The sequence below is a fragment of the Ursus americanus genome, chromosome 5 (assembly GCF_024610735.1).
Source record: "Ursus americanus isolate L20-20 chromosome 5, mUrsAme1.1.p, whole genome shotgun sequence".
In the NCBI taxonomy this organism is placed as follows: domain Eukaryota; kingdom Metazoa; phylum Chordata; class Mammalia; order Carnivora; family Ursidae; genus Ursus; species Ursus americanus.
Window position 1 is genome coordinate 23756662 of NC_142131.1, and position 576716 is coordinate 24333377.

The following is a 576716-nucleotide window of genomic DNA, read 5'->3' on the forward strand; positions in this document are numbered from 1 at the left end:
GCAATTTCTCTTTGTTCTACATGTACAAGTAGAGGTATTAATTTTTCCCACAAATAACTAGAAAGAATTAGATTCAGTGGGTTGAAAACAAGAAATTGTTAGTAATGAGAAGTAATTTAAGTAAGATGTGATGACTGGCTAGATAAGGTATAAGATGACCTTCTGAAAGTAGGTAAATTCTCAGAAAAGTGTAGCTTAATAGATGGCTTGAAATTGAGTCTTGAGAAATGCCTATATTTAGGAGGGACAGCAGAAGGGTGGGAGCCTAGTTAATGTGATAGAGAAAATTCTGAAGGCTGGGAGAGGAGCTAGAATGGCATCTGTGGCAGAGACCAAAGAAAACTACTTTCTAGACCACCCACCCATTCCTTGATGTGTGTCTCTCCATCTCTGTGACCTATTTAAGAATTTTCTCCTTGGGGTAGATTAATAGCTTCCCCTTCATTCCCCCTGGATTTTCCCCAAAATATTTTCATGTCCTAATTCCCAGAAACTGGTGAATATGGTTGGTTGTATAGCAAAGAGGAATTAATGTTGCAGATAGAATTAGCGTTACTAATCAGCTGATCTTGAAATAGATTTCCCCAGGTCATCTGGTGGGCTCAATGTAATCGCAAGTCTTTAAAAGTAGAAAAGGATGAGAAGAAGAAGTGTGGATTGAAGCAGAGACTAGAGTGTTTTGATGGGAAAGGACTCAACTCACCACTGCTGACTTTGAACATGGAGGGGGCCTTTCGACAGTTTGTGGGCAGGATTTAGAAGATGGAAAAGGCAACGAAATAGATTTTCCCCTAGAGCTTCAAAAAGGAGCACAGGCCTGCCAGTACTTTGATTTCAGTCCAGTGAGTCCCGCTTTAGACTTCTGACCTCCAGAATTATAGGATAATAAGCTTGTGTTTTAAGCCACCACATTTGTCATGATTTGTTACATTAGCAAAAGAAGACTAATACAGACACTGCGAATACAACAGAATTTCAATTTCCTTGGTACACTGGTCAAACTAAATTGTAAAAAAGGGAAACACTTCAATTCACTTGAAATAGTACTAGACTTGGAGTCAATAAAATTGGACTCTAGCCTTGACTTCCACAAAACAGCCACATGGACTTGGGCAAGCCCTTAAACCTCTACAATTCATTCTCCCCTGCCGCAGTGAAACAAAGAATTAGATGATATCTAAGGTTCCTTGCAGTTACAACTTACTTGAAGCAGACGACTGAGTTCATTCAAACGAAGATGTATTTTTCAGTTCTGTCTTATCACATGTAATTTTCCCTAAGGATTTTGAATTCCTGAGAGAATGTGCTTTCCATAAAAAGGAACTGATTACTGAATAGAAATTTTGGGGAGTTCTACAGGCAGCTGTTGAAGGGTACCTGGGATAAGTGACTTTGTAGTCCTTTGCAAAATAGCAAATAGCTGGGAATTTTAACCATCCTTATCACTGGCCTTGGGCCATTCTCAGAGAACGTGTTCCTAGAGTAACCTCCTCACATTGTGCCTTGTCTCTGTACTCCTTTCTATGTCACAATTCATTGGTTCTCCACCGCTCACCTGATATAAATTACTGAATTCGCAACGCAAGGTATATAGTTTTGCTTTGGCCCTTAACTCGAGGCTATGTAAAAGCCTTCCCAAGGACAGCCGTATGTGGTCATTTGTGAGTAAAGCTAACTAAAAAGTTAGTCTAGAAAGAGGAGAAGAAACAGATGTGTAATGGTAGGCAGAGATGAGAGACTTTAGCCTGAAAAGGGCTGCAAAGGTGTGCACAAAAGAGAGAGAGAAAGAGGATGTGAATGAATGGCACGGAATGGCAACTGCCTGACTCTAGGCCCTAGGGAGCCTTTCACCCTTCTGGGTAGCATGGCACGCATCTGCCAAGGATCTCTTTTCTGTTTGAACTCCCTTGTGTTGCTTCATTTTCTTGTAATCACATAATCTCTGCCTACAGTAATAGACCTTCAACTATCTAGTACTGATTTTCCATGCAAATGCCAAACTATTTATAAAAAATCCATTTTAAATGATTTCGTGTCATTCAGTGATCAGAACCCCTAACCACGGAGCGCCTGGGTAGCGCAGTCGTTAAGCGTCTGCCTTCGGCTCCGGGCGTGATCCCGGCGTTCTGGGATCGAGTCCCACATCGGGCTCCTCCGCTGGGAGCCTGCTTCTTCCTCTCCCACTCCCCTGCTGTGTTCCCTCTCTCACTGGCTGTCTCTCTGTCACATAAATAAATAAAATCTTTAAAGAAAAAACAAACCCTAATCATGAGCTGATAGCTACTTGAGTATATAAATTAATAAGAATTTCAGTTTACAGCATTGTAGTTAAGAACTGGAATGTGTACATCAAGATTTTTTTTTTCTCCTCTCTACCTGCTTTCTGTTAATCATGTCTCTTTGAGAAGCCTAAGCAGATAAGAGAGAAGCACATTAGTATTATTTATTAGAGATTTAATCTTATTTAGAAAGAAAGGAAAAAAATAATGCTTTGCCTATTGAAATTGTCTCAACGTTGCAAATACTTTTTATTTAAAAAAATGTTACAGACTTCTGAAGGTTATTTTTTTATCCCCAAAAAAGATAAATGAGGTTGCTTACCTTAGGATATAGTTAGGTGTTCTTTATTTAGCAGGCATATACAGTCTTGCATTTTGCATTATATTCAAATACATGAATGTTTTAAACATTAATATTCTCTCTTGGTTCTATAAGAGATTGTATCAATTTCTATTCTATGTGGGGATTTTTCCATTGCTTTAGGTATAAATAGACAAAAACTCAGAAAAGGTGGAATTTATTGATATATTACTAGAGTTATGGCAGTGACAGTTTGTCATATGCTTTGCAAAGAAAGTCATTAGCCAAATGGAAATTTAGGTCAGCTAACATTTCTGAATGATATTTAGGGGATCACTGAAATTATTGAAAATGTGCTTCATATTTCATCATGAAAATGTCAAACTCAATTCCTCACTCATTTATTTACAGTCATGTTCTCAAACTTACCTGAACATGCACCCAGCGAAGATCTATCATTTAATAAAGCTTGCATTCCCCACAGTTCTGATTCTCAACAATTAAGGTAAATCATTGCATCTCATGTCTTTGAGTAAACTCTCTCTTATTCTTTGACATACACAAATAAATATTTGTATATATTATTTAAACATAAACATATCTGATAGGGATTAAATATATGATAGTTAAATACTTATCACTTTTTTTCTCTCATACCTTTAAAAAAAATGTATGATCTGTGTTGTGTAATGGAGGAAGATCTAAATGGCAAGGGGCCCAGGAGCCCCAGACTGCCTTACAGTTTGATCAGGGTGAGCACACAGCAAAGGGCCATAAAAGGAGAAGTGAACTAGCATAGATGGGGAAAGAAGTTAGAAAAAATTGAATGGATGAAAAAGTAATTAGAGAAGTTTTAAGAAGTTTTGGTGAGGGTTGTGTGCTATACATGCTTCTGTATAATATTCTTCAAGAAAATCTAGTAGAGTAACTATCATTTTCAAGGTTTCAGGAGCCAGAGTTATTTTTCCTTGGTATACATTCCCATGCTAATTTTAGACTTGGCTCAAGAAAAAGACCACTTGTATTATTTGGGATACACACACCTATGAATGTGTATATATTAACACATTTGAATGCCTAGTATGTTAGAATGGCTTTATGTGATTTAATTTTAAGGACAAAGAATAATGAGTAAAATCATATGACTATTAGAGATTTACATTAGATTAGTTCTCTCAAAATATGGCCTCGCACCTGTGCAAATACTTTGTGATTATTTCAATGTCTCTGTAAGATCTTTGCAAAATTCTGGTTTTGATAACTTGTACTTTCTCATTTCCAATGTCTTGTCCTTCCCCTTTCTTCAGTCAGCTCATTCTTACGATCAGGCTCTAGAACCTTTTACTAATAATTGTACACCCTCTACACTCTCAACTTTAAGCATCCAATGCTCCATTTATAACCATTTATCTTTAGCTCATTCTCTCTGTTGTCCTGATTCCAATAATTCTTTGTCTTTATTAAAACCTTGAATTCATTGATTCTACCATCTTTTCATTCTTCCTTAATTCTGTATTTTTCTCAACCTTCTCTTATCTGACTTAGATTCCACACCCATCATTATTATTACTCCTGTACATTATATTTCCTGAGGAAAGTTTCAACTATGGTTTAATCTAACTTTGTATTCCACATCTGCTTGGAAAAATACATATGAGCATGCTCAAAGTCAGTTTACGATCACAAACCTTAAATAGGTCTTTAGTGTTTCCAGTCAATCCTATTACCCTCTCCTAGATGAGTACTTCACATATTCCTTTCTGTCTTCAAACTATCAACAGTCTTCTCCTATCATGTTTTCTACCGATTGTCTTCATTCCTACTTCACTGAGAAGATGGACGTGGTTAGCAAAGACATTTTATCCTCTTGGCATCAAATTAAGTTCTTTACATGAAATGCCCTCAGATTATTCCCTTAGCAATAAGTTTAATGAAGAGGGGTCAGCTTCCTCTTTGTGAGTTCTTCTTCCTTCCATGTAGACTGTATGTATGTATACATGTATTTATTTTCAGATTTAAGAGACACAAAGGGATGTTCACAAATCACAAACTTATCCAGATTCTTGACTTCAACCTTGGGTGCATAACTGAGGCCTTAAAGATATTTTGTAGTCTTTAAACTTTTATCTGCTTGTGAGCATCATAACACAAGATTAAACTTCTGTAGTTGATTTCTCCCTGTGGTAAACTTGCTCATCTCTATACTTGACAGTTTCGGACTCTGATTTCATTCTCTATTAAGTTCATTGATGAAAATAGAAAAAGAACAATCTGCCAGACTGTCTTTACATTTATTGGCATAAATTGTTGAGTAGATTTTACCCAATAACAACTTCCAATTTTCTAATTTTCCTCATCCATTTACAGTCCATAGGTTGCAAATAGTTGACATCATGTTACCCTGCACATAAAAATAAGAGCAAAGATATAGGCTCTTTTTTTTTTAAAAAGATTTTATTTATTTATTCGACAGGGATAGAGACAGCCAGTGAGAGAGGGAACACAAGCAAGGGGAGTGGGAGAGGAAGAAGCAGGCTCATAGCGGAGGAGCCTGATGTGGGGCTCGATCCCACAACGCCGGGATCACGCCCTGAGCCGAAGGCAGAAGCTTAACCGCTGTGCCACCCAGGCGCCCCAAAGATATACACTCTTAATAAACATATTAAACCAAGGTAGTCTGGTTTACTTTATATGTATATGTAAAAGCAACCCTTATTTTGAAGGGAAATTTGAATTCCTCGAAACCATATCAAAAAGTGATATTTGTAACTTGCCTCATATTTTCTTCATTAACAATATTGTATTCCGAAGTTTTGTATCTTATCAAGGCATTGATATAAATCAAAGACATAACCAACAGTGGGTGATTAAAACAAAGATATGCCTTAGTCTTGATGGCTAAAGCAACATAGAATACATCTATATCCTCTTCCACATGACAGTCACTTTCATAATTGAAGGGCACTAAAATGTATTGTCAGCTGAATATCCCTTTCTCCAAATTAAAAATCCTCACATTTTTTCTATGCTGTTTTATCCTTTTATATGTTAAGACTTTGCTCATACTTAAAGATGCTGAACAATTTAACTCTTGTTAAAATCCTTCAGCTCCAAAAAGAAGTAATAGTAGCTTCTTCCGTGCCTTAATTGGTATAACCCTAGAGTAGATTTCATTCTCCTTTGACTTTGTACTACAGTTCATAATATCTTTGTGGCTGCCTTCAAGGTGGAAACTGCATCTCTTCATCCTTGTTCAGGGCTTAGCAGGGAACATAGGGCCCATAATAGATACTCAGCAGTATGTTTTGAAATGAATCAAGTTCAAGTATATTCTAAAATCAATGAAGCTCAAACATTGATTTTGATAGGAAGAGACAGCGTATTGTGTGTGATAGGAAGAGACAGCTTATTGTGATGAGATATTCTCAAAATCTCGGTTTTGTTACATTAGCAAAAGAAGCATTTTTAGGTTTGGATGATTCCTTTTTTAATCTTACAAGGAGAATATATTTAATTAGAAATACAAATAAGCAAAAACAACAACAAAAAAAGCATCTGAAATCTTACTACCCAAGGGTAACTACTATTAACATTCAGTGTGCTCTCTCTAGGTATTTTTCCCAATGTACCTTCTTCATATAGTTCTCAAAGGAGGCAACAAGAGAAATGGGACCACGTCAAAATAGTTAAAGGCAAACTGTTGTCAATTAGTTTGAAACTAATACCTTGGTGATACTATAGCAAGAGAATTTGTAAATGTAATTAGGCTTATCTCCTACTGACATATTCCATTAACCATATATATGCAATGAAAACAGGGTTAGCTGAAGATTTGAATTGAGTTTTATATTATTCTGTTATTCTAAAAACCCTATTAGATATATAGAATAATATCACTAAATGTCTTTAGTTTAATCATAACATCAAATACCCTCAAATAATGTCATAAAATTAATTATGAGTTGATGTTTTACATTTTTATTTTGATAATTAGTGTGTTATGATATTTAAATGAGAAAATTCAATAGAATTTAAAAGTGCAGTAGAAATAAAACCAATGAAACTCATTTATGTAGTGTTATCTAAAATATTTAACTATTGGGGTGCTTGAGTGGCCCAGTCAGTTAAGCATCAGACCCTTGGTTTTGGCTCAGGTCATGATCTTGGGGTTGTGGGATTGAGCCCTGCCTTGGCCTCCATGCTTAGCATGGAGTCTGCTTGGGATTCTCTCTCCCTCTGCCTTTGCCCCTCCCCACCACACTTTCTCTCTCTTGCTCTCTGTCTCTCAAATAAGTAAATACACCTTTTAAAAAACTAAATATTTAACTATTTTACACTTTTCAGGTACTATATGTAATTTAGCTACAACTTTATTTTTTTCCATATGTAATTTAGCTACAATTTTCCATATTTTCAGGGCTCTAGGGTAAATATTACTTCATAGTTATTAAGATTGAATGATAAATATTATAAAAGTCACTAATCTCTCATTGATCCATCTAGGTAATCTATGTGGTATAGTCAAGTGCTGATTTTTAAAGAACATGCTTCCATAGAATACATGAAAATGCTTGGCAATTCAAATGTCTTAGGTTTAAATTATTTTGAGCCACCTGACCATGTTGTATTACTTCCCTCTGTTATATATAAAATAGGCTTAGTCTCTCCTGATCTTGTGCTAGATGCTTCTGATCTGTTTCTGGCCCAAGGCTTTCATCCACCCCTTCTCTCTCAGATGTTTTCCTAATGAGTATCATTTCTCTAAAGGGAAAGGTTCATGCTTTGGAATGGATATCCAGAGGTCTGTCCTCGTTGTCAAGTAGCAACTTTTTCTATGAAAAGGAGAGCAAAGGTGGTAGTTCAGATTGCAGAGTTAAGGAAAAAATTTATGGTGAGAAAATGGGAAACTAATAGAACACTGTATGTTAACTATACTAGAATTAAAATAAAGTTTAAAAAGAAAATGAGCGGAATAGGTTTTCATCAGGATTTAAAATAGTTTATTTATAATATAATGCAAAACAATAATTACAGTGATGGGAGCAGGTTTAGGGGAACTACAGCTAACCTGTCACCACTCCTAACCCCTAAGGAATAGGAGGATAAAATCGTTACAGGACCCCAGATTGTCTTGAAAGGAGTGGTGACTTTTAGTCAAGGGACATACTGTGACCTGCCATTCTGTTCCCACATTTTAGAGTGTATTTTTGGATATTGTTTTGAAAAACAGTTCCCTGTCTTCTAGAGCTACTGGCTTGTGGGTCCCTGTTCTCACAACTGAATGTAATTCTTAACTGAGATCAGATTGAAACGGTGCCATTTATATTGAATTCATACATGGCCTATCTTAGTTTCTTCTATATTGTAAACTCTAATTAATGATATTTCAAATTATATTTATCACATGAACAAATGGATGTGTTAGTTAATTAACTGTGGACCTAACACACAAAGCCTGACTGGAATAAGAAGAAAAAGAATGAGGAAAAGTATTATCAGGCATCCTAAAAGAGGTTGCCTGGATAAAGAGATGAATATATTTACGGTGAAGTAAATTCACTCTTCAAATACTATATTACATGTGTTGGTGAAACTAAGAGTACTTGAGTTACAGTCTTTTAAGATTAATATTGAGGAAGGAAGCTCCTGCATTCTAGGTATTTATGTAGTAGCAACTGGATAGACACTCATCTGATCTTGAGTGACATTTCTTATGTGCTTTTATACTATGTTATTAAGATGATAATTCATCCCATTTGTAAAGTCCTCTAATCTTGCCTTGTTATAATTTAGCCCAATGTTTAACAGCCCACACTGTCAGGAACATTTTCTTTACATCTAACTCACATCCTTTGCAGTATTCTTAGAGGACAGAGATAAAAATATGCACCTATTTTCTGAATAAAAATCCTATCAAGGGCCAATGTTACATTTCTTAGAAAGACAGACAGAAATTGTGGTAATTAAGAAAATTCTCTCTCCCAAATATTTTAAAGGAACATAGAAAACGTTTGGAAGAAGCGAGTCAACCACTTTCATCAGTTGATAGAGGTCACTCTCTTCTATCACTGTCATTTTTGAATTCTCATGCAGAAAGCACTGTTACATACCAGCATCCAGTTAAGCATCATTAACTCTCTAAATGAATATGTGGACTTTTACATAAAAAATTGGCTAATCTTTATTAAGTCTTCTAACTATACTGTCAACACCTTTTAAGAGGTAATATACTGAAATAGATATATTTCTTCATTATGTTTATATGTGACTGTGCTATACATATAAATATATACATTCATATTGTAGAGTAAATGATTTATGCAGGAAACACATACTGAATACTTTAAAATGTAGGGCACTTTAGCAGGTAATATGGTTGGCATAAAGAAAAAAAAGGCATAATTCAGTATAGCTATCATTATAGTCAGAGCACTTCCATGTAACGTTGAAATATATCTGAGAAATCAAGAGACCATATCTTCAAATGTACTATATTATTAAATGAGTCCTAATTTTGCTTGTTAAAGGTGGGAGGCTAAGATATTTTGCACAAAAAAAAGGTCATCCTATTGCGTTATTATCTTTTTGTTAAATAAAATATTTAAAGCACTCAGGACAGAGCCTGGCATAAAGTAGTTACTAAAAATTATTAATTGCACTTTCCATTATACCCTATACATCTCAAGTTACACATTGCAAGTGATGTGAATGCTTACTCTTTCTAACGCATGCATTTTATCATTCCACTTCCCTGATCAAGAGTTTATTTTCTCATTTATTTTTTGTTGTAAAATCAAGGTGTTTTGGTCAGACCGCACTGCCCTCTGTATTCTGCTTCTCTCCAGCTAGCTAACATTATCTCTACTTTGCCTAATATTTGCCCTCTGATGCCGTGTCTCTGCTAACTACATGAATGCCACACTCATTCCCACTTCTCCACATTTACTCAAGCTATTTCAGATACCTGAAATGCTTTCCCCTGATGGCACCCTTTCATCAAATCTTACTCTTAATCTTGCCAATCAGTTTCTGCCACTGTTGGAAATCTTTATTAAGTATCACACTCTAAAGAAACACTTTCATCTTCATTTACAAGTAACTGCACCATAGAATTTAACAATTTACTGATCTTTAAATACATTAAAGGGGTTTGAGAAGAGAAAAATAGACTTAAAAAATCATACTCACAAATACGTTGCTAATTAAAGTTTTAAAGTATGAATAGAAGTAAACAGATGAGTTCCTGGGGCATTCATTCACTAATCAGGTATTAATTGAGTACTAATTAGTGCCAATCACTATTTTAGATACTTGAAATTAAAGTATCTGGGTGGGGTAGGTGGTGGGTGGAGAATATCCCTGTGTAAAACTTACATCTAATGAAAGGACACAGATGTTAACTAAAAAATATAAAAATGAATATATTATCTAGCAAATTACAAATATGAACTATGGGGGGAAAAGAATCAAGTAGGGTATTCGAAATGTGGAGCTCTATCTTGGGTGGGAAGTTTGAGCAGTGAATGGGTGTCATCAAAAAAAAAGTGGAGATAGGATGAACAATGACTTTAAGGAATTAGAATGTAAAATGAAAAAGAAAAATAGAACAATCAGAAAGAGCAAGCCTACAAAGAATATTTTAGTTAGTTAAGATTAGGAAATAACTGAAATTATGGACTACTCTCAATCGTCACTTGGAAGTAGATGTAGGAAAATATAATTTGTTGGACAATGGAAGCAGAGATCATAATGGAGCTTTCCACAGTGGAGTAAATGACTATTTGAAATTGCTTTGAGATAAGCAAGGCATGAAGTTCCCACCTTGATTTGATCTTATCTATGTGTATTTGTCTGTGTACCTGGAAATCCTAGATTTTTCCTCCTTTGTTGTCATAAGTTTAATGTAAGCTAAGTGAAGGAAATGAGACTCTAAACCATTCATATGGTCTATTAGCTTCAGAGAACTTATTAAAAGTAATGAGGAGCTACAAGAACACCTGAATTTTCTTTCAAAGTGGGGATTTTGAACACTTAAAAAGTATTAGAAGGTAGTGTTAGCGAGATGAACAGGGAGGCAAAATCAATTCCGCTATGTGGAGTAATGTGAACAGAAGTTTGCCTGCAATGAAACAGTATGATTTTTGCATCACTGTGGTTATTGGGGATCATGAAAAATGGGAGGATTCCCAGACTAATAGTTGTATGTGTTGGCAGATTAACAAAAAGGCACTTATGACCCTAAGTCTCTGTGCTAAGAATCTAAGTATAAAAGGTGTTTCTTCAAAAATATTTTAATAAATTCTCCTACTATGGCTGAAGAACTGAGGCCCTCTGAAGCCTTAATGAGGGACTAGATGAATAGTTACATAATTGTTAAAAGATCAACCAGTGAAGAATATTTCTACAATTTGGTTGGAAAATTCAAATTAAATTTGATGAATAAGTTCATTTCTTTTTGAAAGATGAATGCAGACTTTCTTTCTGAAAGGCAAAAGCTGAATTATATCTGTATAATTTTAAGAAGCCTCCATGGGGCAGGGTGGGGCAAGGAATGGAGAATAAACTGTTCTTGAAAGATTCAGAACTAATATGAAAAGGACTACAGTGTATTACATTTGTTGCAATCAGACTTTAGAACCAGTTCTGACTCTACCACTTTGCTGACTTTAAGGTGATGAGTGAGTTACTTGGCCTCTCTGAGCCTCAGTTTCTTCATCTTGAAACAAAGATACTAATAATAATTTGATATAGATTTATTGCGAGAATTTAATGTAGGTAGAATACACTAGCATTTCCTTGACATGAAATAAATTAAGGCATTGACACTATAATTGTATTGATATTGGTGTCAGCATTAGTATCCATGTTTATAGTGATAGCAGTGATCATATTGGTGTGGATGTTTTATTAGTATTGATGTCGGCATTGGTGCTGGTGTTGATACTGGTACTGGTATTGATGTTTGTATTAGTATTGACATCAACGTCAGTGCCAGAGTTGGTATCGACGTGTGTACTTTTGTTGGGTTTGGTGCTGGTGTCCATATGGCATCAGTGTTGGCACTGATATTACAACATGGTGCAGACGGCAGGCAACTATAAGGTAACAGGAAAAGAATTCGGTCTAAATTTTAGTCTTCTACAAGGGCTAGAACTAATAAGAAACAACATAAGAACAAGCCATCCTAAGAAACTTGGAAGATGAAGACCTTTGCAGTGAGAGACAAATGAAAGCTCCCAAGGTCTGAAAATAAAACTGTATCATGTTCTTAGGTTCATAAAAAGCTGCCTTTTGGGTCAGATTGGAGTATGGGTTAAAATTAGGCACTATAATACCTTTTTGAAAGGATCACAAAGTAAATTAAATGAAACACATGTCTGCGATAATGCCTGGCACACGGTAGATTATTATTTCCCCTCAGTCCTCTCTTGCCTATGTAGATTCATCTGTTTTGGTTTTTTTTCCACCCACATCAAAGGGAATGAATCAACTGCGACCCTATCTTTTCTGACAGATTTTCACTTTCTGTGGAAACAAGATTTTATTCATCCTCTTAAAACTAAAAATAAGCCAAAATATATTAATAAAGAATATAAACAATTCTGAAATCAAGATGGTTTTAAAGAGTATTTTTTATATTTTTGTATGTTATAATAGGTACAGTCCAGAGAAGTAGCTACTACAAAACTTCCATTTATTTTCCTTTTTGTCACTGAGATAACTGAGAAATAAAAGCATCTGTTAATTTTAAAGTACCTAAAACAAATTTGAAAGATGCAGGGGAAAAAAATGCAGCTGCTCAGAGATAATTTCTGATTTCTATAAAAACATGGACTAAATGCCTGATATTTTTAGAAATTGGGAAAACAAGCTCACGGATTAAAAATTTAATGGATGTGTTAATTTCCTCCTAAAAGCTGAAAAAAGGATTATGACTGTATAGTGCTCACAAGAGAGCCAAAAAGAAAAAAAATAAATAAAGTCTGAGGTCATCTATTTGGCTAATATAGAATGGCTGACAATTTTAGCAGCAGTTCTGCATAACTGGTACAAAAATTTTGACCACCAAAATTATCAGGACTATTATTCATTTTTTTATTTTATTACATCTCTTTATGTTTTTAATAGTCTACAATTGTTAGTATGTTTTTATATTAGCTATACATACCTCTATCACCATCTACTTAACACCCTTGCACAGTGGCCTCAGCATAATACCTTCCTTTCCATCCACATTAATATAAATAGTAAATATTCATCTTTTCTGATGGCCGAGTAATATTCGTATATATATATATATATATATATATATATATATATATATATATATATATATGGCCAGTACCATACTGTCTTGATGATTACATCTTTGTAAAACAGCTCGAAGTCTGGAATTGTGATGCTACCAGCTTTGGTTTTCTTTTTCAAATTCCTTTGGCTATTCGGGGTATTTTCTGGTTCCATACAAATTTTAGGATTATTTGTTCCAGCTCTTTGAAAAATGTTGATGGTATTTTGATAGAGATTGCATTCAATGTGTAGATTGCTCTGGTTAGCATAGACATTTTAACAATATTTCTTCTTCTTTTTCCTCTTTTTTTTTTTTTTAAAGAGACCCGTGTAGGTAGGTATGTTTGCCAACGGTAGAGAACATGAGATTTCCACATCTTCAGCCACAACTGATAACATATAAATACCTGATCTGGGAAAATCATGCTTGTTTTTGTGGTTGGGTTCCCTCTCCAGAGGTTTCCAAATATGTGTGTGTATTTTTCTAAAGAAGAGAGAACAAGGGAAGGGAGGAGGAGAAGCATATTTTCATGTTGTGCATGGGTGAAAAGATGGGACTGGTTTGGGCAAGGACATGATTCAATCCATGAGCATGGAATGTTTCCCCATTTCTTTGTGTCTTCCTCAATTTCTTTCATAAGTGTTCTGTAGTTTTCAGAATACAGATCCTTTACCTCTTTGGTTACATTTGTTCTGAAGTATTTTATGGGTTTTGGTGCAATTGTAAATGGGATCAACTCCTTAATTTCTTTTTCTTCTGTCTCATTGTTAGTGTATAGAAATACCACTGATTTCTGTGTATTAATTTTATATCCTGCCACTTTGCCGAATTCCTGTATGAGCTCTAGCAATTTTTGGGTGGAGTCTTTTGGATTTTCCCCATAGAGTGTCATGTCATCTGCAATCAGCAAGAGTTTGACTTCTTCTTTGCCAGTTTGGATGCCCTTTATTTCTTTTTGTTGTCTGATTGCTGAGGCTAGGACTTCTAGTACTATGTTGAACAGCAGTGGTGATAATGGACATCCCTGTTGTGTTCCTGACCTTTGGAGAAAAGCTCTCAGTGTTTCCCTGTTGAGAATATTTGCTATGGGGTTTTATGATATTGAGTATGTTCCCTCTATCTCTACACTGTGGAGAGTTTTAATCAAGAAAGGATGCTGTATTTTGTCAAATGTTTTTTCTGCATCTATTGAGAGGATCATATGATTCTTGTCCTTTCTTTTGTTAATGTGATTTATCACTTTGATTGATTTGCAGGATGTTGAACCATCCTTGCAGCCAAGTAATAAACCCACTTAGTTCTGGTGAATAATTCTTTTAATGTACTGTTGGATCCTATTGACTAGTATCTTGGTGAGAATTTTGACATCCATGTTCATTAGGGATATTTGTCTGTAATTCTCCTTTGTGGTGGGGTCTTTGTCTGGTTTTGGGATCAAGGTAATGCTGGCCTCATACAATGAATTTGGAAGTTCTCCTTCCATGTCTATTTTTTGAAACAGCTTTAGAAGAATAAGTATTAATTCTTTTTTTTTTTTTAAAGATTTTATTTATTTATTTGACAGAGATAGAGACAGCCAGCAAGAGAGGGAACACAAGCAGGGGGAGTGGGAAAGGAAGAAGCAGGCTCATAGCGGAGGAGCCTGATGTGGGGCTCGATCCCATAACGCCGGGATCACGCCCTGAGCCGAAGGCAGACGCTTAACCGCTGTGCCACCCAGGCACCCCTAGAAGAATAAGTATTAATTCTTCTTTAAATGTTTGGTAGAATTCCCCTGGGAAGCCATCTGATCCTGATCCTTGTTTGTTGGAACATCTTAATTACTGCTTCAGTTTCTTTGCTGGTTATGGGCCTATTCAGGTTTTCTATTTCTTCCTGTTTCAGTTTTGGTAGTTTATATGTTTCTAGGAATGTATCCATTTCTTCCAGATTGCCTAATTTGTTGGCATATAGTTGCTCATATGTTCTTATAACTGTTTGTATTTCTTCAGAGTTGGTTGTGATCTCTCCTCTTACATTTATGGTTTTATTTATTTGGGTCCGTTCTCTTTTCTTTTGGTAAGTCTGACTTGTGTTTATTGATCTCATTAATTCTTTCAAAGAACCAGTTCCTAGTTTTATTGATCTGTTCTACTGTTCTTTTGGTTTCTATTCTATTGATTTCTGCTCTAATCTTTATTATTTCTCCTCTCCTGCTGGGCTTAGGCTTTATTTACTGTTCTTTCTCCACCTCCTTAGGTTGTATATTTGAAACTTTTCTTACTTCTTGAGAAAGGCTCCTATTGCTGTTTTCTTCCCTCTTAGGACTGCCTTTGCTGCATCCCAAGGGTTCTAAACTGTTGTGTTTTCATTCTCATTTGCTTCCATGAATTTTTTAAACTCTTCTTTAATATCCTGGCTGACCCACTCATTCTTTAATAGGATACTCTTTAACCTCCATGTATTTGTGTCCCTTCCAAGTTTTCTCTTGTGATTGAGTTCAAATTTTAAAGCACTGTGGTCTGAGAATATTCAGACAATAAATCCAATCTTTTGGTGCCAATTGAGACCTGATGTGTGACTCAGTACTTGATCTTTTCTGGAGAATGTTCCATGTGCACTCGAGAAGAATGTGTATTCTGGTGCTCTAGGATAAAATGCTCTGAATATTATCTGTGAAGTCTTCCTGATCCAGTGTGTCATTCAAAGCCCTTGTTTCTTTCTTGATCTTCTGCTTAGATGATTTGTCCATTGCTGTGAGTAGAGTGTTAAAGTCCCCTATTATCATTGTTTTATTATCGTGTTTCTTTAATTTTGTTATTAATTGGTTTATATAGTTGGCGGCTCCAAAGTTAGAGGCATAAATATTTACAATCGTTAGAGCTTGTTGAATAGACCCTTTTATTATAATATATTTTCTCTCTTCATCTCTTATCACAGTCTGTGTTTTAAAATCTAATTTTCTGATGTAAGGATTGCTACCCCAGCTTTATTTTGATGTCCATTAGTATGATAAGTAGTTTTCCACCCCCCTCACTTTCAATCTGGAGGTGTCTTTGGTCTAAAATGAGTCTCCAGGAGACAGCATATGAATGGGTCTTGCTTTTTTATCCAGTCTGATACCTTTGTCTTTTGATTGGAGGATTTAGTCCATTTACATTCAGAGTAACTATTGATAGATATGAATTCAGTGCCATTGTATTACTTGTAAAGTCACTGTTTCTGTATATTTTCTCTGTTCCTTTGGTCTTTGTTACTTTTGGGCTCTCTCTTTGCTTAAAGGATCACCTTTAATATTTCTTGCAGGGCTCGTTTAGCGATCACAAATTATTTTAGTTTCTGTTTGTCCTGGCAGCTCTTTATCTTTCCTTCCATTCTGAATGACAGCCTTGATGAATCAAGTATTCTTGCCTGCAAGTTTTTTCTCATTTATTACCCCAAATATATCATGCCAGTCCTTTCTGACCTGCCAGGTCTCTGTTTCTAGGTCTAAGGTTTCTACCCTTGTTAGGGTAAGGATCTCTTCTCTCGAGCTCCTTTAGGATTTTCTCTTTATCTCTGAAATATGCAAGTTCACTATTATATATTGGGGTGTTGGTCTATTTTTATTGATTTTTAGGGGGGTTGTGTGTGCCTGCCAGGCTTGAATACCTGTTTCCTTCCCCAGATTAGGGAAGTTCTCCCCTATAATTTGTTCAAATAATACTTCTGCGCCTCTCTCTCTCCCCCCCCTTTTCCTCTGGGACCCCTTTCACTTTATGGTATCACTGATCTCTTGAATCCCTTTGTGATCCAGGAGTTGTTTATCTCTCTTTTTCTCGGCTTCCTTATTTTCCATCATTTTGTCTTCTATAACACTGACTCTGTCTTCTGCCGCATTTATCCTAGCAGTAAGAGCCTTTTTTTTTTTTTTAATTTGCATCTCAGAAATAGTCTTTTTGACTTAGACCTGATTAGATTTTAGTTATTTCTCCAGTAAGGAATTCTTTAGTGTCTTCTATGTTTTTTTTCAAACCCAGCTAGTTTTTTAATAATTATTATTTTGAATTCTGGTTCCAGCATCATTCTTTTATCCATATTTATTAGATCCCTGGCTGTGAGTTCTGCCTTTTGTTTCATTTCTGAGGTGAGTTCTTCCATCTTGTCATTATGTCCAGAAAAGAATAGATGGAAGGGAGAGAAAATAAAAATATAGCAACAACGAAACCAGAAAAATATACACTATGCAAATTAGAAGAGAACAGAAACCAAAAAGAAAGAAAAAGAGAATAAAATCAAAGAAGTAGTAGAAGAGAACAGAACAATAAACTGGATCCTGAGTGTATTTTGGTCTGTTTGTTAGAAGAAGAAAACCTTATTATATATACAGAAATGTAGTTGAATACAATGAAAGGAAGCCAGAAATTAAATGTATATATATTAACTGCAGGTGTAAAAATGAAAATTAACAAAGACTTAAAAAAGCAATTGATAAGAAAATAGCTGAAAAGGATAATAAAATATAAAACTGAAGGACTAAAGAATAATAACTATCCAGAAAAATATACACTACACTAATCAGAAGAGAACAGAAACCAAATAGATAAGAAAAGGAAAAATAAAATAAAATAAAATAAAATAAAATAAAATAAAATAAAACAAAATAAAATAAGACAAGAAGTTGTGAAGAGAACAGAACAAACAGTAAACTAGATCTTGGATCTTGGGTGTATTTTGGTCTGTTAGAAGAAACTAGATCCCAAAATAGGTAAGAAAGAAAACCACATATATGTGTGTGTGTGTGTGTGTATTGATATATACACAAATGTCATTGAATACAATGAAAGGAAACCAAAAAAGAAACAATATATATATATATATATATATATATATATATATATATATATATATATATATATATATATATAGTTAAATATATATAAATTTAAATAAAATCAAAAATTAATTTTTATTAAAAATAAAAATAAAAATTAAAAAAGACTTAAAAAATTGATGAAATAAGAAAATATTTGAAAAGGATAATAAAATATACAACTAAAGGTCTAAGAATAATAAGAAAAAATCATGAATGCTATATTCGTATTTCCCCAAGAGCTGGAGTTTTATAGTTCTATATGATTGGTCAACTTGGTATTAGCTGCAAGTTCCTGCTGGTCTTCTGAGGGACGGGCCTACTGTGCTCATTCTCAGATGTCTTTGCCTGGGAGAAATTGTACTGTCCTTGCCAGGGGACCAGACTCAGTGAAGGTAGTTCTGGAGCTGGGGGGAAGGGGCAGTGCTGAAAATGGCAGCACCCCAATCTTTAGCCTGGGAGCTGAAATTTCACACTCCCAATCTACAGTGAGCCCTCATAGGAAAATAATCACTTGTCTCCCTGGTTTCCATCCAAACTCGGTTCACCTAGCCTGTGTCTGAGCATTTTTATCTCAGGCATGTGACTCCATTTTGAGTCTCCAAACTTTATGGACTCTTGCGGTGGGCACCCACGCTGTTCCTCCCGGGGTAGGAATGGGGGTCTTCCTGGGGTTCTACGTATGGCGGACCATGAGGCAGTTCAGGGTTTATGGCTACATTGAGCAAAAGGCCCACTCCTGGGCTTGCTGTTTGCAGTCAGCCTCCCTGCTCCAGTGCCTGGGAACTGTGTCAAATTTGGTCACCCCTTTCTTCTTGTGACCCCGAGGATCCTGAAACCACTCAGTCCCACCTGGTGTTCGAGCCTGCTTTGCCACCTAAGCACCTTTCAGGTAAATTTTGATTTTGTGCGCTCCACTGTGTATAACGCTTCCCAGTAGTTGGCTTACAGAGCCCCCCCGCCATACACATACACACAGCTTATCTTCCAATGTATCCCCTCAGATTCATGTCTCTGCACTGCCTACCTTACAAAAAGTGGTTGATTTTCTATTTGTAGAATTGTAGCATTCTTTTCTCAGATCTCTGGTTGATTTTACAGGCTTTCAGAATGATTTGATAACTAGCTGAATTCCTGGGACCAGACGAAGCTAGGATCCCCTATTCCTCTGCTATCCCCTATTCCTCTTGCATCTCTGTGCAAGATTTTAAAGAAAAACAGATCTGTTGCTTAGAGGATAAGAAGTAGGTTTTTGTTTGTCTTGTTTTAATAAGCAGTAGGCTGGAATAATGTTTGGAAATGCAATAAGAATAATAAAAAATAGAGATGTAGAGAATATCTTCTTAATGAAAAGGAAGATATTTTGGGAAATAATTGAATGGCTTCATTAGGGAATGTGGGGCCAGCTCAGAATATCGGGACAGAGGAACATGTGTTCTGTGGTCGCTGTAGAATGCCATTGTTCCTGCAGTGAGTACCAAGATTAGAAGGTATGTGGAAACATGAATAGTCACATTAACATTATCCATATATCTGGTTACCGTAGTCAGCTCTAGAGATGTCATGGTAGTAAAAGATAAAAAGATTTTGAAACTTGCTATGAAATTTTGTGTTCATAAACTACTTTCCTTGGCTTAAAGAGTAGATCAGTATCACTGAAGTTCAGATACTGACGTTTGGGAAAACTTTGTAGATAGGCTTTATGAGATTTATTGGAAATGTCATAGGCAAGTTGGTTTTTAAGGAAAACAATTGGAAAATGTGAATTATAATCAGTAGTTGCAGTGCTCTCTCTTTTCTCTCCCTGTCTCCCTCCTTCTTCTTTTATATCACTATCAATGTATATATCTTCTGTTTTCTCTGGAAACCCTAATATAAATCCAGTGATATATTTTTTAAAAGGATAGTGTAGAGAGGGTCAGGTCAGTTTATTTCAGAAAAGCAAATTTTGTTTAAAATTCAAAAATTAAACAGTATGAAATAATAACTCACAACATCATATTATTAAAATAAAAAAATCATATGTTAAACTCAACAGCTGCACAAATGCATTTGCAAAAATTCTGCAACTATTCTTGATTATATGGTTTTTAAAGCAAATTAGAAATAAGTGTGAAATTGAAAGCTTTCTTCTTGAGACTGGGAATGAGAAAAGGATCACTGTTATTCTTACTTTTATTTAATATTTTACCAGAGGCCCTCTTAAGCATAATAAGAATGAAAAAATTATTAGTATTAAAAGGAATGAGTGAGGGCGCCTGGGTGGCTCAGTCAGTTAAGCATCTGCTTTCGGCTCAGGTCATGATCCTGGGGTCCTGGGATCGAGTCTGACATTGGGCTCCCTGCTCAGCGGGAGCCTGCTACTCTCTCTACCCACCCTCCTGCTTGTGCTCTCTCTCTCAAGCTCTCTCTCTCCCTCTCAAATGAATGAATGAATGAATGAATGAATAAAATCTTTTTTAAAAAAAAGGAATGAATGAATTTATCTTTATTTGCAGAAGCCCTGTTGTATACATTAGAAAATCCAATACATTCCAGATAGACTCTAAATCTACTTGTGGATGGTAAAATATTAAACTTTTAGAAGAAGAATATTGAGTATCCTCAAGATATTGGGGTAAGTAATGATACTTTAAGTAGGACACAGTAAGTACCACAAATAAAAGACTGAGAAATTAGATTTCATTAACATTAAGAACTCTATTCATCAAGACTCCAGTAAAAGAATGAAAATACAACCACACATGGGGAAAGATAGTCATAATACAAATACCCAGTAGAGGACTCACACACAGAATACACTTTTTAAAACTTCTGTAAATCAATATTAAAAGACAAATAATACAGAAGAAAAAAATCACTAGAAAATGGGCAATCTGAAAGCAAATTATGACTTAAAGATGTGCTTCAAAAAATTTTATATATATATATTTCCACCCCCACATGGTCAACAAAAATATTACAGGTGTTTGGCCTATTTATTTGCCAGAGAATTACAAAGTAAAACCACAATTATATTCAACTACTTAGGTACCAGAGTGGATAAAATTAATTAATGCCTAATATAAAGGCTGGCAGTACCAGTGTTTGAGAGTATCTGGAATAATAAATATATGTACATTGCTGGGGGAAGTGAAAATAAATACCCCCCCAAAAAAAACTATTTGGCATTATCTGCTGTAGGTGAACATATTCTTTTATTTGCCCAATGCTCCTTGGTATATATCTTAGGTATATCTATCCCCAGTTTTCTCAGGTATGTATTGATAGGCATAAACGCATTACTGCTAAGTATAGCCATTCATATAGAACTGTTTAAATTGTACACACATAAATACTAAGAGGGGTGCAAGATTACCAATAAAGCACTGTTTCATTTTACCCACAAAATTAGAAGTAACCAAATTCATCAATGATAGAATACATAAATCGTAGCGCATTCATGTTTAGGATTCTCCAGCAATTCAACTCAATAAAATACTGCTACATGCAACAGGCATTCAGCTGACAAACACAAAGTTGACCAAGATAAATCAGACTATATAATTCTTATATAAAGTTCAAAAAAAGCAAAACTAGCTAATGGTGATTGAAATCAGAATAGAGGCTGTTTGGGGGAAGGAGTGGTAGTTCTTGGGAGAGAATGGGTGAGTTGTGTCTGAGGCACTCGTAATATTCTTTATCTTGGTCCAGGCATTCCTTCTACAATTACGTTCATTTTGAGAAGTGAGCTATCTCCGTATGTTTTGTGCATTTTTCTACATGTATATTATACTTAAAAATTTCCTAAAATCCAACTAAACTAAACATTGTGAAGGTTAAGAACCAAAAGAAATATTAAAAATGAGATAATACATTTTAGGAAAACTAAGAGGAATAAACCATATAAAAGTCATATTTTATCATAAACACAAAAATTAAAAACATTACAATTGAACTTTTTAAAAACAAACCGACTTTTGTACTGAAGTTAATAGGGAGATTCTTTTTCATTTAAAAAAAAACAAAAAAAACAGAAGAATAGTGTATTTAAACTAAGGTCAAATTATAGATTTATGGTGTTCTTATGTATTAGAATGAGCTTTTTATAATTTTTGTTTCAATAGAATTGTTAAATTTCATTGTTACTCTTGGAAAATTACATACCAAAGAAACTAATTTTGGTTTCTCTGTAAATGTGTCACTTAATTTTTCTTAATAGGAAAGTTTATTGTTTTTTTCTATACATTTATTCAGAAAAAAAAACAAAAACAACTCACTGAATTCAGAAGTTATACCCCACTCAGGGCCTGCCTCTCTAGTTCTGACTCCTACTTTACTAGCATTGGCTTTCTGCACTCCAGCCACCCTGACTTTTGGGTTTCTTTGTCCGGCTCTGAAGGCTATTTGGAAAACACTTCAAAAGCAGAGTGCTCCTATTTTGCTGAGACCATAGTTGCTGCTCCCGATGCCATGTGTGGTTGGTTACTTCAATTAATGGTCCCATATTTTCACCTCTCTTGTCACCCTTGACTTTTCATAATGCCCTTTTGCACTGACTCTGGTCCTGGGCGTGTAACTCGCTTTGGCCACTGGGAAAGTAGTCGTGCAGCCTCACTTCCTCTCTCGCTCTTCTGCCAAACCTGCTAGAAGATAAGCCAACTAACTGGTTCAGAGCTGAATCACCCCAGTTTCCCCAGCTGAGGCTACTTATACCAGCCAACAGAAATGTACAAAAGTCCAGTGGAGATCGTAAGAGCCTTCTAGCAGATATAGTGCTGGCCGGGACCCAAGAGTAAGCTCGTATGTGACCTGCACTTACTGTGTATGCTGTTTTAAGTCATTGAATGTGGAGGGTAGTTTGTTATGCAGCATTGCTTTAGCAATTAACAAACAATCCTCCACCATGTCCTTCAAAGATTCTCTTTGTTCTACACAGGCAAAATCAAAGAAATGAGCCAAGCAGTCTACTGACTTGAAGTAATTCCCGTGCTGTGTAATTCTGACTTTGTAGGAGGATACCAGCTATAGCCTACAACTCTAGCATAGCACCAAATTATAATCTGAAATTATAACCCAAATTATTGCCTTTTTAAATTGGATTTATGGTTAAATGTTATTCTCATTGGCTCCAGACCCATATACACAAAAGTAGTAGCTACTTATCCCTTCCACAGTGTGTGTCGCAGTAATTTCTCTTGCCTAGGACTGTTTCACATATGGTTTCCTATGTGCAGACAATATGACACCCTGTTCTCTCGTGAATTAGCATCTACTGTTTCTTCAGACTTCAGCTCATTTACCACTTCATGGAAGACTTCCCTGACCCCTCTGATTAAGTCAAGGGGTTCTCATTTTATCATGTACTTCGCCTTTTTTGGCACACCACAAGGCACAAAATTTTGTGAAATTTTTAGGCTAATCGTCTGTCCTTACCTAGATTTTAAGTTCCATGAAAGCAAAACTATATAATAGTTTTGTTCTACTGCCTAATATAATACCTAATGCATAAAAGGCAGTCATTAACTGTTGGGTTAATGGATAAATTTAATTTAAAGCCATCACAAAATCAGTGAAAAATTAAATTGAATGATGTTTTTTGTGCATGAGATAATTTTTATTTTTAATCTGTCAGTCTTCTATAGCAAGAAACTAAAATATGTTTAAATTTTTACCAAAAAAAATCAAAATAATGATCAACAGAAAAATCTGAAAAATTTGGAGAAAAGCCTGTAAATAGGATAAAGACATAAAAATGTAAGGACTTCAATAACTACATTATAAAGATTATTTATATTTATTGAAATCTCATATAATACACTTCAATAATTGTCGAGAGAAAGATTGCAAAGAAATCACATACATCAAATTAACAAATCCAATCCAGACTCATTTAAGTGGTAATTTAATAATGGAATAATGCAATATTCATATTAAATTTCAATACCATACATAATCATTTGAGCTCTTTAGATGATATTCAAAACTAAGTTTTCAAAGCAGTTTTCTGTTAACACTTAGTGTCAATATGTATCCCCTTCAATTTGTAGTTTAATTAGATTTTTAATAGGAAATGGAAATGGAGAGTTAGAATAATTATATGGATAATGTAAACAACTGAATCAGCATCAACATTAAGACTGTTACATATATAAAGGGAGGAAAGGATGTAAGTCTCAATATTTTTGTTTATATTTTGATGTGTGTTAGAGTATACAATGTAATGTTCGTTGGTAATCTTTTTCTGCAACTGCTTGAACTAAGACTGCTGACTAGATGACATTATAATATCTATTCTATGTATTATGACAAATTTCTCTTTATCTGTGATCTTTCTTTTTCTCCCTGTGATCCCTTTACACTACTGTACTTACTTGATAAATAACTTTAATTTTATTACTCACTCTGAAGAAAGGACATGCTTCTTTCTACCGGCTTCACAAGACTCTTTCTTGAGCCAGCAGTGGAGGCCTGTCGTTCTGTACAGAAGGCAGAGACATAAGAAAGCAAGTCCCCTCTCAGAATAGTTTCCAGACCTTTACTTGCATCACATCGACTAACACCCCATGGGCCAAAGTAAGTCACAGAGCCAACCCGTCATCTTTGGGTAAAAAGATATACTCTTTCATTACAGTGTGGGGAATGGAAATTAGATATTTGCTAAAGGAGATAATCTACCACACTTACTAAGTGAGGAATTACAGAAAATGGACCTGAACTCCTGATACTTTTCCGTTCATTCTACTGCACATAGATGAACACTGTTCAAATCCATAGTGTCTATTTAGTTTTAGCACGTGTGTTAATTCATGTGTTTTTATTCTGACTTAAAATATGTAAGCAAATAATAAAGTTAAACACTTTTTAAAATAAGTTTATTAAGTTTCCTACCAATCGCTGCATATGAAAACCCATTTTAACTCTTTGAAAAATGTAAGTCCATAAATAGGTTTATAACAAAAAAATAGTTAAGTGGTCAGACTCCTGAGAAATCGCTCTATTTTTAGAAAGATTGTAGAGATGTGTTTACTTGTGTTTACTTGAATAAATGCTGAGTTAGAAGTATGATGTTTGTGTCTCTATAAGGCTTCAGAGTCAAGACAAGATTATCCGTGCTCAAGGCTTATTTTCAGAGTTCACTTAATTGAAGACCATCAACACATACTATAGGGTCTGGTTTAACCCATTTCTTTAATCCTTAACCGTTCTCATGGTTTTATTTCTACATACTCAATGCAAAGTAACGGAGAAAGGAAGGCTATCTAAAAGGAATGGATTTCTTTCTTTTTTTCTTTTTTTTCAAATTAGTTTCAGAAGTAGAATCTTGTGATTCATCAGTTGCATATAACACCCTGTGCTCATTACATCAAGTGCCCTCCTTAATGCCCATCACGCAATTATCCCTTGCTCCCACCCACCTCCTGAACCCTAGGAAACAAACTGAGGGTAAAAGGAATCGATTTCTAAGCTTAAGGTTGTGATCAGATTTTTTTCCAAAAGATAGTGAAGTAGGGTGAGTTGTATTACTTGATTTCAATACATACTGAACATAAATAGTTTAAAATTTTCAGTCAGTCAGCATTCATTGAGTTGTTTACCTATCTTATTGTTCAATGATACATAAAAAAACCAGGATAAATAATGGTTTCTGCCATCTTCACAGAATCTAAACAAGTATTTGAAAATGTAGTCAGGCTTCTTGGGGGGAAAAAAAAGAAACCACTTAGATGAGAAGTTTTATTGGGCATATCCAATCTAGAGTTTGCATAATTATTTGAAACTTTTAAAATCTGATTTTTATTTTATTGCTATTAAGCAAGCACAAACTTTTGCAAGTATGTTTCTTTTGTTATTATTTTTTTAAGCGATCTCAAACTTACAGAAGGGTTATAAGTACCCTGCAAAGAACTTTTCCTCTTTCTGAAGCATTTCAGTGTAAGCATGCTGGTCACCAGCAGGACTTCCTTTCTACTTGGATCGGTCACTGACTCCCCATGCCACCATCCCTTCCACATAAAAGCCAACCTTATTTTGTCTACCTAATTGCTTTAAAATGGAATTACCCAAGAAAGGAGGGGGAGGAATAGCTATAATTATACTTCTGCATTTTTTTTTAAGTCATTTGGATAAGGACTTAAGTACTATGTAGTCAGTCATGGCATTATACTGAGAAACCCTGGAAAGTATTACTACAGAAAATGGCAACTCAAAATGTTTTATGTATTTGGATACCCAAATCTGAGATTTCTTATATAAAAATGCTGTATATCACAAATGGCAAAATCATATAATAACTCATATCTAATGTTTTTAATGGCATATATTTGTATATTCTGTTATTTGACAGTAGTCTAAATTGGTAAAGTTTCTGTAACATTGAAGACATTTTATTTAAAGATTTCATTTATTTATTTGAGAGAGAGACAAAGTATGAGCGGAGGGAGGGGGAGAGGGTGAGGGTCAAGCCGACTCCTGGCTGAGTGCAGAGCCAAAGGCAGGGCTCTATCCCAGGAACCTGAGATCATGGCCTGAGCAGAAGTCAGATGCTTAACTTACTGAGCCACACAAATGCCCCAAAACTGAGGACATTTTGAATCCATATTTCAATTAGCTTACATCTAAACATCTGAAGATAATTTCATGCATTTTGTTATAATTGTGAGTTGCACTTAGTCATGTTCATTGGTATTACTATTGTTCTTTTTATTTTTATTTTTTTTATTTTGCAGTGCTAATTTATTATAAACAACAAGTCTTAAAAGATGTTAGGCCCCAAACCAAATATACATGGGTGAAAAAGATAGTCCCTTCCCAAATGAAAATATTTCTGTGTTTACTTCTGGAAAAACGATATTTTTCTGTAACATCAGGGGCAAAGAAGAAGCATGCTACTAGTACCAAGTGCATTTTCAACAAGTAAACCACAAAGTGCTTTTGTAAATCAATATGTTCCTGAAAAAAAATTTTTTTTAACCTATCTAGAGGGGAAATCATTTTCAAAGTCACCGGACAGTGGAAAATAATGGGCACTGGAAACCTCTATTCAGGATGCCCTGTGTTTTCTCCTTCTGGAGAAAAAGGCACATGATTATGCAATGGAGGGATGACACTCAGTAATCCTAAGACAAAGAGCATGGCCATGGAAACTGCTACAGTGGTAGAATAATAGTGGGTTTTCTTTTTATCTGTTCTGGACCTTTTGCAGAGATTTTTCCATTCTGGTATGTGTTATAATTTAGAAATACTTTTTCCCATTTTCTATTCTGATTCTTCTCCAATAACATATTTGTAAGTCACAGTTTTGATAAACAAAATCAGTACATATGTTTTGAAAAGTATTTATCTCTCACTAGTTTTTATTCAAAAACTATCATATAATATATTTTACTTTGCTTGGGCAAACTGTGTGCGTCAGTATTTTTCATGTTATGTTATAGGACAGACATAAGAAGGGGGCAGATCACTTCAGTTCAGAATAACTACCGAGAATCAGGACTATAAATATTTAGATTTAATCATAATCCTTTGATCATTCATTCAACAGTCCACCATTTACTGAATAACTGCCTTCTGCCACAGAACTGCAAAATGTTCGCCCCAGGAACACAGTGATAAATGAGATTGCACCTAAATCTTGGAGATATTCAGAGTCTGAATGGTGCCTCCATGGGGCAGCCTTCAAAATGTTTGGAAAATTGAAAGTGAAAGTCATTCTGTCCAGTTCTGTTAGTATCCATGAGATGAGAACATGGACTTTAGAAAGAAGTAAATTGTGAAAGTCAATGTACCTAGAAAACATTGATTAAATATTAATAGGTTTATATGATACATTGAAAACAAACATAAGTTGGAATCAACATTTGCTAGATTATTTCATAAAGAACCTAGAGTCTTAAAAAATGGGTTTATAAATTCTATCTGTATAGATTCTTCACATTAACATAAGCAGTTGTATTCCACCTGTGAAAGAATCAGAGAATTAATGCTATATATGATGACTGAAATCTTGACTCATTCTAACTCTCTTCTTTAACTGAGGAAGTTTTGAAATATTTAATAGGCTAATTACCTTCACCTTCCACTTTACTTTTCCTTTATAGATATTCTGCACAATTGTCTGAGATAATGGTATAACTCATTATATGTTTCTTTCATGTAAAACTACTGACTAAATATATACCTTCTGTAAGTAGTAAAATCTCACATTCGTATCATTTCTTATATTGCCCAATAAAATTTCCCTGCCCATTGTAATAAAAAATCAGATTCTCTTGAATAAAATAAAGGAGACTACTAGATACAGTAAACAGTGAATTAAAAATCAGCATCTTATGTCATGAACAGAATTTCATAAAAGGTATCTAAATTAGAATGCCAATGGCAACTTTTCAGTATTCCTAAGAATGTAAAAGATTGATTAGTTTTAATCCTGAACAGGATAGCCTAAGATTGGAAGAGAATCAGTAAGAAAGTCTGACCAAAACCTACTGTTTACTAGCCTTTTCATACAAACCTCCAAAACCTACAAGCCTCACAAACACTTTTATGTTGTAAATATTATGCGTCCCATTTAACAGATTAAGGGAGTGAAGCTCACAGAGCTATACTAACATGCCCAAGGCCACGTAGTTAATTAAGTTGTTCGACTCAAAGTCTACGCCCTTTTCTTGACACTACAGGCCAAGTCATTGTTTTTCCAGACATAGGTTGTGGAAAATCCAATGAGTACTGGGCTCATGTTTGGTTCTTTAGCAATGTAGCTTAACAGCAGAAGCAAAGGACTGTGAGTCAGGTGTCGTGGTCTTGAATATTTTCCTCACTGAGCTGTAGGACTTTGGGTGAGTCATTTTGCATCATGGTATCTAGGTTTTCATATTCATAAGGCTAAGCAAAATAAGTAAAAAAAAGACAAATACCATATGATTTCATTCATGTGGAATTTAAGAAACAAAACAAAGGGGTGGGGAAGAAAGGGGCACGCCAAGAAACAGATTCTTAACTATAGAGAACAAACTGAAGGTTATCAGAGGGGACGGGAAGGCAGGTAGGGGGATGTGTGAAACAGGTGATGGGGATTACGGAGGGCACTTGCTGTGATGAGCTCAGGGTGATGTGCGGAACTGCTGAAGTACACCTATAACTAATAATACACTGCATGGTAACTAACTGGAATTAAAATAAGAACTTAAATATAAATAAATTAATTAAATTGAAAAAATAAAGTACAAAGTTTAAACTGGATGCTCCCTAAGACTTAGTCCAAATTTGAAGTTCTTTGTTTCTCTCACACATCTCTTTAAGTTATATCTTCCTTTTAAATCATGAGCTATCTGTTTTTGGATAGTTGTATTTATTTTTTGTGTCAGTTATTATAAATATTTGGAAACATGATAGATTTTATTCTGCAAGACATTGTATTACCCTGCAATAGACCATTTGAAGTCTTCATAGGCTGATATTGTTAGATTTCAAAATGAGTGATGTGTGACTGAAGGTCTTTTGATGCTAATAATTTTCCTATTTGGAAATTACAAGGTCTTTTGGTTCATGTATGCGTTAAATTTCTGAAGCAGAAAGGCGGTGCTCCATTTTAAACATTTAATGTAATTCAGTGATTTGGTCACTGGGGCAAAAAAGCTAACATTTGTTTAAAAATAGCAATATAACATAAAATCTGAATTTAAAAATTGGGGGTTGTCTACATATGATATATATGTAAACATATACACACACAACCACACATGTAAGCCAAGGCATTTTTCTTTTTGAGATTGAAATACCATATTTCTCATATATTTTAAATAAAGCTAAAGCACTCAAACTGCTCTAACACCATTTTATCCTCATTAAAATTGTATTTTACTTTGTAAATGAAAAGTGAAGAAATTTTCCAGTCCTGTTCCTATCATTACTGTTTTTAAAATTAAAATTTTTCATTTTATAAAATAGCAAACAGAGCTAAGCAAAAGGAAAAATTGCCTTTTACCCCATAATATAGACTTAACCAGTGTTTTAATCTCCTAGTATATATACTTCCAGACTTTCTCTAAGCATTTACATATGTAGATGGAATCATAATACATATGCTTTTCTTTAACCTGATTTATTTTGTGCAATATTTCTTACTAACAAAGGCAAATTATAATAATACCTCCAAAGTATTTGACTCTGTGGACATAAGAAAATTTATGTAAGTTCTTATTTAAAAAATAATTTTATTCCATTCTTTATTATTCATCACTTAACAAGCTCCCATTCTTGAAATTATTAACAATGTGCAGTAAATATGTATATATCCATCTGTGCTTGATGGATTTTTCCCTTAAGAGAAATTTTAAGATGTGAATTCATTAGGTGAAATGGTGTAGTAGTTTTTAAAGTTTTCATATTACTGTTAACTTTTCCTACGTATTTTTTTTATTATTTTACATTCGTGTTTATTTCTCATCACTTTTCCTAACACTGAAATTCTCTTCTTTAAATATCATTTAAATACACAGACCACGTGTATTTGTTAAGTATTTTGTTAACATTTGTCCGTACATTCATACAAAACATACAACTCTGTGAATTATAAAATTATTCAAGATAAAGCCCCACAATTCACTAATATTTATCTTGCACTATGAAAATGGAAGCATACTGGGTTTTTTGACCACCTAAAAACCAGATCATCTTATTTGATATTCCTTTTGGGGAGTGGCTGCCCCTTTCAATCCTTGTACCTTGGTGGAGCTGATTCTGTCTATTTCAGGGGTGTGTTTGTGATCCAGGCCTCAGCCACACATTGCATTCCATTTTCCCTTTAACAGAGATGGGTTCAGGGATGGATATGCTCCTTAATTTGGGGTATCGGCCATAGGATTAGAATTTTGTTCAAACTGATGGAAGAAGAGATGTAGTTTGCGTATTCTACAACCCATGCTGATGCAAGACTGAAACTTCTTTCATAATCTTTCCACCACATGGGACATGCTTGTCCGACTGGAGCCAACACAGAGGCAGGCAGAACCACAAGTTGGGAAAAATCAGTGCCTGTGACAACCTTTGATCCCCTAAATCCAGCCATACCTGGGTTGTAAGAGATTCCTGGATTTTAATCACATAAATGAGAAATTTCCATCTGGATTGAGTTTTTGGTTACTTTCACGACAAAGACATCAATGCTAACCTATCTACGTTCAAAAATAAGGGTTTGAAGCTTCAATGCGTCAGTCTTTACCAAGCAGTTTCAGTAATAGATTAATTTCTGATTCTTTCAGAATTTGGTGTTTTCTTTTTCCTTTTTTTTTTTTTTTTTTTTTTTAAAGAGAGGGAGAGAGCAGGGGGGAGGGGTAAATAGACAGGGAGAGAAAATCGCAAGTAGGCTCCACTCTCAGCACAGAGCCCAGCATGGGGCTCAACCCCACAACCCAGAGATCATGACCTCAGGCAAAATCAAGAGTCAGACCCTTAACGGACTGAGCCCCCCAGGCGCCCATGGTGTTTTCTTCTTTCTTTCTATATAAACTCTACACAACTAACCATATTATAGATACACATAGTATGTTACTCAGGGTCCTATCTTCTCTCTCATCTATGGACACTGAAACAGTTACATTTTATTCTTGGTAAAAACATAAATCAGTAACAAAACCCTCAATATTTATTGTTGAAGTATATATTTGTAAATTTTCCTAATTATCTTCAAGTGTTATGGCTCCTTCACAGGCACTGACTCTGGGCTTTTAAAGGGCAGGTTGTGATTCTGATATTTCTTTGCCTTTTTCTCAGAGTCTTGCCTTTAACAAAATAGAAACTCAATAAAAAAATGTGCTGATGGATTGGAAACAAGAGTTTAATGACAAAGGGAAGCAGCAAAAGAGGGCCTTTTCATAGGATAGCTGATAGCCCTAAGAGGCCACAAATCCATGTTAAAGATAAGATAAATTGAACTGCAAAACGCTGCAGGCCACGCTGCCTACAATATCTCAAAGATCAGTAACATCATGTTTCTAACAATCACACATCACATAAACTATAAAATAGATAATCAGAGAATTATACTAGTCCAGTTCTTTTTGGTATATGTTATTTACTCGTCTTTTAATTTCAAACTGTATTGCTTTTCCTTATCTTTGAAAATAGAAACAAATTTTACTGGAAGCCTTGGAATATTCTTTACATTAAAGTATGTAAGTGAGTAATTCATATAAACAATTAGTATGTTATCACATGTATAATCATATAAATAATTCATATAAGTAATTAGTTAATAAATATGTTTTTCTGTGTTTAAAAGAGTTTCATTTATCCACTCTTGACACGTACTTTAAGTAGAGATGAAGCCTTTATTATAAGCACACAGGGATTTTCACAGTATAGCAGGCAAGCCTCAGATTATCATCTGCTTCATCAAGATTTAGCTAAAAAAGTAGAAAACCCATGGGCTTATCACAGCATACAGAAATGCTGGCTGACTGATGCTGGAGTCAAATAACTGGTATAAAAATAAGCCAAAATGGATTCCTGTTATACAAAACCTCCATATTATTGTGTGGCTTATATACTGAGCATCATACATTTTATTGCTTTTCAAGTAAAAATAGTTGTGTAATTTTTACAGCATATTTCAAGAAGCAGTATATGTAATGTTTAAATTTTTTAGAGTAATATGTTTTTATAATTAAATTTCAAAATACCCATGACAAAGCTTGAAGAAAATCATTGCTAACACTTCAACAAAAACCTTCCAAAATGTTTCCTACACAACAACAAATATATTTTTATAAAGTTAGGACATATTGAACATAATTTTGAGAATTGCCTCTTTATTCCCTGAGTCATGATTATTTTTCTGTATTAATGAATATTTTTTCTATGATACATTATTAAGGGTCACATGTATCTCATTGCTGGGAGTACCATTATTTAATTAAACATTTACATGTAATTAGCCTGTTAACGTTTTAACTTTTAGGAACAGAACTTGGATGAATAAAAGAATAAGGTTTCCATCTTTCTTTAATAAGACTTTATTTGTCTACCTCTTCTAAACAGTTTGGTTGGTTTATATGATGTCCACCATCAACCAGAATTTCTAGCACCAGTTTATCACTTATCCCACCTTTCCTTTCTGAAGTGACAACAGAAAATGCAGGTTACTCCACAAATAACTGAGCAGTTGACTGATTTATTCTGGGGAAGGAGAGTGCAATTTCCTAAGTTGATGACAGTTCTCACTAGAGACAGATTTGCCTTGGTGCTAGTGAATTTGCAGGGCCTCCTGTCTGTACTTCTCCTTCCAAGGTCCTGGGATGGCCTTGCAATGTGTTCATATGGTCATAGGCTTTTTAAAAAATTTGAAAAAGTAAGATATTTAACCACTGTCTCTTTCTAGTCCAATTGTCCCTTTGTCATCATCTTCCTTTATGAGGAGTGGCATTGAAGGGGCTATGGGATTTTTGGGGATATGATCATGAAAAAGTGGAGTTGAGGATACATTTACTTTGGATTTAGTGGCCTTTCTTGGTATGGTTTGCAGTCAGTTTTACCTATAGTAAGTAACTGCTCATTACACTATAGTGTAGCAATGACTCCATGAATATGACCACTGCTTGCTAGCTTGATTACAGGGCTATGGCTAGACCGTATGGAGGTGCACAGCACTAAATGTACATGGCTGGAGGGAGAGAAACACAGTTGACAAGTATAGATTCAGAGATGCAGTCAGTGGAATATTCCCTGAAATCTTATACCTTGTTTATTAAAGAAAATTGATAGAGTTTTGTGAATTTTAATACCAATTCTCTAAGTTTCTGACATTGTTGACTAGGAGTTGTGACATACAAACCTCAGTAAAATACGGATTTAAATTTTTTGAATGAATCATGGTAGTGAAAAGGTAAATTATCTTTCTATTCTCTCTATAGGAATTCATATTTAAAAATTTCTCTGAAATAAAGAAGTGATCATTTTTTCATAGAGATAGCCAGCTGTATTACATAAGCTTCCAGTCCCACAAAATCTGAACTTATTATTCTTGGCACTCACCCATTAATGCAGGCAAGAAGAAAAATGATCAAAAATAACAACATATAGTATTCTTGTCCATACTAAGTGTTAAAATGCACAGCTGTAGAGTGTAGCAAAGAAGTATAGTGTTTTTCAGATAAACTGGCATTGTCAATCTCCTATAGGAGGTAAGAGGCTTTCGGAAGCTTTGTTAGGGTTGGAAAGGTGCAAGGGTGTGTGACAAAATAAGAAAGTCTGGACAACTGTCAATTTAAAGCAGAAAACATTTTTCAGTGCTTTTTCTAAATATAAAAGCAATAGAGACACCTTTAAATGGTTTTAAATATTGGATATATGCCAAAGAAAGCATACACACTCTGTTTCCTAATATATACATATTTGATCATCTAAATTTATATATATGAATAGACCATTATATAAAATACATAAGAATCAGGAGTAAAATTCGATAGTCTGAACTTTTTCATTTAATTAAGAGTGAAATTATAAGCCCATGATGGCATAATATTATGCATAAATGAGAAGGCAGATAAACCATATAAAATACTTAAAATTTCTGCTCAACAAAGTTAAAAGAATAAAACTGAGGGAATGTTGAGAAATACTTAAGAAAACATTGTATCTCCCTTATATTGAAACTGTGAAATTATGTAGAAAAACAAATCTCAGTTAGGAATGGGCATGAAATATAAATAGGTAATTCATACAAGATGAAAGTAATAGGTGAAAAACAAATGGAGATGTTTAACCTCACTGGTAGTTAGAGTACCACAGATTAAAATAATGAAGGTTTTTGGACTATTAGATTTGCATAACTCAAAAAGTCTTCTAATATCTAGTATTATTGGGGAAAATAGGTACTCCGGTACTCTGCTGGTGAAAGATAAACTTGGTACAAACTTTCTGGAAAATGTAAGGAGTATCTATTAGAATTTAACATTTGTATGCTTTTTCACCCAGAAAGCTCTCACCCAAGAATTTTTTCTACAGAAATGATTGGTGAAGTTTATAAAGATATACTTACCAAATTGTTTTACAGCATTGTCTCTGATAGCAAGATAATCAACAACAGCAACAACAAAAATTGCAGACAACACAGAAACTAGTCAGAAAGGGATTGGATGATTGTGTTAAATTTGTCATATATCATAGGAAGGAATGTTATAAAACCATTTAAAATTACTTTTATGTGTGCAATGAACCATAAATATATCTATAATATATTTAATATATAGTGAGAGAGCAAGAATGAAGAGAGAAATGAAAGAGAAGGGAAGAGGTATAACAGATACACATCCATATCCTCCGTTCAGATACATTAAGGATATATTCTGGAAAGGTTATTCTAAAATGTTAGCAATCATGAATAAGTAGTGGTGGATTATGGATGAATTTTTTCTAGCATTTAAAAAATCTAAATTAAACACAAGCATTTATCTTAATATCTTAAAAATTAATTAAAGCCATCTCTGTTACAAAAAGCATAGAACTATTTTTATTGAATTGGTTAAGATAACTTAGCCTTTACTTAATACTGAACATTTAACTTGTTTTGAATATTTGGTATAATTATGTGATACATATTATACTTGATATAATAAATATTCTAGAGTAATAACTTCTGTTACTGAATTGTAATCATATATAAAACTACATTAAATGAACTCCTTAGGATAAATTCTTAAAAATTCTTTTACTAGGTCAAAGCTTATATTTATTTTTAAGGCCCCTCACCTGTATTGCCACATTGCTCCTTAGAAGGTAGAAGCAATTAACATTCCCATTAGTGGTATATGAGAGTCAGTCGTCACTGAGAAGTATTCTTCCTGCTTTGATAGTTACCTTTCAGTTATTTTCATGCTCTGCAGAAGTTTTATTTTAATTTCACGCAGACAGGAAATTTGTCTCTACTTTCTTCTCTCTCCTTTTTTTTTTTTTTACTTACCAAAAATTAGATTAAAATATTGACCTAAATTTTTCTATTTTATGTGACTTGATAGTAAAGCTAATTAGCTTGTTGATCATTTTTTAATTTATTCAAATGGAAATTTTTAAAAAAAATCCAATTACTAAAAGTATGCTTACTTAATTTGATATGCAGAAATGTTGAGTTACTTCTGCATTATTAAAAATTGGGAAATTTCATATTAAATTGCAGGTTTTGAGAAATTGGGGTCTGGCCATGCTGGACCATAATCCCACAAAGCAACACTGACTGTATTTGGGTGACTACTGTACCCTTAAGATTGGGCATGCATTTGCAAATGAGTGAATTTTCATTTTAAATAATAGATGTTGAGAGAGAAGACTTATCAGTCTTAATCTGGGCTCTGGTTTCCTTACGAAACTGTGCTGTCCCTGGTATCTGTAGCTAAATGGATTCCAGTATCAGATGGGTTCGGATGGATATAGTTTTGGCAATCCAGTGTTATAGGTGTATATGGAAAGTATGAGGGTGTGTGTACACTGTGAATTCAGTCAAGACTAAGAAGTTACTGGAGTATCTGGGCTGCATGATAGCACTAATGAAAGTATATTTTAGCATTTTACAGGCCTTAAATTTAGTGGTTTAAAAGGAACTGCTTATGCCTGAGACAGAGTATGTGATAAATTAATATTTTTTGAATGCATGAAGGAGTACATGAATAATTGACCATCCCATGATTAGATTTCCTCACTGGTAGGAGGGAAATTAACTGAGGGTGAGAATCAACCCAAACCGCCTGGTAAAACTTCGAGCTCAGAGTCAATGAGGAGGAAAATAGTATGAAGTCACAGAGGAGCTGGTAATGCTTGTGAGTTTAACTCTGCAGATTGATCAAAGAAACAGACTGATCAAAAAATTTAATTGAGGGGCGCCCGGGGGCTCAGTAGGTTAAATGTCTGACTTTGGCTCATATCATGATCTCAGGTCCTGGGATAGAGCCCCATACTGGACAACCTGCTCAGCAGGGAGTTTGCTTGTTCCTGGCCCTCTGCTCCTCTCCCACTCATGCATTTTCTCTCTCTCTCTGTCTCTCTCTCACATAAAATCTTCAAAAAAAATTTAATTGAGAAAAATGTTATTAGGTGATGTTCCCAATGAAAAAAAATTGGTCTAATTTTGTGGGGTAGCTGGTCAGTGCAAAAACAACATCCTGTTCATTACAAGAGATACACCCATAGTACATTTGGCCATTTTTTTCAAAAGACTCAAACTTCTGCTGACATATCAATGTTAAAGTTTAGGGAAACAAATTATACTAGGCAGCCAATACTCCTGCTTGTAAGAATTCTTAATAGAGATTTATTCTGTGGAAAGAAATTTAATAAGCAGAAAATAACTAATAAAACCTGAAAATTTCAGGATGCAAACGAAAAGCAGACTAATACCCACTTCTGATTTTTAAAACTTCTCGTGGTTGCAGCATTGAGGAGGCTTCCTGTAATACGCGATCTGGGTGTTTGGCTTCCTGACTGCTGAATGTTCCACTTCCAGCCCTTCTAGTACCCACCACCCCTCCTTCCCAGCTCGACAACCTCTCCCATTCTAGTGTGTACTCTGAGCTACCGTTACCCATGTATCAGCAGCTACATATTGGGATATCTTTAATCTTAGAGAGGAATACCTCTTACTGTCTTTCCTGAGAAGATGTTGATGTGTGCCTCCCCTCCCCCATCTGCACTCCCCCAACTCCACCCTCCTTGCTACTTTGTTGTTTTTAAAGAAGAAACAAAAATCAACCCAGAATTTAACTTCCATCGTTATACTTATTTACCCCAAGTGTTTAAATGGACTTAGGGACAGACTCACTGTTCTTTCTAAAGACTTATCCAAAGAGGCGTATCTTCCTTTCCAGCTTCAGGTACGTAGGAAATTCCTTCAGGAGGCAGAGACAAGTCAGTTTATGACATGTTTCTCTAGGTTGCTCATGTTTGTACACCTCTAGTCCAGCTAGAAGGGCATCAAAAGTTTATACCCCTGAGAGGCATTTAGATTTGTTCTGGAAGTGCTGGACATTGCAAATAGTAAAGGAATTACGATAATTTCCAATTTCCTCTTCACCCCATAGTACAGGCTGAATGGAAGGCTTGGTCACTGTCAGAAAGTTATCTTTAATTCATGCAATTTGTTTATTAAGGACTGAATGCTCTTAGTAGCTAGAAAGCAGCAATACTCTAGTCGTTAGGCTGAGCTATCGGTGAGTCGGTGCTTATTGCTCCCATGGGAAGGAATCCTCAGCCAGCAGTCCCAGCAACTGCCAGGAGCAGTGATTTAAGCTCTCTGCTATCCACTTCCTCCACAAGACTGCCTTTTAGGGCAAAGGTGCCATCTGGGACTAAAAAAGGAGATCTGTTTTATAGCATTAAAAGAGATTTTACAGAATTAATTAGAGGCAAAAGGCTGTCCATCTCTCTTGTTTGGAATGTAAGCTATTCAGAGAATTCGTAAGATTAGTCTTCTGCATTTGAAAAAAATTGAAGTTAAAAAAATATAATAATAATATAAGTACAGTAGAATATAAAGCAGATGAAACAATAAAAGATTTTGCTTTGGTTAAAAAATACGAAAGGGAAAGGGCCTAGCTGTTTCCTTTATTTAAAGTAACGTGGCTATAAGTTGTGGGTCAGTAGTCTACACACTTAAGTTATCAAAATCAAGGCTCTTCTAAAGGGAAAACTTGGTGGTATTTCAGTCATTGCTCAGGTTCCCAGGCAGAGTCCTGAACAAAACTGAGTCACCAGCTCGAGTCACAGCCCCGAGTGACACATTATTTAACAGAGGAAAGGAAAATGTGAAAATAATACAAGGGTGTTTTCAGCTGATGCTGAGTCAGATCATCACAGGCAACACTAGAAACATTTCCACCCCTCACCCTACACGCTGTTATGTCTCCTATTCATAAACAGGAAGGCTAGAAAATAGTTTACTATCAATACCACTGTTAATTTTATTTTAAAAAGTAGACAAATGCAATTTTCAAACTTTATGGCAAGAATACATAACTTCTGTTTGGTTACACTTTTTGCTTATTCATCTCCAGCATGACAGTCTAAAATTATCTTTAAACAAAACAAAAAAACACCTGATTTTAGATCGATTTATAACCTCTGCTTTCAAATTCACATAAATTTTCTCATTACATTATTTGATAGAAGACATTCAGAAATATATCCCTTATAATTAAATAGTAAATAATAATTCAACTAAATAGAAAATTTTTCTCAATCTTATTTATTGATGATTGGGTGAGTAAAGGCCCACATTGGAGTGGGCTTTTACTTTATAAGCTGTGACTTCAGTTCAAGATGTCCATTACAATGTATTTCAGATCACAAATTACATTGCAAATCAAGTTCCATCTCTATATATGCTTAGGAAAAAAACTGTTATTGGAACCCAACTGGAAATCTTTGAATTCTGTAAGGATTTCATGAGGCAATGGTGTGATTATGCTTCTGAGTCTCTCTTCGATATGGTGTGTAATTTTGTTATTGAAAATAAAAGCTTCCCTTTGAATTAAGTCCCCAGGATCATCAAATAAAGCAAGAAAGGCATGCTTTCACTGTGCTTTCAGAACCTTATTAAAACTCTCTTAGTTTACATTTTTGTTTTTGTTTTGGTCATTCTCAAGAGCATAAGGGCAAGATATAATTTTCTTCTTAGGACCATATTTCTTTTATCCTCCAAGTTTAGTATTGGCATGCTGGTTTTGTATTGGCTTGTATGGACATGTATGGGTTTAAAATATTTAATCAAATATTTAATATTATGCTAATATAATAATAATTTAAGGCAAATTACAGCTGTTATATGAGACCTGTGTCATAGTCTATTCTATTTTAGTGAAATATTTAAAATTACTATGTATGTTAGGGAAAATGTGCTAGGAGTATTTTATCTACAGACATAAGTAACAGAATCAGTGTTAATACTAACCACATGAAATTAAATGTTATTCTTCCTATGGCTGAAGAAATGAGCCATATTTTAAATTGCATGTGCCAAAATACCATATATTTAAAATATACTCCACTTGCTGTTTCAGTTTTAAAAACGTGATTGTGGAAATAAGTAATTTTTTATTGACAAGAGTTTTTAAGTTTCAGCCCATTTTGGAACCAGGAAAATCAGAGAGGATCTTATGTATTCATTATCTTTGACATTTGTTTATGGATAGCAGAAACATTTTTCTCTAAGTTTCATTTAGCCTTGGTCCAATTACTATACTTGATGGATCAAACTGGAAGTCTTGTATATTTTAAATAAATCTCTGGCTCAATTTTTAGCAATGCTATAAATGGAGAAAAAGAGAGGGAAAGCCAATGAAAACCAGGTAAAGGGGGAAATAGTTCAAGATTGTCCTTTAGACTTTTATAATAACATCCCACCCCCGCCACACCCCCACCCCCATCCCAGTTAACCATGTGTTTAAATAGCTGTGGGTTTGGTGCCTGTGAAAGAAGTTTTTATCATTTCATTTTAAATCAGAAGACACCGAGTTCCAGTTTTCTGTCAAATGCAACCTCAAAGTTTACAGCATTCAATCCTGCCAAATCTTCACAAGTCTCTCTTTCTTTCCTGCTAGAGAAAACATTTTTTTTCTTTTATCCTATCCTGTACCCTCATGAACACTTACTTTCTTTCTACACTAACAGTAAAGTCTTCACCCCTTAAAGTTATTTTTTGAGCAAAGGCTGATATATAGACTATTACTGTAATTTCTGCATTGGACCCAGGAACCCCGAGGACATGTGCCACGCCCACAAAAAGTGACTGAAGTGTTCACATCAGAGTTAGGAATGATACAAGTGTGTCTGCTTGTTTAGCATTTACTTGGTAGTAGTAATACCAATTTGATGGGGAGAAGAAGTAAGTATGACAATATGGAAAGAGGTAAAACTAATCTTATTTTAAGATGATATAATTGTATACCTAGAAGACCCAAAAGAATCAAGGGAAAAACTAAGTAAACAGGACACGACTTTGCCAAAGTGACTAGGTATAACATTAGTACACGGACACGTACACATATAGCCTTTTATAAACATAAAACAGCCCATTACAAAACATAATGGAAAAAACTGCATTTAGATAGGTACATAAAAAAATAAAATACTGAAGTAGAAACCTAAGAAAAGGAACATAAAAGAAAACCCGGATATATAGATAGGAATACTAGTATTATAAATATGTTCATTCTACCATTTCATCTAGACAAGTTCATTCTAAAGTATATATGAGGAAAAATAAATGTATAATATTAGGGAATAGTTTTTAGAAAGAAATAGACAAAGGTATTTTACCCTAGCAATTACTAAAAAACATTTTTAAACAGCGATAATTAAGAGTATGGTGCTGACACATGAATAGATAACCAAGTGGCACAGTGTATAAAAGCAATCAGTAGGGCCAAATCTGTAGTGACTAGGTGACTGAGTTGGCATGCTTATCAGTAAAGAAGACTGGGATTTACTCAATAAATGGTTTTTATGTAACTGATAATTTTCTGGAAAACAAGTGAGATTTATACTACCCTCTTACATAAAAATAAATTTCAGTTTGATAAGAATTATAAAAACACAGATGAAGACGTAATGCCCGTTAAAGTACTATAAGAAAATATGTTTATAAACTCGGAAGAGTAAGAGCCTATCTCTGCAAAACGTGAAGCCTAGAAATCATAAAGTGAAGATGGATAAATTTCGTCACTCCAAATATAAAACATTTTAGCACAGTAAAATCAAACAAAACAGCTACAAGTTAGCTCGATAATTTTTTGACATAAAAATGACAATTTATTTAATACATACAGAGCTAGCAATCAAGAAAAGGTCAGTAATCCAGTAGAAAAAAGAGAAAGGGACATGAAAGGTAACATAAAGAAAATATAAATTATTTTTTAAATATGTAAAAAGTTGCTAAAACACACTCATGATAAAAGATGTTCAAAACCATGTGAGACCATTTTTCATCTGCAAGATTGACAAGACCAAAAATTGCAAACACATTATTTGGCCAGGAAGCAGGGAGACAAGCTCTCTGATGCATTATAGGTAGAAGGATGGATTCATACATCTTTCATGAATGGCAATATGGCAATATCTACCACAATTTTAAATGCACATAGCCTCAACCAACAATGCCACTTCAAATGATCTATTCTAATGAGTTTATTTTGCACACGTGTGCAAAATGTGAGTTCACCGCAACATTGCTTGCAATAGCAAAAGATTGGAAGCAACTTAAATGTCTGTCAAAAGGGATTTGTGTTACACAAATACTGTGCAGCCCTTGATACAATTTCAGAAATATATATATATACTCGTGATAAAAAGCAAGATGTGTAATGTTTGTATAATTTAGTAATTTTTGTGAAAACATGGACATATACACATATATACATACTATTTATGAAAGTATACACATATACACTATACACATATACACTATATATACACACTTGTGTACGTATATATACACACATCTTTAGAAAGGTGCACAGCAAGAGTTGCTAGTTATCCGAAGAAGGCAACCCTATGTTAGGAGGCAGTATCATTAAAAGGGAAGCTTATTTTCCCATATACCCACTTGGTCCCTTTGAACTTGAGGGAGCTGAAAGCTAAGTCACTGTAATGGGTTGAGCGGGAAGGAATTGGAGGCACTGGAAGTTTCTGTTACTAGGATAAGGCTCCAAAAAGCAAAGGTTCACTCTCCTATAATGATCCTGCATATTTTCTGGAAACAGCATCCGTCAGGGAATCAAGCAGGGAAATACTGGGAACTGAGAATTTGGTATAAAACACGTAGACTTAAAAATAAATTTCCTTTAGCATTCATAGTGGGAAGACTAGAGAAGTTTAAAACATAACACTCAGCTATGTCTAAGGCAAGCAGTTATCTTCATAGCAGAACCATTTGTAATTACTTGGAAAGGTAAGGCTAACACTGATGAAGCAACTACAGAAAAACAAAAAGTGTTAATTCTAAAAAAAATCATGGTTCTGCGGTGCTGGAATAATTTTTGGAGGAATTAAAGGGAGGTAGGAATTCAGCTAGTTACAATTGTAGAAGGTCCTTTCAGACGGGGATAACAACATGAGGAGAGGGTTAAAAGAAAAATTAACTTGGTGTTTATGGAGAGCCATGATAAAAGTGTTATAAATTATGTAAATATTTTAGACAATTTTTTAAAAAAATTATTCATTTTATAGCACACACATGTGTGTAAATGAGCAGGGATTAGGGAGAGGGAGCAGCTGGAGAGGGAGAGGGAGAATCTCAAGCAGACTGCCCACTGGGTGTGGAGCCCCGACACAGGCTGGATCTCAGGACACTGAGATCATGACCCTGAGATCATGACCTGAAAATCAAGAGCTGGGTGTTTTAACTGACTGAGTCAACCAGGCGCCCCTATTTTAGACAATTTCAAAACATCCTTGGAACTCTACAGTTTAGCAAAATATCCTCTAAAATGATATCCTGGGTGGCTCAGTTGGTTAAGTGTCTGCTTTCAGCTCAGGTCATGATCCCAGAGTCCTGGGATCGAGCCCCGCATAGGGCTCTCTGCTTAGCAGGGAGCCTGCTTCTCCTTCTTCCGCTCCCCCTGCTTGTGCTCTCTCTCTCTCTCTCTGTCAAATAAATAAAATCCTAAAAAATTAAAATAAAATGATAAATCAAGAAGCTCAGAGAGAATACAAACTACTAAAAAATGACAGTTACAACTAGAACTAAAATTGAAAATATAAATAAATAAAATGGACCACTGTCTAAATAGACACTACAACACACTCCCGAAATCAAACCAAGGCTCAGACCCTGGATCCTGATTCCATCCTTCACTGCTGCCTTAATTTTGAGCAAAGAACTTAAATGTTTTGATCCTTGGTTTCCTCAACTGTTAAATTGAAATAATAATAATGTTCACCTCATAAAGGTTGTTGGGATGATTTAGCAAAGTAACATACATAAAACATGTAGTAGTGTTTAGCATACAGTTGACTCTCCCTAGTTGTTGCCAGTGGAGTGAGTGGGCTCTGGACTCAGACTGCTTAGGTTCATTTACTGCCTCTAACACACCCTCACTTGAGACCCTGGGCAATTTACCTAACCAGTCTGTGCCTTATTCCTTCTCTCTAGACAGGGGATAATTTAATGTATTAATTTATTGTATTAGTTTTCTCTTGTTGCTTGCAACAAGTTACCATAAATTTAGCAGTTTAGAACAACACTAATCTCTTAACACAATTCTGCAGGTCATACGTCCAGGTACGCTTGGCTTACTTTTCTTCTTTGTATCTCACCCAGCTGAAATCCAACTTTTAATCCAGAGCATTTAATATATTAAAGAAAATAAAGTTTTTGTAAATGTAAAATGGTTTTAAATGAAAAATGGTTTTAAAGATTTAATAGTACTGAGTGTAACTTGATCAAACAAGCTAAGACTCTTCTTTGTATCTATTTCATTTCTAAATATTCAATTACAGGAATAATTAGAGAAATAAATACTGTATTTAGTGTTATTCATTGCTTAACAAATTAAAAGGTAAATTAAAAATTTTCCAGATAACTTATTGGGGGTGACGGGTAAGGAATGGGGATAATCAGGTATTGAGGAAAAGTCTTTTGGAGTTCCATATGTGATTATTCTTAATTATTCATCATTATCATCATCTTCATTATCACTGTGTACTCTTTTTTTTTTTTTAAAGATTTTATTTATTTATTTGATAGAGAGAGAGACAGCCAGCGAGAGAGGGAACACAAGCAGGGGGAGTGGGAGAGGAAGAAGCAGGCTCCCAGCGGAGGAGCCTGATGTGGGGCTCGATCCCATAACGCCGGAATCACGCCCTGAGCCGAAGGCAGACGCTTAACCGCTGTGCCACCCAGGCGCCCCATCACTATGTACTCTTTACCGGACTAGGCCCTTTTGTGCACTACAGTATGCTACCACTATGAGCTTTACTTCATTTTACGGATGAGAATACTGAGACCTAGCCATTAACTGACTTGCCTACATTAAAAGAGTCATAGTGGTAAAGATATTATTTCAATTCAGATATGTACCACTCCAGAATCCAAACTCTGAGCCAATGAGAAGAATTCTTGAAAACCAATATACTTCCCTCAGTGTTGTTTCTGTTTGTTTTGCTGATTCTTTATTCTGCTTTATTTTCAGGCAATATTTACCAAGTTGTTTTCCTTGTGGCACTTAAGCTACAATATCTTACCAGGTATTCTGAGAAAAAGCTTGTCATAGTGAAAAAAGAATAGTTTGCAAAATACTGAATTAAACACTTTTGGAAAAGTTTCTTAACCATAGGACATTTCAAAGTTTTTAATATGTTAATATTTACCAAATCTTTAAGATGGTACTTCGATATGCAATATTTCCCCAAATTATTTGACCATGGAACTTCTTTTCCCCCCAAAACTTATTAACATCTTGGGGAAAGTAAGTCTGCAGAAAATATTTTGGGAAGTGCTGTTTCAAGTGATGTATTATTTCATTTTTGACACTTCAGGCACATATTTAGAGAAGCTATAAACTGTAGACTAGATCATACGTGATTAGTAAAGGTCTCTTGGTGCTATGAGTGAGGTAAAACAGTCATAATAGAATTTTGTCCTTTTTTAAAAAAATCAATCTATTTCCTTTGGGCTTTTAACATTTCCTATATTCTACTTCTGAAGAGGCTATATATGAATTTAGTAAGAGTGAAATAAATCCTATAAATGTAAATTAGATAAAGTGCCTGGAATAATCAAAATGAAAGTCTTATTGGTACATGATCATTATTGATAAGTGGGGAAAAAAGAAGGGGTACCTCCATAGGATCTATGCATATGGATCTAAGACTATGTATGAAATTTAGACTGGAAATGGGACTTATGGAAATAAAAGCATTAAACTGGTGACATATTTTACAAATCATCTACCTGAAAATACAGAATGGCATTTACAGGCACACCTTCAGGTATATGGTAATAGAATATGCATTTTGATGTAGTTTTGTGCTTTCCTGGAGGTTTTTTTTTTTTAAGAGCTTAAATTAAAAGAAAGATAAAATTTTAATAACATGCGCTGTTGCCAAAAAATTAACTTCCTAACATGCTTATTAAGGTCATACATTATCAGAAAAGTGGGAACAAACAGAGAATAAAACAGGAAAATAAAACTCTTGGGCACAATTTTTTTCTTTAATCTCTCATCACAAAGACACTGGTTTCTGATTTTATATTTTTGAGATTTAGTATTCTTTAGACATAAAACCTTTAATTTTAAATATCTCATTTAAAAATGTTAGAGGTACTTCATGATGGAATGCCACAGCATGACTGAAAGCTTACTTTCAGAATTAAGTAACAAAGATGTAGGAGAAAGTTGGAATTTGATTGTTTAAAACTTCCTTGCTACAGCTCCGGACAATGGTGTTGTATTCTAACATCTATGGCTTTAAGTATGAAAACAGTAAATAAGCGATTCTCCCTCTTTCCCTTAGCAAAGCCATGTGCTAAAAGAAAAAAAAAAAAATTACCCTCCCGTGGAACATGAGATCTGAACAAAACTTGCTTTGACATAATTTTTGTTGTTGCTCTTGTTTTGTGTGTGTTTGCCAGTGGTACAGTATCTTAACTCCTCCATAGCAACATGCAGTTTTACTTTTCTATCAACCTTGCATCCTTGATCTCACTTCAAATTCCAAAAGGAAGGTAGAAATGGAGGTTTAAAGGACTCAAGGAGGTAAAGGAGATGAAGGTGCAGGACTAATTGTCCTGTTGTCTTTCTGAGTACATTCTCATTTGAAATGCTTGCTTTTGAGAATGTGTCCTACAATTTTTCTATTTCTGTGGTTCTCCCTCTCTCTCCTACCTTCTCTAGAAGAAGGAAAAAGAGCTGTGTTTCATTTTGGTACCTGCAACTGATGGAATCAAATCCATGTATATTGAGCCATCACTCTAACGTAACAACAGAGGAGAAAGCACAGTTTTAAGCTATGGTCTGTATTCTGTAGCCTCTTTCACTGCAGGAAACACTAGTCCGTTTATATTGGCTTTGGTGGAGAGCAGAAAAAATTTGACCCACCTCAGTGATACTTCAAGAATCTGCCCTTTCCTTCTCTTTTCTTTCACAATGCCCAAATTCTCTCCATAATTTCTCATCTGAAACGTGTCCTGCTTAATAAGAGACGTGTCTCCTACTCGCTTGCCCCAGGCCTTCACCTTTTTGTCTCTGTGAACAGATAAAACTCACAACCTCTCTCCCAGCCCTAGAGCTAACTAAAGTGCAGAGAGAACAGCAGAGCAGCCTTGTCTTAACTGACTAGAGTCTGGCTGTTGACTTGGTTGCATTTCCTGAGAATCTGAGCAATTCACTTTGCAGGGTTCCATTTCTCACGCAGCTTCATGCCCCAAGAGTCACTCTTCAGAATCTCTTTTAACTTACTTTCCTGGCTATACTGAGAACTTCAGGGGCATCCTTAACGTAGTTAATTGTAAAGTCAGTGCTGGAACCAAGAGAATCTCAGACACCAAGGTGCTTCCCTTAACCCTAGAGTCTCTGGCGTGTGCGGAGAATGTACAGGCAATATAGGAACTTTAGAGGTGGTGGCAGGTGCCAGGGTGTGGCTGCAGTTGTCTCCCTTTTCTCTTCCAGCAGAAGGAGCCCAGAGAGAGAGAGAGAGAGGAGAGGGAGGAAAGAGGGGAAGACTGGGGGAGGGAGTAGGAGGGAGGACGGGGAGGGGGGAGCGGGCGGGCACCAGGGGAGCGCGCCTGCGAAGCTCCGGCTCACACGCACGCCGCCTCTGTTTGTACACAGTGCGCACCCGGCGGCTCGCTCCCCGCTAGCTTACGCTTCATTGTTCTCCAAGTCAGAAGCCCCGCAGCTGCGGCGGCGAGAGCCGAGCAAGCCGAGCGCACCGTCTGCCTGTCCACAGGCGCGGGTGACCCGGAGCCGCCGCGGGAGCCCGCGCCCCGCCCCGCCCCGCCCGCCGCGCCTCAGCCGGGACCCACCCGCAGCGGAGGCTGAGCCCGCCGGCGGCTCCTCAGAGCTCGCCCACCTTCTTGCGCCGGAGTGCAGGCAAACGGAGAAGAAAGAGTCCTCTCTTTGGTGACCACTCTTTCTCACCCTCTCCAAGAATTTGTTTAAGGTAGTGCTGCGGGCAGAAGACATCTTTTTTAATTCTCCGGCAGGGGCGGGGTCTGCCGCTGCCCTGCGGTGACATCTCAGCGACAGTGCCCTCTGTTACGACCCCTGAACAGCCGGGGTCACGTCCGGGAGACAGAATCATGAAGCGCTCGGTGGCCGCTTGGCTCTTCATCGGGCTCAGCCTTGGTGTCCCCCAGTTCTGCAAAGGTGAGGCCGCGGGGTCCGGGCCGCTAGGTGCGGGACAGGTTGGAGTCCCCTGGGAAATGCCGCGCAGGGGGCTGGAGGCGGTCCCCGGGGCGCGCCTGGGGTGGCGAGCGCGCCGCGGGCAGTAGGGAGGAGGCGGCGCGCCCCGGGTGCCTCGGAAAAGTGCTCGCAAAGTCAGAGCGGAGTGCGTGGGGCTGTGCGTGGGGCTGAGCGGGGAAGAGGGTGAGGAGTACCGAGGTGAGATTGAGGAAAGAAGGGACCGAGGGCAGGAGGAGGGAACGGCGCTCTTGGGAACCAGAGGTTCCTCGGCTCACTCGGGCAACCGGTAACTGAGCAAACCCTCCCAGGGCAGTGCCGGGGATGCTAGCTACGGGCAACCGGCAGGGCTTCCGTGGGGGCAGAAGCTGGGAAGCTAGCTAGCGGGCGTCATCTGCTTGAAACTGGAAGAGGCTGGAGAGCCTCATGGCCGTCTGTCCCCCGGGTGCGGTTCTCTGAAGTGGGCCGGGGCTGATCAGTTTGCAAATCCAAACCTGGCCCTGGGAGTTCTGGAGGTGGGTGAGGTGGAGACGGGTCTGACAAGTCAGTTCGGCTTTCTCCTGCCTTCCCATGCAGGACGCGCTGCGTCGATTACAGAAAAACCCCAGGAACCCGCCTCTCCTCTAACCTCAGGGGCTCGGAGCTTGGCTCAACACTCCCTCACGGTACAAGCGTAACTCTTGGTAGTAGAGAATCGTGCAGTGCGAGACATCCTCGCTCCCCCGCCCAAGAGCAGAAAAGTTGTAAGAGCTGGTCTGGTTGTGCTTCCCATGACTTGTGTGAAATAAACCAGCCTACAAAAAAATTACAGGACTTCGATGCATCTCCTACTCAGTTGTACAGACGAATTTCAGATCCTTTGCGAAGGGTGTCTTGTCAATACGAACCCTTGTCCCGGCCGCGTCACTGCGGGGGTATGGGATGAAGTTGGCGCTGATAAAGGGCAGGAGGAGCGACAGGGGGCCCTGGGGAGACCGCGCAAGAGGGACTTGAGCCCCTTCTGCGCTCACAGATAGGGACGGCCCCTTCTAAGGGGTCCGAGGGTAAAACAACCCTTAGCAGGCTGCTTCAAGTGGAGAGCTGAGTGCACTACAGGGTTTTAAATGCTGTGCCTCTAAAAAAGGGTAGTTGAATTAAAATAGTTGACTTGAATCCATTCGAAATTCACACTGCATGAATATTCTACACCATCCACTTGCATCCATCCATTTATTTGTTTCGCAGGAAAACTGTGAGCTCTTGGGCTACTGTTTGCCCAAGAAGCTTGGTGTTCCTGGATGCCCTCGCTGCCCTGCCAGTAGCGATCCATGGCGGTGCTTTGCCTCGGCCTCCCTCCCTCCCCCAGAATGTGGCTATTTTCCCCAGCGTGTAGGCGTGTGTGTAGGTGTGTGCCTTGCCAGCGTTTACAAAGTGCCCTTGCAGTTATCAGGCAGAGCCAGCCACTCCACTGAAGGTTAAGGAATGGTAATGGCTTTGTAGTTGCTCGGCTGAGTTCCCCGGCGATATGGGAAAGACAGGGCTCCCACCACTGTTATTTTTCCTTTCTCTTATTTCCCGTCTGGATTCCTTCTACACTTTTCATCCCTAGCAGGGAGGGAAAGGGGAGAACTGCAGGCACTACCTTCTCCTCCTCTCTTCCCCGCCTCCGTTCTCACCCCAAACACGAAAACACGCATTCACCCATTCACACGCACCTACACCGTGCCACCGCAGCCACCATCTGTCCCTGAGCTGAGGTGGAGGGCGGCGGGGGTGGAGGAGGAGATAATGTGTCTAGCGTGTGTGGCCGCGCTATCCTCGCTGGGTCTGGTTGCGGGAACCCTGGGGCGCGGTGAGTCTTGGCTCACTGCAGCCGGTAGCTCTGCCTCCTAAAGATACCCATGCTTAGGGCACAGCTTACTCCGCCAGACGAACCAACCACCGTGGTGTTGCCTGGGTTCTCCATTGCCGCTCCTAGACAATAATCGGGCAGCGGTGTACTCCATATTCTTTCGTAGATTGCTCCCCCCCCCTTTTTTTTTTCAGTCAGCCTGTGATTAGAGGGAAAGAGGACTTTAGGAAAGAAACGGACCATTTTCCACGAGCCCTTTTTGTTAAACTTGCACCTTTGTAATTTATTCTCCTTCAGCCCTGCAGAAGGCAGAGTGCAGCTCGTGTGACAGCTCCAAACAATTAAACTTTGAGTCAACTTATTGAAGCCGGTGTTAACACCGAGAATTTCCCTTGCATCCCCCTCACCCCCCCCACCCCTCCCCAGACATCGTTTATCTAATGTAGCCTTTTAGAAATTGGTGTTTCCCTGTGTGGGTTGCAAGTTACGTTACGTGCGTTAATGATTGGGATTTGCTAATTTCTTTTATTAGTCGTTTTTACTTTAAAATTAAACCAATGGATCAGTCAGATTGAATATTTTATTAACTCTTAAATTATTCATCGCTGTGGGTTGCTCAGAAAAATCCAATAACATGCATACAGTTGCAGCAAGCACGTGACATCTTATGCAATCTGTCCCTGTGCCTGCAGTTGGTGCCTGAAGTCTTTAAGCAAATGGCACTGTCTAAAAATGTCTAGACATGTCCTAAATACTATGAATCATTGGCATTTGAATTTCCTTTTTTAATCAATGGTGTTTTTTAGTTATTCTATGTGAGAAAAAATTAGTACCTGAACAGTCTCACTCAAGATAATGACAGTATGCTTCTATAATTAGGATAGCAATATTTACACTGAAATAACAGGCTTTTGTGTTTTTAAAAATTTATTGCCCATTAGTGTCTTTATTTAATTTACATGACCATGAATTCTGTACTTAAAAAATATGTGCTAAAACAGATGCCAGATGAAACACCTAAAAATAATTTTGAACTGTTGAACTAAAAATAATAAAATGAAGATAAAGTATCCTGCTTTGACAGTTTGACACTAATGCAAAATCTTGGCCATCCCATATACTGTGGTGACACAGCACACACACCCCCCCCCCCCCGTTTCTGAAAAAGCTTTTTACTTATTCTTGAAATGTCTCTTTAGAATTGAAATGTATTTTGTTTTAAATGTGCATATGGTTTTGGGAAAACATTTATAATAATAAAAATTTTGGTTAAAAAATTGAAATGCTACATTCTTCCTTCTATGGTCTTGAAGTTACAAGATCTTCAAAACCAGACAAATGTATTTCACTTCTGTATTCTAAATTTAAAGTCTCTTGTATTTTTCTCAAATATCTTAAGATCAGTGTCCATATAAAACATGTATTCAGGGGCGCCTGGGTGGCTCAGTCGTTAAGCGTCTGCCTTCGGCTCAGGGCATGATCCTGGAGTTCTGGGATCCAGCCCCACGTCAGGCTCTTCTGCTGGGAGCCTGCTTCTTCCTCTCCCACTCCCCTTGCCTGTGTTCCCTCTCTCACTGGCTGTCTCTCTCTCAAATAAATAAATAAAATCTTAAAAAAAAAAACACACATGTATTCAGGATCTAGGGTATTTTTAGTAAGGGGTTTAATAAAGTTTGCTTTTATTGCCAGATATATGTGATTTTTCCTTCTCACAAAATTATAGCAATGTAAAGTAAAGGGATAAAATATACAATACTAATATAAAATAGCTTGGTTACTCAAAACCATTACAGAATATGTTTGACAGTTCCTAAAGTCTAAAGTAGTAGTCCATACTCTTAATTTTACTGATACTAAAATAAAAATTTCAATTAAGTAACTTATTTTCAAAACTTTTAATTTTTTTGAAGGGTTTTGCATAATGGGACAGACTGTGTATCTTATCATTGGTGCACAATTTAAAAAACCTGCCTGATCTGAGAGTTTCATAAAGTTTCATAAAGCCTAAGAAAGTAATTCTGATATTTGTTGTTTACTGAGTACACCTGCAGGTGCAATAGCTTTGAGTATGAGTAGGTTCATCATATTTTTGCCAGAAAACCAAACCAAACCAAACCAAACAAAAAAAAACCCCGTAAAACAGTGCAGACTTCAGAACTCAGTTCAAGACAGAGTAAATCATCATGAGTAGGTACTGAAAAACAAATAGCAAATTTTGTAAATCTGTGATTAGTGGTATGACTTCTCATAGTTAATTCACTTTTTACATGGTTATTTCCTAGTTTGTAAGCTGATAGTATTATGAAAAATGTAGTAGAAAACCAAAACCCAGCCATTCCTATTATTCAGTTCTTATCTGTGTTGTAAGGAAGACGCTGGGCATGTTTTTTGTTTGTTTAACCATAGCCCATTGTAATGACTATAATGTCTTTGGTTAATCAAAACAAACATGTATTTATATACAAAGAGTCAAATCGTTGCCCATATGAAATAGAATAAGTATTGGAATTTTTCACATGGTTATGTGATTATGTTAGAAACTAAGTACTATAAATACTTAACTGAATAAATTACCACTTAGTTGAAAATACCTCTAAAAAGTCTTTGATTTGAGGAAGTTGTTGCAGGGAAAAGCCAACAAGGATCAACTGTGCCCTTGCCAGCAGGTGTCAGGATAATCAATGGAGATCTTTTAAGGGAAAGATGGAAAAAATAAAAGAAGTAAACCAATAAAGGTGAATTTGCAAATCATGGGAAGTGCCTTCTTCTCTGTGTGAAACTGATGTTGTTAGTTTTCAGGGGTCTCCTGAGAAAGAGTGGGAGGGTGGATTGTAAGAACCTACTGCTCTTACCATAGTTTTTAAACTTGGAAATAGCGTTACTCTAACTGCCACAAACAAGTGCATGTCTAGGTTGAACCATTATTTTTCCGGGGTCTCTTGAGTACCATCCAAGGAAATGCACACAGAGCCATGAGGTACTTGCCACAAAACAAGTATTGCTGAGATGTTTAGCATACTTTTAAGCATACTCTCCATATCAACTCTAAGTTTAATAAACAGAAATTCTGTTATATTGATTTGCATGGATATAAATTAAATTGTACATTTATACACATCTGTAGTACTGGTAAGAGATCATTAATTATCCTTTCCTATCACAGTGGTAAAGTGTATTTTTCCTGGAGCTTGCAAGTTTCTAAATAACCTAAGTCATGTGGCCAAAAGAGACTAAAAGACATGATAAATAAAGTTTTGTCAATATCCATTTTAACCAGTTATTAATCTTTATATATGTGCCTATTGTATATCAATAGCTTTTAGCGACTTGACATCATTTATTTATTTTTAATTGATCCTTAACTGATAATCATTCCTTTCAAATTAGTTCTAGCATCTGCTGATACAGCCCTTCAAACTGGGTTACAGATTCGCCATTGCACCATTTCTTATACAGTTGCTGACATCATGCCAAACAGTCTGTCCCCAGTGGCATTCTTTCTGAGTCAGTCCTCCTAAAATAAAAACTCTTCATTTCTCTCCATCTTCATCTTTCTCCTCTTCTCCTCCTGCATCCCCAGCATTTCTTTGCTGGATAGTGGCTAGGTCACCTAATTCACTATACAATTCTGTCATCATTATTAAGAAGTTGCAAATCTCCAAAACCTTGTGGAATTGGCCATTTACTTTTTGTGTGTGTGTGAAGAAAAAAACATGGTCATGTGAAGCCTCTATTACTAAATCCTGAGGTTTAAAACATAAATGGAAGTAAGTTAGGATCTTAATTATGGAGCAACTTGAGATTTTATGTCTTGATTTGATAACAGTGTCCTGCCTGAAACTGTTATCTGGGCAATAATTTATATCCATCCTACTTGTAGAGAAGTCTCTTGCTTTGCCTGTAGCACATAGCTGAGAAACTAGGAAAAAACATCAAAAACTCATGAGCACCTAAAATAGATAATGCATTAATATTTAGATCATACAGAAAAGTCCACGTCTCTTGTTTTTTAAGTTCCTGGGCTTTCTATAAACTGGATCCAGAAAATGAAAGGCATATGAGGTAATAGGTCAGTCTTAATCAGAGCAAAAAACCATGGCAGCTCTTAGACCAAAACAGGACTGAAAAAGTCTGTGCAAAAGCAGTGATACCTTACAGTGTGAAAAACCAAGGGCATTTATGGGGGGGGAGGGGCTATAAAGGCCGAAAGGCATTAATGTATAAAAGAATATTATAATAATTGTTGCCAGTATTGGCCTTGCATCCTAGACAAAGACTTACTGCAGTATGTTCAACATTTGGGGGTATAGGGGCACCTGGGTGGCTCAGTCATTAATCGTCTGCCTTCGGCTCAGGGCGTGATCCCGGCATTCTGGGATCGACCCCCGCATCAGGCTCCTCCACTGAGAGCCTGCTTCTTCCTTTCCCACTCCCCCTGCTTGTGTTCCCTCTCTCGCTGGCTGTCTCTCCGTCAAATAAATAAAAAAAAATTCTTTAAAAAAAAAAAAACATTTGGGGGTATAAAGGCAGTAAAACACATGCATTATTGAAAAGATTTTGCCAAACGTGTTTAAACTTGGAAAACCTGCTTAATGGTAAAAGAGACAGATATCCAAAGAATTTACTTGTTTAATATGCTATTTTCCCATCATTCCAGAGAATATGTTATTATATATTTCCTATTGATTCTTTTTCCCCTAAAATAATGAATGAAAGTATTAGGAATTACAGGACTCGATTTTGTACAAAAGAATTAGACCACAGAATGCAGATAAGATGTCTTGCAATTATTTGGTTATATTTCAGAAGAAAATGTGTTGCTCTTTTGTTTTTTTAAATATGCATTATCATAGTGATAGTAACTGTGTAGGATTTGTTCAACAAGAGATTTAATAGTGCATGAAGCAGAATGGAGGATTTAAGTACAAGAATTGAAGTGAAGGCTTTTTCCAAGTACTAAAGTACTTTTGAATGTGATTGTTACTATGGAGAGAGAAGATTGAGTCTATATCTTAGCTTTCCTTTTTCTCTTTTCTAAAACAGATCTGCATCAGACTGATTGATCTCTTTTAAGAATAATTTAATGTAGTATAACAGTCCATAAATGGGAAAGCTAGGGTTTTAATCTCATGCTAGATGACATTCTGTTGATTTGAAGCTAATCTATCAATGGGGTTAGGCCATCATGCATTCTTTAAGGTTTATGCTTGCTATTCGATAAAGTTTTTAATTTGGGGAATGCAGAATAATCCTCTTAAGGCTTTTCTTGCTATACTGAGGTCAGGATGACCATTTACATTTTACTTATACTGAAGATTATATGAAGACAACCAGAATAAAATGGGCCCATGACTCTTGAACAGTAAAGAGTGGAAGAGTCAAATGGGAACACTGGAGAATATTTTTATTTGAAATAAGTTGACGACTCCCTCCCAGTAATGTCCGCCACCAGTAGGCATCAGTCTTCCATCCGTGCTCACATCTTTCATGCCGTTCTCCCCTCATTTTTCTCCCAAATACTAATTGAACTCTCACTTTGCCTTGTTTATTCATCTTTTTTTTCTCTTTGAACAGTTTAATTTTGTAAACGCTAACTTTGAAATATCAACTATGGACAAACAACAAGCAAATTACCATTCAAAATGTTTTAGTATTTACACTGCAAGTTCTTGTGTCACATTTTGTGCTTCCTATAGAGACAGGGCTTAAAAGGGTGCTAGCAAAACAAACATTTAAACTAAACAACAACAAAACCCAAAATAGATAGTATACATTCAAATGAATAGAGCTATTCCTGGCCTGCCTCATCAGTGTTCCTCAGGAAGTACCCACACATTTTAAACAGCAGTTTGTCTTTTACAGAAAAAATAAGTCAAAAGTAGTTTCAGGGGCGCCTGGATAGCTCAGTGGGTTAAGCATCTGCCTTAGGCTCAGGTCGTGATCCCAGCCAGGGATCACTCTGCTTGGCGGGGAGTCTGCTTCTCCCTCAGCCTCTCTCTCTCTGTCAAAGAAAATAAATAAAATCGTTTTTTAAAAAGTTTCAGAAACTTTTAAAGACTTGTTTCTTATTTTTATAGTCTGTGTTGTAGAATGAGCATAGTTTGAAAATACTTCTCAATGCTCCTGCAAGAGCATTGTTGAAAATATAAAATTAACATATAGGCATGATGTAAAGTGCTTTCTGTGGTTGTTATGCATCTTCAATTAAAAGAACTACCTCTAAGTGATAGATTTCCTTCTTAAATACAGTGTTCTGACTGATTTCCAACTGGCTATAATTTTGACCCAGAAACAGTAATTTTTCAGGCATCAGTTTGTTTTTTCCTTTCTTTTCTTAACTTGGGGACTGCCACCAGTCAGTTTAAGCAACTTGTTAGATAAGTTAACAAGGGCATTCATTTTGATCTCTCTTTTAAATATAGTTAACAAGTCTAGTATTTATTGAGTTCATGCAATGCGTTCCACTGCTCTAAGTACGACTGTGATTCTTCTAAGTCTATGGGGCTCAGGTGCTGTTGTTATTTACATATGAATGAGAAAATGGAAATACAGAGGTTAACTCATTTCCCGAGATCACACAGTTACCACAGAGCTTGTTAGAATTAGAATCCAGGTTAAATCTAGGGCCCACTTTCTTAACTACTAAAGCATGCTGTGTCAATGAGTAACACATCCTCTGTATCATGAAGACAGTTTGTTAGATGATTTTCTTATTTATGAAGCACACACTTCATATCTCTTACTATTTAACTGGTAGATATTTTGGAAAGGATAAATTAGATTTCTTCTCTTGGGACAGTATTTTTAAATTTTTCTAATTTTAGTTGGTAAAATGGGATACCTCTTTTCACATTCAGAAATAAAGGTTGGAGTATGCTCTTTTTGGTCAGAAAGAGTTAATGTGTCTTTCAGAATCCTGCATCACCAGGAAGAACAGCAAAGGTAGGGAAAAGAAGAGAAACACTTGGGAAATTATTCAAAACTCATTTTCTTCACAATCTTGCCGTTCAGCTTATTGCCACATGATTTTTTTTTAAAGATTTTATTTATTTATTTATTTATTTATTTATTTATTTATTTGACAGAGACAGACAGCCAGCGAGAGAGGGAACACAGGCAGGGTGAGTGGGAGAGGAAGAAGCAGGCTCCTATCAGAGGAGCCTAATGTGGGGCTCGATCCCAGAACACTGGGATCACGCCCTGAGCCAAAGGCAGACGCTTAACGACTGCGCCACCCAGGCGCCCCTGCAACATGATTTTTATACTTTTTTTTTTTTATTTTGGTTTTCTAGGATTCCATTACTCCTCTGCATTGTTTCCTTGTTACTCAATATGATGTGTAAGAACCTGATTTCTCTGTAATTTTCAGATATATAATGTAGGACAAAGTGATTTTAAAGGTTAACAAGGTTTTTATTTCTGCTAGCTTAATGAAGGTAATTTGCCTTACATCCTATCCTCATTTAATTTTATTTCTGTGTAACCCCATTAAGAAATTTTACCCAAATGAAAGTACCAAATGGTCTCAAACCACATCAGCTAGAAAATTATATTTTCTGGTTTATTTTAACAATTATTTAACCAAAAGATGGTTTATTTTTTTAGCTAGTATTGGATTAATTTTCAACATTTTACAAAGTGATGAAAATTATACCATCTAGTATGACATCACCTTATTAATAACACTGTACATCTGTATAATACTTAATAGTGTAAATAGATCTCCACATTATTACATTTGTTTCCCTAGAGTAATAGCAATAAAACAATAGGGAAAATTTCTTAAGCATTTCCCATCTCCATTCTGTGGACCATAAGCAGAGAAGGCATTCTTAATTTCTTTTATCAGATAAAGAAGCTGAGGTTCAGAAAGTCACATGATCTATAATTCAAACAACCAATGAACTTGACTCCACACATTCTGATTCCAATATACTTTTTTCCTCTTTACTGCTGTACCACTTTACTTGTGGTAATTATAGTTGTACTTTTTTCTCAGCTCAGTAATTGATTGAACTGATTCATAAGATGAGAAGGAGGAGTTGGTATACTATTGCTTTTTCAAAAACCATTCCAAACTCCCTCTCATTACCACATGAACACTTTCTTGCCATCAACCTATAACACCTCCTTTCCTCTAGGGAGACTGTTATTTACTAACCTTAATGACATCCTGAACTTTCTCAATGACTTCAGAACCTTCTTTCGTCTCTCACATTTGTCCACTTAAAAATCTTTCATGCATGAGCTTGTGACCCTTTTAACATTCTGGTATTGAACTTCCTGGAAGTTCCCAACATTAATGATTCCCATCTCCATTTTTAGGAACCTATTGGCAATGCTGTTCAATAGACTTTCTTATCACATGATTTGCTCAACTACCAGTACTTTAAATTTCTCAGACTTTCTCTTATCAGAATTATCGTCTTTCTATCTCTCTTTACCTTTCATTCCCATAAACTCACTCTTGTCACTGCTCTGATTTTTAGTACTACTCATCTCTCTTCTTTCCCAACCTGTCTCTGTGGTTTTCTATTTTCAGGGGTATTCAGCTATTTATGAATTTCTCAGCCCAGATGCTTTTTACCATTTTTGCTTCATTAAGTCCCAAACTAAGGTAGTTTTCACAGTCTCATTCCTATCCCTGCAACTAAGAAAATTGGAGTGCTGTCAGAAGGTAGTAGTGACCCATTGGCAATCCTGATGTAGCTGAAAGGTTGAGTTGAGGGTCCTAAAAGGAATGAGCAAGAAAGATAGAAAGTGATTTTATGAGAGGTATTATGGGGGCACTACAGAAATTATATGGGAATTACAGCTATTGATAATTGTAAAATTTGGAGAATAACCATAGGGATTATGGTGAAAGAGAATAGAAGACAAGATCATTAGAAGAGTCAAGAAATGCTGTAAAAATCATTTATGTGGGTATTGAAATCCCAAAAAGTTATACAAGAAGATATGTTGGAGAGAATGACAGTGAAACAGGAACAGAAATCTTCAAGGAATGAGGGAATATAATGCAGAGATAAGGAAATAACTATAATAAGTAAGTAGTATTGGGGGATAGAGATCTGTTACATGAAATTAAAACTAGGTGGGGGTTTGTGTTTGTGTTTTTTGAGAGGAAGGAGAAAGAATGTCCAGGAAGTTGCTTTGAGGAGTGGGAAAGACTAATGCCCTATCTCAGGTCTAGCAGCTTTGGGAGAGAAAACAGTATCCAATTAAGAGGTCTATGGGTAAATAGTGACTCAGAGGAGAGCCGATTTCTTCTAGGGAAGGAAGACAGATAGAGAAGCCTAGTCCCAAGCCTCATGCTATTAGACAGTCCTCATCCTACAGCCTTTGATACATTGAGCTCATTATAATAATTGATATATCTCACTAAGAACACTGCTTTTAAGCACATAAAATATGTTTTCATATATAACAGCTCTTTTAAACCTCACAACCGTCTAGGGGGGTTATCATTATCCTCACTGGCTGATGAGCATATAGATGAGAATAAGGTAAGTGGTCAGTACTCAAAGTAGGCCTTACAGATCCAAGCCCAGGACTCACTTCACTATAGCGCAATTACAGAGAAAAGCCCAAATCCAAGGAAAGATCCTTTCTAAATTTAAAGCACATCTGAGGGGTAGGAAGATCTTGCAGTTGTGCCCTGACCTACTTTATCCTATCCAGATGAGCCTCTGTGTATTTTGAGGTCAGCATAGTTTAGGTTACTGGGAATGTCTGTGTCTGCTTGGTGGTCTTAATCCTTGCCCATCTTGGATCATTTGTCCGAATAGTTCTAACTGGAAAACAACATTATAACTTGGGGAATATTTCTTTTGCCTTTTCAACATACTTAAAATTATACCATCTTGTACACAAAGAATTCTTTTTCCTCAAATTTGCATGTTTCAAATATTTGTAAGCCATAATGTTTCCTCTTTAGTTTCTGACATGCTAAAGTTGTACATATTTCTTTCTTTAATATGTCCTTGTAAGCCATTCCTTTCATCATTTTAGTTGTTTCATTTGGAATCTGTCCAAGTAGACTACACATTTATTCAACAGGCTTGCCAAAACCCCAGCAGAGAATTCCTGGGATGTGCATTCCTAAAATAATGCCACACACATTAGTCTTTCCTTTTTAATTTTGCAAATACAATCTTAATTTTTATTATTTTTTATTTATTTTTGCAAATACATTTTTCATTTTAGTCTGTTGTTTTGCTATTTTTCCTAGCAGACTACTCTTTTCAAAATAATACTCATATATGCCTTTTTTTTTTTCATAATTTTGTTCTGCTTTTGCCCTCACTGGAATTTTACTTTATTTTTTTTCTTTTGTATTTAGTGTGCTTGTTGCTATCATACGGTATATTCCCCACCCATAGAATCACAGAATAACTTAACCTAATTTTCCTGCAAATTATATTATTATGCTATTTATTGCTATTTTTGTATCATGTATGTATCTGCTAAATTATAATGCAAATTCCTATCCTTAGCCTTTGTTTTTTTTGTACTTATTTCCTTTTGGGTCTGTATTTATTATCTTTTGAAGCTACCATCTATCTGTATTTCTGGGTTTTTTTTCTGTTTATATATTTATTTCTAGCTATCTCCTAAATGTTGCCATTTTCTGCTCCCAGCTCATTCTTTAGCTTAAACTGCACAACTTCAGGTAATCTCTCTGATCACCTTCTCCAAGTTGCCAATGCTCCAGCACACACACACACACACACACACACACACACACACACACACACACTATACCCCTGTCATAATTCTCTATCACTGATTTTTTAAAATTATGGCACTTTTCAAAAATCGTAGCTATAAAATTACTTATTAGCTTATTTATTTCATTTCTTGTTCCCTATGTATTGAAGCTCCATGTAGACAGGAAAAAAACTTATTTATTTTGTTCTCTATAATGTGTATATCCAGCTATAAACATGGTAGCCTTATCCGTAGTAGGCACTCAGTATTTGTTGGTTGAATTTACACATACATGGATGAATGAAAAACATGAATTAAAAACAACTCTGTTGGTGTATAAATCTTTCTCTGGTTAAAAAAAAAATGTGTTCCTTTGATAGACCCATTAGCTCATTTAATAAATTCTTATCTGCTTGAAGCACTGATGCATTGACCTGTGATTTATGGCACAAGTGATACACTTTGAGAAAGCAATAAATACTTTAGTAGTGGCAAACTCAAAGAGCGGACTAAATAAATGACCTTCTTGTTTCCATAGCTGTCTAATTTATAAACACTTTAAAAGCAAGATTTGGGTTTTACCTTAAATTATCAAATTGCAATAAAATAGTTGCAATTGTATATGGAAGATCAGCAGTAAGCTTTAGTTTGTCATTTTATTATAAAGGGTTGACAAGGGAAGTCTGTGCAACAAAAGCAAAGCACTTGGTGGTGGTTTTAATTGTCGGGTGGAGGAGTTGCAGGTATAGCCCTTCGATCTGCTAATTGTCCCAGTGCCTGGGGGATCACTCCCAAAAGCTCCACTAGCAATAACTTTCCTTCAACCATAACTTCTTTCCCCCTCCCGCCATGCAGTCACACCTGCTACCAGCCGTACTTGGCAAAGGGGAAAAGACAGCACCGGGGAGCTGTGTCTACCCAGGAGCCAAGAACCTCAGAAACAACTCTGTTTAGAGGTTTTTTTGTGTGTGTAATGACAATCTTTATGTCACCCCTAACTGCTGTTTAATCCCCTTTAGGCAACTATCCGTCTACCTTTCTTAAATGCCTCAGTGGTTCTAAAAACTGTTTGTGTTCTTGTGACCTCAGTAATTGTGTGGTTTCTACTGCTAGACTGAGAGCTCGGAAAACATGTCTTTCTTAAGAAGGTATAGGATGTCAAAGGAGTGTGTAGAGCAAAAATTGTAAAATCTAATGGTTTGCTCCTTTTTATGTAATAAGAAAGAACATTTGGCAGTTTTTTTTTTTGAGGGGCAATTAATTCCTATCCCTACTTTAAAGTTTTAATTATTTTTAACCTATAAATATACGTTCATTGAAGAAAAGCTATAATGGAGTCACTTGGTCTCTATATTTAGAGACTTATTTCAATAAATAAGTATCACAAAGTAATATTTTTAACCATCAAATTGACCATGCTACATAGTCTTATAATTTATTTATTCAACAACTTTTTATTGAGCAGAGATGGATGCCAAGAACTGTTCTGGGTGATAGAATTACAAGAGTGAACAAAACAGATGACAATCCTTGCTCACATACAACTTAAATTCTAATGAGTCAAATGAAGAGAATCAAAGAATAAATGAAGGAAATTGCCTAGCAGGTTAAAAGAAGGGGGTAGGGATTTCAGGAGTGGATTTCACTTTAATGTAGGATGCTCACGTCAAGCCTCAGTTTTCAAAAGCATTAAGGAAGTGAGTTGTCTCAAGTTTCATTTGTCTCTGTATTTATTATGTTTTATGTAACAGTTCAATTTATTTTGTAAAATATGTCCATATTTTCCTTTATGATTTCTGCTTTTGGCATCATATTTAAGTGCAAAGGAATTGCTCTTTGCTTTTTCTACTGAATGATTAGATTTGTGTCCCAACACAACTAAAAACTGTTAGAAAATGAAGCACACATCATATACTGAATTCTATAAAAATATGCATCAGTTTAGAGACTTACTGGGCTGCTTCTCTATTAGTGGGACAATATTTTCAATTATCAAATTAATTATGAATTATTTTAATTAGCAATCATTGTGTATAATTAGAAATGTATAAAATATGGTTTGCTAATATGGTTTGAGATGTTGGCATCTGTTTTTATAAATGGTAATTTGAGCAATCTTTGTCAAGCTTGGTACTAGAGAAATGTTATAGTTGTAGGATTTATTGGGAAGTTTCTCTTCCTTGGAGTATTTTAAGTACTATAAGAGTTTTCTGTTTCTTAAAGTTTTGAAATAACTCACTTGCCAAGCAGTCTGATCTGTTTGTTGGGTGCATTTTTTAGTTTTTTAGAGAGAGAGTTGGGAGGGGGGTGGAACGGGGAAGAGGGAGAGAAAGAATCTTAAGCAGGCTCCATGCTCAGCTAGAGCCCAATGCAGGGCTCAATCTCACAACCCCGAGATCATGACCTGAGCCAAAATCAAGAGTTGGATGCTTATCTAACTGAGCTACATAGGCTCCCCTGTTTGTTGGGTAATTTTGTGAATACTATTTCTGGGGTCTTCCATAATGAATGGAGCACTTGTTATCCCTTTTCCATTTTTGATAATTTATCATTTCTTACATAATAGTACAATTTAAGAATATTTTCTAATTAGCATACGTTATATATAGCATTAAAATATTTGTGAAGTTATTTATGTTACACAAAACATAGTAATGTGTATACAATGTAATAATTACAAAGTTAAAAAAATAAACATAAAACAAGATAAATCTTCCAGGCTCAGGAGTCAGGGTTTTCAACTTTAACAGTTGACTAACCTTGGTTTTCAAAAGATTATAAATAAAATGGAGATGGTAATAATAGAGCCTGACTGCTAAAGTTAATGTGAGGATCTAATACAGGTTAAGTGCTTATGTCTTTGGAGATGATGATGATGATGATGGTGTTGTATCTCCAGTTTTGTATCACAGTGCTTGGCATAAATTATGATAAAAAGTAATGATAAATGAATTGAGTGCCGGTCATTTTTCTCATCCCATTATTATTTTACTTTTTACTTTTATCAAGAAGACTTCAATCTTTTAACTGAGATACAATTTGCAGGTATACTTATATAATGTGCAGGTATACTAATATAATGTGATAAGAGAATGGAATCAGACTGGGAGTTGCATCCTGGATAAATCATTTACTAATTCTGAAGCCGTCTATAGTTTACATCCCTAACTTGTTTCCTCATCTGTAGGGTATGGAGAAAGCAGAAGCAATCTAATAGTGTCATTGTAATCATTAAGAGATATAACCCATGTAATATGCTTATAGACCCTGGCAGAATAAAAGCTCTCAATAAATATTAGGTATTTTTTTTATTTTCTTCATTGTGGTTGTGGCTATTACTATAAAGGGGACAATTACCCTGGGACAGCCTGGGATACCAAAGGAGAATGGTCTAAGGAAGGGACAGAAACCTGGATTGATTTGACAAACTGGCCAATTAACAGAGCTCAGCAAATTTCAATTTATGTTAAGTATATTTTGTTATATTTCTGGTTTTAAATCATATATTTTGGAAGCACATGACTGCTCTTAGTCTGTTACGGCTACTATAACAAAAATACCATAGACTGGGTGGATTATAAAAAACAAATTACTTTCTCACAGTACTGAAGGCCAGGAAGTCCAAAAGCAGTGTGGTAGCAGATTCCATGTCTGGTGAGAGCCTGCCTCCTGGGTCATAGGCAGCCATCTTTTCCCTGTGCCCTTACATGCTTCACAGGGTCAGGGAGCGCTCTGAGGCTTTTTTTTTTTTTTTCTTCAATGAAGACATTAATCTTATTCATGAGGTCTTTAACTTTATGTCCTAATCACCTCCAAAGGACCCACCTCCAAATACTATCACATTGGGGATTAGGTTTCAACATATGGATTTGGGGGGACATAAATAGCCTATAGTATTGTCTGTAATAGAATATCCTTCAGTGTCACCTGACCCACCAGGAGGTCTTCGCTTCCTTTATATTCTTCCCACCTAGTTGCACTTACTCGACTCTGAATATAGACTGTAAGTTGTGTCCTGATTTATAACCTATAATAGAAACTTCTAAAATATTTTAGGTTATTTTTATTTCACACTTTGCTTTAGAGGTCTCAATTGTAAATATGGTATATAAGGCAGTTGACAGCATGAAAGTTTTTTGTAATCTGCTTATTCATGACTCGTGGTCTCTGTGGTCAGTACTTAGTATTCAGAAAACTCTTCACTATGTCTTGCCTTTCAGCAGTTCAAGTTTATTTTAATATTTTATGGCCAAAAATGGATAAAAATTAAGTTTATGTTGGCCTAAAGGTTTTTAAAATAAAAGAATTCTATTTTCATTTTAAATAATTGACTTTCACTACCGCCCCCAATTCAGGGGAAAAGAAAATGTTCTTTTAAGACATTTAGGTTAAATATAAGATATAGGTATACAAACATGTTTTAAGGATTAATAAAGAACTATGTGCTTTCCTATTGAATGAATCAGGTGGTTCAGATGAATTAAGAAATAGACATTAGTGATTCAGGGATAGAAGATTGCTAGGTCAATTTGTACCTATTTCTAAAGTAACATCATTTATGACTAAAATCAGCTGATTGCCAAAGCAAACAGGATTTCACATGAAATTTACATGGTTAAAACTTGAAATTTATTGAGCAAATACATTATGTATGGATTATTTCCAAATCAAGTCACAATTTAAAACATTCTTTGAGTATTATATGAGTGTCTTCATAAAGGAAGAATTACAATGTGCAGATTCAGGATTATCTCCCTATTTTAAGGTTAGGTGATTTGCAGTCTTTTGCTATATAAATCTAGCATATTTAATGGGCTAAATACCAAAGGGTGAAGGTCATGGAACCAGAATCTTCCTATCATACACAATCTCATGTAGGTATAGGTTTGTGTAACTCTTCATTTGTAGAGCAGTGTGGACTAGTTGAGGTATCAGAAGACTTAATCCTGGCTCTACCAGGTACTTGCCTTGTGACTCTCAGCAAACTCCAGTCTCTGAGCCCTAATTTCCTTATGATCAAAATGAAAATGAAGCAATATACAGGGAATGATTTTGGAACTTGAAAACTATCTTATAAATCATCTGTTTTGGTGGTAGCCAAATCCTTGCTTTGTTTTCTGTACCTTTATAGAAATAGCCCGTATCGATATTCTCATTTGTTTTTGTGTGTTTTACTGAACATATCCAGATGTTATGAAAACTTTTGATTACACCTGTTTGGAAAAGGAATGTAGAGGCACTTGGGTGGCTCAGTTGTGAAGCATCTGCCTTCAGCTCAGGGCGTGATCCCAGGGTCCTGGGATCGAGTCCCACATCAGGCTCCTCCACTGGGAGCCTGCTTCTTCCTCTCCCACTCCCCCTGCCTATGTTCCCTCTCTTGCTGGCTGTCTCTCTCTGTCAAATAAAGAAATAAAATATTAGAAAAAAAAAAAGGAAAAGGAATGTAAGCACACTAAGAAATGATGACAAATCTGATATGTAGGTAGTCCCTGTATTGTGAGAATTTAATTGGTGGTGATGAGATGCGAGATAGCTCTTAAGTGTTAACATGGGCACATTCATCTTCACTTGTCCATGATTTCACCTGCCCTTTTCAACCATAAGTTGAGACCTAAAGTAGTTGGCTTAGAAAATTCTTGTTTGTTCATGAGAATGTAGAAAGTTAAGAAATTGAATCATACTCTCACCTTCCTGAGAAGATTGCCACCTCTAAAGGAATCAGGGTCATCTTCTCTCCTGCTATGTTCCCTCACAACCCAAATTTCAACTTCTTCTGGGCCTAATGCTAGTCCACAAAAATGAAATTAATACAGATTTCCTTAAATATCATAGCAGTGATACTATTTAAAATATTTTAGTATTATAGAATTGATGCTAGAGAAACATGCTTTATTTTGTTTCTAAAAAGGCTCAATTTCAAAATTATATATCAATCATAACTTATTTTTGAATTAGCAGTTCCTTGATGATACCCCTCAGTGTAAGAATGAGCTTAGATTCCAGCATCAAAGTGCAGTTTTGTTATTGGGATCCCCCCCATAACTTTAAATATGTGTGTATATGTAAATTTATAATACTTTATTAAAAAGGACAGTATTTAAATAAATTAGAAGAATAAATACCTAAATTAAATGACATCTTCAGTTAGTAATAGAATTCATATGGTGATTGCTTTAAAAATAAAATGCATTTGAAAGATTTAGAAATAGGAGAACAAAAATATAGGCAGAATTATTGATAAAAATAATTTTTGTATATTCTTCGGGAAGTGGCATAGATCAATTTGAAGTAACATTTCTTGATTACTTCTAAAGGGATTATTTATTTTCCTTTGTACTCCTCGTAATTTAAGAGTACCTTGAAATATTTCAAATGTTATTTCTGATAACAGCTGCGTAGTAAACCAGTCTAGGGCTGGAGGTTTCAGTTTGCTGATTTAACTTTAATTGGGAATATGTTATAAATTAAGTCAATTGTCTTTGGGATAATAAGAGTCATGAAGAACTCTTCCAGGATTAATTGTTTGTGAAAACAATTACTATGAGCAAAGCCTAGAATCTAAGCCCAAGCAATTGGAGCATACAAACTTTAACTGTGAATTCTTAGGCTCATTTACATTAGTATGTCCTTCTGAAAGTAAGCATTTTCATATGTAACTGCATTATAGAAAAAAATATGTAGGTCATTTGGCAATGGAAGGAATGTAAACCGTCACTCCATAACATTTATTAGGACAAAATTATACTTAGGCAATGTAGGCTGGACCAACAGATTTTTTTGTTTTTTTTTTGGTTTTTTTTTTTTATTCAAGAAATCATAAGAAGACACAGCGTGAGTGTCAACAGTTTAGACCTTTGTCAGATGTTTCAGTGTTTCCTTGACTCCTACCAACGGAAATTAAAGCAAAATGAATGGATCAATAATTTGGTTGCACTCCACAAACTTAAACATTGTTGTTTCTTTTGTTATGGTAATAATAACGGTGTATAGTAAAGTAAAAAGATATGGTTGTATGTTTTTAAAGCTGATAATCCAGAAATTAAAGTGGAAACTACTTCAGGAGACCTATTAATACATATTTATAATTAACACTTGGTTCCTTTGGTATCACTGCCTATTTGGGAAGTTGGTTTATATGTATTCTACGTTAAGTTCATTTGTTAAGTATCTTCATAAGCTTGTTATTATAGGATGCTGTTACTGAGACTGCAGCTTTGAGACAGTGTACAGACAGACAACACTTGTGTAACCACAATATTTATGACTTTCAGTTTAGGTTATTAGACTATTATGTTGGAATGGTCAATGTTGCTTCTTTTGGTTTATGAAAATCATTGATACATGTGCAATGACAAAATGGTACTATAAGTTTTTAGAGTCATTATGGAGATGCAAACAAACCACACAATCTTAAGTGTTTATGTGGTTAAGTGAGTTTTCAAAATTGTTTGTACCCATCTAATCATTACTTAAACATGTTATAGAACATTTCTACAATCCTAGAATATTCTTCCAGTCAAATCCCATCCATACCCCTCCTCTCTCCAACATCTGTGTTTTTTATCTCTATCATTACAGATTAATTTTGTCTATTTTTGGACTTTATACCATTGTTATGATTGTGTGTGTGTGTATACTTTAGTCTGGCATCATTCATTCAATATAATGGGTTTGATATTTATCCTCGTTATTGCACATATGATGAGTGCATTTCTTTCTATTCCTGAAGAGTATTTCATATAAATATACCACAGTTGGTTTATCTACTCTCTAGTTGGTGGAAAATTGGATTGTTTCCAGTTTCTAGCTTTTATAATGAATAAAGATAATCTGAAAATTCTTACGGATTTTTTTTCTAAATTGACATAATTTCATTTCTTTTGGGTAAAATACCTAGAAACGGAATTGGTGAGTCATAGGTAGATACATGTTTGCTTGAAAACTACTCAGCACATCTCCAAAATGATTGTATAATTTTATTCTCCCAGCAGCGATTGAAAGGGCCAGTTGTTCCATATCCTCCCTCGAATCTGTTACTATGAGTCTTTTGATTGTAGCTATTTTGGTTGACATGAAATAGTATTTCACTGTATTTTAAACTGATGTTTTCTAGTGACGAAGGATATTGAGGACAGTATTGCAGTTTATTGACCATTCATGTATCTTCTTTTGTGAAGTGTCCAATCTTTCACAAGTATTTCTTTGGGGGGGGCATTTTAAGGTTGATTTGTAGGGGTTCCATATATATCCTGGATATATGTATTTTATCATATGTACATTGAAAATATATTTCCTAATCCATGGCTTGATAGTCAGTTTCTTAATGGTGTCTTTTGATGCAGTACTTTCTAATTTTAATGACATGAATTTTATTGGTATCTTTCTTTTAGAGTACTTTTGATGTTCTAAAATGTCTTTACTTAACCCAGTGTCACAAATATATTGTCTTAGTTTTTCCCATAGAAATCTTACATTTCTGGTTTTTACATTTGAGTTTATGATCCTTCTTGACTTAATTTTTGTATGTGTCATTAGGTACAATTTGAGGCTTATTTTTTCCATAGGGAAATTCAGTTATTTCATTTGTTGGGAAGACTGCATTCTCCATTGTAATGTCTTGATATATCCTGATTGCCTTGGTTGTATCTATTCTATGTCTTTAATCTGTTTCTCTGTCTTTATACCAACACCAGGGTGTCTTGATTAATTTAGCTTTAGAGTAAAACTTGAATTTAGGTAATGTAATTCTTCTAAATGTATTATATTTGGTATCTTATATTTTTATATAAATTTTAGAATTAACTTGTCAATTACTTCAGAAAACCTTGTAGATACTTTGATTAAAATTGTATTAGGTTTATAGATCATTTGATGGGAATGGCCATATTGACAACATTATATTTTCCAATTGATTAAGATCTTATATCTATTCATTTATGTAACTGTACAGATCCATATTTAACAATAAATACCAATTCCTCTTTTTTTGTAGGTTTTTATAGAATATAAAGCATTTTCACGTTGCTTATTTCATGACTCATACTTTACGTTGTTTTAAAACAGGAATTAAGTATAAAGAGTGGAGATCATTCAGTACCTTAGCATGCTTCACAGTGCTTACAAAAGGACTTTCAACATAGGATATACTTGATAGACAAATTCCCAGAAAACCTTTTTATTAATATTCTTATACTATGACAGACAGTACTGTTAGAAGAAAACATAAGCCTTTCAAATACTGAAGTTTTTTAAACTAAATAAATATATAATTTTGCAAGGTTCCAGAAAAATAATCTGAGATTCAAAGCATCAGATCTATTTAAAGATGAAAAAAGGAGACCTTGAAAATTTTGGGAAGTAGTTAATGGAATAAGAGTTTAGAAGGCCTATAAATCACTTTACTCCCCTGGAAGTAAAGAGTGCACTTTAACTACCTTGGATAGATAAGTGCCTCTTGTATTTATAAAGATGTTGGTAGTTATAATTATCCCAGCTTTTTACAGAATAGTTAGGTTCACAAGGCAGAAAAGCATTGCACAGAGGGGTCATCCTGCTTTAGAAGCTTAAAGAGAGAGAGAGAGAGAGAGTGTGTGTGTGTGTGTGTGTGTGTGTGTGTGTAGTGATGACCTTATCCCAGATGGTGTTATCACCAGAAAGCTTTTGCTTTGACTGAAGTTCATCTTGGTTCACACCTGAACCAAATCCCAACTAATGAGATTTTCTTTTAAATAGGTTAAGCAAAACCATCAATTGTCTATCTTTTCTCCTTGTTTTGTGGAATTGATTTGAGAAAGTGGACCAAAGCTATACAGAGAGGTGAAATACATGCTTTGCTGGCACCTTTCCAGAACATTAACAAATATTTAATATGTTAATGTGGTGTCTAGAGCTTTTTAGGAAAAAAAAATATTCCTAGAAGAATCTTGCTTATAAGCCACTCCCCAAAAGTAATATATATATATTTTTTTTGCTGTTTTGTACAATAATTAAACACTAGATTGAGCTATTGGAAAAGAAATTGCTTGAGAGGCCATTATTAGCTGTATGTTTATATTCACTGTATCCTCTCACGATTTAGGTATGCCACATAGGATTATACTAAAATGAAATAAATATGTTCTCAAGGACCATTTTTTTGCCATGCCAAGATTTCTTAGATCTGTACCAAGTACTACTTTGAAATTTACTTAGATCTCTTTTCCTTTCAGTGTTTACTAAAGTTCTCATTTAGATAATTACCATTCTGGAGGTTATAACCTATGCAAGAGGTTATAACCTATGCAAGTGATGGCATTACTTATTCCTTTCTTACTAATCTAATAGGAAATGACTGATAAAGGGCATTCAATTAATCTACTTACTTTATATTGAGATTTTTGGGGGCAGTGAATTTATTCCCAGGCTTCAAACACCTTGGCCTTTAATTTGTCAAACTTCAGTCTTTAAGTAAATTAGCTGGGTTCTGACTGAATTAATTGAATTCAGGGAAGGCTGTACAAATAGTTGTTCCAATATTTTCTCACATGTTTCTGTAAGGGCCAAACTGTTGGAAAGCAATTAGATTTTGAATTACTCTCTTACCCCTAGAACACCTGTTCTTTGACTTCATGAAATCTCTCCTTTTTCCCCTCTACTGACCGTCCTCTTGCCTTCCTTTTCTTTTCTATTCAGCTTGTATCATTTTTGCCCCTTACATGAATTGCTAGCTTGTGAATTTTCAACTCACCTGATATGTTGGCCGTGAGCTGCTCCAGCTTGCTAGTCATTCAGGCTTAAATGGCAGTAATAGTTTAGTCTTTCAGTTCTGGAAACATGGGTTGGTCAGTGCACTGAGAACAGATTCATCTCCTCAGTGTGAACTCCAAGGGATATATAATTTAGAAGTGTATTATATCAGAATCTGAATTGTAGATTCCATAATGGTAATTATAATCACTGAAGATACAAAAAGACACATGAAACTTCTAATCAGTTTATTCACTCTTTGTTGCTCATGGAATCAAAAGAGAGGAGTTAGTTGAACAGCTTGAATGTTTAATGGTTGGAGGCTAAAAAGTCTGACCGCAACAGGGACATACTTGTTTCATGGTCTGTGCTGCAGTCCCCACTTTCCCGGTCAATGGTTAGTATTTGGACGGGCAATGCAAGGTTAGCCTCTACCTCTCTGGTTTGCACATTCAAACTACTGAATTACCTTTCCCTCCATCTTGCTTATCTACCAAAGCACGTCTGACTGACATATTCTTTATCTGAATATGGTAATTAATTTCCTGAGTTCCAAGTCAACTGTTACTGTCCTAAAAAGTCAATCTTTTCTATCTGTGAGGATTTTATAATTTAACCATCAACTGACAATTTTATTTTTCAGATTTCCAAGTTCTTAGGGGATTCCCAATGTGTTTAAAACTGCATTCTCAATATGCATGAATCATATAAGTGGAGGGCCAGAATGCTGGAATTTAAGTGTTGGCTTTGTTATTTATTTTAGAAATAAAATTGGATATTTTAGAAATGCAATTTGTACTTTTACATTTAATAAAGGCAATGTGTAATAAATCATTTACCTAATTAAATGCTTATATGATTAAATTTTGGACAAAAGTTGGGAACGAGAGAGGACATTTATCCAAATTCTTGCTGTGTTGAGAATAACTGCTTTGCGCATTTTATAATAATGTTATAAAGGCAGACAGGCCTGATAATGTTTCAATGAATAGAAAAGTTGATTTAAAATTTTTTATTCTTCATATTTAAGTTATCTTAGACTGAAACCACAAAATATAAAATGTAAATCTTATTTCGTATGGGGCAGAGCCGCAATAACATGAAAATGGCATCTTTTAATGAACAAACCCAAATCCCATACCTACTTAAGTGTTCTCCTTCAAAGTAATTGCCCAGGCAGGTTTATTCCTTTTTTCCAAATAATAATGTGATTGTTCAAATACCTTAAACTCCTTTGGGAACTGACTTTAACACCAAAAGATAAAAATGAGTTCCATCTTTTTATACCATAGTTAGCTTCTATCCCAAAAGTGTTTATTCAGCTTAATTTTTAACTAGTTTACTAGGCTTGATACTGAGCGATATTTTACTTCTTCTAAAAATCATATATAACCCCCAATGACCAAAAACTACCATTCTTCAATATATTATAGCACAATATGTGAAAGAAGCTTTACTTACTTTTTTAAAAGATTTTATTTATTTATTTGATAGAAAGAGAGAGAGTACAAGCAGGGAGAGCAGCAGGCTGAGAGAGAGGGAGAAACAGGGAGCCCAGTGTGGGGCTTGATCCCAGGACCCTGAGATCATGACCTGAGCCAAAGGCAGACACTTAACTGACTGAGCCCACGCAGGCGCCCCTGTGAAAGCAACTTTAAAAGGGAACTTCCTGCTCTTTCTGAGCAACTTTTCTGTCACCTGATCACATCACATTGTTGTAGATATTCCTAATTATGAACAACACTTGTCTGTAGTCTTATGACTTACATATGATTAGAGAAAACTGCCCCACCTAGGGTCTCAGAATAGAAGGTGCATTAAAGGGTTAAAGAAGACTGGAAGTATTTCTAGAATGCAATCTCCATTTGTAATGTGTTCACTGGAGTTGTCCTCTAAACTCCCAAATTATGAGGTTCCAGGGTGTGCCAGAGCTAGTGATTGCTTGTGTAGAATGTTCCTTGGCTTTGTGGAGGATTCTTGTGGTTAGCCTGGGTTTTCTTTGTGTATCTTGCTTCCTCATGGCTACCACCACTGAATCAGCAGCTCTGGAGAGAAAGAAATGAGCCAAAACTCTGCCAGTGTTTCTATTGACTTTATACTTCCATTTTATTCACAGAAAGATAAGAACCTAGGAGTTCTGGGGTGGAGTGGGTAGAGACTACAACTAAAAGTGGACACAGACCTTAGAAATATTGTTCTTTCAAGGCCTGAAAAGCCAAACAGATAATATCTGAAGAATCAATCCCTGAATCGTTGACATAATGAACATTAGGAGAAAATTGGTTAGATCTAAGATTGTACGGGAGAGGAAATGACATTACTGTATCTATCCAATGTGGTAGGCAGAAAATGGTCACCTGAAGATGTCAGGTCCTAATCCCTTGAATTTCTGAAAAAGAAATTTAGCAGATGTGATTAAATTAAGGATCTTGAGATGGGGAGATTATGCTGGATTAGCTGGTGGACCCAAGGTAATCACAAAGGTCCTTAAAGGGAATGAAGGAGGCAGGAAATTCAGGGTAGGACAGGTGATGACTGAGGCAGACTCAGAGTGGTGATTGTGCAGAAGTTGGCCATTGCTGGCTTTGAAGATGGAAGGGGCAGCATGAATCAAGGAATTGTGGGCAGCCTCTAGCAGCTGGAAAAGGCAAGATAACAGATTCTCCCCCAGAACCTTCGGAAAGGATGTAATCCAGTTGACACTTTGATTTTAGTCCATGAGACCTATGCATATTCCTGTCTTCCAGACTGTAAGATAATAGATTTCTGTTGTCTTAATTTGGGTAGTTTGTTATTGCAGCAGTAGGAAACTCTACACTGATGCAATGTCATCTCTCCCTTTATATCACCCCAGCCATTCCCTCCTATCACTGTTCTTGCTTTGGCATCCTGTATTCTGGGAATATTATTATTTTTGAGTGACTTCTTATGTGATTGGTTAAGATTGTTAAACATGCATTGAATGAATTCATCTGAATTAAAAACTAATTTAGAGAAGAGTGTGTTTAAAAATATGTTTATCCATCCATTTAAAAGACTTTAATAGAGGTGGTGAACTGGCTTACAATTTTCTCCTAAGTTTGTTTCTTTTTCTTAATTTTGATGGAAATTATACTTTTAAGCACTTCTGTAACTTTGTTAAAAATTATCCTTTAAAGTCTATGTAATTTCACAGTACTAAAATACTGTTTAATATTACTAGTGATAAATGGGCCATCTGCTCGTATTTGGAAGCTTTTTTTTTTTTTTTTTGCATACAGGGATCTATATATTCAGAGTATCCTTTTAACGGAATTTGATAGGTGCTTTTTAATGAGGTTCTTAAAAATATGAGGCAAATATGAACCTAGAGGTAGTGTAGTGACATAAAAATCGTCATAAAGGAATGAAGAAAATTGTTAAGATATAAAAATTATGTAAGAATATAAAATGGAATTCTATACTAACGTAGGTCTTGAATGTATTTCAGTGATACACATTTGGGAAACTGTAACACATATAAGCCTAAGAAAATATAAAATTAATTTTACTTTTAAAAGTGCCTTTCTGTATGATAGTTATTTAACTTCTTAGTCTCCAAGAATTGTCACTGTGCAAAGAGCAAGGGAAGTGGCCCCAACATGGCTTGGTCCCCAGTATCATTGTGCTCTCTCTCAGAGAGAGAGTGGGTACCTGCTTGCACAGAAGAGGAGGGGTGGGGCACAGAGGGAAAGAGAGAATCTTACATGGGACTTGGTCTCAAGATCCTGAAATCATGACCTGAGCTGAAATCAAGAGTCTGATGCTTAACCAAGTGAACCACCCAGGCACCCCCCATTGTGCACTTTTTCTATTCAAAGATTACTATCTGCCCCATCTGCCCAGTGAGGCCAAATGGAAGCCTAGCTGATGTTTTGGCTTTTATTATGCACTTGCTTTGTTATAGTTGACATTATTTCATTTGGTCCTCACTAGAGTCACAAATGATTCATCTACAAGGTCTTTATTGCATAAGTATTTATTATGCACATGCCCAAAATACACAGAGTTAGAAAGTTTTGCAGGGAAGCAAAGATTTTTAAGAGAAGAGTATAATGAAGATGCCTGGCAAAATTAGTATTCATTTTAATACCACCCTTTGATTAACGCAATTGCCTAAACCTGTATGTTGTTGATTATTTCCTAATGAATTATTAGATGTAGAAACAGTGAAAAATAAGTTTACAAAATAAGTATATACATCCTTGACAGGATTTTAGGACTGAAAGCCTAGTTCATTGATTTCCTGCACTATATATTTTCTACAGAGGTGTTTAAATTCAGGGAGGTGATTAGCAACATACCTCGGGTCAGAGCACAGTGTTTGTCAACAAAAGGTCTTAAAATAATACCAAAGATTGTAGACAGATTTTTTGGATCAGATAATATTGCAAAACAAGAATGATTCTGCAAATTTATTATCTCAATCCTGAGAAGAGTCAAAGTAGATAAAAATGTTCAAATGATACTAATCAGAACATACAGTTTCCCAGAACCACCTGTCCTTGCTGACCTATGAATAACTTTGTAATACCCTGAAGAGCTGGTTTACAGGTTAAAAAAGAGGGGATGCTCTAGCTGTAAAAGGTTGTTGCTGTGCTGTCCAATATAGTATTATTTGGTAACACATGGCTATTGATTATTTGAAATGTGACTAGTCCTAACGGATATATGCTGGGAGCGAAAAATGTATACTAGATTTCAAAGATAGTACAAAAAAACCCCATAAACTATCTCATTAATTTTTATATTGATTATATGTTTAAATGATAATTAAGTAGTTTTATCACAATTAATTTTACTTGTCTTTCCCCCCTTTTTTTAAATTGAAGTACAGTTGATCCACAATGTTACATTAGTTTCAGTTGTACAACATAGTGATCTGACAACCCTGTACATTATGCAGTGCTCACCACTACTGTAACTGCCATCTGTCTTATAAATTATAACACTTACAGTACCGTTGACTGCATTCCCTATGCTGTACCTCCCATCCCTGTGACTTCTTCTTTCCATAACTAGAAGCCTGTACCTCCCACTCCTCTTTACCTATTTTGCGCATTCCCCAGCCCCCTCCCCTCTGGCAACCACCAGTTCTCTGTATTTATGGTCTTTTCTGCTTTATTTCTTTTGTTTTTTAGATTCCACATAAAAGTGAAATTATATGGTATTTGTCTTTCTCTGACTTATTTCACTTACCATAATACTCTCTAGGTCCATCCATGTTGTCAGAAATAGCAAGATCTCATTCTTTTTCGTGGCTGAGTAATATTCTATTGCAAATATATACCATATCTTCTTTATTCATCTATCGATGGGCACTTGGATTGCTTCCATATCTTGGCCACTATAAATAATCCTTCAATAAGCACAGAGGTGCATATATCTTTTCCAGTTAATGTTTTTGTTTCTTTGGGTAAATGCCCAGTGGTGGAATTACTGGATCAGATGATATTTCTATTTTTTAATTTTGAAGGACCTCCATGCTGTTTTCCACTGTAGTTGGACCAGTTTACATTCCCACCAACAGTGTGGGAGGATTCCTTTTTTTCTGCATCCTCACCAATACTTGTTATTTCTTATCTTTTTGATACCAGCCATTATGACTGGTGTGAGGAACTATCTCACTCTGGTTTTTATTTGTACTTCCCTGATGGTTAGTGGTGTTGAGCATTTTTTCATGTGTGTGTTGGCCATGTATATGTCCTTTTTGGAAAAATGTCTATTCAAGTATCTTTCCTCTTTTTAATGTGGTTACCTGAAGATTTTAAATTGCATATGTATCTCACTTTATATTTCTATTAAACAGTGCTGGGCTAGAATATGAGATAACAAATCAAAAGTAGAATATTTACCCATGGAGTGCTTTTGTTTGTAAGTTTAAAGGATATATGGAATGACTGCCCTTTAAAGACAGTTGTGGCTCACTATTATTTAAAAAGCTAGATAATGGGATACGATTATTTTAGTAAAATTATTTTTGTTATTTCAAGAGTAAGTATTATTAATCCTTTGTCCATTGTCAGATAAATGGTTGGCCTATGGTTTAAAGATATACAAGTTTGAGGAGTTTATACATAAGATTGTCTGAAATCTTTTAAGTGGGTGCAAAACTAAACTGTCAGTGCTTAAATTTACTTCAGTAGAGCATCCATCTAAAGTGACTAATAGATGTATCAAAGAATAATCAACTTCATTAGTAAGTAAATCAGAATTAAAATTGTATGATGTAGTTTTTCTTACCTGTCAATAAGGCAAAAATTAAAAGTTTGGTGATATCTAATGTTATTCTGGTCACAGATTGCTGGAGAGAGTAAAAATGGGTTTAAGTTTTCTGCTGAAAAATTGACAGTAGATATAAAAGTTTAAGGAATTTAAGATAGTAACTAAAAGTGAGGCATGAGATCAAGAGAGAAATAACCACTAATCACTTATCATATAATATTGAGAGATAAATACAGTAGGGTGACTTACTACAGTGGTTAGGAACACAAATCCTAGAGCTAGGCTGTCTGGGTTATGTAACAGGATCTTTTACTACTACCAGTGTGACATTAAGGTATGTACTTATCTTCTCTGTGCCTCAGTTTCCTCATCTGTAAAACTGAAGCATGGATAATAGCTTCTGTATACATCTGTTAGGATTAAACACATCAGTGCTAAGGCTTTTGGAACAGTGCCTGGCACACAGTAAATTACATATATTTTTTGAGTTAATCAAAAGTATTTGCTAACATAGATGTACATATAAAAACTTATAATGTTGCTTGCTATATAAAAGTTGAAAGTGAGAATTAAATGAATTGTATATCCATATTGTAAAATAACATATAGTCATTAAAGTGATCTGAGCTGTATTTCTTGACATGGAAGTGTTGGTGGTATATAAGAGAGAAAAAGAGGTCATTTAATAGCATAGAGGGTAGTTTTATTCTGTTTTATGTATATTCATACAAAAATAGCTAGAAACATATATGAACATGCTTCCCTTAAAAGTGGAATTTTGCTTTATAAAAATTTGCTTATTATTTTTCAAATGATCATGAATTATATTTATTATCAAAAGCATATTTAAAAATGTAAGTCACAAAACATTAGTTCTTTTTTTCAATAATGAATTGTGTATTTTTTGAATCTGCAGATGGTTAAGTGCATTACTACTGTTAGTTACCTTTTAGGAAAAGAGGGTTAGCTGGTTGATCTACTCACTAGATCAACTCATTACAATCCTCCCTAACCCATAGCTCTAGGAAGAAGAAACAAGCTGCTGCAGGTCAGACAGGGCCTGGGAACACAGGTGGAAAAGCTGTTGCTAATTAGATTTCTCCGGACCATGAATTTATCTACAATACAAACTGCAGAAATACCTGATGTACTGTTGCCTCAAAACCCATGTTTGAGAAAGCAAGCTGTTATTCTTTATAAATAATGGTAAAAGAACATGTTTCTAAATTTGGCCTAGAAAAGCAGTAAAAATGAATATTCCTGTAAAAAATCAGTCAAGAAACTCACACACACTAAAAGGATATAAAATATAATAACGTTTACCTAAAGGAGGAAAGGAGGAAAGAATGGGCTCAAACTTAAATGACCATCAACTTAATATAGACTGCCACATGCAGAAAAGGTCATATACAAACCTAATGGTAACCATGTATGAAAACCCACTAAATTTGGCCATAGAAGTTAACATAGAATATTATTCAACTCTTAAAAAGGCTGGTATATTACATAGTACAGAGAAGAGAAAAAGCTATATTTTAGATGAAATTCTCAGGTATAATGAGTTAGAGTCAGGCTTATGGACAGGACTGTGACATATCGTAAGTAGGATCATATTTTTTTTTTGTTAAAATAATGATTGAATAAAACTTTTTAATTTCCATACTCTAAGAGGTGATGAAATATGATATTTATTTAAAGAAAGATGTTTCAAGTGTAACATTGCTAAACAAACACTAGCTAGAAATACGAATTTTGTAAGAGTTGAGGTGGGATGTTAAATATTTTCAAAACAATAGGATACTTATACCTTCAGTAGAGAGTGAGCACCTTCTATGTGCTGGTGAATTTTCTGGGTACTAGTACCAAAGAAGAAAACTTAACACATTGGAAAATCTTTCATATGTTTCAATTGATTCGTCTTTAATCTGACAACTATGCATCTCAAATTCAAGATTTTTTTTTTTTTTTTTTTTTTTTTTTTGCATGGATGGCTTTAGGTTTGGTTTGGTTTTTGGTTTTGTTTTATTTTGCCACAGAGGAACCATAACAAAAAATCGGATAAGAAACTTTAGATTTGGTAAAACCAAAGAGAGAATAATCGAGGATTTTTGGATAAGGAAGTTTGATAAAATAGATATTTTTTAGAATATTGCACAGGAAAAGTGAAAAAAAGATAAAGTGGGTAAGCAGACAGTGTCAGTGCCCCATCCATACCCCCCAGGCACTGAATTTTGGGGTGCTCAGGATGTTGTCCAGCTGTCATACCATTTCTATAGCTACAAGGCTTTTTTTTGGTCTCCCATCCAAGTACTAACCAGGCCCAAACTTGCTTAGCTTCCGAAATCAGATGAGATCGGGCACATTCAGGGTGGTATGGCCATAGACTAAAAGGCTTTTTTTGGAACAGGTAGAGTGGAAACAACAGGGATTTAATGCCTTATGGGTCAGCCCTCAAGCAGTTACTACAGGGAGTTGGTATATAAATAGGCTCCCATGCTCCAAATGGTATATGTCTATGAAGTGTGTTTTCTACCTTTTCCTGAGTTTTCCCCCAAGGAATTAAGCCCAAGTCAGTCTCAGCAGTAGTTTAATTATCTACTCTTTACTGACTGCCTTTCCTTCCATGAATCATCTCCCCACTCCTTCACCATTGCTTCTTTTACCTGGGCTTAGATCTACTGTCAGGGTCTATCTTTGGGAAACCAGAAAGAAATAACAGCATTCTGGCAGGAGATGAAGAGGGTCTTTATCTCATTCATTCAAGATGGTAGTGCCTGCCTTCTAAGTCTTTGTCATAGAGATGTGGGCAAACCATCTGAACATATCTTATAAAGAAAAGTGACTCAATTAAGTAGATATTGACTCTCTTCTGCATGGAATAAACTATAGTAGCCTGCAAGGGCTAAAACTGGAGAGACATATCTACCTTCAAGAAAACTGCAGTTTAATATTGGCAGAGAAGGGGAATATAAAGATGATAAGATAGACTAATATGACATGTGAAATCGAATTACATAATTACTCCTATTAGATTTTAGACCTTAACGTGACTAGAATTTTTCTCCAAAATTAATCTTAATACAGTACGCTCTTTAAAGATTTATTTATTTGTTTATTTGAGAAAGAGAGAGAGAGAGAGAGAGAGGATGACTGAGGGGAAGGGCAGAGGGAGAGAGAATAGAATCCCAAACAGAGTCCCCACTGAGTGCGGAGCCCAAGGGAGCCCAAAGCACGTTCAATCTCACAGCCCTAAGATCATGACCTGAGCCAAAATCAAGAGTCAGGAGCTTCATTGACTGAGCCACCCAAGCTCCCCCAATCCTCTCTTTAAAAGCTAATAGAGTATATCTGAGATTATAGGAGGAAAAAAGCCAAAATGTGGTTGTGCATACTTAGGTAAAGAAGATCAATAGAAAAGTCACCTGCACTTGGTTTTAGTTACTATAATTAATGATATGGGCACAATACATTATGATAAAATTAAAGGCAAATATTACTGGAAATGTCAATTAACTATTCCCAAATGAAGCATAACATTTCTTTCCTCTTACACATATTTAGTTTTTGTCCTCTGCTTCATGGTACAAGATCTGTAAATTATTTAGAGCAGTGTAAGATGAGTAACCTTTCCAGTAAGAGAACAGATAAAAATAGAGGTTTGTATTTGATGAGATCTGAAGAGGTTTATTTACAGTTTTACCATTTTCCTTCCATTCATATAATGAATGCTGCCCAGACTGAATGCGTGGACAAAAGGCAATTATGTTATAATCTCTGGTCTCCTAGTTATAGTAAAGAAGAAGCAAAGCTGGCCTATGCAGCTTGTCTAAAAATTAGGACTTCAAAGCGTTAAGATGTAGTAACTTCTGAATGTATTTTTGTTAGTACTTTTTGCTTGCAAAAGATAGAAAACAAAAGCTAGCTCAAAGGAAGAAGGAAATGCATTGGTATGTACCTGACATGTTTCTGACTGCAGACATAGCTGGATCCAGTAGTTTAAAAATATGGCTTTGGGTTGCAGTCTCACTTCATCCCTTGGTTGCAAGTTGGTTTGATTCTCAGAGAGGCTATCCCCATACAGAAGCAAGATGGTTGTCAGTGACTCTAGGCAGAAATCTTACCAGTTTCAAGCCTAGTAGAAAGAGGATGAGCTTTGTCTCCACACATTTTCACAAAAAGGCCTATAATAAGTATCGCGGGCTCTTCATCTCACCATCCCCCACTGAAGACATGGAGACTATTGGAAAGGTGGGTTTGCCAAGGAATATCAGGGAGCTATTAACAAAAGACAAGGAATGGAAGTAAAGCAGACAAAACCAAAAATGTCCACAATACTCATCTACTTAAGGAGAATACCCATGAAAATACCATGATAAGCAAAATTAAATTGACAAGATCAGTAGTTCAATGGCATATGGCCCTTGGGCCCACTCAGCTCCCACAGCCTGTTTTTGTAAATAAAGTTTTATTGGAACACAGCTAAACCCTTTGGTGTATGTATTATTTCTGGCTGCTTTTGCATTACAACAGCAGAGTTGAGTAATATCGACAAAAACAGTATTGACCCTCAAGCCTAAAATATTTATTATCTGGCCTTTTATGGGAAAAGTTTGGTGACCCTGAAGTAAAGATTTAAAAAGAAAAATAATAGAGTTAAGTTGGTTACTTAATAAATAAAATTTGTGCAAGCATCAGTTTTTAAAACAACAGATAAGATGTGCGTTTTGAACTTGTTTCAGTAGGCAATTTTCTTGATTCGACTGCTTTAGTAGTTTAGGAAACATTGCTGTGGTTGCATAGGGTTCTGCTGAGTGAGATTCTCCCATATATTTTAGGTTATTCAGGCTGTACTTATTTTTAAAGGTTTTGAACCAGCTTTAACTGGCTTGAAAAAAATGTATCTCTATTTATTTATTTATTTATTTATTTATTTATTTATTTATTTATTTTGTACTTGCTTTTGATTACATGCTTTTTTTCAAAAGTCGTGCAAAATGTTTGGGTAATGGTATATTTAGTATATAAATGTATGTTGTATAAATAAATGTACATAAACTATGATGCATAGAGATACTTTTTTGTGTATTATGTGTTTATGTTTATGGGGCTCTATTCCTCTATCCATGTAAATTAAGAATGGAACACGGGCACCTGGGTGCCTCACTCCATTAAGCATCGACTTTGATTTTGACTTAGTTCATGGTTTCAGTGTTGTGAGATTGAGCCCTCCGTGCTGGGTATGGAGCCTGCTTAAGATTTGCTTCCTCTCCTTTTGTCCATCCCCTCCCCTTCTCTCTCTCCCTCTCTCTCTTAAAAAAAAAAAAAAAAAAAAAGAGCATAAACATATCGGTACCACACTAAGTTCCACCTAATTAAAGGGAGCAATTAATATGTGCTTTTTTTAAGTGGACCATCTATAGGGGATGCTCAGATTGTGGATATTTTGTTGCACAATAACTCACAGTCATCATTTGGCAACTTGTAATCGGAGAGTCATAGCTCTACTTTAATTCAGTTCTTTTTTTTTTTTTAAGATTTATTTTTTTTAAGTAATCTCTGCACCCAACATGGGCCTTGAGGCTACAACCCTGAGATCAAGAGTCACATGCTCCACTGACTGAGCCAGCCAGGTGCCCATAATTCAATTCTTAAAGTAAACCTAAGAGGTAGTTTTTTAGATTGGGAAAGTATTTGGCTTTTTTAGTATTTTATTTTTTATGATTGCTCTTTATTTCTCCCATTAAAAATTACCCCAAGAATAATAGATATTTTGAAAAAAATATTTGAGTAATTCTTACTTCTTTTTTTGATAGGTGAACTCAGAGGACATTTCCTTGGCAAAATATGTATTTTGGATGTATCTAATCAGTAGGGTTCTTTTTTTTTTTTTTAAGATTTTATTTATTTATTCGGCAGAGATGGAGACAGCCAGCGAGAGAGGGAACACAAGCAGGGGGAGTGGGAGAGGAAGAAGCAGGCTCCTAGTGGAGGAGCCTGATGTGGGTCTCGGTCCCAGAACGCCGGGATCACGCCCTGAGCGGAAGGCAGACGCTTAACCTCTGTGCCACCCAGGCGCCCCTCTAATCAGTAGGGTTCTATCTTTCCATGGCAAGTGAATGAGTGGCATGGGTATTCCCCAACAATATAATTGCAGAAGGATTTAAATGGTTAGGTATTTCCTCTGTGGTGAAATGGGAGATATTACAAAATAGATTTATTTATACTGTAGAGCATGTAGAATTTTATCTGTGTGGGCCAATAAAATGAGCCATAGGAAGAGATGAGAGAATAACAATTTGGTTATTCAAATGCTTATATGAACATACATAATCCTCTTAAAATGCTTTGTAAGCAATTACAAGAGTTTTTAGAATGCCACTACCAGTTTGCTTTAAGTGTAAGTGATATGACTCCTTGGTTGAAAATGATATTATAATTTTGAAGGAGCATAAAATGTTTAAATCAAGAGCCCTAGCATTTGACATAGTAACTGATTTATTATTGTCTAATGCAGCTCTATGTAATAGAGATGTAATGTGAACTGCATGTGTAATTTAAAATTTTCTAGTAGCTGTGTTAAAAACATGAAATAGGCTAAATTAATTTTAATAATATATTTTAATGGTGATTGTAGCTGATAATACTGTATTGTATAATTGAAATTTGCTGAAAGTAGAACTGAGATGTTCTCACTGCAACAAAACAGAAGGTAAACATGTGAGATGATAGATGTTTTAATTAACTCAATGGAGGATGGGGAAGGAATCTTTTCAAATATTTGTATATATCAAATTACTATGTTATACATTAAATACTTTATAATTTTGTCAATTATACCCCAGTAAAGCTGAGAAAGTAATTTATTTTGTTTAACCCAGTATGTCAAAAATATTATCATTTAAAAACTTAACAGTATAAAATTATTAATGATATATATCACATTCTATGCTTTATCTAGGTATTTCTAACCTGATGTATATTTTACTTTAATAGTGCATCTCAATTTAGATGCTAAATTTTCATCAGAGGTACTTCATTTGTATTTAGGTTTTACAAAATTTACATTTGATAAAGGAGAATCACATACCCAAGTTGTTGCTAACATATTTAAAATTTTTCTAACAGCTACATTATGCGATCTTTTTGTTAAAATTTATAAAAGGATTTAAAAAGTAAAAATCTAGTTTTTCAGGTACAGTAGCCACATTTCAAGTGCTCAATAGCCCATGTACCGAGTGGCTACCATTGGACAATACAGGTGTAAGACATTATTCAGTCAACACAGGGCACAGTTTTCAAATACTTGTAATTTATTTGCTTATAATAATAAAACATATAGGAAGATCTATAGTGTAGCACTTGTTACAAAATATATAAAAATGAATCTCCATACTAAAAATTGATTGGCGCATGTTCAGTAGGTATTTTTATCTTTCCTAACTCAGGATCTGCTCTTGGTCATCTTTTTTCCCAAGTTCCCAGACTTGTCTTCCAGTGTTACAGAGCCTCTGCTACCACAAGGAGCAGCTTTCAGACTATAGATGGGCTATATTTTTTTCCCCCAAAATTAGAATTATTTAATTGGTGGAACATCTCTCCAAAGTATTGTTGACCTTTTCCAAATATTAAAGACGTAATAGTTTCATGTCTGAATCTGGATGGGGCCTCAGTCTGAAGCTCTTCCTGAGTGTTGGCTACAGAGTGACTTCAGCAGTGGAGTCTGTGAGGCCTTGGGCCTTTAGGACCAACCGTAGAGTGTTTCGCATAGGGGAGAAACTCTCCTGTTTCTTTCCCAGGTTCCATTGCAAGACAGAGGATCCTGCTAGAGAACATGAGTTAGTGTGAGACTAGAGTCTTGAGAGAGCAATCTCGATTCTTCATCTCCTCTGGACATATAAGTATAAATTTACAGTTACTCATGCAGTATATATGGAGTATACCATAATGGTTGTTTAGTTTAGGTTGGCTTTTGAAGTCCTAAAGTAGGAAGAAGTTCCTATGGCTATATTATATCACTTGGTTAATTTTCAGTTTTCCAGAACTTAATGTGAATCCAAGTTATACTTCCTGCCCTAGTACAGATGAGCTGACCCATCTCAAAGTAGATAAACTGACAATTTCTTTTCTCCACTAAAAAACCCTGCAATTCATTAACAACATAACACCAATGTCAAACTATTTTTACTTCAGTTTAAAAGGACTTAAAGACCTGACCCATTGTCACAGCATTTTAGGAACATAGCCAAGAATAGAAGTTATGCCAAGCACGTTTTTTTTTTTTTTAATTTTAAACATACTGGGAACTCAGCTAGTGTTAAATAAAAGAAAAACAAGTAACTTCCAAGTGCTGAATTTCACTGGATTAAAGTTTGCTACTTAAAAATAAGAATTAAAAAAAAAAGCAAGCATTACCAGGCGAACAGTGCACATCTCAAATTTTAAATGGGCCAGATTTAAGTGACTTCTTAATACCCTTTTCAATTTCTCTCTAAAGATAATAGGCAAGTATTTGGTTGTTCCCTGCATTTTAGCTATTGAAAATTCTAAGATATGCTTTTACCACGAATCTGAGTCTTGAAAATGTAGAAACATATGGTTAGGTGTCCTGAAGATTTTAAATAACATACAAAAAGTGGAAAGGAATTTGGACAGGGAGTTAAGAGAAGGATTGCAATTCTGATGGGACTGTCAACACCTTGCTTTAGAACAGTAAGAGTCTCATTAGGGAAGGTATATTAAAAGAAGTCATGGCTACCTAACAGATGCTCAAAAAAATTGTTTTGTTATTAAAAAGTGCTATCGGGGGATGCCGGGGTGGCTTAGTCAATTGAGCCTCTGATTCTTGATTTTGGCTCAAGTAATGATCTCAGGGTCCTGGGATTAAGCCCCATGTTGTACGGGCTCCTTACTCAGTAAGGAGTCTGCTTGTCTCCCTCTCCCTCTCCCTCTTCCCCCTCCCTGTTTATGCACACATTCTCTCTCTCTCTCATATATATATATATATATATATATATATATATATATATATATATATATACACACACACACACACATACATATATGTATATATATATCATATTCATATATATATCATATTCATATATATATGAATTTTTTAAAGTGATATCAGGGGCTCCAGGGTGGCTCAGTCAATTCAGCTTCCAGCTCTTGATTTCAGCTGAAGTCAAGATCTTAGGCTTGTATGATTGAACCCTGCATTGGGCTCTCAGCTGGGCGTGGAGCCTGCTTAATATTCTCTTTCCCTCCCCTACATTTCTCTCTGAAAAAAAAAGAGTCAAATTTGAAAGGAAATTTGATAACTTGATTACAAATGTAGGGATAGATGAATTTTAAGTTTGCCCTTAGCTCCAGGAGCTTGAAAGTCTTTAAAATAAGAGGGAAACAGTGAAAAATGAGAAATAACATTCTGGTAAACAGTGTGATTCTAAGTCAGTATTCAAAAAACTGAAATGAATATTAAACAATCATAAAGGACAGGTAATTCATCATACAAAGATTGACTTGCTGTTCTGCGTTTAAAGAATAGATGAAAGAAATGCTTATTTAGTTCCAAGAAATTGGGTAATCGTGGTCCATAAATTTTATTGTTAATTTTTTTTCAAAGGATAGAAATCATTTCACATGACAGGGCCAAAAGAGGGCAGATAGTGATTATAAACCCTTCTCATTTAAAAATGGAGAGAAATAGCTATTGTTTTATTAAATACTCAAAGATGGTGTAAGGAAAAAAACCATGCATTGATCATTCATTTAATACATTTTTAGCTTCTAGGAAAAAAGGTTGTGTTAAAATAAGCTAAAAAATTTGCATTTAACTCTTTGTTAGGTCAGAGGGACATTTGGATGCATTCAAGGGATATTATACTTAGATGCTCAGTTGGGTTTTTCATATGAAAGATGCCTATTTGCTAGTGGCAAAAAGAAGGATGTTTTAAAAACTCCTTTATCCACTAGAAAGTTAAAGTGTTTTAAAAAAATAATTAGTTGAAACAGGATGAATTTTTCTGGTTGACTCTATTTCAGGTTATATTCATTTGTTCTGGTCATCACCTTTTTTGGGCGGGCGGCAGGGGAAGTTCTGGTCTCAAAAGGATTTAAGGTGATTGTGTAATTTTGCCTTATACAACAACATATAGAACAGGCAATACAAACAATTTAAATTTATTTTTAAAGTCATACCGAAATATTTAATAAAACCTTATAGATACATTAGGAACACTTGTCTTTTCTGTTAATCCGAAAAAAAAACAAAAACAAAAAACAAAAAAAAACCTTTCCCTTGTTTTCTGTAAGGCTTAGCTTTATTTGATTATTGTAAATTCTCTTTTATAGCTAGGCACAATTGTCAAGCAGCTGTCATTCAACTAGAATATAAAATCCATTAATGCAAGGATTTTTGTATATTTTGTTCACTGCTCTATCCCCAGTCTAGAATATTGCACATAGTAGGAGTTCATTCAATGTTTGCAGAAACACATTGAGTGCATGCTATGTGAAAAATATTGAACTATGTGGAAAAAAAATATGTATAATTTCATAAATATTTGTGAGAACCTATTTTAGCAAAAAGATGTGTTTTGATACCAAGACTGATGATCTGTCAGGGAAGATAAACAGTAATCAGGCAATGAATGTAGGCTGAAAGGAAATGTAATAGATGCTGTAGAGGAGAAAAAATATTTTTTCCTTTACCTTTCAAGGTTCTTAGCTGAGACATACCACACCCCCATAATAGAAGATTAACAGATGAAAAGCAGAAGCTTAAAACATGTCTCTGTCCTATAAACTTGGGAGCTACCCCAGAAAACTGAGTAACTCTTTAAAATGGTCCGAGCCACCACTTACCTTAAATACCATCTTCAGCTAAAGACAAAGGATGTTGAGAGGAAGGAAAGGGCCAGTTATGAGAGGTTTGTAGGAAAATCATAGTGAACAGGATTTTGGTTGTTATGTACATTTAAGTCACTGCCTCTCTGCTGGTAAGAGTTTCTAGAGATTTAGTCATCCTTTATCCAGGTACAGAGAGGGAGACACTCTTAAAAATGCAGATTATCCTTGTAAATGCAAATTTACCTCACAAAAGGGTAACTTCTACTTAGTTTTCAGAGCTACTCCTATGTGTGCAGCTTCTCAAAAATAATCAGCCTAAAATAAGTCTTATGCCAAAAAGGCATATTTTAGGGTGGCAAATTATGCTCCTCTTCAATGCTTTCAGAAAGGGCTCTATGTGGGGCAGGGATGAAGAGAGCTTTCAAGTAAGTCTTCCTTGCTTTGCCCTGAGCAGAGCCATGAAGAGTAGAGGAGTCCACTTAATTGAAGTGAGGCACTGGTGGTAAGGGAGGGGTTTGGATAAGGAATTGCGGAGTATATCAGGCAAAGCCCTATAACAGTAGGAAATACTGTGCCTTTGAGAAACTGAAAGAAAATTTGTGAGGTTGAGGAACAGACTTGAGTAGTAAGGAGAGAATTGAAAGTCGATTGAGAATAGCGCCGGACCCAAATCATCCCTGCAGGCTACTTGATCTCTATCCTAATGACAATAAAAGACTAGAAAGGTCTTTATAATTATGTAACAATTTGAAGGTACTTCTAGGTGTGAAGGACAAAGCGTAGGTCTAAGAAAATATTAGATTCACAATGGGCATGCCATTAAAAGAGAAATATTGTGGGGATTGTAATTCTAGAGGAATCTGAAAGCCAGATATGTTTACTTGGAATAACAGAGTTCTATTATATGTAAATATAAGCAATATTGTTCCTTTTGTGAAATTCCACATTAGTAATAATACTATCTACTAATTCAAACTGCCAGGCTCTATTCTAATTACTTTACACATATCAATTCATTTAACCTCACATTATTCAAATAAGAAAGAGACTATTACTATCCCCATTGTAGAGATATGGGAAAAGAGGTATGTCTCAGCTAAATAACTTTCCAGGGGAGCAGAGCTTATAAGGGACAGGGCTGCCTAATGCTGGAGCTAGTGCTCTGAACAACTGTTTGTTGTTGTTGCTAATGTGAAAGTAATTTACATTTATGAAGACCATAAGAGTATAAGTTTAGCAAAATGTATTGCTCATAGTTTACTTGGAAATCAGGAATAGGTTCTCTTTTCTCTTAGGCAATAATAATACCTATGATTAACATCTGAACAACAAACAAAAAAGGAAATAAAAGCAAAGCAACAAAAAAAATCTTCCAATGGCCTGAATGTTATGAAACGTAATATTTATATACTTTAGAAAATTTACTATTATTAAAGATGTGTTTATTCTTCCATACTAAAATGTTTTTTCTTCTTTTTAATGTATTTAAAAATTTTATACTTAGAGAAATTAAAATAATCATCTTTTAAAAATTTTGAAGAAAAATAGAATTCATTCATTAAGTATATTTTAACAGACTAAGACAAATAAATCCCTAGGACAGCCTGCCCCTCATTCCTTGTCTTTCCTAAATTCTTAAGTTTTATCCTCAAGCATCAGAGTTAGAAGTCACTTCAATTGCAAGTATATTTTAAATGTACTTTATTGAGCATTCTAGGTTCATGCTAGAGTTAAGATGAAATAACAGGCATATCAGACATTAACATGTAGGATTTTCCTAGAGGTAAGTGTAAAAAGCAATAAATATGATGTCATAAATTTTTTTAAAAAATCATTCTAAATATTTTAAAACACAGTGTATCTCAGAGATTAAGTCAACCATGTAAGTAAATAGGAGAACATCATTATAAAAATTTCTTTAATTTGAGAATGATGCATAAAAGTGAGAGAAGTTTTTACTTACTCACCCTAAAGATGTTGGATTTTGTCGCAAGACTTATTATAGCAGAGGTGTAATGCACAGTAGTGTTAATGTGGAGCAGAGCCAGGGCCAACCTCCCTGTTAAACTGCTTCTGTGAAATAAGATAGTTAAGGCACTATGCCAGTAATTTTACATATTTTATCTCATTTGATTTTCACAACAACCATTGAACTTAGGTATTATTATCATGTGCCAACCACTTTTCTTTTGTACAAATGAGGAAAGTGAGATCCAGAGAAATTAAATATATTGTTTAAGGTTATATGGCTACTGTATCAGTTGGGTATTGCCAAACTCATGCTGCATAACAAATACTGACAAACTCAGCAGCTTAAAACAAGAAACAGTTCTTTGCTCACATGCCTGCAGATGGACTGGTGTACATATCTACATTGGGCCCAACTGGGTGGTTCCTCTTCCTTTGATAGGTTACCTGGGCTTGACCACAGGCTATTACTTGAATTCATGTTTACTTTATGTGTTCTTATCTTTCATGGAGTGGTCATCTCATGGCAAATGGTAGGCATGCAGGAAGCCAACCAAAGTATACCAGTGCATTTTAAAGTTTCCACTTACATCACATCTGCTTGCAATCTGTTGGCCAAAGCAAGTTACAGGGCCACTCATATTCAGGCAGAAAAGGGCTTCTTAAGGAATAGTCTCCTTAGTCCTTCTTGTCCCCTGCAGAAATAGTATAACATCCAGTGGTGATTGCCCCTATGGAGATTCTAGCATGAATAGTGTTATTAGGAAAGTTCTTTAAAGAAGAAGAATTTTAATTAACATAAATCTAGAGTGAGCTTTTTAAATATATTTCTGCATCCAATTATTTGACTATTACATATATATCTAAGTATGTAGATCAGTATTTAATAGCTATGAAACTTCAGAGAAGAAGCATAGAAGTATGTCACAACTGAGAAGAAAAGGTATAGTCTTATAAAGTTGGTAACTAATAGCCTATTTTATTATGATATGAAAAAGGACAACCTCATCGTTTTTTGCATAATGTTGCATATGATTATGATTTCTTATTCAGTGTGGAATTAGAAATTATAGTTCTATAATAAAAATAAAGTATTTGCATCATTATAGAAGAAATCACTTTTCTGATTATAATTCATCATTTACCATGACCAAAAATAGTTACAGAAAATATTGCAGGTCAGCCTGAATATAGTGTTTTCATCAGACATTTGTAGTTAATATAAAATAAAACCTATATGGTGTCAGAAATAGCGATTTTATTCTTTATTGCATATGAATCATATTCTATATGCATGTGTGCTGGAGCCGTGCCTTTGGTATGGATTTTTGCTCTAGTTTCAGAATAGTCATGTCCCAAAGGAGCAATATCTATTAGTATATAATACAGTACAGGTTGTAATTAATTTTAGTCACACTAGAATAACTATAGTTTTTATTACTAGTTGCCTGTGTGTTCTAATTTGGGGCGGTAACTACTGTTTAGAATTGAGTGCAGGAAAATTTGAATTTAATACATATAAACTCTTACATGTAAATTCAGAGTTACTCCCACCCCCTCTCTTGTTTCCAGCTTTGGAATAGTCTCCTTTTACTGTTTGTCAAAGCAGATCAACCTGCACCTAGATAGAGAAAGTTCTTAAAATAAAATTGATAAAGAAGAACGCCTCAAGACCGTAGATGGTGTTGGTAACTGTGCAAATTTGAACAATTGACTCCTCTAAGAAGTTCTGAAGCTCTGGTAACAGCTTGGTTATCAGAAAGACTTTTTTTATGAATTAGGGAAAGGCAACTCTTTGAGGTTTTAGATGCAGGGTTGGGTCAGTGTGCCTGGCTTAGCCAGTGGAACATAGACTGGAATTCAGCTTCTATGTATTCGTCCTGGCACCTTTATGTAATGAACAATCTGTGCAACTGTACACAGTCCCAACGGTGAAAAGAACTAGCGAGCCTAGGCAAGAATAAGATTGGCTTTCTAGCTCTGCTACTTACTAGATAAGGGACACTGAGTGAGTTCATTACACTTCAAAGCTCTCTCTCTCTCTTTTAAATTTAAATTAGGGTTGCGAGATAAGATCTCACTCCAAGGGAAATTGGAAGATATGTCCTTGGTATCTCATTTTGGAACTATATTTACATTATGTAAGATAAATGAAGTTCTAGAACATTGTTATTTTACAGTGATATTTAGCATTCTCTCAATAGTATTATGGATTAAATGTATCTAAATTAAAGCCACCATCATCAATCCTATGGACCTGAATCCAGAGATTCTTTATGTATTGCCTTCCTCACCCTCTCTCTCCTCCCAGTTACAGTTACTGAGCCTTATGATGCTCTTTCTTTAAAAATCACTTCTATTTTTACCTTTTTTTTTTCTATCACTATTCTCACTGCCTTGGTCCAGACTCTCATTATTTCTTTCCTGGATTATTATAATTAGTGCCCATTAATTCCGAATCATGTTTCAACTTCCTCTAATCTATTCTCCATCCTGTCCTGGTAATTACCTTTATACTGCAGATATCCTCTGTGCCTGAAATCCTCAGTGACACACCAGTGCCCAGGAAGAAGTCTCATAGGCATCACATCCGAGGCTTTTCATGATCTGATCCCCATTTACCTTTGCCACCCTCATTTCCACCTTCCTGTTCTTCAACTACACATAGATCTAAACACGTAAAACTTTTTTATACTTCTGTGCCTTTGAACATGCTAGTCCCACTACCTCAAATGCTATACTCCTAGTTCCTGTCATTTCTTACTCATTCATTAAGTTTTTATTTGTACATCAAGAGTCTGTTCCAGTACTACCTAAACCATTCCCCTTTCTCTACTGTCTTCCTAAGGCATGGAAACCTTTCTTATTTATAACAGTTAATGCCACTTGTAATTATATATTTAAAAGTTGTGGTGTCCATTTGATTGTACGTGCTTTGAGTTAAAGGACAGGGCCCTAAGTTTTTTATTGTTTGTTTTGTTTTTTTTTCTCTTCAGATTCTCATTTAACGCATGACTCAACATAGTTTTCCTGTAAATGTTTTTCAATGAATGTCACTACTTAACACATCAGGGCCTAGGTTAGGGTTTGCCTTTTAGCACAAACAAATAATATACAATAAAAGGAGAAATAACCTGTGGTAAATGGAGGATCTAATAATTCCAGTAAAAGAACAATGAAAAGAAGAAAGGAGATTTCAGCAACAAGAGATCAGGAAGAGTGTAGTGTAGGCCCGAAATTAAACAGAAAGCATGGTTGCAAAGCCCTTACCAGAGAGAAGGAATGGGAAAACTTGTAACATTTGATCCATTTTTAATACAGAGAAAGAGATGTAGAATGGACAAGAAAATTCAGACTAAACATTTTGAATACGTGGTGGCTATGCTAGAAAAAGATAGAAATAAAAATCACAAACCAAAGGCATAAGATTAAAAGTGACTTACGTGATGGGGAATAATAGAAGTGGTCAGTGTGTAAAGGAAGAGCAGTAATGGAAGCTTACTATAACGGCGTTAGTGAGATACTGTTATTAAATTTGGAACTATAAAGAAGGAATTCTTCCTTTTTTTTTATAATATCTAGTTTCTGATTAGAATTGCAAAATACTAATAAAATGGAATAAGAAAACTATAACTGATACTCTTGGTTTGCTCTCAAGTACACTGTTCCTGTCAGTAAGGAGGAAAAAGATCAAGCTCATGCATCCTGGGTATGAGCAATAACATGAAAGAAGGAATAAGGTAAACTGGTGCAAGGTTCCATCCCTGTCAGGATGTTCTTTACTATGGCAGCACTGTAAAGATGCCAAACTTCAGTTGGTACATCAGAGGAGGAAGACATATGTCAGTCGGCCTCTCTGAGAATAACAGCATCCTTGAGTCCAGGGTAACAAGTCATCACAGATCTCAACCAGATTAATCTAGAAGGAGCCCCATCACCCCTACTGGATGGTTCACTTAGGCAGAAGTAGCTTCAGGTCTTCCAAGGCAAATAAAACCAATGTCATTTGTCCATATTCATGTATTAGGACTTTTTGCATGAAATATCTTGATTCCCCACCCTCACCCCTGTTCTGTTTTCTCTCACTCAGAGGACTTTTTGTCATGGGTTCAACTTCTTAACTTTTTAACGAATACCCGAGATAATTTACTTTTAAAATTGATCTCTGTGCTCATAAACTGTCACATCATTTACTACTATGTAAGCTTTACTGTGGGTCAACCTGTGACTGGTGGGGGTGTCCAGTTCAACATTTGAGTACTGGTCTCTGTTCCTGTTCTTGCAGTGAAGTAATTTTGCACCTGCTAGGTAGTTTGTATACTGTAAAATAGTTATATTTGTTGTATAAATATATCTGGAAATATCCAGTTTAATGGATTCCGGAGGCAAAATGTCCCCAAACAAATGACTTCCTGCTAAAATCAGTGGAAATGAGTCACATTGCGATGGTAAGGGCTGACAGTTACCAGTGGCTTACCTTATGAGTTAGAAGTTGCATTTAGATATTTACATGTGTCTTCTCATTAATCCTCACAACATCTCTCGAAGGTGCATGGCATTATTATTCCCATTTGTCTGAAGAAGAAGCTGAAGCTTAGAAAAGGAAAACCATTTTGTTCCCAATCATATAGTAAGTGGTAGAACGAGATCCAAATCTTCAGAGTGAGCCCAAACTGTTAACTGGCATGCTGTACTTGAAAACCATGTCAGTGAATGAAACAATTACTTGGTATTGTGTTAGGCCAGAAAGATGGTTATTGTGTGGAAAGTCCTGTACATTGAGGCTCTGAGTGGGATGATTTCATGGAGTCCATACCTCTGTCAGAGAGGAGGAATTTCCTCTGCTCTTCAAGGTCCTTCTAGCTGGACTAAGAGTCAAATTGACATGAGACAGATTAACAGGAGAAAATCAACTTCAATTTTGTACTCACAGGGAATCCACAGAGACATGGAAATTCCAAGGGCAGGCAAACTGAGATACATATGTTATCCTGAACTAAGGCCAAGGGCGTAGGGGTCTGGGTCTTCGAAGGGAAGGAATACAGTTCACAGGACAATAAGAAGAGCAGATGTTTGGTAATTGTCTTGCCACACAAATGGGTCACTCATAAAATTTATCTCTGGTAATAGCCTTTATTCTGGGAAAGACCCCCAAGTTAGATTCTTCTGTGTAGTTAAGGGAGGGGTGAAATGATTTTCATGCCAAAGTAGCCTACTTGGGGTGGCTCGACCTTGGCCTCTATACCCAAGGTCCAGGCTGTGATTACAAAATAGACTTTTCCTCAAGGCACTCTTTGCCTACAGAGGCTCTCTCAGTCACAGCTTCTTATCCTGACCACCTCGTAAGACTGATGTCCTGCTGTTATTCAGAATTAGGAAAGACCATTTGTAGACTCCATTTACTAAGAAATTATGAGAGGTCTCCTCAATTTTGATATAACTGCAAGAATCATGAGTGAGAATTACAATTAAAAGTATTACTTTATATAAAATTCTTATTTATTTTATCTTCCAGTTATTTTGTGTTTTCTGATCTGGAGAATAGAGCTGGAAAGGATTTAACAGTCCTCTGACCCAAATTTAATTTAAAATTTTATTGCACAAAAAGGCAAGTGAACTAAATGTTCATTAGTGGTTAGTTAAAATGTTCAAAACAAAACAGTATCTATTGAGGGAGGCTTTAAGAAAAGGATGGTTTTAGGAAGACATAGAAGATGTTACTTGAGGCAAAAGATAATAAAATAAAATAAGAATAAAATAAAATACATAACCTTTAAGGGTGTCATTAAAAAATAATGGGATTCATGGTGATGAGACTTTAAGCTCAGTGAATGCAGGAGCCAAGTTTGTTTTCACCATTTTTGCTCAGCATATAAAATGCATTCAATAAACATCCACCAAATTAATCAATAGGTATGTATCTCTGAAAGGGCAGGTAGGAAATTGAAAGTCAGAGACCAAATAGGCACGATGAATCAGGGCACATTGGCAACAAATTCTGAATGTGGATGCTTGGACTAAGTTTAAGATGAAAAAGTAGTAGAACCTGGTTTCTTGTACTGTAAGAAAATTTCATTCATCCCACATGGTCCCTGTGCAAGGACATCACTCTTGTTACATGAAAAGATTCAAGATGAAAGAAATTTGGAGTATATTGATACCTACTTCCGTTCTTCTGGGCAGGAAGAAACCTATTGTACAATTATTGCACTTTTTGAGTCATGGGTCCTTGCTCTGTTATCCTGAGCACGTAAAAGGTTACATCCTTGGCATCTTTAGTTTCTTTATCTTCCATCAGGCAGCATTCAGAAATTCTTCCAAATATGAACTCCAAATCTAAGTTACTGATTTTTGTTGATTATTTTTTGACGGGGAAGTGTGTGTCTGTGACTTTTCCCTATTGGGAGTGTTATAGTGGGAAGTAGAATATATTCATATATTTATGGATTTCAATATTGTACTCAATTATTCATTTACCTGAAGGCCTTGTGGTCCTGTTGATAAATGAAGAGTATATGTTTCAGAATTAAAAAACAAAAGAGGAAGAACACAATTTTAGCATGAGAGAATTCTCTAAAAAAGTCTACAACCTCCAATTATTTATTTACTTTTTGACACTGAAATTTATCTTTCAGTGTGAAGTAACTCTTTCATTAAGTCTGTGCTTTTGATCTTTTTTCTTTGTTTGTTAAGGAAACCATAACTAATTACTTTATTGTAAACATTTCTGTTTCTCTGGACTATTTTTCTAAAATATTTCCCAGTGAAATGTTAATTTCATTCCCATAAAAACCTTCCTTTTGTTCCTCCCTAGGAAGCTATGCATTTTCTTTTTATTACTAATTTATTATACATAAATTTCAATTTGCTTACACAAGTAATACATTATTTAGTGGTACTCTAATGTTTATAATTATTTCACTATTGAATTGTAATGGTTTCTGAACGCATATAATAATTTATCTTCAAAAGTCCCTATAGAAATAGTAGTTAGTGGTCTGACTAAAAAATATATTTATCTCATGATTCTTTTCTAGTGGATGAGTACTGCAGATTTTTTCTTATTTATTTACCTAGTTACATTATTAGCTTGTTCCTTTGAAATTAAACAAATAGGGTATGTGTTAATGCATTCATTTGTTATTTGAGATCCTGATTAATCTTTCACTTGAACCAGTTTTTATTCTTAATTTTCTCTATCAAAACCTGAACTCCTCTCAACCCCTGTTCACAAGGTGAATTATGTTAGTTTTCAAGTGGCGATAAATTAAGGTGTTTAAGCAAGTGGATTGTGTAGCTTCAGTTGCTTTTAAGAAACTCCAGCTCTTGATGATCAGCCATTTTGCAACCTAAATATAAGAAATTGATTATAATTGACTAATTCACAACCTAAAGTAAGATGAGGTATCAAATTGCATAATCATATGTCAGCAGGAAGTTAGACCCGAGCTTTAGTATAATTCTGTCTTCCTTTCACAATTTTTTTTAAATTGTAGCACATTTGTTTTCTTACTGACCACCCTCCTTTTCCTCTGTATTCTCCACTCTTATTTTTATTCATCTGTATCTATATCTGTTTTTGTATCTTTTACTTACCTATATCATCTATGAATACATTTAAAATAGCCTGATTATCCCTCTTCCCAATGCAATAAGAAAGAAGCAGACAGGTTTTGCCCCCATTCTGCGGTATGCTGATGAGATTTTCAAGGCGATCTTTAACTCTAAAAAGCTCTTTGTGTTCATCATAGCCTTTTGAGGAACCATTGATTTACTTATTAAGCCTGTACTGCTGCCATCAAACACCAACACTACAACACTGGCCCAGACCTTCCTTTCATAGGACCTTAGGTCTCTGCCATTTGAGAACCTGGCATGTCTTCCATGTGACTGCAAGGATATGGGTCCTGTTTAGTCCAGTAAGAGAAACGGCTGCTTAAGCTCATGAAATCTTGCACTGAAAACTAAAATTCTATGATCAGTACTTAATCTTGAAGTCTCTTTAGCAGCTTTCAGCTCTAACCTGTTAGGAAGTTCACCATTGCAGTACTCTTGTTCACATTATTCTCCCAGAATGAGTCTAATAGATTTCGTCTTCTATCAGTCAGACAATACTCCTCCACAGATTGGCTGGAAAGGTTTTCAGTGAGGTTTTCTAATGGTGGGATGTATCCTACCTTATAACATATTTGTCAATTTGCCCCTAATTCTAGAGGTGAATAATTCAGTAATTCTTTCAGCTCATTTAAGTTTATTTCTTTTTTTCATCAAGTATTGACTGAGAATCCATTGATCCAATTCTGATACATGAAGGAGGATTTAAAATAAATATATGTAAATGAATAGCCGCTGTACCCAGGTTGATCCTACCATTAAAGGAAAATTGTATACAGAGAAATATTTATGTTTGATATTTACGTTCAAAAGAGTTTTATTAATAAAAACAGTTAAATACTTATCAGTGAAATAAAACAAAATGAAATAAAACAACAGAGAAGCTGCTGTCAGGTGAATGCCAACCCCTTCCTGATCTACTTTTCTTTGCCTCACAATATTCTAGGAGCATAGAACCAACTGTGCTCTTTATTGCTTTTAGCTGAAGGCAGCTCTGCCACCCAGGACGGGTGAGCTTGACCATAGGCAGATGTATAGCCCTGCAGGAGCCTTCCCAATAACCTTATCTACTTAAAAGATAAACAGAACTGAGAGGCTGGAGTATAAATGAACCAAAAAGATCTAGGGAATTTTATTGATAATTGATCTCTCTATTGTAAATGTTGACCACATTTTCTATAAGTCTGTATTTTCATCTAGATGACATTTTTGTTGACTCTGTTCATTAAAGACAGATAAAGGAACCTAGCTAGATGTGAGGAAGCATCCCATTAATAAGGATAATATTTTTAAAAATTTGTCCTTTTTAGTTTGTCTTGCTGGGAATGGACATCACAATATATAAAATATGTAATTTTAATTTATTTTAAAATATGATATTGAGCATAAATTTGAGACCTATAATTATACAAATTCTATCATAACAATTCTGCAGACCAACTTAATTCAATTTTCTGTCTTCATGAAGAGTCCTCTGACTTTAAGAATCAGAAAATGTTCACCGATAAAAAATACAGATTGTACTCATTTAAACATTGAAATTAACCATCCTCAGGCTTTGTTATAGAAATCATTTGAGTACTTAAACATAAATTTGACAAACTGTACCTCTCAGGAAACATTTTTGGTAATTCATTCTAGTATGCCCTGTAGCCTGCCTGTATCTGTTATCTGTCTTGCTCTTGCTTGTTTAGTGGCATCTATATGAAAGCAGGTGTACTCTTCCACATTTCTGAGTTCCAAGCACTGCAGACTAGTTTTAGGACTAAACCTTTTTTCTTTGTCCTGAAAGGAAAAAGCAACTAGTTACTACCAGAGAAACTGTTACGTTTTCTGGGAATGTTAGTCTCTGTTGATCATACTTATATTTCATATGTCTTAGGGATAAATTAGTTAATTTGAAGGCTAATATTAGAATTTAATAACTGATAAAATATGTCTCTGGAAAATCCTGTACTTCCTAACAAACAATATTAGGTAATTAGATATGTATGTATTTCGATATTTAGATATTTTAATTTGGTATTTGGAAGTAAATCTGATGGTAGTTTTGCACTCTCTGAAATTGAATTTCTTCTAAAAATTTGTAAGTAACATGTATAACAAATTATAAATTGTGTGATTTCAGACAGGTCAGCTGATATCTAGATGTCTCTGTTTTTCTTTTGTGCAAAGGCCATAATATGGCCTCTCTTATTTGGCAGTATTGTTGTGAATAGGATATGTGAATATGCTTTGACAAATACTGATTGTTTTAAGTTTCTCATTGTATTTATTATTATTTTGAAAATTATCGTTACTGTTATAAAAATGCTGATAAATGATGATACTAGAAGAAATTGGCAAATAATTTATATAGTAGAATGAAGAACCAAAATAATACCAATAATAGTTTATTAATTTTGAGTAGCAACAGACTATCAAACACAAAAATAGATAGAAGGCATATACACAACTGGTATAATCAGTATGCTAACTTCTGAGAAACTTACACAAATTAATACTATGGCACAATGTCCTTGAATGCAGGTAGTGAGCTGTGCAACTCTGGAGCCTTTCCCAGCGAGGACTGTGCAATAGGCACAGATGTAATTTCATAGTAAGGCATCTAAAGATCTATCAGATGTTTACACAATTAGAAAATAGAGTTAAAATGTTTATCTTGAATGTTTAGGAGAAATCTTAGTATTACAGAAAAACATCAGTACACATTTGATGTAAATTGCCCAACTTTTGCTTTACTTTTTCTTCCCTGTCTTCCTTGTTAGTGTGGGACGTTGATAACAGTCAGCTAGTAGTTATGGCATTTAAGTTTTCCAACAAAGTAGTTGTTATGGAAGAGAAAGAAAAAATAGTCATTTTCCTTTTTATGCCTTTCTCTTGCTATTGAAAAACAAAACAAATATCAAAAAAACAGAAGAAGAAACCAAATAGCAATTTTCCTATTCTCAAAGCAGAAACAGTTTTATATTCATTAAAAGGAGAGAATGTGCAGAATGGGGCACTTAGCATCAGATCATTTATATGCAGATGGTGAAGTTTCAGACCTGGTGAGAGAGGTCCAGGGCTGACTGCTTTGCAGCACTGGTATGACCGAGGGTTCTGTGGCAGAGAACTGTAGTTCTTTTAGAAGATGATCTCTCTCTGAAGGGTCAAACCGACAGCGAAGTTGAAAGTCCCCTAAGGAAAATTTCAAGTGTTTGTAAGAAACTTTACAAGTATCTGCCTCTTCTCCTTTTCCCAACTGAAATAATCTTACAGATGCTGTGAAAGATAAATCGAACCACCGACAGTTACTTGAATTTTACTTCATTCGGGATACTGCACTTCTTTTACTGATGGTATGATATGAGGCATTTTACCTGAGCTGAATTCTGGTGTTCTTTGAGCTGAAGAAATTTGCCATTTTCTGAACTGAAGCAGAGGTATGGTAAGGAGATAGTAGGGTGAACTTTGTACTTTTGTAGAGCCATTTATAATATATGTGAAGAGACCCTAGGCATATAGGAATCATCTATCCATTTCAGAAATATTGGATTCAAGTTTCAGAGATAAAAAGTCACCTAAAGCATTTAATTAGATGAATTATACCACTCAATGTGGATACGCAAAGGTTTATTCCCTTGAGGGTATTGAAACTCATTCTATTATGGTAATAACCACATCTTTCTAGAGAAAGTTGCAGCATAGAGATGGAGGGGAGGTGGGCGGTAGTAGTGGGAAGGAATTTCTGTATAGCCAGTGTCACCATGGCATAAATGTTCACGAAGTCTAATATGCTTGGACCGATTCCATCTGAAGACACAGCTTTAAGAAACAAGATCTATATATAGAACTTCTGGTTCTATAGGAGAGGATTACTGAGAAAGGCTGAAATGTTTAATTGCACATGACAGGCTTCTGCAGTTAATGTTTCAGAAAATGTCCCATGTTATCCATCCTTTTTACAAAATATTGTTCATTTTTGGCTCCCTTCTCACCCTAATAAAGCAAAAGGAAATGATACTTTGAAGAACATAAAAAAATGTTATTGAAGTGGTAAATTTAATATTGGAAATAAAATCTCTTTGAGCAGCATTCATTTCTTCATTTGAATATGGGTACAGACTATCTCTAAGCGTTCTTGGAGTGCTCTTGTGTGCTGGCAAGACCTCCACACCCTGGGGCGCCTCAGTGACTCAGTTGGTTAAGCAGCTGCCTTCAGCTCAGGTCATGACCTCAGGGTCCTGAGATCCAGCCCCAAGTCAGGCTCCCTGCTCTGTGGGGAGTTTGCTTCTCCCTCTGTCCTTCCCCCTGCTCCATCTCTCTCTCTCTCCCTCTCTCTCTCTCCCTCAAATAAATGAAAAGAATCTTAAAAAAAAAAAAAAAAGACCTCCACAGACTATCCTCATATAAAACTGAGATGATTTAGAGCTTTACCTTTAATGGGAGAAAACTAGAAAGAAATGCAGCCTTCATAATCTGCCAGTCAGTAAAAAGAGGTAAAATAACCAAAATTATGTGTCTCCTTGAGAATTCCTAATCGTGGCCACTCCTTCAGTGGCATCAAGATATTTATACCAACTGTATGGCTCTAAAAACTCCACAACTAAAATGTAATATAAAGTGGTCTTGGGAAATTCGTGTCCAAAATGTTTAACTAAAGTAAATACTAAACGTCTCTGTGGGAAAAAGAAATATAAAATACACAACTCTAAGTGTTCTCACAGAAAAAGCTCTAAAGAACATGGAATTAAAAAATAAACAAGGGCACCTGGGTGGCTCAGTTGGTTAAACATCTGCCTTCAGCTCAGGTCATGATCCCAGGGTGCTGGGATCAGGCCCCACATCCCTCTCCCTGCTCAGCAGGTAGTCGGCTTCTCCCTCTCCTTCTGCCTCTCCCCCAGCTTGTGCACTCGCTTTCTCTCTCTCTCTCAAATAAATAAATAAAATCTTAAAATGAAACATATAGAGAAATAAGCTACTATGAAAAAATTTTTAATACAGAATCAAGTTTGTAGACTCTACATAATAAAATTAATTTATGCAAATAAAAAATGTCTTCAATCTCTTTAAATAAACCAAAAAAGATGGGGTTGACAGTATGACAAAGGCACAAGTGACTATGAAAATTGGCCAGTTATATTTGAAACAGAACTAAATTGAACTTATGGAAATGCAAAACATAATAATTGGAATTCTTTTTAATAAATGGATTCAGCAAACTGAAAAACTGAGGCAGACATAATTAAAAAGGCATTTGAGGAACAAGAAGAGATATCCAAAGAAATTATCTGGGTTGCAGAGCAGAGAAAACATGAGAAAAAACATAACCGAAGTTAGGAAGGAAGGATGAATAAATCCTAACATATGTGTATTGACTTGAAGATGGAGAAAGTTAATAAAATGGTGAAGAAACAGTACTGAAGATAAAAGTAGCTGAAACACCTTCCAGAAATTATGGAAGATTTGAGAGGCACAGGAAACAGTAGCAAAAAAGAAGGAGAAAAAGGGAGGAGGAGATAAAGGAGGATGAGGAGGAAGGGGAAATGAACGAGGAGGAGGAAGATTATTCACATTTAAATACAGTGTAGTGAAACTATAAAATGCTTGAGACAAAGAGATCTTATAGTTAGCCAGAGAGAAAATAAAATTGAACAACAAAGGAATAAAGATTAGATTTACTTCTAAGTTTTTAATAGCAACAATTAAAGAGAGAAGATATGGAATCATATTTTCTAAAAGCTAAGGGGACTTGTAATTTAGAATTGTATCCTGCAAACTTAACATTCAAAAATGAGTGAAAAATATATTTTTAGAAAAACAGAAACAAGAGAATTCAGCACCAACAGATAGACCCTAAAGGAACTTCTAAGTTGTACATTTCCAGAAGAAGGAACGTGCTCACGTTAGAAAAGTCTACACATGGGGCTCAGTCATTAAGCAGCTGCCTTCAGCTCAGGGCGTGATCCCAGGGTCCTGGGATCGAGCCCCACATCGGGCTCCCTATTCCGCTGGGAGCCTGCTTCTTCCTCTCCCATTCCCCCTGCTTGTGTTCCCTCTCTCGCTGACTGTCTGTCTCTCTGTCAAATAAATAAATAAAATCTTAAAAAAAAAAAAAAAGAAAGGAAAGTCTACACAAAGGAATAGTGAGCAAATAAGCATGGAGGAAAATCTAATCAAATATTGATTGTATAAAATCATAACCAAAATACACAGGTTAGAAAAATCAAATTACAAGCAAAGCCCTAGAATGCAATTGCATTTAAGTCTAGAGATGGACGATCATAGGCGAAGACTTAAAGATCATTGTATTAATCTGGAAAAGGACAAAATATTAATTAACCTAACACATGGAGTAAAATATGGATTTTCAAATTTCTAGCCAACTAAACTAAAGCAACTACTAAGGAGAAACAACTGAAAGGAAAGAAATAGAAAGAAATATAAATCCCAAACAAGGCATTGAAAAGAATGAGGGTGAGGGTGGGGAGAATATTGGTCAATATAAAAGAGAGGAAAAAATACTCCTCAGCAAAAGCAGGACAAATTAAAAGCACAGGGTAAGATGGGAGAATTGAGTCCAAACATATCAGTGATGTGAGTCAATATGAGTGGATGCTATTAGTTCAAAGACAAAAATTGACAAAGGCAATAAAGCAAAATCTCTCCAGGAGATAGATCCAAAATATAAGGATACAAAAATGTTGACAGTAAAAGAATGGAAAAAAATACATAGTTGGCAAATAACAAAATGAAGCAATTTTTAAATTAGACAAAATAGACCTATGTGAAACAACCATCACTAGATATTAAGAGGGTTATTACAAATTGATAGAATGTTAAATGTCTAGTAACATGTATCAGTTTTGGTCTTATACCAACTAATAATAGTTTACAATATGCAAAGCCAACATTAAACAAGGATACACTGGCAAATCAATTCTCAAGGCAGATTTTAAACTTTATATTTCAGAAAGAGCAAGCAGATAAGAGAAGAGTTAGTAGGTATATAGCAAATACGCACATCAAGAACTCGATCTAAGGACACACAGAGCACTGCCACCAACAAATGGAGGATACATACAATTTCCAAGAATGCACAAAACATTATCTGAAATTGTGAACATTCTAGATTATAAACCATGTTTCAACATATTTCAGAGAAGCATATTTCTGTATTCTCAGAACATAACTTTAGCTAAAAGTTAATAATATGAGATAGTTCCAAGCTCCATATGTTTGGACATTTTTAAAACCACATTAAAAAAAAAAACCCTCATGAGTCAAAAAAGTAATAGTACAAATTACAAAATGCTTTGAAATGAGTAATAAAAATATTACATGTCCAGTTGGAGGATGCATTAAAGAAAGAATTTGAGGGAAGTATGTAGCCGTTTGGGTTATCAGGAAAGAAGAAAAAGGTGAAAATTATGTAGGCGTTATATTTAAGAAATTAGGTTTAAAAACATGAATCCAAGCAAATTAGAATTAAGGAGATGATAGCAATAAATGTACAAATGAATAAAATAAAGAAAAATAGGCTAAGGTCAATAGTTGGTTCTTTGAAATTCCTAAGATAAGTGTTAAAACCTCATTCAAGATTCATCAAGCTAAAAGAGGCAAGGCCCTAGTGAACAGTATTGGGAGGAGAGACATGGGCATAATTGCCGATACTACAGAGAATAAAAAGATAATTAGAGAAATAAAATGAACACGTTTATAAGAAAATACATTTGCCAAAATCTACTGAAAGAGAAATGGAAAATCTGAATATGTCTTCAAATGGTTAAAAAGGTTGATTTATAGGTTTTAGAGAAATCAGCCTAAAAGAGAAAGAGAAAATCCTTCATTTTATTTTTTGAGGCTTTTGCGGTTTTGATCCCCAGATCTGAGAAGAATACTTGGAGACTAAAAAATTACAGTCTCACTCACAAAAATAAATGCAAAAATCTTAAACAAAATTTTAGTAAAAGTTAAAGCAATGTGGGAAAAAAAGATAATATAGCATAACCAAACTTGAATTTATCTCATGAATATAATCTGGCATATGCTTTTAAAATCTGTTCACTATATTAACACATTAAAAAGAAAAAAATCCCATCTAAATAGTTGCGGAAGATAATTTAGTCACATTCAAAATAATTTATGACAAAAATTCTCGGGGAAATAGAATAGAAGGGAATTCCCGTCTTGATAAGGCTTCTCCAACCGAAAATTTTAACAAACCTGCTATTCACAAGAAATAGTGTAATCACATCTGTATCCTGCCTTAGCTTTTGTTGTTGGCAATCCTGTGTGGAAGAAACCTTGACGGAAGTTCATTTTTTTTCTCCTGTGTTTGCTGTAGGATGGCTTGGCATCAGGGCATTTGTGGCAGGCTGTGGCTCAGGTTTCTTTTCTTGCTTCGGCTATCAGTAAGGAGGGCTGGATCTGCTCAGAGGCAGTTGGTATTGCATAGGACCTAAAGGATGATAAAGTAGCGAGAGACTTCTAAGTTAGCCTCCCATTAGCTATGAGAGCTTCGTAATAAAGTCCATAGGCCTCAGCTTCCATTTCCTCCAGTTCCTCCTGCTGACTAGATTGTATTTTCTGTTCCTTTCCCTAGATGAGACCAGAGCTGGCTGCCATAGTTTCCAAACTTCAGTGGACATAGAAATCCCCAGGGCTCTGGTTAAAATGCAAATATCTCTTAACTGGATTTGGGGTGGGCCTGAGCTGCTGCCTTTGTAACACACTTCGTGATGCCAGTGCTTCTGCTCCACATTTTTAAGTAATGCATTTCAGATAGCAAAGTATTAAAAAAAATTTCTTAGAATAACTCTTTCAGTCAGTATACTTTATTTAATGAACTTAGAGATTCAATTGCAAGAAAATGTTACACATTTTTAGAAGTTTTCATTACATGAAATTTCTTTATAAGCTGCTTGATATAATTCATATCATAGATACACTGAAATCAGTGAAGTATTTTATCTTTTGAAAAAATGTAGCATGAAGAGAAATATCCTGGTTTAACCAGATAAACAAATGAAAAACTCTGGATTTGGTAATTATGAGACTAATCTCACTTCTACAACGAATTAGTTATGATTTAAGTTGTCTAAATCTCAGTTTCTTCATCTGAAAAATTAAGAGTTGAATGAGCTGCATGATTTCTCTGAATTGCTGCAGATCTAAATGGATATGATTATAAAACTTTCATAATTAAAGAAGTTTGGGGATAGCTCACATATGAAATTTCAAGTCATTTATATATAAGCTAAGCAGCGAAGTGCAGTGTTGAGTCCAAGGCAATTTTTTCAATCACCACAAAACATAATGAGTATTTCTTGTTGGGTCATTGGTTTTAGGTGGTCAGATTCACTGTCAGGTCACCTCTTATCTTTGTAGTCATAGCCATAAATTCTGTTAAACCAGAAGTAAAAGTAAAAAAAATTAAAAATTGTAATAGAAAAGCATCCATGCATTGTGAACATTTACTAACATCACATCACACTCCTTATTATCCAGTTTCTACAACTGCCATAAAAGGAATAAAATTTGAAAGATATTTATATTTTAAATTGTTTGAACTACTTGAAATAATGGAGTTAGCATAATAATTTTCTTAAGATTTCTTTGATTCTTGAGGCTTATTAATTTAGAAAATTAAATACGCATCCATGTTTATTAAATTAGTAGATTTTAAAGTTTATTGTCTTGAAGACTTTTCTAAAAATTTATGTTTTATAATGTCTTATTTGCAGCATTGTAGAAAAAATAAATTTTATGTATTTTAAATATTTCACATTATATAGAACAGGAGAGATAAAGTGGAAAAGATTAAATGATGACATTTTACCTTCAAAGTGTTTTAGAAGGAAGATTGATGTTCTTTCCTACAAAGGTAAATTGGCCTAATAATTTTAGCATGGTGAAATTTATGAAATCTAAGAAACCTTTTAACTTATATTCTTGTACATCTGTATTAATAAAAGATTCTCCATAGCCTGAAATAGATTTTCCTTTGCATGCATTTATTATGTGAAAGTCGAACGCTGAATTAAAAAGGAAAAGGAGTAAAGCAAATTGGGCGTGAAGATAAAGCAGATATTTCTGAAACTGTAAAGACCTAGCAGAGCAAGTCACAGTTATGATGGCAGAAGTTCGTCATTGGAGTCACTGCCCTACCCTCTTTCCCATGTTCTGTGCATCTCAGATTGCTTTTGTACTACTGTTGACTCCGTTTTGGTTCCCACTTGTGGTCTTCCATTCCCTTCTCAACTACTCGGTCATACTAAATGATACCTGCCCTGTGTTCTCTGTACCTTTAGGGTATGGACCTTTTCTAAGTGTTTAAAATTTGGTTACAGATTTGGAATCGCCTGGAAGGTTTAAAAATACTGGTGCATAGGTCCTACCCCCAGAGACTTTATTGGTCTGAGGTGTGGCCTGGGCATTGGATTATTTTTTTTAAAGCTTTCCCGCCGAGACTAATGGGAAATTTGAGAACCCCTGAAATGTACCAGGAAGTCTACCGTCTCTTTGGAGTCACCATCTGTCTCCTTAATGCTCAAAATACCATTCGAGGTAGATACTATATATGTTGTAGAAAAAGGAAACAGAATATCCAAAAGGTTAAATGACTAGTGTAGGTAAGGAAAAAATAATTTTCCTTGAGTTCTTAGCTGAGACCCCAGTAATAGAAGACAGATTAGGAAGAGAAAAAAAAAGAGAAGTTTACTTACGTTCATAACTCATGTATACATGAGAGATACTTAGAAAAAAGAACAACTCAAAGAGGTAGCTCTAGAATTCAGGCTTAACTACTATCTTAATGGAGGAAGGGGGAGGAGGAGGTGGGATGTTGGCCTCTTAGGGGAGAGTAAATGGTTTTCAGGAAAGGTGAATGGGCCCTTAGGAGGATTCAGAGGAAGTGTGATGGTTTGGGACAGTTCCTCTGGGTATGATGTCAAATTCTAGTCTCTCCTGTGATGAAAGTCAATCCTCTCTAGTTGATGAAACTCACAGGAAGGGGATTTATAACAATTGTGTGCCTTTTGGAGGATCTGTCTTTAGACAGATAAGGGTGGCTCAGAGAAAGCCTCTCTCTCTATTTTCTGTTTTGCAAGTGTCTTCAGCTTAAAATAATATACCGAAGTGGCATATTTTGGGAATGGCATGCCCTGAACTCCTATGACCGTATTCTGCGGTACCATCTTCTCCTACTCTTCATTGGCCTAAGGTTAATATCAGTAGTACATGGTAGCTATAGGATTCTGTCCATGTTTTCCATGATTGTAGGCTTGATCCTTCCCATTACTTTAGAAGTAGGCCTGATTTTGTGGTGTGTGACCCAGATTCATTTCAAAGCCATGGTCTCTGTTCTTAATGTCCTAAGATACTGTTAGTCTTCATAAAAAGTGAAAGAAATAATTTTTACTTAAAAACTAACTCTCTGCATTTATAATGGTAGAACAATTTAAATTATTTTTTTATCATTAATGTAATATGAAGCTTCAGTGGCCCATTTGAATTTAAATTATATTATGTCTTTTAACCTGACCAGTGCCAAGGTAGCTATTTGATATTTGCTAATTTCATTTAGTGACAAAAATTCAGATTTTCCCTTATTTAATTTTAGTTATGCATTTAAATATATGCATGCATTTTCAATAATATGAATAAATTACACAAGTATAATGTTGCATGAAAGAAACTAGACTCAAAAGAATACTTTCCTGGGACTCCTGGGTGGCTCAGTTGGTTAAGCGGCTAACTCTTGTTTTCAGCTCAGGTCATGATCTCAGGGTTGTGTGATTGAGCCCCAGTTGTGTGATTGGGCTTCATGCTGTGTGTGGAAACTGCTTGAGATTCTCTCTCTCTTTCTTCCCCCCCCCCATCCCTCCACCCCAAAAGCACACTATCTTTCTCTCTCTCTCTCAAAAAAAAAAAAAAAAAAAAAAAAATTCCATTTATATGAGATCCAGGGGCAGGCAAAACTAATCTATGATAAAGGTGGTCAAAAGAATTGTTACCTTTAGAGATGACTGTTGACAAGAGGGTGTGCTAGGTTGTTCAAAAAATATTTTTATCTGGGGGGTTATAAGGGAGCATACCTGGTTAAACATTGAGCTGCACACTCATGTGCACTTTACTGTATGCAAATTATAATTACATCAAAGTCCACTTGGTATATGTATGCATGTATGTGTCTCTGTGCATCTGTTTCTTTATAAGTTTTGCTTAAAAGTACAGCAAATATTTGTATAAGCATAAAGAAATATGACCTTAAAAGATTTAGAATTAGCAGTCTGGATGGCTGTGTCAGTCCCCTTAGTGCTTATGTAAGTAATATATTTTTCACCATTTGCCTGTCTCCTGGGGTGCAATGGAATTATTTTTTTTCTCATCAAATAATTGGAAATTGAAGTCCTAACATAAATGAAAATGAGCATACAAGTCTTAGAATACATGGTTTTTAGGTAATGACAGCAGAGCCTGAAACTTTATACTGCCCTAATGTAATCCCTCACATTAAAAAATATATTTATTTTCTCTCATACTTACTTTGGATAAATGACTCACCACCATTAATCTGCAGGTTTCTAAAATGACCTCATCATCACCAGTAACGTGCTGTATAACAGTAACTATGTAAGTGCTATTCTGGGCTAGGAAGTGTTTTCTGAAAGAATGTCTTGATTTTAAGGTTCAGTTATTTTCTTTGCTGAGAGATTCATCTTAAAGTATTATTTTAAAGTGTGTGGTCTCAGTGTCAGAATTCAGTTATTTGTTTTCCATGAAAATCTTTCTCTCAGCATATGACCTGAGTTTGAGCTAAGGTAAAATTGTGTTCTTGGCATGAATCACCTGTCACATAGCTCATGAAAGGAGATATAAACACGTTATGTTAAATCCTATATCTTTATATACCTTTTCATATATATATATATATATATGAAAAGAAATTTACTTGACAAAAATATGAATATAATATCTCCTTTTGTATGTCCTATAAAAATCATTCAGTCTGCATAAATGATTGTTAGCTACTTTTTATGGGTCCAAATGAAACAACTGAATGGTGATAGAATTTTGCCCAGTTTCAAGATTAAAGGGTTGCAATGTTTCTCCTGAGGAATCTTTATCTGAAAAATGTGATACAGTACTGGAAAAAAAAAAGTGTCAGTTTGATTTTTAAAAATCACTATCAAATAAATATCAAACCACTAAATTGATCTCTTAAAACAGATGTTTATTTTTTAAAAGACGTGTTTTTAGTCTTGCATCTAATATTGTGAATATTGCCGTGATAGGATATAAAATATTTCTGTTTTAGAAAAGTTGAATCCTAAATGTACTTTTTATCTCTTTTCAATATTTCTAAAATTTGCTAGCCAAGAATGAGTATTAAATTTATTCTGGTACATAGCCAAGGAAATAACAATTCTCAGTGAAATTGAATTAACTCAGATTACAATAGAGGGCATGTACATATCATATAAAAAAACAATTGCATTTAAGGTGTCACTAGTTGAGACTGCTCTGCAGATGAATAGGAGCTTATTTTACCTGGGAAGGTAGCACAAAAAACATTAGGAATATTCGTATATAGAATCACCCTGAGCTTTATAGTCCTGTGTACAAACAGTCAGTGCTGGCTCTTTTCCAAAATCCAGATGTACGCTCCTGTCTGCCTAGTGGACATCCTATGAGCTTTCATACTCAGCATTTCCAAAACATACTTTGCGGTTTCTCCTCTGTGTGCCCAAACTGGGTAATTTATTGGTAATAGAGGTCAGAAAGTTAGGAGGCCACTAAGTCATATTGATTCTGCATCCCGTGGTCTCCTAATTTCCTCTCCTCTTCCTTCCTATGACTGCTCCTCCTGCACTGAGTATTCTGGGAGAACCCTAAAACTGCTCCCTGCCTTCAGCTCTTCTGCCCTCCAGTATTTTCTTTACACTTTTGGCCAGAACTATTGTTCTAAAATATAGATCTAATCATGGTTGTTTCAAGTCTTTTAGTGGGTGAAAGGATAATGCAAGAATCCTACAAAACTCTGGCCTCAAACTACCTTTCTGGTTTCACTTTCTACCCTAGTCACTCTTTTCAAACCCAAATTTGTCTCTTCTTTCCCCTCTCCTACTTCATATTCTCCTAACTTTTTTATATACTGTATGTTCTCATTTCTTTTCCTATATTTTTTCTCTCTCTCTCCTGTACAGGCTGTAGCTAATTGTGGACTTTCGTCAAGTTTGGCCTTGCCCTCTGCTTTTCTCCCTCTAATAACTCCCTCAGAGAGAGTTTATTTGCTCTCAGAGCTTCAACTGCCACTTCTATGCTTCCGGTGTTTCCTCAACCCAGAGCATGCAGCCTACAGCTGCTGGCATAACCTTTCTAAAACATAATTTTTGACAAGTTATTTTCTTCTTCAAGAATGTATAGTGATTTTTTATTGCTCATGTCTATAAATGGATGAAGCTAGTCTAAACACCTTTTTAATAACTGTAGCTTAGATAACATTCCTACAAATGACCCTTCTGTTTTTGTGAGACTTCTTTATTTTTCCTTATACAAATTACTTTGGCACCAAACTTACCCATATCATGTTGTTAATTCTCTTTTCTGTGACTTTTCTTATTGGTCTCTCTTCCTAGAACATTGTTCCCAATTTTCCATGAATCTGAGGACATCATTTAACTCGCAGATTGGATTCACTTCTTCCATGAAACCTTCTTTAACTAACCCTCTATCTCTCCTGTCATTCACTTTGGAATGGCTTTGTATCTTTTGTTTTTTCAAATGTGTTCTTGTACTTCTTCTTGTGATTTAATTATACCTCCCTAGCTAGATTGTATATCTGTCATTTGTGTCTTTTGTGTCTCTAGCACTTCATACACAAGGGATGAATACTTAGTTGATGCTTACTGGAAGAATATATGAATAACAACTAACTCTTATTAAGTACTCACCAAGTGTTCAGTATTGTGTAAAGCATTTTAAATGACATAGTTTTTGTAAAGCTTCTCTGAACTAGTACTATTATTACTTTCATCTTGCCAATAGGGGAAGTAAGGCACAGGGAGATAAAATGGTTTCTCTAAGGTCACATGGCTGGCTAGTAGTGACGCTGGGATTTGGAGCCTATGTATACACATAATCACTAACTCAGTTTGGAAAATATGACTTGAAAGGGTTGCCTAAGATACTGCTAATGATCAGATCTTCTCTAGAAAGGACTTGTTCAGGGAACATGCTTTACAACCCTAAAAATTTTGCCACCAACTTTGACACCACAAAATAATAAAAAAGAAGCCCTGGGAAAGAATTGTTTTCACTAGATATTGCTTCGTATTTAACACTTGGCTGATGATTTTGACTAACATACTCACTAAGCTCTAAAATTTTTCTGATGCCATCTGAGCAGTGTTGGTTAAAAGAGAGTTGTAGATAATTTGACTGTTGAATAGAATTTACACATTTGCCATATTCCACATCTCAAGGAAGATTTGTTTAGTTTATAAAAGGCGAGATGAGAGTAAAATTATTTTTATTTGTAATAATAATATATACCAGTATTATCAGTAAGGTATGCTCTAATTTTAGAAAGATACTATGAGCATTAGACTCAATTAGTTCATATGTTACTGTTTCTAATATTAACCAAACTTTGTGACTTTGAAGGACTACAATCCCAAATGCTTCAGGCTGGTTGCTGTTGTGATTGGTCTTCCTCCAGTATTTCAAGCAAGTGCTCAGCCTAAGCCAGTGACCCTTTTACATGGCAGTTGATCCCTAATACTTTCCTGCCAACAGTGAAAGAAATAAAAGGAGGAAAGGACTTACTTGTGCCTGGTGACTATTTCTAGGATAATTTCTTGAGCTTGCTCTGATGCGTTTGTCTAAAAAAGTAGTCAGTCAAAAAGCAACAACCCTCATCACAAATGAGAAGGATATTTTATTCCTTAATCAGGAGAGGAATGTGTTCAAATTCACAGGTAGAAGAACTTGGAGGATATGAGATGAAAGCAACGAAAACATGTACATAATATATCTTGAGGTTATTTTTTAATGAATGAGAAGTAGAACTCGCAGCTTGGAATTGTACAGCATAGCACCAAATCCAACTCTGTTGAGAGCTTTAGAGAAGACTTTGCTTCATTTAGCTGGTGGATTACAGCCTGTGTCTAAACAGGCTGCTGGGGCCAAGGGCAACAGAGCTAATACAAGCATTTGGGAGTGATTATACAACAACTGCTAAAAACTAAATTTTGTAGAACAAATTATATAGAAGGTAGGCACAGAAAATAGTTGCAAGGTGGTCCAAAGAAACAGTTTTACCATATGAGAGGGAGGAGGTAGTTAATGCAATTGTTCACATATGTAGCCATGGGGAAATCCCTGGAATTGTAAAAAAAGCGTTAATAGCATTTAAATGCACCTTTTCTATTCTTAAAGGATGATGAAGTCAGGATTACTTAGTTACTGCTTAAGTCCTAGTTTTGTTAATTCTAGATTTATTTTATATTAGCTTAATTTTATGCACCTTTGTAAATACCAAGTATTGTTTAATTTTGTTAGCTTATCCAGAATGTTCCAAGCCATTATGTAATGCAGTGTTTTGCCCTCCTAAGAGCCTTACATGTATTTATAGCTATATTCATGTTACATTTTAAAAAACCCACATTTTTCCCATCTCTGGAATTATATTGATGAGGACTTTTTTATTTATATTTTTTAATGAGAGAGATCCTTTCTTCTGATACATTTCTAAAATGTGTCAACTACAAAGTGAAGCTTTTATTTTTGTATTTTAAAACGTGATTATTTTCATCATCCCTAGGATTCCTTGACTAGTATCATTGGTTGTATTTTTTGAGTGCTTAGATTTGTTTATGTCGAAATGACTTTTCTAAGGTTTAGTCATAAACATGTAAAACTAATTAATGGATTTCAATGAGGCTTATCCCAAGACAATACGTATCATTCATCAGAACCTCAGTATACTATTCAGAACATAATTTTACCTTGCACACTTAATTGATCTTTATAACAATGTGTTCGAAGGTTTGGCTTCAAATTCTCATTTAGGATATATAAGAATTTCTTTCTGTGACATTCTTATGTCAACCCCATTAAAGCAAGAAGAGTGGAATAGAAGCTGCCTGTTCAAAACTACAAAATGCAAGCTGGCGTTCAGCATTTGTGGTCTGTCATGCATGTCAGTTAAATGACAGAAATGCCTCAGATGTTCTCTAACACATTGAGAAAGCGCCATACTCCAACTAACACAATTTTGGTGCACCCTAGGTGACTTTGAGCTGAAAACCCTAAGTTTGACATTCTTGTCAGTCCACTGACATATACCAAAAAATGTAGTCAGGCTTGCTGCATTATGTTAAAAGCAGATATTCTGTTACCAGTTCAGTTTTACCTAGAAAACATCCCTGCTACTCAATGGTGAAAACATTAAGAATGAGCCGTATTGCTTACTGAACAATCTACTTTTGTGTATCTTCATATATTTACTATTTTTGGAGAGTTTTCTAAAATCATTTAGAGTCACAGATTATTTAAATAAATTATGATTTGTCCATATAATAAATTCATTATTCTGCATCAGTTAAAAATAAAGTGATAGGTTTATATGGGTTTATATGTGATAGGTTTATATGGGTTGCCATGAAAAGATGCCCACAATAAACGTTGAGTGGAAAAGCTAGTTGCAAACAGTGTGTATGGCATGATCCACTTTATCTCAAACACACGCGCACACACACACACACACACACACACACACACACACCTGTTCAAATGGTTGCCTCAGGGAAGCTCGATTTAAGAGTTGGAAAAACAGAAGAGGGAATTTAAAATTGTCATTATATACTTTTCTATACTGTAAAAAGTTTAACTATTAAAATGGTTCAACTATACCTATTAAAATTGAACTGTATTTAACTATTAACTTTACGAATAAAATCTATCCAATGTAGTGTATAAAATAATTAAAATATTGACTATTATGTACCCAGATGCATGTTAATCGCTAAACTAGTCAAGGAGAGCAAACAGATGAAATCGGATTGCAGTACATGCATGTAGTTAGAATGTTAGTACATTAGCAAGTCAGAACAATGCAGAGAACAGAGAAGTCTGGGGTACTTCAAAAGTTGTGATCACCATATTTCTGGATGGCTGTGAAGTAGGTTCAGACAGCAAAGTTGGGGTGAGTAGTGTGGTCAACATGAAGGTGGTTCTTGGATCTTTAGTTTTCTTAGTGTTTCACAGGCAAGTGGGATCCAGTGTTTGTGAAATCAGGACAGAAAGAACAGAAAGGACATTCCAAATATTACTGCAGCCATTCTTTAGATATCATACATAATGAAAAGAAACAGGGGTGGAGAGGATTCTGTCCAACAGATTAAAAAAGAAAGTAGAGTGTAGTTACCAGAAAGAAAATGGAAAATGAACACTAGGACAGAGCACAAGTGCACAGGTTCACCTTGATGTTATACAAAGGATATAGCCAATCGCTCAAAGATGGTGCTAGATGACATGTTTTGTTATTCAGCTATTTGTAAAGGAACAGGACTATGTGGCTAGTGACGGAAAGACACAGCTTTCCTAACACAGACTATCCAAGAAGGACCGTGAAAGACGGAGGGAGAATTTGCATAGCACAGGTAGAAGACAAGGACACTAGAGCTGTTACGTTATACAGCTGCAGCTGGTACCATTCACATCCTTGCACCAGCAGCCCTGGAGCTGCATCATGAACAATTGCCCAGCAGTCCAGTGCCCTAACAGAGATCATGATTCCGTCAGAGAATTGCTTCGAGGAAAAGTATCAGTGTTTTTAGAGACACTTGCTTTTAGAGACACTGTGGCTTATACAAGAAATTGTGATGGAGATAGCCCTAATAATAATAAGCACAAGGTTGAGCCTATTCCTTGGCTTTGGTAAATTAATAGATGATTAAATGATTTTGCTTCACTCAAGGGACCTGAGATGGGGCATCAAAGTGGAGACGATAGAAATCTCTCTTTTGAAGGTAGCAACAGAGAAATTGGATGAGTGATGAGGTGTAAGTGAAGTACTTCATTTTTAAAAAGATTTTATTTATTTATTTGAGAGAGAAAGCACGAGTTGGGGGAATGGCAGAGGGAGAAGCAGGCTCCCCACTGAGGAGAGAGCCTGACGTGGGGCCTGATCCCAGGACCCTGGGATCATGCCCTGAGCCAAAGGCAGATGCCCAATTGACTGAGCTATCTAGGCTCCCTGAAGTACTTCATTTTTTTTTAAATTAAAGATTTTTATATATTTATCTGAGAGAGAGGGAGAATACAGTGGGAGAGTGAGGGGGAGAAGCAGACTCCCCACTGAGCAGAGAGCCTGTTGCAGGACTCTCTCCCAGGACCCTGAGATCATGACCTGAGCTGAAGGCAGATGCTTAACTGACTGAACCACCCAGGTGCCCCTGAAGTACTTCATTTTTAAGGTGAAGAAAAACATAGGCACAAATGAAAGCTCCAAAGAAAAAGCTCATGATCAAAGAATAATTAAAAGTGCTGGAGGTGATGACTGCAGAAATAAAAGGCTGGCAAGTATGGCCAGGGTAGGCGGAGGAATTCTCTGTAGAGAAGAAATCACTTAACTCTCTGAGATGGTTCACTTAGGAGTTTCTTAACTATATTGTGGGTATCATGATGGCACAGTGCAACATAGATAGGAGACAGTGAATAAAAAGTTTTTACCCTGAGTAAAAATAAATATTGCTCATTGGGTTTTGGCAGCCACCTCAGTCTTCTCCATAAATTTTGGGGATTGTCCACCTTCTACTTTGATTGAAACTAGTTTTTGCTATTGTCCCCATGGACTCAGTAGATGAGATGATGATATTGCCTAAAATAGAAGACATGTAATGGAGATAGATAACACAGGAAAGATGTGGGAAAATGACATTTCATGGGCATTTTTGAGAAATGAAGAAAATAAATCCATACTGAACCTTCTACAGGATACAAATACTCCTTTTAAAATAAAGTACTTGAGATTTCAAGTATTTGTAAAACTCATGTTCAGTTATTAATGTGCTATTGTAAGTGGCAGAAAAAAACAGTAAGACATTAAAATGGAGCCGATAAAAGAATAAAATGAAGCCTCTCTGATTAATACTAAATCTCTCCAGAAGCTACAAATCAAATTAATAATTGCACTACAAGACTAAATTTTGAGACAGGCATTACACAAATAGATTCTCTACAGAGTCCATACCCTTTATAGAGAAAATATTTGTACCAATTAAAAAAGTATTTTAATGTTGGCTTCTGCAACGTTTCAAGTCAGCATAGCATGGATCTTAACCTTCTGTGTCTCATATTACTTTCATAATATGATGACTGAACTAGGAAATCTCTAGTCAGGGGAGAAAATGTCACACAAAAACATGTACAGCTGGACCCCAGGTGAAGAAATACTTAGATTCCTGTTTCTTTTTTCATCTTCATGTCTTTGTCTGCTTTGGACCAAGCAATACTAAAGTATTACTGAGACACTCCTTGAAAGGATCGACAAAGATTATCACAAAAAGAAGAGTTTGGTCTTGTTGATTTTTTAAAATGTAGGATTTATTTGATTAATGATTGCTTCACAAAGTTGTAAGTCACACTGTCCCACAACTTGATGATTTATAATCATAGTTTCATTCTTTACTACAAGTATGACAGGCTTTTGTTAAAATAATGATAATTGTGATTTATGGGCTAGGATAGAGGCTGACATATTTTCGCAGGGAGGAATTTGACCATTCTATTTCTGTATTTGGCTCACTACAGCAAGCAAATACTGAGTCTTACAAGAATAAGAGTATACTATATTACTTATGACTTGATTTAACAGGCTTATTTTCAGATTGGCAAGTCTAAAATTTGTCCTGTCATAATAACTATCTTTTATAGTTCATGCTGTTGGATTCATTTTACTTCATGAGTTTGCATTTGACTTTTTCTTCTGATTCCCTGTGATTCTGTAAAATTTCTAAAATATTTTATGAGACGTGTATGTGTGTGTGTGTGCGTGCGCGCATGCACATGTGCACATGTGTGCCTGCAGTGGCTATGATTGGATTCTAGTCTGCATACTTGGATTCTAGTTCTAGTCTGGATTCTATCACTTCTTGATGACACAGAAATATTGCAATCTAGTAATTGTATGATTATAAGTATGTTACATAACCTTTGCCTCTTGTCTACGAATATATATGTAACAGTTTACCTGAGAATGTAGTTTTGTTTGAGGTAACACATAAAATTGCTTTGTAAATAGATATATTATGAATTTCAGTTATTATTTACATTTATTCTTAATTAACAAATATTAAGAATGGACTTTTTTCAATGCTATTAGAATATACATTTTGTTTTCTATAAAATCATAGGTAACTATATAGTATAGATGCTCAACTCAGGAAATAAAGTAATTTGCTTAGATCATATAACATACCCATTAGTAAGAGTTTTTATTGATAAGTTTGCATCAGTAAAACTGGGTGTGATAGGCAGAATAATGGCACCCCCAAAGATGCCAACATCCTTCCTAATCCATGGGACCTGTGAATATGTTACCTTCCTTGGCACTTTGCAGATGTGATTAAGGTTAAGGACCTTGTGATGAGGAAACCATCTTTGAATATCCAAGTGGACCCAACCTAATCACATGGGCCCTTAAAATCAGAGAACCTTTGTAGCTGAGTTCAGAAGAGAGGAAGATGTAACCACAGAAAAATGATCAGAAAGGTGCAATGCTGCTGACTTTGCAGTTAGAGGAAGGGGATCAAGAACCAAAAAAAAATGCGGGTAGCCTGTAGAAACTGGGAAAGGCATCCCAAACAGATTCTTCCCTTTAGCATCCAGAAGGCAATGAAATCCCACCGGCACTTTGAATTTAATCCAGTGGTTACTAAGTCAAACTTCTAAGCTATACAACTATAACATAATAAATTTGTGTTGTTTTGAGCCACAAAGATTTTGTTAATTTTTTATGGTAACAGTGGAAACTAATATGTGGGAAATGTTGATAAATTCAGACCAAAAAGGGTTGATTTTATATATATGTATATATATAAATTTTATATATATATAGAGATTTTATATGTATATAAAATCTATATATATATAAATTTTATGTTACCACATTATATATAACATAAAATTTCTAACATGATATGCAGAATGTTCTAGATTTATTGACTAATAAGGATTGCCCTACAGACAAATAAAAATATAAGTACCTTGGAGTCAAGTTGGTTAACTGATCGTACATATTCACCTCCTATCCATTCTGAGATGTAATTGAAATAGAAATACACAAAGATCAGTAAGCACGTGAAAAGAAAAAAAAAAACAATTACTCTAAGAAAAACTGAACTTTGTATGTAAAAAGAAATATAATCAATTGAGACATACTTAGGACAACAAAAAACAATAAATATAGTCATAAAATTTAAACAATCCCATATACATTTATATTGGGAGAATGGAGGATACATCCAAAAGATAGAGATAAGATTTTCTGTTATAAAAAAAATATCAATTTAAGAGTTAGAATCATTGGGACAGCCTTAATGATAACATACATTTTTGTAGGGATATAAGGGAATGGGGATCTCAAAGAAACAGCATATTCAAAGAGTATTATTATACTTGCATTAAATGGCTTTCCATATATATATATGTGTGTGTGTGTGTGTATAATTAGTAATGCATATTGCTTTTAAGATGTATCAAATAATGCCAAAAGTCCTAATAGAGGAAATGGCAGTTCCCTGGCACCCAGCCTTACCCTGCTGCTCTGGGCATGTGTTCCACCTGCTTTAGCTCCTTCTGGTATTACCCTATATGCTATTACAAAATGTGTGTCTACCACTATCTCTTAGTTCAAAAACACTGGACATTGGAGTTCTACCCATGTGACAAGGATTGTACCTGCTTTTCTACTTACCACCTGTTAGTGGATTCCAGAGGCAGAGCGACCCTACCTCCACTGCAGCTTGTTAACAGAATGTTCTGAACTAAGTTGTCCTTCTCAGTATTCAGTTCCTCAGCACAAGCTCATTAGGTTTTCCAGACATTTGTTAAATATTTCATCTGCTGATAATGGCTCTCCTCTTTGCTGCAGATTTAGATGTTATAGTGACTAGCTGACAGCTTGCAAATGAGGTTATCTGCAGTGGCCTAACGAGAATGTACTATATGGTTGAAGAAGCAGCCACAGGGTGGAACCCTGTGAAGCCCCAACCATAAAGCCTGAGAGCCAATATTCAGTGAGACAAGAGAGGAACCAGTGGATGGTAGCAACCATGAGAGGAGAGTGGTTTTAAGAAGGATGGACAGATCAGTTATGTTAAATTTGAGGGGAAGACGATATGTGACCATTGCTTTCACAATGCAGAGATGATATATGAACTTGGCCAGTACAGTTTCTGCAGTCATGTAGCCAGTTACCCCAGTTGAGTGAATTTGGGCAGGCATCACATGGAAGTGACAAGTTTTCTTTAGGTGTCTTGATATAAGACGTCAACTTAAACCACTTTTGTTTCAAATTTGGGTGACATAAAAAATTAACTTGTATTATTAGCTTTATCAATTTAAAATCACATTAAGTTTCTCACAATGAGAAATAAATACCTTGTGCTCTTTCTTCAGATACAGGTGGAGTTTCATTTTAATTTCAAAATATGTATTTAATGTTCATTGGGTATGTGTCACTCTCCTAGATCCTGTGGGAAATTCAGAATAGAACAAATTTATTCTGGAATATAAATTGTATCCATAAAAATCACTAAAATACCTAACTAAAAGGAAACAGTGATACAACAGTAATAAGGTGCTTGCTTAGCTAGTCTGAACTTCACTGCCTGAAGCTCCAGGTATGTAGAGAGCTGGAAAGGAAGAGAATGCCCTGAGGTAAGGAAAGAGGGAAGGAGTTTAATATTTTTTTCTATAACTACCTAATCCTAGTTAGAGTTGGAAAAAACAAAGTAACTGCTGGGTATAAATTGCCTACTATGTGTCAGATACAAAGTTTATTGCTCTTTGTGTAGTCTAAATTTATCCTTATAATAAATTGAGGTAATAACTCCTATTATTCTCACTTTACAAATGAGGAAACCAAAACTAGAAGAGATAAAGAAGCTGTAAATATGGCCCAGGTAGAAAGTGGTGAAACCCAGCTCTCTAGCAAAGATACACTGGCTTCTGTCACATGGCTATAATAATTGTTCCCTTTCCATTTGATTTCTGACAATTTGAGGCAGTGTTCACATGGAGATGGGCTTTGAAAACATTTCTTTTACAATATAGTAAATAGTGTTTGTATAACAGTTAAGAAACATAGAGGAATAATTCAAACCAAGTTTTTATGTAACAGTCAGTGGCAGTGAATATAGTCTGCCTTACTGTGTTTTCAGTAATTTAGGACAATTTTGTATTTGTGTCTTTTAAGAGTAATATATTTCAATTAAAGAGGCATATTGTTAATTATCACTCTTATTGACATTTTTAAAATGAAAAAATGAACTCTGCATTTAGCTTTCAGACATTAGTTATTAAATTTAGGAAATGTTAGTAGGTCTGCCTTTTTTCCATTTCACACGTGAAGTCTTCGTTGAGTATCCAAAAGAATATTTACAGTCTTAACAATTTGATTTAGTTAATCTTTATGATAGGTATGCTTTAGTACCCCACTGTTAAAATGACAGACTTTCCTGTTGCTTTAGTAATAATTGCAAAATTTGTTATTACGCATAGACATCCTTGTCTGAATTACTTTAGATAATTTCCTTTGGGTTCGTATTCTTAAAGCAGTAATGAGATCTCACATTATTTTAGGGTAGGGTAACATCCTTCCTTCAAATGACATACTAATCTATGAGTTAAAACAGACACACCTACATATTCACTCTTACATAGCTGTTATTTTTGGAAGTTATATATGCAACAATATTTTCCTTTAATTTCCTTTATGTTATTATGTGTGGCAAAGGAAGAAAAAATACTAAAAATTTCCATTTGCTCATGACTTTGAGTCTTCTGCCTTTTTCTTTTCTGGCCACTATTCTTGTACTGAATTCCTTATACAACATCTGTGGAAACTCAGTAAGTGTTCCAGATAAACTTATACTTTACAAAATGTATAAATATTAAAATATGCCATAATGTGCATTGTAATCAATTTTCTGGCACACTTCAATTTTGCCTTTGCTTCTGTGTAGTGACATGACTTGAAAGTAGGACTTTTTCCATATAGATCCTAGAGTCAGCATGTACCTGCAGTATAACATGGGCATGTTATAAACCTCCGATTTCTGTAAGATGAGGATAATGGTACTTAATTCATTGTTGGGGTTCTGGGAGGTAAGACACAACTGCATTACCACAGCATCTAATATGCAGGAATCACTCAATAAAAATTAGCCACTAAATGTTGGCTAATATATTTCCTAACTGGAAAATCCATGTGGCTGTTTAAAATGCTTTCAGGTTGGGGCCCTGGGTGGCTCAGTTAAGCATCTGCCTTTAGCTTAGATCATGATCCCAGGGTCCTGGGATCAAGCCCCATGCTGGGCTCTCTTCTTAGCGGGGAGCCTGCTTCTCCCTCTCCCTCTGCCTGCCACTCCATCTGCTTGTGCTCTCTCTGTCTCTCTGCCAACTAAATAAATAAATAAATAAATAAATCTTTAAACAAATTGAAAATAAAATGCTTTCAGGTAATATGGGTTCTGGTTTACAGGTTTGTTTGTTCATTTTTTTTAAATATAGAAATCCCTTTAATTGGTATAGTACTTGAGTGAGATATGCATTTATGTATGTATGTATGTATGTATGTGTACATCTGCCGAAAGACTAAACTCTGATGATAAATTAGTTTTAAAATATTTTATTTTTTAAAAATAATTGTGGAGTATACATGACAGTTAAAATTTCTCAGAGCTCTGTCATCTGGATGATGACTTACTTTATGGTCAGTATGGTACATGCAATTTTTAAAAAGAATCTGTGATTTCACAGTATGTAATTTTGACTTAACAGTTTGGATGCTGCTACATTTCCTGTATTTCATATAAACACTTGCAGATGGGATATACAACATTCTTCTGTTTCTAGCAAATCCAAAAGAAGATGTATTTGTATGTGTATATGAATATATTAGGATTTTGTTGTGAAAAATTACGTATAAACAGAAAAGTGAATAAAAACAAATATGCATTGGAATGAATGAATTATTTAAAAGAGGTAATTCTTGTAACCATCACCTGGTCTAAAGAGCTCCAGCCTAGATGCATTATCTCCAGTTGTTCCTTTCTAACCACAGTCTTCCCATCCCTCTTCCTTCTCACAATTGGCAAAGGAAATATTATATTAATTTGTATGGTAATCACTTCCTTGAATGTTTTACCACATTACAACCTGAAAACGTATCCCTAAAGACTACAGGTTTGCCAGATTTAAAATGTTGCCTTTATATAAAGATATAACTGGGACGCATGTGGATTGAACTTGATATGATTCGTTTTCCCCTAATACATGGGTAAGCTTAAAGAAGTGTTAGCAGAACCACTTGCAAATGAAACTATAGCACAGTGGTCAAGAGCACACACTCTATAGCTAGAGGACCTGGGTTCAAATGCTGCCTCTGCTTCAGTAACCTTGAGAAAATTATTCAATCTCTCTGTACCTTAGATTCCTCAACTGTAAAATTGGGTGATAATAGCATTAGCTCACACAGTTGTTAGAAAATTAAAAATTTACTTACTGACTTTGTGAAGTGCTATATGTTTGTTAAGTAAATATAACAACAGTTGTAATTGTGTTGTTGGCAATAACCCTTGGTTTACTCAGTGTGCCCACAAGTTTCTGATGTCTGATTTATTTATTCATCAGTCTGTGAAATCACCAAGAGTATATAGTCTGAGAGCCAAATATTTTAATGGTAGGATATTTTTAAAAATATTTTAAAATAGTGAGGATGCAATTGTAGCATCATTTTTTATCTTTTTGTCTTCAACCATTAATGATAAACACAGATAGCTGCTCTTTTGCCTTGGAGAGTTTGTATCATTGCTATTGGCTTGACAATATGCTGTGAAAATCTGTACCATGCTTTCGTCCCGTTTCTTCTGTACACAGCAGAGAGAGCTAAACAAAAAAGCATTAATAAAGACCGAATGCTTTCCTGGCTCCAGAACACTGTATCCTATTCAGCATGAGATGGATTCTGAAATTTTGAGAGCCTTTTAATAGTTTATTCTGAAACAAGCTCTACATTTTGAATGTTATAATTTTGAGGGGTTTTTCCCCTAAATAATATCATCAGCACACTGATATGCACAACCATTTTTGATTAGATAGGTATAAGAAGGAGCATGGTGTGACAGAAGCCTTATGTATGAGTTCGTTAGGGCTGCCCTAACGAAGTACCACCGATTTTGTGGTTTAAACAACAGGAATTTATTTTCTCACAGTTCTGGAGGGTAGAAATCTGAGGTCAATATTATGAGATCTCATTCCTTGGCTGGTAGATGGTCTTCTTTTCCCTGTTATATTCACATGGTCTGCTCTGTACATTTTTGTGTCCAAATTCTTCTCTTCTTATGAGAGGGTCATATTGGATTAGGGTCCACCCTAATGACCTCATTTTAGTTATTTTCCTCTTTAGAGACCCTAGCTCCAAATACAATCACTTTCTGAGGTACTGGGGGTTAGGACTTCAACATAGGAATTTGGGGGGATACAATTTGGCCCTAAACACCTGGGTATCAGGATACAGTTTTTCTTATTCAGTTGTCCTATGACAATAAGAGTTTAGTAAGACACTTAACTGGTCTGGTCTGTGTAAGTTTTCTTCCAGCTATGACCTATCATGATTCAAGCAAAAATTTATGTAAATATATATATTCAAGAAGTTAACATGCATAGAATCATTTATTAAAGTGATCGGTTCTGTGATAAGTGCTAATTCCTTTTTAAAAGTAATTTTAACTACACATTTAATCCATGAATTCAATTCTTTTTTTAAAAAATCAAGTAATAGTGAGTGGAACACAACTTTGTCTTTAATGACTACCCCAAATCCTTGTTTCATCTCTGGTAAGTTTGGCTTACACTCTGGAAGAACACTGTCAAATACAACTTTCTGTGATGATGAAAATGTTCTGTAGCCTCTGCATATAATAAGGTAGCCATCAGTATCCTCTCAATAGTCCTATGGCTAATGTAGCATTTAAATGTGGTTAATGTGACTGAAGAATTGAATTTGTACTTGTAATTTTATTTTTAACTTTAATTAAATTTATATAGTCACTGTGGCTAATGCCACTGTATTGGACAATAAAGTTCTACATTTTCTGAGGGTTTTTTTTTTTGGTTAAACTGTATCTGGGTAAACCATTGGGTATGTCTTTTTTTTTTTCTTTTTCAGTGTGCAGGAGGGGACCATAAAAATTTAGCCAAGTTTCCTACATATTTTGTGCTATACATTTTTTCAGTTATTGTTTTCTATACTTCTGGGCTTTGTGTTATGCGTCTACATGATAATGAATGTGTACTTCTTGGTTGATTGTCATTATAACTATTGTGTGTATTTTTGCCTTAAATTCAGTTTGTTTGATATTTGTATTTATTTTGCTTTTTTTAAATAGAATATCTTCGGTATACATATCCCATCACACTGTTTTCTACCTTTCACGTTTGTTTTGCTTTAAATAAATCTTTTGAAAGGAGCATATAGATGGATTTTCAAAAATATGATCTGATAATCTCTGTCTTAAAAAGTTAAATTATTCCTTCATTCAAGTATTCTTTAGCTATATTTGAGCAAGCCAGTTGTGTGTATTTGTATGTAAGTGAATATAACTAAAATATAATTAAATGTCTCAATATCATTTAGATAACATTTTAGTGCAGATAATAAAAATCAATTTAGTAAGTAAAAACAGTAGCTCTTAATTGATTTAGCTGAATATAAAGCTATGAGCTCTTTTCTCTCTTTAGCTCTGTTCAATTCTTCATGCAGCTACTGAGTAACTTGTATGGTTCTAAATGTCACATATCCTCTTTGTTAGACTGACAATACCTTGTAGCTTTTTTGTTTTGTTTCATTTTGTTTTTTTGGTTCCATATGTTGAACTTATAAATTGGGTTATCAGGCAGATTATAATATAAGCAAGGTCTTTTGGCTGTAATGTTCCATTGTGGAGAATATTTTAGTTTAAATACTGCAGTCAGAGTAAAGCCAAAATGGCAAGTGTTCAGTGAGCAGTCTGTTCCAGGATTGAAACTGAGCTACTTGAAATAGCATAGATATTCAAAATCTTAATTATTACAGATGCTGTATGTCCAGATGAGACTGCCAGACACCAGACTCTAAAATGGAGATTTACATGTAGGAAGAACACTTGCAGAGGGTAAGAAAAGAAGAAATAGGCAGAAATAGAGGTTAATCATAATGAGCTTGTGAAAGAGGTCTCAGACATGGGTAGCTCTGAAGCTGGGATGGTCCTTCCAAGTTGTGTGGCCTTGAAGCCAGCTTCTATGCTTTTACACTCCAGCATCAATCATGCAGGCTTCCCGAAGTACAATCTCCAATGAGGCAGCTCCCTTGTCCAGGACAGTTACAGAGGAGGAAATAATTTTTGAGCTTTCTGGAGCTTTCTTTCTTTCTTTCTTTTTTTAATTTTAATTGTCTTATTTTTTTATAATAATTTTTTTTTATTATATTATGTTAGTCACCATACAGTACATCCCTGGTTTTTTGTGTAAAGTTCGATGATTCATTAGTTGAGTATAACACCCAGTGCACCATGCAATACGTGCCCTCCTTAATACCCATCACCAGCCTATCCCATTCCCCCACCTCCCTCCCCTCTGAAACCCTCAGTTTGTTTCTCAGAGTCCATAGTCTCTCATGCTTCATTCCCCCTTCTGATTACCCCCCCTTTCTTTATCCCTTTCTTCTCCTACCAATCTTCCTAGTTCTTACGTTCCATAGATGAGAGAAACCATATGATAATTGTCTTTCTCTGCATGACTTATTTCACTTAGCATTATCTCCTTCAGTCCCGTCCATGTTGCAGCAAATGTTGAGAAATCGTTCTTTTTGATAGCTGAGTAATATTCCATTGTATAAATGGACCACAACTTCTTAATCCAGTCATCTTTTGAAGGGCATCTTGGTTCCTTCCATGATTTAGCTATTGTGGACAATGCTGCTATGAACATTGGGGTGCATATGGCCCTTCTCTTCACTACGTCTGTATCTTTGGCGTAAATACCCAGTAGTGCAATGGCTGGATCATAGGGTAGCTCAATTTTTAACTTTTAAGGGACCTCCACTCTGTTTTCCAGAGTGGCTGTACCAACTTGCATTCCCACCAGCAATGTAGGAGGGATCCCCTTTCTCCACATCCTCTCCAGCACTTGTTGTTTCTTGCCTTGTCAATTTTTGCCATTCTAACTGGTGTAAGGTGGTATCTCAAGGTGGTTTTGATTTGAATTTCCCTGATGGGAAATTTTGAACTTTTTTTCATGTGTCTGTTAGCCATTTGTATGTCTTCATTGGAAGTGTCTGTTCATATCTTCTGCCCATTTTTTAATTTATTTGTTTCTTGCGTATTGAGTTTGAGAAGTTCTTTGTAGATCTTGGATACCAGTCTTTTATCTGTAGCATCATTTGCAAATATCTTCTCCCATTCCGTGGGCTGCTTCTTAGTTTTTTTGACTGTTTCCTTGGCTGTGCAGAAGCTTTTTATTTTGATGAAGTCCCACAAGTTCATTTTATCTTTTGTTTCTCTTGCCTTTGGAGATGTGTCATGAAAAAGGTTGCTTTGGCCGATGTCGTAGAGGTTGCTGCCTATGTTCTCCTCTAGGATTTTGATGGATTCCTGTTTCACATTGAGGTCTTTCGTCCATTTGGAGTTTATCTTTGTGTATGGTGTGAGAGAGTGGTCAAGTTTCATTCTTTTGCATGTAGCTGTTCAATTTTCCCAGCACCATTTATTGAAGAGACTGTCTTTTTCCCACCGGATGTTTTTTCCTGCTTTGTCAAAGATTAGTTGCCCAAAGAGCTGAGGGTGCATTTCTGGGTTCTCTATTCTGTTCCATTGGTCTATGTGTCTGTTTTTGTGCCAGTACCATGCTGTCTTTGTGATCACAGCTTTGTAGTACAGCTCGAAATCCGGCATTGTGATGCCCCCAGCTTTGTTTTTCCTTTTCAACAGTTCCTTGGCAATTTGGGGCCTTTTCTGGTTCCAAACAAATTTAAAGGCTGTTTGTTCCAGTTCTTTGAAAAATGTCATTGGTATTTTGATCGGGATAGCATTGAAAGTGTAGATTGCTCTGGGTAGCATGGACATTTTAACTATGTTAATTCTTCCGATCCATGAGCATGGAATATTTTTCCATCTTTTTGTGTCTTCCTCAATGTCTTTCAAGAGTGATTTGTAGTTTCTAGAATATAGATCCTTTACATCTCTGGTTAAGTTAATTCCAAGGTAACAAATTATTTTTGGTGCTATTGTAAATGGGATGGATTCCCTAATTTCTCGTTCTTCAGTCTCATTATTCGTGTATAGAAATGCAACTGATTTCTGAGCATTGATTTTGTATCCCGCCACATTACTGAATTGCTCTATAACTTCTAATAGTTTGGGAGTGGATTCTGGAGCTTTCTGGAGCCAACATTCCCAGCCGAGGAGGAATGAATGCTTTGTTCCTCAAGAGAGATTTGAGTGGCCTACTAATATGTCTTCTAGAATATGTTATTTAGAAGGTAGGAAGAGTTTGTTTTTAACTCTTCTTATAAGGCACTGGGGTATTAAAATGTCATTACTTGGGGCGCCTGGGTGGCTTAGTCATTAAGCATCTGCCTTCGGCTCAGGGCGTGATCCTGGAGTTCTGGGATCAAGCCGCACGTCAGGCTCTTCTACTGGGAGCCTGCTTCTTCCTCTCCCACTCTGCCTGCTTGTGTTCCCTCTCTCACTGGCTGTCTCTCTCTCTGTGAAATGAGTAAATAAAATCTTAAAAAAAATGTCATTACTTATCATGGACAGTGAGGATGTTTGTGTGGAACAGTGTACAATTCATGTATTAAGGTTTTTATTTCTTCAATATATTTTAGTGCTTAAGCAGTTTCTTAACCTATAAATTGGAGGTGTCTGAAATTATTAATACTAACTTCAGTAAACTTTGTTTCTGGTAAAGGAATGATGACAGAAAGAATACTTAGATTATCCAGAGGGATGGAAAGATAAAAAAGGAGCAAATGCTATTTTGGGGGAGGAAATTTTTTTTGTACCCTTTAAGGTTCTTCTCACGTATCTGAGAATTAAATTGACATGATTAATAGGAGTAAATCAAAATTAATTATGTGCCTACAAGGAATCTACATAAACCATAGAGATTCCAAAGACAGACAAAATGAGGTATATATTCTAGAGTAAGGAGGAGGGCGTAGGAGTCTGGGACCTCAAAGGGAAGGAAGAAATTCATAGGGAGATTGGAAAGAGTAAATGTTTGGTAAACAGATGTTTGCTAAGCTTTTGAGAAACAATGGGAAATAAGTAGAACTTTGAATAAACAGACCTTGCTGGATTCTTCCCTATCACACCTAGTTCCTATTATACAATAGTTATCTATGGTGATAGTATCTTTCCTGGGACAAGTCCTCTTTCTAAATTTTGTTTAGGTAGTTGAGGGGAGGCCAAAAAACAAAACAAAAAGAAAAACAAAAACCTTTTGGAGTCTTCTGTTTCTTAAAAATAATCAGCCTAAAATAATCCTAAAAGAGATACTTTCTGAACTGGCAAATTTTGCTCTCCTATGCTAAGAGGAAAGTGTTCTGAGAATCAGAGAGCAACATGTTGGTTGCTGACAGAAAGTCAGGTGTGCTGAGTGTGGAATACTCACTAGATTTACAACCACGTGACCCTTGGTTCCTTTTTAGGTGAGGAACTGGGGATAGACAACAGCTTGCAAAGAGTAAAGGAGTGACTGAATGAATCAAATCATAGGGAGGAAATGTATTTGACATGAGCATGTGTCAGCATGTACTGGCCAGAAAGAGCTTATGAAGAGAAAATTGAAAAATAAGGAATTAGAGGATGTCATCTCTCACCATTGAGGAGGTAGGAAAGGGTATGTTCTGGAAAGAAGACAGTGTAGAAAACTCAAGCAGCAATTTTTTTACTTAAGTTCTTTTGTTAATTTAAAGGAAGAGAAATTTAATGAGACACTCTATTATTGTTAATGGCTAAGTTTAAGTAAATTTATTTAGATAAAGTAACAGAATGTTAAGTGTATATAAAACCAAAAGCCAAACTTACTTTGTGGAACGTATTCTATTTTTTGTTTGCTTGCTTGTTTTTATATGCCCAACTCCATTTAAAAATCAAGAGAGTATAAAGTTTTGAATTTATCAGTTTTCCTGGAAAAAACAAAATCAGAAACATTGAAAAATGTGACATTTGGGATAGGGCAGGGATGTTTTAGTCACAGTCCCTAAGCCTTGATCTGCATTTTTTAGCTCTATAATATATATTTCACTCAATCTTTCAATTTTAATTTAAAAAATTAAATAATATTCTAGATCACCTATTATGTGTAGACACTGTTCTCTAATGATTTAGCAGAAAACAAAAACAGAAGCAAACCAAAACAAAAGACCTGCCTTTGTGAGAATTTGTTCTAGTGGAAAAGAAAGACAATAAACAAGATATTTAAGTAAAATTTGCACCATGAGTAAGTGATGGTAAGTACTATGAAGGAAGTGCCTTGGGAGCAAGGAGACTTACAATTCAAGTTGAATTTACCGGAGACTTTTCTGAGAAGGTATTATCTGAGTAAAGACCTATTAAATATGATAAGGATATAGGCCTTGCCATGCTTGGAGCAAGAGCATTCCAAACAGAGAAAGGTGTTTTAGATGCAAAGATCCTGAGGTTAATGCATGGCTGAAACATCTGAGAAATAGCAAGGGGGCCTATGGGTGGAGCGGACGGAGCAATGGGGGTAAGAGCAGAGATAAAAGGAAGCTGAGAAACCATTGGAGTATGGTTGATATTTAGTTGGTAGGTGTGATACTATGATTTATAATAAATACACATTTAGTTTTTGTGTGGTTTCTGATAAAGAGCTCCTAAAGCTCTTGAAATTTCCTGTGATAAGAGCAGTATTGGTGATATTTGTTATGTTAATGAAGTGACTTTTGGAAAGCCTTTAGGTGACCAGGAATGGTACTGGTTGTCAGGATAACCAACCACATGATTGGAGGGTTGGAACTTTCAGTCCTACTCCCCACGCCCATCTCTGGGGAGAGGCAAGGGGCTGGAGGTTGAAAGAGTGGCTCATTCCAGTGATTTAGTGGATCATGCCTATTTTGTGTAATGAAGCCTTCATAAAAAGCGAAAAGTTTGGAGAGCATCCGGCTTGGTGAACACATAGAGATTTGGGGACAGTGTCCCCCTTGGAGAGGGCATGGAAGCTCCATGCCCTTTCCCCATACCCTGCCCTATGTGTTTCCTCTGTCTGATTGTTCCTGAGTTGTATCCTCAGCAAGTTAAATGTTTCTGAGTTCTGTGAGCTGCTCTAGCAAATTAATGGAAACCTAAGGAGAGGGTGGTTGGAACATTTGATCTGTAACTAGTCAGTCAGAAGGCACAGCTGATGTGTGTGTGAAGTCTGAGAGGACTGAACCCTTAATCTGTTGGATCTGATCCTGTGTCCAGGTACGTAGTATCAGAATTATAGTGACTTGAATTATAGGACACCTAGCTGGTGTCTAAAATTGCTTGTTGGTATTGGGAAAACTCTCTTTTTTTCCCAATTCTCCCATGTCAGAATTGGGTGTTAGAATCATTTCAGTAGATACTGGTCCGGTCTTACCCGGTTGATGCTGGCATCCATTTCAACCCAACAGTACCACATTATATACTCCCTGCTAAAGTTTTCAAATATCATCCTGACACTGAGAATTTTGAACAGAGGGATAACATGATCTGGCATGTTTTAACAAAATCACCCTTGCCGACATGTGAAAAAGTACTGGAAGGGGCAAGGGTGAAAGGAAAGAAGCCAGTTAGGAGGTTATTGCAATAATCCAGGCAAAAGATGATCATGGATTGAATTTGAGTGTTAGCAGTGGATAGGTGTGACACAGTCAGATTCTGGATGTAATTTGAAGAGCGAGCCAACAGGAACTGCTGACAGAGGGGATGTGCGTATGAAAGAAAGTAATGAGTCATGAATGCCTCTAAGGCTTTCGGCCAGAGCAACTGAAAGAATGAAGTTGACGTTAACTGAGATCAGAAAGACAGCAGAAAAAGCAGGTTTGAGGGAGATGATCAGGAACTTGGACATGTTAAATTTAAGATGCCAAGTGAGTTTGTAAATAAAAGTCTGGAGTTTAAGGGGATATATCAGGCTGGAGGTAAAAAATGTTAAGAGTCATCAGTATCTAGGTTGTATTTAAAGCCACAAGATTGGATAAAATCACAAAGGGAGTGAGTATAGATAGAAAAAGCTAGTCCAAAGGCTGAGCCCAGGAGCATTCTATAATTAAGAGTTGGAGAGGAAGAGGAAGCACTTGCAATGAAGGAATGGCCAGAGAGATTCTTGCATTTTAATCCCCATTTATTAAGCTTGCATAATTTTATTGATCAATTTAAAGACTTAGCCTGGATTCCAAACAGCATTGGAAATAATTTGACAGATATTTACGTGGCACTTTAACCTCCAAACTTAATATCTCAATGATCTGGAATCTGAAGAACATTATTGTTGTTTTTCTTCATTTTTGTTCAATTCATTTCTGATAACGATGGTCTAAAGGTACACCACAGAGAAGACCAGCATCTTTGGAAATCAAACACCAACATCTTACATTCTTAATAATAAGTTTTCTTTTTAAATAATCTCACATATCATATTACATCCAAAACTAAGCTCTCATTCTTGTATAAAGGATCAAAATAGCACATCTTTCTTTGGGAAGTAGATTACTTATGTGTACCTTGTAGAAATAAGGCAAGATGTTAAACACAGGCTTAAGTCAGTGGAACTCTACAATTTATAAAACATAAGCATATGCTATATCATTTAATAGCGTTATGTAAATCATCACCAACCAAAAGTCTGCATCTCCTATGATATGTCTGCCTTCCTTTCTCATTACCAGGGATGGTCTTTGGAGACAGGCATCTTAGGTAGGGGATTCTTTTCAGAACAGCACTAATAAAATGTTATCTATAATCCTCTCTAGCTCTCTGCACAAGCGTGTCGGAGACACTGTGCATGGTCTAAAGGGTAGGTAGAGTTCCCAAAGTTCATCCTAAAACCCCAGTGGGGAGATCATGGATATATAGGCCGCCCCGCTGGGAACGCTGAATGCTGAACAGCTGAGGTTCAGCCTAATTGCTTCTAACCTGAAGTGCGGGACCCTGTTTTGTGCAGGCAGGAGAAAAAACCATGAATAGAGAAAACATTGTATCTGAAGTCATCAGAAAGAACAAATAGGTTCTACATTATTCTGTTGCCCTATTTAACCTAATAAGTTATAAAATCTACAGGAAGGTCAATCAAGAGCCCCTTACATAAAGAATCTAACTGGATGTATAATGTTGTGGATCTCTGGTTTAAGTTTATCAAAATAAAACAAGCGTACTAAGAATACAGGCTAAATATATTGTCTTGATTCATAGTGTGGCTATCTGCTGAATTCTTTCAGTATAAACTTGATAAGACCTTAAGCACTTCGTATCAGCCTGTACTGCAAGATTTATTGCTGAATAGTCTTTTCCATACTTAAAGGAATATTTTATTTATTCTGTTTTCCAATTATAAATCTTCTGTTCTTTCATTTCTTTCATGTGGATATTTATGTCTTTTTTTTTTTTTAATTAGGGGTAGACTATTACTCCTTGCTATCCTTCCTTCTAAAATATAACATGGAGAGAGCTCAGCAAGCTAAAACTCACATCGGTTTTAGTGAAAATACATGATATCACAGAATTAAAAACATTTTTAGTATCCTAAGCTGCAATCTACTGCCTGTGTTATTCTCAGGAGAGCTTGGCGCACAAAGCAAAGCTCAAGAATATTTATGCAGTCTTACTACAGAGTTCACAGTAAGCCTAAAGCTAAGGCAAGAATTTAAAGACCCGGGACAAGAGTTTCATTTTAGGGAAATCCATGGAAAATATTCCCATGGAATCACGTAGTTACAGATTCTGGCTGCCAGTAATTACAGTCGAACAGGTAAAAAGAACTTCGTATGTAATATATTTTCAATTTGTGCTCTCCCCGTTTCCATATAAAGTGCTGGCACTGAAATTAATCAGCGCCACTGGATTGCTTATGCCCCTGACAGAACAGTCACCCTGACACTTTTCCTGTAAAGGTTTTCTATCTGAGTCCTTCCACAGCCCATCACTTCCCTTCATTAAATCCATGGCGAAAGCAGTGGCTATCATTGAAAGTGCAGTAATGCATACCAAGTGGGTCCAAACATCTTCGAAGCTAACGTGGAATTTATTTTCAGCAACCTAGAAGCCTCAGTTTAACCTAAAATTCTCTTCCCATTATGGTTTCCTTCTATGAATGTATTTTGTCTCAGGTAGTATGACCGACATTAACTTTTAATGTTGTCAAGACAAAGTGTCTTTGTTCATTCAACTGGCTAGTTACCACATACCTACTATATGCTAGACACTATGGGAGGCACAGGGGATGCAAAGCCTCCAAGACATGATCACTGCTTTATAACCAGAAATGCTTCTTGTATATGAGGTATCATTGGCTCTCAGTTGGCTTCAAATTAGCAAATCTATATGTCGGCCAAGTAGCTTTTGAAGGCTAAATAAATGTAGTTCACACACACACACACATTTTTGGAATGATATGTGGGTGCTATTGGTTAGAAAACTTTAAGTTAAGTTAATGGTAGTATATTGTCACTAAGCTTATTCTTAACCAGCAAACATTAAAGTGCAACTCAGGAGCTCCTGGTGGCTCTGTTAGCTGAGCCTCCTGACTCTTGGTTTGGCTCAGGTCTGATCCCATGGATCATGGTATGGAGCCCATGTTTGGCTGTGCGCTCAGTGGGGAGTCTGCTTGGGGATTCTCTCCCTCTGTCCTTCCCCCAGTTCCTGTGCTCATGCACACATGCTCTTTCTCTCTCTTTAAAATAAATAAATACACCTTTTTTAAAAAAGTGCAACTCATTATGTGAATGTTTGTGTTTTGACATTTAAAAGGGGACCACTTATTCAGGTATGTTCAAATTTACTGTTATACAGATTTTTGTATATAGTTTAACTCTACTCTTATCATAGTGCTGTTTAACACAGATCCCCTTACGTTTGCCTTTAGAAACATTCTTGTAGATATCGACTTCCTGTGACAGTTGTTTGGTTTGTTTGTTAAACTAAAATTCAACCCTTCACAGAGCTTTCTCTTGTACACCGAATGTCACTGAAAATAATAGTTTTTATAGATTTTTTTCCCATTGTTTTCTGGATGGTAACTGATACTTAGCTACAAATCAAAAAAATACATCTCTCAGAAAGGAACAGGACAGTGTTTTCTTTGTTGTACTGTAATAAAGGTAGCATTACAGCAATAAGCTGTGTTATCTATCTCCAGTTATGCTCTTTGGTCTGAATTGTTCAAGACTTTTGTTTTTATTGCATTGCTCTTAATTGTGATGTTAGGACTAAACTATTTAAAAACTTTTAGAAGTTAGAATTATTGTTCTGTCAGGCAGAATCATTTCTTAGTCAAAGCAACAATAGAGGAAAAGCAGCCAAATAGCCCTAAAACTTTCCTTAATAATGTCCATCTCATTAGATTTACTATAATCAATTCTTACAGCAACTTGTTTTTTGAACACGATTATGGCATCTTAGGTGTTGGAAATAAAGTGATGAAGTATGATAGGCCTTTGTCCTCAAAGATTTTTGTGGCCCAGTGGGGAAGGAATGGTAAACAGAATGAGTGCATGGGTATGGTAGCAATGCCATAGGGTTTCTGGGAAGAGTTACTTCGCCAGAAATGGATGTAGAAGGAGACAGGGAAGGCAACTGGGACTTGGGAAGTTCAGTTCACAGATGAGAAATAAAGACTGAAAAGGAGGGCGGTGGGGATTCTTGGCAAAGAGAGCAATGGAACAGAGGTTTGATGATGATATTGGGAGTGGGGATGGAGGGAAGGGAGGGGATTCCAGGGTAATTTAGGAGGTAGAACACAAAAAGGATCCGGTGATCACAGACTGAATGCTGGGGATGAAGGACGAACATACTCCTGTCCTGCCTTGTGCAAGTGGGTGAGTGGTTGTGCTCTTCACTGAAGAACCAGGTTGTAGGGTGTCGAAGGAGTGTACATTCATTTTTTTAAAAGATTTTATTTATTTATTTGAGAGAGGGAGAGAGAGGGAGAGAGAGCACACAGAAGCAGGGTAACGGGCAGAGGGAGAAGCAGACTCCCCTCTGCGCAGGGAGCCCGATGCGGAGCTGGATCCTAGGACTCCAGGATCATGACCTGATCCAGAGGCAGACGGCCAACCGACTGAGCCACAGATGCCCTGTAGGTTCAGTTTTGAGTACAACCAACCTGTGGTACCACAGCCATGTATGAACTGAGATAAACAGCCGGCAAGGAAGGCAAAGAAAAACCACTGGAGAGAAGTAGGAAGAAAACTGGAAATATATGGTAGGAAACTAAAAATGTATATAAAAGGTATTTCCTGAAGAGAGAATGCTCCATGTTGCTGAATGACGAGGAGACATTGAAAAAGATTAGTGAATTACAACTAGTAGTTCAGTATGGCCAGAAATGTGAATGAGAATTTGTGGTGTAATCCTAAATAGAGATTTTTCTTTTAAAATAAATGGTGTACCTTGAAGGCTTTTAAGTTGTAACCTGATTTAGTTTAACATGGCCTCTGAAGGAAAACCTGGGATCATACTTAGCTTTGAAATTAGGAGACCTTAAGGATATCCCCATCAAAATCAGGATTATCTTAGTTTGTTCTTATGGAATAAAGTAGAGTTAGGATGAAGAAAGTTGTTTATTGAAAAAGAGAGCAGTCAGCCATAATCACAGCAGTTTCTAATTCTTACAACATAAACATTAATAGTTAACTGATCTTACAATTATTAGAATGATTATTGCCATGATGTTATAATTATTATATCATCAGCAGCCATTTATTATATACCCATATGAGATGGCTTAATTGGGAAGAAACTGTAGCCTTGCTTAACAGACATTTATAGTCAGCTTTTTTTTTTTTTGAAGATTTTATTTATTTATTTGAGAGATAGAGCACATGTGCAGGTCCCCAGACAGAGGGAGAAGCAGACGCCCCATGAGCAGGGAGCACTAAACGGGGCTCCATCCCAGAACCCTGAGATCATGACCAGAGCTAAAGTCAGATGCTTAACAAACTGAGCCACCCAGGTGCCCCTAGTCAGTTTTAAATATGATTCTTATGCTTTATATTAGCAAATATAAAGCTTATGGATGAATATTGAACATCCCAGCCCAATGCAGACCTTTACCAGCTTCCCTTTTCTCACAGTGACATGTTGGTTTAAAAAAAGGAAAAAGAAATTTTCATTTGTATCCATTTATTTTTCTGGCACGACATTTGGTTAGGTAATCCAAAGAGCAAATTCATTGATAAAATATAATTGCTATGTACTACTTTTTCAACAAGTATATGAAACAGACTGAAAAATCACATAATGGAAAGTTAGTCATTCAATATCAATATTGGATACTTCAATAAAGATGTCAGTTTCCTCAATTTAAATAGAAGAAAGCCTAAGAGTAATCGGGGAAATGCAAAGTAAAATAAAGTGATATGATACTTTATCTATCAATTTGCAGAGAATAAAATGCCCAACAGCACTAAATGTTGTGAGAATGTGGAGTAGTGGAGACCACACACTGACAGTAGGGATATAAGTAGATGCCACTGCTTTGAAGAATGACTTGAAAATAGTAAATGCATGCCATTTGACCCAGCAACTCTACTTGTAGAGTTATATCTTAAAGACATTTCTGCATAGTTTATAAGGAGAAACATACTAAAATGCGATAGCAAAAAAACAAAAAAAAAATGAAACAGGACAGACTTAAGTTCCATACATCTATATACAGAAGAACAGGTAAATAAATTATGTTGTATTTATGCAATATAATGTTATAAAGCAATCAAAATGTATGAATTGGAATTTTGTAGGTAGATATGTATAAACTTCAAAAACAGTTTCTAAGAAAAAAGAAAAATATGGAAGGATACATTCAGCATAATACTATATATAAATGTTAGAGGGTACAGTAAAACTTTAGATTTATATGGATCTATATGTAGTAAATGCATAAATTATGTATTAAAATGATAGATATTAAAATTATTTAGTAGTTTCCTCTGCAGAATGAGCAAGGGAAAGCAATGGAATCAGGAGGGGTGAAGATGGACTTACAACCATGCTTTTAATGCTCTGCTTAAAAAAAAAAAAGAAGAAAGTGCTAAAATTTGGCAGTTATGTAGTAGATACATGGGTGTTTATTGTATTAATCTGCATACTTGTTTATTTTCTTAAAATATGTCATAATTTGAAAAAAGTCCTTGAATTGCCTGAGGTTACAGTTTATTAGCAGAGCCAACATTCCAGAGTCTGGTTATAATGATCAGAAGAGAACAAACTGGAGTCAAGTGTGTACGTACAACTGCCCATGCAGAAAAGCACCAAGTGTGCATTTGCCATTTCCACACTGTGATCACAGATGTTACCCACAAATCATATGAGCAGCTAACATTTTTTAAGCACTGATTAGATACTTTGCTGAGTGTTTTATGTGGATTATGGCATTAGGATAAGATGAAAACAAGAGTTATATTGAAGTGAGATCTAAAATGCTTTATAGTGGGCTGCCCATTACTGAAAGGGAATATGGGTTGCAAAAGACATTCAAAAAACAAATGAATAATGTGTTGGGGGATGAGATTATATCAGAGAGGGTATATCACACCCTCTTCTATTTGTAGTCAAATTCTTTTCCACTTTAAGCTGATTAGATGGTAACCTATGCATGAAATATCTGAACTCTTGAAAGTCAGATCTGAATTCTGTTGATCACAGCAAAGGTAAGAAATAGAATTGAGTGAGGATAAACTGGCAAGGAAAAAGTAACATATGACACTTCGAAAAGCAAACCAAATCCCTTCAATAAATCATGAAAAGTTAGTAGTTGGTGATGATAGTGGTCATTTATTCAACACTAACTATGTGCCAGTCACTCTTAAGGACTTCGCAAGCATTAACTCATTTGTCTCTCACAATGACCTTGAAAAGAGCACCAAAGCATAAATTTTAAGTGGTTTTCCCAAGTTCACAAAACTAGTCTGTAATGAGGACAGAATTCCAGGGCTCACATTCTTAACCACAATGCAGTGCTGACAGTCACAGTGTGAAAAGTGAGAGAGAAAAATGTATTTTCAGATAATAGCTCACAAGTGAAGAAAAGATATCATCATTTGGTAGCCATAAGAATACAGTCTACTAAGAGAAACTTATACAGACAAGTATGATGACAATAGAAAATATTGGAGAGAAGCTGGGCCATTAGAACTAATAAAAGAGCAGCCACCATTGAATGAGTGCTTGCTGTATGATCAGTGTCTTATGTAATGATGAACATGAACCCTAGAGAAATTAATGAATTGTTGCAATGTTATACATCTCATACTTGGTGTAGCTGTCATTTGAACATAAGTCTGTGCATCCCAGATCCGTTTTTGTACCATACCATGTACTTTTTGGACATTCATGTTCTTATGGTATCTGGTAGGATTACTGAGAGTTGCTATTGTTATCCCTCATTACATTTCTAAATTACACCCCTTACTACTCAGTAAAGATGAAGGAAAGGGAACAGCAAAGAAGGACACGAGTCCTGGATACTACAAGGAAACAATTCTTTGCTAAGCATTTTGTAGAGAATGAAAACACAAAACGCACATTTGCCTCTCCCTCACTCAGCCATTGTCCTTCAGTGATACAAGTCACGTGGGAAGAATGAAAAGCACTGTGGCCAAAGTGTCCAGCACCATAAAGCAATAGAAATGTGTAGCTTTCAGTCTTCTGTGCAAACTGGGCAGCCTCAATTCTTGAGCAGTGGTACATTAAATAGCAGGAAGAAAACCCCAGGGATTAAGTACTGGCGTGTGTCAGTTCACTGGCAGTAAGGGAATGCTTATTTCGTATGGAATTCCTGAGTAGTGGGGGATAATGTGCAGCAGTAGAGTATTCAAACAGTTTTGGAATAGGAGCTGGAAAAGAGCAGGTGCCCGCAGAGCAGACAGGAGAAATATCTGAAAGAAGCTTCAGCCCTGTGATTTCGCTGTGGGCAGCAGGTCACAAGAGTAATAAGGAGAGCAATAGGGAAGGGCGAAGCTCTTTTCAGACCAAAGCATCATCCAAATTGAACCTAAGAGGCAGTGTTACAAACAGGAGAGTGCTCTGCAAGTAGTGACTTTGACTACAAAAAAAAGGAACAGTTTTAAGATATGCACAGTATAGCATAATCCGTCCATAAAGCATCAAGCATTGTAGGCTTAGCAGTACATAGTGATAGTAATCTCTGTAAATACAATTGCATACGAATAAAGAATGCACATGTAGAATGCAGATTACATTCTTTATGCTAATCTATGTGGCAGGATTTTTAAGGAAAATATAAGAAAACAATGTTTATCATGTTGGTGGGCTGCCGAAGGAACTTCTCTAGGGAAAGTATAGGTTTTCTTTTATTGATAGAGTTTACTAACATTTAAGACAGTATTTTGCTGTGATTACTCCACATATATTTAAATTATTTCCTCTCACTAGAGGGAGTTGGAATTAATAACCTTTATTCTAACACAGGATTTGAATAATTTTTCTTTCACGAAAGGGGAAGGGACAAAGGGAATTTATAGCCATTGAATACTTATTATGCACCAGGCATTATACTAGTTGCTTTACATACATTATTCTGGCATCCCATTTAAGCATCCCAAATCAAGAATGAAAAAGAAACTGAGGCAAATAGGGTCTTCCCAAGGTGACAAGGCTAGAAGTAGTAGAAATGGGATGTGAAGAGGTTGAACTGGCTCCAATAGCCCTTGAATTGCACAATATGTCCTTTACATGCTCTCCAAAACAGCAAGGAAGCTAGGTAGGAAAGTAATTAGCCACTTTCTATCAGAGATGTTAAGGAGAACTCTAGGGGAAGAATGGGGAATCCCTGCTCCTCCAGGAGAGGAGTCAGTCGATCTGCATTAATTCATGCAAAGTCACTTGAGCAAAGCAAATATGTTTATACACTGACAGTCCACACTGTTTTTATTATTATTATTATTATTATTTTGTTTTTAAGATTTTATTTATTTTAGTGGCTCGTGGGTGTCTCAGTCGGTTAAGCGTCTGCCTTCAGCTCAGGTCATGATCTGGGGGTCCTGGGATGGAGGACTGCATCTGGCTTCCTGCTTAGCAGAAAGCCTGTTTCTCCCTTTCCCATACCCCCTGCTTGTATTCCCCCACTCGCTCTCTCTTTCTCTGTGTCAAATCAATAAAATATTTTTTAAAAGATCTTATTTATTTTAAAGAGAGAGAGAGAGAGAAAGCACAAGCATGAGGGAGAAAATCTTCAAGCAGACTCCTTGCTGAGCCAGGAGCCCAGTGTGGGGCTTGATTTCACCACCCATGAGATCATGACCTGAGCTGAAACCAAGAGCCTGGCACTCTACCCACTGAGCCACCCAGGAGTCCCTGTTTTTTTTTTTTTTCATTCTGTGAAAAATTTCATGCTCTTTAAGATAAGGTTAGAATCTAAGAAGTAACAGTGCACTCACAGATATGTTAATGGTTCCTTTTCCACTACTGGGGACATCAGGCAGTCTTTCTTGTCCCCGATACCCGACATATTTGGGACACATGGTAGATGCTCAGTGTGCTGGTGTGTGTTGAAAGGATGAAAACAAAATCAGTTTTCAGGCATTACTGTGTAAGTTTGTAATACTGAGTAAGTAATTTTACCCATCTAATTCTGTACAAGTCCAGATCATTTTTGAGTCCCTATTTTGTGCCAAGATTGATGCCAGAAACGCAAATAGACTCAATGCATATGTTCAAGTGGATATGCTCAATTTCGTACCAGAGACAGTGGTTTAAATGGATGAAATGCACTGTGAAACCCACAAGAGGGACACACACCCTGTGATAGTGTGCATCCACTCTCTCGCTCTTGTTGCTCAGAATCCTCTTCTTTCCATCTATCTAGTCTTGTTTCATAAACTCTATTCGTCCTTAAGATCATTTGCAGACATTTGCTTTTATGTGTATTTGCATACAGCTTTTCTATCTATTTAACAGGAACAGCAATCTAGACTTTGTGATTGATATGGACTATATTAAGGGAAAATGACAGTTAACTGCTTTAAGTTATTTGGGGAAATATGCTACACACAAACAGGTATTATTAGGATGCTAGTCACAACAATGAAGACATTAAAAGATTGAGTCTTCAGGGATAGTACTTCAGAGGAATAGTACTAATAGAAGGGTATGCATTATTTTCAATATCTACATTATAATGTGAATTAACTTTCAAAGGAAGAGGCTCAATTTCATGCATTAAAACTGATTTCTACATCAAAATAATCAGTTTTAATTTCATTTTGTTAGTCGGGTGTTTTTAGAAATAAAAGGTATTAGAAGGCCCCGATGTCGATGGTAGAAACAACGCCTATGATATTGTAAATTGCTGTTTCACTGTCTGAGGCACTTATGAATATGTATGTTGAATGAATTAATGAATGAAACAGTTACGACAATCATACTGAAGGTGTTTTATGAAATGTTAAGAAGTACATATATGAGATATTTCAAACTTCAGTCTTAATAACTTTAGTAGCTACATATTTGAAGATGAAGGTAAATGAATAGTAACATTTTTATAAATAAAAGTAATTCTTTAACATAAAATAGCACATGATAAAAATTTTAATCAAGCAAAAAGTGACATCAGCTATTAAGTTTTAAAAATTATATTAAAAATTATTCTATATAATAGGTTTCCTTTATATAATAGGGCAAGAGTACTGGTGTTAATGGACCAAGGTTAGAGAATAACAAAGTTGTAAGTTTTATAGGTAATATGCTTAGAAAGTTTAAATGGTTAAAAGTGCCTGATTTGGTTTATTTATTCTTAGAATATGCTATGTAAAACCAGTATTACTTGACTTATACGTAAAGTCAAGAGATATATTAGCCAAGTAATGCCAAGGAGGAAATGAAGATATTGGTAAACAAAACAAAGAGGTCAAAAAGCAAATAAATTAGTGTTGACAGATTATGAGGAAAAGAATTTAAAAATGACAGGAAAGAAAGTAAAGCACAGTGAGAGATTAAGTAAATGGGGAGAATTGAAAACCAGAGCTGAGATTTCTGAGGACATGTCTTGAATTTGTGTTGAAAATGTATAAGCAAGAGAATGTAAATACTTTCTAGAATTCATCTGACTGTAAATTTAGTCAACCTTCACACTCTAGTCTTCTAAAACTGGATTGGAACTAGAGAGTCCTATTTCTTCTTTTGGGATTCCCGGGGTAACTTTACACACACCGGAAGTTCTGCACACTGATGCATATGAATAAGCACCCAACAAAGGAGAAAGATGTACAATAGGATGAGGTGACAAAGGACAAGCCTGTAGGGGTCCAGAAATGTACTTAAAGGGAAAACAGCAGATGAGTTGTGGCTGGCTTGAAAAGACTCAGGGCAGTACGAAAGTGAGATCCCACTGATACAGGGGAAAACTTACCAAATATTCATGCATGAAAAATGTAAACTAAGAAAATTCCCTGCAGCAAATAAATAAATCCAATGAATAAAAAGCAGTTCTGTCTTGCCATAATGAGGCCCAGGGCTAGTATTAATAGTCCTATTTGACAAGAAAAATGTTGATGCTTAAGGTTTAGTTTTGCATTTTACCTATCAGATCTTTGGTTTTGAAAATGCATTTGTCAAAATCATTCACTACCTCCCTCTAGGGACTCACTTAATATATTTGCCTAGTTGTTGCAATTCTCTCATATCCACTGTCTGTAAATAATGATGCTTCTTTAATCACTTATTAGAGCTGCAAGTATTCTAGATTATCACCTCTACAATTCGTTAAATTGCCTTAGGAATAAAAATAAAGAACTTGCAGCGTGTTCTTTTAATATCTAACAGATACTACATACTAAAATCAATTCAGTTGGGAATAAGAGAAAAAACATTCAATGGGAATTCAAATTGTAAATGAAATCAACAAATTATAAGTTACACACCACTGAGAGTGATTGCTAAGAATACGTTAATACGTTCTCTATAGACCTTTTGATTCCTTTCTTGTGTCGCTAAATGAACAGGCTATACTTTATGAGTGGTTAAGGTGGAAAATCAAAACGGGTGTGAAACTTTTGTGACCATCAGTTATTTTGCACATTTGACCAAAAGAAAGCTCTACTGAATCAAACCTGCAAAGTGGATTTTGTTATACTCGCAACTGAGTGGCTAAGCAGAGACAGCATGAGGCCTGATTCATTGAAACTGGATTTCCTAGTCACTCATTAGCACTAGAGTCCCAGTTTTCCACCCTTAAGAGAAGAATAACTATGGAGTAGGTGATGTGGCATGGCTTCAAAACAAAACAAAACAAAACAAACACTGGTTAGGGAATCAGGAGAATTAAGACCAGTTGGCTGGGCATGTCACCCCATTTCTAGATCTCCCTTTACTCACTTAAAGAACATGGAAGGGGTGTACCTGGGTGCCTCAGTCAGTTAAGTGACCGAATCTTGGTTTCAGATCAGGTCATGATCTCATGGGTCCTGGGATCCAGCCCCTGCATAGGGTTCCGTGCTCAGCGGGGAGTCTGCTTGAAGTTTCTCTCCCTTTGCCCCTCCCCCCACTTGCCTTCCTGCACTCACTCTCTCCAAAATAAATAAATCTTCAAAAAAATTTTAAAAATAAAGAAATGGGAGGTGAATTATACATTCTCTGGGGTCCTCTTTATATCTGAAATTCTAAAGATATGGGCTATATGAAATCAAAGGATTATTTTGTGAGATTAAAAAGAAATATGCATTTGTGAGCGTATGCGAAAAGAATTAAATTGCTATAAAATGCGATGAGTTCTTTGTTATTATCACTCTGATGACTGTTGTGCTTGAAGGCCTTCCTCTTTGTGTGTGTGTTTGTGTGTATGTGTGTGGTTGCTCCTGGTGATGTTGCTTTTCACTTGTGTATCCAAAAATCAGTCATTTGTTATGATAACCAGGAGTTTTACTATGTCTGTTTACCACCATTTTTATGTAAAAATTGTTTAATATTTTCTTTAAATCATCTGAAATTTCCTCAAACCAAGTTAGCAGTAATATCCATAATGTGGATTTCATATGCTTGTTTTATTTTTTCTAATGCATATTGAAATACATATGTAAGATTTTCTTTGACATACTACTTAAAGTCATCTCTCAATATTTGTGAAAATTGGGCTAGAATATTATTGGAAAATGGTAAAGTGCAGAGAGGTTAAACATTGGATAGTAAAAATAATTATAAAATATTCTAGTTCAAATTCAAATAGCACATTTTTTTTAAAGATTTTATTTATTTATTTGACAGAGATAGAGACAGCCAGCGAGAGAAGGAACACAAGCAGGGGGAGTGGGAGAGGAAGAAGCAGGCTCATAGCAGAGGAGCCTTATGTGGGGCTCGATCCCATAACGCCGGGATCACGCCCTGAGCCGAAGGCAGACGCTTAACCGCTGTGCCACCCAGGCGCCCCCAAATAGCACATTTTAAATAAGAATATAGCATTTTAAAGAAAAGTAGATATGCATCAAAAACAAAAAACCTATAAAATCAGTGGAAAAATAAGTCAGTTCAACTCCCCCTGTTGTCAAGCTCTTGCCCTTGTTTTGGCCCTAAGGCATACTTGTGCAGACTGGGAGGAATATTAAGGAGCATTACAATTACAATCAAGGAATAATTGTACAGTTATGAAACAAGGTGGCCTAACCTCTTCTCATATTATAAAGACCTCAAAATATAAGGAGATAGGTGTGTACATCTATTTAGAAGCATGCAAGAAGGCAGTGCCGTGGGACTACTACCATGGGAGACCACTCTATGTAGGGTTTGCGATAAAAACCTTGATGAAGTAAAAATAGAAATTAAAGAAAGGCAAGGCTTGGACTTTGAGTTAGTAGGTAACTGTAAAACAAAGAACATGTAGTTGAGAACTTTCAGGGCACTGTGTCAATGTTGTGTCTCTTACTATTCAAGTAGATTTTATGGGTCTACTTATTTAACACTTAAGTACTATTTATTATGTGCTGGATATTTTTCTGAGCGTTTTATGAATATTAACTCATTTAATTCTCAGCACAACTTGATCAGATAGGTACCATTATTATCTTCCCTTTACACATGTGGAGACAGAAGCACTGAGAGGTTAAGTGACTTGCCTAAGAATGCAGGAAAAATAATGTGACCCCAGGGGTTTGGCTGATTCATTATTAGCAGATTCATCTTGTTCTGCCTGTCCCACAGGTGGGCCTGATTGTTTTAAAAGGAGAACCCCCCCCCCCCAACGAGTGACTGATTCAGGAACTCAGGCTTAAGGTGTCAGCACAAGGCATTTCCCTTAAGATAGGAATTGAAACAGAAATGTACACTGTGATACATATTTAAGAATAATAAGTAGTGGAGAAAATTCCCACGTCTCTGGGAAAGAAATTCTCTTGCTCTTAGTAAACAGTGTTTATCAGAGACTCTCTCTTCTGGATATCGTAGTGTGTGGTTTCAAATCCTATTACTGCTTTGGTCTTTTTGGCACTATATGAGAAACCCTTCAGATACCTAATCAGATGCTAGAGACTAGCAAAACTGAAAGAACTGTAGAGAAACAGGGAGAGCCACTAGCCTCTCTGAAGCCACCTGTGAAGTGTTATTATTGCCACAGGCTTGGGTGCTTCTTGAACTTCTAATTCCATGCCTTTACAGAATATGAATTGTAGGTAGTTCCAGATTTTCTTTTTCTTTCTTCCTTCATTCCTTTTTCTTTTCTTTTTTCTCTTTTCTTTTCTTTCTTTCTTTCTTTCTTTCTTTCTTTCTTTCTTTCTTTCTTTTTTTCATCTTTCTCTCTTGGTTAAAGGACAGACTAAAATTTAACAATTTAAATCAAGAAGAAAAGCTACAAAGAAAGTAGTGGTAGCAGAGTATCCAGATCTGAATCATTGCCCAATTGGTGCTGTACGGTGTGCAATTCCTTTGGCTGCTGTGAATTATGTCATCCTGCCTGAAGAGTTTCTGTATTGACCCTGCAAATGCTCCTAGATTTTATCATGCCAATAAAGTTACTAAAATTGAATTCTCTTCCCCATAGTATTAGAATATAGCTGATTTAGTAATTAAGTAATTATTTTAAAAAGTATGAGACGTAACTTTATTAATCGAAGTGAAAAACTAGATAAGGGATTGGAAATGAACATAAAATAGATTCTTTCTCCACAGGTAAACTAAATCTCGGTAGCTTACAAGCTTAAAACCTATCAGTAACTCGTGGCTTCATGGGGAAAATCAAAGGTGCATAAATCATTCACGAGAGATCCTCTGAACATCAGCATTACTTTTCTTTCTATAATAAACCAAATCCTCCTTTTTAGGCGACAGTTAAAGGGGCATTATAATTCCACATTAAAGTTCATACTAATAATGTGATATCTTCAAATAGAGTCAATTTTGTCTATTTCTCTTATTTTGGAAAAACCCAGAAAAGGTGAATTTTGAGTTGTCTAGATAAAATTTGAAAAATAAATTAAATAGACTAGGACTGTATTGTAAGTTTGGAGTGTAACTCACACTAATTAACCCTGTGCCTTGAGTCTAGCAGGAGCACAATAAATTATTTTTAAATGAATCAAGGATTGGATGAATGCGTAAGACTTTTCTTCATGACTGGACCGTGTTAGTGAGCCAGACTGTTACTTATATTTCTATAATGTTTTCATTTCTGCCTGCTCCATGGATATGACTTCATTCATTCTGCCAGATTCTAGGCCAGAGAATAAGAAATTAGATTGTATGGGCTTGAATATAGATGACATTACTCATTAAATGTGGAATCTTGAGTGAATTCTATAAAACTTATTTTTTATTAACTATTTTTTGTCACCAAAATGGAGATAATGGCATATGGTTATTAAGAAGTTTATATGAGATCATATCTATAAAGTGCTTAGAACAATGCTTGGTATATAATTAGTGCTTAAGAGTTAGCTTTTATAGTTGTTGGTGTTATTATTAATTTTGAAAATTAAATAAAATAATTTTTTTAACTTCTTAGGAAATATATCAACCAAATTAAGAAATGAATTAGGCTTGAAGTATGCATTAATTTTATCAAAGAAATACTGTAAATTGACAACAGCACATAAAGTACACAAACAATGTCAACATATATGACAAGTACCTACGTTATCTTCAAGCTCATGAGTTTAACAACTATGATAAACCTTGGAAGTTCACAGCTGTGATGTGTCTATGATGAGCACAGGCTGGATTCCTAAAATTACATTTTTAGTATTCCCTGCATTAAGTAAACATTAAACATTCATGGCCCATCATAATGCTCACTAACCTCTGTTTCTTTCAATTCAACCTTGGTAGTTATCGTTTCTGCTTCTACCTAGCTGCTAATTGGATTTTTAAATGTTGTGAGTTTTTTAATTAAGTTTATTCTTATTACAAAAAAGCAGGGCATATATTCTAGAAAACATTACAAAATAGGCACAATGAAGAATATTTAAATACTCCCTTAACCTCTCTATCTCAAGATAGCCGCTGTTGATCTCTTTGCGTATATCTTTCTAGATCTTTTTCCCTCTTTCTTTGATCCTATAGAGAGCATAGAGTACCTCCTGTTTTCTTCATTTAACAAAGGATTTTGACAAGATCCAGCAGCATTTGTGTATTGACCCCATGCTTACAAATTCTAATGATCTCCAGTAAAGAGTATTCCAAGCTTGAGGTGTGGGAGAAGGGGGGTGGGATGGCAGGCAGGTCCTCTGGAGATCATTTAGTGTCTACTGATAAGTCTCTTGAGTTTCCTAACCCCAGATCTGGGAAAATTGCCAACCGTCACACTAACTTTGTGGCCCACATTCAGAATAGAATTAAAGCTTTAAGAGCCTTCAAATTTGTATATCTTTTGGATTAGTTATGCAGTTAAGCAGATCATCCTTTATCGTTCTTCCCAGATGAGAAGAACTCAGAGTTTTTTCACTTGTTGGAACCAACTGCTCTTATTAAAGTGGAACAAAAATCATGTGTGCATATTGCTTACAATAATGTAAGTTAATTTGGAAACAGTCCTGGCCAAATGCCACCAATGATAAAGAAGAGCAATATACAATTAGGGGTATTCAAAATTGGTATAATATTTTGGGAAGACTGTTAGGCATTATTAATAAATTTTTGATGCATACGCCCATTTCCAAGGTTTTATTTCCAGTACGAGTAAAAGCGCACAAAGATGTTGGTACAATAGTGATCAATTCATAATTGTTTGTAACAGGAAAACATTTGAAACTTCCTAAATGTCCAGTGGTATGGAACTGCATATAAAATTATGTCATATTCATAAATATGGATACCATATATTTGCTAAGCAGAATGAAGTGTCTTTATGCTGACAGTCTCTGAAATACACTGTAAAGCAATACAAACGAGGTATGGAAAAACATGACATGTCAATTTGTGTAAAACAAATATCAAAGAAGTATTTATAATTTCAGAAAGGATAAAAAAAGAGCTAACTGTGGCTACTTCTAGAGTTTGAAAATGAAAATCAAAGAAGGTGGGTATTTTAAATCCACGTAATGAATTTCTAACTTCTTTAAAAAAGATATGCCTTCATTTCTTTTATTGTTGAAAAATATTAGATTAAAATGAGTAGAGTTAAACAGAGAAGTTTTGTGGGATGTATTCAAATTAGTAATGATTATAGCTTAGGGATGGGAGTATAGAGAATGGTGCTTTTTTGCTTTCTCTACTGTATTATCTGAATTGTTTACAATGAACAAACACTTTTTGTTTTTATTTTTCCCAGGTTTATTGAGATATAATTGACATATAACATTGAGTATATTTAAGATGTGTGACATGCTGATTTGACACACTTACATATTGCAAAATGATACCACCATAGCTTTAGCTAACACCTGCATCATGTCACGTAATTTCCATTTCTTTTTTGTGGTGAGAACATTCAAAATTTTGTTCCTTAGCAACTTTGAAATGTCTAATATGGTATTATTAACTGTGATCACTATGCTGTACATTAGATCCTCAGAATTCATTTGTCTCTTAATTGGAAGTTTGTACTCTGACCATCATCTCCTTATGTCCTCTACCCCACTGCCCAGCTCCTGGTAACCACCATCATAGTCTCTGTTTCTGTGCGTTTGGCTTTTTAAGATTCCACATATTAAGTGATGACACATAGTATTTGTCTTTCTCTGTCTGACTTACCTCACCTAGCATAGTGCCTTCAAGGTCCATTCATGCTGTTATGAAAAGCAGGATATTCTTTCTCATGGTTGAATAAGATTCCATTTTATATAATACACCACATATTTTTATCCACTTATTGACAGACATTTGGATTGTTACCATGTCTTAGATACTGTACATAATGTTGCAGTGAACACAGGAGTAGAGATATCTCTTTGAGATGCTGTTTTCATTTCCTTTGGGTATATACCCAGAAGTGGAATTGGTGGATCATATGGTAGTTCTATTTTTGATTTTTTGAAGAACCTCCATACTATTTTTTTAAAAGATTTTATTGATTTATTCGACAGAGATAGAGACAGCCAGCGAGAGAGGGAACACAAGCAGGGGGAGTGGGAGAGGAAGAAGCAGGCTCATAGTGGAGGAGCCTGATGTGGGGCTCGATCCCATAACGCCGGGATCACTCCCTGAGCCGAAGGCAGACGCTTAACCGCAGTGCCACCCAGGCGCCCCTACATACTATTTTCAACAGTGGCTGGACCACCATTCCCCCAACATTATAAAAGGTTTTCCTTTTCTCCACATCGTCACCAGCACGTTTTATCTTGTCTTTTGGTAATAGCCTTTCCAACAGGTATGGAGTGATATCTCATTTTTGGTTTTGTTTGCGTTTCCCTGATATTTAGGAATGTTGAAAATCTTTATATGTACCTGTTGGCTATTTGTATGTTTTCTTTGGAAAAATGTCTATTCAGATCCTCTACCTATTTTTAATCAGATTATATGTTTGCTATTGAGTCATGTGAGTTCTTTATACATTTTGATGGTAACCTCCTGCCACATATATGATCTGCAAATATTTCTCCTATTTAGTAGGTTGCCTTTTCATTTTGTTGATGTTTTCCTTTGCCATGCAGTAGTGTTTTAATTTGATGTAGTCCCACTTGTTTATTTTTGCTTTTGTTGCCTTTGCTTTTGGTATGAAATCTAAAAAACCATTGCCAGGGCTGATGACAAAGAGCTTTACCCTCTCTGTTTTCTGCTGGGAGTTTTATGGCTTTAGATTTTACACACAAGTCTTTAATTCATTTTGAGTTGATTTTTGTGCATAGGAGTTCAGTTTTACCCTCTTTCATGTGGCTATCCAGTTTTCTCAACTAGAAGAAATTGATTTTTTCTAATAAAAGTGCTTGGATCATAGTATATACTCAATAAAGCAGAGGCTTTGTCATTGTTATCTTAAACCCTAAGAGAAAAAGAAAGAAAAAAAAAAACCAACTTTAGGTTCAGAGTAGCTTTTTGTGCAATACAGACCACATAATTAGGATGATAGTGATAATCGATTTCTGAATTGTTCACCACGTTACTTTAAATCTGTATGTTACACTGAAGTTTTCAATAATGAGTCATTTTACTCTTCTGTGAGTTGGTTATAATTTTATCTTTGTCAGCATAATGTGGTTTCAAAGGGTATTTGGTGTTTACACAGAGAAAATGCACACCTCACTCTGTTGCTTAAAGTATTCTTCACAACTAAAAAAAAAAAAAAAAAAACCCAAAACAGCAATTAGCCACTTAGTCCAGAAGTCACTCCTTATTCCTAAAACTCTGTTTTAGTGATTGATTGATCTACAGGTGCCAGATGCCATTCAATACGTAAGACAGTAAACTCTTTCTAGCTCAATTTTTCCTGAGATGTGCTACCTTAAGCTGTATTTCTGTCACAGGTTTTTTTGTTACTATTCATGTGGTTGTCGTCATTGCATTTTTTATGAGAGCATATTTATAAGTTCATTTAAATATACGTATGAGATTATTTACTCATATATATATTGAGTCCACTACGGATCAGATCTTATTCTAGGATTTACTGTCCTTGACTCAAACAATGATTCATATGCTGTGGTCATCCACATAATTTTCCAAATAAGATTGGGTGTAATGGATGAATTTCTTTTATAATACTCAGGCTCTAGAGATTTATCTACTTAATAATTTATATATTAGGGAATAAATATATCATCAAGGAATCAATATATCACCATAGCATATTTTTGCAACATGGTCTATTTCATTATCTGACCTGATATCAAAGACCTACCATTGCTTTAAGCTGTAGTAAGCATTGTTCACAGTGGAGAGAAAGTTCATTCTAAGGGACATAGCTTTGTTAACTGCAAGCTGGAACCTAGAATTGTTCCCCTTTAAGCAAAAGGAGGGTCATATGTGCAAGTGATGGGAGGATTATACCAAAAGGCTGACGTCATCCAAAGGATAAAAGGTGGGCAACATACAATACTAAATAATTGGCCACTAGTCAGAGAACGGAAAGAACTTGAAGAAGATGAAGAACTTGAAGAGGTGAAGAGAGAAAGTGAAAGAGAGAATAGGGGCAAGGGAAACCATCCAAACATGCATAGTTTCTTGTTTCTGAAGCCATGCTGCCCATGTGTAAATCTCACTTTGCCATTGTTATTCTATGCCTTTTGGTAAATTCTGCAACTTTAGTAAGTTTCCAATTTTTTTCATATGTAAAATGAATCTTATTAACATCAGCAAAGTTTCTAGTAGGAATGTTATAAAGATTAAATGAGATTAATACTCATAAAGCACCTAGTATAATGTTTGGCACATAGTTAAGCCACAAAAAATGTTAACTAATATTACTATAAAATAATAAAATGTTCTAACAGTTCAGCTAAGTGATGGAGTAGAACAATTCAAGAGTATATGAAATTTGGAAATCTGAGCAAGGAGATAATTTGTATCAGAGAAATTTTTTCAGGAACAGGGTGCATGATTTCAGTCCTATGGATAGTTATGTCGCCAGGACAGGTATGTCAAAAGGAAGCTATGTTGGCGGGCCTTGGGGCAGGGGGTTTCCCAATGGTTTATGTAGCTTGAAGCATTTTATCCAAGATTATTCTAAACTGCACTGATACCTCCCATATTTGAGTCATTAACAAAATTGCATACACAGTAATTAAACCAATGAGAAAAGGGAAAGACAAATAAGGTCAGAACTTCACTAACAGCAGTGATACACTTACTCTGGGTTCTGAACATTCTGCTAGAGCTGCATAAAACCCTTCCTTCCCAATCAGTGCTGGTTCAGGGACTGGGAAGGAGCTGGTGGGTATCAAATGATCACAAAAAGGAGAACAGGAGGGATGCAGAGATTGAGTATCTGGTAAGGACTCACAGTGTGTGACCCAATGCAGCATGGAGACCATTGATAGAACAGAGGCAGTGGGTTTTTTTAATGTGTTGAAGCTCTCTCAGTTGTCCATTTCTGTGCTTAATGGCTTCCTTTTAGCAAGTCACATTTCTTTGCGGTAGGCCAGAAGAGTAACATAGTCCAGCTTCCTCAGCATTTCCCTGCTCTTTTCAGTATAAAAGCACTAATATTCTGAATGGAGTTCCATTAAGACGGCTGGAACTCCTAAAGAAAGGGCACTTTGCTTCCCTCCTTACAATCAGGCTGTTCCCTATAAAGATGTAAATTGGAGTGCTAACAGCTAAAACCCACTACCTGTTGAAAGCCAAGAAGATAGCAAGAACACCCATAATTTCTGACTTCCACTGAGTTAATTGCTCAGCTGTCTTTCCTGGCATTAGGAAAACACAATGGCCATATAGTCATTAAATCTCAATAAGATAGTCCATGTTTATTAAAAGAATTAAAGAGCTAGTATGTTCTCATGTTTATTAGTAAGCATGTCTACAGACAGTAGCCTATCCAAGTCATTTATGTTTCTGCTCCCTAAGACTGTTGGCTGTGAATAAAAAGATTTAAATTCTGAAAATTTATACATTATATGGAATTAGAGCATTCAGCAACTATTTTATAAAGTGTTGCTTTCATGTGAAAATATTGCTATAAAAGGTGAATATGAAATTGTTCACTTTATACAACAATTAATCAAGATCTAAATCTGACTTTTAAAATATGACTTCCATTCCATAAATTAGGTAAGTGTCTCTTGGTTATTTTTAAATGGAAGAGGACGAGTTTAAATTTTTGTGATTTTTTTTTTCTCTAGCCTCCAAATGGGTAGACATAATGCTTAGTTTTGTTTATAAACATGTTATGTAATGACATGATAGACTACTTTAAACATCTGGCAATAGGTAGTTGGGGCTGCACTTAAAACAGTGAAAAATATTCCTTCAGCTTTTACATGCTATAGTTTGAAACTGTCATTCTACTGCTGTCTTAAATTGTGACTTTTTCAAACAAGCTTCTAAATAAAACGCACAATTAGACTTTACAATTTTTTTTCTGTAACTTTAACATGACATATCCTTTCTGCCTGAAAAAATGATAAAACGGATTATCCAATGATTAACAAAATGTCCTGTTCTTTCTTTGGGTACCCATGTTTCATAAGTGATCAACTTAGCCAACTTGTTTTCGACTGGTTTTCCTTGGAGGTTATTTTTATACTGTGGCTGAACAGCTTTACATTTAGAAGAGGCAGAATTGACAATTTAAGATCTAAATAAGAAGGCAATGTGAAACTTCCACAGTTGGACATGGCACTAAATTTTATCTTCTTTGTATCACTTGATTGTTTTTATAGTCAGTGTGAGTTTGTATTCTTGACAAGGATTGATGGGCTAAGTGTTACCATCATGATGTACTGCGTTATTTATATACAGCAGCCAAATTCTATCTTTTAGTCTGTCCTTTGCTGTCAACTGAAGAACTGAACTATTCTCTGAAAGAACAATTGACTGGGTTTCTAATTTTTGCATAATTGTAAATATACATAATCTTAGAGCATAAAATTCAGTAAGCTATCGTGTGCATTTTTCAAAAAAATCAGAAGCAGCCAGGTGTCACTCTTTTGTTCTGTTGACCATCGCTACACCTGTCTGACAAAACCGCATGCCCGGATTGGTCCTCTATTTCTAGCACACGTCCAGGTGTTGACCTCTAAGCAGATACCTAGTTGGGTACTTGTCTCCATTATCAATTGTTTTCAAACTCAACTGAGCCCTCAGTGTTTTCTGTCCATCTTTTTTCTGAGGCCCATTGGTGATGTTTTTTCCTGCCCTCCCTACCATTCTGAGTATTCCCTCTCTACTGTATCTTTAACCTCTTCTTTTTAGTAGCTGCTTCTCATTAGCACCAAAACACTGTTAATTTTCTGCCATTTTATTTATTTATTTATTTTTTGAAGAGAGAGGAATGTCGGGGAGGGACAGAGGAAGAGAGCATCTCAAGCAGGTTCCATGCCCAGTGCAGAGATAACTGGGGACTCTATCTCACCACATTGAGATCATGACCTGAGCCAGAATCAACAGTCGGTTGCTTAACCAACTGAGCCACCCAGGTCCTCCTAAGTTTCTGCCATTTTAAATACCTTTCCAACCTCTGTCTCCCACCCAATTTGTATTTGGATAACATTTTATTTGGATACCACTGACTATAAGCCAGGCACTGATCTTTGGCACAGGGGAGAAGTTGCTAAGTTGAAATGATTCTGAACTTCAGAGTTTACCATGTAGAGAGTTTGCAAGGTTTCTAGATCATGTTTCCAAATGCTCTTCTCAGAAATTTTGTTTATATCCCCATGTTTTAAAAAATCAACTGTGTGTTAATTTATCTATTTGTAGCCCAAAACTTTGTCCCCAGGTTCCAATGCATAAAACCAAATTCTGACTGAGTGTCTCCAAGTGAATGTCTGTAGGCACTTCAGTCCAAGCATTTCCAAAATGGAATCTCTCACCTCCTTTTACCAACATCCCCAAACTTGCTCCTTAGACCATGTTTTCCATCAAAATGAAAGGCGGAACTTTTTGTTGAATTTTGATAGGTGAGTTCATTTTTTAGCTCTCTTCCCTTTCAATCATTAGACCCATAAATTTTCTCTCAATATATCTTTTGGATCCACTTCTCTTCATTTCTGCGGTTAGTATTCTAATCCAAGCCATCCATCCCTTATACCAGAATAACATTTGCCACTTCCTAACTGATCTGCCATCCTTAAATTGCCTCCTTGTAATCCATTCTCCACACTGCAGGTAAGGTGAGTTATCTGAAGTCCAAATCATGTCAACCCTCCTGCTTAGTACCCTTAAATGGCTGTCCTTTCTGCTCAGGAACACCCAGACTCCTTTTGAGTGTCTTAAAGACACTGTATATCCTGGCCACTTTATATTCTTCAGCCTTGCCTCTTGCCATTTCTGTTCACCCCTCTTTGTAGCCAAAGTGAGTTTCTTCCTGTTTCTTAAACACATGCTCTGGCTCTGCTACCTGCATTCACGAATACTTTTCCCTCTGCTTCCAGTCTCTTGTCCCATGCTATTGCCTAGCTGGTTTCCACCTGTTCTCTGGCCTTGAATTGGAGATCACTTGCTTCTGGGAAGTCTTCCTAAATCACAGATCTGAGTTTGATGCTCCCTTTTTGTGCTCCCTTGACACCCACAGTTTTCTTTTTCATAGACCTAACATGCAGTGGTAACTACCTGTCAACCTATTTGTGTCTTTTCTTAAACTCTAGAGAACAGTTATCAGAGGCCCCATAGAATGTGCAGCAATTATCATTTTTAATGGAGCATAGATGGGCTTCAGTAAATATTAACTGAATGACTAGATGGATATTCTTCATAGGTAGCAACAATATAGTCAACAGTACTTGAGAATTCTGTATGGTTCAATTTTCTGGTAATTTATAAAGTTTCAGCTAATTATTTGATAGGATTTCAATACATGTTAGTATTAAGAAGTATCTATTCTAATTTCCCTAACATACTGTGTACCTTGCTTTTTCAATTGCCAATTCTAGCTTCCTGCAAATGATTTTTTTCATATAGACCAACAAAGAAAGCTAGTTAAATGTTTTTCTTCATTTGCTTTCCTCTCAACTGAAGACAGAAAAGTACAAACTTTCTTCCTTCCATCTTTACTTTTTCTTTCTGTTCTTTCTTTCCTTCCTCATTTTTTGTTATTTCTTTTTCATCTTCTTTAATAAATTAAAATCTTTGGATGAGTTCTCAAAAATGTGGAGGGCTGGGTCCCACCCTCAGTCATTCTGATTTAATTGGACTGGGCATCAGAATTTGAAAAGCTCTCCAGTGATTGTAATATATAGCAAAGTTTGAGAACCTCTGGGTTAGATCATTTCTGATGTCCCTTTCAATTCTAAAACTCCAGATTTTGTTATTTTAAGGGACTCTCCAGAGTGTTTTAAAATACAAAATATGCCCAGATTTTCTTTCAAAATGTAGAGCTTGAAATAGTTTTGTCTTTTCATGCAGTTACCCTTGATTGAAACTATGTTAAAGGCTGCAAAATTCACATTGTTGATACTCAACAATTTTTGCTAATTGTCTTCTAATTCTCTTCAGTATTCCTTTAGCATTTAAAACATTATCTAAAAAGAAAAATGTCTTTAGAAATAGTGTGATAAACCTCTGGCTATCAGCTGAGAGATAATGTGCTTTAAGTTAGCCTTAGTGTGGCTCTGAGTCAAAGAAGTTCCTTCATTTAGTTAAATTTGTGTCTTCCATAGCTGAATATGGTCATTTTGGGGCCCTGTGGCCACCAGGGTGTAGAATTAGATGGTCTTTTATTGCAAGTATATCCAATGATTTTCCAGTAAAATGGCAGATCCTATCAATGCAGATAAACTTATTCTTATTGGCATTTTTATCTTGTTTCCTTTTCTCTTCCTCTTAATTGAAGTAATGGTCTGAAACATCGATTGGAATTTATTTTGAAAGCACATATGAAGCTAACAATCGGATCAAACCTTTTCGACTAATTTTTTTTTTGAAATTTAAACTAGCTACACTCATAAGCTTTAGTTTATGAAAGAAGAATTTAAAATAAAACTCTGTGCATCAAACTCATTAGAACATACAGCAAATGAATTTCAATATTCAACACAAATGGTCTCTCAAGAAAACCCCAAAGTAAATTGAGAGGCCTATTGTTGATTCAAAAAGTGACGTTTATTTTGTTGCGCACAATTTCACCGGCAGTAAGTCGTAAGGGTGCTAACATTTTCTGTGAGTTTTACCAGGTCGAGTATGCAAATTCTCATGAAATTTATTTCATTTTAACTAGAGTTATTGCTCACTTGTACATTACAATTGGCTCATTTTGCCGAGTATTCTGTTTACAGATTGATTAAAATTCTAATTCATGCAGTTGAAGACAAAGCTTTTATTTTCTTTGAGTTTGTAAATGAAATGATAGGAGTATAGCTACCAAGTTCAATGGGAGAGCAATACACTGAAGATGAGGTTGTAATACACAGACCTGAATGTCATAGTTGTAAAACATGACTTTAAGTGGTCACCGTGTTTTACTTTTCCACATATAAATACGTATGGCAATATTCTTCACATTTAGTGTGGGGAAATACTGAAGAAATTAAATAACGTGTTGTGTTAGTGAAGTAACATGTTTGAGTGATATGTTACTTTTGTTTTTAATTTTATACATGTATACAAATTTTTTTTTTTTTTTTGCAGAAGTGGAGAGAGGGCAGGGTGACTTCTAACATTGTTAATGGAACACAGAAAATGGAGAGGCGTGCATTCATCCAAATAAATTATTGGTATATTTACATTACCGTGTAAATACATGAATACATTAGCAGTACTATGTAGATATAGTCATATGTAAAAAATATCAATATACAAATACATCAGAACATTAGCATGTAAATGCAATAACATATTTTCAGTAAATGTTTGATAAATATTAAGAATAGGCTTGGCAGAAATGCCCTTAATTATCCTGAGGACAGACAGTCAAATGTGGGGCTTTAAATTATAAATTGGTTGCTACTAAAATTGTGTTGCTGACAAAAAACATTTAGTGACATTTTGTTACTGTGTCCTAAATGCATTGGCCTCCTTTCCATTTCTTGAATTCATTACTCTTGCCTATCAGTAGGGCCGTACATTTGTTATCTTCCTGCCTAAAAGACTCTTCGTTAGGTTTTAACATAACTGGCTCTATTCATCTTTTAGTTTTCGACTCTAGTGACACCTCTGAGAAGCATTTTTGACTGTTTATTTAAGTAACCAGTTATTTTTACTGTCTTTCTCACCACCCTGTTCTCTTCTTGTACTCCCCTCACTATGGCTTTTATTACAGTGACCAATAATATCTTGCTTACTTATTTGTTGGTTTTTTATTATGCATCCCCTCAACTATAATAGAAACTCTAAGCATGCGGGAACCTTACGTGTCTTCATCTAGGCTGTATTCCCAGCCTTTACTGTGCTTCCTGGTGTATCAGTACATGATGAATGAATCAGTGATTCTCTGATCTGTGAACTGGAGAAGGACACTAACATATAAAGAAAATAGAATGCATAAATATCTGAGAGTTTAAACATTGATGAGAAAATTAGCTGTTCTTTTCACCTGATGCCCAGAGTAGGACCAACATAAGATTTTCTCCTTTACTTGGCATTAGAAGTTGCATAGTTGTATACTGACCTCACAGAAAAAAACAAAACCAAACAAGCAAACAAACAAAAATCTACAATCATAAAGGGATTTTAGGTTTTTAGAAGGTTTTTACTTTGTCTTCTGCAGTGCTACGTGATGTACTATAAATGCCTATATACTTTGTTATCTAGGCTAAACGAACGTGGATTGCAAATTAATAATGAGATGAAATAAGACAATCCCTAAATCACCTTGAACAGGTGACTAGCAACAGGTGGTGGGCCAGTGAGAAGAATGAGATGGCCACTGAACTCAGACAGGATGGTCGCCTCCAAGGAGAACCCTGCAGAGTGGGAGAAAGACCAGGCAAACAGGAAGTTAAATTTAGTCTGCAATGATTTCTTGCCCCTGGGAAAAATAATTGCTTCATTCTATTGCCAAAAGGCAAATCGGTATCAGCTTAATTTGCCTGAGTCTGCCATAAACTGCAGATGGAATCATAAAACATAGTTAGATTCAAATTAAACACATCTGTCCTAATCTAAAGCAGGTGAGGCCAGCCAGCCAGGAAGCATCAAGGTATAATGCTGCACACAGATTACAACATGCAGAGGTATATTTTAGGAGCCTGCTGACAGTAGAATGAAGAACCATGAAATCGTGTATTGTCCTATTTTCCTATATTGAGCCTGTCTTCTTATACTGGCTGCCATCTTAGTTTTAAAGTACTCTACCACCACATCCATTGGGAAACAAACAGACAAAAAGCACTAATTTGAGGTCCAGGAATCTATTGCATTTTAATCAGGATTCTTACCTGAACTGATGCTTTCTTAGGTTAATTGAAATGACAGGGAATCAGAAATCCCTATGGCGCATTTTAATTAGACTTGAAATTCTAGCTAGAGGATTTGTTTCTACTTAAAGCCTCAGGCTTCATCTGTACAACCCATTGAGATAATGGGTAAGTAGAGAGAACAGCAGGCTCAGATATGATGGTTTAGAGCAAGATAACAATGTAACTGATCCTAATCAGGACAGCGGTGAGAGTGAGGGGACTGTGGCAAGAAACTAAGCAGTCCAGCTGCAAGGGATGGAGTTAGCCTCCAGAGGCCTTCTGTAGCACTTCCAGAATCCCCCTGGAGTTTTAGAGCCTCACTGTGCCTGCAGCCAGTGACTGAACATGGCAAGGTACCCGTGCCTGATTATTTCTGCTCTTGGAGGATTCCACTAAAGAGTCATCTTTCGTTCCTGGTGGGTTGGCTAAGACTTTGTCAAGTTTGCATTACAAACTGAGGCTTTTTTATTTGCTCAATTCCCCTTCTTCGCACCCCCCCCCCCGCGCCCATTTCTTTTCATAGATGTCAGATCTGCATCACAGGATGAAGGCTTTTCCTGACCATTACTGCTTTCTCCTCATTTATCTTTCACAGACATTACTTCTTCATAAATTTGTTGCACTCAACTTTGTCTTAGCCTTTACTTCATGGAGAAACCATCTGACACAGGAGTGCATTTCATAATTAGATGTGGAGAAGCAGATTTAAAGCACAGTCTATAATAACCCTAATTATGTTCGATGGGCTTCTGTCATCTACCCTCTACTTTATCCAAGGCCGAAATTTTCTTTTCTGCTGACATTGTCCATCTGACACTGATACATGTGGGACCTTTATTAATCTCGGGCAGACCTTGACATACTAAGTCACTAAGTGAATGAACTGAATATTTGTACTGAAGTGGAAAGGGCCTAGCATTAATTTCCTTTTTTTTTTCTCTTTAAAGACTCTTCCTTATTTTTCCTCACTTATTTGTTGGTATCCCCAAGCACCTCTTCTCTTCTCTTCTCTTCTCTTCTCTTCTCTTCTCTTCTCTTCTCTTCTCTCGACTCCCCTCTCCCCTCCTCTGCCCTTCTTCAAAGACTCACTGAAATATAGTTTTCATATCCATACTTAACAGTCCATGTTGTAGCAAAATCTGTCCATTTCCATATCTGCGTGTTAGTAGCTTTATGGGACATTTTCATTTTGGATGTCCCACAGACTCTTCAGACACAATAGTTCCTTTAAAATTAAATCCATTAAATTTCCTTATGAAAGATAACCACTCAGTCATACAGGTAGGAGCTCTAGACATCAATCCAGATTTCTTGCCCTCCCTCATCCCCACATCAATTTGGTCATAGTGTTATCTTGATTCTACCTCGTAAACATTTTTTTTTTTTTGGTCAAAACTATGACCTCTTTCCTACCTTTCAAAAAGACACTGAGTAAATATCAAAAAGGGGGATAACATATATGATGAATTTTCACAAGCATACAATGTATCAGAAATAAGTAGACGTAAGCAAAAAAGAACAAAAACATTCAGGGGCAAGAGAGAATAAACAGGTCAGCTAAACAGCAGCTGGTATCTACAAGATGGTAGTGAGAGGTGAACGATCATCCTGTCTTATTTTGACCATAGAAGCATCGTTTGACTGGCATACCACACCTGGTAGAAAACTGATTAGACTAAGTATTATCACCTGGAAAGGGTAGCACACGTACCAAGATAGTTTTCTCAGGACACCAAAACTTCCTATCATGATGGGATAATTAAAAGGACCAGGCATTCCAGCCTTGTGTTGTCCCCGGTTTTTCAGGACTGTAAACTCACATCCGTTAATAAACTATGCAGTAACTTGGTTATAGGAGTGAAAGGGATAAAAGTGAAAGGTACTTGATTTTGGATAAATATATCAATGTAGTCCGTATGCTTGAGAACCTCTGGGATATCACTCATGCCTTTCTCCTGTAGACATTACTTCTGTCAATGTAAATAAATGAATATAAATATCTACAACGTTCCTTCATCTGTTGACATTGCCGCAACAACTGATCCTGGTCTAGGGAATAAAGAACCCCTCTTTTTGTAGTATTGACAAAACACAGAGTTATGACTGATGTCTCATTTAAAAAAAATTGTGGTGTTCATATTAATCTTCATGCAATGTACTGGTTTAGTAGATGACAATGTTAATCTGACCATACAAAACCATGTACTTTGCTCAAACTTAAGGCAGCGAGGGATGATATCCCTTTCAAACTGATGATTGCCTCTTTCTAGAAAATCTCCATGGTAATGCCTTTACTTCTAGATTATCTGGGGAGAGGAATAGTAGTGATTTGGGGGGACTTTCATTTCCTGTTTTATTACTTAGTATTTATGAGTTGAATGGGGATTGAATGGTCCCACCTTTGCATTCTCCGTTCATAGCTGTCTCTGAAAAGGGTTAAGAAAATCAGTTTTTGCTGGGACTACTTCAAGAGATTAATGCTTAGTCCTTTTGCCCTCAGCCTTGGCTCTTCCATTTGATCCAATACAATGCTGCGTGAATTATCATTCCAAAACACAAATGTGATCATATACTTTCCCGTGCATAAAGCCATTTTATGATTTTCCAGTGCTTAAAGATAAACTTCAAAATTTTTGGCACAGCATATACAGGGCCTTTATTTATATGACCATACTACTTTCTGAGCTGCTTTCTATTTCTCATACACATCTATGCTGTAATTATTGTGGCCTCCTTGAAGTTCCTGGAATGAGCCATGATCTTTCTCCTTTGTATATGCTATTCCCTTTGCCTAGAATGTTGAGCAGGTACTCCCTCCGCTACTGTATCATCTGACAGCACTGAATCCTTTTAGAAGTCTTTGTTGATCCTACATTTTGGATCATGTATACTAATTACAGATCTTACTATGCGTGGTACTTGTTCATGCCTTTTTATCTCGCATAGTAGACTCTGCACTTCTTGATGGTAAAGACTATCTTTAGTTCTGTATGCCCAACACTGACTTCGGTGCCTGCTATAAAACAGGTACTCAAGGAATGGGATGATAGATGGACAAATGGGTGGATGAATGAAGGAATGGCTGAGTGGCTAGCTACCTAGATATATAAAGAGCTAGAAAATCTATTGAATATTTCTAGCAGTCGTCAGCCTCCCCATTCAAATGCAGTCTGTAAAATGCTACAAGGATATTCATCTTAAAATATAGATATGACCATGTCAAAACTTTAAAATACATGTTCAAACATTCATTGGCTCTTCATCTTATACATTATGTTGCTACTTTTTTTCCATTTAAGAGGTTTTTTCTTTTTTTTATGTTGTTTGCCAGCAAGTATAGTATATCATTAGTTTTTGATGTAGTGTTCAATAATTCATTATTTGCATATAACACCCAGTGCTTATCACAACCCTTAAGGAGTGTCCTCCTCAATACCCATCACCTGGTTACCTCATTCCCCCACCCCCGCCCTTCTATAAACCTCAGTTTGTTTCCCGGAGTCCAGAGTCTCTCATGGTTTGTCTCCCTCTCTGATTTCTTCCCATTTAGTTTTCCCTCCCTTCCCCTATGGTCCTCACTATTCCACATATTAGTGAAACCACATGATAATTGTCTTCTGTTAGATTTATTTCACCTAGCATAATCTCCTCCAGTTCCATCCATGTTGATGCAAATGATAGGTATTCATCCTTTCTGATGGCTGAGTAATATTCCATTGTATATATAACCCACATCTTTATCCATTTGTCTGTTGAAGGGCATCTTGGGTCCTTCCACAGTTTGGCTATTGTGAACATTGCTGCTATGAACATCGGGGTGTATGTGCCCCTTCTTTTCACTACATCTGTGTCTTTGGGGTATATACCCAATAGTGCAATTGCTAGATCATAGAGTAGTTCTATTTTTAATGTCTTGAGGAACCTCCATACTGTTTTCCATAGTGGCTGTACCTACTTGCATTCCCACCAACAGTGTAAGAAGGTTCCCCTTTCTCCCCATCCTCGCCAACATTCGTTGTTTCCTGTCTTGTTAATTTTTGCCATTCTAACTGGTGTAAGGTGGTATCTCAATGTGGTTTTGATTTGAACTTCCCTGATGGCTAATGATGTTGAACATTTTTTCATGTGTCTGTTAGCCATTTGTATGTATTCCTTTTAATCTTTACTAATCACATGTTTATACTTTCTCAGCCGTTCCTAACCAAAGAATCCATGGTCTAGCCATACTAAATTCTATGATATTGCCAAAACATATTCATTCTTTCATTTATTCGCTTATTTCATGACTGCCTTTTCTAATAGCCATTCCACTGCTAATGCAGTATTTTTACCTATCCTATTAATATAGCTAATGACTTGCTTTATAAATGTGACAAAATCTTAACCTCCATTTTTATTTTTCTAGTCTTAAAGTCATTAGTCTAGGAAAAGCCAGAAAGTCATGGGAAAGCGGAATAAAGTTCCAAAGAAATACAAAGTAGTAGGAAGTTGGGGCACAGATAGCTTTTGTAAATATGAAAAACCTCCTTCTTTTTTAATCTGGGCAGTGGCACTTTCCGCTATAAAGCTCCCTTAAAAACTCTATGGGCTTTTCTGAATCTGATTTATATATTCTCTGTGCAATAAAACCACACCCATGACTTTGTCTGAAGCCTGCTTTTCACTGAAGACTTAATCAGTGCTACTTTGGCTGTGTCAAGCTGTTTAAAAATAATACCTTTAAGGCTTCTAGAGGCCCTTTTATTTAGCCTAGAGGGCCTTTCAGGCTGTGTCTGAATTATTTGAAATATTTTCATCAGGGCCTGCTAGCCATATCCTCAATTTGATGTTTATGTTGAGGCCATGTCTTTCCAACAAAGCTCTGGATTTGATCTTTCACTGGTTTGAGAGGCTGGCATTGAGTTACAGTCTTCATTGTGGTTGGTTGGTTGGTTGTTTATATCAAATCCTGGTCTCTCTGTATTCCTTTACATTCAGACTCATCAGTTCTTTATTTATCACATCTCTTTCTTATAGCACCTAATCATTGTGGCTATTAAGAGCCAGTTAAACTTTAACATTCTGCCTGGAAATCTCATTACTCATATTTAAAAGGTCATTAGGTATATTTTCTGTCACCGAAGTTTTCCCAGCTGACAACCTTACCACTTGCTTTTCTCTACATAACATAGGGTAGACTCACATTTTCCTAGCCTCCTGTAGTCTTTCTTTCAGTGCCTTTCCAGGTTCCACCAGTACCAACTACCACCCAGTGCCAAAGCTGAGGCCACATAGTATAGGTTTTTGTTATGGCACAGTTTACTTCTCTGTGGCAGTTTCTTTCTTACTCTTCCATGTTTCTCTCACCTCTCTTAAGCAAGCTAGCCTGAATTTATTCGCATGGCCCTGACAGGGTTCCAAGAAGTAGAAATATTCAAGTGTTTTTTCACACCTCGGCTGGCTTCAAGTCTGCTAACGTCTTATTGGCCAGGCAAGTCACATGAACAAGCGCAGATTCTAAGGATCCAGAAATAAACCCACTCCTTTAGTGAGAGAAATTGCAAAGTTACAGAGTTAAGTTTGTGGATTTAGAAAGTTTTTTTTTATTGGCGGAATTAATAAATCAGTCTACTGGAGATATTTTGGTTAATCTTTAACAAATCAGACAATATTTCATTTGCATGTAATGAAGGAAGACTAACCTGAGTTAATAACTTTGAGTATGCTACTCAGTATGCAATGTTTGAATTAGAAAATTTAATTTGACGTTATATACCATCTCTCTTAAAAGCACATGGATTCAAATGTAAATCTAAACAGTATGATGACTTTACCAAAGGAAGACGGAGTATGAAATAGTGTATTTCAGTGCCTGAGACAAATGAAAATTCATTATCTGTTTCTTATTTCTCAGGTGATGTTTGTGATCCCAATCCATGTGAAAATGGAGGTGTTTGTTTGTCAGGATTGTCTGACAATTCCTTTTCCTGTGAGTGTCCAGATGGCTTCACAGATCCCAACTGTTCTAGTGTTGTGGAGGTTGGTAAGTGCAAGATTTAAGCATTTCAGTAGTTATCCTCTTTGTTTGCATGAGTGACTGACAAATTTGGCATGGTGCAATATGGGTATTCTGTACAAGATTGCTGTATGCTGTGAATCGGTTTCCTCCTCTGTAGTACTCTCAATTTTGTAATTTCTATTTTATAATTAAGTTATATATGTATTGGTATTCTCAAATAATTTAAAAATATGTTTTAGTGATTAACACTATACTTCAAAGTCACTACAAGAATTACTTGAACATAACAAATTTTTTATTTCTCTGATATTAATATACATTTAAAATTTTATTCTCTGAGAAAATAATTCCCAAGTCCATTTATTTAAATTAACCACTCTAAATAAAATAGAACTTATTTTAGTGACTGAGAATATCAGTATTTTGTAGCTCTTCTAATCATTACTTTTCTAAGACTATAAATAGATGAAAGATGATGTTTCAGCTGCATTGGTCTTCAGTCTTCTCAAAAACTTTGCTTTGCAAATATTGATTAGTCATTGACCATATTTCAAATTTTTTTTTCATCTGTGAAGTACTTTGGTATGTGTAGTTATGGATTCAAGGTAACTTCCATAATTTCCAAGTTGTTCCCATTAAGGAAATAGCTGTACTTCGAATAATTTAACACTGTGTAAATGTGTATAAAGATTTTTCTCTCTGATTAAAGGTAATACGATGATTAAGTTTGAAGAAATTCCTTTTTTTTTTTTTTCACATCAGTACTAGGAAAAATAAAAAGTGAACTGTATCTGTTCTATATAGGAAAACTAAACTATGTTTTGGGTTAAATTTCTGCCAACCAACATAAACCTTGGAAAACTCAGAGGTTTTGATGGCTTTTGAAAAATAGTTTAGAAGAAGAGAGCAATAGTGTCTATAGTAAGGGACCAGTCTGAGTTACTCGTCACTGTATCTAACGCACCTAACCTAGTACTTTTATGCATAGTAGAAGCCCAATAACTACTGATTGAATGAAAGAAAGAATAATTAAATAAACCTATTAACTTGCCATTTTTGACCACTAGTTTTTGGATTTTAGTGTGCTCTATTTGTTAAATGTGTTTTCTTGTATTTTTTATATGACATTAGTAAGAATGTATTATTTCTGAAACAGTTATATTATTACAGAAAGGTACTTTGTTCATTTAATTCATTTCAAATTTAATTCTCTAAGGCTTTTATTAACTCACTGCTAGTGTAGGGGGTTTGATACAGTGCCACTGAGATAAAACTGTTGTAACCACTTTGACCCAGTCTCCAAATATGTATGGTGAGTTTCAGAGTTTAATATGAGAACCATATCCTCAGGAAAGTCTATATCTCTGAAGAAAATTATAGTCATAAATATTCCTAACAGGAATAGATGAATAGAATAAAACTTTAGTGTTATATTTTAAGCCTGCTAACCCCAAACTGACAGTGCCTTACATTTGTAGTATATAATGTTTTTGTTGCTATTTTCTAAGAGCCAGATCTGGAATTAAAGAGGCAAATGTCTTTAAATAATTTAAAAATCAGTATCTTCATAGATTTCTTAAATAAATACTTGAATTCTTTGGTCCATATTTTTAAATTAACTCAATTTTTATCATTTTATCAGAAAAATGAGACGACAGGCAACAACACTTTAAAAAAACTAAATCTACTGCCATAGTCTGTGTAGTTCAAATGAGACTGTAGGAAATCGAATGGTTATAGAATTAGGTTTTCCTCAGATTCGTTATCATATATTATTAAAATACTTATGCTATTCAGAAGTAAGGTAGTTATAGTATATTATCTTAATCTATATTTTTTATTATATGTTTTAAGCAACCTCATTCTTCCATGGCATGTATTTAAGAGTTCTTGTAAGAAATATATGCATTTTATATTTGCTTTGTCATTTAGCATAGCATATTCGTTACACCAATTCTAATTTAATGTCTTGGTTTTATTTTAAAATAATAGAAAACAAGTACCCTAAATTTTTAAAAAATTTCCATAGTTTCTTAAAAACAACTTTGCTATCTTGTGAAATAATTTTTTTTTGTAGGTGAGAAATAGGGGGAAATCAAGCACAACTGTCAGGTTAGATACCTCCTTCGGACAGACGTGTATTACCTTTCTTGCCTTTCTTTCTCAGCTCCATGTTTTCTTGCATATAATAAGACAATACTGAATATTTGTTAAATAAAAACATTTAGTAGCAGTGCTTTTAATATCTAGCCTACCTGAGTTTTTTTTCATATTTTTAAAACCACTTAGTGGAACAAAATATATGAAATATTAGATCATTAAAGACCATCCTGCATTTTTTGTTTGAAAAAATCTATTACTTTGGTGGATCATTTCTGTTGTTCTTTCCATATCTTTAGATAGCACCAGTGCAGAAAGCAGTGTACTAGAGTGTACTAGAATTTTATATACCCCTCCCAAAAAGCTATAGGTATTTTAATGTAATATCTTAGAAAACAGAAGATTTTAGTTGTCGCCATTGATGTGTTTTTACTTACACATTAATCTTCCCCAAAGATCAAGATGTGGCCAAGCTTTATTCTAACCTTTAAGCCATATAAATTCTGTGATTATATGAATTGTAAATCTTCTTATTCTTAATTTCCAAAGGAAACAAAATCTTTTCTATATTTGCTTAGAAGAAATTTTGTTTCGATCCCAGTTTTAAATCTGTTCGTTCTACAACCAAACAGATACTCTCTTCATTGTAGTACCTCTAGGAAGGAGAATTTTGAATACACACTATTCTTAGAGATAAAAATCACTTCTTGATTTTACCTCAAACTTCATTACTTCGTAATAACTTCATTTTAAGTTCTTGATGCTCTTATTTCAAAAGAGATCCTCATCCAGTTTTGTGCTTTTATTCTTCCTTCCCAAAGTATCTAGTGTCAGATAAGCACAAAACACTTCCCTGCATTTGCAATCAATCCTCGTATCACCTACATTTCTATATTACGTGTGGAACCTTGGAGAAATTGATTTGCTCAGATTCATGAACTTCATTCACAGGACAACATTGTTTCTCTTAGATTTAATTCTTGATCTGTCTCTACACTCTAATATCCATCTCTTACCTCTGTCTCTCTTTTTCTTCATCTGTCTCTCCCACACACATCTCCCTGTTCAGACATACCTCCACACTTCAGTGTTCTCAGCCTCTTAGCGTTATTACAACTCACTTCTGAAAGCCACAAAAAGCAGTAGGAAAATATTTCCCTGATTAAAGGAAAGGGGAAAAGAACCTACTTCACATCCTCAGATTTGAAGACATCGGCCAGACTATCCAATGTTTGCGCAGTTGTGCACTGGATGCTGTCTTCTTTCTCCAGGGGACTTGTAGATAGACCACCATGTGGTTAAGCCCCAAATTTCTTCCTAATTACCTGCTCACATTCCAAGATGGCACTGTGTAATTTGGAGCCAAATGTTGACATGTTTATTTCATATGGAGATTTCTATTACCAGTGAATAGTTTAGAATTTGTATATGAAAATTTTAGAAATTATTAAATTATCTATGTTCCATGACATAATTCTTCTCTGTGTGCTGTCAAATTAACCTAGTAAAATAATAGAAATTATGAATTTTTACAACTCAAATACATAGTATATTGCAATCAAAGAAAACAAAATAAGTGATTAACTTAAGAAAATCTTAGTTTTCTTATATTCTTATATATCTCTTGAGTACTTGCTAAGTAATGGTTACATATGTGGTGGAATGCAATGGTACACAAATTTACAGAAATTACTGTTTAGCTAGGAAAGCAGGTAAATAAATAAATAGATGAATATGATGGGTGTTGTGATAGTGAAAGCCTATGGAGTCATAAGAATATAAAGCAGGTGTCTCATCTTAAGCTAGATGTTAGGGAGTACATGCCTACCTGAAAAAATAACATCTTCACATGATTATAAAAATTAATCCCAATCCAGCAAGCTGAAAGATAAAAGTATTCAGACAGAGGAAATAATATTTAGATTAGAGATAAGAAAAGTCATAATTCCATGAGCTGCAAGAAATTCAATGTGGCTAGAGTTTAAAAGGAAGACACATAGTGGCCTGATGCATCTGGAGAAGGCAGTGGTGGCAGATTCTTCATGATGTTTTAAGGAATTTGGACTTTATACTAAGAGACATGCAGAGGGTTTGGACTTTTAGAAGATCATTGTCATATGACAATATGGAAAAAAAAAATAGAACACAGTTAGGCAGGGGAACAATTTGAAGTCTACTGCAGGAGACCAGGTCAGACATGATAGTTTATCTTGGGCAACAAAGGGAACGGAAAAGAGAAAGCCAGTAAGTATTTAAAGGATACAGTAGATAATTATTGGTGACTTACAGGGTTATTCAGTAAAAGGAGTGTGGAGAAAGGCAGGAATAAGAAGAAGCATCCCTAGTTTTTGGCCTAAGCCATTTACTGAGGTAGTATAAATTGAAGATACATGTATTGAGGGGCAGAAAATGAATTGAGTATTTCACATATTGAATTGGAGGAATTTGCTAGATATTAGTTAAGAAGTCAGGCATAGATTTGTAAGTTATAATAACACAGACAGTTATTGCATAAATTGCATAAATTTAGGGAGTGTATAAATCAGCCCACAAGCAGAATAAATTTTGAAAAGAAGACCTAAGAATGGAAACTGCTAAGAAGTTCATCAATAATTAAGCAATAGGTAGAGAAAGTTAAATTTATAAAGGAGTCTGAGAAGGAGTCGTCAAAAGTTGAAGAGAAACCTATTGCAGCCGAAAAAGTAGGGGTAAATCATGTTTCAAGGCATGTGTGATCAGCAGTATCAAATACGATAGGGAAGTTGACCAAGATAAACATTTACCTTGATTACGTGTGACTGATAGATGATATTGCAAACATCAGTTTTGCTGGAGTTGTGGAAAAAGAGCTAGATTGTGGCACATGGAAGAACTAGATATAAGATTTTTAAAAAGTGGCTAGAAACACAGGGAAACTTCCTCAACTTGATAAAAAAATATCTATTATATATATAATATAGATAGATAGATAGATAGATAGATAGATAGATATTATAAATAGTGATTCAAAGGGGCACGTGCACTCCAGTGCATTATAGCAGCCAGCAGTGTCCACAATAGCCAAACTATGGAAAGGGCCCAGATATATACATGCATACATACATACATACACAATGGAATATTACTCAGCCTATCTAAAAGAATGACATCTTGCCATTTGCAATAATGTGGATGAAACTAGAGGATATTATGCTAGGCAAAATAAGTCAGTCAGAGAAAGACAAATACCATATGATTTCACTCATGTGGAATTTAAGAAACAAAACAGATGAATATGGGGAAGGGAAGGAAAAAAATTATATATATATATACACACACACACACACACACACACACACACACACACACACACACCATGGAAGAATGCAGCTGTATGGTGACTAACATAATATAATAAAAAAACTTCAAAAAAAATAAGATAAAAACAGAGAGGGAGGTGCAAACCATAAGAGACTCTTAACTATAGGAAACAAACTGATGGTTGCTGGAGGGGTGGTGGGTGAGGGGATGGGGTAACTGGGTGATGGGTACTTGATGTAATGACCAGTGGGTGTTACATGCAACTGATGATTCACTAAATTCTACCCGTGAAACTAATGATACAGTATATGTTAACTAAATTGAATTTAAATAAAACATTTAAAAAGAAATCCTACAGCTAAAATCATATTTAATGGTAAGAAATTTGAAACTTTTACAGTTAGATCAGAAACAAAATCACTATTTTTAACATTGTACTGGAATTACTAGCCAATGCAGTAAGACAAGGGGGAAAAAATGAAGGTATACATATTGGGAAGGAAAAATAAAACTATACTTTCATGGATGACATGATCATCTATGTAGAAAGAAATCCTAAAGAATCAACCAAAAAAATTTGGGAGCTAATAAGCAATTATAGCAAGATTGTAGAATGCAAGATTAATATAAAAATCAATCTTTTTTCTATAAACTAGTAATAAACAAGTGAAATTTAAGATGAAAAACACAGTAGGCAGAGCACAGAGGATTTTAGGGCAGTGAAAATACTCTGTATGATATTGTAATGTTGGAAACATATCATTATACATTTGCCCAAATCCATACAATGTACAATACCAAGAGTGAACCCTGCTGCAATCTATGGGCTTTGGATAATTATGATGTGTAAATATAGGTTCATCAAATGTAACAAATGCTCCACTCCGGAAATACAAATCAAAATTACAATGAGATACCACCTTATGCCAGTTAGAGTGGCAAAAATTCACAAGACCGTAAACAACAAATATTGGTGAGGATGTGGAAAAAGAGGAGCCCTCTTACACTGTTGGTGGGAATGCAAGCTGGTACAGCCACTCTGGAAAACAGTATGGAGATTCCTCAAGATGTTAAAAATAGAGCTACCCTATGACCCAGCAATTGCACTACTGGGTATTTACCCCAAAAATAGAGATGTAGTGGAAAGAAGAGGCACATGCACCCCAATGTTCATAGCAGCAATGTCCACAATAGCCAAACTGTGGAAGGAGCCAAGATGCCCTTCAACAGATGAATGCATAAAGAAGTGGTCTATATACACAATGGAATATTATTCTGCCTTCAGGAAGGATGAATACCCACCATTTGCATCAACATGAATGGAATTGGAGGGGCTTATGCTAAATGAAATAAGTCAAACAGAGAAAGACAATTATCATATGGTTTCACTTACATGTGGAACATAAGGAATAGCATGAAGGACATTAGGAGAAGGAAGGGAAAAGTGAAGTGGGGGGGGGAAGTCAGAGTGGGAGATGAACCATGAGAGACTGTGGACTTCAGGAAACAAACTGAAGGTTTTGCGGGGGGAGGGGGATTGGTTAGCCTGGTGATGGGTACTAAGGAGGGCACGTATTGCATGGAGCACTTGGTGTTATACACAAACAATGAATCACGGAACCCTACATCAAAATCTAATGATGTACTGTATAGTGACTAACATAACATAATAAAATAATTAGTTAATTAAAACAATGAGAAAAAAAATAAATGCACCACTTTGGTGAGGAATGTTAATAATGGTAAGGTTATGCATATGTGGGGTTTAGGGGCTATATGGGAGAACACTGTACCTTTCTCTATTTTGCTGTGAACTTAAAACTGCACCCCAAAATCAAGTCTTTAATTTAAAAAATGGCTATAACATTATCAGTTTATTCATTTGTTTATTCATTCATCCATCAGATATTTATTGCATATATGCTATATGCCAGATACTGTTCTTGGCACTAAGGATATAAGTACTGAAAAATAGGCTTTGGCGTTATAGCTCTTCTAGTCAAATGGGGAATTAGAGAGTAAACCATCATACTTATCAAGGTAAGTTCCAAAAAGAAAAATAAAGACAACTGTGAGGGAGGATAAAAGGAGGTACATTTTTAGGAAAGATTATTAAGAAAGACTGAGAAATTGATGTTTGAACAAAGAGTGGAACTGAGGCAAATTCATTGCATAAGGATGGGGAGAGAGCATGTTAATTGAAAGGGGAGTTTGGACCAAGGGAGGTTTTTCCTTCAAGATAGAATTCTAATGTAATTATGATTAAGAAATATGACATAAAGCCTAAGCCTGTGTTTTACTAAGAATAAACTATGTTTGCTGACTCATATTGATATTTCAATAATATTTAGGATACATTTAACCTATTAAAACTATCAGTCTGAAACCAAAGGACATAAACATCGGAATTTGGTAGCAATTTAAAATCCATCGTCACTTTTAGAAAAAAATTCAAGGTACCTATGTGATGAGAGTAGTTCAGTTGAGGATAACAGAAGCAGCATATTATGTCATTTGTAATTCTTCCTCTATCCTCTCTGTAGTGGCACTGGCTTCTGACCAGGTTTTTTCATTTAGAAAAATTAATAAACATGAAGGTCCCATTCTGTCTTCTCCTGTCCTCTTCTATCATATTCCATCCAAACTTATTTCTTGTGGTAATTGGTATTCCTTTTCTAACATGAATTCAGGTTCTTTTAAATTTGTAGCCCTCAGAGCTCATCACTGCTAATCTGTCCTCCTGCTTCCATTTCATTATAAGAAATTGGTTACATTTACCCCAGGAACATAAAGTCTCATAATTTAAAACGACAACAATTTGCACTGTACATCTTGTCCCATGAATAGCTGTATTCATGTTTACCTTGTAGAAGGTGATCACTGTCAAAATATCAAGTAGTGTAATGAAGGCTGACACTATCTGAAAGACTTCTTGTTAGTGATCATGAAATATCAGAATGTTAACAAGATTTAAGTAGATCTGTTGGGTAAAGCAAGGCTATTTTTAGATTTCTAAACTTTGGTTTTAAAATGAGAGATTTGATAAATTTCAGTTAAATTATTTATATATTAGAAAAAATTACGAGTAGTTGTCATTTTTTCCCCCTTAAGATTACTTCTTGGACTAAGGAAGGATATCTCATGATTGAATCCATATTTCTAGAAATTATCATAATGAGAGCTATTCTGCATAGACTAAAATAGTTTCTCAAAAACTGCTAGCCATGGATGATTGCTAAGAAATTTCCCAGTCAACTGGACTCGGGGGATTCATTTTCAGAGTTATATTTATTTAACTTCACTGATAATAAGAAGAATTAAATGTGTGTTCATATAAACGAATAGAACTGTACAGTTAAGATGGCAGAGTTAAGGATTTAAGGGTAAATTTTTTGCCATTTATTTTGTATATATTATAAAAAATCAATTTTGTTTTACATATGTAAATATTTCTATAGCATACCTTATAAACAATTAGCTTCTTAATATTAAAATGTTTCTACTTTAGAAGAACCTGGGTGGCTCAGTAGGTAAGCTCTTGATTTCGGCTCAAGTCATGACCTTGGGGTCCTGGGATGGAGCACCACATTGGGCTCCATGCTCAGTGGAGAGCCTGCTTTAGGTTCTCTCTCTCTCCCTCTCCCTCTCCCCCTCATCCCACACACTCTCTCTCAAAATAAATAAATAAACTTTTAAAAATAAATAAATAAAATGTTTCTACTTTATTGTTAATTCTAATGATTAGAATTTGTTAGCTTGCTATTCCAAGCCCTAACAATCATATATTAACTCCTCCCCCCCAAAAGAACCCAAAATATCAAAGAACCTTAGAAAATATCAAGCACAGAAATCCTCTCTTGCCCAGAAGAAAGATAAGAGCCAATTTGTAGTAAAGTTTTTATTTGTAAGAAAAGAAAATGTAACACATTAAAAGAAATATTGATGTATACAATTTTAACCATTGTCTTTTTTCTTTCTGAGAGTATAACCTTTTTATTGCTTGGGGATAAATACTTTTGTGAATGAAATGATAGTGGATGTGTATCATTATGTTTTTTCTGCTTAAGAAATCATTACAAAATTAATGGGTTTAAACAACCATTTTTCTCTCAATTCTGATAATAACTTAGGTGTTGTGATTGACTGGTGCTGGGTAGTAGACCATGGCTCAGCTGAGATAGCTTGCTTTGCTAGATCAAGCTTCCTTATGTGGTGGTGCGGAGGTCCCAAGAGCAGTAAGAAAGATCAAGCTCAAATTGTAAGCACTTTTTAAATCTCAGCTTGTGTCACTTTAGTTAACAATGTTTTGGTAGGAGGACCTGCCGCTTCATATTGAAAAGGTGAAGATGCAAGAGGGGAAAGAATTTGTGGATGGTTTTACAGTCTACTATAGATTGTTAGATAGTTGCTTTCCTTTTACTTTTTAAATTTAAAAAAAATTAACAGTTTTTATTGGCAATACACCAAGTTGATGAACATGTAGATATGTTTGTATATTTATTTATGTTACTGGCTATGAGGGTAGTCTGTTTCTTTATTCGGGAGGAAAAAGTAAAAGCTCTCTTAAAAAAAGGAAAACTTGATTATTTTCTGTTCATTTGAGGAAATATATTAAAAAAATAGAAAAGTAAAAGTGGAAAGTGACATTAAGTTGTTCGTTTAATCAAATTCCAAATGGAATGGTATGAAGTCTGTTGTGGCACTGCCAAATTGTACAATTCTGCACATTTATGAAACTGAAAATTGCTGTTCTAAAGTGATAGGCTAAGTGGCAAATTTAGCATTAACCTCGAAAAATGTTCTCTGCCAGCTTGAGCACTTTCATGGAAAAGAGGACTAATAGATGACATAAAATAGTTAAAACATGCCCAACAATCTTTAAGACCTTTCATATAGTTATTTGGTTTTCTCTTCTTAATTTTCAACACGAATCTCTTTCTTGATTCTAACAGTTATACCTATTGTTCGTTTCTTTTTAATTGAGTTCATTGCATTTGATTTATGGTTAAGAATAACATTAGAAATAACATTTTTTTACTTTTTTAAAGATTTATTTATTTGAAAGAGTGAGGGAAAGAGAGCACCGGGGAGGTGGGTTGGGCAGAGGGAAGAATCTCAAGCAGACTACCCGCTGAGCACAGAGGCTGACATAGGGCGAGCTCATGACCCCCGAGACCATGACCTCATTTGAAATCAAGAGTCAGCATTTAACTGACTGAGCCACCCAGGCACTTCCTTAGACTAAATTTTTAAAGTTAATCGTTGGGTTAAGAGTTATTTGAGAATTTACTTGTGTAAGATTGTATAGAAAAGTCTAAGCAGTTTATCATGATGGATTTATAATGAAAAGAAAGTTTAATGGGCTTAGATCTACTTAATCATAGTAATGTGGATTTGCAGTCATTCAGTTTGTAGAGGAGAAGATATAAGATATATTTACATATATAAAATTTTAGAGGAGAAAAACACACTTGAACAAAGAGATTGTTATCTCATCAAATATAGTTTTATTTTTTTTTTAAGATTTTATTTATTTATTTGACAAAGACAGAGCAGGGGGGAGGGACAGAGGGAAAAGGAGAAGCTGACTCCCTGCTGAGCAGGGAGCCCAATACGGGGCTCTATCCCAGAACACCGGGATCATGACCTGGGCCCAAGGCAACACTCAACTGACTGAGCCACCCTCATATCCCTATAGTTTTAAAATAATATGTAAAAACCACATTCCCTTTTATTTTCCACTTAATTATTACTTAAGGCCACAGATTATTTAAAAAAGGACAAACTATAAACACATCTTAAGGTCTGGTTTGGTTGATAAAAGCTATGAGGAAAGGACTATTCTCTAGAATTCAAACCAATAAGAGAGAATAGGCAGAAAAGTCCTAATAATGGCTCTCGAGCATGTAGAGTATGGAGCTAATTTAAGATAACTGGATAAAGAGAACCTATGAAGGTTAGATAAAGGTAGGGAGTGGGAAAATGATTAATAGTACTCTAATGGAAACTGAAAGCCGATTGGCTAAATCATAGAGCATTTGCTCTCATCTGTCCTCTTACCATTCGTTGAAGATAGAATGAAGAGAAGGAGATGAGAGAAGCATTAAGAATTCATTGCAGAGAAATGTCTTGATAGGTTGAAATTTATTTCTTAGAACTATTAGAAATCCTGTAGTATGTAATATTCATAAGTTAGGTAAATTAATTAATCCCCAAATCTTATTGGTACCTACTATGTGCTGAAATCATGCTCTTTGTGATGAGGGATTAGTAAAGTAAAGCATAGTGGTTACTATTGAAATAGAAAGCATAAAATCTTTTCTCAAGGAGCTTCAAGTGGATATCATTGTGTGAAGGTTTATTTGGCCACAGTGCCTAAAGCCGTAGGAAAATTGGGTGACACCTCAAGGTAACTTTGTACTCTTCAATAGTTTATCTAAATCAGAGTATTTATGTGGAGGCAGATTCTGTAATCCATGTTATTTAAAGCAGTGACAACACATAATTTTTAAATGAGTCATATAATGAGTGAGAGTTTGGGCAGAATCTTCTTTGGAATATATTACATTTTTCCCTTTGAAAGTATAAAACTATGATTTAAAATGCACAGCAATCAATATTTATTGTTCTCTTTATTTTGTTTTAATCAAGGCTTGGAAAATAAAGTAAGGAGGATACAATTGTGTTTCCTCAGCAAAAGACGGAGCCAGTCTTAGGGTGTTTTCTGAAGTACTAACCCTTGAAAAATATAGCAAATTTCAAATGAGAATCAGCACCTTCTTTTCATGGCATGTTGCTAAATCTCCACCATGTCTTCATCCGGTAAGATTTTAATTGAGAAATCAGCACCCAAGTGCTTCTTCCAGATCATAGAAAGCAACTGGGTGCAGAACTTGTTACTGTTACTCATTGACATAGTAGCTGCCAAACATTTTCAACAAGACAGATATAGTTTCTGTCAGTTCAGCTCTCTTTCAATCACTGGCTTTGGCTCCCCCAGGCAATGGATAAATCAGGGTGCATCCTAGAACATGCTTTGACCTTTAAGGTCAACTTCTATTAATTATTCAGTGACGGAGGTCGAGCTATATTATTCTTCACAATGATGTTCTGACCCCACACTTCTGTGGTAAGGCTCCCCTCACAACCAGGCATGCTGGCTATCAGGACATCATGTAATGAACATTGAAGGGGGTGGGCAGATAGTCTTTATATGCAGTTTATGAATCACCATAATGCCAAGGACATTTTTTCCCTTACCCTTTTCCCTTTAGTAGTGTCTTGTATTTTTAGAGTACTCTATTCATTAAAATGCTAATATACATGTTTTTCTTGTAATAACCTTGAAATAAACAGTTGAGCTAATACCAATCTCAGTATTAAATAGGAAAGTGATTCTGTGACAAATGTAATGACTAGACCAAGGTCATAGATTTCTGTCCAAAGGCAGGCAGAACAGGTGTTAGACCTGAGGTTTTGTCCAATGCATTCTCCATGGTCCAGTGTTTGTGTTCAAATTAAACTGTGCCTGTTACACATATGGGGATGGGTGCTTTGAAACAATAAAAGAACCTGGAGATATGATAATACGTATAGTAATACTTTAATTACAGTGTTTGTCACATGCTGAGCATGCTTTCTTGGAACTATGTAGGAACACATCCTTAATGGATTGCATCATGGTATTGTGGTTAAGAATTCAACAGACTGAATTCAATCCTGGCTCTTCTGTTTACTGTCTCTGTTACTTTGGGCAAGTTGCTTAACCCCTCGATGCCGTAGTTTCTTGTCTGTAAAATCAGGGTAGTAATCGTATTAACTTTGAAGGGGTTTTGTTCAAATTAAATGAGTTAATATGTGTAAGATTCTTAGAACAGTGCTTAGCTTATAATAAGAGCTACATAGGAATTATAAAATAAGTAAATATAAATAGTTAAAACTTTTAGACAATTCAGGAACTACATGCAGAAATCAGACTTCTAAGTTCCTGAATAATCCTCCATCATTTTAGTCATTAATAACATTATTGAGACGTCCAATAAATCCTGATCTATTATTTTTATGTCAGGATTTTTTCTGCTTGTGCTTGAATATGCAAACTGGGGGCAATTTAGCTGTCAGCTTTTAATTTTTCAAAAATTTCTTTCCTTCAATGTATAATTTGACAAATCACCTTCCTTGGTTTGGGAAAAAGAGAACCCTATGTTTTATTATTTGAAAATTATGAGTAATGTAAGTAATGCTTGCATAATTAGGAATCGGCCTTTTAGGAGCATAGGTTTCCTTATGCTTACAGCAAATAACTTATGAATTGATTTTTCTTTACAAGAGTACAAAATGAGAATCTGTAAAGGTATAATAAATACCAAGTTGAAATTTATGATACCATATTAATATTAGGTTCTTAGATGTTTTAGATCAACAATAAGCTCTTTGTGGCTTTGCATGAAGATAGGATCACAGAGTACAAAAGACCACTAGGATCTTCCATTTAACCAATATTATTGAGCACTTTTAAAAGCTATTCCTAAACCCCAGAGGCTAATCTCCCCTTTGTCTGTGACCCCAAAATAAAAAGCCTGCCCTAGACATAACTTCAATTTGGGAAAGATTTATAAAACACACACATCAGTAGCCATTACACAACGTGGTAAATAATCACCATAAAAAGAGAACAAAGTGCAATAGGTAGCAACAAGAGGAAAGGTTGCTTTGAGTCCCAGAGATCAGATTTGACAGCTAAGATAGCTTTTAAAATTGGCTGGGATGGAAGTGTAGTTGACCAGCAAAGTTATTACAGGGGAACATTTTAAGCAAAATGCAGGATGATAAACATAAAGCTGAGAAACTTGGGAACCTTCTGGAAGAATTAGTCTTAGTAGTTGCCCGGATTAGTTGGTATTTTTAGGGATGATTAGGAGTCAGACCAGCAAGGTGATTTGGACCTATATTGCATAGGACCTCTAATTATCTTCTCAGACTATTCTTATAATGTAGTTTTCAATGTTAGTAACAAAATTATCCCAGGATCATGATTCTCTGACCTCTTTTCATAATACATTATTGAAACATACAAACATTATTTAAAAAACAACACAGAACACTTTACTGAACAGTATTTGAGGTAATTTTTAAGTACTACCTCAGGCTTTTCTTTGGAGGATTAAATTGTACTATTTTTTTCTATTACGTTTTTATTCTGCCTCTAAGGTCTTTTTTTCATTTCATTAATTATTGTAATTGTTTTCAGTAAGACTTGGTCTAATAGATAGTTGATTTGGGAAAGGCTGAATGTGGCTTATTTACTGAAATTAGTGCTAATTTCTAACCTAGAATTTCTAACCAGAAATTATTTGCTGGAGGAAACAGTATAAAGGTCTAACGACAGTTTCTAGAATATTCTTCTGTGACTATAAATGTCAGTCGACATGCGGAAAATCCCATGAGAAGCCACCAAATATTTATATTCACCTGGATGGTTACCTAGTCCTGGACACAAAGGAAACTGTTTCAGTAAAGACAAGTGTTTGCTTTTCTTCTCTGTGGACTTAATCCACTATATATGAAATATACACAAACTAGATTCTTTGCTAGAGAGAAAGTAAAAGATTCAAAGAATACGTTTAAGGCTTTGCTTAGTTCAAAATTTTGTAATTTTTTCCTTTTGCTAAAATACTGTTAACATTGCTGGTAAGTCAGTCATATTCTCCCTTGCCCCAACCCAATCATGACCTCCTTTGTCCCATGTCTACCTCCCTAGCCCCTTTTTCCTGCCCAGTCTTGCTCTTAGACAGGAAGAAGATAAGATAGTGATCTCTAGCTCTCTGGGAATTACTGTAAGGTGGACTGGAAGAAGGAGGGAAAGGAAATTAATTCTTCACTCTTTTAATAGTTTAATACAATGTTGGATTATTAGTTGTAATATAGCAGCCTAAAGAAGGCAGGTAATAAGGACGTTGTATTTTGTCCTAGTTAGATCTCATCTGGAGATCAAATTCTTGTTGCTGTATTTCAAAAGGCCTTGACAAATTTGAATTTATCAGGAGGAGGTTAAAAAAAAAAATGATGACCAGTGTGTATACCATGATATATGAAATTAAGTGAAGATGTTTATCTCAGTTAAGAGAATTATGGGGGATATGATAGCTGTTTTCAGATATTTGAATGGCTGTTATGTCAAAAAAGAGCCCTATTATTCCATTGTTTTCCAGACGGTAACCCTAGGAGAGCAATGTGACATGTTTCTTTATGAGATTATAAGTTCCCTACCACTAGAAGTTTTGAAGGAATATTTAGATTTTTACTTGGCAGGTTGGACTAAGTGACCTTTAAGTCTGGTTTGGATTTAATATTTTGTTTCTCAAAGTTGCTTACATCCTGTTTTCTGAACAGCCTATTTCCTTGATTGTTCTTTTGGTTTTTTTATTATTTTGTTTTGTTTTGACAGTTTGGAAGAGTAGAAGCTAATAATATGCAGTCACAGCTTGAAAATAACCAGAAAGACAAGGAGAATGGGACTTGGGCCCTCCCTGAATAGCCCTATACCTTTATTTGATTTCGTTGTCTTAAAGTTAGACCTGTCTAGTTTTTTATCAGTTGAGTTCTTTAAAGACATTTCACTTAAGGAAAAATTTGGCCTAGGGAGACCAGTGTTGCAGATATTGAAATCACATTGTCAATGTCATTTGATCAACGCCTGAATGTGGATATGCTATTTTCCTTTAAAGAAGATCCTAATGATTCTGAAAAGAAAGCATTTAATTTTACCTTCTATTTTAATAGGCAGGAGAAAAAACAATCCTCTTTAGCAGTCATTAACTGACTGCTGAATAAGTCAGTGACACATTAGATTAGTTGAGTTCTACATAGGCAAATAGAAGCCGTGCTTTCTCTCTTAAAGTTAGTGTCCTTGGGATGAGTTCAAACTGCATGAAAAAAATAATTCCCCTAGACCAAAGAGAAACATAGATCCACCAGAGATATCTGAGCTCTCTTCAAATTAGGCCTGTCCACTATTTTTTTCCCCTTCATCTTTTGAGTTTCAAAAGGTATTTTAATTAAGCCAAGTCTGTAGAACTGTATTTTGGGAACTCATCATTTCAAAGCCATCATAAAATTTCTGAATTCCTCTTTGTAATATAAGCAGTGGAAAAGGAATGATATTTTATTAAAAGGCTTCACAAATTTCAAAAGTGGTAAAACGCCATCTTTGAAATAACTTTAACATGTTAAATGTTTGCTTGCACGCACACACACACACAGATACATGCACATTATATGCCAAGATTTTGTAATAAAGCAATTTTCTGTCTTCAAATGGCCACCATTTATTTTTCTTAAAATATTGAAGTTTTATATTATTTAATATAAGAATATTATACTCAGTGGCCAACCCTAAGCTGCATCTGCCCAAGCACAGAGCTCAGCCATTTCATTTGTCTCTGTGTCCTATACTACGTGGACACAGGACACTGAAAGTTCTACTTGGTCACCATGAATGGTAGCTCTATTGTGGGAGTAGCTTTCACAGGAAGAAGGCACAAATATCATATTGTCCAATATATTTAAAAAGCATATACCTGTAGATAGACCGATGACATAAAAGAGGATCATTTAAAAGCCTTATTTACAAAAAGTGAACATTTTATATTGAGCATAGTATTATGAGCTTATTTATTTAATGAAATCTGGTCATTTATTTTTGTTTCATGTTTCTATCACTATTCAAATGGAGTCTGATTATTCACTGCAATATTATTTGTAAGAGAGAAACCCCTGATTCCATCCAAATATCATTCAATAGAGAGTTAAATAAATCACAGTATATCCATAAAACAAAACATTATTAAATACTGCCCATATTCACTGAGCATATTGACATAGAAAAATATATGTGCAAATATCAGTGAAAAAAGCAAGTTATAGAACAGCATGTGTTGTATAGTCCTTTTATTTATATTATAAATAAATATTTAATTACTATTTATATGCTATATGTATATGTATTCATATGTATATGAATTTTACTTCAAAATTCAGTTTATGGTGAGTTTTTATTTGGTAATTTAGATGATTTCATACATACACTCCTAATGCAAACCTTAACCCATTTTGACAGGTTTTTTTTGTTTGTTTGTTTTGTTTTGTTTTTGGCTAACCCCTTAATCACAAAATCTCTTCTGACATTAACATTTTATGTGCAGTGATTTTGTGGTTTCCTTAAGTGGATGCTGCCACTGAGATTTGGGTCACTATTGCTGGTCTCTCCATTACCTTTTAGTTTTTTGTTCTTTTGGTTTTAACAGATTTGCTTTTTATTTTTTTTTTAATTTTTTTATTTATTTATTTTTAAAGATTTTATTTATTTATTTGACACAGAGAGAGAGAGACAGCGAGAGAGGGAACACAAGCAGGGGGAGTGGGAGAGGAAGAAGCAGGCTCATAGCAGAGGAGCCTGATGTGGGGCTCGATCCCAGAACGCCGGGATCACGCCCTGAGCTGAAGGCAGACGCTTAACCGCTGTGCCACCCAGGCGCCCCAACAGATTTGCTTTTTAGATCAGTGCATTTGTCCAGACTTATGGAGATGGCTTGAAGTTGAAGTGAGCAGTTTTTCACACATAAAGCAAGCAGAAATCCATGGAACATGAACCTGATGGTATCAGTTTCCTTGTGTCAGTTGCTGTGAAACAAAATAATATGGGTGCTGTGACCATCTGAATGTCACATGTGATGTGCAGGTAACCCCTGCTGCACGGCCTCCCTCATCACAGAACACAGCATTCTGTTTGCAGAACTATTTCCTCTCTCCCATATTAAATTTTCAAAAAGATTATGAATTAATTTTACTTAAAATTGGTGCAGTCTGAGCAATCATATACATATTAACTGCTGATCAGCTTGATCCTTTTCAAGTTTCTTCTTTCCATTTGTTCATGAATTTTCTTAGGATATCTTAGGTTTAATTACGAATCCTTACTTAACATAGCTCACAATACTGTACAAACAGACATTAAATTCACTTAACTGGACTTCATTTTCTCATCTCTAAAATTGGACAGCTTTCCAAAAATATTCACTGCATACCAGTTATGTGCACTGTACAAAATTAAAATGTAACTGTTGCCCTAAATAAAGGATAGTAGATAATGTCCCGCTTGGGAACAAGACCGGAAAATATTGCTATTTTCTTTAAAACTGGCTTTAGGTTATAGTTTAAAAGTCAATGGGGATCAAATGGGACAACTACACAAATCTGGAGACTAAAATAAATGCTAATGTATTGAGGGTGGTGAAACTTGAATTGAGTCTGCAAGGGTGGGATGAATTTGGATAGGGAAGGAGAACACATGGAATAAATAATGGATTGAGGGCAGTTGAATAGATAAATGAAATATCGAATTACAAGGCCTTTGTAATGTCAAATCACCTAGCTTAAAGATCTTTAGTGCTTCCTTTAAGCAGGAAAATGTATCCTAATTATGTCCCCAGTGTCTCTTTGATACTAGGTGGTAGATGAGTCATATTACTTCCCAATTTCCCAATACTCTGGTTTAGTTTTATAAATTATGTATTTTTTACCTCAGTGGCAAAACAATGAAACTAAAGCTTCCATTCATTTTTTAAATTATTTTCCCATTGTACCTATTTCTAAAACAAGAAAATCACAAATGCACTGCTAATTGCTGTTAACATGATTCACTGTTTTAACTAGATTGTGAAACCCATGTGAGCTATATCACTACTAAACATAGAAAGTGCATTTTGTGGTTCTATTTTAATGAATCTATATAGTTAATAAGCATTAGTTTGATGCTTTTTCAATTAGTTTAAAATCACAGATTTATTTTTTCATGAGATGATCCAATGGTCATTAGAGCAACCATTGCCTTTTAACCATTATTCCTTTTCTCTCCTGCCCCAAGAAAGTAAATCTGACTTATATGACTATATAGCCATATAAGTCAGTATATATATAATTATGTGTGTGTATGAATGTGTATATATTATGTGTGTGTATATATTCATATATACACACACATCTGTGGAACTAAAACATAGATGAAGACATAAGTTTTTCTCTTTGATAAATCTAGTAATGTAGCTTAATGAAACAGCTGAGTTTTATTGAGCAACACAGAGGAGTGTATTAAATATTTATCTATATTGTTTTCTTTCTTTGACAAATATTTATTGAGGCCTACAACATTGTAGACTCTATTCTAAAACTATAGTTATAATGGTGATCAAAAAAGTCATAGCCCTGACCTCATGAAACTCCAGGTCCAATGGAGGAGACTAATAAACATACAAATATATGCTTACATACTAACTACATGTGTACATAATTATATATATTACATATTATTAATTACTCAAAAAATGCCATTCTCCAAATTTAGCACAGGAATCAAAATGCATGTGAAAGACTGATAGACTAGAGAAGACTTTGTAGTTCTCTGAGTACTTTCAGTGCAGACATTATCTGTTGTTTCTCATTGTGCCCCAAACATTGTGCAGTTCTGAGAGCGTATAACTGACCAAATCATTTGCTGTCTGAAGTCTTTGGCTGGCCGGGAGAGAATAATATTCCTTTTTATATTTTCACAAGGAAGAAGTTGGTAATGGCAACTTTTAAGTCCTGAGGCATGTCCTCTTTGGGCCATTGGCCAAAAAACAAATGAACAAACAAATAATAAAACAAAAACCATATAAACCAAAACCTATTTCTAAATACATCTCTGAATACTTCCAGAAGCAACTCTATAACCTATAAATGACTGAGTTCATTTGAAATTTGAAATGATAATTTACTCTTCTTTGCCTTAGTAATAACACACACACACACACACACACACACACACACTCACATTTATAGCATTTATCATCTGGGAAAGCATTTATAATCATACATAAATATCATTTTTTTAATCATTGCCATTGAATCAAAACTTCTGAAATATTTTCAGAGTTTAAAAATATATATTTCTTGTTTGTTTATGTAAATAATGAATTACAAGATAATTTCAAACTTGCAGAGCATATTTGGTACATAACTAACTAGATTTATAATACAGCAAACAAAACAATCCTTAAGTCGATATGAATTGGGTAACAACCATATGTAAAATAGATTATAACATGCTAAGAAATGCATTTTGTATCTTTTATAATGAACTATTCATATTTGATGGTGAGCCACAATGGGTATAGAATTATTTTGAATGGATGGAATTTCCAGGTTATAAAAGTTCACTTAAAACACCCAAGGATAAGACAGACAAAGGAGATATAAGAATTGTTGATACTGTATAGAACTAAAGCCTGTCCAATGAAGAGATATGTGGGTTTTAATATCATATGTGTATCAGTGTAGTACACAGCCCATAGGTTTTGGGTAGTTACTGTACTTGACAGTTGGTACTGTGGAACAAAAGAGAAAGGGAGGGAAGGAGGGAGAAAGGAAGTCCAAAGGTTGCCGCCTCCTGCCACCTACTAACCCAGTTCATGAACATGTCACTGTCAGACCATCCTGAATACACAGTAACCAACTTCAAAATCAGGGTAGGTTTATTGTGTCAAAACGCGGTCCTGAGCTCTGTGGGAAAATTATGTGCTGAAAGCGCAGCTGCCCTTTGAATGCAACGCCCACGGCCGTATGTACTTTCCATCTCACCTGCCTCAGAGATAATTAATTCCTTATGTGTTCTAATATATTTTAAATGGGAACAACAACAAAACTGGTTATAGTTGTGGCAGAATGTCACGTAGTTGCAAATTAGAGAAAACTCAACTAAAACTAGATAAACAATAAAGTGGAAGTATTTTTCCTCAGAAGTGAAGGTCCGGATTTGGGTAAAGATATGACTTAGTGGCTGAACCATATCATCAGTAATCTAATTTCTTTCTGTTTTTCCATCCTGCCTTTGAGCAGGATTGGCTTACTTCTAAAGCTGGCTCCCATCATGGTTGCAAAATGTCTGCCAGCTTACTTCTGGTAACACAGACTTCCTGTCTGTGTCTAAAGGGAAGAAAAGGAGGGTTTTTTCCAGACACTTTCTCAGAAGATCGAGGAAGCCTCCTTTCCAAGATCCTCGCCTCACGCAAGCACACAAAAACTTGATCTTACACATCACTGTCCCCAAATGGGTCATATGCTTTACCTAGACGAATAATGGTGGGCAGGAAAATGGAAAAGATTTATTTAGTTCTGAGGTATAAATAAACTTCCCCTCTAAATCCACAGGAGAAATCATCTTCCCCCAATGTATTGATGTAGGTATCCAAATAAACTGAAGATGATACAAGAGAAAGAGCTTTGAGAGCTGGTGAAGCAACCCCAGTACACATTGTGAAGGGTTTCCTATAAGCCTGCTAATTTACTGCTGCAGTTTCAAAAACTGCACCCATGGCTCTTTCCTATTGCAACAAATTTTGATACGTATAGCCATCATTCTCAACATTTAGTGTTTATAACAGTCACCTGCTGCACTTCTTTAAAATGCAGAAGACTGAACTAACACCCAAATTCAAATTTAGTACATCTGGGGCATTTTAATGAACACCCAGGGTGGTGGTTATGAGCAATGAGAGAACCACAGAACTAAGTTGTCTTTATCAGATATATGTTTTTACTGTCTGTTTTCCTACTGTCACCATCATTTCAGTACATCTTTCTGCGTTGTGAACAGGCAGAGCAATACAGAGTTGTTTACTTTTGTTTCACTTGGTGCATGTCTTTTGTTTGTTTTTGTTGTTGTTAAGATTTTATTTATTTATTTATTTGAGAGAGAGATGGGGAGAGCATGAGGGGGGGTCAGAGGGAGAGGGAGAAAAAATCTCAGTGAGACTCTGTACTAATCGTGGAGCCTTATGCGGGGTTCCATCCCATCACCCTGTGATCATGACCCGAGCCAAAATCAAGAGTCAGACCCTTAACTGACTGAGCCACCCAGGGGCCCTGGTACATGTGTTTTTAATTTCTAGGATTAGAGGAACTTGCATGTGACAAAGACATATTTTTTTGATTTGTTGATTTCATGAATTCTGAGAAGCAAATAGGAAAAATGAAAAATCATTTGTGTAGCATGGCATTATCTTCCGTGGTAATTATTTCACTTAAATGTCACTAAATAGACCACTAATGTCTACTTTGAGGGTTATTTGTACCTTTGGGCCACTAGCTGCCACCTATTAATAGCTCATGGTACTCTGTTTGGTGATGTAGCCACCTACAAGGCCATCTTTGCCAGAGATAACTGCAACAGTGAATTAATAGTAATACTAACCCTTATGTGTGTGCCCTTGTGAGTATGTGTGTGTGTGTGTGTGTGTGTGTGTGTGTGTGTATTTTAATAGCGTGAGTATTGCTTAATGATGTCTTTGTATTACGAGGAACCACCATTATGGAGACGTTGCACAGGAACAGAATTCTGTGCAGACTTGTGTATCTGCCGACTCTAATTTGTCAATCTGTTATGAAGATAGTTTTAGGTGTTGCAGGCTTAAGTGTAGGTTGGTGCATTGCTTGCCCCACAGGCTTTGGTTTTAAGACGTTCTAATTGCTAAGACTTCTATAAGTTTGGAATTGTCTTTGCTTCTGTGCTGGCTGGTTCTTGCCTAAAGTTTCTTGCTTATCCATATATAATGGAGGGATAAAATCTTAGCATTTCTAATCTTACTTCTTTAGGCATCACATGCTTAGGATAGTTTAACTACATACCTCAGATCTCACCTATCTCTGGATTGTAAGGGACCTGAAGAAGTTTCCTGGTCCCTACATCCAGTTTTGTTTTGTTTTGTTTTGTTTTGTTTTGTTTTGTTTTGTTTTGTTTTGTTTCCCGTTATGCTTAAGTCGAAGTAACATTATCAGAGATCTAGCCAGTCCTCATTCCATGACCCTTTTCCCCTTTTTCTCTTTCTCTTTTAGTGAATACTGAATCAACACTTTGGGAGACAGTAAAGTATAGTGGGAAGAGTTTGGTTTGAAAGTCACATTAACATGAGCTCAAATTCAAATTGACCTTAGACAAATTGCTCAGTCACTCTGAACTTCTGTACCTATCAAATATGAGTAATTTTCATCTCATCATAGATTTATATATTGAGTTCACACATATAAAGCGGTGTTTTGTTTTGTTTTGTTTTTCCCATTTTGACTCTCCAGACTTCTACTAAAAATGACCATCTAAGTCAGCACCTACAAGGCTTTATGGTATTTTCCTAAAAGGGAATTCCTAGAAGCTACTGACAGTTTTCCTCTTCGAACATGTTATGATATATTTTGGACATGATAAAGCAGAAAACAGCTTTTTAAATATTTATGTTCTCCACACCATGCATGCCAACTGTGTTTGCTCTCTTCATTCCTTCATGTGCCAAGGAGACAAGCCAAATAGTGTGAGAGGAAAATACTGTAAGGACACAAAGTCAGCTTGTCTGAGGTATGCTCTGTGCAGATGTAACCTTAATGGGAAAGAGTAGAGACTGCTCCCTGGTTACACAGTGATACCTTGATTAACGAATCACCTGGAAACAAAGCTCCTTTATAAGCAATTCAGCTGAGTAAATTTTTATTTTAAAATTTCATGAATAAAATGAAGTAATATCGGCTGGTGTCATATAACTCAATGGTGATATTCGGGGTAAGCTGCATTTGTTTCCAGAGCAGAAATACCTCCTCACAGAATCTGTCTGTTAGTGTAAAGGTGAAGAGATAGATTCTAGGCAAAATTTTGGAAACAACTTCAGATAAATTCTTTTTTTCACTCTTATAACCACCATGCTCAATCCCCTACATACACATAGCATATTATTACCCTTGGAGTCTGGATTCTTTTAAAAATTCATCCCTTTTAAAACAGGAATCAGACTGATTCACACTTTGAGTTATAGTTCATGTTACCTCATATTGATGTTATTTAGTAATGTCTTGGGGCACCTCAGTGGCTTAGTCCCTTAAGTGTCCGACTCTTGATTTCTGCTCAGGTCATGATCTCAGGGTTGTGAGGTTGATCCCTGCATGGGGCCCCACACTGGGCGTGGAGCCTGTTTAATATTCTCTCTTCCCTCTGATCCCTCCCCCCGGAATATTTTTTTAATTCCTCCCTTTTAAAACAGGAATCCGAATGGTTCACACTTTGAGTTATAGTTCATGTTACCTTATATTGATATTACCTAGTAATGTTTCAATCCTGGCTAGAAGTTAGTACCATTGGAAGAGATTCTGACTTAATTGGTTGGAGGTGGGGCCCAGAGTTTGGCATTCTAATATAAATTCATGGTTCTGAACCATTTCTTTAGGCTAAGTTGTATTTTCATATTGTGGCCTCTCCTTTTATGATATCCATGTTTATCATTTGTGGGTTGTAGACCACATGTGTCAAAACCACTTGGGGTCAGTCTTCAAAATGCAGGTTCTTGTGGCCTCACCATAGAATCACCACTTCTGAATATTAAAGTGTGTCGTACATGTGAGTTGAGAGTGTTTGCGTGTAACCTCTATCTTATTTATAATGTCTCCTTCATGGAATAAAATTTTTACTATCAACAATGCCTTTTGATTCCTCTTTGCTAATAGAAAATTCCCACAAAATGGTGATGATGGGATATTCTATCTCATATACAATTTATATTTTTAAACAACATAATTCATAATAATTATGTAATTTACACTCAAATAAAGTCAATCTTCTTTGCAAAAAGGAAGGGAAGACCAGATTCAGATAACTGAATGGTCTTTTCTAATCAATATGTATTTTAGAGTATAAAAGTATGTAAATGTTAATTTAATGTATATGCCCATTAATTTGTCATTATCCAATTATCTAATGACAGATTTCTAATGTAGTCACAAAAGTACAAGTCAGGAGCTTATAGTCATTGTTTGAAAATGTGAAATATATTTATGTTCAATTTCTCTTTTTCTCTCTCTCTTTCTCCCCACCCCCATCCACCCCCACCCTTTCCCTGTCCCCACATCACCTCTTTTCCTCTTTCATAGCATCAGATGAAGAAGAGCCAACTTCAGCAGGTAAAGTTCGTATGTTGCTAAGATTACTTCTACTTAATTTAATGCCCTTAATAATGGACCCTTCACACTTTGAAGTGTATTTTTCAGGTTTCAACCAAAAAACTGACATAGTTTTATTGACTTTTTTATTTCCGGGACCCATTATGGTGTCCCAGATTAAATGATGTTGGTTTTAAGTCTTAAATAACAAGAGAAAAGAATTGAAAATGAACTACCACAGAGGAGAACATAATATAAAATACCACATCAACATTAAAGAATAAGGAAACAAGAAAATTAAAACATTAAGAACAATGCCAAAAATAATAAAATGAGGAGGAAAAATTAAAATGATAAAAATGCAGAAAAACAATAAAAGGAGCAGAATGAAAAAAGGAAAATGATAAAATGAACTTCCATGATAAAATACCACATTATCAAATACAAAACTGACGCTAAACATGCTATTCACTTAAGTTTAAGGATAAAAACCATATTGTCTCAAACACTCACATTATTTAAAACAAAGTTTTACAGTTAGAACTAGTGATACTGAAACATGGCATCATAACTCTGCTCCTCATCCACCTCACCAGTATTTATCAAGCACAGGCTCAGATTTGAACTAAGTACCATGAAGAATGCTAATGGTAGAGAAGGCATTGTGTCTTCAGCATGGTTCTAGGACAATGGGACGGATCAAAGAGAAAGGCCAGGAGCCTAAAGACCAGACACATTTATAAGGATAAAGTAGGAAGCACAGCTGTTGTGGTTAGCAATAAATAAAAGACTCAGGCCAACCAGTGACATCAGGAAAAAGGACTCGGGTCCTGAGATGTAGGGGTCAGAGGCTGGTCTGAAGAGGAAAACCAGGTCCCAGCGCTAGATTCCTTCTTAGACAAGTAGTTGAGGAAAGGAGTTAGGTCTGAGAGACAAGAGCAGGAAATGGTTAGTGAAACCAATGGACAAAAGGAAGCCTGATTTTATGGGGAGGGGGGAATCTAGCCCAGTTACTGAAACTTAGATACAAGGTATCATTTCAATTCATAGACCTAACTTATTTCCACTGGTTCCAGACTTCCTGATTTCTACCTTCCTTCAAAAGTGACTGGGTGGAGATTTTTACCTGTACAAGTAAATTCGAAAGGTCAAAAAATCAATGGAATAAAACGAAGTAGATGTCTTACAAATATCTTTCATAAATCCCAAGGATGCCTTATTGCATGATACTCATAATTCCTTTGATAATGGAATCACAGAATTAGATACACTTTCAATAATTTCATTTTCATAATATCATTAGTTTGTAGTATGATTTGGATGATAAGAGCTCCCTATCATTTTCTTCCAGTCTAGTCAGTATTGTGTAGCCCATTTTTAGGAGCAATCTAATCACATGACTCAATAGCAAACTCATCTGTTGCTATGACTCCTCTGTGGATATGACTCCTCTGTCTAGTTCCTGACTTCTTTTTGCCCTTGCTTGAGGCATTAGTCTTCACAGAGTTGCCCAAAGATTCTGTATTTCTCAACTTTAGTTGAGTTTTCTCTTTGTATGAATCCTTATGAGCAAGATGCTTTTCTAGCCCAGGCTCATTCCTCTTCCATCTTACACCCCACACCTTGCTTTGTTGCCTGCCAAACAATTTTGGCGCCATTGCAAAAGAATTACTATTTTTGCATAGTGGGGATTAATTTTAACCTAGTGTAAATGATATTTAAGTATAACTATTTTTTGGTGTGATTTTATTATTTTAAAGTTATTTTAATAATTTATTTGTCTAGTAAGAAAATCTTTTGGTAAATGCAACTGAATATTTTTTCTCTAAATATTTATTTTACTTTAGAGTGATCTGAACATCATCAAGCCTAAATTGTGGTTAAAAAGTACTTTTGTTTTTAGATGTGACCGATGTTTTTGTTGAGATTTTAGCACCAACTTTTAGAATAGAACAAATGTATTCTTAAGGAATATTTTAACTAAATTTTTCATGTACAGATTAGCACTGAGAAAATTGGTCATTTAGGAAAGCAGGCACTCCTTCTATGTAAAAACTGCCAGTGGAAGTTAAATGTTTTTCTTTTAGTGTTATCAAAGTATACAATAAAAGGAGTATGATTATGTAGTATTAAACCTTTTGACAAAATATTTATTATGAGATTTGTAAAAACTTGGTTTCATAAGGAATATGAATAGTTGTGGAAAGTGGATTATTAATATTTTAAGTTTTTTTGTAACTTTTGCCACCAGTTACTTCAACATTTTTCTTAAATGAATATTTATTATCTGTTTATGTAATATTTTTCTTCAGTAATATTTATCAAAATATATCGTTTATTTAAAGTTGTTATGCAGAATATATTTATTTCATACATGGTTAGTAATTCTCTGTTTCTACTATTACCTTCTTCCATTAACAGAATTTATCTAGAATAACCTTTTCTAAGCTGAGACTCATTTTATGGTCCTTTATTTTTTCTTTCTTTCTTTTTTTTCTTTCTTTCCTGGTATTTCTCCATACTGTTTAAATAATCAGTGAAATGCAATCTTTCCCCCCCCCCCAAATTTTACCTGAATTAAACATTTATATGTTCCTATATGATATCTTCAATATCTTTATCAGACTTATATTCTGCCTTCAGATTCACAGCATAGTTGGACAGTAACTCCTACAAATACATACTTTAATTTCTTTAAATTATTTGGATGTTTCCATTAGGAGATCTGCTGCTCCTCAAAATTCAATAGGAGAAGAAATAATAAAGAAAAAGGGGTGTCACAGGCTTCTCATTATTAGTTGTTAATATATGAATTATGAATTAAGAATGATTCTTTTAGACAAATCTACACATGACATCAGTGCAGGTCCCTAGTGTATACTGCTATTAAATGATAGTATTTATTAAATGTTGCAATGTATGGATATTGTATAACAAATCTAGGTTGTTTTTACCCCACAGAATTGGATTAATTATAATTCCACAATGTGACAAATTCTCATTGTTCAGAACTATTTCTAAAAAGAATAATAGGTTTCTATCTGGAATAACAAATAGTGTGAAAAAAATCAGAAAGAGACAATATAACTCTGAGAAAATTAATGAAATATTAGATAGTGTTTTACTTGTGTTACAATGCTACAAAATGATATAGGCCTTTCTCTACAATAGAGCCTATTTGATTAGCCTTTTATGTAGAATTATTATGACTGCCATTATCAAAACAGATAACTGACCCCTCTAGTCTACTTCCATGTTTACAATATTTTTAAGTTTTTTTCTGTGTTATTTATTCAAATTTGCCTAATTTCTCTTATTTGAACTTCTAAATTGCCATGCAAAAAAGCAAGTACTGCTTTTTTTGTGTTATTTTGTGGAGGGGAAGCATAATACATCACGTCTGCGTTTCTCCTCCTGGGGATATATCCCATTATTGAATATAGAGCGTCTGCTTGTTAATCATTCAGCTCTGAAGGTTCTGATGGGATGCATTAGCCTAGAGGAACATGTTTTGTATCATCTGAGTTACTAGGGCAGTTCCACCTAACACCTGTTTCTGTAACTATCGAAAGCTCCTTTTTATTTATCTTAGTTGAATCCTATGCTCAGATATTTAAACATCTTATTTCATCAAGTATAAAAAACACATCCATGAACTATACAAGAAATTTTTTCAAGCTAGGTTATCCCAGTAATTACAAACTAATGAGATTCATAGTTTTAGAGTGGCCCTACAGATGCCGTACTTTCAAATGAATCATTTTTAAAGGTGATATATAAATCCAATTATGTTGCTATTGCTCAAATAGTTTTTGGAAGCTCTCTTTTGAAATTTCCTTCAGAATCTGCTTATGACAATGTAACATAAATTATTCCTTTGTAGTTTCAGAACTGTGCTACTATATTCATCAGACTTTGACCTAATAAATATGCCTTCAAAAACAAAGATTTGCAATTATTAGGAATGTGTAGTGTGTGTGTATCCGAGCATGTGAAATATAGATCAGTTTATAACTTTGAAAAGAAATCAGTTTACAACTTTTGAAAGGTGATACATAATATTTATATTAAATTTCAAAAAATAACACTCTTTAATAAAGTTAAGACGGTGGCTGCTTCCTACTCAGTTGCACAAATCCAATATTCATTTATCTTTTATTTAAATTTCATAATAGGGAGAGGGTTCATAAACTGATTATACCAATACTTTTGTCTATGTCCTTTAAAAAATTAAGACATTTGCATTAGAAAATTGACTTCTACAAATGAGCTAATCTATATAAAATTTAATTTATTAACCATAAGGTATATTAAATCAAGCTTATTCTCACATAAATTTCTCATTCCTCTTAATTTATTTTGTCTTATTAGCTATTATTTTATGTCTCTAGAAATACCATTTATTCATCAAGTTGATGAAATCATTATAAGAATAACAATAGGGCCAGAAATGAAAAATGTTATTAAATGAGATCAAAATCGGTCAAAAACCGGCTTGTGGAGATCTTATAGCTCTACAGTAGGACCGTGGCTAAAATCAAAACCACTTACTGTTTTATTCCTACCACCGTAAAAACAAAGCTTGATTTTTTTTCTTCTCTTGCCTAAGGAGAGATTTTTAATTGTTTTGTCACTTTTTTAAATATTAAAGAACTGGGTTTGGGCTTATATAAAAGTAGCTATTAACATTGAGCTAACAAATAATGACAAAAAATTATGATTAGAAGAAATGGAACTTTCAGGTGAATGTAAAAGAAAGAATCTTTTTAGCAGTCAGCTATATTAAAACACTAAACTATGAAAGCCATACTGTTCTTTTTATGTTTATAAAGTTAAGATTTCATAGTTTACTTAAATGTAAAACTAATTTGAGGACTATCAATATCTGATCCCACTTGGTAACGATGATAGACATTGCCACCTGGATACAATAGTTTATAATAAACTCATTGTGACCTCTGTGATGCCCATCAGTGATGAATACAATAGTGATTGGGCACACCAGAGCATCATCATTTCCACTGCTTCCTTTCACATCTTTCAATATGTTTAATCTTTCAAAAGACCAGCTTGGCCATTGAGGAAGCACACACAACAACAATCACCTACATATTTAAAAGAACACTGACTAGCAGTAGTAAAGGTTTACAACTATAGTTTTACATGTATAAATATATATTTATGACTTTATAGTTAAACCATACGTACATGGTTATATGGATAAGCCATGTATGTGTATATATATGTATGTATATGTATATATGTGTGTGTGTTATATATATGTGTGTGTATATATATATATATGTGTGTTTAAAACAGATGTTACGTATTTCTGCAGCTAAACACAGTACACAGAGTGATTAGATATTTTTCTCTAAATTTTAAAATATTCAATTTTGGCCCTACAAAAGCTTCCCTTCTGTTTATAGTGAATTTTGTGATTGTCTTAACTATGCTATAGATTTCTTTTAGACTCTTTCCTGTTTTTTTTATGATATTCAGTTCTGCATGGCTGACTTTGCTAAATTATTCTACATCCCATGCATTTTGAAAAGGAATAATATCTTACCATATTATTCTCTAATGAACAGGAGTTGCTTTTGCATTCTGATCTTAGCACTTTATTTCCTTGGGGTCTGAAATAGAGCTTCACATCCTCGTTTTTGTTCGCCTTACATTTGTTACAAATTTTCTCCTTTTCTATATAGACATATTTTCCCTCTAGTGCCTGGAACAACTTTACTAATTATTTTATCAAGTATATTCTTGTTCATAAAGATATGCTAAGGAGGCTTAATATATTAAGTACTTATATATAAAAACCAGAAGTTTATTGCTGCGATCTCTAAAAACCAAAAGTCACTATTTGTAGATTCTCAATAGAATAAGGAAGAAATCATTGCTTCGAAAGACCAACTACAGCTGACATTTTTTTATGAGACAAAACTTTTTTATTGATAGATATGTGATATTATATTGAACTGTAAGACAAAAATAGTTCTTATTTAAATGTGTTTTATGTAGATAGTATTTTTTCATGTTTTTACTAAGATAAACTTCACTGTAGTATAGGATCATGTTACCAATAGGGAATTTGGGAGATTACCTACTCCATATCTTTCTCTTCAGACAAGCTTAAGAATTAAACTCTCACAAGAGGGAAAAATAATACATTTGTAACTCTATGAATATAGATATAGTTATATAATCTATCATCTCTCCCCAAAAAGTATAAATCTGAACTTGAACTAAAGTTAAAATATTGCCAAGAAATATGTGAAATAAAAAATCGTTCATAGCATAACTTGAAGATATAATTTCTTCAGGAGTATATGTTAATACCTAGCAATGCATACATTCTAAAAACAGTTATCGTGGGGCGCCTGGGTGGCTCAGTTGTTAAGCGTCTGCCTTCAGTTCAGGGCATGATCCCAGGACCCTGGGATCGAGCCCCACATCAGGCTCCCTTCTGGGATCCTGCTTCTTCCTCTCCCACTCGCTCTGCTTGTGTTCCCTCTCTCACTGGCTGTCTCTCTCTCTTTCAAATAAATAAATAAATAAATAAATAAAATCTTTAAAAAAAAACCACACAGTTATCGTGTGACATGCTTTTATTTATTTATTCATTCATTCATTCATTCATTCATTCATTTTTAAGAGAGAGCAGGGCTGTGTGGCAGGGGCAGAGAGGGAGAGAGACTCTTAAGCAGGCTTCACCCCCAGCGCAGAGCCTGATGAGGGGCTTGATCTCATGACCCTGAGAACATGACCTGAGCCAAAATCAAAAGTTGGAGCTCAACCAACTGAACCACCCAGGTGCTCCTGTGTGACATGCTTTAGTTGTAAAAGAAAAGTCAGTTTAATGTTGCTTGAATAATAAGGGATTTTATTGGCTCACAGAATTGATAATGAGTAGCTCAATGATATCACTAAAAATTTGTGCTTTGTTTCTCTTTCCACATTTTTGTTCTGTCTTCTGTAGTATAACATTTATTTTCATTTTCAAACTGGTTTCCCTTGTGGTGGTGATATGTCTTCCAAAAGCTACTGTGGCTATGTGCACCTTTATCCATGTCCAGAGAGGGCAAAGAAAGCAAAAGTCCTGAGATCCACTCTAATTGGACAGGCTTAGATCCCTTCTGCCATCCCTCTGAAACAACCAGCTACTCAAGCCCTTCCCCTGGAGCATGAAGTTAATTTCTGCTTTCTCTCAGGATCAGGAGCTAAGGGGCAGATATGTGAATAAGAATCTGGATACTCTTTTGGAAGAGACGGGGAAATACATACTAGGTCAATGATCAGTAAAGCTACTAAGTAACCGTTATAGCACCTCTTTGTCATTTTTAACTACTTTCTTAGTTCTTCTACACTTTGGTATGTTTTTCATATTATTTTGTAAAAATTCTTAGGAGACTTTAGAAATCTGATTGTTCAGAAATAACTTCAATACACATCTCAGTAATACTAAAGTCTATTCATATTTGCAGTGTTTTACATCATGAATTTTTAAAATCTCAACTCCACTGTATACTTTATTTTTCTCTCATGTGCTTAAAAATATATTTATGCTTGCCAAAACTGTGTACATGTATTATCTGTATTGAACTGATCTTTCTTTTTTTCTTTAATGATCTGTTTCTACAGAAACTAGTAAGTTTACTCAACTCTAGTTCTTACATGCTGCTGACTGTAATCTTCCTCTCCTACATTTCAAAAAATGCCAATCATGTTAAATTTCATTGTCCAAAAAATTCCTGAGAGTATTAGATACTGTCATTACTTAGTTTAACCCAGGTTGATATTATCTTATTATAGATGAACATTTTTTATCATGAACTTATAGCCAAAACATAATAATTTTGTTTAGAATATTAGAAAATGGCCATTCAAATTTAGTAAACTTTTTAAGCTTGGGGGGAAAATGTGATTTAATCTTTTCATGTATGTTGCTGCAGCTTTAAAAATTTAATTTTTGAAACTCACTTCCATCATAATGTTGAAAAATAGCTCCAGAGGTGTAAATAAAATTTTGATTTAACGTTTGTAGAAATTTCATATTTTTTCAATTAATAATAGATTTTGTGCTGTTGACCTTTAGAATACTGGGAGAAAAACCAAAAATGAAACCCAAGTTAATGTTAAGCTCAAATACTGAAAAAGCATCAAATTAAAAACAAAATGGTCATAAAGGTATATAAATGGAAGTGGAAAGTGTGTCAGTAAGGCTTCTCCAGAGAAGCAGAACCATATGGGGGCACCTGGGTGGCTCAGTCAGTTAAGCATCTGACTCTTGATTCTGCCTCAGGTCCTGATCTCGGGGTTATGAGATCGAGCCCCACATCAGACTCTGCGCTGAGTGTGGAGCCTGCTTAAGATTCTCTCTCTCCCCTCTGGACTCCAGGAAACAAACTGAGGGTTTCAGAGTGGAAGGGGGTGGGGGAGGGGATAACAGGGTGAGGGGTATTAAGGAGGACACGTACTGTGATGTGTTACATGTAACTAATGAATCATTGAACACTACTTTAAAAACTAATGATGTACTGTACAGTGGCTAACTGAACATAATAAAATTAAAAGAAAGAAGAAAGAAAGAAAGAAAGAAAGAAAGAAAGAAAGAAAGAAAGAAAGAAAGAAAGAAAAAAAAAAAAAGTCCTGAAGACAGCAGCCAAATAGCCAGTAAATGGAATTTAAAATGAAAATTTAAGAGGGGCACCTGGCTGGCTCAGTTGGTAGAGCACACGACTCTTGATCTTGGGGTTGTGAGTTCAAGCCCCGTGTTGGGCATATGGCATATACTTACAAAATAAAATAAGTGAAAAGTTAAAAAAAAAATTCTCTCTCTCCCTCTCTCTCTGCCCCTCCGGCCAACTCCTGCTCACTCTCTCTCCCTATCAATCAATAAACCATATGTGTGTATGTGTATAAATACATAAACTACATAGTCCAAAGAGATTTATTTTAAGGAATTGACTCACATGATTGTAGGTAGGCTTTGGCAAGTCCCAAATCTGTAGGGCAAGCCAGGTCATCTGGAAACTTAGGATTTTTATGTTACAGTCTTGAGTCAAAGTTCTTTCTTCTCAGGGGAACCTCAGGTTTTACTCCTAAGGCCTTTACCTAACTGATTGGATGAAGCCCACCCACATCATGGAGGCTAATCCGCTTTTTTAAAGTCCATTGATTGTAGACAGCTACAAAGCATCTCCACAGCAACATCTAGACTAGTATTTGACCAAGGAACTGGACACCATAGTCTAGCCATATTTACACATAAAGTATAGCCATCATAGAGAGCGAATAAAAATCATGTAAATGTAAAATATTTTAATTCTCAATAAAGCTATTTCCAGAGAAACAGATAAGCAGAATTTCTAACATTTAATCATGTGCTTGTTGCCCCACTGTCTGTACACACGTAGACTTTGAGCTTCTTTAATTTTTAATCCTCCCTACACTAGTTGGATGTATCTTTAAGGACATCTCCAATTGTCTGGCCCAGTTTTTTGCTGTCTCTAGTTTCACCTCAAAGTTTAATCCAAATAGAGCACTGAGAAGTATTAATTTCCTATTCCAGGGATTTGTGGGCTCAAGGAAGTCATTAAACTTTCTGGTTCATGATGGGTAAGATAAAACTCCATGGACTTGCAGGCCTGAACCTATGCTTTTAGTGCCTTTATCTGCAGATAAATAGCTATCTCCTGCTTGTAAAGTATTTTCCTTTTGTAGCTTTCATTTTCATCATCTGTAAAATGGGATAATAATAATGCCTACCATAGAGGTTTGATACAGGGATCAAATACGATGATACATTAAAGCACTTACCACATCATGCACATTCTATATAATAAGTACAGGGAATCTAAATGTTATTTTTACTTTCATTATCATCAGTGTTGTTTGCCATGTTATTATTATTATTATTATTATTATTATTATTATTATTTTGATTGTCAGGCAATTTGTGGAGTGTTCGGTGTACAGTATTTTATTTAATTTTTACAATAAAGCAATACAGCTTTAAAGATAAAATATATATATACACGTATAATCTATCTATGTATCATCTATCTGTCTATCTATATTCTTACTTCTAGTAAGAAAAACACTGAATTTTAAAACATAAAGAAATATGCTCAAAGTTATATAATTAACAAGTAACAGAAGCAAGATTCAAATTCAACTTTCCCTGGGAAAACTTGTGCTCATTCTACTTCGGCAAATTCTGTCTTTTTATTCACTTATAAACAGATTTAAATAACATTTCTTTCAATTGTAAAAGCAATACACAGTTATTCAATTTTTATGCATACATTATAAAACAGAACCTAATAGCATGCAAAATTTTACCTATCATTTTAAATGATGGTCTGATTACTATAGTAATTTATGGACCTTGTAGATATATTTTTTAAAGCATAAAATAGGAAATGAAAATCCACCTGACTGCCTTCATCCATATTGACTATTTGCATTTAAAAAAATAGTCTGCCTCGATCTAACAGCTCTTACAGTCTTCTCCATCCCAGTTGCTCAGGATGGAAACTGGATATAATTTGTACCCTTCTCCATTACCCCCTGGATGCATTTTCTAAGACTGCCACCCTGCCTTTTCGTTTCTGTAAAACCAGCACAAACCCTGGGCACATGCCCATCGTAGGCAGGGCTGTGCACTCACAGATCCTTCTGGTGGCTTCCCCCAAGGGTGTCTGCATGACTACTCCATCACATCTTTCCTGTCTTGATCAAAGATCTCTTCTCAGGAAGGCCTTCTCTTTGTCTCTAAAACGGTCACACCTTTTCCACCTTGTCAGGTCTCCTAGTCTGCTTTACTTTTTAATGTTAGCACTGTCTGAAGACCACATATATAGCTTCTTTGTTGTCTATCCAGGCTGAATATAAATTCTGAGGCATGGGATTTTTTAGTCTGTTTTATTCACTACTGAATCTTTCCAGCTACTAGAACGATGTTTGGTATATGGTAGATGCTTAATAAATACTTGTTTTACGATTGAATTAATGAATAAAGTTAGCCATACTGATTTTATACTGATTTTAAAGCACTATCAACCCAAAAATATACACAGTTCTTCTTTATAAAACAAAATAGGGGGGTGACGATAGATATATTTCCCCATTTAAGAAATAAATAAAGGATAACACTAATAATTGGCTAAGAATCTTAAAGATGCTTTAAAATTACTGAAATCCCTTGGTATTGGTCTTTGTTTTTCTGCTCTTGTTGCACTAGAGTAAATGTGTTGTGCTTAGTGATTCTTCCAGGGTGGTGTACTAACAATGTCGGTAATTCAGCCATTGTTAGTAATTACGGTGTGGAAACTGCAGCGGTGATTTTAAGAAGCCTCAAACTTGACAGCAACCATAACCCAGTGCTGGGCATGGGCAGGAACGTGGGTGGCTCAGGGCAAGGAGGCAGCACAGAATGCAGGAAGTTGCACACAGGGGTTGGGCAGGCCTGCAGGGCCCCTGGGCATCCTGAGTTTGAACTCCGAGAGGAATGAGAAAGGGCCTGCAGTTGTTCAGTATCATAACTTAGTCATGACCATGTCCTTATTGATCCCTGTCTCCTCAAGCTCACGGACACTTCAAGAAATCTTTTTTTCAAAGTTGCATGGATGGTAGATTTTTTAGGACTTTGAGTAGCACATTTAAAAATAAAATGTACCTGGGCATAGTATATTTTGGGGATGTACTTTTTTTTAAGAAAAGATGGTTACCCAAAACAGACTTTCAACTGCTAGAATACTCCAAGATTTAGAGGTTCGTTCCCTATTTATTCAGCTAATTTTCTGCTTCACCGAACAGAAGTCTAAATGAGAAATACCCAGTATTTTTTATCCAATTTAAGTGATATGCTTAAAATAATATCTATATCTATTCATATCTAATTCTCTGCTTCTCTAGACATAAATCCAAACAAGAAAATATCCAGTATTTTTTTAATCTAATTTAAACATTATCTCCTCCAGTCCCGTCCATGTTGCAGCAAATGTTGAGAAATTGTTCTTTCTGATGGTTGAGTAATATTCCATTGTATATATGGACCACATCTTAATCCAGTAGGCTGGTGATGGGTATTAAGGAAGGCACATATTGCATGGTGCACTGGGTGTTACACACAAGTAATGAATCATGGAACTTTACATCAAACTAGGGATGTACTGTATGGTGACTAACATAATACCATACAAAAAAACACTTAAAAAAATAATCTAATTTAAACAATATCCAGTTTTTTTATCCAATTTGAATAACATTGTTAATTTTTTCAAAAGCTTACCAGAGGCTTTTGGAAAAGAACCAACAATCCAGTTCTCAAAAATAAAAACAAAGAATAAAACCCACTGTACATATCCACCAGTGGTTTGTGCCAGGGCTTTAGATGTTCTACAGAGGACATCATGATGCCTGTCCGAGACGGAGGCACTCTGAAACCATTTCATCCCATAACTTAGCTTTGAAAAATGGAGTGGGAGGAATTATGCAAGTACTGAGCTACTAATATAAACAAAGCTAAGATAAGAATAATTAGAAAGTGAACAGACAGGGATTTTTATCCCCCAGAATTTTAACATTCTGCACCTTCACCTATCTAAACACATTGTTTTACACTAAGTTTTATTTATAAGATCATCAAGAAACCACTGACAATTCTGATTCATGTTGAGTTCCTATGATATGCCAAGCCTTAGACTGATAATTTTTAGGCAGAACACTCAAGGAATTTGTCTAACTTTCTTTTTTTTTTATCATTATTATTATTATGTTCAGTTAGCCATTGTATACTACATCATTAGTTTTTGATGTAGTGTTCAATGATTCATTAATTAACGTATAACACCCAGTGCACATTGCAACATGTGCCTTCCTTGATACCCATCACCTTGTTCTCCCCTCCCCCCTGAAACTCTCAGTTTGTTTCCTGGTTTCCATAGTCTTTTATGGTTCATCTCCCTCTCTGATTTCTCCCCCTTCAGATTTCCTTCCCTTCCCCTATGGTCCTCCGAGCCATTGCTTATGTTCCACATATGAGTGAAACCATATAATTGTCTTTCTTTGCTTGACTTACTTCACTTAGCATTATCCCCTCCAGTTCCATCCATGTCCGTGCAAGTGGTGGGTATTCATCCTTTCCAATGGCTGAATAATATTCCATTGTATACATGGACCACATCTTCTTTATTCATTCATCTGTTGAAGGACTTCTTGGCTCCTTCCACAGTTTGGCTATTGTGGACATTGCTGCTATGAATATTGGGGGTATATGTGCCCCTTCTTTTCACTACATCTGTATCTTTGGGGTAAATACAGAGTGCAATTGCTGGATCATAGGGTACCTGTATTTTTAACGTCTTGAGGAAACTTCATACTGTTTTCCAAAGTGGCTGTACCAGCTTGCATTCCCATCAACAGTGTAAGAGGGTTACCCTTTCTCCACATCCTTGCCAACATTTGTTGTTTCCTGTTTTGTTAATTTTTGCCATTCTAATTGGTGTAAGGTAGTATCTGATTGTGGTTTTGATTTGTATTTCCCTGGTGACTAGTGATGTTGAGCATTTTTTCATTTGTCTGTTTGCCATTTGTATGTCTTCTTTAGAGAAATGTCTGTTCATGTCTTCTGCCCATTTTTTGATTAGATTATTTGTTTTTTGAGTGTTGAGTTTGAGAAGTTCTTTATAGATCTCAGATATCAGCCCTTTATCTGTAATGTCATTTGCAGATATCTTCTCCCATTTTATGGGTTGCCCTTAGTTTTCTTGGCCATTTCCTTTGCTGTGCAGAAGCTTTTTATTTTGATGACGTCCCAAACATTCATTTTCACTTTTGTTTCCCTTGCCTTTGGAGACGTGTCTTGAAAGAAGTTACTGTGGCCAATGTTGAAGAGGTTACTGCCTATGTTCCCTTGCTGACTTCAAGCTACGTTACAAAGCAGTAATCACCAAGACAGCATGGTAGTGGCACAAAAACAGACACATAGACCAATGGAACAAAATAGAGACTCTAGAAACGGACCCTGAACTCTATGGTCAACTAATCTTTGACAAATCAGGAAAAAAATATCCAGTGGAAAAAAGACAGTTTCTTCAATAAGTGGTGCTGGGAAAATTGGACAGCTACATACAGAAATTGGACCATTCCCTTACACCATACATAAAATGGATGAAAGACCTCAATGTGAGACAGGAATCCATCAAAATCCTAGAAGAGAATGTAGGCAGTAACCTCTTCAACATCAGTCACAGTAACTTCTTTCAAGATATATCTAACTTTCAAGATTGCTGAGAATTCATAGAGCTGTAGAAAAGGAAGATTAGCATATTTTTAAATAACTTGGGTTTTCAAAAGTGATTATATTTCCAGTCTCTTTTTTGTCCATCTTCGAAATACTCTGTGCTCCCTGATGCTTGGGTTGGTGGTAGGAGGTTGAGGAATAAAACTATTGATTCACACTAATTTTTTTTTTATGTTCAGTTAGCCACTGTATAGTACATCATTAGTTTTTGATAATAGTGTTCAATGATTCATCAGTTGTGTATAACACCCAGTGATCACACTAATTTTATTCTTATTCTGGAAATGAGGGAACCAACAAAAGTTGGTCCCTTAAGGCATTCTTTCATTTTACTCATGAAACCTGTACCTAGTTTTTATTATGCCATCATGCCATGTTTCTTCTCCCTAGGAGATAACAGCCTCCTCTATTACAAGTCATACATGCTGTGCTCATTCTTACTTCAAAGCTTTAATTCACAATTTTCTGTCTAGAGCATGCTTTTCTTTCCCTATCATATCTCCAAAACTTATCCATCTTTCACATTCATGAGGTGTGGAGAGGCAATAGTTTCTATCCTTAAAGGGATTTTAGCTCCTTTGTTATGTTCTGGATTATGGTTGTTTTTCCACTTGGGCTGGGGACTCACTCTTAACTGTGAGTCATCCTTCTATTGCATTCCCAACAATACTGAAAGCAGTCAGGGATGAATACCTGTTTCCTGATCTCTACATAATATCATTAGAAGTATTATCACCTGTTGAGATCATAAAACAGAGAGAAAGAGAGAGAGAGAGGAGGGAGAACGATCAATCAAATGAATGGTGCTTTTCAAATATAGAAAATATGTAAACTGTATCATAGTACCCATATGCAGGCACTGGATTTGTGCAAATTACAACTATGTAAGTCACTTTTCTTGATCTATATCATTCTCTAATCACTTTGATTATCTATAGCTGTATTAGTTTCCCAGTGTTCCCATAACCAATTACCATAACCCTGGTGATATTAAGCAACACAAATTTATTCTCTTACAGTTCTGAAGATCAGAAGTCTGAAATCAAGGTGTCATCAGGGTCGTGCTCCCCCTGAGTGCTCTAGGGGAGAATCCTCCTTTGCCTCTTCCAGTTCATGGTGGTTGTCAGCATTTCTTGTCTTCCTTGGCTATAACCACATCACTCCAGTCTCTGCCCCCACATTGGCATTACATTTTCCTTTTCAGTATGTGACTTCTCTCACTCTTTCTAGTATAAGGACACTTATCATTGGATTTAAGACCCACTCAGGTACTCTAGGATGATCTCACCTCAAGATCCTTAATTAGGATCTTTTTTTCAAATAAGGTAACATTCAGAGGTTCCAGGGATTTGGTTGTGGACTTATCTTTTGTGGGAACACTATTCATCCTACTATAGCAGCTGAAGTAAGGTGTGGTAAATAAATGTAAAATGAATTAGCTTGTTATTTTCTGGACCTGAAAGTTTTAGGTAAATGAACATGTTAATGTATAATGAAAGATTCACAAGAGTTGGTAGAATATTTTTTCTTGCACTTCTGATATTTTGTACTTTCTGATATCTTATACTTAAAAAATTAGTCATAAAAATATAATGATGAGATCCTAGTTTACTCAATAAAACAACATGGATAGCATTCATAAAGCCTGCAGGTACTGTCAAAACCTCAGCCAATGTAATTCAATAAAGGTGAAGCTAACCTCAGAATAAGTGGAAATTGTTTATGTTCAAAGAAATGATTTCTAGGTAACAAAATTAGATAACAACGATAATATATTTTAAACTTATGTATGTTTGTGAAACATCTGGCGAGAGAAAAAAACAGAGATAATCAATATTATGACCACGTTATAAAGTAGCTTCTTTTCATTTTAAAGAAGAAAAGTAATATTCACGGATTTCTTCTTAAATATTTTGACATAATTTTATAATTGTTTACTATTTTATAGAGTCTCCAACTTTAATGCTGAATGTATTAATTTGTAAAGGCCAGGAGAACGAAAAGCAGAACCGCAGATTATAGAAACCTAAATGCCTTTGTTTTACCCAGTCAGCTTAGAGTAACACAGAATTAGAAAACATAAAATTAAACCTTACCTTATTTCCATTTCAGTTTTATGATTTATTGGCAGAAGAAATCAGCTAAATATGGATGATCTGTTTTGAATAGAAAACAAATATTTACTGTGGTAAATGAGAACAGTCTTTTGTCCAAATTCATTTTAGCAAATTGGGAGCTAAAGCTTGATCTTACTGTAACGAATACAGGAATTTTAAAACTATTACTACTTTAAATGTCACTTTCATGATCATTTTAACATGTAAATCATCTTGGCAAGCTAATAATATTTTTTTACACCTAGGCAATGTCCCTTGAAAGGAGTGATGCTAAAAGGTGAATTAGAATGGGCTTAGGAACAAATCTAAGGACTTTCTAGATTCAAGTAACAAGAACCAAGTGTCTCGCTATGATGTCAAAATGACTCCTGGGAAATCATCATGTTGAGTAGAGCAGAAAATGCCAGTAGATTGCTGTAAAAAAAAAAAAAAAAAAAAAAAAAGATGTGTCAGGAAAACATTTTAATGTAATTTCTTCCACTTTATTTACCATGAACTGGCTAGTCAATAAATATGTGTTTTCTGTTGCCGAGTGTTATAGCACTGCCAGTGTTTCTACCCCATGATTGATAGAAATTGAGAATAGCTTTAGTGTTCACCATCTGTCATTAAAGAGTCAAATTCTTCAAGTGGACCCAGCTTCTTTATAAGATTTTAAATATTATGGCTATTACACATTTCACATGGCCTCTGTGGACAAGATGCAGTTTTACAGTGACACATCTGACTTCATTGTTTTTCTTGCTCCTTGTCAGATTACTGCCCATCCTTATTTTTGTTGGTAATTTGAATGTTTCTAGCTATTTCACATAATTTGGGACTATCTAAAAACTTTCCTGAAAAAAGTGGGAAGCAGAGATGTATAAACATATATTCATGACTGAGTAAAAAGTTATTGCTTTAATTTCCAAGGCTACTTATAGGGCACATTGCATTTAAAGATTACAAAAGTAACATTTCCGTTTTAGGTCATGCAGCCATTTTCTGATAGTTGGCCTCGGGCCAATTAACTCATGCTTAAAAAATGGTCACAATAGAAGAAAGAGAATTTTAAGAATGATTTTGAGATCACTAATATGCTATTTAAAAGAAGGCATAAGACTCTTTGAAGGATACTGATGTATTCCCATGTTAATTGGAACTCAAGCAGGCAAGGAAAAGGCAGTTTGCATGTAGACAGAGATACAAACTAATTAGATAATGACTAAAACTAGGCATTTAATAGAGATGCATGCAAATTTCAAAAAAGAATTCAAGAAAAGGAAAAAATTTTATAATTTAGAAATGAGCTGAACATCAAAAACATGGAACTTAGTTATAAAAATATATTAATTATTCTGATGGCAAAAATTCCAGTTGTAGTTTTATCTACATTTTGATGAAAATAAAATGTTTTCTGTACCAAATATAATTAGGACAGACAGTATTCAACATATTTTAAAATTGGTTGTGTTCTGTATTGTTAGTTTCAATGGATATATAGAGGGATACATGGAAAGTGACTCTGACTAGCAAGGTCATATAAATGTGTAGTTTTGCTTGGACAAGTAATTATTTTCTAATGAAGCATTTTAAATAAATTTTGTAATAATGATTATTAGGTATATTCACTGTGTCCAATAAATGCCATGAACATTATTTAAGTAAAATTATGTTTGATGTTTTGCTTTCATTAGCTATTTTAGAATTAAAGTAATAAAAGTAGAGAGCAACAAAGATGGAAATCTCTGTGGAACAAACAGGTAAAGCAAACCTGTTTTCTAATGATGGCATCCAGTATCCATAAGAATTGTTGATCATGTCTAAGGAATGGCAAAAGCATGTAATGATCCAATTTTTTTTTAAAAGAATGTATCTACGGACGTGTACTTTCCTTGCATGAAATGTTGCCTCTTTTCCAAGATAGGTAATACAAGATATTCAAGTATTTTCTCTTCAGTTATGTAAAATGAGTATTTTTTTAGAGAAATGTTGATACTTTTTTAAAAGTAAAGAATAATGTCTTCTCAAAAGTCTAGAAATGGGATGAGCCCTTGACTGAAAGTTTTTAATGGCCACTTGTGAGAGTACAAGGCTTCCATTATGTGATAGATTTTGTAAGTCACTCACCTAGGTGACCTTTCAATTAAATTATTGAAGTGCATTCTAATTCAGGATTTCCCTGAAGATCCCTTTGAATATTCATCCAATTCAGAGGTTCCCATGCATCTCATTAAGCATTACGACCCACCAGGAACATGTGCTGTTGGCACACCAAAATCAGCACTGAGATTCAAATTCCTTTTGAGAGCAATTTGTGGAATTAATTTACCTATATGATTTAGGCCTGTTAAGGGGTTCCTTCAACATCTGTTGGGTCATCTTTGCTAGAGACTTTTTATCTGAAGAAATAAAAAAATATGCCTAGTGGTAGTATTTACTTAATTCCCTAGATTTTAATTCAGGCAAACATGAGGTATAATGCTCATAAAATACCCCATCTTTGAGATTTGTTCAGCTTAATGTTCTGCAGAATATTAATATATTAAAAGCCGAGTACTTCTCATTTTTTTTCCCCTCACAAGTTAACCATTTAAAGGCAAAATTCAGTAGTTTGAAGATAAATCTAGTTAGTTTTCTCTGTAGCATTGAACATGAACAACAGTCCATTACTTCTTGGCATTTCCTGCCTCCACCTCCATGGTACTGTATTCTTGGCTGGCTTTAAAGATGTCTGTTCCTATTTAGTGTTCTGTTTTCCTTGCCTCTTGAATATGATCTTTGCTATCTTCTTGACCCACTTTCCTGTAATCTCCCCCAGGCTTCCTGTGTAGATAATACTCCCAAATCTGGGTACTAATCTAGGTACCTAAACCTCAGTGACTCAGTTCTCTCAGTGAAATGGTGAAATTATGTAATCATTATTGGAGATATTATATGTAAAAGACCAAGGGGAATAACCAACTCACAGTACATGTAAGGCTGCTTTCTCTTCTCCCTCTTTTCTATAGCCTGGATTCTCTCCTGAATTTCAGATTTCTATTTTCAGATATCAGCTAGCCACATCTAATGGCCTATTTGCAAAAATAAATATTCTTTACTTTTTTTCCCCTCTGCCTTCATATATTCCCTGTCTCAATGATATTACCAACATTTCTGTCAGGCATAAAACATCCAGTTTACCTTTAATTCCACTCTGTTCTTCAACATTACCTTATATACTCATTTGTTTCTTACTCTGCAATACTATTAAGTCTATCCCCTACTATGGACTCCTGACTGACATCCTGTAGTACTAAAAATCTGTGTTTGCACAAAATTTGCTTAGCTCTTTATAGTTTGCAAAATGTTATACTTTCTTGCTGAATCAGTCCAGATGAACCTGGTTATGCCCCAGGAACAAGCCACATCCAGATCCCGTGACTTAACACACATGTCCAGTGTGGGTCAGTAGGGGACCTCTGCTCATTGCAGATACTCAGGGACCCATCCTAACAAAGGCTACATCTCAATAGTTGTTTCTATGTCACCAAAGCAGTGTGAAGCCAACATAGTTAATCACTCATTCATTCTTAAAAACATCTGTCAGAATGATGCACATTACTTCTCACATTATTGGCCAAAGAAATTCACACGGCCACTATGAACTTCAAAAGAGATGGAGAGGTGCAATCCTATCACATATCTATGAGGGGAACTGGTACATTTGTGAAGTCTTAAAGACTAAAATCTGACAATTATGAGGACTTTTACACTAGTTTCCTTGCCGGTGTTAACATTCCTCTTCCTCAAACCCTCTATGACAAAATTTTCCATCATAGCCCTGCTATTTCAAAAGTTCAATTTACTTTTCTCAGTGCCTTTCATTGTGTAAACACTACATTTTTACTTAATTGTACCATAGGCTGTGCTCTTTCATTTTGCATTTAATAGAATTACATGTAGATTTTAACATGTTCGTAAGTGGTTTTCCAATTTTTAATTTAATTGGTAATATTCTATTCTACTCCGTAGTTATGTTATGTTGAAGGTTGCTTAACTATTCTTCAACTTGTGGGCATTTAGATTATTTCAGACACTTCATTTTTAGACTATATAATGTTTTTAGAAAGGTTGACTAGGTAGAGTTGAGCTAATTCAAAATATTGGATTTTCAAATCAGCATTGTCAAGTCAGAGATTTGTCAAATCAGAGATCTTATGCAATATCAAAGTACTAATGTTTTCAAGGATACAAGCAATCAAGTGGCCTAGGCAAAGCAAGGGAAGTTTCAGGACATTGATGATGGCTCCCCAGATCCTTCTTTCTTCCATTGGACACGTGCTTTCTGACTCAGAAAAACAGATGAGGTTTTTAAGAATGGTACATGTGTTACCACATCTGTGAGGCTGGGGATGGAGAGCTGTTTAGGTAATTAGCTATTTTCATGTAGTTGTATAGTTTACATGACATTTGCCATGGAGCTATGTTTTATAATTCTATGGATTATATATTTGTTTACCACAAACAATACTAAACTAGAGACATCTTGCTAAAAGCATTCACAGATAAGGTTTCTCATCTTAGTAAATACTATTATGTTTACAAAGAACTGAAACATCTTTCTTTCTTTCCCTTGGATCATACACCTGATTTAAAAAGAGAGAAAGAGAGAGAGAAATGGATTATAAGCCAGTTGCTTTATTGTCTTACCCACAAGGTTCAAGTGGTATATATTTGGGAATTAGTGTTTATATCCCAGATTATTTCTTTGAGATTTAAAATACAAGAAGGTATTTTTTTCATTACCCAAACAAATAATATTCTATTAAAATGTTCTAACACATCCAGCTTTCCCCCACTCTGTGCCTGAGTGTCTTATGCTTGATAAATAAATTTCTTAGGCTTTGCTGTGAGGGTGTATTTTAGTGGAAGTCATATGAGCTGGAAGATTGGTCACTCTGTTTTCTCCATTTAAGACAGCTTTTCCAATTTCTTTCCCACTTGCCAATACTTTCCAAGGAAATTGTTTTCTTACTAACAATGTCTACATAGTTAGTAATGCCTGTCTGCTACTAACATTGGCCTAATTTAGACTTAAGGATTTTATTTTTGTCTCTTTTAAAATAAATTTTGTTAGAATAATTATATGACTAATCACTTCAGTAAAACAAATATAATATGTCACAAAACTGTGTAATAAACTTAGCAATTTGGATGTGTCATATAAAAGTATACTCCTTTTAAACTTGAAACCTCATCAGTTAAAATACATAATAATTTAAGATGATATAGCCATTCTTCTTTATGTGTGTTGTGATTCCTGTTTGAAGACTTGTTTGTTTTTAATGTTGTTGTTTTAGAACTGAGGAGAAAGTTTGCTATATTTACTTCAGTTACTCATAAATGTTAATTAATTTTTATGTCCAGTTTGGTTTATTGAAAACAAATATGCTTCATTGCTTATGTGTTCTGAAGATCTTTACATATGGTCATGATTGATCCCTGAGAAAATCTGACTCATGAGATGGATTGATTAATTAATTCTCTGCCTTTATTCAGAATGACTTTAGAGAGGCATCTTTAAATTCAGGTATGAATCATACAACATTTATAATTCATATTCTTTTTTTTTTAAGATTTTTTTTTTATTGGACAGAGAGAGAGACAAGCGAGAGAGGGAACACAAGCAGGGGGAGTGGGAGAGTGATAAGCAGGCTCCCAGCAGAGGAGACCGATGCGGGGCTCGATCCCAGGACCCGGGATCACGCCCTGAGCCGAAGGCAGACGCTTAACGACTGAGCCACCCAGGCGCCCCTATAATTCATATTCTTAATAAACTCACTCAAGAATATGAATCCCTGAATGTCATCTTGAGTGCAATCATCTGGGTTTTTCCTAATCTTTCAGGCTTCTAGGATAAGTGTATCCATTTACTGTTAGAAATCCCCAAATCTGTAGATTTATAAAGAACTTGTTTTCCTCGGTCCTTAGGCCCTTTTGTGTTAGTTGCTCTCAGCTTGGCCAGTGACCCTGGTGCACTTTACAGTGGGCCACAGGGTACACTTCCAGGGCTTCTGCTTTTCCCCCAAATGCCACAGCTGATGGAGCTCTTGAGTGAGCTGAGGTGTGATAGGAGGAAGCCGGCATTGCCTTTTATGGCCCACTGCTAAAGTCTCTTCAATCTCACTGACACAAAAGCTTTCTGTTGCAAAGATTTTACTGGAGACTTGTAGCTGCCTGGAAGAAATAAAAATTACACAACAAATAAGAAATAAACTTGGCACTTGATATGACTGTTTCTTGAATCAAGGAGAAAAGAAACAGAAGATTGAGACTTTCACCTTATTTTCTCTTCATTGATGCCTTCCATTCCAAACCTTGCTCCTCTAACTCAGTCACCGTGTTTTTCTTCCTTGCTCTGAAATCATCCCCCTTGTTCAACTCTCCTCTTGCAGATCTCATGCTTACCAGTAATAGCAGAGGTCTAATGTAGGAAAAGAGGTCAAGTTCATCAGAAAGCCTTGCCAGGCAAAACCCCGCCAACACAGGACATGCTCACTTTGGGCTGGATCACATTTGGATGCCATTATTTTCCCTTCATTGATATTTGAACTTTCAATATACGTAGTGTAAGGATTTTCCGTCGTCCTTCTCAAAGTGATTAGAAGGTGGAGGATGATCGTTTTTCTGGTGGCATGTGGTTGGAAAAGGAAAACAGGACAGAGGGGAAAAAAGGTAAAGCAGTCAAATTAACATGAAATTAAGGTGAGGTCTGTATTGAAAGTGTTTGCACACTCATAGCATAGGCTTGTGTGGTAGAAGTAAGCCATGAATTTGGCTCTAAATATCTTCCTTAAGAGCTGTTGCTGTTTTCAAAATAAAAGATCCTAACACATTGAGCCATCTCATCTTTACCTACCAGAACAAAGACTCCTTCAGAAGCAAAATCAATTCAAGTTGCAATTTGCTCTTTCCAGAGATCTGAGTCTCCCTATCAATCAGGGCACTGCTGGGAATTAATTATTCTGGAAACTTTATAGCCAGGTAATCTCAGTCCATCTTAGATGTCTTAATATCTTTGGTGACTACTAAAACTGGAAGCCTTTCTGGCTAGTGATCTTAACTAATTCATGTTCTCATACAGCTCGGCCTGCTCTGGTCAGGTCCAAATTTCGGCTGCTCACTGTTTTCTTGAAATTGAAGAGCCCCAATCATAGCACACAAATTACATGACATGCTCAGCATCTTCCCAGATATTTCCTGTGTCTTAGCACAATGTTTTCAAAAGTCTGATGCTCACTGCTGGTTGTCACTGGATGATTTTAGGTGGTAGGTGAGCAAGACATTAATAACCTTGAATGATACACTGTTAAAGAGAAGGTTACTTTCTTGCTAATTCTCCTTCACGCATTATGATCATGTCAGGAATGGCTCAGAATGTTGTTAATCTAAAGTTTACACTTCTCTAACACTTTATAAAATATATCCAAAATGTATACATGCATTTAGCACATGACTCCATCACAGTACTACTTTTTTTTTTCCAGATCCGTAACTCATTTAGTTTCTTAAACTACTTCTGTTCTTTGAATTCAGACCTCCAATCCCTGTGTCCCTCCACTCTTCTCTTTCAGCTCCTTAAAGCCTGAAGTCCCTCCCTTTACTAGCCAAAGCCACAGGGTCTATCATTAAAGCCACTCTCTTGCACACATTTTATTTGTCTCTGACTTGTCTTTCCAAGCTTCATACAAGTGAAATACTTCTAACCTGGATTAATGGTATCATCTTCCTTCTCTCCTAAGCACAGTAGAAGAAATGCCATACCATGCCGAGACTGCTGCCAGTATGGTTTCCTAGTCTTCAACACCAACTGAACATCCACACTACCTACAAATCCTCTGACTGCCTACTCAGATATCACCTGTGCCCCAGCAGATGCTATTTAAAATGCTTCTGCTTCCTTCCCTATCATACCACCTCCCACCATCCTTTCTATTATTGAGACAGAGACATACTTTGTAGAGGAAATAGAAACCTCCCCCCCCAAGTCCATCAAGTAGCGAATCCTGCATATCCATTTTATTTGCATCTGATAAGTCTTTGCCTAAAACAATTAAAAAACTTTGCATTACCCTCAGGATAGAGTCTAAATCCCTAATCTGGTTTGTGAGGCTTGTCATAATCAGGTTCTGCTAATCCCTCTGACTTTCTGTCCTACCACTACCCCTCTTGCACTTCACATTGCAATTATATTGCATTTGTTTCAGGTCTACAAATTAGCCATTATTATTTTTTTTTATTTGAGTATAGTTGACATACAGTTACATTCGTTTCAGGTGTACAACATAGTGATTCCATAAGTTCATATATTATGCTATGCTTATCACAAGTGTAGCTACATCCATTACCATGCAATGCTATTACAATACCATTGACCATATTCCCTGTGCAGTACCTTTTATTCCCATGATTTATTAATTCCGTAACTGGAAGGCTGTATGAGGGACCTTTCTTATCATCCAGCTTCTACTCATCCTATAAACCTCAGCTTTAGATGTTAATTATTCCAGGATGTTGTACCTGAGTCCCCAACACTGTTTTAGGTATTCCTCCAACATTCTCCCAGAACTCTATGTACTTGGCATGCATTAGCACTCATTTCATTATATTGAAGCTTTCTATTTACTTGTCTGTAGTCTTCACTGGCACGTAAGATTTTTTAGGCCATTGACAGTGTGTTGATATTGTTTACAATACCCAGTGCCTGGCACATAGCAGCTGATTAATAAGTTTCTGAAGACTCAGTGATGTTTCAAGTTCTAATTTTCTGTAAGAATAAAGTAGACTGGTTGCAAATGAGAAACAACTATTCTTGGACCCAAGTTCAGAGAGATTTGTCCTTGGTCCTGGATAACATACTCCGTATAATAAATAAAGCAAGGCGATTTTTCTGAAATCTTTTTATGTAGGTCAGTGGTATAGCAGCAAAATATAATCCCCTAAAAGCATTTCTGTATTTGTCAAAATGATCCTATGTGCATGGATAAGTGTTATTCTGACATAATACAGGGATAAGTCAGTATTTAGTAAGTTTAATGTCCTATAACCCAACAAATACTTGGAAAACTTAGCCATTTAAATGCAGATTCAGATTCTATTCACAAAGTTATACTGAATACATCATTGCCAGGGACTTGGGATATATAAGTGAACAAAACAAAGTTCTCTGTCCTTAGGGAACTTACCTTCTAGGAAGGGGTGTCTGACAATAAACAAAACCAATAGATAATAAATAGATTGAGATGGGTAAGTAAGTAAATAAGTAGGTATCATTAGAAGGTTGTAAATGCTGTTGAGGAAGCAAGATCTCAGGAAGACAGAAATAGGGGTAATTGGAGTTGAGGGGTATGGTTTGCAGTTTTGAATAGGGAAAAGGTAACATTTTGAGCAAAGGTTTGATAAGATAATTTTGAGCAAAGGTTTGATAGAGATGAAGAAGTTAGCAGATGGATTTCTTTTTTTTTTTTTAAGATTTTATTTATTTGAAAGAGAGCGTGAAAACACGTGGCATGAGCCAGGGAAGGGGCAAAGGGAGAAGCAGGCTCCCCTCCTGACCAGGGAGCCTAACATGGGGCCTGGATCCCAGGACCCTAGGATCATGACCTTAGCCAATGGCAGCAGCTCAACTGACTGAGCCACCCAGGCGCCCCACAGAAGAACTTCTAAAGTAGAGGGAAAGCTAGTGCAAGTCTCCTGAAGTGGAAGCCTGATTTGCATGTTTAGTACAGGAACAGGGTCCTTGTAGATCTGAAGTCTTTTGTTTTGTCATGTCGTATCCATAAATCATTTATTGTAAGTAGTTATCCATGTTTTCTGGCTTTATGACCACTCACTATTTTGAGGTAGAGACAACAGCATTTTCCAGTGAGTTCTATGCAAGGTAAAAGTGTATATACCCTTATTCTCCAAGGGACAGCACAGGCAGAAGTAGGAATGACATCGTTAGGAAAATTGGGAGACCTGATGAGCGTAAGCATGTGAACCAAAGACTGCACTTTTCTGTCCAGAAGTGAATTAGGGTAGCTCCTGTAGAAAGAGCTGGATTCTCCTGGAGATTTCAGATTCCCCTCTATCACATAGATCAAAGAAAATTTGGACCTCTGAAGTTCTGTGACCTAGAACATGGTCAAAATGATCTTATCAAGAAAAATATGAAAGCAAGTGTAACAAAATTCCTCCTACATTGTAAGAGTGAGCCTGAGTCCACATCCAGAAGACATTTAATCTTGAACAATATGGCTATCTTTGAATGCCCATTAGAGACAGTTTTGCTGCTTGCCAGTTTTCCATTAGAATTCGACATATCTTACCTATCAAAGTACCATAGTGTATTGTACAATGATGTAAGGACATTGTTTAGCTGCTTCTTTGAAAATTAACATGTCTATACATTTACAACTGATTTTTTAGCACTAAACAATCATAAATCTCTCTACTTCATAGTTTATGACCTACTTCAATTAGACTTACAAATTATTTTAAAAGGCTTTCTGCAAGAAAAATCACACTAAAAGCTCTACTCTATTTAACAACTGGAGTCACGCATTCTGTCACTTCTAGTAAATCATTGGTTACTCTGAAAATCTTTAGTACTCAGTGCACTGATCTTAAAGAATGACCTGATGTAGTTAGATTTCAGACCTACTATGTTTAAGTAACATGTTGGTAATAACTCCTATTTAATTATTTAAGGTATTCATTTATTGACTAAAATCTTCTCTACTGCATATAATTTCTCTATACTATAATATTTCATCTAACAGAAAATGTGTTGGAAATAAGAAAGGGTAACAGGCAAAAATAGCTCCAGGCATTTTGTTTGAAGACATGAACCTCAGCTTTTTTGTCCATCCAGATGGTGACATCCTTATCATTTTAATCACCATATTTTATTTGGGTCATAAAAACATTATAAATATTAAATCACAGTGCAGTCAAACCTGGATTATTGCCACTTCTTTTAATGACTATATGACTGTATTCTAGGTAGTATTATGTACAGTGTCAGAGTCCAAAGACAGTGATATTAAAGTGTAGTATTTAATTTTTTTTATTATTTTGATCAGGCCAAAGAGGACTGAGATGTCTAATAACTTTTGTGGAGGAAGCCTTGCCATTTTATGAACTATAGTCAATCTTTTACAAAACTCACCACAAAATTGTCAGCAGGAATGATTTCTTTTATAGGGAATGCAGTGATTACCATAGTTCCATCTAAAAATTGCCCATCTATATTCATGTGATTAATGTAACATGGAATTTACAAATTTAAATGCATAATGCTGGAAAAGTAGAAATAAAGATTTTTATAGTAATGCAAATCTGTGCTGCATACATTTAATACTTTCTCTCGTGGGTTAGAAAGTGAATTGTGTTTAATAGCTCAACATTTTTAATTGGGTTTGCATTGGTAATAAATTGTTATACACATTTTAAGTGGATTTCCAGAGTTCTCAAATATTTAACTGCCCACTCCATTTTCGTGTCAACTACAAGCATATAGACAAGTACTTTATGTAAAGTGTGATGTTATTATTGCTAAGTGGCTTTTTTGGTTTTTTTCTGCCCACACATTGTTATCCCTATGGGCAAAGCTTGGTAGAGGTTTTTTTTTTTTTTTTTTTTTTTTTTTTTTTTTTGTCCTAATGGTAAAGCAGTTTAAAATGGGTTCTTCCATAAGAATGATCTTACGGGGATCAGGTTTAGATATTCAGTGCAATAAAAGGACTTGTAAGGTTAGTAAAATGACAGTACATATTGAGAGTAGCACCAGAGGAGAGACAGATCATGGAAAAACAGAAAACAGCTGAAAGACTTTTGGCAAATTAGGAAACGTGTATTTTCTCAGCATACTTTTTCTGTATTTCTTCATCTTCATATCACCCTTTTGTTTTTCCTGTTTTCCTTTTCCTCTTCTAGGTTCTGAAGGAATTGTGATTGCTGAAAAACTAGTTACTCCTGTAGGCCAAATAAACCTTCTTGTGGAAGCAAATAGTATTGGCAGTTTTTCCAACTTAGGTTTTTCTTTAGTTATGTGAAAGTGACTCCCTAGATAAGCAAAAGAGTCAACCAGAATGTCCTTCTGGTATACTATAATGTCACTTAAGGGAGAGCATTCCCCTAACATACATTGCCAGTATATTCAATCCATGAAATTGTGAACAGTTTTTAGACATCCAGCAAGTATTTGCTGTGTGCTAGGAGGTATATAAAAACAGAGTGGGTTATAAACGAAATCCCATGTTTTTGGGACCTTAAAACCTGTTCAGAATGATAAAGCACATACACATCAAACTGTTCATTAATAATGCAAAGCAGTATGTTAAGTGCCACAGTCATTTCACTTTCCTGCTAATTTTTTTTCCTACGTCTCTGGCTGTTGCTTTCTCTGGAACATTGCATTTCCCATCCAGCCATTAAGTGGTGGTATTTCCTGAGTGTCGGTCCTGGATTTTATGTATTATCTCTAGTTCCAATGGGCAATTATATCCATACCATTAATTTCCACCTATACCCAGGGATACTAACATTTATATTTCCAGGCCACACTCTTTTCTGCCTTCTTGATCCCTCTATTTTTTTAAAAGTTTTTATTTATTTATTTGAGAGAGAGAGAAAACACAGGGGGGGAGGGGCAGAGGGAGAGAGAGCAGTAGACTCCCCTCCAAGCAGGGAGTCCATGTGGGGCTCGATCCCACGACCCTAAGATCATGACCTGATCTGAAGGCAGACACTTAACAGACTGAGCTACCCAGGCGCCCCTTGATTCCTCTTCTTCAATAACAGATCCAAAAGCTGACTCATGATCTTCGCTTCCCATCTAGACCCTCCTCTAGGATTTCTGCTTTAGGGAATACCATCAATATTCATCAGTTGTGATGTGAAATTTAGAAACACAGTAGTCATCCTTGACCCTTCTCTCTCAAATCCGTCTGCTTCTTTCCATGTCTACCAGCCCACCACTCTAATACTAGGCTAATCTAGGCTTCCTGTCATACTTCATTAGAGGGATGACTTTTAACTGGTCTGTGTTCATCTGTGCTGATTCTTTCCAAAGTACTGTCCATACAGCACACAGATTTGTCTTTAAAATTGAAATTCTGATCCTATTATCCTTTTGCTTAAACATATCAATATATCCCATAAAGCCAGTTTTGTTTTTGTTTTTGTTTTTGTTTTGTACGTGGCCTTTGTCAGCCTGCCTGATCTGGTCCCTGTCTGTCTCTCTATCTTTGTTTTGTCTACTCCAGCTACACTGGCCTTCTTGAAGACCTTTATTCTTGCCCTGCCACAGAGATATGAATGGGAGAATCATTTCCTTCTTAACCTTAGCTTATATTTGGTTTTTAGGTCCTAGTCTATGCATCCCTTTCTCAGGGAACCTCCTATTAATAGATTGTCAGGATACACTATACCTTTTCTTCATGACTTAGTAAACAATTACACTTCTTTATGTGTTGATTTGGTTGGTGTCAGTCCTTCCACTTGACCAAAGCTTTACGAAACAGAAGGAAGAAGTATCTGTTTTGCTCAGTATTATAACTCTAGTGTTTAGCACTGTGTCTGGGACACAATAGGAGCTCTAACCATGAACCTGATGATTATGCAAATAATGAATGAAAAAAAGACTGTAATAGAGAGTAATAGAACATTTGTTGAAGAGAACAAAAAGAGATTATAGGGAAGAGTTAATGGAGAGTATAAAACTTGGTAGTCTTGGAAGGATAAGGGAGATTTGGAAGAGATAGTGGGAAATAGAAATGCATTCCAAGCTGGGAACCATATGAGCAGAATCCTAGGGATAGAAATTATCTTCTTTTAGGTGATTGGATGGTAACTTAACCAGGTAAAGCACTTTGGTTCATTTTTTATGAACGGTGAAGGTAAAATATACAATAGTGGTCCAAATTTATGGACTCAACTTCCAGGCAGTAGGAGACTGTCCCAATAACACATTGAGTACATTATTACATGTCCTTTGGGGGATTAAAAATTTTTATTATTTTGCAATTATTAATTGTCTATGAGGGAGAGGCTGCTTTCTTAGCATAGGATACTTCAGTTGATCTTTAAAAAAAAATAACAGAAAATATTTGGACCAATCTGTGACTACTTGGTGCTCTTCTGGGGAGTTATTTGGAAAAGCTTGATATTAATGGCTTAACTGTAACTGATTTCAATTCAGGTCAGAATGACCAAGTCCCTCACAGTTTTTTTGTTTTTAAAATTCTTCCGTAGTTTACCGATATAAGTTGATACATGCATAATGAGACAGTAGAAACTGTGCTGATATTATCTAGCTTCCTTTATGAGACCTTGATCCTCTATTTGACATAGGCTTGCTATGATCAAAAGTAAATGGAAAAGAAGTGAGTTGTTGCTGTTTTGCCATCTCTTTAATTCCTCTTCTCTTGTTTTAATTCTTGGTTTGTATTAGTGACCTTTCCTGTGTTTGGGCAAGCGTCCCCTAAGCTTTTATCCAGTGATTAAGAAGCATTCATTATGCACTCTGTTTGACATGGTCATTACTTAATGCTCACTTAACAAAATTCTACAAGACCAAATTATCACAGTGGGTGAAGGAACAGATGGCCAGCTGGCCAGAATCCATGCCTGCTTTGTTTTATGCCTTCTCAAGTCTGCCACAAAGAAGCCACATGTGAGACCTGAGGAGGCAATCCAAGCAGTAACTCGCCTGTCCAGCTGTGCTTCCAGCATCCTCAGCCGTGAAGTCTGGATAGACACCCTTCCATTTGAGTGTAGCTGGAACCTTTCCTACAGGGATCTTGCTGCCTCATGATTAGGATGGCATTCACAGAGGGTAGTTCCAAAAGTGAAAATAGAAATCCTTTTCCCCACCTTCTATCATTGCCTTCAAAAGTCAAAACCACTATTCTAGGTTTCAAGAGAAAGAGCTGTAGCTTTGTGGAAATAGTGTACCTGTTTGGTGTTTTGTTTTGTTTTGTTTTGTTGCACCTATTTTTAACACCAATTTGTGATTATAAGATCATCCACAATCTGATATTTTACAAATTATGGCAGCCTTCCACAATGAAAATTATACTTGGCCTCAGGCTTAAAATTAGTTGTTGAAACCTGCTAAGTGTGGATGAGAAGGAGCTACAGATGAAAAGTCATCCAATCTCTAAACTTTAGAGGGTTTTTTTTTTATAGACTCTTATTAGTAGTTTAGATTATATGCTGATTTCTAAAAGTAATAATAATTTTTAGTCAATCATCATACATTTATGCAACAGCATCAAAGTATCTAGCATTTTATCGAGATCTTTGGGGATACAAAAATATAAGGAGAAGGTGTTTCTATGCGCAAGTAGTTTATAGGAACCGCTACTCCTTATATTTTATAAGTTTACAATCTCATCAAGGGAGACAAAAAAGAACCATGAAAGAATTAGAGAAGGAAGCAATGTCCGGTGAGATATTAGACACATGGTACAGGAGGCAAGTTCAGTCAGAGCCTGAAAAAGGTGAAGAGTTGTCAAAAAAATTGAGGAAGAACATGGAAATTTTGTAGCTGCTTAGAGACCCAATGTGGAAAAGTGAGATTACTTGATGCTCCTGTAACTTGGGCTCAAATATTTACTTATCATAATACACATAGAAAACATTGGTCTCTGCTCTGTCTTTGATCTATACACTTTCCTATTGACATGTAGAAGAGGGACAGCTGGTGGCAAACTGGAGTGGTATCTTACCACTTTGCAGCACCTGCTGATGTGTATTCTTGAGCTTGAATTGTATTTTGCAAGACGTGCATGTGAGTTGGACAGATTCACTTATATAAGTGATTTGCGGAGTTCTGTTTGGAAAGAGCTCCCTGGTTAAAGAGGGCTTTTTTACAGTTACTAAGAACAGAAAGAGACTTTTTACCTTTAGACTGATAAAAAATTATTAAATGTTAGTTTTATCAATTAGCTTGGATTGCATTTATGGTTTTTGAAATTTCATAGGAATTTTCACAAGAAAATCATTACTCTAATTCTAGTGACCATCTTGGAAAAAAAAAATACGACTTGACTATCATAATGGTCCATACTTTTGATATCCATGCTTCTGTTAGATTTTAGGAGTGTTTATTCTGTTGACCCAATATTTCAAAGTACACCCAGGTCTTCTGTTACTAACTTCAGCAATAATAATTCAGTTTCATTTGTCATTCAGTAAGTCTTCTATCTGCGATCTCTAATGTTTATAGGTATTTTATGTCAGATTTAGTTTCCTTTGTTTTAGAAAGAAAATCAAAGGGCAGCATTGTCTTTTGTCTGTGTTCACTATGTATTGCTCTATTAATGATAAAATTATATAATCAGTCAGCAAATATTGTTGGTTAGCTAAAGGTGCTTCAAGATAGCATGTTTTGGAGGATTAAAAAAATGTGTGTGCATTATGACTGGAGAGTAATGAGACAGATTTCTTTTTTTTTTTTTTTAAGATTTTATTTATTTATTTGACAGAGATAGAGACAGCCAGCAAGAGAGGGAACACAAGCAGGGGGAGTGGGAGAGGAAGAAGCAGGCTCCTAGCAGAGGAGCCCGATGTGGGGCTCGATCCCATAATGCCGGGATCACGGCCTGAGCCGAAGGCAGACGCCCAACGACTGTGCCACCCAGGCGCCCCATGAGACAGATTTTTGTTTGCTTAATAAAACATTCCAAGCTGAGAATTTCCATTATGCGTGTGGTGGTTTAAGAAACTTGCTTCAGCAGTAGTGCAGGACGAATAGACAGGGGGGAGGATGAGAGCCTGTGCTCCATGATAAAATGTGGCAATAGCAATAGTTATCCTTTTGTAAAATGATAGATCCTTTTGCTGTAGTTTGTAATTGATTTTTTAGAAGTCCTATTAATGGGGCGCCTGGGTGGCTCAGTCGGTTAAGTGTTTGACTCTTGATTTTGGCTCAGGTCTTGATCTCAGGGTCATGAATCAAGCCCTGTATTGGTCTCTGTGCTCAGCTGGGAGCCTGCTTGAAGTTCTCTCTTCTTCTCCATCTGCCTTTCCCCTCTCACCTGCTCACCCTCTCTCTCTCTCTCTCTCTCTCTCTCAAAATAAATAAATCAATCCTTGAAAAATTGAAGTCGTATCAGTGTTTAATAAGATATTTACTTATGGGAAAAAGATGGCATATCAACTATTGTGACACAAATGATGACATGTATTTATAGAAATAAATCATATAAAGACTTTCTCAGAATGTTGATCGTCTACCTACAGAAAGACTGCCATTGGCAAGCCCAACTCTAGACAAAAGTTTTAAGTGGATAAAGATCAGCCCCAAGAAATCGTAATTCTTTCTTTGGTACTTCATTCTATCTTGTAGTGCCAGATCCTCCTTGATGCCACGTAAGTAGGCATTTCTACACTCTTCCTAGACACTGCTCCAAATGTAAAATGCTCTCTTGATCTTGTGATGAGATCCAAGTAAAATAAGTTTTAGCTAAGGTGTTAACTATTGATAAATCTGAGTGCTTGTCAGCCAAGTCTAACAATAAATGAGAGCTCTGGTTTCCTTAACCAACTCCATTGTTGTAAGAAAACAACTACTTGGGGACTATAGTGGTTTGAATAATACCTCTCCAAAATTCATGTCTACCAGGAATCTCACACTGTGACCTTATTTGGAAATAGGGTATGTATTTGTTTGCTTGGGTTGCCGTGACAAAATTCCACAGCCTGGTGACTTAACAGAAATACGTTCCCTCACAGGTCTCCAAGTGCAGAACGAAGGTGTCAGCAGGTTGGTTGCTCCTGGAGCCTTTCTCCTTGGGTTGTAGACAGCCAACTTCTTGCTTTGTCCTCACATGGCCTTTTTTTTCTGTGTGTGCATATCATTGATGTCTCTTGTATGTGTCCAAATTTCCTCTTCTTATAAGGGTAGTTGGGTTGGATTAGGGCCCACCCATATGACCTCATTGAACCTTAATAACTTGTTTAGAGTCCCTATCTGCAAACACAGTTACATCCTGAGACACTGGAGGTTAGGGCTTCAACATGAATTTTGGGGAACTAAATTCAGCTCATCACAGGGCCTTTGCAGATGTGAGTAATTAAGGACTTTGAGATTAAATCATCCTGGATTAGAGTGGGTCCTAAGTCCAATGACTGGTGTCCCTCTAAGAAAAGGAGCGGACACACAGAACACAGGGAAGAAGGCATATGAGATTGAAGGCAGATTTTGGAGTCATGCCACTATAAGCCAAGGAACGTAGGAGCCCCCAGAGGCTAGAAGAGAAAAGGACAGATTTTCCCCTTGAGCCTTCAGAGGGAGTGTGGCCATCCAGGCACCTTGATTTCAGACTTCTAGCCTACAAAACTTTGAGAGAATAAATTTCTGTTGCTTGAAGCCACCCGTTTTGCAGTAATTTGTTATGTAGGGACCGTAAAGACAGTTCTTTAGCCACTAACTATCACAGTGCTTTCCTGTGGACAATTATATATAAAGAGTCCAGCATTAGCTCTTGAGGAGAAAGTTTACTATAGATATTTAAAAACAAAAACAGGGGCGCCTGGGTGGCACAGCAGTTAAGCGTCTGCCTTCGGCTCAGGGCATGATCCCGGCATGATCCCGGCATGATGGAATCGAGCCCCACATCAGGCTCTTCTGCTGTGAGCCTGCTTCTTCCTCTCCCACTCCCCCTGCTTGTGTTCCCTCTCTCGCTGGCTGTCTCTATCTCTGTCGAATAAATAAATAAAATCTTTAAATAAATAAATAAATAAATAAATAAAAACAAAAATGAAACCAACTCTGTTTAGCCTCAGCTTTCAATTTTCATAATCTATTCAAATATTTTTACATTTAAAGAGCAATTTGTTAAATTTGCACGTTCTCCTCTAAAATGGAATGCTTTAGGTTTTTTTATAGTTTACTCATCTCTATATGTATAAAATACCCTTAGAAAATTTTTCTCCTCAAATGGCTGAATTTGCACTTTACATTTCAAAGAGAGAGGAGGAGGAGAAAAGAGGAGGGAAGAGGAGGGAGGGGAGGAAGAGAAGGAGAAATAACAAGCGTAAAAAATGGTTTGGAAGCATCAATCATGTCAACATTCCTAGAATAATTCCTTCTCTTTCGAACTAGTTTTAAGATAGAGTGGCAATGGCTCAAAATGGCAACTGCCAAAATGTTCAAACCTTATTAAATGTAAAAACAACACTATGATGAGAACTTTCCTGTGTTTTTAAGACCAGACTTTGAAGTGAACTTTTGGGTAGTAACTCGTCCTATTTCACTGTACTGTGAGAATGGCTAGTGAAACAGTGCTCTTGCAATTGCTGGATTGGCATTTCCTTATGACATAATCTAAAATGTACATTTATTTTTAATATCTAAGTGCCAGTGTTTTGGGAGAATAATTTGTAAAATTGACCGAGTCTGTGTACACATAATCACAAGAGAGGGTTAACCTATTTACTTCCTAATAATCTGCTTACAGACTGTAAGGAATTCATCATACGGAAATGACCTCAACTCTTTACTGGTGGAATTGTGAGAAGGTAGATGCAGAAAAGAAGCAAACCGTATAGATCCATTACTTTTGTGAGCAATTAATCTTGTTGACATACTTATGTGAGCTTGCATAAAAATGCCTGGAAAGCATGCTTTTGAATCCAGTTATTCATTAATATTGATCATATACTGTCCCCATTGTGTTAGGAGCAACTTAAAGATTACCTACAAAAGTATTATAGCATTATTGATTTTAAAACTCCCTGAAGCCTCTTGTATCTTAAAAGTCCACTTATGCTTTATTGTTAAAAGTGATATGATATTACCAAGTGCTATTGTCTAATCAGATGATTTGGACTTTATGACTACTAACCAGAACTGAATCTTGTAATCACCATTCTGCACCTATTATACAAAAGGAAGCAAACTTTTTAAACGAGACTTTTAAAGTGGAAAGGAATTAAGATCACCTCTGGTTGTCTTATTTTTGTTTTTACAAGCTCTAAGTGGTTGAATGATTCTCATTTGTTTTAAAATTTTGCTCTGCTATAAAATTGTTTTCAAAGCTCTGTATAAATCATGTGTGATACGCAGCTTTGAAAACAATTTTATAGCAGAGAGAAATTTTAAAACAAATGAGATATATATATATATATATATATATATATATATACACATATATGTATTTATATGTTATAGATTATATATGCATGTGTGTGTCTGTGTGTTACAGAAAAGATATGAGATGCCCGAAATATACTAATGTTTTGGCAGTAAAAGTGAAGATTTCAGCCATATTATAAACATTTGTTAATATGATTTCGCTAAGGAAATCCTAGAATTAAGTTTCCAGAAACCATTAAACCATTATATAAACTATATACATGTAGTTTATATATATATATAGAGAGAGAGAGTTATAAATGTATATAGTTACAAATACATATAATTACAAATATATATAGTTACATATATATATTTATAAAGATTGAGCATATTATATTTGCAGTAAAGGATAACCATTAAAGTTAGCTTTAAAAAGTGAGGTGCATAAGCTGGATGACTAAATATTTTCTTGTGTTGTGAGCTTACTCTTTCAGCTGCTGATAATTTTAATTCCATTGAAAGTATTTATCCACATTACTAGTAGAGTGCTCAGCACATAATAGTTTCCTAATGAATAAATGTTATTTAACCTGAGAACGACCAGAAAACCCCCAAATCTCTATGTTGATCAAGGTCAGGGCCACTGTTTTTCTTACCTTCATTGTACAAGCAACAGTATAGGTTATAGGTGATGGTTTTCTTTATCAATGTGCCAACATCTTAATTAATACTTACTTTTAGTATCAAAATAGATGAGATTATTGGATGGGGGAAAACACAAACAGAAAGGAGTTTCCTGAGGTCTTTAACTTTCATATGTTTAGACCACTTACCACTTGGAGAAAGAAGCCTGGGAACTGTTGATATATATTTTAATTGTCACTATTTAATAGCCAGCTACAAAACTTTTTGGCTACCATGTGAGTTGAGACCAGGGGCTACATTTATTTTATTATCTTTATGTACTAATTTACATATTCTCATTATTTCATCTTGTTAATGCTTTAAGTGAATGTCTTTATTTACACAGGAATTGTAAATTGGGAGACCAAAACGCCATTGATGAGATTATACAATGTTACATTTTTCTTGATTCTACATTTGCTGAAGAATTAAGATACGTGTAATTATTATGCAAAAGTTTACATTCTGATGATCTGTTTTTTACTATCGTAATACTTTACAGATATACTACTCTTGAAGCTTAAACTATATTAGAGACAAAAAATATTGGAACCCAATTACAAATTTAAAGAACTTGAACCTTGAAAGGTGTAGAAAAGTTACAGAGTATCCTAATTAATTACCAAGTGAAAAGCCGAATATATTGATATCTTATAAACCTCAATTTGAATGAGGTTTAGGCAAAAGATGAAATGGTCATCACTCATTTTGCCATACCCTTGCTTACTCAGAATGTATCAAGCACCTGCTGTGTGCAGACTGCTACTCCTCCTATGGAGAATTTATGGTTTATTGGGAAAAAGGGAGATGTAACCACTCATTTCAACACTCTATCATGAGTACTCCAAAAGAGTATGTGCAAGGCAAACAGTATGAGTTTCATAGTATGATTATTAGGGACAAACAAAACCTCTGTGTTGGGCACAGTCACTTTCTTATCCTCAGTTCAAGCAAGAGTATATACATACAAAATATGTGATTACAAAATAATATTGGGGAGATATTCATGTTTGACAGTTGATTTCAAATACAGCAAAAATGGAGCACCATTAGTATAGTAGAGCCTATCTATCTATATTCATAATACCAAATACGCCCTGACCCATTTGCTGAAAATCCTCTGAAATATTTCCATTTAGGAAGGCTTTGGAGTCCTGCATCATTTATACGAACATGCTTAGTGAATTCATGTTGATCCTGTCATCTGTCAAGACTAACATAGTAATGTACAGATCTTCAGCGTAGCAGGGAGTGTGGCTTAATGGAAAGTACAGAGATTTGTAGTCAGGTGGAGTATGTTAAAATCTTGCCTTTTCCAGTTAGGCATGTTACTTAACCTCTGTGAGTAAGCCTGTCTTCTTGCCTATAAAAAAAAAACAAAAAAAGATATATTCTCAACAGAGCATTGTAAAGAATACTATGTATACTTCATGTCGCTTAGCATTTAAAGCACTCTAGAAAGGTTAAAGCCTTACCGCATTTACTTTACCTCATCCTCACCCTTTAAATGAAAATCATAGAATTTCTCAGAATAGGAAAAATAACCACAATCATGACCTCTGTTAACAGGTAATCTTTTTCTGAAACTCAGATGTCAGCTGAGGTCATGATGTTCTTTGGGTTGTAAATAAAATCAGCTCTAGTGCTCTAGCTCATTTCTTTTGGGAATCCCAGAGGCTGCACCAAGATTGCTGGACAGGCTTCACCTGTGCCCTCAGGAAATGTCCAGAGTGTCTTGGACTTTAAATACCCGTGTCAGCTCTATCTTCAGATTCCTGTATCCACTGGATTCTTGAATCCCTTGGTCTTCATGTGTTGTAGTGCTTCCTCCTTTCTGCCAGTATGAGCCAGATGAATGGCATAGCCCTTTCCCCTGATTTCCCCAAACACCGCACACAGGTCTGTGTGTCGCAGACTTCAGTATAGACACGGATGCTCCGGCGGAGACAGTTCACAGAGCAGCTGTGCTAACAACTTACACCTGAATTTAAAATACCATGATTTCTTGCTAGCTACTTTTCTTCACCTATTACAGCTTCCCAACATATTGCTTGACCCCCAATGTCTCTCAAGTTCACTTCCAGCTCTGTTTTGGGGGTCTCCTCTTCTGGGTTCTCCCCTTTATTATGCAGAGCCACTGGGTCATCCTCAACTTCGAGTCAAGTTCTACTTTTCCTAGGTGCAGTGGCTTGAGTAAACGGAGTCATCTATTCCAGGCTCATAGTCACCCTTTGTTCTTCATAGTGACATTCACAGACCACCTTCCTTGGAATGGTGGCTTTAACTCCTCCCAAGAACTGGCAGAGGCCTTACTGTTTCAGTCTTTTTTTGTTGTTGTTATTGTTTTAAATCCCGCCTTACCCAGCTTTGTAAGAGGAAGAGAGCATAGAAAAGGTTTATTTCCTCTCTGATATAGATTAAATCGCTCTCTTGAAGGGAAAAAGAATAGCTCAATCATCTTTGGTTTTAATAACTTTTTTCCTCTTAGATACAAATCCTTAAACCCAATTTTTCTTATATTAGGTTTTTTTTTTCTTTAGTTTGAGAAATCACTGAATTCTTGTTAGGCTTTGTTGCCTCATCTGCAAATTAAAAGATTGAATTAGGTGATCTCCAAGGTTCCTTATTTGTTTAAAATTGCATGATTCATTCAGTATAATTACTTATGTGTATTTTTTTTCTCTAGCAGTTACATACATGGCTATCACTTTTCAGTTACTAAAAAACCAGTCATGGTTTTTCTTATTTTGGAGTTTACTGATGAATCAAATTTCTAATATCATTTTTCTTTTATTCTCCCTTCCCCAACTTTTCAGTCTCTAAAAAATGTAGGTTTTGGAATCACAGACTGTTCATTTGAGACCTAAATGCATCACTTTTGGTGTTCATTTGAGAAACATTATCTAAGATTTTTGCCCTTCTTTTTTTTAATGTAAAAGCTAATGGTAATGACAATGACCTCATGGAGTTGTGAGAAATAAGTGAGATTATTTATGTGAAAAGAATTTGTAAATTATAAGGCACCATCAAATGTGAATTAATTTAGAGGACGGAAGGAATAGAAACTGAGAAAGAAGAGGATCGAAGGAAGAAACCTGATTCTAATTGTTGCAAAACTGATCATTGGTGTTGCACCTTCTTCCTGTCTTAAACATTGGCAGTGTTCTACCTTTAGGGCAGGTGTTGGTTAGTTTAATCAACATATACTGCACAGCACAAAACTGCCTACTTAAATCAATATATTTTTTCAATTGATATGAAGGCATCTGGAGAAAAATCACAGATACACTAATTTCTTTTCACTTTTTGAAAGTTAAGCCCTATCAACAATGTCCAGACACTATAGGGTTGTCACATTATTTTCCATTTCATGCATATTCTTATTAAATTCTACAGCTGTTGAATTTCAGGAAATTTTGAACTGGGAGAAACAGAGTTTCAAAGGCAGTTGCTGGAGAAAGGAATCAAATTTTAAAGTCTTGACTCAATGCAAGACAATGTTGCCCAACCCCTAAGTGCTTCCTGTCATTGACATTTTGTCGCACTGCTCAAAGTGATGATGGTCAATGGCCTTTCTCTCCATAAGTCTTTAAATGGCTTTGACCAATACTTGAGGAGCCATTCACCATTATACTCTTCCAGCAGCCTTGCCTGGTAGAGCTCTCACCCAGTTGCTTCAAGTTGTTACTATGCTTGTGCCCAGCCCTATCGCGGCCCCCCGACTCTCTGCTAAAACCACTTTTTCCTTTTCTTGACTACTCTTCCTCCAGGTCTCAGGCATTCACGTTTTCATACATAGTGAGACAGTTTAATTACTCTTCTTTCTTTTCTAACATGCACATCTTAACTTTCTCTTCATTGGCTTTTCTTTCACTCATAATTGTGTTCTAGTTTCTTCGGTTAAACAAAATTAAAAAAGACAAAATTAGAGCCTACCATATATTTTTCCTTGGCCTTTCTTCATCTTCCTGGGAGAGCTTTTTCTTCCTTCAACTTCTCTCTTCCCTTCTTTACAATGTCCAGACTGGATTCTGACCCAAGTCAATTACCATCCTCCAAAGTAGCCAACTGTAAGGCAACTGTAAGACTGTAAGAATTAGAGATGCAAAAGATGATTAGGGGGAGTAGAAGCAGGACTAGGTATGATGAGCCTTCAGATTATGACATAAACCTGTCACCTCCAGAAAGAGAAAAGAAAGGAAGGAAGCTGGTATAGAAAGACCCTTGCACTGCCGTGCCATTTGAGAAAATCTCAGCCATACCAAAGGGGCACCCCAGAGTAAAGAATATAAGCTAGAGGAGTCTGAGTTAGGAAGGACTGTCCCACATCTATACCCTCATAGTGCTAACAGCTGATTTCCTCCAAGGGAGATCAGACACCACACTTCTACTGGCTGTCACGGGTACTTCGCTCTAGTGAAGTTACTTTCTCGAAGCTTAAAAATGACTATGAGCCTGGGGTGCCTGGATGGATCAATTTGGTTAAACTGCTGACTCTTAATTTCAGCTCAGGTCATGATCTCAGGGTTCTGGGATCAAGCCCTGTGTCAGGCTCTGCCCTTAGTGGGGAGTCAGCTTGAGATTCTCACTCCCTCTCCCTTTACCCCTGTTTTTCCTCATATTTGTAACTCGATGAGCTACTTCATACAGACTGGCAAAGCTGTGGTTCACAGAAGGATGCCCTACTGTAAGTCCGTAAATAGTCAATAAAAGTACTACAACTAGGTATCCACTTCCCTTGGACTATGTGCTTATAGTCATTTGCACGTTTATGCTATTTTCACCGCAGGTTTATAAAGGTTCTTAAGTGTTCATAACTCCAGAAATTGCCATTCAGTATTACTTTTGAAACATGCAGAAGATATTTTACAATTTGGAGAACTTTATGCTCAGTGCTAATATTTCTTTTTTGACTGCTTAATATGCATCAGACACTGTTTGGGTGTTTTATATATACAAATTCTTTTCATCTGTATCATCACCCTTTGAGATAGATTCTTTTAATACTGATATTGAACAGAAGGTGAGATTGAGGCACAGAGAGGTTAACTAAATCCTCCAAGACCACATGACTAGAAAGTCAGGAAGCCAGGCTTCGATCCCAGGCTGTTAGTCTCAGAGCCCCACACAACTATTCCATTTCCTATACCACGAATATCAAGAACACTTTTCTCTATGAAATTGTTAATTGCAAAAGGTTGGCCCAGCATCTCCTTTCAAGCGTACACATCATGCAGCAATTTTTCTTCTGTCTTTCAGGTCCCTGCATTCCTAATCCATGCCATAATGGAGGAACCTGTGAAATAAGCGAAGCGTACCGAGGGGACACATTCATAGGTTACGTCTGTAAATGTCCTCGAGGATTTAATGGGATTCACTGTCAGCACAGTAAGTCATCCACAGTCATTGTGCTTTTATTAGTATTGATTGCAAAGTATACAAGTCATTATCATTCTTGTTGGTAGTAGACTGATAGAAGCTTCCCGCAGCAAAGAACCCTGAGAGTTGGCTAATGCTGCTTCTCTCCCACTGAATACACCACATCTCCCACTGAGGACTCCCAGACTATGTCTCAATCCTCCCAGTGGTGTATGGGTCTAGTAGTTTTGTGTTGACTCTCTTTCATTATTCTCCAGCCATACTTGCAAAATCTTGCCTTTTATTTTAAACTGATATCTGCCTCTTTCTTTTATACTGGGCCTGCAGCTATGTTCTTCAAGTTTCCCAGACATTATTCTGTTGATTAGGTTCAGAGATAGAAAAGAAAAGAAAACTGCCCACCCGACCCTGTCTCTAAGCCAGCTCCCTCCTTCCTACATGTTGGCATTTTTACTGTGAAAATCTTTGAAAATTCAACAAATATGTTATCTGTGCTTCTCTCTTTTATCCCCGTTCTTATTTATCCTGGGAAGTTAAACAAAGTAGGTCTGCTTGTGATGCTCTCTTCTTAGAAGTATGGCTCAACATAAATGCCAAGTGAGTGGTGGGGGTCCTTAACAGCTGAAGGGGGTGCAGCAGGGAGGCCACGTTGAACAGTATGCTGTCAGGGTAGGCTCTTACAGAGGCTGTCACATGGGAGCTGAGTCTTGAAGGAGGGAGAGGATTGTGATCAGAAGGAGGGGAACAGAGGAATGGCACATGGTAAGAAGAGTGAGGAATGAATATATGAGCTCTAAATATTGGAGCTATGGTCAAGACCATGGTGTTAGGGATGAGTAAGGCAAAGCTGAATGTGTCAGCCAGAGCCAGATTGCCAACCACCAGCAAAAAACATAGAGTACCTCCTGGCTCTGAGATGATGGGGGCATAATGTACTTTTCTGGAGACTTGCTATAACTGAGAATTTGTAAAATTTCCATAGAATCCTGCTATAGTACAGTGGCATTTGTGCTCCTTACAACAGGCACCTGAACTGCTTGATCACCCACAAGGAACCGAGAGGCTGATTTTTCTCAGACTGGAGCCAGAGTTGCCAAGGCTGATTCTACCTCATTATGGCATCATTGCTCAGCTTTCACATACAAACACCTTAGAACATCCCTAAGCAAATAGACATGAGAGCCCAAAATCTTGGCTGCCTTGATATTCACTTAATCCCATGAAGAGAATATTTCTAACCTTACATATTTACAGATTTTTGTGATATGGTGTTGGAGCGGTGTCCAGAGGAGGACAATCTTGCCACACAGAGCCACTTGCATCCAGTACACACATATACTTACAGAGGAATCCCCCCTTGAAATGAGAACAGGATTTTCATAATGGGATTCTGTCCAATGTTCTGAGGCAGGAGTTTCTCCCAAGGTCAGATCATCCTAACTTTTTCTTTCCTATGCTGCAAGGCTCCAGGACAGAGAGGGTAAGAGTATACAAAGATTTATACTGTTAGAAATCCTTAAAAGGACAGTATTTAGAAGGCATGTGTAGACCCTAATGTCACTTAAATATTTCGTATTGATTAACTCTCTAACCCTAACCTACTGCTGATGTCAGTGTGAAGTTGGGGCTAGTCCTTAAACCAGAGGTCGAGAAACTCCAAATCTGAGTTCCAGCTTATAATATCCGTACATGGCGCATCATTATTTTCACATCTCTGGACCTTGTTTTCTTCATATTGTGAAGAAACATTTAATTTCCATTATCCTTAATAGTTTAGAAGTCCCTCTGAAGACGTCATCATCATTTGATTATCCCGCTATAAGGGAGGTTGCTCAGGACAGGGTCCTGGGGAAGTGTCCACCTGCCTCTGACTCCCACACATGGTTAGCTATGAATTCTTTGAAGAGAACTGTCGGGTTTGGAGAAATAGAACAAACCATTCTTGGCCCCACTCTCCATGGTGGAACATCCAACTCTTTTCTCTCATACCTTATACGATATTCAAATAAGCTCATTAATTCACTTAATTTTGTTGAATTTCAAGGCTTATTTTGAAGCACAAAAAAAAATCTCTCCCTTATTGCACCTGGTTTCCCATAAGACTTTAAACCCATGTTAGGAATTGTCCTGGGAAGCCTGAGGCTGAGAGATTCAATTCAGAGCTGGGATTTTGTGGTCTCAACAAACTAGTCTCTATTCTCTGAAGTGCATCATTATCAGAAACAACAGAGAATGGAGGAAAAAGGACTGGATTTGGAATCAGAGACCTGGATTGAGACCTGACCTTTACAAGTTATTGGTTAAGTGACCTTGAGCCAGTTGTTTGACCTTTCCGCGATTGAAGACATATAAATCAAGGAATTGAACTAGAGATAGATGGTCTTTGGTTCACAGAAGCTAGGAGAGTATTATGGCTAAATGGGTAGCTTGCTCACTTTACAAAGGTTATCAAGCCATTCTCTTTATGGATGAGATTGAAAAGGATTTTATATTGGGAAAGCAGATTTAGAAGTCTGGGAGCCCTGAGAGCTTTTTCAGGTAGGAAAAACAAAAAAGCAGCTCTCTCTCTTTAAAAAAAATAACAAACAAACAAACAAAAAAACAAAACAAAAAACCCAGCTCTTTAATCCCTTGTAAGAACTGCTAGGTATTTGGGTTAATTTTTCACAATGGCAGTCATTTCATGGCCCAAATATGCTCTAGAACCTTGCTGCTCAAAGTGTGAGATAGTACATCAGCCTTGCATGAGAGCTTGTTAGAAATGTAGATTATCAGGACCACCTCACACTAGCTAAATCAGAATCAATTGTTTTTTTTTTTTTTTTTGATCCCCAGTAGACTCTCACACACATACTGAAGTTTGAGAAATACTGCACAAGGCTTTCAGTAGCTGAAAGTAATCAGCTTTCAGTTACATAACAATACATTACAGGCAAAATATTTATTACGGTTTTTGCAAATCAAAACTATATTGAAAATCAATGAAAATGAGAAATGTACCAATATAATATGAACGTATCCTTTGGAAAGAGGATTGAAAAAAATTCTTCAGGCATCCATATATGGGGGGGTATTAATTTAGTTCTGTATGGCAGATTGTGAATTAAATATCTTTTGGCATATAGCTAAATAGTTAAAGAATTTGAAGTTTCATGATACAGGAGTGATAAATACATAATTAGTAGGTTTACTTTAACAACTATTTTGTCAATATGTTACAAATTAGGAAAAAACGTTTCCAGTGCCAGCATGAATATTATCGACATATTATTTTTTTAATTAATAGATTTTAGTTTTTAGAATAGTTTTAGGTTTACAGCAAAACTGAGCAGGGAGTTCCCATTTATCCCTCCACCTGCCTGCATAGTTTCCCTTATTATTAACATTCTCATTAATATGGTATATTTGTTACAATTGATAAAATAATATTGATACATTATTTTTATCTAAAGTCCATTGTTTATATTAGGGTTCACTTTTTGTATTATACCACCCAATGGATTTTGGAAAATACATAATATCATGTATCTACCATAGCCTCATAAATAGTTTCACTGACCTAAAAATCTGTCCTCTGCCTAGTCATCCCCTCTTCCCTTGCCAAATCCCTGGCAACCAGATTTTTTTTTTTTTATTATCTCTACAGTTTTGTCTTTCCCAGAATGTTACATAGTTGGAATCCTACAGTGTATGTGGCTAGAATAATATAGTATGTAGCTCTTTCAGACTAACTTCTTTCACTTAGCAATATATATGTAAGGTTCTTCCATGTCATTTTATGTCTTGATAGCTTTTAAAAATCACAGAATAATATTCCAATTTATGGATGTATCACAGTTTGTTTATTCATTCACCTATTGAAGAACACCTTGATTGTTTCTAATTTTTTGGCAGTTATGAGTGACACAGGTTTTTCTTTTGTCTTGTGTGACGTAGTTTTCAATTCCCTTGAGTAAATAACCTAGAAGTGCAATTGCTGAATCATTTCGTGAGAGAACACCTGAGAGTAAGAAACTTCCAACTGCCTTCCACAGTGGTTGTACCATTTTGCATACTTACCAGCAATGGACAAGAGTTCTTCCGTATCCTCACCAGCATTTGTTGCTGTCAGGGTTTTGGATTTTAGCCATTACATGTGCATTTTTGATCATGAAAGTAGAAGAGGTTCTAATTTTATAAAACAAATAATGATTCATATTAATTTTTATATGGAGTTACCAAATTATACATATTCTTTAACTACAATAGAATAATGTGAAACACACGTGTACATATATGTACATGTATGTATACATGTGCGTGTGTGTGCATAAATTATAAGATATAAATTATAGGATGAATTGAGCACCAAAATTGTCTAAAGATTAGACTTTTGAAAGGCATTTTTATGTACATAGTTTTCTTCTGCGAGCTGCATTTTGGGCTAGCTAGAAGTAATCATATTTTATTTGTTGCCTAGAAACAAATCTAATGCCTTAGGGAAGGACAATTTCTTCATTCCCAGAACTTTTTGTCCGTGTTGCCACTCAAAGCATTCTGAGCATTCTTTTCTACATATGTGCAGCTTCAATTCCCATCAAGCACAAATTTTCTTGGTTCCTATTCTTCAAGGAAGGAGAGCTGATCTAGGTACCCATGAAGCCCCGAAACAAAAAGGATCAGTTTAAATAGTAGCCCACGTTATCAGATTTGCTGAAGACAATATGCTCTCCAGTCCCTTCACCCACTGAAGAAGTTGGAAAAATACAAAATCTAAAACTTTCCTCTTCATATGTTATGCTAACTATTATAAACCAGTGTGTTCTTAATTTTATCCTGTTGATTAATGGATTCATACATTCAACAATATTTGTTTTAATTTTTTTGTCTCACATAAGATATTTATTATGACTTTTGAGTAGTATTAATTCTAACCTAAACATTAAAGAACACTTATCAGTAATACTGACAATAATGATATCCATCTTGAAGCCAGGTGTTCATTTGTATCACAGACCTTGGCACTGAATTCAGCAAGGAAATCAAAATGCTTTGTAAGATGCATGGCAAAGATTGCTTCAATGACTAAAAAATGAAAGCACTTGAATTCCACATGATTAAGATTACAAAGGAAGTTGTATTCTGGGCAAGAAAGATGTAGATTCCAGGCTGATGCAGCATGGGTCTATGAGTCCTTTTGCTTTTGTAACTTAAGTATTTCACTTTTCTCAGAGTTAGTCAATGATATTTGCCATTTCGAGGATCATTGTCAATTGGTTTAATAACATATTTGTCAATTACATGTTTTCTCTGGGAAGTGGTGCTTAGTAAACATACAGACTTTGGTTTCACCTCGCTCTATTGATTCAAAATCTTTGGTCAGTACCCTGGATACAGTCGAAAGCATCCATATGGTCTGTAGGTGTACCAGGCTAAGGACAACTGGCTTAAAGAATGGCCTTTACTTTCCAAATTACACTAGAGGAAGCATGCTGTTAGGGAAGAATTCTGGATTATACTGGGGTTTTTGATGCACCTGCCTCTAGATCAATTGGTGAAGGGTCAGTTTAGCACTTAATGGTTCTGTGCTTCAACTTCCTTTTCCAATAATTCAATTCAACTTAGCAAACACTGAGAACTTCATACTGTGTTATATGCTGGAAATAACATGTCTAAAAAAACTGGAATTAATTGTTTTTCCTCCTTCCCTAAACAGGATATTTGTTAGGATCAGATGAGAGGTTGAGAACATACTTTACATATTTTAAGGGGTTAATATCCCTACTGGGCTAATATTTTTAAATATAATGAGGATTTCTATTGGTTTTAATTTTTCCCTTCCTCTAAAAACGTTTTAATTGTAATTTTTTTAAAAAATGAGTGATGGGTCAAGGGGAAGCTCAATTTGCAGCTCAATGCTTTTCTGTAAGAACTCCTCTCTTAACATCCTTAATTCTTATAAGTAATTATTATTTTTTAAAATTACTCTTTCTACTTTTGACTTGATGGCCTCTTTATTTTAACTTTCCAGTGGAGGATCAGTTTGCCCTAATAAAGTATTCACTTGAAAACTGTGTGGAAACTTTACCTGGAGTTATGACTGACACCTGCAAGCTCCGTAACTACACTAGCTAAAGACAGACCTCTAATGAGACTTCCAAAGTAGACTTGTCTCCAACCCCAAAAGATTTTCTGACTGTGGGTTGAAATTTCAAATTGTCCTACTCACCATTGACTTTACAGGTCGGTGTTAGCCACCTTAACTTTTTAGCCAAATGTTCTCAAATTAGTGTGCAACTGGAAGTACAGATAAATATTCAGATTTCTTTTGCTCAACTATGGATTTTCCAATTTAATACGTACAATTGTGGATCCAGGTCTGACTCTTGAGAAGTACCCTAGTGAAACTGATGCAGATGACTCTAGAATACTGATTCTCAACTGTGGCTGCACATCAGAATCACTTGGGGACCTATGAAAAATACTGATGCCTGCCTCTCACCCGAGAGACTGTGATTTAATTGGTCTGGGGTATGATCCAGGCATTAGGAGTTTAAAATCTCCCCAGATGATTCTAATGTGCAACCAAGGCTGGGAATCAGTGTTCTAGAACCATACCATGAGGAATTACTATGTCTTAAAAAAAACTAAGCAGGGAAATACTTAAAGAGAAACTGAGCTTGTGTTACACAAACATAATACCACTTTAAATGTATAATCATGCAACCTTATTGAACTTTGTCATTTTCAACAGCAGGCACTGATTGAAAGAATCAGGCCAGAGAAAGATATTAGCTCACTGTTCTTAAAATATGTTATCCCTTAATCTATCAGAGTTCCAAGACATTTTAATTTTCGTGTTTTCATCCTTTTCAGGAGCCTTACAAAGAGCACTGTCCTGGGAAATATATATAATGGATATTTACGCTACTCAAATATGGACATAGTTTGTGATTTTTGCAATAAGATACTCACATATTCATACACTCAAAATATTTGAAAATTGTTCCTTTTAATAACAGTGTAACATTCTTTTTTTCTTGTTACTTATTAAAAGAAATTTGATTGTCAGGAAACAAACTCTGAACAAAAACACATTAAACAAATTTTGCCAGAAGGTTATACTCATGAAACTGGTGTATTTATACTAATAGATCTGACCTTCTAGAACTGATTGACTCATGATTGTGTAAAGGATCTCCAGGAATAGAGAGGAATAGAATTAGCACCACAAATACAGTTTAAAAAAAATGATTTTTTTTTGCATGTAATCCAAATTTCCCAAGCTTCCCAGCTTGTGCTCTTAACATTGATTTCCAAATTCCGTTCTGTGGACTACCATTGTCTATCCCAGTTGCCTGTGTGAGGCCTCATTCTCCCCTGAAAACTTAACCCAATCCTATGAAGAAGCAATTTATTTATTTACAGACTTGACCCATTTTTTTTGGAGGTTGCTTACTATTTTGCCAGGTTGCCAACATGTGCTTAGGAAAGACGCTCCTTGACTCTGCTGCTGGTCCCATCTTGAAAACACTGCTAAGCAGTAGGCTACTCTGTCTTCTGCTGGTGGCCATCCAGGCAACTGACACTGCATATGATCTGAGACTGTATCAGCCATTTTAACAACATCAGGTTCTACTGTGCTCCCTGGGGCTGAAGAGTCATGTGACTTTCCAGAGCCTCATACATCCCTTTTCACACACAGCTGCTCAGCCCAGCTGCTCTCCCATTCAGGGCTTAGACTGACACCTCAGAGGCCACACCTCTCTTACTCTCCTCTCAACCATTTTTCCCAGGGAGCCTTTTTGCAGACTCATTTCATTTTAATCAGTTATAAAAGCAATAGCATCTGTGCACATTCGCTCCATAAGGCTCTAAAGTCTACTCAGCCAACAGATATATGTTAACTCCTTATTCTATGCCAAGTACTGTTCTGGACACTGGAATACAGTGCTGATCCAAAATAGCCAAGTCCCCGATATCATAGGACTTCCATCCTGATGGGGAAATGGGTAATAAAAACTATGATGCATGCATTTACCATATGGCCGAGCAGTCGTCCTCTTGGGCATTTATCCCAGAGAAATTAAAACTTAAGTTCACACAAAAATCTATATGTGGATGTTCTTTTTTTTTTTTTTTTAAGATTTTATTTATTTATTTGAGAGAGAGAGAGACAGCCAGCGAGAGAGGGAACACAAGCAGGGGGAGTGGGAGAGGAAGAAGCAGGCTCCCAGCGGAGGAGCCTGATGCAGGGCTCGATCCCCGAACGCTGGGATCATGCCCTGAGCCGAAGGCAGATGCTTAACAAATGAGCCACCCAGGCGCCCCTATATGTGGATGTTCTTAGTAGCTTTATTGATAATAACCAAAAACAGAATCAGCCCAGATGCCCAGGTGAATGGTTAAGCGAACAGTTGTATATACATACCATGGCACAGTTAACCACTCATCAATGAAAAGGAAGGAACTGTTGATACATCCAATAACTTAGATAAATCTCCAGGAAATTCAGCTGAGTGAAAAAAAAAAAATGCCAGTCTTAAGAGAATGCATACAAGATGATTCTAATTTTGTTAACTTTTTGAAATGACAAGATTTTAGAAATAGAGGACAGATCAGTAGTTTTCAAGTGTTAGAGGGGAAGAGAGGTAGCTGAATGCAGTTATAAGAGAACATGAGGTATCTTCGTGGTGTTGGAACTATTTAGTATATTGACTGGGATGATAGATGAGCAAACATACATATGTGATAAAATTGTGTAGATTTACTTACATTTATAAAAATGCATAGAAGTAAAACTGGAGAAATCTGAATATGATTGATTAGTAATGTCAGTATTTTAGTTGTGCTTTTATATTATGGTTTTACAAAATGTTAACCATTGAGGGGAACTAGGCAAAGTGTACATGGGATTTCTTTGTATTATTTTTACAAATGTATGTGAAACTACAATTATCTCAACAAAAATCTCAATTAAAAAAGATAATGTAATACTATGCAATGTCAAGTATTGATATATATTATAAGGATAAAGACAAAGAGCGGAGGTGTTTGAGTGCTATTTTAGGCATTGCCAAGCAAGTTTTCTCCCAGCAACTGACATTTGAGCAGAGTCGGTAAATGAAGTTAGGGGGCCAGGCAAGCCAACAGAGGAAATAGCAAATGCCAGAGTTGTAAGAGTGCTGTTTGCTTGGAAGATGGTGAATAATGAGGAGAGGGGTGGAAAAGAGACCTGAGTAGTAGTCAAGGGTCAGATCATGTAGGGCCTTACAAGCCATAGAGAGGACTTTTTATTTTATTGTAAATGTGGAAGGGTACCTCTGGAGGGTGAAGAGCAAGAGAGAGTACACAAACTGACTTCTGTTTGGAGAGTACCTCTGGCTGCTGGTGAAGAACAGGCTATGTTGGGGGCAAGAGTGGAACACCTGAGACCAGCTGGAAGGTGATGATGGCTAGGACTGAGGTGGTACTGAGGACTTGGGAGGAGCTGAACAGTGTTCAGATTTGGAAAATAGTTTGGAGTGGATCCCACTTGGATCATAAATAGTTGGTTTTTTGCTAATGAATTTCAGTAACATTATAACTTTTTTAAATTTTGCCACTGACTAGGGCAGTATAAAACGTTGTTATAATTTTGGGGCACCTGCCCAGTCAGTTGAGCATCTGACTCCTGGCTTTCGCTCAGGTCATGATCTCATGGGTCTTGAGATCAAGCCCCATGTGGGGAGTCTACTGGAGATTCTCTCTCTCCATCTCTCTCTGTCCCTCCCCCCTCAAATAAATCTTTAAAAAAAATAATAATACATTGTTATAATTTCCAGTATGCCTTGATATTGACATTTGTTTCTAGCTTTTAATAGCATCATTAGCATAGACTCTAAATTTTTAAAGATCAAAAAGATGTGTAATACAAACATATATAGATATATAATCAATGCCTTTAATGTATATGTTACTTAAGATATTAAAATTTCAAATTTTGATATTTTTAAAGGACCCATTAAGATTGGTTCTCTTTAGATGTATTATATATTGCTTTATCTTTCACATGAGCTAAGTCATAATAGTAGAATACAGTATATTCAGTATATTTTAAAGAAAACATAATAGAAGTGATACGTAAATCATCGCTAATATAATTACATACTAAAGTACAATAATGATTTTGAAAAAGAGGACATCATTGGGAAACCCGGAAATCACTGTTGCGTTGAGTGGATATTTACTAACATCAGCCTTTAAAATGAATCTTGATTGATTTTGCTCTCACAATTCCTGAATGATTTTGCAATCATGCCATAGATTATAAGTTTAGAAAAATTAAGGTAATATATGCTTTGGAAATAAATTGCCCTTGGATATTCCAGGAAGTTTTAATTATTTTATAAGATACATCTTAAACTAGTACATTTCTAAATGTGAATTCTTCCCCTCAGCCATGTGAAAGTTCTTTTACTGATAAATAAAGGAATTTCTTCTTACTCTTTGTAAATAAAATGAGGATAGTTTATTTAAATAAGGAATACATGAAGCAGGTTGAGAATTTCACCACTGAAGAGGCCCAAAATTTGATTCCTCATATGCCCTTAACAAGTCATATCAACTTGAACTAATAATTATGCTAAGCCTTGGTATCCTCACGTATGAAATTGAAATAACTGGTCCGTTTGCCTACTTTTAGGCCTAGATTGGTGATATCCAGGCAATTTAATGTAAGCAGTGTTACATACAATTAGAAGTTCTATACATTCATAAACATGATTGGTTTTCAAAATACTTTTTCTTTAATTATGGTAAAAGAAATTGGGACTGAAAGCTAAAATAAATACTGATTTTATCTGAGCTAATTTTGTCCCTGAGAAGATGGGAACACTAGATGTCTCAGTTTTAAAAACAAAGTCTCGTAATCAAGAGTGTATGTCTTTATTATTATTATTATTATTATTATTATTATTATTATTATATGTTAGTGACCATACAGTACATCATTAATTTTTGATGTAGTGATCCATGATTCATTGTTTGCGTGTAACACCCAGTGCTCCATGCAGTACGTGCCATCCTTAATACCCATCACCGGGCTAGCCCATCCCCCCACCCCCTCACCTCTAAAACCCTCAGTTTGTTTCCCGGTGTCTATAGTCTCTCATAGTTCATTTCCCCCTCTGTTTACCCCCCCTTCATTCTTCCCTTCCTTCTCCTAAAGATCTCCCTGCTATTCCTTATGTTCCACAAATGAGTGAAACCATATAATTGTCTTTCTCTGCTTGACTTACTTCACTTAGCATAATCTCCTCCAGTTTCATCCATGTAGATGCAAATGTTGGGTGATCATTCTTTCTGATGGCTGAGTAATGTTCCATTGTATATATGGATCACATCTTCTTTATCCATTTGTCTGTTGATGGGCGTCTTGGCTCCTTCTACAGTTTGGCTGTTGTGAACAATGCTGTGAGAGTAGTGTATGTCTTCTTAATAGTGGGGGTGAGAGGGAGGAACAAGAAAGAAGAGAGTGGAGAGAAAGAGGAGAGAATAAAAACATGTTAATGCTATTGTTCCAGTCGTCTCCTTTGAAATGAAACTCCTTAGAAGAGTTATCTATACCCAGAGTCTCCTGTATGCTCTGTGATTACTTAAGGAACATAATGTCCAGATTCTGATGACTTCTTACACTTCCACTGTGTCTCTAAGGCACCATTATCCGTTATGACATACTCAAGTGACTGTGCTTTCTCTACATTTGTCTCTAGTCTATTTTCAAAACAACAGCCAAGGTGATCCTCTTAAAACACAACTCATATTAGGGCATGTCTGTGTACAAGCCCCGCCCCCCACCTCCCGGTTTCCTGGTTCATGTTGAGTGGAATCCAGAGTTGTGTAGCAACCAAGAGATTGACGTGTTTTGCTCCTGGCCATCTCTGACCCTCTCTCCAGTCATGCGCCATCATGCTGATCCCACACCATTTTCCTTGCTGTCTGCAAACCTGCCAAACCTGCTTCCAGTGTGTGGTTCATGTTGAGTGGAAGCCAGAGTTGTGTAGCAACCAAGAGATTGACGTGTTTTGCTCCTGGCCATCTCTGACCCTCTCTCCAGTCATGCGCCATCATGCTGATCCCACACCATTTTCCTTGCTGTCTACAAACCTGCCAAACCTGCTTCCAGTGTGTGGCCTTTGCTTCCAGTAAGTGGCCTGTGCTCACTTACCAAGCCTCTCTTTCCTAGATAGCCATGCGGCTTGCTCCCTTTCCTTTCTTATTAGATCTTTGCACAAGTGGTAATTCTTAGAGTGCTCTCCTCCAGCCGGCTTGAATAAAATGTCATTCTGTAAAACCTTCCCCCACCATCTCTCTCATGACCGTTCCTCTTATTCTCCTTTATTTTTTTTAACACTCCTCACCACCTGATGCATTATTTTATTTTTTATTGCTTTTCCCTCCTCTAAAAAAGTAAGCTTCCTAAGAGCAAGGACTTGATTTGTTAACTTTTTCCTCTTTTTCAATGCCTAAAAAGCTCATAGTAGATGCTCAATAAATATTTGTTAAATAAATAAGTGAGTAACTGGAACTTTAATGTGCCAACCAATCTGCCATTAATGTATCATCTACTAATACCTGTCTTTCATAATGTTGGGCTCTGTGGAAGACAAAAAACCAAGAAGCTCTACAAAACAGTGTACGCCTTCAGTAGCTTATGAAATTAATATGGAGAAAAACACTGCTTCATCTAACAAAAGTCCTATGGCCAAACAAGTTTGGGGACACTGTACATTTTTTCCTCCTTTTGGAGATTGCCAGTGTTCATTAACTTATTGAAAGCTCTGACAAGCCCGGCAGTATATAAAGAATAATAGATACATAATTGTTAGATGATTTTAAGAACTCGTTCAATATCGTTTAACTCAATTACCTGGAAAAGATGGGAGTGGGAGAGTGGAAATAGCATTGAAAGCTCAGATAGAATCTCATCTTTAGGCAAAGAAGAGAGGATGGATGAAAACAAAGTGAGGCAGAGGCACGAGAAGGTGCAGGAGTTACTGTCAAATGAACGGTAAATGTGGAGGTGGCAAGTGGGGTGAGGTTGAAAATTATTAATTCAAGGATCCTTTGCATCCTCTCATAGACTCCTTTTAATGCATATACACACAAGGAATGAAGTCCACCCACACATACTTGTCTATAAGCATTGACTCAGCACTTAAAATTCTCCCCAGAAGTAGTGATTCTGTTAGTGTTGCCCTGCTGCGGTGACCTCCTTTGTCTGAGATATTCAGGAGTGGTGAGAAATGCTTCCCATCAAGAATGTCTAGAGAGCCATTTGCCACTTTTGTTTCTAGACTCTGTGCCGTTATTTGTGGTTTACAGTCAGTACACTGTTTTCCTTGGAGTTGATTTCTCCATATACGTTCTTAGCCGCTCAGCTCATTATCTGCTGCCTTTCCCCAGCTTTAATGCTGCATCTCTTCAGGTTGAGCTGAGGTCCTTTGTGAGCTACATTCTCACAGCCTAGGCAGTGAATCCTTCAAGAGTAATATTGTAGGACAGGAGCCAACAGTACTTAGAGAGGACCGTAGCACAAGAGTGACCCTTCTGGGAGAAATGGGCCCTGAGAGACCATAGTCACACGTACAAGGCAAGCACAGTAGACAGCTATGGTTATGCCACGGATCAGACGACTCTGAATATGCCCTGCCCAGACGGGTGCCAATTGTGTAGTTGCCTTCTTTGTAAAACTCTTCATCATCTGGGAATAATTAACTGCAAGGGTCTTCCATTTGCCTTGCTGTGTACATAATAGATTATAAAGTTCTTGAGGGCAAAAGTCTAGCTGCATGTCTCCTTTGCTAACCTTTGCATAGTAAGAGACACAGGGCCACCAGCTCCATAAGCTGAATATTATCACTTGTCAAAACCTGGCCCTATAATGAATCATGGAACATTGCATCAAAAAACTGGGGATGTACTGTATGGTGACTAATATAACAAAATAAAAATTAAAAAAAAAAAAACCAGCCCTGACTTAACTTCCCTACTTTATTCCCACGTTCCCTTTTGTACACCAAATGCTTTGCCCACCTTAGCCACTTGCTCTTCCTCCTTCATCTTCCTTGACTGCCCATTGTGCTGCCTTTGCTGATGTGCTTTCCCTGCTGGGGAGCCCTTTCCCTTATGTCTCTTCTGTAATGCCAGGAGGAGATCCTCTAGGAACATTTCCACAATTTCCACTCCTTTAGGCAAGAATGCCCCCATTACTTTCTATCTTGACTGACATGTATTTCTCTATTCTGTCTACCTTACTTTGTACTTATTTGTATATTTCTCATCACCCCAGGTGGCTTAAAGACAATTTCCACCTGAGTCATCTTTGATTCCTGATCATAACCCAGAATTACGCCTTGCATATAGCACATACTCAAAATATAATCAATAAATGAATGACTAGAGGGAGCTCAGCAAACACTTGCTTACTGTCTGACTACATAAATAGAAACCTAGAGAAAACCATGGTGAATTACAACAGAAATAATCGCAATCATCTTGTCTCTTGCACTAGACCTGTTGGGGTTACTTGCCCTTATTGGGCAGTCCTGTGCTTATCTTACACAGAATTTATCCCTTATATCTTGCAAGGTGCCTGTCCCATAGTAGGTTTATAATAAATATTTGTTGAGTGAGTGACAGGATACCTATTATTGGTGTATTACTTATACGTTTTATATAAATTAAGGGAAGTACATGTTTCTTTTTTTCTGAGGTACAAAGATGCTCAATGTTATCAGGTACAAAGAACTATAGAAGCTATTTTGCTTGTCTGGCATAGACAAATCAGTAAGTATTCTATCCTAGGATCCTGTCATTCCCACTCCACTGTATGGTTTCAGATATTTATTTTTATTACCTTTCTTAATATGTAGGGATTTTGTTGCAAGCTGTTTCAACTGCTTTTAGGGAAGATCTGGGTATATGTTAAAAATAAATAATTATTCCAAATTCTTCTCGATTGGCTCTGCATATATAATGAGAACAGCAAACACAGTACAACGTTTACAACAGTAAAGATAAATCCCTTATGGCCAGCTCCAAAGGTCCAAGTCAGCCTTTTTAGAGGCTAGGAAATTACTTCAAATTTCTCTGGAGCTATATATAAATGACTTACTGTATTTGAATAGAGTAACCAATGGAGTCCACTTAGAAGTTGATTATTTTGGTGACAGTATAGCTAGTATTTTCTTTGTCCTCATTTAGGATGAAATTCATTGTATATCTGCAAGTCTGCACACATGAATTTTAATTTTTTTAGTTGTCGTTTTGTTTTTATTATTGTTGCTATTTTTTGGTTTCTGTTTTTTGCTAAAACTCACCATGCACGTTTTTCTCTCTATGAAAGATGACAGTGTCCGTGTTAATACATTACTGCCAACATTACCATAATTACGTATTTGGGTTGACTCAGGATGGCTGGTTATTATCTCTGGTTAATCTTTTAAGTCTGCTTAGGTAAGTTCCTGGACTATCAACTGCTTTTTTGAAGTTCCAAATTCATCTAAGGTATTTGGTATATTTTTTCACTGATGGTCTTATATATCAAAAATTAAACAAATTGCCTTATTTCTTTGGGCTAGTTTAACTTGTAATTGGCTCTATTTTTTAATTGATATTTCAAACTCATAGGAAATATAACTTATTTCACTATCTCTGAGCATAGGCTTGTATGGGTATAAATGACATTTTTATCTGAGAACATAGTCTTTTTCTTTCCCTTTCAGAGCAATTGAATTGAAGAAAAATGTTTATTGCCAGCTATCTTTCTGCTGTAGTTTATGACCTGCCATTCTCAAATGGTTCAGAGAATATATTTAAAATGAACCTCCTGGTCACTTTCTGTTTTCCAGAGATTTTGGACATGATTTGGTTTTGTCATTTGAAAGTAGAGTCATTCTTTGAGGTTCAATTTTCTTGCCCAACTTTTATTTTAAAGCTTTCTCAAGTACAAAACTCAAGAACCCTGGTGGATTTAAAAGCAGATATCTTGTTTCCTTCAATATTTCCTTTTTAAAAACATGATTGATATTAAGTACATTATTACTGATAAAGAAAAAAGAAACCATGGGAGATCAGAAAGAAATAAAACACTAAGTCTTCCTTTATTATTTGTAGTGACTTCTTGTATGCAATTACATACACACTGATGATTTAACACCTGCCTGGGGATGTCCAAAGACAAGCAGCTGTGACTGAAGCAACAGACTGCACTTTTAGAATATGACAGGGAAAGACTGTGTGGATTTCCTGTGGGCCTGATGCAAACTTCTCAAAACAAAGCAGCTGTGTTATCTTAGGAGAAATGGAGCCCAAGGAGAAAGCCAGGGAAGCTTCCACAGGGAACCAGGAGGCAGAACATACTGACCTATCAGAAAAGGCAGCTAGAGGCAAGGAATTCCCAGAAATGAAGTGTCTTCAGAAAACCCACAAAATTGCCCCAGGACAGAATGAAACCACAGTTTCACATTCAGCACATCCAGTAGTCACCAATGTCATCTTTCAACCTGACCATCAAGGAAGACTTTCATCTACTCTGACACTGGAGGGGTCAAAATACAACTAGAGAGTACTCTCTAGTACAGGATGGGTGGGATGAGAAAGAAAACTATCCCTAGCTCTCTTCTCAGTTCTTTCCTTGGGCACTGCCAGGAGGGTTCCCCCTGCCTGAACCTCTCATTTTGGAGACCTTGCTTTGGCCTTCATTTTACATCAACCCTCACCATGAAGCAAGGAGTCAGTGGGCACAAAGGAGTGTGCCTACCCACCTGGAGATAGAGTTCCCCTTCTAGACCATGCTCAGTGTACTCAGGACCCCAGGATACTATGTCCAAATGACACCCAGCTTACTTCCAGGGCCTATGTGGGCCTCTTCTTCATATCTGCCTTGCCCTGGATGGACTGTGTCACTAGTGTGCACACCCTTCAGCTCAGAGTCAGGCCATGGGATAGCTGTTTACTGAGTGAGGGAGACAGAGCTTGGATGTTTGGGCTGGGTTATCCATTGACAAGGGTGGGTTGAAAGCCCTTTTTTCCCAGGTCCTCACTTTGTTTTATGGAACTTTGAAGTATCTGGGAATTCAAAATGCAAACCTAGCCCTTCACATTGTTAGAAATGTAGAAGAATATATATATGTATATATAGAGAGATATATATATTTCACAATTTATTAACCTTATTTGTAATTTTTAAATATTCAGACATGTGAGACAGCTACCCCATGGCCCTGCAAGTGTTAGGAGAGGGCCTGCTCTTTCCTTGCTAAGGTACACCTAAGCTTGGGGAAGAAATTTCCAAACTGGATATACTCATGGATTTTTAGATGCCACAAGACTGGACCTAGTTTAATATGTAAAATGTAAGTGACTGTTTATTAACTGAAAGTAAGCTAAGGATATTTTTATTACCTAAAGGTAACCAGGAAAAGTATGGAAGCTGCTTCAAGGTTTGATTCAAGGATAGGTAGAAATAAATATCTAATACTAGGTAAAGATGTTTTTGTTTTGTTTTAAATACTGGGAAACTCTTTGTTTTAATTATTATATACTGGGAAACCCAGTGTTCATTTTTTGATTTGGGTGAATTGTTGCCTTACAGTTACCCTATGATCTTAGCATCTGTCCAAGTAGATAGGCTTGACTATATAACATTAGTCATATGAAACCCAGCTTTTAAAAAGGCAATTATCCTTAAGCTAGCCTAAAAAAAAATTTCCCTTAAGTTAGAAATACTTAATTATATTTGAAATGATTGAAATAACAAAACAATCTAATTCTATTAACCATTGTCATGCTTTAGGAATCATAAATAGGGAAGTATGGTTTTATGCTTACAAATAGGACCTATGTTAAATCCCCAGATCCATGCTCCTGGACACTTTACTTATGGTGTGTTTTCATGTCCAGATGCATATACCCTGATAGGTGCAAAGAAAATAAGAGAATTTACTTTTGTATATTGTTGTTGTGAACGAGTATATTAATTTTACTACTATTTGCCACATAAACTGATAAGGTACCTCCCTGCGTTTGTTTGTCAGAAGGACACTAGTGCAGAGGTTCCAAGGGAAAAATAGGAGTTCTACAAAGCAGCATACTTTCAGCATGGTACAGCTGCTTATGTTATCTATTTTCCATTAAATTAACCCTCACCAAACCCACATTGGCATGAAAAGAAATATGCAGAGCAATGTCAGATTGGAGAAAATACCAATAATGCAAGAGGAAATGAAAATGGCAGCTAACATTTCTTCCCCTAATATGAACTAAGCACAAAACATTTAGATAAAGCAGTGTTAAACTGATCATATCTAACAGGAGATTAGCCTCCTAAATTGAAATGATCAACATGTTACATATTATATTTTTACTTCCACCATTATTGTTGATAAACTCACTCAGCTTGAGTACCATGTTTTGGGATATTAATACTAATATGAAGCCATCACAGTGAGGGAGATACTTTTTGCAACATTTTCTCATTATTTTTAAAAATTTGTATTTTCTATATACATTTTATAATTTACATAATATATTCATTTAGTAATACTTCTGTATAATTTACAAATAATTAGATGTTTATTGGAAGTGCATACCACAATTAAAATTTTAACTGATAGAAATATGTGATCAAGAATTTTGAGACCATGGTTAGAAAGGACTAGAAAATATTTAAAACTTTTGAAAGAAAAAAATATACTTAAACATAGGAGCCCATGTAAACTTGAACTTGTAAGAGTAAACAACAAATGGATGTCTTCTGCTTCTAGCTAATCCAAAAGACACCGTTTTCTACCTACAAATTGGTAGTCTACTTATGATTAGTGAAACAATATGAAGCCTCAGTCAGAGAAATGTATGCAGCCCTAGGAGAGATACTTGTAACAAAGTCTGCACCCTGGCTTTCATACCGTGATTTAGGATGAGTTCGCTCAGAAAGGCACTGTTTATTTATAATAGATAGCTAGTTGCCTTTTAACTTTTTCTGTTAATGGAAGTTTCTACCCATTAATTTGTACTTCCAAGTGGCATAAAGTGGATCTCTGGAGATGCCTATGGCTGAAATGTTTCTACTTGGTTGTGCACGTACAGGCAAGGGGGATATCATTATAAGATAAAAATGTACACTGTTTCTTTTTATTGTTCTGTTTGTTCTTTTGTCATAGGCACCACAGGGGAAAATTTTATGCATTTTGTAATAAATGAGTTTGGGGAGGATGTAAAATGACTGTAGATATTTGGAGGAGTATGATTATTAGATCAATACCTTAGATACTAAGAATGAAAATGAAATGCGAATGCATGGAATGACAGAATGAATGGCTTGACCTGAAGGTTTCAAAAATTAAGGTACATGGGGCGCCTGGGTGGCACAGCGGTTAAGCGTCTGCCTTCGGCTCAGGGCGTGATCCCGGCGTTGTGGGATCGAGCCCCACGTCAGGCTCCTCTGCTATGAGCCTGCTTCTTCCTCTCCCACTCCCCCTGCTTGTGTTCCCTCTCTCGCTGGCTGTCTCTATCTCTGTCAAATAAATAAATAAAATCTTTAAAAAAAAAAATTAAGGTACACACCTTGTTACAGAAAATGGATAATTTATCACAAATATACATTTTTTTCAAAGTAATAATTTTCTACACATCTTAGGATAAAAAGTTTCAGGGCATAAAACCAAAGGCTTTTATATTTATGTATTCTTCTATTTTTAACTATCCAATTTTACCATGTAATTGAGGGATAAATAGCAAATAGATGCAGAGCTTACTTTATAATCAGGTAGTACTATGCACTACATAACTGTGGACTATAAATGCATTTTGTATATGCTGGAAGCACTTTAAAATTATGTTTTAGTAATCGACGTATTTCTGTTTTGACATTCTGAATGCTCTTTCATCTCACAAGTATTCTATTTTGTAGCATAATTCAGGGCATGTCTCTGAGAGAAAGCTGACATATTTAGATATGTATGAGTGCAGCTGAATTTTTGTGTGTATTGCTAGTGGGAATTGGATAAATTATTTTCCTGGTATTCACTTTAATTTCCTTCAGTGCAGATAATATTCTTTAAAATACCAGAGCGGTGTTCACTTTCAGAGTTAAGAAGTAAATTGGTAAAACCCTTAAGGTTACCTATTTTTGTCAATTGTTGGATAAAAGTAGTAAAATGAGAATGCCAGAATGTTACTTGACTCTGTCCAATATAATTGATAGATTTATAAACCAGTCAGATTTCAATTTGTTTTTACTTTTACTTACTAGGACATCTGGTTTTACAAATGTATTCTTCTTTTATCTTTCATCATATGTAATGAAGCTTGTTGTGCCTAATGCTTTTGTCTGTATACTATTTTAATGCTTTAATTATATGCAGCATGCTGCTTCATTATAGAAACACTTCTTTGTTTGGTAATATATTCTAGCTATCATGGTCTAGAAAATTTCAGAAACATCCCCTTTTATTTGTCACCAAAACATGCAATATTCCAAGGCTAAAGTATTGTTTTATTTTAATTACCTCTTCTAATATTTTTATTTTAATTACGTCTTCTAATATTTATGCATTTAGTAAGTTACACACTTAGCTTTCTGTATTCTATTATTTTAATTCATAACACATCTCTATAAGAAGTAATTACAAGGGAAAATCAAATTTGCCAACAAGAATTCACAAAAATTAAAAAATACTCATCACCTTCTCCTGTATCATTCTCTCCTTGGGCTTTCTTACAGAGGTCACACAGACTGGCAGCCCTGCCACTGTCAGAAACACTGAGTTATACTATGTAGGCAGAATGGAAAGGGTTCAAGAAATTGATTTTGGGGAAACATAGAACCAGACTTTGTACTTTTAAAAATTATGTTCATTTAGAAAATATGAGCTTTCATGAAAGTAGTGTGAGTAAATAATGCCAGAAACTGTATGTGGGTGCACATGTGTGTGTTTTTCAGTTAAAAGAAAAAGTTTGGACATTTCATCCTCCGTGACCCCCAACCCCTTTCTTTAACTGATTCTTCATAGTAGCTAATTGCTGGGCATCTTATTTCATATCTGGAGTGTATATGAAACTGTTTCAGAATTAATACTGTGCGTAAAGCCTCCACTTCATTTTAAAGAAAGAACCAAAGAGTTATATAGAGATTCTTGTCAAATGCTCTTCAGCTTTTTAATAGAATCAAAATGGCCAAAGAAATATTCTTAGAGATTTATCAAGTGTTTGCTATTCTTTTTTCTTCTGAGAAGAATTACATAAAAAATCTGGATCATGGTTGATTTCTGGCATAAAATTTTTGATAATTATGGTACTGGAGGACGAAGCCCAATTGTGTTTAACTTCTTTTCTCTTTCTGTCTATATGACATGTGCTGATGGTACTCTGGTCTGTGTCTCAAATGAATATATGTTGAAGAAAGTTTTTATCTAGTGGATGCTAGATTTAAAAAAAAGAATAACATCTCCTGAAGCTTTCCCAAACAATCTCTGGGACTGAGTTTATTGCTCTCTCAGGGAATATGGTCTTCTGTAACTTTACTGAGCAGTCAGAAGAAATGATTTTATGTGTGGGGCTGCCACCCTCCCCAAAGAGCCATCTTTAAATCAGGGGGTGGTGGTAGGACGTTGGTCTCCAAATGCTTAAAAACCTTCTTCATTAACAATGTTGGAGTATATAGTGAACATTTTAATTAAATTATTTGGGAAAACGATACCCTGACAGATTGTCTCCCTCCCTTTTTTTTTGAGATTTTATTTATTTATTTGACAGAGAGAGAGAGTGAAAGAGAACATGAGAGGTGAGGGGCGGGGAGCAGAGGGAGAGGGAGAAGCAGACTCCCTGCTGACCAGGGAGCATGACATGGGACTCGATCCCAGAACCCTGAGATCATGACCTGAGCCGAAGGCAGCTGCTTAAACGACTGAGCCACCCAGGCACCCCTGGATTGTCGCCTTCTTGTTTCTATGTTTCTGACTGACTAACAAACTACTAATTAACTACATATGTGTGTGTGTCTGTGTGTGTATATACACACACACAAATTATGTATAGATAAATATCTCTCTATATAATTTAAATTTAGGCTTTCAAGATGGCAAACTGATTTTACATATTTACCATACATTTATTCTCAAATCCTATTAAAGTGACAGTGAAAATTAAAGAGAAAAATAATCATTTTTTAACAGGCTGAAAATAGTGAGAAAGGACTGTTAATGCCCCCGTGATTTTTGACATTTCTAGATGAAGAAATATAGGAAGAAATCATGTTGATAGAGAAGGGGACCAAGAGCCTACATCCCTGACCTGGAAAAGTCTGAAATGGAGATAAGGGCTGTTCTTTTAGTAGAAGAGTCCAAACTAGGCGCCAGCTCTAGTCAGCTGGTACCGAAAAATGAGTGGACAAAAATCAAGTTAGTTAATCCTTTACAACAGTGACCCCAGTTGCTCACTTTTTCCCTTCCTAAACCCCACATTACAAAGCATATTTCCAAGGTACAGCTGAAAGACTGCTGTCTAAAAACTTGAAGAGTCTTTTTTTAGGGGGAGAGCTTGGGCTCCTAATGTGGATAGGCATCACTGAATAAAATCCATCTCATTTTGCAAATAGAGGTAGCCTTTGCCTAGGTTCCACATACTTGGAGCTTGCAGTCAGTCCTTCCACGCAGGAGAGAATACTATTGGTGAAAATAAACATAAAAAGACTGAAGAAACTACACCTGTTAAGTATATTAATCAATCTAGCTTTTTCATTCATATGACAGACAGGCAAGGACCATGAGTCATTTGAAGTAAGCAGCACAAAACAGAAGATCCAAAATGAACACATAGAATAACTGTTACAGGAGGACACAAGTGTGATTCATGGGACAGAGAGACCTTTTTAAACCATCTTAATTAAAAACAAAGAAAATATGGTATTCATAAAATAAAAACATCACTTTGAAGAAGAATTCACAGGTACGGGAAATATGATTGGAAGAATTTTTTTAGCTTTTTTTTTTAAAGATTTTATTTATTTATTTGACAGAGAGAGAGACAGCGAGAGAGGGAACACAAGCAGGGGGAGTGGGAGAGGGAGAAGTAGGCCTCCCGCTGAGCAGGGAGCCCAATGTGGGGCTCGATTCCCAGGACCCTGGGACCATGACCAGAGCCGAAGGCAGACGATTAATGACTGAGCTACCCAGGCACCCAAGGAAGAATTCTTTTTAATGTAGCAGGAAAATAAAGTCAGAGAAAGCTTCCAAAACTTAGCATAAAATATAAACAAATAAAAAACATAGATATATATGTTTTTATTACTTACTGTTACATTAACAAACATGGAGAATCAATTTAAGAAATTCAGCATAGGACTAATATTTCAGTTCTGGGGAAAATAGAAAAATTGGAGGCAATAACAAACAAGTTTTCATATTGAAATAAATTGATGAGTACCAGCACAATAAATAAAAAGCAGGACGTGTCCAGACAAATTCTAGTGAAATATGGACATAGAGAAAATCCCTAAACCCCTAAGAGAGGTAACATGTTAACCTTAAAGAAACAAAAATTACATTGGCTTCAGACTTCTCAGACAGTAACTATATATAGTAAGTCAATGAAGAAATGAGCATACGTTTAAATTTCTGAGGATATATGAATTTAAACTTAGATTCCAATTTCCAAGCAAATTTTATTCATGTGTGGGACATTTTTTAAGACAAGGCTTAAAGTAATGTTTTTCTTACTCCTTTCATGAAAATTACCTGAAGCTGTTGTATGGCAAATGAAAAGAGGATACGAAAAAGAGATTCAGGCTCCAGTGTAGAATAGAATACATACAGCGGAGTAAGGAAAAGAAGTCCCAGGGTGTAGCTTGCAGCAGGCCTGGAAATCAGTCAGTCCAACTCAGAACACGAGATCAGGAGGCTCCAGGAGAATGTCTTCAAGAAACTGTGGAAGGGTGCCTGGGTGGCTCATTCAGTTGAGCGTCTGCCTTTGGCTCAGGTCATGATTCCAGGGCTCTGGGATCAAGTCCAGCATCGGGCTCCCTGCTGAACCAGAAGTCTGCTTGTCCTCCCTCTGCCTCTCCTCTCTGCTTGTGTGCATGTTCTCTCTCTCTCTCTCAAATAAATAAATAAAATCTTTAAAAAAAAAAGTTTTGGAATGAATATCAGTCAAAATATGGAGAGGCTGTGGTCATATGGTGCATAAGTTCATACTTCCCTCAGCAAGAAAAACAACTAGCTGTTCTGGGAAAAACCAAGAGAAAGAAAAAAACCCTCTGTAAATATGAAGCATGTCAATGTGACATGATTTAAACAATTGATAGATGTATCGAAAGGAAGTCCATTTGACTGTGATGCTAGAACAGCCTCCATTGAGTGGCACATTTTTGGTGAAGCAAAATGACGGTTTTCCTACTTGGTTCTACAGTGAATAATATTTGCATTATCATGGTACTCTAAACATTCTTCTTTTTCCATTTTTTGCAATCACTTATAGACAAGACATTAAAGAATTGATATATGGACTATATTATTGCCTCATTTCTTCACCCCTCCCTCTATTCTCACCCTTCATCGTATGAGTTTAGAAGTCTTCCCATCCAGAGGAATATATTTCTGTCACCCCTCAACTTTGAACTTGGAGATGTGACTTGGTTTGGTCAAGCGAATGAAGTAAAATGACAGTTAGCCTCTCTGAGTCTAAGCCTTAAAAGGTTTTGCATGTTTCACTTGCTCTTTTGAATTCCTGTCATCACCATAAGCAGAGGTGCAAAAAAGATAGCTGCTGGAACCTCAGCTTAGATCTGAGAACGGTCATGGAGGGGGCAGACTCGAGCCCAAATCTCAGCAAAGAGCCAGCTGGACCTTTAACGGAAAGCTCTACATATTTCAAAAATGTATCTGAACACTCAGTAAAGTAGATCATCAGTAGATCTTAGTTGTTCTCTACCTGTGCATGACCTAACAAAATGTTTTAAATATTGCAGTACCTTGTGGATGGAATCTGCTCTGGGAAAATATTAATATCACTTCTGAAGATAACTCTATTGCCCATTTAACTGAGACTACATAAGCCTTCCTGTATCCTCTGAAACACAGGAGAAAGAGATTTAATGAGTGTAGGGAAGTAAGTTGCTGCATAAACTCAAATCATTATACTCAGGACCAAATTAAACAACCAAATTAAGTGTAGTTACACTTACACTTACTATTTACTGATATCTAGTCCAATTCGCAAGTCATTGGATTTTATTAAAAGGAACTGAACTTTTTTTCTACATTAATCTTACAATAGCATAACACAGTAATGCAGTTTCTAATCAGACCCATTCCTCTCTGACAGAACAAGACCATTTGTTAGAGTACTTGTTATGGAAATAGCCAATTATTTTAATCAGGTTCATTGGAGATGATGGAAATGGTTGCCCCGAAGGCTTACTTTTACAATACGAAATTACGTGGCAAGTAATTAATGGAATTGAGATTTCCATCTTAGTGTATATTAAAAGAAATTAATAAAGAACCTTCTCCTTTCAAATATATTTATAATATATATAAGCACACACATATTATCTATAGACACACATACACGTATATTTGCTTTTAAAGGCATACCTCTCATACAGGAGCAAAGAGAACTAGAGGAAATGATTTCATGGTTCCTACGTGAAAATTACACTCTCTTAAAAAGATCCTAAGAGTTCAGGAAACATGCACACCGATATATTTTATGAACTTACCTCAGAAAAATTTCTGGGAAATAAGAACTATTAGGAAAAGTACAGGTAACCTCAGTTATAGTTTAATAATCTTCAGATTCCTTACAGTCAACCATATCAGAAATAAATCCAATCTGAAACCAAAAATACATGAGCAATAGAAAATCTTGCAGTTATGTGACTTTTTTCTCATTCATCTTCATTTAAGACTTCCTGCAAAGCCTTCCTTGAGTGATGAAAATAACCTGCAAGGCAGGAGGTAAACTGCTATGAAAAAATTAGTATTTTTGTCAGTTTTATGAATACAGCTCTTTCTATTAGTATGTTTTATTAAACTACTCCGTCTTTTCAATAAGGCCTGCCTCATTTCATTTGGACTACATAGTTCTCACTTTGAGGTATAAGTATAAAAAACCCTTACTGGTGTGAATTTGATGAGAAGGCTGATATCCCTCATTAATTTTGTGGGCTGGTTATAGTAATGCAGTGTATGTATATTGGGTGTGTGTGTGTGTGTGTGTGTAATTCCAAGTTCACCACTAGTAAATAAGTGAGTTATAAAAAGAACCTTGACAAGATGACTTTATTTAATATCTCTGTTGAGATTTAATTAACATACAATAAAATGCACGTATTTAAAATGCACACTGTGATACTTTGTGACATATGTATGTGCCTATGAAACTATCATCTTAATTAAGATACTGAGCATTTTCATCACCCTCAGAAGTTTCTTTCTACCCCATTGTAATCCCTCCCATCTGTCCCTCTTAAACAACCACTGATCTGTTTTCCATCTGTAAATAAGTTTGCATTTCTAGAAATTTATATAGATTGAATCCGAAAATATGTGTTCTCTGTCTGCTTTCTTTCACTCAGCATAATTATTTTGAAGTCCCTCCATGTTGTTGCTTGTATCACTAATTCATTCTTTTTAATTTCAGAGTAGTACTCAATTGTACAGATACCCCACAATTTGTTTATCCATTCACTAATTGATGCCCATTATTTCCAGTTTGAGGCTATTACAAATAAAGCTGCTATGTATATTCATACAACTCTTTGTATGGACATAAGTTGTCATTTCTCTTGGGTACGTACCTAGGAGTGGGACGACTGGATCATATGGCAGATATATGTTTAAGTATTTGAGAAACTGTTAAACTGTTTTCCAAACTGATTGTATTATTTTACATTCTGACCAGTGGTATGTGAGGGTTCAATTCCTCCACATCTTCCCTGACACTGGGTATGATCAGTCTTTTTAATTTAAGCCATTGTAATATTTGTGTGGTAATATCTTTTTGGGTTTAATTTTCACTTCTCTAAAGACAAATGCTGTTGAACACCTTTTCATGTTTATTTGCCATTCTTACTATATATCCTTTTGTGAAGAGTATGTTCAAATCTTTTTCCTAGTTGTTTTTTTTTTTTGAGTCACTTGTTTTCTTATTATTGACTTTTGAGAATTCTGTAGATGTTTTGAATATAGGTGATTTATATTTGATTTATAAATATATTTATTTATAAATATATTCTTTTGATCTTTGGCTTATTTTTCATTCTCTTAAAATTGATTTTGAAGAGCAGAAGTTTATAATTTTGATAAAGTACAATTTATCAATTCTAATGGCTCATGCTTTTGATATTCTAGCTCAGAAAACTTTACCAAACTAGGCCCCGAAAGATTTTCTCCTATAATAATTTTTTTTAGTCCTAGGTTTTCCTTTAAAGCTCTACCATCTATTTTGGATTAATTTTTTATGTGATATGAGATGTGGATCTAAGTTCCTTGTTTTTTATAGGTATTAGGTTGTTCTAGCATCATTTATTGAAAAAGCTACATTTATCTACAGAATTATTTTTTTATATCTGTAATCATGGTGTGCCATTGTAATATTTCTTCATGTTTCTGGTGCTTGGGATTTATTGAGCTGCCTGGATCTGTGGGTATAGTTTTCATCATATTTGGAAAATGTGTGGCCATTACCAAATAGTTTTCTGTCCCCTCTGCTTCAAAGACCTCACTCACATCTCTTTTAGGCTACCAATATATGTGTCCCACAACTCCCTGATGTCCAGTTTTTCCCTTCTCTCTCTGTGTTTTACTCTGTATAGTTTCTGTTATGTCTTAAAACTTCACTAATCTTTTCTTCTACGATGACTAATGTTCTTTATTTTCTTCTAGTATATTTTTTATCTCACACATTGTAGTTTTCATCTGTACAAGTTTAGTTTTAGGTGTATTTTTGTATTCTCCATGTCTCTATTTAACATTTCCAGTACATGGAATATAGTTATAATAAAGCGGTTTTAATATCATTGTCTGCTAATTCTAAAATCTGGTATGTTTCCCACTTTTTTTGCATGCCTATTAATTTTGAGTGGATTTCAGACATGAATTTTACCCTGTTGAGTATTAGGTACTCTGTAGTCCTTTATAGCTTCTTGAGTTTTGTTTTCTTACAAGTCAAGTTACTTGAACACAGTTTGATCCCTCTGGGTCTTGCTTATAAGATTTACTAGGTGGGACCAGTGAGGTTTTAGTCTAGGCTAATTATTCCCTACCACTGAGGCAAGATTCTTCTGAGTCCTCCACCCAGCGCCTCATGAATTAGTTTATTTTCCAGTCTACCTGCAGGCACAGGCAGTTTTCCTAGCCTGGGGCGAGCTCCAGTGTTGCTCCCCCTGGTGCACTCAGATGGTTCTTTCCTCAGTAGTTTCCTTACTTGCACGATCAGATCCACGCTCTGCTGAATCCCCGAGCGGGTGCTCTGCACATCCCTGCAGGCTTTCTCTGGGCCCTTCCTCTCAGCTCCTTCTCTTTATCTCAGAGGGTTGGCCAGGCTGCACCTGGATTCTTCCTCTCTTTGCTGCAGCCTAGAATCCCTCTTGAGGCAGTAAACCTGAGCAATTGTAAGACCCACCTGGCTTATTATTGTCCTTTCTTCCCTAATGTCCAGTGTCTTCAAAACTGTGGTCTCATACGTTCTGTTCTACTTTTTCGGTTGTTTCAGATAGGAGGACAAATCTGGGCCATGTCTTGGCCGGAAACTGAAGTTCTCTTGAATCCCAGCGTTATCACTTTTAATGAAAAAAACATATGCCGATTTGGCACACTTAATAATGAGTACGGGAGAAAAAAATAAAATATCCAAAGGATATCCAAAGGCTTGTAAGTGGTGCTTCTTTGGCACTGAGTAGTGAGTTGGTTGCTCAAAGCAGATTCTTCCATGGTGGCCTTGAGTGTGGCAGATGTTTTGTTGCCTCCAGGTCTGCCAGGAATCCAGGAAACCTCCTATAATTATGTAGATGAAACTCTCGAATTGAGGGAAATATAGCCACTCAGTTCTTTCACCTCGATGGGAACCGAGATGAAATTTTAAAAAGAGTGTTCTCTGTATTTACCAACCATAATTTGAGTCTTTCAGCTCTAATGTATAGTGTTGATGTTCTCATTAAAAAAAAAAAAATAGTGAATGTCCCCATTTTAGAAAGAAATAATATTAAGAGTATCTGTTGAATTATCCCATTCAGTGGATCAAAATTTCCATGGGCTTTGCAATTATGTGGATAAATACTGTCATTCACGCCTCTCCAAGGCAGGGCTGCTCTTCCGTAGAATATTTATGAAAATGCTACGCATTTATTTACTCTGATGATAGCCCCAAAAGTAGAAATATCTGTGTACAGAAAGTCTCATTAAAAATGTACCTACATTTCATTCAGCAACATAATCAAGAAACATTCTATGGAACAATACGTATACAGATTAGTCCATATTATTATAATGGAGATCATTCTTTTTATAGTCCGTATAGTCTATAAGATTTTTCACCACAAATTACCTCATGTAATGTTCACAGTAGCTTTAGAAGTATAACAGAATTCATGATTTTAACACATTTTTAATTATGCCTATAACACAATTTCAAAGATATTAAAATGTAGGAGCAGGAAGTATTCTTCTTTTATTATCTAGTCTACATGTATTTGTAGGTAATAGTTGATTTATAGAGTTCTTTTTAAGAAATTAATTCTAGAATTAAGTGAGATTATTATTCTGTATATACAAAATTTATTTATAGCAGTACCAGTAATTTAAATGTGGCAATGTTTACATGCCTTCAGTGGCTCATTATTTTTAGCATAAGGTACTGTCTTAACTTTTTTAAAGAAGTCAGTCATTGAAGGGAAAACTAATTCAACCCAGTGAATTGAAAGTTCTAATTTGTTCCCTTACAAGGGAACCTTAAAGGTGTTGTCTTTCTACTTACAACTTGTATATGAAGTAGTATAAGTGGTTACCTGCAAGTTTCATGCAATTTGTATCACCAACAATGTTGTAAATTAAATTGCTGATAGGAGTGCAAGCACTTTAAAATCCAGATTGGCATTACCTACTGAAGCATATGAATGACTCTGCCATTTCACTTCTATGTATACTTCCCCCCAAATCAGTATACTTATGCATCAAGAGACATGTACAAGCATGCTCACTGATGCTTTTATTTCCAGCAACAACATAAATGCCGTTGACAATAAAAGGGAAAATGCATCATGGTACATTTTACTGGGAAATACTGTAAAGCAATGAAAATGAACTCACTACACCCACCTGCTACAATAGTGTGAATGAAACCACAAACAAAAGAACACATACTGAATGATTTTTTTACTATGAAGTTCAAATATAGGCAATAAATGATACTCTTTTAGGAATGCGTATTTAAGTAGTAAAATTATAAACCACACAAAGAGTGAGTCCATGATTGCCTTAATAAGCAGGAGATGGGTTACCTTTGTGAGGCTGGAGATATGAATGGAAGGCGCACATGAAGGCTTTGGAGTGCTAGCAGTGTTGTACTTGACCTTGGTGCTTGTTACACAGGTTGTCTCTTAGTAATTCACTTAACTTTATTGTTTTGTGTTTTGTCTTTCAAATAGAGATTTTAAAGTAATGTGGATTATCACCCCTCAAGAATAAAATTTCAATTGTACAAGTATAAAATATATCCATGCCTTCTATAAAGAAAGAACTAAAACATTTTCTTTCATCTGAAGGTAAAGTTAAAAGGCATGTATAAAAAAATATAAGAGCCAAAGAAATCTATTTCTAAATAGAGAGGAATAAAATTAGAACAGATGCCCATTAAGCCCAAATCACTTAAGATTTTGAGAAAAATTACTAAGAGAAATAAAGGAACTGGGGGAAAAATGTATTCCTAACTGAGATTTTAGGATTGGATTCTTTGACCTAGAGCATTGATGCTAATATTACTACTAGGACATTATAAACATTTTGAGATCAAGGATCATACCTTATCCGATCTCTGTCCTCAGCACATAGAGTGGAACCCCAAAGGCAAGTATGAAGTGAGGAGGAAGAGGGACTACTAATTTTTTGCAGTGGGGGTGATGCATACTGGTGAGTAGGATAGATTCTTGAGACAGATTTTCTAGGTTTTAATCTCAATTTTGCCACCGGTGTGACTCTGGGCAAGTTATTTACATTTTCAATGTGTCAATTTCCTCATCTGTAAAACGGTTATGCTCACTAGCTCACGAGGGTGTCATGTTACATAAAAATGCTTAGAAAAATATTTGGCACATAGTAAGTAATCTTATTTACTTACTACAAGGAGGTGGATATACTCGTTGTTGTCAGTCAGTTGTCATCCTGAAGTGTTGTTTGTTCATATTTGTATTATTGAGGCTTACATAAAGGTAATTCTGAACTCTAAAGATTATGAACCACACTGCAAAAAGCAAGCTACAATTTTAATGTTAGCAAAAGCCTGAGGAAGACTCATTTGTCAATAATAATTTTCCACTGCAGGTAGTTTTCCTTGAGGTCTGCTGAATGTACAAAATGGAAAGCATGACCATATGCTGAAAATTAAAGTGCTTATATAAAAGGAAAGAAAGAAAATGTGGAGAAATCCCATTCTAGTTGACAATTCAAGCAGGATTCCCAGATAAAATATAGGATGCCCAGGTAAATTTGAATTTCATATAAACTATTTTTTATATAAGGCGGATATTGCATAGTCATCTCGTATTAGGGGGTTTGTATGTTTAGTTTCACACCAAACTAAATGTTTAAACATACATGGCCATAACCATCATGTTATGTGGTCTGAGTAGTATGGACTCCACATCTGACATTTTGAATTATTTTTCCAAAATGTTCCTAGTAATGAAATTCTAGAGAGCTTTCTAAAATAAGGATCTCTTCAATCCCATTCCCCCTTTCACATTCTTCAATTCTCTATTAACTCCCCAGTATCCAAGGACTGAAGTTCAGACTCCTTAACTTGATTTGTAGGGCAATAAAAATCTGGTCCACACTACCTAGTAACTGCCATCCCTAGTAGCTCCACACGTAGTCCCTATGCATATCTAGACATTTAAGAGTCTCAGTTCATTCTGAAAACATTGTTTTCTTTTATATTCCTTCCCACTAAAAAAATTCCTGCTCACCCTGTAAGCACCAAGCATACACTACCTTCTGTAAGCAGTCTTCCACATCCCCTCTAGGCAAAGCCATGCTTGTTCTGTGATTTCCATACCTTTCATGTGTAATAGTACAGGGCACGTATTTCACAATCTTATTTTAATTATCTCTCTTCTGAATGGAATTACAGAAGATGAGATGTTTTAGAAAAGTAACTGATCCCCATTCACTGATGTATCCAGTCATATGTTTTATGGCTTGACTCATGGAAGGTGCTCATCAAAATTTTAATGACTGAACAAGTAAGTGAGTGAATAAGTAGGTAAAGGCAACCATATGAGTCATAGTTACGCTTCCAGCATAAACCTCATCTTAGCCATTTATGAGTTTCTGATTACTCATTCTAAAAAAAAAAAATCCGAAATAGCTCATCATTAGTTTGACCACTAAACCTAGATAGAACTCTCAGTGAACAAATTTGACATGCAGGTGACAGAACAAAGTAGATAATTCTGCATAAAGCATCATAAATATGAAAACATATATAAATGATAGCATACCATAATAAAAGTAGGAAGCTAGGAAATATATGACTTCATACTTGGAGCAAAGAACTATGAGACAATGAGGAGTCACTCTCAGATCTGTAGAATAATGAGATGCATATTAATTTAGAAAAATGGCTTTACAGAGTAATTAGTTATAAGTCTAGATAACCCAGAAGTATTCTCCCCAGTCAGCTAGACTTCTCCTCTAAAATTCAACATTCCCTAGTCTGCTAGACTGGTTTAGTTATTGATATTTAAAGGTTTTTTTTTGAGAAACTGTGTATTCATTCTCCTGTTAGAATACTTGTCGCTTTTTACTGTAACTGGATTATTTCTTTGAGTACCTACTGTACTGTAAAAGCCTTGAGAAACATAAGGAGCCATGATATATTAATCTTTTCACTCTTAGCATATAACAAAGAACTAAGGATGGATAGATGAATGGGCAAAGTTTCTACATGGTGGGTTGTCAACTTTGCCTTTACACTTGCCTGAACTCCTATATAAACAATATTACTCCCTTTGTTACACCCAAGTCCATTTAAATCAAGACCTCTGGTGTGGAGCCTTTGCATTGGTATGTTTTAAAAGTTCTAGTTTTGGGGGCACCTGGGTGGCTCAGTCGGTTAAGCGTCTGCCTTCGGCTCAGGTCATGATCCCACGGTGGAGCCCTGCATCAGGCTCTCTGGTCAGCGGGGAGCCTGCTTCTCCCTCTCCCTCTGCCTGCCACTCCTCCCCCCCGCACTTGTGCACTCTCTCTCTGTCAAACAAATAAATATAATCTTTTAAAAAATAAAATGAAAGTTCTAGTATTTATTTATTTATTTATTTATTTATTTATTTATTTATTTATTTATAAAGTTCTAGCTTTTAAAACAAGCTTTGTCCTAACTTCATTTTCTTTAACAGAATCTCTTTAAAGTAGGCATACATACACCTGCCCCAATTAAGGCACTCGCTGTTATGGTACAGTTGACAATTCTTCAGGTCTCTAATATTCTTACTTCTTTTCTGCCAATCAACAAATATCTGTTGCAAGGTAAGTTACTCTGCTGCATGCCCATGAGGTAATGTCCTTAGAGATAGGTTGTTCTTTGGTCCATATTTTCACCAGAGACTTTGGTTCTTTTTGGCTTCTACTGTATGTTTTTCATATAGGTTTTATTTCTTTTTTTTTTTTTTTTTTTTATTTATTTATTCGACAGAGAGAGAGAGACAGCCAGCGAGAGAGGGAACACAAGCAGGGGGAGTGGGAGAGGAAGAAGCAGGCTCACAGAGGAAGAGCCTGACGTGGGGCTCGATCCCAGGACTCCGGGATCACGCCCTGAGCCGAAGGCAGACGCTTAACCGCTGTGCCACCCAGGCGCCCCCTCATATAGGTTTTATTTCTGATTTTTTTTTCAAGGCTTCAGATATTTGAAGTATAGCACCCTCTTCATTACCCCTCCCCCAGCCCTTCTTCTGTTTCCCATGGTTTCTATTTTACAAGTACCTTAGAATAGCTCTCTTATCTTAGTAGCCAAATATCTGAATAAGTGAAATAAAGCCCCACTGGAATAATGGGGCTTTTCTGAAGAATTAGACTCTACCTGGATACTAGTAGCAAAGATTTTTGCATCTAAATTGAGATTTCAGAATAAATGCTAGGATGTCAGGATACAAATGAGCAGAGAGTATGATCTTTGTTAATAAGTGGTGAGGGATAAATTTCTCTTAGACTTGGGTTTGTTTATTTGTTTTACACTATTGTTCTAGGTAAGTGAATAACATTATCAATGTTATAAAAAGGTTTGTGATATGTTCTGATTAAAGAATTCAGATTTTAACTTGCTACTTTAAAATTAATTACTAGTGAACTGGGCCCAGAAAGGACTGGGAAATCCTATAGATAATTCTGATTATGGCATAATTTAATTCAGTATCCGAGTGGGAGAACAGAATTTCTAGAAATTCATCATAATTTATTTAGACTTAAAAGAGAAATTGAAAAGCCACAGACTTTAGATAAGAAAAATAAATAGAAGGTCAAATTTTAAAAGTCAATCACTCATAGGAGGTCTGGAGAATATTTAATAGCTAATGGGGAGCCTAGGGAAGATGGGTTGTTAGGATCAAAAATAGCAGGCTCCTGAAAATAGGCTCTGCTGGCTAATTAACAGTCAATAACAATATTGCAAGAGAAAAGACAGCCTAAAGGAAAGGAATAAGGAAGTTGAGAAATGATGTCTGTGCAAAGATAAAAATAAGGGCTTTATCATGGTGTCCTTTTAATATATGAAAATAAGGGTGCTCAGCCTGAAAAGTAGTCGTTCCTTCTTGATGTTCATTGCCTGGATGTACTTGGGAGATGAAAAGGATATTTTCATGATTGGATTAAGTTATCTTTGTCTCCACTCAAGAGGAGGTTAGATGGATTTCCATCCCAAGAAGAATTGGATGACCTGCTCTAAATGGTGGTCAGTACTCAAAATATTCTAAGCCAGGTTGGCAAATAAATGTAGTTGCAGAATCTACCTAAGGATTCTGGGTAAACTCAAGGATGACCTGGGACACTGATGGACCAGGAAGTGGGACCTTCTATTGCTCCTACTTTACAAATTACAAATGTGAGACAATTTGAAACTAATTAGTTAATTAGTTATTTAGTTAATCAAGTAAATTTAAAAGTCTCCAGAGGAGGTCCCAGGGAATTAGACTCCAGAAATCTCCATTTCATCTCTTGCCAGCTGGTAGAGTCTATAATGAAGAATGGGATTCCTGAATATTAAAAAATAATTATCTGAAAAGAAGTGACATGGTTTCTGTGGCAAGAAATTATGCCCAGGGAAGCCATTTTTTTTTTTGAAGTCTCAAAAAAGGAAGTAGCAAATATAATTTTGATTTTTCAAAAATTCTTTGACAACCTATCACTCCAAAGTCATTTACATGGGCTTTAGGGCTATAATTTGCACAATGATGGGTCTGACAAAGATCCAGAAAAAAAGACTAGGAGTAACCGAACACTTCTCAGGATGCAGTTGTGTATAAGGTCATGAGTCCTCAAAGTGATCTTATGAACATGTGTTTGTCAGTTCCTGGAAGAGTGTTCTTATGGTGAAGTCTGCAAAATGTGTATAGGTTGATAGTATTTCTATTAGTAAAAACCTAAGCCAAAGACGGTAGACTACCAACACATCTTTATAAGTCCACATAAGATAGGCTAAGTGCAACATAATGATAAAGGTACAGAGTCTAAGTTATGCATATAGTATGAATGAATTTGTGTATTTAGTTACAACAGAGCAACGGGCCTGGAAATCCTTGTAGAGCACCTCTTTCTTTCAAAGAAATGCATGCTGTTGTGACCAATTATCTATTCTCTCATCTCTTCCTCTCCTTGCCTTTCTTCCTTTATCTTGCTTTTTAATTGTCACACACACACAAAAAGCATCATGAGTTTATATCTGGAAATCCATGGTCAGCTCTTGTCATTATCCTCAGTCAGACAGGATGGTAGGTAGCAGTTTTGTGCTTTTGGAATGAGGGATTGGAATTCAGCTGGTTGTCTTAATTATAAAATCCAATTCTGAATGAGGCTGTTTTTTTTTTAAAACATGCATATAAAAACCTCAAAAAATGATAGGTATTAATATTATAAATGAACTGTAAATATGAGCAAATATGGAAATTCCTATTTTGTACAGGGACTACTATGTCAAATTTTTCTTGGTTATAAAAGAATGTAGTGTATTTCACTATATTTGGAATAGATGAGGACTTTTTTATGGAAATGATAATCTATGACAAAGAGAAATGTATGTGATTTATTACAAAGATGTTTAATTTTCATTTCATTACATTATAGTCTGTGAACATTTATATCTAGTCTTTAATTAAACATGATTTATTCAAATTGAGGCCTGTTTCCATTTTGATTGCTTGCAGTGTTAATCACAGTGCAAATAGCCTTCACCGCTAAAAGTACTCCTGCATTATACTAATATATAAACGCTTCCATGTAATTTGCATATGTTATCTGAGTCTACATGTTACTAGATGTGTACATATGCAGAAGTATTTTACCCTTTTGGCTACTATGTTAAAGTACATAACTCCTTTAATGTAACATTTGTATTTTTACAAATAATAGATTTAAGGTAGTTTTTTTTTTAGTTTGAAAAATTGAAAAATGCACAAGCAATAAAAGGTCATTCTTTACCCCGAAATTGAGCATGGATATAAAGCATTTTCTCTTCAGCAAATACAATTCCAGTTCATTCTACCTTGTATTAATCTCTGGATGAAGGTGTAACTGTTGTTTGTTTTAGAGTCTGATATACTTAATTATAATTTCCTTTTTAGAGGATGGTAGATCTGGCCTGATGATCAAATGGCTAGAAGGTTCAAAGGTTGATTTGTCTCTATTAGATTCACATTCACCAGTGCTAAGTAATATTTATTGTGTAAATACTTGGAAGAAATAAGGAAGCAAAGAACAATAGTGCCTGCATATCCTTGCAGATGTATAAAATGACTCTGGATAGTTCTCACATCATTGACTATGAAAACTTCCTTCTATTAATGTTTTAAAGCAGCCAGAGCTGGGTTTGGTTTTACTCATGATATATAGTTCAATATTAAAATGAGAAAACACTTAGAGCCTCTTACATGAGAATTGAAATACATGTTCTACCTGTCAGCATCGAATCCCGTGTGGGTCTCTCTGTTCTGCTTTCCTTCATTCCTTTTTTTTTTTTAATTTTTTATGTTAGTCACCATACAGTACATCCTTAGTTTTTGATGTAGTGTTCCATGATTCATTGTTTGCATATAACACCCAGTGCTCCATGCAATACGTGCCCTCCTTTATACCCATCACTGGCCTATCCCAATCCCCTACCCCCTTCCCCCTCTGGAGCCCTCAGTTTGTTTCCCAGAGTCCATAGTCTCTGGTGGTTCATTCCCCCTTCTGTTTACCCCCCCCTTCATTCTTCCCTTCCTTCTCCTACCGATCTCCCTGCTATTTCTTATGTTCCATAAATGAGTGAAACCATATGATAATTGTCTTTCTCTGCTTGACTTATTTCACTTAGCATAATCTCCTCCAGTCCCGTCCATGTTGCTGCAAATGTTGGGTGATCATTCTTTCTGATGGCTGAGTAATATTCCATTGTATATATGGACCACATCTTCTTTATCCATTCGTCTGTTGAAGGGCATCTCAGCTCCTTCCACAATTTAGCTATTGTGGACAATGCTGCTATGAACTTTGGGGTGCATATGGCCCTTCTCTTCACTACGTCTGTATCTTTGGGGTAAATACCCAGTAGTGCAATTGCTGGGTCATAGGGTAACTCTATTTTTAACTTTTTAAGGGACCTCTACACTGTTTTCCAAAGTGGCTGTACCAACTTGCATTCCCACCAGCAGTGTAAGAGGGATCCCGTTTCTCCACATCCTCTCCAACATTTGTTGTTTCTTGCTTTGTCAATTTTTGCTATTCTAACTGGCGTAAGGTGGTGTCTCAGTGTGGTTTTGATTTGAATTTCCCTGATGGCTAATGATTTTGAACTTTTTTTCATGTGTCTGTTAGCCATTTGTATGTCTTCATTGGAAAAGTGTCTGTTCATATCTTCTGCCCATTTTATGATTTGTTTATTTGTTTCTCATGTATTGAGTTTGAGAAGTTCTTTATAGATCTTGGATTCCACTCCATTCATTTCTTAATTCTATCCCAAATATTGGCTTCACTAGGTCTATTTAAAGTACAAGGGTACAGAAGATAACCTCCCATCCAGCTCCAAGTCTTTAGTGCCAAAAAATAAAGCACAGTTCCCTCCATTGTCACTAATGGTTCATCATAATTTGGCCCTGTCTACATCCTTTGATTCAGGGTCTCAGCACTCCCCTTCTCACTCTATGCTCCAGACAGGCTGGGGTACTTGTGTCCCCAAATGCACCGTCATACCATGAACGTTTCTCTTCAAAGTTGTGATTCATTTTCTGGTTTCCTGTTTCAAAACACACTACCATCTCCATTCTGTCCTTAATCTTAATTAAAGCTTAAGATCAAATTATATTTCCCTATGTGGTCTTCAGACATCGATACTCAGTTTCTTCCTCATAAGTATATAAAAGAATAATTTGTTATGTCTAATTTCTAAAATAAGGCAATGCATTCTCTAACATGAAGATTTAACTTATTAGCCATTGATATATTCTCATCTAAAAAAAGAAAGATCGTAGTCAATATGATGCAGGGAAAGACATAGTTCCCAAGTAGCCAATTATTGTCATTGCCTTACATTCCTCTGACTATAAAATAAATAGCACAGTGATGTTTGTGCCACTTTCAAAACATAATGAAAATATTTTGCATGTTAGTCCAGTATAAATCAAGACTAAGTGAAATTTTGATTAAAACTAACAAGAGCTAAATATTTCATCAGATAATGAATAAATGGCCCCTTCCTTCCTTCCTTCCTTCCTTCCTTCCTTCCTTCCTTCCTTCCTTCCTTCCTTTTTTCCTTTCCTCTGTCCTTCTTAGAGTTTTAGTTTCAAGTCTTTGGGAGTTTGACATATTTTATAGCATACAATTATTTTTAGAGATTATTGGATTTTGATTTTATCCTGTTATTTGATGTTGTAAAATACTCAAATTATTTAGATTCTTTCTGAATATAGTCATGAATTGTCTCCATTCTCAAACTGTGACAGTCAACCAGAAAGGATGACTTTGCAGAGAAAGTTATCACCTGCCTAAGAAAATTTAGACCAAACTTCACAGCAAACTTAAAATGAGAGGGTAACCAACTCTGATACCAAGAGGAGACATTGCTTAGAAGAAAAACGTTAAAAGAAAGGGCAACATAGAGGTTTTCTAGTGTTTTGTTCTTGTTTGGTCTTGAAGGGGTAATTTAATGATCATAATGCTTTAAGCACTATGAAAACCCAGAACTTCAGAATACCGTTTTGATACATTGTAGTGTATCAGAAGGTCCATTACACATCTGAAACAATTTGTTTAGATTGTCTGCACCACTATTTCTAATCGTCTGTTGAAATTTTTATCAAGAAACATTTTGTGGTACCAGTGGTCTCCTAGATAGCATGTGGCATTCATGGAGATAAAAAGAACAGTGAAGGACAGGGGGTGCATTTGTAGGGCTGGCAGTTTAACTAGGTGAAAGGGTGAAAGGCACATAAATAGACAATTCCTAGGTAACACTATTGAGGTCTGTAAGGAGCTGTGGGAATAAGAGCGGAGAGGGAGTTCAATAGAAGTAGATGATAGGAAGAGAAAGTGATGGAAAACAGTTGCTGATTACCCTCTACCTTACTAGCCCCCAAGCAACTTAGCATGGTGCTGTGCTTAGAGGGAATGATGTGTATCAGTGATGGATATTTGACTGAATTAGTCATTCTTTCTTTTTTCATTTATAATCATATCCATTGTATCTGTTGTCCAAAATTAGCATGGAAATTAGTACAATTTACTGAATGTTTTGTATTTCATATGATTTTGCATGAGGTATAATAATGGTATATCAAAGGTAAGTCCCTTTAGTCATCCTAATTTTAGAAACCCTTGAATGAGATTAGGAAGTGATCATCATTTACATTTATTATACTTTGCTTAATGTAACGAGCTTAAGCTATTAACTCTAATTTGCTTCTCATCGCATTCATCAAAGGCGAACTATTTAGAAACTAAAACATCTCTGTCAGTTAGAATTTTAATGAATTAAGATGAAATGAGACAGTGTTAATTGGCAGTTGTTGCTGCAGGGGAGTTTTCTAGATCTTGTAAGTGATACCAATTCATCTCTCTATCAGGGTTAATTTGCTTGATTTAATTCTAAAGATACACTGAATATTTCCCCCACACTATTCATATTTATTTTCAGGATTGGAGAAATGGTTTTCTTCTGTTGGTCTTTCATTTGGATTCTTAATTCCATTTGCACTTGATCATTAATCAGTTGTTGATTTTAAGCACTATTTCTATTATTGACCTAATACACATATACACACTCACAAACACACAAAAGTAATTGCATTACTTAGATTTTGTTTTATTTGAAAGGCCTAAAACCTTCCAGTAACTAATCATTCTTTCACCAATAATTCTCGTTCTCTCTGTTCTATCTGTTTTCCTTAGACATAAATGAATGTGAAGCTGAGCCTTGCAAAAATGGTGGAATATGTACAGACCTTGTTGCTAACTATTCCTGTGAGTGCCCAGGTGAATTCATGGGAAGAAATTGTCAATACAGTAAGTATTCATATATGTGTGTATTTTTGTTGTTGTTTGCATAGCCTCCATTTATTATGGAATCTGGGTCAAAATCAATATAATTTGCTTCTAGAGTTCATAATTTATGGCACATTTCATATTTGTTGTTGTTAGTGTTATTAATATACATACAGTCTCCAGGATAGATCTCAGTGCATGCTAGGCATAGGAGTGGCCACCTTCTGGTCTGAAAGGAGGGAAGCATTTCTGCAGAGATCCAAGTGCATCTCTCTTATGAATCCCATTTTGGCTTTTGAGTATGTGCATGACCTAAATTTCCACCAAAGTGGTTACTCTGCTTCAGACAATAAATTCAAGGCACTCTAACCTCATAGCCTCTATCACATACAAAAGGAGGATTTGTATTGAGCTGGCGTACACATTAGTAAGAAATTCACGCATGGTTTATTTGTCTTTTTAGAAGCCTAAGAGAGTAGGGTCTTGTAATGGTATATCAAACGATAGGACAGTAATTTGCCTGAAGTGTTTACAAAGAAGCAAAAAGCAACCCTTCTTCCCCAAAAGAAACAAAAACTAGAAGAAGGTATAACAGGATTATAGTCATTGGGGTGAAACCAGAATTGGGCGTATATACATGCTAATGAGAACAATAATGATATAGCTTAGTAATTATTGGACACTTACAGAAACTCCATAGCACTACTGCTTTGATGTATATTATACTATTAGAGCATTACAACATTATGCAAATTCAGAAGGCAGAGGCAGAAACTGAGACACATAGGCTATGTGGTTTGCCGAGGCTCTCACAGTTAGTGTCGGAAGCAGGACTAGAAGGAATGTAGAATCAGGACTTGTGATTCCCATTCCAATGTATTTTCCTTGAGATATCTCTTCAGATAGAATTGAATGAGATAAACACGAAAGCGCACTACACCTCCTCTCTCTCTTACACATGCTCATGAGTGCACACGCATGCACACACACACACACACACACACACACACACACTCCTTCCTTTTTAGCCAGAATAACAATTTTACATGTTACTTTCCTTCTCTTCCTTTCCCTTTGACAAGGATAGTTTATAAAATAAAACAGAGAAAATTACTTAAGGATTTATTTGGGTTATGTGTATAAACAAAATGATGATCTGTGAGTGCTCATTACCCTAAACCTGAAAAACATCATTAATTTGGAAGGGGAGGAATTTTCTAAGCTTAAAAATAATTGGAGAAGACATTAATTGTGAGTTGACCTAGGAACCTTCGGGCATGGATGAACGGAAGGAAAGGACAGCCTGAGTAAGCAAGTTGATCATACAACCAAATAGACTAGTGGCCACCCAGTCAATTAATCTAGAAACCTTCCTGTAAAGCATTTAACTGACCATGCAGTAAGTTAACTTAATTCAGATTCAATTGGTCCTTGCATTCTTTTTTTCTTTTGTTTATGGGACTTGCAGATGGCTGCCTACTTAGCACTGAAAGTTGTACTAAAAAGCACCCCACGGTATCTGTAAATGAACATTTAATTAAGATGATGAAGACCAAAAAACTAATGTCAGTGACTACTTGATTTTCATGCAGCCAAAACAGACATCAGGTGCCAGAATAAAGTGCCTTCCAGACAGTACTAGAACTTCGGCAGAGCTTAAAACAATGCCTGGCTATGAACATGACCCATAGGAGGCCTGGCTAGGGGAGCAACAGGAAAATGAGACCTTCCCATTTTCCTAAAAGGAGAACCCTGAATAGGGGGCATATCACGGGAACCCTGCCTAGCATGAGCGTCACTCTGAGGTGGTCAGGCACTAGCTCTCTGAATGCCCTGAAGAAGAAGAGATATCTGAAGTTGTAGGCACCCTGGGGCAAGAGACCTAGGTCTTGAAGTTGTGTATATCTATATGCCCTTACCCTCCTTGTTGGCCAAGGAGCAACTGGTCAGTTGCCTACAGGTTGAAAATGGAAGGAGACCTGGATGTGAACTAGATGTTGAAACTGATGACTGAAGCCTATTCTGTCCCTCCATCAGAGATTTTGTGGAGGTGACCACATCTAAAAATACCCTTTAAAAGAAAGAAACTTGATTGATTATGGAAAGACATATTGAAATAGACCTTGAACTTAATTGTCACCAGTTTGTGTCTAGTGTCTTGCTATTATGTTTAGTAAATTTCTTTGTTTTCTTTGATTTAGTTTTATATTTATATAATCTTTATAATTAAACTCAGACTTCTCTTTGAACATGAATGCAGTAGTGACTTTCTTGATCCATCATATGCTCTGACATTCTCCCGTTTGCTCTGTTCATCTCCATGCCCTAACAAAGAGATCAAAAAGAGTCACTTAGGATACACTGTAAAATATGTTCTTATTGGCGTATTTGTTTTTACTGTATTGATTTGATTGATAAGAGTTTATACAATAATACTGTATTGTATTGATTGATAAGAGTTTATAATAATTTAAGGATCCTTAATCTCCCTACTGTTTTGGTTTCTAGGGATATCCATTCTGCTTTTTTGTGTGGCTTCTTAGAATTGTTATAAAATCCAGAGTAAGAAAGTACATTCTGCCACAGTAATGCTGCAGTACCACACATTGAGAACTTAGAGTACTCACTCACTGCAGGGCACACAGAAACGCCTACAGGTTATAGGTGGGGCCAGCTCTAAGCTGATTGAGGTTAGGATCTTGGGAATTGATAGTACATAGCTTCCACTATGAAGTAAGATTTATAAGCTTTCTTCTGAAGTTGGTGTCATGTCCCACAAGGTCATGCTTGTACCTACATGCTTGGGTCAGCTTGTACCTACAGTTATGGCAGAGAGGCCATTTGTTTTGGCAGGTATTTCAGAAGGAAGAGGAAAAGGAGAATGATGGAGACTTAATGTTGGGTGGGTCAGAGGACACCGTACTGAAATGCTGGCGTCCTTGTGTTCAAATCCAGACTGTCTTCACTCTAATCTTGGGTGTCTGCACTCATATTACTTCCCTTCTACTACTTTCTTATATCTACCAATGGATTAATCAAGTTCTGGTATATTTTAAAATGAAATCATTCTCAGTGCCCTCCCAAATAATAAATAATAAAAGATATTGCAGAGGAATAGAATTTACTAAAAACATCTATACAAAAGTAATAAACTCTAAACACAAATAATAAACTGGGAGGTATTTATACTAAAAGTAAAAGGAAAATATTTCTTATCCTCAGTTTATTATGTCTTTCAATTCAACAAAATTAAACACAACAGAAGAAAAAAAAAACATCAAAAACATGAATAGAACTTTCCCACAAAAGAATTTGAAATTTATCATATTATAGTTGAGTTGTGTCTTCATCTTTACTCTTCAGTATATTTTGAATTTGTAGGGCTTTTAGTACCTTTGTGATCTGAAAAGTATAATTGTATTTTAAATGTCTATTTAATGAGAGAGAACTACATATGTGAACAAAAAACCGAACTGACTGTGCATCACTCTGCTTCTTCATCTGACTCCGTATCTCTACCCGCCCTCATTTCACAAATGGAAATATAGATAAATGGAAATAGATGAAATGCTCAAGAGGAGCAGAGGCTAGCTGACAAACTTTAGAAAGAATATGGAAAAGAAAAAGGAGGAGAAGTGAAAGAGGTGAGAGCTGTTAAACCTTGGCTTCATAGTAACCATCCCAGGAAACACACACACACACACACACACACACGCACGCACGCACACACACACACACGCACACACACACACACACACATCTCTCTCTGTCTCTCTCTCTGTCTCCCTCCCTCCAGGAGGGAGGGATTTGTCCTTATTTGTGGGCAGAGAATTTTAAGGTAAAGGAGGTGACAAAAAAAAGTTTATCAAAAAGACATAAAAAGTTCCCATGAGACAATTTTACTAGAGAGAGGCCCTCCCTTCCTTCTACATGTGCTTCTTACAAAGTCTGTTCTTAACTCTGCTGGTTAAAGCAAAAGTCAACACACATCACCTGGCAGCTTAGAATCTTCTACTGACTTCTGATCTCAGACTGAGTGAAACTTACAGTCCCCCTGTTTCCTGAGGCCGACCTGCCTGTGCCTCTGCCCTATTCACTCACTTCTGTGACCACATCCCCTGGGACTCTCCCTTTTTTGTGCACTGGTTCAGCCACACGGCCTCCTAGCTGTTCCTGGCACACACCGGGTGCACACCTGGCACATCCCGGCCCTACAGTACTTCTGTTCCTATCTCCCCTTTTCTGTAATATTCTATTATGATTTTATAAGTACTCCAGTACTTCCTTTGGGTCTTTGCATAAAGGCATCTTCCAGGTGCGGCTTTCTTCAGCCTCTACCTCCCTACCTCAGCATACCAAAGCACACCCACCCCCTTCTCTGTTACAGTTTTTCTCCTTAGCATTAATCATTAACATATCATATTTTTACTTTTATATATTGTTTGTTGACTGTTCCTCCAATGGTGTATATCCTTCATGAGGGAGAGAGTGTACTGTTGTAATAATCACAGTTGCCAGAAGAGAACTAACAAACAGTGGGTGCTCAGTAGACATTTGCTAAATGAATGAATGAACCTAGCATTCTTAGTTAAGCGTAGAAATGGTATTTGATTTCTCAGCGTCCTCAACTACCGTCAAGTTATTTTTTACCCGACTTCCCATTTTTTGAGTAGTATGTTAAAGATGCTTTTGCCGGTGTCATGAAATATAATTTGGTATATTAATTGGTACTCTGTAAATCATAACTGCAAGTTGAATTGTTTTCCTTTGACTTCAATAAAATCTTTTATAACTCTACTTTGCAATAGGGTTATGCAGATGGATTTTAAATAAGAGAAGTAAACAAAGGCTCTGTTCCTCTATTTAGGCCACTTCTGCATGCAGACATCTTGATAATGTATCTTAGATCATTATTTATCCATTTCAAATATCGGGTAGACACGTATGAATGCTGTGATCTAACCACTACCACTAGTAAGTCTTGAAAATATTAAAGTGGTTATTTTGGATATAACTCTTTAAGTGGTGTTGACAGACTGATCTCGATATCTGTGTACATATCATCATAAAGATTTGCTTTTCTCAGATTTTTTAACCTTTCTCTGCTTTTCCCTCATTTTTACACGCTCTTCAATTTTAGGCAATTTATTAAGACTACCTTTGCCAGTATGGGTGATGGGCATTAAGGAGGGCTCGTGATGTAATGAGCACCGGTTGCTTTACACAACTGATGAATTATTGAACTCTACATCTGAAACTAATGACGTACTATATGTTGACTAATTGAATTTTTAAAAAAAGACTACCTTTGCCAGTGCAATTAAGTGAAATATTTTTAATATTAGTGATACACTACATTTACAAAACCTAAATATATTTTAAATTTTCAGTTAAACAATTAAAAGCAAGATGTTTAAGATACTACTTTAATAAATATTATTTAAAAATCTGTGTGAATTCTTTATTATAATGTATGTCTTTAATTATTATAGCTATTAGGCATTTTTACTTTATAAGGAATAAATTTATACCTAACCATATCTACTATGACATGATGTCCAATTATGCAGTATTACTATGCAAATAAATCACCTATCAAACATATTCAGTTAATGTAATATTTCAAATGTTAATAATAACAAAAGTTTTAATACTGGGCAAAATTTTGCCTATAATTTTTCCAGTAATTATTTGCTAATTATATTTGTAGGTAGGCTAAGGCAATAATACTTCTGATTTAAATATTTCAGTTTAGATTTCCAGGTATTGCTCATACAGCTTATCACTAACTTTGGCAGATCTCAATTATTTTTAGCTTTATTTTTCATGTATTTATTACAGGGAATTTCATTTTGATTATTTTAAACTTTAATTGAAGTTACATTTGAATGATACGTGAAAATCACTTAGACGTGCTCGTACTATTTATTACAGTATTACAGCAATTCTCCTAATTATAAAGTCCTAATTTATATTTCCTTATTGTTTTTAAATGATATAAGCTCAAGCGTTCAGCTGTTTTCATACACAGCTTGAAGGGAAATGATGATGAACTGGAATAAGAAACCTATTCTCATAAGAACAGATATGCTTTGCTGTGTATATTTAACAGAACGTGATGTTTAAACTAACATAAGTGCAATGGAAATTGATAGCACTTTACTCAACTAATCTAAAAATAACTAGGATTGTTTTCATTGATTGGACTATGTGGCCCACAATAGCCATATACAGTTCCCTGCTGGGTGTTTAAATGTGACATGATTAAATTTCAGAAATGGCTCTCAGATTCATTTTCATCACTGATACTATTTCTGGAAATTAAGATAGTTACCAAGGGATCTCTTATAATGCAATATCCCCAAACTATTATGCCAAAAAGTATTAAGACTTGGATGGTTTCAGAGAGTTTTATTAGAAATGAAAACTAAAATCTTCAACTGAGGATAAAGTGATGTTTCTTGAGTGTCATAATTATCCAGTTTTTAAAAAATTAGGCATTATAATCTAGATAATCCTAAAGCCCCTACCTTAGAATTCTACCTGTAAAGTAATAAGGACAAGAGATAGATGGTACATGTGAATATATTTTTTAGAAATGTAAGTTACAATTTCCATATCTCCATTTTTTTAGTAGATGTAACTCTTTGGGTCTTTGTTGCAAATGAGCTAGTCTGTACAGATACACAAACATGTACAACGTATACTATATAACTGCACATGTGTATCTTTCCTTTTTCTAGCAGTGCTGCCAAGTACATTTGTATAAGTACAGGCTTATGCAGTAAAAATTATTAAAACATTTTATAGATAACTAAATTATGTGATATTTATTTTTATATGCTCAACACTTAATTATTGCTTTTGTAAATAACTAAACACTCTACTATATCACCAACTGTCATATGATAATATTGATTTTAATTTAGACTTTTAACTTTCTGTGTGCCAAGACTGTCTTAAGTACTTTAAATACTGATTTATTTAACCCTCTTAACACTCTTTGTAGTGGGTTCTATTTATCACTGGCTCCATTTTACAGAGTAAACTGAGCGTGCTCAGTAAATAATTTGCCTAAGTCAATATGGCTGGTAAACTGCAGGGCCTGGCCTTACCTCCAAGCATTGCAGCTGCAAGAGGCTGCATTCCTAAGCTTGGTTGATCCTGCTCCTTGTAGGATGAAAGGAGCACTGTTCATTACACTGTACACTGTAGGAACATTTGTACTTGAGTGGCCTTGGCGAGTGTTGGAAGAGTAAGAGGAAAGAGCACAGGCTTTGCATTCAGATAGAACTGGGGCATAAACTCTGGATTTTCCTCTTCGTAACTAAATGTCTGGAAAAATTAGTTGCCCTTTGTGGGCTTCAGATTCCTCTGCCATCAATGGAATTAATATAACCATTTGGTTTATATAGATAGGTGGATTAAAATTAATACCATATATAAAGTACCTAGTAAAATTGTAGGTCAGTAAATGTGGTAAATAAACAAATAATTGCATTACTAAATAAAAGGACACAAGGATCTTTGAATTATTTGAAGAGCCAATGACAGTGATCCCATCTTTTCTTTTGTTATAATTTTGAGTGATTTTAATTTTTGTATACTCAAACAACTAACCTTTCTTTAGTAACCATGTACTTGAGAACAGCTTGTATAGAAGACAGCTATAATGTCTTGCATACCATGTTTTAATAGTACATTAATTTAGGAAATCCTGTGGCATTAATATAATTTTTAATAAATATTAATCCAACCAAACCATTATAGGAGATAGGAGTTGCTCTGGTTTTTTAAAACATGACATCATCACATGTCTAAACCACAGCCATCTAATTTCATTTCTTTTTCTTTTTCTTTTTTTGATGTGGTGTTCAGTGATTCATTATTTGCATGTAACACCTAGTGCTCATCACATCACGCGCCCCCCTTAATGCCCATCATCCAGTTACCCCATCCCCCGACCCACCTCCCTTTCCGTACCCTTCAGTTTGTTTCCCAGTTTATCTGTTTTTATGTTTGTAGTTATGGTAAGCTATCACTGCTATTTGATCAAGTATTTTAGTGAATGTTGGAGTGAAAAATTCCAGTATATTCTTACTCTAAATAAATGATCAAAGATTATAGTTTTATACCATATAACATTAAATTCCTACTCTGCTATACCCAGGTATGACATAGATCCAAAAGCAAAATATAAACAAATTCTGATATAAAATAGAGTATTAAAAATAAGAGGTAGCTATCAGGAAGTAAAAATGAGAATTAATGCACATATAAATTTAAAGAAAATTACAAAGTCCATTATTATAGTAAATATATTTATTCAATCATGTGATCAAATAAACTAGCCACAAATATTTATTGATTTTTTTTCTTAACATAAATGTGTACAGGTTTTGAGAACATATGTGAATGAATGAATGAATTCACCAAATTGCATCCAACAGTAGCCACCTGCCAGAGCTGGGGCAAAGTGGTAATTAAAATGAATTCAGTTCCTCCTCTCATGGAGTATACAGATTAGTGAGAGAGAAAAACAAGGATTATATAATATCTACTTATAAAGCATGATGAATGCTATGAATGAGAAGGAAAGGGAGCCATTACAGGGGTGTCTGTTCTGTTTTGGGGGTTTCAGGAAATGATATTTGAGCTGAGACCAGAAGAATGTATAGTAGGTACCAAATTGAGGGTGATGGAGAGGGAAATTTTACGAGAAAGATGATATGCACAAGGATAAATAGACCCTTTGTCCGTTAGAATCTTAATATTTAGTGGATGATTTCAATTGCTATGTAATCATCATGTGATGAGATTTTTAGGATGATCACTTACATTTTAGGCCCTGACAATGTGGGGTCAAGACCAGTCGATGGCAAAAAACATTTATATATTAAAAATCCATCTCATGAGCTGTTTTTTTCTGCAACCATAAGGGATTTTTAAAACACCAAAATAGAATTTAACTTGTAAATATAGCAAGAAGTCAAGGAAAGGAAAAAAAAAAAAAAGAAAGAAAGAAAATCATCAGCTTGAATCCTAGTTTTATTCCAGATTAAAAAAATCTGCTCTGTTTTAGAAATGTAGAATGCCATGCTTTAGCAATGATTTTTGTCTTTTAAAGCATCACCTGACATAAATTTAAGATTACTTTCCTTGAAATACATAAAATGAGGAATTAATCCAGAAATCTATTAGGACAGGAAAAGGACAATATACCTCAGGCTGTCACCTTTTGCAAACATAATAAAACATTAAGAAATCAACCATGGATTGATAAAAGGTTTATATTCAGGATTAATTGTATAATGTTAAATCTAAAATACATAATATTTAAAGTCCGCCCATAAATATATGGAGATATAAATGGAAATAGCCATAACTATAAATACTTGAGTATAAATAATTATTTTAACTTAATTTCTCACAGTCTTTTTAAAAAGATGTGACAGTAAGTTTTAAAACAAAACAGAATACTGTGCAAGTATATCAATAGTCCTCGAGGAAAGAAATGATTCCAACATTACTGCATGATGAAGTCTTGCAACAATAAACACAAAAAAATTGACTCAATGACAAAACCGAATTGGAGTTTCCATGTCTGACATGAAAGTTCCATCTTCAATCAGATGCCTCTGGGTATATTTTTCCAAATGTTGCCCAACAGTTTCGTATAGACATATCACTTGAAAGTTTACCTGCTGTACCTTAAAAGTGATGATCTAATAAAGGAAAGATAGAAAAAAAATATCTGCAAAATGCTCAAATAGACCCCCTAGGACTTGTTAAATTCCTCTAACAAATTTAGTCAGATTCTCATTACCTGACAATTTTGTACTTGATTGCAAATAATTACTGAAACATCCAGTAAGATCTTCTTGATTTTCAAATTATATTAACATTCCCATTATGTGCTAAACTGCATATGTCCAGGGGTTAATGTTTAGTCTGGCATTTATACGCCAGAATAAAGCTCACTCTAATATTTCCTAATTCAAAGATGAAGTATGCAGATATCAGAAGAGTTTGGGAGCAGGACAACTTGATTTCATTCTCATAAAATTTAAAATTGTACGATTGAAAAATATTGTATTTTTCTCAGGCTGAAAATATCAGTCTTTTCAACCATCAGTGTTCCTTCCCTTGTAAAAAGTGTTTTGAAAAAAGAAAAGATAAAAGGAAGAACCCAAATGAAGTATATACAATATAGAAAAAACAAAAATCTGGGCACCTGGGTGTCTCAGTAGGTTAAGCATCTGCCTTTAGCTCAGGTCATGATCCCAGGGTTCTGGGATTGACCCCCATGTCCCTAGGGCTCCCTGCTTGGTGGGGAGTCTGCTTCTCCCTCTCTCTCTATCCCTCCCCCTATTCATGTTTGCTCTCGCTCTTTCTCTCTTTCTCAAATGAATAAAATCTTAAAAAAAGATGAAAAAATCTATAAGGAAACCACTAGAAAAGAACTCATCTGATGAATGTATAGTTTGAACATGGTTAAAATGTACTTTGTGGGCTAGTCATTATCCTCTATACATGTTAACATGGCATTATGAGGTGCTTAGGTAAAATTTAGGGATTGAATTATCAAAGTGAGTATGAAATGGTTATTTCATAATGGAGAAATTTGAGGCACAAACCACAATGTTCTCTCCCTTTATCACATCCACCAAACAGCAGATATAAATTCTTTTCTCAAATAGGAGAAAGGAAAGAATATAGATGATCTCTGATCTTTTGCCAAATGTGCAAGATTTTCCATGATTTCCATGATTTCCCAAGGGTTTCAAATAGTTGCAATAAAATTTTACTGGCAAGAATGGAGCTAAGTTGGGTAGAGATACCAACAACTGGCATGACCCTAGTCACAGTTTTCAACCAAATCAGAGACTTGAAAAGAGATGGCTTCCAGCAGCATGTAAGACAAAGAGCCAGATACATGTTTTGAGTTTCATATTCAAAGCTATCTTCTTCAACTGAAGGATAGAAGACCAGCTGTTCCCTTTCCTCCATAAGGCATACTGAATTTTAGGCACAACTGGCACATCAGGTAAGCTACTTATTAAAATGCCAATGATAGCTTAAGGAAGCATTGCTAATTAAGATTCAGATTTAGGGATCAGATGAGAATAGCAAAGTGATAAGATTGAAGGGAGATTTCTCAAGACAGAATTTAAGGCAGGTAAAGAAATTCTATCTTCAGAGGTGTCAAAAAATGAGATAAAAGCAAAATCAGAAAAATAGAGAATAAAAACTTGAGAGAGCGAGGAAAAGAATGTTTCCGAAATAAAAGCTGGTCAAGGAAATGGATACTTAAGAAAAGACTTTTTAATTTGGAGCCTCAAGCCATTAATGGCCCTTAAATAATTACAGTGGGTGGTAGGAGAGAGTGCCAGATTGCAGCTGTTCCAGATTGAGCAGGTGTTAAATGAGAAATAATAGCCACAGACGCTCCTCCCGGGTTATGGTGCACTCTACTTTGAGCATATCTTAAACCCCAAAGAGCCATTAAGGTGGCCAAGGACCTAAAAATAAATTTCATAATAGTTACCTTAATAGCTTTATCTGGTCAATAATACACATTCTTTTTAGAGCTCTAAAGGGAATGGACACATAAAATATCCAACTTAAAAATAAATTGAACTTGAGGAATATGGTTCTATAAAAAGAAGTAGAGCCAGAGCAAAGTCAGTAAATCCAATACTAAAATTCAAGGAAAACAGGAGCAGGGACAGAAAATAAACTCTTCTGACAAGAAAAATGGATAGAACTATAGTTATATAAGGAAGCCTATAAATACTCAGCACTATTATCTAACTACAAAATACCAAGAAATTGAACTGCAGCTCTTACTCCAAGAAACCCAAGGATATTTGTGGTGGTTTGTTCAAAATAAAATTCCCTTTATATTTTCTCTGGTATAGTCAGGCAGACACACAATTTTTTAAACATCCATAAAACGACTGTTTGGTGTATAAATATTGCTTCATATCCACTCAGCAGTAACTTAATAATACCATTTCCTTTCCTATTAGCATTATTCGTGGATTCTACTATCGTGAATAGTTTTCAGTTTAATAGAACATGAGTACTTTCCAACAGGGATTAATATAAGGATGTTCTCAGTCCCACCAAGGGTACAGAACCCTCAAAGGATGGATGGAGAGAGTTCAAGTTGTCTGCATCCTTTGATAAGAAAACCAAAATGGCTACCTGCAATGTAGAATTTCCATCAATTCTGTTGACGGGAAAATGTGGGCAACAACGGATCATAATATTAACAGTACCACTGACTTTGTCACTGATAGAAATCACAGATATTTTTACACCACATTCTACTTGTTGCACATATCTGAAAAAACATTTTTATCTTTTATTAATATGAAACTATAGTAGACCTCCCACTAACTCGGTTATTTAATGTGTTAATAGATAAGCACATATATTACTATATCACCCATTTTTTATAGTTTGATAATTACATTGTGTTTCTGTGTATTTTGTTTTATACACTAAACCGAATTATTTTGAGGAGAGCCACCAGTCTTCACCAGACTGATAAAAGGGTCCAGAGCATAGAAAAGGTTCAGAACCCTGAGTTAATAGCTTATTGGTTTCAAAAGATATAACTTTCCTCCTGTATAATATGACTGAAGCTTTGGGAAATAAAAGCTATAAATGAGACAGTTTCATTGAATGTCTATTCCTGGCCTTTCTGCTAAGTTGTGATCTCTAGTTCCATGTGTAAAAACATGTAAGTAAAATAGCAGAACATGATACTATTAAGCCACATTTTTGTCATTGTGTTTAAAGAGGTTTTATTAACAGTGTTTTTTTATCCCAAAATAAGTTTACTTATTTATAAAGTAGATACACAATTTCAGTATTAATGCATGCATTACAAAATATACAGAAAAATAATATCTTAGAGCATAAACAAAGAGGAATAAATAATATTCTTTTACATTTATATCTTGTCTTATTAGATACCATTTCATACAGCACAAAAAACCTATTTTGCTCTAAAATAACAGTATTTTAGAGAAAGCAGTATCATAAGATGTGCTTCACTATTTTTAATCCTTAGTTTAACACTGAGAAAAGCAATTTACAGATCATATCAATACTAATTCCAGTGGCCATCAAAGCTGAGAACAAAACCACTAAAGCAAGTAGATCCAGTGGATAATGAGCCTACAGCTGCACTCCCAGAGTCGTCATACTTGTACTTTTATGCAAATGATTTTATGAAATCAGCTAGTAAATTGCCTTCCCTAATGTCAATCAGATGTTCCTTTTTTATTCAAATAATATAATTAATATGTAGTGTTACATTAGTTTCAACTGTATGATATGATGATTCAGTGATTCTGTACATTGCTCAATGCTCATGAAGATAAGTGTGCTCATAATCACCTTTATCTATTTCACCCATCCCCCCCTTAGCAACCACCAGTTTGTTCTTTGTGTTTAGGAGTCTGTATTTTTGTCTCTTCTTGACTTTTTTTGTCCATTTATTTTGTTTCTTAAATTCCACATATGAATGAAATCATATGGTATTTGTCTTTCTCTGATTTATTTCACTTAGCATTGTATCTTCTAGGTCAATCCATGTTGTTGCAAATGACGAATATCTCATTCTTGTTTATGACTGAGTAATATGCCTGTGTGTGTGTGTGTATGTGTACCACACCTTCTTTATCCATTCATCTGTCAGTGGACACTTGGGTTTCTTCCAAATCTTGGCTGTTGTAAATAATGCCACAATAAACATAGAGGTGCATATAGCATATATCTTTTCAAATAAGGATTTTCATTTTCTTTGGGTAAATACCTACTAGTGGAGTTACTGGATTATGTGATAATTCTAACTTTGATTTTTTGAGAAACTTTCATACTGTTTTCCACAGTGGCTGTACCAGTTTGCATCCCAGCATTGCCCGAGGGTTCCTTTTTCTCTGCATCTTCCCCAAAACTTGGTTCTTCTTGTCTTTTTTATTTTAACCATTCTGAGAGTTGTAAAGTGATATCTCATTGTGGTTTTAATTTGCCTTTTTCTGCCGATTAGTGTTGTTGAGCATCTTTTCATGTGTTTGTTGGCCATCTGTGTATCTTTTTTGGAAAACTATTCACCTCTGCCCATTTTTCAATTATTTTGTTTGGTGTTGAGTTGTCTAGTTCTTTATATATTTTGGATATTAACCCATTATTGAATATATCATTTGCAAATATCTTCTCCTATTCAGTAATTTGTGTTGTCATTTTGTTGATGTTTTCCTTCACTGTGCAGAAGCTTTTTATTTTGGTGTAATTCCAATAGTTTAATTTTGCTTTTGTTTCCTATGCTGGAGGAGACATATCTAGAAAAATGTTTCATGGGCTGATGTCAGAGAAATTGCTGCCTATATTTTCTTCTAGGAAATTTACAGCTTCAGGTCTTACATTGCTTTGACAGTACGGATATTTTAACAATACTGGTTCTTTCATTCCATGAATACATCTTTCCATTTGTTTGTGTCATCTTCCATTTCTTTCAAAAACATTTTATAATTTTTTTTAATACAGATCTTTCACCAACTTAGTTAAGCTCATTCCTAGGTATTTTATTATTTTGGGTGCAACTGTAAATGGAATGGGATTGTTTTCTTAATCTCTCTTTCTGCTACTGCGTTATTAGTGTATACCAGTGTTGAGTTTTTATTGAACCCATTCCTGCTTCTCACCAGCAGCGCAGATTTAGAAAGTCTGTAACCCTATGATATATTCTAAGTTACTTGTGGACACCAAACTGTTTTTAAAAGACAAGGAAAAGGAGAGAAACTCAAAAATATCCCTCCAGAAGTTACTGTCTAAAGTTGAGCACATTCACTTTGCCTTTTACTAGGGCTTTTTCAATTTTCTTAAAATCAGTTATTATCTATGTAACAGTTTATATAATCAGTTTAGTTGCTTGTGTTGCCAATGCCATATACATAATTGCTTTAGAAGAATTCCACTCTAGTGTATGAATTAAGGAAAAAGTGCATCTTGTGGAATCATAGCATCAAATACAAAGTAAATGGGTATTACTCATTACCTGGGGGGGGTGTCAATCTATTAACTTAGTGATGTTTTCACTAATATGAAACATCCGTTTCAAAGCATCAAAGTATTGTCATGAAACATAATTAAGACTATCTTTGAATTTAGTTCTTATGCCAGAATATACTTATACATAGGGTTATTTTAATCAATGTACGCTTTTCAGTCTCCTACAATGCTAACATTTATTTGATCTTCTTGCTTTAAGGAGGGTAAGTTTGCACAGGTAGACTGGAATAAAAAAATGAAAATTACTGGTCATCTAATCTCCTAGATTTTTTTGCAGTATGACTGTGGCAATAGCGTTATGCTAGATGCTAAGTAAACTATCAAAATATATAACACAGTCATTGATACTAAGATGTTTGTTGCTCTGAGGTGCTTTCTCTGGCTTTTTGATTACAGAAAAACACAGACCCACTCAATTTACCTTATTAAGAGAGCTATATTCAAGATTACATGTGAACCAAAACTGCAAAGAAGGCTTGTGTACTCCTTGGGCTTCTATCGTGCTTTCTCATTCTCTCTTTATTCCTGTTTCCAGATCTCTCATAGCATTTTTCTTTTCCCTGTGTTTTCTCTGTTTTCTTCTTTGCATGAATGATGAATTTCAACTTATCTAGTATTCCTCAGTTATAACAATATTTTTACTTGAGGTAGCTTTTTTAATGAATAATAAGTAGTGCAGTGGATTGTACATGAAAAGGTTACTTACAGCACAAAAAAGTAATCAGCTTATAATTGTGCCTGAGAAGAAAAGCAATTCATTTAGTATATCTTAACTCTTCTTCCTTGCATAGCAAAATACCAGCTTTTTATACACATTTAACCTTTTGAGTAGTCAGGTGGATTTCATCATAGGCATTTAGGTGAGTTCATTCATTATGCAGAACACTACAAAAGTTCCCATAGAGCTATTAACTGCATTCCTCTTGTGTTCCTTCTAATTGTAAAAAGTAAAACAATTTTTTCATGTACTGGGGATAATGGCATTGCTAGAGTGAAAATATTTCTAAGTAATATATAAAATTTGGCCCAGTTAAGTGGATAAGCCAGTAATCAGAAAAAAAAAATTCATTTTCCCAGTCTTATGTTAAGGCTTTAGATTTTTATATTTTGATATGACCTGGAAGAAGTAATTATATAGTACCAGCTTAACTGTACCAACTATAGGACTGCCTGGTTGTAGTTCATTTGGTAATATCAGGAATACAGGAATAGGAGTTGCTTAAAAAAAACTGAAAAGATAAACTTTAAGAGAAAAATAAACAGAAATCATGTACATTTCCTCAATTCTAAAATATATGCCTTTTTATTTAAACATATTAACATCTCTGAAATTGGGATACATCTTAAAATCATTGGTATGTTAGTGGTACATAAGATAATGGTACACAGTAGTAAAAAATAATGGAATTTTTGTCTCACTGAAGTCTATTAAATTAATAGTAACATAGAAATTTAGGTAACATGACCATTCAAAAAATTTACTACTACAAGCATTTATAAGTTAAGCAATCCAAGTAATGATTTTTAAATCCAGAGAATACAAATATGGATTAACACTAAAGCAAGTGATGCATGAATTCAGGTTGTCCAATTGTATTTCCCTTAGTGAGTAGAAATTTACCATTATTTATGTTAGGCCATATGTGTAGAAGCCAATGTATCTGCCCACAGATTACCCTACCCAAATGTGGATATGTGTTTAGAATAATTTAAAATCAGTAAGATCATTACATGGGATTTCTCTTTCCCTCTCTCTCTCTCTCTTGCTCCCTCTTTCTCTCTCTCACACACACACACTCTACCTTAATTAGGAAATACTTGTAATTCAAGTACCTTTTTCTAGGCACAATTACCTTTCAAGTTGTTTCTAGTGAGTATATCTGTGCGTTTAGCAATAGGTGATACCATCCCTGTTGTCCACTTGGAAAACTATTGATATTTCACTTATTTTGAATGACCCTTCCATGTTCCTTAGACATTTTTTATCTGATTATAAAAGTAGTACAGGTACATAAAAGAATACTTGGAAAATATAAAATTAATATTTTAATTTCTTTTCCTTCTGAAATCGAGTCCATTTAAATCCATCACAGGTAGCAAAGACTACACATATAATATTTATTTGTTGTTACTGTACTGTTTCTGGCCTGTGTCTTCCATGTGCCTAGTTAGGTGAATCCCTTTTCAGATCTAAAGTCTTTCAAGAATAGATGTAATTTCTTCAATGTATTTCCTTTCCCTGTTCCTGAAATACCTCTGTGGCTAAGTCTGGCATTTAATAAACCTGAACAGTTGAGTAGCTAAGATTTCTTTGAGTTTTTTGTTTGTTTGTTTGTTTGTCCATTTTATTTATTTAAGTAATCTCTACACCCAACATGGGGCTCAAACTCATGACCCCGAGATCAAGAGCTGCATGCTCCTCTGACTGAGCCAGCCAGGGGCCCCTTCTTTGAGTTTTTAATAAGAATTTGAGGGAGAGACACATAGATGCCTTCATCTGTTTTGATTAACAAAAAAATGGGAAGCAGATGATCACTTCTTTAAATATGATGAACAAACCACTAGATACATTTAATCCAAATTTAAACTGAGTTTTAAAAAAGAAAAGTATTAGAAAAATTTCTAGGATTGGTCTTACAGCTTTTAACAGCCTGTAAGTAAAATGGAGTGACTATTTTGCATTCTAGTCACAGCTTCTCTGCTCCCAAGAATATAATCATACATACAGTTTTTGAAATTCCAGGAACTGGCTAGCCAAGCAAATTGTCTACAAGGCTGCTTTTATTACTGGTTGAAATGAAAATTTTTTTCAGCCTTCCATCTTAATCAGCGGGTATTGATAAAAGTTAAAACCTGCAAAAATCATGTTTCAGTTAATAATTAATGTTATTAATTAGTCATGCTCACTAGAAATGGGAGTTAAAACTGAATTTTAAAATGATCGCAAGGTGTGTGGAATAAATATAATTGATTTATTTTCCTCATGTTTACTTTTTAATTTGTTGGCACAGATAATGAATCTTGGCTCTATATTAAAGTGAATATGACAGAAAGGAGAAAATACTGGGGAAATTCAAGTTTATGAGCATATGAATGTTTAATCGGTGTTTGCTTATTTGTTCTAAGGATTATTGTGCACCTAAAATACAAAGTTATTGGAAACAAAAGTTAATATCAACTATAGAAATAATACTGGGTTAGGACACAAAGTTCTTGATAGAGTGATGATAAAAATTTTGGAAATTATGCATTAACATTAACCTTTGTATTCTAAGTTAGACAAGGATACTTACCCAGATGCTAATTTCATGTTGGAAGATGTCAGCATTGAAAGCAATTGCTTCCACAGTTTATCCTGAGGCATTTGTTAAGTGGAGAAGAATGCCCTATGCTATAATTGGCTTTCTTATAAGTGAAAATATAAAAGGCAATCCTATATTGCAGCAAGAAAATAAATAGAGAGAGAGAGGGAAAATAAAGCTGTGGAAGTCCATGAGGTAGGCAGTTTGCCATAGTCTTCTGTGGATAAAGTTTTAAAATGATGCTAACTTTAAATTAGTTTCTACTAAGCTACTCTTAGTTGTATAATCACTTCGAACCTTCAAAGACCAAGGCATGAAATATAATGCCTCAGCCTTGCATGAAGAAGCTCAACATATATTTGTTAAATGTTGAATGCGTAGCCTATCCCAGTCCCCCACACCCCCCCTCCGTGTTGAACCTTCAGTCCACAAGTCGTGGCAGAAAAAATGATGAGGAACACAGAGTGAGTTAGGTCACTACTGCATATCTTTATAAACATGATGGCCGGGTTCCCTGCTCATCATTTTCATCACTTCTCCACACTGCTTAAGGCATAAAACAGAATGTCCCAGCACATTGTATCACAATGTTTATCATGACCCTTTGGTAATAGATACATCTGAGGCCAAATCCTTGCTCTTTGAATTTAGGGGAGTTACTTAACCTCTCTCGGCTTCAGTTGCCTCAATTAAAATTGAGAGTGAAACTACTATCCATTGGGTTATCTTGAGGCTGCAATGCCTGACATATTTTTCTTTGCAATACATATGTGCAGGGTTCATTTTTATTCTCCAGTAATGTCTGTGAGACAAAAAGAAATATCTAAACCTTTGGAAGGGGAACAGAAAAGAATGGAATGTTCATCTAGAGGGAACTGCAGTGTTTAAATATTACTTCTCTCAGTTGTTAGAGAGAAGAATATTGGAAGTGGAAAACAGGTAACGTGAGCTTAAAGTAATAATAAGTAAAATACAGCAAGTGTTTGTGTTGCCAGATAGAGAATCGCTCTAGAGAGGGATACTCTCAGTTATCACAAGCCTCAGATGAATTAACCAAATATGTTTTCAAGCACCTGTTACTAACAAGTACTATGGAAGATTCAGGCAATACATAGTCCAACAGATCGGACCCAATCTAGAAGAATTTCCAATCTACTGTGAAAGAAAGATTAATAAATTCATAAATGCATGAACAAAGTATTATTAAATACAAAGCTCTATCTATGATATAAGTGTGCTTGCAGTCTTTTGGAACCCCGAATTGGCACAGTTAATTCTACTTGAGGGAAGGGTAGGACAGGGAATAAAATGACAGGGACATGAGCTGCAAAAATATTTCACATGCTGCCATCTAAGTAAGATTCAGTGCAAGATAAATTTCAAGCAGCCAGGAGGATGGCTTTTACTTTTTGTGCAGTGTGGATCCACTGAAAGAAAATATAATCAAAAGGGTGAAATGGTCAGGTTTTCAGAAAGTTTATTCAGAATTTAATGTGTAGTATCAGTGAGCAGAACTCCGTCCAGTAGAAGGCAGACGTATGGGCATTGAGAACTGAAGCTTTGATAGTACCCTGAATGAGACAAGAAAAGGCAAATAGAAGAATTGCTTAAGCGATGAAATTAGCCACAGGATTTAATAGCTAATGTAATGAGTAACATTTAAACATTTATTTACAGATCGATTTTAAAATACCAATTCGTGTTGTTTTGAAGCATTTTCCAGACAGAAACTACTTTTTCTCATGAAATTTTTTAATAATAATTTTTTATTATGTAATATTAGTCACCATACAATACATCCTTAGTTTTTGATGTAGTGATCCATGATTCATTGTTTGTGTATAACACCCAGTGCTCCATGCAATACGTGCCCTCCTTAATACCCATCACCGGCCTATCCCAGTCCCCCACTCCCTCCCCTCTGAAGCCCTCAGTTTGTTTCCCAGAGTCCATAGTCTCTCGTGGTTCATTCCCCTTCTGTTTACTCCCCCTTCATTCTTCCCTTCCTTCTCCTACCAATCTTCCTGCTATTTCTTATGTTCCATAAATGAGTGAAACCATATGATAATTGTCTTTCTGTGCTTGACTTATTTCACTTAGCATAATCTCCTCCAGTCCCGCCCATGTTGCTGCAAATGTTGGGTGATGATTCTTTCTTATGGCTGAGTAATATTCCATTGTATACATGGACCACATCTTCTTAATCCAGTCATCTGTTGAAGGGCATCTCGGCTCCTTCGACAATTTAGCTATTGTGGACAATGGTGCTGTGAACATTGGGGTGCATATGGCCCTTCTCTTCACTACGTCTGTATCTTTGGGGTAAATACCCAGTAGTGCAATTGCTGGGTCATAGGGTAGCTCTATTTTTAACTTTTTAAGAGATCTCCACACTGTTTTCCAAAGTGGCTGTACCAACTTGCATTCCCACCAACAGTGTAAGAGGGATCCCCTTTCTCCACATCATCTCCAAATTTGTTGTTTCTTGCCTTGTCAATTTTTGCCATTCTAATTGGCATAAGGTGGTGTCTCAATGTGGTTTTGATTTGAATTTCCCTGATGGCTAATGATTTTGAACATTTTTTCATGTGTCATTTGTATGACTTTGTTGGAAAAGTGTCTGTTCGTACTTCTGCCCATTTTTTGATTTGATTGTTTCTTGTGTATTGAATTTAAGAAGTTCTTTATAGATCTTGGATACCAGCCTTCTATCCATAGTCCAGACAGAAACTTCTGAAACACCTACTAGTGTTTTCAGTTCTCACTCTTTGCAACCGTAAGACAGACGATAATGAAGCAAGAAAGTTGGAGGGTTAGACCCAGACCCTCAAGGGCTTATCAGTGCCCAGGGTGTAACGACTGGGGTGATGCCATCTTTCTAATCTAATGCCTACTCTAGACTCCAGCACAGTGTCATTCTAAGTTGTTAAGACAGCTTGCTGTACTCAGGAGACTGTAGGCCCATCTCCTCTTTCTCTGTCACTTGTCGGTACACACTGAGTGAGGACTCACTAGCAGTCTTTCTGCTAAAATTTAGACCCCTGAGGAATACAGTTGTTTTTTTTATTTGGCTATCTCCAAGAAGAAAGCAACAGAAGAGTCAAGAATTTTTAATAGTGTTTATCCCTCAAAGTGGAATCTCTAGTCATGAATAAGTAGTAGTGAGAAAGAAAAACAACATTTCTTAGATGATTCCATGTAGTGGCATCTGTGTGATCTGAGAGAGTTAAAAACAAAACAAAACAAAAAAACCCAGAACCCTGAACTCAGGTGTTGTTAAACAACTATTATAATAAAGATAAGATCCTTACAGAAGTAGTGTTTTATCAAGCTTCCCTTTATCCCCTTTTCAACCAGTGGTGAGCCTAGCATTAGGCACTACTGAGGTTGATGACTTGAGGAGAAGGAAACTGCAAAAGAAGAAATAATCACTCAGTTCTTCGAAGATTTTAAGTGCATATTTGCCGCCCTGCTGACTTCTGTGCAAAATGTAACTTGCGCTTCTTTATATGGAACAAATAAGCCAGAATGTTTTATGGCATCATCTGAAGTTTTTTATCATGTGCTTTTGGCAACCCCTGTGCAAAGACGTACATTTCCTGAGTTTATCATACATTTCTTTTTTTTTCTTCTGAAACTGTCTCTTCATTTTATTTTTTTTATACGACACTGCATAAGAAACCAGTATTCATGCGTGGTTTTCTTATATCTCAAAATCAGATCAGGAACAGAGTTAGCTGGGTGCTAAGGGCATTTCGTGATTTTTTTTTCCCCTAAAAATCCCCTTTATGCCCTTGGAAACCTGAAACAATGAATATTAACTTTCCTCTCACATTGTTTGGAAAAATAAGTCATGGTGAAACAGAAAAGGTTATGCCGAAGATAGAGGAACCAGGTATTATTCAATTTAGGGGGAAATGGTTTGTTACTTTACTCTCAGTTATGGAGTTGAGGAAATGAAATTTCTTTGATTAGTGAAACAAAATTGCCACCAGCTGAAACTCCATCTCCATCTAACCTAAAGATAGGATTACTCAGATATTAAATTGGGCAAGAAACTTGATTATAAAGGCGCTTTTCAGAGTTGTAATCTGGTTTATCAAAGTGTTAATACGAGATTTTTCCATAGGAGATCCATAGGAGATCCCCATTTTGTACCACAATGAAGAAAAGTGCCTGCCAGACAAAGACCTATTTTAAGAAGAGATTATTTAATTAGTTATTTTTATTTCCAGTGAGTCTGGCAATATACTGTGGGGAATCACTTAGTTTTCATTCATTAAAGAAGCAGTAGTTTGTATTTCCCCCAGGCAGAGATTTGTCTGACAATTTGAATGCTTTGGTGACAGAAATATCTGATGATGAATATGATATTAAGGAGACGCCAAGTGACATGGCATTTTGAATCATTTTCAGTAACTGCTCATGATTAATAATTGTGCTCATGTATGTATTTTAATTTTTATTAAAGAACATTTTGCATGGGAAATGGGAGTAGATGTTCTACTCTTCTTTTCTTTCTTGAATAAGAAGTACATGCATATAAAACCTGGCTGTACCAGTAATGTACGTTGAAACCTCGGGTCTCCAGGTGGACACAGTGGAAGTCAGTCTTCTCCCATCCATGCCTTTTACCTCACTTTTGCTTTATAACAATAAAATAGCAATAACAACAATGTAAGAGCTACCACTCACTAAGGACATATTGACTGCCATATAGTTGACTATGTGCTTACCCTATATTGTTTCCAATTTATGGAACAAACCTAAGGTGGATAGTGTTATTCTCCTTGTAATACAATTAGCTCACAATTTCATACTTTGCTGTAGATTGGTATCACCCAGATTTGTTAAAATATGGATATCTGGAACTGCGTTTTCCGTCATACCCGTATCCAAAATTGCCCCAAAGAGCAGTTTTGATGAACCGCTATAATAGAAAATTTCCCAAGACTCAGTAAGTCACTTTATGTACATCGCAAGTCACCAGTATATTACACTTAATTATTACCATAATTATTTCCCAAATAAATTACTTATATTTGTAAATTGCATGATCTTTTGAAATTGTGTACCTTTAAATCTATTAATACAAAGCAAGTATTTCTATTTCCTTCTTAATCTTTGCAGTTTTAGCTGAGCGAATAACTTTTGAAAGTATGAAGGTACCAAAAATATGTTATGATAACCCCCTGCCTGAGCACTTTGTAGTTCACATAGTCATTTCTCTTTTCTGTAGCAAAAGAGAATTTGGGTAATTGAGGAATACTATTCAGCTAATGAAATATTTTCTTACTAAGGCAAGGTAAAGTATGTATCTCTGGTTCTATTTTTGGGCAATTTATCCTTCCTGTATATTAAAAATAGTAGTTATAGCCTGCTGTTACAAGACTATTGAGTTATAATATAACTGCTTTTCCTATTTTTGAAGTATATAATGAAAGTGAAGGATTCCTTGGAAAAGCAAGTCAGTATTTTCTTCATTTGTACAGATTTTTTAGAAATGATAATAATTCTTCCGTCTCTCTTTTGGGTTAATGACTTTGCATTATTTTACATGTGTAATTTGATGGCCCTTACCTGATTCCTAGTTAATTTTGTATATACTAGGGTGGTGAGCTATCCAACATCATAAGATGGAAGCTTCTGGAGAACCTAGTCTTCTATCTAATTTCAAAATTAGAGAAACAGTAAATTCTCTTTTAATTAAAAGCTTAAGGAAAAGCATGACATTCTTGTTTTGAGGGCAGCCATAGGATTATTTGTAGTTTTAAAACCTTATATTTGTCATGTATTTTAATACAAGTTTATAGGAAACATATTTATTTACTTAATCATTAGTCTGAACTACATAACAATAATGTATTCTGTTGGAACACACCAGAAAATAGCAATTTATCTCATTATGGATATTTTGTTGAACACAGCTAATATTCTTTACTCATTTCAGCAGCTGAAGATTTAAATCCAGATTTAAGATTTTTAAATACCTCTGCTTTTTTTAAATGTATGTATTCATTATTATGTAGCTATAATACCAAGTTTAGAAGTTATTTTTTCTACAAATGTTGCCAGCAAAAACGAGCATTTAACCTGAACACTGCATGATATCAGGGTCTACTTTATTATTACATATAATAAATTTGAAAAGAAGCAAATATTAAATTGTCTATTTTAATAGGCTGGCCCATATTCATTACATTATAAAACAGATCTAGTATGAATGAATCTCTATTGAATGAGAGATAATGCATGAAAAGTTTTTACAGGTTTGTCATAAAATTGTTGCTCTATTAAATTCTCCTAGAATGTTCTTTCCATAAAATTCATAAAGTATCTTTGTTTTAATAGCTTTACATTTGCTCTGTTTAAAATCCTATGTTGAATTTTCCCCTTCAGAACTGCTGAAGCAATTGCAAATACTATATGCAAAGCCTTTGTGATACTTTATTCTCTAGGAATGTTTAATTAGTAAATGCGTATATCAAGAATTCATCTTCTGTCCTCATTCTCTACTGGAATTTTTAGTTTCCTTCCCTAACTCCAATACCTCTCTGACTATATGGGAATTATCTATTTATTTTCTATATGACAAACATTTCTTTGTATTTTTAGGAGTGAATGCATTATGTAGAAGTCTCTAGAATTCAAAGAACCCAATCACCTACTACACATTTCCTTGGTTCTGTTTTGCTCTCTATCCTTTGTTCCAGCTACTTTCCAAAGTGTTCTAGCATTAGAGACGGCTCACTGACATATCTTGCCATCTGCAGTGGCTTCCCATTTAAATTCTTGGATATCTTTTGACCTCTGGAACACCGAGACTTCATACGTGACCTGAGATGGCATCCAGTGTGAAAAAAAACATAACCACATTGCATGGTAAAAATGGCTAGATAGCTGATAATTTGATTTGGGATTATGATTTATCTCTAAAATAAAAATCAGTGGTTGACATGCCAAGAATATATCTTTGCAACAAAACATCTGAGGCAGTGCCTTGCAGTATTTCTCCTGATACACATTCACCAACAAAAGCTTAAAAGAGGTAAATAACTTAAAAGCATAGGGATATGTCTTCTGCATAGCAGTGTTTGAATATTTACATTTGGTATTCAACTCAAGTTTCTTGAAGCAACAGAATCCTACCTTTAGCATTTTACCTTGGCGTTTATACCCCTTTTTAGCTCTTTCCTGTGCAGATGTATGTTTTGTCAGAAGGCAAGAATAGGTATACATCTGCAGGTTTTTGAATTGCAGGCTTTTGACTCTACAGACAAATGTTTCATCAAACCATGTTGTTATCTTCGTAGTTGGTAGAAGATGAATTGTGCAGTTTAAGTGGAAGCCTGAGAACAAGTTACTGAAGTCTTGCCTGGCTGCAAAAGTGCATTCAGCAGTTGAAAAGCCCATATGTTTTTCTCATTTGAGAGAATGCATCTTAAGCAAACTAAAACACATTCTACTTGCTATAGCAACATTGTTCACTGCATTAGGATGATAATCTTCTGAGACTTTGTTGACTTTTGTGAACTTTCTCAGTAAGAATTCTGGCCTTTAAATATTAAAGTCCGTAGGCCCTTCTATTTAAATAACACCATCATTCTGCATCAGTATTCCCAAAAATTGGCATTCCTATTCTAATTTAGCTTATTCATGGTTTTAATTTTTTCCTCAATTCAAAACAATTAATTTAAGCAGATAATATATCATAATTGACTTGAGATACCACAGCGTGAAGAAAAGCATAACCACATTTTACAAGAAAATAGCTAGATGGCTGATAATTGAATTTGTAACTTTACAAATGCTGGTTTTGATTTCAAACATCGTTATTTCCTCTACTTTTAAAAGCCGGTTCTTGTATAGTTTCAAGCATCCCAGCAGACCAAGAAAACCTTTCTGGTTTTAACACCCACCCAGTATATTGAATCTTTAGAGAGATAATATCTACATTCAGAAAATTAATTCAATTTCAAGAAAGGAAGAGAAGTGGCTCCAAAAAGCAATGATTTGTTTTCATTTACTTTAGCTCATGATAACTGAGAACTGCCAATTTATAAGGCACTGTGCTTAGTGCTTTGGAAACATAAATAATACAAAAGGCATGGTTTCTACCTTTAAGATCTATATTATCTAAGAAGAAAAAATATGCACAGATAGTTGTTGCTTATCATTTTACCTGGAAACCTCTGAGCTTTCCAATATGGAAAATAATAGAATACAGTTTCTGTTGAATAGAGAAAATTCTTTAGCGGCCACATATCACAGAATCATCTTCTAGATTGTGACTCAAAGAAATGACCTTTTCTCTAACGTGCCCATACATCTTATGTGCCATCCAAATAAACATAACTAATTTTTGAAAACTGTTTTTATGACTTTGTAATTCCTAGTTTTTCTAATCAAGGTTACTATGGCCACATGTGAAGTTTATGCCCTTTATATGAAGAAGCAGAGTTTGGGTGTGGAGAGAAACAAACATCACCAAATGGGGTTTCAACTCTAAGTTCTTTGAAGGTGGTTACTCCCAGTGCCATGACCAGAGGCCAACCCCCGGGGTCCGGAGAGGGTGTCACGGGAATTTGTGAATGACAGATAGAGGGAAGGCTATGTTGTGCATATTCACATTCTCACACTGTGTCCAGAGAGCTCCTTTGACACCTCGCCAGTCTCCTACAACCAGACCAGTGCATCCAAGCCCTAGCCCTGAGATCAACCTTTCTTATACTTCCTGTCTTCATTTCCTCTCTTGCCTTCTGACACCACTCCCCAGGAGCAGAAAAAAATGATAGCCTGAGAGAAATCAGAGCAAATGTGTGGGAGGTTAGGTGAGAAGTCTCACCAGAAAAAGAAAAAGAAAAAAAAAATCTTCAGGGCTTCTTTTAACCCCCAGGCCACAGTGCGAGGAATAGTGGCCTTGACCTCCCCCTCACCAATTTAGAGCCCGGTCTGAAGACAGCTCTTAAAATAAAAGAAATGCTAGGAATAAAGGAAAGGCCGTGGTCCAGGGGGAACAGAGGGAGGTAAATGCTTGAATCAGCATTAATTCCTGTAGTATTGGAGGTCCTCAGTAATCCATTCGCTGGGGCTTGTGTTCAGCACAATCATCGTGCTATGCTAAGCACAGCAGACAACTCACACTCCTATGAGAAGATGAGATGCTCAGAGGAAGAGAGGACTGGAGATGTTTAAAGGAGATTTGTTTCTAACATGGCTTTAATTTGAAATCCTTTTCATTCTGAAGATGTCTGGATATTGAGATAGAGCAAATGAAAGCAGTGCATTCCTGTTACGGATTCAGCCGTGCATCTCACTTATTTGAAAGGCTTAATCAGCACACTCAGGAACAAGATGTGAGACATCTTGAGGCACTGCTTACTTGTCAGCTGCAAGATCAATAAAACGCAGACGCCGTTCTTTGCCACGCTCCAGAGAATGAGTGTGCAGAGTGAGAAGGACTCACTTTGAGACTGTTTTATTCACACCGACTTGGCCAAGGCAGGGAAGTTGCTCTGGGGAGGGCACCGGAGGCTTGGCCCTAGCTGGCCCAGCTGTTCTTGCTCAACCTGCCAGGTGACATTACCCACTTGCCCGGAGTTAGTCTGAGCAGCAGGGCTCGGGTCAGAAGGCATTTGCAGGCCGCTCAGGCTATTCAATCAAAGCGGTTATTTTAACCGACTATGTAAATGGTGCCTAAAAGCCTCTGGTAATCAATGGTGATTGGACTCATTAATTTAGGATTATTGTTAAACCTGACAAAAGTAAGCACAATACTGAAGATGCATAAACACAGATCTAGCAGCCTGGAAATGAGGACTACTGTATTCTGTTGCTGTAATTGGCACTGATCAAATTGCCACTGGGCCCACCTTAGGGATAACGGTGGACAGATTTTAGAAATACCCGGTTGCTGTCTGGCAACTAGTTGAAAGCACAGTAACTCACTTGACTGTCAGTGCATTTTTTTTCATTAGTAAAGAAGTACTCTTCTTCACTCGGCATACAAATAATTTCCAAAGGAGGCCTCTATGTCTGTGTACTCTTGAGAGAATAGGTGACATTATTTTTTTAATTTAAAATTGAATTGTGCAAATAAAAGGTTACAATATTACCTGTAATTTTTGCTTTTTATCTTTCTTCTTTATTTTAAAAGATTAGCTCCCTCTGCAAATATTTATTAAGTGTCTGGTAAGATCAAGGCTTACTGCTCGTACCAAGAGGGATATAATCCCTACCTGCAAAGGGGCTCCCTGTTTCGTGAGACAACAGATGTACATACACAATACATGTGAGTGCGTTGTGGGGCAGGGAAGTTCTGGGTATGGCTTGAGCATAGAAGCAGGTTTTCACTTTTCAGTCCTGTCCCTGCAGCTTGATTGATGGGGGTGTAGCCCAGTGGGGTCTGCATAGCAACAGCAGGTGGGACAAAAGCAGGTCCTCCCGAGTTCAGTCCGGCAGCAAGAATAACATTTGATAAAATTTTAAGGGAGGTATTTGATCCAACGGTGTTATTTGTGAGACATGGGCAATCCCAGCTAAAGGGGGCACTGGCTCTACTGTCTGGCATCTTTGAAGATACTGCATTTCTCTCCTCTACCCAACGTTTCATTATTACCAGCTCTGCCCAACTTTCCTTCTGAAATTCTTTGAACTCTTCCTCTTTTTCATCCCTGTTTCAGACCTGCATCCTTTCGTACCTGAACAATTGTAGTAGCTTGCTATTCAGCCATAATTTTTCCCCTCTTAAATCTTCCCTCTACTGTACAGCAGGAATGATGGATATTAAATGAAAATATGACCATAGTTAGAATCCTTCAAAAACACCCAGCAAGTTCACTCAGCAAGCTCTTCAGCAAAATAATCGAGGGTCTCTCTATTTCTTCACTTTATCCCTCAACCATCCCTGCCCCCACCCACCTTGGTCTAGGGGTACTGAACTGCCTCTGCTTCCTGAACCATACCAGGCTGTTTCCTGTCTCTATGTCTTCCTTCTTCACTGTGCTAGCTCCCACCCTTTTCCTGGAAATCCTTCCCTGAGCCCCGGCTGCTTTCTGATTCAGTATCTGCCATAATATTAAAATGTGTTTTATTTCTGTATGTGTCTCCCCCACTGGACTGAAAACTCCTTGAGGAAACCGGTGCACAATAGCCCAGCTCCTGCTTCTCACTCACTCAGAGAAAGACTTGGTGTCACCTCTCAGAAAGGCCATTTCTGACCACCTGACACACCTTCACTGTTTCACCTTTTTTTCCTTTACTTATCACTCTATGATATTTCTTGTTTGTTCAGGTTTTATTTACAGTTTTTCTCCCCACTAGAATATGAACTTTTTGAGAGCTGAGGTCTTTTCTGCTTTGTTCATCCTTATATTGCCACCGCCTAGAAAAGTCCCTAGTATATAGTAAGCCTTTAATAAATATGCATTTTTCAAACCAAATTAAATGGGGGATTGATGGATGGATGGGCACATAGTGAGAAGTCAATAAATTAGTTGGAACTGAATTAGCCTAGCTCTATTAGATTAGCAGTATATAGGCCAATAATGGTAGCAGGTTCATTTATTAACACCTTACAGGACACAGACCACCACAGAACTTCAGTATTTACTTCTGTGACTCACTGCCATCAGCTCCCGCCCATTGTTTTAATGTATCCCACTTTGGGAAAGATCTGTCATATCCTAATGCCAGTAGTGACATTCTACATGTTTCCTTCATGTTAATTTCTTATTCTCTCTCTCCTGGGGTAAGTACGCATCCTCCATATAAAATAACAGCAGAAGCAAAAGATCCAGAATCAACTTTTGAAGAATTACTGAACTCTTCACTCTATCAATTGATATTTTGTTCGTGAAGGAAGCAGAGAATTGGCTCCAATTCCAGGCTCATTTTTTACAAGTTTAACTTCCCTTGCCACCAGCTTCCTCACTGATGAAATAAGCGTGGTAACCTTTTTTTCTTGTAGTCTTCTTTTGAAGAGGTGAGAAAATACTTGTGAATGCTCTTTCCAAACTTCAGAATGCTCATCTAATATGTTGTTCATCAATTATTATTTCATATTTATCCCCTGTTTGTTGATAATGATGACTACATATATCTCCATATGGTCTGCCTTTTAAGCATCTTATTCTTCACTGCGTAAGGTCACTTAATCTTAGGTGTATAATCATTTGCATTCTGAATTGCAACTCCTTCATTAGTTTTTATAACTGTTGAAGTTAATAGGACATTGGGGAAGTGGATAGCACAGGCAAAGGAAATTGGATTGTGAACTTTTTGTTATGATGACATCCATTTGATTGTGATCCAAATGATTAGTGAAGAAGAGCTGCTTGGTGACAACTTTGAGTGTGACATGAAGTATAAGCCTTGGATTTGCTTATTCGTTTACTGTTTAGAGAAAAATAGCCCCCAGTACCGACATGCATCACATATCATTTAAACTCTTTGTGCTGACCACCATGGCCACCTAAGGATGTAACACTGTATAAGACGCAGGGGCTGCTCCAGAGAAGCTAGAAGTCCAGCATCACCTCCATCGTTTGCTCTAAAGAGAAGCAGGCAAGTGGCTGTACAGAACCAAGATCATTCTTTTTTAACAGTTTATAGTTACAGAGGAAGAGCACCTTTTACCTCATATTACCTGAGAGCTAGTGAATTAGGTGTCATCATAACCCCAATTTTTTTTCAAATTTTATTTAAATTCTAGTTAGTTAACATACAGGGCACTATTGTTTTCAGGAGTAGAATTCACTGATTCATCACTTGCATATGACACCCAGTGCCCATCATAACAAGTGCCCTCCTGAATGCCCATCACCCATCCAGCCCATCCCCCACCCACCTCCCTCTGTCAACCCTCAGTTTGTTCTCTATTGTTAAGAGTCTTTATGGTTTGTTTCCCCGCTCTCTCTCTTCTGTTTTCCCTTCCCCTATGTTCATCTGTTTTGTTTCTTAAATTCCACATATGAGAGAAATCGTATGGTATATTTCTTTCTCTGACTGACTTATTTTGCTTAGCATGATACACTCTAGCTCCATGTCATTGCAAATTATAACCCCAATATTTAATTGGAGGAAATACTGAGGACCACTAGCCAGTAAGGAAGTAAGCTGATACTTCACAGACACATGCTTCATTCAAGAACACCACACATAATCATGTTTCTTCTGCTGGGCTTTTCAGATTGGCAACATACAGTATTTAAGTGAATCTTGTAAAAATTTATTTCTTAAAAAAATGTGGAATTGCAGACTGAGAAAAGAAATACTAATAAATTTGACATCACAGCAATAAGATAGCTCATGTAAAAATACTTTGTAAGCTGTGAAGCCCTGTAAAAATATAACATGTCACTTCATATTTTTTGGATTATGATTTATTTCAGTGAATGTGTAGTGAGGGCATAACAAAGATTGGGAGTCATATGACAGAGCAAAAAAGATATTTGTGTGTATATATATATATATACACACATATATATATATATACACACACACACACAAATATATTTTTTACTTGTTCATTGGTATTTGACTTAGCTGATAATGCAACAGTTCCTGGCCACTGTGTCTGCTGACATGTTAATTAATAAGTGGCAGTTGGTAGGTTAAGAGTACCAATGAAGTGGACTTACTGAATAGTGTGGCTTGAGGCCTAATCTCTCTCTTTTAAAATGGTTACAGATTTGGTGAAATTGTCCAGTTCAGCATAAGGTCATTGGAAGTACACACCTAAATGGTATAGAGTTCTTCCTAAGGCTATCATGTAGTTTAATTAATACATTAAACTAAATTAAGTTAAATTAAACCTGGCTCTCTCTGCTGTTCCACTGACTGGCCTACAATAATCGATCTCTCTACCTGCTGCATTTTCCCGTCCAAACATTGCACAAATCAAGGACAAGGATGCTTGAGACTCCTTTAATGGCGATATTCTCAAAAAGCTAGCCTCCTGTGGTTGTCTAAAATCAAAGCATCATCATGAATTTCTCTTAGTGCTTTTATGAAGTCTGTAAAGATCTTGAAGTTTAAAATGGAAAGCAAAACAAGAATCCAAAGGCTCAACATCTGAGTTTTGGGGGTTAATTTTTTTGAAATGTGAAAATCAGATTATTATCTATCCTAATACTGCAGTTCTAAAAATGAATGGCTTCTTAATTTAATGACTTCAAAGTGATACAGTACATCTTCCTAAAGGTAAATGATTTACCAGTTATCAATTACAAAGGTGCAATTTTTGCTCTATTGATGCCATCTTTACTAATAAAGTCTGATTAAGATGATTAGTTATCCACATATTTCCATCCATTTTATAAGAAGTGTTTCAAGATTTTAAAGCCTTGGAGAAATATTAGTAGGCAATGTGATTAGAGCTACTTATTCTCTGAACATGGAATAGAAAAGAGAAACATGTTTATGCTTAATGAAAGAATGGTTACCAACGAGAAACATCTTTGTAACTTTTAAAAATATTATAATACAACTGTAAAATTCTTTCTTTCGTATTTCCATCCTCAATCTAAGTGTAAACATTTAATTACCAACAAATATTGACCTTCAATATTAGTCAAAACCCAACATATGCTTGGTGACAATCACTGATCAAGTTGACTTACATACATACTGACAATTCATAATGGCAGCATGCTCCTTTCATATTTTGAGGAATTCTGATAAATTAGTATAGTATATTTTATAACAAGATTATCATATACATATTGAATTTGCTAAAAAGTTGAATATTAAATGTATAACTAAAATTAAGAAAACTAGGTATTACTTTTCATTTTATCATAATATTACTTATTCTGAATTTTCAAAACTGAATTTAAAATAAATGTAGTTTGTGGTGAAATTTTATGAAATAAAAAATTCAAATATATATAAAAATATATTGACTTTTTAGATGCATTTACCGTCATTTCTAATTTTAAAATCTAAATGCATTTGATATCTGAGAACATATTTGAATTATATTATGCCTTAATATTAGAATATAAAAATTTTATTAAGAAATTTTTCTTGTTTCCAAGTTGCAAATTTAAAGAAATATTTTAAAAAGAGAATTAAAATGTAAGTGCAAAATATCTATATGTATCATTGTGAATTTTGAATTTAAAATATTATAAATATTTTAATATCTTGATTTACTTACAGTGTACATAAGTTATGTATAATGTCAGGGAGTTTACCTGCTTACTTCATAAAAATAATCTGTCTACATGTTTTCTATTACTTATAGCATGCTACAAGCTATTATTATTAAATGCTGACAGATTTGCACTTTGCCCTTTTTGTTGGAAGCATACCTGATGATGTTTATAAAAATTTAAGTTAAAAAAATTTATAGTAATGAGAAATGCTGAGTCAGTATAAAAATGATTTCGACATAAAACTCAGATTCAGGCTGGTCAAGAAATAACGGATCAAGGATATTTATTGAGGGTTTACAATTTATGAGGTATGCTAATTTCTGAAAACATAAAATATGAGATAGGCCCTTTAAGGGCATTACACTTTCGTTGATGTGATTGACAGCCAAGTGCATAATGCGGAGTCCTGATGCGGAAGGGCGGTATCTGCCGAGGTGCCACACTCAAAGCAAAGGAAGAAGAATGTCATGAGGAGGAAGAATTATTTTCTTCCTGTGGAGTTCAATGTCAGATCTGTAAAGTAGGTGGGGCTCAAAAGGCATGATGGTACAAATTAAATTTATTTTAAAAATATCTCCTGTCAAATCTAACAGCCACATTTTGAGAATGAATTCTTCCTGATACATTCACATCTTTTCCTGATTTGTTCCCAGAATGTTCGGGCCCATTGGGAATTGAAGGCGGAATCATATCAAATCAGCAAATCACAGCTTCCTCTACCCACCGAGCTCTTTTTGGACTCCAGAAGTGGTATCCCTACTATGCACGTCTCAATAAGAAGGGGCTGATAAATGCGTGGACAGCTGCAGAAAACGACAGATGGCCATGGATTCAGGTAGCACATGGGATGGGGTCAAGGTGACTGCCAAGGAATGACCAGAATCATTTCAGAAAGAATACAAGTCAGAGCCCAAAGTGTAACTTTTCTTTTTGGTCAGAGGACAGGATGATTTAGTTGAGTCCAAATGGGGTATAAAAATCTGAAACTGTGGGATATCTGGACATTGACTGAAAAGTGCATTAAGAGGGTTAAAAATGTTGAAATTCTTGGGCTATAAATATTACTATTTTAAGGTACATATCAAAGAAGAAGGTTTTTACATAGGCTATGTGTTCATTAGTACTGTGTTAACATTTAACGGCAACTTCTGACACTTGGAGAAAGTAAAAATTGCATCTTTTCTTTCTGTCTCGAAATCGGTTTGCAGCATGTAACATGTATAATAGATGATAAGAAAACCTAAAATGCCGTCAGCACCTTCTTTCAGTAGCTGAGAATGTTTCCGTTCCTACCGTTTTATTTATTATCAGCGGCCAGCTTTTTTTTTAAAACAGAAAAAACCAAGATATACCAAGATAGTAAATGATTTCTCTAAAATGAGATGGATGGTAGTAATAGCAGAACCTTCTAGTTTATCCAGTTAAATGCTTTTTGATGACTTAACTGAAGGGAGACAGTAAACTACATATTAGGAGGACAGAAAAGGCAATTAGACCATGATTTCTGTGAAAGGTTATACCTCTGTTGGGGAGAGTACATTAAAAATATCTAGCAAGTCATTGATGTGTGCCGAAGAGAAGGAAAACCCAGGTTTAGTGGAAGACATAATTAATTATCATGAAAAAGCCTTAGGGGAGAATAGTTTTTTAGGTGGGCCTCAGAAAATGGCTTTCAAGAGACACTAAAAATCTATGGGACAGCATGATCAAAGACACTAGGTGAGACTCAGGGGAACATCATATAGAAAATCATGACTCGTGTATAGAGGAACATGTATCTAATTAAGTGTGTGAGTTAAGTATGTGTGAAGAGTCATACATACTAAAAGATTTGGAGCTTATTCCAGGGAGCTATTACAGAATTTTGATTTATTACTTGAGCTATTTTGTTTACTATATAGTTTGAGTCGGGGTAATTTTTAATGTGGAAATCCATGATTTGACATTATTAGGTGCAATGTACAGGGATTGCTTTACAGAAATTTAATAGAATGAGAAACTGATTGATGGCCAAGTAACATGACTTCCTTACCTTAGGAACTGGGCTGAAATCTCCTTCAGATATTTCCTTTGTTCAGGTTTCTTATGAATTTTTATATATCCTACCTACATACCTTTCTTTTATCTATATGGCTCCATGTGGTTACCTGATATTGTTTTGCTTTATGCATTTATTTTTGCATGCATTTGCAGAAATCCCTTCTTAAATTACATTTGATTTTTCTTTTTCTTTTTTTTTTTTTAAGATTTTATTTATTTATTTGACAGAGAGAGACAGCCAGCGAGAGAGGGAACACAGCAGGGGGAGTGGGAGAGGAAGAAGCAGGCTCCTAGCGGAGAAGCCTGATGTGGGGCTTGATCCCAGAACTCCAGGATCACGCCCTGAGCCAAAGGCAGACACTTAACTACTGCGCCACCCAGGCGCCCCTACACTTGATTTTTCTAATCTGTAGCTACATGTGCAAAGAGAATTCCAGATAATGAACACGGCATATCTATACAGTTTTGATCCCAGAGTAATGAAGATAAAATTAAGGCTCAGAATAGATGAAGGACAACAAAAACTGCTTATCTTTTATTGTTAAAAATCGTTGCAAAGACCATTTTTTTAAATGGTCTGTTATGATTTGTGGGATTGCAATCATGATAAAACTCTGGGAATTAAGATTTGTAGCAGAAATGGCAGAACGATGTGAGACGATGTCGCAAGATTGCATCGGGGTTTCTGTTTGGCAGATTATGTTCGCAAGCTTCAGTCATTGCCATGTTTCAATAAACCATAAATAACATATTTTACAATGTTTTCGCTGAGAAACACCTTATTAGCGTTTCATGCCCTGACTTTTCACTTACTTTGCCCCAGTTTATTGCCTACTTAACTTACACGTCACTCTGCCTTTCATTAACTTTAAGTTCTCTTTATCCTTAATTATAGGTAGAGATAACCTCAATGGAACAGGACATTGGTTGACTCTTAGAGAAATTTAGATTAAATATGACTTTGTTAAGTGGAATAATTTATTTTATTTATTTTTTAAGTAGAATAATGTGATACCTCTTTTATTTTTAAGCGGGTCTATCATTATTACTTTTTTATTGTTATTATTTTGCATTTAGTCTGAAGATGATAATGAACTCTCAGAGAAAAGCAATATAAGTAAATAAAAAGGCTTTTATATTAAATGAAAAAGCCTGTGTATAATGGAGAGAAAACTGAAAATTCTCAATTGTCATTTTAATAGGTATTCTGAGATTATGTTCAAAGTTATTATGTTACTGTATTCTTTCATAACATCTTATTTTCTAAGTTATTTGTTTAAAAGAATAAGTGTATCCCTTTCTTAAAGGAAAATCATATCTAAGAGGCTCTGGGAAGTCGACTCATGTACCTAATTTTCTGTCTGAGCTTATTAATTTCCCTTGTCACTTCTTTTGTTTATACTCAGTACTTCAAATGAAACATTTGAGTACTTTGCTTAAACTCACTTATAATGAGCACAGTATTCCCCTAATCTTTCAGGTGTATGACACACATACACTAATTAGTATTCAGTTCCATTTTCTTCCTTGTCTAGGTGAAATAAAAATTGAAATTGCCATTTTAAACGTACACACTCAGTGGGCAATTATCGAGAGCACCACAATGTTTCTAATTGGTTTTGGATTTCAAGGGTTAGTGCAATAAATACAGTTAAACAAAACCTTTTTCTCCCCATTTTCAAGTTTTTCTGACCTTATATTCCTTACCTACATTCTTTTTTCCAACTAATAACCACCACGTTGAACACTGACTATTCACTAGCATTTTGGAATGTCAGTTTCTCTTTCTGACTGATGTATTAGAAATAGCAACTTTGTATAATTATGGGAATATGTCTTAGGTTATCGTATATAAAAATGTGTAAGTTTATTTAATTCTCCTGGGTACTTTGCTAACTGACTAAGATCTGAAGATGACTATTTGCTATTTATTTTTAAAGATAATTCTTTTATATTCATTATTTTTCTTTTATAGATACGGGCAGTAAAATATTATTTTTTTGATTTCTGAGTTGATTTGTTTTATGCGTATACATTCTTTCTAGAATGCATATGCGTTACATTTCCAGCTAGTCATTTATTCATCCATGCAACAAACATTTACTAAATGACTGTCTCCGTGGCAGTCTCTGCTCTACTAGGCACTAGAAGAAAGACAGCACTTTCCTTCCAGATGTTCTGAATCTAGGGGTACCTGGGTGGGCAGTTGGTTAAGCGGCCATCTCTGGATTTCAGCTTAGGTCATGATCGGAGGGTCCTGGGATTGAACCCTACATTGAGCCCCCCCGTCAGACTCCATGCTTAGTGGGGAGTCTGGTTGAAGATTCTCTCTCTGCCTCTCCCCCTGCTCTCACTCTTTCTCTAAAATAAATAAATAAATAAATAAATAAATAAATAAATAAATAAATAAATCTTTAAAAAAAAAAAGATGTTCTGAATCCAGCATATAGTAAAGTAAACAAGGTAAATATAACAATAAAGTATATATACCCTGGTCTTACATCCTCTGCTAACCCTTTCATTTGAACCATAATATTTTATTATATTTGAACAGCCTATTCTAATAAAACTTTTGTTAAATGGAAAAGCTGGTTTAGCATAATATTTAAAGAACATGAGGAGAGGAATTCACACTACACTAGGTATTACATAGCTGTATTATTATATGCTGATCTGTTTGATGGGTATACCAAAGCGAGGCCATAATTTTCCTTTGAAAGTTAATTTACCAGTAGTAGTGTCAGTACAAGTATTTTATCACTGAGAAAAATAGGCTTTGATCTTTCCCTTTTAAATAATTCATTATTCTCTAAAAAAATATGAATATGATCTCAATATGTTCCTTTTCTATATGCCACAAAGTTTGTGTGTGGGGAGAGATCATTACTTCTCAAACTTTAATGTGCACAGGAATCTTTTGGGTCACTGGGTAAAAATAGAAACCTCTGGATTGCCTCTCAGACCTACTGCAGGTCATCAGCAGACTACATTGAAAAAACATATCTCATCGGCTCATTAAGCCTGGGTTGGGACTGCCTGAGGTACATTAAAAAATAAATAAATAAAATTAAAATAGCACTTTTGCTTGATGATCTGGGCTCTTTGTTGTTGGAACCGCAAGTAGTGATAACTATATGGGGTAGAAAGAGAGGAAAGAATGGTGAAGAAAAATGAGGAAGGATAATGAGAACTGTGTGACCCACGAAAGTTCTCTAAACTGGATGGAGGCAGAACCATGTTAGTTATCTTAAGGCAGAAGTGCACCCAGCTTTAGCAGCAGTTCATAGCAGGCATTATTCATTAGTCATAAAGTCTTTAAGAATTTTCAGCAACTACTATTCCTAAATGGCTATAGATTCTTTGTGGTTGGAAATTTTAAAATATCCTAAAGCAAGATCATCTGACTTTTAGATTTCAAACAAAATAATAGTTACTTCAGAATACATGGGCCCAAATGAGAATTAAGAGAGTTGAGTTACAGATTCATATTTCTGGAGTACACATTTCGTATATGGTTGTTTTTTTTTTTTTAATCTTTGTGAACAGTGGGATTGAAAATGCTGCAAAAAACAGAGGAATCATCTATGTCATTTCAAAAGCCTGTATATAATGTGTGTGAAACTCTTTTGGTACTTTATAGACAGCTGGAGCTCCTTGAGATTCAAAACCCATTTTTAAAAACATGGATTTTAAGAAGGTTTTTCTTTCATTTTCAGGTTGTTTTCTAGTTACAGAACCTGAATTACATAGAATCTAATCCATCTTTACTACTTCTTCATTCAAGTAGAAAATGTTTTCGCCTGTCTTTTTCCTTAAAAAAGCTACTTTCTCAGATACATAGCCATCCATACCAAACACCTCTCTAAGACTAATGACATCTGAACATCAATGTGCTGCTGCTTCTAGTGATCTCTTTTTATAAACAGTAATCCTAAATAGAAAATTGCAGTTTTTCTTTAAGTTGTTTATTAGAAGTAACCTATCATAAATAGTTGTGTATTATTAAAAAATGTTACCTTTTTATTTTTAAAAACAAAAAGATACTTAGCGTTAAGAAAAAAATGATCTGATATATCCATACTGAAAAATAATATATTTAGTCTACTTATTTGGTCATTTGCAGCCTTTATACTAATACTACTACGTATTGCTTTCTGATGTGCTTTAAAGGATGCTTTTTGGATCTTAATTCCAAATTCTATGAGCTATGGAATATATGATTAACAGTATGGCAATTGTTCTCTAATTTGAAAGAAGTTGTATCTGGAATCTCCTCTTTTTGCTCTAAGCTACTTCCTCTCTGACTTTCAGCACCCAGGGCCTCATTGACCTGGATTTCTTGCTGTTCCTCAACTTCCTCTGGCTGTTTTCTGCTGCTGTGCTTAGGCACGTACCCTTCCTGCGTCATCTATTCACCATCTACTGGGCTTCTTTAGATTCAGATTCTTCATTCCATTCTGTATAATGTGATTCCTGGAATTCCTGCTTTTTATCTCCAAAGATAAAGGTGACCACACTGGGGGCACCCGGGTGGCTCAGTTGGTTAAGCAGCCAACTCTTGGTTTCGGCTCAGGTCGTGGTCTCAGGGTCGTGAGATTGAGCCCTGTGAGATCGAGCCCCGGTCAGCTCCACACTCAGTGGGGAGTCTGCTTGAGATTCTCTTTCCCTCTCCCACTGCTCCTCCCCATGCTCCATATATGCTCTTTCTCTCTCCCCAATATAAATAGATAAATCTTTAAAAAGAGAGAGAGAGAGAAGTGACCACACTGCCCTCTTTTCCCACTCTAATTCTTTTTTTTTAATAATAATATTTTTTTATTATATTATGTTAGTCACCATACAGTACATCCCTGGTTTCCAATGCAAAGTTCCATGACTCATTAGTTGTACATAACACCCAGTGCACCATGCAATACGTGCCCTCCTTAATACCCATCACCAGCCTATCCCATTCCCCCACCCCCCTCCCCTCTGAAGCCCCCAGTCTGTTTCCCAGAGTCCATAGTCTCTCATGCTTCACTCCCCCTTCTGATCATCCCCCCTTACTTTATCCCCCTCTTCTTCTACCGATCTTCCTACTTCCTATGTTCCATACATGAGTGAAACCATATGATAATTGTCTTTCTCTGCTTGACTTATTTCACTTAGCATTATCTCCTCCAGTCCCATCCACGTTGCAGCAAATGTTGAGAAATCATTCTTTTTGATAGCTGAGTAATATTCCATTGTATATAGGGACCACATCTTCTTAATCCAGTCATCTGTTGAAGGACATCTCGGCTCCTTCCATGATTTAGCTATTGTGGACAATTCTGCTATAAACATTGGGGTGCATATGGCCCTTCTCTTCACTACGTCTGTATCTTTGGGGTAAATACCCAGTAGTGCAATGGCTGGATCAATTTTTAACTTTTTAAGGACCTCCACACTGTTTTCCAGAGTGGCTGTACCAACATGCATTCCCACCAACAATGTAGGAGGGATCCCCTTTCTCTACATCCTTTCCAACAATTGTTGTTTCTTGCCTTGTCAATTTTTGCCATTCTAACTGGCATAAGGTGGTATCTCAGTGTGGTATCCAAGATCTACAAAGAACTTCTCAAACTCAATACACAAGAAACAAATAAACAAATCATAAAATGGGCAGAAGATATGAACAGACACTTTTCCAATGAAGACATACAAATGGCTAACAGACACATGAAAAAATGTTCAAAATCATTAGCCATCAGGTAAATTCAAACCACTCTGCTAATTCTGTATGTTAGTTACCAGCAGCTAACATTCTCTATGGTTATGGTTTACCTTTCTCTCTCCTATCCTGCAAGCCACTTGAGAGTATGAATTATACCTGATTTAAGTGTATTTCCATAGCATCTTAAATAAAAAACAAAAACAGATAGATGCAAATAATTGATTGATAGAATAGAGAATACTGAACAAAATAAGTGGAAGAGACCTAGTGCCTATTTTGGCATGGTAATTACACTGAGTGGTGCTGAGAGTGCCCCAACAACTCAGTTCACTCCCTGTGTTCAGATGTTATAAACTTTCATTTGAACTGTGCCATTTTAGCACAATCCCTTTCGTGTCATATGGTGTCTACCCACAGTATAGGGATGCCTCACCCATCTGAGAAGCACAGGAATCAGAATTTCTGCAAATCCTGATGAACCATACCTTTCTCTGTAATCACTGAAAACCGCCTTTGTAAGCAACGTTGGATAATGGGTAATATTTGTAAGGTGTCCTCTAGGAAGTGTGCTAATTAAGCTTTGAATACCAAATACCAAAATTTTCATCTTTTCCTATCCCACTTTAGTATTTCCTGAAATGCTAAAAATTAAATGTCTTAGTTTCTTGCACATTTTTATAAATTTATCATATTCACTCAAGAATTTGAAACTTTAGACAATGCTGTTGCAAAATAACCATATCTTCTCTTTCTAAGATTAATTTGCCCTAGTAAAACAAGCTTTTAAAATACTAGTATCTCTCTAGCTTATGTAATATGTCATTTTTACCCTTACAGAAATGTCAAAGACATACAAACTATACCTTATTACCATTATTCATAAAATATAGAATGTAAAGAGTTACAGGGAATTGTTTTAATACAATTTTTAGCATCTATTAAACTCTGAGTAGATAATTCAGTGAACCACATGTATATACAAGACTGTTTGATTGTATTTGCTACACATTTTGGCCATGAGGGAAACTTTTCCAGCTTAACTTTTATATTTACAAAGGTTAAGATTTTAAGTGCCTTGAAGTTCATTCAGTTCGCATTATCTTGTGACTATTACCAGAGTGATTTTTTAGTTTATGATACTGTTAAGAGTGAATTAGAGATAAGCTGAATTAATGGAAAATAGCAACTTGCTATTGTCATGAAAAAAATAGAACAGTCAATGTTTAGAATCTCTGGTTTGACAATGTCCCCTGATCACATTCATGACAAATTTATGCACGTTCCCTCTTCATATCTCTCCATGTGACCGTCTGGTCAGCCTCTGGGCTGTGTCTTCCAGTTTCTAGCACTTAGGACGAAAGGAGGGCAACTGAGTTCCAGTCATCTTTCAGAGTTTCTTATTGTAACTTTTCTGTTACATTGCGTGATGCATTCCTCATAATCCTGTGACTGTAAATCCAGCTTCACCGAAGGTGTTAAACCCGCTTATGAGAATTGCTTATGGGAAATGCGATTTAGGAATTAGAGTCCACCACTGTGTCCAGTGCAGCAATTCTTCCTCATAGGGTGAGGGCACAGAGCGTCTGCTGGCAGCCTGTCCTGAGTCCCTGGAGGTGAGAAATGCAGAGAAGCAGGGGGAAAAGGGAGAGTCTGAGCTAAAGGTTTGATTGTCTCTTCATGTTTATCTTCTGTGAACCAGTGGGATTACTGTTTGGATTGGGCTGAAGGAATCCCTTATTTCCACTGTAGACACTGAACAAATTTGTTCTGCCCCAACGCCTTACTGAAAACCCCCTTGTTTTGAAAATATGACCAAGCACAGAGCCACCTAACCTGATTCTGAAAGCTTTATTTTCTTGAGACAGTAATTAATTTGAAAACATTTTGGTTTGGGGGAGATTGTTGTTTAAAACTAACTGAATGTGGTTAGGCTTAAGTGCAGAAAAAAGTTACTGTGTTCACCTATAGTTAGGTTACAAGTGAGTCTCATTAGCGATAATATTATATATTAGCTTTAAAATAATCCAACAGCTAGCACTGTGTGCTGTTACAATTGCTTTACATATATTGACTACCTATTTCCAGGTAACTGGTATTGTTCTTATCCCCATTATTCATGTGGGGAGATCTAGGCACAGAAAAGGAAGTTGTCCAAATTCACTAAAATAGTAAGTTGCATGCTTAGGGTTTATACAGAGGGACCTTATGTGAGAGACCAGAGCCAAACTACTCATAACCTCTGTACTATCCTTTCTTTGACAGCTCTTGAAAGTCTTTTCCTTTTTTTTTGTTTTTTTAAGAAGGGATGGGCACTCGTAGTGGGCATGAGGGAGTCTAGTGTTTTTTAAGGCTTTATGAAGTGCCTGTTGTAGCCAATAAAATTTATGTTTGCCCATAGCAAGCAGTCCACCTCTAGCTAGAACAGCAGTTCTCAAAATTCAACTACATAAAAATTACCTGGAGGGCCATTTAAATATGGTCCTCATCCTTAGAGTTTCTGAATTCATGGGTCGAAGTTGGGACTAGGGCACTCCTTAATGAACGGAAAGTCCAGGTGGATTTTGATATGGGTGATTTTGAGGGAAAAAAAGTAGTAATCACTACCCTAGTGGAGCTCACACTAGTCTTCGTGCAAGAGACATACTTCCCCTTGGATGTGCCCCTTTCACTACTAGAAACAATTTAAATAAAGATATCAGAGAACAGTATATTGCTCTTCAAAATGAGACATTGGTGTGAAACATTTTTAAGTAATGGATGGCACCAAGACATCACAAATCCAAGACCTAACTATGTAAGCTGCTTTGGTGAGACTTTATTACTAACCTGCCTATATTAATGTGTGCCCTAAGTAGAATCCCCATTCTTCCACGAACTAGATATAGTAATGCTTAATTGTTTTCATAGGATTTTTGTCTGTAACATGAGGCCTTCAATAATTAAGTCATAATTAAATAGTAGAAGGATTATAAAAAAATCCACATCCCTATAAGACCAGGCTTTAAATGTTTTATTGTTAAATGCTCAGCTGGGTCTTAGGAGTCTTTAAGGAAGAAATATTTATTTTCTATGCAACCAGAATATAATGACAACATCAAAAAGCCATTTACATTTTAATTATTAAAGGTGAATTTAGCATATTCAGCATTTTTAAGATTTTTTTTTTTTTTTGACAGAGATAGAGATAGCGAGCAAGAGAGGGAACACAAACAGGGGGAGTGGGAGAGGAAGAAGCAGGCTCATAGCGGAGGAGCCTGATGTGGGGCTCGATCCCATAACGCTAGGATCACGCCCTGAGCCGAAGGCAGACGCTTAACCGCTGTGCCACCCAGGCGCCCCAACATATTCAGCATTTTTAAGGATGATGTTAAGGAGGTTATTCCAGAGGGAGAGAGAACAGAATGAACAAAATCACAAGGGAAACAGAGAGAGCACAAAGTACATCAGGGACTGGTCTTCACTAAAAAGATTGGTACCTGTAGGGGGATAGGAAGATGAAAGTCTGCAAAGGTAAGGAGACACCAGAATGTGCAAATACATCAGTGTCCAGTGAGGTGGCACGTGATGGTCGTTGAAGGGTGTTCAGCAGGGTGTTGACACGGTCAGAACTAGAGCTCGGGAGGATGACCTGTCAGTGGGATGTATTACGAGTTCCCAACACAGTGCCGAGTGAGTAGGAGGCAGTTCATAAAATCTCATCAAATAAACATCATGCTTAATGCAGAGACAAGCCTGGAAGCAGGCTTACCAGTGAGGAGGTTTTTATAGCTAACTGCCCAAGGAGAACCTGAATTACAGTAGCAGCAGTTGAAATAAAAATAAAAGATTAAATTGTAAGAGGGCTTGAGGGTGCAGCACTGACAATTGAATCGTGTGTTAGGGAAGAGGAGGAAGGAAAAAAAAATGAGAAAAATTAAGCTCCAGGGTTTTGAGCTTAAACGTAATTTTGGTACCATTAATAGAAATATAGAAATCAGGACAAGGAGTTTGGTGTGGCTGGAAAATGATGAGTATATTTTGAGTCTTAATGTTTGATTTACTTGGAGAAAATCCTAACAGTGTTGAGCCTAAAGCTGGAAGAGTGATAGTTTGGAAGTAGATTAAGTGGGCACCACTGCCATGAGATACTTCCTTATCCTCACTGGCCACTTGTGGGTCACAAGTGGACTGGAAACTAAGGTGGTGTCCACTTAGAGTTGAAATAGATATTTGAAGGGCACCTGGGTGGCTCAGTCAATTAAGCGTCTGCCTTTGGCTCAGGTCATGGTGTCAGGGTCCTGGGATCGAGCCCTGCATCAGGTTCCCTAATTGTGGCGAGTCTGCTTTCCCTCTCTCTCTCCCTTTGGGATCTCGTTCACGCTCACTCTCTCTCAAGTAAATTAATAAAAATCTTTAAAAAAAAGAAATAGATATTTGAGGCAACCCTAAAATGAAGTATCTTCCCCAAGTGGTGAAAGCTTCTTTTCCTTCTAATTCCATTTCCATCAAAACCGTTTATAAGACAACAGTTTACCTGGGAACACCACATTCAGGACCCTCATGAAGAAAAGAACTGACCTTTAATTCTACATGACACCTTGTTCAGTGCATTTCACCTCCATACCATAGGTTGGTTCCATTTTCTCCATGTATTTGTTTTTAGTGTAGTTATTGCTGTGGCTGCTGCTGTTTTCCCCAGAATTGATATAGTTAATTAAAACAGTAGCTAGTTCAGCCTGACGTCGGTGTACTTAGTGTAGATTGTTTTATTTTGTTGTGATCGTTAGTTCTTAAAAAAATAATAAAGGTCTCCTTTTTTCCACAAATGGGCTCTCAAATTTTTTGCATCTATTATATATTTAATGCTTCAGTAGCTTTGAGGTATTTTTCCTGAGTTCATAATACATAGGCTGTATTTTCTTTTCTCAGAGTTAAAAAAAACTGTGTTAAACCCAGGTCTCCTTAGTTTATTACTATCATTAGTGCTGTTAAGAGATGTAGTGCTGAATTTCATAAGTAGATGTGAATTTTTGTGTCTTCGTTTTCCTAGCAGGAGCCCAACCTAAGACAGTATTTTTACATAACAGCAGCTTTCAAGCAGCTCTTAAACTGAAATGTGATTATCGTGCAGAACAAAAAAAACAAACAGAAACACCCAATAAGACATTTTAATATTACCAGTGGATCTTAGCTTTCCTTTTCTTAGGAACGTTAACCCAGATTTGGAAGGATGTACATAAATGTTGAAAGAAGAGTACATTGTCTGATATTTTTTCAGAAAGTTTTTGTTAGTTTCAGATCTGTTGGAGATAAACTAGTTTTTATTGAGCAGCTACTATTTGCAGAGAGCCATTTGGGCAATAGACAAGTTTTTTGTGCTCATGTGGAGCTTATCTAAGTAGATAAAACATTTTAAATTATCTTGTGTGGAAATGTTCTACTTCATTGTATGGACATTTCAGAGGGAAAAAGCTATTTGATTTAATTCAATGAACAACTGAATTCTTAACTGTGTGCTTTGGGAAGAGTGGAAAATTTACTGTGTTGAGTTCCAGCCACATGGGACTTTTTTCAAGTGTGCTCCCTTCTGCTTCCCCAGGCTTACAAAAAACATCTTTGAAAGCGACCTCCAACTCCATTTAAAGTAATAAATTCATTCATTTACTATATTCATTGAGTATTTTCCATGTGTCATTTGCTGTTTTAGATGCTGCCTTCTCAAGGAAGCCTTCTTTAACTCCACCCCTCACCTCAGACTAAGTGTGTTCTCCTAATACATGTTCCTATAGCATTTTGTTCTTTTCCTTCTCTAGCACTTGTCACAGCTTTTAAAGACGATATCGGAGATTATTTTATGAGGTAAGCTGTTTGAGGGTAGGGGCACTATCTATCTGTTGGCTCACTTGTATTCCCACCAATCTTTACGACTAAATCTTTAATAAATAAGAACAGAATTGTTGTCATAATCAATGTCCTAAATAAAAGTTCTATTTTCCTTTTTTAAAATTTTTATTATTTAAGTATAGTTGACATACAGTGTCATATTAGGTGCACAACATAATGATTTGACAATTCCACACATCATACAATGTTCACCATGATTAAGTGTAGCCACCATCTGTCACCGTATGACATTCTTACGATATTATTGACTATATTCCTTGTACTTTTCACCTCCATTACTTATTTATTTTATAACTGGAAGTTTGTACCTCTTAATCTCCTTCACCTATTTTTCCCATTCCCCTACCCTCTCCCCTCTAACACCACCAGTTTGTTTTCTGTATTTATGAGTCTGTTTCTGATTATTCATTTGTTTTGTTTTTTAGAGTCCACATACAAGTGAAATCATATGGTACTTTTCTTTCTCTGACTGACTTAACCCACTTAACATAGAATACTCTCTAGGTCCATCCATGTTGTCACAAATGGCAAGATCTCATTCTCTTTTATAGGCTGAGTAATACTCCATTATATATATGTAAGATAGATAGATAGATAGATAGATAGATAGATAGATAGATAGATAGATAGATTCATTCCACACCTTCTCTCTCCATTCTTCCCTCAGTGGACACTTAGGTTGCGTAAGCGGTTATATTCTATGGTGAACAATATGGTATTCAAGATCAGTGGTTCTGTATTCAACTGGCCACTGTCATTTTGACTACAGTTACTTAACCACTCTAAGATATAAGTTCTTTATATATAAAGTGACAACAAAAATAGAGTGGCCTCTTAGGATTGTTGTGAGGATTATATGATGGATGCTTAGTTGCATGTTGGCTATATAGCAAGTAATTAATAAATGTACATTCTCACATATTCAAAAATATTTGAGAGTTGTGTCCAAGATTTTAACTGTCTCTGCAGATCTTTTTCATCTGTTTCTGTAGCAAGAGGATTAGTGGCTAAGCAATTTTTACCTCAGATAGTTTTATTCTGTAAGATTTTGTATATTCTGTATAAAAATATGTTCTTTTAGAATATATTTCCCAACCTCCCATTCCACTAGTTATGGCCATGTGACTCACAAGGGGCCAAAGGCATATAAGCAAAAATGTCACGTGGTGGTTTCTGGGAACCTTGCTTAAGATACAACATGCACCTGCTCTCTTCATCCCTTTCTCATTTTGCTGCTGAGAATTCAGATGCTGCCATCTTGGACAATGAGATCAAGGTTACATACAGTGGCAACAAGCTAGGAGGTTCCTGGGGCCCTGATGTATCAGCCCCTCCTGCCCAGTCACATGTTTACACAAGAGAGAAGCCAAGTTCTTTCTTATTTAAGCCATTGTTAAGTTGGGTTTTTGTCACAGCTGAACCAAATCGTACTTAATATGAGTCTGCCAACAGCGTGTTCAGTATTAGATCCAAGGCAGAATGTTTCAATGCCGTAACAGTGTCTAAGTATTACATATAAGTGCAAAGGGATTCACATAAAATGAGACTTACAGAGCAGGTAAGTTTTCAGATTGCTGCAGTAGATTAAAGAGACCTTTCAGGTGGACAGACATAGCAAAAGAAGAATTTCCTTTTTGTCCAACCTCACCAGACCTCTCATTATCCCTAAGCATAGTGGGTTCTCCACCTTGTGCACTTTCTCTCTCCCTTTCTCTGAGTCTTTGATGACCATTCAGTCCTGGTATGTGACCTTGGGCAGGCCATCTGACATTTCTTGCCTTTGGCTTCTTACTTCCAGAGTACTGATATTCTCTTTATATCCATGACAAGCCATTCGTCCCCTTATCATTTGTATCATTCTATTTTGTTTTGTAGTTAGTTATTTGTGTGTCTTACTGTTTTTATTACATGTGACGGGTGCAAAAATCTTTTCTGTTTTTACATTTCCTGCTGTATATGTCATTGTGTTTGTAGATTATAGATATGCAAGAAATAGTGGAAGAATTAAATCAATTTATTGATTATATAGAGGCATACATGCACATGTGATAATATTCAGAAATACAACTGGAAAACTAGGTTGTATGATGTCATAGAAATTTGTGCATGCCACAGTGGAAAACACACATGTTTTAATTTGGGTAGGAGGGAAAAGCCACTGAAGGTTTGAAAACAGTGAAGTGATTTAACAAAAGAAAAAAATCTATAGTTCAAGCTACCAAAAAAAAAAAAATTAAGTATAATTTAGTTTGCCTAAATTCGCTCTTACAAATGATACAATCAGTACATTTTTAAAAGATTTCCTAATTACCAACTTCTGCTCAGCAAAACTATTATTTCAAAATAATGAGATATATTCTATTTTCTTCCTCATAAATTTCAAATAATTTAATGTTTTGCTATACAGAACTGTCTGATAGTGTTGAAACTGTGTTTCTTTGAAAACATGTAAAAATGTTATTTTTCCATGTTACTAAGGAGTTGCTGTTGGACCAGAGTGCTGTGTGGGGAGTAGAATTTTTTTCTGTGGTTGGTTTTGTTCTTCGTGCATTCTTCTCCTTACTTGTAAGGGAACAAAGATGATCAAAATCCCCCCATCATCTCTCCTTGTTGGGCCATACAGAAGACCAGAATTGTCCAATTAATTTCTTAAGGTTAATATAAAGAACAAATGAAATAGTGTACCATGTGTATAAAAGAACTTTGAAAAGTAAAATTAAAGAAATGGAGTCTAATGTGCCTAACCAGTGTGAATTAAAGTATCATTTTGTTCTTTCTATTGTTTTTCCACATTTGGAAATGAAGGTTCAGTTTTTGTCTTCCCTGGACAAAATGGTAAGGATAGAAAACAATCATCAAATGCTTAAAGATGCTAGGAAGGTAAGGGTAACATCATCCTACTCAGAAAACCCAGGGGTGCCTGGGTGGCTCAGTCGGTTAAGCGTCTGCCTTCAGTCAGGTCATGATCCCAGGATTCTGGGATCGAGCCTGCATTGGGCTCCTTGCTCCGTGGAGAGCCTGCTTCTCCTTCTCCCACTGCATACAGCTCCCCCTGCTTGTGCTTGCTCTCTCTCTCTCTGTCAAATAAATAAATAAAATCTTAAAAAAAATACTCAGACAACTCTGTGAATTAGATAACATGTCATTACCATTGTATGGATAAAGAAATTCTGGTTTACAAAGGATGAGAAACTTGCCCAAGGCCATGTTAGGAAGTGCAGTGGGGCACACCTAGCTTACCAGCCTGGCTTTTCAAAAACAAACATCTTGCCATTAAGTGCTGTGATCTACTCCTGTCCTGAAGAAACAGAAATTCTGTTGTTCCTTCGAGTATCTTCCAGTGGAGACAGGCAATGTGGGTCTTAGCGGTCCTTTTTGCTGATCAGCACCCAGGAAGGAGGGGCGTGCACATCCTGCAGATGTGTGGTGCAGGACTCCCGGTGCCCAGGCTTCGCTTCTCTTCGTTTCTCATCTTCCCTGTGTTTTAAAGCACCGCCGTTCTCCCTGACACTGAATACTGAGGGCCGTATCTCAGCAAGTCCAGTCCCAGATGTTGGTTTGTTGTGAAAAGCTCTGACCTCAAATTTCAGGAATTATTTGGTCATAAATGTATTCAAAATGTTACAACAGTTTAGGGCATCTTACCTTCCATGTATTATTAAAAAATAATTAGACATTTAAAGGTAGTGCCCATAACTCCCATAGAAATACAACACAAATTACAAATTAATCCTTACTATAGAAATTCATAAGCAAGCAGAAGAATGAAAAGATATTACTTGCTTCTTCTAGGATGACTTCTTTAGACTGCAATGAATCTTTTGTATCCAGTGACATTTTGAGAGAGTATGGAATATTGCTAGTGTGTATCTGAATTTGGATTCATATTAAAAACGTACTTTCAGCATGTCTGAAATTAGATAATCTGGTTAGCCCACTTAGCAACATGCCTAGCACCTACCTTTAGGTCTAGAGTAACTATTTCATCATAAGGAGAAATAACCGAGCACTGTTTAGTTGGTCTATTTATACAAAATTTTTGAATCATGAAGTTCTCAAAAAAAACCCATGAAATGTAAGTCCATTTTGTTATTGTTCAGGCCTCTGCTGATCTATTCCAATACAGCAATGCGATTTAACTTCTGAAATATAGTTATTTAATTTTATTTTTGAAACACAGATGTAAGAGTGTACTTATTTAGATGAGAATAAAGCCAGAAGAACACAAAGAATATAGAAAGTTATTACTTGATAATCGGTACTACATTTGTGTCCCAGAGCTTTCCAGTCTTGCTTGTTAGCCCTCTTATTGCTTTTTTTGGTTAATTCATTCATATTGCACAATGCTAAAAAATAATATCCTAGAAAACTTGCCATATTTTGTGCTAGAGCATATGTTTGCTTTGTAGACTTTTTTCTTCAGTACGTGACAATGAAGATTATCATGGTATTCTGCTTCCCACAAGTACTTTTAAGTTTTTATTATGTGTTACTTGGTTTTGTCTTGATGTTTAATTGATCCCATGTCAGCTTTTAAAATTTTAGGACACTTGCTGCTCCTACCAATAATATCTTCATAAATGGAAAAGTATAGAATGTTCCCATAGCAAAAGTTGGAAATTCTTCTGTTGATGTTGTTGTTTGAATGCTACAAATAATACAATGAATTAAGAAAAATCAGACGGCATGCAGGGGGATAGTGCATTCTTGTCTGCCTGCTAACCCTTCCCTGTCCTGGATAGGGATTCTGACATCAGGGGACTCTCAGTTTTAGCTAAGACTATCCGTAATTGGATAATAATTGGATATCCTGTTTTTATTCTTGTTTGTATCTATATTGTTGTTGTATCGATTTACTCAACACTGTCCTCAGTCCCATTCACCTTGAAGTCCACTCAGTGAGGTGGTTGAAGCAGAGGAGAGCATTCACGTGGACCCTGCATGGAGATTCCTCCCACAGAAGAGCTGTTGCCACCTACGGGAAAGTAAGAAAGTGGAGTCTTGCCCTCATCCTCCCCCGCCCCTCTCCCTTTATAGCAAACATACTTGGGCCCCATGCTTAGGCATCAAGGTTTTTTTTTTTCTTTTGGGTAGCACCTCACGCTTCTCTAAAAATAGAGATTAGCAAAGTTACCTTATTTTCATTATTTCTAATGTATTTTTATTGGTGCTAGCATTCCTACTTAGGTCTTGATATCATTTCCTCTTTTTATTCCTCTGGTTTCTTCTCTAACTTCTCCTATCAATGCTTCATGGTTTCTCTATTTTTCTCCTTCCTCCTTCCCTTCCTTCTTTCCATCTTTTTACTGAGTCTCTTCAGATTGATGGGCTCTTTATAAACAATGACTCTTTTAATTTTTGCCCTAGCCATATGAAGTAACCAAGAAAGATACAAAAATTTAAAATTCAGAGCATATGAATTAAAATCTATACTTCAGACCATAGAACTTTATCTACGAGGGTTCTACACTACCTTTCTAGATATTCCACCCAATTTAGTATACAGGTAGAAGTCTTCAAACAAAATGGCCACAGTTCAGTTCACTTCTGAATGTGAAGCTGTGAATGTCGGAGCATGTGAAGAAAGTCTACCCACAGCAAGTACCAAGAAAGATGAGTGCGGTATAGTGAGAGTCCTTTAGAAACAGGTGGAAATACAGAGGAAACAGTTATTCTAGGCCAGGGTTTTTGGAACAACCAACAGATTGCACCCATGACAGTGTATTGCTTCTGTTGCATGCTGTTTAGTGAATGAGGTGTTTTACTTTGATTGGAAGCTTTACCAGGTGCAAGGAGTCATAAAGAGATTATTGTTTTATGTCTGTTCACATGTGTTCTTTTCCCATCTCTTTTTAAAGAAGACAGTCAAATTAATTGAACAGATGTCAAAGCCTGGCTGACACTCAGAATAGTGAAGGACGGTTGAGAAGCCTTCTTATTTGGAGCTTCAGAACTAAATATTTCGTTAGCTAATAAAAAATGATTTAAAAAAACATTTAAATTCTGTTTTATGTTTCTTGGGTGAATCACACCCATAAAGCATTATTAATACTTCAGTTCTTATTTCTTTGCTTAAGCCTACTGGTGAAGTTATTCAAGTGTGGAGTCCTAGATATTAATATCTTAGATAATAGTTCTATTAATGTCATAGATAATAGTTCTATTAATCATTTTTTCCCAGTGTTACCATTTGTTTTCAGTAGTTTGCCTTTCCGAGGGTTTTCAAAGCATTTTCATGTTTTCATAGGCAAAAAAACCCTCTCCTTTCCCAGTTACAGTTTAGCAATTATGTTTAATTAAATTACATAATTAAAATAACAAGCACAACTTGAAAAAAGGTTGGAGAACAAACACAACTGACTCATGGTTAATGTGCAGGTCAGCTGGAAAGAACGAGGGTGGTGGGCCTGACCAAGAACAGCCCAAAGTGCCAGGAAGTGTAGAGCAGGGAGCGTGTTTCACAGTGGGAGCGCAGAATGTCAGTTGACTGAGTTTTTGGTGATGTGGAGGTTGTTTACGAGAAATTCTATTATAGCAACTAGGACCAGTCATGTCAAATCTGTAAGCTGTGCGCTGCGGCTCTGGGTTGCTCCTTTCATCTTGACATACTTCAAACAAATGCCTTCCTCCTTAGGCATATTCATGATGCCTCCCCCCACCAAGGTCTCCACAGAAGATGTGAAAGAGGGATTCAATAAAATACATTAATAAGATAATGTGAAGGAACAGGGGAGTTCCAATTCCCTGTCATTTTTAACGAGAAGCTTTTGGTGATAATGTTCCTGGGGGCAGGGGGTTGTTTTTGTTTTTTAACCCCTAAGTGACAATCTTTATAATCCAAATATTTAAAACTGCCTGGGAGGCTCAAGTTATTTCTCATATCACACAAAACAGATGATTACCTTTTCACCTGAAGCTGACTTATATTCCAAGACCCTTCCCAAAAACCCTCCTAGGAGGATTGTCTTCAATGTGAACTCTGCATGCTTAAATGAGGTTGATTATGAACAATAGTGTGAAGTTTTTTTTAAAAAATCTCATTTACAAATATAACAGTTTCAATACTATTAGTGCAAAAATCATTATTTGGAAATTTCAAATAAATATCTCTACTGAGGTACTTCCAGATACTTGGTGTTAGGAAAAAGAGCTAATTGAACGTATGCGGATTTTTTGTATCACCACCAGAGGTAGAATGCTAGCACATGAGATAAAATCTCTATTAAGATGAAAGTATTATGAATAATGACAGTTTACCATTTTAGGTTCTCTGATTTCTCCAACTACGTATTTTCTTTATAATAATCATATGAAAAATAATGTTTTTAACTCAATAGAAGGACCTCTGATGTTCAAGTGAAATACTCATTTCTTAAAATTGGAAGGTGGTTATAGTTTGGTGGTTCTTCCTTTAAGTGTGGTTTTCTCTTAGTTTAAGCATAAATGTGTGCATATCTAATATAAGGCAAATTCCTCATGTTGTATTTTTAGTAATTCTAATGATGGAATATATATGAGTCTCATCCTGTCTAGCAGAGCCTTTTATTACTTAATCATTCACCTGATGCTTTTATTTATGTGATAATCTATAACCCTCATCATTAAACAAGAAAAAAATAATACTTCAAAAATTTCTATTCACTACCACTTAATCAATTAAAACAAATTGCCTATGTTTTATGCAAATTATGGGAACATTGATCTATAATGATTTCTATAAAATATCATTATTATTATGTAAGTACTATATATTTATATAATACTCTGATGTGATATGCTATTTAATCTTTGAATCTGCATTTTTATATAGAAACTCACAAACCAGGGAGCCTGGGTGACTCAGTCAGGTAAGCATCTGCCTTGGGCTCAGGTCATCATCCTGGAGTCCTGGGACTGAGCCCTTCATTGGGCTCCCTGCTCAGTGGAGAGTCTGCTTCTCCTTCTGTCCCTCACCCCACTCATGCTCTCTCTCTCACTCTCAGATAAATAAATAAAAATCTTTAAAAACAACAAAAAAGACACAAACTACTGCTTGTGTGCCTTGATAATCATGAAGTAAATGATCACTAAGTGTTCAATTATTAACGTGATTTTCCTAAGAATAAGCTATGAATCAGTCATTTATTTTTCTTGCTAATTGATCTTATTAAATTAATTAAATGAGGAGACCATTAAATTGAGTTGGCTTTAATAGCAGCCTAAGTAAGCAAACTGAAACCTACGTTTGTAATGCCTTAAGGTTAAGAAATCAAAGCCTAAGGACAACAATCACAAACAGCTAACTAGGCTTTCCCAAATAATGCAACTGGTTAAGTTTTAGCCAATCAAATAATTTCCTTGCTTTGCTTCAACCTCTTCCCCATAAAAGTCTCTTCCCTAACCCCTATTGGCAGAGCACTCCTAACCACCTCTGGATTGGTGCTGCCCCATTTGAATTGATCTTTGTTTAAATAAACTCTTAAAAATTTTTAATATGCCTCAGTTTACCTTTTAACAATCTTCAGTTGGGAAATGCTTCCTAAAGTTTCCTCAAAAAGGAGCTCTTTCTCTTTCACTTCCCAAGCATTACAACATTTAACAAACTGCTTATTTTTCAATTAAATAAAATAATAAAGTAATTCCTTTTTGCAAACTCTGTTTGTTTGCATCTTATGTTTGGATTATTGTTATGTAGTGATAACAGCTACCAGTCTGACTCACACTTGAACGTACTACCTTTGTACATCATAACTTCTGGTAACAGGCTTGAGGTAGAGAAAAACAATTAGCTATTCATAGAACTACTTTTAAAGCCAAATGGTTATTTAATACTAGTTTTTGCCTAAATTACAACCATAAATAAAGTATGTTATTATATAATAAGTATGTTTGAAATGCTTATGCACTGTATTTTATACTAGATACTGAGTCCAGAAAATCCTTTTGTATGTAACCAGTATTATTATATCAGATGGCCATAAGTCATTTTCCTTGAGAAGAGAGGACTAAATGGGAGGAGCCAGTGATTCCTTCCCCCAGTTAGGATATCATTTGCCAGCACTGATTTGAGGATGAATCTCCTTATTTCTTGGCATTATTACTCATTCCCCACCTTCCTTCCCATTCCCATTCCCCTACAGAAATCCAGCCCAATAGAGCTGATGTGTAACCTCTCATTTCACCCTTCCTATGTTGATTTAGACAAGTGAATTATTGGAAAGTGCATGACATTATGTTGTATATGTGTGTGTGTTTAACTTACATGAATGGTATTGTATATATTTCATTGTTCTTTTTCACACTTTCTTATGTTTGTTAGATAACCATGTATAAATCCAGTTCATCACTTCTGACTCTTAGAAAGAATGGCTGTGTGTACGTGTGCAAGAGTATACACACATGCATGAGCACAGACAGACATTTTATATTTAAATCTCTTATACCTCTAGAGATACTCAGTTAAACTGCCTTCTTTCTAACATAAAAAAATTATACAGTAAATATTTGTGTGCATTTCTCATTGAACACTTAGGCAACAATTTTTCAGGGACTAATACCCAGAAATATGTTGCTTAATTTTGTCAACAGCTGACAGATTAAAGTGACTATACCAGTTTATACTCCCCCATCATCAACAGAGAAATACTTCACCAATACTTGATATTATCTTACATTTTTGTTTTGCCACTCTGTTGGCTATAAATTACTATCTTTTATTTAATTTGCATTTATTTAATTAATAGTGAGAGTTTGGCTGTTGCTATTTCCTCTTATCTGAATTGCTTTTTAATATTCTTTGCTCCATGTTCTGTTGGTTTCTTCATCTCGTGTGTGTGTGTGTGTGTGTGTGTGTGTAAAAACACTTTGTATATTTTAGATCAGTACTTCTCAATCACATGTGAGTTCACATATCCCCTTGTGGAAGGAGGGGGTCCCAACCCATTCATGAGGTTCACACGTCAACACTAGTTCCATAGTAATTTTAAGGCTTTCTTTACCATTTTCACTGTGTTAATGTTTGCACTGATGTCACAAAATAACATTGCATAAAACTGCTGGTACCTTAGCACAAATGAAGACAGTAGCACCAAACGGTATTAGTAGTCATTTTATCCATCTCCTTCATGCACATGTCGGGGTAAAAAATTTAAAGAAACTCAGCTCATTTAAGAATGTCCTTGATGAAGCATTAATGATCATTAATTTAATTAAATGCCAATCCTTGCTGTGTCTTTAAAATTCTGCACAATCAAATGGGTATTACACAGAAAGCACTTCTAATGAGTATGGAAATATGATTATCTCAAGGAAAAGCATTTGAGAGATTGTGTGAGTTACAAGCTGAACTACCCCTTCCTTTTTTATTTTATTTTTTAAAAGATTTGTTTATTTATTTTAGAGAGAGAGATTGAGAGAGAGAGAGAGAGAGTGGGCTGGGGAGAGAATCTTAAGCAGACTCCACGCCCAGCACAGAGCCCAACAGAGGGCTTGAGTCCATGACCCCGAGATTATGACCTGAGCTGAAATCAAGAGTCCAGCATTTAACCAGCTGAGCCACCCAGTCACCCTTACCCACTCCTTTTTAAATATCACGTTTACTTTAAGAAGCAATTGACAATCCATGATTGTTCATCTCTGGATATTTGGCAGATACTGCTTTGAAAATGAACAAAGTAATCCTGCCACATGAAGGATCATAGCTGACAGCATTTGTTGGTAGTGATAAAATTTGTAATTTAAAGTGAAAATTAGAATTTTGGAACAAATGTAAGCACCGATGTGACCTCGATAGCTTCTAATACTTAAAGACTTTTCTGATAAAATTGGTGGTGATATTTATGAATGTAACTTTTTGATATTATGTAATAAAATGTATTGATATTTAGAGACTCTCCATAGCTCAGTGAGACCATATTTTCCAAATGGCCATTGCATGATGGTACAAAACCATGCATAGGTAAAAGAGCTATTTAAATTGCAAGATAAACCAATGGATTTTAACTTAACAAATATAAAAAGTTCACTGGTAGATTTCAGATTTCACACTGCAACTAAAATTTAAACTATTGTCAAGTTTTGATGTGCTAACAGGAAGAATATACGTGTTATCTGAAAAGGTTATTAAAATAGTCCTTCCTTTTCCAACGACATATCTGCGTGAAGCTGCATTTTCTTCATTCACTTCAGCCAAAAAATATTTTGTAATAGATTGAATGCAGAAGCAAATATGAGAACCTACCTGTCTTCTCTTAAGCTAGATACTGAAGAGATTGGTAAAAGTGTAAAATAACCTTTCAATAAATTTTTAGTTAGGGACAATGCAATTATTTTTTAGGAAAATATGTTGTTTATGTTAAAATGTATTTGTTTTATTATTGTTATTTTAAAGTTAATTATTAAGTTTTTTTAATTTGTCAGTTTTAATTTTTAATACAATAAGTATATATATTATATACTCCATATATTACTGTATTACTATATATAGTGTGTATATGTGTGTATATATACACACACACATATCTCACAGTGCTGTGTGTGAGTGTTTTTGCTCTTTGTGTCCTTCGGTAATTTCTAAGAGTAAAGAAGTCCTGAGACCTAGAAGTTTGTGAACTAGTATACTAAATAAGCACCTGTTGGTGTTTGACATTACAAATCTCTCCTCCCCAGCTGTCACCTTTCTATTAACTTTACCTGTAATGTACTTGGTTGAACAGAAACCTTTAAGTTTTTTAAAGGGAGCCAATTTCATTTTTCGCTTCACATTTTGTGTTTTTCTGGTCTTAAGAACAGCTTCTTCAACTCTGAGGTCACAAAAATACGTTTCTACATTTTCTTCTATTAGATGAATACTGTTACTTTTCACATTTGACCCTTAGTACATTCCAGTCCAACCTCATTTTTCTCTATATAGAGTATCAATTTTCCCAACACCATTTACTAAATCTGGCCTTTCCCCCCTAACTTGTAAAGCTTCCTCATGTGTGAATATGTGTCTGGGCCTCTTCCTGGACCCCTCTTCCAATTTCAGTTAGGTGTTTTTCTGTCTCTAGGTTAGCACCACATGATTTTTAATTAAAATGGTCTTGATGTCTTAATGTATGGCAAATTTCCCCCATTTTTCATATCTTTTCCAAGATCCCTCTGAGTATTTATAATGAAAATTTGTTTTTCTAGGTACAAATTAAAATACAATTATAGATTTTTAGAATAAATTTATTACAACACAGAATACTGTCCTGGATTTTGATGAAAACTGTGCAGAATTTTCAAACAAAATTCAGAGAACAAATTTACTATGTTGTCTCATCCATTAAAATGTATACTGGTCTTCCATTATGTCTTGGTTAAAAAATATTTTCCATAAAGTCATATTAATTGTTTATTAATACTTCCTAGATATTTTCTAGAATCACTTAATTTCTAGATATTTTATAATTCCTTTCACTATTATAAGTAACATCTTATTATCAATATTTTATTTTTACTTTAATTGTATTTATATTTTGAATAGGTAAGACATCACATACTTCAAGTTTCAAAAGACACAAAAGAGCATATACAGTACTGTCAAAATTATTCTTCCCTTTTCTCTCCCCTAGCTGTTTACCTCCTTTTAAAGAAACTACTGTTAGCCAGTTTTTTGTTTTTGCTTTCAGAGGCATTATAATCCTGTACAAGAAAATACGTATATGTATTATTTGCCCTTTACAGTAGTACAAACAGAAGTATGCAGCACACACTGTTCTGTGGCAAACATCTTACTGCATTTTCTATATAATTTCCAGATAATTGTAGATACTCTTCTTTAATACCACACCAAAACTTGACAAGCGGTAATTTCTTAAATCATATGCTAAGAGCTCTCTCTTTCTCTCTTCCTCTCCCTCGCCCTCTTGCTCTCCTCCTCCCAACTTCCCTCACTCTTGTTCTTTTTCTTTACAACTGAACAGTATTCCACTTTCTGGACTTTTCCATAATGAAATGACTTAGACCCCTATTGATAGACATTTTAAATTGTTTGAAATTGTGTTCTCTTACATACCATGCTGGAGGGAACAACTTTGTACCTACATCAATTTGCCTATGTACGATTATACTTGTAGGCTACATTCTTAGAATGAAATAGCTGAGTTTAAGAAAATGTGCATTTGTCATTTCATTTCATGTCACTAAATTCATCAAAGTCCTTCATAAAAGACTGTCGTTTATACTCCCACTAGGAATGTACAAGCTTGCCTATTTCTTTACATTTTAGCTAATATTGTGCAATATTGTGTGAATTATACTGGGGTAGATTTAATTTAATTTGTATTATGAGTAAGATTGAATGTCTTTTCATATGTTTAAGATCCATATGTATTTCCTTTGATGTAAACTAACAAAATCCCTTAGCATGTTTTTTCTATTGAATCGTTTGTGTTTACCTATTAATAGGTAAGATCTCCTAATTTATTTGATTAATCAGCTCTTTGCTGTGGTATGATTTGGATAACATTAATCCCAGTTGTCATTTGTATTTTATTTTATTTTACTTTTTATCTTAAAGAAATTTTTAGTTTAATAACATTTTTAAAACTAGTACCATCATTAGAAAGTCATTTTCATCCCAGATTTTTTTATTTATTTAAGATGTCTACCAAATTATCCCAATCTAGTTGTTAAATATTCTTTTTTCTCCACTGATTTTAATATCACTTATTTCATATATAAAATTTCCTTACAGAGTAGTGTCTATTTATTGATTTTCTTCTTTGTTTTATTGATCTGTTTTTACATGTGGCAGTATCATACTATTTTAATTATTTATATTCCATTTTCAATTAATTGCTGATAATAGATTAAATGTTGATCTCATATTAAAGCAAATTTGCAGAACTTTTTCATTAGTTTTTAACTATTTGTTGCTTCCTTGAATTCTCAAAGTGAATTGTTACATCATCTGCCGGTATGGGCAATCTCTGTATCCCATTCTACTGCCTTCTGGAAGGGGTTTCATAACCTGTCTTGGGCTCACTAGTTTATTCCACAGCTCTGTCTCCATGCTTGAACGCACTCCATTGGGAACCTTATGTAGCTTAATTTTAAACTTTTTTTAAGTTTACTTATATTTTTTATTCTCAGTGTTTCCAATTGGTTCTTTTTTTGTTTCAGTCTTATGTTTCAAAAATGTCCTTATCTTCTTAGGGAATTTTTTTTAACTTTAAAATCTTAATCTTTCAGTTCTATTAGATTAGTTTTTTCTAGTGTTCGGTTTTTATTTTTTTCTTTTGATTACAATGCTTGCATTTCTCAGAGAGTTTGTATTAATATCTTAGCTAGTGATGTACCTGGAGGGCAAGGTGAAACCCCTGCCCTAGTTTCAGCTATTCCAGGTGGATTGCACTGGTGCAAAGAAGAGGACTTATGACAGAGTTATAATCTGTACTTATCCCAAATCCCTCTTCCCTCTGCCTCGTTTGCCCCAGACATGGCTTTTATCAGCATCTCCATTGCTCCGTTTTACCTCCTTAGTGCAGAGACAGGGATGTGGAGTGCAGAGGGGGAAACTCACAGACCAATTAGTGACTGCAGGCTCCGTGTTCCAGCCTGGCCCACATGTCACCACTGCCTCCCCCTGGCAGTGGGCTGGAACTGGGTAAATCAGGAAGGAGCCAGACGGCAAAATGAGAATGAGAAATGGTAAATTTAGAAAGCTATTCCCAAGCCTGTCTCCTATCCCTAGCCCTTGGAGTTTTCTCCACATCCCAAACATAGCGACATGCACTGGGATCTCGAAAACTCCTGTTACACTAAGGGTTTCTCTTGGTTTTTTTGTGTTAGAGTTTGATAAATCTCAGTGCCTATTAGCAAGTTTCTAACCTGGAGTATCTCCAATGCTGGATTTGGGGGAGAGGGCCAGTATTCCATACTTGTTGCTATCTTGTCAGGAACCCGTGAATTTTCCTTTTTCCCCACATTGAAGCTCGTGGTTGGATTCACACACACACACACACACACACACACACACACACACACACACAGAGAGAGAGTTAAACATAGTAGTCCTAAATGTCTTATCAGTTCATAGCTTTGGAAGTTGTTTCCAAAGGTATTTTCAAATGGTTATTATGATTATCAGCTTTAATAAATACAGTGTACCTCTCCAAGTCCAAATTCCCTAACATCAAATGGTTAAAGTAGAAAGAATGCTTCTTTTCATTTAAATAACAACAAAAACTGAAAATCAACCCCAAAAGCAAATGTTCCAAGAGATTTTTAGGTGGCAGGTGTATTAAATTTTTACATGCATTACATTGTATAATCCTGACATGTAATAATTCTATTAAAATCCCTTTTACAGGAGAGGAAATTAAATTTCAGAAAGCTTAGACAAGTTGTCCAAGATCATATTGGTGGGAAATGACAAAAGCCAGGGCTGAAACCATCAGTTCTTTTTTTCCTTTCTGCCTAGCCTTTGCATAGCTTCTAGGCACTCTAGATCCAGATTATGTTTCTTAATATTTATATTCATGCAGGGGACATCATTCACTCAAAATACCTTAGAATGCGCTTCTGTTTTTTAAGACCATACAATCTACCTACCCTCCCAGTAGAATAATAATTTCTATGAAACCAGATAAATAAATGAAAATAATTCATTGTATATTTGAATATCTGTCAAGTTCAGGGAGTAATTTTGGAATTTCTGGTGCAATCTCTGGTAGACCTTTAACATAGTGTCTGGAGTGGTTCATACAGGCAGAATAAGCAGAATAAAAGGCAAATCTCCTTTGAGTCAGTGTCATTTTACAAAGAGATTGTAACATAATGTTGGAATGTATGAAAGGGGATTACTTGCAACAAGTCCTATGGTGGAGATGTTTCTAAAAGCATGCCATAGCTTTCTTCCAAGGCTCAGTTTATTTCTCACAGCAATACCGATTCCCGGTATTAAACTGGAGTGTGACCATGAGAGTGAAATCTTAGCCATTTTATATTGAATATCTTATTACCCGAGTTTAAGAGTGCTAGGTATATGAGAATTCAAAAGTCTAAAATCTAGTAAGTGTTAATAATCCCAGAACCTGTGCTCTATAAATTTTTTATTTAATGAAGACAGCCCTGATATTTAATTACAAATACCAACTAAAAGTAGATACAACCCAAGTTGGGTGCTGCCTTATTATCTGTAATTCCTCTCCCTGAGATATACTCTCAGAGCCTATAAATATTAGAATAAATAGGAATCTCTTAAAACATCGTTTCAAATTATTTAGAGGGAAACATGTACTCAAATTTTTATTTTCTGATTGTTATACTTCCACAATTTAAGCTTTAGAAAATGAGTCTACAGCTCATCAGCCAAAACTCGAGCAGAGATAATTTGGCTGTCTATAAGAGGTATAAACAAGATAATTGAAACAAGATAGAAAATAATTGAAAAGGAATGTTCAACAATATCAAAGGTGGAATTTGGCTACCAAAATGGGAGGAAACATGATTCAAAGTGTCCACTATTTGTGTTGTATATATTAAAATGGTTTAGACTATGAAGAGTCTCAGACTAAAAGAAGAAAAAGAAGATCCTATGTAAGATACTGGAAAAATATTGTTCTTCCATCGCAAGGTGCTAATTTACCTAACATATTGAAATAATAAATATCTTTTGGAGGTTACCTATTCTAAACTCACAGTTAAAATTCCAAAATCAATCTTTAGAGAACTAGTTGAGATCAATGTTAAGAGCAATAGGTAAAATTACCTTCATGGAGGACATTTTTTTATTTGAGCCTCCAAACAAGAAGAACATAAAATGTATTCATGTCAGAAATGTTGATGTCAGAGTATTAAAATGAGAAAAGTAGAACTGGACAGCCGAGTCAACTTATTTAGTGTTGTTGCAGAAGAAAAGGGACCAAAGACCCAGAATTTAACAACAAAATATTGTTTGTAAGTCCACATTACGAGAATGAAAGAGGGGTATGTTCCCCAGTCAGAGGCTGGGGACTACCCCACCCCACTTCTTTACTCATCAGAATTACAGGTCTTCTTTATACATGAGTCAAGACTGCCTTTTCCCAAGAGAACTGCCTTATGAACATTGAGTGGGAAGGATCCTCATGACGTTCTGTGAGGGAAGATGACACTGGGAAACTCACGGTGAAGAGGAAGGTAGACCTTGCCCTGTTGGCAATTTTTCCAAAGCCTAAAAGAACATTTGCTCCAAGAAGGATTCAGGATTGTGCATAACACACTTAACACATTTAAAATCTATAAATCCAGGGAAATAAAACATTTTAGGCCTTTAGTAAGTCACACTGATTGTATAGGGGTGGAAAGGTTTTAAGGATTGCTTTCTTAGTTCTGATTTTTAACTTTTTGAATATGTAACATGAATATATATTTAACATAGTTTATATGTGCTATATATATAGTGATTTATAGAGGAGCTTGTTTCCTCACGCACGTCCTCTACAAATGTTAACTCTTAGTCTCATCACAAAGTGAAAAACTCTGGTCACTTGCATGAATCTGAAGTTTTTCTCGTTTTCTTTGGGAAATGGTATCTGAATTATTAACTTAATATGATAATATGAGCCATTAAAATTGTTCTGATTTGTAACTGGTGAGAAGGGAGCTCTATAGCAACTTGTCAAGAACATCTGAGACAGTACATTTCTACTTAGTTGAAGGTTTTATAAACATCGTAAGGGCATTCTAAAGTGAATGGAACAATTTTTTTAAAGGTTTATTTATTTATTTATTTGAGAGAGAGCACACCCACGCAAGTGGGAGGAGGGGCAAAGGGAGAGATAGAAAAGCAGATTCCCCACTGAGCACAGAGCCCTTTGTGGGGCTCCATTCCACTATGCTTGAGATCATGATCCCATCCAAAATCAAGAGTCCAGTGCTCAACTGACTGAGCCACTGAGGTGCCCTGCTAGTAGAACAATTTTTGATGTTTGCCATATATGAAGACAATATGTTTTTTACCTCATAGCATTTATTTATAGAGTATCAGAAGGAGCTCCCTACTTAACTATGAAAAAAATGTTTAAAATTTTGTTAGATGACTGTTACTTGCAGCAAACTATTAGAAGGTGATCTGGAAAAGAGAGAATATATGGAGAGAAAATACCAGTTAGAAAATCTCCATATACGGGTGCCTGGGTGGCACAGCGGTTGAGCGTCTGCCTTCGGCTCAGGGCGTGATCCCGGCGTTATGGGATCGACCCCCACATCAGGCTCCTCCGCTATGAGCCTGCTCCTTCCTCTCCCACTCCCCCTGCTTGTGTTCCCTCTCTCACTGGCTGTCTCTATCTCTGTCGAATAAATAAATAAAATCTTTAAAAAAAATTTTTTAAAAATCTCCATATAATGAAATGAAGAGAAAAGCAACTATGTGTTGAAAAACCCTCCATATCCCATAGCAGAGACTACAGTATAAAGATCCAGCAACTGAAGATACTTGTGTGTTTTTTGTTTGTTTTTGTCATTACTGTTACCTTTATCTTTTTTTACTCTAGTATTCAGTGATCTCAGAATGATTTTCATGTTTAATTTTAAATGGAAATTTGTTAAAGTCAAAAGAACCTGAGACACATTAAAATTATGTTGACATTACTGTTTCGAAGTAATGTCACTGAGGCAATTTTGACAAGATAATATTCCCATTTTTTAGTTTACTAAGTCATAGTCATACCTCCATACTGTAACCAACCAAATGTTTTTCATACTAATATTTTGGCAGCAAATTTCTTTTTCAAACTTTGTTCACAAATATTGCTTACTTAAGAAATGTATTCCATTAGAGAAAGATTTTGAAGCTAAAACTTGACATACACTTAATAATCATCTGAAAAAATACAGGAACATTAATATGTTTTGTGTTATTTTAAATCTATACTAATAAATAGAAATGTTCCATTCCCCAAATCAATATTGTCAATATTGTTGAAATATGTTGACAGCAGTGAGATTACCGTTGATTACGCCTTGTCTCCTCAGATAAATTTACAAAGAAAAATGAGAGTTACTGGTGTGATTACTCAAGGAGCTAAAAGGATTGGAAGTCCAGAGTACATAAAATCCTACAAAATTGCCTACAGTAATGATGGAAAAACTTGGACGATGTACAAAGTAAAAGGCACCAATGAGGACATGGTAAGACTGACTTAGCATATTTAATGTAAAAGTAAAATCTCATTAATAATCATTGATTGCTAAATAGTTACTGAGTCTTAAACAGAAGCCTTATATTGTTGCAAATACATTTGTGATTTTTTTTTTTAATTGGACTAGTAGGGTGTAGGGTGTAAGAAGTTTTTCCAAGTTATAAATGTACAGTGGCTACCATTTAAGATTTTCTCAGATTTTAATTGGGGGTTGTATAAACCTTTATCGCAATGTTAGCATAATCTTGTATATGACGATTCATTTTTATTTTTTAAAAATAGCTTTCAATTTCATGTTATTGCTTTAACAGATTAGCACTCTCCTTAACCAAATGAGTACATATCAAAATTATTGTTTTTAAAGAAAAAAATATTATTTTTAACAAAAATACCAAGTGATGGAAACGATGTGCGCTTGTATATTTCACATTAGAAAACAATTTTGTTATTAGCAGATACAATATGTTAGAGAAAATGAATATAATATTCAGTGTCTGCTTTGCCTTTTCATATGATAGTCCCAATTTTTTATCACATTTTCTTCAAAAGTTTTAATCTTAAAAATTTCAGGACTGCAACTCATCCCATTTAAAACCAAGTGGTTTAGACTAAACTCTAATAAATTTAATGAAAGATTTTTAAAATACTTGCTTAAGTAAAAGTAAACAAAGTTTTCTGATGACTAGATTATATGAAAAGACAGACATGAATGAGCTTTAAAAGAATTAAAAATAACACATTTTGCATTTAATTTTTAGAGGGAAATGCTGTTTTTCACTGGAGGTATATATGAAGACTTTGATTCTCTCATCAGTGATCTGGGACTGACTGATAAGAAAGTAATCTTGAGGAATCAGACCCTGAAGCTTCGTTAAGTCTGATCATAGCATTAGAGAGACCGAGTGATCAGAAAGTACTAGTGAAGACTGGTTCCTACAAAAAACAAACAAACAAAACAAAATACCTGTAAATACTACGTAGCACGAACCGGATGGACCCAGATTAAGTTGAAAGGTTTAAGGTGCCCATATCTAAAAAAAAAAAAAAAAAAAAAACAAAAACAAAAGGAAACGCTCCCCTGGCTCTAAAGGACAGACCTTAAAATCGACAACACCATCATAGTAGAATATAGATTATGCCATAGACCACAGTGGTTTATAGCTTTAATTAGGATTTTATCTATAGGTTTTATATTCACTGCTAAGGACAAGGTGCTTCCTAAATTCTCCAGATGCCCAAATTACTTAATCCAATTTTTGAAGCATTACATTGGGTAGGATATAGGGTCAATATATGAAAATAGGTAAAGAAGCTGTTTCAGTTAATAATTTTAAACTCTATACTATCTCTTTACCCAGGTGTTTCGTGGAAATGTTGATAACAACACGCCCTATGCTAACTCTTTCACACCCCCGATAAAAGCTCAGTATGTAAGACTCTATCCTCAAGTTTGTCGAAGACACTGCACTTTGAGAATGGAACTTCTTGGATGTGAGCTATCAGGTGAGTCTCATATTACCTATTTCTGTATTTTCTTTGAAGAAAAAAACCACATGTTTGTATGTAGTCTACTACTAATTTGCCATTTGCTAACACTCATAGACATTCATTTCTGCTACAAAAGGTCTAGGGCATGGTTCATTGAGAAAATGTGTGTGTGTGTGTGTGTGTGTGTGTGTGTGTGTGTGTATGCACACGCACACACGAAAGTAGGATAAACAAGTTCCAAAACATGCTACAGAATAGAATTAATGTAGAAGAAACTATGTTTTATTTCAAAGAAAGTACAACAAATTCTCACTGGAAGCTTTTGTCGAATCTAAATGTGTCTTGTTTTTAGGAGTAACTATGATTTACACTTTGTGACAAAAGTTCAGTAAAAACAGGAATATGCCTGACCTCATAATTTGCAGTTATGTTTAGGCTTTATGGCATAGGAAAGTAAGCTTTATCTTTGTCCATCCACCATGAGAACTTGGTTTGGTTTTGTTTTGTTTAGGTTTTATGAAACATGTAAATTTATCATTCCTCCCAGGGAGGCAATGCTTCAAAACCGTGATAGCTACTATAAATTCATTCTGAGATCATTCTTATCTAGCAACCTGCTTATTGTACAAACAGTGATTTTCCAGCTCAGAGATAAATCTATCGAAGGAGTCTGAGTTAAATAATTCTTGTCTTCTAGGAGCATCAGTACTAGATATAAAGATGAAGACTTAATGTGTGGATCGCACAGCGGTCCCATTTCAATATAGCTAGATTCTGAACTAAACCAAAACCTTGTCTAGGCATTTCACTGTGCTGTATTTTTGGTGGTGGTTCTTGTATTTCTAGCATCAACATTTAAAAAACTATCTTTGCCACTATGGCTTGAGATTTTGTTCAAACAACTGTTTTGTAGAAAGCTAAAAATTCATGCGTGCCCCACTTTTTAGCATGAAAGACTTTATCAGACTTACAATAATGCCATTTAATTAAAAATAGGAGGACACATCTTTCCAAATGGACAAATGAGAGCTTTTTATTCATTTCAAGAGGTTGCACAGACCTTAAAATGCATGCTTTATATCTGTTTCCCTTCTTAGGTTAATTTGTGATGCCAAGAAAGAGAGTGATTTTTAGCAAATAAAAGTTACTATTAAAAGCAGCCAAACTTTAAGTGAACCCATTGCATTTAAAGGAATTAGAGACATTTGGCCAGATGAGTGAATCTATTTTAAGAATCACATTTTCATACTATATATGGGCATCGTTTATAAAGTAACCAACATGCGGTTTTAGTACCATTAATTATCCTAACAATGATGTTTTCTTTATTTTGGTAATTTGAACCAGCTTATTGACAGCCAGAAATCTCAACAGAATCATTGCTGTGCAGTGTTTATATTACATGTCACTCTGTCATCACAGGCCAGTGTCATCCCTAAGTCATTCATCATAAAGCAATCAAGAAGCAGCCAGGCCCTGTGGTTTTTAGTTGTTTAATATCGCCTTCACCAATTTCCCAGTCTCTTGATTCATGGGGGTCAGTCTCTCTTACATGGCACAGTTACACCCCCAAGGTATGAATATATTTTACTTTCATGTTTAACAGGAAGTTACCCCTGACACTGTACAGATTTTATGTTCTTAAAAAGAAGACATACCCCATCTTCCAATTTCACAGATTGATTTCAAACTTACATGCAGAGGATAAACTCTCTCAATGGATGCTTTTAAAAGCTAGGGCACCTCACTCTAGAAATAATCAGTTTTTTTGTTAATACTTCATTTTGTTCAGGTGCTGTCCGTTCTAGTAAAAGTGTTAATCTACACATATGAAATCATGTGGATAAGAAGGAAAATTTATGGTGCGAGGCAAATTGACAGAGAAGTTAGCTATAACACTTGGAAATAAACAGTAATATAATGTGCCAAATGATTTCCCACAATCCCCTGCAACACTGTAAGCACAAGCCTGCCTTACTGTATTCAATAAGCTGTTACAAGATCTCTCAGCCTGCTCAAAAGATCAACAGCTAATCTTTTCCCAGACACTTAAAAAAAGAAAGTCCCCTAAATTCTCTGAAAGAGGTATGATTTAAGATGGTTAGAATGAAATGAATCATGACTGTAATTAGAGAAGGAATAGTCATTAATTTATCCATTATTTGAACAAATTATTCAGCACTTGTCCTGGGCTAGATATTAGACAACAGAGAGGATATGATATGAATTCTATGACTAAGCAGAAATGGTCAAAGTAAAGGCATCCAGCTTCAAATATTATATCACAAAAGGAGAAAAACAACTTTCCTTTCCCTTGTATCTTTCTGCAAGCCAAGCAGTTTTACAAAGATTCCAGTGTCAGGGCAGGGTGTGTGGGGGGGGGGGGGGGGGCGTTGGTGGTCATAATAGAAAAGTCAGAAATCTATAATGCAGACAATGCATGTTATCTTAGAACTGCCAGCAGATAAATAGCATGTCATTAAGATTTTGAAATTTTCTAAAATCTTTGAGATTTGTCATGCAATTTTTCTCCTCCAGAAGTTATATTTAAATTTGAACTATTTTTATCCTGAGACTTAGGGTCTAGGTCCTACACCTGAATTCCAACAAGACTTGTGCTAAGGCACACAATTGGCTAACCCTCCGTGTCAGTTTTGGCCATGTTTGCATAGGAGAGGCATTTCCTAGAAGGTGGAGGTGAAGCAAAACATGGAGATGCCTCAAGAAGGCAGTGATCTGGATTGCCTAGAGCAAAACGCAGTTAATTGTAGTTAAGAATTACTTATCTATGAACAGTTCTAAGCCCCCTCTCTTAGAGGCTGGACTTAAAATGCCCTAGTTTCAGAAAATACAATCAGTTACTACATTATTTAGTGCTTACTGATCTGCTGATCTGGGGACTTAACATTGTTATGTGTCAGAATGAGCTTTATGGAAATAATAAGCACAGCTAACATATACTGAATGCTAACTATATGCCAGACCGTTTCTAAATACTTTATTTAATGAATTTCTTAGAACATTTTTGAGGTAGTTTCTATTATTACCACCATTTTACAGATGAGGAAACTGAGGCATAAAGTGGTTAAATAATGGGTAAAAGGCCACAGAGAGAGTAAGTGGGGAACCAGTAGAGTACTAGGAGACGGCCTTCATTGGAGAAATCCCCTTTTTTCATCTTGGCTTTCTTGATGATCAAACTCTATTGTGTGTTCCTTGGTCAAAAAATGTAGCAATTGTACCTGTGGAAGTCTCAACCATAAGAACTAGGAAGATCGGTAGGAGAAAAAAGGGATAAAGAAAGGGGGGGTAATCAGAAGGGGGAACGAAGCATGAGAGACTATGGACTCTGAGAAACAAACTGAGGGCTTCAGAGGGGAGGGGGAGGGGGGAATGGGATAGACTGGTGATGGGTAGCAAGGAGGGCACATACTGCATGGGTGCACTGGGTGTTATACGCAACTAATGAATCATCGAACTTTACATCAAAAGCCAGGGATGTACTGTATGGTGACTAACATAATATAATTTAAAAAATATTATAAAAAAAAACCACTGATTAATATGATAATAGAATCATGCTTCCTGTTACGAGCTTTGTGAATGGAATATTGTCACAGTTGCAATTCAAGATTGGAAAATTCTGTGTAAGTATCTTTGAGAAATTGTGTGTGTGTGTGTGTGTGTGCATGTGCGTGCACACAGGCACGTGTGGACATATGCACACAATTTCCCATTAACAAACAAACCCAAATTTCATACCATGACAAACCTGAAAATATATGTGCCAGATTTGAAAATCTTTGAAAAATACCCAGTACTAGAGGTTATTGAATATGATCGAAATGTAAGTTTTTATAAGAAGGCTTGTGCAGTAATGATTTTTGCTAGAATTACCTTATTTTCCTCTATTATCTTATCTATTACTTTAAATCCTATAGTTGCTCAGTGCCTGGCACACGGTACACATTGAGTAAATATAAGCTTCCTCAACGTCCAGAAGCCATGTTGGTGCTATAAGAATCCGTGATAAAGATTAGCAGACATCTCTCAGAAAACAAAATACTGTCCAGTTGGAAATACACCATTGGAGCGGTTTGTGAAAATAACTTTGTACTGAGGGAATTTTCATTTGTAATATTATGGAAGCAAATAAAAGAAAAGCAAATATACTTTGTGAGAAAATGTTCTTTTTTAAAGACACAATGAAACTTGAAAACCAGGGAGTAGTCATAAGGCTATCAGTAATGAGACAGGAGAGAGCATTTCAGCCTTGTTTTCATTTTGCAAAATCATCTATCACAGAAAAGTAGCTTGAATTGTCTGCCTTGTTTTCAATTTTTCCAAAATATATTCAGACAAAATAGCCTGAATTGGCTATCTTGTTTTTCGATTTTGTTCCAGATTTATTTCTGATTATAGCCTTTTTTGAATTTAGATGCTTTCTCTTTGGGGAAATGAATATCATTATGCTTAATCTTCTTTTGCCTATCCAAAATGAACGTAGAAAACTTCCAGGGTAATAAATTATTTTTCTCATGGAGCCCTTCTCATTTTCTTGCAGGCTGTTCAGAGCCTCTGGGGATGAAATCAGGACATATACAAGACTATCAGATCACTGCCTCAAGCATCTTCAGGACTCTCAACATGGACATGTTCACTTGGGAACCAAGGAAAGCTCGGCTGGACAAACAGGGCAAAGTGAATGCCTGGACATCGGGCCACAATGACCAGTCACAGTGGTTGCAGGTAAGATTTTCAAAAACTGTTCCACCAGCACCTGCTCCTCTTCCTTAAGAGATTTCCTGTTGGTGAATGTCAGAGTCCTTGCCTTCATTCTAATTTACGTGTACCTTCCTCTTTGGCTTACCTACAATTGATAAAACGAAAATTCCTTATGAAGCCATATCCATGTGCTGTTTTTACTGTGATGGTGATTTATAGGTGCTCCTGTCAGACTGATGCCCCAGATTGTACCAGATCACAATATATATATATAGGTCAATTCAAGTGATTATGAGAACATTTGCATTTTAACTCTCACCTATTCTAATGCTTCCGACGGGTATTGGTTTGAAAGTGCCACAGCAGGATTCCGGACCGCCCTGAAATCATGCTATTGACCTGCAGATTGTTCCCACAGAATCATGACTCCTGACTTCTTAGCTCTTTACCTGTGGTTGCTAAGCAATGGAGCAATTTGATTACATTCTCATAAGAGAGCTTTCTTAGAGAAGGAAAGCATAGACACTGCAGAGTCTATTTATCATTTGCAAATGAAGTGCCGTTATAGTCAGTGCTTTTTAAAAACAATCTTCTTGAAATGCATTTATTGTGGAGTACTTTTAAGTATGCACAAATTTGTTAATGTCTTCTGTGGCAAAGAAAAGTAAGGCAGCTTAATTCCATAATGAGGTCATTTTATTTGAAAGATATGAGTTCTGTTATTGACTTTTATGCAGTATCCCTGAGTTTCAAACCTGTGGTAATTCATTACATTTCTGAAGCTCACAAAAAACAATTATAATAGCAACAAACGTTACCTCTCATGGAACCAGATTTGCCACCTGAGTCTGTTCTAAGTCACCTGAAATGTCCAGTCTTCTCAGTAGAAATTGTCACTTTTCTCTTTACTTTCCTCTAACATTCTATCTGGATCTCTATTGATCTGGAGCTTTATTGAGCTCTTTCATTACTATGATGCATTAAGGATAATTCTGTGTGTTTTTCTCCTTTTAATGTTTTATGAGCTTTTTGAGGGAAGGGTGTATATGTATACACACACACACACACACACACACACACACACACTCACGCAGTATATTTCCTTTCTCACCATCCCTTCTGCCACCTCCCTGATCTAGGCTACCACCCCCTCACCTGGGTTTAGCAGAAGCCTCCTCACCAGCTTTCCTGTTTCTGGTCTCACTCTCTAAAAATCCATTTCCCAAATTGTACCCAGTGTGGGGTTTTTTTTCCCCCTAAAATGCAAGTATGATTCTCTTACTCCCTTTCTAAAACCCTTCAATTGCTCCCTATCAGCCTCAGAATAAAGTGCAGATTTCTTAATATAGCCTCGAAGTTTTCGCAGGAGTTGGCCCCGTTTCATCTCTTACCACACTCTTCTAAATGTGCCTCACTTTCTCAAACCAAATGTTCTCTCTTTCAGTGCCTTTATAAATGTCCTCCTCCTGGTGGAAAAGAATAGAAAGAGCACCTCTACCCTTAGCACCCCCTGCCTTGTGTGGCTGACGTCCTCAGCTGCAGTTTGGTTGTACTTTCCTCTGGGAAGGCTTTGCTACTACTCCCGTTTTGTTTTACCACACAGTAGTACGCAGCTCTCCCCGAGTACTACTGTGTCCTCGGTAGTTCTCTCACTGTCCGTTATCACGCTGTATTGGAAATTGTGTTCTCAGATTGGATTGCTTGCTCCAGGAGGGGGAAAACCGCATTTGTCTTTTGTGACTTTCTCAACTCGTTGTACAGTCCCTAACTGAATACCTGTTACAACACCTGACACATGGTGGGCATTCATTTGTTGAATGAATGAATAAGTGGATAAATGAATAGTTCAAAGTGTAGTTCAAGTTATTGATTTGGGCCTAGATGGCGTATCATTCTGGTCCCCAACTGGTAATATCCTCAAATTATAAAATAATATTTGAAATAGAAAACTAAAGGGCACCTAGGTGGCTCAGTTGTTAAGCATCTGCCTTCGGCTCAGGTCATGATCCCGGGGTCCTGGGATCGAGCCCCGCATCAGGCTCCCTAATCAGCGGGAAGCCTGCTTCTGCCTCTCCCACTCCCCCTGCTGACGTTCTCTCTCACACTGTGTCCCTCTCTGTCCAATAAATAAATAAAATCTTTAAAAAAAAATTGAAATAGAAATCTAAAATCTCATGTTAGGGGCTCCTGGGTGGCTCAGTGGGTTAAGCATTCGACTCCTGGCTTCCACTCAGGTCATGATCTTGTGGGTTGTGGGATGGAGCCTGTGTCAGGCTCCTAGCTCGTTGGCGAGTCTGCTTGAGATTGTCCCCATCTACCCCTTCCCCACTCTTGCGTGCATGCGCTGTCTCTCTCTCTCTGTCTCTAAAATAAATAAATAAATCCTAAAAAAATAAAATATGTTAAAGATCTAGTCTTTATAACACAGGAACTAAATTTTCATAATACATGACTTTATGAAGTTTTCAAGTTCTTAATTTGAAGAAAACATAGAAAAACTTTTCCCATTTATTAGACTTGGATGGCAAAGTTAAACTGGTTCTTTGTTGCTGTATAAGTTTTTTAATTGGAAATATTCTAGTCATACCTCAGATTAACTGGATTTAGCTAATATTATTTTTGAGTCATAATGCCATGTGGAATAAGACAAAATATTTTATACCCTGTAAGTAGCTCAGATAGGCTAGTAGACTCCAGGATATCCACATGAAAGGATTGCCAATGGCAAATATCTTTAGAAATATAAAATAAAACAAACATTTTTTTTACATGAATCAGTGTGTAATCTTTAATCCAAACCTCCATCCATCACTTTTTTTAAGATGGCTTTTCAACTGTCTTCTTAAAGTCACTTGCATGCTGAAATTGATTCATTCTGTTGGTGACAGATTTTCTGTCAATTCAAGGACCAGTTCTTCCAGTATATGTCTATTTTTTGTTGTGTCAAAACATACTCAGAATCTCCAAGGCAAGGTAAATTGACATGTTTTCTTACATTTATTTTTTCTTTTTTGACATAATGTAAGAAAATGCTCAGAATTGTGACTATTTTTAGTGTCTTCTCAAGAGAATATAATCTGTTCAACTGTACCTTGTTAGGCTTGTTAGTATCTTTGTTGAAAATAAGATTAACATTTTTACAGAAAATGTATAGGGTGATTTTGTTTTTGAATTATTGATGTCGAGTTAGTTTTTATCCTTGTTTGAGACTTCTGAATTTGTAAGTTTTAGCTGTGTTTTTAACCAAGATGCATCGGTTCTGAGAAATAGCTCTTCAGAAGAAAAACCATGTCTGTCATTTAAGATTCCCTTCTTTCATTAACAATCTCCTGCTAATGGATTTTTAAGAAATTTCTTTTATTCATCAGCTATACATATCACCCTCTAATGATGAGAGTTTTATTTCAGTTTAATAGGTTTTTCCAAAACCTATTTGGATAATATCTGGAAATAGTTGCTATAAAAGAAACCTTCCCAAATGCCCTTTTGCCCAGTCGTTATGTATTTTAAGGAATTCTTTAAGATATTCTTTTAAAAGAATTCTTACGTATTCAAATACCACTTTAGCATTTTATTCTTATTATTACTCTAAGGTTTCTTCCAGTTTCTTCTATAATATGGTCAAAATCTCAGATGCTTCTCAAGCAAATGTTCTTGTGTTATTTTTTAGAAGTGATCTTACCAAACTGATTAACGTCCTTGATCTGCTGTTTATCGTGAAATCATTATGCTATTCCTATAGAACGTGGCAAAAATGTTTGATGTTCTCTAAAACTTTGAAGCCCTACCAGTGTTTTCCAAAAGCCTCTGAAGGTTAAATTGCAGTTTCTGCCTTTCAAAAAATCTTTCCTACACCTAAACTGAAACCTCGTAAGCCAATCATTCCTGACTCATAGTTGGACATTCCTAACACATGGTTGGATTAAATTTTAATCCCTGTTATAAAAATAAAATGACATTTAGCTCACTGAGATTCTTTGGGATCAGACAATTATCTTCTGTGGTTAGTTTCTAAACAAAGGACCCAGAAGTTTTGTCGTATTTTAAGGTGGATTCAATTAGACAAATGACAGAACTAAGGAAGCACATAGTAGGTTTCCAGCAATGGGTAGCTCCCTTTTTTTTCCCTTTGTGGTGATTTATATAATCTCAGGAGAGCATAATCCGATGCCACCAGTCATAACTAACAATGAAGATATGTGTCCATATTCTTCTTCCAAAAGGGATTATCCAATAAAATGATGAAATGTAAAGTAATATACTACCACTCAGTTGCAAACTGTGAGCAGTGTTGATAAATTACATAAATTTGCATTAGCAAACAAAAAATTTCAAATTTTTTATCTAGGTAGTGGCAGATTTTTCCGATCTTTACCTGCGAGTAGTAATAATAATATTAATAGCTTTAAATGCACATTATGTCATTTGGCAATGTTCTCTACTGAAATCATATTTTTACTAGGATGTTTATGTGTTTTTATGACCATTTTCAGTGGGTTTTCAACAGATTGAGTAAATTCCCTTCTTATTTATGCCCAGATTATACAAACTGCTTGAAATTCAGCATGAAATTGAGATGTTTAATGACATTCTAACGGGTAGGAGCATTACTGATGATAATCTTATAAATTGTGAAGAAATATTTTTGTCTAGTAGATGCAGCTGTACAAGGAGCACTCTAAGATTTAACTTGGATTGATTAAAAATACTTTTTAAAATAAGACATAAATTCTCTTATAGTGAATCTATCGTGCATGAATTCATTGCCTTATTGGTGGTAACTATAGAACATGGATAAGTCACCATCCGTAACTGAGTCTGGTTAAAAGTTTTTCAGATTTCATGAAGGGTAGCTTAATATAAATGACTAATAGGAGGGAAAATGTCACCAGATCACCTAGGAAATGACCTCTTGGTCTATTTCATGAGACATTTTCTAATTTAAGGTAATCTGCATAGTATTTCAACCAAATCAGTAGAATTAATAGAGTCGTTAGACGGCGCACTTTAGTGTTGACCTTTGTCAAAATTGCAGCTAACCCTACACAGCTTCATTTCAATACTAATTTTGTGGAAATGTGTAAGAAAGCAATTGAATTTAAGTTTTCAAATTAAATAAACCTTATGTAATTCAGTCTGTTTCAGATTTTTTAAAGAGGGTATCCTAGCCATAAAATTCATAACTTCTTTAAAGCCATTAACTTCTCTTGCCCTTTGGACAATTTATTTACAGAGAAGCTGAAGGAAAGGATCAAGGGACCTTTAGGCCCCTGGAAAACATTTGGCAATATGAAGAAATATTCTAATTTCCATTTCACTCTTCCACAGTCTCATATATACTAACCCATAAGTCCACATGAAGGGTTCAGTTATAAAGCAGATCTGAAAGAGATCAAGTAATGAAACAATTTATGTACGACTGTGAAACAGCTTCCATCTTTCATAAAGTTAGTATATTTTGGAGTTTCTGAAATGAGTCAAAGATGTCCATACTTTGTTTAGACTATAAATCATCTTTCAATTTTCTGTAAGTTTACAATATCAAAGGGAATCTCTGCCATCCAATTAGGGAAAAAAACTTTTAATGAGCAAAAAAAAAAAAAAAATTGAGTAGTGTATTTTTATAGCCAGAACTTAGAAGGCGAAGGGAAGTACAGCCAGACTCAATCTAGTACACTGGGTGCATAGTTTGAAGTCCAAAAATCTGTTTTTTAGGGCTGACAGATCATATCAGTGTTCTAAAACTCAGTTTTTTCTCTTGTTCATCTAAAATGTGAGTATTATAGGGGTGCCTGGCTGACTCAGTCCATAGAACATGCAGCTTTTGATCTCGGGGTTGTAGGTTTGGGCCCCACATTGGATGTAAAGCTTACTTTAAAAAAATTAAATAAATAGGGGCGCCTGGGTGGCATAGCGGTTAAGCGTCTGCCTTCGGCTCAGGGCGTGATCCCGGCGTTATGGGATCGAGCCCCACATCAGGCTCTTCCGCTATGAGCCTGCTTCTTCCTCTCCCACTCCCCCTGCTTGTGTTCCCTCTCTCACTGGCTGTCTCTATCTCTGTCGAATAAATAAATAAAATCTTAAAAATAAATAAATAAATAAAAAATAAAAAATAAATAAATTAAATAAATAAAATTAAACGTGTATATTTTTAAAAAGATAACTGCCCAGGCAACCTTCCTTTTAAAAACTCTCAGACAACTAAGATTCTAGTATCTTACATAATGGTTGACCACGTCCAAAGTAATCAGAAAATTATCAGGACCGCCAGGTAATTTCTGATGAAGGTTGCAGAAAGATATCATATGATTTACTTAGTGTTGCAGATATAACTGTATAACCTTAAAATAACTCTTTAAAAAATTAACTTATATATTATACAGAGATTATCTACTTAATACCTAAAATATTCCCCCACCTTTCCACCTGTTCTAACTTTGTGTCATTTCTGTGGGTTAGTGTATATCTCTCTATAAACAGCTTAAAAAAATAAGAATCCCCTAGGACAAATGAGACAAAGCAATGAGACATATTAAGCCATTATGAAGCACTAATACACTAGCATTGACCTATAGCAAGTTATGAAAAATGTACAAAACAATAGCTTGTAAAGTGTACATTAGATAAAGTGCAGGGTGCAATTTTGGAAGCAAGCCTCTATGGTACATAGAAATTGGAGGAAAGCTTTGTGGTTCAGAGATTATTTTAAGTGGCTTCATAATTTAAAATTTTGCATAAATATTTTTGAGACACGTACTATCGCAAAGCACAATGCCAGGTGCAAGGAACTGCAGGATTGTTTGGCACTGTGTCTGCCTGCATGTATGATTACTGACGCCCTAATTGTCATGATCCAACAGCCTGGAACCAATAAACAGAAATGGGGGGAATTGGATGCTTCAGCTTAGAAGTATTTCAGACCATTGAAAAGCTGAACAGCAGGACTTATAAGAATGGTGTGTGCACAGCAGGCCCATTCGTGTTTTTGTGATAATCAGAATTAAATGACTTCTGATTCCTTTGTGTGCAAATGTATTTTGTGACATATTCGTTATCTTTTGTTAACAAGATATGGTTTTAAGAATAGTAACAATTCTCCTCTAAAAATACGAGCTGAGGATATGCCAGTGAGTAAAATTTAGAACCTGGGAATACTGATTCAAATAAGACAAGCATTTGTGAAGGCTTCCAAATAAAATGAGAATCTCCTCTAATCAGTGATCTTGTTTTGCCTTTAAAGGAACTCTCTCAGTGACTAAGTTATGTCTGTTTTATAATGAGGCCACAGGGAGTCAGAGGCTCGCTGAAGATTGCAGGGCCAGCCAGCAATAGAAGGGGAACTTGAAACATGCCAGGAAGCTCATGTACCTACTTTTAACACAATATTTTATAGAGTGTTCAATGAGTAAGGTGACTCCTTTTCCCAGGGGATATTTGTTGGATAAGGAAACCCTTTCAGAGCCCAGTACATAGCCCTGGCCACTTACCTTGTCTTGAAGGAGAGCTCCTGGTATTTCTGTGCACCTAGCTTGCCCTTTAAATTTGTGGCTCCACACTGTAAAAATTTTATTTAGTGTTGCTGACCATTGAATACACACGTACACGCACACACACACACACACACACACACAGAGGCACACATTAAATTTTTTTAAAATGTGATTCCTATTTGTTTGATTTAGGATAAAACTAGTATGAAATAGGACAGAAATTCTAATTTTTCCTACAGCTTGGTGGCATGTCGTTGTACACACCCTACATTTTCGAGAATGCTGCTCTTTTCGAGACTGCTGATCACAATTACACTCACCTGCTCCAGTTGCTTTGGTTTATCCTAAAGACCTGTAATTTTTTTTCAAAACCAACGGTGCTATGATGAGTAGGTCATCTGATTTTCATTTACATTCATGATTAAGATGTCTCTCATTTATGAAGTATTTATTCGCTAGCTAATGTCAACATAAAATAAATTTATTTATAGCAAATACCACATTCATTTTCTTTTCACATTAAACTCACATTTCTGTGGGGAAAACATGCCTCTGTGAAGTGACTTTTAAATCTCTAATGTCTTTGTTTCATGCTGCTACTGTAGTTCACTGGCAGAGTCTGTCTCCTGGGAAGAGTAGGTCCGCCTAACCATGCCTGTTTCCATATTAGCCTCTGGTTAGAATCTTCTCTGAGATATTTTAAGGTGTGTATAAGGACATACCTGCCTACTGCTTCGAATTAATTACATTCTGGAAGTAGAATGTATTTCAGAGAAAAATAGGTATGTTTCTTGGCTAGGATAGATTGTGGTCTTAGTACCAAGGCCAACTAGAGTTTCGATTTGTTGACTCACCCCCTAGGCCCCTTGCCCAAGGTCTGTCAAGATGTCGAGATGCTGTTCTCTCACTTTGACCTGACGTCTATGTCCTTCAAGTCCTGGTGTGTCTGATTCCCCTCCTCTCACCTAAGCCTCCTATGTCCTTGTCATTTGGTTTATCTACTCTGTGCTTTGTTTCCAGCTCTGCCCTCTCAGAGTTGATGGCCTGTTTATGATCCACCCTCATCCCTGTGGAAGGTTCAGCCCAGCCTGGCTCTCAAAGGGCCACTAAGTGCTCCCTAGGCTGTTGGCTTCTCTGGGTTCAGCTTGTGGCCACAACTGACTTCAGTCTTAGCTTTCTTGGTTCCTGGTTCTGACACTCAAAAGTTTTATTTTTCCAGATACTCCTTTTCTTCAGATAGTTCTACTACCAGAATTCAGTCCTCCTGACTACAGACTCAGAGTTTCCAAAAGGTCCTCTCTTCCTCAGTGTGATTATGAATTGATAAAATGAGGATAACATATATCATCACTCTTTCATCCTAAACATGCAGTACTCTAAAACAAATTAAGTTCCCTTTCTCACCAAATGATAACTTTTATGAGCATTTCCCAACACGTACACTGAAAACACTGCTTCCATAGGCTCTTTAAAAAAAAGATTCTGTACTGAAATATATTTAGTAAAGCCTATATCCTCTTCTCTGTTACTGATTCAGATGAATCTTAGCATAGGATCCTTAAGAATCCAGTAGGAGAGAGATTTGTTTTATTTGGAGATATTCAAACTTATTTGATCACGGAGTGCTTTTTAAAAATGACTGCCTTAACATTTCCAGGAATCACCGTAGGATATTCTGTACCAATTAAATTGCCTTTCCGCAGCACTGTGTTGGTTTTGAAGGGCTTTCCTAATAATTTTCACTGTATCCTTATAATAATCTGGTTATATATAATTAATTGTATAAAGTATTCTACCTCAAGACATGAAGAAACAATTTACAAAGGTTATATGCCCTAATCCTGTAAATGTCAGATTTTGACCCCAAATTCCAGTTTCTCTATTTTCCATTGAGTGCCAGTTTTCCTTTGCATTTGGCATCATGTAGAATGAAGTCTAACCTTAGCAGCCTTTTTTTCATTATTTTTTTCAGTATAGCCAAATATATGCAAAATATGTGTATTTGGGAAGTAGGGTTTTCCAATTCACTGCATTCTTCTATTTTTGTGACAGACCTACACAATATCACAACAATGTCATCAATTCGATGTCCGTATCTGCACAAGCCAAGCATTTAAAATTGCTGAAATGGATTCAAAGCATTATTTTCACTTCTGTTCCAGAAAAAATGTTTCCCATAAGCTAAAGTGAGCCTAGGCGTACCTGAAGAATAGTGGATCCATGCCATGAACTCTATACACTGACCACTCTAAGCAAGGAAAGTAACATGTGCACATTTCGCTTCTTAAGAAACATCTCCTATTAGCTAAAGAGCTTAGCTAGAGAAGTTTTGATAGCACACAAATACTGGACACTCAGTGGTAAAAAATTTTCTCTCATTTATTGAAAAGTAAGTTTGATAATTTCTTTAAAACTCTATTTTCCCTTCACTTAAAGTGACAGAGGATCATCACCGAAACTTACCTTTAAATATATATACTGTGAAGTTCATCCTCCTGCAAATGTTCCTACACTTCCTGGCTTTGCCTTCTCTACGTTCACGGTGTCAAGTTCTCGCTCTTCATCGCAATGAGGGAGGCTTTTGTAGCTGATGTGCGTTAAATTTTAAAGTATAATTCATATTAGGATATTCACTGTTTTGTAGTGAAATGGGACACTAAACATAAGCAATAGACATTTTGTAGCATTCACTGCTGTTGAACAATGGGAACTTGGAACTATGAAAGCATCATTGTTTTACAAATATGTTCCTTGCAGAATTTCCTCACTTAAGAAGTCAGACTATGGGCTCTTTGAATAATGAAATTTCTGTTGTTCCATCAGTCTTCTCTTCTACTTGGTCAATGGCTTTTGATAGAGAAAATTTTAAAGGAAACAGAGGTGTGTGTGTGTGTGTGTGTGTGTGTGTGTGTGTGTGAGTGCATGTATATTCAATAGAATAGGTTCATTTGCCCATTTGTACTATTTCTTTGTACTGCTAAAAACTGATAAAAAACATTTCATCTAAGGTTATCCAATATAAGAAAGGAAAAAACCAAGAGATATTTACCTGTAAGCATTATTAATTAGTATCTATGATACTAGCACTATTAATTATTATCTATGATACCTTGTTCTATGGTTTTAAAATAAAAAGTAGAATAGAATTTTATATGCATTCGAAATTGTATTAATTATAATTGTGGAATTGCATAAGATTATTATTAACATCTTATATGCAGCATAATTAACAAAACCAAATATGGTTAAATGGCCTTAAAGTAAATGAATAAAATACAAGCAAGGGTAATTGAATAACTGTTATTCCAGTTAAGCTCTGTGTCACCTTTCTCCCCTATCCCAATATCCTACCACCTAGTTGAGGTTCAACCTTTGTTTCTTTCATAAAAAGGCACTGTAGTTTTAATCCCCAAAGCTATGGGATTTGATGGTTCTTCATAAGTACCACAGGACCCATCTGTTCTGTTAGGCATATGTCTGATGATGTAGGAGGAGCTATATAGACAAGATAATATATCTAAGAGCACTGTAGACTGTAACACTAAATATGTGTGTGTGTGCGTGTGTGTGTGTGTTTCTACAGCTGCCTCAAAGCTCTATAATGGGAAATAGAGGAAATTCTAAAAATAAAGCAGCTCTAACACTTAAAATGGGAGAAAGCATACCACCAGCTGCTTCTACCTTCTTGCAAGTTGGAATCAAAGTCATTTTCTTAAAGTGTGGTTTGGAGACTTCCTGCATTGGAATCAGCTGGCATGGGCTGGCTGAAAATGCAGAGTCTCAAATCCCATCTACAGAGCTTCTGATGTTGTTAAGTCTGGATTAGGCATAGAAAATGTGCATTTTGGAGTATATATGCTGGAATTCTCGCACAACATGAAGTCTGAGAGAAAAGGAATTGGCGATTTATGGTTTGACTGACAAACATTTTTATTTAGAGGCAACGGTTTTAATGGAACTTGCTTAGGTATGTTGAATTGAAAATTATTTGAATATGAATCTAATCGCAGTTTAGAGATAGATTATCAGGACACTTCAAATTAAATAAATGTCATGATCCCAGTATACAGAATTAAAGGAAGCAAGCTTACATTGATCTGACTTTATTAAATGAATGAATCCAACAACAAATCTTTAGCTTCTCTTATCTCTATCAGAAATAAGGTACATCAAAGATGCATCATAGAACCATATCTAAAATCTAAAATGGGGTCTGTGATGGGTTCTGTATCTCCAGTTTTCTCTGGCTGGGAACCATATACATACATATGTATAGCGTTAAAGCTCTAGGATATGGAATTATGGAATTTAAATAATCAAGGGTTTTTGATAATTAGTTCTTTGATATTCCTAATAATGACCATGAAACACTACCAATTCCTGAAGTATCACTTGCAGAGAGTAACATATGTTCAGTGAAGATGGGGTATTTGTTTTTGTCTCATGAAAAGGCCCTATTTAAAGTAGAAGCTTAATGCATGTGAAAATCTCTTCAATAATATTTTCAAAAATTGTCAGTGTTTATGTAGTTTATAGAGTAATTGTAAACTAATTGATATATCTGATAAGAAACAGTATTTCATAACTGTTAGGGTGGTAGACTCTATAGAGCAAAACTGTCTGGATTCAAACTCCTTCCTTCTCTGCCACTAACTAGTGTGTGACTATAACTTCACCTGTTAGTGTCGCGATATTCTCATTTTCTAAACAGAAATAATAGTGTCTATTTTATAGGATTGTGTTAACATAAGTGCTTGTAATAATTAAATAATTACTATAAAGTGTTATTTACTATTATTTTATTAAGCAAAGTAATCCAGTAACCAGTGAAACTGTATACATTTTCTTTTATTTTAATCTATCAAATAAATACTCAATGCTTAGTTAAAAATTTCAGATAAATGATTAATAGAATAGTTTTTTAGTATAAGGGTGTTGCAAGTATTGCAGGGAACATACTTAAACACACACACAGGCACACAGACATAATGTGTCTATGTTTATCTGAACTTTAAATTTAACTGGACTTCCTGTTTTTTTTGTTTTTTGTTTTTTGTTTTTTTGCTTAATCCAGCAACCCTATTTTTACTCCATCTCATTTGAGTTCTTTACCCTGGCACCTCTTCTTGAACTAAGGGATGTTGATACAGTGATGATTTAGTCAATAAATAATAGTTTTAATAGATTGCTCATCAATAATTGTTTTTGCAATGCACTTATACTCCAGATGAATAGATATTGCAGAGTCAATAGTTTATTAACTCCCACATAAATATGCTTAAATTGACCTCCACTTCAATATTATTCATCCCTGTTTTTTCTGGGGGGAAAAAAACCCACTATTCTGGCTCTTCTTTACTTCATGGATTTCTAAGGATAAGATGAACTTTTTGGGATCCAAACGTAAAGCCAGATGATACACTCTGGAAGTCAGTCTCTCTTAATATATAGGAACTCAGCATAATATTCTCCATCATAGGAATTGACTGAAGTTGCTAGGAATGCCCCTGAGTGACTCTTAATGACATTTGGGATATTGTGTCTACAGTTTGTAGAAATTGCCACTAGATGGCATTTAAGATCCTCAAAGTTTTTAGGCTCTGTGCATTCCAGTTATAAAAAAGATAAAATTTTTATGACCTAAACTCAACTCTTGATCCCCTTACCTACTTGCTGTGTGACAATAGCAACAGTATTTTCCCTCTAAGCATCAGTTTCTTCACCTGGGAAATACAGTAAATGCCCACTCCACTGAACTGTTGAAAGATTGAATGCAATTACATATATAAAACATTCTGCAAGGTGCCTGGAATGGGATAAGTGTCCCATGGGAGCAGTCTTTCCTGCCTCTTTCTCAGCATTTTAAAACAGAAACTCTAGAGATTAGCAGTACTGGAGCTAATTTTGACTCTAAATCCTTTGGCTGTATTATATTTAATCAAAAGACAAAGCTAAAGGAGGAAATAGACTACTTTGAGTCCCTTGCTTTGATTCAGGTTATTTCATGTATTCCAAAAGTTGCCTACACTACTGGATTTTTCCATAATTGTTCTAATTATCTGAATAACGCTGGAGAAACCCTCTCCTGCCCCTAGCAAGATTATGTATTGCTTTATCAGTCTAGCTTTCCTTCTTCTGGAAAGTCACTTTTTTGGGGAGTTACCCCAGTCGAACCAGGTATTGTAAAAGGAGCTACCAACATAGTCCCATGTTCCAGCCCCCAAGGTGAGTTTTTCAGAGAGGAGTCCAGAACTTCCTTGTAAATGGGTTTAAAAGAGGCCTCTTGTTGGAATTGTCCAGGGAAGGTAGCAGCAGAAGTAGAAGACACTCCCTTAAGCTGTACTTGTAAAACAAGCATAATTTATGACAAAGTGATTATTTAGAGTTGTTTTGTAGAGAGATGAAGGAGAAACCAAAAATTTCCAGTCACCTCAGAGTTAGCAACTCCTTGAAGCCACCACTCTGTCCTCAGGTATGAAATTAAAAAATACGTTGGCCCCAACCTACCATATGAGGAAAGCCACTCCAAGAGCAAGAAGTGGAAGAGAATCTCAACATACTTTGCTGTTTCTTGAGCTCTCTTTTCATATTAATGGACAACTTTTTTTTTTTTTTTTTTTTTTTTTTTTTTTTTTTTTTTTTTTTTTTTTGCATCTGCCGGGCCATACTAACCAACAAGAAGTGGACAGTGCCAAATATTTAAGAAAAATTCATGGTGAAAAAGTCATTACGTTTTAGAAAAGTCTATGCACTGATCGTTTTGGGATAGTTTTTGTTTGTTTGTTTGTTTAGAGGTCTATGAGAATATAATGATAGAACGACAGTATTCTCCCTCTTATTCAGGTCTTGGGGGAAAATGCAACTGAAAAATACAGGACTTGAGAAATTCTATCTATAAATAATAATCATGAATTAAAATACTAATCAGGTTTAAATATAGAAAGTATAGAATCTCTTTAGGAAGTTTCATTCTTTGAGTTTTTTTAATATACTAAAATCTGTTTATAAAGAACATAAATATATTCATTTCAAAGGTGTTTTTTTAATGGATCAAATAAATGCAAAACATATTAGAGAAATCTACCTTATTTCTTACTATTTCCTTTGTAATTTTGAAAAATTTACCTAGTTTTCAATATGTCCAAAATAAATTAGAAGCGACAGTTATTTCCTCAGAAAAGTCAAATAAATCAGGCTTATTATTTTTCTACCACTTTACCCGATGCATATAGAATTACAAAGAAAATGGAGAAATGAACAATAGTATTAAACTGGCCAATTAAAGCTAATTAGGAGACAGTTGTATTCAAGACCTTCAAGTTTCAATCATAAGAGTCCCATACTTGTTATGATATTAAATTAATGAGACAAGAATGTAAAACATCCATATCTCGATATGTTAAATTATAGTTTGTTTTTTACATGGGAATTTAATTACAAAATTTTAAACTACCAAGTACCTATTCTAGCTTATTATCAAATTATACATGATACCTGTTGAAGAGATCAAACATGAAAGTCTATATTATTTTTCAAGAGATTCACTGCTGCTACTCTCTTGCAGTTCTCCTTTCTAAAAGAGGATAATAAACCTTCTTACCAATTGATTTCATGCTTTTCCATGAGACTTACCTTGGTCAATGATTGGGAGTTGAAGTGATGCTTCTCTCTTCTGAGTGGAAGATTTTGGAAATGAAGAAAACAGATAGTAGGTCCCGACTTGTATTACAAAACTGGGCACAGGAGCATGATGTCACTGTCATATAGTTTTATCTGACAACCACAGCAGTCTCATGAGGCCAGAAGGAAGTCAACCAGCAATTTCTTTAAATTTTTAGTCTTGAAACCGAAGGACAGAGAATGTACAAAATAGGAATACTAATATTTATTTATAGGGTTATTCTAAGCTTTAAATTATATAATACAGATGTAATATTCAGCAAAATACCTTATTTGTAGTAAACCCACATTAAATAGTTAATGATAAGAAGAATGAATATGGTGATAGTTGTAACAGTGCTACTCTAGACCTCACCCAAAAGGAGCTATCCGTCAATGAAGTAGAATTGGTAGGAGTTGGGTAAGAAAGAAAACATTTTATAGTATTCATGATAATGACTGCACAAAATTAGCTCATTTTGCAAAGAATGTTTCAACAGAGGTTGCAGACCAATAGCAGTAGGCACGCTTCAAACTCAGCCAAGTTTTTACCAGATGGCACTGGATGCTTTTTTAATTTTTAATTCGAATGGCCTCTCTGGGGCATATGCCATAATCCATCATCCCTTTGACCTTTCTGATCCAAAATTGTCATTTGCTATGTCGTCCACAGGCCTATGAAGACATTTAGTTTGTTCAAGACAATGAAAAGGGTTTTCATTTTAGTTGATTTTGAAATAAGAACCTCAAGTGAGAAATAGTCCCCCAGCTTTTGATCAGTCTTGAGATATGACTTAGAGGGAAAAAAAGCCCCTTAATGTGTAACTTGCTTCTGTCATTCTGTCCTATTTCAGAACATAAGGACAGAGAGGGAGGTGGAAGTGAGAGCTGTTGCTTAAATGCTTAAATTCTTAGAAGCTAAGTGGGGACGTGGAAGTGAGAGCTGTTGCAGAGCCTTGCTCACCAAAGAAAATGACCGAGCAAATGCAGGTGAGGAGGAAAGCAAAGAATGATGAGCAGAGCTTGAAGATCAAGCAAATAATAAATAATTGTGAATGATGATAAATACATGTACACACACATACACGCAAAATAGCCCAGGTATTAGGAAAGAATGACGCAATGACTATGACACCATTGGTGGCAAATTTTGTAGTCTGAGTCTGAAAAGAGAAATATTCATCAGGAGGGATGGATCCTGATCAGGTCCTCAGCTGAGGAGCCATGGTTCTCCAAGCAGAACAAGTTCCATGCTCCAGTGAGACAGAAGGTTTGTCAAGCTGGCCTGACTCCGGGAACTGACATAGGAAGACAGAGCAGAAACCCAATGAGAAGAAACAAGGGAGTATCATAGCCCCAGAATGAGAGTGAGCTTGGGCCCCTGGATGCTCACAGGGTATGTGTGCTCCAGAGTACCCTTCCTCTGAACGCAGCAGCAATGCCAGGACACTGCATGAGCAGAACCCAGGAAGCCGTTCAGCCCCATGTCACCCTCTCAGCTGGGTACCTTTGTGGGACACAATCTGTACAGCCAAACACTGCAAGCTTGGGGTGACTTGATGGATGAGAAGAGGGGCAGCATCGATACCTGCTGCTTCTGATTTGGTGTATTTTTTAATGAGATGGGGTTTAGCTAGGGGAGGTGGGGAAAGCAGGGTTTGATCATTTGGGCTAAGCCTGTCACCTTCTGTGGCCAAGACAGTGGCTTTTACTGACAAGCAGAGACTAAATATCAGAAAGAGAAAGATGCAGTTTAATAGGATTGAAGAAACTTAGCTATCAAACAACTCAAAATAAGAAAAGTTCTCTCACAGAACTAAAGTTTTACAATTTTGCAATTGCATTATTCTGGAATCCCTCAAGTCCTTAGTGGCTTTTAGAATCACCTCCATGTTAATGTTGAATGCAGGACTCCTTACCTAAGAGTTGCTGTCCTAGGCAATAAGGTATTGGACTCTAAAGAAATGTCTTCAAATTAGGTATTTAGAAAATTTAACCTTTAAAAAGACAAATTAGGAGAATTTTTGTTTGGCTGTGCCACTAATTTATAGTAAGCCCTTGGGCAGATGACCTGCTTTTTCTGGAACTGGGTTTCCTAATTTTTTTAAAGTAGATGGAATATCATCACACAAATGGAAATGAAAATGTCTGTTTTATTGATGCCTGCCTGGTATCCAGAGAGAGAAAGTATGGTGCCTACAGTTTATGCTTCAAAATCCCAGCTGACTCAGAAAGAACCCAGAATGATCCTCCATAGTGAGAAGTCAGGTTTGATGTACTGAGTCTATACATGCTGACCCCAAGAGCCACATGTGTTCCCAGCTGCCATCTGTAGGAGAGACAGGTCCCCTGAGTATTTAACATCATCATCCAGAACTGTCAATTCAGGTTACTGTGGCGGGAATAGCACAAAGTGTGATTACTGGTTCTCATTTCAATAGTTCTTTATCATGCTATCCTGTGAGATTTTTTAAACAAAATTTGCACATTTTTGCAACATTACTCAGTACTACCCATTCATGCAACAGATATTTATTGGGTGAATTCTAAGTCCAGACTCTGGGGATGTAGAGGTAAAGAAGAAAGACAAGTTGCCAGCTCTTAAGAAGTTTGTAGCTCATAAAAAGAGAGCTATAAACAAGAAACAAAAGAAAAATGAGTATTCTAGGAAAATAGAAGAATCTATTAGAACATATAGTAGAAGTCTGATGTTATCTGGGGACCAGGAAAAACATCTTAAGAAAGTGATATTTGAGCAGAGATCTAGAAAATAAGAGTTGGGGTGCCGGGTGGCTCCGCGATTAAGCATCTGCCTTCAGCTCCGGTCATAATCCCAGGCTCCTGGGATCAAGTCCTGTGTCAGACTCCCTGCTCAGTGGGTAGTCTGTTTCTCCCTCTCCCTCTGCCCTGCTCATATTCTCTCTCTCTTTCTCGAATAAATAAATAAAATAAGAAAGAAAGAAAGAAAGAAAGAAAGAAAGAAAGAAAGAAAGAAAGAAAGAAAGAAAGAAAGAAAAGGGAGAAGAGTTAGTTGTATCTGCAAGTAGGAGGGAGATGGAGTAAAAAGAATGTTCCAGGAGGAACAGTATAAGTAATTCAAGAGATAAAAGAAAGTGTAGTGTGTCTGAGAAACTGAAAGAAGTTCAGTTCCTAACAGTTTGAATGAAACTTTAGGTGCATTACCCAATATGTTCTCTGCATGTGATTTTAAATAAAGTGACAGCATAATACTAAAATGAACCTTAGAATGTTTAGTGGAATAGTTGTACCAATGAATGACCCATTTCAAGAAGTATTCACATAAATATTTATTATGAATTAAATGAATCTAATTTTAAGGGATCATCGTCATTTCTATAAAAAAGTAACTGATTTTATGTCTTAATCCTCTAGCTAAGAAAAGGTAAAAACATATCATTTAATATTAAAACTGAGAAGTTTCTATAATAAGAGTTGAAAAGAAGGGAAATGAGATTATGATCCCAGCCTGAGAAAGCTGAATTAATCAGCAAGATCTTTACTGAAATTCAGCCATATCAACATGAGGATGAACTTTGCTCCCTATTGCCCTAAAATTGCATCAAGTCTAGAATAAAAAACTTTATTTATACAGATGTTCAAATGAATTATTTGTACCTATAGCTAATTGTAATGAGAATTCTGATGTGAGATTCAGTTTAATTATTTCCAAAATCATATTGGTTAGAGAAATCCATTCTGATATCAAAGCCCATTTCAGAAAACATCAGTATAGTCTTACAGTCTGCAAAAAAAGCAATGTCACAGAGAAACAAAAAATAAATCACCATATAACATCTGCATTCCAAAAGCACAGGTACTGAGAGGGCTGTCTCACTCAGGCCTACAGGACATACATGGTGGGACTTGATATCAGTGATAAAGCCTGTCTGGCAGAGGCTAGAGAAGACTTCATCTTCTGGGTGTTTATTGACTGGTGAGGAGGGAGAATACCATAATAGATCCCAGTGCAAGGTTCACATTCTAACCCTGCTGCTAGAATTTGTATCCTTACTAGCAGGGCAGATGAATTCATCTCCCCAGGTCTCCTCATCTTCATAATGAGGCCAACTTTACTTAAAGGGATTATTGTGGAACTGGAATGAGAGGACATCCATGAAAATTGTTAACTATATTGTTGGGTATATAAGTAACGGACAGCCCCCCTGCCCTGTTTCCCCACATGGATATACCATAGTAGGCAAAATTATAGCAAGGGCCATTCTAGATAGGTTGAAGGCACATTTGCTTTTTGCATTGTCTCCCATGTAGAGTTGATTATGACGTGGTGATAATTATCATGACTACAGTGATGGAAGCCTCGCCTGTGATCCGATAAAGTTTCTCTCCATTACTTCTAGAATGCCCTGATCACTAATTCCTCACTAAAATGTGGAAGTTTGTTTGTTTGTTTGTTTGTTTGTTTTACAAACTGCACACAACATGTCCTTTAGTCTTCGAGAAAAAACAAAGCTTAGTTTATTTTTTTGAATCAAAAATGAGAAATGAGAAACAAGTGCCATTCTTTTCTCAATGAAATGATTCATCTAATTTCGTTGCATGCATCTGTGTTTGTGTTTAATGGCAAGTGTAATTACGCACCTGTGATGTGCGGCTCTTCTAATTTTAGTAAAATTGAGTAAACTATTTAGAAAATACATAATAAATTACTCTTTAAAAATTAGTAAATTTAAATGCTGAAGCCTTTTTAACTATCTGTCACATCTCTGGTCTTCTGATTTTATGCAGTAGCTGCACAGAGCTTTTGTGTCCAACACCGTAACCTGGAGTCTTTCCAGGGGGGCTCCCAGTCTTGCCCTGCATTCTCCTGGGCTGAGAGTGGCTACAAGCCAGCCAGTGCTCCCTCTTCTCTCACTAAAGAGCATCCCGTCTAGAGAGGACCATGCAGAGAAAAAGCCTTTGTTCTTGTGTCAGAAAGATAGTTCTGGGGGTTAAGAGAACAGACCCTTTTTGTCAGATGACCATGTTAAAAATATAGTCCCAGTACAGTTCAGAGTCCAATCGCTAAGTTAGTATATCCCTTAGAGAGAGCAATTCTGTGTAGATCACTGGTGACTCACAGAAAGTGTACCAGAACTCCAGACATACCAGATTCTTCGCATTTTTTCCCAAACCTTATTTCCCTAGGTGTTTCATGCCAATGGGTTGATATTTTAATATGTTTGAATAATATATATCTTAAATGCTTTAGTTCAATTTTGAAGTAAGAAGAAAAAAATTAAAGTATGGAAAATATGAAAACACGTTACTGTTCTCATCGATCAAGTGATTAGATTTTTCCTATGCTAAGTTGTATTTTGGTCAGGAAATAATCAAGTTGAAATTAATCATCCCCCCAAAAAAAGAAAGAAATCAATCCCCCAAATAGTAAGGGAAAAGCAGTGCAATATGCAGACAGTACCGAATGTATAGGGGTTAGAAACCTTGTCTCCAGAGAAGCATCCCACACTGGAATAGTCTACACCAGAGAAGCAAATTATGATTTAAAAAAAAGCCTGAGAGCAAAGCCTTGGTGACTCCTTGATGGGCTACACCTATTAAGGCTAAGGACACAGAAGACTTGAAAGTGTGACCTTTGGACCCAGGAGCAGTTCAAACCTGAGGGGCCTGACTTTCCCAGGGAGCACATCCAAAGTCCAGCCCTTTCTGAAGAGTCCCTTAGCCCATCTGCACACCGTTGAGTGTTACAGTAGAACGTCTTCTCAGCCGTTCACCCAGTTGTCTTAGAACGCATTTCAGAATATTTTACTTTTGATGCTAGAAACTTAACTGCATGTATTTGGCAGTGAGGAGTATCATTTGTATTTGATAAAGTGTAGGGCATACTTTTAAAATTCCGTTGATGATCTCTGTATCCCAAAGGAGCAGTGGTCAAAGGCCACGTCAGTGTTTTTTCTGTTTCTTGAAATTTTCTTGGCCATTTCGTATGAGTGCTTGAAAATACAAGCCTTCTTTTCAAATTTATTGCTGGCATCCATAAAATTTTGTTGTCTGCATAAGCTGTGTGACTCAGAAATTTAAGACAAATATTTCAAATGCTCTGACTGAAACTGTTTTGTTTTTAAAAAGGAGTGTGTGGACTCCAATTTCTCTTACATCCGCTCAATATTTCACTTCCTTAATGTAAGGTGTGGATCCTCCTTTTTCGCCAGTGGGAATGTATTTTCTCATGCAGATTTCTCAAATTAATCAGAATTCCCAGTTGTGAAATAAGATTTGTTAGTTCTATTTTCTGAGTAATTTTAATTTTAAAATGAAAGCTAACATTAAATTTAGGATATAATTTCCCTCTTTAACCATTTGGATTCTTAAGGAAATGCTATATAGATACGTTGTAAAGGCCAAACATATTTTAAAGGTTATGTCGGTGGATTCTAAGAATTGCCTTTCTAATTATGTTCAATATGGAACAGAATGTTAATTGATCTTATTGGAGAGATCCTCTTAAAGGTTTTTGGTTTAATTAAACAGTAGTTGTGTTTAATCCATTTCAGATAAAACTTTATTTTTAATTAAATAGGAGAGGCATTTAGCAATCTTACATGAGTTCTTTCCTGAGAAGCTCTTTCATAAGAAAAAGAAAACACTAATTTCTCCATATGTAAAGAACAAGTATACTATTCAAATACGACTTTATGCTTCTCTCTGTTATGGTTCAAGGAGCATGTTCACAAACTTCAATGAGGTTTTATGCTAATGTATCTGGCAAATCTAAAATTATAACTGAAATTCCTCTGTAATATTTTAAGTTCTTAATAAGGCTTTTGTATCATCTTTACTTAGAGCCTGGCTGGTAATAAGTAGTAAACAGGTAGAATCACCAACTAAATCAAAACTCCAAAATAATACCTAGACTTGCCTGAAAATACAGTTTGCTGAAGTAAAACATATTATCCAAATTATCTTTAATTAAGCAAAATTCCTTAATGCAAAAACATCCAGTCAAATCTTGAAAAAAATTGTCCAACAAGTATTTCATATTTTTAAAAGTTAGCTTAATGAACTACTACTTCTTAAAATTACTGTTGTGGGTTCCGTCGTGTTCCCCCGCAAAATCATATGTTGAAGGCAGAACCTCCAATATCTTAGAATGAGACTGTATTTGGAGAGAGGCTCTCTAAAGAAGCAGTTAATGCAAAATGAGGTCGTGTGGGTGAGCACTAATCAAATATGACCGGTGTCCTTATAAGAAGATTAGGACACCCACACACACGGAGGGAAGATCATGTGAAGGCTTGGAGAGAAGTCAGCCATCTGTTGACACCCTGGTCTCAGACTTCTAGCTTCCAGGACTGTGAGAAAGTAAGTTTCTCTTGCTTAAGCCACCCTGCGTGTAGTACTTTGCTGTGGCATAGCGAACTAATACAGTGGCTGAATCTAGTCCATCTGGGACAGGAGTTTACTGACATGCTGAGGCCTGGGAGAATCAGAGCCGTGGTTGGGGCTGTGTGAGAAGCTCAGGGGAGGAGGCACTGTCAGGAGGGGCAGGCTGCCACAGCTCATGGCCCTGGCTCTTCCCCAGAGGTCAGGTCCCCTGTCCGTTCTGCTACTTCGGCAGTCAGAATCGGTATCCTAGTGTTCTTTCATGGATGTGTTTAAATTAATATTCTTTAAACCCCCTTTACGTTACAAATATATAAATACCTACCTAAGAATAAACAAGCATCCAATATATATGCTCTTGTGCTATTTATCATAACCCAGCTATAACTTGGAAAATTGCTTTGCTTAGTAGATATTTTTAGAACAAATCCTGATGCATGTATTCCTTAAGGAAAGCCATTTAATCTCGTTTTTAGTGTTTAGAAAGTACTGGTTACAAGATTGAAAGTAAAAAAATTGTAGATAAATGGTTTGATCTGAGATACATAATTTTTTAAAGAATATTCTTGCTTACATTTAGAAAGGCAAATACATGCGTAATTATAAAGAAGGTCACATAGAAGATTTAGAAGTACTTAAATAAACAAAAGAGAAAACACTAACACCTTTATACCATTAACTGGTTGTCCACACTACATGCATCTCTTTTCCTAGGATTGGCATTCCAGATTTAGAAAGGGACTTGAAGGTTATCCTCAAACATGATGAGTCAAACCTGGTGTTTAGAATCCTTTTACCATAGCTTTTATAGACGTGTGGTCATTGAGCCTGTGGAACTCCATACATTGCTGGATTATTCAGATTATTAAATTGCCCTTTCTTTAAAAAACTTCTGTGAGTTTCTAGCCTCTTTCTAACCTTTACATTGTAAATAGAGTATGTTGCCTCTAGCAAACTCATCTGTCTTTCTCTCAGTGCAGTTTTGGGCTTTTTTTTTTTTTTTTTTTTTAATAGCTCTTTTAAAATGTGGTCCCAGAACTGAGCACAATGCTTTGTAAGTGTTCTGAGATGGGTAGAGTGCCCTGTGAGGGTGTCTGCCTCTGACTTTGTAGACATAGACTTTAGTTCATGAAGCCTCACACTGGGAAGGTTTTCTTACTATTGTTCTTCCAGCAGTATCTCACAGTTGAAGTATATTCCATTCTTACAGGAAGGAAATGGAAGAAGTTTGTGCATGTTGTTAGTATACCTGAACATAATATTTTAAGGTTCTTTTTTTCCTATACTAACTAACTGCAGCATACTAAAGCCATTCTCAAAGAAATACCGGTGATAAAGATTACCTTCGTCTTAGGAAAGGTGAATGCCCCATTTTGGTAAAGCATTAAAGTAGCTCTTTATCTCTGTGGTTTTTGTTTCTATTATTTTTCATGAAATGTATATATATATACATATATAAATCTGTTTATGACTTCAACACAGATGAACCTTATTTACTCAAATTTAAAATTATACATAGGCAATAGTGTGTATATATATATATGTATATATATATAGACTGTGAATACATGTGTGTAATTTTATATGTGCACATATTTATATACATATACATTTAGTTTAAAATTTTTCCAATACATTGTCCACGGATTTTGTGTATTTTCATGTATCATGTTTACCGAATTGTACTGGCCTACAGTAAATGTTCTAAGTAGCAGAATTGCAAGTCTTTGAATAAAAGTATAAATTCACAATACATACCAAAAGTATGATCTACCCACATACATACTTTTCACATGCCTTTTTTTTTTATATTATTCTTTTATTTTGTTTTCCCCTTTAAGACGGTTTGGGAAAAAATGTCACTAAGCCACATTGTATTCCTTGTACCATCTCTTCTTCTGAAATCAACCACCCCCACTTCCACTGAGCATCACCTTGGGGGTTTGACAACAGATGGATGGGTCCATGAAGCTCCTCTTCCATGTAGTGTGTGTTCTTGATGTCTTTATGTATTGCTTGCCACATATTGATGTAGATAGAAGCAGCATGATAAAGAATGGAAGCTTTTTACACAATCTTCAAAAAGTTTCTCTGCCCCTATCCCATAAACACTTCTCTCATCCTGCCAAAGACTTTACTTTTTTCATAGCTGCTAAGGTCAAGATGATCTCTCCTAGTGTCATTTATCCTCCATTTTTCTCTACCACAAAGCAGCTCTGTGGACCTCAGCCCTGGATGCACATTAAAATCACTTGGGGAACTTTAAAAAATTCCCATGCCCAATCCCTATCCAGCTGTATTAGGTCAGAATCTCAGGGTGGTGCCCTTGTATTGGTTTTTTTGTAGAAGTCCCCTGGGTCAGGCTAATGTGCAGACAAGGTTGGAAATTATTCACAGCCACAAATTTACCTCAACCACAATAATCCTCTCCTCCTTTCTTCCTAGTTCAATAGAAGAGGAGTCTTTCTTTTTATCAAGACTTAACTTTATCAAGGCTTACATTTATCAAACATTTTTTAAAATCGAGAATCCATTATCGTGTAATCCTTGATTACACCCTCTCCTACCTCATCTGATGCCTCCATTACATACTTATTTACTACAGGTTGTGTCTCTCATTTCTTTCCACTCATTGTCTACAAAAAGATGAGGTTTCTTCTACTTTAGGGGAAAAAGTAGCTCAAGTCATAATGCTATATTTCTTTTCCTCCCACCTTCAAAATATAAATATCATTCCATTCACTTCCTTAACTTCCCTGTGACTCCTAAATTTTCTTTCCTTCCAATGGTGGCCACAGCATCTTGCCATTTCTCTCCCCATCAGTTATCATGTGGCATGCCCAGACAGAAAAGGTACTTAGCTTTTGGACACTAATCCAGAAGAGAAGAACCAACCTCAGGTACCAGAATTTTTTCAGCATGTATTACTTGGGTGCACTTGGTTCAGGGACCAATAGCCCACATACCAAAGAGGGTTTCTTTATATATGACGTTATTATGACATGAGCCAAGATTCACTCAAAAGAGTTAATTCTACAGCTAAGTTGAATTGTGTTTTTCTGAACAATTAACACGGATCCTAATATTGACGTAATTGCCCCCTTTGTAGGAAATTGATGCTATTTAACTGTACTAGGCTAAGGAAGTGTCTAATCCTGGTTTTGCCCAGAATATTCAAGAAAAATTTTGTTGTCTCTTTCCCAATGGTAATTTTCTTATGTGGTATGTATTTATCCAATGCCTAGTATGTACTGTGCTGAGCCCTTTATATATACAATTCCATTTAATTTTCAGAATAATCCTATAGGGAAAATTTTTGAAACTGAGGACCAGATAAATTAAATAACTCACTCAAGGCCACATGATTCATATATAGTAGAAACAAAATTTAAATTTACATGTCTGATTCTAAATTATATTGCCCTTTCCATTATAATTCATTACATTTCCCAAAGGCAAGATTTAGAAATCATAGATAGATTATAAGTTGAGGAGTGGCATGGTTAGATTTGCATGCCAAAATGATTAGCTGTGTGAAGGATGGACTTGGAGGATGAAGAACTGAATAGGAAGACCTGTTAGGAAGACACTGTAAAGGTAGGTGGAAATAAATAAGTCCCTGATTGTAGCAGAGCCAATGGGCATAAGCAGAGAGAAAAATGGAGGCATGAATTAAGAGATAAAATTGGTATTCCTGTGTGACCAGTAGTATATAAGGCTGATTTTTACCTTTCACAATGTCATCATTAAGAAAGGAAATCTCAGTTTGGGAAAGAACATGGAGAATTATTTTGAGACACTGAGGTTCATATAAAACATGGTAGAAGAAATGCCCAGGGATTAGTCTAAAGTGATTAAAATGTTTTCTGTAGTACAGGAGAAAGCAAACTAGAATTTGAACACCACTAGCCAAAAACTCCTCTCCTTGAGGAGAAAAAAACAGCAATGAAAAGAGAAGAGGGTCAAGAGTAACAGTCATCTTTGCTGCGAAGCATCTTCAGCATCTGTTTCTTTTATTCCACTCCAGTTCCTATTTTCCAGGCACAAGGTCTTTTTACCTCTGCAATATCCTATGCACTGATTTCACTATTAGCAGTTTCTTACCATCTCCCTCCCTTCATTCCACTCCCCACCCTCTATGCCTGTCTAATACGCACTGACTCCCAGATTAATTATCTCACTGATAAGAATGCTGACTTCCTACCTTTCCAAATTTATATTCCAATGCTAGCTCATAAGCATTTTATACTTAATCAAGATGGACAGTGTCCCAGAAAAAGCTCTGGGCATTTCCATCTCCATATTTGGATTATGCTGTACCCTCCGGAAGGAATACCAACTATTGCATGAAAACTTCTCTTATAACCCAGATAGGACCAAGTTTCCCTTCTCTGAATTCTTATAGCATCTGTTTGAGAACTGATATGTTCATTATTTCTCTTCTCTAATTCAACAGTTGTTTTGACCCTTATGATTCTTGCAGGGGAATAAACATGAATGAGACATAGGTCTTACCCCTTAGGAGATTATATTCCAGTAGAATTTTTATTTGTGGGTATTCTTATAGTAATCAACACATACTGTTCTCTCTGATAATGTCTTTACATTGTACAAACAAAAACTAATATAATCCAGCTTGGAATCGAAGGGTACCAAAGCTAAGCAAGCTGTTCTTACATGCGCCATTTTGAGCCTAAATGTTAAGACCTTATTTTTTTTTCAATTTATATAAGATCTTAGCAGACAACACATCAAGATAGCTGTAGCTATTTAATTGATTTGAAGATAAGTATTTGAAGCTGTTTTTTCTAATAATGAAAGTTATTTTCATTATTAAATGAAAATATAATTACTATTAATTAGAAATAATCAAGTAAAAATAAAATTGGCTGTGGCTAGAACCAAAGATAGTAAAATTTGTATTGACTAAATATTAATGGAAGTAAAATATTTTTGACAAAAGTTAGAGATGGTAAATTTACGCCAGGAAAATTGAACTTAGTAGAAATGTCCCTTCGCCCTCAAAAGAAAAGGAGGGGGGCGCATAGTGGCAGAAGGTTAAATACTATAATTTTATATAAAAAAAGATGATAAGTGAATTGATTCTGTTTTGTAAAATTTACTTAGAGAAGAATTGATCGAATAAAATAATTTGAAGAAAATAAAAAAGAACAAAGGAAACAGATTTTCTCTGAAAAGAAAATTGATTAAACAATTATATTGGCTCAATGCAATTTGCTTCAGAAAATGCTTTCTTATAAAAACATCAGTGTTAGCATAATTCTGATGAAATATTTGGATTCAAAACATCATATTGCAAAATATGTCTTGCAAAATTCAGTGTGCATATGAATTACCTGGACATCTTATTAAAATGCAGATTCTGAGTCAGTATGTCTTGAGGTGAGGGCATATATTCTTCATTTCTAACCAGCTCTCAGGCGATGTCAATGTTACTGGTCTAGAGACCACACTTTGAATAGCAAGGTGCTAGGATTTCTCATGGAACCACATTTATGTCATCTTTATCAAGGAACTAGTTCAAATTAACAAGCCATTGCTCAGTTAGAATTCCTTTGAGAAAATTTGACTAATCCAGTTTTAATAAAGCAGCAAAGGTGCAAAGGACGTATAGTAAACTCATGGTGGCAACAGTCCAGTCTTTAGTCTATAGTTACAAGGGAAAAGACAGCTCTCCTCTTGTTAAATTTGGTTTTGCTGAATAATGTTGAATGTTTTTGTGTTGGCATATGATGTGGCAGGTCATTGTGGCAGCCATCTTGGGATACTGAAGGAAGCTAGTTGGAGGGACAAAATCAATATTCTGAAGATGGTGGAGTGAATAAAATGGGAAGGACTTGTGTCTTTGGGGATACTAATGAGCCCCTTAATTAACCAACCCTGGAGTTACTCTATTTTAAGACTTCATGTTGTGTGAAATAATAAATTTCATACATATTTGAGCCATTATTTTTTTTAAAGATTCTTTATTTATTCATTTGACAGAGAGAGAGACAGCAAGAGAGGGGACACAAACAGGGGGAGTGGGAGAGGGAGAAGCAGGCTCCCAGCGGAGGAGCCCGATGTGGGGCTCGATTCCAGGACTCTGGGATCACGCCCTGAGCCGAAGGCAGACACTTAATGACTGAGCCACCCAGGCGCCTCTATTTGAGCCATTATTGACTGAGTTTTCCTGTTACTTAGAGCTCAAAGCATCTCACAGCTAGAATTAGCAGATCTGGGATCAAAACCTAGAGATTTTGACTCCTTATTCAAACTCCTTTTTTCCTCCTCCAGGTTTTACCACGCTGCCTTATATCATGTCACCATTGTAATAAAGTAAACTTCCAAAGGGACCAGGTTCTGAACTTAAACATGAATATCCTAAAGAGTGCCTAGCCCAGGGCCACACACACACACACACACACACACACACACACAGTCCTTAATAAATGAGTAAATGATTGAAAACTAGAGGCATTACAGAAGGAAAAAGCAGATGAAGCACTGATGTTAAGGAAAGTTTATTAAAACAATTTTCTTGGCTATGCTAAATAATATTTAATTTTAAGTAGGCTATTAGGAGTAATGTCAAAGGACTGTACTGTACTTTAAAAGTGATTGAAAATTAATTAACAAAAGATATTTCCCAGAAAATAGCTACAATATCTTTCAGAATAGTATGCCAGGAAGGGTCTGCTTAGTTATAGCATGCCTGAGTCAAACCAATTAGAAGTGAAGTATAGTTACAAATTTTGCACTGCCTCTGAGAAGGTTTGCCTGGTATAAACACCATGGCTAATCTGCACAGAAATAATCTCTAAATCCTGGAAATTGGGTTATAGTCCATCATTAATGGCTCAGAGCAAGTAAAATTTTAATGCACCCATATAAATGAAAACATTAAAATTAATTATTCAAATTTAATCTGCTCTTCAGCTTTACAGAAAGATGTAGTTTAAATCGAGCAGTGCTATCGTGTCATTTGAACTGTAATCTTGCAAGTGATTTAGATATTGAAATCATTGCTCAGGTTTTTTGTTTTTTTTTTTTTTTTTTTTTTGGTTGGTAATGGGATGATTTGTCATTTTGCTATATGTCAGTTAGTAATTGGGTCCACAGTATACAATAAAGAAGAAAGGCCTAATGAGACAGGTTAATAGGAATGTTGATGCCCTTTTTTTAATATATATAAAGAACACATCTCTTCAGCTTCAAATTTGAATACAATCTAAGTAGACAGATAATATTTTTGCATTTACATTAAGCATGTTATTATGGGATATGTGGAGCAATGTACAGGCAAATAATCTATACTTAAACTTTTTGTGCAATTTAAAAATTATTTAATCAGAATTATTTATATCAAAATACTGCTTAATAGTTTTACTATTCTGAAAGACAAGATTTTATGATACATTACCAGTGTCTAGACTAAGTTCATGGTGCCCAATATCTGTTTGTTCTTAAATCCTTGTAAGGCTAAAATAAACTTAAATATTTGCAGAAGGTACTTAATGTTCTACTTTTTAAATTGCTGTGTGATATAAAAAGCATAAATAATTTCCACACTTGACTAGGTCTTAGAATATAAAGAATGTGCCAGTCATTTCTTTTTTTTTTTTTTAAGACTTTATTTATTTATTCGACAGAGATAGAGACAGCCAGCGAGAGAGGGAACACAAGCAGGGGTAGTGGGAGAGGAAGAAGCAGGCTCATAGCGGAGGAGCCTGATGTGGGGCTCGATCCCATAGCGCCGGGATCACTCCCTGAGCTGAAGGCAGACGCTTAACGGCTGTGCCACCCAGGCGCCCCGTGCCAGTCATTTCTTAAGCACATTTTAAAAATCAACTTATGAAAAAAATAAAATAAAAATCAACTTATTTTATTTCCTAATTTTATTTTTATGTTTAGGTATAATGCATTTCTTTTCTACTTGACATTTTTTTCTCTTCAACTTGCTTTTCATCCTTTTTAAAAATTCAAGTGATGTGTTTATTCTACCTAAAAATAGAAATTAGTGGCATGTATGTGTCTGTATATTTGAGATTGTTTAGTTGCATACTTATGTAGCCTTTTCTTTTAGTAAGGAAAGGTAAAGGAGAATTAGAAAGGTATTTCTCTAATATAACTATGTTCTGGAGGAAGAAATGATTTATGTATATATTTAGATGTTTCTTAGCAAATATGACTTTTCTTCCTGAAAGAAGCAGGTAGTTGCATAGGTAGATCAATCAATGAGACAGATATCATTTCAGTGTGTGCGTGTGTGTGTGTGTGTGTGTGTGTGTGTGTGTGTGTGTAACCAACTTTTATATCCCATGGCAAAGCTAGCCATACCGAGGGTCAAAATTTCTTTAAAGGAGAATAACCTCTTTAATCCGGTAAAATTATTCTCTAAAAGTTAAAGAGATGAGAGGAAGGATTGATTTTAGGTAATCAATAAACCTGTTCCCTGGTAAATGTAACTCCCTCTGGACTTACCTCAGTGGCTGCCATTTAGATTGCTAGATTGTAATAAGAAATTAGTTTGACCTGACATTTTATTCCGTAATTCAGGCAACTATCTCTGGAGAGATGGCCCATAAGAAAGCAATCTTCTTAATCCATATTTCCTTTGGGTGAATATAAATTTGAGTCATTCCCAATCCGTCCAAGTCTCCTAAATTATTAAAGCAATTAGTAGCTGAATATAAGGCTCAGATAAGAGTAAAATCTGTTTTAAACATCTAAGAAATGCCTCTTTATATGTATCACAGTAAAAGGTACATTATATGTATTAAAACAGCATCTTACAAAATCTTATCTTTAGAAGGCTAATACTAGAAGAAATACGTGAGATTATAAAAAGAAAGCATATTCTTTTTGCACAAAGTTAAATCTGCATGTTAATGCACTAATACTCATCATGAATCTTCAGGAAGAGCCATTAATTGTAGGGTTCCCCCATACTGATCTGGCCAAGGAGCCCTTTGGTTGCAAGGCACTTTTGGAAGACCATGCTCTGTGGGGCAGCCCCAGGACCTCCCAGGACAGTCTTATCAGGAAGCAAGGACTAAATTAGAACACAATGACTCAGTTCCAAAGACTCGGGGAAAAGAACCAAGAGTTCACTTAGAACCAGCATGATTAATTAGCCCACTTCGGGCTTCTTGTTCAAATTTATGTTGCTAGGGAATAGGATGAAAATAGGTCTTGCATATCCAGCCCTTCACATGCAATTACTTAAAAGCCCAAGAAAAGTGTGTTAGGCTCCCAGTGTTATTTTCCTCTCTCACATTTCAAGAGAGAAGTGAGTGTTTTTGCAATGCATATTAGAACCAGCCCCAGGGTCAGAGTTTTCCTTTGCCTTTGGAGGTTGTGAAGTTTTGTAATTCCAGAGTTAATGACTCTCTAGCACCACTGGGGAGAGGCTAGCCTCACAAGACCTTACCAATTCTTTGAATAGAGTGATTTATGAGCTTCCCTGGTTATTCCCACTAAGACACAGCACATCACAAGGAATGAGGGGAACCAGGTGCTAATGGCATTTTATGATTCTTGAGAGTAGAATAAGATTGAGTGGTAAGGCTAAATGTAGAGTCAGGACAGCTGTGGAGACATTTACTGAGCATTTTCTTTATGCCCCTCTGGCCTATCATTGTACTAAACCCAAAGAGATTAGAGAAACCAAGCATCCCTCCTGCCATTAAGGGAATTAGTCAGCTTGGGGAAACAGGAGTTAAAATACCAGAAAGGTTTCTTAAACATCAGTTCTTCATGAATCTTATCAAGGATTTGTATGGTTGTCTAATCTAGCAGACCCCATTTTGAGGCAAATGTTGCAGAGAAACATCAGATGTAAGAGTCTCTCACATCCAGATGTAGAGTCAGAATTTATACTTAGAAAGATGCAAAACAGTGCAAGTTACTATATGCTGATTGCCTACTGCCTACTTTAGACAACCAGACCTAAAGAGCTCCCAAAAGAAGAGATGACAGTGGACTTGGGGTAACCAAGGCTTCAGAGAAGAAAAGGGATATAGTAGACATAGAAGCGTAGAGCCAATGTATGCACAGTTGGGCCAATATATGCACAAGTCAATTTTTTTCTCCCATGGACAGCTTTTCATATGATGGTCAAAGAAAGGTGACATCTATGAGGACTCAGACTGAAATAAAACAGACCTTCTTTGGGAATGTGTTATTTGTTCCTCTGGATTTATATAGAACTTTTCTTGGAGGTGGCACAATTTACGATCAATACTAACAGATGACAGAATAACCATTTAAAAGAAAACAACAGAATGAATTCACTTTGAATTATTTGTAATTCATGTCTTGTTACCCAATGAACACATGCTGTCATTTTTTCCAAGTCATGCTTCATTATATATTTCCTGTCCAATGAATACAGTCCCCACATGTGTTACACATTTATTTTAAAAACATAATTTAAGGGGATGCCTGGGTGGCTCAGTCAGTTAAGCGTCTGCCATCAGCTCAGGTCATGATCCTGAGGCCCTAGGATCAAGCCCCATGTTAACCTCCCTGCTCAGAGTGAGTCTGCTTCCCCCTCTCCCTTTGCCCCTCTCTCCAGCTTGTGCACATGCGCGTGCGCTCGCTCTCTCTCTCAAATAAATAGAGTCTTTAAAAAAAAAAAACATAATTAAAAAAAAAAAACCTTAAAATGTGCATTGGTATGCCACAATGTGTTTCTATTTCTAAACTTTTAAGATAAACCATGAATTTTAAAATTATTTTGATCCTCATACAGTTTCACAAGAATAAATGTAGGGGCGCCTGGCTGGTTTAGTCGGTAGAGCATTCACATCTTGATCTCAGGGTCATGAGTTCAAGCCCCACATTGGATGTAGGGCTTACTTTAAAAAAAAAGGATAAATATACCTGCCTGTGAAAGATACCTTCAAATTCATAAAAATAACTCAGGATAATATGATCCTCATAAGGTCAGAAAGTGTTCTTTATACATCTGTAAGGTGAAACTGTCTTTACAGAGAATAAAAATAAGAACAATTACTCTCACTGAACCTTTCTATGGACCATACTGAAGAACAAATGGAAGGATGGGTTTATCGATAGCAAAGCCCTGTATAACAGCTTGGCACATAATACAGTATCTTATACTTGTACAGAAGTTTAGATTTATAAGAACACTATAAATCTTGACAGTACAACTAGGTTGAGTGTGAGGGCAAATGTGAGAATAAGAACATCCATGGAGAAAAGATTGAGCACTTTCTGCATTGATTCTCTTTAAAACTCTGTGGAAGATGTTGGGCAGATAGCACACTCACCATTTTGTACATGAGGGAACTGAGACTCATGATGGTTAAGGAGCAGGTCCAAGGTTACAGACTACTCCAAAACAAGGAAAGATTCAAGCCTGAATCTTCCCACACTCACATCCAGTGTCCCTCCCACAATGCCGGCAGGTAAACAGCTTCTGCGGAGGCTGGCTTTATGCAGGGCTCACACACAGCTTGTTTCCATGCGAAGAAAGTTTCTGAATAATTTTAGGTAGGTTTGAGTGACAAGATGACGTTGTGGAAAGGTCATAGACGTTTTTCCCCCTCGGTTTTATTGAGAAAGGGCATAGACTTTTCAACAGTAAGGTGGGGGTATGAGTTCACATTCATCCACATAAGTTTTGACCCTAGATAGCCAAATTATTTTCACTGTGATAGCATTTCCTCATCTGTTTATTTTTAATTTTTTCAAGAAAATATCTGTTAGTTACTTCACAGGATCCTTAAGAGGATTACATTTGGCTTTGGATATAGGAAAAGGTTTAACATAATATCAAGCCTCCTGTTGATGATTCCCTCTGCAGACATCACCTGTCTTAGTTCACTGTGGCTTCTGTAGCCACAACTGAGTAGCCTCCAGCGAGAAGAATAGCAATCTTGGGGGGGGGGGGTGTGGCTCGGTTGGTTAGGTGAACAATTCTTGATCTCTGCTCAGGTCTTGATCTCAGGGTCGTGAGTTTAAACCCCATGTTGGGCTCTACGTTGGGTATGGAGCCTACTTAAAAAAGAAGAGGAAGAAGAGTAACAATCTTAGTGAAACTCAGTAACTTTCTAGCAAATGGATTACATGTGTCCAGATAGCAGACTATAGGTCCCACACCTTTACCATAATAAAATCCACAGTGCTCTTCTGTGTTGTTTAATTTTTCTTTGTTTCCAACATTCATATTTTGAACCCCCAAAGCATTTTTCTGCCTTTCTTTGAGCCAAGTATAAAAATGTCTATTTATCCTCCTCACAAAGTAGCAAGCTTCAGAAGTTCAGGGAGTCTGGCTTAGTGGGGTTTAATATAAAGCAAAGTAGCTGAGAATTTAAGGGACTTCAGTTTCAATCCTAGCTTCACCAACAAGTATAAAAATCGTAGGCAGATTCTCATTTTCTTTATCTTTTAAATAAGAAGGTTGGACAAATAATCTAAGACCTTTCCAGCTCTAATAATCATCTGATTTTTAAATCATCTATAATCTCTTATATCTCTTAATACAAAGCCTTTTCACTCAATTAATGTTTCTTGAACTAGATGAATTATAGCACCCATCAATATGAAATCAATAAGGAATATAAATTCAGAACATTAACTTCCACACATTTCACAACACTGGGATCAGAATAAAGCTTTACAGGAAGAAGAGAAAGAAGCAGGATGGGCTATAATTATTGGAGCTCACCAGGGTTTTGTTTGGTGTGCATACAGATAAACCAGACTCATGCTGATCTTTGGCTTAAACATTCTCCTTTGGCTAGAAATCTCATCACACACCATTTAGAGCAAATCTGCTCTACGAACTGTAACACACATGGTAATAAGCAGATTTATGAGATGACAAAGGTATAGAAAAATTGCTATTCTCTAGAAAAGCTGCAGTTCTAAATGAAAACTCTCAAGGCTATTGTCACAGTTTTAACATTTACTTCTTAAGAGCACTTCTGCTATTCATATGAATCTTTTTACTTCTTAGAGACTTCTCAGCCTGGTTAATTTTTTGATAAAAGTTCCGTGAGTTTTTAGTGCTGTTGAAAACTTTATTTTTCTCACTCTATTGCAATACCCAACAGCCATGTTCCTATGCATGTATTCTTGTGATATTTCTCACTATAAATTGGTAGTGTGCATTCTTACTTGCTTCATCCCAGCCAAGTGACTTTCTTCCTACAACCCTAAGAGTTTTGTTGGGGGAAATATGCATGTTTTGCATAAAAACTGTTTTATCATTGTTTCTTAATTTTCGCTTTAGAAATCAAATATTTTTTTATTTCATCGATACTAAGTTCTTAAGTATATTCTTTGGAAAAAAAAATGGTAGAGCTATACCCGAAAAGAAACTTATGAATAAATTCTAGAATGAGGGTACACGTCTGTGCCTAAGAACCAGAGTCTAGCATTTCTGTCCAAGCTGTGCCACCTATTACATAATAAATCCTTCTCATTCCCCCTTGGACTAGATGACTTGTACCATTTATCCATCTCTAATGTTCCATTGCATTATGATAGAGCTGCTTTTTTCTTCAGCTTCAATATTGTCCTTCTGAGCCCATATTGCTTCACTCACAAATAGTGTTTTCCACTTCACAGACAGCCATGCTCACTAGCTATACCCTGTTAGGTCCCAAGTGTACCACATACTAAAATCACTCCTCAGCTCATCCAAGTGTCTGGTTCATTCATCTATAAAAGAAGAACAGTTTATTCTGTAATCACCAGCAGCACCAAGTCTACAAAAATGCTCCATGGTGCAGAGATCACTGTATATTCTGTCCAACCTCCTTCTGTGTTTAGCTGCAAATTTATAGCCAAAATGCAGGAGACCTCAATCTCCAGTATTATTTGGGTACCCAGAGTTTCTTACCTGTTCTTTAGTTAGCTAGGACCCACAGCCAAATGACCCACAGACAGAAAAATAATTTCCTTAGTTAGTTAGTTAGTTAGTTAGTTAGTTAGTTAGTTAGTTAGTTAGTTTTCCTTTCATTTTCTTTTTTCCTGGATTCCTTGTTAAAGTGGCATTTCATTTCACATTTTACTTCATTAGAGAGTCTGTAATTTTTAGCCACAAATGTGATCAAAGACTCTCAAAGTGATTTAACAGTTCTAGACAATTGATATGGCAGTTTCATGCTCTTGGAAGAATACTGAAAGTAGCACATTGAAAAATCCTGTTAAGTATAATGGAGTCAAGATCTTTTGAACCAAATAAAATATTATCAATTATCGTAAGTTAATAGAGCTGCTCTAATTATTAGGGCTCTAGAATTTGAAGCTTGGAACGTTAAACAATATAAGCAGGAGTGGCTAATTCTAAGGTGCTCCATGGCCCATTACAAACAAAAGAGAGAAACAAAAAAAATTAGCTTTCAGTTTACCTATAATTTAATGTATATGACATACTATAACTGGATTGGCCAATTTTTCAACCAAATTGGTTGGCTAAGTACTTTGGCTTTTTGTTAATTCCACTTGAGCTATTCCCTTTAAAACAGATTAGAAATACAAAATGTTTTGTGTTCTGAGAGATATATTTGTATATCTTGCACTGTTCATCTTGTGTTAAACAGGTACTTTAAGCTTGACTAGGAACATCTACTTACACACACCGCATTCTTCCTTCTTTACTGCGCTGTCTCAGCCTTCAGAACCACGATGACTGCCTGGTTGGCATGCAGTAGGTGTGTTAAATGATTGAGAGAATGAATCAATGAATAAGTTGTTTATCTCGTGTTCCTCAATGTCTCTTCGCTTAATGTAATAACAATCACTTCCCATACACAAAGAATCTCTAGGGTTGGCAGCATACTATTCCTGAAACCTTTTGATAAATTTCAAATGGTTTCAGTCTTCATTATTAAGGAGTTCTAAAAACAAAACAAAACAAAACAAAACAAAAAAAACACCTGTCACCCATTCCAGCTCTTAATCACTCCAGCTCTAAATCACAGACCATGCTTATGACTTCTACTGAGATCTCCTAACAGAATGGCACTTCTGTAATGAACAATACCCATTATTGTTTTTAGAATAAAGGTTTGCAATTTAATTTTGAAGTTATCTTAATGGATATTTTGTGTGTTGTATGAGATTATTTAGAAATGGAAGGTGTACTTTTTCAGTTTCTGTTCCTAGAAATAAAATAAGTAAAAGAGGTTACAAATTCTTCCCTGAAAGCATGGAAAGGTTTTATTATTTAAAAATTATATTGTAAAACAATTTAAAACATTTTTTAGTTCTTTAAATCTGCCAGCCATATGTTCTTTAATTAGGAGGCGACTCTAGTAAGATTAGAAGTGCACATTTTACTGAACACAGTAAAATCTTCATATAAATGGAAATGTACTTAATAGATTTTATATATTTAGTTAGAGTCATGTAAAATGAAATCTATTTGTAGGGTAATAAGTTTGGCTTCTTCAGTCAGAAAAAAAAAAGGATATTAAATCATATCTGGAAGGATTTGGAATTTCTTTGATTAGTTTATCAGCCCTTTTAATAGTTTAGGATAGAGTAATTACAATTTTCAAATATGCCTTAAACCATGGAGAATAGCAAATTGAGAAACTATTTACAGTTGCCAATGGAATGCTTTTGATCCAATGGTAAACTAGTCCATGCTGCTAAAAATCTGTGTAATTTTCTAAAATGTGTGGTTTAACAAAGCCTTGGTAAAGTCAATATTAAGCCGGCATTATTCCAAATACCACTGTACTGTATTCCTAACATAACTATGAACATTTGCTTAAATCCGAACATTTTGTTTTATTGAGTTAATACTTGTCACTTGAACTCAAAATGAGATCAATGTCCTGACCCTAAGGCTACAACCTGACTGGTGACAGCCCTAGAGGGATGAACCAATTGCAGTGGGAAGCAGAATGCCAGAGTTTCCACTGAAGCTATATTTGGTCTGTACAAAAACTTTAAAAAAATAGATACCATCATTGCTACTTACAGGTCAGAAGAGGAAGAAAAAACAACACAAGTTTGGAGAGGGAAGAAACATGCCCAGGATGACCCGTTTAGCAGTTCAGGACAGATTTGCTATTCCAGTCAGTCCAGGTCCAAGTCCACCTCCAAATCAGACATCCTGTTCCTACAACCTATCTGTGCTGACTCTTAGGGGAGGCCTCCGTATCAGACCTTTCTTTTTTCAAATCCTTCCTGAAAAGATGGATATGAATAGTAACAGTTTATGCAGTCAACATTTACTGAGCACATTCCCTTATGCTAAACACTGGGAATAGAGGGAAGACTAAGATAGACCAGATCCCCACCCTTATAGAGCTTCTGTCTGGTGGAAAAGATGCCAATCAACAAAGAATTTTAAGTGGGCAATAATACCAGGCAGTGAAAAGTGCGGCGAAGTAAACCCAAAACAGAAAAACTGATACAATTGTGTGAATGTATGTGTGTGAATGGAAGTGCAGATGCTGTTTTATGTGGAGGTAGTCAGAGGGCCCACTCTCTGAAGACTTGAGGGTACAGTAAATACTTGAATAAGGTGAGGGTGCAAGTCATGCAAAGTAAGTTCCTATGGAGAAAGACAAAGTGGAGGCCCTAAAGCAAGAATAAACTTGGTACATTACAGAAAAAGGCAGAAGAACACTCGCCAGAGGAGAAAGTCAGGGACACACTGTGGTTGCAGTTGGGGAGATGGGCAGGCACCAGGACATATAACACCACCTGTGTTGCTTTCTGTGTGACAAGTCACTGGAGATTTTAAACAAGAAAGAAGTAATCTGACCGTCTAGTTTTTTAAAAGATTACTTTGGCAAGTGTGAAGAGAACTGAGTATAGAAGGTCAGGAGTAGAAGCAGTGAGACCAGGGAAGAACATCTAAGAGAAGAGTTCAATATTCAGGTGAGAAATGAGAAAGGCTTTTGAACCTGGGTGAGAACAATGGACATAAGGAGACGTGGACTGAGTCCATTTAAATTTTGAAGGCCAATTCGTATGATTTGATAGAATGAATGTAGAGTTTGAGGGCAAAGAGAAATCAAGTGTGATTTCCAGGTTTTTGGCTGAGAATTGAGCTAGAGAAGATGAGGGAGAAGCAGGTTGAGGAGTGTGTGGGTTTGCAGGGCAGCTGCCCTGTAGCCGGCTAAAGAGGTGTAAAGACACAGATGCTATGAAATGTCATTAATGGCGAAGGGTATAGAAACTAAAGGAAATGTTGCATAAAGCAGTAGGTAGCACAGCATGCTACAGTCAGAGGTTTGAGTCTTTCAAGGCCCCAAAGTTCTCACTAGGGTGTGGATGACACCTTCTGTATGGATTTGAGGTGGACCCATTTTTCTGGGGGCTTGCTGTAACCCATGTGACCTCCTACCCTGTTTTGGACACTCTTGCTATATGCTGTCTGTTCACTGGGGTGGGTTTACTTTTGACTGGATGAAGTCCAGGTCTACTTCCCAAAAGCTTCCCTCAGATTTCCCAGGCTTACCACCTGTCTGAAATTCTCTCCTGTAGGAAGGGGAATGTGACTGAACATGAGTTATGAACTGCCTATTAGACAACCATGTAGAAAACCCCCAATGCTAGCAGATGCCAGATTTATTCAGTTCATGAAAAACATGACAGAATTGGTAATACAATGAGGGTTAGTATAGATATGAAAAAAGGAAAAATTGATATACTGCCTGTGCTTTGAAAACTTAGAAGCACAAAACAGTATGTACACAGCATTATTATCATTAAACAACACCTGTGAAACTAGACAAGACTATAAAAGAAACTGTACCTTATGTTTGTAAAGCCAGCTACAACTAAACATTACACATTCGGGGGAAACAGAACCTGTATGGAGAGGTAATCTGAAGAAATTAGTAATAGTTTTGAAGGGAAGGAGACTAGAGTACAGCAAAGAAAAAGCTGGGGAAAATGAGCAAAGTGACATAATATGAGTAGAAAGTACAATCAAAATGTTACAAAGAATGAGATTATATGAATAGAAAATTGATTAGTAAGATGTTCCCAGACCGCTGGTTAAGAATCACCTATGAGGTAATTGTAGGAAAAATTTATCTTGATACAAACGTTACTCAGAAAGACATACTCTAGTACTCAGAAAGAGGAAGAAATGGAAAGTTTGGATATGAAACATTATATTTCAAACACAGATCCAACCATAATCCTGAAAAGTGAGTACTTTAGGAGTTCCTGGGAGGCGGGGGCCTTGCTGTTCTAAGCATGAGCCCCAGCATCTTTCAGACTGTACTGTGAGTCCCAGCAAGGCCACCTGCTAGCTATGTGACTTGCATGAGTTGCTTAACCTCACTAAGCTCTGTTTCTGCCTTTGTTGAACAGGAATATTTATGCCTGTCCTAATAAATTATTGCTCCCGAAATAAAGAACTTAGCAAAGAACTTGGCCCTGGGCCTGAACTGGTGGCGGTGGTGTGCCATCTGGGCCAGGGGCAGGGACAATGTGGTAAAAGGAAAGGAACATGTGTTATGTGATGACCGTCCTGCCTGGCCAGTGGAAAGTTCTTCCTTTCCACCATCTACAGTACTTCACATGTGTGTTTACAGTCCCAGCCTTCAGCCATTCTTAGAGACCGTCCAGCGTCCAGCCATCTAACTCCCCTTTAAGACACCCTGCACTTTGATCACGGGTGACGTTGATGTTTGTGCTGCAGCCTCTTCATGACAGTGTTCTCTACTCTTGACATTTCTCAGTGTCATTAATCTCACAGGTTCCTAATTCAAATGTTAGCCTCATTAAATAAAACATTAATCTACCTAGAATTTTGCTTAACTGCCTGATAATAATAATGTTAACACACTCAGATTATTTCTATAGATAATTGTATCTCACATTGACAATGACTTCAGTGTGTTAAAGATATTTGTTATTCAAAACAAAGGCTTAAAAGGGCCCAGGGAGTGGAAATGCCATGTGGTCACGTCGCAGGCTGGATCTTCCAAGTTTGGAAAGAATGTTGGGAGATCCCATCGGTTGAATCAGTTCTTCCCCCATATAGCACAGTGTCTGCAGGTTAATGATTATCACTTGTGTAATTTCCCAGTTATGATGTTTGCATAATGTGAACAAAGTCAAATAAAAATAAGCCTCATTAAGCAGAATCTTTTTAAAATAAAAAGTAGCTGTCTTTATTTTTCCCATTTTGAAAAAGAATTTTAAGTGAAACAAACAACCTGGGTGGGCCCATGAAGTTCAAATGTCTGTATTTAACAATCCCTGAAGCAGCTTTTAAAGTGGGACTCCATTAAGACACCCCTGCTCTCTCTTTCCATTAATAGCCAACTAACTATTCATTACTTCCACTTCTTCACATCCCTCTCACTTCCTACTCTCTCTTTTGCCCCATCACTTCTTTTTTTTAAAAGATTGATTTATTTATTTGAGAGAGAGAGAGAGAGAAAGGTAGTGGAGGGAGGGGCAGAGAGAGAGAGAATCTCAAGCAGAATCCTCACTGAGCAGAGAGCCTGATGCAGGGCTCTATCTCACCACCAGGAGATCATACTGTGAGCTGAAACCAAGAGTCAGTCACTCAACTGACTGACCATCCAGGCACCCATCATTTCTTTTGAAACTGCTTTCAGCAAGGTCATATCAGCAATAAGATTTTGCATTTGACAGAGTTAGAAAGTGCCTTCTTGTTATGGAAATAATAATAGGTTATTTTTTCTCCTGATCCTTTCTGGTATGTTTTTAGGGCTATTCTTCTTGTTCCCCAGCACTCTATCTTGTGCTTTCTTTTCCTTTCAAATTGTATGATCTCCGTGGGTGATATAATCCACTCTTAATCCTTTGTTAACAACTCTGTTGATGACCTCCAGATTCATAGCTCTAGGCCTATATGTATCCAAGGACCACTAGATATCATCACTCCTATGTCCTACAGATTATTTGAAACTCAACCTGTTGAGCAAGTTGCCTGCCTTTTCCATCCAAATTCAATCCTTATTTCCAGGGACTGGCTTCACCAACTATCCAGATGCCCCTATCAGACTCGCATGCCCTGTGAGTGTCAGGGATTTCTCCTCCTGCCTTACCCACAGCCTCTCCATCTCCTGTGTTCAGTTAATCGCTGAGTCTGTCAAACAGTTTCACATTACCATTCCTTATGTTAGTGTACACTTCTTTCTAGCCCATTGCCACTGTCTAGTTTAAGTCACCATCCTTTTTCCCTTTTACTACCACAATAGGCTTCTCATTTTCTTCTGCCTCCCTACTTGCTCTCTACCAAACATTTCTCCATAGAGCAGCTAAAGAGATCTTACTAAAATTCAAAAATAAGCCTCTTGCTTGTTATCTTGTAGAAGGTCCAATTCCTTTATATTCTCCAAACTCTGCACACTTCTCTTGCCTCATTTCCAGCAACCTCTCCCATTATACTCCCTCTGGCCACACTAACCAGTTTGTGCCTACAGTTCTCAGAACAAGGCAAGCTCTTTCTACGTCAAGCCCTTTTGCCCCTGTTGCTTCCTCTGCCTAGAAGGCTGTCTTCCTTCCTGTTCCCTTCGGCTACTTAAAGTTGTCTTCCAGAACAGTGCTTTTCAAGCTTTAATGTACATACAAATCACCTGAAGATCTGGTTAAAATACATTTGTTTCAGTGGGTTCAGGCTGAGGCACAAGATTCTGAATTTCTCACAACTGCTTCTAGGTAATGACAATGCTCTGGTGGATTACACTTTGCCTAGGAAGGTTCTAGAACTCACTTCAGATATCACTTATTCTGGAAGACTTGCCTGACCTCTCAGGGTCAGAAAGTTGCTTTTTGGTAACCCGTGGAACCTTCCTCCATACCATAGCATTCATGATCCTGTGTTGTTATTGCCTGTTTGTTGTTATGTTCCCACAATCTATCGGACTGATGACATCATCATATATCACAGCATGGGGGTCCTCTGCAGTGTGTCACATACTGATATTTCTCCTTGCCTTCACTGTTGCTGTGTCTGCTTCTTGCTCAAAGAACAAGTAAGCCTTCATCACCTGGGCAATGCAGGCTCTCAGTTGGAGAATATGCATGTTTTTTGTTTAGTTTTTTTTTTTTTATGAAGAAAGCATTTCTGGCACCATCATTGTCTTCTACTGCTTTGGCAGCCATGTTCTCTCTGTTGTACTGTATTCTTCCACACACTGGGCTGAAAGGAGGGATACTTGAATTTTCTTTCAGAATAGATTCTTTCTACTTGAATACCAAAGTGGAAAGCATAGCTATAATTATCCAGAAATATAGGCATCATGAAAATTCTTGTTCAATACCGTAGTGCAAGATTTTACCGTTTAATCATTCTGTGTCCAATATTATTAGAAAGGTTTGCACTTGTCCACACACACAATATGTTGGCTGATATGCTTGTAGGAACAACTAAATTTAATCAGAAACACCTTGCTGTCTTTTCATCTAGATTATTCATCTCAAATACCTTCAGATTTACCAGGGATCATTAAATTTGACTGCCGAAATGAAAGAAGCTTAAGATTACTCATAAACAGGTCAGAGGAAAATATGAACATAGTGGCCATACTTTATGCTTCCTAATTGATCAATTACAGGAGCTGAGGTAAATTTAGGGTACACATTGTCTTACCTCATTATGGATAAAAACATGTCTGTCGAGAACATAATCAGAATTGTAGCCTTGCTTACTGGGTAGGAGGGAGAATGAGCCTTCATAAAAGTTACAGCATTTTCTGTTCTCAGTTGGAAATTTTGAGCAGGAGAGGAATAGGCAGATGAATAAAACATGGTAATGGAATGTAATAAAGCAGAAATTGAGACATATCCACTAAGTAAGATCACAGATAGCATACAAATTTCACTGACCATTAAGACGACTCGTCAGGCAAGATTGTGATATTTTTAATCCCTGAAGTGATTATATGATAACTCTACAGAGTTTGGATTTTATTAAAAATTTTAAGAGTATATGAAAATGGATTAAAGTTTCAACTTCCTAGATTTGACATTCATTTTTAGCATGTAACAGCTCAGCAGTTTTAATGACTATTGCCAGATAATTCTACTCTTTAGACCGATGTAGAAATAACTTTGCAAACGGTTCATCAGTTGTATGCCAGATACTGGTGTGGGGATACTATACATAGAATGTAACATTCATGGAATAAATGCCTTCCCTAGTACCCCACCCTTCTCCCCTGAAACATGCATTCATATACAATTGTAGTGACTCCAGACCAGAGCCCTGCAAACCCTCCCCCCAACCCTCTCCACTTCTCATCCTGGTATTAGGGAGCTGGGCTGCAGGGAGGAGAGCTGGAGGGTTTGCTGAGATACTGCAGATTCCTAATATACTGAGGGTTGTCTCCGGGATTAAAAAAAAAAAAATTATGTAGATACTGCTGTTAAGAATTAAATTAAAATGAATTTAAAAGTGTCACAGAATTTTGAAATACTTATTGTGCCATGTCTTTTATCAATAAATAGGTATTTTAAGTACTAAACCACTTCTATGAAAAAGGAAAAAGGCAACCCAATCTGTGTGTGTGTGTGTGTGTGTGTGTGTGTGTGTGTGTGTGTGTGTGTGTTTAATCCTACTTGGTCCTGCAGCCAAAGAGACAGTGTCTTTCACCTACCAACAGTCTAGAGGAATTCATGTAAGATATGAAGAAATAAAAGAAATAAGTAAGGAGTTAGGAATTGTGAAATATAGTGTCTTGCACAGAATTATATTTTCTAATTTCACCCAATTTTAAGTAATTCCAATGGGAAACAAGTTTCCTTGAAAAACAAAATGAGAAATGTTTTTCTCTGCACATAATTTAGGTGGAAATACATCCAGTAGATCCAGGTTTTCTCTCCAGGCAAAAAGTAATTTGGAAAGAGCTAAGCAATATGGTGTTGGTAAACAGTGTTTCTCATAAAATGCCAGCCAAAAAGAGAATCTATAACAATTACCAAACTCCAAATTTAAGACTTTTATTCAGATCTTTCTTACCATCAGCCAGTATAGAAAAAGAAGTTACTAAATGGGTGTTTTTAATGTAACTTACTTTTATTGCCTGAGTATAGAGGGAAAAAAATGGAACTTTTAAAACAAGCTATTTTTTGCTAAATAAAAACCTTTACACAATAACCTGAAATGGTAGAATTATTGAAATGGAAAAGAAGTCGTGTGAAATTGTTCCCAGTGGATTTCTCTACGTTCAGTTTCAAATACTCTTCCAAAAAGTAACTTGATAAAGTAATGAAAATCTTTTTTTTTTAATAATGATTTTTTATTATATTATGTTAGTCACCATACAGTACATCCCCGGTTTTCGATGTAAGGCTCGATGATTCATTAGTTGTGTATAACACCCAGTGCACCATGCAATATGTGCCCTCCTTACTACCCATCACCAGTCTATCCCATTCCCCCACCCCCTCCCCTCTGTATCCCTCAGTTTGTTTCTCATAGTCCATAGTCTCTCATGTTTCATTCCCCCTTCTGATTACCCCCCCTTTCTTTATCCCTTTCTTCCCCTACTGATCATTCTAGTTCTTATGTTCCATAGATGAGAGAAATCATATGATAGTTGTCTTTCTCTGTTTGACTTATTTCACTAAGCATTATCTCCTCCAGTGCCGTCCATGTTGTAGCAAATGTTGAGAACTCATTCTTTCTGATTGCTGAGTAATATTCCATTGTATATATGGACCACAACTTCTTAATCCAGTCATCTGTTGCAGGGCATCTCGGCTCCTTCCATGATTTAGCTATTGTGGACATTGCTGCTATGAACATTGGGGTGCATATGGCCCTTCTCTTCACTACGTCTGTATCTTTGGGGTAAACACCCAGTAGTGCAATGGCTGGATCATAGGGTAGCTCAATTTTTAACTTTTTAAGGGACCTCCACACGGTTTTCCAGAGTGGCTGTACCAACTTGCATTCCCACCAACAATGTAGGAGGGATCCCCTTTCTCCACATCCTCTCCAACAATTGTTGTTTCTTGCCTTGTCTATTTTTGCCATTCTAACTGGCGTAAGGTGGTATCTCAGTGTGGTTTTGATTTGAATTTCCTTGATGGCTAATGATTTTGAACATTTTTTCATGTGTCTGTTAGCCATTTGTATGTCTTCATTGGAAAAGTGTCTGTTCATATCTTCTGCCCATTTTTTGATTTGTTTATTTGTTTCTCGTGTATTGAGTTTGAGAAGTTCTTTGTAGATCTTGGATACCAGTCCTTTATCTGTAGTGTCATTTGCAAATATCTTCTCCCATTCCGTGGGCTGCCTCTTAGTTTTTCTGACTGTTTCCTTGGCTGTGCAGAAACTTTTAATCTTGATGAAGTCCCATAAATTCATTTTGTCTTTTGTTTCTCTTGCCTTTGGGGATGTATCATGAAAAAGGTTGCTTTGGCCGATGTCGTAGAGGTTGCTGCCTATGTTCTCCTCTAGAATTTTGATGGATTCCTGTCTCACATCGAGGTCTTTCATCCATATGGAGTTTATTTTTGTGTATGGTGTGAGATAGTGGTCAAGTTTCATTCTTTTGCATGTAGCTGTCCAATTTTCCCAGCACCATTTATTGAAGAGACTGTCTTTTTCCCACCGGATGTTTTTTCCTGCTTTATCAAATATTAGTTGCCCAAAGAGCTGAGGGTCCATTTCTGGGCTCTCTATTCTGTTCCATTGGTCTATGTGTCTGTTTTTGTGCCAGTACCATGCTGTCTTTGTGATCACAGCTTTGTAGTACAGCTCGAAATCCGGCATTGTGATGCTCCCAGCTTTGTTTATGAAAATCTTTTATATTCAACTTAGTCTACTGATGATATAAGTGTAGCAGGTATATAGTTATTGAAAAAGAATATAGTTATCTGAAAGTATGTGGTAAGTGTAATACTTCCAGCTCTGTGGGATGACCTAAGAACTGTTTGCCCCATAAAGGACATGTGAGATACTTTAATCCAAAAATGATGGAGACAGATAATTTGCAAGGTTTCCAACTATGTCCTAATTCAAAGTAACTCTGTTATAATATGCTAATACTACATTCCACTTAAGGGAGCTGTACATATTTATGGATAGCTTTAGGGAGTAGAGTGTCCAAGCACCGAATCAGAAGAGGAACAGGTACAATATAAGCAATAACAGAATATGTCAAAATGTTTTAGATTGGTAGTTTTCTCACTGTGTTCTTCAGAAGCCCAGGATCGCCTCCTTGGTGTTGGATACACAGTGGTGCTGGAGGGTAGAGGGGAAGATGCCACAAAAGAGTCTGAGGCAGCCTTGCCCCCTCCCCAGCCAGTCTAAGGGGTCCAATTTACACTAGTTTACACACGTGTGTTCCGTGGAAGATTCAGTTTGCAGAAACAGGCTGTAACCTAGATCGTGTTCAACAAAGTCTTTCCTCATTTTGTTTTTCAAGAAAACTTGTTTCCCATTGGAATTACTTAAAACTTGGCATGCTTAAGTATCACTGGTTCGGAAATTAAGAATAAAGTCTTATGGCAGGTAGACGAGTAGGTTCAATAGCTATTCTCTGGAGATTCTCTCCAGTCTTTCCTAAATGTGATTAAAGGGTATCATTTACAGAACAAAAGGGTAAGCATTCAGATAGGAGAAAGTAGTGCACTTCTAGGGTTTTTTAATTTAATGGAGGGCAGAGGAGAATATGTGTAGTTTATAAATAAAACATTTTGTCACATTACTTTGATTTTATTTTATTTATAGAATTTACTTAAAATTTCAAATAATATTAAGAAGACTGTAAGATCTTTATGTTCAACAGAGGGAGCCATGCATTTTATAAAGTCAAGAAATATCGCCTTACAATAATTAACGTTTTGCTCAAGTGCAGTCTGTTACCACTCTGGCTCTTTTATTTCTTCCTCCCTGGAATTATTTATTCTAATGTTTCATATTATTGACTATTTTAAGATTCTTACTTAGGTAAATTGAATCTTGAAAAACAGCCGCTGGTCCCACAGATACTTCACAGTAGTTGAGTTGGGTAGGCACTTAATCTGAGCCAAAATCTTAAAATTTTATGTTCGTACATTACTAATCCAGAAGAGAAAACCAAAATAAATAATCATAGTTACAGTCTCTAACTTTTTAAAAGTCTCTAACTTTCAGAATATCATATATGATAATAATAGAGTAGGGAACAATAATATTTCTGTAACATTAAAAAAATAATAGATTCATGTAAGATATCTTTCATTTCTCCAGGCTGTACTTGGTTTAAAATAATTTGATAGTGAAAAAAGAGAAATATATGCAGCTATCATAGTCTCTATTGATAAAGTAACTTAAAACTAGAGCTGGCTATGAACTGAACTTAATGATTTGAGGGTAAGCATATTGGTCACAGGTGCTTGTAAAAATTTTCTTTTGAGCTGTGTATTTGCTTGCCTCCATCTCTTCTTGCTGCTTTGTTAACTAATGTCTAGATGGCAATGTTTTCAACCTGTCATTGAGATGATCCTTATAAGAGCATATATTAGGAAAGAAACTTTGAAAATTAGGAAGGCATTTAGTCTTAACTATGAGGATTTGTGGAGCATAGTGCCTAAATCAATTTGATAGTGACCAAATCAGTATTTTGATTTGCTGGTGCCTATGGAGTAAATGTAGATTTTTAATCCAAAGAATTTATAAAGCAGACTTCTGAACACGGTTGTCATATCCTTGCAGTTCTTTGCTGTTATGAACTGGCTTGGGGTCACACATGAAGTCTGCCTGTGAGTGCTTGTCTAGGTCCTTGCCGGGAATTGCTGCCTAGAAATGTAGCACAGTGACAATAGCACATATTCTCTACCATCATTCATGCATCGTTGAGTCCCTATGTGTTGCACCTGCTTAAGCTTTATGAAACCTCAAAGGCAAACTAATACATTGCTGAGCATAAAATGGAAATTATCTGAATCCACAAATTTGCCAAATGTGGATGACAAATAGTTTTGCTGAAGCAGGGAGTATGTGAGGACACTCACATTCTGACATGGGGAACTTTGGGGAGAAAGGCATTTCTCATCAAGACAGCAGGGGGAAAGAGAGCAGTGGGGAAAACCCACGTTCTGCCTTTGAGAAGGGTGGCAGATACTCCAATTATATGTCAGGATCCTGCCAAAACTGAAGAGACGCTATTTTTGTAGCCGTGGCTGCGAGTCCAACCCCATTTTCCCCCAGCCCCTAATGCCGTCAATGTCAAGTTGTCCAGATACTGAGCTCCCCGAGCTGCTTACCTCATGGCCATCATTAATTGGCATTGAGTGGCCTAGAGACTATGATTGTGTGCAAGGTGTTGAGAGCATGAACGTGTTAACTTTCATAAGGTTCATGTGAATTGAAATAAAAGTGAGAAAATAAGAGGTGTGATCAAAGAAGAAAAACATGTTGTTGGATGAAGTTTGGAAGCAGATGGTGAATCGATGAGGCAGATACAGTAAGATAGAGTGATTGGTTACCAGAAAGTACATCTAGCTGTTTCTAGTTATAAAAAGATTTAACTGCTTCATTATACTCTTACCCTTAATAAAAAATAAAAAAAAAAAGACTTTCAATGTCAAATCTCACTGCTTATGTTATTACAAAGTACTGTTTCTTGCAGTTCACCTAGGTAAGGCAAGGAGGGGGGAGTAGGCCAGTTGCTATAGAGATTCTAAACAAAGCCATGAAAATGGAATATGCAATACTGGGATCACACTTAAGAAGCAAGCAACATAAATGTTTAATGCGAAGAAAAGCTTCAGGATCTGAAAAAGTAAAGGATAAGTGGAAATGAATGCATTCTAAAGGTATGCTGTACAAGAGCTTTTCACATTCCATTCACAAATACAGGTCTTTACTCTTTGTCAGTAATACAGATACTCTTGTGCAATCCATTTCCCATGCTTCCCTGTGCCTTCACTTTACCTATGTCCTTCATCTTTTTCTCTATTACTTGCATTTTAATCATTTAACCAAGTCATGTTTCTACTTCCTCCTCTTATCTGGTATTTTAGTTTTCTATTGCTGCATAACAAATGCCCAGAAGCTAAAACAATGCATATTTATTGTATCACAATTTCTGTGGGTCAGAAGTCCACGCATGGCTTAGCTGGGTCCTATGCTCAGGATCTGAGAAGGAGGCAGTCAAGGTGTCAGATGGGCTGTATTCACACCTATAAGCTTGACTGAGGAAAAATCTGCTCCCAAGACAATTCAGATTGTTTTCAGAATTCACTGCCCTATTGCTGTATGAGGGCCCAGCTGTTTGGCTGGCTGGCAGCTAGCAGCTGCCCCCATGTCCTATGGGATACCTTCAGTTGCTGGAGGTCACTTTCTCCTTCTGGAGGCAACCCACAGTTTCCTGCCTTATGGATTTCTCAACAAGGTCTCTGAATTTATCAAGCCAGCTAGAAGAAACTCTAGCTACAGTCTGCTAAGACAGAATCTTATATAATGTAATGTGATCAAGGAACTGAAATCCCATTATCTTTGCCATACTCTATTGGTTAGAAGCAAACTACAGATCCTGCCTGTATCCAATAGAGGGGAATATACAACAGTGTGGACAGCAAGAAATTTGAAATTATTGTGGTCACCTGAGAGTCCACCTGCCACATTTGAAGTCCATACTTTAGTCAAATACCTCTTACAAGATCATTCCTCTCTTTAGCCACCCTATATCTTCCTGTGTCCTTTTTCTCCCTTTCACTCAAAGGACTGATCCTAAAGCACATTCTGTAAAGACTGAGAAGAGCCTGCAGGGACCCTCCATCACCACTCCACCAAAGATAAGGAGCAATACACGTTTCAAGACAGCATCAGCAAGGATAAAAATTAAAACGTTCTCTGGCTAATATATCCTCTCTATCTAGGAGTCATCTCTATTCTGTAGAGCTGCGGGCACAGCCTCACATTTGGACAGTGAGAACAGAGGGAACCCTAGCACATGGCAGTGGGGGCTGGAGGGTAGGAAGCAAAAAGGAAGTCAGTGAGATTCCAGATCTTTATCTAATGGAACTAATCTTTTCTTGTATCTGGAAGAGCAGATGGGGAGGAGCTGCTGCTTCTCTCTGCTTAGCATTTGTTAAAATGTAAGAGGAATTATATTCTCCTACAAGCTCAGTTCCTAGAGTTTAAGTACCTAAGGAAGAACCATTACTCCACTGCCAGGGATTTATTCAATTATCCTGAACCACATGGAAGATAAAGTAAGCAATCTGAAGTTGACTTTGTAACCCCAAATCAATTTGTGAACAAAACCCTCGTATTTGATTTTGTTTTTCTTAAAATCACTGCCTAATGACTTAAAATTACCCCATCAAAGGATTTGCAACCCTTGGCGACCACTGAAAGACCACAGAAAGCTAACCACTTCTACAAGTAGTGATACTTGATTTGGGTCTAAGATTAAGAAATGTCATTCTTGGTGGTCATTATATAGTTGCTATTATCCTTTATTTCATCTTTAGGTTGGATTTTAAGTTGGTGTCATTTATTTCTAGGAAACTCAGCTTATATTGCTCTTTAGGAGCAAACATGTTTTTAACTAAATATAAAGGGAAATTATTTTTAAGATATATTTGGTATAGCATTTTACCCTTAAAAAAATATTTTCGTATCTCATTTGACCTTGAAAACTATTATATAAGGAGGTCAGGACAGTTGCTATGCACCCCACTTTAGAGGAAAGGAAATAGTCTCAGAAAAGATACACAATTGTCTAGGGGTACATAGGCCGAAAAGAATGACGTCCTACTGAGTCCAGACTGCCAGCTCTACCGAGAGAGCTTTTCCACATACTTCCTGGCTAGAATGCATGAGCTCCATGCAAAACGGGACAGACACCAAATCTACACAGAAACATTAAAGAAGAACTGTTTTCCTCTTGCTCTTATGGGAGCATGGTTTTAATCATTTTTTTTTAATTTCAAAGGAAAAGATGTTTAAATTAAATACACAACACTCACTGAATTTTATTCACCTTTAAAAAAGAAGTTGCCTGAGTCAGAAAAAGATGATTAGTTCTTTTATGTGTCAGTAGATTTGGTAATTATGCATTATTTTATTGACTCATCTCATAAGCACATAAATCACTTGAAATGTCGACACACAAATGTGTTGATTTTGGCTGCCTTAATGCTGTCATTGCTTTTCTCCTCAAATATGAGAAAGAACGTACACAGATACCATTCTGCTCAATTTTAGGATTTGCAATATTACTATCTAACAATGGAGGGTCATTTTCAGTAGGAAAAAGCAAGTTGCAGGCAAGTATATCCCATGTTATCAGAAGACCATACACCATGTCTAAGAGAGTTCTGGAGATATTCATTATATTCCAGTTTGGTGCCCCAGCCCAGGGTCCATTTCACTTTCTAGTACACATTGGTCATATTATAACAAACATTATTTGAGATTTTTCTTAATAAACTATATATATGATATGTGGTTAATTATATATAATCAACCATCTGTGATATACGTAGTGATATCTGGATATAGATTTCCTGATAGTGATCTATAAAACCAATTTTTTAACCCAAAGCGATATGAAAAAGAATGTGTGACATTATCCCTTTCAGACTCTTGGTTGTATGTGTAATCATTCCTCCTCAGAGATTATAACAAAGCTGCAGAGGTTTGGATACCAGTGATGAGTCTGCATATACTGGACATATATATGGATAATGAGAGAGTTGCCGTGATCATTCAAAGGATGAAGCTGTAAGCAGCAAACACTTTGAAATAAAGGCTACAGATACACAAAGTGTCTGCACTTTTCAGAAATGGGAAATTGATTTTTAGCAGCTGCTTTTTTCTAGCACACCTAAAAGGTGATGTAGGAAATTTCTCCCTAGATAAAAAAATGGCTGTGTATTTTGACGAATAGTAAACTTTAGAAAGTCAGCATACTAATGTCACCAGAAATTAAGGTTGGAATACTGTTTGGTTGTCCGGCTAAGTCAAAAAGATTTAAATTTACATGATGTAAATTTACAATAGCAAGTAGAATAATGAATACATGCTACTTTTTAAAAAGATGTAAATTGCTATCAAAGTGTTCACTCGACTCACAAATTATATATATTGCTAATAGACTTTTATGTTATTGAAGATTCAAATAAGAAGAAACCAAGCCGTTTGCAAATGGAGTGATCTATATAAAAATTGATAGCTAGGACTGCCCAAATTTAGAAATAAACGACAAGATTGACAAAACAGAAACATGGTGTTGAACGGTAGGCCTGGGCATTTTATAAAGATCCTGACATCCAGAGAGGTTGAAGGAGTTGTGTGGAGTACATGATGACAACCTAATTACCTTTACTTTTAAAATAGCACATTTAAGTAAAAATCTAAATTCCTTATGCTGTAAATTTCTTCTTTTACTTGCTTTGGCTAGTGGATAAGAAAACCCCTTCAGAAGTTGGCTTAAATCTTGCATTCCAGCATCCTTCCCCTACAGTTTTTCTGCCCTATGGTCCATCCAAAAGGAGATTTTCCTTCTCCAAACACAGAAAGCTCTTTCAAGATACTGTACATTTGCAAGTGTACTTCTCCTGGTCTAGAATGCCCTCCCTTCCCCCACCTCCCCCCCCCCCCACTAATGCTTTAATGTCGGGGATTACCTGGGCTCTGGTGGCTCTCCACGCCCTGCAGGTACTTTGTTCCTATGCCTCCAGGGGTCCACGCCTCTCTGCTGTAATCTATGCTTATCGGAGCCTGCTTCTCCCATGATACCAGAGCTCCACAAGAGGATTTTAGTAACCTGGGGCCCTAGTATAACGTCAGCGCTCAAAAATATTGCATTGATGTTTGGATAAACAGGGAATAAAAGGAGATTTAACAGAGATGGTTAGTACTGATTAGCATTAGCATAGGGAATTGCAGAGATTTCCAAATGGAAAGGCACCTCAAAAATTTTCTGAATTATGCCTCTCATTTTACAAGTGAGGTTCAGAAAGCAATTTACTTTAGGTTATCAAACTAATGTACCACAGATTCAAGATTTTTAAAATTTTTTTTTTTTTGAGATCTTATTTATTCATTTGAGGCAGAGAGATACAGAGAGAGAGAGCCTAAGCAGGGGGAGAGGCAGAGGGAGAGGGAGAAGCAGACTCCCTGCTGAGCCTGGAGCCCAACCCCAACCCAGGACCCAGAGATCATGACCTGAGATGAAAGCAGATGCTTAACCATCTGAGCCACCCAGGCGTCCCTCAGAATTTTTTCTTAAGATTTTATTTTTAAGTATCTTTACACCCGACATGGGGTTCCAACTCACAACCCCGAGATGAAGAGCCACATGTTCCACTGACTAAGCCAGCGAGGCGCCCCCAGATTTAAGATTTAAATCCGTATCATACAGTTTTAGTTGTACATCATAAAGCATCTGATGAAAGAAACTTTGTTATAGAAACTATGTCTTGGTTACTTAGAATTTTACCAGTATATAAAAATATTAAAAAAATTTTCAAGTATTAAGGAGCACTTGGTGACTAAGCTCTTTTATACAAGCCATTGTTTTATTTTTTTATTGTTGGACTGGTTTGCTAATTATATCCTTTTTATTTTTTAGATCAAAGGAAGTGGTACTGAACATTTTACATTTATTTTTAAATCAGGGCTCTTAGCCTCTCCTTCATTTTTCTCAGTAAGCATTAATCTTGTGTCCAGGTCTTATTTTCGTATTCTGCATTACAGCTCTACACTTCTTAATATGAAATTTTATGTTTTGCTCTAAACCTCAGTCGACCCTAAAAATTATACATGCATCAGTTCTAACATCAGGGTGACTGAAAACAAGTCAGATCTCAGTACTTACAATAACAATAAAAACCTATTCATACAGCTTGGAAAAGCAGATTTCAAATGGCTTGAATTAATTTACTGAATTTTAAAGTAATGAATTTAAAAATAATTTAACCTAGCACTAGACAGGTAAAATATATAAAACAATCAGCAAGAGAGTTCAGGCAGACATAAAATCAAGATGAGTTTACTTATTTTAAAAAGGTAGAGTTTTTTTTTCTTTTTTAACCACGAATTGATTTCAGAAACAAGAATAAGCAAGAAATTTTAGAGCAGAGGGTGTATAGCCCTTATTTATTACTTCGGTATACAAAAATCATCCATTTCCTAAAGCTTTCTGGGCTCAGCACCAACATACAGAGACCACAATTAAATCCTGTCACTAAAAACCCACACTTCATATTCACAACCAACAGCAAGGAAAAAAATGAAAGTCTTGAAGAAATATTTTGTCCTACCAAAAGATCTTACATTTTTCCTAGGAGATAAGCCATACTAAAACTTGTTAAACTATAGAAATCAGTACGCCAGAAGAGAGAACTAGCAAGATGCCCTATATTGATCATGAGAGATTTTTAATAATACTTATTTCTGATTATTTTTCTCTGGTGTAATCAGCGTGCAAAGGAACATACTATAAAATTAGCACAAAAAGGTACAGACACCAAGCAGAAAAAACCTTTTCCATTCTCCTGAGTTCTTCCTTTTACTTAATCTGTGATGGCAGGAGGGAGAATCAAGGGAGTGTTTCAGGAGCAAATCAAGGAAATTTTAAAATTGTAGGAACCACGTTATGCTTATTCAGCGTGTGTGTGTGTGATCTTTGCTCAGTGCCATGATGTATTACCCATGCAGGTAAACCCCACTTCACCCTCTCCTTTCAGGGTCGTATCTGGTCTGTCATAGGCAGAAGCTGTCTAGGTGTGAATGGGTTGGCATTTTATGCCAGGGGCAAGTGGAGGAGCAGATGACTTCTGGTGTAACCCTTTTCAGGACCCTTGGTTCTTCAACGATCTGGAAGGAATTGATCAGCGTAATGAACTCTCTGTAGACTTCCAGCACCACCACCCCCGCCCCCAATTGAGGATACCTCATCCATACTTGCAGATTCAGCCTCTGGAGTCCCACACTTTGGAGTCAATCTTATTCCAAGACAGTGCACATGTGAAGCCCTGTCATATGAAGTCTGAGTCAGGCATCATTAGAATTGCTGCTATTCCTCTTTGTTGCCATAGGCAGCTCTGTACCACAACCCTATTTGGTCTCCAGTTGATTCTCTGCGTGGTAGTCCATCTTGTCCCAAATTAAGTCTCACCAAGATTTCCTGAAAAGAGAATCCAGCCACTGAGGGGACATAGTCTTATGCCTATGTCTCTTCTCCTAGATACACAGAGTGTGTGCTTAGAACTTTACCTGTTGTTTTCTGCCAGATATCTTCGAAACCCCTTCTTGTCCCCATTTTGACACACCCTCTTTTACTCTACGTCCTATACAGTCCGTCTTGCTGGATTTAGATCTGCAAACTTCTACAGCAGCTCTTCTGTCTTTTGTCACTATTGGGTTTCTGAAATTCCACCAGCCAAATGTAACATCCTGTCTCCCAATATACTCTTGACCAACTGGCCTGACTTAGCTTCTTTTCCTTGTTCCCATGTATGCAAGTCCTCTGGTCTGGCCTCTTCAGTCAGTGCTGAATTTGGATTTGCATGGTCTACCTTTCTAGCCCTAGCAAGAGGATCCAAACCATACTTGTTCCCTTAGCCTCCTGGTTCTGAAGCTTACTTGGCAAAATGACATTAGGCTTAGTATTCTACTAGCTTCTTCTACCTGTCTCTGCTCCTTTACTGACCTAGATGAGTTAACCCACTCTTACTCCTGAGGGCTGTCGTTGGCTGTCAGTTTGACACTCTTTATCTTGATTTAAGCTCTGATTAAATTGAGTGAACTGTTCAAAAAAAAAAAAAGAAAAAAAAAGTCCTGTCCTTTCACCTGTCACATTGTCCCTGGGGTTTCTATTCTTATTACTGTTCTTAGAGTATAGGGACCTTTACCTCATGCTGCATTACTGACAAAGCATTGAAGTCAGCCTCATTAACTTTAATTTTATTTCTGCCAAAGTGTACACTATACTGCACAATGCTGCCAAATTCACAGCACCGTGAAGTATAAACATGAAATTCTTAATACTCTACCTTTAAACTTCTTTCTCAGTAAAATCTTTTTCTTCACTCAAACATTTCTTTCGATATTTACACATCATTTTTCCTTGGGACTTATCTATGAAAAAAAGTTGGCCCTGCCATTCTTTGAAAACAAACCCCAACCTGTATTTCTGAGCCAATCTCTTTCCATCTCATCTATCTGCCTATCTAGTAAAGGTGTTCCTGGATGCCTAACACATGCATATCTTAGAATAAACCTGGAAAACACAAAAATGACTAAAACATTTTTAGAGCATTCAAAGAGCTCAAAATCTTGTAGAGGACAGATATTCATAAACAGATTATTGCAAACTCAATGTGATACATAACATACTATGATGGAGGGATATGCTAAAGAGAGCATAGACTGATAATTGGAAAAGAAGGCTTAGAGCCCTTTACATTTAATTGTCAGATGAAAATCAAAAATTGATTAATTTTCACATATTAATTGACATATATGAATTTTGGTCCCATTCAGTAATGAAAAAAATAAAAACATTTGTTGAGGTCTAGTTCTGTGCTAGGCATAGACATCATGCAATAGAAGAAAAGCTGAGGTGGGGGCAGTGGCAGAACATGTTGGGAAGGCAATACATATTTTTTTAAATTACTGTCATTAAATTCTGTTACTGTTATGCATGGTTTTCAAAAATGACTTTAAGGTGCATGGGTTAGATTTCATCTTTCATAAAACTTATAATAAGAAAATGATAAAATTTATGGAAGATAACTGAATTATATTTAGTGTCCCTACCTCTTTCTCTGTCACTATAAGAAAACCTAATTTTGGTAATATAATTTTTGAAATATTGCAGATTTCATTGTTATTTCATGTTTATATGATTTTGCCATTGTTATCTTATTCCAAAGGCAGCAAAAATGCAGAAATATAAAAATAAATTATACAAAATAAATTCAGCTAATAGAGCAAAGTCTTTCTTTGAAATGAATGGCTCAGTGCTAGTGGTGTGGCTACTAAAAAGAAGACAAGTGAAATGACAAAAAATAAAATAAAGGGCCTAGATTTTAAACACTGAGGTATACTGGCTTTTGTTAGGTCTAGAGTTACAATATTCAGGGCAAGCAGAATCAAAAAAAAAAAAAATTCAGAAGTTGTCTAGTTATGTTACTTTTCATTCTAAGGATAAATGTGCTCCGAGGTTATATTGCCAAACTAAATACATAGTGTATTACTGGAGAAAGTTAGACCTATATCTTAAGCAATTCTACCCCCTCCCTCCCTTCCACATACTTCTGAGGAAAGAAAAACAAATACAGAGACTACTTAAGTCCTTCCCTAGAGGTTGAAAATAGACTGTGTTTTTTAAAAGTATAAAATATTTCAGTCATGTACAGAGAACAATACCCAAATTTAATAAAAGTTAACATTGTGCCATATTTACTACATATATATGTTATAGATGGATGTTTATATATGTATTTACATATATGTCTATAGTAAAAGATAGATTAACAAAATGTATTTACTCAAATATAGAAACCTGGATAGTCAAGAAAGATCACATACAAGAGAGAGAGGGAGAGAGAGGAAAAACAAAGAAACCCTGAATAGATCTACCATCATTAAAGACTTCAAGCCAGACTTTGCAGCTTTCAAAATACATATACCCTCTGAGTTACACAAACTATTTTATAGAAAACAAAGAAAGAAAGGCTTCCCAAATTCTTTTATGAAACCATGGTTTTCTGGTACCAAAACTGGGCATAAGTACAAGAAAAGAACATGATTTAGAATCTTACTTGTAAACAGAAATGCAAGAGTCTCAAATAGAATGTGACTAATTAGAATCCATCAAAGTTTAAATAGGTTTACTAAAGAAGAATTTATCCCAGGAATGCATAAAATGGTCAAACTTTACGAAAACAGTTTAGAAAGTTTAATGCTAATCACCAAGACAGGAAATCATAGGTAGAGAATATATATATCTTGCTGGTAGAAGTATAAATTGGTAAAGTCGTTCTGGAAATTTTTTGGCCTTACCTTACAGAATTGCACATTCATATACTCTATAACTGAAAAAGTCTACTCCTAGGTACATATTCACAAAAAAGTTTTGCAATATGAATACCAGGAAATAAGTACAAGAAGGTTTATAGCACTGATTTTTAAAAACTAAAACTGGAAAGAATCAAATACTCATGACATTGACATAAAATGGGTCTTATTGCCTTATATGTACACATGGACTATTACACGGCAGTAAAAATAAAGACATAATTATAAATAAACATATAGATGAATCTTTGTACTATAATATTGAATGAAAAAGCAAGTCCCAGAAGATTGCTATATGATATTTTTTAAATAAATTTCAGAATTATTCTTCACAATTAACCTTTAAGTCTCCCCAATATGGTGACATTTCTTGCTCCTGAAGCATAATCTCTACATGACTGTTCATATCACTTGCTGTTACTTTTTAAAGAAAATATTACAAAAGAGTTGGAGATAATGCATTACAAGGTCATGACTTTTTAGATGATTAAATTTTTAGGATATTAAAAAGGTAGTAAATTAAATGTGTGATCTCTGTCCTAAGCATCTTGAAAGGGGAGACTTTAAAAAGTTGTTTGCATTAGACCTATAGTGATTCTGTCTAACATACAAATGTGTCCAAGTGTATATTCTGATTCCTAAACTAAAATATTGCAGCATTTCTTAAAATGTACCAGATTTCTCTGTAATGAGAAAGACACGTCAAAGTACCTATTTAGGTTTGACAAGCCACAAGATCAAGAGACAAATCTTGTGTTATTTATGAAGATGATCAGGTTTTTTTTTTAATTTTTGTTTCTGTTTTCATTACTTGCTGATTGATTCCATTGTAAACAATTTTCTAAAATTATGCTTTTACTGTCATTCTATCCAATAATTTCTACGATTCCTCTTTTCTTTAAATCAGTGTTTGAATGTCACTAAATTACCTTTTGGATTTTAGGATCCTTAAGCAATTATTGTATCAAATAAGAGGGGATTATGCCTCTACTTTCTGTTTATTTCACTTCTGATTTTTTTTTTTTGCAAATTATGTTAAAAATGTCAGAAGCTTTGTGACTGAAGTCTCAGATGGGATATCAAAGACAGTTATCGCAAAGGTGTTCAACCAAAAGGGTGGGTGGTGTCGCCTGAAATTCTTCATTTAAATCTGTAAGCGATCCTTTAGTGAAGTGAGCTATAACTTGGAGAGTTTTAAAAATCTTGACTACAAATGCAAAAGAATTAAATAAGCTTAATATAATGAGTTTGTTCCAAGTGATTTATTAATTCCATACCTAATTTAAAACTGTGGTTTATGAGCTATTTTACAGTAATAGAAAAATATAGTGCATGAATAGTTTTAGAGTTAAAGAATGTGATTTTAAAAATATGAGATTGTTTGGAGCTGATTGCACAAAGAAATGAGCTCTTCTTCTGAGACAAGCATATATACTAGAGTCCCTTAAATATAGTGCTACTTCTTGAAAGAAGGAAAGTATTAGCATCTTATTGTTCACAGGCAATCAAGAAGGGCATATTTTACAAAAGCTATATACCCGATACTCAAGCCATGACATTATAACTGTTAGGCATATACCTATTCGGGGCTTTATTATAAATATATCCAGGCCACATGCATTGTGGAAGCTAATTAAAATATGTTCATCAGGTAGTATTTAGATTTTATCAGCATCCAGCACCCAGTTTTCTATTTTACCATTTAATAAGCTCAAAAGATCTTGGACCCTATATTAAAGAGAATAAATGGGAAGTTAATGTTAGGACCTAAAAGAGAAGCTTGATGAAATTGGAGTTTCAAGAATTCAGCTGCTCCTTATTTCTACTCAGGAACAAAACAAATGAAAATTAACATCAATAACAGTGGAAGAATATAGAAAAGATGTTTTCGCTATAAATAAATAAAACGCGTTGGTTGTATGGGTATTCAGTGAGGAAATCTATAACCAGGGCTTTCAGTGAGGCTCTTTAAAACTATAATTAGTGTGTGGGGACTGTTGTACTGATGGACTAGACGGCCCTGGCTGGTCCTTTTTACACAAATAAAATGCTGACAGTGTTACTGACCATGCATTTGAATGGAAATAATTTGTATCCTTTTTATCCACACTATGTGTATATTCTGTCCTTCCGACAAAAGATTTTTTTTTTTTTAAGCCAGCCTTTAGGGCAGTTCACTTTCTGTGTCAACAGCTCAGTTCTGTAATCCACAGGGAGCTCTTCCTGCGGGGCCCTGTGCCTCCCTTCCCCCTCCAATCACTTCAGAGCAACGCGCTGACCTGGGCTGTTTTCCAGCTGTTGACACCGATGGTACATTTTTCCCAAAGCGATTTGAAACATTTACTTCATGCCTGATTCCTGAGAGGCCATGCCCCTTTCCACTTCTTTTGTAAGGACAGGGGGGTAAAGTTACATCTAGTTCTCCTGGCATTGATGTTGTTTAAGCCTAAAAATCGGTCACCATACAATGTGCATATGTGAAGACTGAAAAAAATCTAGTATTAACGCTCACCTGGTCTGATGAAGCAGAATCGTGCACAGAATGCTGTGGATGATTTATAAATTGTGGGAATGGCAAAGTTTTATATCAGCCTAAAACGTGTAACTCCTCCAGCAAGCGTGGTACGTAAAAATAGGTTGTGTGTTCTGTCAACTTTCCTACCTTTGGAGGGCCTCGTAATATTTAAGATATCCAATGTGATTTGCTGTTGCAGTATACATTAATTTGTGGGTGTTTTATTTTCAGAGTTCTCACGATTTTTATTTATTTGTCACAAAACAAGACTTATGTAAATTTACATATCAACGCATATTTGTGGATAGATGTTTTGTATGTGTAAATGTCAGTCTCTAGAATACATAATGATTATACAAAATGTAAGTGCCTTTGGTAATATTCAGTAAAGTAGTTGCCAAAGAAATATATTGAAACAGCTTTGTCAAGTGAACAGCCAACCAAATACTGGCTACTGAAGTGCATGCTAGTTTGATTGCCAGTTCAGTGAATCTTCAGCTTTATAAAAGATGCTGACACAATTTTTACCTAGGTTCCCCTCTCGCTGTGCAATCAGAAAGCACTAAATAACAAACTACTTCAGTTCCTGTTTAAAAGTTGTGCTCTTGTATTTTAAACTACATGCAAATCATTTGCCTGTGGTTTTCTTTATTTTCTACCTCACTTGGGCTTTGGCACTGCTCTAATTAAAATATCTGAACAATATTTATTGGATATCATTATGCTCTTTGATCAAAGACTTGTATTAAGTCTCCATTTACCAATTAATAATGACCCTATCAATTGCTGACTAATTCAATTAGCCATTGCCCTGAATTTTTATTCGTGGAATAAGCCAAAGTTCCCAACCTAATCAAAATCAGGCTTGAAAGGTACATAAAGATATGTTAATTCTACTCTCTCAGGGTGACCTTATTTTTGGTGAACTCAGCAGAAAAATCACTTTCAATAACCCAATGAGAAAAGTATGGTTCTTTTCCCTAGGAATTTTCTCAGTTTTATAATTTTCTTCAAACTTTTTTTTTCATTCTGTGATCGGATTTGGAGAAATCATCCATTATGATCATATGACCACATCACATATATCCATCCATCATATATTACCTGTTAACTTGATGTCAATTTTAGTTACTTCACTTTTTTAAATTTTAGTTACTTCTAACTATAATTGTTCGAGGGTATGGTTTGCAAAACAATTCCAAAAATAAAATGTATATACAGTATTACAGAGGTCTACTCATTAAAAAAGAGAAAGAGTATCACCTTATTTTCCCTTTATATGTCATGATTTAAGTAAATCAATACAAAGGCATTAGATTCAGGCTTTATATTTTATTAATCCTAACATATTTATAGTTTTGGTGCTTTTGTCTTTTAAACTTGTTTGAGATTTAATGAGAAAATCTTGATAGATGGACTCTCATTTACACAGAGAGCTTTGGTGAAGCCCGGTTGACTTTTCTCCAACCTTTTCCTGGGAACTACATTTGGAAGGTTTCTCTGGAGCTGAGAGAGCAAGCCTGATTTTAAGTGCTCCTATGTTGAGCTTATGAGGAAACTCATTCAACTTCTGCTGCAGCCTTTGATTCCCTTCCCTCACCCACGAAGTACGCATACAAATGTAGGCCCAGCCATCGATGATATTCCAGGCCCTGGGCAGAGTCCCCTGTAACTACAGTGTGTGGATTCCAACATTAAATCAGAACAGAGGCGGTCAAGACCCAGAGCCTGCCCTGAGGTCTGGAGGGCCCAATGGTCACTGTACTACAACCAGAAACTGTATGTTGTGGCCACTGCTCTACCTCCCAATGTCCCATCACACCCATTTGCCCTGGAATACAAACCTGGCAAAGTGGAGTGGAATTCATGTTGACTACGTGTTAGCTCGTTGAATCCTAAAAAAGAAACAATTTGTTCACCATGTATTTATTTATTTATTTATTTTAAGATTTTTTGTATTTATTTGCCAGAGAGAGAGAGAGACAGCCAGTGAGAGAGGGAACACAAGCAGGAGGAGTGGGAGAGGAAGAAGCAGGCTCATAGAGGAGGAGCCTGATGTGGGGCTCGATCCCACAACGCCGGGATCACACCCTGAGCTGAAGGCAGACGCTTAACGACTGAGCCACCCAGGCGCCCCTGTTCACCATGTATTTATTGAAACACCTTATATATGCCAGGTCCATGGTGAACAACAGAGACCAAGTTGCCTGCCCCTGTAGTTTTATATTTGACGAGAGAGTTCTTTGGATTTTGAATTATTAAGAAAATAAGTTACCCTTCCTATATTCAGAGGAAAAACAGCAGGAGCAGGAGAGGCTTGTCCCTTCAGACTAACTAAGGTGCTCAGCCTAAATGTCTCCTAGGCATTGGTAAAAAGGACAGGGCCGTGTTGATATCTGAAGGTCAGAAAGAGAATTCCCACGACTGCCTAATAGACAGCGAGAGGCAAAGGGAAAGCCTTGTGAGCAGTGCGCTGGGCAGACATCAGGACTGTCCTCTCTCTGTTCAAGTAAAGGAAAATAAAACAAGGTGATATAGGGCTTATTTTTTAAAATGTAGAACAACAGAAGGACAGGAATTATTCTAAAGGTATGAAGAGAAATTATAAAAGTAGAAAATTTTCTACCAAAACAATGGATTACTAGAATATATTTAAAGGAATTTTCTCTGTGAATAATAGAGAGGATGAGATGGATGCAGAGATGAAGGCAGTATCTTAATAATGTATGTCAAGGAAATTTTAAAATTTAGTAGTAGAAATTGCATTATCAAAAATAAAATTCATAGTATTGAGGATAAAATGGAGAAACTCTGAGAATGCAAAGGAGAATAATTAAAAATGAAAATTATGAGTGAGAAAATAATATAAATAAGAAAAATCAGAAGCAAAGAAAGATCCCATCTTTGGATAACTGACCTTCTATTGGGAGGAACCAAAAGAAGCAAAAGCAGCATTGTAAACTAGAAAACAAGAAAACCTTTTGACCATACCTCCCTCCCCCAGAAATTAGTCTACAGCTTGAATGGACCCAGACACACTTGATTATCCATCCTAAAGCAATGCCAAAGAGACTGTCACCAAGATATATCCTGGTATATGATGATGACACTGTCATTAGTAGTGTTAATTTCAAAACTAAAGAGCAAACCTTGTAACCATCAACCAGGTAGGGAGAAAAAACAAACACCAAAAAGAAGTGGATTATTTGAGAAAAAGTGTTGAGAAAATTACATTCTTATGAAAAATTAAGTATGAACTTTTTGTCACATCATATATATATCCATAAAGCCAAGATCGTTTAGATGTCGAAAGAAAACACAGAAGGAAAACCCATAGGAAATTACAGGAAAACACATAGATCATATTTAACTGATTTAATTGACTTTTTTTTAAGCATACAAAAATATGCAATCACAAACGGAATGATCAGTAAATTTAAGTATAGGAAAATTTAAAACTTTTGTGTCAAACATAAGATTAAATGACATAGCAAATTAGGAAAAAATGCAATGAGTATAATAGAAACCAATATTGATGCTACGTAAATACATAATTCTTAAAGCCTACAAGAAAGCCTCTAATCCAGTAGCTAATAAAGAACATTAAAAAGACTATATGTATATATTATTAGTTAGACTAAACAATTAGGAGAATGTAAATTAAATGCCATTTATCACAATTTACATACATTAAATGTAAAAATGCCATTTTTCTATTATCAAGATGTAAAATTTTATAAAATGGGATTAGTGGGTATGTAGAGAAAAAATTATCATGTACTGCAAGTGTATAATCTTTCTGGAGACAAAGGCAACAATGTATAGCACATTTCAAATGGCAGGTCTTTATTGCCAGTAAAGCAATAGCTGCACCAACAAGCAAAGATATGAACATGGGAGTTCATTCTAGGTTTTTAATGATGAAAAAGAATTGGAAACAAGTTAAAGGAATGTCAATAGGGGACTGGTTACATAATTTTCATATTCATTCATATATCCATAAATAGAGAATACTACACAGCCATTACACATTATTATTGTTATTTATATGTAAAAATATCCACAGTAAGTGAAAAAATGCAAGTTATAAAGCAACAGGTATACTGTGAGTTTATTTTTTGAAGATATATGGGAATACAAAATCTGCAACTATGAATATCAAGAGGTCAACAGGAATCAACTCTGGATAATAAAATTATAGGTTATGTTATCTGAATTCCCTCTATCTCTTTCACCACCTGAAATTTTCATAATGAGTGTTTATTGTTTATCTTTAGAAAATGCATCTATTTTTCACATCCTTTGACCAAATAATCTTAATTCTATGAATTTATCCCATATAAATGAGATATGTGGCCAAATGAAAGGACTAGGATTTTTTTAGAGTATTAATTTTAATAGAAAAATGTTGAGAGTACAGCGAGGAGTAAATGTTTTATAGTAAATAGTTGATCGCAGCAAATCTTTAACACGGTGTGTTGTGGCAAAAAAAAAAAAAGTCTTAAAAATAGTTTATTGACATAGAGAATTACTGATAAAATACTAAGTGGAGAAAAGAATAATTGACCTGCAAATGCAGACTAAAAGTGCAACCAACACCTGGTAACCAATCAAATGCCAAGTACAACAAATTTGTCTAAAAAGCCCATGTTTAGGGTGAGTAAAAAGCATTGATTGTATCTGATAGTGAGAGAGTTGTTTTCTACTCTTTCTGTGTTCCTCAATTTTTCTTCATAGCATGTATTCCTTTCATAAGAAAGATTATTAAAATAAAATTATTAAATATAAATTATGCATAGTTATGCTATCTCCCATCCTCAGTTAAAACATGCACTTGAACTGCTTGCATGATTCTACATGAACTCTTCTAAAATGTTAGTAGTCATGAGCTGACAGCAATCACGGGGTATAGCTCAGGTTTACCTGGAGCATTGTTCATGTTATAATTGCAGGTTAACTGTTAAGTACGGAATTTCCTCAATTTCGAATCCAAGGCAGATGATGCCTAGATATTTGTAATGTCTGCTCTATGCCAGGTGTCCTACAAAACATACTCCTGAATGATCACCTAAGCTTACGAAGCTTGTTTATGGGGCCCTACGTGTGTTATATGGGTTTTACATGTAAAAGGCATACTATAAAACACCAATAAAACAGAAAAGTGCCTCTATCCTTTGAAAGGTTATTTTATGGTATAATTTTTTGTGTTAGTGCTCATAGCTGCAAAGTTCAATATGGAAAAAGTAATTGCTATATTAAATATTTTAAAATATTATTAGAAACTTAAACTTTTTCAGTAAAGAGAGGAGGAAAGCAATAGTGAGTGATGAAATGAATATACAGGGTATAATATTTTAAGAATACTGAACCTGTGACCTTAGAGCTACTAGATCGTATCAGATAATATTGCATATTGAGTTGATCACATTAACTAGTTGGCCTACAAATATGCACTGAAAGTGTTACCAACATCTGATAACCAACAATATTGTTCAAATACCAACAACAGTGACTGATGTGCCTTAAATGGAGCTAGGATTACGTATAATTGTATTATGTAATGTTATGGCAAAAAAAATTCTTTATTGAAACCAAAATGTTGTCTAAACATTTTACCCATAATTTGATTTTTAAATACTATATAATTATATTAGCTTCAAAGTTACTTCTCTTCAATGAGTTAATATTACAAAGCTCTATGAAGTTACAAAATATGTCATTCAAAATAACTGATATGACAGAAAGGCAAATGCTAGAGCATTTTAGATACAGCTGTGTTGCATATTTCTGTGATAAATCTCTTTGGTCTTTTTTTTTTTCTTTTCACTTTTCTTGCACACTTGTTTATCTGTATCACTCTTCCTTTTACTCACCCCTTTAAGAACATCTCTGTGAAAATCAGCTGACTTTCCTAGTCTGCCCTTCCAGGGAGCCATCTGTCAGGGTGTGATGCAGACATCTGAAATGTCATTTATCTAGACCTTTCTCAAACAGATGCTCTTAGTTGTTCTACAGTTTTCCTAAGTTAGACACTCTAAAAATAATTATGCTTACTAAAAAATTACAGGACGTTTTACAACAAAAGAGTTGCATTCCTACATAACCCTCCTGCAATACTTTTTTCTTCACTCACATACCATTTGAGCCTCTCTGTATATGCATCCCTCTTTTTTTACTCATGTAATTAAAGGAAAATAAATCACTCACTGTAATTTGGAATCTAATTCCCTCTTCTGGTATTATTTTGGAACCACTTCCCTGTTGTAATATAATCTTAATACTCAAATGGGGATATATAAAATTCCATAAAATTATAGTATTTTTAGTAAGCCATTTCACCCATAAATGGGAATTTCAGTGCTTCAAATTTTCTCTACTTTAAGATGAAATGACTGTCTTTGTATACAACCTGAGAAGATGACCAAAATTTACTATGATCCAGAAGTTGCTTCTAGGACAGTCTGGCCACCCCATTTCCCAGATTCCATGTTTATGTTTCTAATAACAAGCTGAGACTGATAATAGATTATTCTCCCAGATTTATTTATTGTTTTGTTCTTATCAAATTCTTACAAAGCCCTTACTATAGTCTGTTGCATAGTTATTACTATACTATAGTCTGTTGTCTTACACACTTAGTAAATACTAATTCATCTAATCCTCATAAAATCCTATGAGGATTGTTATCTTCATTTTTCAGATGAGGAAATTGAGATGTGGAGAAGTCAAGCAGCCTGTCCAAGGGCATATAGCCAGTAAGGCAGAGCCATTTTGGGAACCCAGACCATCCAGCTCTTCTGCAGTAGACTGCCTCTCATGATCAGAAGATCGGAGTGAATTTTTAACTAGTTGCCTTTCGCAGTAAAAACTGGTTGGCACCACTGTAACACTGTGCTTCCTTGACCAGTGATGTTATCCGATATAGAAAAACAAGAGAAAAACAGCTGGCATTTTCTGCTCTGGTACCTTGTGGCATCCTTAGCCGTGGTTGGTTCTTGTCCATGGAACATACTTAGGAAGTAGTTTTAGCTCAATCCAGCAAGACCTTTATTGAGGGACTATTACATGTAAGGCACATTTAATACAGATCCAGATATGAAGTGCCGTCACTAAGCCAAATGTCTACCCACATGCCAGCTCAGTGCCCTAAATAACCTGCTGTCTTTGAGCCAAACCTTGGGAGGTGAGGGTCTATCTAAAACAGCTGAAGGCATTTTGTCCAGCATGTTTTCGGTACAACTTTAACTCAGAAGATCTGTAAGAAGGCAAAGTACGTATGGGCCAACTGTAAGCATAGATCCAGCAGAATGAGCTTTTCTGGGGTCATCCTGAAGAAGAGAGTGACATGTCTGTGAGTGTGTCCCAGACTGGGATCTCTACATGTCCTGTTGCAGAGCTTTAGTGTTAAGTGTGGGATGCTGATTATTTTTACACTAAAAGAGGTTTGCTTAGGCCTGGTATTCTAAGTTTAATGTAGCAAATTTTAGGACAAAATCCAGCTTGAAACAGATTGCTGACTATTTAAGTAGAGAAGTTGACTTAACTGGAACAAAAAAGAAAAACATTTCTAGTTAAAAAAAAAAAAACTGGAGAAGGGGAGCAGTTAGAGTGGGAGAAAAACATATCTGTTAGAAAGAGCCAAGACACACAACTTAAGGAGAAAACATCTCCACCCAGCAGGAAACCCAGCTGACTTTAAGAAATAGCACAGAAAAAGAGATATGCTATAAGACTCTTCATTGTGTCATCTTAGCTAAAGACTCATAGACGTTTAGGGACTGAAGAATCCAGCCTTAGAAGTGTTCATATTCTTGGTGACAGTTTGAGACTCAGAATACTGTAAGGTTTTTGCCCATTAATTGAGTGTCAGCAACATTAGGAGCATTTTGAAGAGCAGTGGCTATGCCTAGGTGTCTCTGCGCAATTCTATTTGGATTTAGGACAACAAAAGCAATCCATATTTTTAACTCTGGACAGGGGAAGAACAGAGATGAAATTCATGTTAAAACACAGGTTTCTTCTTGTCTTGTAAAGCCAGGATTGGTTTGGTTTGGGGCTTAGAGTTGCTGTAAGTTTGATGAGTATGGTGAGGAAGCTTTGAGATTCTTCAGAAATTTCTGCAATAGTCACAAAGAACGGAAAGAAATCATTGAGTGAGAATTTATATGATTGGTGGAACTTTGATTCAGAAAGATGGATTTGAATCTAGGGTCCTCCCTTTACTCACTAGTTATCTTTCGATCACACATCATGCTATATTAGGCATCTGTTTCCTCATCTCAAAGTTACTGTACAGGGCTGTTGAGAGGATTCAGTGAGGACATATAAGAAAACACTCAGTATAGTGTGTATGAGGCAGCAACAGTTTCCTTCCCAGGTATCATAATTCTGCCATCTTGCATCACTGTGGGACAGATAAGATATTTTAGATGATATAATACATGTTTGGGAAATAGCAAAAACAGAAGTATTTTGTAGTTTTTGATAGGCTTTCTAAAATGTTTTAATAAAGCGTTAAAGGTAGTTTTCTGTCTTAATCATTGTCCAGTTTGAGTCTAATGTCTTTAATTAAAGTATGGTCCAAAAAGTGTTCAAAAGCCCCTATGACTTTTTTTAAAGAAATATTCCTAGGCTGTGAAACACTGGGAATTTTTTCATATCTGTATTGAAGAGCATCTAAATACAGTCATTAAATATGGTCTATTCGGTGCATTCTTTCTAGCTCTCTTTTCATTCATGGACTGTATCTGACCCATGACTGTCTATTTGTGGCTACATACATCGCACAGGATGGAGAACCTGAAATAGAAACAAAAGGACACAGTGGTTGAAAGCCACCAAGGTCACACATGGGATCATGACAGCAAAAGATGATAAGATCAAGGATGTAAGCAGGGCAATTAGTCATAGGAAGTAGGAGGAAATAGGTGGCTATTGTGGAAGGAGAGAGGAAGCTGTAGATCAAGGAACTTCAATAAACCTAAAGGTAAAGGTCTTATAAGAATTGTCCACAAGGAAAACAAAGATTCCTACATTTTGTTTAAATTCACATCATAAGAAAAGCTTCATGAATTAGAGAACAAAGAAGAATTATACTAAATTATTCAGAGTTATGCACTCTTTTTTCATAAATATCAATCCTTTCTTTTGCGTTTCAATTACATCTTGATTAATGCTTACCAGTTCACCATGGTTCTGTGGTTTTATAAGCACATATTTTGTAGGAACAAACACATCACGAACACAGATCCCACAAGTCATGGCTACATACTTTAATCCTTCTTCATTTTTGAAGAATGCCTGACTTCTTCCTCAACATTTTAAGGATTGTAATTTTCTAAGAGAGATTTTCATTGGACAACGATTACTATTTCTCAATTATATATTCCTGAGCTGATTAAAATTCATGAAAATAATGTTGGCTTTTTATTTAATGTTTAACTGTGATACATGCAATATCATTTTTATTCCTGATGTGTACACAACTATAGTTTTATTTTTATTATTATTGAATTGACCAGCAAAATCAGCAAATTGAATTATAAGCACAAGCTCTGGAAAATAATAATCATCTCAAGAAGGTGAGCCTTGCTAGCTCTGTAGTAACTTAGTGGCACAAAACTGCACAGCTAGATGAATCAGTTTAATATAAAATTGATTAGTAGACTGAAATGACCATCACTTTATTTTAAAATGGTCAAAATAGTTATTCAGGTTTTCAACTAAACTTATCTAGTGGCAAAATCAAAGTTATAAACCAGTAATAGACTTAGTCATCAGTTTCAAAATTCAAACAAGCAGTGTATTTTTGGCTTTAGCATGTATATTACTTAATCTCCTGAATTCAGGAGACTTGCTGATTTATAATGGACTCTATTGTGGCATTTAAATTATATCTTTTCCTTTTTTTTAGGTGGACCTTCTGGTCCCTACCAAAGTAACTGGCATCATTACACAAGGAGCTAAAGATTTTGGTCATGTACAGTTCGTAGGCTCCTACAAACTAGCTTACAGCAATGATGGAGAACACTGGACTGTATATCAGGATGAAAAGCAAAGGAAAGATAAGGTAAGTGATCTGAGTGGTTTAGAACAGGCAGAAATGGAGGACCAAACTGAATCCAAGTTTGATTGAATGAACTACTTATACATATGTATTAAAAATAATAGCTATATACAAGTGAAAAATGTATGTTAAATAAAAAGCTTTAACATTTTCCATATTATCAATTTTCTAAGATCCAGCTAAGTAAAATTTGCTTATATTTTATAAACCTAATAGAAGCTTGAATAATTTGTCACAAAACACATGTAAATAGTTATTGTTTGAATACTTGCCTCTATGAATTTTACTTTTTTAAAAGATTTTATGTATTTAATTTTAGAAAGAGAGAGCGCACATGCATGGGAGTGGGGTAAGGCACAGAGGGAGAGGGAGAGGGAGAGAATCTCGGGCTGACTCCTCGCTGACCGTGGAGCCCAGCACGGGGCTTGATCTCATGACCCTGAGATCATGACCTGAGCTGAAACCAAGTCAGGCGCTCAACCAACTGAGCTACCCAGGTGCCCCTAATTTTGCCATTAAAAAACATTACTGGTATTAGAAAAAAAGTTCTTTGGCAAAAGATATTTCAAAAATTAACTAAAAGATGTTTTAATTATATGTTTTCTTGATTACTTTGATAATTAGAATTTTAGAAATGGACAAATTTTAACTATTATACTAGTTTATCACAATTAAACATAGGATGTTTCTCTGATCAGTTCCCTTGATTGTGTTTTAATTCATAGATTTAATTTTTTGACCCATGTAAGCTGTTTTAATATTATAGTAATAGATACATATTATTGCACCATACAGTTCTACACTCTATTTTGTCTAATTGTTCTTCTAAAAGTTCTTACCACTTTAAACATCTTTCCATTGTATCTCCTGGTCTGAATATCTGTAGGGCCCCGGAAAATGGAAGTGCTCACGTTCCGTATCAGTAACTAATTAGTTCAGGTGTTAAAATGTAGCCTCAGTTGGACAAATAAAATTGAAACTCATTCATTGCTTAGAGTGTTTGTGCAAAGAACTCTAGCTTTCTAAAGACATAACAGAAACCAATTTCTTAGTTTAAGGATTTGGGGGAGAAATATTATATGTTAAATATTTCTGAGGTAGTAATGGCTTTTTCCATTTTACATATCCCTTTTATTCCCTTACTCTTATCATATTATTAACCAGTAGAAAGTTAAGAATATCTTTTAATTTTTTTAAGATTTTATTTATTTGAGAGAGAGCGCGAGAAAGAGAGCAAAAGCAGGGGAAGGGGCAGAGGGAGAAGCAGATTCCCCACTGAACCCAATGTGGGACTCAATCCCAGGACCCTGGGATCATGACCTGAGCCAAAGGTAGATGCTTAACCAGCTGAGCCACCCCAGCACCCCAGGAATATCTTTCTTTTTCAAATATTCAAGACAGAGAATTGATACTTTTTCCCAGCAATACTAAGCCTGGAATGGCTATTCCAGTGAGTCGACACAATCTCTGAATTTAGTTCATATAAAATTCACTTTAGGGGAGACATGTTTTTAGGTTTAGATTATGCACCAGTATATTTTAACATCTCAGAACACACTCATTTAGCATCTCAGGGTACATTCATTTAACATCTCAGAACACACACGCACTTTATATTCTACCATCTCCGAAATCATTGTATCTTACAATGTCGCAATTAAATTGGGAGCATTTATTATTTTCTAGAAGAACCTAAAATAATGGCATGCTTTCTAATCAATAGCATCTTAGACTGAACGGATATAGGGTTTTTGTAAAACTGTCTTCAAATGTATTGTGAGCTGTAGACAAATATCTGCCATGATTTATGGCAAATAACTATTTCAGCTCCTACCTTCACTTTTTTACAGTAGGCATTCTGATGCATAGAGAATGAGAATATATTCCATAAAATGAAGCTTTCTAAATTTCATAAATTATATAGCTCTTGAAATTAATTTTAAGATAGGTAAGTGTGCTCATCCATTATCCAAGTGTCATATTCACTAAAAAACACATCTCTAGGGGCGCCTGGGTGGCTCAGTCAGTTCAATGTCCAGCTCTTAGTTTCAGCTCAGGTCATGAACTCAGGGTTGTGGAATTGAGCCCTAGTAAGGGGCTCTTTACTCAGTGGGGAGTCTTCTTGAAATTCTCTCCCTCTCCTTCTGCCCTACAGCCCCCCCTCCACCTCTCTCAAATAAATAAATAAATCTTTAAAAAAAATCATACCTATAATAGCAAAATCCTTATATAGGTTGATTTAGGAAAGAAGTATAAAGAAAAATATGGTTCAATTATTGTACTGATGAAATACTTTTTTGTCTCCATTTACGTTAAGCATCTGATTTCATGATTACATATGAATAGTTTTTTAATTTTTCCCTCAATAATAGATGAGGCATTTGCGTATTAGTGCATTTTATTTCATTATCTTTGTCTGAAATGTATGTAAAATTTTTGTCAAGTTGACCAAGATTTTCTGTACCCTTACTGATTTTTGTCTACTTGTACTATCAGTTATGGAGAACGCAATGTGGAAATCTCCAGCTGTAATTGTGGTGTTCCCAATTTCTTCTTGCTGTTATATCAGTGTTTGCTTGATATATTTTGAAGCTCTGCTAAAAGATGCATGATCAATTAGGACTGTCATGTCCACTTGATCACATAGCTCCTTTATGATTAGAAAATGACCTTCTTTATCACTGGAAATATTTTTTTATCTGGAATCTGCTTTGCTGGTATTAGTAGAGATACTTCAGCTTTCTTTTGATTAATGCTATGTTGGTGTGTGCTTTTTTCATCCTTTTACTTTTAACCCATTTGTACCTTGTATTTGAAATGCATTTCTTCTGTACAGCGTATAGTTGGGTCTCTTTTTTCCAATCCTGCTATCTTTGCTTTGTAGTCAGAGCATTTAAACCATTTATATTTTATATGAATATTGATATAATTGGATTTAAATCTATCATCTTTCTGTTTATTTTCTTACTTGTTCTATCTTTTCCATTTTTTTCTATTTTTCTGTCTTCTTTTGGATTAATAGAATTTTTTAATGATTCCAGTTGGGTTTTTTGTTGTTGTTGACTTATTTGTTATAACGTTTTTTGTATTATTGCAGTAATTACTGTAGGATTTGTAGCATACATTTTAAACGTATTAGTCTACCTCCAAATTAATGCAGAGCCCCAGAAACCTACCTCCAGAAGCACAAAATAGATCATAGCTCTAAATCCATGTATTCAGGAGCCACATTTATTACAACACTTGATTTTGACATTCCCCAAGTAAGTCTTACCATAAAGAAAGAAAGAAGCTCCCACTAGGCAGGTTGGTCAAGTATGAGAGTAAATTGATACCCAGTGAAAAGGATGTAGGCCGGAATTCTTACGTGAGACAATAAATCAGTGTCATCTATCCAATATAAAAATTTCTGAAGAATTAAACCATTTTAATATTATAAATATGACAATCAGCTAAACCCAGACCATGTAACTGGTAATTTTAAAATTAAACTTAGCCAGTTTGTTTATGGTATTATAACTAATTCAGCATGATGAAGAAAAGCCTTACATCAGTTTACTATTTATTACTGAAGAAAACAACAAATTCCAATAAACTGTACATAAGAATACAGCAATTACTATTACAACAAAGAAATACTTTATGTAAAGAAGGAAGAGCAAAAGTTCTTTGAACACTTGGAAATATAAGCATTATATATATACATATATGTGTGTGTGTGTATATATATATTATAGACACACATATCTGTATGTATATATTCCAAAGTATACATATACCGATCATAATATACATGTATATATACCCAAATAATTGTTGTGCTTTGTTGTTATTACTACTTTTACCAGGTATTTGACCTATAATTTTATATATTCTTCATAGGTGTGCTCTTCTTCACAGAAGCCCAATTAGCAATTAATTTTTCTGAATAGGCTATTTCCTGTTGATTCCTAATATTATTTGTGTCTTGTTTTCCATGGTTACTTTCCATAAGGGAGAAAGTCTTCAGTATTTACAAATGCAAATTCAACTACAAACTTTCATCCACACAAATAGTATACATGAATTGAATGTTTCAGGGTAAAGCATGTGCTTGTGAAATGTTTTATGTATGTACATTTGAAAAGGAAATATTTACAGAGAAACTGTTCTGATTTCTTTTTTGTATCTTTCTGTTTTTATTGACTACTTGCTCTAATAGATTTTAGGGGTGTAGGTGTAGAAGTCTGCTATAGATCTAGAAACAAGATTACTTCAGAAAAACAATTTCAAAATAATAACAATTTTCTAGGTTTACCACAAGCGGTGTAAACGAAATACTAAAAATGTATGAATGCTGAATTTTTTAAAAAAATGTGTGAATGCCCTTTCTGTTTCTCTTTAGTCATAACTGACTAAGCCTCAGGAAAGCAATGCCAAGGAAAAAGTATGTATGTACATAGGAGTGTCTAAATGTATGTGTCAGTGTATATGTGTGTATGTATGTGTGTGTGTGTGTGTGTGTGTGTTTATGCCAAAAGTGAATTAAAGAAAAATAAATTCCTGTTCTCTTCACTGAAATGTCAGTTTCTATCTTCCCAGAGACTTTATAAGAATTGCAATTTAGTTTAGCATTTTATTATTTTATTTTATTTTATTATTTTATTTTATTTTATTTTTTTAAAAGATTTTATTTATTTATTTGACACAGAGAGAGGCAGTGAGAGAGGGAACACAAGCAGGGGGAGTGGGAGAGGGAGAAGCAGGCTTCCCGCTGAGCAGGGAGCCCAATGCAGGGCTTGATCCCAGAACGCTGGGATCATGACCTGAGCCAAAGCCAGACGCTTAACAACTGAGCCACCCAGGCGCCCCAGCACTTTATTTTTTGACAAAATTCCATATTATATCTTTCATGATGGAGCACATGATGATACTGTCTCATCACAATCTCTACATTCTAATTTTTCTCTTTCTTGTCTACAATATTTTGTAACATTTAACTAACTTTTATATTTCTCTACACCATGGATTCAGATACATTTTCTATTTGAAAGTCAAATGTTCCTTTGCTCTCATGAAAGTGACATTTGTTTTATACTCTTGGAGCTGCTTTTTTACTGCAGTTAGCAGGAAAATTGCAAAATTTGACAGACATTTCCAGTATTTAATTTTTAAGGTTATAAGCCAAAGTAAAACAATAATAAATTTCAGGAAGGGTTCTTATATGGAAAAATTAGAAATGAAAATGGATTTTCTCATCCAATATATTAGTCATAATGTCATGGTGTTTAAATAAACCTGAATTCACACCATGGGGGCTTTCTTCTTTGGGGGAAAAAAAAGAAGCTGGTAATATTCTGTCTCCCTCCCTGAAATTGTCCAGGTTTTTTTAAAAGCATAAATCAAAAATTTGCAGTTTTACCCCTGGATTTTCTATAAAAGAAAATCCAAAACTCTGTTTCCAGTAAGATTTTATTGGTCCTTAAAGATGCCACATATTCATCAAGAACAATCCTGCAACATCTTGGTGAACTCTCTAATTCTGTCGTTACCAAAATTGCCTGATCATAACACTCATGGGGGAGCTTATTAAAAAATACACATTTCTGGGCTGTGCCTCTGACTCTCAGAGGGACGAGCTGGGAATCTAAATGTTTACAGAGTCTCTAGCTAATTTGAATAAATGTTTACAGAAGCCCCAGCTAATTTGAATAATGAGCACGTGTGGGAAAGGTGACTCTAATTGGCACCAAATTTAAGTTTTTGAAACTGAGTGTAGTTTTGTATTTTTCTAGTCAGAATGGAATGTATTATAATTCTTTAGGACTGTCTGTCCTCTCATTTGTCAGTGGTGCAAGTCAGTATGAATCAATGTCTTAAATGTAAGTTTAGATTTTAATGTTTGCCAGTTGTCTCATGAACTCCAGCAAGTAAACATGTATTAGCTTTACACAAATTTTAAATTTAAATAATAGATTTAAGTAGTTAGGAACACAGATGCGGTGGGAAAGCACCTAGAAGGATGTGACATTTATATTCATTCAATCACGTATTATTCTGAAGGCAGTTACTGTCTACTCTGTGTTGGATGTTTTCGGGGGAAACCTGAATATGACAGCAGGTCAAAGAAATAGCCTAAGAAGGAACTCGAGAATGGTGGAAAAACTTTGATTCAGTCAGCTTATTTTGAAGTCTCAAAATATAACCTACCAAGTGTAATGTTTGATAAAATAACTGAAGGAAACAAGTAGGACAAGCTTAGAGCTATCTAAGAACAATAATAACAATATTAAATATGCTCGTTTCATAAGTCTGTAACTCTGCAATAGAAAAAAAAAAAGAGTTCCTGATTTTTCTCTACTTCCCTTATTTTCTCAACTTCGATTAAAAAAAAAAAAAGGCAGCAACGTCACCAGTCCTTATTAGCAAAGCCTTCATAATCTGCATTGGGGGATATATTCAAATCAATCAGTAATTACAGATGCTGCAGGGTATCCTTTCATTCCTGCTGAAACCTGCACTCTTGGGGAGCTGAAATTAAATTTGAATATTTAAAGCCTCGGAAGTCCAGCTCATCTGTGAGGCAGAGGTCAGAGGAGATGTCAAATCAGTAATCAGAGCCATGCTGCTCTTTTGAAATTTGACCTGGGTGAGAAATTTGGAACCTGCAGATCCCCTGGGAGGTAAAGTAAATGGAATCCCCAGTGGCATTCGGTAAGAAGGATTCTAGCAGGAGGAAGTGAAAGAGGATGAATGAGTCTTTCAAGGTGGAGCAGCCACATGCTTCCGAGCCATGGGATCAAGAACAGAGTCTCTCAATCTTGCATGGAGACCATTAGTCTCATCCGCTCAGAGTCTTGTTAGTATTTTCAAATAAGGCAGGGAGAGAAAGAAAAGACGCTTTTCTGAAAGCGGTTTCCAACAACTAATTGAGTCTACACAAAGCGTTCAGATTCAAAAATTGCAAATGTGTTGTGCCCTTACATGACAGAGATTTATATGTAGTCACTGTAGTGTACTTACTTAGGTATTTGGTGAGTGACCTAATTGGAACTAAGTTAAGGAAACAATGCTACAGTTTCAGCATTGTCTAAAAATAAGGACAGTGTTATTTAAATAAACACCATCTGGTATCAACTGTTATTTAGAAATTTATCTGCTTTCTTCCTTGTCATAACTCAATATTATGGGACCTGGCTGGGATATGTGTTGGTATAAAGAATACACAATTGCCTGTATTCACATAAATATGGATGTTATTAGATTTTCAAATTCAGGACGCCACCTGAGAATGTTTCTGTTTTGGCAGAATGTAAAGTTCAATGATGAGCCCACCATTTTTAACTGGAAATTATATTAAAAAGCCTTGCCCAGGAGTTGATAGAGAGATAATAGTTAATGTCATGATTCCACTTTTAATGCAAAACGAAAAAACTCACGGAACTGAGAAATTAAAAGAAAAAAAACTGCAATGTTAGGGGCTGATGTGCTCATCAAGACTGAATGAAGGTGGATAACATGCAGAGAAAATATTTAGTAAAAACATGTAAATAAAGACACTCAGTTATTGCCATAATCTATATATACCAACTAAAAAGTACATATACCAACTAAAAAGTTCAAGGAAATCCTGTAATTCTTTATGTACCTTTTGTAATTCATGCTTTTGACAAAAACAGAATGGAGTCCCTGTAAATTTTACTAAGGCCTCTGACCAAGAAGGCCGTATCTCAAGAACTAACCCAGTGTAGAAGAATTGATTTATCAAAGTGAAAATCATTTGCAGACTTAGATCTGCCTGCTGGAATGGGAAAGAACAATCCCATTGAACACATTTAAATTCAGAAAGCAGCCTATTTCACCAGTGAGAAGTGTGGTAGCCATTGTTAAGGTGCACAGAGAACAACACAACGTGGCCTCACCAATCAGAATCAGTTGTGACAAGGGGACTGGGGGTCAGAAACAAGGCAGAAGACTGGATGCAAGTCCAGACACAAATAGAGAAGGGCAGAGGTCAGCTACAGGGAGGACTGTATTTCCATTTCCATGTTTAACATGAATTCCAAGTGTCCTGCCTACCCAAAGATGTTTGTTCCTGAATAGAGGGTAAAGGTTTACAACGAGGAAAGGAAGGGAGGACCAGGAAATGGGGCTTATGGGATGGAGGTGAACAGGAAGAGGGTTAGTAACTTAAATAATTATAATTGTAGAATCCAGTAACTAGCTAAATGCTGGAGATAAAAGACAAACTAGAATGATAGACTAGCCACAGGAACAATCAGAAGCTATTGATCTTAAGGAGCTCATTAAGAAGTCATTCAGTTTATTTGGAGACAACAATATAAAGCTAGTTGTCTTTCTTCAAGAATCAATTTTGAAGTTGCAAAAAAAAAAAAAGTTCTTTGTATGTTATTTTACATTCTATAATATTAAAGACAAGCAATGAAAATATATGGTTCATTTTGACCATTGAAGCCTTTACATTTCTTAGATGGCATTTGGATTTTTTTAATCTACATTTAAAACAAAAAACAAAAGCAGAGTGCTGATCTAAGGACATATACCATAAGGTAGCAGAAAAAAACAAGTAAACCTTAGACACAAAATCCATAAAACTCACCAATTTGGGGGTGGGTTAGGAGCAGGGAGGAAGAAAAACAGCCCTGCCACTATGACTCCTATTTAGTGACAGCTAATATCCCAATGCAGATGCTATAAAACCCCATTCTCATTAAAATAGAAGTTTAAGGTGTTAAATAAGAAAAATTCAACCAAGTAAATCTGAAGATCTAATTGGCTTTGTTAAATGACTCATGAATAGGCGTCACCCCTCTAGCAAGTCACAGGGAGCTCAGAGGAGTTATACAAAATGGAAGGTTTTTAGAGGGTGGGGCAAGAACGTTTGTAGCAGGAGAGGATTGTTGCAGGCAAGGCTGCTTCCCCTTAGGAGTCAGAGCAAGGGGTCTGTCTTATCATACAGGATTACTTCATCTTCCTCTGGTGGGGGGGGGGCATGGAGAGAGCCCAGTGGCAGACACATTGGCGCCCCTCAGAAAATTCCTGACTGACCAGTTAAGACTGCATTTCTGGAGGAGGTTGAAATTGCACTAGATTAACTAGGAAGCCCCAGTTTACAAAGTCAGCCTAACTGGTGCCATTTGGGGCCTGTGGTTTTGCTTTTAACCATGGAGACAGGAGCAAACAATGCAGAGAAATGCAGTTGAGGGACGAATATATGTTTTTTCTTTGTGTTAATTATCTTACGTCCTAAAAACTCAAGAACTTCTTTGTTTCCAGAAAATTTGATAAGCTACCTTAAAATTTGAAACCATATAGTTTTTCCAGTTAACAGATGTTTCTGTGTGAATAAAAAAAGTGTGGAAAACACAGGAAATATATTATAGAACATGCTATTGAAGTAAAATATTCATTAAAAATAATTTTTATTACTGTATATTATTATTATTATTACATTTATGGCCTTATTTTTCATGCTCAAATGCCAAAAAACTTTAATGTCTTAATTTTTGTCAACCTAATCCACCATCACTGATCAGAAATTAATGAAAACATCCCCAATGAAAATTCTGAATCTCATATTTATATTTATGTTTGACTTACATATTATTAGACACAATTATATAATGACAGTATTCCTCAATGGAAAAGAATTACTCATTCTCTTATTTAGGTCATGGTGTATTTTAACTCTGAGGGACCATCAAGTGTTAGCCTGACTATGACCCGAGGCATCAATTAAAAAGGTTAACACATTAAAAGTCCTGATGAATGGTCAAGGCTAAAAAATTTTGATAAATTGTTTAAAATTCAAGTGTGTTATTACTCATTAAAAGGCAGTGATGAACCTGACTGGAACAGGAGAGCTTAACTGAGAAGAATTTTGAATGTATTTTTTAGAAGAAATAGAGCCCTATTTAATGTGAATCTGGTAGTTATCATTCCCACTATGAAAACTGATGCAGGAAAGACGTTAGGAAAGATGTTGAAGCCGAGGGCCAAGAAAGAATTCTTGAGATGGTTTTGGTGCAAAAACGTGATTTTATTAAAGCATGGGGACAGGACCCATGGGCAGAAAACGCTGTACTGGGATCATGAGGAGTGGCCCATTATATACTTTCAAATTGGGAGGCTGTTAGGGATAGTGAAAATCTCAAAGGAATTTGGAAGCAAGGTTTCCAGGACCTTGAGGGGGCTAGCTATTGTTGGGAAAGGGTCATTTAGTAATGTCTCATAAAACCAGAGTCACGAGACCCTTCCAATGTATATCAGTGGGTCATATGCATGAGCGATGATTGCCATCAGGTATCTTGGAGGGTTTAGAGATAAAAGAAATTTCTAGAGGAATTTTTATATGTTAGAGTAGGCTTACAGGAAGGGGGGGCAGGGGAGCGATTTGGGCTAGGACTGCCTTTTGCCCTTAGCAAAGTGTCAACACCCAGGCAGTTGAGTCCCTAGAGGAATGTCACTCTGCCTGTTTCAAGGCCTTGTCAATGGGCTGTAGGCAGTAAGGAAATGTAATAATTTCTCTTCTGCCTCTGTTTCCCACATCAAAAATGAGCATTTGATCAGTCTGAGTAAAAGAAAAAACCACATCACTATTCTGATTGCTGGAACTGCACATTTACCATTGGCTAGAACACAGCAAAAAATATGAATCCATTTCATGTCTAAATAATTACCAAATAACTAGTATTTTGACTGCTTAATATAATATATTTTAGAAGTGAAAAAATCCTCAAGGACATCAGTTCTATATGGCACGCATGCCTTTCCACCATCATACCGTGAGCTATTATAATGTGTGGAGCATTTAAAAGTCTCTAACTTTCCAAATGAATTAGTATTCTAGTCCTTTTCCACCTTTTCACAGTTTAAATCTGAAAAAGATTAAAAGATACCTGTCATAGTTCCATGTTTATGAGAAACTATGAAAGGATTTCTGGATCTGCCACACCCTATAAAATGACCCATTGGGCAGTGATTCCCATATACTTCCTTTTGTTGAATCTCAAAGAGAAAGTATGTTTATATGTATGGCGGGCTCTCGAGGCACACATCTGTACTAAGCCCCTTCGAGCCCTTATTATAGAGGCAATGCATTTCTCATCATTATAAAGCTTCTGGCGTAATTTGAGACACAAAGCTGATTAAAAGATAATTTTTAAAAATAAAAGATGAATCCAGCGATTGTACCTGCATGAAAGGAGGATTTTTTTACAGTTTTTATATAGAAATATACCCAGAAGACCAAACACAGGAATTAATTTCCTGCTTTGCAATAAAGCTAGAAATAAAATTAATTTTGTACAGATAGATGAAATGTTAAGTAGTTAATAATAATTAAAGGAAGGCATTCTTCATAAGTGAGTGAAAAAGTGTTACTTTTACATAGCAAAATTTCACTATTATTTCTTTTCCTCTTTCTGGTACTTTACCAATATCTTTAAGTATTAGCAAAGGTGACTTTTTTTTTCCTCCTGATGTCAAATATAATTGAATAATCAGAATACCCTCAACACATTGAGACAAAAAGACCCAGGATTCCTCTGACCAAAGTAGAGTTTGTATCTGCTCAGCTCAGGGCCAGGATTCTCCATGCTCATTACTTATGGTTGCCAGATTTAGCAAACAAAAATGCAGCACATCCTGTTAAATTTGAATTTCACATAAGCAATGAATAATTCTTTTAGTGTAAGTGTATACCAAATCTGATAACTTGCAACTCTGTCTCCATTAAAGATCTCCTAGATCTTCCAGTTAGACCAGATGTTCTCCTGAGAAAACACCTAAGGAAGAGAGGATAAAGTGAGAATGCGTTTCTTCCACGCCTAGGGAAATACACACACATACGCACACACTCTCACAACCTGCTTCATGTCTGCGATTCCACTTTGCCACCTCGTCATCCGTCTCCAGAATTATCTTCTCCAACTCCCTGACACTGTTCCTTCCTCAGGACCAGTCTGGCTTAGTAGACACATGGCTGAATGCTTAAATCACTACTATTATTCATCCTTCTAGCTCTGTACTAAGTCATTTCTGACCAAAATAGGATGAAACTCTTCAAAGAGACGTGGAGTGAGGGAAAGGTTCCTAAGGTGGGGTGGGAATTATCAGACACCTATTTCCCTACTGCCACATCATTGAAATATCTTCTATGAAGGGGTGGAGTCAGACTACAGATTGTTCGGATACAACGCAAAACGCCTAGTGTGATTTAGGAAATTTTGAGATGAACGTTGGGATTCATTAGAGAAGCAGACTATTTTGTACTTTTATAGAAAAGAGGAAAGGCATTTCTACATTTCTGATGTTAGACTAAAAAAAAAAAAATTAGGTGGTCTTGCTGTCCTACAACTCTTGGTAATATCTCCTATAGATAGATAACTTTAAAAAGCAGATGATTTTCCAGTTCTATTTTGTTCTGTAGGAATATTTCTTATAGCAGTCAAAATTTGAGTACTAGAAAGCAGATAGTTTAAATCTATAGCTACAGTTTAGAATGGCATATTTTATGTTTCATAAATCTTTTTAAGCAATCATCCTATGCGATATATTTGCTAGAATATTCTTGTTTCCTAAGGAGACTTTCAGCATAAAAGAAGTTAAATATGGTGGTGTGTCCTACCTACTGAATGACTTTTAAACTGAGCATTCCAAATGCCATCGAATTTGGGAGAAAAAAGGCAACAGTCAACAGAGTTAGAAAGGTTTGCTTTGATTTTTCTCGCTGTCTTTCTCCAGGGTCAAGACTTAACAGAAGTCTTATGAATTTCTCAGGGAGGTTCTTCTGGCTCTTCATAAGAAGTTGCCAGCTCCCCAGCTTCTTGGAGTTAAGGCTATGCAAGAATAGTACAGACGGAATGGAGGTGGCTACCCTGTCCCCTGCCCCTTCCCCTTCTCATCTGGTTAGGTTGGATCTCAGCAGTTCCTTAGCTCAACATGTCACTCTCGCAGTGGACTAGGGAATCACAGGCACAATCCATGCCAGCTTACCCATAATAGAGAGGTTGATATTACTGTGGAGAGTCAGATCCCTTCATCTCAGATCTCTATGGATCAGTTGGGCCCTTCTATGAGAGACCAGAAGTGAAAAATTCTCAAAAATCCTCCCAAAGATGTGCCACTTTCTCCTCTTTCCCAAAACTCCCAACCCCCAGAGTACTAAGGAGGAATGGATTTTAGAAAGATATCACAGCCTTCTTTTCCAGTCCAGAATTAAGTATCGGCCAACCAGCTTTCACATCAGTTACAGGAAAATGAGAGATTGTGTGACCGTTTGAAAAGCAACAAATGACCCTTTATTGTCAGAGTAGAAATCAAAAGACAATATATTTGCATTTTTTTTTTTTTTGGCCAGTTATTATTAGAGTCTCCCACTGGTGCATTTTGAGGAAAAAAAAATGTGGAACAGAAAAAAACAACAGAGAGCAGATAACACTGCAAGAACTCTAAGCGAATGTCAACTTTCTGGTTCAGTAAAAATTTCTTGGGATATAATCAGAGATTTACATACACTAGGAACATGAAGCAAAGCCAGATCAGTTCAGTGAAATGCAGCACTCCCTGAAGCCAGAGACCTACTTTTTAACATAATTACAAAAGAGAGCAAACTTCAGAGCCACAAGAAATCTCCTGAGGGCAGCAATGGGAGTGGAATTCATTTTCTCAGAGAATCCATATATTCATTTTAATGGTTTAAAATGATTCATGCACTAGTGGAAGAAAGACATGGAACTTGTCCCCATGTTTTTCTTTTTACTCCCCCCATCAAACAAAATGTTCTATAATTGAACCTTTGAAGTTAAGTCTTTGGATAAGCAGTTTGAAAGTCTCATATAATTTCATTGAGGGAGCTTAGGAAGCAAAGAAATCTCTGAAGGAACCAGGGTCCAGATTTTTTAAAGGGCTTGTGGAACAAAATAACATTTTGAAAGGGACACAGATAAAAATTGGTGTCCAATATGAAATATGGTGCAGAATGATTTATATATGTCACCATGTTCTATAGCTTTCAGAAAACCTGCCAGTTTCCCAGGGGATTTCAAATTAATCCTTAGTAGATGGCCAAAGTAATATTCCCCAAGGAATGTATAAGCTTTTGCAGAAATGATATTTAAAGAAATACAGAAGAATAAAAATGTTGAGTTGTTTTGTTACTGAACTATGAAAAAGAACAAGTAACATTAGTTGTTTGATATATTTATTAGGTTTGTGTTCATGAGAATAAATATCACCCAGAAAATAAAAATAAAAATAGCAAGTAAAATAGAGAGAGTAGAGCCTAAGAATAAAAGATTTAGAAAGTGTTCTCAAGGGACACAATACATAAATTTCAGTAGGTTGTCGTGTTAGGATTTATTCAAAGAATCAGAAAAGAATAAGTTCACAATTAATTTTGAAGCCTGAATATCACTGACAGGCCTGACTCATAATGTTGAGGAAGTTTTGGGCACAATTCTTTCAGACAGTTGAGGTCCCTTCTCAGACGAGTCAATGATAACAAATATCAAAAAATCCTCTGTGAAACCTAGAATCCCTCAACATTGATTACTCATCGCAAAGTTTGGGAGTTCCCAGATCCACTCTCACCTCTGACATCAGTTGCAAGTTCCAAGGTCCCCAAGACCACTTCAGGTTTGATAATTTACTAGAAGGACTCACAGAACTCATTTAAAACTATTATACCTACAGTTAGAGTTTATAATAGCAAGAGGATTCAGATAAAACTCAGCCAAGAGAATAGGCATATGGGGAGAATCCAGGAGAGTTTTAGGCATGAGCTTTCAGTCGTTCTCTCTTAGAGTCATAAACAGCGCTAACCTCTCTCAGCAATGATGTGTGACGTACAATATGCACCAAGTATTGCCAACCAGGAAGGTTTACCTCAGCCTTGATGTTCAAAGTTTTTCTTGAAGCTCAGTCATGCAGACATGGTTTACTGCCTGCAAGGCTGACTTGAGTCTCCAGCCCCTTCAAGCTGGTCCAACGCCCCCACCAAAAATCACATTGTTAGCACAGACTGTCTGGTGGGGCCCAAGGCTCCCATGTAAACAAAGACGGTCTTATCGTGCAGGATTTTCCCAGGGTTTAGAGATTATCTCCCAGAAACTGAAAGCAAAGGTCAGACCTCCTTTTTGGGTAAGGTTAAGATTTCACTGCACACTCATATTACGCAAACTTGTATGAACTGTACTATCCTCACTGGAAATGACATCTGTCTGCATCGCTATGACGATACTAGATTGGACACACCTTGAACTGTACAGATACGTTCACCTGCTGGTAAATTGTTTCAGTTGGCTATGGACTTACCTCACCTGCACCTTTGGAGGGCACTAGTTCTATTCAAGGATGCTTTGGGTTGGAAGATACTGAGGCAGCTCCCTGTTCCTCTCTGAGGATGAGGATTTTTGCTGTATCATTGTTGGAATGTCCTATAGTGAGGGTTTATCCCCCAACTCATTCTGCTGCAGACTGACAATCAATGGAGACTTCTTAACACAGTCTCCTATCTCCAACAAAATCCTTTCTTTATGTGTGCGTGCACTTCTTAGAACGTGAGTCCCAATATGCACTATTTTCCAAGGAACATTTCCTAGAATATTGGAATTTACCTAGAAACGGATTTCTTGTTTCCTTATTACATCTGAAAAAATGTACTTATATTTAGACTAATTTTGTTACAGAGTTTCATTGGTTTAGTGGAATTGATTGGAGAGAAAACCATCAAGAATGATACACCAGCCATTCAATCATGAAATGGTTTCAGGATGCTGATAAATTTTCCTAGAAAATTGAATTCACTGGATAATAGCTAGAGTCTATGTAAGCTAAAATAATCAAACTTTGGTTTTAGACTTTTTATATCCAATCACTAACAGAAGTTTCATATATGTAAATCCAATAAGATTTCTTTTTAATGTGATGTACATTCATACCACTAACAATTTTCTATACATTTTAACACAATAACTTTTGTTTTACTTTTTAATGAGAAGTTTTGATTTTTGGAATGCTTTAATGTAGGTCAGAGTTGAACATGAATTGCAAATTAGCCTAAAACTCATAGAATGAGAAACAACTGAAATTTCTCTTATAAACACTATTCAGATGAATAAATACTGTGTATGTGCATTAGACTTTAAGCCGTTAAAGCATTGATTCAAGTTGTAATTCTGAAATTTTTGACAGAAAGTCAAGTAATGTTAATAATAAGCATATAAAAATGATTTTTATGATGCTGAACCATAAACTAATAAATGTAAGTCCTTTATGTCACCCACAAAAGTCAGATTTTATACTCACATAATATATAAATGGTTACTTTATGAAATAGATACTTAAATCCTATGTCCACTAAATTTCCACTATTTTTATATAGATCATAATCTTAACTACGAATTGCTGTCTTTAAAATGTCATGATTCAATAAAATGAAATGAAGTTGGAATAAATATAAATGTCTACATCTACTATAAATCAATTTTACAAGTAAAACATTAGGAAAATCCTGGCTTAAGAGAAATTCTGTGAAAAAGTTCAAAGTTTATTTTGTCCATTAGTCATCAGTCATGACTGAAAATGTAATATAGTAGTTTTAAATTTTAGACTGCATTGATAGAAGTATTGTATCTGTAACAAAGGTACACTCTGTATTTTGAGCTACTCAGGTCATTAGTGCTACTATGTCCAAATAAATACTATGCTTTAATCGAGTCATAGTTAAACCAGAGGGTATCCAATGGAATGCAATCAAAATGATAAGTTGGAAAATCATCTTACATGAGGAATTTTTTAAGCAACCACAAATGTTTAGCCTAAAGCACTAATTTTGAGTTTTTGAGAGATTTATGTTAATTATTGTTAAATAGATCTAAAAGTGTTTTCTTTTGATAGATATAATCTATGCTTGTTGAGAATAAAGCACTAGGATCAATAGATGGAAGTTAGAAAAAGGCATGTGTCAGCCTAATGAAGGACAGACTTTCAAAGTGTCTAAACACATACCTACCCTATTATATTGAGGATTGCATTGCCATTGCTGGAAGTTCCAAGGTGGTGCTGGCAGATCTATGCCTTCCTTTCCAAGTCTCAGATTCTTCCACTGTCTGGGTAGAATTACATAAAACGGTGTTTCTCAGGGATCAAAATTGGAAAAAAACTGTTCTTTTCTAACTTCTTCATAAGTACTCTGGGAGAAAGAATAAATAATTGAAATTATATATGCTGAATTTTTTTTTTCTCTTTTCCACTCCTCCCCTCCACCCCCCACCCCCACACAAATGCTGCTCTGGAGTAATGGAAATAATGAAATCTAGAAAGGGGAGACCAAAAGGCCATAGGGATGAGCTGATGGTTACCTGAGACCTTGCTTTAGTGCTGATTCATCAGCCTTGAAGAGCTCAGGAAGGCTATCTAAAAATCCTTAACATTGCTGGCTATTTGGATGACATGAACATAAACTGCAAAAGTTTAGAACGATGGGAGTCTCTTTAAACCTTTTTTAAAAAAGATTTATGTATTTATTTTAAAGAGAGACAGAGAGGGAGGGAGGGAGAGAGAGAAAGCTCAAGCAGGGGAAGGGGCAGAGGGAGATGAAGAGGGAGAGAGGATCTCAAGCAGAATCCCTGCTGGGCGTGGAGCCCAGTTGGGAGGGGCTCCATCCCAGGACTCTGAGATTGTGACCTGAACCGAAACCAAGAGTCTGACTCTTAACCGACTGAGCCCACCCAGGTGCCCCACTCTTTAAATCTTTTAATGTATTATTTAGGACAAATAAAAAGAACTATATCTTCCCAGACCAGGTGACATTCTAAACAAATAGTATGTGCAAGAAATCCCCCCAAGAATTCCTCAACATTTGTGAAAGGCAAACGGCCGCTAAGAGAAGCTGAGTATGCCCCAGCTGTCTGACGGTGTCATGGATAACCCTGCCTTCTCCCACTGATGATTTCTTCTCTGGCCTGAATAGACCATCGTCCCTAATGAAGAATGACAAGTCTCATCTTACAAAAAAATATTAAAACATTGCCGGAAGCAACATTTAATTGTTTTATCTGACAGTCTCTCTGTGTTGAGATTTGAATCCTCATTAGAATCTGATTTGAATTTTAACCAGTATCATAGGAGAGTTGCATTGAAAAGCAGAATCCAAGATCTCAGCCACATGGAGGCAGTGGCAGTTCTCTCTGTTACCCTCTACGTTGTAATTGTGGAAGCCTCTCCAAAGTACCTTTGGTGCATTTTTCTTGAGGGTCCGTCTGCTGGAAAAAGCCTGGGAGATCCCTAAGCATTATATCTGAGTACATCAGCAAACTTGGCTTCAGCTAATTAGCTAAGCTTCCTCCTGAAACTGAAGCAGACGCATACTCTTACCTAAAAACTTCCCAAACTGTCTTTCTCATATACAATTTTTCCCTTCTATATGGAGATGGAGATATAATGTTTTCCATCAGTCTTTTCAGACTCAGATATCAATTGAGGCACTTCTGTCTCTGTCGTGTGTATATAAAAGTCCGTTTCTAGGATTTTTACACATTTTTAAAAGTTAACTGAAAATACTGAGTTTGCATTCCTTGGCTGGGTGAAACATTGAACTATCATTCTTAAACAAGATCTTCCTAGTGCTGGAGACAAGAAAACAGTACATGGGCCACATGTTTGCACAGCAAGTACAAGATGTCATACTCAAATTTGCAAGTATGTGCTTTGTGTTCTCTGCTGTGTCATTACTGAGAGACATCCAGAAGTAAAGTATATCTTCACTACCTTTAGGCCATGGTTTGGCTGATTCCAATGTAGATTGTGGCAGTTTTTCTGTGAAAAATTTTGTTTTTTAAATTATACTGTTTTATGAAACTTCATTTAATCTTTTTAATGAGCATTCAAATGTCTATGACTTTCACACTTGAATCAGAAGTGTCACAGTTGAATCCAGTTTCAGAGCTGATGTAGTTTCTCTAAATGTATTCTCTGTTATAAGAGATAAGTATAATATTTCAGCTATTTATTTCTGGGTTGATAGTTTCTTATTGAAACTTGTACTGAAGACCAGTGACTTAAAAGAAAATTATTTCTTATTGTATATCCTTCCCAAGAAGTGGTATGACACTCTATTTTGGACTGTTATAGATCTTGTGATGAAAGTTAATGAATTTAAGTTCTATTATTCCAAAGAAACACATTAAGTTCCCTAGCAAGGCTATGAAATTGGATTTGAGATTCTATATTAAATTGTAACACCACAGTCTCAGTGAAGCATTTGAATCCAACATCATATGTCAGAGAGAATGTCAGGAAACCATAGAAAGTACTCTCTTATTGTCCACTTTTGCGATGACAACCTAAGGATTTTTGGTGAGTGTCTGTGTGGTATGTCTTATGCACGTGAGCTTCTGCTAACAGAGACACTGTTATTTAGTAACAGATTTAAATCCAGAATTAGTTCTTGCTTGGTCAATGCAAAGCCAGAGCATTGCTGAGGATAAAATTCCTATTAAATGAAAATGGATTCAGATATGCCAGGATGATGAATTCTAGACTTGGCACAGTTAGGTATTCTCTTCTTCAGCAAATATTTATTCAAAAATCACCTTTGAGATATATTTTGTGTCAGATTGAAAAATTGTTCCCCACCAGAATGGGATGGTACTTCGCATTTGCCCTCAGTGACACATAATCTTTCTATGGAACCAACAGAAAGATTACCCCGTCTTGTCTGTTGCTTCTATTAATCAGTGCCATGGTTTCTAATGCCTTTGAGAGGGTATCTTTATTTTTCCCTATCCAGGAGATCTTTTGTGATCATGTGAGACTGAACCAATTTATTCTAGAAGGCATTTTTAAAACATTCCCTTTAATTTTAGAATGTTCAAAAATATGGGTTAAATATTTTGTCATGTAGTGATGGAATTTCTTTTTTTTCCCCTTTGGGGAATTTTTGTTTCAGGTCTCCCTTTAGCCATGTAGTCATGTTTTTATCTCAAGCAAGAAAGAAATTATCTTCCAACTGTAAGATGCCTCATAAAGTTAAAAAGGGAAAGTCTGAAGAGATTTTTCATTATCCTATTTGAGCTAAAACAAAAATATGAATATAAAATAGTTAGAAATTACTTCAATAATAAGTGTGCAGACTCTATAGATGAAAAATGATGAAATCTTCAAGTAAGACTAAATATTATGAATTCATTAATTTCTCCCAAAGTAATGGGTAATTTAATGTCATTCCTATCAGGATCTCAGTGTTCTGATTTTGTTTTTTCTGAAGCAAGCACTTTGCAAAGTTATTATAAAGGTCTCTTCAGAGGAAAAAATGGACATAAACACTCTAAAAAAAAATCCTTGAAACAAAAGAATGATGGAGAAGAATCCAGTGCCAACATGTCACGACGTTATAAGTCACAGAGTATTGCAGGGACCCAGGAATGAATAGACATAGAAACCAAAAAAAAGGAAGAAAGAAAGAAAGAAAGAAAGAAAGAAAGAAAGAAAGAAAGAAAGAAAGAAAGAAAAGTAGTTCAAAATAGCATTGATTGCGTTATCTCTCTTGCAGGTGGGTTGATTTTGTTGTCTATGTGAGAAGTGAGCAAAAGACACTGTGATAGAGAGTGTTATGCTCCCCAGATATCCGTGTACTCCTCTCCATTTCCCAGCCTCCTTTGCAGCTGGGCTGGGGTCATATAATTAGTTAAGGTCAATGATATGTATCCAGAAATGATGGAAGCTGCCACTATACCATGTTCTTTAAAACATGCTGCCCAGTCTAACAATTCTCTCTCAGCTTGCCCTTTGTCAGTGTGGAGGCCACATGTTTCAGATGATAGCTGCAACTTGCACGCAGCCTGGATCTCTGAGTCACTCCTTAGAAGGGGGCACCTTCAGCAAGCTAACCAACACCAGCCTGGGACAAATCAAGAGTTAAATATCTATTGCATTAAAGGAAACCAATAGGCAGATGAAGATGATAGACCCATATGTATTCCTGCCTTGGACACCCAATTTCGTCTTATTTAGCTCTTTAAATTAAACATTACTTGACAATTTATTTATTTAAAGATTTTATTTATTTGAGAAAGAGAGCATGAGTTGGGGGTGGGGGGCAGAGGGAGAGGGAGAAGCAGAGTCCCCACTGAGCAGGGAGCCGGAAGTGGGGCTTGATGCCAGGACCCCGGAATCATGACCTGAGCTGAAGACAGATGCTTAACTGACTGAGCCACCCAGGCGCTCCAACAATTTAATTTTAAGATGATCATTAAAAAAGCTGCAATAATTTGTTTTGAAAAACATGATTAATTATCAAAACCTCACGTTTGGGAAAAAGGTTCCAAACAAGAAAATGATAAAAATAATTCCCAGGAAAAAGAAGGCTGTCTGATTGATATTCTTTGCTCTTTTCTACTAGGTTTTCCAGGGCAATTTTGACAATGATACCCACAGGAAAAACGTCATCGACCCTCCCATCTATGCACGGCACATAAGAATCCTACCCTGGTCCTGGTATGGGAGAATCACGCTGCGGTCGGAGCTGCTGGGCTGCACAGAGGAAGAGTGAGGAGACTCCACACCCCACAACCCTCCTCTCCATCTCCCTAAAAGTATCTCCATGGAATGAACTGTGCAAAATCTGTAGGAAACCGAATGGTATTTTTCATGAAAAAGTGCTCAAATTATGGTAGGCCATTGTCTTTTTAAGGAGGTCTAAGCCTGCCTTTTCAATGGTTTAATTTGATTTTTATTGTTTAAATTTCTTGAGCAACATCACATTAACTTGTGAATTACTTTTGTCATTGTTTTCTGAATTATTCACAATGGTTGAAATATATTAAGGAAAGAAAGTAGCACTCTTTTGATAGCAAGGGTAAAAAAAATCTCATAGTTATCAAATAAAAGCAAGAGTTGATAGCTTTTATAATCAATACTCAACTAATTCTTATAAAAGGAATACTGCAATGTTAGCAATAAGGTTTTTTTTCTTCTGTAATGATTCTACATTATCCTAATTGTTTTCCCTGTGCCTACCAAACACTGTCAGTGTTTATAACAGAATTTTGAAGAATCTATTACATGTAGTACTAATTAATATAATTCTCATTTTACTTTCAATATTTCTAATCGTATATATTACATGATCTTTTTCCTTTTTATTCTGTTCTATATTCTTTATATTGTATATTGACTAAGTCCATATTTTTTCTAATTGAGTTTTTTTCTATTATTTGCCTAAAAGTTTCATGTTTGTGTGTATGTATGCATATATATATATATATATACATATGTATACATATATGTGGAACATGATTGCATATCAGTAGATTGATCATATTTAATATCAGTCAATTGAATCTGCAATTGTGTTTTTAAAGGAAGCTATAAGTATGTAATTTCCAAATACTTCCTTTATAAAAAGCCCAATACTACCATTTTGCAAGATAAACAACAACAAAATTGTCTTATGCCCCTTTAACCCGGAATTTAAAACTTCATTTTGAATTTACATACCTTATCTTCACTTTAAAATAATAGGATAATGAATTCTTTGTCCATTTAGAATTTTTTTAGCAAACAAATATTAACACAGTGCTGCAGGTCCTGGCCAAGCATACTCATTATTTCTTTGTTCATCTCTGCATTTCCTGTGAAACTAGAATTTTACTGAGACTTGAATGAAACTGGTGGCAGTTTCCAGGAAAGCACATTGTGTAGTTATTTGTGAGAAGTATTTACTAATGACAATGTACGAGATCATTTTAAGATGAAAATTGATTTCTATTTATTTTGTGTCAGAAGTCCTGAAAAAATAAGCAATGTTCATAACAATTTGTTATTGATAATGGAGGTTTCATTGACATGTCTCTCAAATTAAAGCTCACACTGCCTCCACAATAGTCCTCAGCATCTAATTTATAAGCTTTACAAGTGTTTATTTTATAAGGCTTAGACACAGAATTATTGGAGTTTTAAATTAAGGGTCCTGGAAAAGAAAGTATGGTATGTGTACGAAATGTTAAGGTCCTGTACAACAGTGAGAAGTTTGTTTGTTTGTTTGTTTGTTTTCCCCTCTATTATTTGTGCTGCATAACAAAAGCCACTAGACTGTTATTGTCTTGTCTGTCCATGTGTTAACAGCATTTCTTAATGATGTATATATGGAGGGGTCTTCAATCATAGTGAAGAATTTAAAGGGAAAGTCAATCATAATGGCATTTTTAATAAGAGCAAAATTAGGACTGGCTGGCCACATGTTTGTCCTATGCCCACAGGCTTTCTACTTCAAGTTCTTATGAAATTGTTGATTTGAAGCATCTGAAATGGTGATCATTTTTCGGCATCTTTCACAAACAAAATTGTTAGGTCCTCAATATTGGCTTTTTCAGACAACTTTAAAATTAGAAATTAAATCTTTTTAATTTCCTAAATGTTAAAGTCATATTATAAATAATTACTTAGGTCCAAAAATACACACACACTTACTGTCTGGCCAATCCCTTTTATTTCTTTAAACATCGACTGTCCCACCAAATTTCTAGCCGTTTTCCTTTACACACTATGCACGATTCTTCTTTCTAAGCAGCAGATGTTTTAGAAATTATGAATTATGCTTTGTAATGATTTACTTTCTCAAAATTATTCCTGGCTTCTTGTGATGTTTTGAATTTTATTTTATTGATAGCTTTTTAAACAAACATTTTCAAAGGGAGTTTGTTAAAATTATACTTCTTACCTTTTAGAAATACATTGAAATGGCTTTCTCTTGCTTGTGCATTTTCTCTCTGCTCTCTGTGCTCTTCACTAACATGGCATGACCAACGAGATATCTGTTTGTCCCACGATGCCTCAAATTCATGACAACAAAGGGATTCCCATGTGTGGTGATGTTAACAATTCCTATGAAGTAGTCCGTAGCTTTTGTGTCATTTGTATCAATGACACCAAAGGAAAACGAATTTATTCTACTTAAATTCACACTAAAACAAGCAAAATCTTAGAAGCAGAACACACCGAAAAATCACCTAGTCTTCACTATATGGAGTAGCTATAATATGCTAACTTTATAATCTATGAAATTACGTTTTAAACATCTCCATTTTATCTATGTCCTGTTGAAAGCACTTATCATAGTCACTAATTCTAATTTCAGGGTTGACTTTCTCTTTCTGAATGGCTTCAAAGGATTGGTGCGAACTTTGAAGACTTAGGGTACTAATGATTGTATCTTTGCTAGTCAACAAATTATGAAACACAATTCTCACTGCTGGCGTCCGATGTGTCAGTAAGTACAGAAGTGACTAAGACACAAATAACCTTTGCAAACTTTCAAGCTGTGTAATATTCCAATGTTGGTTTTTTTTCTTTGTATATATACTTAAATCACATAGGCTGTTGTAAAATTAGTATGACCTTGTCTAGTCTTCAAACTTAAAATAAAACTTTTGAAAATCTGGGATACCTTTGAAGCAGTTGTAATTAAACACATTTGTAAGAATACACAAACTGTCTGAATGCCCACTACTCTTTAACTACATGCTTGATGGACTTTTTCTTTGTACAAGACAATTAAGCAAATGCGTAAAAAAACAAATTACAATAGTCTCCAAATACCCATTGATATCAGCTAACCTTGATTTTCCAAAATCATTAAAATGTGTGCATTTCTCCCACTCCTTTTAGCTGTGCAAAATTTTTTGGAATACTGGTAACCCAAAGACATTTTTTGCCTCATACTTATTTAAAGTTTTTTGTTCCAGGATTGAGCTGCCCATTGTTAATCACGTGCCATTGCTATCACTTCTAGTATTTTTTAAGTACATGATTCTAGTCAATAGTAAGCGATAACACAAATATTAAAAATGTATTTACCCATGTAACATCGGCTATTGCTTACAGACAGAACACTTGGCTTCTTCATAAGCCCTGTTTCTGCCTCTCTGGAAGTCACGGGTGAAATATTAAGTCTGTGTTCTTCTCACTTCTTAGATATTATCTTAAGATTCAAAGATCTAGGGGAAAAAGGTAAGCTATTAGATGTTCATTCCTTAGTTGAGTTTCAATGAATCTCTGAGAGTTCTTGGTATCAACTTGTTCTGTGTGTTTATGTAGTCATGCATGTTCCTCTTTAACTGCGTTTGAATGTAAATGCTTCAGTGGGGCTCCATTGCCCTCCCCACCTTTTCACTTTCACAAACATACACAAATATGCTTTTATAATATATATATTATATCCTATTATATTTAATAATTATTTAAGAAGGCCACTAAAGAATCAGGACAACATCTACACAGGGTAAAAATACATTGTGATGAATAATTACTCAACAGAAAAATTTTCGATTATGAAGCTTTTGAAATTACTGATTCAAGACGTGGAAACAATAGGAACATTTAGAATTCCAAGGAGGAGGGGTGCCTGGGTGACTCAGTCGGTTAAGCATCTGCCTTTAGCTCAGGTCATGATCCCAGGGTCCTGGGGTCGAATCCCGCGTCGGGCTCCCTGCTCAGCCGGGAGTCTGCTTTTTCCTCTGCCCCTCCTTCCCGCTCGTTGCCTTTAAAAAATAATAATAATAAAATTAAATTAAATTTTAAAAAAATAGAATTCCAAGGAGGAAAGTCTGACCATGTTGAAATCAGTTTTAAAAAATCTATTAAGAATAACATCATGAATGGAAAATATTCTCCCTGTAGAACCTAAGAGTTTAAAACATCTAGCACTTCAACTGTGAGTACATGATTTTAAGGAAAGATTTTGGTAAAGAAACATTAATTTTTACTGTCAGTGATGCAGTATTCTCTCTCTCTCCTCCCTAAGGCTAGTTTAAAACAATATTAACAATCGAGTTAGTCTATTATTTATTTATGCAAAATATTGCCTCTAGCCTTCGAGATGCAAAACAACCCTTTTACCTGAGCAGGTAAAATGGAGGATTGAACCACTTTGCTAGCTGAGAAATACCTGAACTACTCTGAAACAGAATGCAGTGTTAAATCTGTCTTTACAAAGAAAGACCTAGTGTGTGTAGCCATTTTTCTATTGATTTTGAAGGGGGGAAATAGGATTCCTTGATTCTGTTGCAGCAAGTATCTATAATTCATATTGGATGTTTCAAAATTGCTACCAAATAAAGTGTTTTCCACAGTAAGCAAGTGGCACTTACTCAGAGAGTGATTCTATTAGATGAATTTGGTAACAGAAACAGGAAAACATTTTTGGAAAAGGCTCCTCATTTAGTTGTTTTTGCATATCTTGGCAGGAGCTGGTTGAGTCATTTGAAAACACTAATGCTGTGGAAATACGGTATGGTAGCGTCACCAAACGGTCACCATATTACAAGATGAGGCATTGCATATGGTGACTGCCTCTGACTTAATTTTATTTTAATGTCCTCAAAGGCATGAACCACACTCTCCTATATTTATGCAAAGTCCCCCTCGTGCCATTCCCATCCCCATCCATAAATATGTTAATAATGATGACGAATTGACATAAGCTCAACTTGCTGCTACCTGGAAAGAAGTGGTGGGAGTGAGACTGATGCTGTGTTCCAATAGTACGTCCCCGTGGCCGATATGGAAACAGTTTTGTAATGACTTATATAAGCAGCAGGGCCCGGACATGGCACAGAATTAAGGGGAAAGCAACTGAGAGTGGACTGCATGCCTATGACAGAGAAGGAATGTTTCCAATAATAAATGACTTAAATGGCAGATTGAACCTGGATTTGCTCATATTTTATAATTGTTCCACTTCTTAGTGATTAATAGAGCTAATTATATAAAAAATAATATAGTAAGTACATATTTTAAAATCTATATTTTAAAAATAACGATAAAATATAATTAAGAGAATTCTATTTTATTTTTAAAATAGTAATAGTAAAATAATAATAATGATAAAAAGGACTTGCCTGCTAGTAGAACTGTGGCTGGCCAGTGGCTCTGGCAGACAGGATTAGTGCGGTGGCATTTTCCACCTGGGCTCAGGAAAGAGGAGTTGAACAGAGAGGTGAAAGAGAGCCTATTACAGAGACTACACTACATAATTAACGTCAAGCTGTTTAACTTCCTCAGTTCTCGAATTTCTTAGGAAATTTTCTATGGAGAAATGCTATTTTTTTGCTGGTCTTATAAAAGGAGACCCCCAGAGCTCCCTCGTCCCTTCCACCATGTGAGGGCACAGTGGAAAGGCACTAGCTATGAGCCAGGAAGGAGGCCCTCACTTGACTGTGCTCGTGCCTTGACCTTGGACTTCACAGCCTCCGGAAGTAGGGGCATGAGCAATACTTCTTGTTTATACGTTACCCAGTCTGTGGTATTGTGTGACAGCAGCCTGAATCAACTGAGACACATCCCTAAAAGAAACCTGTTTTTAGTGGTATAAATACCTGGATAAGCCTCTTGGGTTGTGTACTGAGACTCCAAGAGCCATGTTTAAACAATACTAAAGTGTTTTTCATACTTCTAGTGGTGAGAAATTGGTGGATTAAGACCAGTAATTTTGGTTTTAATTAAATAAACTAGGAGAGGCGTGTAGAAAGGCAAAGGGAAGGGAGGAATGAGTCCACTGTAAAAATTCTAAAATCATAAAACATTTTTATTTCAATTATATTCCTGTGCATGTATGTGTTCTTGACCACAGCGTAAATTATTCTTTTTACTCTGAGACACAGTCATAAACATTTGAAAGCCACGGCAACATGGTTATGAACTGCTTTCTAAACGGACAGTGTCTGCCAGTGGCCTGGTATGCTGGGTGGTCAGTGTGAGTTTAGAGCCAGAACTGGATGCATCCCGGCAACAAAAGGCTTTTACAGGCTGGATGGGGACAGAGAGGACTGTGGTGCTAGAGGCTGATAGGCTTTTTAAGAAAACAAAGATACTACGCAGAGAACGGTGTGCATTTTTTCTATGTGGTGGATGAAGCCCTTTGCCCTTCTCCCCGTAAAACATTCTAATACAATAAGTTTTTCCATATTTTATTTTATTATTTATTCTGCTAGGGAATGATTCTGCTGGGGAAGGTACGGCCAACTACTGAGTCTGGCCTGAAGTTGAGTTTGCAGCATGAGCAGAGGCTGCCTATGGGGTACCTGCCACTTGGGGTTAAATATAACGCAGGTCCTTCTGTTGTTTTGCTTGTTTATTTGTTGAATCGACTGTGATGCTTGTTTCTTTTAATGGATTTTTCTACAGTCACTTGTAGTTTAAAAATCCATAATCTGGTTCCCCCATACCCTCATTCTAACCTTCTCCAGGTGTTTTCAGAAACCCATACTACTAATTCCTTGCTTGAGAGTGTTCCTACCTACAGCTAGTATCACAGCCCTTATGCCTCTGAATTGTAGCATTAGGCTGTAATTCAGGTCCTGTAAAACATTAAATCGTTTTCGCTTTCACTGAAGATATAAATAAAGCTAAATTCTTTTGTAAATAACACCGTAGAAACCACTATTAAGTAGTTAAACTATTAAGTTCAACTATTCGGTTAAACTTTTAAGATTAACCAACCTCTTTTTAAAATCATCCTTTGAGCAAAATTTAAGTACAATGCAAGGCTCTGGAAATACAGAGATGAAAAGACGGACTCTCAGGAACTCACCGTGTGGAGGGCAGTAGGAGGTTAACAAGAAAGTCAATAATTACATTTGGGCTGTATAACAAAACTATGTTCAAAGTGCAAAGAGAACATAAAACACAACTGATACCAGTAAAAATTCAGTCGGGGAAGGCAGTGTGAGGAAGTCAACATCTGAAATGACACTAAAACTGTCCAATTTAATATTCATGACAACTGAAACATCCAATTTACAGGCGTGACAACTAGGAATAACGAAATAACATGTCCTCTTTGTAAGAGGAGAAAGAGGAGTGGGGAGCCTGGATGGCTCAAGCATCTGACTCTCGATTTCAGCTCAGGTCATGATCACAGGGTCATGAGATTGAGCCCCGCGTCAGGCTTCCTGCTGCGAGTGGAGCCTGCTTGGGATTCTCTCTCTCCCTCTGCCATCCCTGCCTTCTTCTCTTTAAAAAAAAAAAAGAGTAGTAGAGGTTAGGGGATTTGTCCAGGTTGTAGAGCTCTTGTGTGTACATACCTAGATCTTAGATGTCTCCCACCCTGTTCAATACTCTTTTTCTTCTTTCCAGTCAAAAGGTGTTTTGTTATATACTAGTACCGTAACAACCGGAATGATTTGCCTCCAACCCAGAATGCATTGTTTCTTCTGCAGTTTCTCCTATTGTTCTAAATAATTTAATACATCAATATTACCTAATAACATGTATTTGAAATAATTGATCGGTGGGTGAGGTGTTGACCATCACATGAATATATGAAGAAAGATCCACAAATTACTGAACAACAAATGACTACTATGAGGTATAGGGTAGCATTAATTTTTTCGAAGGTGAGTAATAAGCCCAAAATGTCAAATCATCTGCTATCCATAGACAAAGTAAATGGCCATCCCCACATGGAGAGCATGTGATCTTTAATGCAATAAAGAATACTCATATTCAAGAAAAATTTGAAAATTGTCCTCTATAGATAGAGAAATCACAGGCATTTCCAATTTTTAAAGAAGAATTTCACAATATGCAATGGAAACACAGAACTATCCCTTTGTGAGTTCTAGTTCTGAATATTTAAAATTTAATATACACTTGATTCGAAGAGAAGCTGAGTGGTGACTGATATCTTAGAAAATAAAGCATGGGTGCTAACACAATTTAAGGACCCAACTTCTTAGCGATACATGGATGGTATTATCTTTTTTTTTTTTTTTTCTCATTCCCCAGTGACTTTCCAATTAGTAGAATTAGGAGCTTAATCAGTGACAAATAACCTTGAGGAACCTCATGTAATCAGTAAATTAAATTCTATAACTGGATTTAAATAGCCAATTCTCTGTCCATCATTCATCAGTGAAGCAGAATAAGCTGAGAGAATCCTAGACAACTGGAATTAAGGGACCACCCAGTCTGGGATGCATTTGTTTAAATGTTTAATTCTCTAGGTTGTATTCATTCAATGTCTTCAATATGTTCATGAAAGGACAGTATAACCTAAGTAAGTCTTTAACAATTCTAATGGTCAATGAGTCTTATGTCTAATACTTGAATTACATCCTTGCTAAAGTTGAATCTATTTCTTTCATTAAAATCAGAAAACTGGTGGTTAAGGTATTTTAACAATCAGTCTGTTCTTGTTCTTTTCAAGAAAAAGAAAATATCCTTGTTCTTTCATCTCTCTTCAAATGCTTAAAACCTACTCAACGTTTTAAATGATCTTCTGAAACGGTAAGGCAACAAGCTGGGTTGGGTGCCTGGGAAGTAGTAAAAGATCATTTCCCATCCTTAATCCTTACCTGGTTTACCATTTAGTAAGCTTATGTTACAGCAGCACCTGTAGACCTGAGGCTGTTCATTCTGTAGTCTAATGTGAGTACCAGACTCTCTCTAATGGATTTCTGCACCTCAAGTGGTTTCTTGGTTTTGGGTTGGGCCCATATCCGTTTCCTCCTTAACCACATTATCATATATGTATTCCTATTTTTTATTTAAACCATTTTCACAGTAAATAATGATTTGAAACCCGTGCTGAAGGCACTCTTTCCTCTAATTTATTTAGTGCCTACTAAAAGGACCTGTGGAAATATCAATCATAAAATGTATGTGCAGGGCGTCTGTGCATTGTTAAGCAGATTGTGCCATGCACAAGGATGAAAGGCCCAGGGGTCTGAGTTCAGGTTGAAATCCAGCCTCTTTTGCACTTGGCAGGCTAAAATCTTGAGGAAGATCTGAGGACAGGAAGTGCCTTTGTGCATATCATTTTCTCAGGAGAGGCCTTTTTTGCTAATTATACTTAGCTTCTTACGTGCTGGGGACAAAGGCTTGATTTGTTTCAAGGCCTGTCTACCATTTCTATGAAAGGAAATCTTCCAGGAGGGAGATGATCAATATTTTACAGTTTTGCAATACATTTAACATAGTCTGAAGATTTCCTACCATAGTAAAACCCTGGGCATTTTCAGGTTTTGCTTCCATCTTCCCTCCACGGACAGTGCTGTGGATCCCAAGTTGCACCTAATGTGAGTATGGAGGTCTTCTCCTTCCAGCCCTTATTCCTGCTTTTACAAATGCGTACAATAGTTACAGTAAGGTTGTATCAGGAAAGTCATATATTGAACAGAAAAAGAAAAGCAAAAATTCTACATTCTTTGTTATTCATTCGATAAGTTACTATTAAACGACTACTCAGGGTAGGTTAGACTTGGGGACCCACATAACTATGTTGACATTCTACCTGAGCTCAGAGGGCTTGCTGATAATGATGGTGGAATTCAGGGCAGCAAAGCAGAATGAGGAGCTGATACAAACTGCCCCCCACCGAATGAAAAAGCTCTTTCGCTGTATTGACACCTTTGAATAAGTGCTTGGGACCTGGCTTCTGACTCTTCCTGAAGAAAATGTTTGTAGCTGGTAAAACATTGAACCTGCCAAGGTTTGCCTTTTCATACTATCTGCAAAATATTTGAGGTACTTTTTCCTTCAAAGCATGCTTATTGGAATACTTTAATAAAAATTTATTCAGAAATACAAATAAAACCAGAAATTTGTACATTGGTGTCGTAATTTATGGTCTATATTGCATATCACTAAAAAGAACATGGATTGAAAGGCAGAGTGTGTTTCTGTAAACTTGAATTAATAAATGATTCCACTGAAACTTTCATTAGAACACTCCCATAAATTAATGGGGGATGAGAGTCATTGATTTATATTCTAAAAGGATTCTTAAAATATTAAAAACACATGTCTCTTAGGTTAGCATCTGGCTTGAGTAAATTTACTCCTCACTATCACACAAAAATAAAAGCAATGGTTTCCCTATACAAGTCGTATTTCTTTCTGTTGGCATGTCCTTTGGTGTTTTCAGAATTTATGTAGCCCTGCCTGAATAAAAGTGTAATTGGCCCCATCACAAAATCAAGCCCTGAAACAATAACTGTGGCTCAGCTGAAATTTACTTTAGAGAATATTTATTAGAACAGATTTATTCCAATGGAGTGGTTTCAGTATTATGAGTTAACTTTTAATAAAAATAGTAATCCATCTGAGAGTCATATTCTTACCTGCTACCTATTTTATTTCCAAAGAAAGAGTTAGTTATTTACAGGCTCAAACACTGACATTATTTCAAGTGTAGAAATATATAAACTTTAATATTATTAGCATATTCTAAGTTTGCTGTTTTAAATTGCAAATTCTATTAGCAAACTTAGATCTCCCATTCTATCCCTAGGGAGTGCACCAGACATCCTACAGGATTCTGCAGCATCTGTGGACAGGTGCCAAATTCTTCCATGTAGTGGATATACCTTCTTTAGATGGCTATACCCAAGACACCAGGTTTGCAAATAATTACTATGATGAGTTAAAGAAGCTGGGACTCTACCTCCTCTAAAAAGTAAGTCTCAAGTTTGGGAATCAGACAGCCCTGAGTTCAAATCCCAAATCTTCTCTGGGCAGCTTATGAGGAGTTTTTGGTTTCTCCTCTGTAGAGTTTCTCCTCTGGAGATATGTATGTATGTTATAGGTGCTCAGTAAGTTTCCATTTTACTGAGATTTTTCTCCTCTGGAAATATGTATGTATATTATAGGTGCTCAGTAAGTTTCAGTTTCTTGATGTTGTGATTTTTGTTTTTGTCACTGTGACACACATACTTTTCACAGACCACAACCTTGGGTGTACAAAAATGGTACTCTTTATATTTTACCTAAGGTTTCCCCACCAAGAAAATAACAATAATAATAATTTAGTTATTTCTAAGAAAATTGAGTTACTTCAGAGATTTCCAAATTATTCTATGAATTTAGTAATTTGTTCTCAAATTCAATAATTTCCCACTTTCAGTCTTTCAGCTGGGGTTGAGCCTAAGCTTCAGAGAATATAGAAAGATGTGAGTTCATGGGACAAGGGATGCCCACATCTCCATGTTATCGGGCATCTGGTGGGACAGAGAATCAGCCTGTCCTGTTGATGGCATCTCTGCTGCCAGCCATGGCAGTGGCCTTGTCTCCCTCGGGCCATCTGCTGCTCCTTCATTCTATTAGAAGCTACTGCCCTTTACCATGAGCCCTCAAGCCACTGACCTCTGGCCAAGTTGACATGAACCCATCTTTGGGTGACTGGGACACCTCTCTGGGGGCTTTTGTGCACTGCTGAATCTCAGTCCCATACAGATAGCTATTCTCTATAGATGTTTGTTGAATTAACTAATGAACAAACGAACAAATACAGCTTCTTCGGAGATTCTCCTTAAAGAGGAAGACATGGTGCTGTTGTCAGAACCTCTGAACCCTGACTCGGCCATGTCCATTCTACACCCCCAAGACAGTGTGGAGTAAGCATTTTGTGAGGTTGCAGACACCTGGAATTCTGGATTGACAATGGGTCACAGGGATCCTCTGCTCTTGACTGCAGGCCTCTGCACCACCAAAGGGAAGACAGCGCTGTGCAGACCCCGCACCAATGCAGAAGAGACGCTCTTCGCTCCACCACTCCTTCCTGCCCAAGATCCAAGGGTCCTGGAGCACATCAGCACTAGGGGCAGGAACTCAGTCAGGAGGGGCTCTCTGTGAGACACCCAGACTATGGCTTTTCTACTTTAACCTGAAATTGAAGAATTGGGAGAAGGCTGCAATTAAAGGCATGAAGACCTTTGAGAAAGGGACACTTCCATTAGTAATTCATGTTATCATTTAGCCACATGCATAAACAAAGGTATGTTAAACCTCTCTGAACAGCAGTTTCTCCATCAGTAAAGTGAAGGGGCTGAGTAACTTGCAGACAGATAAAGCCTTTGCATTCAGGAGATTTTGTTAAAATTAAAACATAATGAATTTTGACACAACATATACTTTCTAAGATGGTAAATCAAATTGGCAATACTTCTGTATTTAGAAACTATATATAAGATTAAATAGTTCAAAATATATGTGAAGATTCCTAGCAACTATATTCTGCAGAAACAGGACATGAGAAGTTATTTACATTTAGTGAAATACGTGATCATCATTTTCTATAGTAACAATTGAATGCACTGGGAATTGATAAAGATAAACTTAAAGAAATGGTTTTTGACCTTTAAATATGTCCATAAATTTTATTGTAATCTCTGTTTCTTCTCCGTTTCTCTCTCTTTCTCTGTCCATTTCTCGCACCCTCTCCTTTCTTCTGGACTCATTTTAGATCCAGAAATTTTTCATTTGTAAATTCAGAAATAGCCAGTCAGGCTGAAATGCGAACTAACACTTGAAAGGTTTAACTCATCTAAAATCATAAGTCCCCAAATTCACTACCTTTTTTCAGTTAGGAAACATGGTTTGAGAGGGTTATTAATATCCCCCAACCTCCTTACTGTTTTCAGCGAGGGTGTCAAAATACAAACATACAGTTTGAAAGTTTGACCTATCAAAAAAAGAAGAAGAAGAAGAAGAAGAAGAAGAAGAAGAAGAAGAAGAAGAAGAAGAAGAAGAAGAAGAAGAAGAAGAAGAAGGAGAAACAAGGAAAAGAAAAACGAAAGGAAGAAAAGAAAGGTGGCACGTAGCTTTGACTTCAGTCCACAGGTCACCTGTTGCACACAGAGCCCCTTTAATCCGTCTTGTTCCGGCGCCAGAGGCGCACGTTGCAGGAGCCCGTGGCTGGGCTGCGGAGCATGCGCCGCGCAGCATGCGCCGGGCAGCGTCGTTTACCTTCGCCGCGCCTGCGCCGGCCCAGGAAGAGCCAAGGTCAGAGCCACTTCGTCGCGCCTGCCAATCACTCCGCCATGCAGAAGGCTGCCCCTTAGGCTCCCGCGCGGTTCTCTCTACCCTGTCTTTGCGGAGGACTGTAGGTAGGTAAATGTGACAATTACGTAGAATTCTTTCCCGGGAATCAGAGCGAAAAAAGCCACACTTCGTATATTTCGCTTGCTTTTTCTCGCTCTTGTCTTACCAAGGAAAACATGGCTTACGTGGGGAAAAATATCGTGATTTGGACATACTGGAAATGGACAGTTATCCTGTTTGAAGCTCTACGTATCTTGTCTTCGTGACAGGATGTATGGGTACTGTTTGATGTGTGGGCAAACACAGGATTTAACGCACTCTTGCCCAAATCATCTTAGATGATCCGGTTTTCATACAACTTTAGAACTGTAAATTTGATTCACCATTATGAGCAAAACTCTGGAACCTCTGGTCTCTGCAAATCCCTCCTTTCTGGCTCAGAGTGGTCTAGGGGAAGGTTCATGCGTGCTTATTTGCTTCCGTCGTGTGGCCTCTGCCGTTTCCTCCGTCAGTCTGTACGCTAACAAGCTGGCCTTCCACTAGCTACTACTGGACTCTGCCCCAAGAAATCCTGTGCTGGTATCAACAAAAATATCCTTTGTTTCTTGCTCACCTCCTTTACTGTTTTTCATCAGTAGACCACCACCTGATGCTGACTGCACCCCTGAGGCTACAGTCTTGTGTTGGGTCCCCTTCCATCCATGTTTCCAGGTCTAGGTTTCTAAAAACGATGCCTGGAGTGCCCACTATGCTGTACTCAAAAATCACCTCCCCATCCCACCATCAAGCTGTTGTCCCCATGCTCATTGCCTTTTAAACTTTGACCATTTCCTTATTTCTCCTGGGCTAATTCTCTGTCTCCCCAGCAAGTCTGGAGGGAAAGTATCCTTTGTGGCCCCATGCACGTAGGGAATATTAGTTCTACAAACCTGCTTTCTTTGCATGTCTTGCCTTGTCTTTTTCCTAAACCACCCCCCCAGAAGCTCACTCAGAGAGCTCCGCCTGATGGCTTTGTTCATTAAGACAGATCTGGATTGGCAAGGGGTGAACAAGATTCAATTCTTGTTCAGGAATTCTTCCCACACTGTGGATTGTTGCTGGGATGCATGTAGAGAATATAGAGGTTGAAACAGCATCTCAAAGAAACTAGCAAGAGAGGGAAGAGCTGTTTGTTCTTTAACAGGTGGAAGTAATAAGTATCTCCCATTAAGACCCCCTTCCTGTGGCACAAATTTTTTTAGCTCTCTCTCAGACAAGGCTTGCCATTTCACTAGTTATTGCTTGATCGTGGCAGATTGTGTCAGGAAGCCTGTATGTCTTTAAAAAAAAAAAAAAGTTTGGGACAGTACCTAGTGGTGAGGATGTTAGAATGGTAACCCCACCAGTATGGTATGTTCTACATACACTACAGTCAGAAAGGAGACAGGTCACAGTGGGAACACAGTTTTGTATTGTGTGGGTAGGGGAAACTAAGTTTCAGGAGAAATGGAAGCCATGGAAAATAAGGCCCCATAAAATCTTCACTGTGGAGGCACCATTGGGACCGTGAAGAGAACTATGACGGGGAAGGTGTGCCTGAGAAGTGAATGTTTATCAAAAGCAGGCAGGAGTTTTAAAGTGTTGGCCAGACACCCATTTTAGTATTGAGTTAGAGAGGTTTTCCATGGCCCTGTCCACCTAGGTGTTTTATTTCTGGAGCTCCCTGACTTTTCACACTACCACCAGCATCACCACCACCAGCGCTTGCATCTGAAGCAATAAAAATTCCTGCTCTAAACAATGAAATCCTCTCTCCTGTCCATTCTGGTCCTTCGCAAATGATTTCTTCTCTTAAAGTGTCCCACTGGGGAAGGCGTTGACCACGGATGGCTAGTGAAACCAATTCCGAGGGAGAGAGAGAGAGTGTGTTCTACACTTGTTTCTCTTAGCAAAGTATACTTCTTATACAAAGAAAGAAAGAAAGAAAGAAAGAAAGAAACCACCAAAAAACCAGAACAGACTGTCATTTTGTTCAGAGAAAGGCTTGGGGTGCAATGTTAAAAACTCTTGTTGGGGCTCTTTCGGTTTTAATGTACTTGGGCCGAGTGAGCTTTTTATCTCTGCCTCAGTAACCTTAGCCTTATCACTCAGCGGGAGCCAGCTGCTTTCCTTCAGGTGCCATTCTGACAGCACCACAGACAGCCCTCTCCCTTCCTATCACACACTTATCTAGACTTCCTTGGAGTGAGGAAGCTCTCTCGGGCTATTTACTCTGAGAGGCGGAGGAAAAGTCTTGGCTTCAAAGATTGAGCTGCTATTTCCTGCAGTCAGACCCACACTGGCTGGAAGAACACAGTGATTCGTTCACACTCCACAGTAAATAGTGACATATATGGAGCCATTCAAAAGGGGCACAACCTAGAATATTTCACTGCAATATCTACTCATTAATGTAGTTGAAAGTGAATTTAGGAGCGAGGAATAGATTTTAAGCACAGCCTCGTGACTCTGCATGAATTTGACCGGTTTAGACCAGTTTGTCCTGGTTGTGCAGAACCTCAGCAATAAACAGACCATTCATAAAACAGAGTGTGTGTTCATTGTGGCAGCAGAGTTTGCCGAAATTCTTTTAAATTATGCCATGAAGAATTTGGGCATAAATCCACTTCAAATGCTCGCTCTGTCTCAGGGGTGGCCAACGTGAAGATCTGTGCCAAAAATGCTGTGTGGGTGAATTTTAAGAGCCCTTCTCCTCCAACACATTTACGATTTTATCCACTACCACCTACAAAATCTACCTACAGAATTCCACCATATGTCAGTTTGATTCACACTTTCAGAAGAACTAACATAATAGAACCTCTTTCTTTTTCAAAATCCAATCTGGACTTATTACTTAGACATCAGCTTATATTCTTCTCATTCATATCCTAGAATGCCACAAAAGGAGATACTGAATTCTTGACATTCTCTTTTATAAGGTCACCGGTCCCGGCAATATGATATGATTTTTGAAACAGTCCATTGTCTTGGGCTGTGTAAGAGGTCAAGGAAAAGAGTATTAATTGATGAATGTTACATAAAATACTGGAGAGTTCTAATATTTATTGACTTACTGTGTGCCAGCACTAAAGGAAGATCTCGTATGTTCATCTCAATTCTTCTAAGTGGCCTGTGAAGTGACAGTAATATTATCTCCATGTTACCTATGAGGACCCTAGAGCACATCAGGCTTAGGTATCCCACTGCTATCCATCGGAACCAGGCCATCAACCCACACACTCTGACCTCAGGACTCCTGCTCTCAACCACCATGTTTATGTAACATTCTCTCATTCATTCTGAAAAGAATCTGCTTTCTCTACTAAGCTTATTCAGAAATTGAAAAAACAAACAAACAAAAATCACATCAGTGGTTTTCATTTCAAAGTTTATTTTCAAAATTAGTTTGTAACTTAAGATAGGCACACTGTTTTCCCGATGTCTCATGCTTTCATAAACTAGAGTTCCTAAGAATCTAGCCCATTGGCCCTTCTCACAGGGCTTGGATATTTGGGGTACAACCCAGAGCAGAGAAGTGTTTTTCAATGGAAATGTAAAGTGCTTGGACATATAGATTCTTCATTCACGAATGTGGAAAACAATTCTTTGTTTAAGGCTTAGCATGAGATGAAGCAGATTAAACCAAGTGCATTGGCTGTGACTTCTCACACTTGGCACAAAGTGGCCCTGCTGGAGTCACATATGTCAGCAGCGGCCGTGGCAAAGGGCAGCTGTGGTTGTCAGACACACGGGAGGCCATTTCCACAGCCAGCGAAACAAGGCATGCCTGTTCTCAGGGACTACACTGGCCCAATTCCTTCCTATCCCTATGGGGCTACTCTGCAGATTTCCTCCTTATCTTTCAAAGTTCTAGAAATACACAATAATGATTGTAGCCTGTCAGGGACTGTTTTTCCAGCTTGAGCCCAGTAGGCAAAGGCATCTGCCCCATGCTGTTTGATTTCCTGCGTTCCCTGCCATCGTCAAAGGCATTTTCATGGAAAAGAACATAAAGCACCTCTAATCTTTATTCCCCTCCTTTTTTGCTAACAGGGTTCCACTCCTCGAGAAAGATAGATTCTTCCTTTCTGTGTCCATCCTGATTATCCGCTGTTCACTTTGCCTGTAACACGATGAAAGGTGGACTGTAGTCTACTTCTGGCCAGTAAGAGGTAAGGGATAACCCCTAGTGAGGGAGAGAAACACAAATTACAATACAAGAAACCATAAGGGAGTGACACACACACACACACACACACACACACACAGCACTCCGGAAGCCCTGAGGAAGGAGAAAGGAGGTCTCCCAGGGAAAACTGTTGCAGGAAGTCTGGGAAAGTAGCACAGAAGTGGTGCCCTCAGAGCTAGGCCTTGAAGGGTGAGTCGGGAGAAGGAACAGCCGAGGTAGCGGCACCGCACGATGGCAGGTTTGGGGAAAAGGGAGGGCTAATGTGGCTAGAGGCGTGTATCCCTAGCGCAAGTGACGGGAATTGAGCTGCAAAGGTGGACTGAAACTAAATCTGAAGGAGCCGCAAATGTCCTCCTTAGGAGAGACTTACCTTCAAGCAAAGGGGAACTAGTGAAGACTCACAAAGTGCTTGAGATTATAGTCCGCAACAAAGGCCACAATGAGAGTGTCTCAGACGATAGGAGAGTTTATTCCTCTCATTCAAAGACCTAAGAATGAGCAATCCAGTGCCAACAGGGCAGCGTGCTGCGGGTGGAGCCCCAGACTGCTTCTGTCTTGTTGCTTGGCCATCTGAAGCTGCTTCCTCCGCCGGGGTCCTCCCCACCGTCATACCCACATGCCAGTCAAGGGAAGGGGGCAAAAGAGAACACTGCCCTTTCCTTTTCGAGTCCAGACACCAGAATTTGCACCCATCCAGTCTTTGCATGTCCCCTTGGACACACTCATCACGTGGCCATGCCTCGCTACGAGGGAAGCAGGGAAATGTATTCTTCAGCTGCCCAGCAACCTCTGCCTTACCAAAGAATGAAATCATCATAACTGTGTTTGAGAACCATCTGTAAAAGTGAACAAAGTGTTTGGAGCCGAGAAGGAGATCAATGAGGAGAATAGTAAGCAGCCTGGATGTGGGCTGATGCCTGGATTAAAGCGGCGACTAGAGAAAGAACAAACAGGGAGACAGTGTTGTAGGCCATGCATCAGAAAGACTCTATCTGGCACGTCCGGTGTGGAGCCGAGCGTATCCAAAGGCTTGGCTTCTGCCTGCTTTTCTAAATTGTTCCACTGAGCAGGGGCCTGGAAGCAGGCACTCCAGGCAGTCCTCTTTTGTGACCTGATATTAACTTCTGCCCTCTTTTGGTCACTGTGAACCCAGAGGCTGTCCCCCTTTGCTCAGTATCACAGTGCCCTCCTGAGCCCAGATCAGCGCGTGGGGCCCAGGCCTGCTTGAGAAGCACGATGAACAGAGGTGGCAATTAGTAGTAGCATCTTCGTGCATCAGGGCCCCTGGGGTCCCGCACTCTATAGGGTGATTCCAGCCAAACTGTTACCAACATTTTTATTTTTCAGACTGACTGATAGAATACACTATGAATTATGAACTCATAAAGCCATTTGTTCGTGTTCCTCAGTGCACAGAGGGAAAAAGCATAACCTTCTTCCAGCTGTCTGATGATTCCCAAGGTCTAGATTAAGCACGTACATTCATGTTTCACTGCTAATATTATTTGGCTATAAGTCAAGAGTTCTTTCTCCCTCTGTGTGTGTATGGAAATAAGAATTTAGAACATAATTGTATTAACAGTGTTATATACTTTCATGAAACTTTTTTTTAAAAGATATTATTTATTAGAGAGAATGAGTGGGGGGGGGGTCAGAGAGAGAGGGAGAAGCAGACTCCCCGCTGAGCAGGGAGCCCAATGCAGGGCTCAATCCCAGGACCCTGAGATCATGACTCGAGCCGAAGGCAGACGCTTAACTGACTAGGCCACCCAGGCACCCCCTCACATAACTTTCCATACTCTTGGTGTATATTTTTATAACCAGTGTGCTTACATTCACAATTAAGTAAATTATTTTGACATTGTAAAGAGAGATTGATCTCATTCAAACATCTAATGGTACAACCTATGTTATGAAGCTGCCGCTCAGAGATGACTTCTACTGAGGACAGAGCTTAGCCTCTCTCATGACTCGTGAAACCAGTTTCTGCTGCCACTATTTCTAAGGCGACAGCCAGGTGAGTCTGGCTCAAAGGGCTTTCCTAGTTCTGATGGTCTACTGAAGCTGTTCCTTGTGACTATAATATACTCTCTCACGTTTCATCTGGAAGCATCCTACTCATCTGTAAAAGCCTACCCTAAAGGTCACTGTCTTAGACAAATATAACATAGACTGAGTGCCTTAAATGACAAACATTCATTTCTCAGTTTTGGAGACTGGGAAGTCCGAGAGGGGAAGTCCGAGCGGAGGGCTCTCTCCCTCAGTGACATCGCAGTGGATGTCCCTCATTGTATCTTCGCATGGCGGAGAGCAGACAGAGGGGAAGCAAGCTCCCCTGGGCCTCTACTTGTAAGGGCATGAGTCCCATTCATAAGCGCTCTGGTCTCATGATCCGAGTACCTCCCAAAGGCCCCACCTCCAAATTCTACCACTTGAGGAGTTAGGATCTCAACTTATGAATGAATGAATGAACATTGAGTCCATAGCAGGCACCTTATCTTTATGTCAGGCAACTTGACGGGTCTGAGAAGATTGAGCAAATATAATATTTAGCCTCAACATTCCTTGAATTCCTCATGTCTGCCATTTACTTCACTTCATTAAAGATAGCTATTCCATTTTCAGGACCATGTCACCATCAAGATATATTACTTCTTTGATATTTGAAACCTTAATATCCCCCTTTCTCACCCCAGTTTCCCACTTGCCGGGATCTCTTGCTTCCTCACTCTCATGCAGTTGTTCCTTGTTCTCATTCATACTTGCAATTCCGTAGACGGAGGGGGTTCATCCCAACTAGTCTAGACCTACCTCCCCAAACAAGTACTTATTGAGGCCCTGGAGCATAGAAGATAGAAATAATATTTATTGTGTGATTGAATACATTATCCTTTCCCCATATTTCACTGCATGCTTCTAACATACTGATACTGCAGAGCTCCAATCTTCAACCAATCCCCAAATTTGCCTCTTTAAGGGCCCTGTCTGAACTGATGTTAGCCCAGGGGGAAGTCTCAGAGCTACACAGATTATTGCCATGACAAATCCTTCAACTCCATTTCTGTATAAACTCCTCATGCAATATTGTTTAGTAATCCTTTTGCCTGTCCTTGGCCAGAGCCTCCACCTTTGCCCCCCAGTGGTGGTCTAAATCTAAACCAGTACCACTTTCCTCAGTCCAGCAGCCCCAGCCAGGGCTCCCATCAAGGGCCCCTCACTCAAGAGGAAATTGAGGTTGGTATGGCTCCCTGTAGCAGTGCTGCTCGTCCAAAACCAGCTCCTCTCACTCTGGTCTAACTCTACAGACGCGGTATGTGGGTTCCTCCCTGTCTCTCACTCTTTTTCTCTCTTTCTCCTCTCTCTTGATCTTAAATGTCTTGGTATTATGAAGTATAAAGACATGACTTTCACTACTAAGTCTACAGTTATTAATTCTATGACATCAGAAAAAAAATTCTTCTATCTGCACCTTGATTTTTCCATATGATAAATGTAAATAATAACGATAATACGTGTAGGTCTGCTGTGAGGCTAACATGCAATAGCTTGTATAAACATGCTTGTTACCTTACTGGCCATGTGAGCGACCACCTATACACCTGCTGTCCTGTGAAACAAACCACCCCAAACTTAGTATTGTAGAATCATAAGCATTTCATTTTGATCACCTGTTTGGTAGATAAGTAGTTTGAAAAAAAAACACAGCAAGTGAGAATTGTCTCTGCTTTGTGATGCACAGGTTGTAGCTGGGAAGCCTGAAATGGTTGGGGAAGTGGGATCTGAAAAACTGGGGCTAAAGAATAGCTTTCCTGACAGCGTCCTCACTCACATGCTGGAGCTGTGGCCAGAACGGCTGGTGGAGGGGGCGTAGCCAGGGCTGTTGACTGGAGGATCTATACAGGGCTTTTCCAACATGGTGGGTGGCTTCAGGGTAGTTGGACTTCTTACATGATGGTTCAGGGTTTCAAGAGCCCAAGACAGCATGACATTTTTTGACCCAGTGTCAAAAGTCACATATCATTAGTTTTGGCAAAGTCTATTGCTTGAAGAAATTAGAATAACTCCATATTCTAGTGAGTAAAAAATCTCAAGGAGTGTCAAAGAATTTAAAGTTTTGAAACTGCTACACCCACCAGTTACTGAAAAATATTCTGAGAATGCTTCTACATTTTTAACTCCCAACTACTGTGAGGTGACATCATTATATCTGTTCTGTGGGTGACTATGGAGCTTCACAAGGTAAAGGAACTTGCCCAAACAACTATCTAGTGAGTAAACCTGGATTTTAAAGCCCTTCCTATTAAACATTATTACTTAAAAATGTGAATCTCCCTTCTTCCCTACATCTTTTCTCTCTACATTGAATTACCTTGAAATTAAAAAAAAAAATTGCTTTGGTCCACCTATCACTTCCTCTGTGTGTGGAGAGGGGGAAGAAAGAGAGAGAAATTTATTTTAAGGAATTGGCTCATGTCATTGTGGTAGCTTGACAAGTTCAAAATCTGCAGGTTAGGCAGGCAGGCTGGAGACCCGAGAAAGAGTCAATATTGCAGTTCAAGTTCAGTCTTCTGGAAGAATTTCCTCTTCTTTCAGAGAAGTTAGCCTTTTCTATTAAGACCTTCAACTATTAGATGAGGTCCACCTACATAATGAAGGATAATCTCCTTTTCTCAAAGTCTACTAACTTGAATGTTAATCTTATCTAAAAAATACTTTCGCAGAAACATCTAGAAAAATGTTTGACCAAATAGATGGGTAATGTGGCCTAATTAGGTTGACACATAAAATTAACCACCGTAAAGCCACCCTTTGTCAACTTGGCACTCAGGGACATCTTTTTAAACCACTCTTACTGTCCAAGTAAAGACAATAATAAGGTTGTATTTCCACCTAATATCATATAAGCCTCCTACATTCAACAGAAAATGCCCTAAATCTTCCCTCAGAAGAGGATGCAATGTCCCTGAGTATTGTTTACTTTTCTCCTTGATATCCTCCTGTAACTTCCTATGATGTAAAGTTAATAATACTTAAATACTATGATATAAAGTGAATATATCATATGTAATAAGGAGATAAGAAAAGAAAGAAAACATATATTCTTACTGTGTGTGTGTGTACACACAAATATATTAACAACAAAATAAGGAACAAACCCTCATGACAATTACAGGCCTTGTTTCTGTATCAGGTCGTGTGGTCAAAACTGATATTTTTATCCACTGTCTTCCCTTACCCATTCATATTCCCTTTGCCCTCAGCAAGCTCTTCAACTGGTTCTGATTCTCTACCTGGTGTGGTGACCCAGATTTGTATTTCTGAAGGATCTGGGCCATTAGTAGTCCTGCCTGAATAGAGTTGTTGTAGTTTTCCATTGACTTTAATCATAGGACATGATAATAGTAAGAGACACCCTATGGGATGTCTTTATTCCAAATCTATTTCTCCCTCCATTGTCCAGTTTCCTTTGGTAGTCAGGATCAATCACACCATCCAGCGGAGTAAATCCTTTCTTTGTCTGTTGATTCACAGAAATGAGGAGCCCAAATTGGCCAGGTGGCAGTCTTAATTCTAGTTCAGTGGAATCATTGTTGTGTCTCCTGGTGGAAGCATTCTTCCCTTTGGAATAAGACCTGTAGGCCAACAGAGCAGAAAGTTATCAGAACAAGAAGCAAAAATTTTGCCAGTGGGTCAGTAGAGATAATAGAGCGGTGCCACTCCCATTTCTACCCCTTGATTCCCAGACCTGTGAGTCCTGGCTATGAGAAAAACAACACCACACACTGAATGTTGACTCAGAGCACATACAACTCTCTGGAGAGCCTCGCCCTAGTTCTGCAAGGCATTGCCACCTAGCTGGCAGTGTAACCGCGTCTTCAAAAGGCCATTTTACCATTCTACCAAACCAGCTACTGGAACGACAGGGAACATGCTAAGACCTAAGACCAGTGAATTCCATGAGCATCTGCTCATTGCCGCGTTCTAGCTTTTGATGATAAATCCCATTCTTCATGGTGGTTTAGGTCTTACTCCAACCTTTTTATTTCAACTTGCAAATAAGTGATGTAGTTAGATAAGTGCACTTTTTTGTCTTAACACTGCAGTAAGCTTTCTGAATCCTCAGTAAATGGGATAAAGTCAGTTAGACCACAATAGGAAGAAACCAAGTACTTGAAATAATAGAGTCTATCGAGCTCTTTTAAATAGAAACAGCGCAATCTAACCAGGAGAACTGACTTCAAATCCAACAGCCAGGCAGCTTAAAGACCCTCTATATTTATCTTCTGTCAAATTACGGTTTCTGAGGATTTTCTCCAACTTACCACACCATTTTGAATGCAAATTAGGTTTAATAACTAAAATAAATAAAAACCATGGCATATCCAGTTTTTTTCACATGCTGTCTTATCATTAACATAAATGGAAGGTATGCAGTTTAATGTCATTAAATCATTTGCATGAAGTAGTTTAATTTTCATAAAAGAAAACCATTGTGTAACCACGGGAAAGGATCTATTGACACACTACCTTTAGCTCAGAGTCAGTTTAATTCTAAAGGTCACATTCTTTAAATATTTCCTACAAATTAAATGCAGACTTTTATGAACCAAAGCAAACTAATGGATCCTCTGATGTGAGCAAAAATAATTTGTAAACTGAGATTTAACCAAAGGGTGTGTGCAGTATATACCTATAAATACAGCGTGGGGAATATGAACTTCAAAATCAAATAAACTCACTGTGACTGAGGAAAAAAACTTGCGTGAAGACTTACACAGAGACATTTTAGATGTTCTTCAACACTGAGGTACCTTTGCCTAGAGGGTTAGCCACAAATATTTTCCATTTGGCCACAAAAATGTGTGTGTGTGTGTCTGTGCATGTGTGTGCACACACACACACACACACACACACACACATCTTGAAATAGTGAATCAGAAGAAAAAGACAAGCAATCATCTAATAAAAGTAGTGAATCTATTTCCCTTTCGTAATAGCTAAAACAAAAATTACCAGATCTCTAAAAGACACCTTATTACTGTCCCTATTTCATAAGTGGCAATGAAGCATGACAGAGGAAAGGCTTGATGAAGATCACGTAGCCTATTAGTGCTGGAAAGGGAATTGAATTCAGGTCACCTAACTGCAAGCCCAAGACTTTATCCTTACACTAACACTTGTACATGATGAAAAATGCAATAAGAGAAAGCCCCAAAGCTCACTGAACTAAAGTCAACAGCTGTTCTCCAGTCATTAGTTTAATGAGAAAACGTTGCATTTCATCAGAAGTCTGTTTTCAGATTTCATATAGCATTTCCAGAAATCTGGCCTTCAGGTTTCATCCTTTCTTGCTGTGCAGGGTGAAATGGCTTGTCCCTGAGCCTGCCGGAAAGCGAGCCTGCCCCAATGCCCGCATGGCCTCTGCTTCTGCCTTGGCATGGATCAGCTCTCCTTGAGAAGCAGCAGGATTCCCACCCAGCACACAAGCCACCAACCGGTGACTTTGGGGCCTGGTTTTATGTGTGACCTCTGGAAATTAAATGTAGATGTTACAGACATACTTTGAAATGAATCAACCTGTGGACTTCCAAAAAAATATTCAGAGGATATAAACTGGAGGATGTGTGCCAGTGGGAAAGCAAGCCTGATAGAGACCTTGGGTACAGTCCGGGGGATTAGATTCCATGAGATAGCTAGTCTCCAGTCTCTCACGTTCCTAGCGTGGGGGAAATTTGTCTGAGGATTCAAAAAAAGATATTTCTCAGTGGAATATAATAGTGCATCCATAGAAGGCCGAAGTGAACATTTCACCATTTCTGCTCACATCTTTTTCACACATTGCCACTGGTTTTGATCTTTCTCTTTGCGGAGTCGAGCGGTTACTTCATCAGGTTATCACAGTTTTTATCACATCTGTAATAATTCAGCCATTTCTTCTAGAAATATATGCAAAAAATTGTACAGACATTATTTCACTAGGAGCTACAGTCCACCAAAGAAATTGATGCATGTATCATTCCTCATTATTTAAAACACAATGTGATATTTCTTCAGGAAGCTTTAAACTAACTTATTACTAATGTTACTATTTTTCAATCTATCTCAAATGTTTCCGTATGATAAATCTCTAAAGTTTAAGCCAAAAATTAGATTATAATTTTTCCTTACCTTTTCAAATTTCAGAGTGCTGTCTCCTTCAATTCACTTACCAGGAACCACGCATCAGTTTAACTCTCGAAAATCTCACGTTTTTCAGTGCCAAATAAATGGTTTCTTTTTAGGCACACTACACATCTAGGTAGAAATCATTATATTATTTACTATTGAACACTTACCCTGTAATATTTCTCAGCATGGAACTTGAATAGATAAAAATGACAAAGGGAGAATTTGACCCACTATTTGGTAACCTGGATTTTGAATCAAAAACTCCCGCTCAGTCAGAAAGGGCAGGTTTTCAATATTACAGTAATCATTGCTAATGTAATGCCTTATTCGTCCCTACAGTGTTCACTATTATGTAGAGATAGCTTCAGTCTTAAAAATATAATGTAGTGCTAGTTCCTTCAATTCTGTGAGTTCAGGGCAGGCTAAATTAAATCAGTAGACAGCAAAGATTTTAGTTCATTCATTCCCTAACCAGAGAAAGAATATTAATACCCATTTAATAAGTCAATACACTGTTACCACAATATTACTTTATAATTAGTTTCTTTCATTCAGTTATGCAACTCTCAACTACAAAAATGAGATGTGTATTATTGGTATGTACATGGCACAATAAGACCGCTGAGACCAAACCTCAGTTTTTGAGAAAGTGCCTCCACACTGAGCACTTCTCTTCTACGTCATGCATGCTCACCACTTCCACATACGAGTATTAAAACACAGTAACCAAAAGCTCTATATTTTATAAGAGTTTGTTAACTTTAAATAGCTGGTGGTAGATCTTCTGTTGGTTTTTCAAGATACAGACCTAAGACTGCTCTCTTGCTTGTTGTTTTATTTTTCAATGTTGTTTCCTTACCTAATAAAGGAAAATAACCTAACACAATAATGAGCTGATTAAGGTTTCCCACTGAGCAGTGCAAGCTCATTTTGAGTCTCCGGTAAAAATCTTTTTCTCTTTTCTTTTTTTTTTTTTTTTAATTTTCATGAAACATTAAGGAATGGGTTAGGCCTTGCTAATTGATTATTCAAAACCTACATTTGCCAACTGGTGTTTTTAATACCTTCAGGCTTAAGTGAAAATGAGACAAGAAATCTCAGTTGGATTTTTCCTGATGTTGTTATTATAATTTTAATGTAAATTATTATTAACATTAGACACAAAGCCTAAAACATTAATTTTTAGCCTTATAAAAATGTTTTCAGTGTTAGTTACCTTGTAAAATAATGTCATATTTACCCCAAAAGTCTCCTTTTCTATGGCTAATATCAACTGTTTAATTACACGATGAAAGCCATTACCACTGTGAAACATTCTACTTTCAAAGAGATTATATATATCCCTAGACTCTTTCTCTTCCTTGGTGGGATCAGCAAGGATTGGCACAGAGTCTGTTCCCTACGATCAAGAAAATATGTAGTGAGTAATAATTACATTTCAGGCCATGGATTACTATGAAGAAAGGAAAGATGTACTCAATGTCCTCAAGTGATCAGCAGCTAGATGAAGGACTGGCTACGTAATTGATAAGTCCATTGCCAAAACAATTCAGAGCTCATTGTTCAAAAATTATTGAGAATTTCAAGACCCAGCATCAGAGCATTAAACCAAGTGCAAGGTCCCCTGAGTCTGGGGCCCTGCAGGACCACACATGCCACAAATTCAGCTCTGCTTTAGAGACTCCATACTTACAAGCAGGAGGCCTTTTGAGAAGATAGTGTTGGAAAGAAGAGCTTTAAAAATCTCTTCAAAGTGTAAGATACTATGGAATTTGATATTCTCAGAAATCTGTGTGAGACAAGTAAAATAACGTGATAAAATATATAGCAAAGCAAGAGATTTATAACAAAACAAGAGCTCTCTTGGGAAACCTAAAAGTCAACCTTACAAATACAGGTCTCTCAGTATTAAGAGCCAAACAAATAGCTTGGGGTGGGGTGGGGTGGGGGGAGAGGAGGAGCAATAAGTCAGAGGGAGGAAGGATCATTCTGAACTGGTATAGGAAGGAAATCTTATTTTGGAGTGAGTGAGCAATGGCCTTGTCTTTGACAGAGGAGTTAGATTTCACTAAGTGAACTCTGATTCCACATGTAACGTGGCTTTCATAACTGGCAGGGGTTTTTTGTTTTCTAAATAGAAACCCTTTCTAAAACCCTTAAAATATTCGATTATGTCATAAAGTCTCCAAGATGGTAATTTAGAAATATTAAACTATAGTGAAATAAATATGAAGCAAATTTCTACGGTGCATTGCAATGAAGAGCTATTTATGTAAGCACTTCATAAAAAATAAAATCATTACAAATACATTAGTACCTAGAGGCTTAGGTTACGCCTGTAGGCTTCCTACAAAATTTTTCAGATCAAATTTCCCTAGTCTACCTCTCTTTAGATATGTGAGATGTAAAATACAGACGTCATTTTTTTTCCATTACGTTCACTGTCACTTAAAGTTTATCAGGAAGCGTTACATTCCATCTTTCAAACTTTGAGTATACATTTCCAAAATTGGAAAAAATTTTTTAGAGTGAGAATCTTAGCCAAACAAAAAGTCTGCAAAAAAATTGGAAAACATCTCTGAAGTGAAAATTTGACCTTTCCAGTCAGAAATGTTACCACCCTGTGTGAGGTAGTGGCGTGCTGCTAAGTGTTTAAAAAGGAGCTGGGGGGTAGGGAACAGGGACAGGAGTAGAGTCCCGATTTTGGCATTTGCTCCTTTCTTTGGCGTAAAAACTACCACCAAAGGGAATATGAGAAGCCTCCGTTTTATCTTTGCAACTTTTCTATACATCTAAAACTACTCGAAAATAAAAGTTTATTTTAAAATAAAATTAAGGAAAAAACTCATGATGGCCAATTGCAAGCTATCAACATGACATCACTGAACACAGAGGAGAGCTGGCCAGGATGGGCACAGTCGACTCTTGAGAGGAAAGAAGGGGACTCAACCGACGAGCAGGACCAGTGGCTGCCAGGATGATACGGTAACAGCAGCTCCAGAACACTGGGCTCAGGATAATGCACAGAGCCTGTACGCAGAAGTACATAGTGACAAGGTTGTCTGTGTCACCTGTTCTCGTCGAGATCCAGAACCATCGTTCCTCTGGCTTTTCCTTAGCAGGATTTGGAAAATGGATCTCACAGAATCCCTGGATCCTACAGCACTCATCCAGTTCAGTGCTTCCCTGGTATAAGAATCAACCAAAACATTTGCTAACAACATCAACAAAATTATTAGAGCCTCAAACCACAACTGCTGAATCAATTTCTGGGAAAGAGGCTTAGAAACCCCAGAAAATTCTCATCATTAAGAAAAGTTGGAAGACGCCGGTCAGCTCCATCTCCTGCCCAGTGAGGGGGAAACTTCCTTACAATGCATGTAACATGTCACCAGCCGTTCGTTCTACCTCAGTCTCCAAACGTCCACCAGTGAGGATCGTGGACAGACCTGGATCAAATCCTTTCTGTGCTACTCACCAGTCAGGTGACTTTGAGAAATGCACTCAGCCTGAGTTCAGTGTCCTCATCTGTAAAGGGGAGGTCCTACATGCAATTTCAGAGAGCTGTTTTTGCTGAGCATGCAAGACGCCACACGGAAAGCATTTAGCCCCAGGCCTGAACAAAGCGCTCCCTACATGGCAGCCAGTGTAGTTTAGACAACGATTTGGAACCTGGGCTGCATGTACATGTTACCTGGGAGGTTTTAAAAATCGCAAGGCCCAGGCTACGCACTAGCCCATGTAAATTAGAATCTCTGGTGATGGGATTCAGGGATTAATATTTTAAACCTCTCCAGGTTACTCCATGTGCAGCTGATGTGAAGGAGCAGTGAATAGCCAGCTCAGAAGTTTGCCAGGCCACCCAATTCAACAGCGAGATAGCTATAATTATTACATCATATTTTCTTTTAAAGAGGCACAGCCTCAATAGGGTCAAGAAGCACAGTGTAAGTAGCCACTGAATGCAAGATAATAAAAGCCCCTTTTGTAGATATCTTGGAAGCACCGCAAAAGATATTTACATGGATAAGCTCTTTGTCAAAGTTGCTTGAGCGTATATATTTTTTTCTTCTTTACAGTTTCAAATTCTTAGATGACTTCTTGTCACATCTGTGTTCTCTGTGGTGAGTTGCCAGCTGAGCTTCATCTCTGGAGAAATCACCAAGCACAGCTTTGCTCCGATGCAGGTAGCTAAGTGAAGGAGGGAAACATTTCTGAATAATGTGAAGGGAAGAGAGGAGCGTGGGAGTCCCTTAGGAAAGTGCTTCTGTCAGAGCCAATGGAAACAGATGCTCCAACAAAACAGGACTCCAAAGGATCAAGCAGGCGCCTTCTTTCTGTGTGACAAGGGATGGTCCAAGAGGATCAGTTGCATTTAAAACCATTAGCACGCAATTTTTGATCAAAGGCATTATTTTAATTTCACCTGTCCCTAAATCTTGAGATACTGAAGACGTGGCCTATGATTGATCAGTGTGACAATCATAATTAGGGGGAAATGGAAATGAAGATGTCTTATTTCTCTCACTTTTACTCAGCTTGCCCTCCTTCTGCCCATGTGACTGTCAGTTCAACCCTCTGTGAACAGTGGATTGAAAGCTTGTTTCATTTTTCAAATCCCTTTATTACCAGCGGACTCTGAATCAAAAGGCAACCGGCCATTATGTTTAAGTTGGAGTGATAGTAATTAGAGTGACCTAGAATTCCCTACAATTTCAGCTTACGAAACACAGGTTTCCACTCTTGCTGTCTGCAGAGCTGTCAGTCTGTATAGAGGAGGCACCAAAAGGATAAATTAACTTGGTGACTCCTTCAAAATGGTATCGATCCAAAGATGTATCGGTTGACAACCCACCCTTAGAGGACAAAGGACCTGCTGTCTTTCGTGGAGTAAATAAATACTTTATAGGTCAGTAACACTGATGTTTCCAGAGGCCTTTTGGAACCTGGCTTTTTACAAAGCTGTTGTCATGTCGAATGCCCTGTTATCATCAAGTGATTATTTTTATTTATTTTGTTTCATGAATTTTACCTGTTTTTGCTATAAGCAATAGATGTTTCTCCCATTCTGGGAGAGAACAATATCTTATAGCAAGAGAAAAACACTCATGCGACATAAAACAGCTTTTGACTTGGGCCGTGTTTCCAAGGGCAAATCAAAGCATAACAATAGGAATTTTGAGATGTAGAAATAACTTAAATCACTAACAAAAAGCAGGAGATGGAGTGGTGGGATGAAGGTGGGAGAAGGCTTTAAATTGACTCACATTTTATAGCAAGGGGTCAATAAGGATTACTTAAACTGAGAAGTACTGCAGTTCAAGTTTGTTATTTAAAGACATAAATGCATGCTTTGATTTTAAATTCTTAAGAATAGTTCCCACTCACATAAAGTTTAATGACTCCACTGATTATCTTTCTAGAAATGTATACATATTTGATAGAAATATATATAAAATAATTTAAATATATTTTTATTGTTATTTATTTGGTTGTATTTATATTATATATTCACATATATAATACATAAAATACATGTAATATACTGATAATATATAGTATTTATTATAAAAATAAAGCATTTTTCTGTCATATAAACTGTTTATGAATAATATATATCAATGTTATTTATATATACAAAATTATATATATAATCATATACATATGTACATATATACATATTCCTACATACATGCATCTATACACACCCACACAAATCATCTAAGTAAACATGCATGTGAAAAACTTCAGCTGTTCATTTTGATGCCTCATTCCAGAGGTTAACCTGCTCTTCTAGTGGGTGGAACTTCCACAAGTCTTATTTTTCTCCCATATTTATTCTATAATCATATTTCATTTATTGTTATTAAACTTATTTTCAAAATGAAAGCACCAGGTATATCCAACTCAAATTTTCAGAGTACCAATTCTACTTCCATATTTAGTGATATTTTTAGACAGTTGTTGAAACAATTAATTAATATATATACTGAGAAAATATAACAAGATTGATATTGAAAACAAAATAGAAACAAGCTCCTTACTAACCCATCCACATAACATTTCTTCTGTTGTTTTCTCATTTGTACTTAAAAATTTTTCTAAGCTGATATATTGTTATCCTTAAAATAACAATGCATAAAGAAAAATATCCCAAGGAAACATGAAAAGGTCAAAATAAAAGTGCAATTAACTACAAAATAAAATGGTATCTGTCCCATAATTATAGCATTATAAAGATATTTACTATGCAGTATCAAGAATATTGTTTTATGAGTAGAAAGAAACAAGTAGAAAGAAAAAAATTTTTTTTAAATAACTGCTCCTTTTCAAGGAAAAAACAAATACCTCTTGAAATAAAACATACAGGATGAATAATGAGAAATATTTAAAAGACAAAGGATATGTGCGCCTGGGTGGCTCAGTTGGTTAAGCATTTGCCTTTAGCTCAGGTCATGATCCTGGGGTTCTGGGATTGAGCCCAGTGTTGGGCTCCCCGCTCTATGGGGAGCCTGCTTCTCCCTCTGCCTCTGCCTGCTGCTCCCCCTGCTTGTGCTCACACACACTCTTTCTCTCTGTCAAATAAATAAATCTTTTTAAAAAATAATTAAAAAAAGACAAAGGATGGCCTTTCAAATTAGAGTAATAATGCTTATTTAATTGTATATGTAGATGATTACTAATAAGAGCAACTAAGTTATAAAATTTCTCAAATTTTATTTTGAAATATTTGCTAGCTCTAGTAGGTCAAGTCTGCCATTCTTAGAGATAGAAGTCATGACATTCATTCCTGACTTCCTGAACTTAAAATTAATCTTGGGAGTTTGGGGCCAGCCTCCAGGTGTATTAGAAATATTTGTCAATTTATTGCACCATGGTGCTTGTCTGCATGTTAGATGTTTTCCCTACTTCTTCTCCCATGTTTTAGGTCTGGCTCTGCCACTGCTTATATCCCTGATTTTTCCTTCTAAGGGCTCATTTTATAACATTGGCTATATTACTACTTTAATGCCCTAATAGACAACTAATTAAAATGCTGCTATTCCTTTTCTCTGCAGATAATTATCAAAAATAAGATGAATTTTTTGAAAAGTTTTTTAAAAAATGACTTCCACTTCTCAGTTCAACTAATTTGCACAGTGTGCTAGCTACGGTGCTGGGCTATAAAGGCAGAGACATTTCTACTCGTAAGAAACCCTGTCTCTAGTTGGCAATTTGAGTAAATAAACAGTAAGATTTAAATATGATATGATAAAACCATCAGTAGAATTCTGTTCAAGATACTGTGAATCAGAGGGAAAGTGGTTAGTGCTGTCTGGGAGAGTTTCCCATGAGATTCGATCTCTGCATTGAATTCTATAGAATGAGAAACGGTTCACAAGAAGACTGAGAGATAAAAGTAGAATCCAAGCTCAAGGGCGAAAAATGGTATCCATTTACTGGATTTGGGTTGTTCTAGATTTTGGAGATGTAGTCTAATGGAACATACTTCCCTGAGAGGTTAAGTTTTCTATTTCGTAACGTGAAAAGCTTTTTAAAAACGCTCGTGTGGTAAGAGTCGGTAAAACTGCATTTCTCCCTTGTTAGTGATACCTGTTGATGTGCTTCTCTCTCTCTGGATGAGCGTAATTGCACCACAGCGGTCTTCAGACATATCCTCATGTTTATCTTTCCTAGACTGTGTTCCTTAAGGTCAGGGACTGTGGCTCTTCACTCATCTCTGGATCCTTAGTTGGTATCTTGAACACTGTTAGGGACAATGAAAAAGTATGCTGAATAAGAAATAAGTATCTACAAAATAAAATATTTCACCAAAGTGTAGCCAGGAGATCTGAATGAGAAAGAAGGCACTTCTGTGAAATGGAGGTGCAGTTGCCCTTGATTTTAGAGAAGCTCAATGATTGTTTACAAATTTGTGAGTTTCCAAAGTCTAAATAGGAATCCTTTGCAAAGCTGAGTACTTTACCTCATTTCCCCTGTTAGCTATTGGAGGTTTTCAGAATTACAAGCCTCAATGCCATTGCTTTATTTCATGGTACCCTTTAGAGAGCTCTTGTTATCAGCCACCTGTATTCGTTTCCAAAGCTCACTATTGGGCCATTTTATTACAAATAAAACAACTGCCTAAGAGTCAGAATTGTTAAAAACTAGAAGGGATAAGTAGGAAAATTGTTCTGATGCATTCTTTAAACACAAAATATTGTTTTTAATCTATCTTGATTAATTAGAAGATAACCATTCTCAATGCCATGGGTTCCTCCCAGGTTCATCCAAAGCCTCTCATTCTCTTCATGCAGAGGGATTCTGTCCACTGTCTATTTCATTGTCCCTAACAGTGTTCAAGGTACCAACTAAGGATCCAGAGATGAGTGAAGAGCCACAGTCCCTGACCTTAAGGAACACAGTCTAGGAAAGATAAACATGAGGATATGTCTGAAGACCGCTGTGGTGCAATTACGCTCATCCAGAGAGAGAGAAGCACATCAACATCCACCTGAAACTAATATTACACTCTATGTTAACTAACTGGAATTTAAATAAGAACTTAAAAAATAATAAAAATAAATTAAAAAATAAAGCTACATGGACCAGAGAGAGACAGCCTCTGGAATCTGCACGCTGGCACTAGGAAGCAGCATATCCACTTCCAGATAGAGAATGTTAGAGAATATTAGGAATGTGCCTCTGTCATTTTAGGAAAGAAAAAATAGTAATAGTAATACTAAAAAAAAAAAAAAAAAGACAAAATCAGACAGGGAGACAAACCATAAGAGACTCTTAACTCTAGAAAACAAACTGAGGGGTGGTAGAGGGGAGGGGGGTAACTGGGTGATGGGCATGAAGGAGGACACGTAATGTAATGATCCCTGGGTGTTAGATGCAACTAATGAATCACTGACCTCTACCTCTGAAATTCATAATACACTGTATGCTAATTAATTGGATTTAAATAGAATAATTTTTTTATTTTTTTTTTATTTTTTTTTTATTAATAATGATTTTTTATTATATTATGTTAGTCACCATACAGTACATCCCCGGTTTTCGATGTAAGGCTCAATGATTCATTAGTTGTGTATAACACCCAGTGCACCATGCAATATGTGCCCTCCTTACTACCCATCACCGGTCTATCCCATTCCCCCACCCCCCTCCCCTCTGAGGCCCTCAGTTTGTTTCTCATAGTCCATAGTCTCTCATGTTTCATTCCCCCTTCTGATTACCCCCCCTTTCTTTATCCCTTTCTTCCCCTACTGATCATTCTAGTTCTTATGTTCCATAGATGAGAGAAATCATATGATAGTTGTCTTTCTCTGCTTGACTTATTTCACTTAGCATTATCTCCTCCAGTGCCGTCCATGTTGTAGCAAATGTTGAGAACTCATTCTTTCTGATTGCTGAGTAATATTCCATTGTATATATGGACCACAACTTCTTAATCCAGTCATCTGTTGCAGGGCATCTCGGCTCCTTCCACGATTTAGCTATTGTGGACATTGCTGCTATGAACATTGGGGTGCATATGGCCCTTCTCTTCACTACGTCTGTATCTTTGGGGTAAACACCCAGTAGTGCAATGGCTGGATCATAGGGTAGCTCAATTTTTAACTTTTTAAGGGACCTCCACACGGTTTTCCAGAGTGGCTGTACCAACTTGCATTCCCACCAACAATGTAGGAGGGATCCCCTTTCTCCACATCCTCTCCAACAATTGTTGTTTCTTGCCTTGTCTATTTTTGCCATTCTAACTGGCGTAAGGTGGTATCTCAGTGTGGTTTTGATTTGAATTTCCTTGATGGCTAATGATTTTGGACATTTTTTCATGTGTCTGTTAGCCATTTGTATGTCTTCATTGGAAAAGTGTCTGTTCATATCTTCTGCCCATTTTTTGATTTGTTTATTTGTTTCTCGTGTATTGAGTTTGAGAAGTTCTTTGTAGATCTTGGATACCAGTCCTTTATCTGTAGTGTCATTTGCAAATATATTCTCCCATTCCGTGGGCTGCCTCTTAGTTTTTCTGACTGTTTCCTTGGCTGTGCAGAAACTTTTAATCTTGATGAAGTCCCATAAATTCATTTTATCTTTTGTTTCTCTTGCCTTTGGGGATGTGTCATGAAAAAGGTTGCTTTGGCTGATGTCGTAGAGGTTGCTGCCTATGTTCTCCTCTAGAATTTTGATGGATTCCTGTCTCACATCGAGGTCTTTCATCCATTTGGAGTTTATTTTTGTGTATGGTGTGAGATAGTGGTCAAGTTTCATTCTTTTGCATGTAGCTGTCCAATTTTCCCAGCACCATTTATTGAAGAGACTGTCTTTTTCCCACCGGATGTTTTTTCCTGCTTTATCAAATATTAGTTGCCCAAAGAGCTGAGGGTCCATTTCTGGGCTCTCTATTCTGTTCCATCGGTCTATGTGTCTGTTTTTGTGCCAGTACCATGCTGTCTTTGTGATCACAGCTTTGTAGTACAGCTCGAAATCCGGCATTGTGATGCCCCCAGCTTTGTTTTTCCTTTTCAACAGTTCCTTGGAGATTCGGGGTCTTTTCTGGTTCCATACAAATTTAAGGACTTTTTGTTCCAGTTCTTTGAAAAACGTTCTCGGTATTTTGATCGGGATAGCATTGAAAGTGTAGATTGCTCTGGGTAGCATGGACATTTTAACTATGTTAATTCTTCCGATCCATGAGCATGGAATATCTTTCCATCTTTTTATGTCTTCCTCAATGTCTTTTAAGAGTGATTTATAGTTTCTAGAATAAAGGTCCTTTACGTCTCTGGTTAAGTTAATTCCAAGGTAACGTATGGTTTTTGGTGCTATTGTAAATGGGATGGATTCCCTGATTTCTCTTTCTTCGTTCTCGTTATTCGTGTACAGAAATGCAACTGATTTCTGAGCATTGATTTTGTATCCCGCCACGTTACTGAATTGCTCTATAACTTCTAATAGTTTGGGAGTGGCTTCTTTTGGGTTTTCCATATAGAGTATCATGTCGTCTGCGAAGAGAGACATTTTGACTTCTTCTTTGCCGATTTGAATACCTTTGATCCCTTTTTGTTGTCTGATTGCTGTTGCAAGGACTTCTAGTACTATGTTGAATAATAGTGGCGAGAGTGGGCATCCTTGTCATGTTCCTGATCTTAAGGGAAAGGCTTCCAGCTTTTCCCCATTGAGAATAATATTTGCAGTAGGCTTTTCATAGATGGCTTTTATGAGATTGAGAAATGTACCTTCTGTTCCTACACTCTGAAGGGTTTTAATCAGGAAAGGATGCTGTATTTTGTCAAATGCTTTTTCGGCATCGATTGAGAGGATCATATGGTTCTTGAGTCTTTTCTTGTTGATATGATGTATCACGCTGATTGATTTGCGAATATTGAACCACGCTTGCATCCCAGGTATGAATCCCACTTGATCGTGGTGGATAATCCTTTTAATGAACTGTTGGATTCTATTAGCAAGTATCTTGTTGAGGATTTTGGCGTCCATATTCATTAGGGAAATCGGTCTGTAATTCTCCTTTTTGAGGGGGTCTTTGCCTGGTTTGGGGATCAAGGTAATATTGGCCTCATAGAATGAGTTTGGTAGCTTTCCTTCTGTTTCTATTTTTTGAAATAGCTTTAGGAGAATAGGTATTATTTCTTCTTTGAATGTTTGGTAGAATTCCCCAGGAAAACCGTCCGGGCCTGGAGTTTTGTTATTTGGAAGGTTGTTTATCACTGACTCAATTTCTTCATAATTAATTGGCCTGTTTAAGAAATCAATTTCTTCCTTTTTCAATCTTGGTAGTTTATAGGTTTCCAGGAAGGATTCCATCTCTTCCAGATTGCTTAGTTTATTGGCATATAGCTGTTGATAAAAATTTCTAATAATCCTTCCAATTTCAATGGTGTTCGTCGTGACCTCTCCTTTTTCATTCATAATTTTAATAATCTGGGTCCTTTCTCTTTTCTTTTGGATAAGTCTTGCCAGTGGTCTGTCAATTTTATTGATTCTCTCCAAGAACCAGCTTCTAGTCCTGTTGATCTGCTCTACTGTACTTCTGGTTTCTGCTTGATTGATTTCAGCTTTAATTTTGGTCAACTGCTTCCTTGTGCGTGGATTAGGCCTGTCCCTCTGTTGCTGTTCCAGCTTCTTGAGGTGAGAATATAAAAACTGCATTTTAGATTTTTCTATTCTTTTGAGTGAGGCTTGGATGGCTATGTATTTCCCCCTTAGGACTGCCTTTGCAGTATCCCATAGGTTTTGGACTGTTGTATTTTCATTCTCATTGGTCTCCATAAATTGTTTAATTTGATTTTTGATTTCCTGGTTTATCGAGTCATTCCTGAGCAGGATGGTTCTTAGTCTCCAAGTGTTTGAGTTTCTTCCAAATTTTTCCTTGTGGTTGAGTTCCAATTTCAGAGCGTTGTGGTCTGAGAATATGCAGGGGATAATTTCAATCTTTTGGTATCGGCTGAGACCTGTTTTGTGTCCCAGAACATGGTCTATTCTTGAAAATGTTCCATGGGCATTAGAATAGAATGAGTATTCTTTGGTTCTGGGGTGTAGTGTTCTATATATATCTAAGAGGTCCAACTCGTCGAGTATGGCATTCAAAGCCTTTGATTCTTTGCTTAGTTTTTGCCAGGGTGTTCTGTCTATTTCTGAGAGTGGAGTGTTGAGGTCCCCTATAAATAGAATAATTTTTTTAAAAAAGGAAAATAAAAATACTAAGAGATATTTGAGAAAGAAGAGATTATTCCACATTATTTTCTAAAATATCAGATAAAAGATGGAATTTCAAGAAATAAGAATATCAGTTTACAAATTATCAGTTCACAAATTATTGTGTACACCTGCCCACAATCCCTGGGAGGTAGGGAGTGATTGTCCCACACCTTTCATCTTCTGTAGGGTTTAGTACACTACCTTACATAAGTGACATTTGTTGGTTAACTGCATGAATAAATGAAGAGCCAAGGGTTCAAAACAAATTAGCAGGTGATAAAGACAATATTCAAAGTAGATAATGTATTGTAATGTGAGAATTCTCTCACATTAAAATACTACCATCCTATAATACTATTTCAGGGCTAACACCCACCCAATAAATATTCCTCTCTAAAAGGAAAGACCTATGCTTAGCACAAAGGCAACTTCATAATGAAATAATGAAGCATAATCTTTGGCCCTTCTTATTTGCAAAGGCCCCTTCTATAGTTCTAGGAGGAGTTCTAGCACTGTGTTCACATTGTCATTTGTTATTTTTTAATATTTAAAAACATAACATACTTTACACATAATTGCTTATCTTTCTCTACTCTTCTGCTTTGCTTCACTTTCCTTCATGTGGGAAAGGTTATGGGGATTTGGGAGGTATAGTTATGGGGAGGTTGAGTTGAAGATATGTTCAGGTTGGCTTAAATGAGATATATCATGTAGTTCTAGTCATTTCCATGTACAGTTAAGTTATTGCTGGCTCATCTAGCATAATAGATTCTAGTTCCATCCATATCATTGCAAATGGCAAGATTTCATTTTTTGATGACTGCATAATACTCCTTTGTATATATATACCACATCTTCCTCATTCATTCATCTGTCAGTGGACATCTGGACTCTTTCCATAGTTTAGCTATTGTGGACATTGCTGCTATAAACATTGGGGTGCATGTGCCCCTTGAATTACTGTGTATCCTTTGGATATCCCTGATACATTTTTAATTTCAGCATAATTACCCTCAGATCACTGATGAGAAAACAGATGCAGAATGGTCGCCCAAATTTACCCAAATAACAAGTGAACAGGATTCAAAATTCCATAGTCTGTTGGTTTTGTACTGCATTGTGGCATCCCACTACAGTAAATGAAACTTCCGACCCTCCTCTACAAAGGCTATTTCAAAGGAAATTCATTTAACACTAGTAGACAAAAAATTATTTTTGCAAAACATTTTAATGAATGTATATGTGTTACAATTGGCATTAGCGTTGATAGTAGTGAAGTATTAGACAGTTTCAGTATTACATTCATGTGGGAATATATTTATTGCATTTAAATTTGTTAACTTGAAGACTATGAGTCTGAAAAAGAAAACATTTCTTTTTTTTTTTTCCAAGATTTTATTTATTCATTTGACAGAGATAGAGATAGCCAGTGAGAGAGGGAACACAAGCAGGGTGAGTGGGAGAGGAAGAAGCAGGCCTCCCAGAACGCCAGGATCACACCCTGAGCCGAAGGCAGACACCTAACGACCGAGCCACCCAGGCGCCCCTGAAAAAGAAAACATTTCTAACCATCTAAATTTTCCTTTCACTTGGAAAAGCATTTATGCAATTGACAAATAGTTGACACTTCCAGCAATTAAAGCGAACATTTAATATTGCCCATCCGTCCCTATTTGAAGATAACTATTGTCCTTTACTAGACTCAAATGACCATTTACTTTCTACCAAATACCAGACATTAGTAGAATTGACTCACCCAGGCAACTGTGCTGAATTGCTTAAAAGGACAAGGCCATCTGTGTGGGTGAGGGGACAGCCTATTTTGTAGACCTTTGGTAATTCCTGGTATCTTATTAAAAAAAAAAATGACTGGAGTTTGGAATTTTTGAAATAACAATTGACATAGGTTTCCTCTTTGTGTGTGTGTGTGTGTGTGTGTGTGTGTGTGTGTGTGTAAGAAAGCCCAAAATACATGGAAGTCTCTACTAAGGGCTTCTAGGTAATTTTTTGAAAATACTTCTTCCAAACACCCCACTGAAGCCTAAAATCTATTTCATAATCATTGCATGTGTTGAGAGGGGCAAGTGGGTGGCTTTTCCAATCTCATGATATCTCAGTTTCTCATACTTAAAGATAATTAGAATCAAAAGAGCATCAAAGGGAAGTTCGAAAGGAAGTCAGAGTTCAAGATGCAGCCCTGAATTCTCCTCTAGGATTTTTATGCTTTCAAGTCTCACATTTAGGTCTTTAATTCATTTTGAATTTATTTTTGGGTATGTGTAAGAAAATAGTCCAGTTTCCTTCTTTTGCATGTTGCTGTCCAGTATCCCCAAAACCATTTATTGAAGAGACTGTCGTTTTCCCATTAGATATTCTTTCCTGCTTTATCGAACACAGGCAGTAACCTCTTTGACATTGGCCGTAGCAACTTCTTACTAGATATGTCTCCTGAGGCAAGGGAAACAAAAGCAAAATTAAACTATTGGGACATCATCAAGATAAAAAGCTCTGCACAGCGAAGGAAAAAAATCAACAAAACTAGAAAGCAACCTAGGGAACGGGAGAAGATATTTGCAAATGGCATATCTGCTAATGGGTTAGTATCCAAAATACATAAAGAACTTAAAAATTCAACATTCCAAAAATGACTAATCTAATTAAATCATGGGCAGAAGGCATGAATAGATTTTTTTTCCAAAGAAGACATACAGAGGGCCAACAGACACATGAGAAGATGCTCAACATCACTCATCATGAAATACAAATCAAAACCACAATGAGATACCACTTCACACCTGTCAGAATGCCTAAACTCAACAACACAAGAAACAACAGGTGTTGGCGAGGATGCTGAGAATAGGGAATCCTCTCACACTGTTGGTGGGAATACAAACTGGTGCAGCCCCTCTGGAAAACAGTATGGAGATTCCTCAGAAATTTAATAATAGAACTACCCTATGACCCAGCAATTGCACAACTAGGTATTTACCCAAAGAATACAAAAATACAAATTCAAAGGGATATATATATATACCCTGATGTTTATAGCAGCATTATCTACAATTCAAGCAAATCATGAGAACAGCCCAATTGTCCATCGACTGGCATTATACTATATATATAGACATATATACAATGGACTATCAATCAGCCAAAAAAAAAAAAAAAGCAAGAATAAATATTGCCATTTGCAGCAACATGGATGGAGCTAGAGAATTATGCTAAGCAAAATAAGTCAATCAGAGAAAGACAAATTCCATATGATGTTACTCACACGCGGCATTTAAGAAACAAATGAAAAAAGGGGAGAAAAAAAAGAGAGGCAAACTAAGAAAGAGCCTCATAACCATAGAGAACAAAATGATAGTCACCAGCAGGGCGGTGAGCAGAGGGATGGGTGACATTGGTGATGTGGACGAAGGGGGGCACTTGTTGTGATGAGTGCCAGGTGCTGTATGGAACTGCTGAATCACTATAATGTACACCTGAAACTAATATTACACTGTATGGTAACTAACTGGCATTTAAATAAAAACTTAAAAAAAAAAAAAGATACAGCCCTGTCTGCAGAGAGTCAGCCTTAGCAAGCCACAGATAATACACCCTGTGTGCAACCTCACTGGGAGCAACGTTGCAAATCTGCTTAGAAAGGGGGTCCTCGCACCCCGATTTGTCACTCAAACGCACAGCTTGCCTATTGGCTCAGCTAGGCACTAGAGTTTAGGTTGGCGTTTCAGGGAGAACATGAAAATTCAAGGATGGGAACAGATGTTCCTCATCTTGAAGACTCTGTCCAGATGCTGCCACTTGAGAAGAAAGAAACAACTAATTCAGCAGGGCTGGGATTTGGGATGCGAGGCCATAAGGCGCTTGCTGAAATCTCGGCTTTCCGTCCCTGTGGCTGTGCGGACGCCAAATCCCCCTGGTGCGTGAGCATTCCCCAAACCGCCAGTGCTGGCGGGGAGCGCCAGGCACCACCCAGGAAGCTGCAAACGCAGGAAGCGCACCCCTCTGGTAAGGAACAAGTTTAACCTTCTTACGTGATGGTGCTGGTGGCGAGGATGTCAATGTATTTAATGGTACGTTTGATGGTAGTCATATTGGAAATGAAAAGGCCCTAGAGAAGACTACTCCTCACCGACAGAGGAAAGCTGTTTGTCTGGCCTCGGGAGAGAAGTGGTTTCTGTCCTCTGCCGAGGTTAAAAGAGCAAGAAAAAGAGGTAAGGCAGGGAGGTGTTTTATGTAAGCAACTGCCCAGGCCCTGAACCGTCCCTCCCCTTGGGCCGCAGGTCCTCTGACTTGGTTCCAGTCACAGACAGGCTGTCCCTGGGGGTAGCAAGGTGGTTGGATCAGCTTCAGCCTCTCTTTGGGGTAAAAAGAAAGAAAAGAATCTAAAGATCTCACTAAAGGAATCTGTGCGATCCTAAGACCTTGGCTTGTTAACCTTCTCCTGTTCTGTCCCGTCTTCCTACCTCCCCTCTGTGCATCACTGCCAAATATCAGATATTTACCATGCCAGTGTTTCAGAAATTTAATATGGATTTGCTGCTAAGGATGTTGCACATTAGATTCTTCAATTATTAAGCTACGTGCACCTGCAGACCCACATGGCCGATCATGAGGCCGGCTCGCGGGGCACGCACTCTGACCTTCTCGAGCCAGCCCACCTGGGTGCGGTTGCTTGCACTGTAAGGGCTAGATTGCCCAGATTCTTGTGCAGCTTAAATTCCAGCCCGTTTAGGGTCTGTCGATAAGATGCCGTGAGACTCTGAAGCCGAGCTGTGTTTCATGGGGGAGAGCATGAGAGTGTGCGGCGTGCAGTTTTCCGGTGCAGAGAGTGCAGAGGTTACACGGGACTGGAGTAGACGGTTGTTTCAGTAGCTTCTTGATTCAACAGGTTCTTGAAGAGTCATCTGTTCCCTTGATAGCCCAGCCCTGTTGTATGTACAGTTTGGGAAATTACTCCTGAAACCTCCCAGCGACCGTTTCATCGGGTTTACCAATGAGTGTGTGGGCCATAATAATCCCTTCCGCTTAAACCAGCTAGAATGGATTTTATATTTTGCAGCTAAGAACTGACTGTAGGCTTGCTCCATTTTATAGTAGGACCTAGAAACGAGGGAAGAGAAATCAGTTGATGCTGTGGGAAGAAACCAGACTGTTCAAGTGCACCCTCCTCCCTGAGACCCTCCATTCATGCTAATGAAAGATGGACAAGAGGACAAATCTGTGCAGTTTTGGCTGTCACCGTCTTAATTTCCATATGAGATGGCACTAAATTCATAAAGACCTATCATGCAAGCTGCTGGGTCACATTCATTCAGAGAAATATTCTGTCCCCCCATATTCTATTTTTATGTAGCATTGACAAAAATATTTAATGGACTTTTGCCCAGGGGGCCCACTCAGGACGCTGGTTGTTAGAAGTGCAGCCAGATCCCTTGGTTTTCTCATGCTCTGAAAAATATTCTTATATTCTTAGTCAGTTGGAGGCTTTTGTTTAGGGTCCTATGAGCACAGATCCTAAAGTATAGCATTCTGTTTGAGGAACTATAAATAATATTTTCTTCAAAATAATTGCAAATGATTGGAGTTTTGTTGGAATATTAAAAAAAGCATTAGTTATACCTAAAATTGTTTATTATATAGAACAAAAGAAAAGTAATTGAGAAATCTTGCCTTGGAATTACCTTATGTACACATAGTCTCATTGATCACGCGGTAAGGAGAATACAAGGAGAGTCCTGTTACTAAGTAAATTCTTGCTACCTGTGTTAGCTGTTCCTCTCCGCGTGTGGTCCATTCTAACCTAAAACTGTGCTTCTGGTATATGCTAACACCAAGCGATGAGAGGGAGTGAGCATGAAATCGGAGAATTCCAAAACCCTCATTTAGTGTCAGTGCTAAATATAAGGATAAACTTGAAATACAAAAAAGAGAGAGAATTGTTATATCAGCACAAGAGGAGTTTTACCCTTGTGAAGAAGATAATATAATTGAAAACACACAAAAGATGTATTTTTTCTACTTAACATATACTTGAGAAGCATAAAATGGTATTTATTAGGTCAAAATATGATTGGGATCTCTGAAAATGAAGTCTGTAGGAAGCATCTTTAGAGATTATATAAGAACCAGTTAGAAATAAAAATAAACGGGTCAGATGCAATTTCTCTGAGCATGTTTTATTAGAAGGGAGGTTATCCATTAAATAATTTGACCATGCAGAAGGAAATCGTGATGGAAATGAAATCTTAAAAAGGTCTTTTGAGAACAATATGAAAAATATGAGAGCCTAAGAAACTAATTCATTGCGTAAATAAAGGTTACAAAATTGAAAAGAGACTGGAATAAGACTTTAAAGATAAAATTTATAAAGGAGAGAATAAGGTCAATTCTGATCGCAAATTAAAAACCATCTATTTTTAACCTATTTAATTGGCAATGACTCTATGTCAAACCTGTGCTAAGCAATTGTTAATGTAATATTAATAACCATAAGGCATCTCTGAGTGTTTAGTATATGCTGGGCTCTGGTAGGTGCTATGGGCATATAATCTTAATGCTAACAATGATGTCAGGGGACAAGTATAACTATTATCTCCACTTAGCGTCTGAAAGAACTGGAATGAAGAGAGTTTCAGGGAACTACTGAAGGTCCTAGCATTAGAAACAGGCTTGAGCTCCTGGTTGTCTACTCCACACTTGATACTGTTAGCTTCTATACTGTACTAATTTTGTCATGGTCTTATCATTAGAACTAAAACTAGTTGGACCAAACTGTACTTGACAGGCACATTGACCTATGTGACTGTCCTTAAGTCAGAATACAAGAAACACATTCCATCACCAAGTAAAAACCGAATAAGATTCCACCAGTGTATCAGTTAGGATGTTTACACTGCAAAGACAAACAAACCCAACCTTTTGTCCAACATGTATAAGCAAAACAATACAAAAAAGACAAAAGGAGCTCAATGGCTGAGGAAACTGAGAAGCCCAGGAGGCCTTGCTGCTTTTCAGGCACTGCCCGGAGCAGAGATTCCAACAGTGCCGTCAGGCCCTGATCCCTCCCTGCCCCCTGGATTCCAAATCCTCTGCTTGGGCTCCAGTCTCAGATCTCAGACATTCTCTCCCTGGTGGTAGCAAGATCACTGAAGCAGCCTCTTACCCTTTCAAGTCGGAGTCAAACTAGAAATAGAGAACACAGGGGGGTGGGAGACAACTGTGAGCACTCGAGTCATAGAGCTTGAGTCCTGCTGAGACCATCAGTGTGTCCAGGGAAATGGCTTGTTCTGGTTGGCTTAGGCTGAGGTCTCCCACTCCGTTCTTGGAGTCCGTGAATGGGACGCCCTGCACTACAAGAGTCAGGGATAAAAGGAAGGCAGAGCTCAAGGCTTGCTACCAAAAGAAGAAGATGCATGTGGAATGGTCATAAAACCGTAATAAGCAAGTCGTCAGCATTCTAGCAGCTGACCATATACAAGTCACCATTTCCTCATTTTCTTCGTCTCTAAAATGAAGGGTTGACCTAGGTAATTTCTGTTATCTGACTCTACCTTAAAGTTCTGTGGAAAGTCCCAAATCATAAACATTTGTTGGCAGACCCCCACTTCTGTATCTGCTCATCTTTTCCCTTTAATGCCTGCCTACCAGGTACTCTGGCCTCTGATGTGCCCAGCTTACTCTAGGTCCTCCTCCATGGTTAGACTCCCGGCAAGACCCTGTGCTCCATCTAGACTTCTCTGAGGAGTCCTTAGCCTTCGCCTTCCACAAATACCATCTTTTCCTGTACGTCTTCCAGGAAATTTGTGAATATAGGTATAGATATGCCTAGCACATAGTAGTTTCAACCAATATCTTTATTTTTTTAAAGGTTTTATTTGAGAGAGAGAACAAGAGAGAGCATGGTGGGGGGGGAGGGTCAGAGGGAAAAGCCGACTCCTTGCAGAGCAGGGAGCCCAATGTGGGACTCTTGATCCTGGGACTCCAGGATCATGACCTGAGCCCAAGGCAGTTGCTTAACCAACTGAGCCACCCAGGAGCCTGCAATCAATATCTTTAATGAAAGCAAGTTATCATAAGTGTTATCACATTAATGAATTACCACCCCTTGTGACCATGCCTGCATTTGTTAATGACAGATACAAAAAATGGCTTCACTCATAAGAGTAACTATTCTGGGATTTGCAGTGAGTGGCTTTCATGACATTCAAATTCAGCCTCTTAGGCTATAGGTTTAGGAAACTCTTCTAATTATGCAGTCATAAAAACCCATCCCCAGAAAATCAGCCTAATGTAATGTTCTTATGAGTTGTTAAGTTCCATGGGGGCAAGGGTTTTATCTTACTTGTGTTCACATATCCTAATGCCTAGCACATAGTCAGAATTTAGTGTGGGATAAATGCTGGAATTGTTAACCCATAAGGTGAATATGTATATAAGCAGCATCAAAGTTTTTATGATCCTATCATTCATTTTAGGATCGTTTTAGGATCCTATCATGATCCTATCAATAGAAGTGTGCCAGGCAGTGTTGTGATACGAAAGATACAAAGGTGAATAAAATAGATAAAATGCTTTTCTTAAAAAGCTTATATTCCACTGGAGAGACAGGGAGTGAGTTAATAAATAAATATTACAACGTCAGAAAATGATGTGTGCCCGAACAAACATGCAGGGAAAGGAAACAGAGAAAGATAGGAATGGTGTTGGTTTAGGAAGGGTGTCCAAAGCTTCCGTCTGATGACGGGATTTTGACCAGATACTCTTTCTCTGGTCCTTCGTGCACGAAGCACGAACGTTTGCTTGTCATATTTCATATCAGAAGCTCTACAAAAGCGAGAGTCACAGTTGAGTTAGACAATATCTGAATTACTCCAAATTCCAGCCTACTGATTCTTTTGTAATTACTGATAAAAAAAAGTGTCAAAACTAGATGTATTATAGTTATAGAATGAATAAAACTCATTCTCAGAGAAATTTAGGATGAAAGAAGCAATGGAAGTGGTGTCAGAAAGGTAATGATCCTTGCCACAAGCTGCTGATTGCGGCTTTGCTCTGCTGGGGAGGATGGTCTGGGATGTCACTCAGGCAGCGGAACCCCCCCCCATGAGGGTCCTCAAGGCCTTGCTGCCTCAGGACATTCACTAAAGATGCAAATACATGTTCTTGCCTCATTATTATTCATAATAGCCCCCAACAGACTCTTATAAAGCAAAACATCATTCACTAAGCTCAGTATCCATGAACTTTAAATATGGTTCTTCACTCATGTGTCACTAATTACCACTGAACTAACTAAAATGTATTTATAAACCATCATCCCATGGAGGTTACCTCAGGCCGTTTTAGGAGATACTTTCCCAGGAAGTGATGCTGTTATAAAATTTTACAGAGGGATTTGAAAACCAAGTAATGGATTTTTTTCCTTTCTCATTAAAATGTCGCTGAAAAGTCTAAAGGTTAAAAAAGAAAAATAATCCAACACTTGGTGTCAAACATTTAATTTTTTATTTATGAAAAAAAATATGTAAACACACAAACCTCATTTTAAAATACTACATAAAATGAAGAATGTGGACTTCACGACCTAAAGGATTCACTGCAACTGTAGATTTTGATGATTCTGTTTGGGCCCTCGTTACACTTAAAAAAATAAAATGGAGAAAATGAGAAAGTTAAACCCAAATGTTCAGTATAAGTAATTAATAAATATATGTGATACTGAAGGACCTGGATCCATTTTTCAGGTTCTCACTTGTAAAATGAGGGGGAACTACTTGGCATTATCCTGAACATTCAAAGTACATTCTGGTACATTGATGTAACTGAAAAGATGCTGTAGTAAAACTCTTTGTGATGAGATTTCATTACATTAAACAGATTGAGTCCACAGATGCAACGTACACTAAGCACGCAGGGAAATGGAAAACTGGACTTACTGGCCGCATAACTGAGGCCAAATAAAAATATAGTTAATGTCTAGTTTTTTTTTAAAAAAGGAACAATTCAACTGAATTATGTATAACATGTATTCTATCCTATGTAGTATACATAGTAGTATAATTCCTTTAGAATTTGTGATTACGTGTGTGTGTGTATATACACACACGTGCACATGATCTATACATATGTGTATGTGTATACACAATATATATTTACACACGTGTTTTTTCCAAATACGTTTCTTAGGCATGTGTGTGTTTTAGTGAATGGTGTATAGTAGGTCTCGATAGTACAGTGCCGTTGCAGATACTAAACAAATAGTCTTTTGATCTTTGTTGCTAGCCTTCTGTTCCTTCCCCAAATTCAGTATATAATAGCTTTAAAAGCACCAGAACCAGCAATAACGCAATAACTATTCCTTTCACTCTTTCGAGGATGACCAAGCCTATCCTTGGGATAGAATCACTTTCATTCACTTGAAAACACCAAGTATACCTCAAGTTTACAAAACCTCATCAAGATTCCTGATCTGTGCACAATACTCTGGGCATTTATAAGGAAAAAGTGACCCAAATCATGAGACAACAAAGGGCTATGCTCACCTTGAAACAAAGTTGCTACAAATACCTGACTAATGATGAAGAAAGCGCAGGATAGTTTTATGTGAACTATCTGGATGCTAAGATTCTCCTCTTGGGAAATGTTATGGAGGATTTTAGCAGCATGTGGAGACCGAGGCAAATGGTAGAGTAATATGTACAGTGACATAAAAATTATGTACTGTACTGTAAGAGTTTTATGGGGGAACATGAGCATGGTGTCAATGAAAAAATGCAGCAGAAGTTAGAGATGTAAATTGGGGTTTGGGGAATAATTCAAATGAACGAAAGGTTTCATGAACTGGGCACGGGAAATCTAAGGAAATCTCATGGGCATGGAATGGTAAATGACCCAGATACACCTAAAACAGAAATAGAATTGATTCTGTATGCTGTATGTGAGATACTGGGCTTAAAGTCAGAATTCAAGCACAGGAAAATACATACCACCAAAAATACTTAATGTAACGATAAATTAAGCCAATGGTGGGTCTAGAATTTCAATGACCAAGGCACGTAAGAACTCATTAACTCCAGTATTAATTTGGAATTCTGATCACTCAGATGCTTTTTATTGAGTATCAAAGCAATTATGATATTTAATTATAGCAATCAATTACTGAGCTCCTGTCAGATTCCAGGCAATATTTTACATCCTTTAAAAATATTATCTATAGTTAGAAACAATAATTCACTGACTGAGTTTTTGTTGTTTTTGTTTATTTGTTTGGGGCTTCTTTTTGGTGAGTCAGACTGCCAAAATTCTAATCCTGTTTCTGCAGTTTGATAGGCATGTGATGTGATCTGGATTGCATAATCTCTCTTAACTTCAGTTTTTCATTTATAAATATAACAATCTCACTACCTACTTGAAAGGTTTGTCATAAGGATGAAATGGAACAATGTGGTCCTTAACACATTGCAAGAAGAATGAACATGATAAAAGGATTCCTAAATGGTCACTTTTATTATCAGTAATTTTCTCAACAATTTCTAAAATAGTAATTATCATCTCCATTTTACAGTTTAGCTAGTAAGAGGTACATCTGGAAATTGGAACTAAATTTGTCTGGCAAACCCACAAACACCAAGTTAAAAAAAATACATGATACTACATAATTAAGTAGTTTCTGCTGATGACACCAATGTCAATTGCGTCGTTAACTTACAAAGTTTTAATTTATCTTTATCTTTTCACTCTGTAGAATAATTAAAGTAACAAAATGACAAACAATTTTAAAAGTATTTTGGAGGAAAAGCACTCTAAGAAAATGTTTATTAACCTTATTAGTAGAAGTACAGTTTAATAGAAGCAAATCAGCCCTGAAAAGTGAATTTATGTGCAAAAATAAGGGCATTGAAAGGCAATTATTTTACTAGAGTAATCAAGAGTTATTCGCAATTTTTACAATACATGAAGCATATAATCATCTTTAAAAAAAATTTGTCATTTTTTCCATGTCAGTAAGAACACACCATTAAAAGTTCCTTATGTAATTAAGAAAGTGTCCTAGAAACAGCTGTTAAATAATCTTTAAAAATAAAACGATTTCACTATGGCAGATATTTTAGGATGGAGGTGCACATTCTTTCAAACTTAAATGCAGGCTATATATTTTTCCTAGAGGTTTAATCTGTTGTACTACATTGGGTGATTCCAAGTATGAGATTTTCTAGTAAATATGATTTTCCACTTTGATCAGCCCTCGGAGAACATGATAGAAGAGCACAGAGCAATATGTGAATCAAATTTTTTTCTTTAATTTAGTCAAGTAGGCATTTCCTCAAGCACAAATTAATGTAAATCAAGCTTTGCTAGAACTCTGACCTTTGAAATTATACTTGCATAGTCAGATTTCCCTAACAAAGTGCATGTTTACAGTATCTTTTATTTAAATCAATATCCTTTATGCATGAGCAGAGAAAGGAAAAGAGAAAGGCCAACAGCAAATAAAGAGAACCCAAGTGATTTAGCTCAGCAGAGTGGAATAATGAGCCAAGCTTTCCCCAGTGTCCAAGTCACTCTGTGATATTTAGCTAGGCACTTACGGAAGTGTATTAGCTCTTTCGGGTCATTAAGATGCCATTTTGTGCACTTCCATAGTCAACTTACTCTCTGAGGCATCCAAGTTGCTACTGGGGAATGACTGCAGCAGTGGGGTGAATATACTGCATGATTAATTTATGGCTTGATCACAATGTTAGTTAAGGGGTAGACTTAATTTTCAGAGAGGGAGCAGCTATCAGATACACGGGATTCAAATGAACTGAAGCATTGAGTTGATAGTATGGAATGAAAAAATCTTTTTAGTATTCCTCAAACGTAATAGCATGCGTAGTTCAGCATATCCCTGAACTGTACCAACGTATACAGCAATTGTTTGGGTACCACTAATGAAGATGCTATTGAAATACTAAATCCTTGTCAGCTTTAACCACGAATCAAAAAGATTACACATGTGCCATCTGGAGTTCAAAAAAGAATCTTGTAATTATCACAGTTTGCCTATGTTTAAGTGTGAAACTTTATAGTTTAGATCAATTTGCCTATGTTTAATTAAATCAGTTTGCCTATGTTTAAGTATGAAACTTTATAGTTTAAATCAATTGAATCACACATTGAGATCCACTGGGGACCTCTCAAAAATAAGTCCTAAAGAAAGTTGGCTGGTAAAGGAGAATGGTTAGATGAGAGGAAAAGTTCCTTCTCAGGGGCATGCCCTGGGTTTTTAGGGAGAGCCAGTGTCTGTTCTCAGGTCCACAGGTAAGACTTACCGTAGCTCTGGAATCCATTTCTATGTTCCTTTCCTAAGCAGATGATCAACCTGACCACCCGGACAGGAATGCTGGGGCTTCCGTCGTCTTGTTTGCTCTCCAGACTGTACCTCATGAAATATGCTGTTGAGCGAATTATCTGGTTAACAAACTACTGAAGTTCACCAGTTTGGGTTTATTTTCTCTCTTTCTCTCCCATTTATCTAATCATTAAGTCATGAAGTCTAGTCCAAGAAAAAAAAATCATTTGAATTTTTATAAATCTCATCTAGAATAAGCAATATCTGCTTGTAGACTGATGTCATGAGACAATAAGAATTTTGAGGGAAGTCCTTAATGCTGTAGATTATACACTAATAAATATAAACCTACCGTACTAGTTTCTGGTGAATTGGAGATGACCGCATCTTAATGATGGCTTTCTAAATGCTGCAAATTTGCTCGTCAGTTGTATGGTAACTGAACTTAGTCCTCACCAAGAAAATTAATCATAATAGTAAACACTTCCCTCACGTTTACTGAGTATCTGGCATGTTCTAAGCTTCTGGCTATATTAATTTATCTTCTCGATCCTAAAGGCTAGGTTATATTATTATCTCCATTTTACAGATAAGAAAAGTGACCCATAGAGAAGCTAAGTAATTTGTCTAATGCTGTACAACTAGTGCAGAACAGACTAGGGATTCAAACTCAGGAAGCACATTGTCAAGTCCAGGCTCCTGGCCACTATACTGTGACCCTCTCAACGTCCTTGTAGTGCTCGTGCAGATACACCTCATGGGTTTTTATATCAACATGCTGCAATTCAGTGCTTTTAAAATTGATTCATATATCACGGCACACACAACAAATTACAACGTTTGGCCAGCAGACTGGAATGAAAGTATGAAGTTATTTGTGGCAGAGGAACCTTTCTTCTGGGCGCCCTGGGGATCGAAGGAATCCGTAAGTCAGCACAACAGTATGGCATTTGAGCCATGCAGACGTGTCTTAGCCCAACGGATGAGAAGCTCTGATACAGTTCTCTGTAACCAGCTACTGCAGAGCCAAGGCAGAAGCAGATTCTGAAATATTCCATCTAAATTGCTGCTCATTTAAAATTAGGAGCCAGCATGCAAAGAAGGAAGGGTGGAAGCACAAGGAGTTCATGTGCGGAGTTCAATTAAGTCATGGGTTAATTATGTTATTTTGACTCAGACCATCATCTTAAGCAAGTCACAGACATGTTTGTGAAGACTGGGAAAGTGGGCACTTATTTACATAAACACAGCAAGTGCATATTATGTTCGTTTCCATTAATACTTAGCTGGGGACTTGAAGAATTGTTCTATGAAATCAAAGACCTTCCACATTGTGTAGACAAGCTTTGGTAAGCACAGAGGTGATGAGAGTGACCAGTGCATCCGGCATAAGTAAGCATTGCAGGTAGATCACAGATGGCAGAGGAAGATCATACGTGTACATGCCTATAAATGCTTAATTTATGAAGCTCTTGTAAGTGGCATTTTAGAATGTGCTGCCAGAGCAGTAAAATGGAGTGTGGCTTTTCTGCCTCCCCCGTGGAGCTTCCGGATTACTCTTTGAGGTTCCTGTAAGCGTTAAGAAAGAAGCAAAGTATGTGTTAGCCCACTGTGCTTTTTACTCTCCGTCTTTCGTCACCAATCCAGACAAAGTTACACCAGTGATGTATATTCTTCTTTTGAAGGGACCATTACAGATATCCTTGTTCCTGGTACAAATTTAGGATAACAGGAGCTTTCTCACCTACAAGGTGAAAGCATTGTCAAGTGTCCAGGTGCCCTTGAACAATACCTGTATCTGTAATTTTCCAGTATTCTAGAAAGCCCATCTCCCATCGGTACTATAGCACTCTTAAAGTTTCCTTATTTCTATGTTAAATGCAGTTGTATGTTCACTCTTCTTAGACAAGTTAATTTAAAATCTACGTTACAGAGGTAAATTTAACATGGTAGGATTGCTTCCTTCAGTTCATGCACTTACCATATTTGGCTTCTAATGAGCAGACCTGTTTAAGATACTGGAAATGCAAAAGGGAATAGGACAGGGCTCAGTTCTCAAGGACCTTGCAGTCCAGTGGGGAGAGACATGAAAAGGACAGACATTACAATGTGGTAGGTGCTAATGAAAACAAAATGCTGGGGTGGGGAAGGTGAGATGGGGTGTTGTGGGCACAGGGACTGTACCAACTTCCACAGTTGGTTTCCCAGAAGAGGGCCTTGATGCATGAGGAGGGGTTTTTCGTGCAAGCAAGAAGGGAAAAGGCATTCCAAGCAGAGGAGTTAGCATAAGGAACGGTGCCCTGGAAAGAAACAGGTGTTCAGGAAATGATCCATAGTTCATTGGAGATAGACCCTAGGATATGCGTATGACGTGGTGGAGTGAGAATGAGACACTCATCTGAAAGGGAGACACTTCATCTCACAGGGAGACCTCACAGGATGCCAGAATTTGAAATGCTGCCTTTGCCCCCACCCACACAAGTGATTTTTGTTCCCTAGGCTGCTCTTCTCATGAAAAAAAGAAAATGCCATTATTAAATAGCCTTCCTTCTCCCTTCCTTACAGACTTCGCTCTTAAACATCATAAATATTAACTTTCAAGACATTCGACTATTAATCTCAGCAAATATTACTATCTCAGTAATAGGATTCTATTTATCCCAGGCTCCCAGCTCAGTACTGAGTTGTGTAAATCCCTCTGGTGTTTTCCAGGCGTTTTACATGCTTGTTCTACCTTAGCCAATATTATGGACTTGCTAGTACTCCCTCAGAAGCCAGGGATTTGGTCACATTCTGTAGAATCAGTTTTATCAAAAGTACATTACACTGGATAAATCTAAGAGTAGAAAAACATCAGCTCTGAAATATATAGGATAGGAATAAAGAATTTTACAGTCCTAGGTATACCACAACTCCCTAAACGGATCCTGAGCTTTCAGCTTCAAAACAGTCGTTCTTAACCTGTTCTGCTACCTCTACAAGCTACTGTGGGTGTTCTCTTTGGGATCATAAAAGCTTTATTTCCTGAATTGATCAAAGCATTTTTCTGTATCTCCTCTTCTACGAATGCAAGCATATATAAATTTTAAAAATTCTAGGTCAAGAATGTGTCATAACAGCCTCTTAAATGAATTCAGCCTCTTAAATGAATTCAAAGAAAGAAAAATAAAGCTACATGGATTCATAAAAATTATTCAGTGCACTATAATTATAGGATTACTCAAGAGCTTCTTTTTTTTGTAAGAGCTTCTAAGAGCTGCAAGTCTTTAAAATTGATCCACACACATATATGCACACCACTGCACACACTTGCATATGCACACATACACACATGCATTCCTTGCTTATGAACACCTCTTCCAGAAATGTAATAATGACAGTGACAGTTTGGGGGAATTTAAACCAATAAGTAGAGAATTTGCAAGAAGATAATGACATGAGCATAGATGTCTCCCCACCACCCTCATGGATGTCCATGGGTATAAAAAAAATAAAATAGAAGAAAACATCTACCAACCTGGAAACTGGAAAAGGTGCTATCAAAAATCAGAAACTGTGATGAATTTCTTCAAGATACAGTGCACACAAGACTAAACTAAAAGAGGCATAGAGACCTGCAAAAATTGTGTGTCTAGGAAATAAGGGTGGGAGAATTTATAAATACCTCACATGGTTCCATTTATGTAGGATTGGGGGTACAAGAAGAGAAAGTAAATTAGGGTAGACCACATGGCCGCACCAAGCAGAAGTTCAGTGTTAATAGGGTTTATATCCCAAAGCTAGTAGCCAGAAGGAAAAAAAAAAAAAAAATCAACAAATAGGTACTTCCTTGAAGAATAGATCATTATTCCAAAGAGAAAACCCAGCTGATCAAACTTTCCCATGGAGTGAGCTACTACAAAAAGCTATCATCATGGTTGGTAGTGGCGTGACCAGCATATTTGATAACCAGAGATTACTTTTTAATCTCCTTCCTCTATATGACAAGAATAACAAGTAGTAATCAGTACTAATCATAATTTTACTGTTTGAGTTTTAAAACAATTATCACTTAAAATGTTTTGCAAAATACTATTTAAATGCAATAAAATATATATAAATTAAAACTTGAATTTACCAATCAAAAACATTACACTTGTAGTTCACACTTTGTTCACTGCTTTAAATTTTAAGCACAAATAAAAACTCCAGTGGCCACAGAGAGACAAACTTGAAATAACTACAGGTATGTATATTAATTTTTATAGTGACTGTTTTAATGCAGAAAAGTATAGTCCTACCAGGACTGGAGACACAATCTGTACCCAAAACCAGCATTATATTTATTGGTAAATAGTGATAATAAAAAGCAAATTAATTTTTAGTTTTATTGTTTTTAAAGTCTCTACGGATCATGTATCTCCCACTTACCTCCACTCTGAGCCCTATACTGAGAGGGAACAGTATATTGGATTCTGCACAGTTATTTTAGTGTAATAGAAAATAAACTCAAGCAATCCACCCAGAATTCAGAAAAGAAAGACAAAAGGGTGAGAACAATGTAATGAAATATGTTAGAGGTAGAGGGAAGAGCCAGAAAATTCAACCTATAATAGATAACACAGGAAAAAAGAAAATCATTTTTAAGAAATCACAAAATCAATACTAAATGAAAACTATTTTAATGTTTAAGCTGAAGACATGAATTTTTATCAAAGTGATTTGGTAAATAAAAGAAGTAAATAATGAGAAGACACAATATTATATCCTAGTTACGACTCTTAAATTTCACAAAATAGAGAGGGGAGAGACCTTCAATTACCATATAGGAAAGCAGATAACCTATGAAGGAACACAATTCAAATTGCATCTAGACCTCTCCTTTTCAACATTAATACCGGAAGATCATCAGGCAGTATTTATGGAGTTTTAAAAAGTAAACCACAACTGAAAATTAAACTCCAAATTTATTTATCCATCTTTGGTTTTGTTCTTGTGACAAAGCTATAGAAAGACATTTTCAAGTATTGAAGTGGTAAATATAAATATGAACATATATCTCCCTGCATACCCTTTCTGAAAACTATTTGGCATTGTGCTCTAAATCACAAAGGGACGGACAGGATTCAAAACAGAGTAGGAATGGATAGTAACTATTAATAATAAGCTGAAAAGCAGTAGGGGAGAGGAGATTGAAACTAGAGGCTTAATTTTAATCGAACACACCTCTTACTACTGCTCCACTTGTCACATTGAATTTTAAAGAAAAATAAGCTCAAATATTTTTAAGTCCTCAAGTTTAACTGCTAGTTTAAAACAAAACAAGTCACGTATAACTTCCAAATCATGGAAGCAAGAGAACACCCTTCAGATTAAACAAAAATCAGTTCAATAAATATGAATGGAAAGTCAGGATAGAGTAAGAAATAATGAATTACACATAAAATGATATGATGGTAATAAGCCCAAATACACCAGATATGATTGTAAATATAAGTAGATTATGCTTCCTATTAAAAGGCAAAGATTGTCAGGCTAGGTTAAACAAAAAATTCTAAACACGTAATCCAGGTATCAAATGAGATCGTATTTTCCTATGAGAGTAAAACATTGTGTTATCTCACATTTTACAAGCTCAGTGCTCGGTGGTGGTTATTCTTAAAGTTATTGCTGCACTCAAGGTCTTTTAATTTCTGAACTCTAAATCTTTCTTGCAATGGACCTCCTACCTCTCCAGCTCATCCTCTTGCCCCTGTTGTGGGTTTCTCCATCCCCAACTCCTTAGATAGGCGGTGCTGGGGATGGAACCTATCACTAAAGTTCTGGGACCATGGACAGGTGTTTTCACCCTCTTGTGTGACCTTCTTTAGTCCTTAGGGCTCCTTTCATATCTTCGGGCCTCTCAGATCTCCAAGAACCACTCATCACTATGCTGGCAGAAAACTCAATAACCACCCCCCTTTATTAGGCAGAGCAGTTTATCTAGCTTTTGAACCACAAATAGTCTTGTATCCTGCCTTTGCTTTTCCAAAGTCTTATTAATATCACTACTCAAATAGCCCTCTCCTCTGGGTCTCACCTCTTAACAACCCAGAAGAATGGGCTTTGAAATCTCGCTATTCATTTTCCCTCTCCTCTAAGCCTATGTAAATGCAAGGGAGCTAGAGATTTTATTTTGCCGAATATAAATTATGCCATCACTTGTTCCCATACCCTGCCTCAGTTCCTCAAGACAATGCTGTTTCAGTCTATTTGGATTTTAAACTATTTTCCTCTATTTAAAAATGCTATTTACCTAAGAAGTGTCTAAAATCAGGTAAAAGATAAAAAAAAAAAATAAAAGGGTGAATAAAGAATAAGAAAATACAAACAAAAATAAAACACTGATAGTAGCCTACAAAGAAATAAATTCAAGGAAAATATTAAACAAGATAAAATGCATTATTTTATATTGCTAATAGGTACACATCTCAATAAATACATAACAGTCATTGACCTTTATATGTCACTTAGTAAAATGTCAACATAACTAGAGTTAAGCTGACAGAAAGACAAGACATTTACAAAACACAATTATGGGAAAAACCAATATATCCTTTTTACATTTCTCTGTTTTTTTTTAATTATTTGACATGTGTTCCAACTTACAAACAAAGAGTAATCAAAAAAGTAAGCATAAAAGTAATTGTTAATAAACTAAGAAGTGGTAGGGAAAAGCAGAGGAAAAAATACAGAAATTTGGAAAACAGAATTCTACAGAAAAACCCATATTCTTTTAAGTGTTCATGAAGTACTTACAGAGGAAACCTCACTAAATTAAAAAATAGAGGTCATTCAATAGCATAAATTATAATGCAATAAAGTTAGAAAGTAGTATAATTCTAATACAAATCTTAGGAGGTTTATTTTTTTTTTAATTTGTAGGTATGATTTTCCAGTATATTTTACAGGATAAAGGGTGGAAAAAACTCAAAAAATTTATAAAAATATTACCGAGGGGAATATACCATACTTGATATAGAAATATATTATGGAAGAACAATAATTAAAATAGAGTGATACTGTCATAAGTATAGAACATAGAGATTATAAATAAAGGTTCAGGGGCTCCTGGGTGGCACAGTCCTTAAGCGTCTTCCTTTGGCTCAGGGCGTGATCCCAGTGCATTGGGATCGAGCCCCACGTCAGGCTCCTCCGCTATGAGCCTGCTTCTTCCTCTCCCACTCCCCCTGCTTGTGTTCCCTCTCTCGCTGGATGTCTCTATCTCTGTCAAATACATAAAATCTTTAAAAATAAAATAAAATAAATGTTCAAATTCAACTGTATATGTAAATTACATATATATTCATATATAGAGAAGTCATCTTCTGTATCTCATATATATGGGAGAGAGAGTCATTTCAGAAAGCAGAAGATGGAATGATTATTCAATAGAGCAGCTTAACTGATTCACTATTTTATATTCCAAAATATATTCCCAATGAAGTATAACAGTAAATTTAAAGAAGAAAAATGCTAGAAGAGGGGCGCCTGGGTGGCACAGCGGTTAAGCGTCTGCCTTCAGCTCAGGGCGTGATCCCGGCCTTATGGGATCGAGCCCCACATCAGGCTCCTCTGCTATGAGCCTGCTTCTTCCTCTCCCACTCCCCCTGCTTGTGTTCCCTCTCTCGCTGGCTGTCTCTATCTCTGTCAAATAAATAAAATCTTTAAAAAAAAAAAAAAAAAAAGAAAAATGCTAGAAGAAAATGTGAGGGAATATGATTCCTTGTCAACTTTGGAAAATATTAAATATGGGCTAGAATAGTATTAAATTTAAAAATTTCTGGTTTCCCCAAAGTTTCAGAAGCAAAATCAGTAGTCAAGTAATAAATTTTGTAGAAATATCTGCAACACATAATCCAAACAGAAGATAACACTCTTAACATGCAGAGATTTTTATGAATACGTGTATGTATACATACACTTCAGTTAAAAAGAAGGGAGAGATCGTTAAAGGACAGTAAGAGTCTGGCTATAATAGCCAAATTAAAAATAATCACCAAAATGATCAGCCCCACAACTAGTCACAGTAATGTATAGTACAGTAAAAATTAAATACAGCAGGCAGTCTATCAAACTGATCAAGTTTTTTAATTTATATTTTTGTGTTGTGTTGTTTTGCGATAAATGCCGGTGTTGACACAGCCGTTGAGAAATGTCTGCTCTCTTACATGACTGGTGGAATTATCAGTAGTAATAACAGACTAGGGTGAAATTTTCTTTATTAAAAGCCTTAAATTTTGTTCATATGGTTTGACTCAATTGTTCCCCTTTTAAAATACAAGTAATGAAATATGAAAGAGAAAAATTAGAAACGGCTTAACCAAAAATAGAGGATTCTGTAAACAAACTATGATATGATAGGCAAATACAAAATTTATAATATAAAAGGATATTGATTAGTGATAAAAGAAAATGTTCAGGATTAATTTTACATTGAAAAAATACTTATGGAATAATCCAGTTTTGTCAAAGTGGTGTACCAAGGGCCAAACAGTGGGAACAGGCCTCTTTGGAGAGGAGGAGTATTTTATCACTGACATTATTTAAAATTGTAGGCAAATGGTTAATAAAAAGCAGGTCCACTGAAGGTTTTATTGCTGTTTTTAAATTCCCCACAGATGGAGCGCCTGGGTAGCTCATTTGGTTAAGCGTCCGACTCTGGATTTCAGGGTCCTGGAATTGAGTCCCCTGCTCCCTGGCCCCGGGCTCCACACTCAGTGTGGAGCCAGCTCAAGATTCCCTCTCTCCCTCTCCTTCTGCCCCTCCCCTCCCACTCATGTTCCCTCTCTGTCTCTAAATAATAATAATAGTAATAATAAATAAAAGCATAAAAAATACATTCTCCACAGGCTATCGATCCCTATTAGGATGAACCCTGGGCAGCCTTTGCCATCAGTCCCCACCCAGGCATGGCTCTGGAAATGTATTCTGTGATGAATGGGTAGGAAAGAAGCCCTTAAAATGTAACCTGGTTGGGGCACCTGGGTGGCTCAGTGGGTTAAGCATCTGATTCTTAATCTCAGCTCAGGTCTTGATCTCAGGGTTGTGAGTTCAATCCCCTTCTTGGGTTCCACGCTGGGCATGGAGCCCACTTAAAAAAATTAATTAAAAATGTAACCGTTCCACCACAAACGTGTTTATTTTTAAACAATTAATTTTTTCATGTAGTCAGAAGTTATTACTAGTAAGTTTTGATTACGGAGATACATAAAAAGAACTCCAGAGTTTGGCACAAGATCTGCTTGCTGAGTTGAGTGGTACTTTCTGAGAATCAGCCCTAGCCCAGCCTGCCCACTTTCTCCCCTTCCCAGTAGTTTATTCCTGCTCCACTGTAACACAGCCCAGAATTTTCATACTTCCTGTTAAAACTGCCTAACATTCTTACTTCTTTACTCCAACCTTTACCACCAGCAACGCCATCCTAAAATCTCAAAAGCCTATCTTTGTGAAGCAAATATGGCTGACAGCAAAGGCGAGGGAGGTCTGAAGAAGAGGTGTCATGGGTACGGTGCTCAGTTACCAATGGCAGCCATTCATCTCCTCATCCCACTGCACACAGTTCCTAAACTGCAATAGTCTGACATGATTTTTTGACTTAATGGTGGTATGAAAGCAATACGTATTCGGGTCAACCATACTTCGAGTTTTGATCTTTTCCCGGGTTAGTGATAATGGAGTACGATATTCTTTGGTGATACTGGGGAGGGAGAGAAAGTTGCAGCTCCCAGTCAGCTAGGCAATTCCGAGGGTAACGACCTTCACAGTTGAAACCATTTGTATCCATACAACCATTCTGTTTTTCATGTTCTGTACAGTATTCAGTAGATCGTGATATGTAACCCCTAATTATAAAATAGGGTTTGTGTTAGATGATTTTACCCAATTGTAGGCTAATGAACGTGCTCTGAGCACATTTAAGATAGGCTAAGCTATGATGTTCATTTTCAACTTAGGGTATTTTCAACTTAAAATGGGTTTATCAGGACATGAGCCCATCATAAGTTGAGAATGGTCTGTATTGATCTGTATGGATCTATGATCAGCCCTTTTACCTCTCCACTGATGAGAATAGCCTGGGGGCTGATCTGTGTGCTGTATAGTTCATGCTGTCTTTCTCATGAGGTGCTAGGAAACCTGGGTTTATTTTATAGTAATTTCTCAAATTATAAAGATTACATTTTTGAAGAAAAATTGTCTCAAAGGAGATAAAAGTTATCGAAACTTCCAAAACAAACCACATTTTATGGACATTAAAATTCTCCATGTTGTCAAAAATCTATCCAGGAAAACCTACCTGCCGTATCTACAAAGAATCTACAAAGGGTCGTTCCCGTTACATACACAGTGCCTCTTTTTAAAGTTTGTTAACACCTCTATATTTGTTACCATCTTGTAATTTAATTTGGGGGGCTTGCTTTATCCTGGAAAGGATTGTAAGTCTCAGCAAAACTCATGTGCCTCTGTAGAGGTTTACCCAGTTTGTCTAAGGGATGGAGACTCAATGCTACCTCTCATACTTGCCCATCTGGCTTAGAGGACGGAAGAGCACCATTGTCCGGTGTAGGGAGCTGCAGGGAAGCACATACATGCAAAAAAGGTAGGAAGCTCTTAATCATAAATACTTGTCTCTTCTCAGTCCCCAACCAAACTCACCTCCCCACAACTTGCCTAACCATGACATAAGATTCAGAGTATAACTAGTGTATTCTGAATTTCTTTTAAAATTCTTTCTGAAGTAGTGCTATTTCTCGATTATAATTGCAGGATAGATACGCATTTGCCTTAATTAGTGTCTCTCCTTTTTAAAACCTACATTGCAAATAATGAAGACTGTTCATAATAGAGACAAAGCAAGTAAATAATCGGACAGGAAAATCCTTTCCGTTTCACTTCAGAGTGTGCTTTGGTTCTTGCATTTGAGCATGATCTGGAAATTCACTTCAAACCGAGGCACTTGCACTTGAGAACCAAAACTCTCGGGAATTAGTCCTGGAAACACTACTGAGTAACCCGTGCAAGTTAGTGCCCCTCTCCAGCCTCTTAGGGAACACAGAGTGAGATCAGAGACGGAACGTAGGGCCCCTTACAGCATAACAAATCAAAGCATCTCGGAGTTTGTCTTTAAGTAATAAAGTCTTGCTGGGAAGAACGGCTGTCTAGGTCTCACAGCACAGCTCTGTCTTGTGACTCCCTCCACGCTGGAAATCGCCCTCCTCAGGGGCGCGTGGGGAACTCAGCTGACAGCAAACACACACTGCCTCACTGACATTCCTTAGATGCCCAGTCCTCAGGGTGTCTCCACAGACGTGCAAGCTACCTGCAACGTGCAAGCTACCTGCAACGTGCAAGCTACCTGCAACGTGCAAGCTACCTACAACGTGCAAGCTACCTGCAACGTGCAAGCTACCTGCAACGTGAAAGCTACCTGCAACGTGAAAGCTACCTGCAACATGCAAACAAACAACAGACAGACCAAACTAAGGAATTAAGACTCCATTTCACCACTTCCTTCCCAGCCCTGTGTCTTCAGCCACTTAAAATCCGGTTGCCACCTTCTTTCTGGCAAATTCAGTAAGAGATGGCTGAGGGTGTCAAGATCTGCAGCTCGGGATGTAGACGGCCTTGGGGGAGCTAGCTGTCTCGTGCCCTCCTGCCTGGACTCCTAGTGGGACAGGCCCAGGGCCAACTCCAAGAACTGCAGGCACCTTGCCAGGCAATTAGTGATAGCGCTTAAGGACCGAAACATCCGAGCGACTGATTGGAGCTTTTTTCCAAGTGTCTGATCCCTCTTGGTTGATTGAGTGAATATGCCCTCATTTATCCTCTTTGAGGACGCAGCTGTGGAGAGCAAGCACACAGGCGCATCCTGTCGAAGCAAAGTGCTTTTTCCTTTCAGCTGCTTCTCTGTCCTGGTCCTAAAATGGCACCTCCGGTGGAGAGCCTGATGCCTAACTTCCAAAATCATTAGAGAACAAGGTTGAAGGACTCCATTTTAACTCTTATTTTGCTTAATGTCACCCCAGAGTTGGAAACATTCCAAACGTACACTTCTCAAAAGGACAACTTTGTTTCTAAATAACATGCCCATTTAACAAAATACAGTTTTCTTTGGCTGCCGTTTCAAAACCCCTTCCCAGGCCTCATGCCTGTGGTCACTTGTCTTTGGATGTCTTACAAATGGCCTCCTGATCGAGGCATTGGGGAGAGTAGCTCCTGAGTCACGATGTATTAAAGTTGGGTTAAATATAATAAATTAGATGTTTCACATTAAAATGAGCATTTTTAAAATGTATATACCCAACAAGGTGAAGTGTTTCCAATACAAGGTCAAATTTAGTTACAGGCGTGATGGAAACTGTATGAACCCTTCTTGGGAAGCTCTATAATGTTAAGTGACTAAATTCATCCTTGGACTTCAAAGAGCTTTGTCTGTAGTTTGTATCAATGGCTGCTTTTTAAAAGATTGCAAAATAGTAAATCACTTGTAAGAGGAGACAGTCTCTAGATATTGCCTCTGATTAGCTGAATAGATCCTTCTGTCACCCATCAGTTGCTCATTTCAAGTGGCTCAAAGTTTATTGAATTTCTACAAGTGGAGGGCTTCTTTAATTTTCAAAAAATAAGAACATCATGACTCATCTTGAGATTGTAATATTCAGCCTGAGAAGTACTCATGCTGGGCTGTTGTTTTTTAAATGTACTATTAGAACTGAGATATCATCATTCGTCTTAATAATGTTCTTATATGCCGAAGCAGCTTACAAAATAGCTATTAAAAATAGAATTGCCATTCACATATTGGGTCTAATATATGCTACATCACATTATACTTCTAATCTGACTTGTTAGGCAATGTGTGGTTCTCAAATTTTATGAAACCAAGAGAAAGGAGATTAATGAAGCAAACATTTAATCTTTTTAGAAGGAAATACTCAGAGTTACTCATTCTTATTACTCATATTTTGTATGGTTGCATAGGACCATCTGACCCACAAAATGGTGGCCATGGAACCCACAAAAATGGACTTAAAGGAAAATCTATAAGATTTTCAAAGCAGCTGTAAAATGGAAAGGAAGTTTAATATAGTTTTTAAAATACAATATTGAACATGTGAAGAATCCCATTTTTGTCAAATTTTCTGTTGTCTTTTATGGTCTGCTGTCATAGCTTCCCTTTGAATGTTTCCTAGGGCCTAGACTTCACTAGTTTCCAATCTGAAACCTAAAACCAAGAGCTCTAGATGTAAACAAGTAAAGACAAATACACAGATCAGGGAGAAATGCAAATGGAATGATAAGACACCCAAACAAATGTAGCATTTCATTTTGGTTCTCAAACTGTGGTCCATATATCAGCACTATAGCATCTTATTATGAAGGAAATTGCTAGGAAGGCAAATTCCTGGGCATTACCCTAGATGAGTAAATCAGAAACTTTGGGGATAGGGCTCAATGATCAGGATCAGTGTTTTAACAAGTATTTCAGGTAATCATGATGCATGCTGAAGTTTGAAAACCACTTATCTATAGGAAATACTTGAAGTTTTTCCAATGAATATTGAAATGTTCCCTAGATCCTGGATGTGCTCAATAAAATGTGACCGTAGTGACGAGAGATAAAGCTGGAGAACTGGATTTGGTAGGAGTAGCAGAGACATTTTTTTTTTTTTATTAACATATACTGTATTATTAGTTGCAGAGGTAGAAATCAGTGATTCCTCAGTTGTGTACAACACCCAGTGCTCATTACTTCAAGTGCCCTCCTTCATGCCTAGCACCCAGTTGTCCCATCCCTGCACCCACCTCCCCTCCAGCAACCCTCAGTTTGTTTCCTAGAGTTCAGAGTCTCTTACGGTTTGTCTCCCTCTCTGTTTTTATCTTATTTTATTTTTCCTTCCCTTCCCCTATGTTCATCTGTTTTGTTTCTTAAATCCCACGTATGAATGAAATCATATGGTATTTGTCTTTCTCTGACTTACTTCACTTAGCATAATACCCTCTAGTTCCATCCATGTCATTGCAAATGGAAAGATTTCATTCTTTTTGATGGTTGAGTAATAATCCATTGTATATATCTACACCACATTTTCTTTATCCATTCATCTGTCGATGGACATCTGGGCTCTTTCCATAGTTTGGTTATTGTGGACATTGCTGCTATAAACGTTGGGGTGCATGTGCCCCTTCCAATCACTACATTTGTATCTTTTGGGTAAATACCTAGTAGTGCAATTGCTGGGTCATAGGGTAGCTCAATTTTTCACTTTTTGAGGAAACTCCACACTGTTTTCCAGAGTGGCTGCACCAGCTTGCATTCCCACCAACAGTGTAGGAGGGTTCCCCTTTCTCCACATCCTTGCCAACATCTGTCATTTCCTGAGTTGTTAATTTTAGCCATTCTGCCCAGTGTGAGGTGGTATCTCATTGTGTTTTGATTTGTATTTCCCTGATGCTGGCTGATGTGGAGCATTTTTTCATGTGTCTGTTGGCCATTTGAATGTCTCCTTTGGAGAAATGTCTGTTCATGTCTTCTGCCCGTTTGTTGACTGGATTTTTTGTTTTTGGGTGTTGAGTTTGTTCTTTATAGATTTTGGATTCTAGCCCTTTATCTGATAAGACATTTGCAAATGTCTCTCATTTTATAGGTTGCCTTTTAGTTTTGTTGACTGTTTCCTTTGCTGCGAAAAAGCGTTTTATCCTGACAAAGTCCCGTTAGTTCGTTTTTGCTTTTGTTTCTCTCGCCTTTGGAGACGTGTCCAGCAAGAAGTTGCTGTAGCCGAGGTCAAAAAGGTTGCTGCCTATTATCTCCTCTAGAATTTTGATGGATTCCTGTCTCACATTTAGGTCTTTCATTCATTTTGAGTTTATTTTTGTGTCTGGTGTGATACTGTATGTGGAAAACCCAAAAGACTCCACCCCAAAATTGTTAGAACTGATACAGGAATTCAGCAGAGTCACAGGCTATAAAATCAATGGGTAGAAATCAGTTGTGTTTCTGTGCACTCACACTGAGGCAGAAGAAAGGAAGGAATTGCTCCCATTTACAGTTGCACCAAAACCATAAGGTACCAAGGAATAAAGCTAACCAAAGGAGGTAAAGGATCTGTACTCTGAAAAATGTAGAACACTTACAAAAGGAATTGAGGAAGACACAAGAAATGGAAAAACATTCCATGCTCATGGATTGGAAGAACAAATAGTGTTAAAATATCTATGCTACCCAGAGCAATCTACGCATTCAGTGCAATCCCTATCAAAATACCATCAGCATTTTTCATAGAACTGAACCAAATAATCCTAAAATTTGTATGGAACCAGAGACATCATTTTATCTCCAAAAAATTGCTCATGTGCAGTGTTTGGCCAATATCAATGTCATTACCTGTGACTTTGAATTGTAGAGCAAGCTCATTGGACAGAAGATCACAACCACCCCATCAGTAAAATAACTAATGCTCGTTAGGCACATACTATTAGCCAGGCATACTTCTACGTGTTTTACATTTATGTCACTTAATTTTCACAACCACCTTAACATTTCCCATTCTACAAATGTGGAAACTGAGGCCCAGAGGGAATAATTTATACAGAGTTCCACAGCTAGTAAAGTGATTGGCCATTTTGCTTGGAATATATTTTCTTGTCTCTAAGTGATGATAATATGAGAAAAGATATGTACATATAAGGTTCATAATTGCTACTCTGGATTTTAATATGAAACAGAGTCCTTTATACAATTGCTCCAGTGTAATTAGGTAACACTAATGGCAATAACTACAGAACAAACCAGATAAACAAAACTAAAGCTGTCATACACAAGATATATATGTAATCTTTCTCGACATGCTAAAGTAGTTCTGAGCCCACAGACCTATCCTCAGCACTGATGAGAAAGTCAGCCTTCATCTATCACCCTGAAGGTTCACTTTCAAGCTGAGCAGACAGACCCTGGGTGGAGAGCCTGCTTTCTTGAAAGTCTTGAGCTGTTTCTGCCACCAAAGGGTCAGTAGAAAGGAGAGCACATCATAGAAAGACCTGCAAGTGTGCACAGAAAACTGACATCTGCCAATTCCCAAACCAAACAGAAGCTCATTTTTGTTATTTCCTGCTTTTTCCTTTGAAATCATAATCATTTAAATTTTGCCATTTCCTATCCTCACACTTTATATTTAGTAACTTGTTTTGCATTTGGTATTACACTATTAAATCACTAAAAGAAGCCTCCCCCCCCCTTTTTAGTGATTAAGCAAAACAATTCATAATAACAAGAAAATATAGTAGAAAATTAACCTGGTTTCCTCATAAGCTTCCTTACCAGTAGTCTCTAGGGCCACTTTAACAATTAATTATTAGAGACCTATAACATGTATTTCTTGGAGTGACTTGTCTAAGCATCACCAAGCTTCTGTTGATTGACTTCCCCTGCCATCAAAGAAGTCTGATACACCAGTGTACATTCGTCTTTTCTAGCAGTGTATTGGTATTTTGGGGGGTTTGTACAGTGTAAATGCACATCACCTGTATTTCTTAGCAAAAGACTTTCAGTAATACACTTAAAAATTGACTTTTATGATTGAAAGAGGTTCAAAGAGAATACAAATATGAGAGTGAATACTTTCTAAAGTACCATCACACGATTTGTATTTAAAAATAGTGAGCAAATGAGAATGAATGAAACAGCAACCTGGCTATAGAGCTAATTCTTTTTTTTTTTTTTTTTAAGATTTTATTTATTTGTCAGAAAGAGAGAGCAAGCAGGGGGAGCGGCAGGGAGAAGCAGGTTCCCCACCGAGCAGGGAGCCTGATGTGGGGCTGGATCCCAGGACCCTGGGATCATGACCTGAGCCGAAGGCAGACACTTAACAACTGAGCCACCGAGAGATCTAATTCTTGAATGGTAATAGGAGAGGAGTAATGGGAAAGACAACTATAAATGCAGGCTGCAATCTGACACTGCCTTAGAATTAATTATGTGTTTTAAACTCATAAATATGACACTGCTTCTTGGGTGGAAACTAGTCATGGGCAATCTAAACCTCTTGAAAAGTTCTTAGGATTTGGAAGTCCAAATAAAAATTTCCAAACTGCAAAGGTAAATTCTACCTTCCTCCATGCTTCCAGATTCAAGGAAAAAAACACACATACAACCTGAATGTCAGATAATATTTTCTAAATTCTCTAAGTGAAGAGAGCTACAGGGAGCAATCATTAAATAATAAACACTTTCATATGGGGTTTCTGAAATGATTCTAACATGAACAGTGAAAATCTATACTGATTAGGCTGTTAGTTCTATTAACCTACTGAAAGGTATCTGCTTAAGAGAAATTACTTATCTACAGAATATCTCCTGTAAATGCAACTATGGAGGGACTCGGGGGTAGAGAGGAAGATCCTTCCTCCCCCCCCCCCCCAGTTGTTGGGTGTCTACTAGATGTCATGCAGTGTTCTAGGTGCTCAAGATATTGGTGGGGAATGAAAAAGAAACATCTGTGTTCGAATGTATATTCTGGAGGGAGGATTAGAAAGTAAGATACACAGCAATACAACAAGTGCTGTCAAGAAAAATAAAGTGAGAAAATGGACTAAGAAGTGATGTCAGGAGGAAAAGAGCAATTGCAAGTGACTGGGGACACTGGTTCTTCACTGGAAAAATGGTGAAGAAAGTGAAGGAGGAATCAAGGAGGATGTCTGCAGGAAGATCATTCCAGGGAAAAGAAATGAGCACAAAGGCTCAGAGGCAGGAGATTACTGACGTGTAAGAACTGCGTGGAGGCCAGTGTTGCTGGAGTAGAATATGGGAGAGAAAGAGGAGTAGGAGATGAGGACAGAGGGGGAAAGGGGGACAAATTACCTAGTGTCTTGTTATATAGGTCATTGTAATGTCTTTCATTTTTACTCTGATTGAGAAGGGAGCCACTATAGGAGTTTCAGCAGAGATGAGAAATGTTCTAACTTAGGTTTTTAAATGTTCATCCCAAGATTCACAAAGGAACTGATACATAACAAGTAATTACACTATCAAAGAATGAAGGCAATCACTAATATATTTTTAGCTAATGAACCAAGTGTTTACTATGCGGTAAGTAGGTTATTTCACAAATGTGCCCAGTAAGCCTATTCTGTGATTCAGTTGAGGAAATTGAATCCTGGAGAGTGTATACAACCAGTCCATTATCAGATAGCAAAGTGTGGCAGAGCTGGCTTTCAAACCTATATGTTCTGAAGTCTGACTCCTTACAAGGGAAGCTTATGTTTTCTGGCTTCTTCCATGCTCGGGGCGATACAACAGACGGACTGATTTGTTCTCTCTGGAAAGTTGAAGAAGGCTCCACAAAGAGAGTGATGATTGAAATAAACTAGAGAATGAGTAGTTTGCCTGGAAGAGAATAGGTGCAAAGTCATCCAAGCAGAGGAAACCATGGTAGTTCAGGAAGAGGTTTTGTGCGGCTGCAGCTTGGTTAGCCTATAACGGCCTCCTGAGATGATAGAAGCCAGGTGGTTTGAACAGGTCCTCACTCAAAAGGGAGGTTTTCCTCTTTGCTGAGATTTTTTTTTTCTATAACCAATCAAGGGTAAGAAGAGCTCCACTAAAATGTTTGCTCGTAGACAATAATCATATGTATAATTATGTATTTGCTGTTTGACTTCTCCAATAGGTGGCAAGCTTTCTGAGGGCAGGAACCTGCTGTCTTATTTACTGTTGCTTCCCAGCTCCTAATACTGTGCCTGCAATGAGTGCCTGGGAACTATTTGTTGAGAAGTATGGATGCTTAGAATATGCGTAAGAGTGTTGGGTTACATGTGTTTTCAAGAGTAATGTGTACTTCTCTTTTGCAAGTTCAAGTCCTGGAGTGGGTGTGAATGGTAGCCATGCAGAGCTAGGCGCCATGTCCCTCTGCCCTCCAAGGAAGATGCAGCATTCACACAGCTAGCATATGCTACATCGAGGGCCTAGCCAAATTCCCTCAGCCTAGATGTGAGTGATTCACTAGACTCCTCGTTGTCACTCTTGAAATACAGCTTCTACAGTCTTTTATCTGAGAGGAAAGAATCAACTCAACTAGGAAATGAATAGACTGTGTGAGGTTATCAACCCCGGGCAGGGGAAACCCTCTCATCTCCACGTCTTCCTTATCAGGAGTAGCACTAATGATGTCATGCAGGAGACAATACAGAGATGAGCCAAGTTCCGGTTCCCAAAGACTTAACAGTTGAAAGAAAATAACACACTTCCGGAAAAGGAAGTTTTGCCTGACTAATCTAGACTGACAGGAGGCTCTCAAGTGAGCATGTGTATCAAATGGAACCACCAAAATTCTATCCATTTCAAAAATGTATCTAGATTTATTTATTTTATTTTATTTTATTATTATTTTTTTTTGGTACCTAGGTTTTAAAAAGGACAGTGTCAGCCTTCTGTACTACAATTTAAAAGTATGCCTCCATTGGATGGGAGACTAAGTAGAAAGTGATAAAGAAATAAGTATCAATGGTTCAGACTAAAATTGGTTTTCTATAGGAAAAAGTATAAAAATATCATGCTCCATGGAAATCACCGTAGGAAATCTTCCTTGGAATATTTACAAGTGATGTAGATTGCTGAACAATAATTATTTCTATAAATTCACTTTTCAGTGTCCCTAAATCACCTAACTTTGTATTCAAATATGTATTCTATTGCAAAATAAATTAACCTAGTGGGGTCGCCTGGGTGGCTCAGTCGTTAAGGTCTGCCTTTGGCTCAGGGCGTGATCCCGGTGTTCTGGGATTGAGCCTCACGTCAGGCTCTTCCACTGGGAGCCTGCTTCTTCCTCTCCCACTCCCCCTGCTTGTGTTCCCTCTCTCGCTAGCTGTCTTTCTGTCAAATGAATAAATAAAATCTTTTAAAAAATAAATAAATAAAAAATAAATTAACCTAGTGGCTACGAGTCATTAGGGTTTTATATCAGAAGTGTGAGGGGCCTATTCTCAGCTCCACATATAACAAGGTAGATGATCTTGGAAAACTTAGCATTTCAGGTTCATCAATTTCAAAAATAGGTACAATAATACATCTTGTACTGTTTTCCAGTATAGGTTATACATGATAATGTGTCCAAGATACTTAGCTTATACTTAAAATACTAGATAGAGTTATCTCTAAGTACATGGCAGTTGTTATCATCACTCTACGGTAGGTTTGGTTTTGTTTTATCAAGTTCCCAAAGGAATCCATAATTCAAAAACAAACACAGAGGTAAAAACCATTGATCTAGGACAATAGTTCTCAAAGTGTGGTCTGTGGAGCCCTTAGTTCTCAAGATCATTTCAGAGTATCTGAGAGATATAAGCTATTTCTATAATAATACTACAGTGTAATTTTTTTCACTGTGTTGGCATTTGCTTTGCACTGATGTTGCGAAAGCAATTATAAATAAACTTGCTGATGTCTTGGTACAGACCAGGTAGCAGTACCAAACTGTCCTAGTAGTCATTGTATTCCCATTTAAAGAAACAACTGCTTTACTTAAGGTCCTTGATGAATCAAATGAATTTTATTTACTAAGGTTTTACCCTTGAGTACAGGTCTTCTTAACATTTTGTGCAACTGAACAGGAAGTACTTACAAAGCATTCCTACTGAACGTGGAAGTATGATGGTAGACTCTCCAGGAAAAGCACCTATGTGACAGTTTGTGTGGAACACCATTTTTATTCCAAAAAGAAAAAAAATAGCCAAAGACAAATTATGGCCACACAGCAGAGTATTTGGCACAAGTTTTTTTCAAAAATGAAGTAAACAGTAAACAGTGTCAATTCAGAAAAACAACCCCTAATATTTGTTAAAAGTGATGAAATATGATTTCTAAGTAAAAATTGGTTTTGGAAAAGGGTACTCACCACTGTGAGCTTGAACGTGTCCCCATACCTAAAGATATTTCTGATGATGTTTGTGGGAATATTAATGTGATTTTTTGACACTGTAAAGTGAAATATCTTAGCATTTGAAAAATATCAATAACTCATTGAACTGATATTTTACAAGCAACCTATGTATGGTGCTACAGAATCAACCACACATCTGTAAAGGATCTATTCGGAGTATAAGACAGACATAGGGATTTTCATATAACAAAATCTCTTGAAAAGCTCATTGATAGAATTTCAGATTCTATGTTGCAACTGATCTTTAAAAAACTATCACATGTCAGGTTTTAGTATGGGAACAGAAAAGAATACCCACAATTATCTGGAAAGGCTACTAAAATATTCCTTCCTTTTCCATTTCACGTAAACATGAAGCATGTTTTTATATATATATATATATATAATTTGAACCAAAGCAACATATGGCAATGGGTGAAACGCAAGAGTAGTATGAGTCTCCAGCTATCACCTAATTGTCAGGCTCCCTTCTCACTGACATGATACCACACTCAAGTGCATCTTTCATTTCAGCTTAAGTAGAATTAAACCTTGATGGAACTTAATATGAAAAGAAAACACAACCAAGGGGTAAATTAGCATTTACTATCTCCTATAGTTGAACATTTAAAAATTTGGAAAATCTATAATTATTCATAAATTGCTATTCAGCAGACAAATAAGGGCAACTTGTAACATTGTGGACCCTATGAATGAGGAGGAAAGTGACTTTCCAAGAGTCAACACCTACTCCTGAATAAAACCCGGGCACTAAATTCAATCTCTCCCTCCCATATTCTTTATCTTTGGGTAACAGCAATATTTCTAATGTGACCTTACCTTTCACTGACATGGGTTATAAAAGGACAGGAAAAAAATTGTATGTGTGAATTATCTTCCTACGTGTGGCTTATCCTTCATAATTTATCTTTAATAACTCCTTCAGGGAATTTAACTTGTTTTAGTCATGAATCCAACTCATACCCTATTTAACAACTGTTTTTGAATCAAACTTTCTGCATCATGCCATTTAGAAGTCCACAGAAGAAAAACAAAAGTATTTAAATCACATCAATATTTTTCAGTAGGTTCCTGAATTGCCCCTTGGAGAGTTCAATGTTAGTCCAAAAATAAATAAATGAAAATTTAAACCGTACATATACTCCTTTTAAATGAGAGAGTATAAAGAGACATCACTGCCACAGTGAGATGTCAACTTTATTGATTTTCCTTAACATAGTGCTTAATCTATCAAACACTATCAAAAGTTACGCAAACCCGAAGGTAGACTGTTTATTTGCATGGGTTTTTGAATCTTAAGAATCTACAAGGAGAATCGAGGCCCCGTGATATCAGTGTTTCTTCAGTGCTTGCTTGTGCTCAGTCGCATCCCAAATGCCAGTTTTGAGTGAGTGTGCCTTGCCACGTTCTTTTTTGTATTTTTGCTTCCTTATTCTGATGCCCTGTATAAAATAACCTCAGATTAGTATTTCACTCACATTGCTTTTTATCAATGAATTCATTTATTAACACAGTAGATACAGCTTGTAATACAAATTCACATGTGTACTTTGAATAATTCAATCCATTAAAGAGAATTCTATAGAATAGCCAATGGCATTTGTAACTTTGAAAGCAATGAAAGCAATTTTTAATGTGCTTAGATTTGACTTGACATAGTTTCACATTTCGTACTGTTGAATTGAAGTACATTTCTAAATAAATACTTTGAAATCACTGCTATTATACACAAATACGATATCATTCTGTTTCTGGGACTCAAGACAGGTTAAGAGTATTTGATGATAGTGCCCTGAAAATGAATTTTAATTTTCCATCTCATGATGGTGATTCTTAAAACTATTTATTCTTCAGTTATCGCAGCTGTAGAGCCGAATGTCAGGTTCACAGTTTGCATATTTGTGCAGATTTGTTTAGGAAATGGGCTCTGTTGTGAACTTGTTTCAAAATTGCCAAATGGGTGTGTAATGAAAACACATCTGCTAAACAAAAAAGAGAAACCAAGTTTGAGAAAGGAATTAGCAAGGAAACATTAGTTTTAAAAGTTCTTTTATAATTAAAGCGCGCTGCAAATGAAGTGGATCTTTGCCCAAACATGCTATTCGTAGCGGCCGCAATCATGGAGCAGCAGGTGCTGCAGGCAGAGCCAGGAGAGCAGCCACCAGCAAGGACGAACACAGCAGAAGAGGGGTTGGCAGCTGGGGGTGAGCCAGCAGTGGTGTGATTTCCCAATAGCGAGTAGCAAGAAAACATATGTTAAAAAAAAAAAATCAACAATTAAAGTGACCTTGTGTGTCTTTCCCCAATGGGTGGAGAGAAAATCTTGACAGGCATTTTAAAATTTTTCTTTGCTGTAGGGTGTCAGCATTTTGACCTGCTCAAATGCCACCTCATTGGTGGAGTTTTCTCTCCAAATACAAACGTACATATGCATGTATATGTGTACATACATACATACATCCGTGTGTAGGTATAAGTATAGTGAGAGAAAACCTTCCTAGCAGTGATGTTACAAATGTTATTTATAGATTATTCATTAAGGAATTATAGGTAGGCATTTATCAAGTCCCCAACCCCAGTCTTGAAATCCCATCCCCCTTTGTTTGAACCATCTAATATATCTTGCATCGCCTTGATTATCTCTTTATTATCTAACCCGCCCAAAATAAAAGCCTCATAAGAACAAAAACTCTCGACAGTTTTCTGCTCTATCTCCAGAACCAGCACCTGACATAGAGTTGACATGCATACAAATGTGTTTAATAAATGAAAAAAATCACTAAATATGAGCCTCTTTTTAGCACTGAGAGAAATATAAACATTTATTCAGTATGTTTCGATCTTCACCTGGGTAAAGAGGCTCCTTTTGATCCTGTACTTCTGTGAAACATCCATATATCTTAGGAAAACATTCCACCGGTAATTAGAATATCTTTGTAAATACGGAAATTATGGCATGCCTTCTCTACAGCATTATATTCGTTTGAGAAAGAAATTTGCTTCTAGCTTATAAATCTGTATTTGGCCATCGGTTATTATTTATCACTCTTTATTCACACTCAGTTTGAGATTTCAAAGTTTTCTATACATCTTTACAAGTGAAACTTCGTGAGTGCCTTTTCCTTTTTTTTTTTTTTTTAAGATTGATTGATTGATTAGACAGAGACAGCCAGAGAGAGAGGGAACACAAGCAGGGGGAGTGGGAGAGGAAGAAGCAGGTTCATAGCAGAGGAGCCTGATGTGGGACTCGATCCCATAACACCGGGATCACGCCCTGGAGCCGAAGGCAGACGCTTAACGACTGTGCCACCCAGGCGCCCCGTGAATGCCTTTTCCAAGTAGCTTTTATCTATTCGAATAATCCAGCTTTAATAGTATCAAATCAAGGACAGGAGGACAGAAGGAAGGAATTAACTTCCTAATAGCATTATATAGACCACATTCCTCATTTTTGCTCTCCCATCACATCTTAACAATAATTGGACATTAGAGAACAAAATTGGTAATTGAGTTCCCTTTCACCAAGCACAAAGTCTGGCAGGAACAGAAAGGAATTTTTTCAAAATGCAAAGCCAATCAATCCTGTTACCCCCACGCTTAAAACCCTGCAGTAGCTTCTCACTGCTCTGGAAGAACAGCATCCTCACCTCCGCTCACATGTCCACCTGGTCTGGCCCTTGCTTATCTCCCCAGTCTCATTAATCATCACTCTCTCATTTGGTTTGTGAGCTCAGGCCAAACTGCCTTCTCTCAATTTCTAAATTCTCCATTCTTTTTCCAAATGCCAGACCTCTGACTGTGCTGTTTTGTCCGTAAGGCTCTTCTCGGCCCCACTCCCCCATATCAACACTAATCATCCTTCAGATCCCAGCTCTGAGGTTCCTCTTTCTCTGGCAGCTTTCTCTTCCTCAAATTCTCATTCCAGGCCGGGGTCTTTCATTAGAAGCTCCCATAGATAGTCCTTTCTTTCCTTCCTTACCTTCTCTTCCTCCCTTTCCTCCCTCCTTTCCTACCTCGGAGAGCACATACCTCCATTTGTAATCATACATTCTTTTGCATTCTCATTTGGCTAATACCTGTCTCCCAACTCGTCTATTGGAGAGCAAAGACACATCTCATGTTCACTATTGCTTCCCTAACTAAAGAACAGTGCATGGCATATGTAGTAGGAGGTCACTAATACTTGCTACATCAATGAAAACAGACAATTTCCAAACTGTGTAACTTGCCTTGCTGATAGAAGTCAACGATTTAAGTAGTTTTAAAATACTCTTAGCTTAATACAGCAATAATTGGGGTATGAAATGTTTACAACCTTGTTGCGGTGAACATAAGTAGCTAAAGGGCAGTAAATGAAGAAGGAAGGTGAAACATTGAGAAGTATCAACCTCACGGGCTTCTTAACCTGTGCTGAGTACCTCTACGTCCATCTAATGTTAGACGCTCACATCAATAGGGAGTAGAGAATGCAATAGCACTCATGAAAAGACTCTAGAATAGTTTTGCCTATGATCTTCAAGAAAACAGTTTTGTAATAAAATGCTGATAGTAATAATGAAATGAATCAGGAGGAAAAGTTGGAAAGTGTGAAAACAAAGCACCCAGACCCTGCTGAACATTTCTAGGGAAATAAATATTTAGTTACTCCATGGCGAGAAGGTCTTGTGATGTGTAATGTTTCATGCCTCATAGCACAGAAGTTATGAGAGAGCCATCAGTAATCAGAGTAACACCATCCGTTAACCAAAGCAAGAGATGACACAGGGATGAAAAATGAGGTGTCTCTTTAGAAATGGGAAAAAATGAAGACTTCAGACATTGAAATCAGTCTGGTTTCCCTCTGGGATTTCTGAGAGGCTTTTACATTTAAGTTTTCTCACTTGGTCTCTGCCTTATTTTTGTGTGGATTTCAGGCCTATTAACCCTTCCAGTACAAATTCAAATCAACAAAAAATAATTCGAATACATGAAGAAAAGAGACTGGATGCTGGTTGAGCTTGTTATCCTAGATCTCATATTGAGTAATTGTGTGACCTTGATGAAATTACTTGACCTCTCTCTTGAGTCTGACTTGCTGCAGAACAGAATTTAATGAGAAACATACACATGAATGCTATTAGGCCTCCTAACATACCCTAGAGAGGGGATCCATGTTAATGTTTCCTTTTACCTCACTGTATGTGAGTGTGTGTGTGTGTGTGTGTGCACACGCCTGTGAACTCAGGGTGTGTTCCAGAGTGCTGAGAAGGCTTTTTTTTGTTTCCTTCAGAAATCTCTTCCTAACCTTGCTCAGTGATGGATGGAATTCCTCAAAAGGGGCAGAGCATTTCCTGCTATAATTAGCATTAGAAATTAACATACAAATCACTGAGGGAGAGGTGACACAGTCTCATACTGTGACTTAAAAAGATTTCTAGGAACTCTTTTTCTAAGAGTAAATTTTAACAGGGTTAAGAAGCCTAGGGAAGTGAATGCTTACAGATGGGGAAGAATAAAAGGGAGAACACTTAGAGGGCCAAAAGCCCATTTTGCTTGCTTCACATCTTTGCCTGGAGCTGGCCCTGGCGAGCAACTTGGAGAGGACAGTTACATACCCTTTGAGTTTGGGTAGCAAACACCTCCCCTGCATCCCCAGGAGAACATAAGCTTATAGGGTTGTACCTTGTTGAACCTCTCTGCTCACACTGAGAACGCTCAGATTTCTGAGCAGTGCTAGCCAGCGCTAGGAACTGCACCTGTGAGAGCCCATCTGATGGTACAATAGCAAATGGAATATACTGGATCACCAGTGTTTTAAACATGAAGATCCGTGACAGTTCAGGGGGGTTAATGTAACAACTTCTGCTTGGTTTTGACTGTTTTTATATAATTTGTGTTTGCTTATTTATTTGGCAGCCAGAATGGAAAGCATATCTCTTCAAAATATCCATAGAATAGGAGGACACTGTAGGCATTATCCCGGAGCCTTATACTTAATAATAACAACCCGTTGCTAAGGATCACAGTACCGATGGCATATGAAATTACTGGGAGGATGCAGCCTTTCTGACAGGCTCATTTAGTCTGATTTTGATAAAATAATTCAATGAAATGAAATTTCTGTGTTTTGAGTATTCTGGCATATTCTAGATTGAACATTAAATAATAGTGTCTCGTTCTGTATCTAATATTAGTTCCCAGCGTATCTGTCCTCAATACCCTTCCCAGTGTTTCCCTGTTTTCATGAACTTTCATTTTCTTTGCCTTTTGCCATAATTATTAAGAAAAGATAAGATGAAAATGAAGGTCAGGAAGCTTCTGAGTCTCTGTGAGTGTATATAATTGGTGTCATGTTGACCCAGAGTCTGAAGATGTGTGGAGAAAATAGAGATAGATTAAAAAAAAAAAAAAGGTAGTTACTGAGATTGTAGAGAGAGCAATCTGACATGAGGGACAAGGCCTACTTGGGGACCAAAGACACAGGTATTCAAGTCAGAAAGAGGGTTGTGTCCGGGACTGCTTTGGTCATCTCTCAAAAGCCTTTCATATGAGTGTCATTTACTAGAAATTTCCACCCTCAGGGGATTCCTTGAGGTATCTTGAAGACACTGCGGGTCTTCTGACACCTTCAGGTGTTGAGAATTCCCTCTTCTCCTGTACCAAACAACAATTTTTGTACCCTTGTTTAACAATTCAAGAACCCTTTAAAGATTTTGAAATCCAAACTACTGTCAAGAATAACTATCCTAGGGGCACCTGGCTGGCTCAGTTGGTAGAGCTTGCGACTCTTTATCTCAGGGTTGTGAGTTCAAGCCCCACTTTGGGTGTAGAGATTGCTTAAAAATAAAAATCTTTAAAAAAATCTTAATCATGATGGGGTTAAGATATTGCATAAGACTAGATGCAGGAGGGAAGACAGCAAGAAAGAGAAAGAGAATTACAGTGAAATCCAGTATCTGTAAATCCCAGCACACTGCTCCAGTGTGTCCGTAAGTGCTCATTCTTGGTATTGCTCTGAACTTAAGTACTTTCTACTGAACTCTCTTGAATGGGCCAAGAAGGATTTTTTTAAATTAAAGAGTGAATAAAGAGTAATAAGAGACTAGTATAATTTTTGACATTTTAGTCTCCAAGCTATACAAGGCATGTAGACTATCAAGACAGAGACTCTCTGGGCGCCTGGGTGGCTCAGTCGGTTAAGCGTCTGCCTTTGTCTCAGGTCATGATCCCGGAGTTTCGGGCTCCAGCCCGGGGTAGGGCTTCCTGCTCAGGGGGGAGTCTGCTTCTCCCTCTACCCTTTACCCTGCTCATGCTCACTTGCTCGCTCTCTCAAATAAATATTTTTTAAAAAGAAACTATCAAGTTATAGATTTACAAAGCCCCCCACCAAGATCATTTAGTTCCCACTTCTGTATCTACATAAATAAGGCATTCTGAAAATCTTGATTTTTTTAAAATGGGATTTTTATTTTTCTTAAGATTTATTTATTTATTTATTTGTCAGAGAGAGAGAGCGCACAAGTCGGGGAAGGGGCAGGCAGAGGGAGAAGCAGGCTCCCTGGTTGTGGGAGCAGACTGGGTGTGGGACTCAATCCCAGGACCCTGGGATCATGTCCTGAGCCGAAGGCAGACGCTTAACCAACTGAGCCACCTAGGCCTCCGAAAATCTTTAAATATGTAGATAAAATCTTAACTAAAACAATCTTCCGACCACCATAGAACATTGCTTTTCCTCAAATATTTCAATTAAAATTACAGTTTGTAATATGTAATACAAATTTGGCTTCAATTTAAGACCATTTCTTTTTTCTGTCTTGCTTCACTATTTTTCACACTGAATTTCTTATGCCTTCTGTTATATTTTAAATAAAGATATTAGATGGTTTTTTACCTTGGTAGATTAGAATTGCTTAGGGCTGCACATTCATTTTTTATGTTCAGGTTATAGTGACAAATTCAATCTTCATAAACACGCTGCTTTATATGGTGTGTACCTGGACCGTTTGCAGTTCCAAGGGCAGCAATGACAACAGTGGTTGAGGTAAAAGCTCAATCTGTGACTTGATTCCTCCAATTCAGTTTTCACGACAACTGTCACAACTTTACCGCGAGTCGAGTGTTGTATGGAAAACAAAACAAAACAAGAACCCTCTTATTTAGATATGGACACTATAGAAGGAAAGGGAAAATATACAGGCGATCTCTTAGGGACTGCCCACTGCTTGCTTCAGGGATATTTTTGAAAACAGAAATTAAATCTCCACAGCCGAAAATGCCTGGAACCAGGGCCGTGCTGAGCTGCGGACTGGGCCTGTCTCCACAGCCAGGCTGGGGCGGCTCTGGCCGCTCTGCCAACCGGAACATGCCCGGGAGGCGTGGCTCCTGGGCAGCCTGGCTGGCTCCCCAGGACGCTGCAAGTGCAAACTCTAATAGGATTCCTGAGAAACACGAGACCCAATCAGAGTGCCAGTGCCACGCTCATCCTTTGGCTGCTTTAACTCAAGTCCCCACTGAGGCTGAGGAAAACGTGGAAATGATCAGTTTTCACTAATTCCTGAGATATTCCTGTTCCTCCTTCGCTATGAAGGCGTGACTCCGGACAACCCTTCACAATCCCACTGTCTTTTATCTACTCCTGCTCTCACTGGATTTTTGGCCATCAAGGAGGATGTGAGCCAGCAGCTCGTGTGTAACTAAACTCATTAACGGCGGCAGCCCGCCTAGGTTCCATGGAACCGACACTGCACGTGGTGGTTCCAAAAGTTGTAACACTGCCATGACGTCGAGATTTGGCACCGTGTATGTCAGCTGGAGGATTGCAAGCCACCAAACCAGGTCATTCGCGTCCATTGTATCCCATCTGGGAACTGAATTATTTAATCTGGCTGCCTCAATCAGATTGGCCAGAAAACTGCCAGGCTATTTAGGGTTTGGGTCTGTAACAGTAAGAAGAAGCCCCATGCATTGTAGATTTTAGGGAATTTAAAAAGTGCCGTGAGATCCTTCCCGTAGAGTCCTCCCTGGCATGTATGTGCTAGCCTGTGGATTCAGCGGACGGCAGGGTGATGTGGTCTCTCTCCAAGGGCTATGTTTCATACCTTCCTCTCCTCAGCTTTTGCACTAGGAGGGAAATCCCTAATGGAAACTGACCAGCTGGAGCTCGGATTATTTTTGGTGATCAAAGAAAAACAATTTGATTCTTGGACATTGTTTTCCCTTGTGGAACAAGAATTTGAATTTGTGCCATTGGTTTGCTCTCTCCCTACCCGAAGGAAAATGAGAAAATTAGAGTATGGATCCTAAAATAGGTTGTATTTTCTGAACTCATTGGTGATTAATAATAGATATCTCTAACCCCTAGACAATTAGCGTTCCCTTGACTCACAGAGGGGAAACAAAAAAAGGCTAAAGCTGAGTGTATTTATGCTATCCAATTACAATGTCTCTCACATCTAAAGAAAGGAAGAATGAAGCAGTTATTGAAAATACCATTCCAGGTCAGAGCATCCTACTATTTCTGACTGTCTGAATTTGTCTCCAGCGTTGTGCTTATTCTCCCTCCCCCAGTGTCTGGATCTTCTCTCTCAGGATTGACCTTATAATTGTACTGATCCAGACCAGTCTCAGAGCAATGGAGACCCTCAGTTCTGAGCAGATTAATCTCCCCAGGATTGATAACTTATTTCAGGTTTGCATCCCTGTTCATTTCCAGCACTGTCAGTAAGATGGACAGTTAGCAGTCAACAAGAAAAACTCCCTTTGGTCACCCACGGTGCAGTAGCACATATATTATAAAATAGAAAGATGTATTTATGGCATGCTATAAAGAAAGCTCTAATCTAAGGACTTTAAAAAAACAAACAACCCGTGAACAGTAGCGTCAACCACAGGCATTCATCTATTTCATCCCCCTGCATTTAATTTTTGCTTTCTCTTTTTTCCCCCCAAACTGGGTAACTTAGACATTTCCTACAATACGTCTTCATTAGAGTCCATAAATGTTTTATGGATGTGCATTTAGAAAATTTGCTCTAAAGCCTGAATTTGAGCAAGGCCATCACTAGAAGGCGAAAAAAAGCATCATTGACATCTGCTGAAGTGTTAATTTCTCTGAAAGCACAGAGTCTGTATTAACACAGACTTTCTCTTGCTGAATGATAAGTTTTAAAATTGTTGAAAGAATGCCAAAGGGTTTTCATGCAAAGATTGTGTCATTATATCCCTGCTTTCCTGCAATTTGCTTTTTAAATCTTTTATTCTAAATCTAAGGCTTCCAAAAAAATTGTATTTATTTTTTCAAGTTTTTATTTAAATACAGTGTAATATTAGTATAATATTAGTTTCAGGTGTACAATTTCATGTTTCAGCATTTTTATACAACACCAGTGTTCATCACAAGTGCACTCCTTAATCCCCATCTCCCATTTAACCCACCCTCCCCCCCACCTATGTTCCCTCTGGGGAACATCAGTTTGTTCTCTATAGCTAAGAGTCTATGGTACCAAAACCCATCGGTGAAGCCCTATGCCGGTTACAATTAGATTGAGAGAATGTAAAAACATAGAGTTAATAGGATTATGAGAGTTGTAATGTTTAATCTGATATTCTCTAAAGAAATCCTGTTAAGTTTAACTGAATGTTTTATGGGAATGGATATTAAGTCTGGCTGAGGAACACTTCCTTTACCCTACTGTAAAACCATAACCTATTGACAAAGTCCTAACAGAGGCTACTGTTAGGAACATAAGAGTTGATGGAAATATGGTAAAAATTTGTAGGAGAATTTATATGTTTGAATAGACTTTCAGACACCATGATGGATCACTCATCATCGGGGAAATACAAATCAAAACTACAATAAGATATCAACTCACACCTCTCAGAATGGTTAAAATCAAAAATACAGGAAACAATAGGTGGTGGCAAGGATGTGGAGAAAGGGGACCCGTCTTACACTGTTGGTGGGAATGCAAGCCGGTGCAGCCACTCTGGAAAAGAGTATGGAGGTTCCTCAAAATTATATATATTTAATGACAAGTATGATTCGTGCACATTGACAACATCAGACAACAGACACTGGTTTTTTTCTTTTTAAGTGTTTTTATTTTAATTCCAGTTAGTACACATAATACAGTATAATATTAGATTCTGGTATACAATATAGTGGTTTAACAATTCCGTGTAACACCCAGTGCTCCTCACAACAAGTGCACTCCTTAATCCCCATCGTCTATTTGACCCATCTCCCCACCTCCCTCCTTTCTGGTAACTACGAGTTTGTTCTCTATAGTTAAGAGTCTGTTACTTGGTTTGCCCTGCGCGTGTGCTTGAGTGCGCTCTCTCTCTCTCTCTCTCTCTCTCTCTCTCTATATATATATATATATCTACATATAGATATATACTCTTTCCCCTTCAGTCATTTTTTTCTTCCACATATAAGTGAAATCATATGGTATTTGTCTCTCTATGACTGACTTATTTCACTTAGCATAATACTCTCTAGTTCCATCCATGTCCTTGCAAATGGAAAGACTTCATTCTTTTTCATGGCTGAGGAATATTTCATTGAGTTTTATATATATATATATATATACCACTTCTTCATCCATTCATCAGTTGATGGACATTTGGGCTCTTTCCATAATTTTGCTATTGGAGATAATGGTGCTATAAACATTAGGATGCATATATGCCTTCAAATTGGTATTTTTTGTATTTTGGGGTAAATACCTAGTAGTACAGTTGTTGGATTGTGGGGCAGTTCTAGTTTCAATTTTCTGGGGAAACTCCATACTGTTTTCCAGAGTGGCTGCACCAGCAGTGTAAGAAGGTTCTGCATTCTCAGCATCCTTGCCAACATGTTTCCTATACGGAGTTTAGCCATCCTGAAAGGTGTCAGTTGATACCTCATTATAGTTTTGATTTGTATTTCCCTGATGATGAGTGATGTTGAGCATCTTTTCATGTGTCTGTTGGCCGTCTGGATGTCTTCCTTGGAAAAAAATGTCTATTCTGCCCATTTTTCAGTTAGATTGTTTCTTGGGTGTTGAGTTTTATAAGTTGTTTATACATTTTGGATACTAACCCATTAGCAGATATGTCATTTGCAGATATCTTCTCCCATTTGTAGGTTGCTATTTAGTTTTGTTGATTGTTTCCTTTACTATGCAGAAATTTTTATTTGGATGAAATCCCATTAGTTTATTTTTCCTTTGTTTTCCTTGCCTCGGAAGACATATCTAGTAAGAAGTTGCTACGGCCAGTGTCAAAGAGGTTACTGCCTGTGTTCTTCTGTAGGACTTTACTGGTTTCAAGTCTCCCATTTAGGTCTTTCATTAATTTTGAATTTATTTTTGTGTCCAGTTTCATTCTTTTGCATGTTGCTGTCCATTTTCCCAGCACCATTTGTTGAAGAGACTGTCCCACTAGATATTCTTTCCTGCTTTGTCAAAGATTAATTGGCCATATATTTGTGGGTTCATTTCTGGGCTTTCTGTTCTGTTCCATGGATCTATGTGTCTGTTTTTGTGCAGTACCATACTGTTCTGTTAACTACAACTTTATAACATAACTTGAAATTTGGAATTGTGATGCCTCCAGCTTTGCTGTTTCTTCCTCAAAGTTGCTTTGGCTATTCAGGGTCTTCCGTGGTTCCATACAAAATTTAGGATTGTTTGTTCTAGCTGTGTGAAAATGCTGGTGGTATTTTGATAGGGATTGCATTAAATGTGTGGATTGCTTTGGGTAGTGTACTTGTTTTTCTAATCCATGAGTATGGATTTCTTTGTGTCATCTTCCATTTCTTTCTCCAGTGTTTATTTATAGTTTTGAGTACAGATCTCTTACCTTTTTTAGTAGGTTTATTCCTAGGGGTTTTGGTGCAATTGTAAATGGGATCGATTCCTTGATGTCTCTTTCTACTGCTTCATTATTGGTGTATAGAAATCCAATAGATTTCTGTACATTGTTTTGTATTCTGTGCCTTAATTCATGCATCAGTTCTATCAGTTCTTTGGTAGAGTCTTCTGGGGTTTTCTATATAGAGTATCATGTGATCTGCAAATAGTCAAGTTTTGATTTCTTCCTTGCCAATTTGGATGTCCCCCCCCCCCCCCCGTATGATTGCTGTAGCTAGGACTTCCAGCACTATGTTAAATAATAGTGATGAGTGTGAACATCCCTGTTTTATTCCTGACCATAGAGGAAAAGCTCTTAATTTTTCCCCATTGAGGGTGATATTAGTTGTGGGTTTTTCATATATGGCCTTTATTGTGTTGACATAATGTTCTCTCTAAACCTCTTTTGTTGAGGGTTTTTATCATGAATTGGATATTGTACTTTGTCAAATACTTTTTCTGCATCGAAAGGATCGTATTGGTTTTTTTCCTTTTTTATTAATGTGGTGTATCACATCTATTGATTTACAGATATTGAACCACCCTTATAGCCCAGGAATAAATCCAATTGATTGTGGTAAACGATACTTTTGATGTAGTGTTGGATTTGGTTTACTGGTTTGTTTTTTTAATTGAGAATTTTCACATCTATGTTCATTAGGGATATTGGCCTATAATTCTCCTTCTTGATGGGGTCTTTATCTGGTTTTGATATCAAGGTAATGGTGGCCTCATGGAATGAATTTGGAATTCTTATATTTTTTTGGAATAGTTTGGGAAGAATAGGTATTTACTCTTAAGTGTTTGGTAGAACCACCTGTGAAGCCATCTGGCCCTGGACTTTTTACTTCTTGGGAAGGTTTTTTTGTTTTTTAAGAGAGGAAGAGGGTGGGGTAGGGAGGGGCAGAGGGAGAGAGAGAGAATGTTAAACAGACTCCATGCCCAGTGCAGAGCTTAATGTGGGGCTCCTTCTCACAACCCTGAGATGATGACATGAGCCAAAATGAAGACTGGGACACTTAACTGACTGAGACAGCCAAGTGCCCTTCTTGGGAGATTTCTGATTACTGATTCAATTTCTTTGCTGGTTATCTGTCCAAGTTTTCTGTTTCCTCCTGTTTCAGTTTTTATGATTTAGTAATATATTCATTGCTTCCAAGTTGCCCAATATTTTTGCATATAGTTTTTCATAATCTTTTATAATTGTATTTCAGTGGTGTTGGTTTCTCGTCTCTAATTTGTGATTTTATTTATTTGGGTCCTTTCTCTTTTCTTTTTGATAAGTTTGGTTAGGAGTTTATCAATTTTATTTTTTTAAAAGAACAAGTTCCTGGTTTCATTGATCTGTTCTATTGGGTTTTTTATTTTTTGTTTTGTTTTTAGTTTCTGTAGCATTTATTTATGCTCTGATCTTTATTATTTCCGTCCTTCTACTGGCTTTAGCTTCATTTGTTGCTCTTTTTCTAGCTCCTTTAGGTGTAAGTTTAGGCTGTTTGAGATTTTTCTTGCTTCTTGAGGTAGGCCTGTATTGCTATAAACTTCCCTCTTAGGACAACCACTTTTGCTGCATCCCAAAGGTTTTGGACCACTGCATTTTCATTTTCATTTGTTTCCATGTATTTTATTTCTTCTCTTACTTCCTTGTTGACCCGTTCATTGTTTAATAGCATGGTGTTTAACCTCCATCTATTTGTGTTGTTTCCAGATTTTTTCTTGTGGTGGACTTCAAGTTTCATAGCATTGTGGTCAGAAAATATGTGTGGTATGATCTCAGTCTTTTTGTACTTGTTGAGGCCTGATTTGTGACCTAGTATGTGATCTGTTGGGATTAATGTGGAGCATGAAATCAGCCATAATACGTGGCTCGCTAGAATGTAACGTGGAAGCCACTGAGGGCAGGGAATGTTTGGAGGAGGGTGGAGGCCTTTGGAATGCCGAGGCCTACGTGACCACTCTGCCGTTGAAATGCCCGCTAGGGGGAAACTTTCCTAGCCCAGTCGCCCTGTGATCTAAGAGACGTCGGCATTGTCCCTTAGGCTATGGTTAGCAGAACTGGTAGAACATGCAAATTAGCATATCATATCCTTCCCGTAAACAGATCCTCCCAGTTTCAGTAAGACCCGGTGTCACACACCCTGTGCTTGAGGAACGGTGATAAGGATTTGTGATCATCCTGAAGGACCAATAAAAGCAGGAGCAAAGAAGAGCAAAGGGTCTTCATCTCTGAGCTTTGACCCTCTTGCCTTCACCTCTCTTTCACAGCAAAGTTTGGAGTAATGTTTCATTCGTTGGTACAGGGGTTGCTGGCCATTCCTGGTAGTGATCTTTTCTGGAGGAGATCCCATGGGCACTTGAGAAGGATGTGTATTCTGCTGCTTTGGGATGGTATGTTTTGAAATATATACGTTAAATCCATCTGGTCTACTGTATCATTCAAAGCCATTGTTTCCTTGTTGATTTTCTGCCTAGATGATCTGTCCATTGCTGTAAGTGGAGTGTTAACATCCCCTACTATTATTGTATTATTATCAATAGTTCCTTGATGTTTGTTTTTAATTGTTTTCTATATTTGCAGGCTCCCAAGTTAGGGGCATAAATATTTACAATTGCTAGATATTCTTGTTGGATGGACCCCTTTATGATGATATAGTACCCTTCTTCATCTCTTATTCATTCTTTGGTTTAAAGTCTAGTTTCTCCAATATCAGTATGGCTAGTCTGGCTTTCTTTTGATGTCCATGAGCATGGTAAATGTTTCTCCATTCCCTCACTTTCAATCTGCAGGTGTCCTTAGGTCTAAAATGGGTCTCTTGGGGCTTGGGACGCCCAGGTGGCTCAGTCACTTAAGCATTTGACTCTTGATTTTAGCTCAGCTCATGATCCTCGGGGTCAGGGGATCAAGCCTCGCATTGAACTCCACGCTGAGCATTGAGTCTGCTTAAGATTCTCTCTCTCCCACTGCCCTTCCCCCCCCCCACTATAAATGAATGAATGCATAAATAAATGAGTTTCTCCTGCAGGCAGCATATCCACAGGTCTTGTTTTTTTTAATCCATTCTAACACCGTGTGTCCTTTGATTGGAGCACTTAGTTACATTTGCATTCAGAGTAATTTACTGATATATATTTAGTGCCATTTTATTACTTGTGTTGTCATTGTTTTGGGAGATTGTCTCCATCACTTTTGGACTTTCCTTTGCACTCAAAGAGTCCTTTTTAATATTTCTTGCAGGGATGCTTTAGCAGTCATGAACTCCTTTACCTTTTGTGTGGGAAACTCTTTATCTCTCCTAATATTCTGAATGATAACTTTGCTGTATATTCTTGGCTGCATATTTTCCCCATTCAGCATGTTGAATATATCATGCCACTTCCTTCTGGTTTCTGTTGAGAAATCCACAGCTTCCCTTATAAGTTAAGGATTTCTTTTGTTGCTGCTTTTAAGATTTTTTTTTAATCAGTATATTTTGCCAGTTTAATTACAATATGTCTTGGTATTGGCCTGCTTCTGTTGATTTTGATGGGAGTTCTCTGTGCCTCCTAGATCTGGAAGTCTGTTTCCTTCCCCAGATTAGGGAAGTTTTCAGCTATTTTTTCCTCAAAATTTTCTGCCCCCCTTTTCTATCTCTTCTTCTGGGAGTCTCTAATATGAATGTTACTACATTTGACGGAGTTACTGAGGTCCCTAAGTTAATTCTCATGTTCCATAATTCTTTAGTTCAACTTTGTTATTTTCCATCATTTTGTCTTCTATATTTTAGTCATTCCTCAGCTTTTGCCAGCCTTGGGTTCATTGCATCAAGCCTGTTTTCAATCTGTTGTTGTATTTTTCATTTGTTTCATTTTTAACTCTTTAATGTCTGCGGTAATGGCCTCCCTGAAATCTCCCATTCTCTTCTCAAGCCCAGGAAGTATCCTTATGATTGTTGCTTTAAATTGTCCATCAGTCATGTTACTTACATCTGTTTCACTTAGAGCTGTTGCTGTGACCTTATCTTGTTCTTTAATTTGCGATGGATTTCTTCATCTTGGCACCTTCTCTGTGTTTGAAGACCATCTCTGTCATCTTCTGTGTGTTAGAAAACCCCATTATGTAATAGCTTTATGAAGAGGAGGTCATATAGTGTCCAGGGCCTGGCTTCAGGGAGTGCCTCTGGTGTGTGCTGCTTGTAGTCTGCTGTTGTGTTTTGGCTGCTCTGTTTTTGAGGTTAGTCATGGGCAGAGGCTCTCCTTGCCTGAAGTGGGCAGTGTTTTAAGTGGGCAGTGTTTTGTTTTGGGCCAGAATGTGGCAAGTTTTAACAAGGTGCGCTCTGGCCTGCTTGTTAAATAAGACCTGATGCTACTTCCACTAGAACCGAAGCCCTACAGAACTCTCTGGTCCGGCAGAGTGGTGTGGGCAGGCATTTCTGCCGGTCTTTTGTGGCGGGTCTCACCAAGCTGGGACTAGGGCAGGCTTGATGGAGAAGGGCAATCGCACCACAGTGCAGGGGTGTGGAGAAAACAGGTTAGGCGGCCAGTGTCAGCACTGTGCTGCTTAACGCAGGTGGTTCTGTGTTTATACTGAGGGCTGGGAAAGGACAATGGTGCCAGCCAGCTCCTTTGTCCCCATAGGGTCATCTCCTTGAACACTGCCTCGGAGGGACTCACTCTGAGAGAAGTGAATAATCTGCCCTTTGTGTGTCCCCCGCATTCCTCAAACAGATGTGTCAACGCTTTCTGCCCCCTTGGTTATGTGCAGGCCTTCACACCCTCTATATCCGTTTCTCCCCCAAACCCTGTTTCCACGCTGCCTACCTTCCCTGATATGGCCTCTTCTCTCCCACTAGTTGTGCAGTTTGTTCTCTCAGTCCTCAGGATGGTTCTGGGGTATTTAGAATGGTTTAATAGTTATCTAGCTGTGTTGCAGGCACCAGAGGAGCTAGGGCCATCCTACTATGCCACCAGCTTAGTACTCAGGATTTATTCTTAAATTTTGGAAGGCAGTATTTTCTCACAGGGAAAAAAATCTTCTGGGTGTGCAAAGGGGTTTTTAAAATAGTCTCATTACTTAATAGTAACAAGTGCTAGCAAAAGTAGTGAGATACGTGAAGACCGTTCTTTCCATCATATGACCCACTCCATCTACCCAAAGTAGGAAGGATTCTGCATGACACACATTTTAGGTCCTTAAATTCTTACTCTTCAGTGACTTCCTAGCATCCATACAAAAAGCTAGAGCACAATCTCGTCTTTCTTTTCTAGGATAGCAGCATCTTTCTCTCCTATTTTAGCTCAGGTCCTCCAGAAAGCAGAGTCTATAACAGAAACCTCGGTGTGGTAGATACTTTGGGAAGTCACCCAGGGAGGAGGAATGAGGGCAGAACTGAAACAGGAGAGGAATGAAAGGCAATTCAGAGATTTGTTTTCAAAGAGGTGGTCTCAAAATCATAGTAATGGTCCATTTTGACTCCTTTTTCTTGTCAGTGTGGGAAAAAAAGAATCTGAAAAATTCATCTAGGTAATAAGGGCTTGGGTGGTACACACCTTTTATGGGCAGCTGAACTTCTTTAAAGAAAGACTGGAACTAATTATGGATGGAAACCACCTACTGCACCTACATATACATTTCTCTCACCTTTCTAAATTTTAGGCTGAGAAAGAGAGTTGAAGGGGGAAAACACAGGCAGAGGGAGGGAGAGAGAGAATCTTAAGTAGGCTCCATGCCCACCACAGAGCCTGACATGCGTCTTGATCTTACAACAACCCTGAGACTGTGACCAGAGCCAAAATAAAGAGTCAGTCAGATGTTTATCTGGAGTTTCTGGGAAAGAATCTTCCTTCTTTATTCAGACTGTTGGTAGAATACAGTTGTAGTACTGAGGTTCTGTTTCCTTGCTGGCTATTGGCTGAGGGCTGTTCTAGATGCCACCTGCATCCCTTGGCTCATCGTCCCCTTCATCTTCAAAGTCAGTAATGGTGAGTCGAATCCTTACACTGCATCTCTCTGATTCCAGCTGGGAAACGGTCTCCTCTTTTATTTTTTGTTTCATGTGTTTTGCAATAGTGGAGTAACACATAAGCAGTACGAATCCAGTCTTTGTCTAATTTAGTCAACTTTTCATGAAGTTGCCAAATTTTTCTAAAACATCACTTAAGATAATCAGCTAGCTTCTTTCCTTAAAAGAGTTTCTCCTCTTTTTATAGGCTGATGTGATTAGATTTAGCTCAAACGAATCATCTTTCCATCTCAAGATCCCCAAACTTCCTCACATCTGGATAGTCTTTTGCTACGTTATGACATATTTACAGGTTGCAGAGATTAGGGAGTAGACGTTTTTGAAGGGTGCTTATTCATCCTACAGCAGAAGGGTAGGCAAGAACCTATTAGAAATCAGACCGGACAGCATTAGGAGTTCTGATCAAAGCTGCATCGTATTGACCTGGCAGTAGGGTCCTATTTTGTGAAAATGAATTATAATAAGAAAAACCCTATGCAAATGAAATGAATAATAATTAGGGGTGGGGCCACATGTGGCCTGGAATGTGTCACTATGGGGGAGGGTGTAAGAGGAGTTTGGAAAGATTTTCGGATAGAGATCAAGAATGGTGTCAAGGAAGGAGAAGAATGTGACACCTGCAAAAAGTAGCATAAGAGAGATCTGGGCATTGCAGACTTACTGGTATTCTTTGTGACCCAGGTTGGAGTTGATGTTACATAATAAGTCATGTAGTTTTACATCCAAGTTGCCTTATCTAGTTAGTGTGTCATTGCTGCTTTAAAAAACAAAACAAAGCTCTCATTTATTAAAAAATGTTCCTGAGCAAAGCAGGTAATCAGTCTTCTGGGTGCTTGATGTAGGGGTGTAAAGCAATCTAATCGGTCTAGACCTTGGATTCTATTCCGTTCTCTTATCATCATTCTGGAGGGTTGGGCCAATCCAAGGCAAGTAGCAGGGAGACAACACTATTTCTTAATGTTTGGAGTCAAGGTTGAAACATTGTATTATGAGCTACAGAAAACCATTCCCCTCCCTTTAGAGACAAAGAGTTTGCAATGTATTTTACTCTTCTCATTTCATCTACCTAGTTCTTTAATATTTTCTGTTATATCGAGATTTTGCATCTAAATTATTCTTGGTACATTGTTTTCATTTTATCTACTCTTGTGAGTTTTTTAGTTATTTGTGTAATTATCAGTCATTCTACTGAGAGACCTTTTATAAAACTATTTTTCTATTCTTTAATTCTTAATTGGATAGACATATATCTATACATCTGTATGTGCTCCAAGTAAGAAAAACAGAATCATTTATTTTTCTGAAATATTTTCTAAAAATCATTTTGCGGCGCTAACATTCAATCAGGCTCTTTATAAGATGGCTTTTTCTTTTCCTGCATATTCTGGATTCATCCTTTTCTCTCCATCCAAATTTTTTTTTCTTCCACTTTAGGCTGAAATATTCAGCCTTTAATTTCTGTGTTTGTTAACCTTCAAACTTATTTCCTACCCAGTCTCTACCTGGTTCTATCAATCCTCATGCAGGTGCTAATCCACTTTCATAAAACATTTTGACCTTACTGGTTGGTTACTTGTGACCTTACTAAAGCTGCCTACTGTAGGGTACTCCTTTTTGGATGGTCTTTGCCATTTCTTTCCCCTAATCAAATCCTTACATTTCTTTCAGTGCCAAATGCAGATTACATCTTCTCTGCCTGATGATACCTGGCATCTTGTCTTTTCCTTGTCTCAATTCATATAATATCTATCATCCACTTGAAGGACATTAGCCTAAGTTATATGTACTTTATGCTTTTCTCTCATTTCTTCTGTGATTCTTATTTCCTCTATCATACTTTAAGTTTGGTTAGGTCAGTGATTGTTTCTTCTTTTGCAGTCTCCCCTGCACCTGGCATGCTGCTATTCTCACAGTAAGAGTCTAAGAGATTTGCTGTTCACTGAATAAGTTTATGGTAGATGACTCAGCTCAGTAATTTAATATAAATTAAAAGTTAAAAATGTGTGCATGGTTTGAAAATGAAAACTAGAAGTCTCCTGGGCTTCCCTTTTCCCAGTGTAAACTCTTAGTGGTTCCTCATATATACTTAAAAGAAATATTTTTACTTATTTACATCATACTAACTAGAACTCGTATTCACATATATGTAGGAAAATATATAGGAAACAACGTATAGATTTTATTTTTTTCCGCACTTATGTTTCTTTCTCACTTAGTTTGATGATCTTTCTCTATCAGCATTTTTGGCCATATGTTATTATTTTTTAATGACTTTGTAGCATTTCATTGTATAAATTTGCCAAGCACTATCTTCCATTTATGGATGTTGAAGCCATTTTGAGTTGGTCATAGTTTTGTTTATACATCAAATAGGAAGCATATCTTTTAAGCAAAAATCAGTCTTGACAGCCTACTGCTCTGGAACAAATGTATCTACATTCCCATATCAGATCTCTTAATATAAATTCCTGGCTTTGGAGATGGGAGGTTTACTTAACTATGAAAAGTCCATGGGAAATACACTATGTTGAGCTCAGTAATAGAAAGGAATAAAGTTAACATTTGCACACTTGACTTGCAACTGAAATTGTCATACTTGCAACACTATTTTTCTTGGGATGTTCCCAGCAGAGGCACGAGGCAAAAAACAAAGACTTTGGGATGGAAACAGGTGGCTTGAGTAGAGTGAGGAAGAAAGTGAGTAGTATGAAATAGGCTGTACAGGTCCTATAAACTCTTCCAAGTACTTTGCCTCGTCCTGAGTGAAATGGGAAGACATTGAAGGGTTTTAAACTGACAAATGACTTAATCTAACTTATATTTTAATAGAGTCACCTGCTATTTTGAGAATACATTGAAGGGCAGGGGAAGAGAGTGACTGTCGCTATGGACTGTGAAATCTAAGCTGCTGTGTAGGAGAAAGTGAGTGCACCGCTATGGGGATGGACAGTGAAGACCTGACAGGATGAGTGGATCGTAGACCCCAGTGGGGTCAAAGAGCTGGTGGAGTACAGGTATTAAAGGGAATGAGTGAGAAAATAGGAGTTGCTGGTCTGAATGTAGGATGCATGAAACTGACATTATAAAGGAGATGCAGTTACAATGACGACCAGATCTAGAACTTGGTTATGATAGCAGAAAAGAAAGCTGAGAGAGGGTGAAGGGTAAGCGATTGAGGATCTGATAGGCCAGGGCAGTGTTAGTCAGCTGAGAGCTAATACTTCAGGGCTGCTGGGGAAGGACTTCTGGTGCATTAGGAAACAGGGCATGGTGACAACAAACAGGGCATGGTGACAACAAACAGGGCATGGTGGTAGAGTCTGATGCCATCTTCCTTATTCAACAGTTGAGAAATTCTTCTAAACCAAAGTGTCATGATTTGTGCACTTTAGGGTCGTGCTTTTAAGAACAGAGTTCTAGAGCCAGACAGCCTGGGCTTAGTTTACTAGCTGGGGGACCTGAAGCAAATTCCCAACCGTAAATTGGAGATGGAAGTACCTCCCTCCCAAGGTTGTTGCGAGTCTTATTTGAGATAATATATGTAAAGCACATAGACTAAGTGCCATTAGTAATGTCACTTTCTTCCCTTGGGTATCACAGGGTATGTCAAAGAAATAGTCACCACATGCATTGTAAATTGGTTAGAGAGGAAGTTGGTGGAGAGCAACTTGTCAATGACTTTATAAAGCAGTTCTGTTTCTAGGTGTTTATCCTTAGCTATACTTGCCCATTTATAAAATGACATATATACAAAGATTTTCTTGCTCTCTAATTGATAATAGTAAAAAGTTTGGAAAAACATACATCCATAGAACATATCCTATGCAGCCTTTGAAAAGAATGCATTAGCTTCCTAATGTGGATAGACAATTCTCTAGGATATATTGTTAGGTTAAAAAAAAAAATCAAAAGCAGGACAGTATACATACGTAGCTGGCATTTGATATGTACATATGTATTTCTGTGTGTGTCTGTCAATGAATATAGTATTTTTGGAAAGTCACCGAGGAAACCCCTGCTTCTCAGAGGAAAACTGAGTAGGAGATAGGGGTCAGAGCACCATTGCCTTTTAAATTTACACTCTGTGGCAGCTTTTCTATTGTGTATATGTTCAAAAATATAAGTCTTGATTTTTACAATGTTAATTTCCTAAGAGGGGCACATCCCTTCAGGAGCTATTTCTGGATAGCTTCCCTGTACACCCAAGTCCACGGCAGCTTGTATGAGCGTCTGAGGAAGACTAACGTTAGTCCTTCCCCTCGAGGTACTTTCGGGCAGGCAGGATGCATTGATGCAATCATTAGAGAATAAACCAGGATGTGCAATAGAACAGTCCAGGGTTCTAACAAGGCTAAGAGGCTGACAACGATTTCAACTTGGGACTTTTGAATTGGAAACTAGATCCACATATACATTTTGACTCAGGAAAATGATCAGTATCCCTATATATTTGCTTTAAAAAAAAAAAAAAAGGCCTCTCCAAGTTATCTGTCACATTACAGCAGTACAGCAGTACGAAAGCAAGAGATCTATTTATTCTTGTTCCAGCTGCTTTCTAGTAGCACTTCAACTAAGGTGCTCTATTTATTTAAACCTAAATTTAGCATGAGGTGCCTGGGCAGCTCAGGACACTGTAATGAAATGTGAGTAGTGGCACTGGGGTCCATGGCTGCTGACGAGAATGTAGGACGTTAGTGTTTCCGACAAGTCTTAAGGCCATGACACACATGGAAAAGAAAATAAGAGAGAAGAAGTAATTGAGATTCTGAGAAGGGACATTTGAGAGTTACCTCCAAATAGAAACTGACCTTTTTTTCTTTTTCGTATCCTTAATCCCCTTCTAACCAAATATCACAGCGATGTGTTGGAAAAGCAGGCATGGTTTCTGTGCTTCGGGCCACGGCCGGTGTGGGAACAGAGCAGTTTCTAATCCTGTACCAAATATAAAATTAACTTAAAAAATGGCTTTCTGTTTCAGTTTGTTTGCTCATAAGTTACAGAGCCCGATAGATATTTGAGGAAAATGAAAGCAATAAGCTCAAAGTTGTTCAACGGAGAAAAATAGCTGCTTTGTGACACAGACATTTCTGAGAAACCTCTACCCTCAACCCTCTGTGCTTAGCCCCACCTTCCCTCTGAAGTCATACATTAGGAAGAATGTGCTGTGTTGAGCAACGCTGTACCACACATGGGCTGTCGACCAAGGGAAGGCTATTTCCATGCTAGATGGATTCCAAAGAAATACATTTTGCTTCAGGCTAATCCTGGAGTCTGCTCTTGCCCAGAGAGGGCCCTTGTGGTCTTGAAAGCCTGAAGACCCATCAGAATAATTCAGAAATTGAAGGTTTGTGTTCACTCTAGGGCATAACCAAGGACGAGGTTTGGCCCACGGGTCTTAGGCCACCCTAACGCCATTTGAAGTCAAAGCCAATAACTGACCTGATTTCTCTGGAGGCTTCAGGACAGTCCCCACCAACACTTGCCCTGCTCTAAGGCCAGCAATAAAGGTGTGCTGAGTATAGGACCGCTGAGGCCAGGGGAGCCAGGTGGGGTAGTAGCTTAAGGACTACCACACCCCAGCAAGGAATGTCAGGAATCCCAGCTGCTTTCAAGGTACTTGGGCAACCATCAGACTTACTCCCTTCATGGGTGTCCAATCCACCTAATGAATCTTTTACCCACGTCTTCTGTTCTCGTCAAAATGTCTGCTAGAATCAGGGTCAAGCCTAGTCCAACCAAAGTGGCCACTACCCTACTTTCTTCATAAAGTTCCTAGCAGCCCCTTTCTCCTGGGTCGGACCAGGCTTTCTGCCCTCCTTAGGTAAGCAAGGTTTGACATTTTTTTTATTCCGCTCTGCTCAGATACCCTTCCCACAATACGCATTTCCACAGTAACCTGGTTACATTTAAAATGTTTATACCTCTCTAGCTTATTTAGGCAGTGGTTCTGGCCTGGGATGAATCTGTCTTACCCATGCTTTCCTCAAGCTCACCGCCACTAGATCTATCTTCCTACCTCAGAGCTCCCAGAAACCCTGATAGCCACGGAAGCACACTTTGGAACACTTCATTGGAAATGTACCTTAGCTGAGATGTGTCTGCGGGCTGAGCTCTGAACAGGTCCCCAAACACTCATCCATGCCATCTCAGACACACTGGAACCAGATGGTCTCTAGAAAAGAAAAGTGAGATTAGGGATGTAAGTCTACCTTGACAAATGCCACCCTAAAGGAAACACTCACCTCGTTCCAGGTCTATAATTCTAAGTGTGAACAGAAGTACTGTGTTCTTCTACAGAAGTACCTGTAAGAAGGGTACTATTTTATTCTTCTAGAAAATGACACAGGGATTCTTGTTCTTCGGTTTTCTAATTCAGGTTCTAGAAGTCGACAGAGCATGACAAGTCCTCCTCTTCTCCTAGTCCCACTCCACTGCTTCCAAAAGGTCATCAGAGAAGGAGCAAAGCCCAAAGATGCAGAAGTGTTGTATTTTTAAAAGACTGTCAGATTGTGGGATTGATGGAACTCAGTATATCGAAACAGGAAACAAATAGGGCCCATGTGCCCGAAGTTAATAGAGCTCCCAAGGGTGATTTGGTTTCAAGGGCACAGTTTATGTCCTGCAGAATCTCACTCAATTAAATAATAAAACTAAAGTAGCAGAAAGCAGGCTCTCAATCCATGAGTTCCTGCTGAGAGCTCAAGCACTGCCTAGTGTGGAGGGGTGCAGACAACAGCTTTCCTATCTTCAGGGGGCCCACGATCCAGTTGTGGAGGGAGACACACACCCAAGAGCAGCAGAGCAGAGTACTGAACAATGTGTAATTAAGTGCTACGTGTTTTCTGAGCCAAGGGGGAAGATTGGGTCCTCCAGAAAAGACTGGGTGAAAGAGAGGGCCAGGCACTGGACCCTGCAGGGAAGGAGTAAGGACAGGTGGAGAGAAAGAAACAGAATGACCCTCCCTCCTGGAGCTGGAACAAACAAGCTCTGTTCATGGGCAGTAAAGAGGTCAGACTGATGAGACCAGACCATCTGCCCTGTTAATAATTTCAAAAGTTCCACTTTCAGTTTATGCAACACAGAGGAGAGAGTGTGTGGATCTAATGACTAGATATGTAAAAGCAAAACAGGATTCATTTTGCTTTGCCCTTGTATCATGTATCTATGACCATGGCCTCAGAAATGGGACTATAGTGACAAGCCTCGAGCTGAGAATGGGGACTTTGAAAGAAACTTTTAATTTTATCAATTACTTTCTGATCTCCTTGACCATGATCATTTAAGTCTTTTCCTTTACTTTCAGCTATTGAATTTTCAGCCTGAGATTCCAACCCAATACCTATTCCTGTATAAAATTAGTGAAGAGTCTAGCTGACTAAAAATACAATATCAGGCTTATAGAGGATTTAGAAAAAGAAACCAAAAGAAAATAGTTCAATACACTTCATGTTATATTTAAAATAGAACTTAACAAATAAAACACAAATATGGTTAGTAAGGCACACGACTTTGGGAAGAGCAAAACAGACTTTGTACTTGTGATAAATGAAGCAGAACACTTTGTGAATACATATTGATCGCAAATATTATCTTAGATTTACTTTAAGGATAGGATTTTATTTTCCTGCAAAATGAATAATATGCAAATTTACTCTTTTCCTCTTCATTAGAATGGATTTTTTTCCCTTGCAGAAAAGCCTAATACCTATAAAAATGTTAGGCAAAATTTGAAATTAATGAATAAAGAATGTATATGACTTTGTAACAGTCCTTGGGGAGGTGAGGCCATCTGGCTGTATAATTCCCAACCCACCTGAGACATGTTCCTTTGGCTGTATGCTGCTCACTGATTTTGTACTTTTTGATAAAGATCACGTGAGAAATTAGCAGCCTTCTGCTCAAAATGCGAGCTCCCCATACCTATTACAACATAATGGAAAAGTAAATGTGAAATATTTCCCTTGTCCTTTGACAAGCTATCCTTTATCCGGCTCTAATTTGAGCTGCTTTTCCGTCAGCATCTGTGACTGGGTATACCGGTGACCGTGCCCTGCGCTCACTGACGATGCGTAACTTCCCCGGATGACACACCCCACGAGCCACGGGAGAGGCGAACGTGCATTCTCCCTGGCACTCCTGAAATAGCGCAGAGCTGCGTCCAGACCGACTCCCCAAAACTCAAAAGGAAAATCGCAAATAGCAAAATACTTTTGGTAGAAGTCTAAAAAGTTTTGAAAGCAAGCGGAGAGTACGCCCACCACACAGACCCATGGATCACAATAAGGAGGAGGTTCCTGCGGACCGTCTTCATCTTCTCACAGGGAGGCGGCGGAGACCCTGGGTGAGGCAGCTACGAGAACGAGAGCTGAGGAGTTAACAGCTGCAGTCTTGGCTCACACACTCACTGTCCACCTCAGGCAGATTACTTAACCAGGCTGAGTCCACATTCGTAAACTGGGACAGTGATTCCACATTTCCAGGTGGTTTGGACAATTACAGCTAATATATTTGAAGGAAACAGCACTCAAAAAGTGTTCAAAAGTTATACCTATTGTTATTGACTTAGCTGCTGGTAATGGTTATATTATTTCCACTTTTATCATTGACCCAACATTGAAGAATTAGAAGGTAAGAGACCTAATTGGCTACATTTTCAAAACCCGCCATCCTACACGCTTTGGAACCGGGAATATCCTGTCTTGCCACAGTAACATCTTTTTTTGCAGTTAGTACTAGACTCTTTCCTGGCACAGAGCATATTTTCCTTTTTATGGAAGTGAGTGCAATATTACAAAGATGCTTTTAATCAGAAACAGGCCACCTAAGCAAGAAACATCTCCTCAACAGGAAGTAAAATGTTACGGTTCCATCATTTTGCCACAAGGCGGGCACCATGCTGGGAAATGCTTTTGCCCACTTTTCGCTCCTTGTCTAATCAATTTTTATTCTTTTCATAGTCACATGTAATGGGGTTGGAAAGAGCTAAATAAAGTGAAAGATGTTTTGAATTGCATTACTAAGTGGGAGCTGCATTATTTCATAAATGAATAGTGCTACCCACATTCATATAATTTATGAATCGAAGTGTCATTTGGGGGAAAACATCAGTGTCAGATTTTGCATTTAAACGCCTGCATTAGCTGTCAGCTGTGCAGAGTTCCATAAAGACAAACAGCTCCGCGGTAGGCACACAGATGAGGGTATTCATGGCCCGCATTTGCAAGTAGACGTGATACTGTAATCATGAAGAAGTTCTCTGTAGTCAACTCCTTTAGAGCTTATCTAAAAATTCCTAACTTCCTTTCTGAACACAGCCACAGCTACATGATCCATACTAAGTAGCAGAGCCTTTTGAGACTTTAGAATTTCCTTTTAATTCTGTCTCTGCAGGAAATTAACCTTATTTTTATTTACTTTTAGACCAATCAAAAAATGAAATTTAATAAGCTATATAGACAGTGGCATAGAATAAGTAGTATTTACATTGCAAATTTTAAATCCATATTTCTGTACTACTGAAACCTTCCAAATTAATGGATACTTACTAAATATTACTCTCGGTGATGGTGTGCGTGAGCATGCGTGCACACGCACCCACAGCCTACAGAAGTGGGGAAGTAGAGGAGGAGGAAAGGAAGAGGACGGGAGAAGACTTTACCCTCAAATGTTAAAAGTGTTAGTGAAAGTTGTCAGAGCACAATTTAATGAAATACATCTTTAAATACATACTTCACTTCTTATTCCTTTATTCAACCCAGAGTTTATTCAGCATCTTTGTGCTGAGCAAGTCGCTGATAATGAACATACTAAGTCTGCATGATATATGGTCCTTGTCCTCAAGGACCAAGTCAGGAGGTAGAGAAACTTAGGGGCTACAGATAAATCAAAAATGCACTCTAGGGTTGTTATATGGGATAAATGTTTTAAGAGAAGTGTAGCCAAGGTTTCAGTTTCAGACAAATGGGGCAACCCCTAACTTAGCTGGTGGGAGGATAGCCTATGTCAGAAAATTGTAGCATTGGTACTGATGCTTGGAGGAGAACTGTGATATCCAAGGGAAGATGAGAGGAACAAGGGCATTTTAAGGAGAGGGAACAATATAGGCTGCAGAAAGTCTCTGAGGTTTAAGACCATATGAAACTTTGATAAATGGCAAATGGCTTATGTGGAATATAACAAGAGGTGATTATGAAAATAGGGAAAGGACCTGTTCAAAGACCAGCAACAAAATAGATGAAGAGACCTGGAAATAGTAGGGATAATGGCAAGTGAGAGTGCTTGCTCCATGATTAAGGGAGCAGCACTCCTTGGTCCACACCAATTGTTGCCATATTTGAATATAGCTGCAGGATTGTCTTGATTTATAAAGAAAACCCAGGACTCCGTGTCTTTACGTGCATTCTACCAATTTTTAAATGTTGGCAACTGATTTATAACCATACACTATTTTTTTAATTCAGACCTAATAGACCACTGTGATCCAGACCTGGCCCATTGTTTTCTAATTGGTGCCCTCTGATCTCTTCCAATCCTGTGCACCCAGGAGAATGCTAGCACTTTGGCGACAGAATAAAACAAATTAGTCTTGTAAAATAGGATTTGAGGCAGAACATATAGAAGATTAAATTCATGAAAGTCTGTATCTAATTGAAATATTTGTACAGTGAAATATATTTTAGGTGTAAAGAAATGCCAAGCACTAAGTCCAGAAATATTTGGGAGAGAAATCACAAGATTAACCAAATTAAGAGTATTTTTTCCAGACATGATCACATTCTATCATTTTTAGAATTATAAATTATATGGCTATTTATAATGGCCAATTAAATGCACTATTTGATGCCAAAGAAATGAAATGCTATTTCATTAATTTTTACTGTCTGTCAAGCGGTTATTGTTCTTTCAGATGTTTGGCTTTGCTGGAGAAGGCTGAGCCATGTCCTATGTAGTTATCCCTGTGACTGCCCACCTATGAGCAAAAAGTGGTTAGGGGCAACTTCTCACTTGCAGCTTCCAGTTCTCAGAAACCTGATCTTGATCACACTGGCCTTGGTTGAATTTTCCCAACAAACACTGTTGGCGTGGATCCATTTGTTTTTTAAATGAAATTCAAGCGTTGAAAATTCATAGCAGTAGACACGCCTTGGACAACTGTCACCGTTCTCCAAAGATAATAGCAAAGTTGATGAAAAGCCCTGTGTATACACGAACAGATCTGAAGAAGACCATACGTAAATATGCAAAATGGTGCAGTAGATGTCCCAGATTAGTAAAAAAGGCGGGTGAGATTCCATCTTACTGTTCTTGATGGGCACCTTTTTATTTTTTTGTACTTTGAGAAATGTATATGATATGTACAGATTATGCATTACTTGTATTCTGAAAAATTAACAGAAAATAAGGTTTTAAAGTAAATATCAGTTTAATGTATGAAAGTGGACAAAATGAGGTTTGGTGATGACCACTCAAGGATGAAAGTAAGAAAAAAAAAAGATCTACTCTTCTACCCTTGAAAAGAATACAGAAAAAAATCTGTGAAAGTCTAAACGTGTTTTATCTTCAATGTTTCCGTTCACCTCCCCTATGTCATGAATAGCTGTAAAACTTTAAAATGAAAATAACCTGTCTTATTTTCTTTCAGTGGGGGCAAAGGACAAGACTACGCAAAGAGTCCCAAGGTGTGACTTCAGTTCACATCAAACTTACAACAGAATTTGGGAAGGAGAAAGAAACGTGAAAGACAAATATTTGATAACACCATGATATATTAGTCTTGAACTTGAGCTACAGCAACCGTGAGTATATGTACTGAAATAAACATTTCAGGGCGCAGGAAAGTAGTATTCATGTCAAAGTTATGAAATTGCTTTGATGTCCAACACCCGTAGCAGCAGCAACAAAACATATGAAAGAATAAGTAACCAAAATTATGCCCCAGTCAGCAAATCTGAAAAATTAGAAGACTAGAAGTCGACAAAACGTTGGTCCCTTTGGGCAATATGGATAGTTTGTTATTAATACTCAGGGTTCCTTTGAGAAGGTGAATAGCTCATTAAGGCTACAGAGAGGCTTGCTAAGAAATGCAAAGGATTGGGAATAAAACTTGATTTCTTTAGAAACTGAAAATGATGCGTCTGAAGCTCCCACCAGCTAAATAGGTCCTTAGTGTGCCTAATGCCGAGATAAATAATGCTAAGTGTGTTACTGCTTCAGTGTTCCTATTGCAATTAATATAACCCTCCAAGGAGAAAACAAGATATCATGCAAAAAGTCCCTGGTACATAAAACTGAACATTAAATTGAGTCAGATCTTCTCAACTGCCTAAACTACACTTTGAGAAGTGTAACATTTGAGACATCAGGGTAACATCAAAAGCAGTTTTGGTACTCCAGCACCTGGAAGACTTAAGGGAACAATTTAAACAATGGGAGAATCTGGCTCATTAAGAAAAATTCTTGCTAGAATAACAAACATAATGTGCGCATCAGTCAGCAAGTGCTTTACTCTCTCCTGGGCATGCATACCACCTACCATTTCTCTTCTCCCCCATTTGTAACATCTCCTTCTATGGCATCATTTACCCATGCAATTAATAGGTTCTTCACTCTGTCTTCCAACTCACTAATGGTTTTTTTACGAATTTTAAATGAACAGGATTAGACATAGCATCACACCTTGTTACACGCCATATGGTAGATTCTCCCAAGTGCCGTTTATTATTATTACTTTATTTATTCAGATCCAGGATACAGACACAGCCATGTTCCCACACGAATCTCAAAGGTCAGATAATCCATTTCTCTCATTATAACTGATGATGAAGTTAGGGCCAAGCGAGGTTCAGCAATCTTGAAGAGACCACTTATTGCTCCAAATATTTACTGCCAAATCTTAAACTAGACATTAACCATTTCCTCTGCAGATATTCCATTTGCTATCTGAAGAGAGTTATGCCATACACAAGCAACATGAGAAGAAAAAATATTGTGCAAAGTAAATTCTTGAAAAATCCTTGTAATGAGTCAGAAACAATGGCATCCATGAGCTTGAAACTTGAAGGACTTGTAATTTGCATACTTGATGCTTTCCAGCCTGGCAAGTTACACGAGTGGAATAGGTTTTAAGATGATAGGAAAAGTTGTGAAAAGACTGTGCTCCTTGCAAAATTATTTTAATTCTAGAAGTAAAATATTTCTGCGTCCCAAATCAATTTCAACCAGAATCCACCAATTAGTGGTATTTTAAATCCCATAGGACAGCCTAAATTATCATTTATCACCACATAAATGAGATACTTTTATTCCATCTTGGTGAGAGAAAAAATAGGAGTTAGATATTCATCTCTTAACCATGTACAAAAAAATTCCAAATTTTTACAGATAAAAGCATTTAAGTCAATAGAATGCAAGAAGTTTATGCTTGGATGTATGCCCTCTGATCGCAACACATAGGAATAAAATAGCGAAAAACCAAAATGGCATAACAGGATCAAAGGTGAAATAAAACTTCTCTCTAATCAGAAACAGAAAGAAACCTCAAGATGCTGAGTGGGTGCCAAACCCATTGGTCATCTGAGCTGTGAGTCTAGAAGCAGGGGCCAAGAGCAAAGTCCCCGTGAGCAAGGAGCCAAACGCGGTCCAGGTGAGTCAGGGGCCACTGCTTAAAGTGACAGGAAGGGAGTCGCCCTCTCATGAAACACACTTAAAAACAACAGCAAAAACTGCTCTCAACATTTCTTAGGGCTACTATCTCTATAGAGCTGATTTATGAAGGTAATGACTACAGATACAAATTAAGAGACCTGTAGGATTAGTAGCCCAATTTTCCATGTCCTCCAATATAGCCATAATAATAAGACTGCCTTCTGGATTTTGAGACTAAGAAGAAGCAACCTTAAAACTATCAGCCAGAGACAGAAACTTGAGAACAGAGGATGTTTCAAATTGTCTGAAAAAATTCATATCATACAGACTTTGGTTTTAACCCACAATGCACACAAATTAGATATGAAAGAGTAAATGTGTATGAAAACACACACATGCACTAAAACCTTAAAATGTGCTCCTAGGTAACTCACTCACGGGATTACAAAGAAGCTATGATGGAAGTGTTGAAACTCTTAGAAGCATATGACAATTGAAAGTACTATGGAGCAGAATTTGTAAGAACTGAGGTACTGGTGTTTTAAGAATGGAAATGAAATAAACTTACTTTAAAATCCACTTATTTGAAAAGTAAAGTTTTTTTTTAAAGGGAAATGAGTTAAGCTTTTAACTGAAGAAACTAGGAAAAGTAAAAAAAATAAATACAGTTAGGAGCAGGTATAAGTAGAAAACAAACCAAAAAAATAACCAATGAAATCAAAACCTGATTTCCTGAAAAGTAAAAGAGAAGACTAATCAATAAAACAAAACACAGATATTATCAGAAATGAAAAAAGAACAGATGATATAAAGCACACTTTATCTTTTTAAAGATTTTATTTATTTCACAGAGAGAGACACAGGGACAGAGAGGGAACCCAAGCAGGGGGAGTGGGAGAGGGAGAAGCAGGCCTCCTGCTGAGCAGGGAGTTTATGCTGGGCTCCATCCCAGGATCCTGGGATCATGACCTGAGCTGAAGGCAGACGCTTAACAAGGAGCCACCCAGGTGCCCCTAAAGCACATTTTAAAACCAAATCAAACTTAGGCAGCAATCTATGCCAAAATATTAAATAATATAGTATTTCAGAGTAAAGTTGTATGTAAAATAACACATCGTGGTTAACTCCATTTATCCTGGGAATACAGGAAGAGTTCACTAATAGGAAACTAGTATCTATCAGGGAAAACCGTCTGATCATAATAATAAATACAGAAAAAAAGCATTTCATAAAATTCGACACTTTGCTTTAAAAAAAAACACACTTAGAAAACAAATGTAGCTAATTCCTCTATTGCATTGTAAATTTCAGCCAATGCAACATATTGAAAATGAAGAAACAAAATTCTGTGTATTGCCTCCCTATGCGTTGGATTTTCATGAATAGAAGATTTCACAAGGTGTGTAGGATCAAAATTAGAAGAAAAAAAGTTGTCCATTAGAGAAAACAACAGCAACAACAAAACCACAATGAAGCTAGAAATAAGCCCAAGAAAAAAACAAAGACTTGGAGGATTCATACTTTACTGACGAACATAAACAGGGACTTGAATAAATGGAGATAGATTCATGAATTCGCATGCTAAATATTGCAAAGATGTCAATTCTCCCTATAGTTTTTAAATTTTTAACACACCAGTGTTAAAAGGACCATGTTCACATTTTTGTTTTTAAATAAATTCTGCTAGCAAGTCTGTATTAGCTGGAGTTCATTGGAGTGTCATATTTACTTCCTGAGTCCCTGTCTGACTTTTTGGCTTCTACTGGTTCCTAATAATGACTGCCCATTCACAATTCTAATTCTGTAATCCATCCACCTGGCTCTTGGGATTTTCTGATCCCTAGTGTGGTGAGTCCTGAACTCTGGTCTTCCCTCCAAGCTTAAATCATTCCCGGGACTACACAGAACCAACCCTGTAGCACTGCTGGCTTATACTTGTATAACCCAGTTCCTCTCAACAGTACATGACCACATTCTCTCAATGACCCCGAACCTAAATTTCTGTTTTACATCCAAGAACTTTAGGAAAAAAACATTTTTAATGCATAAATGCCTCAGTTCTGCTAATGCATGTTTCATAATGGGTGTGCCACTATCCATGACTTTGTACTCTGGAAATGGGATTTTCAGGCCAAAATGATGACTCACTGAGACATCATTTCTAGAAATCTAGTCATTTCTACCTAAGAGACTGGCCACTCTCGGGAAGTAATGAATAAGTTACCAAAAGGGAAGCTAAACCTTTGAATGAATTGAAGACTTGTGAGATTTTGATGAGTCAAAGTCATCTTTTTTTCCAAAAGAAAAATAACCTTGGTCAATTTTCAACATGTGAAATTCTGATTTTTTCGAAATGAAAAAGCAACAGAACTTTTTAAAACTTCATACTAGAAGAAACCTGGATAATGATTGCAATTCTTAGTTATTTTTAAAAATACATGTACACATAAAGCTATAAATTTATCTGTAAAACACTAATTTAAAAATTAAATAGTTCAAATCATTTGTTTGCTTAGAGCGTCACTCTTATTTGGCACTACTTTATGGGAAGAAAATCAGATATTGTTTGTTTTTCTGAAGATTTCATTCACTATTTGAGAGAAAGCACGAACAGCGAGGGGGGAAGGGAGAAAGGGAGTAGCTGCTTCCCCACTGTGCAGGGAACCCGAAGCAGGACTCAATCCCAGGACCCCGGTATCATGACCTGAGCTGAAGGCAGACACGTAACCAACTGAGCCACCCAGGTGCCCCAAGAATCAGATATTAAATAGCATTTTCTTCAAAATAACTAGTTATAAGGATCTTAAACACAATAGTCTACATTTTTAAGTCCAACGGTAGTAAGATAAGCTTCAGTTCCATGATAGAGATATCTGGAAAATTAAAATTTTCATTCAACCAGGATTTAAAAAAATGTTGGAAAGAAAGCACATTTCATAACTTATGTGAATAGATAGGAGACAGCCGGATTACACCTTAGTAGTGTTATTAGCCACGTACATGGTCTCTACTGCCTTTGTCCCTCCTTCTCCACACTCAGACATGCATTCCACAATGCTGCTATTCTGCGTGGACAATCTCCTTTATTTCTCTCCCAACAGAAATTAACTGTTTTGGGGTTTCCTTACTGCAAAAATTTTCCAGTAAAGGAGATTTTGTTTTTCAGTGTACAATACTATTCCTGTAACTATGTCAACTCCATGGGTGATGAAACATCAAAATTACCTTTATAGCACCCTTTTAAAGATCATCATTTTGGGGCACCTGGCTGGCTCAGTGTGAGGAGCATGTGACTCTTGATCTTGGGGTTGTGAGTTTGAGCCCAAAGTTGAGTCTAGATTCCAAAAACTAAGATAAAATAAAAAATTATTTTCAGTTAGTTTAGCATGAACTTGTCCATCGACAACCATCATCTGCCAAGGAGGACTAACCCTCCGTCACCCTTGATCATCTAATCTTTGGGTGAGGAAAAGATACTCTGGACAGAATGGCCCGAACACATCAGATCCTTAGAACAGTGTCATTTACTTACTAGTCCCCATTAAGAATTGGTGGGACTAAAGCAATTGTGATGGTTCATTTTATGTGTCAACCTGACTGGGCCTGGAGTCGTCTCTCTTGTTTTGTCCATTCTTCTTCCCACTCAGGTGAACATGCACCCCACAGTGCATACCCAAAATCAGGTATTCGGTTAAACATTGTTTTGGGGTATTTCTGTATAAGATGAGGGTTTTGTGGGGTTTTTTTTCCCCAAATATGGTTTTAACTTCTAAACATAAAACTTTATATCCTTTTGTATGATACATTTAGGACCAAACTTAACAGAGAATCCTAATTATACCCTTGGGCTGATTTAGTTTCACCCTCACCCGTGCAGTGACCCTGGTCCCCTTTCCCCACCCAGCTTAAGGAACTTGGTCACGAAGAAAGTGGTAGCTGGTTAGAGAGATGGGGCTCAAGTCTAAATCCCCCAGGATAAGTTAAGAACAAACTAAGAAAGGAAGTCTCATGCCTATCACGGCCCTTCCTAGGTTAGGAGAAGGAAAGAATACAGAAATTTCCAGTAAATACCACAGAAGTCTTCCATATCTTTCAGGCCAGGTAGGGGACCCCATAGTATTTTCCTGGCCCATTCCAGTCTCTCTTCACTCTGATTACTTCTTGACCACACTTCAATCCTACTAACTAACCCATCCCTGACCTTTGCCGCTCACGTTGTGCTCTAAGCAACCTGAGCACAGATGGGCTGAGGCCCGCCCACCTCGGAGAGGATCATCTGTTGAAGGCTTGAATAGAAAAAAAGGCTGAGTAAGAAATCATTTTTTTCTGTCTTTGAGTTAGGATATCTAAGCAGGAGTTAGAAGTGGTAGCCAAATATCTTTAGCTGAAGTAGAAGCCTGCCTTATGCTCATCTCATTGAGCTAGGGATGGTTCCATGAGCCAGCTTCCTTTGTAACCTCTGAAGAAGGTCAGCAAGAGTATGTTACGTATCTATTATGAGGTGTTCTTCCAGGTGCTGGAGATACACTGGTGGAGGGCAGAGAAGACAAACATTCGTCCCTATTTCATGGAGTTTAAAAGGTAATGGGAGAGACAGATAACAAACAAGACAAATAAAGTACATAGTTGTTGAGAAACAATTCTCCATGGGTCTCACATTTCCACACATATATTGTGATCAGAGGTACTGACTGCCTTTGTTCCGGGCCATTTTCTCAAGGATGTTTATACAGTGAAGAAACTTGAAAAATATAGTCTCTTGTTCCAGAGCAAGGTCAGGTTTTCTTACAGCCGTGGATATAGCGATAGTGATAGTGATAGGCTTTAGGGCTGAGTGAGATGGAAAGTCACTAGGAGGTTTTCAGCAAGGGAGTGACATAATTTGATTTGCAGTTTAATAGAATCACTCTGGCTTCTGGGTTGAAAATAGCTCAAAGGAGACCAGGGCCGAAGGAGGGAGTCAGGAGATTGAAAGATGAGGCACAGAAGGAGTATGTAGCTAGAAATGGAGTGTTCCTGAGTTAGAAGGAGAGGCAAAAGGCTGGTGTTCTTTGGATAAAGGCATTTCTTCTTTTCATATTTAAAACCCCAATTACTGTGCTATTTTTCTCATGAGCATTCTTTTTTAGTTCATTGAACTATAATTGTATAACCCTAATTAGTGCTAAGAATCCATTAGGCAATAAAAATTTCCTCTCTAGTTACAGAGGAGCACATGTCCTACATGTGAAATTAAGAAAAACTTAATTTTTATTTCACCAAGTTAGAATCAATTAATTGATAACTCACAACAGATATTGAGGATTTTAATGTTTTCTGATGCATCGTGAAGCAAATAAAATTGACACTGAGGTTTTTTTTGTTTTCTGTTTTTTAGTAAGCTATGTCAATGTAGTAGCCCTTTTATTCAGAGGAAGGCTTCATCTATCATTTCAGAAAGTGAAAGTCATGGGTAGAAAAAAGATAGTCATGGATATCCAGATCACTACCTTCTAGGAATCTTTTCTTTCTAAGCCACTCATCTCAAAATTTGCAATGAATTCTAGCTGATTCACTGAGCTAATTAACCTCTTACATCCTCCTATAATATAATAAACCTCATATAAAAATTAAGGGAGAAAATAAGGAAAAGGATCATGGCAAGGAAGCAATGTCTTTTTACCCCAGGTAAAATCAGGGAAGACAAATCTCCTTTTACAGACTTCACCATAATCCATCTCTTCTTAGCTCCCTGGGGGGTATATTTCCTAAGTGGGTGGCATCATTCTGGCCCACTCAGCCCGAGTGTATTGCTGGTTGAAATCCCTTTTTTTTTTTTTGAAATCCCCTCTTTTCATTGAACTTGGGATTTCAACTAGACAACAACTAGACGATGTCATGAATTCTTGATAAACTACTCTTTGGAAAAGCCCCAGATAATATAGGAGTATTTTAACTATTCATCTATCCATCCATCCATCTATATATCATAGCAACAAATATTTAGTTAGCACTCTGTGCTGGAGGGTACAGTGAGTTACATGGAAAGTACAGAGATGTCTAAGATCCAATCTCTGAGGAGAAAATCTACATGCCAGGACAGATACAGCACATTCTGTGGGAAGTTCAGTTTAGATGTGCTCTGACGAAGATTAATACAAAGAATCATAAGAAACAGAAGAACCAAAAGCCCTGCTATGGTGAGGGGCCAGGTCTATTGAGCTATACACTAAAGGGAGCAAGAGCTTCAGAAGACCATTTTCCCCGTCAGTCCCATCTCTGAAATGTGATGTGGGTTTGAAAAAGTTAATGTGCTCCCCAAGATAGCTGCCTCACATATTGTTACTGAAATCAGTGCCAGAGGGTTTGTTAAGTAGCATAATGAATGTAAGAAATAATTATTCTTTCATGAGGTTGAAGATAATTAAGGTATGTGGTTGGTTAGAAGGACTTCACAGACCTACGTCCCTGACATGATGGAAGATTAAGAACCCAGCCCCATCCAGCCATGCATACCTTCACTTCACAAGGATTCTGTCCTGATTCAGCTACGAACTTGCTTTAAAATATAGTTGCACAGAGGAGGGAGGGAAAAACGGAATGGGAAAAAAATCAAAGAGGGGGACAAACCATAAGAGACTCTTAACTATGAGAGTTGCTGGAGGGGAGACGGGTAGGGGGATGGGGTAACTGGGTCATGGACGTTAAGGAGGGCACATGATGTGTTTTATGCAACTGATGAATTACTGAACTCTCTATCTGAAACTAATGATGTTCTCTATGTTGGCTAATAGAATTTAAATAAAAATGAATATATTTGCATCATGAAATCTAAATTCAGGCAAACTAATTTATGGGGACAGAAACCAGGTCATTGTTGTGGGGAGGGGATTTGATTGGAAAACACCGTCACGTTATTTTCTGGGGAACAGGGAATGACAATGTTCTCTATCTTATTTGGGACAGTGGTTACATGGGTATACAAGACCATGAAAACTCAACAAACTAACATGATTATATTTTCATTCTATCTTAATAAAAAAATATATTGCATCCTCCTCAAAGTCAACTTTCCTTTTTTTTTTTTTTTAAAGATTTACTTGAGAGAGAGGGAGGGAGGGGGAGAGAGCACAAACGGGGTAGAGGCAGAAGGAGAAGCAGCCTTCCTACTGAGCAGGGACCCCGAGACGGGGCTCAATCCCAGGACCTCAGGGTCATGACCTGAGGCAAAGGCAGACGCTTAACCAAGCCATGCAGGCACCCCTGAGCTTTTTGTGTATCATGCTAGTCAGAGGGTTTAAGGATAGGTCTGGCATTCCCCCAGCTACAAGAACAGTCTGACAGTTTTTGCGACAGCTCATGAATAAATGCAGGTGCCTTTGGCAGACTTTGGCTTCAGATTTGTTTTCATTATAACTAACCATCTGGTCATTAGTTCATAGAGATGGTAGCAGAAAATCAGTACCTACCCCTAACTCTCTGACATTTACCAAAAAAACACCTGACATTTGCTAAATAACTATATAGGCTTTAGGAATTGCAACCCTGAATACTAGTGAAATATTTCTCGTAGTGAAAATACAAAGTCAAGCTAGAAAGGGAGGGCAGTGTGCTGGTGAAGGTGGGATTGTAAGGGAGATCTATCTTTTAGCTCCTCTCTAATTGCTAGTCAGCCAGTTTTGCAGATGTGCTGAGTTCTCTTTGAAACAAGTACATGGCCCACATATCTGCTATCCCCACAAGGCCTAATACAGTGCCTTGCACTAAATATTTAAATACTTGCAATGAAGTAGGGGAGGAATAAATATAGAAAAGTTTGTTTCAGGTATGTGTGTGTTCATTTGTCAAGCCAGAAAGAAAGTTTTAACCCCAAAGGAGGACAAAAGAAAAAAGGAAGAGGCTCCATGGGAAGTATTGACAATTGACAGTAAGAAATGAACAGATGTTGGGTACAGTACCTTGGAAATTCTGTTTCTATCATACTCCCTTACCTCCTCAGTACATTTTTCTCCCCTTAGGATTCTCTCTCTCATGCCATAAAAACAATGAGCTTGATTTTAAAACTCTTTTTCTTAAGGAAGCCAATAACAGAATTTACCATATGTAAGACTTAAACTATGTTTATTCTAGCAACTGAGTCAGGGTTTTGTTAAAGCTCTTAAAATATTTTAAATGATTTCCAAAAATATTATAACCTAGAACTGAAAAGCCATGTATTTTCAGTTTTATGAAAAAAAACTGCAGTATATTTTCAATTTTATACACATATTTTAAAATTTGATACCATGTGCCTTATTCATCCACAAATAACAATGAAATAGTTTAACCTTGATTGAGTGCATTTTATACTGAATCTGCTATTTCTGAGGTTATAGATCTCAATTTCCTCTTTGACTGAATAAATAGAAAAAATGCACACACGATTGTAATGTGAATCCTGTATCATGAATCAAAAAATAGAAACCCTAGACAAGAAGTTTTCCCTGTAGAATAGAAACTCAGGAGAGTAAAGAAATAAATTTTTGTCACATTCATTTTTTAAATGTCAATACACAGTGAGCTTTGATTATAAGGCCAAAGGGGTTGTGAGTGGGGGCTGGGGAAATAGTAATTCTCTTGACCTTTTAACAGACCAGCTATGTTTGATGGGAATTTGCATTTATACTTCCAGATGCATAACATTTATGGCCCCTAAAAAAAATTAGCCTATTGCTGGAACACCCAAAATTTTTTTTTTTTTTTTTGAAAATGCACATGCTACTGGAATGTCCATAGAACACCAGGCACACAGCACGCCTCGTACAAGCTTTGCTTTTGTGCAATCTGCTCTAACTACTACACTGTGGACCTTGGGGACTTTGCTTACATATTCTAGAATGTTTTTTAACCTAAAGATAAATGAAAGTCTTTAAAAAGAGTACAGAGGCTACATTCTGAAGCTCAGGTCTTACTTTATTCTTGGGTGCAACTCAACCCACAGAAAGATTATTCACACCCACTCATAGGTCCCAGCTGCACTCCCACCACCAGGTACGCATACACCCAAAATGGCCCCTTTGTAAGGAGGAGGCCCTGGAAAGGAGGAACAGTATGTTCAGTCATTCTGCAACCACCGGGTAAGAAGTCTGCCTTCGGTCCAAGTTTAAGAATGTCAGTACCCCTTCTATACGGTTGTGAAAGCCAGAGCAAATGAAATGTTGCTGCAAGAAGGTCATGTTTTAGAATCTGGACTTCTTGATTTAAGTTTTTGAGATTTCCTTGCCATGATAATTATCAGCTTGGTATTCCAACCTATGTTTGCAGAAGCATTCCGTTGTCAGTTTAGAATGTGCTTTCAAAGGATAACTGGCATAATAAGCTTGCACAAACTGTATTAAAATGTTAATGCAGAGTTGAAATAAAAAATACATTTGTGTTTTATATTAGGCAGCAGTTTTACATGTAAGGATGAGTATATTTTTTAAGTACTTTTACTGCAAAACCCGATTTGAATGAATCTCACTATGGAATAAAATTACCAGATAATACTTATTGAACTCCAAATTAGGAGTATCAGAATGCGTGAGCTGAGAAGTATCCGGTAGAACAGTGAGATAGAATATTTTAAATCAGCATTTGTCAACCAGTGTCTTACTAACATTTGGGGCTGGATAATTCCTTGTTGTGGAAAACGGACCTGTGCATTATAGTACATTTACCAGACTCTCTTGCCTCCACCCACAAGTGCCATTAACAGCCCACCCCCATCTTCTGAATTATGCCAAGCAAAAATGGTTCTAGACTTTGTTCTCTTGGGGGTGGGGCAGGGGAGGCCAAAATCACCTTATGTTCAGAATCCCTATTTTAAATCAAGACAGTTCTATAAAATCCTGAACATATGGTTACTAGTCACTTAACTCTAAAAATTAAGAAAACAATACAAGTATGAACACAAAACAATGCCACAGCCATACATAAGCTCTTTGGTTTGAAGATGTTAGGCACTGTCTGTAGGCAATCTATTGCCCAAATATTACCCAATATATGATTTAGGAAATAGAGTCATATTTATCTAGACAGATTTTTATTTTTATATAGGCTTCCTAGTGTCCCCTATTTTTTTATATATTAACCAATCTGAGTATTTACTTTTTAAAGATTTTATTTTTAAGTCATCTCTACACCCAATGTGGGGCTTGAACTCACAACCCTGACATCAAGAGTCTCATGTTCCACCAACAAAGCCAGCCAGGTGCCCCAAGAAATCTGATTTTTTAAAGAGGCATTTTCTTAATTTTCCACTTGACTTTATAAGTAAAATGAAATCTGACTAAATATTGCGTATCACCCAATACTCTGAAACCATCAATGATCCTGGACTGGGAAAACGCAACTTCTAGTGTTCAAAATAGAGAGGCGACTTTCTAAAATTTTGCTTTCCAGAACAAAGGACAATTAATCAATGATACATTGCATGCAAACTATTCTCCTATATATTTTGAGTTCAATTTCTGGCCTCACAATTTGCCTGTTTTTGTTGTGGTCATTTAATTTCTAGGTTTCTAACTGATGCCTTGTAAGACCAGAAGTTCCCTCTAAGCTCTCCCTTCCTTTGCACATCAGGAACCAGTGCAATTTCAAGAAAAGTAAAGCTTAGGTAGTGCGGGAAAAGAATAAAAGGAATTTACAAAGAAGAATGAAAATCAAAGAGAATATTAAGATACCTGCTTCTTTCCCTGGGTAGGACAACTATTATGACAGCAGGAGTTTGTCCCAGCATAGGCTTGGTAAGGTGAGAAATCCCCGCCCCACAGTCACAGGGCACCTACCCACGCCTGGCAAAAGTCCCCACGCCCTGAGATCTCCTCAAATAAAATCCACAAGAGAGGCTGGTGAGCTGCGAGCTGTGTGCATTTTCTCACTGAGAAGTTCCCTAATAAGAATTCTTTCATGAATGTTTCTTATGATTTTCTCATGTGAGGGTTCAGATACTTCTCAAACATTGAGGAAGTGTTCATCATCCTTAGCCTGCCTCTTAGCAGAGAGAAGTCTTTAATACCTTCAGTTTACACTGTCATGGCTGACCAGCAGCAAAACAAAGACTCACTTCCGGTATGCACTCGGGAGATAGAAGGCCTGAGGCCACATAATATACAAATCTCCTGTACTCATGAACTTCTCAACCTCCTGACTTTTATAGGCAGAGTGAAGTGGTTTCATTTCTGCACAAAAACAACAGAGGACGTTAGCAGTTACGCGCAGTGCTTCTAGTGTTGTCTGTCATGGTACTTGCTCACCTACAGTGTGTTTGCTGTTATCATGCTTTATGAATATAAATCCTATCATATGAAAACTCAGTGGGAATATTAAAAGTGCTAGTAAGAAAATAGTTATTTAAAAAAATTAAAAGTAAAGGTACAATAATTGAACGTGGTGGAAAATGAGGATGGTTGGGTAGGGATGAAACACTTGAAATTAGAAACAATTCTAAAAGACAAAAAGGGTTCACAGACAGTATTAGAAAATTCAGAAATGAGTAAAACACTAAAGTGATTATTGGAATTTAAAAATGAGCATCAGTATCAGACATCTGTTAACTCAGTGCTAATTCAGGAAAAGTCTAGGTATTTGCATAGTTCATTTGGACCATGCAATGAATAGTCTTAAATGTGGCCTTTAAAAACATAACCTCTTCTTTAAACTGTCTTATATGAGTTCCACTCTAAACGTCTGTGACTTCGTCTTACGTCTTTGACCTGGCAGCTCGAATATAATTTTATTCTTGGAGTAAAAGAAGAAAGATGTTTTGGTGGTCCAAGTGCATTCAAGAGATATGCTTCAGGAAGTAATCGCTATATTGGCCTATTGCTTGGATTCCGAGATTCCATTAATAGTATGCCTACTGCACTAGCCATATAAGCTCAGAACTTCCAAGTGTAAAAGTATTTTGGGGGGGGGGGGAAGGAGGGGGGTGGAGGGAGCTACCAAAGGGAGTGCTTTTCAAAACTTCATTTACCCCCTTGTGTTGGTTTAATGTGTCTGACCTCAATTTCATGTACAGATCTTAAGGACACAGCTTACATTCAGATTACCATGTACTCACACACACTTCATTTTCGTGTTCAGGATTCTGTGGTTTCTTGTTTGGGAATTTTGGCTAAAAACAAGTTGAATATATTTGTAAAATTCTTTCTCTTCAGCAAATCCCTTCTCTTTCACTATTTAACCAGTTGCCAAATTGTTTAGAATTTTGCCTCTGGGGGCGCCTGGGTGGCTCAGCCGTTAAGCATCTGCCTTCGGCTCAGGGCGTGATCCCAGGGTCCCTGGGATTGAGCCCCGCATCAGACTCCCCCGCTGGGAGCCTGCTTCTTCCTCTCCCACTCCCCCTGCTTGTGTTCCCTCTCTCGCTGGCTGTCTCTCTCTCCGTCAAATAAATAAAATCTTAAAAAAAAAAAAAAGAATTTTGCCTCTGAGATGTCTTAACAATCTTTCTCGTCTTCTATTTCAACTATTCATTCCCAGGATTATTTTGCTTATACTCTGGCTGGGTTTCCACACCTGTCACTGCCCACTTCTTTCCTACATTCAGGTGTTGGTTTAGATTCATACACACAGCTTGATCATACAGCACATCCCTGGTGAAACAAATGAATGGCTTCCAACTGCCTAATGACATCGCATACAAACTCTGCTCATTTTCATGCCTGTTAACAATATAACTACCGCTTTATCCCCGTCACTCCAGCTTTATCCCTCAAACCTTTCTGCAGTTTCTCTGTTCAGCAGATAGATGGAACATTTTTTTTAAAGATTTTATTAGAGAGAGAGAACACAAGCGAGCCTGGTGAGGAGGGGCAGAGGGAGAAGCAGATTCCCCACTAAGCAGGGAGCCCGATGTGGGGTTCGATCCCAGGACCCTGGGATCATGACCTGAGCCGAAGGCAGACACTTAACTGACCGAGCCACCCAGGTGCCGCTAAATGGAACATTTTGATCACCCAAGCAAGCCTATCTGTACATATGTTGTTCTCCTGCTTGGAATTTTCTCGATGCCTCTTTCACCTATCAAATCATTACCCATATTTCCAAATTCATCTCCACCACCTTGTCTGTTTTCCCAATACTTTCTGAGTGGAGGTGACTGCTCCCTGATTTTGAGGTGACCAGTCCTTATAGAACTTTCTTTGTACTCTTTTATGCCATTAACGCTGCACACACCACCTCGTACTGTATAGTATGCACCTTCTGGGTACTGCCATAGGTTAAGCCATCAGCTCCTTCAGTGTAGCAACTGAAATTGACTCATCTCTGTGGGACTTAACAAGCGCCTACTCAGTGTAAAATTAAAAACAAAAGAAGACGAAGTATGGTCAGGGGCTTAAAGAAGCATGTTAAGTATTCATTCAGTAAATATTCTTGAGTACATACGTATGTAACACTTGCCAGAAACCCTCCTAGGATACATTTCATTCAGCACTAATGGTTGTTCCCAGATGGAAGCAATTAATATTATACATCTGCCAATAGCAAACAAAAATAAGCCAACTCTACTTTAAAAATAATCAGTCTACAGCGTAGTTTTTGCCAACAAAATCTGGCAGATATCATTTCTCATAATGTTAAAATATGTAAATGAAATTAAATCTCCCTACGTGTTAATTTAAGCATTATCTCTCCATAGAAATTAGGATATATAAGTTTTCACCTTCTAGGATATACTTGATGCAAAATAAGCATATAGCTGACAGCTGACAGCTTTGTGTGATTAGTGTTGGAAAAACTCCGTAAAATTAGATCTGTTAGCTCTGTAACACACTAGGTAATGGTAAATTTACACTAAAGTAACTGTAGGCATGCAGACTGGAATAGGTCTTTGCAAAAATCATATTATTGTACTTGCTATTTTTTACTGGCATATCTGTGAATTACTTGAAAGTTGTTATCAAGCATCAGAAATTTGTACAGTTGTGCCTATGAGCCCAAACATACACAGGACTACATGCAAATTTTGTAAACTCAAGTGTTTTGGAGATTGCTGAATGACATGAAAACTGGGTTGTGAATTCTAGGCCTAGCTGTTCCTAGCTAGGCTTTATTTACTAGCTGCACAATCTTAATCAAATCAATTAACTTTTTTAGACGATTTAATGAGGTAAAAAAAAATCACATAATCAAAATCAACTTGAAGGGACTTCTACCATCTTGGAAGAAGCAGAGATAGGGATCAGATTTACCCACTTCCTGAAACTGGACAAATCCCAACACTGGACAACATATTTGAGACAGTGGCCTTAGGACTCTGGGCATCAGGCAAACAGTAGAGTGATCCCTGAGGATGGGAAACAAATGAAGTGATTCTTATGACTGCCCAGCTTACTCTGTTTCCATATGGTGTTATGGGGAGGGGGAGACCAGGTGGAGCTTGGTGGATTCTTTAAGGTGGAGAAATGGACCTAAAGAGACCAAGAGGGTGTAGTTCTCAAGACAGACTACTGGAGGGAAGCTAGATACACACACACACACACACACACACACACACACACACACAAGAGCACTGGAGAACTGCAGAAGGTCCCTCTTGAAAATTCAGGGGAGTTTAGATCAGCGCATGCATGCATGTATGGAAACTACTCAAAGGCAGCGACAGACCCAGCTATAAAGGTAAGAGAAAACAGTTCCTGAAACATATACAAGACAGGGAACAGGTCTGGTTCCCACTAGCTAGACTAACTGGTCACTAACTGTAGTCAGCTGTCAGGTCAAAAACATAAGACGAAGTCACAGACGTTTGGAGTAGAACTAATATAAAACAGTCTAAAGAACTGGTTATGTTTTTAAAGGCCACAGTTAAGTCTATTCATTGCAAGGTCAAAGGAACTATGCAAAATTTAGATATTTTAGACACCAATGAAACCATCACTGGTTCTTTGAAAGGATCAATAAAACCAATTAACCTCTAGTCAGACTAAACAGAAAAAAAACCAATATTGCCAATATTAGAAATTAGAGGAACATCACTAAAGATTCTATATATATTTTTCAAAAGGCAGTATTATGAACAACTTCATGCAAATATGGCAACTTAGATGAAATGAACAAATACCTTGAGAGATACAGACTACCTCAGCTCGCTCGAGAAGAAAAAATATATATACAATGGGAATAACCCCTGTCTACTTAAGAAATTCAATATGTAGTTAAAAACCTTCATACAAAGAAAACTACAAACGCAATGTCTTCTCTGGTGAATTCTACCAAACGTGTAAGAAAAAAAAATCTCAATTTTACATTAACTCTGAGAAAATTGAAGAGAACGAACTGTTCCCTAAATCATTCTATGTAGCTAGCTTTACCCTGAAACCAAAACTAACAATGTTATGAAAACGTAAACAAACAAAACTTGAGCTGAATATCCCTCATGAATATAGATACAAACATTTAAACAAAATCTTAGGAAATCAAATCCAACAACACATTAAAGATTGTAATAGATTATGACAAAGCAGGGTTTATCCTATGAATATAGGTTGGTTTAACATTCAAAAATTAATTAATGTAATTCATTCTAATTGTTCATATCCTAAATAATAAAATTCCCATGACATCCAAATTAATGCAAAAAAAAAAACCCACAAAAAAACACTCAACAAAATCAAACATCCATTCTTGATAAAAACTCACAGCAAAATAGGAATAGGAGGAAATTTTCTCAACCTGATAAAGGGTATCTGGGAAACAACTAGAGTTTACATCATACTTAACACCATACTTAACGGTGAAAGACTGAATATATTTCTCATAAGAGCGGGACCAAGACGAGGATGTTCACCCCCACCACTTCTGTTCAATATTGTACTAGATGTTGTCGTCATTGCCATGAGGGTGAAAAATGAGTAAAAGTCGCCCAGATTGGCAAGGAAAGAACTCTCTTTACTGTTAAAAAATATCACGCACTGTGTAGAAGATACAATTCAATCTATCTCAAAGCTGCTAGATTTCATAAATGAGATTAACCAGGTGGCAAAATATAAGATTAGTGTTCTGGAGCCAATTTTTATTTATGTGTTATCAAAAGGCATTGATATTGGGATTAAAAAATATATCATTTACAGGGGCGCCTGGGTGGCACAGCGGTTAAGCGTCTGCCTTCGGCTCAGGGCGTGATCCCGGCGTTCTGGGATCGAGCCCCACATCAGGCTCCTCCTCTGGGAGCCTGCTTCTTCCTCTCCCACTCCCCCTGCTTGTTCCCTCTCTCGCTGGCTGTCTCTATCTCTGTCGAATAAATAAATAAAATCTTTAAAAAAAAATCATTTACAATAGCAAAAAATGTAAATGATCTATATACTGAAAACTGCACAACATAGCTGAGAAAAAATAGAGTAGACTTAAATAAGAGGAAAGACATACTTCGTTCACGGGTTGGAATAATACTCGGTATTATCAAGATGGTATGCCCTCACAAATTAATCCATGGGTTGAAGGCAATCCTAATTAAAATCCCAATAGATGTTTTTGTAAAACTGACTGCCTGCATCTAAAATTCATATGGAAATGCAAAGGACCTAGAATAATCAAAACAATTTTAAGTATACAAAGTTGGAGGGCTAACATCTGCTTTAGAGATTTAAAGGCACAGTGATCAAGACGGTGTAGTGTCAGCATATAGAACACACTGAAACAGAGTAGATAGTCCAGAAAGAGATCCACACATGTGGACAACAGATTTTTTTAGCTTTATTGAGGTATAACTCACAAATGGTAAGATATTTAAAGTGTACGATGTGATTTGATATACACATATATTGTGAAAGGACTACCCCAACTGAGTTCATTAACATACCCACTATTTCACATATTTACCTTAGGGTTTTTTTGTTCTTATTTCACTTTTGGTCAGAATAGTCAAGTTCTACTTTCTTAGCATATTTCAATTACACAATATAATGTTATCATCTACAATCACCAATAGCCCCCAGGCAACCACTTCTCTACTTTCTGTTGCTGTAATTTTGACTACGTATTTTTTTACATATGAGGGATACCATACAGTTTTTGTCTTTCTCTGGCTTATTTCACTTAGCATAATTCCCTTCAGTTTCATCCATGCTGTCCCAGATGGCAGGATTTGCTTCTTTTCTTAAAGCTGAATAATATTCCACTGTGTGTATGTAGACATACACACACATATATACATACCACGTTTTCTTCATAGGGGTTATGCCCCTGGCCATTGGTTTTAGCAATAATTGTTTTAATTGGCAACAAAAATAAACAAGTGGGACTACATAAACTAAAAAGCTTTTGCATAGCAAAGGAAACCATTATCAAAATGAAATGCAAATCTATGGAATAGGAGAAAATATTTGGAAACCACATATCTGGTAAGTGATGACTCTCCAAAATATACAAGGAACTCATATATTTCCATGGCAAAAAAAAAAAAAAACCTCAAAATAACAAAAAAAATCAATTAAAAATGAGCAAAGTTCCTGACCAGACATTTTTCTAAAGATGATAAGCAAAAAGCCAATAGGTACATGAAAATGTGCTCAACGTCACTAATCATCAGGGAAATGCATATTAAGCCCCAGTGAGATATCACCTCCCACCTGTTACGATGTCTAATAACAAAAAGAGAAGTGATAACAAATGCTGGCAAAAATGTGCAGGAAAGGAATCCTTGAACCCTAAACAAAGGAATATAAACTGGAATAGCCACTATAGAACACAGTGTGGAGTGTCGTCAAAAAATTAAAAATATAACTACCATGTGATTTAGCAGTCCCACTTCTGGGTTGATGTCCAAGGGAAACAAAATCCTTGTTTCATAAAGATAACTGCACTACCATGTTCATTGCAACACTATTCACAACAGTCAAGGTATAGACAATTGGTCTTCAACAAAGTTGTGAAGGTGAAGAAAGAATGGTCTTTTCAACAAATAGCGGCAGAAACAATTGTCCATATGCAAAAGCATGAACTTTGATCCCTAACTCACACTATAATAAAAACTAACTCAAGATGAATTATAGAACTAACTGTAAAACCTAAAACTATAGAACTTTCAGAAGAGAATTGAGGAGAAAATCTATGTGGTCTTGGGTTAGGCAATAATTTCTTAAATACTGAAAGTGCATCCTTTTGAAAAAATTGATAAAGTAGACATTGTCAAAATTTAAAACTTCTGTTCTCCAAATGACATTCTTAAGAGTATGAAAAGACAAACCACAGACTGGGGAAAAATATTTGCGAAGCATATTTCTGATAAAATATTTGTATTTGTATTTCTGATAAAATATTGTATTTGTAAAAATACAAACAATTCTCAAAATTCAATTTTAAGAAAACAAGTAACCTAATAAAAAATGGAAAAAAGAAAGTATTTGTACAGACACTTCTCCAAAAACATATATAGGTAACAAATAAGCATATGAACTAAGTATTGTGAGTTATGAGGGGAATGATAATTAAAATACAATGAGATACGTATGTCACAGAATGGCTCTACTTAAAAAGACTGACCATACGCGTGTTGACAAGGATGTAGAATGGGCCCTCTCCTCCACTGCTGGTGGAATGCATAATGGTAACCACCTTGGAAAAGAGTCTGGCAGATTCTTGAAAAGTTAAATATAAACTTATAATGTGATCTGGCCTTTTCACTTCTAGCTATTTACCCAAGGTAAAGGAAAACATATGTCTACACAAAGACATGTACATGAATGTTCAAAGAGGCTTTCTTTGCTCTAGCCCCGAACTGGGACCAACCCAAATGTTCATCTCAAAATAATTACACTGAGTGAAAGCAGCCAAGCAAAGGGTGCACACTGTATGATTCCATTCATATACAGCTCTAGAAAAGCCAAACCAATGTAACCAATTTATAGTACAGAAAGCAGGTCAGTGGTCACCCAGGGGTGGGAGGACCAGTGGGGAAGGAATGGGGGTGCGAGTACCAAGGGAAACAAGAAAACCTCCGGATGTAACAGGTATGTTCACTATCTTGAATTTGGTGATAGTTTCACAGGTGTATGATATATCAAAACTTTTCGAATTGTACATTTTAAATCTGTGCAGTTTATTGCATGTCTAGTTTACCTCAGTACGATTGTTTAAAAATGTCCTTTGTCCTTTGAAAATTTATGCTATTTGTACTTGAATAAAATATCCTTTGAAAACCGATTCACTTGCCCCTACACTACAATAAACATATATTATATACACTGTACATTCTTCTACAGAGAAGCCCTGTGCGAACCACTAGAGTAGAACAAAAAAGGACAAAAGGAAAGGGTGCATATAGATATTAGGACATTCAAACCGTTCTGCCTCTAACGCCGGTGATGAACAGTAGGGTGAAAATTTTAAGACAGTCTTCTTATATGCAGTGTTTACTCCATTCGGTTATAATATAAGCCTGACCCTTTCAATGCACAATGTTAGATGTGTTTGTTATTGTACAAAAAACAGGACCATATCATATTTTGTTGTTTGTTGGCATAAATTAAAACCATTTCTATGATGAGCCTCCACTATAATTTCTACCTATTGCATTGCTTTCTGCATTGTGAATATGCGAATTAGCTTCTACCCTAAAGGCCTGCACAGTCTGGTGGGCAAGTCAGCATGTGTACATTTATAACATAATGTTGTTATGGCTACAGCGAGGCAATTGATTTTGCATAGGGACAAAGGGTCGGGTAAAGCTTTGCAGAAGATGTGAAATTAGAACTGTGACTTGAATTAAATATAGATATCTTCCTAGAGGGGAAGAAAGAGATCATTTCAGAAGGAAGTGTCTTTTCTTGGTTAGAAGCACCTTCAAAAATCCCTCCTTTTTAGTCCCCAAAACTTTTCCACTGCCCTCTCCAAGCCTTGTGCTGGCTACCAGTTACTGAGCTTTAATGTATATTATCTCACTCTGCCTTTACATTAGCTTTGCAGAATGGATAATGCTACCCCCATCTTACAGGTAAGAAAATGTGCAATAACTTCAGGCTAAGGTACTGTGTAGTCTTGGTGGTTTACAGCAACAAGGATTTATTTCCTGCTCACATTATGGGTCTCCACTGTGGATTGATTGTGTCTGTGCTCCATGTCTTCTGTTTTTCCGGACCAAAGCTGAAGCAACAACGATATGGTACATAGCAGTAACAGAGAAAAAGACCAATAGTGGAACCACAAGATGGCTCTTACAGCTTTGGTTCACATGACATTGGCTACAGCAAGTCACTCAGCCAAGGGTGATGTAACGGTTGGAAGTCTAATCCTCTCGGGGAAATCTGCCATGCACCAATTGCCATGGGAAGAGACATGTGATTCTCTCACTGTTCAGGGGCAGCCAATACTTGGAACTTCAGAAAACTAAGGTTCAAAAGTTGGTGTAACTTGCAGGCCATATAGATGCGTGGCAGAGGCAGGGTTCAAATGGTTTGTTCATTGTCAAAACCTCTGCCTTTTTTTTTTTTTTAAGTAGGCTCCATGCCCAGCATGGAGCCCAACCTGGGACCCGAACCCATGACCCTGAGATCAGGATCTGAGCTGAGATCTAGAGTTGGAAATCTAACCAACTGAGCCACCCAGGTGCCCCAAAACCTGTGCTTTTTACACTACACCACACTGCCCCCCTCATGGGTCTCAAAGGGACAGGTCAAGACTAACTTTAAGTTAGGGAATATCCTTGGCAGGGAAGAGAAAATCTAAGTAGTGTGTGTGTACAGGCACAAGTGTGCATGTGTGTGAAATAGAGAAAGACACGGGGAGACATAGAGACACAGATGTGAACTGGAGAGAAACAAAAACAGGAATTAATTGCTTCGTCTTCCCTCCGGTCTACTGCTCTGGCAAAGAATGTCTGTATTTCTCCACAAATTTATCACACCCCTCCCCTGAATGCAGAGAAGAGTATTAGACAGGAATTTGAGGCTATTTAACATAGCCTCTCACTTGGCGTTTAGCAAGTACGGCATGGATGGAGCACTAAACTAAGTCATCTAGAGAGACACGAAGGCCTAGAAAACAGTATTAGAGCCCATGCCACCCACACGACAAATCTTAGGCCCTGCAAGGACTACTTTAGAGGCACTGCTAACTGGGAAGGTGTCCCCAACACAGGCTAACCTCACCTAAAGTGGCTTGCTGGTCAGAGTCCGCGGACTCTACTCCTGCCCTGTCCCTCTGGTAAGTGGTTCCACTTCGCATCCCGCCATGGGCAGCTCACCTCACACTTCCAGTTTTCCTTCCCTGCAGTCCTCCAGCATACAGGTATTTCCATACTAAAACCGAGGGAAATGCAACACAGAGGAGCTGGCCCACTTGTCTGGAGCTTTGACATAAATGAATGGAGGGAGACCTTCAGGAATCATCTGAGTCCCCATCATTCTCTTCTGTCCGTGGATGGTTCTGACAGAATGTCACTTGCCAAAGATCAACTTTATTGAGGTATTTCCCTCTAAATCGTCATATAAATGGAGCCAGCTGTATATAGCAAAGAAGGGGCGATGATTATGTGGCATTCTAAGCATGACTTAACCAATTTTCTTTCCTTTTTAAAGGAATGCTGTCACTTTAAGTCTGCACTTAAGGCAAGTTTTAAGAAGCCCGTTGCTAAGAGTATCTAGGGAAAACTGTTAAAAACTGTAAGTGAATCATTATATAGAATAAGTCAAGTACCAGTCAGCAGAGGTCAGGAAAAAAACAAGACATAAAAGGTAAAATTTTATTTCGCGGTTGCATGGTGTGATTCTCAGCTGGAGGACTACCGTGTCCACTAGTCAAATATGTCCGAGGCACAGCTACGGGAAATTTGTCTGTATGGAAGTCTACTGGGGTTCTGGCCACTTTAACTCTGTTACTGTTGGTGCTGCTCAACCCTGCAGCGTCCCGGGATGTGCGCCCCACACCCGGCGTCCCTGCCCTCACTTCCAGGGCCGGCGGGTCTCTGTCCTTTGTATTTCTAACACCGCCAGCCGCCCCCTTGCACTCCAGAGCTCCCGGTCTCAGTCTCGTTCCAGTGAGCACACCGGAGCTCCGTTTCAGTCTGGTCGTGTGTGCTCCCGGCTCACAGTCTCAGTCCGCTCTCTCGCTTGCCGTCCTCGAGTCCGCCCACTCCCCCGTGCAGGTGGCTACCGCTTCCCGGCGCCCGAACGCGACGGCTCCCTCCCCCTTCCGTTTATCTTCTGATATCTGTGCGCGGTTTCACAGCTCCCCGCTTCATACCTCAATACTCATATAAAACGCCACAGGGTTGCATATTGGATAAAAAGACATGACCCATCCATTTGCTGTTCACAAGAGACTCATTTTGAACCTAAACATACATCCAGACTGAAAGTAAAGGGATGGATTACCATCTTTCATGCCAATGGACCTCAAAAGAAAGCTGAGGTAGCAATTCTCATATCAGACAGATTGGATTTTAAACTAAAGACTATAGTTAGAGATACAGAAGGGCACTATATTATTCTTAAAGGATGTATCCAACAAGTGGATAAGACAATTATAAATATATCTATGCCCCCAACAGGGGAGCAGCAAGATACACAAGCCAACTCTTAACCAGAATATAGAGACATATAGATAAAAATACGTTAATAGTAGGGGACCTAGGGGAGCCTGGGTGGCACAGCAGTTAAGCATCTGCCTTTGGCTCAGGGCGTGATCCTGGCGTTATGGGATCGAGCCCCACATCAGGCTCCTCCGTAATGAGCCTGCTTCTTCCTCTCCCACTCCCCCTGCTTGTGTTCCCTCTCTCGCTGGCTGTCTCTAGCTCTGTCGAATAAATAAATAAAATCTTAAAAAAAAAAAATAGTAAGGGACCTCAACACTCCACTATCAGCAATAGATAGATCACCTAAGCAGAAAATCAACAAAGAAACAAGAGCTTTGAATGCCATACTAGACAAGTTGGACCTCATAGATATATATAGAACACTACACCCCAGAACCAAAGAATACTCATTCTATTCTAATGCCCATGGAACATTCTCAAGAAGAGACCATGTTCTAGGTCACAAAACAGGTCTCAACTGATACCAAAAGACTGAAATTATTCCCTGCATATTCTCAGACCACAATGCTTTGAAATTGGAACTCAACCACAAGGAAATTTTTAGAAGAAACTCGAACACTTGGAGACTAAGAACCATCCTGCTCAGGAATGACTCGATAAAATCAATTTAAACAATTTATGGAGACCAATGAGAATGAAAACACAACGGTCCAAAACCTATGGGACACTGCAAAGGCAGTCCTAAGGGGGAAATACATAGCCATCCAAGCCTTACTCAAAAGAATAGAAAAATCTAAAATGCAGTTTTTATATTCTCACCTCAAGAAGCTGGAACAGCAACAGAGGGACAGGCCTAATCCACGCACGAGAAAGCAGTTGTTGATCAAGATTAGAGCAGAGACCAATGAATTAGAAACCAGGAGCACAGTAGAACAGATCAACAGAACTAGAAGCTGGTTCTTTGAATGAGTAAATAAAATTGACAAACCACTGGCAAGACTTATCCAAAAGAATAGAGAAAGGACCCAAATTAATAAAATTATGAATGAAAAGAGAGAGGTCACAACCAACACCAGTGAAATTGGAAGGATTACTAGAAACTTTTATCAACAGCTTTATGCCAATAAATTAAGCAATCTGGTAGAGATGGAGGCCTTCCTGGAAACCTATAAACTACCAAGACTGAAACAGGAAGAAATTGATTTTTTAAACAGGCCAATTAATTATGACGAGATTGAGTCAGTGATAAACAACCTTCCAAATAACAAAACTCCAGGCCCGGACGGTTTTCCTGGGGAATTCTACCAAACATTCAAAGAAGAAATAATACCTATTCTCCTAAAGCTATTTCAAAAAATAGAAACAGAAGGAAAGCTACCAAACTCATTCTATGAGGCCAATATTACCTTGATCCCCAAACCAGGCAAAGACCCCATCAAAAAGGAGAATTACAGACTGATTTCCCTAATGAAATGGATGCCAAAATTCTCAACAAGATCCTTGCTAATAGAATCCAACAGTACATTAAAAGGATTATCCATCATGACCAAGTGGGATTCACCCCTGGGATGCAAGGGTGCTTCAACATTCACAAATCTATTAGTGTCATAGATTTTATCAACAAGAAAAAAGCCAAAAATCATATGATCCTCTCAATAGATGCAGAAAAAACATTTGACAAAATACAGCATCCTTTCCTGATTAAAAGCCTTCAGAGTGTAGGGATAAAGGGTACATTCCTCAATCTCATAAAATCCATCTATGAAAAACCTACAGCAAATATCATTCTCAATGGGGAAAAGCTGGAAGCCTTTCCCTTAAGATCAGGAACAGGACAAGGATGCCCACTCTCGCCACTATTATTCAACATAGTACTAGAAGTCCTTGCAACAGCAATCAGACGACAAAAAGGGATAAAAGGTATCCAAATCGGCAAAGAAGAAGTCAAACTGTCTCTCTTCGCAGATGACATGATACTCTATATGGAAAACCCAAAAGAATCCACTCCCGAACTATTAGAAGTTATAGAGCAATTCAGTAATGTGGCGGGATACAAAATCAATGCTCAGAAATCAGTTGCATTTCTATACACGAACAATGAGACTGAAGAAAGAGAAATTAGGGAATCCATCCCATTTACAATAGCACCAAAAATCATACGTTACCTCCAAATTAACTTAACCAGAGATGTAAAGGATCTATATTCTAGAAACTACAAATCACTCTTGACAGACATTGAAGAAGACACAAAAAGATGGAAAAATATTCCATGCTCATGGATCGGAAGAATTAACATAGTTAAAATGTCCATGCTACCCAGAGCAATCTACACTTTCAATGCTATCCCGATCAAAATACTGAGGACATTTTTCAAAGAACTGGAACAAATAGTCCTTAATTTGTATGGAACCAGAAAAGGCCCCAAATCGCCAAGGAACTGTTGAAAAGGAAAAACAAAGCTGGGGGCATCACAATGCCGGATTTCGAGCTGTACTACAAAGCTGTGATCACAAAGACAGCATGGTACTGGCACAGAAACAGACACATAGACCAATGGAACAGAATAGAAAACCCAGAAATGGACCCTCGGCTCTTTGGGCAACTAATCTTTGATAAAGCAGGAAAAAACATCCGGTGGAAAAAAGACAGTCTCTTCAATAAATGGTGCTGGGAAAATTGGACAGCTATATGCAAAAGAATGAAACTTGACCACTCTCTCACACCATACACAAAGATAAACTCCAAATGGATGAAAGACCTCAATGTGAGACGGGAATCCATCAAAATTCTAGAGGAGAGCATAGGCAGCAACCTCTATGACATCGGCTAAAGCAACCTTTTTCATGACACATCTCCAAAGACAAGAGAAACAAAAGATAAAATGAACTTGTGGGACTTCATCAAGATAAAGAGCTTCTGCACAGCCAAGGAAACAGTCAAAAAAAACTAAGAGGCAGCCCACGGAATGGGAGAATATATTTGCAACTGATACTACAGATAAAAGACTGGTATCCAAGATCTACAAAGAACTTCTCAAACTTAAAACACAAGAAACAAATAAACAAATCATAAAATGGGCAGAAGATATGAACAGACACTTTTCCAATGAAGACATACAAATGGCTAACAGACACATGAAAAAATGTTCAAAATCATTAGCCATCAGGGAAATTCAAATCAAAACCACACTGAGATACCACCTTATGCCAGTTAGAATGGCAAAAATTGACAAGGCAAGAAACAATTGTTGGAGAGGATGTGGAGAAAGGGGATCCCTCCTACATTGTTGGTGGGAATGCAAGTTGGTACAGCCACTCTGGAAAACAGTGTGGAGGTCCCTTAAAAAGTTAAAAATTGAGCTACCCTATGACCCAGCCATTGCACTACTGGGTATTTACCCCAAAGATACAGACGTAGTGAAGAGAAGGGCCATATGCACCCCAATGTTCATAGCAGCATTGTCCACAATAGCTAAATCGTGGAAGGAGCCGAGATGCCCTTCAACAGATGACTGGATTAAGAGGTTGTGGTCCATATATACAATGGAATATTACTCAGCTATCAAAAAGAACGATTTCTCAACATTTGCTGCAACATGGACGGCATTGGAGGAGATAATGCTAAGTGAAATAAGTCAAGCAGAGAAAGACAATTATCATATGGTTTCTCTCATCTATGGAACATAAGAACTAGGAAAATCAGTAGGAGAAGAAAGGGATAAAGAAAGGGGGGGTAATCAGAAGGGGGAATGAAGCATGAGAGACTATGGACTCTGAGAAACAAACTGAGGGCTTCAGAGGAGAGGCGGATGGGGGAATGGGATAGGCTGGTGGTGGGTGGTAAGGAGGGCACGTGTTGCATGGTGCACTGGGTGTTATACGCAACTAATGAATCATTGAACTTTACATCAAAAAAATAATAAAAATTAAAATTAAAAATTAAAAATAAAAGCTGGAATGTGGTTCTACAAATTTTATATATAAATATATAATAAAATATGTTCATTTACATATATTCTTTGCCCAAATTATTATATTATACATACTCTTAAGAAACATCTTTTTCACTCAGCCTCATAGCTCAACATATTAATTTGCATTCCTTTATGTATTGTAATTGGGCACATTTTTTAAGGTTAATGAATATGTATATTGCTTACTATGTGAATAATCTGTTCACATTATTGACCATTTAAGACTTTATTCCCTATCAATGATATTAAGTAGGATTGTTAATGATTTAGTATAAGAGTACCACCAGAACAAAACAGCAACTATTAATACTAAATAAAAAAAGAAACAAATCAAGCACTCAAAAAAAAAAAAAAAAAAAAAAGAAAGAAAGAAAGAAAGTCTACCGGGACTTTTAGGAAATAACTGGGCTGGTATCCATCTATGGGGTGTAGATATCCTCAGGTCTGCCTGAAAAACTGGAGTGGCTGACAGGGTGTATCAGGGGAAGAGAAGGGTGCAGACTGTGCCGATAGCAAGTGAATTCTACAAAGAACAGCAACATTCATGGTAAACTTGGCTCAGGGAAAACATATTTGCATTGATGGTGCAAGGAGTTTTTAAGTATGAAATTAAAGTGCAATTTCTCAGCTGCAGGTGCTGTTGATGCTGTGCTCGATTCACTGGCAGGCATGGTGGACATTTCCATACGCACTGCCAGCTCACCGCAGAGCCTCCATCTCTTTGTTTCTCAGTCATAAGGCTTTCTCCAGAGTCATGGGAGTTTGCCCAGTGTTACAGGGTAGCCCAGAAAAAGCCAGGGTAGCTGGAGATTTAACACCCCCAGAAGCACCTCTTAACCAATGAGAAATGGGAGTCAGCAGATAAATACCCAAGCTTCCTAGACACTCTGGACAATTTTGAGGTGTATTCCACCCAATATCGCAGCCCATAGTGAGGCTGAGCACACAACCAACTTATGAATGAACCTTTGTCAGCGCATCTTCTTTCCCCCTCTTTCTTTACTCCTTTACTTGTGCTTCCTGGAATACTTCACAAATAAACCTAATGCAGAGGTTCTTAAGTCTTGTTGTCAGAGTCGGCTTTTGAGGGAACCAAAGCTAAGTTACTCAATTGAATATTAATGTATCATTGGGATTAAAAGAAAACCTCAGCTTTTTAATTCTATTAAAAAGGTGTAACACAAAGGGGAAAAAGACTCTTTTCCCCCACTCTGTCTCAAAGCTCTGGCACCACAAAGATCCAGGTGATCACCAGGAGAGAACTATATGCCTGATAGAGCAGTAAGAGAACGAACTCCCCAAGGGAGTTCCAAAGAGTGGTGAGGTCTGATATGAGGTGCAGAGCAGAGGCAGCACTCACCACCTGGTTGGGGTGACAGGTGTCATTTAAAGAGACCAGGTGAGGGCTGTGCATCAGAGAGGCATAATGGAAGGGTGGACATCTCACAGAGGGAGAGTAATAAAGGGGATGTTAACGTGAGTGTATTTTTAGTGATGTGTTGCTCAGGCAGTGGACATTCTGAAATTATCAATAGTAACGAGAAGTAAAATCTGACACAGAAATGAAGATACTCCATATCTCATTATTGATAAATCAATTAGAGTTATTTCTTTCCTGCTGGCAGGTTTTAGGAAATTAGTATCAGAGCAAAGCACAGACTGAATGAGAATTGAAAAAGCATCCAAGTAGGGGACTAAGGAAATTCTCTTAAGGAAGTCACCAAGAGTATTCTCTAAACTGTGCCCTGGGAAAGGGGTTAACTCCAAAGTTAATGTGAGGAACAGATGCAGGAGGTTAAACAAGGTCCATGTGATTATTACTTTTTTAGGTATTTTAATCAAGTGAGTTACTAGGATTTGGTTACCAATTCCCATTTTGGAGGAAAATATTACTAAATTAAATTGTTAAATTTTACAAGGTAAAACAAGTACCCAAAAGTCATAGAGAAGATAATAAACACATTTTACGATATCAAATACCAAGATTTATAGACCAAAAAACAAACAAGCAAACAAAACAAAACAAAACTACACAAAAATAAACCAAAAAATGCACTGGAAAGTATTTGAATGTAAAATAGAGCCTTAATATTTGAATATAATAGATCAAGGAGAAAAATCTCAAAGGACCTACCTTACACCTAAAGGAGACAGAAAAAG

The 576716-nt window shown here is 36.5% G+C and overlaps 1 protein-coding gene and 1 pseudogene across 2 annotated transcripts; one reads left to right on the top strand and one right to left on the bottom strand.

Moving 5' to 3' along the window:
- The first annotated feature begins 47473 nt into the window (after positions 1-47473).
- On the top strand, positions 47474-445845 carry EDIL3 (EGF like and discoidin domains 3). 2 transcript variants are annotated; one of them, XM_045796322.2, is made up of 11 exons: positions 47474-48031; positions 167786-167914; positions 193292-193321; positions 235764-235892; positions 276746-276859; positions 311039-311220; positions 342970-343125; positions 344495-344639; positions 349189-349373; positions 421250-421405; positions 442806-445845. In XM_045796322.2, exons 1-11 carry the CDS (start codon positions 47965-47967, stop codon positions 442953-442955), a joined length of 1443 nt encoding a protein of 480 aa, XP_045652278.2. In that variant the 5' UTR covers positions 47474-47964; the 3' UTR covers positions 442956-445845. The 2 variants fall into 2 exon arrangements, with proteins under 2 accessions (XP_045652278.2, XP_045652279.2); XM_045796323.2 differs by lacking the exon at positions 193292-193321.
- On the bottom strand, positions 79841-79958 carry LOC123791585 (5S ribosomal RNA; annotated as a pseudogene).
- Positions 445846-576716: the final 130871 nt, after the last annotated feature.

Coding starts and splice junctions, on each gene's coding strand:
- EDIL3 (XM_045796322.2), top strand. CDS start 47,965: ATGAAGCGCTCGGTGGCCGCTTGGCTCTTCATCGGGCTCAGCCTTGGT. Junction 276,860..311,038: donor GGGAAGAAATTGTCAATACA/GTAAGTATTCAT, acceptor ATTTGTTCCCAG/AATGTTCGGGCCCATTGGGA. Junction 349,374..421,249: donor ACCAGTCACAGTGGTTGCAG/GTAAGATTTTCA, acceptor CCTTTTTTTTAG/GTGGACCTTCTGGTCCCTAC.